This window comes from Phasianus colchicus, chromosome 28 (genome assembly GCF_987193195.1).
Source record: "Phasianus colchicus chromosome 28, bPhaCol1.hap1.1, whole genome shotgun sequence".
In the NCBI taxonomy this organism is placed as follows: domain Eukaryota; kingdom Metazoa; phylum Chordata; class Aves; order Galliformes; family Phasianidae; genus Phasianus; species Phasianus colchicus.
The window spans coordinates 2,442,159-2,977,608 of record NC_143463.1 but is presented as its reverse complement, the minus strand read 5'-3'; the positions used below and the strand labels follow the sequence as shown (position 1 = coordinate 2,977,608).

At 52.6% G+C, this 535,450-nt stretch overlaps 23 protein-coding genes and 4 long non-coding RNA genes across 64 annotated transcripts; 10 read left to right on the top strand and 17 right to left on the bottom strand.

Annotated features, from left to right (window-relative positions):
* Positions 1-5,872: 5,872 nt before the first annotated feature.
* On the bottom strand, positions 5,873-8,236 carry UQCR11 (ubiquinol-cytochrome c reductase, complex III subunit XI). The gene is made up of 3 exons (XM_031604288.2): positions 8,091-8,236; positions 7,330-7,469; positions 5,873-6,132 (listed from the first exon to the last, which is right to left on the bottom strand). The coding sequence occupies exons 1-2, from the start codon at positions 8,138-8,140 to the stop codon at positions 7,349-7,351; spliced, it is 171 nt and encodes a 56-aa protein (XP_031460148.2). The 5' UTR covers positions 8,141-8,236; the 3' UTR covers positions 5,873-6,132; positions 7,330-7,348.
* A 3,319-nt stretch (positions 8,237-11,555) lies between these two features.
* TCF3 (transcription factor 3) lies at positions 11,556-72,023 on the bottom strand. Of its 15 annotated transcripts, none has more exons than XM_031604276.2 (20): positions 71,827-72,023; positions 69,320-69,421; positions 61,619-61,691; positions 38,163-38,236; positions 37,044-37,140; positions 32,261-32,328; positions 30,117-30,246; positions 29,051-29,103; positions 25,112-25,214; positions 24,799-24,938; positions 24,575-24,701; positions 23,976-24,034; positions 23,276-23,354; positions 22,719-22,792; positions 22,147-22,350; positions 21,382-21,505; positions 20,865-21,012; positions 19,622-19,860; positions 16,588-16,732; positions 11,556-16,312 (listed from the first exon to the last, which is right to left on the bottom strand). In XM_031604276.2, the coding sequence occupies exons 2-19, from the start codon at positions 69,392-69,394 to the stop codon at positions 16,590-16,592; spliced, it is 2,010 nt and encodes a 669-aa protein (XP_031460136.2). In that variant the 5' UTR covers positions 69,395-69,421; positions 71,827-72,023; the 3' UTR covers positions 11,556-16,312; positions 16,588-16,589. The 15 variants fall into 15 exon arrangements, with proteins under 15 accessions (XP_031460136.2, XP_031460137.2, XP_031460139.2 ...); XM_031604277.2 differs by having other exon boundaries at positions 29,051-29,100; positions 71,827-72,022; XM_031604279.2 differs by having other exon boundaries at positions 29,051-29,100; positions 37,044-37,137; positions 71,827-72,022.
* Positions 72,024-77,333: 5,310 nt separating this feature from the next.
* LOC149914728 (uncharacterized) lies at positions 77,334-83,573 on the bottom strand. The gene is made up of 3 exons (XR_016460255.1): positions 82,855-83,573; positions 79,058-79,257; positions 77,334-77,900 (listed from the first exon to the last, which is right to left on the bottom strand). It is a non-coding gene; the product is annotated as an uncharacterized LOC149914728 (long non-coding RNA).
* A 51,074-nt stretch (positions 83,574-134,647) lies between these two features.
* On the top strand, positions 134,648-157,971 carry ONECUT3 (one cut homeobox 3). The gene is made up of 2 exons (XM_031604290.2): positions 134,648-135,698; positions 155,969-157,971. The coding sequence occupies exons 1-2, from the start codon at positions 134,666-134,668 to the stop codon at positions 156,259-156,261; spliced, it is 1,326 nt and encodes a 441-aa protein (XP_031460150.1). The 5' UTR covers positions 134,648-134,665; the 3' UTR covers positions 156,262-157,971.
* Positions 157,972-163,590: 5,619 nt separating this feature from the next.
* Positions 163,591-180,434, bottom strand: ATP8B3 (ATPase phospholipid transporting 8B3). The gene is made up of 28 exons (XM_090126280.1): positions 179,517-180,434; positions 177,825-177,899; positions 177,427-177,518; positions 177,233-177,346; positions 176,682-176,780; positions 176,230-176,291; positions 175,695-175,767; positions 175,534-175,604; positions 174,913-174,995; positions 174,128-174,286; positions 173,876-173,964; positions 173,253-173,446; positions 172,878-173,086; positions 172,004-172,038; positions 171,729-171,885; positions 170,590-170,778; positions 170,402-170,514; positions 169,874-170,038; positions 169,461-169,572; positions 169,091-169,166; positions 168,454-168,574; positions 167,563-167,827; positions 166,830-167,053; positions 166,258-166,341; positions 165,922-166,161; positions 165,562-165,700; positions 165,148-165,278; positions 163,591-165,040 (listed from the first exon to the last, which is right to left on the bottom strand). The coding sequence occupies exons 1-28, from the start codon at positions 179,686-179,688 to the stop codon at positions 164,114-164,116; spliced, it is 4,470 nt and encodes a 1,489-aa protein (XP_089982406.1). The 5' UTR covers positions 179,689-180,434; the 3' UTR covers positions 163,591-164,113.
* Positions 180,435-180,531: 97 nt separating this feature from the next.
* REXO1 (RNA exonuclease 1 homolog) lies at positions 180,532-213,789 on the bottom strand. 2 transcript variants are annotated; one of them, XM_031604291.2, is made up of 16 exons: positions 213,526-213,789; positions 201,861-203,641; positions 199,870-199,971; positions 197,358-197,559; positions 196,572-196,735; positions 194,931-195,068; positions 193,841-193,964; positions 192,657-192,770; positions 191,409-191,546; positions 189,731-189,844; positions 189,056-189,129; positions 185,753-185,863; positions 185,272-185,387; positions 184,981-185,119; positions 183,100-183,220; positions 180,532-182,528 (listed from the first exon to the last, which is right to left on the bottom strand). In XM_031604291.2, exons 1-16 carry the CDS (start codon positions 213,686-213,688, stop codon positions 182,440-182,442), a joined length of 3,690 nt encoding a protein of 1,229 aa, XP_031460151.2. In that variant the 5' UTR covers positions 213,689-213,789; the 3' UTR covers positions 180,532-182,439. The 2 variants fall into 2 exon arrangements, with proteins under 2 accessions (XP_031460151.2, XP_089982405.1); XM_090126279.1 differs by lacking the exon at positions 213,526-213,789 and adding an exon at positions 208,738-209,801.
* Positions 195,266-198,977, top strand: LOC116235854 (uncharacterized). The gene is made up of 2 exons (XR_004168424.2): positions 195,266-195,455; positions 198,269-198,977. It is a non-coding gene; the product is annotated as an uncharacterized LOC116235854 (long non-coding RNA).
* A 4,072-nt stretch (positions 213,790-217,861) lies between the features above and the next one.
* On the bottom strand, positions 217,862-224,416 carry ABHD17A (abhydrolase domain containing 17A, depalmitoylase). Its single transcript, XM_090125849.1, has 5 exons — positions 224,261-224,416; positions 222,681-223,136; positions 220,606-220,800; positions 219,571-219,750; positions 217,862-218,767 (listed from the first exon to the last, which is right to left on the bottom strand). The coding sequence occupies exons 2-5, from the start codon at positions 222,992-222,994 to the stop codon at positions 218,542-218,544; spliced, it is 915 nt and encodes a 304-aa protein (XP_089981975.1). The 5' UTR covers positions 222,995-223,136; positions 224,261-224,416; the 3' UTR covers positions 217,862-218,541.
* A 683-nt stretch (positions 224,417-225,099) lies between these two features.
* LOC116235856 (AN1-type zinc finger protein 5-like) lies at positions 225,100-232,203 on the bottom strand. Of its 2 annotated transcripts, none has more exons than XM_031604294.2 (6): positions 232,122-232,203; positions 229,604-229,777; positions 229,027-229,120; positions 228,204-228,322; positions 227,268-227,378; positions 225,100-225,863 (listed from the first exon to the last, which is right to left on the bottom strand). In XM_031604294.2, the coding sequence occupies exons 2-6, from the start codon at positions 229,752-229,754 to the stop codon at positions 225,715-225,717; spliced, it is 624 nt and encodes a 207-aa protein (XP_031460154.1). In that variant the 5' UTR covers positions 229,755-229,777; positions 232,122-232,203; the 3' UTR covers positions 225,100-225,714. The 2 variants fall into 2 exon arrangements, with proteins under 2 accessions (XP_031460154.1, XP_031460155.1); XM_031604295.2 differs by having other exon boundaries at positions 229,027-229,117.
* A 591-nt stretch (positions 232,204-232,794) lies between these two features.
* Positions 232,795-238,485, top strand: LOC149914727 (uncharacterized). Its single transcript, XR_016460236.1, has 2 exons — positions 232,795-233,589; positions 236,055-238,485. It is a non-coding gene; the product is annotated as an uncharacterized LOC149914727 (long non-coding RNA).
* Positions 238,486-245,383: 6,898 nt separating this feature from the next.
* Positions 245,384-258,615, top strand: LOC116235857 (nuclear receptor ROR-beta-like). 2 transcript variants are annotated; one of them, XM_090126013.1, is made up of 10 exons: positions 245,384-245,503; positions 250,944-251,029; positions 251,107-251,248; positions 251,937-252,350; positions 252,821-252,942; positions 253,760-253,892; positions 254,928-255,035; positions 255,883-255,993; positions 256,290-256,402; positions 256,939-258,615. In XM_090126013.1, exons 1-10 carry the CDS (start codon positions 245,497-245,499, stop codon positions 257,098-257,100), a joined length of 1,398 nt encoding a protein of 465 aa, XP_089982139.1. In that variant the 5' UTR covers positions 245,384-245,496; the 3' UTR covers positions 257,101-258,615. The 2 variants fall into 2 exon arrangements, with proteins under 2 accessions (XP_089982139.1, XP_031460156.1); XM_031604296.2 differs by lacking the exon at positions 245,384-245,503 and having other exon boundaries at positions 250,600-251,029.
* A 1,740-nt stretch (positions 258,616-260,355) lies between these two features.
* On the top strand, positions 260,356-268,656 carry SCAMP4 (secretory carrier membrane protein 4). Of its 4 annotated transcripts, none has more exons than XM_031604302.2 (8): positions 260,356-260,475; positions 261,553-261,610; positions 261,776-261,821; positions 263,149-263,277; positions 264,636-264,792; positions 265,326-265,427; positions 265,616-265,733; positions 265,865-268,656. In XM_031604302.2, exons 3-8 carry the CDS (start codon positions 261,815-261,817, stop codon positions 266,039-266,041), a joined length of 690 nt encoding a protein of 229 aa, XP_031460162.1. In that variant the 5' UTR covers positions 260,356-260,475; positions 261,553-261,610; positions 261,776-261,814; the 3' UTR covers positions 266,042-268,656. The 4 variants fall into 4 exon arrangements, with proteins under 4 accessions (XP_031460162.1, XP_089981994.1, XP_089981993.1 ...); XM_090125868.1 differs by having other exon boundaries at positions 260,363-260,475; positions 261,553-261,577; XM_090125867.1 differs by having other exon boundaries at positions 260,365-260,475; positions 261,550-261,610.
* Positions 268,657-270,654: 1,998 nt separating this feature from the next.
* CSNK1G2 (casein kinase 1 gamma 2) lies at positions 270,655-293,316 on the top strand. 4 transcript variants are annotated; one of them, XM_090125863.1, is made up of 13 exons: positions 270,655-270,849; positions 285,018-285,468; positions 288,225-288,265; positions 288,356-288,425; positions 288,565-288,713; positions 288,805-289,039; positions 289,134-289,219; positions 289,354-289,438; positions 289,517-289,665; positions 289,825-289,908; positions 290,749-290,853; positions 291,589-291,695; positions 292,372-293,316. In XM_090125863.1, exons 2-13 carry the CDS (start codon positions 285,282-285,284, stop codon positions 292,424-292,426), a joined length of 1,353 nt encoding a protein of 450 aa, XP_089981989.1. In that variant the 5' UTR covers positions 270,655-270,849; positions 285,018-285,281; the 3' UTR covers positions 292,427-293,316. The 4 variants fall into 4 exon arrangements, with proteins under 4 accessions (XP_089981989.1, XP_089981991.1, XP_089981990.1 ...); XM_090125865.1 differs by lacking the exon at positions 270,655-270,849 and adding an exon at positions 271,228-276,014; XM_090125864.1 differs by lacking the exon at positions 270,655-270,849 and adding an exon at positions 271,228-278,770.
* Positions 293,317-293,718: 402 nt separating this feature from the next.
* BTBD2 (BTB domain containing 2) lies at positions 293,719-306,883 on the bottom strand. The gene is made up of 9 exons (XM_031604304.2): positions 306,330-306,883; positions 301,206-301,325; positions 300,035-300,191; positions 298,116-298,221; positions 297,374-297,571; positions 296,168-296,360; positions 295,037-295,124; positions 294,758-294,904; positions 293,719-294,651 (listed from the first exon to the last, which is right to left on the bottom strand). The coding sequence occupies exons 1-9, from the start codon at positions 306,881-306,883 to the stop codon at positions 294,490-294,492; spliced, it is 1,725 nt and encodes a 574-aa protein (XP_031460164.1). The 3' UTR covers positions 293,719-294,489.
* Positions 306,884-312,653: 5,770 nt separating this feature from the next.
* On the bottom strand, positions 312,654-320,819 carry MKNK2 (MAPK interacting serine/threonine kinase 2). 2 transcript variants are annotated; one of them, XM_090125861.1, is made up of 13 exons: positions 320,708-320,819; positions 320,061-320,142; positions 319,855-319,956; positions 319,669-319,766; positions 319,059-319,138; positions 318,653-318,726; positions 318,444-318,548; positions 318,188-318,243; positions 318,002-318,097; positions 316,531-316,725; positions 316,272-316,436; positions 316,143-316,186; positions 312,654-314,961 (listed from the first exon to the last, which is right to left on the bottom strand). In XM_090125861.1, the coding sequence occupies exons 1-13, from the start codon at positions 320,753-320,755 to the stop codon at positions 314,700-314,702; spliced, it is 1,407 nt and encodes a 468-aa protein (XP_089981987.1). In that variant the 5' UTR covers positions 320,756-320,819; the 3' UTR covers positions 312,654-314,699. The 2 variants fall into 2 exon arrangements, with proteins under 2 accessions (XP_089981987.1, XP_089981988.1); XM_090125862.1 differs by lacking the exon at positions 318,002-318,097.
* Positions 320,820-323,022: 2,203 nt separating this feature from the next.
* MOB3A (MOB kinase activator 3A) lies at positions 323,023-328,371 on the bottom strand. 2 transcript variants are annotated; one of them, XM_031604310.2, is made up of 5 exons: positions 328,231-328,371; positions 327,224-327,321; positions 326,827-327,109; positions 325,122-325,324; positions 323,023-323,191 (listed from the first exon to the last, which is right to left on the bottom strand). In XM_031604310.2, exons 2-5 carry the CDS (start codon positions 327,242-327,244, stop codon positions 323,162-323,164), a joined length of 537 nt encoding a protein of 178 aa, XP_031460170.1. In that variant the 5' UTR covers positions 327,245-327,321; positions 328,231-328,371; the 3' UTR covers positions 323,023-323,161. The 2 variants fall into 2 exon arrangements, with proteins under 2 accessions (XP_031460170.1, XP_031460167.1); XM_031604307.2 differs by having other exon boundaries at positions 326,827-327,321.
* Positions 328,372-330,320: 1,949 nt separating this feature from the next.
* Positions 330,321-357,348, bottom strand: AP3D1 (adaptor related protein complex 3 subunit delta 1). Its single transcript, XM_090125860.1, has 32 exons — positions 357,013-357,348; positions 350,142-350,237; positions 349,404-349,484; positions 348,633-348,713; positions 347,307-347,414; positions 346,831-346,960; positions 346,220-346,359; positions 345,879-345,952; positions 345,176-345,225; positions 344,240-344,289; positions 343,804-343,852; positions 342,844-342,989; positions 342,283-342,431; positions 341,961-342,191; positions 340,989-341,220; positions 340,740-340,885; positions 340,463-340,604; positions 340,116-340,187; positions 339,096-339,171; positions 338,747-338,946; positions 338,084-338,157; positions 336,533-336,737; positions 336,351-336,413; positions 335,659-335,760; positions 335,133-335,282; positions 334,951-334,998; positions 334,410-334,599; positions 333,746-333,834; positions 333,016-333,101; positions 332,489-332,610; positions 332,165-332,244; positions 330,321-332,009 (listed from the first exon to the last, which is right to left on the bottom strand). Exons 1-32 carry the CDS (start codon positions 357,106-357,108, stop codon positions 331,914-331,916), a joined length of 3,654 nt encoding a protein of 1,217 aa, XP_089981986.1. The 5' UTR covers positions 357,109-357,348; the 3' UTR covers positions 330,321-331,913.
* A 1,438-nt stretch (positions 357,349-358,786) lies between these two features.
* On the top strand, positions 358,787-412,875 carry DOT1L (DOT1 like histone lysine methyltransferase). 6 transcript variants are annotated; one of them, XM_090125993.1, is made up of 29 exons: positions 359,200-361,270; positions 371,395-371,438; positions 373,255-373,329; positions 375,340-375,403; positions 377,297-377,525; positions 380,591-380,685; positions 383,012-383,074; positions 388,883-388,938; positions 390,675-390,754; positions 391,541-391,609; positions 393,035-393,141; positions 393,794-393,835; positions 395,013-395,096; positions 395,715-395,949; positions 396,285-396,398; positions 397,319-397,410; positions 399,651-399,752; positions 400,199-400,336; positions 400,703-400,828; positions 401,598-402,076; positions 402,554-402,677; positions 403,480-403,626; positions 404,272-404,398; positions 405,670-406,283; positions 407,076-407,281; positions 407,535-407,599; positions 408,031-408,999; positions 410,015-410,627; positions 412,639-412,875. In XM_090125993.1, exons 1-28 carry the CDS (start codon positions 361,061-361,063, stop codon positions 410,590-410,592), a joined length of 5,334 nt encoding a protein of 1,777 aa, XP_089982119.1. In that variant the 5' UTR covers positions 359,200-361,060; the 3' UTR covers positions 410,593-410,627; positions 412,639-412,875. The 6 variants fall into 6 exon arrangements, with proteins under 6 accessions (XP_031460172.1, XP_089982119.1, XP_089982120.1 ...); XM_031604312.2 differs by lacking the exon at positions 359,200-361,270 and adding an exon at positions 358,787-359,059 and having other exon boundaries at positions 410,015-412,875; XM_090125994.1 differs by having other exon boundaries at positions 407,160-407,281; positions 410,015-412,875.
* Positions 412,876-417,915: 5,040 nt separating this feature from the next.
* PLEKHJ1 (pleckstrin homology domain containing J1) lies at positions 417,916-425,088 on the bottom strand. Its single transcript, XM_031604320.2, has 6 exons — positions 424,903-425,088; positions 423,417-423,484; positions 422,403-422,469; positions 420,566-420,656; positions 420,297-420,360; positions 417,916-420,093 (listed from the first exon to the last, which is right to left on the bottom strand). Exons 1-6 carry the CDS (start codon positions 424,994-424,996, stop codon positions 420,028-420,030), a joined length of 450 nt encoding a protein of 149 aa, XP_031460180.1. The 5' UTR covers positions 424,997-425,088; the 3' UTR covers positions 417,916-420,027.
* Position 425,089: 1 nt separating this feature from the next.
* SF3A2 (splicing factor 3a subunit 2) lies at positions 425,090-430,215 on the top strand. Its single transcript, XM_031604319.2, has 9 exons — positions 425,090-425,157; positions 426,078-426,250; positions 426,643-426,714; positions 427,039-427,085; positions 427,739-427,848; positions 428,485-428,534; positions 428,848-428,988; positions 429,483-429,551; positions 429,739-430,215. The coding sequence occupies exons 2-9, from the start codon at positions 426,125-426,127 to the stop codon at positions 430,069-430,071; spliced, it is 948 nt and encodes a 315-aa protein (XP_031460179.1). The 5' UTR covers positions 425,090-425,157; positions 426,078-426,124; the 3' UTR covers positions 430,072-430,215.
* A 1,239-nt stretch (positions 430,216-431,454) lies between these two features.
* On the top strand, positions 431,455-435,854 carry AMH (anti-Mullerian hormone). Its single transcript, XM_031604318.2, has 5 exons — positions 431,455-432,068; positions 432,552-432,730; positions 433,500-433,623; positions 433,751-433,934; positions 434,102-435,854. Exons 1-5 carry the CDS (start codon positions 431,528-431,530, stop codon positions 435,006-435,008), a joined length of 1,935 nt encoding a protein of 644 aa, XP_031460178.2. The 5' UTR covers positions 431,455-431,527; the 3' UTR covers positions 435,009-435,854.
* Positions 435,792-457,095, bottom strand: LOC116235872 (uncharacterized). 6 transcript variants are annotated; one of them, XM_090126000.1, is made up of 11 exons: positions 457,024-457,095; positions 456,061-456,156; positions 454,334-454,653; positions 453,772-453,891; positions 453,266-453,339; positions 439,480-439,522; positions 438,312-438,459; positions 437,946-438,098; positions 437,793-437,858; positions 437,564-437,697; positions 435,792-437,329 (listed from the first exon to the last, which is right to left on the bottom strand). In XM_090126000.1, exons 7-11 carry the CDS (start codon positions 438,391-438,393, stop codon positions 436,517-436,519), a joined length of 1,248 nt encoding a protein of 415 aa, XP_089982126.1. In that variant the 5' UTR covers positions 438,394-438,459; positions 439,480-439,522; positions 453,266-453,339; positions 453,772-453,891; positions 454,334-454,653; positions 456,061-456,156; positions 457,024-457,095; the 3' UTR covers positions 435,792-436,516. The 6 variants fall into 6 exon arrangements, with proteins under 6 accessions (XP_089982126.1, XP_089982127.1, XP_089982125.1 ...); XM_090126001.1 differs by lacking the exon at positions 439,480-439,522; XM_090125999.1 differs by lacking the exons at positions 453,266-453,339; positions 453,772-453,891; positions 454,334-454,653; positions 456,061-456,156; positions 457,024-457,095 and adding an exon at positions 440,682-440,767 and having other exon boundaries at positions 439,320-439,522.
* A 301-nt stretch (positions 457,096-457,396) lies between these two features.
* Positions 457,397-461,262, top strand: OAZ1 (ornithine decarboxylase antizyme 1). Its single transcript, XM_031604321.2, is given in 6 exon segments — positions 457,397-457,601; positions 459,716-459,773; positions 459,775-459,861; positions 459,973-460,145; positions 460,629-460,714; positions 460,831-461,262. Coding segments are annotated over 6 exon segments (651 nt in total). The 5' UTR covers positions 457,397-457,485; the 3' UTR covers positions 460,962-461,262.
* Positions 461,263-464,078: 2,816 nt separating this feature from the next.
* Positions 464,079-469,304, bottom strand: PEAK3 (PEAK family member 3). Its single transcript, XM_090126103.1, has 4 exons — positions 468,613-469,304; positions 467,772-467,899; positions 467,065-467,651; positions 464,079-466,395 (listed from the first exon to the last, which is right to left on the bottom strand). The coding sequence occupies exons 1-4, from the start codon at positions 468,720-468,722 to the stop codon at positions 465,415-465,417; spliced, it is 1,806 nt and encodes a 601-aa protein (XP_089982229.1). The 5' UTR covers positions 468,723-469,304; the 3' UTR covers positions 464,079-465,414.
* A 2,512-nt stretch (positions 469,305-471,816) lies between these two features.
* On the bottom strand, positions 471,817-488,404 carry LINGO3 (leucine rich repeat and Ig domain containing 3). 3 transcript variants are annotated; one of them, XM_031604348.2, is made up of 3 exons: positions 487,815-488,404; positions 480,154-480,248; positions 471,817-475,417 (listed from the first exon to the last, which is right to left on the bottom strand). In XM_031604348.2, exon 3 carries the CDS (start codon positions 475,381-475,383, stop codon positions 473,566-473,568), a length of 1,818 nt encoding a protein of 605 aa, XP_031460208.2. In that variant the 5' UTR covers positions 475,384-475,417; positions 480,154-480,248; positions 487,815-488,404; the 3' UTR covers positions 471,817-473,565. The 3 variants fall into 3 exon arrangements, with proteins under 3 accessions (XP_031460208.2, XP_089982170.1, XP_089982172.1); XM_090126044.1 differs by lacking the exon at positions 487,815-488,404 and adding an exon at positions 487,356-487,506; XM_090126046.1 differs by lacking the exon at positions 487,815-488,404 and adding an exon at positions 484,185-484,522.
* Positions 488,405-495,971: 7,567 nt separating this feature from the next.
* Positions 495,972-498,697, bottom strand: LOC116235898 (uncharacterized). Its single transcript, XM_031604349.2, has 7 exons — positions 498,626-498,697; positions 498,461-498,547; positions 497,819-498,041; positions 497,529-497,671; positions 497,108-497,224; positions 496,711-496,929; positions 495,972-496,142 (listed from the first exon to the last, which is right to left on the bottom strand). The coding sequence occupies exons 1-7, from the start codon at positions 498,677-498,679 to the stop codon at positions 496,125-496,127; spliced, it is 861 nt and encodes a 286-aa protein (XP_031460209.2). The 5' UTR covers positions 498,680-498,697; the 3' UTR covers positions 495,972-496,124.
* Positions 498,698-523,507: 24,810 nt separating this feature from the next.
* On the bottom strand, positions 523,508-529,013 carry LOC149914726 (uncharacterized). The gene is made up of 3 exons (XR_016460234.1): positions 528,479-529,013; positions 528,118-528,195; positions 523,508-523,667 (listed from the first exon to the last, which is right to left on the bottom strand). It is a non-coding gene; the product is annotated as an uncharacterized LOC149914726 (long non-coding RNA).
* Between the last annotated feature and the right edge of the window lie 6,437 nt (positions 529,014-535,450).

The window sequence follows — 535,450 nt, the reverse complement described above, 5'->3', positions numbered from 1 at the left end:
CACCAAGGACATGGATCCATGGAGGACATGGGAATGAATGGGCCACCAGTGGTGTGGCCCCATGGATAAACCATACAGGTTGTAGGGCATGGAATGGCCACCAGGAACATGGGGTTTGGATGGGTCACCAGCATGGCCCCATGGATGGGCTGTAAAGGATAGGGGGTGATGGATGAACCATCAGTAATGTGGATGTGGATGGGCCACCAAGAAGGTGGGGAATGAATGGGCCACCAAGGACATGGATCCATGCAGCACATGGGAGTGAGTGGGCCACCAGTGGTGTGACCCCATGGATAAACCATGCAGGTTGTAGGGTGTGGAATGGCCACCATGAACATGGGGTTTGGTTGGGTCATCAGCATGACTCCATGGACAGGCTGTAAAAGATAGGGGTGATGGATGAACCATCAGTGATGTGGTTGTGGATGGGCCACCAAGGACATGGATCCACGCAGGACAAGGGGAGAGAATGGGCCACCAATGTGTGACCCCATGGATAAACCATGCAGGATGAAGGGCATGGAATGGCCACCATGAACATGGGGTTTGGTTGGGTCATCAGCATGGCACCACGGATGGGCTGTAAAAGATAGGGGTGATGGATGAACTATCAATGATGTGGGTATGGATGGGCCACCAAGGACATGGATCCATGCAGGACATGGGAGTGAATGGGCCACCAATGGTGTGACCCCATGGATGAACCATGCAGGATATAGGGCATGGAATGGCCACCAGGAACATGGGGTTTGGATGGGTCAGCAGCAGCATGGCCCCATGGATGGGCTGTAAAGGATAGGGGGTGATGGATGGACCATCAGTAATGTGGATGTGGATGGGCCACCAAGGAGGTGGGGAATGAATGGGCCACCAAGGACATGGATCCATGCAGCACATGGGAGTGAGTGGGCCACCAGTGGTGTGACCCCATGGATAAACCATGCAGGATGAAGGGCATGGAATGGCCACCAGGAACATGGGGTTTGGTTGGGTCATCAGCATGACTCCACAGACAGGCTGTAAAAGATAGGGGTGATGGATGAACTATCAGTGATGTGGATGGGCCACCAAGGACATGGATCCATGCAGCACATGGGAGTGAGTGGGCCACCAGTGGTGTGACCCTGTGAATAAAGCATGCAGGATGAAGGGCATGGAATGGCCACCAAGCATAGGGTATGGATGGGTCATCAGCATGACTCCACGGACAGGCTGTAAAGGATAGGGGGTGATGGATGAACTATCAGTGATGTGGGTGTGGATGGGCCACCAAGGACATGGGAGTGAATGGGCCACCAGTGGTGTGGCCCCATGGATAAACCATGCAGGATATCGAGCATGGAATGGCCACCTGGAACATAGGGTATGGATGGGTCATCAGCATGACCCCATGGACAGGCTGTAAGGGGTGATGGATGAACCATCAGTGATGTGGGTGTGGATGGGCCACCAAGGACATGGATCCATGGAGGACATGGGAATGAATGGGCCACCAGTGGTGTGGCCCCATGGATAAACCATGCAGGTTGTAGGGCATGGAATGGCCACCAGGAACATGGGGTATGGATAGGTCATTAGCATGGCCCCATGGATGGGCTGTAAAGGATAGGGGGTGATGGATGGACCATCAGTAATGTGGATGTGGATGGGCCACCAAGGAGGTGGGGAATGAATGGGCCACCAAGGACATGGATCCATGCAGCACATGGGAGTGAGTGGGCCACCAGTGGTGTGACCCCATGGATAAACCATGCAGGATGAAGGGCATGGAATGGCCACCAGGAACATGGGGTTTGGTTGGGTCATCAGCATGACTCCACAGACAGGCTGTAAAAGATAGGGGTGATGGATGAACCATCAGTGATGTGGGTATGGATGGGCCACCAAGGACATGGATCCACGCAGGACAAGGGGAGAGAATGGGCCACCAATGTGTGACCCCATGGATGAACCATGCAGGATGAAGGGCATGGAATGGCCACCATGAACATGGGGTTTGGTTGGGTCATCAGCATGACCCAATGTATGGGCTGTAAAGGGTGATGGATGAACCATCAATGATGTGGGTGTGGATGGGCCACCAAGGACATGGATCCATGCAGGACATGGAAGTGAGTGGGCCACCAGTGGTGTGACCCTGTGGATAAACCATGCAGGATATAGGGCATGGAATGGCCACCAGGAACATGGGGTTTGGATGGGTCAGCAGCATGACCCCATGGACAGGCTGTAAGGGGTGATGGATGAACCATCAATGATGTGGGTATGGATGGGCCACTGAGGACATGGATCCATGCAGGACATGGGAATGAATGGGCCACCAGTGGTGTGGCCCCATGGATAAACCATGCAGGATGAAGGGCATGGAATGGCCACCAGGAACATGGGGTATGGATAGGTCATTAGCATGGCCCCATGGATGGGCTGTAAAAGATAGGGGTGATGGATGAACTATCAGTGATGTGGATGGGCCACCAAGGACATGGATCCATGCAGCACATGGAAGTGAGTGGGCCACCAGTGGTGTGACCCTGTGGATAAACCATGCAGGATATAGGGCATGGAATGGCCACCAAGCATAGGGTATGGATGGGTCATCAGCATGACTCCACGGATAGGCTGTAAAGGATAGGGGTGATGGATGAACTATCAGTGATGTGGGTGTGGATGGGCCACTAAGGACATGGGAGTGAATGGGCCACCAGTGGTGTGACCCCATGGATAAACCATGCAGGATATAGAGCATGGAATGGCCACCAGGAGCATAGGGTTTGGATGGGTCATCAGCATGGCCCCATGGACAGGCTGTAAGGGGTGATGGATGAACCATCAGTAATATGGATGTGGATGGGCCACCAAGGACATGGATCCATGCAGCACATGGGAATGAATGGGCCACCAGTGGTGTGGCCCCATGGATAAACCATGCAGGGTGTAGGACATGGAATGGCCACCAGGAACATGGGGTTTGGATGGGTCACCAAGGACATTTATCCATGGGGAGTGAATGGGCCACCAAGGACGTGACCCCATGGGTAGGTTGTGCAGCCATGAAAGGCCACCAAGAATGTGGCCCCATGGACAAGTCATGAAGGATGTGGGGAGTGAATGGTCCACAAAGGCATGACCTCACAGACAGATTGTGCAGGACATGGGGACTGAATGGGCCACCAAGAACATGGGGCGTGGATGGGACATCAACAGTAGGACCTCATGGACAAGCCATGCATGATATAGGGCATGGGTGAGTCACCAGGGATGTGGGGATATGGATGGCCATGCAGGACATGGATGGGCCACTGAGGACCCCACAAACACGCTGTGCAGGGCAGCCTGACATGGAGCTTCTTCAGCCTGTTGGATCTCCCAGCTTTTCCTTTGGCTCACAGCTGTGCAAAAAAGCCATTGTTGTTTTACTTAAGAAAAAAAGACACAAGAAAAAACGTGGCTCACCGGTTTCAAACGAATGCAGCAGGGAACGTGAGGAAGGATGTGAGATGTGTGCTGGGGAACGAGAGGAAACCCAGTCCTGCATGCACAGGGTGAAGGGGGAGAAGCTCACAACGGCCTCAGAGGGGTGGCTGTGCCCATGGGTGCAGGGCTGCAGTTGCTCATACAGGAAGAATTTTCTATTTCAGACACCTGGCACTGGAGATTGTGCCTTTAATCAGCGCAGAGCTCGCATTCCACATCACCAGGGTTGTTTCTGTTGGTTTGTGTTCGTCTCCTCCTGGATGAACACTCAGGAAGCATCTTGCTCTCCTATCGTTATTCCCTGCAATCTCGAGCACACAAAGCTCTGACCACCAGCACTGATCAAAACCACATCGTTTTTCATAAACCTACTTCCCCTTTTCCCGTTGCTTTTTTCCCCCTCTCATCACAACAAAGCACTCGGACTGAAACACAGCTTCTCCACCAAGAATAAAGGTTGGTGGACAAGCCGTGCACAGGAACTGAGGCACAGCATTCCCAAATTTGCACATTTCCAGCACATCAAATGGGGAAATGAGGAAGAGAAGCTGGTGGCAGCGAGGCTGCTGTGTTAGAAGCACAGCCTGTGTACAGCAAACTAAATGGCCCTCAATGGCATTTTATTTAAGAACAAACTGCACAAGGTGGGGAGTAATCGTGGTGCAGGGGGGGATGGAGATACTGACCTGGAGATACTGCAAGCACGGGGTAACAGCAGTTGGAAAATGGATTTTCCCTGCAGGAAGAGGCTATGGAAAGGAAGATGTTTCTTCTCCTGGGACAGCACGAAAAGTTTGGGCTGTAACTCTGGAACTCGAGGGGAAAATATTCTGGAGTTCCTTTGGAAATGCTGTTGAGGTACAGAGGATGAAGTGAAGATCTGCTGCCAGCTGAGCACGCTGGGCTCCAGGACCAGCCCATCACCCATCCCACACGTTGGGGTTCTGCTCAGCCCTGTGCTGAGCCCTCTAGCGGAGCTCTCCTGCTTGTGACACGGGAGTTTTCCTCTCGCAGGTCTTTGTCTGACACCGATTCCTTCCTATGTGCACGTGTGACATCGCATCAGTTCAGTCTGGAAAATAATTAACTGTTTGAAAAGAGGCGATGAGTGGGTATTAAAAACTAGAAAGATCAGCCCTGCTAATCGGAGGGTAATTACTCAGATTTTCACAGATACTCGTCTGAGAACACAAGGATGTTTCTACTGGAGAATTTCTGCAGAACGCTTGCTCTTGTGGAAGGAGAACTACCAGCAATGGCATTAGCAAGAGGCTAATCCTCGGGTTAATTACAGACAAAACCATCATTTGAAATGCAGCAGAAAACACAAGCAGCTGAACCATCGCCAAAGGGTAAACAAATCCAAAGTCCATACGTTTCTTGCCCTGCCTGCCTGTGCATTCAGCTGGGATTTTGAATGTGCTTCTCTCTTTTAAGTACCTCCCACTGCAATCCGCTGTGCATAACAGCACTGCTGCTGCTGGGTCCTGGCTGAGGACAACTCTCTCATCAGAGCTGCAGAACTCAGGGACATGAGGGAGCAGTAAGAAGCAGGGATGAGCCCTCACTCTGAGCCCTTCTGAAGGCTTCTCTCAGCAGCAGGAAGAGGATCACTCACTCGCCCACGGGGACGAGCCCAAACTAGGTCAGGACTGAAGGCAGCAGCAGCACGTTATGCCCATCGTGTCTAGACATGCTGAGCAGGTAAGAGCACAGACTGATTGCTCAGGTCTGATTTTAGCACTAGGTGATGACGTATGGGCTCATCTAACTTCCACTTTCAGGGCAGCTTGGGTGAGAACGGATCAACGTCTCTGTGTGCAGCACAGGGCTGTGATGCCAGAATTTCACAGTGCCTTTACCTTTCAGAGCCTGGAGTTCAGGAGCACGGCACCAGGTGACATCAGCCATCCCACCACAGCCTTCAGTAGTAACCTACTGGAATGAGTTTTGTACAGGAAAATAATTGATTTTCCCCATACAGTTAATTATCAGTGCTGCTGCGTTCATGCTAAAGCAGTTACTGTTAGGCAGCTGAAGTATCCTGCTCAGTGAAACCATTTAGCCAGATTTTACAACAGTGTTCCACTTACAACAGTATCACTCCAAAGCCTTCAACCCTAAATGCAGCACCCAAGCAGCATCATCACTACAACCAAGATAAAATCTTCCCTAGAGAGATGCTGCTGAGCTAGGAATCAGCACCTTGCTAAGAGTAGTTCAAAAACTACAGCAGCATGAACAGGAGTGAGCAACAACTACAGCAGTTGGTGCCTGAGGAAACTGCACAGGAAACAAAGTAAACCTGTGCACACCCTCCTTGGGGCACGGGCTGAACAAGCAGAAGACACAACAAAAAAACGTGGGCAAAGAAGGTAACACAGCAACACCAACATATTGTTCACTTGGTTTATTTTGTACATCAGCTTCATAAATTACTTGCATTAGGCCAAGATCAACTGTGGAAGGGATCAGGAGAGCACGAGGCAGGCTGTGTGTGAAGCAGAACGTTCACAACCAAGTGTTCACAAGTGTTTGTGGCAGAGTTAGGGACACCACAGCCTCTTGTAGAATCCGTACTGAGCATTTCAAGTTCATCTCAAAGCAGGGTTCTCAGCAGAAGGCTCCAAAACACTCAATCCAGCAATACATTTCCTACAATAAACACAAAGCAGTCGTTAAGAGGCACTTCCTACAAAGTATAGCAGCCAACACTACAGACAGATGTCAACAAACCTCTAATAAAACCCAGAAACAAATTTCTGCTACAAAAGCCAACATCAGAATGGAGGCTTTTATGTCTCTTTCAAAAGAACCAGAGGCCACCACAGAAACATCCCTCTTCTCTACAGCAAAATGCTGTGCATAAGTATCTGGAGAAAGCAATACTTGAAAACAGAGAACATAAGCTGTGCTCTCAGGAATGCATCCATGCTCCCACTGCTGGCTCAGGTAATTTTTAAGCAAAGAAAACCCTTACTGTGTGGCTTAATTGCTCCTGCATGATCTGAGGGCTTTTCCTCAGCCTTTTCCTCTCAGTGTCTTTAAAATAAAGCAAAAAAAATCATAAATTTTGTATCTGCAGCAAGGAATAGCATAGAATCATAGAATGGAATATAGAATAAAGTAGTTCTAAGCCTGCTTACCATCTGTGTGTGCATTTAGAGGCTCAGCAGATGGTACTAATTGCTGCTTTAGCTCTATGGATGCTCAGTCTTATAAGACTCAGAACAGCACTTTTAAAAGGAATGAGGAGAACACTGAGAAAGCCTATTTTTCAATTATTTTTAGTACTCTGTAGCTAGCACTGAAAGCTTAGCTTACTTTTGATGACTACACTGAAGAGAAAGGCATCTGAATAGGTCTAACAACAAAGTCTTGACCTTCAAGCAAGCGTAGCTAAGATTAGAAGTAAATGGATCTGCTTGAAGTCCTAATTTACCCCAGAGGGCTCAACTTCACTTCTCAAGAACCAAAGCACACTGTGGAAAATACACTGCTAACAAAATAACCAATTGAAAATGATATTCTTGGTTATATTTCATCCTTTGAAACCCTGTGAAGCGCTGCCTGTTAAAAACCAACAACAGAGAAAAAAAACAAACCACTGAATCATCAAAATAAGGAATACTGTTTTGGACCTGGAGGAACAGGACAACACATCAACCATCCCTGGAGGCATTCAAGGCCAGGCTGGATGTGGCTCTGGGCAGCCTGGGCTGGTGGTTGGTGACACTGCACAAAGCAGGGGGGTTGAAACTGGATGATCATTGTGGTCCTTTTCAACCCAGGCCATTCTGTGATCACATCCAAGCAGCTCTACAAATCCAGCTCACAGCTGCATAAACCAACCTGACTGTCAGAGGGAAGCTCAGTCTTCAGTTTTATACTTCCCACCGATGTAGGGGACGTACTGAAGGATGAGTTTCCAGTCTGTGATCCATATCAAACCGGTGCCAGCTACACCACCCCAGGTAACGAGGGTGGGAGTCCTAAAGAAGAGACAGAAAAGGTGAACAGCTTTAATTCTCCCCTGGGAAAGGTTTGACAAAAGTTGAAGGAGGGAGGATTTAGGTTGGATGTCAGGGGGAAGTTGTTTGCTGTGAGAGTGCTGAGGTGCTGGAACAGCTGCCCAGAGAGGCTGTGGATGCCCCGTCCATCCCTGGAGGTGTTGAAGGCCAGGCTGGATGGAGCTTTGGGCAGCCTGGGCTGGTATGAAATGTGGAGTTTGGTGGCCCTGCGTGTGGCAGGGGGTTGGAGATTCGTGATCCTTGAGGTCCCTTCCAACCCTGGCCATTCTGTGATCTGGGAAATTCATCACAGACAAGAACTATCTTAGCAGAAACCTTGAAGAAACTCCACGTACGCAGTGGCCAGCGTCCAGAACAGCCAAAATGTTGCACAGCAAAGGGCTGAAATGCTTTTATTTAAAAGAGACACTTAAAAAGACCCTTAAAGCCCAGCTGGTGGCCCTCCCATAAGGACACACAGAGCTGTGGAGCAGCTGCGCTCCCTTCAGGGGGGGGAAAGAACCACCCGAAGCCCCCTCCCCCCACACACCCCATCCCCTGCCCTCAGCCCAAGGCTCAGCCTGCACCCATCCCACCGCTCACCAGTTCTGCAGGAGCTGAACGTAACGCGGCCCCACCAACTTGCCCAGCATCGCGCAGCCTCAAAGTCACCCCCACTGCGCATGCGCCAACGCGACGCCGAGAGTCGAAGGACCCCGGGGCCGCCCGCGGCGCTGCCTGAGCGCAGCCGTGTTGTCATGGCAACGGGCCTACCTCCTTCATCCCGAGTAGGCCTGCGGCCTGTAAAAGGGGGATGTGAAGGGTTGGGGCTGCCCTCACAGCGCTGCGGGGTTGTAGGTTAGGCCCTGACCTCGTTGTGGAGCTGAGAGATGAGCTTGAGGGGCCAGGCTTGCCCTCACAGCACAGCAGGGGCTCTGTGGCTGTGCTGCAGTGAGGAGGGAGGCTGTGGGGCTGTGCGCAGGTTGCACAGTGAGAGCTGAGCGAGTGTGGTTGTTCTGGTGATGGAGGGGGAGCACAGGCCCTGAGGGCTGGCCCTATCCCTGCACGAGGGTGGAGGTGTGGGATGTTGGTCCTGTCCCCATGCTGGAGGAGGGAGGTGACCCGTGGGACCTGTGTCTAGATGTGGAGTCCTCAGTACAGGAGAGGCATGGACCTGTTGGAGTGCAACCAGAGAGAACCACAAAACTCATAGAATCATGGAATGGCCTGGGTTGAAAAGGACCACAGTGCTCATCCAGTTCCAACCCCCTGCTATGTGCAGGGTCACCAACCAGCAGACCAGGCTGCCCAGAGCCACATCCAGCCTGGCCTTGAATGCCTGCAGGGATGGGGCATCCACAGCCTCCTTGGGCAACCTGTTCCAGTGCCTCACCACCCTCTGCGTGAAAAACTTCCTCCTAATATCTAACCTAAACTTTCCCTCTCTTAGTTTAAAACCATTTCCCCTTGTCCTATCACTATCCGCCCTTGTAAAAATGATGTGAGGGATGGAACAGCTCCCTGTGAGGACGTGCTGAGAGCTGGAGCTGTGCAGCCTTCCAAAGAGAAGGCTCCAGGGAGAGCTGAGAGTGGCCTCTCAGTACCTAAAGGGGCTGTAAGAAACAAGAGGATGGTCTTTACCAGGGTCTGTGTGATAGGACAAGGGGAAAAGGGCTCTGACGAAAAAAGGGGAGATTTAGAGTGAATATAAGGAAAAAGTTTTTAATGATAAGGGCAGTGAAGCACTGGCACAGGTTGCCCAGAGAGGTGGTGGATGTCTGTGATTCTGTGATGTCCCGTCCTTCAGACACCCAAGGGCAGGGAATGGGGCTCTGAGCACTGATGGAGCTGTGGGTGTCCCTGCTCAGTGCAGGGAATGGGACCAGATGGCCTTAAGAGGTCCCTTCCAACTCAAACCATTCTATGATTCTATCTGAATCTCATACAAAAAAAAAACCAAAAAACAAAAAACCCAGCCTGTTTTTTTTCTTTCTTTTCTTTTTTTTTTTTTCTCTCACCAGAATTATTTCATCAGCACTTTGCATGATTGACTTCACCACCACGTTTCACACTGACAGTTTGACTTTTTCTCCAGCAGGGTGACGCAGGTTACCGAACCATGCTGACTTTTGGGTTCGTTTCTGCCCGCTGTTTCCCCAGTGCCCACGCACCAGCTGGTGCAGGAGGAAGTCAGGCAGAGCTGTGGGGCACACATTCCTGCAGGAAGCTGCTGCTTTTGCCACCACCACCGTGGTGATGGAGGGAGAGAGCCTGGTGAGCAGAATCTATGCAGGTTATTCTTTTTTAATGTTGTTTGAGCTCAGTGTCTTGGAGTCATGCAAATGCAAGGCAGCCTCAGCTCTCACTTTGCAATGAAAGTTTCCTACATGATGAAAAAAAAAAAAAAAAAGCCAAGGTAAAATAACTCCAAACTCAAGAAAAACATCTCAGTGTGTATCTTCAGATACACACTGTGGTTTTCAAGACAATTTTAGGAGCGTTTCCTACTGCTTTACCACAGTCCAAGCAGACAGCAAGAGATACAGTAATGCTACTGGTTTCCTGATTAAAACAAAACAGCAGTATTATCATTCTTCCAATATAATTTGCTGTCATCTGAAGTTCAAGTGCTGCATAGAGGGATTTGCTGTCTGCTCTGGACACCACTCTGCAGCACCAACCTGCTGTCTCTCTGCAGAAATTCCTTATTATCATAGAATCATAGAATGGCCAGGGTTGGAAGGGACCTCAAGGATCATGAATCTCCAACCCCCTGCCACATGCAGGGCCACCAACCTCCACATTTAATGCTAGACCAGGCTGCCCAGGGCCCCATCTAATCTGGCCTTGAACACCTCCAGGGATGGACGGGGCATCCATAGCCTCTCTGGGCAGCTGTTCCAGCACCTCACCACTCTCATAGCAAAGAACTTCCCCTCAATCCAACCTCAATCTTCCCTCCCTCAACTTCAAACCATTTCCCCTCATCCTGCAGTTATCAACCCTTTCAAACAGTTGATTCCCCTCCTGCTTGTAGGCTCCCTTTAGGTACTGAAGGCTGCAGTGATTCACCCCGCAGCCTTCTTTTCTCCAGGCTGAACAAGCCCAGCTCCCTCAGCCTGTCCTCATAGGGGCGGTGCTCCAGTCCCCTGCTCATCTTTGTGGCCCTCCTCTGGACCCTCTCCAACAGCTCCCTGTCTTTCTTGTACTGGGGGCTCCACACTTGGACGCAGTTATTGCTGTTGGCTGTACGTTGCTCACAGCACAGCAGAGACAGCACCATGCAGAGCTGCACCCCAAACGCTCACTCCTGAAGGTAAGGTGCTGCCCAACTGAGGGTCACCTCATCTGGCTGTGGCACAGATATCGTTGTAGGGTCTGAAGCAGAAGAGGGGCAGCAAGCCTGGTTACCCAGAGCTGCCTTAGGGACACCACAGTGAAGTGTGGGGCAAACCATTTGCTCCCAGCTGCTCTGCAGCACCTCCTGCCCTCGCTACACTCCCAGCTTTGTGTTCAGCCTGGTGCATCTCTGAGTCTGTCTTCCCACCTGCAGTCTTGCTCCCAGACACGCTTTTCTCATTCCTGTTTCATCATCTGGTACAACCTGGGTTTCTCAGTCCTCACCTTTCCCACCTGTCCTGCTAGGGCTGGGCAGCTGCACCCCCAAATACTCTTCACCCCCTCGCCTGGCATCTCACATCTCAAACTTCTCAATAACCAATGGGTATTTGGTGCCTGGCAGCACTTTGGCTCTGCACTGAGGCAGGGAAGGAGGAAAAGCACCAGCATTGCAGGTGCTGTGCAAGGGGAAGGAAACTGGATCGGCCCCTGGGAGGGGACATGGAGGCAAAGGGGATGGGGTGAAGCAGTGCTGGGACGTGGAGACACTGAATGAAATGGCTCTGTTTGCCCAGAGGTGACAAACAAGGGAACAGCAGAGGGCTAAAAACCCCCCTGCAAGCACAAGGGTGGATTTGGGGCAATACCAGGACTTGTGGTGATGGGTTTGGGCTGAGCCTTTGCCCAGAACACAGAACAGAGGGCAGACAGTGGCTGAATCCTGCTGGGTCGCCTCGTCTTTCTCTTTTTGTATTTCTTTTAGCACAAGGTAAAACCTTTATTACAACTTTTCATTCATAGGTATACAACATCTGAAAGACAGACATGGGGGGGGGAAAAAAAAAAAGGAATATTGTTATAAAATGTCACATTTATTGCTACATTACTGTTATATACAGGACAGTTCTCAAAATCTACTTTAAAAAAGTTAGGATTATTTAAAAATTCCAAATAATCCAGCCAGCTGTTTTGACACTTGTATAAAATTATTTAAAAAAATGAAAACAATTCTTATCTCGAGGCACTCAGAAACACAATTTCATCCCCCAATTGTGATTCATTTCAAAGAACAATGCATTTCCCCACCCCCAAATACTTTATTTTCTTATTTTTTTATTTTTGCTGGGTTAGGCATATATATATATATATTTACTATATATATAGTTCAAAACTATAATGTGTATCTGATTTAAGAACAAGGATTTCAGCCACTTAAGTACATCTGGATTTACAGGTAGGCAGCATAGACATCAAAAGCAAGGACCATTTTATTATTATTATTATTATTTTTTTCTTATTTAAAGGCCAAAAAAACCACCCCAAAACCAACCTAAAACTTTATATGGGGTTAAAAATAACTTCTGCAGGCATCTCCCATCTGCTCTCCCATCCCGCCCTGTCCTACAAAAATATATAGAAAGAGCAACCATGGGATGCTTCGTTTTGCCAACCAGCTCCTTGGAAAACGAATCACTCCCACCCCCAACTTGGTGCCCCTCTCACCCCACAACCAAAAGCTGCTGGTGGGGAGCACCTGGTGGCCCTCCCCACGTCCCTGTGCTGCTGTTTGCTTGGACGCTGGTGGCTTTTGGGTGATTTGGGGCCATGGGGAGGGAGCACGGCTGCGGGGATGCTCTGCTGCAGCCTCAGCGCACCCTGGCTTGGGGCATAACCCCTTTCTTCCCCACTGCAGCTGTGTGTGTAAGGGGTGAGAGGGGTTTTCTCTGCCCTCCTTCTGCTGCAATGGGTGCTGAGCTGGAGCAGGGCGGGTGGCACAGGACCCAGGGACAGAAATACTGGCGTGGAGCCCCTGCTCCTGCCCAAGGAAGAGCAGCCAAACCTGGTGCCAGCAGAGCAGCCCAAAGAGCTCCATTCCCTGCAGGATGGAGGATGCTGGCGGAGCACCGTGCTGAAGGCACAGGAGGGGGAAGCGTGCATGAAGAGCCCCAGGACAGGCCTGGCTTCCCCCCAGGTCAGTGCTGGGAGCTGCTCCTGCTTCTCGCCGCTCATCCGACCCGCGGTCTCAGGGCACAGATCTGGAAATGCTTTTGGAGCTGCTGGAAATGAAGCTGAACCCTGAGAGCACTGGGGCTCAGCGGGCACAGAGCAGAGAGAAGGGGCTGGGCTGGGACCTGCAGAGCCCTGAGGGAGAGGAGAGGGGGTTGCATAGGATTTAACAGGGCAAAGACCTCGTGCAAGCCTGCGGTACAGCAACCAGGTCTTGCTAGTGCTGGTGTTAAGCAGGAATGGGGGAATCCAGCGGCCGTGGCTTGCTGTGGGTTGGCCATGCTGTGTGTGGGGCTCTCTGCTTGTCCCAGCCCAACACTGCTTCTCCTCCCCATCCCCAGCTCTATTCTAAAGCCCCAGGCCAGGGGCTGGCACAGCACACAGCAGGGCTGCAGGCTCCACTGAGGCATCACTCCATAAAGGCAAAACTCAGGGACAGAGGGAACGGGAATGGGCATTCAGAAGCCTCCTGGTTCTCAAAGGCCTCAGTTGAGGGGGTTGAGGGCTCTGCTGGCTTCGGTGTGCCTCAGACACAAAGCACCTTTGAGAGAGGCTTCTGCACTGAACCTGAAATTGCAGACTCCTGGGGAAATCCCAGCCTGCTTCTGCCCTTCCTGCTCAAGCATAACCTCAAAGAAACCGTCTCACCGCGCCGGCTGCTCGCCCAAATCACAGCTGGGAAGGTCCCACATCACAATTCTGCATTTCTCATCCAGAGAGGACAAAAAATTCTCAATGCCAAGCAGACAGATCCCATCCCCAGAGCGATGGGGATGGCAAAGCACAATCCTGCACTGCCCCAGCTCCAGCAGAGCATCTGCTGCTCCCAGCCCCGAGGTGCACAGGCTGTGACCCAGCTCTTGCCCTGCAGCTCAGCACTGCAGAGTGAGACACAGCAATGTCACGTCCCCACTGTGCTGCCCTGTGCAGAACAGAGGCACCAAAACTTCCCTAAGCTCTGGCACAGTGCGGTTTGTGCTCAAGGGCCTTTGTCTGTGCCCTGCCAAGAAGTTGGCTAGTTTTGCTAACAAGAAATTTTCAATTTTGCTGACAGCTTATGGATTTTTATCAGATTTTTTTTTTTTTTCTTTTAAAAGAGGAGATTTTCTTTAAATCCATCTGTACACGACCACCACCTCAAATTCTTGTTGCTAAATCAACATGTCAGGGAAGCACTTCTAAAGCTTTCTGCATGGTTTTGGGCTCGCAGGGCTGGGACTTTGCAGGGTGCTCTGGGTGGGGGGAAGAGCCCTGCTCTGCTGCAGGGCTGTCCCACAGGCAGAACCCAGAGCAGGAGTGCTGTAAGCCAGCGAGCTCATGGGGTGGTGCAGGAGGCTGCCCTGCTCTCAGGTCTCACTCCACAGACCCAGGTCTCACTCACAGGTGATGCTGGGAGCAGGGAAAGCCAGAAGCATCCAGCATGGCTTCCTACCACCTTGCAGACTCCCAGCAGGGAGAGATGGTCCCATCCTGCTCCAGCACCCAGCCCCATTCTGAGCTATTGCCATGGGGAGATGAGCAACATCCCGACTGCTTCCAGCAACCTTTGCCAGAGCACAAAGCAGAGCTACAAAGCACAAGGTTACACCAAGGAAATGCCACAGGACCCAGTGCTGCTTGCTAGCCCTTCCCTTTCCCTGTACTGAAGCAATACAGCTCTCCCAGGAGCACAGGGCCCAAAAACAAAGGACAGAGACAGACCCTGCTTGCTGTCCACATGGCCTGTCCTGCCCCATGGAGGCAGCTGACCCCACTTCCAGAGCAGTGCAGATGCTGCTGGAATGGGGTATGGCATCATCTTGGGGCACTGACACCATCAGCCCACCGAGCTGGAAAGAAGAAAACATTTTGGAAGTGATTTTGGCAAAGGAAAGGGAAGAAACAACAACAACAACAACAAAAACCCAGACTCCCGGTGGATGATCTTCCATTGCCAACTTCAGAAGGGGCTCAGCACCTCCTGCAGCCTTTGTGTTTTGGGGTTTCCTCATGCTGGGCACATCTGTGGTGACCCGGTGCGGCTCAGAGCGAATGGAGCGCAGCACAGCTTGGCTGCCGGAGCGTCGTGTGGGGTGGGTGCCCACTGCTGCCCTCCTTTCCTGTGTATGCAGATGACATTGGCTGCCCCACGTCCCCATGGCAGGATGGGCAGAGCATGACCTCCAGGAGCTGCAGCAGTGGGATGCAGAGCTGCCCCTCTTCCTGCAGCGCTGCCGCTTTCCGACGGTCGCGATTTCGGAGCGGGGATGGGATCACACTGCAGCCATGGCAGGGGGCTGAGCTGCCCGTGTCTGTGTGTCCATCCGCTCCCATATCACCAGGCACTGCGTCCTCAATGCTGCTGCTGCTCCATCTGCCATTGCATCTTCCAAGTGCCTCCAGCTTTGTTCGGTCATCTTTGTTCAGCGCTGCCCCTGGAAGCGCCCTGGGCTCCATGCGGCCACTTGCAGGCGTGGGCAGCTTCCATCTGCAGCAGCTCTGCTTACCTTGGGAACGCAGCCATCCTTTGTTTCCTTCCACACCCTGTGTGTGTGTGTGTGTGCTCCTGTCCTCCCATCACAGTGCTCCTGGGCCAGCAAAACAACAGGAGCGAAGGGGATCCAACACAGCCCTGTGCTGGGGGATTTTTCCTCCTTGGAGGAGCTGAGCGCTGCTGGTTGACTTCCTTTTCCCAAATCAGAAGTGGCCAAAGCAAAGAGATGGAGAATTCAGCACGAGTTTGTTTTGTAATGGAAGGTACAAGCCGGGCAAGGACCAACATCTCCTTGCTGTGGCTACATTCGCTTTTAGTGGCTTTCAGAGCCGAATGTGAGAATTCCTCTCTTTATATCCAGTCTCTCTTAATACAATTTTAATATTCTGGTTGATCCTAAAGATGCAACGTTAACTATAGAAACAGCAGCAGAAAAGCGTGGGGGTACAAGACAATTTTTATACAAAAAAAAAACCAAAAAAACCAAAAAAACAAAACGAAAAAACCAACAACAAAAATCCTTTTCGTCGCTTACAAAACATATGCAAAAGAAGCTATAAAAAAAAAAAAACACAAAAAAACAAAACCCAAAAGGCATCGCTATTTGTTCTACATAAAAAAATCTCATAACTAATGTTCTTTTTTCTTTTTTTTTTGTTTGTTTGTTTGTTTAAAAAAAAAAAAAAAAAAAGAGAGAGAGAGAGAGAGAAATATGAAGCTTAGGCACAATTTTGCTGCTGGCTGCTTGTGAACAAGCCAAGAGAACACGCCACCCCCTCCTAACTGAGTGATATGTATTGACTGTTCCGCGCTTTATACTTAAGGCAATTTTTTTGTTTGTTTGTTTTCGTTTCAGACAAAGTGTTTTTTCCACCCCTTACGTCACGCCAGGATCCGTCCACGTGTGTCAGTATGAGCAGGACTAAAGTTTATGGTTCGGGAAGGTCGCAGATCACAGCTAGGATTTGCATCCTACGGATCTCTGTGTCCAGACGAACAAAAGGATCTAAAAATCAAACCAAGAAAAGCACCAATGAGAACAGGAACGGGTGTCCCCACACTGCAGTGTCACCTCTGTGGGATGAACCACCCCGAGGGCTCAGCGTGGCTGAGGGGCAGCTGAGATGTAAGCTTGCAGTTTGGTTGGGTTTTGCCTTTTTTTTTTTCTCATTTGTGATAAATGCAGGCAGCTCATCCACTAAGGGAGGATGGCAAGGAGGAGCATCGCACGCACAGCAGCGGGATGGAACCTGGTTGGGATTGCAGGGCAGGGAATGGTACCTTTACATGTGTCCAACGGGGTTGTGACCATCTCCAAGACCAGGATGAGAAGCTGAAAGTGTCATCTGGGGGTCTCCCACCACTCCGGACACTTTCTCCTCTTCCCGACGCTTCAAGCAAGCTGCTTTGGGGTTCAGATTGCGCTCTGTGTGCCAAAAACAGCAGGGGAGGGAAGGGAACGAGCTCAGTCTGGGCAGCAGAATCCCAGGAGTGAGGACAGAGGCACAGGACAGAACGGGACATGCGAGGTGGGAGCAGAGCTGCTCTCTGCCCACTCCTGCAGCTCTGCAGGGGCTGCGCTCCAGCAAAACCCCGCACCCGGCCCAGCGCTGCGTTCGGAGCGAAGCAAAGCGAAGCTGAAAGCTGAGTTTTCCAAAGGGATCCAGGTGCCGAATTCCCAAAAGCACAACGGGAAAAGGGACGGAGAGGCTCCAAGAAGCCAAACCTAGACGGTGGCTTTGGAAAGGTGAGCGCACGTGAAGCAGAGCGGCAGCAGAGGTGCGCGCACACGCATAGAATGGGGAGAGGGACCCCAAGGTGCACCTCTGGCAGTTTCCATACCTCGTACTTGCTGCTCCAGGCCCAGAATGACCTGCACCGCTTGCTGGAGGATGATCAGTTTGGTCTGTGCTTTGTCCGTTTTTAAGTGCATCTGACACATGCGTCCCAGCTCCTTAAAGGCCTCGTTAATGTCCCGCACGCGCACCCTCTCCCTGGCGTTATTGGCCATTCTCCTCTCCCGGTCCCTCAGATCTTTGTCCTCCAGTGATAAGGCCTCGTCTGTACTGCTGGGTTCACAGCACCACAGGGTTAGTCAGGGGGTTGCTCCGGGAGGGGGCAGATGTTGCCGTGCTGGTAGTGCTCCTGCTGTCCACTGGAAGCGGCCCAAGCGGCCCTCGTTTTGCAAAGCCAATTGCTGAGGGTGATGCTGGGAAGGGTCCGGACTGCGGGGGCTGTTTGTCCCCTCTGCAGGCTATGGGAGGTGCTGCCAGCGTGGGGTGGGGGGTGTGGGTGCAGTGGTAACAGCTGCACCCCGTGTGCGATATCACTGCTGTAAAATTTTGGGGATGTTGGGCACATCTCGGCCCCAAAACATTGGGTTTATCACACAAGATGATGCCCAAACCCCTCTTTGTAGATCTGTATCCCAACAAAGGGTTTGGACCCCAATCCTCTGACAGGTGTGGGCAGAATGAGGTGGGGGGCCAAGCACCCCTGTGTCACTTTCAAGTGCACTGAACCCAGCTCATCCATCCCACAGAGCCCAACCCCCTCCAGCATCCTGGAAGGGGGAATTTTCTCTTCCAGGCAGGGATGGGAGCTTGGGAGAGCTCCTGCCACAGCAGCACCATGCTGGCAGCACCGTACCCATGGCATCGCCGCAGCCCTGTGACCCCCACTGTGCTGTACAGACGACCTTCTCCCCCAGAGCAAAAATTCTCACTGGAACGCCTCTATCTGAGGTCCCGGGTGCCAGCCCTGTCCCTGTCCTGTCCTCCTCTCCTCGCCGTCACGATGCTCGGTTGGCACAGCCACTGCCTCTCCAGCAGCTGGGATGGCCAAAAGTAACGAGGCCACCTCCAGCCTCCCCAGCAGTGACACTGCCACCGCTCCCAGCTGACACTGGTGGCTCAGACACACCGCAGGTGGGCTGCAGCTGCCTGCCTGTTGTGATGCTGGAGCAGCACAGGGCCACGTGCTGTCCCCTAAGGATGCACAGCACCACCACGACACAGCCTGGCGTCACCACGACTCCTCGCAACGCTTGGACCCGTTCCTTCTCCTTCCTGTCCCATCTGCCACCAAGCACAGCACGAAGTCACCTGGAAGGCACACAGGGACTCCACGGCACAGTGAGATCAGCTTTGCTCCATCCTAGAGCAGAACGGCTGGAGCAGTGACATTCTATCTGCCTGAGCTACAAACTGCACGTGGGGCTCGGCGTGTGTCCCCAGCTGTGTCCAAGGAGGGTTTAAAAAGGGACAAGCGTGGGAGACCAAAGTGAACACGGTGCCAACTCTGTCTGACCCCCCGCCGCCCCTCGGCTCCTGCCTCCGGCCGCAAGCAGCAAGTACAAGGTAGAGAGTGGGACCACCAAGAGGTCACGGCTGGGGACTGTCTGTAGGAGATTGGAAAGAACAGAACTAAAATAAAAGAAAATAAAAACTCGAAATTAAAAAAAAAAAAAAAAAAAAGGACCAAAAAAAAAAAAAAAAGGAAAGGGGGAAATTAAAAAAAGAGACAGGAAAAAAAAAATATATATATATACGTTATGAAAAAAAAAAAAAATTAAATTAAAAAAAAAATAAATTACAAACTGAAGAGAGGCACAAAGGACTCCAACATCAATGCAACAGCAGAGGCCAGCAGAGAGGAGCACAGCCAGGCACAGACCAACGGGTTGATGTGTTACAACAATCTCTGCAGAGAGAAAGGGGTTAACCTGCCCGGGAGGTGGAAGCATGCACTGCATGCACTGCAGGTGTGGAACAAAGCAGCAAAGTCCTCGGATCCTCTGGGCTCTGCTGTGCACACGCAGAGCTCTTGGTGTGGATGGGAGTGTGGCTGTGCTGCCGTCCCCACGTGGCTCTGCAGCCCCCAGTGCTTTGCTGGGGGAAGGAGGAGGAGGCAGCTCCCTGTGCTGCAGGGAGGAATGAGTTTGGGGAGGTGGGATTTTGCTGTTTGTTTGGGGTTGGTTTGGTTTTTTACTGCTGGCTCAGGTGGTCCCAGGGCTGCGGGTGCCCCGCGGGGAGCGGCATGCAGTGGGGAGCACAGAGAGAGAACAGCAGGGATGAGACCAAAAAAACAAAAACAAAAAAACAAAAAAACCAACAAAACAACCAAAAAGGAAAAATAAAAAAGGACAAAATAATAATAATAATAATAAAAAAAAGGCATCGACAGCCTCGGGAATGCAAGGGCACAGGGGAGAGAGAGCGCAAGGCACCACAGCACACGTCACAGAGACAGACAGACAGACAGCCCCGTGCCGATCAGATACGTCAAATATCACCACTCCGGGACCCTCACTGACCTCTAACTTGTTGCTCCAGGTTCAGTATGACTGATACGGCCTGGTGGAGGATTAGCAGTTTGGTCTGTGGTTTTTCGCTGTTTAGGTGGAGTTGGCACATGCGTCCGAGCTCTTTAAAGGCCTCGTTGATGTCCCGGACCCGCAGGCGCTCACGGGCATTATTGGCGACCCTCCTTTCTCTCTCTCTCTCGGCTTTTTGCTCTGGGGGAAGAAGATCGTCCTCCTCATCCTCATCTTGACTAATGGTTTAAAATAAGAACGAGACAGGGACATTCCTCGCGTGCACTCTCAGCACTGGTCAACTCACAGACAAGAAAACACACACGGAGGCACGCAGATGTCCCCCCGCCGCGGCACGGGGACATGCAGTGACACGGAGAGAAGCATTAAGGCTCTTCCTCTTCCTCCCTTTTTTTTTTGTATACACAACAAATAAAGAAAGCACAACACAATTGGTGATGCATTGGCACAGCTGCTTAGGGAGGTGGTGGGGTCACCGTTCCCGGAGGCGCACAAGAATCGTGGAGATGTGGCACTTGGGGACGTGGGGATGGGTTGGGGTTGGATTTGGTGACCTGAGAGGGTTCTTCTGACCTGAATGATTCTGTGATTAAATGAATGGTTCTGTGATTAAAGCATGAGCTGTCGCTGGGTGGCATGTAATGGTTCCGAGGAGGTGCTGGGGGTGACCCTGGTGTCGGAGATTTGGGTGGAGGGCAGGAGGTGGCTGCTGGCCAGGAGGGTGACCAAGCTGATGGTGAGGCTGGGGACAGGCCAGCACGCTGCCAGGCCCCCACCTGACCCATTTCCATGTCTGGTTGGCTGTGATGGGGGATACAGAAGCCCAAAGCAAATGGAACAGCAGCCTGACACAGGGAGAGGCTGGAGCCTTCTCTCTCTGCCCAGGGATGCTGAGTACCTGTGCTGCCTGGGGCATGGGCACGAGCAATGCCCTGAGTGAGCACGTCCCAAACCTCTGCTTTATGAGCATGAGGAAAGCCCACAGCTGTAAGGACAGCAGGGCAGGTGGCTGGGAGCCCTGCCTGGCATGGCTGATTCCAATGCCACGGGACCCAGGCTGTGCCCCTCTGAGGCTGGGCAGGGGCAGGGGGTCTGCACCACAAGAACAGGTCTCAGAGTCACCAGGCTGAGCTCAGTTGCCTGGGGGTCACTGTGGCTGTACTCCAAGCCAAATGCCTTCAGAGCTTTACAAAGTGAAGGGAGAGACCTGTTCAAAGAGCACCTTGTTCTATTCCGTGAGGGTTTCAGCTCCTTCTTCTCCTCTTCAGAGTTATCTGCCACTGATGTGTTCTCCTCATCCTCCTTCTCTTCCCTCTTTATCTCGTTGGTTCCTGAGGAGACGCTGCTTCGCCCCAGCCCCCCTGACAAACCTGCCAAGGAACACAAGAGGTTGGAGGGGGCTGGGAGTCCCCATTCATGCAGCATCACATCCCCATCTCACCCTTCTGCGGGTCTCCAATTCTGCTGCTCCCCCTTCACTCCCATTTCACCACTCACATCTTCCAGAGCCAGAGCCAGAGCCCACCCTTCCCCAAGCAGTGCAGTGCCTGGGGTCTCACTGTACCCACAGCCAGAGGGGCAGAAACATGCATGATGAGCTAGAAGCCACATTAAGGACCTCTGGGAAAAGTGCAGTGTGTGAACTGGGTTCTGTGGGGAGCCCCGAGCTGGATGTGGGGTGACCCCAAACCCCGGCATTGAAAGGGACTCATGCATGCCCAGGTGCAGAGCTGCCTTACCACTGTACGTGTCCTGCTGCCTGTTGAGGTCGGGGAGTGAGCTGGGCTGTGATGGAAGTGTGACATGGTTGTGGAGCATGCTGGGGGTGCTGGACAGCCCGTCTTCAGGGTGACCTCCTCCCACCTACAGCAGAATGAGCAGAGCAAGCTTTGAGGGGTGGAAGTGTCAGGGCCAGCACAGGTCCCCCCGCACAGAGCCACGTGCCCCCCATGCAGGAGAGGAGCCAACCTGCCCTGGGGGCTGCGGGGCACTGGGCTGCAGCTCCATGCCCTGCCTATCAGCAGAGCCAAGAGGAAAGCCCTCATCAGTGCTGCCATCCCATGGAAAAGCCTCTCTGCTGGGATGCACTGCTGCACAGGATGTTCTGCCTGGCTGCATGCATCTCCACAGGGCACCAATGTTTCTTCAGGCCCCACAGTGCCACTGGAGCAAGGGCATCCCAGCAGCACAGACCTCACACTGAAGGGATGAGGATTGGGCAGGCTGCATCCCGTGGGGCTCCACTATGCTGGCAGGGATTGGCAGCACAGAGCCAACACTCCCATTGCTGCAGCTGGTTTGTAGCACGGGGCACACTGCTCTGTACCAGAGTCTGGGGAGCAAAGCACATCTGGTTCTGCAATGATGATCATTCTGGCAGGGACCCAGACCTGCTCAGAACATGTTCCTGTGGTCACCAACCTCTAGACAGGGGGAAACTAGTGCAGGACCCTATGCACCTGGGATGCACACCCCCATCACAGTGCTCCCCATCCATCACTCACCAGGCTGGGGTGTCGACCCCCCAGGGACATGACAGAGGCAGGGAAGGCCTGGCCCAGGCTGCCCACAGCAGCACTGTGTGCGGATGCAGAGCCCAGCAGTCCATGCATGTCCCCGTGGTTGCTTGGCATGGCGGCCGTCTGGCCCACGGCATGATTCCTCAGCACGTGGATGGCTTCATCCAACCTGTCTTCCATTTTGTTTTGCTGGAAAGAGGGAATGGAGAAAGCAATCTGTTAATGTCTGCAAAACCAGCAGCCCCACGCAGCTGTGCTTAGGCTGCAGGGCAGATGTAGGGACGAGCAGCCTGACCCCAGCAGTGCCACCCCCAGGGACACCAAGGTGTCACAGGAGCAGCTCTGCTCTGACACAACTGGGTTGGACCTGGCGGTGTGGATGGGGGTCAGGAATCAGTACCCAAATCTGTTTGACCACATCCCATCAAACATCACTCCTGAAGGTCCCTTCCAGCCCACACCACTCTGTCACCCAACCCTCCCCCTTCAGGTTCTGATCCCACTGCCCCCAAGGACACAACGAAAGGAGAAGAGGAGCGAGGAGATGTTTCACTTACTAAAGTGTGGAGGCTCCCTTCGTAGCTGGGAGATAAGGCACCCTGTCCGCCCGCTCGAGACCACTGGGATGTGCCTGGAAATAAACAGGGACAGCTTGGGACTGGGCACAGCAGCCGCTAGGTGGGGCTGGAAGCTGGGCTACCACGGCATGCATAGGGACACCATAATACTGCATGGGGCCACGCAGGCATGGAGCAGCAGGTTGGTGGCTCTGCATCCATATGCCAAGGGTATGGACTTTCATCGGGCACTGAAATGGTTTTGCAGCAGCTTTGGCTGCTTCCCAGTTCATACTGGGTTCATTCCATAGGAGGGAAAGCCAGGGACAAACTTCCCGAGCCCCACTGAGATGGGGTGCACAGAGATGGGGCTTCCCCAGGAGCTTGGGGGTGGCAGAGATGCTTTAGCTTGCTCCCCTGCTTTTAAAAACAAATGGGATTTGGTGAGATTTGCCCAAAGCGTAGGGTTTTTAAGGAGGGTTTTTATGGAGCTGATCTGGAAGTGCCTTACAGCAAAGCTTCTGGGCCTCTTTATACAAGGAACACTTTCACCTTACCTGCAAGGCCCTGTGGGGAGCCGACCGGTGTGGAGGGGTTTGATGAGAAGTTATTGCTAGAGTGATCTGGGGAATAAATCTAGAGGGAGAGAAGCAGGGCACGGTCAGCAGTGCTCAGCCCTGTGTTAGAACTCCCCTTCCCCAGTGCTGCTGCACGGAATGCTGAGTGTCCCTCCTGCCCCACTGCCAGCCCCCATCTACCCCCAGCACCCGGTGCCTCTGCCCTGCACTATCCCTTCTTGGTTTCCCATGCTGGAGGGAAGCTGGAGCCCCTCAAAAATATGGGGTGCAGCACTGAGCCCCCCTCAAAGCAGCAGGTAGAAGCAAAGGTCCCTGTGCTGAATGGGCTCTGACAGCCCCACAGCTGAGAATGCTGTTCTCAGTGGGACAGTGCCCTCCAGTTTGCAGCAGCACATTTAGGGACTGGGCACCAGGAGCCACCGGTCCCACCATGAGGGCTGTGTGGGTGTGGATCTGCTCGTGGGACTGTGCTGACACCCCGTACTGCCTCAGGTTCCCCATCTGCTTAAAGGGGCTTTAGCACAGCGCCAGGACTCGGGGTGGCAGCTGTGTTTGTTTGAGGGTGCAGAGGTTCCCCCAAACTTCTCACGCGTCCATCTTCCCACTGCCTAGATGGTCCTCGGTGCAGAGGGAGGTCTGCAGGGGCAGGGAACAGTCGGGGATGTGCAGCAGCTCTTACTGAAGCTAGTGCCTTCCCAAGAGCGTCTCCCGAGCTCCCAGCCGTGGTTCCTCTGTTACCTGTTGAGAGAGGACACAGACATCACTGCCAGGGCACCACAGAGCTGCTGGGACAAGGCACCTCGTATAAATCCTCCTCGATGCGTTTCCCTTTCTCTGAGCAAATCTTCCCCCAGGAATCCAGGTCAGGATGCTCATTTCCCAGGGAACACGAGTTCATTTCGGTAACACGTTTTGTAACGGGCTCAGCAGGGTCAGAGATTAAAGCACCCAGGGGTTTAATGCAGCATCTGAATGGTGCGTTTGGGATTTGGATGAATGGCTTCACAGCATCACAGCATCTCCAAGTGCTGATTCCACAGACCTCGGGCTCCCCCCAGTCCCACTCAGCTGCTTGGCAAAGCCCACATCCACCCCCTCCCCACTCCCTGGGGGCTGCCCAGGCACCCAGCAGGGGTGAGCTGTCCCCTGTGTGACACAAAAGGGATCAACAGCGTGCAAGTACGCAGATATGGGCACCCCCAGCTCTGATATTGGGGCTTTGGTTTTTCCAGCTCGGTCCCTTTGTGGCAGTAGGGTGCTCTGGGGGGGGGCACGTACCCATCATGGTGTCGGTCCCACTGATCGGCGGCGTGTGGCTGGAGACGCCGTATGGGGTGGAGGCAGAGGAGAAGCCTGACACGGAGGGCAGCCCGCCATTCACCTCTCCTGAATGCAGCTGGTAGTTCTGGATGGAAGAAAGAGGAGGGTGAGGGGGGTTCTGGGGCTTCGACCACCGACTCAGCCCCAATAGGGGACTCTGGGGGGACAGCTGGGGACGTTACCATGCGTTCGTGCTGATGTAAACTGTTGAAGCTGGCGGACTGCGGGAGAGGGGAGGAGGAACTGCCCAGCATGGCCCCGTAGCTGGACTGGCTCATGGCACTGGGGGAGCTCCACAGGTCTGGCGAGTTGTGGAGCCCGTCTGGAAGGAAAGGAGAAGCTGTGAGCAAGGTTAGGAGTGCTGGTATGCATCCCATAGCCTGAGCAAGGGCTGCATCCATCCCCACTGCACCCTGCAGGGCCCAGGGCTGCTCCAGCCCTGAACCAATGCATTGCAATCCCTCCCGTTGGCCATTCCATGTCTCAGCCACTCACCTGCCATATAGAAGGCTCCGGGGTACACAGTGCTGGGAGGTTTCGAGGGGGTATATCCAGCCGGATCCCTGCTGTAGTCATCACCTGAGTTGGATGGATACACCTGCAAGGCAGAGAGGGGTGAGGAGCAGAGCATTATCCCAGGGCTCAGCACACCCTGCGTGGGTGACAGACGGGGACAAAGCAATGGGGACAGCACCGAGTGGAGCAGCCCAGGGCTGGAGATGCAGGGCAGGAGCCCAGCAGCTTCTGCCTTCCCGGAATGGCACCCAGCAGGCTGTGATGGCCCCAGTTTCGGTGCTCTGCTCCAGTTCCCGTTTTTGTGGTTATAGCTTTTTATGAGCAACCACAAACCCCATCGTTTCTGCATGCAAACCCGCGCCCAAGGGCATGGGATGGCTCAGGGTGGTGGTGGGGACACAGCGAGCCCTGGGGACCTCATCACTGCACCCCAACCCTGCGCTGTGTCTGCTGGCGAACCTGCAAGGCGCAGCTCTGTTGCACTGCACGACTTCAACCAAACTGCTCTACTCCTGCAACAGCACGGCCCCAAACTGCAGCCCTCACGGGGACCCCAAACCCCTCCGGCAGCACCTCAGCCCCATTCCATGTGCTCATGCACGGGGTCAGCTGCAAATCACCAAAAATAAGAGGTGAGGGGGCACGGCCCCCTCGTGCAGGATGGCACACAGCACTGCCAGCTTTCTGCCAGCTTTCAGCCAGCTTTCAGCAGCTCTGTGATGCAAAAGGGAAGATCTGCTTTCCCAAAATGACCCAAAAGCATCCCAGAAAGCCCTTCCAGGGCACCATCGGGCGGTGGTTCCCATTTCTGAACGCAAGAATCCAACACGCAAAGAAACCGAAACGCCACTCGAAATTACGTGAGAACCTTTCCTGCAGTCTATTTTCATCCCCCCGCCCGTTCATTCCGAAACCACAATTTGATTTTGTTGGTTGGTTTCGATGCCCCCGAAAGCAGAGGAGGGTGTGGGGGCTCCAGGAATGCTCCTCATGGAGTGCAGTGCTTCGATGGGATGGGAATTGGGTGCTCTGTGCCCACACCCCACATCCAACCCACCCCCTCTGACCCCCGGCTGAGAACCCACATTGGTGAGGGCAGAGAAAACCACTCTCAATTCCTCTGACTGCTCACAATGCTGAGAATTTCTTCTTTTTTTCTTGGACGGGGGTGGGTGGATTGAAAAAAAAAGCTCTGAAATGCACCGGTGTTAAAATTAAATGCTTCTTTTTCCCTTTGTGCCCCCGGTTCCTGCTTCTCAGTGCTGCTTCTCTCCTCCTGCTTCCCCTGTGCCACGTGGTTTCCCCCCATACCCACCTCCATCCCCAAGATGAGGCAGACCCCCTCCCTCCCCCCCATCCCCCCTGCAGTCATCAGCCCCTCCAGCCCCCACGTGGGGCTCCTTGGAGAAGGGGGGGACGGATTCTTCCCTACATCAGAGCTGGAAGCAACTGGTCGACATTTGTGGCAACGAGAGGGGAAAAAAAGAGAAATAGAGGGAAGGGGAAAACCTGATGGGTTCAGGCAGCTGCCCTCCGAGCTCAAACCCACCCCCCAAATTTGCTTTCTGCACCACGCCGTGCACGCGGGGCCGGTGGGATTGTTGGGTTGGGGAGAACAGGGAAGGGGGGAACGGAGGAGGAGGAGGAGAGGAGGAAGGCTGCGAAGAATTGAGAATCCAGCAAATTGACTTTTCCTCTAATTTGATTAAATAGCGGGAGCTGGGACGGAGGGGGGGGGGGGGGAATCGAATGAAGCACGTCTAATGGGCCCCGCGCCATCTGCCAGGGCTTGGCGCCCGGCCAGCCAGCGAGGCAGCTGCGTGGCTGCGGGGAGGGGGGATGGAGGGGGAAGGAGGGAGGGGGAGGCTGGTGATGGTGGTGGTGGTGGTGGGGGGGGGGGGCTGAGCAGGGCCCCCGTATCCATTTAATGCATCCAGAGAGCCGAGGAGGGGAAGAAAACAGAACGGGGGGCTGCAAGGAGGGTCTGTTTTGTTTCGGCTGCCGATCCCACATCCCTGACCCCCCCCCCCCACCCCCAAACCCTATGAGTCGCTCCCCAAACCCTACGAGTTGTTATGGGATCCCCCAAAGCGCTGAGTGCCGTCCCAGCGTTGGGGGAACGGCGGCCAAACGCCGCAGGAAGTGGTAAATCAGCGCCAAACCCCCCTTCACAACCATCCCCCCCCCTCCCCTCCCTTCTCACCCCCCCCCCCCCCCCGGCCCCAAACCCCGGCGTCGGCCTCGGGGACCTCCAGGTGAGGTCATTTCCTCCAGTTGGAACTGCCAGCACGGCGAGGGCCGGCCGGGGGCTGTGCACAGAGCCCCAGAGCTGTGAGCTGAAGGGATTTATAGCTTCGTGCTTCTTGGTTGCGTCTTATTATTATTTTTTCCCTTTTTTTTCTCTCTCCCCCCCCCCCCCACTCTGTTTTTCTGGTTTAAATGCACCAAGCCGGGTGGGACCGCAGCAGACTGAGAGCAAACACAGAGCTGAGCATGCAGTGAACCCGCAGAGGATGAGCACCGAGCCACCGACCCCACGTTGGGATGCAGCCCAGCCCCATTCTCAGCATCCCACCTCTCCCAGAACCACATCACCTCACTCCATCCAACCCCATCGAGGTCCCCAAGCTGTGCCAGGACCACGAGCACCGCGTGCCCACTCCATGTATCCAAAGCAGCTTCGGAAACTGCACATCCAAGCACTTTATTTTGAAGGAGAGGCTTTGGAACCTGTTTGTTTTGCATGGGCTCCAGCGATAACACGGAGCTGGGCTGCAAAAAGCCTTTGATCTGCTGCCGTTTGTCCCACCCCACCTCCCTCCCCCCTCCTCCCCGTACCACTTAGGTGTGGATTTCTCTCCCCCAGCGTGGAAGTTCAACAGCAGAACGCAAAGCAGAGGTCACTGCTGGGAAGAGGGGGGGTGGGGGTGGAGGGGAACCCATTAAAAGTGGGGGTGAGTAAAGGTGGATGCGTGGCATTGAGCTGTGCTGCTCTGCCAGCACGGGGCTGCTGTGTTGTGCTGCAGAACCCCATTGCCTATGGGGTGCTGGAATAGCTGGGGTGCAGGTGTTGGTGCTGACACGTGCGTGGGGCCAGCAAACACCGAGAGGCTCCTGGGGGCATCGGGGCCCTCTGAGCAGCACCAGAGTGACAGGGAGCTCCCCAGCACCTTTGAAATCCGAGGCCAACAAAGGGCCATTTGTCAGAGCAACGCTTTCCCCGCATGGCAGCCGGGCTTTGGGAGCTCTGAATTTCACACGAGCGCGACGCAGCACCACGATTTTCCGCAGCAAGGTTTTCCCTATGAAAGCAGAATCTCTTTCCTTACAGCTGGGGTCCTGCAGTTATAAGGTCCCCCCCCAGAAGCACGAGGTGCATTGCCACATCCCTGAGGTCTTTTGGGAAGGCTGCATGGCCAGACAGCTCCCATGCTCTGCACCCCCTCCTCCCCACCCCAGCCTCCTTTTCCTGCAGATCCCATTACTCCGAGCCACAAAGCCATTGTTCACTTTATTCCCCTCCAACAGCCATAGGAGCATGGCTAACAGATTCCTGCAGCCTGCTCGGCTTTCCTATAAAGCAGCACAGGCAGTGCACACACCTGGAGCAGCCCCAGCTGCCCGCGTGCCTCACGGCTGCTTTGCTTTCCTCCTGCACTGAAATCTGACCGTGCTGAATATCCCATTGCAACGGGGCACTGTGATGTAACCTCAAAGTGATGGGGGTTGGGGGGGGGGGAAGTGAGGGCGGGACCCCTCTGTCTGTGTTTGTGCCCCCAGCCTGCAGTGTTTCTCTTAATCTCCCATGTGGGGAGGGATGGGGGAAGCCCTTCTCTTTCTGTACACTGATGCTTTGCTGGAGTTGGGGGTTGGAAGTGCTGGGGGTGGGGTGCAGGGATAGGGGCCCCAAGCACTCACCGAGGAGGGGAGTCCAGGAGGCACCTTCCGAACCTTTTTGGGCTGTCCATCTGCTTGGGAGAGAAGAAGAAAAGAAGGAATTTTTTGAAAGGGAATCAGCAGGAGGGCAAACAAATTGCAGCTAAATCAAAGGGCAGAACACACAGACCCCAAAATGTCCCATGGCCAAAGGAGGGGCAGTAATGGGAACGAGGAAGAGCCTCCCAGCCCTTCATCCCATACATAACTAACTGTACTGCTGGTTGCATCCTAGAAGATGTTTTTCAGCTCATGGTTAAGGAAAGCCCTACTGAGGGGCAGTGCAGGAGACAGGGGAAATTCATCATGGGATGAATCGAGGTAAAAAGAAATCATTCCCCAGGCTGGCAGCACAGAGTAGCACTGTCTTAACGTGGCAGGACCGAAGTGGATGCCTTTTTCTGAAAAGCACTGGAAGGAACACACAGCACCAGGTCACTTCTGGTTTCGTTTGTTGGGGAAAGCCCAAAATAACAACAGAGAGATTCTGGTGGGGGTGTGGGGTGGAACTATGACAAAAAACACAAATTCTGGTGAATCGGGCTTTGTCATCCGAAAATGGGATTCACACCCAACCTTACCCTTTGTTACCAACAAAGTGCCCCATTTCCAGGTAGATGCCAACATGCACAACTGCTGCTGGGCACGGGGGGCAGCCCCAGTGCTGTCACACTGCAGCTCCCACAGCCCCAATGGGGACCAGCAGCCCCCACAGCCATCCCAAAACAGCCCCAGGTTTTCCAGGAACGACCACTGACGTGCGATGCGGCTTGAGGTGTTTATAGAAGAACCTCAAGCCATCTGCATCTGTAACCCAACTTGACATTTACCGGAAAAGAGGAAATTCCAAATGACTGAGAGCCCAAATTCCCATATATTTTTCTTTTTCTTTTTTTTTTTTTCCTTTGGAGGGGCAGATATATTAAACCAAACAACCAATAAAAGAGCTGATGCCAGATGTGCACCCAGGTGAGCTCATGGCAGCAGCACTGGGACTCACCCTGTGGTCAGCCACCCAAACCAAAGCAATGTGCCAATAGCAACGTACCTATGCTGCTCTCAGCACCTCTCCTGCGAGGATTGTTGGGGTAAGAAAAATACTGAGACCCCCCCTTCACTCCAGTGGGGGAAAGCGTGCTCGGACTGGCGATTCCCATTTCGCTGGGCAGGAAACCAGTCTGCAAACAAGGAGAGGGAGAAAGCTTTGGGTGAGGATGCTGGAAAAGCATTGAGCTCCCCTAGGGAGAACAGAGCTGCCTTTAAGCACCTCTGCAGAAAGCAGCCAGGGGAAAAAGCAACAAGCCCAGGGGCCAGGAGGAAAAATCAACGTGTAAATATAGGGGCTGAAGGGAGGTGTGGGGGAGAAGATGTGTGTGCAAGAAGATGAGGAGCTTTCATGCGTTCTCCCTGCTACCCACGGATGCACTCAGCAGGTGTTGGTGCCCCTCTGCTATGCCCTGAATGCCCATTTGATCCCAGCTGCAAGAGAGGTGACACCATCAGTGATCCACCTGAGTCCCTCCCTGCCCATAAAGCCACAGCCACGATCCCAGTCCATGGCACCAGGCAGTCAGACCCACTGCAGAGCTGCAATGCTTTCACTTTGGGCTGCTTTTCTCTTACGTTTTATCAGGGAAAAGTGAAATCCCTCTTTCTGAAATGAGGAAACTCCTCCCCTGTGTTTATCCGAGCTGACCTTGGGGCGCTGGGAAGCGCAGGGAAACAGCACCCAGCCCAGCCCCACTGCTGGCTCTGGGACTGAGCTCTGTGCCTTTATAGGGAATTCACAGGGATGGCAAAGGGCCTCCGAGCCACAAAAGCTCCCTTTGAACCATCTTCAGGGGCTGAGCTGAAAGAAAGGAGGGCTTCAAGCTTTTGAGAAACTGGGAAGAAAAATGCATTGCTCTTAAAGCACGGCCTCCTCCAAAAAGGGGTCGGGGAGGGAAAGAGGAGCTGTGTGTTCACAGCTGGTGACATTCCTGCAATCTGTTCCACTGGTCATGTTACCTCTGTGCTGAACGCTCCGGCCTGGCCAAGCAGAACAGGAGCAGAATGGGAGGGGATGGTGGTGGGCAGGTAACCCTGGGGGCATTGAGGTTTGGGGGTAAACTCCCCAGAAATGGGCATTTTTTGCTCCATCTCTCACCCCAGTGATGCTTCCTGAGGTTGCTCAGTGAGCAGGCAGCCATAAATCTGCCTCAATGAGGGCGTCGTGGGAAGGAACAAAGGCGTTTCGGGGACAATTTGGGGGCACTTTTCCAAAAATAAAAACGCCCAAACAGGTCAGAACCCCCCTGCAGAATGGAAGCCAGCAGCAACAACTGCAAGCAACACTGTGATGAGAGGGGTTGGTGTCTCCCCACATCAAATGCCCCCATCCCACACTGCCATCTGATCCAGCCCCGTGTGCCTGCAGCCCCATTTGCCCACCCCGTGTCTGTTACCTTATATCTCTCCCCCCTTCACAAAACCCCAGCAAAACCATCACATTAAAAAGCTCAGCTTGGCATCTGTCCCGTTTTTATTTTAGCAGCTTCAGTGGTAAATTAAATCCACTCTGGCACAGGCAACCAGCACAGCTGTTTCAGCAAAGGAAACATCCTCAGTTCAGAGAAGAGGAAATTATGACAAATTTGTGTAAAATTAAAACACGTAATGTGTGTTTGTGGACACGGAGAAAAGAAAAGCTGGCCAGCTGAGGGCTGTGCCCCTCCATAACGCCTTGCTCTGCTCCCCAGCCCCGAGCTGTGTCCCCCCCTAACTGCAGTGATGAGCATCAGCCACAGGTCCTGAATGGCCACAGACTCAAACACTGCCTGATCCCCAGCAAAATGATGGCACAGCAGCACAGCAACCACGGCACAGCTTCTCCCTTTGGCAAGCAATGAGGTGCTGGCCAGGGAGGGGTTTTGCTCTCTCTTGTTTGCAGCCTGGGCTGATGTGATGGAGGTGGTAGGGATGGAGGTGCCGGGGCTGGGATGGGAGCAGGGAAAGCAGCAGTGCCAAGGCTGGCAGTGAGATGGGGAACCCCTGACCCCCAGCTCTGACAGCTCCTACCCTGAGCCCTCAGCACACACCAGCACTGCACAGCCCCTTCTGAGCTTTGCAGGACCTCATGCCCGGAGCTGCCAGCATGCTGTTCACCCCTGGACTCTCACAGCAGCAAAAAAACTCCATGTATTTTACCCTTACCTGGCTCAGTCCTGGCATCCCGGCGTCTCTTCCAAAAGTGGAGTACGAGGCTCTTTCACCGCTCTTCCCTACGGTGGAGAAGAAACAGAAACGATGCTCTGTGTGATGGGGAAGCAGAACCCTGCACCCATCCCTCCCTTTCTCTGCAGCAGCTCTCCCTGCAAGAAGCAGGGAACAGCTTTCTGAGAGCACAGCAGCGCCTTTAAGTGAGTGAGAGGCAGGGCTCGGTCCACAAACAGCAAAACCCCAAACCGGGGAAGTGCTCGTGGCCATGGAAACTGGCAGTTGGAGGCCAGAGCACACACACACACACACAAAAAAAAAACACCCAACACAACACAAACCTCCAGACATATTAAATAAAAAAAGCTCAGAGTTTGGCAGAGGCAGACAGAACTCAGAGCCAGGAGGGAAGGAGCAGGCTGCATGTGCTTCCCATACAATGGGACACTCCATCTTGCTGGGGCTCAGCTCCCAGCCCTTGTGGATTATTTCCTGCCCCTTTTTTTTTGCTGGATGCTCAGCTTTCCAAAGGGGAATGCATTCAATGGGAAAGTTCCCTCGCTCCTCACTTCAGCCCCAGCCCACAGGGTCCCCAAGGCCCTGTGCCACCCATTCCCATGTGCACCCCATGCACCCGTGATGCCTCCTATTGATGCTCAGCACCCCCCCCACCCACACAGTGCTGAGAATGCTGTCGTCATGGGGGAAAAAAAGCACAAAAAATAAAAAGAAACCCAAGACATATGGTGAAATGTTTCCATCCTGAGGTCCTCACAGACACCTCTCTGGGGTGCCTGGCATGCAGCACCCATGGGTGCTGGGGGTGAGGGGGGTGAGATCCCTGGTCAGCATAAAGCAACAGCCTATGAGTGATGCTGCTGGTGGAGATGGTGACCAAAAGGTTGTGACCAGCAGCAGGGCAGCCCCATTTTGGTGTGGGGAACCCACGTGGCTGAAGCTGGTAGTGATGGGGCCACCACAAAAAAACCCCTTCTCCAAAATGGGGTGATGGCATCCTGCCTCCACGCTGCTGCAACCAGCAAAACCGGCAGGGGAGGATTTGGCCAATCTGCTTAACCTAAAGCCCTAAGATGCAGGATAATGCACTGGGGCGACATTGGGGCCACACGCCCTGCTGAGAGCTCTGGGGGAGCAGCTGAAGATGGTGGGGAGAAAATTGCCCTGAGTCACCCCCCACGATGGGGATGTGATGGGCTGCTCGCCCCGCAGCCCCCAGCACTGATTTTGTGCAGGGATGGTGAGCTCAGCCCCGTTTTCTGAGCGGTCCCTGAGCTGCACAGCCAATCCTGAGAGCCCCAAAGGGATGGGGTGACTCCAGCCTGGCCCTGCTCCCCCCATCCCAATGGGCAGACGTGCCAGGCCCTGCTTCTGCCTCGCTGCAGAGGCTTAAACATTAAGTAAACAAAGGTCAGGATGTCAGAGGACAGATCTCTTAAATGACCTAATTTCTAAAAGAGCTTAGCAGCTATATTTGCTGTGGTGTGACACAAATAGCTCAGCGGGTTGTGTCACTGGGGGGGATCATGGCTGCTCTTGAACCAGAGGGAAACCAGGGCAATTCCAGCCCTTTACACTGCAAACCCATCTCTGTACCCAACCACCTGATGGCACCCCCGATCCCAAACCCACCACGGAAAGCAAAAGAGTGAGATGACAACTGTGAACGTCAAGTCTGCTCAGTGCCTCTCCCCAAACCTTCTGCTTTTCATCTGATGTTTGTTCTTTTGTGCCTCGTTTGATTCATGTCAGAAGCAAAGCGTGCCTGGTACCAGCAATCTGCTGCACGCTTTGATCAGCGGCGGCGTGAGGGTGGGAGGAACTTCAGAAGGAGAGGCATCCCCCAGCCCTGCACCAGGATAATGCAGAAAGAGGAGAAAATCTCGGCTGCAGAGATTGTAGATTTAGTTTGGTTGGAAAATGGGGCTGGAGAGATGGCAGAGAGGAGGGATGGGAGAGAGAAGAGATGGCGAAGCGGAGGGATGGCAGAGGGGAAGGATGGGAGAGAGGAGGGATGGCAGAGATGGTAAAGAGGAGGTATAAAAGAGGGAAGGGATGGCAAAGAGGAGGGATGGTGAATGTTGAGGAATGCCAAACTTTGGAGGGATGGCAGATTTCTCTGCTCTAGGGTTTGGCATAGCCTGGAGGCATTGGGCAGGAAATGGGACGAAGCTCCAACCATGCAGCACGGAGTGGGATGGAAGCAGCTCTCAGTGCAATGTGCCAGGAATGTCCCCGAATGCCACCTCCAAATGACTGAATCCTGCTATTCTAACAGCATTCAGGTGGACAGATAGCATGGAAAGTTGAAGAATAAATCATTACATCACACACCAGGATCCCTTTTTTGTGGGGAGACACTGAGGCTGAGCACGAGCACCTCCCCTCCAACAACCTGAGCAGTGTTATTGAGTTGTGGGTTTGCCTTTTCTCCCCTCAAGTCCCAGTTGCAGACATGCAAGGGAAGAGGACCCAATGTGCCCAAAGATTTGACCAACACCCCCTGGGCATCTGGGTGCTTCCCAGGGCTCCCAGCATCGCCCCAGCCCTTCTAACTCCATCACAACTCATCCTGGGGAGGAAGGATGAGCAAAGCCCAGGCTGGAATAGGAGGGAGGGGGGAATATGTTAACAAAAACCAGGGGAGCAGCAACCAGCCCCATCCGCAGGCAGATTAGAAGTATTGTCCAGGAAAAACACAATCCACAACAGCTCACAATGTGCACAAGATTAGAGACACTCCTCTGAAAAGAAGCTAATTACTAGAAATAATTACTAGAAAGAAATCTGTTATGGCTTATCAGTTTCCCCCCTGTTTAAGCAACGTCCCCCCAGCCATCCACTCCCCGCTGAAAGGGAATGGTGAAGGAGTGACTGATTTGGAAGATGGGTGATTTAAAACAAACAAAAAATCCCTCCTCCCTCATCACCCACCACCTCGTGCCACCCAGGGAGACCTTTTGGGAAACCAGGGAGTGACAAGGAGGTGACATCTCCAAAGCTCACACTTCCCTCCCACTCTGCTACTGCAGTTGTATGCAAAAAGATTGTTTTTTTTCTTTTTGACCCGCTCTCCTTCTCTCTCATCTTCCCTTGAAGATTTTTGCCACTTGAAAAGTTTTCAGCAGCAGTTTGGTAATGAGGAAGAGAAAACCCCACCTGTGGTCTTCCTCCATGCTGCTGTTTTCAGTGTAAGAGTGCAGAGGCGAAGCAAAACCTATGTATTTATCTTGGATCCTGCTCCAGGGGTTGGTGTTTTCTCCTTCAACCACATCCAATTTTAGGAACAAAAGTGACTTTGAAATGGCAGGAGGCCCCCACCCCTCCTATCTGCTCTTTCCCAGCTCTTGGTTTGGTGGTGTGGCTCGGAGTGCTCTGCCTGGAGCCAGGGGCATTGCCAGCACTCATGGGGAAAATGCAGGGTGTTGGTGCCAGCGTGAGCTGCTCAGTGGCAGTTGGAGGATGTCACCCATTGGGGCACAGAGGCTCTGGTTCCACGTGCTGGGGAGCAGCCAGCTTGGCAGCCACGCTGTTTGCTAAGCACTGGGAGCCCCAGCTTTGAGAGGAAGCCAAACGTGTCCTCTCCCTGCACACATCAAAGGGGAAAGCTCTGTGTTCCTCCCCAGGCAGCTCCTTCTCGCCTGGAAGCTCTTAGGGCTGCCTTTGCCCCCAGCATGGGAGGGTTCCTGCCCCAGCTCATGCCCCAACAAACCCTGCTGCATGACATCAAGGCTCCCCTCGCTTATAAAGAAACATCTCTTCTGCTTTGCTTACATCCTCCTGGGGCAGGAAACAAGAAGGAATCACCTCCCTCGCTCTGCCATCTTTAGAAGGTGAAGGGCAAGCAAACATAGCAGAGCTCAGAGCGAGCCTCGTGCCACAGACAAGGCAGGAGGAGGAGGAAGAGTGCTGACAGCAGCTTCCCAGTGCCACCCTGTTCTTCTTCCCCTTTCTGACCTGCTCCAGAGGAGGAACCTCTGTGCCCAGTGGGGATTTTCTGTTTCAAACCCAATGCCCCCTTCTCATTCCCCTGCTTCCAATCAGAGGGTTCCACCCACCGCCGCGTGGGCAAAGGTGGGGAGGACTAACCCCAATTCCTAATGCCATTACAGCTCTCTAAGTCCTTCAGGGTGGATATTTTCTGCTCTTAATCTCTCCTTCCACCTCCAAGGGAGAGGGAGATGGGTAAAGTGTCACACGTAGGATCACTGTAATGGGCACAGCAAGGCGTGCTGTGTCCCTCATGCCACCCAGCACAGAGAAGGTGGACAGAGAGGGTCAGAACACAAGACAAAGTTCCCCAGATGCCACCACAGGAGCAGGGAGCTCTCTGCAGGAATCACACTGCCTGGGGCAGTGGGGCTGTGTGGCAAAGCCCCCGTGAGCCTGTTTTGAGACCTTAAGGATGAGCTGTGCCTGTTGTCCCTCTCTCCATGCCTCTCCAACCCTGATTAGCAGCTCCTCGAGAGCAAATTCAGCCCTTCCTGCACCAGCACAGCCAGAATCAACCTCTCTTACTGCCCTCGAGTGCTACTGTAAAACAGAGAAAAATAACTGTGCCCATAAATACAGTGGCTGCCTTGCACACTGGGTGCTGATGAGATCCTCTGGCCAACAGCTGCTTTAACCACAGCCCCGACAGCAGGTCTGCTGGGGGAAGCAGTGATGCTGGCCGGTGCAAATGCTCCCAGGAAGTGTGTGTTGCTGTTAGATTGGCCCTGCTTTGAGTCTGCAGTGTTGTCAGGCAGCAGGAGGCACTCACCCACTAGTCCAGGTCCCAGGAATGGAGATGAAGACAAGCTGTTGTGCGACGGCAGGTCCCGGTGCTCACCATAGTGGGGGCCTTCACCATAGCTCTGCTGAATCAACACAGACAGTGATCATCAGAGATGCTGAGCCAAATGCTGAGGAGTGTGGGATATGTACTTATGTGTGCCCCTTTTAATGTGGTGAGATGTTGCCTGATGCAACAGGAGGGGAAAAGTCCCAAGTTGCCACTTGATGGGCACCCTCTGGAGATGCAAAGGCCCTGGTTAGCCTCAAAGTCGCATCAGTTGCACTGCACAGACTTGCTCTGGAGAGGCCAGGCTGTCAGGGAGCAGTGGGAAGGGTCAAAGTCAAAAGCACCTTGTAAACAGGAGAGAGAAATGATCCCATCCTTGTGGCAGGGAGCAAGGCAGCGAGGCTGTGGCATTTGGAGGGGACACAGCACCAAAGCAGGGATCTATAGGGTGTTGGCCCTGTGCTGGTGGCTCCTGATGGCTTTCTGTCCTTGCTCAGCAGCTCAGTGCCCACCAGGTGAGGAGCAAAGAGCCCCCAAACCCCCCTGAGCTGGGGGGAGCGGAGGGGAAGAGGAGCTCTATAAAAATGAGAAATGACACAGAGCTGCTCCACCACTGACCTAAGGGAAGGGAACGGTGCCATCATGAAAACGAATCACACAAACCCATTAAAACATGAGCATCTGTCAAAAAAACACCATTTCAATTAAGTTAATGTCTTTTCTCTCTTTTTCTCCTCGGGCCCCAGCTCTATGCTGTTCAGTTTTGGCTTCTTCATGCTGAAACCTTCCCAGTGTTCCCAAAACTCATCCGGATTTGGGGACCTCTTCCACACCATTGTAATAAGTCTGCTTCTCCCCATGCCCAAATCTGAACCTGGGGAGAAGGGAGAATATGGGCTGAAAGTCTGCACGAGGGTTTGGAGGAGAGGTAGGGTCCCCTCTGCCTGCTTTCCAATAACAGAAACACGGCCCAAAATGGAGCAAAAAAGGCAGTTCCAGGGGTCAGGGCTGACCTGGGCACAAATGCATGCTCTGAAAGGCACAGCAGAGCCCCCGTTTATTTTTCCTTTGAGCTCAGTGTTTGTGCTCCATCCTTACCCTTCCTTGGTCAAACGTGGAGCTGTTTTGATCTCCCGTTCCCCAGGAACCTGATCCCGGTCTTTCATCCAAACCTACAAAAAAACAGGAAGAACAAAGGTTACTCTTGCTTTATCAGCAAAGCCTCAAAGGTGTTCTCGCAAAATTAACTCTTCCTTCTACAAACAAAGCAATATTTTCATTAATAAACCACTTCCACTCGGTGCGACCCATCATCCTCTCCTCTCCATCCCCACCTTCCCACCTCTGCTGGGATTTTATCCCACCAGCTTCAAAGCAAATCCCACACCAGGCTGGAAATGCTTCAAAACACAGAGGGCAGTGGGAAGAGGAGAAACAAACACTGTGACTCTGCTTCATCCTGAGACCACTGCAAATGAAGAACCGACTGCCTCCAGGCTCGTGCTGATTTTTGCTGGTGGGAGCAGCGTGCAAAGAGCTGCCTGGTGCTCAATGGCTCAACATCCAAGAGCCTCAACAGGGGGCTGAGGGCACATCAGTGGGGCTGACAGTGGTTCATGGCTATTTTTGGTTTAAGTTGCTGTGTTCCTGCAGGTGAAGGGGGATGGCATGACGGGGCTGTGCACAGCACGCCCTCACCCGTGTTGTTTTCAGCCCTCCAAAAGCCCCTCTCTCTCATCAGGGTGGTTCAGTCCATAATGGCAGTGAACCAAGAGGAGGCTTTTGCAGCACTCTCGTGGTAGGAATTGGTTTCCTTTCATCTGCTGCCAGCTCCTCTCGGGCTGCACCTTGGGCTGCAAAGCCCCAGCAAGGTGTGAGCTCATGCCCTGAGCCCCATCCCCATGACTGGGGGATCCCACACCCCTCCACTGGGGCATGCAGGGCTCCACTGACCCAAAAGCTGTGGGGTGTGGGGGTCCATGGGGTGCAGCCGGGGTGGGCAGGCTCCCATTTCATTTTAGCAGAGCTGATTATTATGGCAAACACGGTGGGTATTTGTCTCCTCCGCTCCCCTTACTGTTCATTTAACCAGAAACTTCTTTCAAATTACATCCTTCTATTTCTGTGCCTTTGTGTTAATCATTTCCCCAGAGAATTGGTGTTTAATTGCTGTCTAATTTGCATAATTATGCATATTAATCTCCACACCTAATGAATATTCATACTTCTCATTTAGATTTTGTTTTCTAATCAAAAATTTCCAATGTGATTACTGTGCAGAGCAGGGATAAGCCTCTAATAATACCTTGGATACTAGGGAGAATTACTGCCAATTCTCCCACCTCCTACTTCCTAGAATAAACTTTTGCTTTGCTAATGTGTTTTTCTAAAGCAATTCATCTGCATACCCTGCAAACACCAGTGGAGATCAGGAAGCAGAGCTGCTCCTTCCCTTTGCTTGGCTCTCACATGCTGGAGGCACGAGGACAGTTCCAAGCCCCCATGGCAGCAGCCCATGACTCCCATCCCCACCAATGGGGCCCTGCATGACTTTGGGTCCCTGGAAGCTCACCATGAATTTTTTTTTGCCCAAAAATCCTACAATAATAAAAAAAAAAAGAAATATTCCTATCCAGGGAGCATCCCAGTGCTCCAAGGAAGGGGGTGAGCAGCATTCTGCTGCCCTAAGTTGAGCCTGAGAGGCTCAGATGCCTCTGGGCACTGGGGACCCCCGAAGTCCCTTTAGCATCTTCATGCTCTGTATTGGGGGAATCTACTTTTTACAGGGGTAGAAAGCAGTAGGGCAAAGGGGAATGGTTTTAAGCTCAAGGAGGGAAGGTTTAGATAGGATTTTGGGGGGATGTTCCTTACAGTGAGGTGCTGGAACAGCTGCCCAGAGAGGCTGTGGATGCCCCATCCCTGAAGGTGTTCAAGGCCAGGTTGGATGGAACCCTGGGCATCCTGGGCAAGCAACAGATCTGTAGGTTGGTGGCCCTTCCCATGTCAAGGGGATGGGAACCCAGTGATCTTTAGGGTCCCTTCCAACCCAATCCATTCTATGATTAACACAGAGAGGCTTTTGCTCTGCTGCCCAGCCAGCAAACAGAGCACAGCTCAGGGACAGCACAGGGGTCAGAAGGACCCCAACAGCTGCCCCATAGCCAGCGTGGGGCTGGCAGAAAGTCTCACCCCATCACCAGTGCAGAATGCCCCACTGCAGCCTGCAGGTGTTGGGAGAATTCAGGTGCAGAAAACACAACTGCCCACCTCACCCCTTGGCAGCTGCTCATCACCAGGCTGCTCTTCCCTCCCCTCCTATCAACAAGGAGCTACAATTTGGCAGCAAACTCCCTCTGCTGCACCCTCCAGCATCCCAAAGGTCGGCCAAAAGCAGGTGTTTCTGGAACAGCACCCACCTGCTCTGGGCAAAAAACAAAACACAAAACAACCAACAAAACAACACAAATCTAAGGCAAGCGTGAGATTGCAGCACGGCTGCAGCGTGGCACAGCAAAGCCCTGGAGCTCTGCAGTGCTCACCTCCAGCACAGGGTGCTCAGACACCCACATGTGCAATGCAGCTGCTTCATTTTTGCAGCCAAGCAGGTTGGGGCACGCTTCACAATTCCGAAAACAAGTGGAGAACAGGAGCTGCACCTCCTTCTCTCCATTAATACAGTTATTAAGAAGCGCGCAGATTAATTGTGCATTTTAATAACCCTGGGCATGAATATTCATAACTCATTTCTTGCTGGTGTTCTAATTAAAACGTACTAATAGAATAAGATGTAGCTGTCAGACAGTCGTGGGGTTTTTATCCTTTATGATTTCTGTGGCACAGAAGAGCTGATAGGCAAGAATTGCTCCGTGTGGATACAAGGAATTCATCCATGCTGAGCCTGACCTGAAGCCTTCAGAGCATCAGCAGGGCACAATTAGAGAGCATCGTGGCTTTGCATCAGGATGGGAAGGGCCAACACAGCCCAGGGGTGGATGGATGGAGGTGGGATGCCACCAGGAGAGCCCCGGTGCTCCACCCTAATTTGATTTGAAGCAGAGGTGACAGAAGGCTGCTTGATAAACACTTCCAAATTAAGCTGCTTTGCGTCCTAATCGCTCTGGCGATCAGCCCCAAGGCAAAATCTCTGCTAAAAGGGATTTGAAATCAATAAAATTAGTCGACTGGTAATTAGCTTTAAGGCCCAGGCAAACCGGTGGGGCTGTTTTGTCCCCCGCAGCAGAAAAATCCCATGGCTGCATCACAGAGCTATGGGATGGATCCTGGGGAAGCCCCACGTCCCCGTTTATTTACCAGCCCCATCCGCCCTGCAGAGGAACAAACAGCTTGGAAGGGAAGGCAGTCGTGGGCTGTTTACAGGACGTGGATTGTGGAGGGGACCATACAATGTGTTCACTTCCCTTTCCCGGCGTCGGACAAAACAATTCTGCCTCCAATACACAAAATAAAAGTCAGGGTGAGCAGCGCTGAACACCTGGAGGGCAGCTCAGGACGCTCAGCCAGAGGGGCACAGCTCCCATTCACATCCTATGTTGCCTTAAAAAGGCCACGTTTTGGCTGCAGAGGTCCTGTATGCAAAGGGAGGGGGAAAGCCTGGGGTCCTCACTGCCTCACGTCGGTGGATCCCATCCACAATCCCAAAACCCATCGCTTGGGACTGTCTTACAGAGGGATGTTGGATGGGACAATGCAAATCAACACAGATCTGAGATCTACTCCCCCCAAACCATAGATTTGGGGCTTCCCAACCCTTCCCCTCTATTTCTTTAGCTGGGATGATGAAAGCCCCAAGAGTTCAAAGCTGCTCCTGCCTCAAGGGGATGCTTGGGGGTGTCTCCCATTCATGCCCTGTGCTGCCCCAAATGAGCACATTTTGGCTGCAGAGGTCCTATATGTAGAGGGAAGGGAAAGCTCGGGGTTCCCACTGCCTGGTGGGGAAGCAAAATGTCAGTGGATCCCATCCACAATCCCAAAACCCATCGTTGAGCATCACTGTGAACCAACACACATCACTCTCCCCCAAACCACAGATTTGGGGCTATCCAACCCTTCTCCTTTAGCTCTTTAGCTGGGACGACGAAAGCCCCAAGAATCCAAAACCACCCCTACCCGGAGGGGATGCCTGGTGTCCTCCCCCTCCCCAAAGGAGCACTCGGGGATCATTTGGATTTTAAAAAAGAGCTGATGCCACCATTTCAGTGCTCGTTAATTCCTGTGCTCAGCAGCTGCTCTGCCAGTGGGTTCTGGTTCAGCAGTTTCTGCCTGGTCCACAATGGGAGAAGGATTGTAGGCAAGATTTGGGGTTGGGGAAAAATGGGAGAGGTACCATGAAGGGAAAGGGGAATGATCCATATCCCATTGGCTCTGGGCAAGGGATGAGTATGGAGACAAAGCAGGAGAGAAACGAAACCTACAGACAGAACAAAGGCAGAAAGAGGAAGAAAAAAAAAAAAAAAAAGACACTGTAGTACTCACAGTCTTTTGGAAGATGGTCTGGGAGATGGTGATAGAACCAAGAGGAGGGATGGGGACCCAGTCACCCAGAGGTAATGGGGAGCAGAGCGAGCCTGCCCACAATTCAGCCCTAATTCATTGCAGTGGTGGAAAAATGCTACAGCGTGGCCCTTCTGCCCGGAGGAGGGGTCATTCCATGGACAGAATGACAGCCAACGAGATCAAGGGAAAGCTGTGAGACCCACGGGCCTCCCTAGCAGAGCCAGGAGGAGCCGGGCTTCCCAGAGCCCAGCACGGCCACGAGATGCCGGGGGGAGAAAGAAAACAAACCTGTGACGACAAGCAGAGGGAAGAAAATAAACCTTTCAGCTCAAAACACTTCCAGCAGCTGTAAAAACAAAGGGCCAGCCACGGCCAAACAACACCACAAAGGAGTGGCATGAAAGGGGATGGAGGACAACATGGAAAGGGGATGGAGGACGACATGGAGCCTCCTGATCCGCTCAGTGCCTCCCAAAGGCCAGCAGCAGGACAAACCTGCATGTGTCCCTTGTCCCAGCCTCTCCACAAAGACCCTACCTTCATCCCTAGCCTCTTTGGGAGGACCATACCCATGTCATCTCCTCATCTCCATCCTCCCCAGGAGGACCTATCCATGGCTCCTCATCCCCAGCCCCTTCAGGAGGACCCTATCCATTCATCTTCTCATCTCCATCCTCTCCAGGAGGATTCTAGCCATGCCCTCTTGTCCCCAGTCCCTCCAGGAGGACCCTATCCATGCCCCCTGATCTCTGTCCCCCCCAGGAGGACCATACCCACATCCCTTTGACCCCAGCCCCTCCAGGAGGACCATACCCATATCCCCTCATCTCCACCCCCCCCAGGAGGACCCTATCCATTCATCTTCTCATCTCCATCCTCTCCAGGAGGACCCTGCTCATGTCATCTCCCCATCTCCATCCTCTCCAGGAAGACTCTACCCATACCCTCTTGTCCCCAGTCCCTCCAGGAGGACTCCACCCATGTCCCCTCCATCCCCAGCCCCTCTGGGAGGACCCCAGGTGTCTCCTGTCCCCACCTCATCAACCAAGCACGCTGTGCAAGGAGCAGTACATTGAGAGCCTAAGGGACAAAGCACGCAGCCCCGTCCAAAATGGGAAGGGCTCAGAACTTGCCCCAAACCAGGCTCCCATATGGGGCTTTGCTGCCAGTCCAAGGAGATGCCTTTTGCCTTCAGCCTGACTTCAGGGAGTGCTGCAACCATTCTGTTTCCAAATGTGCCAATTTGGAAATGCTTAACTACATTAATGAAATATAAATCCCAGACCAAACAGAGATCTCTTTTCACCCCAAATCCCCACCCTGAACACCATACATGTGCCCATAACACCTCCAAGGGAACAGCAGCCCTGCAAACCAACCTCAGCCCTATGAGAATCACCCTGTATCTTCCTCATCACATGCATTCAACACCACCACCGTGCTTGTGACCACAAAACAATTCAGATTCAGCAGATCGATGCTTATTCATACAGCAAGGCGTTATATTCCATTAAACAGAGAGCTCTGGGCAGGGAGGAAACCCGCAGCCTTTTTCCAGCTCATTTGCTTCACCTCAAAGTTGCAGGCTCATGAAAGATGCGGACACATCACGCTGCCCAAAGACAGAATTCATTTTGCTGAGCCCAAGGAACGAAATATGATGGCTGCACTTTCCACGGGATGCTGCACGCTCATCTTTTGGATTCTGCAGACAACGGTGGGTTTTGCAGACACAAACAGACACCAAAAGCACCCACCCAGGCTATTTTAGTGGAGAGTGTTTACCTCTATTTCCACTCCCATTTGCATCTTTCCAAGCATTGTTTCATTTGCAATGTAAAACCAAATGAGGGTGGTGGAGATGAAACCACCTCTTGTTGCAGGGGAGGGGTGGAAAGCTTTTCCCACTCGCCCTCCATCGCCTGCAGAGTAGAACAGAACCCAAGCGCCCATTTGGTGCCACCTGACCATCACAGATTTGGCAAAAGGGACATGGAAGGGACATCAAAGGAGAAGGGATCCTTGGTGTTCCCCTGGGATGCGTCCCCAGAGCGATGCCAGTGCTGCAGTGGTTAAAAATTAGACAAACTGAGGCCCATTTCCAAATAATGTGGAAATGCCACGGGACCACAGCCAAACAGAGCCCACTGGTGTGGCCTTGGGGGTTTCTGTGGGTCTGCTATTTAGGGAGAAGGCTCATCTGTGAGTGCACTCTGCAGCTTAGAACGCAGCAGTGCAACCCATCAGCTTCCTTGGAGTAAAAGGGGAAGAAGCAGATTGTGTCTTTAGTGAGAGCATGTATGGGGGGAGAGGAGGGATGAGGGGAAAGAGTAGGCAGGAGCCTCTGCTCTGCATGGAAGTCTATAGGGCTGCCATTCGGCAGCACCAGCAACCAAACCCTGCACCCTCAGCTCCCAAGCCTGCAACCCCAAACCTCAACCCTGCACACTCAGCCCCTGACCCCGCACCCCCAGACCCCAACCTTGCACCCTCAGCCCACAACCCTGCACCCTCAGCCCCATCCATGTATCCCCACACCCCAACACTGAACCCTCAGACCTCAACCCTGCACCCCCAGCCCCCAGCCATGCATCCCTACACCCCAACCCTGAACCCCCAGCCCCAACCCTGCACCCCCACACTCCAACCCTGAACCCTCAGTCCACAACCATGCATCCCAACACCCCAAACCTGCACCCGCAGACCCCAACCTTGCACCCCCAGCCCCAAACCTGAACCCTCAGCCCACAACCCCACACCCCCAGCCCCCAACCATGCATCCCTACACCCCAAACTTGCACCCCCGCACCCCAACCCTGCACCCCCAGCCCACAACCATGCATCCCAACACCCCAAACCTGTACCCTCAGACCCCAACCATGCATCCCCAGCCCCAACTCTGCACCCTAAACCCCCAACCTTGCACCCCCAGACCCTAACCTTGCACCCCCAGCCCCAAACCTGAACCCTCAGCCCACAACCCTGCACCCCCAGACCCCAACCATGTATCCCCAGCCCCAACTCTGCACCCTAAGCCCCCAACCTTGCACCCCCAGGCGCTAACCTTGCACCCCCAGCCCCAAACCTGAACCCTCAGCCCACAACCCTGCACCCCCAGACCCCAACCATGCATCCCCAGCCCCAACTTTGCACCCTAAACCCCCAACCTTGCACCCCCAGCCCCAAACCTGAACCCTCAGCCCACCACCCCACACCCCCAGCCCCCAACCATGCATCCCCAGCCCCAACTCTGCACCCTAAACCCCCAACCTTGCACCCCCAGACCCTAACCTTGCACCCCCAGCCCCAAACCTGAACCCTCAGCCCACAACCCTGCACCCCCAGACCCCAACCATGTATCCCCAGCCCCAACTCTGCACCCTAAGCCCCCAACCTTGCACCCCCAGGCGCTAACCTTGCACCCCCAGCCCCAAACCTGAACCCTCAGCCCACAACCCTGCACCCCCAGACCCCAACCATGCATCCCCAGCCCCAACTTTGCACCCTAAACCCCCAACCTTGCACCCCCAGCCCCAAACCTGAACCCTCAGCCCACCACCCCACACCCCCAGCCCCCAACCATGCATCCCTACACCCCAAACTTGCACCCCCGCACCCCAACCCTGCACCCCCAGCCCCCAATCCTGAACCCTCAGCCCACAACCATGCATCCCAACACCCCAAACCTGCACCCTCAGACCCCAACCATGCATCCCCAGCCCCAACTCTGCACCCTAAGCCCCCGATCCTACACCCATAGCCCCCAACCATGCATCCTAACATCCCAACCTTGCACCCCCAGACCCAACCCTGAATCCTCAGCCCACAATCCTGCATTCCCAGACCTCAACACTGAACCCTCAGACCTCAAACCTGCACCCTCAGCCCCCAATTATGCATCCCCACACCCCAACCTTGCACCCCCAGCCCCAACCCTGAACCCCCAGCCCCCAATCCTGAACCCTCAGCCCACAACCATGTATCCCAACACCCCAAACCTGAACTCTCAGCCCACAACCATGCATCCCAACACCCCAAACCTGAACCCACAGCCCTGCACCCCCAGCCCCCAACCCTGCACCCCCGCACCCCAACCCTGAACCCTCAGCCCACAACCCTGCACCCCCAGCCCCATCCGTGTACCCCCACACCCCAACATTGAACCCTCAGACCTCAACCCTGCACCCCCAGACCCCGACTCTGAACCCTCAGACCCCAACCCTACACCCATAACCCCCAACCCCCCCCCAACCCCACACCCCCAGCCCCACTCAGGATGCCCTGACCCGCACAGGATGCGACGCGCGGAGCCACGCGATCTCTCTGGCCCCGATGATTCAGCCCACAGGAAGGCTCATCGAAGAAGAATTGTTCGACACAATGAGAAAAACTTTCCCAAACAAAGTGTTCTCCACACCACCTGCCTCCGCGCGGGGCCGAGCTGAGCCCTGAGCTCCAGCTTTTGTTTGCAAATCGCTTCAAGACCGCTGTTGCCACAACAAAGCTTCGTCCTTTTTCCCCCCCCCCCTTCTCCTTTTCTCCCCTTCTCCTTTTCCAAAAGGTCTCGGCTGAGTGTGGGGCTCCTCATGGAACCCCAAATTGCCCCCACAGCAGCAGCCGTGTGTGCACCCATCGCACTGGAACAACACAATTCAGGTCCCAGTGCTGCAAATATAGAGTTGCAACCTTCTGTATCCAGAATACACACCCCCAGGTTTCTGGGATCCCCAAAGCACACCCAACAGCCGTTCCTGGGGTTTTGGGGATCCCAAAGCAGCACAAAAAGCTCAGCATTTGGGGGATAACCCCATATGTAGCTAAGGAGTGTCCCCTCTGGGCATCAATTCCAGCGGAGCTCAGGCATCACAGTGAGATATTTACCTTCAGAACGGTTTAAGGACAGATGTGACCTATTTAGAGCTCTGCCAAATATTTCAGTAATTGAATATACCATCGATTATTTAAATTGCATTAAAAAGGGCTGCGTTTGATCTCCTTGCTACTAAGAAGCACCGTTTCCAAGAACCATGGCTTTTTATTCCCCCTCCTCCCCTTAAATATAAATACTTCAAGATGTTCATTTGTCCTTTCCCCTGCTAAGAATCCACATCTTTGCATAACCACACTCTGTGTCTCACGTTCCACTTCTGCCCCTAAAGCCAAGGGGACACAGGGAGAGCTCACCTGAATAAAATCAGCTCTGTTTTAAGCTCCTGCCGTCGGTGCTGAAGACCCACTGAGCATCACCCCAAGTCTGCTGGGAAATCAGTGCTGCTCTACAGCTTTAGGCTCCGACCACCCAAAGGAGCCCCTGTTTCACAAGTCACCTCTGCTGTCCCTGAGCCCTCGCTGTCCCTGGGCACAGGGGGAGGTGCCAGCAGATGGCACTCGGCGTGTGGCACAGCTCCTCCAGGTCTGGGAATGAGCAGCACTCGTCCCCACAGTGCATCTCACACCATTCCCTGGGCGCAGCCTGGGCATCCCCTCCCCAGCAGATTTGGGAACCACATGCAGATCTGAAAGCAGATTCTATTGCTCCGACCCCGCTCATTGCCACCTTTGGGCAGGCACTGATGCATTGCTCAATGGTGCTCATTTTCTCCCCCTGTTCTGCAAACCTGTGCAAGCAGCAGCCTGGCCTCATCCGCACCTCACACCCTTCAGATGCTGCCACACATCACAGGCAGCTGGGCAGGGCTTGGGTTCCTTTCTAAAGCCAGCTGAAATGAAACCACGCCGCAGCCCCTTGCAGCATGGGATGTGCCTCCTACTGCTCCCATCAAGCACGGGGTCAGGGTCTGCAGGCAGCCAGGAGCCACGCTGTGCTGCAGGGCCAGCATCCAGCCGTGCGCCGTGCTGCTCTCAGCACCTCCCTGTTAGCAGTCTTAAGGGATGTATGCTACAGAGGCAGGAAAGCAGCAGAAAAAGATGGGAATTCTTGCATCCTGCCCCAAAACAACAACAGGACCCAGCAGCAGGCACAGCACATGGATGAACCCCCAGCAAACCAACCACCTCCCCCCCACACCTCCAGATCCCTTGAAAACGCTTCCAGCTGACCCACTGGGAACGATTCCATCCCAACCCCAAGCCAAATCCCCGTTTTGCCCAATGCTGGTGGGCACCTACCCCTGTGCAGTCCGTGCAGTGCTGCCATGTCCACAACACAGCTGCAGTCCTGAGCTCAGTGTCCCATCCCTGCGCTCCTCCTCCGGCCGCCCCGTCCCTGCCCACCGCCGCTGCCTTTGTTTGGGGACGGCAGAGTTCACTCTAAGGACAGGCAGAGGCACTTAAAAGAAAGTTAACGAGGTTTATGGCGTGGATTAAGTTTACCAGGGGGGGATTTTATGATGCCCTGCCTGGGGAGTTGAGAGCATGGAGCAAAACAGGCAGAGAGCATCCCAGGCAATGAGAAGCACAGGGAAAAGCTGAAAGCGCCCTTAGCCACAGCTCTGATCCCCTTGGCACCAGCACTGTGAATGGCCAAGGTCAGGGCTTGGCTGCACCCCTCCGATCACGTCCACATGGCAGCTTTGGAAAGGCTGTTTGCCCTCTAACAAAAGCCATCCCCACCCCATCCTGCCCGGCTCTGTTGTGGTGATATGGGGGATTTGTCTGGCACGGCTCCGTTCGCTGCTTATTGTCTGGTTCTCCTTTATCTACAGATCTCAAAGCGTTTTATAAATGTTCAAACCTCAAAGCTTCTCTCTCCAGGGAACAAAACTGTTTCGAGCTATTGTACCTACAGAGAGACTTGCCCAAAAATTAAGGCAGTGCTGGAAGTGCAGTGGTGGAGATTGGAGCTGACGCAGCCCTATGGCACAATGCAAAGATCATCCCCTGAATACCTGCATGGACCAACCCAGCTCTGCCACCACCCACCGTGTTCTCCATCCACGACCACTTGGCTGGAGAGCCCTGCAGTCTCCAGCACAGAAATCTGCTCAACTCTGCCATCCAAACCACAACGTAGCGTGTTCATCTTTCAGTTTTCTCATTTTGGGTTAAAAAAAAAAAAAAAGCACCAGCCCTACAGTTTCAACTTTGTGGAACATTATTTAAAGGAAACGGAACGAAAAACCACAGTGCTTTGAAAAGGACTAAGTGAACTGGGGGTGAAGGGCTGTTCTCTATTTCAGAACTGACCCAGAAGGACTGGAAGAGGCAGCGATGCTCACATCGGGCTCCCAGTGCTGTAGGGTGGGATGGAGCCAGCAAAAGGGTGCTCTGCCTTGGGGAACCCCATTCCAAAGCCTTGGAGGGATGAAGAGGAGAAGCAAAGCAGCATGGCTGCATGCAAGGATCCTCCTGGATTCCCATCTGGCTCTGCAACCAAGCCAAACTCACCTCACGTTGTTGGTTCTTTGCTAGGAGAGTGGTGAGGTGCTGGAACAGCTGCCCAGAGAGGCTGTGGATGCCCTGTCCATCCTTGGAGGTGTTCAAGGCCAGGTTGGATGGGACCCTGGGCAGCCTGGTCTTGTATTAAATGTGGAGGTGGGCAGCCCTGCCTGCAGCAAGGGGGTTGGAGATTCATGATCCTTAAGGTCCCTTCCAACCCTGGCCACTCTGTAGTTCTGTGATGTGGGATAAGCTCTTACCAACAGTTCAGCTTCCAGCCCAAAGGACCTCTGATTTTGATTGCTACAAGACAAACAGCACTGGGAGGACCCCAGACATCAGCTCCCCAAATGGCCATTTCCATGCACAGCATCACCTCACCAGCACAGCACTGCTGGGTCAGACCCACGCCTGATGTTCCACACAAGGACAAACCTGGAGAAGCTCAAGGAGCCCCAAAGAGCACAGAAACCCCACAGGGCAGAATTCACCACTCGTTTCCCCACTTCTTCTCACATCCAAGCAGCATTTCCTGAGCTGCAGGGTTCCATTTGGACAAAGTTCATGTTTTTTTTTTTTTTGCATGGGGCCAGGCAGCAACAGGAGAGCACTGCCAGGAGAGCATCACCAGGAGAACAGCATCTCTGTGTCATCAGCCCCCAAATTCAGGGCTGGGTCATGGCACAGCCCCCTGGGAAGGGTTCAGAGGGGTTGCAAAGAGAGGGAAAGCAAAGGCTTGTGGGCACCTTGACCAGAAACAGAGGCTTAAAAATAAACGAGGGTTCAGTTTTGAGTTCTGAGCTAGCAGAAACCGAGAGGACCCACACAGGATCTCTGCTGACCACAAGGCTGAAGTTCTTCTTCAGCTGTTCTGCCCTCAGCGTGCTCCTGGGGTGCTCTGTACTAAAGGGAAGGTGCTGGGATGAGGCTGTGGGGGATCAGGGCTGTAAAACAGCCAGCAGGAGCTCCCCAATATGCAATGACCCCCCCCCCTGGGCACAAACCCCACTTCTAGGGTTAAAGCAACACTGGCAGTCAGCAGCACAAATGCACAATCAGGAGGGGAAGATGTGGGGAAGGAGGGGGGAAAGCATCCAACTGGAGAATATAATAGTTGGAAGGAAAAGCAGATTGAAAAAAAATAAAAATGAGGGGGTGGTTAAAAAAAAAAAAAAATAACAACAACAACAACAAAAAAAGCCAAGCAAAAAAAAAAAAAACCAACAAAAAACCTCAGGAAGTCATCGAGTCATTGCTGCTCTTTGCTGAAACAATAGACTCGGGATGCTGGCTAAGTTATAAATAATCCTGCTGGCTACACAACACAAATGCAAGATGGGAGCGGGGTAACTATCGCTCTGCAGTGACTCACAGCCTCCTTAATGCAGACCCAAAGAAGGGCAAATGCTGCAGAATTGGGGTGAGCTCTGTGCTGGCATTTTGGCTCACAGGGAACCCGAAGCAAACGGTGATAATCCCTGCAAAGCGCCGGGCGAGCGATGAGATGGGGGGAAAATAATGGCAAGCCACCAACTCCACAAACATCCTCCTCTTTTTAGGAAGGAAGTCGCCATTGCGAGACGATCCGGTGAGGCTGCTGGTGTCTGTTTTCCAAATTGGGAGCGAAGCAATGGATGAGCAGAGCTGGAGCAGCACGGGGAGATGCTCAGGGCAAAGCCCAGGAAGGGACAGGAGAAGGGATGGCACAGAGCATCGCGGATGGATGTGAGCCATTTGGGCTCGTAGTTCTCATGGGGATGGGAAGCCCTGTCTTTCTAGGGACCCAACAACCCAGGGTGCTGCAGGTATCTCTATGGAGGCAGGGAGAACTCGTGCCAAGGCAGAGATCATCCCAACCTGAGCCCTGGATCATTCGGAAGTGACCTACCTTCCTTTTTTAATATAAGAGGGGAAAAAAAAAACCAACAAAACCCCAACACAGCACGGTTCAAAAAGAGTTTCCTGACTTGTTATTCCATCACCCCGATCTGGAAATGTAATCACAACAACAACAAAACACAACCTCAACTGTCTTAAAGACTGAGCTGACCTGAGAGGCCCAGGGGAAAGGAGAACAAAAGTCAGAGCCCTGCAGCACCCGTGTGGAAGATCCGAGAGGATGTGAAATAAGCAGGATAGGAGCTGATTTTTAAGGTGGTTTTCTTTTTTTTTTTTTTTGCCAGGTAGGCAAAGTAAAGGTCACTGAGAGCTACTGAGAGGTAATGCTGTGAGCAAAAGAACTCGGAGAACAACAGAACAACCAAACCCATGGTTCTGTGCAGAGCTGCAGCAATTCAAGCAGCAGTGCTGTGTGCTGCCCAAAGCTGCTGCTCATGGACAAGTGATGGTTTGGGCTGGGAAAACAAAGCAAAGACCACTTGGAGCTCCACGTTCTGCTGCAGAGCCAAAGTGCTGCAGGGCTGGATGCTTTGCTTGTGTTTTGGAAGAAGGGGTGCCTGTAGGTATTGTCATCTTCCTTAGGCCAACCAAGGAGATGGCAAAGCCTAAAAGAGAGCAGCAGTTCCTGAAATACATCCCTTTACTTCAGGCTTGGGGGATGCAGAACCAGCTCAAGGCCATGCAAGGTATGGGAGGAAAGGTGTGAGCAGGTTGAACAGCGGTACAAGGAGGAATAAAGGCATCTCCTGCTCTCATTTCTTTCTTTTTTTCAAAGAGAGGAAAAAAAAAAAAACAAAACAACAAACCCATGACATTTGATAGGGAGGCACATCCATCTTCCCACCGCCTCTCAGGCCATTCATCATTTGGATAAAATCCAGTTTCACATTGAAATTCAGCTGGACTTTCAAATGCAAATACGAGGAGAAGAGCAACATATGGTAGAGGTTAGTAGTATTTTTCCTAATTAAATGGCGTACTGCTGTTTTGTATAACAATGTTAATGGGGCATTAACAAGCCTTTGGAGGAGAGACCACCTCACTTTTAAAAATATGCCTCCGAAAAGCAGAAGGGGCCCAGGACCTCCCCACTCTGCATTGTCACACAACTGTCCTCTGCAATGGGGGGCAGAGTGGGGCAGAGACCCTGCACCATTGGGAAAGGCAACAGTGATCAGCAACACCTGCATCCCCCACGGCTCTCTCTGTCTGCATGGATCCTGCAGGAGCGTGGCTGAGTCCTCCCCTGGGTCAGGGCCATGTTGTGGCACCCTGACAGAACCCAGCGTGGCTCTCAGAAGGTGAAAACCACAGCAATTCGCCATCTCTGTGAGCAGATGATGATTCAAACCTCTTGGAGAAGGAGAGGAATGGCTCCAAGTGGTCACAACCCCAGCTGCCACGTGGGACAAATGTCACCTCTGACACACAGCACTACCTGCAGGCAGGACACGAGGAGCAGCACGTGCTTTCCTGGAAGCTTTTCCTGTTTAAGACTGGTCAGGGTTCTGCAAACAACACCCTTTACTCTGCATGTTACCAAAACCCACCCACCCACGTGGGTTCCTGCCACTCTGGAATGATGCCATTCATTTCTCTTTGGTTCCTGCCTAATCATGAAGGTTCCCTGCTGGAAAAAAAGCTTGTGCCACGTTAACTTCACCTCCCTCTTGCTCCTGACGCAATCTCAAGCTAAATTTAGAGAGAGATGGTGCCTCTGGTCACTTTGGAGGTGGGGCTGTGCTGCTCAGGGCTTACAGCAGATGGACAGGAGGTACTCAGGTTTTTCTCCTGTTAGTCTTGGAGCTGAGCTACCTGGAGAGAGATAATTGAAAAATGCAGGGAAATAAAAGCAGGTGTCCTGGCATCCACCTGCTCTAGCAGTGAGGCGATGAGATATAAGCTGCTGCAAAGACATCTGCCCTCCAGAAACATTCAGCACAGCATCCTGAAGGGCATTGACAAAACCACTCCAAAAATCCTCAAAAGATGAATCAAGAAACCTGCACTCACTGCTCACCTTTTCCCTCCTTTGATACTTTTCCCTGTGTGCTTCCATCCCACGGAACCACACAAAACCAGAACTTCCACAACCAGAAGGAAAATTCCCCCATCCAACCCCAAAGTCAGGAGGAAACCTCCCCCATCCAGCCCCAAAGCTAGGAGGAAAATTACCCCATCCAGCCCAAATCCAGGAGGAAAACTCCCCCATCCAGCCCCAAAGCCAGGAGGAACACTCCCTCATCCAGCCCCAGAGCCAGGAGGATCACTCCCTCATCCAGCCCCAGAGCCAGGAGGATCACTCCCTCATCCAGCCCCAAAGCTAGGAAGAACACTCTCCCATCCAACCCCAAATCCAGGAGGAAAACTCCCCATCCAGCCCTAAATCCGGGAGGAAAACTCCCCCATCCAGCCCCAAAGCCAGGAGGAAAACTCCCCCATCTACCCCAAAACCAATTTGCACTGCGTTCAGCACTGCATGGAGGGCAGAGTGGGGCTGTGCATGGGGCTGGCCCAGTCCCATATCCCCAGGGCAGCAGTTGGGGACAGTCCCCTCCAGCCCAGCTCAGTGCCATGGGCACAAACACAGCCATGCCACAGCTGCCAGCTATGGGTTTGAGTGCCATGAGACAGCTTGCCTCTGGAGCTCTCCTACCCCCGGCGCACAGCCGGCCCCACTTACAATTACACATTCAGCACCACAATGTATTTCACACTGTATTTCATGCCTCATTTGGCAACAAAATTAATTAAACTTTAAGTCAACACTGAAGGAGCGCAGTACCTTTCTTCCCTGTGTGGCATATATAACTCAATTTGTTTAAACTAATGTGCTAATCAAGACTTGCAGAATACTTGGGAACCTTCTGGCAGGAGGGTCTGTGAGACCTGCAGTGAGATCATCTCCATGCAGGCTCATCTCAGCTTGGAGGTGCACAAGGACCAACCAACAGCCCTAAAATCACTGCATGGTTGGGTTGCAAAAGACCCCAGAGCCACCCATCCCATTCCCTGCTGCATGCCCAGGGCCCACCCATGGCCTTGGGTTCCTCCAGGAACGGGGCACCCACAGTTTTCTGGGCAATGTGTGAAATGCAATCCAACAAAATGCATTAAAATACCACCCTCTCCTCCAGAAGTCATCACTCACAAAGAGACACCTGCGTTCAAACCTCCTGCTTGTGCATCCCGCTGGTTATGCAGCACAATCCCCATCCTCACACCTCAAGCCCATCAGCTTTGGGTAAATGCACATGCCCAGCACCTCAATGCTGCCCAGATCCCTTGTCCTCACTGCATGGTGACACAAGGGACAGCCAGGGCTCCCAGGGAGGCAGCTGTGAGCCCACAGGCTGCCACCCCCTCGCCATGCTCCTGGGATGTCTCAGCTATTTGGAGATGCTGGGAGAGGGCAGGCTAATCCCAACCCACGCGGCTGGGAATCCGAGAGGCAGATGTGGGCAAACTTCTTGGCATAACTGAGACAGCTGCGTCGGATGGCACCGTCCCACCACCCTGCAGCACCCAGAGCTGGTAGAACAGGCTGAGCACAGCAGCAAGAGCCAAGGCAGAAGAGAACCACTGCCAGCAAGCTGCCACTCCGCGCTCACCTGCTGCAATGCCTGCGACAAGGGGCAGAGGTACCAAGCCTGTTCCAAAAGCTTTCCAGGCACAGCTTGGCTCTCACTGTTCCTGGGCACATTTCCAGCCCAGGGTTGGGTGATCACTTTGCATCTGCCCCATCTACAAGGAAATATTGAGCTCCCAAGAGGGTCAAGGATCGTGATGTGGTGGGGAGCAATGCTGCCTTCAGCAGGGGGATGGAACTGGATGATCTTTAACATCCCTTCCAACCCAACCATTCTGAGATTCTTTGACCATCAGCTGATGATCTCTTCTCATGCACACGGTCCAGGGCTCCAAGCAGGCAGGAAACACACACACACACATCACATCACTGCTGTGAGCGTGGAAGTCAAAGCTGCTTTCCTCCAGTTGAAGCAGTAAGATGCACCACTGGTGAAAACGGTGCTTGCAAACAGCATCATCACCCTGTGGGGCTCAGTCTGCTCATGCATTAGGACAGCAGCAAACACACTGCATTTAACAGTAATTTTGGGGGTGGGTGAGAAGATGCATGTACAGCATCTTCCAGCCATGTCAGCACCATGGAGATAACAGAGCTAACTGGAGACGAGCCCATCCAGAGTAATAAAATGGCACCTTGCACTGATCTGTCCCCTTAAGACACTGACTTGCTATCTCTAATGAAAAAAAAAACGTTAATTCCAGTTTGGGTTAAACTGCATACAAACATTAACAATGGAGATGCAATAGGCAGTGACCGGTCACACGCAGGACACGTGCTGGAGCACGGCACCCTACAGAGCATGCAGAATTCCAAATTAGCAGCAGCAAGGTCCAGCAGAAACGCTTGCCAGACCTGCTGGGCCCCTTCCAAAGCCATCTCTCCCCTTTGGAAAGGGCACAACAAGCGTGGAAGGCTTCGAGCCGGGATGCTGAGCCAAAAGCAAGCTTTCTGCCTACTCCCACCAGCAGAACACGATAGGAAGAGCGGGATGAGGAGCACCCAGTGCTGGCAGGGTTTCCCAGTCACAGACACATTTGGCACCTACCTTTTTCCCCTCTCAAACACAGAAGTTCAGGTCTCTGCCCAACGCTCAGGCAGATGTGGGGTGAGCTGAGGCAGAGCTGCTCTGCATCCCAGTGCCAAACCCTTCGCACGCCGCTGATCATTTTAACGGGATCCCTTGTGATCGAGGCAACAGCAGCCTGAGCAATGCAACAGCATCAGGCACCACCTCCTTTTATTAAAAGAAAACAGGTGCAGCTTCTTTTGAAAGGCAGAAGGCAAACTCCCACTAAAGCTCTATGCCAGGTGAAGCACAGGAGGGCTCACTTCATCACAAGCCCTCGAGCAGGCAGTGTTTCACCAGGTCTGCATGGCCTCATCTTGGGAAGGGGAAAGCTCTATGGCAGGAGATGGTTGCACTGCTCCAACTCCTTGGCAAAGTGAAAGCTGTGTGCTTAAACAAGGACTGTGTCGCATTTGCAGTTTCTAAACAAAAGCTGTCGCTTATCTCAGTGCAGAGTTGGCTCTCTGGCACCACCTGACATTCCCTGGGCTCTCTTCTGGTTTGAAATCTCAAATCTGGCCAGAAGGACCCTTTCCCGGGGGTGGGAGATGAGTAAAAATCTCCTTCCCCTGCACGCATGCACCCTCTCACCCTAAATGTAGGCACACCAAAGCCGGCAGTGAAACTTCTAAGCGCTGAGCTGACCTTGGAGCATCACCTTTCTGGTTCTCCTGCACTGCACCCATCACAAACCCGCTCCCGTGGGATGGCCTCACTCCCTGCACAGAAAGCTCAAGGGAAAAATAAAACAGATTTGATGAAAAGGAACAAAAACTGATAGGGCTGTCTTGGTGCATATTAGCTGCAGAGGTGCAGGGGGAGCACCTGGCATGGAGGCACCCCGTGGGGTAATGCCAGGGTTACAGGGGTGTGAGGTGGGCTGAAGGGATGTAGAGGTGAAGCCTTTTGTTTCCCAATGCCTACTGTTTCCTGCAGACCCACGTTCCCCATCTCCAACCCTACTTTCAGGATTGTTTTCATGTTTTTTTTTTTTTTTTTTCCAAGTCCTATTTTCTGCATCCTTAACCTGATCCACCCCAGGGTGAGATCAGGGAGAAGAGGGAGAACAGGAGCCTCCTGAAGACACAGACAAAGCACAGCTGAAAGCCCTTCAAAGCACCGCCTGCAGCACGTGGGAGAACTTCCCTTAAAGTCCTCCTGGCTCCGTTACTGGAAGGGCCAGGCTGGGAGCGTGGGGTGTTGCCCTCAGCACCCTCCTACACCCAGGCATGGAAACACTCCTGGGCTGCACAGAGCAGCAGACAATTGTTTCTTTCCAGGCTTTGTCTTGTCTATAGCAAGGGATTTGTCCTTCCTTTGATAACGGCCAGAAGTCATTTGTGTTTGGAAGATGCTGTGATGCCAACAGAATGCTCTGATCGACTCCTCGCCGTGGCAGCTCCTGCTTTGGTGACACACACACACACACAGGCAGCCCGAGGGACACGCTGCAATGGGAAGTGTCAGTTCCAAACAGCAAGTCCCATATTGCATCCCTCACGTCTGCCTTCCATCACATATCAAAATAGCAAGCACAGCCCCATCACTCCCACTTCAGCACAAGCAAAACATGTGGGGACTCGAGGCTGTATGTAAGGAAACGTGATACAGCCTTACTAATAAAAGCTTCTCTTTTCCTCACTATGGCAAATAGTTGCAAATGCCATTCTGCAGCCTGAAAGCCTATTGCTGCCAGCACAGTGCTCCCACCCCACCGCCTCCACTGCGATCCTGACCCATGGCTGCGTGCACACACACCCTCATTAAACCTTCCAGCAGCTCACCTGTAGCACCAATGACACAGACACCCTCATCTTACAGAGGATTTATTACTCTCGGTGCTGTTGCCACAGGTATCCAAGTTTGAATGTTGTTTAAAGCAGGCTTTCAAAGGGCATACAGACTCACCTGCCTCCAGGGAGAATGCATTCGCTTTGTTCGGGAGACTGTAACTTAAAATCTGTTACATGCACCAGCTTGTAACTCTTTGAAAAGCTCTCTGGTTCGCCAGCTTCAGATGTACTTTATGAACTTGCCCCGATCAAAGCAATTCCCTAACAACCAGCCTTGTCTCCCAGTCTCCCCAGCAAAAAGGCACCGAACACATTTTGGGGGTGGAACTGCAGTGCAGACCGGGAGAAAACCACCCGTTCTGAACCCACCTGAGAGATCTCGAGCACAGGAGCTCCCTTTAGCACAAAGCAAGACAGAAAAGACATCGCAAAGAAACAAGGCAATCTCTTTGCCCCCCCCCCCCCCCCCCATCACTCCTTCTGTGTTAAACGTCAACGAAAAATGCTCATTTCCATGCACAGCTCAGCACGCAGCTCCCTGCTAAAGGTGCAGCTTCAGTAAACACAGTGGGGCAGAAGCTTCTGCTTGGAGTGGTCCTCTGCAAACCACGAGATGGGGACACAGATGCAGCACAGGGATGGCACAGCGTGGCACAGGGATGACAAAACCCCATCCTTCTAGGAGCGAGATGACAGGCGCACGCTGAGCACCAGGGCTAAAATAAAATGCCAGCAGCAAACAGCACGGCCAAAGCTGGAAAATGCTTCTTGCAGCTCACAGCCTCAGGAAGGCCAACCTCCATGCTATAAATGCTGTGGCTGTGGCCTGCATGACGTCAGCTCCATCCTAGTGGCAATTGTTGGGTCGCGTCGTGCCAAAAAAGCGCAGAGCGGAGGTGCTGAATTGTCCAGGCAGCGGGATAGCTAAACCAGTTCCTCCCTGGTGCATTTGAGGACAGAAATGAGGGAAACAGTGGCAGAGCTTAAAATAAAACCAGGAGACAAATATAAAAGCAAAGAGATCTCAGAGCTGAAGGGCTTGTGTTAACACTTTGAGTTTCCTGGCTCCGGAGAGCAGCAGGTCCCCCTCCCGGGGCCACCCACGCGCTCTGGGGCAGCCAAGGCACTTATTAATTGGGATTTGGAAAGGATTTGAACTTGGGGAGGTTTTCTCATAGCGCTGCATCTCTTTACTGACCAGCTGGGCTCAGGAAGTGAGAGCCTTCTCGTGGTGAATGGGGCACAGTGACGGGCAGGGAGCAGCGCACGGCTCCCACCACCTGCTGCTGCACAAAGGGCACAGCCTGGAACCTTGGGATCCTCAGAGGTAGAAAATAACAGCACTGGGACTTCTCGAGGAGGAGGGAGATGAAGAGCGAGGGGCCACGAATTCACATTTCCAATGGTGGGCAGAAGCATGGAACATCGTTATTTGCAGCACGTCAGATAACATCAGTTTGTTATCTTGGGGTTGTTGTAATGATGAGATAGCGATGTTAAATTAAGCAAAACCAGTGCCCACAAACTATGAAAACCAGCCCATGCCACTGTCTAGGATCTCATTTAGACAGCATGGATCCTTCCAGAAGCTGCATGCACCCCTCTGCACAGCACATCTCATCAGCATCTCACTGCAGCTATTTCCCCAGCCAGCAAAAATCCATCCTCAGACACCAGGGGTAAGAGGGAATTCTCAAACACAGCTCTCATTCTCCAAAGAGCATAAAGGACAAGAAGCTGAAGGGCAATGCTGTGGCTTTAGCAACCCAAGCCAGGCTGCAGGACAGAGCTGTCCCACGGCCTCCGGACCGGGACGGCAGCGATTGTGCAACCTCTGTTGTATAATATCAGCCCTCTGTTTTTATGAACTGCTCACAGCCAGATTCAAAAAGCAGCAGCCCAGAGGAAGGGTGGTGTCAACATTACCTTTCAGTCACCCGAAAGAAAAGAGAGAGGGGGGAAAAAAAAAAAAAAGAAAAAGATTTTGTGTTGTTTCGGCAGCTGCCCAGCCAAGCAGAGGGGGGTCCAGTCACCGCATGGCTGCTGAGCACAGCCCTGCCTGCAGCCTCCCCTCTGGCCAGCCCTATAGAGCCTGCAGCCAAGGCAGCCTCTGAGCAGGAAACGAATTAATGGGAGCTCACTCCAGGGCTGTTCTCTCTCATGTAGCATGTCTTGGGTGGATTGTTTGAACGGCAGAAGTCACAGGCTACATACGCACATGTAGGAATGCTTGCTGCAAAGCTCAGCTTCCATTTGGGTTATAACCTGAGAGTTTCTGCCCTTGAATTTCCTCCCTTTCCTCCAGCACCCACTCAACAGCTTACCTCCCTGAGAAAGTGTCTGCTCAAAGCCAACCAGACAAGCACTGAGCAGGGTGAAAGCTCTGTGCTTCCCCAGCCAGGAAGGGCACAGCAGAACAGGGCAGAGCATCCCTCGCACACTGCACATCCCTATGAACTCCCAAAAGCTGCCCCATCATTGCTTCCTGCCAGAAGTGGTCCCCAGGGTTGGACACAGGCACTGCTGTTGGCACGGCCAGGAGGTCCCTGGATAGTTCAAGTGGAGCTGGGGCTGAGAAGGTCAAGTTTTATCCATCCCAGCTTCCTGCATGCCATGAGCAGCGAGAGCTGCATAGAACACAGCTTCTCTAGGCAGCAAAAGCCTGGCACAGTGTTGTCCCCAGATTCCCCACTTCAGCCTCATATTAATCCCCACCACGCTCCTTTCTGACATCTGAAAGCTCTGTGCCCTTCAGTGAACCTGTTATCACAGTTGGGTGGATTCCCAAACCCCTGTAAGGGATGGGGGGGAGCCCCTTCCCTGCACAGCTGCAGCTCAGTAGGATGGGCTCAGCAGCCCAATGCTTGCATATGGGCTCATGCAGCAGCTCCACACAGCCCTGCTGCCACCTCTGAGCTGCCTGGGAGTTGGGTGGCCAGGAGGGCTTTGCAAGAGGAACCTTTGGGAACAGAGAGATCCATCATACCTGCAGCAGGGAGCTGAGCAGGGCAGATACCCCAGTCACACCTTCTGGATAGCAGAGCACCACCAAAGCATCTCCTCAGTGGTGTCCATAAACCCTGGAAGACTTTTCTCTGTACATCTGCAGACGTGTGTTCATCTAAGCAGCTTAACAGACCAACACAGACTGTCTGCCCAGCACAAGCCCTCTGCCTGCCCAGAGATACGTGGGGCAACAGAGAACATCCCAAGAAACAGCAAGCAAACAGCCACCAGAAAAACACACAGAACTACTGAACCCGCTCCATTCAGAGCTCTGGAAGCAAATACACATTTATTACTTTATGTTGTTAAGAAAAAAAAAAAAGAATAAAATTGAAGATGACAATACCTGATCCTCCAAACTGAGTGCTTGCTAGGGTCGTGGGTCTGTTTTTTCCATTAGCCACTGGCAGGGGAAACATCTAGAAAAACAGAAAGATGAGAGAGAAAGGAGATTTCAGTCTGTGAGTTTTGCTGTGCTGCTGCAAAGAGGGGGTCAACACCGGGCAGGCAGGGGAAGGGGGGGTTTGGGGGGGAGAAAAAGGAGTGCTTTACTGATGCAAAAAACTTTCCTCTCCTCGTGCCCCTGCTGCATACATCAGCTGGAGGGCCAGGAGAGCAGCACAGCTGCGTGCAGATGCACACACACACATTCCTACGTGCATGAACTCCTCCTGTGTACACAGCACGTCTGGTTCCTTAGGTGAGACTGAGAGCCATCCAAGAAGCATCAGAACCCACAGCTCCTTCCCCAAGTGCTTCATTCGGACCAAAGGGCACCCAATGGGGCTGCTTTCATTCGTACAACACTCCCAGGGTGATGGGCAGCACCCAGCACAGCAGCATTTAAACCCATTGTGAATGACATGAATGCATTTTGCCAACCAGCTGTTGGTTGCTGCGCTGCTGCAGCCCTCACCCTCAACCAGGGAGCTCCCACCACCAGCAAAGCTGCACGAACATTTGTATTGTGAGCAAGGAGGCCTTCAGAAGCTGCTATTTAACATCTGAGATGCACCTGCGTGCGGCAGAAAACTGATTCTCCTCTGCAGCCAATAAAACCAGCGGTGGGAAACGCCTGCTGAATTCACATTTTCATATCCTCTGCCACTCCAGTTACTTTCACCACCAGCCATTCCAACTGCTCTTATTTTTTTTCACTGTGCAAGGTCTGAGTAACTCCAAAGTTGAATGCTTTGAAGATTAAACAATGCAACGGCAGCAGAGCTTGCAGGAAGGCAGCTCCGTGCCCTGACATCACTGCTCTCTGCCCATGGCCAGAGGTGCTCCTTTGTACAAAACCAGCCCACTTACAAACGCTGGTGAGGAAAAAACACAGCTACACACAGAATGGATGCAAAGGGAGCAGTGAGGAAACCAACTGCCATTCAAAAAGCAGGCATTTGGGATCATACACACGTATGCACATGCACACTGCGGGCATTACACACACACAGGCACTTTACATAGAGGAGGGAGTGCTGTCTGAGCACACGTGGGCTCCCAGCAGCTCTACACCCCCCAGCTGCTGCCTGGGGTCTGGAGCTCTGGGGGGCCTCTGAGGGCTCGGCCCCCCATTGCTACACAAGCTTTGCTTCCTCAGGAAGTCGGGCTACAAAAGAAACCAACTCTAACAGCACTGAGGCTCGCAGCCTGCCTCCCTCTGCAGTGCCACGGCGTTGTTTTCTGCAAATAGCTCTGAAAGGATGGAAAGCAGAACCTGCACGGCTGCCCCGAGCTGTGCCCGCCTCCATCTCTGCTACAGGGCAAGAAAGCAAAGCGTCAGAAGCCCTTTTCCAAGAGGAGGTGCTGTGTGTGTGGACACACTGGAACAGGTTGCCCAAGGAGGCTGTGGATGCCCCATCCCTGCAGGCATTCAAGGCCAGGCTGGATGTGGCTCTGGGCAGCCTGGGCTGCTGGTTTGCGACCTGCACATAGCAGGGGGTTGGAACTGGATGAGCATTGTGGTCCTTTTCAACCCAGGCCATTCTGTGATTCTACACGTGAGCACCAAGGGATGGGACATGCAAACATCACCATCTCCAGCAGTGAAAACACAACAGCAAAAAGCACCACCGGCTCTTTGTCACGAGCATTTCTGCTCACACGACTTGCTGATGCTGGCAGAGGAAAGGCTTCACAGAATCACAGAATCACAGAATCACAGAATGACCTGGGTTGGAGGGGACCTCAAGGATCATGTAGTTCCAACCCCCCTGCCTAGCAGGGCCACCAAACATACGCCTTTACTAGATCAGGTTGCCCAGAGCCTCGTCCAACCTGGTCTTGAACACCTCCAAGGACGGGGCATCCACAACATCCCTGGGCAGCCTGTTCCAGGACCTAACCACCCTCCTAGTAAAAAACTTCCCCCTAACATCCAACCTAAATCTTCCCTCTTTTAACTTAAAACCATTTCCCCGTGTCCTGCTATTATCAGCCCTTATGAAGAGTTTATTCCCCTCCTGGGAGTAAGTTCCCTTCAGATATTGAAAGGCTGCAATGAGGTCGCCCCGCAACCTTCTCTTCTCCAGGCTGAACAAACCCAACTCCCTCAGCCTGTCCTCATAGGGGAGGTGCTCCAGCCCCCTGATCATCTTCGTGGCCCTCCTCTGGACCCTTTCCAAAATCTCCATGTCTTTTTTGTACTGAGGGCTCCACACCTGAACACAGTACTCCAGATGGGGCCTCACAAGAGCAGAGTAGAGAGGGACAATCACCTCCCTATCCCTGCTGACCACCCCTCTCCTGATGGAGCCCAGGATCCCATTTGCTTTCCGGGCTGCCAGAGCGCACTGCTGGCTCATGTTAAGTTTCTCATCTATCAGGACCCCTAGGTCTTTCTCTGCCGAGCTGCTCTCAAGGACAACTCCCCCCAGCCTGTACAGGTGCCTGGGGTTCTTCCGGCCCAAGTGCAAAACCTTGCACTTTGCCTTATTGAACCTCATTAGGTTCACCCGAGCCCAGCTTTCCAGCCTGTCAAGGTCCCTCTGAATGGCCTCCATTCCCTCCACCGTATCGACTGCACCACTCAGCTTGGTGTCATCAGCAAACTTGCTGAGGGTGCACTCCATTCCCTCATCGATGTCATTAATAAAGATGTTAAAGAGCACCGGTCCCAAGACAGACCCTTGAGGGACACCGCTCGTTACCAGCCTCCACCTGGACATAGAGCCATTGACCACCACCCTCTGTCTGCGGCCTTTCAACCAATTGCTTATCCATCTAGTTGTCCACCCGTCAAATCCACTTCCCTCCAGTTTGGAGATGAGGATGTGATGGGGGACCATGTCAAAGGCCTTGCTCAGGTCCAGGTAAATGACATCAGTTGCCTTCCCTTCGTCCACCAATGCCGTCACTCCATCATAGAAGGCCACAAGATTAGTTAAGCATGACCTTCCCCTGGTGAAGCCATGCTGGCTATCTAGGATCACGTGCTCGTTCTTTATGTGATCAAGCATATTGTCCAGGAGGATCTGTTCCATAATCTTCCCAGGCACGGAGGTGAGACTCACCGGCCTGTAGTTACCCGGGTCCTCCCTGCTCCCCTTCTTGTAAATGGGAGTGACGTGACCCTTCCTCCAATCGTCCGGGACCTCACCTGACAGCCACGACTTCTCAAATATGATGGAGAGCGGCTCAGCAACCACCTCAGCCAGCTCCTTCAGGACCCTGGGATGCACGCCATCTGGCCCCATAGACTTATACTCATTCAGTCTAAGGAGGCACTCTCGGACTTGCTCAACCCTTACAGTGGGGAGGGATTCGAGTGGAGAGAATGAGCAGCTTTGTTCCACTGTGCTCTGCAAAGCGGGGTCCCCCCCTGGGGCAATCCCCAACCCGCAGGGATGCCCTCGCCCCCGCGTTCCTGTCCTCCCCTCCAAGGGACTGCGGAGGAGGGAACCCCGACTGCTCGCTTTGCATCTTTTTGAGGGCTCCCAGCATCACTTTTTGGTTTTTTGGGGTGGCTGTTTTGCTGCCAACCTGTTTTTCCACCGCAGTGTGGGCTGTGTGGAGCAGTGGGGCACAGTCACCCTCCAAGCGCCCGCCTGTGTCACTCGCAGCCCGGGTTCACCCACCCACTGCGAGTTTCCTTTCTGCTTGAAGCTCAGCTTCAAAAATAAACAGGGGGAGGAAGGGGGAGGCTGGCACACACCGGGGGGACCCGGCACAGCCTCCCAGGCTCCGTAATTGGGTCATTACGGGGCCTTTGTTGGATTTGAATCACGTCGATTTAAGCGGTTGTGTGAAATCCCCCATCTTAAGTTCCCCTATGCTGGGTCTGACATTGCCAAAAGTGTGTCCTCAAAGCTCTGAGCCCACACTGCTGCCTTTATCACAGCATCATAGAATGGCTTGGGATGCAAAGGACCACAATGATCAACTCTTTTCAACCCCCCTGCTATGTGCAGGGTCACCAACCATCAGACCAGGCTGCCCAGAGCCACATCCAGCCTGGCTCTGAATGCCTTCGTGGATGGGGCATCCACAGCCTCCTTGGGCATTTCTCCCAGATGCAAACCCAGAGCAGAGAAACCCAAACACTCAGGAAGTTCCCAGCCCCCACGCTCCCAGAGGCGGACTCGTTAGAAATGGAATTTGCCAGACCCAGTAACAGCACAGAGCAGCACCTCATTTATTGGGCACTTCCACCGGAGCATCAGTGTTCTCACATTAAATGGCTGTTCTCACTTCCTCTGCTCTCCCACCTCCCGAATCCGGGCTGCACCGACCTCAGGGCTGAGCTCCCAACCCCAGATCTATTTTGCAGAGTGGAAGGCATCCAGCTGCTGATGCGGGGAGAAGAGGGAATTCGCTCCCTGACGCTGCCAGCAGGATATTTCAGACGTTCTCATTCCAGACAGACCTTCCTGACTGCAGCCCCAACATCCACAGCGGCGTAAGGCAAACCTCACTTGGAACAAAAGCAGCAGTTTTATCACGGAAACGCAGATGCTGTGCCTTGGCCAGAGCTGGGCACTGGGTGCTGCTGTGCTGCAGGAATGCTTTGGGTTCACCCTCATCTCAAGGGTTGGATCGCTTGCTGAGATCAGTCCTGGGTGACTGCTCACCCTCTGCCCACCCTCACCGAGTAGAACCCCACATCCTGCAGCATATGGTTAATACTCTGCTAATAATCATGGCTGTTAACAGTATTTCACTCCTGCCAGAGACCTAGGCTGGCACGCAGCCTCCTGCTGCTCTCCATCTTGGCAGTACATGTGAGCCCCACAGCCAGGATTCCCACCCCACAGACCCCCCATCCCCACCAGGGATCCTTCAGCCCTTCCCAAGACATGACAACACCAGCAGCGTGGGGCCAGGATGACCACACCAAGTACCTCCCAGCACACACACACCATGTGCATCCCACAACTGCAAAACAGAGCCTGGCAACTACAAGACAAAAAAAAAAATAATACAGCGCCCAAACGAGCATCTGCAAAAAAGAAAAAAACACAGAGCTGGCAATGGGAATCAATAGGCAGGGTGCTTTCTTGAAGCTCTCCTCCAGATTTGCAAGCCCGCTCTGGATCATGGCCAGGGAGCAGTGGTGAAAGCAAGCGTACAAATTACCTGCACTTTGGGGCAATTATAGAAAGTAATTTGTTCTGAGGAGGAGGGAAGCAGTGCACCGTGCACAGCCCAGAGCTGCATCAGCCCTCCCAGCCACACGCTTGGCTCCTGCTCACCCCAGATGCACATCACAGATTCCTTTGGTTTTTCATTCTCATTGTCAACTGATGGTGGTGGAAAGCTGTAGGTGAGCGCTTTGCAGCTCAGTAATTACCTGATGTATTTATTAAAGAGTCTTAAGGCTACGAGCCTGCTCACACTGACTGCGCACGGCTCTGACCATGCAGAGCCATGAGGCTCACTTAATGCACGGCACAGAGTGGGACCACAGCCTACAGGGGGTGAAAGGAAAAAAAACAAAACACCAAAGAACCAAAGCACTGCTTTGAAGCAAAACGCCTCCAGCATCTCCAAATGCCTCCAGTTTTCCTCCATCCTTCATCAATGGTTCAATGCTCCGCTCCTGCTCATTCCAAAATACCCCATACATATATATTTATGTACACACACTTCAGAGTGAACTTTCTGGCCCCAAATCCTGCATCCCAACGACACAAAGCAACCCAGGACGTGGGGTGCAGCATTCAGTTTTTGCTCTGCATCCCACAGGAGCGACGTTACCGTTCCCTTTACGCAGGCTCAGGGTGTGTGGAGCTGAGGGTTTGTGAAATGGACCTGGCTTAACTCCAGGCTGTGCTGGAGCCCAGCAGCCAACTGATCCCACAGGGAGGGGAATGTCTTCGAATCAGTCGTTGGCAAATGACATTTGCAGGCCCTGATCCCTCAAACAGCCGCCCCCAAACGTCGGAGCCTCAGACGAGCCCAGGACAAATTCTGGTCATTCCCCAGGTTTACACCAGCGTAGGAGGGCTGGAATTGAACCCAAATTCAACCCCTGGCTGAAGATTAGTCTCCAAGAAGAGAAATATTCAGATACAGAGGGAACAGGTCAGGACCTCTCCGTGGAATACAGCTTTCAGCATGCAAATGAGGCTGGTTTGGTAATTTGGAAATAAAGCTTTGGGTTTCTGAAAGTGAGTGGGATTTGATTTTTTTTTTTTTTTTTTTTGCTAAGAGAAAAAGCAAAGCAGGAGAGGAACTAACACAGCCTGACCCACAGCACTGCTGCAAATGGGGGCACAGAGGATGGCACTGCCCAGAGCATGACCCCAAGGATGAGAACAGGAATAAGCATGCAGCACTTCCAGCAAACCCTGAGCTTACACGTCCAGCTCACCCAGCACCCACAGCACATCACACTGCTAAACTAACAGCATCCCGACACGACGAGGCAAACTAAACCTCTGCAAATTGCTACAACACGGGATGGAGACCTCACCACCCCCCCAGCACGCAGGGACAGGCACCACTCAGCCCTATAAAAACTCCCACTGCTCAACCTCAGCAAAACGCTGCCACGCTTCAGCACTTCCCACAAGCACAACAAGCAAAGTGGGCACCCCTCATTTTGCCACTATTTCCCACCTTTCCTCTTCCCTTTTCCCCCCACCCAAGGTGCAACAAAACCCACCCTGGTGCCGGGTGCCCCCAGCCCCCCCCCAGCAGCAGCACCGAGGCTGCTCCTCCCATAGAGCTGCTTTCTCTATCTCTGCAGCACGAATGCTTATCTTAAAAGCAAGACATGAGCTGTGAGCACCCTGAGGGTGCAGCCCACAACCGAGGAACCCAACAGAGTTTTTCTCCTTTGAACACAGCTCTCCCCTCTGCAGTTACACCTGCCAGCCCTGCTGTGGCACGATGTGCATAACGCCATACGTCACCAAACGCCGGGCACAAAACCCTGGCCATGCTCTGTGGGACTTCTCTTCCCCCTGAGCTGCACACATCCCCATATGGGGGAACTTTTAGGTCCTGTTTCTTTGAAAAAACAGAGCTCAAAAAGCAGCTGAAGGTTTGCAGGCTACAGAAAAGCAGAGAGAGGGGGAACGCAAGTGCCTGAGTCCTGCTGAAATCATGAGCTTGGATAAATTTCAAATTGAGATAGAATAACCTGCGGGAGCAAAAGTTTAATAGTCTGGAGTTGGGGAGAGGGGAAAAAAAAGGCTGATTAATCGGCTACTGAAGTTACAGCTCTGCTTTAGGTCCACATCCAGGGTGGCAGGAGCAGCCACCCAGCTCTCTGCACCATCAGCACCGACACAGAGCTCGCTGCCTTACATTTCCCCTCAACTTCCCATCTGAAAAACCACCTCTGAGTGCCCCCCCCACGAGGAAACACCACACTTCGAAGGGGAAAGTGAGGGTTGGGGGGAAGGTGGGGGGAGGGACCAGGAGGGGCAGCAGCTTCGCTTTAACTTAAAAATAAACAAGTTGCAGCACATGTGCACGCACACAAACACGGCACATCTGAAACCCATCACGTCCAATTTACAGGCTCACATTTCCTCCCATTTCCAGCTCCCTACCCACAGCCCCGGGCCCTTTAAAGCCCCCCCGGGGTGCTTTCGCTCACCATACTGAAGTCCAGCAGGTCACTGAGCTCTTTGTCTGTCCCAACTGCAGCCATTCTCTGCTGCTGCTGATTCATACTCCCACAGACTCAACAGTGGCAGTCCTAGAGAAAGCAAGGGGGAGGGGAAAGAGATATTTTAATGACTGGAGCCAACCACCCACCCCATTGATGAATATTTAAAAAAAAAGACAGAGAGAGAGAGAGAAAAGGGAAAGAAAACACAACTCCAATGCACGTTCCCAACACACAGAGGCTGCGGGCAGAGCCTTCACACAGCACCCAGCACAGGAACAAGAGCTCTATTGACCAGACACACTTGGATGTTGGTTTTTTGCTGCCAATTGCACTCGTTTGGGCCAATTCTGTTCTTGGCGTGCGGCGAATGAAGGGGAAAAAAAAGGGGGTTGAGGGGGGGGAAAACAAGTGAACTCGTTTATCAAAGGGTTCAGGGTGAGTTATCACTCGGGTGCTTGTCTGGCTTGGCTTGCCTTGTGCTTCCCCCTCTTCTGGTGCTTCTCCTTGCTCAGTTATAAAAATGAGAAAGAAGGAAAAAGCAAAACAACCAAACACAAAAAAACCCAAAGGTCTGAACTTCTGGCTGCTTCCCTGATGCTGCTGAGCACCTGCAGCTGTGCTCATAGGGATGCCCTGAGCAGGGAGGAGCAGAGTCCAGGCCCCCCCTCCCCCCCAAAAAAAAGAGGAGAAAGAAAAATAATAATCAAATTAATTAATAATAATAAAAAAAAGCAGTTTTCAGACAGCGTTGCAAAAACAGAACCCTTCAAGCATCCTTGTGAAATGGGTAAATGTTATTCTTCCAAATATACAGGTTGTTGTTATTATTATTATTATTTTTCCCCGAGTTGCTACGATAGAAAAACATTTCCTTGGGAGGATGGAAAGGTCTGGGAGTAGATGAAAGATCCCTTTTTTTTTTTTTTTTGCCCCCTTTCCACACCCCCCCTCACTTTAGGAACTCATTCATGGCTATAAAGGGCAGCTGGCCAATGCATTTAACTCATTAATCATAAGGGTAAAAAAAAAAAAAAGAAAGAAAGAAGAAAAAAAAAAGGAGACAACTGCACACAGCCTAAAGTGTTTGTGGGGCCTCAGCCACATTTCAATGAAGTCTTATATTAAAAAAAATAATAATAATTAAAATCCAACACAACAAAACAAAACCAGCGAGAGCAGCATGGAAAAGCTTCCATCACTCTATTAAAAAAATAAATTAAAAAAAAGAAAAAGAGGGATTTTTGGGGTTTTTGTTTTATGTATGGATGTTACTTTTAGAGCACCCACTGAGCACAGGAACCCCCCCAGGACCCCCCTCCCCAAGTACAACTTTAAGAACCCACCGTTCAGCCTGCTCCTTAATTTTCTTTTTTCCCCTTTTATTTTTTTTCTCTCCTTTTCTCCTGCTCCTTTTAAAGAAAATCTTTCTTTACCCCGTCTATTTTCTTTAATTATTGCTTTTTAATCATTTTCCTCTCTCCTCTTTTCCCCCCATCCCCCCCTTACTATCAACCCAAAGCTCCGTCCCGGGACGCCCAGCCCTGCCCTCTCCCGGCTCTCTCCGCTCCCGCAGCAGCACAAAGGCCGGAGAACAGCCCGGGGGGGTCCCTGGATTGGATGGGGGGGGGGGCTTTAAACCACCCCAAAACTCCCATCAATGCTACACTCAGCGCTCCCCCCACCCCAAGCCTGCGTTGGGGCACAAAGAGCTGGGACTCCCTCAGGCCTAAGCTTGGGGAGGGGGGGGGGGCTCAACCTAGAAAGGAAGGGGGGGGGGGGGGGGTCATATCGCCTTATGGACCCCCCCAGTTCCTATAAGGCCACCCCAGGGTGGGGGTCCCGATCCTCACGCTGTGCTGGGAGAACCAAAAAGCCGCCCCCCCCCCCCCCCCTCCAAATCCAAATCACCCCCAAGCTGTGCTAAAGCCCCCCCTCCCCCCCCCCATAACCCCATCGTGTGTCGTGCGTGTGTGGGGGGGGGAGGGGGCACAACAGCCGCTCCCCCAGCCTAGAAACGCCCCCCCCACCTCCTGCACAACTTTCCAAGGGGGGCACACAGACCCCCCCCCCCCCCCCCAATCCCACAGATGGTGGAGATGAAATGGGGGGGGGGGTTTGAACTCCATTCTGGACTGCTGGGAAAAGAGGAGCAGCCCCCCCTTTCCCCCCCCCCCCCAAATACACACAGACCTCCCTCCCCCCCAACCCCAGCGACCCCAATAGGGGGTTTTCTCCCCTCCCCCCCCCCGGGGGCCGAACTCTGCGGACAATGGAGCTCCGGGTTGGGGGGGGGGGGGATAAAAGTTGGCGGCCGTCCCGTTTCACGGCTGAACACCGGGAGGGTTTGGGGGGGGGGGAGGGGGGGGGAAGGGGAAAAGGGGGGGGCACAGCGTATACGTTACCTTTTTTTTAATTATTATTGTTGTTATTATTATTTATTTAAATAATAATAATAATCATCATCATTTCTTAACGTCGGTTTGTTTCATTACCTTTTTCTGGACCGAACCGAACCCGCGGTGCGTGTACGCGGGGAGGAGCGGCGGCCGGGCATGAAGAGTCCCGCGGAGCTCAAGGCCCCGTTCCGGGCCCTTTGAGGGGCCGGCGGGCGGCGGCGGCTCCTATTGTTCTGCGCCGCCGGCGGGGTACGGCGCAGCGAAGCGGCGCGCTGAGCTCCGGCCCGGGCGGCGCGTGCGCCCCGGCCCGCCCCGCGCCCCCGCCCCCGGCGCGCCGGGCCCCAGCGCAACCACCCCCCCCCCCTTCTCCTTTCCTCCCTCCCTCCCACCGAACGACTGAGCGGAGGCGCGAAGCCACGCCCCTTTTGACTCCTCCCTCCTCCGTATATCCTTCCGCCGCTCTGAGTGTTTGAGGGCTCGGCGATGGGAAGGGGTTGTTGGAGGCCGCGCTTTGAGCTGCGTGGGGGAGGAGTGGGGGGAAGGGGAGGGGTGGGAGTGGTTTTTGTGAGGCTGAGCGTTGTTTGTGTGGGGAAGGGTGGGACTATGTTTTACGGCGGAGGGAGACGGAGAAGGCCTCGCACTCGTAACCGGAAGATGGACTGGCGAGCCGCAGGGAGTTATCCAATAGAAAGCCTCGGCGCTCTGAGCGGCGGGTTATGCAGCCAACCGGAGAGCGCGTTTCTCACGCCCCGCCCACCGAGCAATGCGCCGTTTGGGGGCGGCCGCTGGTTCGTGTCGCCGCCCGCACCGCCCGCGGAGTTCGTGCGGGCGGGCGGGCGTTTGTTGCGCTGCGCTCGTTGTTCGGGCCGTTACCGTGCGCGCTCCCGTATCTCTCCTCAGCCCCAACCATTCGTGGTTCCCCGAGTCCAAACCGCCCTTCTCGGCTTGTCCCGCAGAGCTGTGCCCCTCAGGGATGGCCGCACTTCAGCTCAGCCCTTCACCTGTGCTGTGTGCGCTGATAGAAGGCAACGAAACCTTCCCCTCACGCAGCTCCATCCTCCTCCCTTCCCTGTCAGCAATGGCGATTAAACCTCAGAGCTGCTGCCTTCCCCTGCACGCACCTCACCGTGTGCGTTTCACACCCCAAAGTTTGGCTGCAGCTGCAGTGGAGCCTTTTTTCATAGGCCTGCTGCAGTGCTGGGGGCTGCAATGATGGAGCTGCAATGGTGGGAGCTGCAGTGCTGGGGGCCGCAGTGCTGGGGGCTGCAGAGCTGTGGGTTGCACAGCTGGGAGCTGCAGTGCTGGGGGATGCAGTGCTTGGGGCTGCAGTGCGGGGGCTGCAGTGCTGGGGGCTGCAGAGCTGTGGGCTGCAGTGCTGGAGCTGCAATGGTGGGAGCTGCAGTGCTGGGGGCTGCAGTGCTGGAACTGCAGTGCTGGAAGTGCAGTGTTAGGGGCTGCAGAGCTGTGGGTTGCAGAGCTGGGAGCTGCAGTGCTGGGGGCTGCAGTGCTTGGGGATGCAGTGCTGTGGGCTGCAATGCTGGAGCTGCAGTGCTGGAGCTGCAATGGTGGGAGCTGCAGTGCTGGGGGCTGCAGAGCTGTGGGTTGCAGTGCTGGGAGCTGCGGTGCTGGAGCTGCAGTGCTGGGGGCTGAAATGCTGGGAGCTGCAGTGCTGGAGCTGCAATGGTGGGAGCTGCAGTGCTGGGGGCTGCAGAGCTGGGGGCTGCAATGCTGGAGCTGCAATGGTGGGAGCTGCAGTGCTGGGGGCTGCAGAGCTGGGGAATGCAGTGCTGGGGGCTGAAATGCTGGGAGCTGCAGTGCTGGAGCTGCAGTGCTGGGGGGCTGAAATGCTGGGGGATGCAGAGCTGGAGCTGCAGTGCTGGAGGCTGCAATGCTGGAGCTGCAGTGCTGAGGGCTGGTGATGCTGAAGGGCAAATCATTGCCTCATGAAGCACACCTGGAGCTGCAGGAACGCAGCTGTCCCGCAGGGCTCATGGCAGAGCTCCAAGAGTGAGCTTTGCTGCAGTAGGCTGAGCAGATCCATGCAAGAGTGGCGCAGAGGTTGCTCCTAAAGCCAAAACCCCTCCTGGGGCAGCAGACCCAAGCAATGGCCCTTGGGTTTTGGCCTTGGGAGGGATGCTCGCTGCTCCTCACCCAGCAGAGCTGTGGATTTTCTGCTCTGGGCATTCCCCTGCATTGTGTTTTTGTCTGTGCATGGGTGGATGGCAGCTTGCTGTGGGCCGGGCCGTATCCCAGGGCTGGAGCTGTTGTCCCCTCCATGGGTGACTCCTGGAGCTGCCACTTTTGGGGCCACTTTAGCCCCAATCCACCACCAGAGCAGGGAGGGGACAGGAGAGACACCAGTGGGGTGGCAAGGAGATGGGGGCACAGAGGGGACAAAGGGGCTCGGATGCTCCAGGAGCTCACACACTGGATCCTGGTGACTTTAAGCAACGAGCTGGGCTTCATATTTGCATTTAGTCACACTGTGAGTCAGACATTCCAGCCCCGGCTGCCGAAATACCTCAGCTCTGACTCCTTATTTCCCACTGCAACCTTTTTTTTTTTTTTTTTTTTCCTCTTTTTTCCCTCCTCCTTCTCTTTCCCTTTCTCCTCTTTTTCTTCCCTTTCTCACCTTTTTTTTCCCTTTTTTTTTTTGTCCTCACCCTTTTTTTCAGCTCTGCCCTGTGTTGAAGGCAGATTGAGGTCCTGGGGCACACGGGGAGATGTGAGGACAGGGCTGACTGGGCATCAGGGGCTGCATTTTCCCTATTGCAACAGGGAGTTGGGTCCCATGGGGAACCCCTGACAGAGTGGGGTCCAGCAACAATGGTGGGCAAGTGGAGAACACACCCTGAAGCCATCGGCATGGCAGCAGCCTGAGCAATGGGGGGGGTGCAGGATGGGACCCCCACCCCCTGGACACCTCAGAGAGGGGGGCTGGGAAGGAGCTATGTGGAGTATTTGGAGAGAAAGGCGGTTCTGTGCTCGGTTTCCTGAATGATGCATTCCACATGGGGTTGCATCACGCACAGCTGTTACATCACTTTAGCCAGGAAATTTAAAACAAGTGGTCTGGGCTGGAAATGAGAGGGGGGGGGGTTAATTATTATTTATGGACAACAGCGACAACAGAGAGAAAGGAAAAAAAGCCTCAAAACACTTTTTTTTTTTTTTTTCTTTCCTTCCTGTTGTTGTTTTTGTTTTTGCTTAAGAAACAGAACAAAACCCCAAGCCTGCCCCTCCCTCCATTCCAGTTGCTTTGTCCCCAGCTCCTGCCCTATGTGATGGCTGTGGCCTTGGGGCTCCTGCTGGCCATTCAGGGACCTTATATCCTTGGGGATGTAGGTCCCCATGGGTGTCCCCTCCATCCTGGCCTCCCCCATCCCAAGGGGACAACCCCATCCCAACCATGGGATATCAGTGGGACAGCACTGACCCTTCTCCAGCCCATTTCCCTCTTTCTTTCCTGTCTATGGGTACCACTGTGTGCCCTTCCTCCCATCACAGCCCTCATCTTCCTCCCTTCCCTCTACAGGTGCAGCGTGGTGTGGGGCGGAGGGTTGAAATGGAAACTTCAGAGGGGGGGAATTTTATGTGTGCAAAACCCTTTTGCTTTGTGCAAATGGTGAAAAATGCAAAAAACCATTCATCAAAACATCAACCCGGTGCTGACAAACCCTCCAACCCCTTTGGCTCGGGGGTGGGGGAGATGACAGTGAGCTGTGCCACAGTCTGACCCCTCCAAGATGCCACTTCTCTTTTGAATGGTGACTTTTTTTTTGTTGGTTTATTTTATTTTATTTTATTTTTCTTTCCCAGCCCATTGCAGCCTTGTGGTCTCGGAGTTGGGTGGTCCCCAAACTGTGACTTTCAGATGCTGTGATGATGAGGTGGTGAGGATGCCTTCATCCTCCCCAAAGCGATACCCGGAGCGCAGCACCTGCGGATGCTCCGTATCCTCCCTATTGCCATCCCTCACGGAGGGATGGAAAACCTGCTTTCAAATAAACAACAACAAAAGAAACACGTAGGTCTGTGAGAGAGCTCTTGGGGCGGAAACACGGCGTCCCCAACCCCAGCAGGGCCCCCCCCTCCCCCCCACTGCATCACGCAGTGCCTGCAGCCCAGGATAGCATCCGCCCACAGGCAGGAAACCCGCGGTGCTTTCGCCTGCGTGGGGGCTTGGGGAATCTCCTCGGAATGGAAAGAAGTTGCACCCCCGTACCCAGCAGTGCCTGGGTGGGGAGAACCTCAGGGTGCATGGGAGGGACAGCACGGGGTTCCCCCTGATGCTGTGTTTTGGGGTGGTGAGCTCTGCCTGGAGGGGTGTGCTGACCTCGAAGGGATATGGGGAAGAGAGGAAGGGTGGATGGGGACCTGATGGTTGTCATGGGGATGCAGTGATGTCTATGGGTGCTCTGCCTGGGATGTGGGTGCTCCTCGTGGCTGGGACAAGGCTGACACTGCTCTGCCTGCATTTCTGCTGCCCTGGAGCATGGCTTTGGGTGGTGGGCGAGCATCAATGGGTGAGAAACTCCTTTTCTTCTCTGCCTCTGTGTTTTTCCTCCTCCTGGCTCAGGGAGGTGGCCTGAGCCCCTCTGCGGAGCACTCAGGGTAATGATCAAGCAGAGGCATGAATGGGTGGGGGGCACCAATCAGGGGGTCACAGCCCCATGGGAAGCACAGCACCAAAGTGAAAACAGCACTGTGGTGGGTGAAGCTCAGAAAAGCGCCTGAAAATGGAGAATTCCAGAGCTTGGAAGAGTCAGGCACCCCATGGGGACACAGGGACCTCGGTGCAGAGGGGGCAGAGCACAAAGCTGGTGGCTTTTGGGGACCCAGTGGGGGATTTCCCTGCTGTACCCACATTTCTGAGTGGGTTTTATGCTCTCATGTCAAGTTTCAGGAGGAATAGAAACCGCCCTGGTGAGAACTCAATAGCTACAGCCATGGGATGGGGAGAGCCCTATTGCAGTGGAAGCAGGATCCGGCCCCAAAACCCCATATGGAGGGGTTACAGACTCACTCCTCAGCAAGGGGCTAAGGCTGGCTGTGGGCTGGCATAACACGAGCCCACATCTCAGAGCAGAGGATGCTGCAGGCTGGGGGAAAACTGTGGCCCCAAATCATTTCTTGTGGGGTTTAGGGATCCCACCCTCACTCTGCATCATGCCAGGCTGCAGCTGTGTCCCCACTGTCCCAGCCCTGTTCTCTTTCGCTTCCCTGGTGCCAACGCATGCGTGGGAGGGGGGGGGACCTTACAGCACGGGTGAAATTAGAGCCTGGGAACCCCATGGGCTCACGTCACTTTGGTGAGAAGGAGGAGAAACAGAAAGTCCTGGGAGGGCTGAGATATTGTGGGGAGATGCTTGGGGGGCAGCCTGGGGGGGCTGCATCCCTATTGGCATCTCCAGGTCCCTGCACCCCAAAGCCACCCCTGAGCCAACCTCCTCCACTCGCAGCGTTTTGGGGCCGGGGGGGAGGGCACAGGAAGGCAGCTTAACTGCAAGCATGGGTGAAATGTAGGGCAGCCCCATCTGTCAGGCTGCTCCTGCTTGGATCCGACTGCAGTGCCTCCCCCCCCCCCCCCCCCCCGCATCCCATCCATCCCCTGCATCCCATCCATCCCCTGCATCCCTCCCACCTCTGCATCCCCCTCACCCCCTGCATCCCTCCCAGTCCCTACATCCCATCCCGCTCTGGGGTGGTTTGTACAGGCACAGAGCACTTATTTGGGTACTGAGGGGAGGGGGGATTATCCTTATTGAACCCTGGTTGTCCCCATTGATCCCGTGGATAACCCCGTTGTTCCCATGGACAGCCCAATCCCAGGCTCTCCTCCAACACTCCCCCTATTTTGGGGCGCTTTCTCCTCATTTGTGGTTTTGGGAAAACTCCAGGACGGAGATTTAGGGGCATTCACAATGCTTTTACTCAAAACTGAGTGCCTCGGGAAAACACCAACCCCATGATAGAAACCCAAACTCTTTTGCCCCACAGATCTCCTGCAGAGGGACGGCTCTATGACACACACAGCACTTGGCTCACAGTGTACCAATAGGCAAAAAGCAGCACAGAACCCTCTGCCCCAACACCAGCTCTGCTTGGAGCTCCGTGCTGAACAAAACGGTGCCGTTTCATCAACCCAAAGTCGAAGGACAGAAATGTGCCTGAAATTAAAGGATGCACTGCTGTGTGCGTGTAGCCCGGCACGGCGGGGGCACGAGGTTTGCTGTGACCTCAGTTTAACTTGGCAGCCGTCAGACAGTTTTATCTTATCTCTGCATCACACTGCGTGTGTGGAGCGAGCGGGTGCCAAGTGAGCGGCGTTCCCCAGCCCCATGTGCTGGGGCACTGTGCTCCTGCTCTAATGCATGGGGCCAGGGGGGTTCTCATCCCCATCCTCACCCCATTCCCATCTCATTCCCACCCCCATCCCCATCCTCATCCCATCTCCATCTCGTCCTCACCACCATCTTTATCCTCATCCCCTTCTTCACCCCATCCCCCTCCCCCTTCTCATCTCACCCTCACTACCATCCCCATCCCCATTTCATTCCCATCCCCACCCTCATCTTCATCCCATCCCATTCCCATCCCCATCCCCATCCCCATCCTCATCTCCATCCTCATCTCCATCCTCATCCTCATCCTCATCCTCATCCCATCCCATCCCATCCCATCCCATCCCATCCCCATCTCATTCCCATTCCCATCCCCATCTCATTCTCATCTCATTCCCAACCCCATCCTTGTCCCATCCCATCCCCATCTCATCCTCATCCCCATCCTCACCCCATCTCACCCTCACTACCATCCCATCTCATCCCATCCCCATCCCCATCCTGATCCCTATCCCATCCCATCCCCATCTCATTCTCATCTCATCTCATTCCCATCCCCATCCCCATCCTCACCCCATCCCCCTCCCCCTCCCCATCTCATCCTCTCTGCTATCCCCATCCTCATCCCATCCTCATCCCATCCCCATTGCCACCCTTATCCTCATCCCCATCCTCACCCTGTCCCCATCTGCACCTCAACCTCACTACCATCCCCATCCTCATCCCATCCCATCCCATCCCATCCCATCCCATTCCATCCCATCCCATCCCATCCCATCCCATATCCATCCCATCCCCATCTCATCCCCATTGTCACCCTTATCCTCATCCTCACCCCATCCCCATCTTCAGTCCCATCCCAATCCCACCCAATCCCATCTCCACCCAATCCCCATCCCCACAGCATCCCCCCCCACAGAAGGGAGATGGGATGCAGGCACCCTCCTGCCCCTATCTCCATATGGTGATGTTGCTGGGGGTACCCAGGGCTGTGAGTAGCACGGATGGGATGCTTGGGGCAGTCTCCAATGCTTGGATCTGATTCCATTGCCACACATCCCATTGCTCCCATAAGAAAGCACTGATGCAAAAGGTGCTCCAACAGGAGGACGTTCCCCTCATTTCTGTCTCACTGCTTTCCCTCTCTTGGTGGCTTTCAAAAGCAAAATTGGCATTCTTTCCCCTGCAACAGAGAAAGGAGATGGGGAGCTCAAGGAAAGCAATCCCCACTCCATGCTGTTAGCTCTGCCCTATGCTACGTCCCCACAAACCACACGGGGAGGATGCTGGATTTGTCCTTTATTTCCCTGCAGCACCCTCAGCCCTCACTGCGCCCTGTGGTTTCCCTACCTGCCCCAGGAGGCCCAGGGATGGGGACGGCACTGCAGGCAGGATGTCACCTTAAACCTCAAGAGGGGGAGGGTGGTGTGGGGGGGGGTTGCAAGTCACCCTTTGTAAACATAGGGGCTGCTTTACTACCAACCTCTTCCACAGCCGCATTGGGATCCCATGTCCCCATGGGGAAGGGGGTGGTGGTGACACAAGGACATCCCCCTTCCCTTGGGGCCAGCACTCTGACCCTCCTGTCCCACCCAGATGCGGGGACACCGTGACCCCACAGTGCCTGGGTGAGGGAGGGCTTTGTTTTAGGGCCATCAATTCAGCTCCAGCTGCAGCTCTGTGTGTGCAAGAGATGGGCTGAGCTCTCTTTGCCAGAATTCACCACTGCAAAAGGGGGAAAGCCCCCATGGGTGCACGCACCCACCCTGCGCCAATGCCCTGTGGATGCATGCACCCCTGCAGCACCCACGTGTGCCTGCACCCACGAGGTGCCCCTCTCTCCAGGAATGGGGCACTCAAGGTACCCCCCCACCTGCACCCCTCCCCACCCCATTGCTGACTTCAATGGGGATGTGCAGCTTTCTGGCTCTGCAGGTGTGTGTGTGGGGGGGGGGGGGGGGCTCAGTGCAGTGGGGGGTGGGGGGGGCTGGGGAGTGCAGCATTGGGGGGGTGATGGGTTGTGTATTTTGTAAGGCACACAGACACTGCTATGGGCATGGGATGGGGATGGGGATGGGGATGGGGATGGGATGGGGATGGGGATGGGGATAGAGATGGGGATGGGGAAGTGAAAGGGGAAGGGGATGGGGATGGGGATGGGGATGGGGATGGGGATGGGGATGGGGAAGGGGAAGGGGAAGGGGAAGGGGATGGAGATGGGGATGGGATGGGGATGGGGATGGGATGGGGATGAGGATGAGGATGGGGATGGGATGGGGATGGGGATGGGGATGGGGATGGGGATGGGGATGGGGAAGGGGAAGGGGATGAGGATGGAGATGGGGATGGGATGGGGATGGGATGAGGATGGAGATGGGGAAGGGGAAGGGGATGGGATGGGGATGAGGATGAGGATGAGGATGAGGATGAGGATGAGGATGAGGATGAGGATGAGGATGAGGATGAGGATGAGGATGGGGATGGGATGGGGATGGGGATGGGATGGGATGGGGATGATGGGGATGGGGATGATGGGGATGAGGATGGGGATGATGGGGATGAGGATGAGGATGAGGATGGGGATGGGATGGGATGAGATGGGATGGGATGGGATGGGGATGGGATGGGGATGGGATGGGATGGGGATGGGGATGGGAATGGGGATGGGATGGGATGGGATGGGGATGGGATGGGGATGGGATGGGGATGGGATGGGGATGGGAATGGGGATGGGATGGGATGGGATGGGGATGGGATGGGGATGGGATGGGGATGGGGATGATGGGGATGGGGATGGGGATGGGGATGGGGATGGGGATGGGGATGGGGATGAGGATGGGGATGGGGATGGGGATGGGGATGGGGATGGGGATGAGGATGAGGATGAGGATGAGGATGAGGATGAGGATGAGGATGAGGATGAGGATGAGGATGGGGATGGGAATGGGGATGGGGATGGGGATGGGGATGAAGGTGAGGAGGATGAAGACAAGGATGAGGACAACGAGGATGAGAACGAAGGTGAAGATGTTGAGGACAAGGATGAGGGTGAGGATGAGGGCAGTTCTTCTGGGGACAGCAGCTGCCACCCACCCTGTCCCTTTCCAGCCCTGCCTTCCACCCCCAGTCCCCATCAGCACAGGGCAGGGAGGTCTCTTCCCCCCTGGGGGTGTCCCAGGATGTGGACCAGCTCATCTCCAACCCTTTGGTCACCCTCCCCACTATGGCACGGGGCCATGGGAAGGGACTGAGGCTTCGAGCGAGAAAACAAAAACAACCCAACAAATTCTTTTTCTTGCCTCGACCACAGAGGTGCCAAAACGAAGCCGCTTTCCTCCCCTCCAACCCCCCCCCCTCCCCAACCTGCTGCCTCCACCACAGCAATGACAATGACAGCTGCAGGGGTTGCGGGCGTCCCTTCCCCCTTCTTCCGCACCCATCCATCCCCCCATCTCCCCATCCTCCCCTACAACCTCTTACAACCCCCTACAGCCCCCCGCAGCCCCCCGAGCCTTTCGGCTGACATTTGAAAAATGCCAGGCTGAGATGGGAGACGGCAGCTGCAGGGTGGCACGCGGCCAACGATTGCATTTTGGGTGCGTTTCGGTTCGTTTTCCGCTCGCGTGAAAGGGGAAAGCTGCACCCCCTCCTTCCACAACCCACCCCCATATCAAAGCAGAGGGTTTGGAAGTCTTTGCTGGGGGTCTTTGGTGGGATGGAGGTGGTAAATAGGGGGCTGACCCGTGTGGTGTCCCGCTGGTGCCTGTTTGACTTGCCGTAAGGCACGGTGATGCCCTGCTGTCATGTTGTGGATCTGGGGTCACCCGTGGGGAGGGATGGACAAAATGCTGTTTGTAGAGGGTGAGAGGGGGCATCTTGGGGGGCTGAGGCACTGTGTCCCTATATGTGTCCCTATATGCTGGGGAGGGTGCTGGGTTCCTGCCTCGTATTGCAGACCCATCAGGACGCACAGCACCAAGTGAAAGCCACTCTTTTTGGGGTGTCCCCATCCCTGCTGGGACACCACAGAGATGGAGGCAGCCCCAGCGCAGGGCTCGGGGTTGGCATCACCTTGGGGACATCACTGATGCCCATTGGACACAGCATGGAGGAGCAGAAGGTGCCCCACAGGTACTCCATCCCCTGGTGCCACCACGCCTTGGGATGGCACACAGGATGGGGACGTTTTGCCCTCTGCCCTCCTCCATCCAAGGGACAGCAGCACGCAGCAAGGACGGCCCTTCGTTCCTCATATTTTATATTCATGTAAGCAACATAAATCCGCCTGGCTGCTCTTTCCCTGACAATAGAATTCATTATGATGGAAATATCCTCCGGAGGACTGCGGCTTAATTACCTCCTGATTTGCATTTTTGCATATTAATGACTGTAAAGCTGCTAATTTTGCTGCATTATTTTAAAGGCGACGCCGCCCCGCTCCGTTCCTGCCGTTTCCTTTCTCCGTATCACAGCCAGAGCTGCCCAAACTCTGCAATCCCGACCCCAACCCCACGTCCCATCTCCGTCCCACTCCACTATGGGATGCGCCAACCCATCCCCACCAGCACGGTGCCCTCGTTCTGCTCGGGCTGCCCCGTGCCGTGGGATGTCCCCACGCGTCCCAAAGATGCTCCCAGCCCCGGGTTGAGCGTTGGGCCGCCCGCGTCCCCTATGAGAGCTTCCATTGTTCTGATGGCGGCTTTTGGGGCAGCGGTGTCACCGCGCGTTACTTCCACTCCGTGGCTCCAACCGCAACAGGAGGAGGAGGAGGGGACCTCACCTCCCCCCTTCACCACCAGCCACCGAGCTGCCATCGTGTCCCCAAGCACCGGAGGGCGGCGTTGGGCACGGAGATGCGTCCCTGAAATAAGGTGCGCTGGGAGGAGGGATGTGGGGTGATGCTTCAGTCCCCATCCCAAACCCACACCGTGTGTCTCCGGTGACCAACCCTGCCACCAACCCTGACGCTGACTCGTCCTCCCGGGTGCCACCAAGGATCGCGCACAGCTCCCAGTGCCACACAAGGCAGGATGCTGAGTCCTAGGCAATGGAAGCCTTTCTTTGGGGCTGGGTGGTGGGGGAAGCCCCCCATTCAGATGTCCCCAAGGGCTGCCTGCTGTCCCTCCAGCTGGTGGGACCTGGTGGGACCTGCCTGGGGAGGGTGAGGTCCCCATCCCCACTAGGGGACCAGTGGTGTGGGCAAGGCAGGCAGTGAGGTCTCAGGGGTGAGGGCACAGGGACAGGGCTGGGGACAGTGAGACGGTCTGAGTTGGGCTGGAGGATAAGGATAGGGACGGGGCTGTGTTTGCGGATTGGAACAGGGAAAGGGGAAGGGATGGGGCACAGGGTAGAAACGGAGCAGCGTTGGGGACAGGGACAGAACTGGGGTCGGGGAGCGGGGCGGCTTTAGGGCGGACGGAGCCGCGTTTTGGGGCTGCGGACGGGGGTTACAGCGCCACCTGGCGGACAGAAGCGGAACTGCGGGGCGGGGGGCTCTGCGGGACCGCTGGGTGCGGGATGGGGTGCGGGGCGGGGGGACCGGGGGGGGGATTTAGGGATCTCTAGTAGCGCCCAGCGGGTGCGTAGGGCTGGACCCCTTTAGTGCCCCCCAGCCTGGCACCTCCACGGACTCCCTGCTCACGATGGGTTTAGGGTGCATTTAACCCCCCCAAAAGGGGGGTCAGAAACAGTGCCCCCAACCCTGCGTCTTTCTTTTTCTCGACCCACCCCTCCCCGGGGGGGGGGGCTACACCTGGCACTCCGTGTCTCGCCCCCCTCTCACAGCTTTACTGTGTCATCCCCAGGGATGTCACCGCCGGGGGACACTGAGGGACGGGGGGGGGGGGGCGAAGGGAGGGGGCAGCCGGACCCCCCCCAAGAGGCGGCGGTGGCAGCGGGACCCGGAGAAAGGGCAGTGAGGGGACAGCGCTGCCCACTAGAGGGCAGCGGGAGCTCAGGAATGGGGGAAACGCGCTCCACGCACCCCTCCGTCCTCCATCCCGCACCTTGACCCCCCTCCCCGCATCCCCTCAACCCCCTCCCCGCCTTCCCTCAAGTCCTCCTTCCTTCTCCCATCCACACCCAAGCGCTCCCCCCATTCCCCCTCCTCCCACCCTTTTCCCCGTGCCTCAGTTTCCCCCACCCCATTGGCGACACCTACCCTCGCTGTGCCACCACCCACCTCTCGACCCTCGCCCTCCCAAATCCACTCGCATCCCACTAATGCACTTGCCTTGACACGCTGACCTGCTCCGGCCCCCCCCCCCAACCCCCACCCCTGCATCCCGCACCCCCCCCAGGGACAATCGGTGTCACCGTGGCAACGAGTGATGGTCAGCAGCCGGTGACCTGGGAGCCCTGGAGGGAGCCCTGGCCCTGCTCGGGGTCAGTGGGGTCAATCAATCTCATTGCTATGCACAGAGATCTTCGTTACTGGTAACGAGCGCCCGCGTTGGCGAAGCACGGGGATGAGAGAAAAAAATGGGGATAAAAAGTGAGATTTGGAGAATTTGGTTTCTAAAGCATTCTCTGTTGGTTTCTGATCCCTTGAAGCTTTGGGGCAGGGATGGGAGTTGGTGGGGGGGCTTCATTGCCGTGGGGGAGAGGAAAGGGGAAAGCAGCTTTCCTCCATCCCCAGTGCCTTGAGTCTTCCTCATCCTACTTGGCTCAGGGCTGGCTGAGACCCAGCAGGCTCATCACATCAGTGGGATGCTTGCATGGGGGGGGGGGGTCGATCAGCTGCTGTCTGTGGGGTGCGTGGGAGAACCTCACTGCAGGCAGGGGGTGGGGATGGGGATGGGATGGAGTGGGGGTGGGATTGGGGTGGGATGGAGAGGGGATGGGGTGGGATTGGGGTGGGATGGAGTGGGAATGGAGGTAGGGATGGGGATGGGGATAAGGTAGGGAAAGGGTGGGGATGGGGCAGAGTGAGGTTGGATGGATTGGGGTGATGAGGTGCTGAATCCTTCCCCAAAATGGTGAGCAGGACCTCAGTTAGGAAAACCTCTGGAAGACGTCTGGGCTGATTGGGAACCTCAACTTTAACGCTGCCTTCAACACAGGGATGCAGCCCTGCAGCAGAAAGTCCACCACGTCCCAGCAGAGGATGCTCACAGCAGACCAAATGTCCCCCAACCAACCCCCAGTGTGACCCCAAAGGGACACCCCACAGCTTTATGGGCATAGGGCATTGGGGGGGGGGAAATCAGCTGCCCCATTGTGCTGCTGCTGCCTGCCACCCCCCTATCCCCCCCCCCAGCTCTGAGGGCTGGAGCCTGCAGAGCACAGACACGATGTCTCCAGCACACAACCACACTCATCTCAGAGATGGGGTCTGCTGGGAAAAGGCTCCCCCCCCCCCTCCACCAGGTCGCCCGCAGACAGGGGGCATTTCCAGGATTTACCAGTAAGAGGGGGGGGGAAGCACTAAGAGCACCATCCCAGGGCCTTCCTGCTTCCATCTCCATCCCAGCCATCGCTGGGCAGCTCCAGCTGCTCCCCTTGTAGCATCACCCCTACAGCATCATCCCACATCCCCATTTTGGGAGCCAAGCTGAAGACACCCCATAGCAGAGTTATGGGGAGTGCTCCCTTCAGCCACCGTGGGGTTATCAGGATGAAGGCAGAGCAGAGCTGGATTTATTGCAAAGATGCAAAAATTAGTTTATAGGATACATATGAATAAAGATTTCCTCCCTTGATGGGGGAAGCAGGATTTATTAATTGCTGCTCGTGCAGCCGCAATGATTTCTTTGGGGGTCTGGAACCCCATGTAGGGGGGGGGTGATGGGGAAAGAACATGGGGACCCCCTGAGCCGGGTCCAGGATGCCTCTATGGATGTTGGAATGCACCCAAATGCTGGGTTTTAGCTCTGTCCTCAGCCCTGCTAACGTTTATTCATCCCGTGGGGCTGCATAGCAGAGCTCAGCGCTGATCCTAACCTCACCTTTGCACCGCAGCCCTCGGGGAGGGAGGCACTGCTTTGGGTCCAGGCGGGGAAACTGAGGCACGGATGCACTCTGCTTGGCTGGAAGCAGATCCAAAGTGTGTGTGGGGGTGGGTGGGTGGGTAGAGGAGCAGGAGGAAGACGTTCATCCTCTTAGATTTGGGGATGGGATGCAGGTGTCCTCCTGGCGAGCATCCCCACCACCTCCCTGAGCCCTCCATCGGAAGAAAAACCTCGGGTTGCTGCACCCCATTGGTTACAGGGGGAGGTCGGGACGCATCGTTGGGGAAGGGGGGGGGGGCCGCCACCCTGGATGGAGGTGGGAGGGGGGAACGGCGTTGGTGGCGGCGGGGGCCGTCGGGCTGCAGGCTCTGCCTCTCTCTGTGTCTCCTTGCTGGGCGGTCGATCCCCAGACAGGCTCCTCGCCTTGCTGCGTGTGCTCTTTCGAGCCCATTGATTTCCCTGAGTAAGTGAGTTTGTATGGATCATGCAGCACGCAGCCCGGGCTGCCCATCGGTGCAGCAGCCGGCGGGAGAGGGAGGGAAAGGGGGGGGGGGGGAGTTTGGTGAAAGGGGAGGGGGGGAGGGAGGGCAGGCGAGGGAGGGGATGGGGGAGCCGGGAGAGAGCAGAACCGATCAATATGGACAGTGTGAAGTGAATTAATGGAAGACGTAGGGGCTGGCTGACAGCGCTGCCGGGGCCGGGCTGCCCTTCGGGGACAGCGGGGATGCAGCTGGGGGCCCACGGATGGTTTTGTGCCTTTGGGGGGGGGATTTGGGGTTTCTGGGAGCCCGCCAGGAGAGATTGGGGTCACGCGGGTGTGTGGGCAGCGTGGGTCAGGGCTGTGGGTCTGGGCACTGTGGATGCCCATCTCCGTGGGAATGGCTGGAGTGGCTTCCCCAAAGCCAAGCATTGTGGTCTTAAAAAGAAACGTGTGATTTTATTTTATTATTATTATTATTATTTTTTTTTCCTTGCAGCAAACAGCAAACTCGCAGCGAAGGCTCGGATGGGGATTTTCCTTCAAATATTGGAGGCTGGGTGAAAATAAAAGGCAGAAAGGAGGATTCCTTTGTCACCATTTGGGGCATCCTCTCTCCCTGCACTGGGGGTGTGAGCAGAGCTCTGCCTGCAGCCACCTTGAAACACATGCAGCGATTCCCAACCTCTCCATTCCCAACGTCTCCAACCAAAGCGCTGCCCTGTCCCATGCAGGGAGCAGAAGCATTTCCCTTCCACCTCTCTCAGCCCTTTGCTGCTCCAGTGTGGGTGGGTGATTCCCATTAGTTATAATGGACATTAAACAGAGCCACCTGCCCCAGCTCTTGGGGTGCAGAAATCTCCCCTATTCTACCCCAAATGGGCCAATTTGCAGCCACTGTTTGCTGCTGAGGCTCGTTAGGGTTTTAGGGCATGATTACTCTTTCTTTCTCCCATAGCATTGCTGAGATGGAGGTATAAAGAAGGCGAGCAGAGCTGGCATCATTAGGTTTCAGAGTTAACGTGAGGAGGGAATGGAAGGAGGGAATGGGAAGGAATGGAGGAGTTGTCTCAGTGAGTTTGCCCAGAGGGCACTGAGGAGCCACGTGGCCACCTGAGGAGATGCTTTTGGTGTTTGGTTCTTGGCTCCCAATGCTCCATTTTCCCCTTTATAATAGAAAAAAGCAGGAAAGGTTGGGCTTGGGGAGGTGTCAGCTCATCCAACGTGCACAAACTGCACAGCACTGTGTGCACCTGGGGAGCAGGATGTGCCCCCAAAACACCACGCTGGCTCTGATTTTTCAGGTTGCAGTGGGTTTATTATGGGATACGGGGTGCAGGGACCCCATTGTGTCCTGCTGGGCAGCACCTGGTGCACAGGGGTGAGTGGTTCTCCGGGCTCAGGGCACCACGGAGCAGACAGACCTGAGCAGGGGGGGGAGCAAGAGGTGTGCTGGCCCTTTAAGAGAATAATTTCGGAGCTGGCCTACTGAGTTATTGATTGGCGCTATGGTAACGTATATTAGATTATGTATGGCTGGAAATGTGTTGTGGACTGGGAGGCTTGTTTGGGAAGCCAGCACACTCCTTCTTGTAACCATCTCCCCGCTGAGGGGACGGGGTGTGAAGGGTCTGCGGGCTGAGAACGGGCACAGCTCAGTGCATGTGTGAGCATCAGCTTGTGGAGTTTGGGGGGCGGGGGGGGGGGGGATCTCTGGGGCAAAGTGATGCATATAGAGGAGTTTTTGTTCCAAAGAGCATCGCGGGGTGGGATGGGCGCAGCAAATCGGCACGGCTCTATGTTTGGGTCAGCTGGTGAACTTCCTCAGCGTGAAGGTTTGGAGGTTATCAGAGAGCTCTGCTCGGGTTGCAGGTGTGTGTCTGTGCCTGGAAATCCCATAGCAAGGAGCATCGACTCTATGAGCATCAACTCTACAAGCATCAACTCTATGAGCATCCCTCTATGAGCATCTCCCCATGAGCATCCCTCCATGCACGCGCCATCACCGCGCTGTGCCGGTGCAGCCCTGCTTCCCCACACCTCCGCAACCCCAAAAAGTCACTGACATCCTCCCAAAGCCCCCCAAAGCACTGAGTACTGATTCCTCTGGCAGGGGCTCACACTGCTGCCGAGTCCTTCCCCAGCAGAGCCCAGGGCTCTGTATTGATCCTGCTGTCACCTTTGGGCGTGGGGCAGTGCGGGGATGCAGCGGAGCGTGCGCAGCCCAATGGGGGGCATTGTGCTGGTGTAATTGGGCTTGGAAAATGAGAAGCTTCAGAATCACTGAAAAAGCCAAAGGGAAGGAAGGAGGGAAAAGGCTCCGGGATGAGAGTGGGGAGCAGCTGTCCCATGGGGACCCCAGCAGTGTGGGGACACCGATGCTCCTACAAACGTGGGCAGGTCCTGGGGTGACCATGGGCAGAGCTGGAGGGAGGGGGACGGACCCCTGAGGGGTGCTGTGGCCACGGGAAACTCCGCAGCAGTGTGGACAAGGCAGTTCAGGGGAAAACAGGGAGAATTCTTGCATGTTTTAGGGCTGCTTTTATCCGGCCTCGGTGTTTGCAGAGGGCAAAACGCAGAGCTGTGTGTCCAGCAGCCGCTGCGTATTGAGACATTTCTCTTGGAGGCAATTACCAGTGGCTGCTCCAGCACTAAATACGCCGTCTTCTCCTCCCTCTCCTTTCATTATTATGTTTTTTTTAGGGTTTTTTTGTGTGTGTCTCTGCCAGTGTAACATAAAAACACATCGATCTCTCCGCCCGGCGCTGTGCGCGTGCGTGGGGCAGAGGGCTCTGAGCTTGAAATGGGAAATTTCAGCATCCAAAGCACTGCAGCATCTCCATCCCCTGCACCCGGTGGCATCTCCCAGCCCCACACCAGCAGTGCAGCTCCTGCTCCTCCTGCTCCTGTGTGCTCCCATGGCTCTGCATTGAGCCTCTGAACTCCCAACACTTGTGCAAAGCGGTCGATCCCTGCACAGATGGCCCCAAATCCTCTGTGCCCTGGGAAATGGTGTGTGTGTGTGTGTGTATGTGTGTGTGTGTGTGGTTTTTTCCCTTCCACCTGGCTGGAGCTGCTGCAGGGCAATGCTGGGATGCTGCGGGGGCAATAGGAGAGCAAGAGGAGATGGTGATGGAGGGATGAATGGGATGGATGGATGGATGGATGGATGGATGGATGGATGGATGGATGCATGGATGGATGGATGGATGAACAGATGGACAAACAGGTGGAGGGAGGGATGAGTGGATGGAGAAATGAATGGAGGGGCAGGTGGACAGAGAGAAGGAGGAATGGACAGATGGACGGATGGATGGATGGATGGATGGACAGGTGGAGGGAGGGATGAGTGGATGGATAGATGGATGGAGGAATGGGTGGATGGAGAAATGAATGGAGGGGCAGGTGGACAGAGAGAAGGAGGAATGGATGGATGGATGGATGGAGGGATGGATGGAGGGATGGATGGATGGATGGACGGATGGACAAACAGGTGGAGGGAGGGATGAGTGGATGGATAGATGGATGGAGGGGCAGGTGGACAGAGAGAAGGAGGAATGGATGGATGGATGGATGGATGGATGGATGGATGGATGGATGGATGGATGGATGGAGGAATGGATGGATGGATGGATGGAGGGATGGGTGGATGGAGGGATGGGTGGATGGAGAGATGGAGGGAGAGATGGAGGGATGGAGGAGGGCAGAGGCAGTGCTCAGCTCACCAGCACACACTGCTTGGAGCACTCACCATTCAATGAAGCAAAGGGGCTTTGCTGCCTTCAGGTCTATTTAAAGAGCCTGACAGCTTGGCCCCAAGATGGACTAGCTGCCAATAAACCTCCCTTCTCCCTGTTGCTCCTCTCCAACTCAGGCACTTCTACCTCCCTGGGGTGATCTGAGGGGCTCAGCTCCACAGGGACATCCATGGCAGCCCCGAAGTGCAGCCCTGCTCGGTCCCTCCTGCTGACACCTTAGCTCTAATCTCATCTACTGCCTGTTGCAGGTCTGGGAACAAAGGGAATTTTTGGCAAAGGGACACTGGCAGCACCCTGTTTTGGGGACAAATGCAAAAATGAAGCAAAGTTGTCCTTTGCATGTAAACTCTCCTCTATGGTGCATCTTGGGGAAGGAAGGGGGAGGTTATCCAGAAGTGGGTGCAATGCCCCCCAGAGTGGAGAGCTGCACCCATCAGCCTTTACAGAGCGCCCATCCCGCTCCTCTCCCCCACTCCCCTCATTAGCTGCAGCAGGGAAAGTGTTTTGAACCCTTTGCAGAGGGGTCGTCTTGCAGCCCCCCCCCCACTTTTCCCGTCATGCTCATTAGGGTATCAATCAGGCAGCGGAGATGAAAGCCGGCTGGGGATGCATTACACACCTTGGAGAGGGATGAAAGCACCTCTTTAGTCCTAACAAACCTCTCGAAGCTGAGATGCAGATGGAAGCACCTCACACCGCTGCCTTTCATCTTAATTTCTCCTTTTTTTGGGGGCTGCTGCTGCTGCAGCCATCCCAGTGATGGTACATATATGGCAAGCACAGTGACCTTGGGTGGCACCTGGGGATGGCTGCAGAATCGGTGCTTTGTCCATCATCTGTCCTCTCTGGGGACCCGTGGGGGCAACCCAACGTGTCACCATCCGTTGGGATGCTCCATGGACACCTCAGTTCCCAGCCCTGAGGTCTGCTCCCATGGATGGAGGTGGCACAGTCCGTGCTGGGTGGTATTGCGTGATAGATTTTAAATTTAGCAATGGTTCAGATTTGTACTTTGAGAAAGAAAAAAAAAAAAAAATTAAAAAAAAAAAAAATCCATGGGGCATTAAATATTTACAGAAAATCAGCAGCTGCGTAAATAATAGAAAAATCCAATATTCTGAGAATGGACTGGTTTTCAATAAATTTGAAAATTTTATGATATTGTTATTATTATTTATTGCCTATTTTATTTGTCGGTGTCTCTTTTCACAGGCTGCCTGGATCCGGGTGTTTCACCAACTTGTGCAAGAGGCCAACCTGCCTGGGCTGTGGCTGGCTCTGCCCACTGAGCCCATCCCGCTCATCACACTGATGGACCTGGGAAGGGTGTTCTCTGCTGAGGTGCTGCTGCCACCTGGGCAAGGGTATCCCTCCCCACATCCCTGAGCATCCACACGTCAGTGTCGCTGAGCATCCTGCATCCCTGAGCATCCCATGTCCCTGACCATCCTGCATCCCTGAGCATCCCATGTCCTGAGCATCCTGCAGCCCTGAGCATCCCATGTCCCTGAGCATCCTGCATCCCTGAGCATCCCATGTCCTGACCATCCTGCAGCCCTGAGGATCCCACATCCCTGAGCATCGCACATCCCTGAGCATTCCATGTCTCTGAGCATCTCCACATAAGTAATTATCCCTGAGCATCCCGTGTCTTTGAGCACCCTGCATCTCAGAGCATCCTGTGCTCACTGTGCATCCTGCATTCCCAGTCTTTAAGCATTCTGCATCCCAGAGCATCCCAGCATCCTTCAGCATCCTTCATCCCCAAGCATCCCGAATCCCAAAACATCCCTGAGTCCTGGAGCATCCCACATACCCAGTCTCTAAGCGTACTGCATCCTAAAGCATCCTTGCATCCCTGAGCATCCCACATCCCACAGCATCCCCAAACATCCCTGAGCATCCCTGCCTCCTTGAGAATCCTTTAGCATTCTGCATCCCTAAGCATCCCAAAACATCCCTGTGTCCTGGAGCATCCCCACATCCTGGAGCATCCCATATCCCTGATCTCTAAGCATCCTGCATCCTAAGGTGTCCTTACATCCCTGAGCATCCCCACATCCCTGAGCATCCCACATCTCCAATCTCTAAGCATCCTGCATCCCAGAGCATCATTGCATCCCTGAGCATCCCTCCATCCCTGAGAATCTTTTAGCATCCTGAATCCCCAAGCATCCCAAAACATCCCTGTATCCTGGAGCATGCCCACATCCTGGAGCATCCCGTATCCCCGATCTCTAAGCATCCTGCATCCTAAAGCATCCTTAGGCCTGAGCATCCCAGAGCATCCCTGCATCTCTGAGCATCCCTGAGCATCCCTGAGCATCCCTGAGCATCCCCCATCCCCGACCATCCCATATCCCAGAGCATCCCTGTGTCCTGGTGCATCCCCACATCCCAGGCCATCCCACATCCCAACCACCCCACATCCCTAAGCCTGCAGATCCCAACTGTGGGGCTGAGGGTGCAGCAGGAGCCCCGCAGGGATGGAGGGCTGCGGAGGGTGACGGCGACGTAGCACCTACTCTAATGGGATCCTCTCCACAAGTAATTAAGCCTCGGCTAATGCTAACCGTAATGTGATGTATGTATGCCTTTAACTAATCATTTATTAGCCTCGTTGATGGTTTGTCAATATTAATTCATTTATTTAAACAACTCCGAGCTGTAATGAAGATGTTTGCTTTAAGGGGGAAAAAAGAGATGGAGCTGCCAGGAGATTTTTTGTTGACTCGATGGATGTCGCTCTGCCCTGGCTGATGAGCACCATCCCTGTCCTCGTGGCTCATATCCTCACTGCTGTCTGTGTCCCCTCACCGACAGCAGCACCCAAAGCACCACAGGGGGTTGGCACAGTGGTCACCTCTGGATGTCCATGAGAATGGCACCTTCCCAAAGTGCCACATCCGAACCAACTTTGTTCCAAAGAATTTCCTCTGATTTGACCTTAAAATGTTCCCGCAGCACTCAGATGCCTGAAATCAAACCCAAACGTGTGGCGTGATCGGGAACAATCAGTTTTTGCTGACTTTCAACTTGGTAATGATTTCGGATTGGTTTTCATTTCAAATCAAATTACTCCTATATAATTTTAATTTTTTTTTTTTTTTTTCTTTTCCCCGAGGTGGGGGAATGGGAAATCGACAATCAACTGGAAAAAAAATAAATGCATTTTTCATCCCATTTGATAGCCCAGGTTGGGTCAGATGCACTTCCCTTCCTGCGCCAGGGCTGTGTGAGCAGAGCGATGTTCCATCAGCTTCCAGCTCTCCTCAGCATCTTCTTAATATCAGCTAGATCACAGTATTAAAGTTAACTTTCTCTTCAACAGGCTTAATTAGCATCTTTCAGACAAACATAAATTAATCCTGGGTTGCTCTGGAGGATGCGGATTTTCCCCTTGATCGATGGCCAACCCTCCTCCAATTCAGCTCCTTGGAAATCTCATGGAGCTGGCAGCATCTTCGTGTCCTTACCACTGAGATGTGGGTCTGGGCATCACCAGATGTGGCCAAGTGTGATCACACATCTCCATGCATGGCCATCCACCCCCGTGCAGGACAACACGTGACCATGGCCAACCATGCATGGCCGTATCTGACTGTGCACAACAACGTGTGATCACACACAGCCATGTTTGCATTGCACAACTGGATGAGTGCACACAATGATAGATGGCCATGCACAAGGTCTCACCAGCATGCATGGCCATGCAGAATCATAGATGACCATGGACAACCATGGATGACCATGCAGAATCATAGATGACCATGGACAACCATGGATGACCAAGCACAACCATGGATGACCATGCAGAACCATAGATGACCATGCACAACCATGGATGACCAAGCACAACCATGGATGACCAAGCACAACCATAGATGACCATGGACAACCATGGATGACCATGCACAGCGTCTCACCACCATGGATGACCATGCACAACCATGGATGACCATGCACAGTGTCTTACTGTCATGCACGCCCATGCACAAGCACAGATGACCTTGCAGAATGTCTCACCACCATGCATGACCGTGCACAACCATGGGTGACCACGCGTGACAATGTATGATTGTGCATGATTGTGAACTGGCCATGCAGGACCTCATACCACCATCTCACAAGACCACACACGCGTGCACTTTACACTTGGAGGTGTTCCCCCAAGTCTCAGGCTATAGGAAGTCCTGCAGAACTGGTGTTTTGACCATGCATGGCCCTGGATGGTTTCTCCTCCTTGCAGACCCTGACCACTCATGCACAGCATCCTGTCGTTTTAGGATGACATCCCGTGGAAGCAGGACCTTATCCTGCTTGGTTTGATCCCACTACCTGCCATTTTTCCTTTGATGCCCATCATTACCATATGAGAAGAAACAGAGGTCGTTCCCTAGTCACCTCCAGGGGAAAACAAGATTTGGAATCAAGATTAATTCAGCTTGAATGGTTGGCAACATTCATCCACTTGGACAAAAGCAAAGCCAAAGGATGGTCCCCATGTTGGGGATGCTGCCCAGCTAGGGCCAGAGGAGAGGTGTGGGGACCTGGTTGTGCATGCCTGGGATTTTTGGGTGCAAATGCTGCGACACCCAGACTGTAGCCTTGTTTTTCAGTACAGAAACCTGCAGGAACGAGCCTGGGAAGACGCCTGCTTTGCAAGCAGGGAAACTGAGGCATAGGGCATCTGATCAGGGATGCAGCGCACCTCCTAGGACCAAAATCATTAAGCAAAGAGCTTGGAGCCTTGAAATTCACCCAGCCTAGAGCAGAGTTTGCCTTTGAGTTTCAGGTTATGCTTGGCATTGCTTGTTAAAACATGGAGGGATGCTGTGATGGGCTAACAGGGCTGCAGGAGAATGGTGTGACTGCATCTCTGATTGTGTCACAGAGCACAGGACCCCATCCTGGCCATGGATGGAGGATGAGCTGGAGGGCTGGGGGGGACAGGGAAGGGGGGCACACAGCCTGACACCAGGTCACAGAGCCGGGAGCGTTACGAGGTGCCGAAGGGATCAATAGCAATTCTAATATCATACGAGTCAATTTTGACCTGTCATAGGCAGCTCAGCAGGCTGACTCCAGAGCTGTGGGACCTGATAAATGGGCTCTCAAAACCATATTTATAGCAAGAAAAAGCTCGTAAAATTGAAACAAGGCCAGAGCAACACGGGGAGGAGGCTGCAGCTTGGCCGCAACCCGGCGATGAGTGGAAACTGGAGAGGGAAAAGGTGGGATGCAGGGGGCAGAGGGGGGAACCTGGTGCAGGGGGTGGGGCTGCTGGGGGGTTCTCTGGGATGCAGACCGAGCCCAAGGGGCAGGGAAGAGCCAAATGATGTCCTCGTTGTGTTTGGGGCTGCAGGGATGAGGTGTGGGGAGCAAATCCTACAAACTTATGCAGCCCCCCCATCCTTTGGAGCCCCACAGCCCAGGGATACGAGTGCTGCAAGTGCTGGCTTCAGCCCAACCCCACAGCAGTTCCCAACCTATTTTTTGGAGGGGGGGTTGGATGCAGGAGAAAGCGTCTTCTCTCCCACTGCTGTTCCACAGCTGTTCTTGCCAGGAAGCCCATCCCATCCCACCCCTCCCCTCCCATCCCTGAAGAGCAGACCTTGCCCTGCACTTCCAGTAGCTGCCGTTTTCCTCCAAGCCTTGATGTGGAATGACATTTATGAGGAGAATTGAGAAAAAGATAATAATGATAAAGGGAGTGAAGTGTGGGGAGATGGGCTCGCGTGGAGCTGAGCCCCGTCCTTGCCTGACTGCTCATGGAGGGTACATGGTGACACAGCCCCAAATGTGCCACCCCCCTGCCCTGTTATGGGGACAGCAAGGAGAGGAATGAAGGTCCCCGTGGAATCCCATTTGGGATGGGGAAGGAGAGGGGCCAATGTGGATGGGGGCTGAATGTGGGGTCCAAATTCAGGGGATCAGTGCCCCTCCACTTTGCTGCTCTCCTGGGCTTTCTGCCAAAGTGGGAAATTTCCTCCTTCAGATGGGAGAAGAGGAAGGAAAGATTGATATTTTAAGCAGACAATTTCGGTCTTGTTTTCTCCCTCCCTTCCATGCAAATCCACCACTTTCTTTAAGAATTGGACTACCAAAGACATTTGAGATTTTTTTTTTTTAAGATAAAATTTACAGCATTTCCCCCCCCAGAAGATTTGTGCATGGATTTCTTCAGAAAAATAAAAAATTGTTCTCCATGAAACATCTCTGTGGTCCCATCCCAGCTATATTTGTTATATTTCCTGGTGTAATGGAGCTAGTTTATTGATGGGATGGGAAGAAAGCAAGAAACACCAGTCTGGAGATGGCATCTGGAGAGCCAACTCTATGGTGGGAGATGAACCAATGACCAGAATCTCCCACTGCTGAATGGGGCAGGAGAGCTTCTGGCTCTTCCTTGCTGCTGTGCTCATGGAGTGCTCACATGGTGGTGGTCAGCTCCCACATCAGTGGCCTTGTGCCTACCACCAGCCCCACAACCTCTTGCTTGAAGGGTCTCCACCCCAAGCACTCAGCACTACAGCAGCTCCTTTCCCCAAGTATTGACACGGGAAGCCCAATGCAGACAGAGTCCAAGAAGAAATAACTCATGGCGGTGAGAAGTTGAGTGCAACTCAACCTCTCCTGAGCTCCTGTATGTGGTGCTTCCAATGATGAGCCGCAGTGGGTGAGATGGACCTGCCTCAGGAGGTTCTCCTGGTTGGAAGTACTCCAGCAGATCATTGGTGTACAGAAGGGATGGAGCAGAACCTCCTTTGGAACATCCAAATGCTCAAGCCCATCTGTTGGAGAAGACCCAACCACCCAGGCCTACATTCTCCATAGGGGCCCATTCTCCAGACCTCCATCACCTCCATCTTTTACGACCCTCCAGCCTCGCTACACTGGGAGAAACCCTGGAGAAAACAGAGTGGCTGCATGAAGAACCCATGCGTGGCAAACAACGATGGGCACTGGGAGAGGATACGTCTGCTGCTACCCGCTCTGCCAGCCCTTATCTGGGGGACGCGCATCCGGAGCCAACAAGGAAGAGCTAAAGGGGACATCTGGCTGCTCGAACCCTTGGCCCCCATCTCCACGTGCCAGGTGAAGATCCTGGCGTCCTCTTGACTGAAGCTAGGCAGAACGGCTGCATCTCTGGCCTTCCTATCTCCTTGCAAAGCGTGGCAGTTCCTGAATTGCCCGGCCGCGGCGGGCCCTAATGGCCCAGAGCTGATGTTTTATTGTCGGGTTTAAAAGTGTAATTAGTTCAAGTGTAAACAAAAAAAACCCTTGCTTAATTAAGAATTTTTAAACAGGGCAGAAAGAGATTCCGGAAACATTAATGAACCCCAGGCAAGCACCATAAAATTGATCGAGGGAAGAGAGACAGCGGGGACGGGGGAGGGCTGGGATGGGGATGCGTGATGAGAGGGGATTACGGCAGACATCGCCTTCAGTTTACTTTGGCCTCTTAATGCTGGAGTGCATTTGGAAGCCTGTGTTTATGGCGATGGGTCTCCATAGAAATACCTAATGATTTTTTATGCATTAATGGGAACGATGGACAGCGGTAATATATTGTTTAAGGAGACGGAGAGGATCCTTTTAAGGCTGACGTGTTGTAGATCAAGAGTGACAGGATGGGTCCTGGCCTGAGGTTCCCCGTGCCACGGCCCATTGGGTTCCATGCCTCAACGAGGATCAAATGCCAGCGTGTACCTTTAAGAGTTCATAAAAGGAGAAAATAAAATCAAAGCTCCACTTTCCCACCACCTCATTCCTTCCTTCAGTGCTGTTCTTTTGGCTGGTGCCAAGAGAAGTTGAATATATCTGCCTTTCCCATCTGCAGGCAATCGGCGGTGGATGGGTTGAGGTTTCCCATCCAGGCAGCTCCCAGCAGAGTGCAGTAGATGTGTGTCTCCAGATTGGTACGCCCTTTGTAGCTTGAAACCTCTGGAGCAGGGCAAGGTGTCTGGAGGGCTTTTCCTCTTTCCAACCACTGGGAAGCAGCCAATGGATCTGTTGGGCTCTGCTCAAGGCCAGCCAGTGGCTACCAGGCTGTTTGGGTTGAATGTTGGCAGAAGGAAGAGCCTTGAAGATATTCTGAGCGTGAATGTCCTCTTGGGGGTGATGGGCAAGAGAGCTGAAAGGCTCCGGAGTAAAAACAAAGGAGCAAAACTAACTCCTGGCTTGGGAAAGGTCATCCTTTTTACTCTACAGTTTGGGGTGAAGAGCCTTGTGCTCAAGGAAGGAGTCCTGCTGGATCTTTCTCTATCACCGAGAGCCTGGCTGAGCTCAAAGTGAAGAGCTGCCCATGGTTTGGCAGCTGTAGGACTTTGAAGACTGAGGGATGTGCTGGCTGTCCCCTTTCTGGCCCGGCTATGTCCCCTGTGTGACTTGCCCATTCCTCTGGGACAGCCAAGGCCTGAAGAAATTTAGCTGGTCAAAGTTCCCTTTTCTAGAGCTCTGTACCACAGGCAATATCTCCTGGAGTCCTGCAGGAGTATCTCCTTCATTCTCTCCGTAACTCTGCAATAATCGAATTTGGTGCCACTGCAGACCTCCAGAAATTATCTCCTGCATGGGAGTACATCTTCAACCTCACCTGGTTTCTTCTATCCCCCGTTCAATAGAGATGGAGAAGGAACCAGCTGGAGTCCTGCTCTACCAGCCTTGCTGCCAATGACTTCTCACTTCTGGAGCGCACGAACTCAACAGCCACGTCCTGCAAACACCTTATTTTTCCCCCACAATCAGGGCAGGGAGGGCTCCATTCAGGACCAGCTCCTTCCTTTGAGCTATGGGACTGAGCAGACCTCCAGGTGACACGTCAGTCTCTGGTAGAACTCATGCTTTGTGGTTTCCTGCTGCACACCGTGAGTTGCCCTTTGCACCCCTATTGCCACCATCCATACTCAGAATTCCCTCCCTCTATTATCTGGGAATATCAGCACTATGGCAGGTCTTCACTGGGCAGGGCGAGGATCCAGAAGACTGATAGGAAAGGAAAAAAATATCCCAATAAGTCAAGCCTTGCTCAAGATTGCTCATTTTCCCAACATTTTCTGGGGAAGCATCATCTGGGGGGGGGGGCAGACAGAGGTTTGGGGAGTTTAGGACGTATCCACTGCACACCATGCTGTGCTGCTAAGGAAGGGGAAGGTGCAGAAGGAGGTGCAGGTGCACCTCACTGTGTTGGAAATGGAGAACAGAGGCCAGGAGATCGTGGCCAGCGTGCTGGTTGGGGTACTTTTGGTCGGACTATCACTGTTGGACTGGATGACCTTAGAGGTCTTTTCCAACCTTAGCGATTCTATCATCCTTTTGCTTACAGAGTTCATGCTCCTGGCCATGGAGGGTGGAATTCAGGTGGTCCAGGGCATCGTGATGGTGAGGGTACCCACACACTTGCAGCAGTTCCAGCGTGCACACCTTGCAGTCAAACACAGATGCAGATGCTCAGGCCCTTCTCCTTCCCACTCCCCATCGGACCTCGCAGCCACCCATGCAGCTCCCAGGGACTTTGTCCTCCCGCCTCTCCTCTCTGCCCCTTCCTTCATTATTTCCCTGCTCCTCCCACCCTCTCTCTGCCTCTCCTCCCTTCCCCTGCCTTTTGTTCCTTCTCTCCTCTTCCCCTCCCTCCTCGCAGGAGCCTCCCCCATCTCCAGTCCCTGCTCCAGTTGCCCAGCCTGTGTCAATTAAGTATCGATCCCCTGTTCTCTATCGGTGGTCAGCTGAGCTAACCAGTCTTGCTAGGTGCTTTTCACAGTGATGAATAATAACAATAATAATAAAGGGGCAGGGGGGAGGCAGCTGCACTTCGTGCCTACAGCCCTTCACCTCTCCCTACCCCGCGTGCGCCCGCCCTCACCCCCTCCACAGCTACAGGCAAAATCGATAGCGCACGGAGTCAGGAATGGAATATTTTTATCCTCTAATTGGGAAATGTGCTTTGACAAAGCCTGAGGAGCAGGGAGGGGGCCGGGAGATACTGTATTGAGAGCTGGGGAAGGCAGCAGAGCCCGGCCGAAGCAAGGAAACCAGGGATTTGCAGCTGTGGATGGTGATGACCAGGAGGAGGGGATGGTGTGGGGATTTTGTTTGGGGTCAGGGCATAGCAGTGTTGGTTGGGTGGAGGAGCCTGACCCAGGGATGATGGTGCAAAGAGCAAGAAAAGGCAAAAAAAAAAACACCCTTTAACCTCTCAGTAGTGCTTTGCTGTTGGGTTTGCTTCTCTTTGCTGGGCTCCATGGAACCTTCTAGGAGGTCAAACAGCCATACTGCTCTGACCAGACGTCCCGTGTGTGATTCCCCAGACCAGTTGGACTTGGGACACCACAGCAAGATGGAGATGTCCCAGGATGCATGAGTCCCATTGGGTTATCCTCATCCTGCAGTGCCTGAGCACGGGGGTGCATGTGGAGAAACTTTCATGGGTGACAACACTGCGTTGACCCTCGTGCTGCCCATCCAACTTTATCAATGCTGGAAGCATCTTCACATCTCCAGTCACGTGGATGAGATTCATTGCACCGTCTTTAAAATATCCCTTTCCTCTGGCCAAACCAGCCACGTTGGTTCCCATGCATGGCTGAGTCTTCAAGCCACCAGTCCCACCCAGTCTAGGAGCCGTGGGTGCAGTTAATCTGAATTGCTGGAGATGGGCTCTGCCCATATAAAGGAGGACAGCCAGGATTTAACACCTATGAGTGACTTCTGGGGTGATGGCTGGAGATCTTGGGGACCTTGAACATGGCTAGGGAGACCAAACATGACTATGAAATCAGGACTCAGATCTCTGTGTTGGCTCTTGATGAGTGCAGACCCAGCCCAGCTCACCCCAAAGGGCCAGCATGAGAACCATCCAGCCTTACGTTGGGGTAGCTATGGGTCTCCGTGGTGGGAGGTGAAGATGATTTTAGGGCTCTGCTGAGATCATTCTGGGGTTAAATTATAGAAAATCTTCACCCAGGAGCTGAGAGGCACCAGCAAGTATTCAGGACCAAAAGGAAAAAAAAAGTAATAATTCTATTTCTGGCGCTTTCTTTTCTTTCTGAGACACCTGTAGCCTACCCTTGCTCCAAACCCTCCCCAGAAAGGAAAGCTTTTCAACCAGCCCATGAGGTCTGCAGAGCTGTGGGACATTGGTAAAGCCTAGTGCTGAGCAGAAGCCTCCAAATCAACCCGACCATGGTGTCAGGGCTCCCAAAGCTTTCAGCAGCCCAAATATTGGGGCTGTGCTGGTCAAAATTGGAGATCGAAGAGAGTCAAGCCTTGGCTGTGCAGTACAGCCCCGTTCCCTTTGTCAGGACGTTGGGGTGAATCAGTTTGCTGCCTCCGAATTTGACTGCTGCTTCTAAATTGGTCTCTGCTCCTCAAATTGGAGCACGCAGTGTTCTGCTGGTTCTTAATTGGAACCTGGGTGCTTGGGAAACATCAATGCCTGGGTAGGAGTTTAGGGATAAATCCAGCTGGTGCTCCTGGGGCTCGAGACCTTGGGCTTTAAGTAGATGGCAAAGAGGGAGCTGGGCTGCTTGGGCTGGGGGAAGTTGATGTGGAAATCAAAGAAACGATGAGCAGAAAGGGCTCAGAAAGCTGTGCAGTGAGCACTCCTTCATCAGGCAAATACCAGGAGTGATGTTGACTTTGAATGAAGCGTGCGGGGAAAAGCTGCGGAAGGAAATGCCATTTAAAAGCTGAAATTAAATGCTTTGACCTGCCAGCACAGGATGTTTCAAATGATACTTAATTTCCCAGGTTAAGATGCCTATAATGCTTCAGAGTAAGTTAATAAGTTACTAGATTTTAGTCTAATTCTATATTCCCCCGTTTTATTTCATAGGAGGTTTTGAAAAGCTCTACTTTAGGAAGAAAATGCAGGGCTGAAGGTTTTCCTTTTGGGGCCAGACCTGTGGAAGTTCAGTGCTGGGGACCTGCAGAGCCTGGGGTGGCTCTGAAACCTATTCTATTCTGCTTTTATAGGTTAGGAGAAGCCACAGAGTCCTCAGATGCAGGCACTGCTTGCAGGGGTATCTCAGAATTTGGATAAATGTCCCAAGCAAGGACAGCCATCATGAAGTCCCAGACCCACAAACAGCACCAAACCCTCCTTACCCACTACTGGGAGGTCTGGGCTACTCCAAGACCTCAAGGAAGTCCCCATAAGAGCACTCTGTGTTTGACTGGTTTACTTTCAGACACGCTGGGATATCTTTCTGCTTGTGACTGCACACAAAGCCTTTTAAGAACACAGGAGGAACCCTAGCACCAAAACTTCCAGACCTCAAAGCTTGCAGTCTCAGATCTGCCTTGCTTCTGGCCACCCCACGGTGCCCAGGACTTGCTGTTGGCACCAACTGTTGTTGATACCAACTTGCCACCCCCAGGATGGGCTCATTGGGTCCATTCCTTGGGCTGATCTCCTGTGAAATAAACCCAAATTGGCAGCTCTGCCTCCCACAACAGGGCTGAGTGCCCACAGTTGCCATAGCAGTGGGCAGCATCCTCTCCTGGCAGCCTGCTTGATTTTTGGCTATCATTTTCCAAGCTGCTTTCGATGAAACCAAAAATGAGTTGGAGGGAGGAACAAAACAAAATGGGTTGGATTCCCCTTGCTTCTCCCCTTGGCACATGGGGCACATGGGGTAGGATATGGAGAAGGTTACTGGGCAAACTGGTACGACTGGGCGCCCACCTGCAGTCATAAGGTCTGCTGCATCCTTCGGGGCATGGTGTGGTGATGCAACACCTCCATGAGTTGCTTGGTCAGCACTGGAGGTGAGATGGAATGCTTTCATTCATGGGATGGTCTGGAGTATGGATCCCAGTCCCCCTCTCTTTATATGCATCCTATGAAATTAATTGGATCCCGCTCCCTATAGGGTAAAGGTGCCTTGATTGGGAAGGTGTTTGCCTTCCCCTTCTGGATGCCTGGATGTCATTTCTGCTGCCTGGGGGTCCCTGGTGGAGGACTTCCACTCAGGAATCAGTGCTGGGATCCACTCCGAGCAACGCAATCATAAGTAATCTGCATAAAAAGGAGGAAATAAAGCAGTAAGGTGGAAATGTTCAGGCTTGATGACACAAAGAACAACTGGGAAAGAATCTGAGGATGAGACTGGGCAGTAAAAGGGCCGATAAAACACAACGTTGATAAATGCAAAGTCATGCACATGAGGAAAACAACCTTAACTACCTGCATACCACGATGGGCTCCAAATTAGCTATTACTGCTCAAAGAAGAGCTCTTGGAGCTAATGTGGGTAGTTCTCTGGAAATGTCAGCTCAATGTTTGGCTGCAGTCAAAAAGGCAAATTGGATGTTAGCAATGATTAAGAGAGGAACGGAGGAGAAATCAGAACATGTCATTACAGTCCTGTGTCAATCCATAGAGTGCCCATGCTCGATATTCCCATCAGTTATGAGTAAGGAGAGGCATTAAGGATGGGATGGGCTGATATCTGCACTTGGGGACGTGAAGGGACGTATGAGGAACTCTGAAGATTGCAACCAGCCTGGGGAAGAGGAGAAATGGTCGTTTTCTCTTTTTTATAAGAGCTAGGTGAGAGCAAAATGGGGGGCAAGGAAGTGTTTTGTTGTGTTTAGGAGCTCCTTGTCTCTGGGATGTGGAGGCCCAAAGTGTTTGGAGAGATGGAGTAAGCCCTGAAGGGTGGCTATAAGGGGTGGCCAGTACATCTGCAGCTCAGTAAGTCATGATGCTGGAGGGAAGAGGAGGCAGTTCAGCATGGGAGATGCCCTGTGATTGCTCATAGGCTTCCTGTAGGCATCTGCTTCTGGGAAGTGGGATGTGCTGAGCGTCCCAGAAACCTGCAGGGATTCAATGGAGGGAAGAGCAGCCAGAACTGGAAACCCCTCTGCAGCCAAACCTGGAAATCCTTACAGCCCTTGGTACCTCTGAACAGGTGCCCAAGGGGCATCGCTCTGTTCCAGCCATTGGGAGCACCGATGATCTCCTCCTCCCTCCTTGAATCCCAAATCTCTGCCTCCAGGAGGACCACAGGACATGGGGTAAAAGCCAGAGAGGAGGCACCGCAGCCTCTCCAAAAGAGGGCTTTGGGGAGGGGGTGTTTGCTGTCAGCATTTGGTTAATGCCTCCACACCACCTTGTCTTGCGGTGGCAAACAATAAAGCTCAAGGTGAGCATCACCTCTGCCCTATCTCTTAGATTCGCCTCTCTCCTGTCCATCCATCACACGCTTGCTCTCCTGCAGCCGATTGCAGCCGACCTGCATCAGCTATTGATTTATTGACAGAGTCCGGGTCTGGAAGATTCAGGGAAGCAGCTCCCCACAGAAACGCTTTTCAGAAGTCGAGATTTGATTTTTTATTTATTCTTCTCTTCAATGTATGGATTTAACAAGCTCTAGGCAACAAAGAACTTACTCCTCCAGCACGCAGGCTCTCACACTCCCTCCATCTCCTCCCTTTCTCTGGCAATAAAGTCATCTTTAAGGGATTAGTCTTTAAGGGCACCAGCCCTGGGCGTACACAGAGCATCCCCTCAGTGCTGGCCTCGTTCAAAGAGGGAAATATTGGTCTCTGTTTGCTATGTGTGCGTGGAGAGAGAAAAATTCCCTTTCAGGGGGGAGAAGGGGCAGCACTGAGCTCCTTGCCCTCTCGGCATGCATTCCCAAAGCATCATCCAGGCTCCAACCCAACTGGCTTTCTATTGATTGAATCCAAAAGTCCTCCCCAGCCCCAGCCTGTGCTGCTCCTCTGCCCTCACTGTGAGGTCTGGGGGCTGGGTGAGGGCCCAGCAGCCACTCGTCCACCCCAAACCAGCTTTTTTTTTGACCTCTATCTCTATTTTCACTCCAAATACACCACCTGCACTTCGCTTTGTGCGCTTTTCAGGTGGGTGAGAGCCTTTGCTGTCAAAGCACAGCTTTTCCCATCCCTGGTCCCCCTGTCCCCAACGTCACCTTAAGGAGGTGACCCCAACCCTTCTATCCCCCCCACCCCCCCCAGCTCCAGAAGGGGATTTATTGCACCCATCCCTTCCAGATCTCTTGTTTTGAATAGTTAATGATGGGTGATTTCATTTGCGGCCGCATTAACCATCTGATTACTCTCCTGTGGAAGACTAATTTACAGACAATGGAGACGGATGCTTCCCAAACTATCAGCCAAAAGGCCTAATTCCTGCACAGCCAACTTTTTTAATTTACTTCCTTGTTGATTAAAAATAAATGTGGTCAGCCATTGCAGGTGCTGTGCTGCTGGAGATGCATTGAAGGAAGCTCTCTGTGTCAGCTCCAGCAGCACTCAGGGTGGGATTCACCCTCATGGAGAATGACTCTGAGTTCAGGCGTAGGGTGATGCTCAGGAGCTGCTCCTGAAATGGAACAGATGAGGACTTGCACTATGATGAATGCTGTCACCCATTTAGGATCAGCCATGCTTCCATCCCATTACCCTCCCCAAACCTTTCCTTGCTGGAGGTGGAACCCAGCTGCTCCAAGCCTGGGTTGCACACAGTTCCCACCACGATCCCTATGCCTCCAGCTGGGAAAAACCCATCCTGCAGCCCTCATCCCCAAATCCTGCACTGCCACACCAAGGTCAGCAGCCTTCTGCAAGGGCATCTGCAGCCGTATTTCACTCTGTCTCCCCCAGCTCCACGCAGGCTCTGCATTGCTCGTAAGGGCTTAATGATGGCTCTTAGATAACTTTATTGGCTGAGAGACGCTGGCTGGTTTTGCTGCATAGCAGCCTCTGTGCTTGGAGAGCCACAGGTGGAGCTCGGCGTGGGTGAGAAGGAGCCTATGGCACGGTCAGGCCTCGAAGGGGTGGCTGGGGGCTCAATGGCCAGGGGTGTTTCCTTGTATGGGGGTGAAGCAGGCAATATGCACCCGAGGCCAAGTTAAGGTGCTGCTTGCTGCTCTCCAACTCTGCTCACAGAGATGTGATTTCGATCGTTCCTCCCATTCTCTGGGAAGGAGGTGGCGATGGGATGGAGCCGGGGCTGCACTGGGTGTGCTGAGCAGCCGAGAGCTGAGATTTCCTCTGTAACCCAGAGGGCCAACAGGACGAGGATTTTCCCCATGCGGTGACAGCGCATCGCATCGGATGGCCTCATCCAGACCACGGGGTCCAACCCCACCTCTGCGGTGCTGGGAGGACCGGGGTGGTGGGAGAGCAGCCCATTGCCATGGAAACGGTACATCCTGTGGCGATGCGCATCCCAGCGTGGGGTTTTTTTTTTGTTTTTTTTTTTTTCCTTCTATTTTTTTCTTTTTCTTTTTCTTTTTTTTTTCTTTTTTTTCCCTTCCTCTCCTTCTGCGAGACCTCGGCATTGATCCGGGAACGTGCTCTTCGCATGTATGATCCATGCAAACACCGTGTTCCTATTGATCAGCCTCCTTTGCTGCTCGGGGTCCACGCTGGCAGCAGAAACAAAGGCCAGAGGAAGGAGGGGAGAAAATTACCCGGCGCCGCACCGAGCAAATAGCACTGGTTGTGTTGGTGGGGGCTCTCTGGAACCGTCCCCTCATCCCTTCCCACTCCTATTTGCTCCCTTTTCTCCCTCTTCCCTTCTGCCATCCATCTCTTATCACCGTGCCAGTGCCCACACTGGCTGCGTTCTGCTCATGTGCCATCACCACAGCTGTGTGCCAGCGTCCAAGATGAGCCCTGCGGATGCTTTTAAAGGACCCAAAGAGGGTTTGTGGGGGCAGCACTGGAGCTGTGAGCCCCAATTTTTCAGAGCAGATGACAAACTGGTCTCTGCGCCACTGAGGACACCACTGTCCCCTCCCCAACCTTATCCCTGCGTGGGACCCCAACATGGAGAAAGGGGACGCAGTGATGGTAATGGGGGGGGGTGGGGGTCCCAACCCACCTCCCCAGCAGCAGAGCTCCGTGTGAGCCTTCATAATTACAGCGCCGAGTCAATAACAATTAGACCTAACAGCCACTCAGCAGAATTGACGCAAATTATTTTAATTTTATGTTTCTATTGATGAGCCTCTCCAGGTTGGCACCTTCCCCCAACCATCCGCCCCACAGCCTCCCGGCCCCATCCTGGTGGTGGCACTCACATGAGGTTGGGCAGAGGTGCAGGGGAGCTGCATCCAAAGCTGGATCTGTGTGCAGGAGATGGGCTGTGTGCATGCATGTGCTTCCGTGTGCATGCATGTGCTTGCATTTGCATGTGTGTTCATCCATGTTTCTCTGCCCTTGCCAAGCAGGTGGTTTGCAGTTGGTGTTCAGGGCACAAACCTGGGGGCAGAGGCTGCTGTTGGGTTTTATTTGCTTTGGGCATTGTTTCATAGAGAGGAGTGCAATTTCCTCTACCTTTTTTTCACGTCTTATGTGCACATTTCTGGCTCACGATGCGTGCCTGCACCACGTCAGGTTTTGCTGTTAGAGGTACTTATTTTTCCTGCTGTCCTGAAGAATTGTCACGATATTAATATCACCTCCACTGACACCGAGCAGAACAGCTGACGGCACATCCAGCTCCACATCCATGGAGATGCAGAGCTCTGGGTCCAAAGGGTGACCTCCAGAAGGGATCCCTCATATCTTTTCCTCCTTTTTACCTCTCAGGTTCTGCAGCCCCTCTCAGAGCTGGCACTGCAGCGCAGTAAATCGCCCCATCCCTGCTGACCTGCATCTTTTCTCCGCTCCTGTCATTAGGGCGATGCAGCCCATTCAGCTGGTGACAGGTGCTCAATTGCTCTTAAGTGGCTCCCGGATAATTGGGGAGGTCTTTAGCTACTTGTAATTTCCAATAACAAACAATAGAGAAGGGGAAAAATATCCAGGCTGAGCACTTAACCGGTGGCCTCGCTGTCAAAACCACATTAGGGCTCTTCTCCATCCCATGGGCCACCGTTCGTGTGACACCATCACACCCAGCAAGCCAGAACCACCTCCTCACCATCACCTCAAGTGGGGGTTGATAAAGACTTGGAGCCCAATTGGGGTGTCAGGAGCTGGGAGCTGCGTGGGGACATAGGATGGAGACACCCTCCTGTGTATTTTAGGGTGGAGAAGATGCGGGGCCCTGCAGATCCCCAAAAAGAAGCTCTTGGAAACACACCTCCAGGCTGCTTGTCCCACCCAAGCAGGATCCATCCTTCGTGTCATGGAGTTGTGGAGCATGGGGTGCAAACCCTTCTTAGCAAAACCATCCCCTGCCCTCAGAAATACTACACTCAGTACCACCAAGTTCAGGTCCACAGGTCGAGAACTCATAGTTTGTGCCACAGCTCCATTTCCCTGTTAGGATTCAGCTCTGGGGGGCCATGCAAAGGAACAGCTCCAACCGAGGCACTGCAGAGCTGTGCCATGTATGGAGCATTTGCAATAGCTTGGCTGCTTTCAACACCTCTGGAGCAGCTTTGTGACAAACTTAAGTCACTCTATCAATCCAAAGCTCTTAAATAAGCAAGAGAGGAGGTCAGGAGACATGCTGGGCTTGGTCAGGGCAACGTGAGGCAAGTTGCATCCAGTGCTGCCCATCCCATCAGGTCAACCTTGACCTCAGCCAACAGCGAGCAAAATCCCCACGGGTGAGGATCTCTGTGCCCACACCCCAGTTTTTGTTAATGCCCCCAATAACGGGGACCCTCATCCATAAACAGGCATTGATTCCCCACCAGAAGAAAAGGGCAACAAATATTATTCCCGATGAATAATTCAAGCAGCTTTAAGGCACGTGTTGCACGTTCATTACCCTCCACGAGAACCTGGGGGATACGGCTTGAAAGGCCCTATAAAAGGAAGCAGGGGAAGATTTATTTTTAAGGTTAGGCAAATCTCAATAACCCCTGGTGGGAAGGGTCGTGTCCAACAGTGCGTGGGTTTCTGGATGGCTGTCGTGCTGCTGAGCCCCCACCACAGCCCTCTCAGCTCTCTGATGCTTTGTTAAAAAAAGAAAGCACTTACTGTGCTGTTGGGGGATCGGTCCATTCGCCTTTCTTCCACGCCGAAGCTTTCAGGGATGAAAGCACTCTAAAGTGCTGGGAGCTGAGCGCTGAATAATCCCCCTCCTGCAGCTCCCTGCCTGCTCAGGAGGAGGTTGCATGAGATAGGGACAAACTTGAGTTCGTCTCATTGAGCTGCTTAAGGTCATGGATCTTGATGCCAGTTTGGGAAAGGGCATTTGGGTACCAGATCTATGGAATCACCGGGGTTGGAAAAGATCTTCAAGATCACCAAGTCCAACCATCAGCATGATCTGCTGAGACCCATCACTGAGCCCTGTCCCTCAGTGTCACATCTACACATCTCATAAATATGGGAGAGGCTCCATTGCTTCTACTGGGAGCTGGTTGCAAATCTTGTCTGCCTTTTGCATGACGAAGTTCTTCCTAATATCCAAATGTGAAACAAAACTGGCACCAAGACTGAGCCTTTGGGGACACCACTGGGGACACCACTGGGGACATCACAGAGGACAAGATGCCAACAGGATCGAACCCATTGACCGTGACTCATTGCTCATGGCCATCCAGGTGTGATGGGTGGTGCTGGAGGCACTGAGCTCTCTGGTGATGTGACCTGCCCAGCAATGTGGAGAACGTAGCCAAAAACTGCACTGCTCAGGCAGGTACTCTCAACATGAGCATCTTTCTGCCTGCCCCGTTGTTTTCCATCACATCCCCCCGTTTTCTCTGCCAATAAAGCCTGCCTCAGAGATTGAGCCCATGATCGATGCTGGCAAGATCCATCTCCCATCTTCTGAGCAGGAATGGGTGGGCTGGATGGGGAGCACAGCCTCCTCGGGAGGACCATTCATCCTGAATATTGGACACAGCCGTCAGAAGGGACAGATGGCTCTCTGGAGGTGGCAAACCTCTGCCAGCCATCGATGTGATGGGGATTGGGCTGAATTTAGCACCTAGCTTTTGGGCAGCTGAAGGCCATGACTTGGCAGGGGGAAGCTGACCTGCCTGAGGGATGCCACAGCTCAGAGGGATGGACCCTGCACAGAGCAGGCTCAGCTCATTGGGTTTTCAGCCCTGGTAAGCCCTCCTGCCCTTTGCAACAGCACTGCACCAGAGCTGGTTGAAATAGATGTGCAAGGGGTGTATGCCTCTACAGAGCAGGACGCAGTCTGTTCCATGGACCAGGAGGAATGCCCCATGCAGAATGGACATCTCCTCCGTGCTTCACCCTTCGGTTACCCAAAGAGGAATGGGGTTCAGCCCAGGATCTGTAGAATCCAAGGAGAGATTCAGCATTGCTCCCCATGTGGAGGATGTGAGGGGCTTGAGGAGCAGCACAGGGAACTGTTTCACATCCATCCCTCTGCAGCTCTCAGTTGTGTCAGAGCAGGGAAGGAGCCCAATGGCGACTGAGAGCCCAAGTGATGGAGAACCCACCTCCAGAGCTAGATAACTGCTGATGATTAATTACCTTTTCTATTAATAGCATTCACCCTTAGCTTGAATCCAAGGGCCTCATTAGGTCTTTATCTGCAAGCAGAAACCTTCCTCTACGTTGGCATTTAGGGAATAGTCCCATCCTTCCCCTTTGCCATGCCCTGAAGCTCAGCAGGAGGGCTGCAGGGACCCCTGACTGTTCTTTTGTGGCCAAAGCCACAACCACAAAGCCAACAGGGGACCCCCCCCCTGCTCCCAGACCAGGTCCCACACAGCACAGGATAACTCCCACCACCCCCACTCCCCCCCACCCAGCACTGCACGATCAACTGAAAGGTGGAAAAAGGTAATTAATCTACAGAGAAAAAAGTGTTAATACCTCTAAGACACCGGGGACACTGGCTGTCAGCTTCCACCAATTAGTCACCTAAAACCCTGCCTGTATGATCTCTGTGGTACAGCTGAGTTGATTACTCTAATTAATTTTGCATTGATCTGCATGGATCCGCAGCACCGGGGCCTATCACAGGTGGAGGAGGAGATGGATGTGAGGAGGAGGGAGCTCAGCCACTCCACTTCCAGCAGCCCCGACTGCTCATCCTGCTCCCTGCTCCAGATCCAGGTGGGGAATGGGGGCATCCCAAACCACATCCTGCTTTCTGGGGGTAATTTTTGCTCTCTCATATCCAGCAAAGCCCCATGTGCTCCAAAGCCCCCTGTACCCCAAAGCCACAAAGCTGCTCCGAGCATCCCACGAAACCCCATTCTCCGAGTGGACCCACACAGGGTATGGTCTGTGCTGCCCTGCTTGACAGTTTCTCCTCCTCCTTAGGGATTGTATTTTCCCTTCCTAAGGCCCTGCAGGACGTGGGGATTCTGCCTGCAATGCTGGTTAGGTTTTGCCACCTTATCTCTGTGCAGCTCTGGGTACCAACGCATCCCCTCCACCCTGATGCTCAGCCCTACATCCCTGCTGCAGGGCACGCACCAGGATGCCAGTCACTCTCATCCCTCCATCCCATCCCTTTGACGTGATTTTTTCCTTTTTACCGTGGAGGCAGCAATGAGTTTTGCAGGAATGCAGCTGCTCTCAGCAGCGCTTTGATCTGCTCTCAACATTCCTCATGCACTCATAAATGTGTGCATCTCCCCACCATGTGCACACACACACACACACATGCACACACACCTCCTGCCCAGACTCATGACCCAAAATCTCACCCCAAAACCTGAGATCAGGCTCAAGTGGTGCAGCTCAAGGTTTGTTCACCCTAAAGGAGGAAAACTGAGGCGTGGAGAACTTTAACCCCATCTGAATGGGATTAAATGAGAGTGAAGCATCCTCCTTGCCCAGCCCTGGCTCAGAAAGGGTTAACCACTGCCTTCATAACCATAATTTCCTGGGATTAATATTAAAAATGTTTCTAATGGCTCCCACTTGTTTACTAAATAGCCGGCGTGGAGATAAGTTATCAACCACGGCTATAATTCGTTATTAATCAAATATTCAAATCAGCACTGCAGTCGGCCACAATGGGAAGCACACATAATTCTCCAGCTCTGGTAATAATTAATCTTTTTCCCCCTTCTTTTCTTCCCTTTCACTTTGGACTCTTGCAAATATCTTTTGGTGTTAAGAGGTCCCTGGGGAGACCTGCCTCTAAATGAGGTGTAAAAATCTAAGCCGCACAAAAAATAGCATGAGGCTGGGATCGATATCCTCTTCACAGCTACATCGATTAACAACAATATTCTTCATTTATTAATTATGAAGGGGAATTTTCCATCCTTGCATCTCTTTTTGTGCTCTCTGTCCGGGCGGCTTGGCGAGGCCCCTCTTTGTATGTTGAGTTGGGTGGGAGATGGGTGGTGTTGGGTTGTTGGGCGATGGATCAGCACAGGGGGTGGGAGGTGGGATGAGACCCCACGTCACGAGTGGGCAGTGGAGCACGGGAGGGAAGAGGCAGAGCTCAGTGCTATGCCTGACAGCCCTGTGTTCAGCAAAGCCCCTTTCGTTGAAGACCTTCCCGTTCCTACAAAGGGCTTTTGTTGGGCTGTATCTCACAGAGCCCTGAGGGAGTCCAGCCCTTCTGGGTGTTTTCCCCCCCAGTGCTGGGCAGGGGATGCTCTGAGCTGGAGGATTCCTGCAGTGCAGAGCATCTCTTGTTGGAAAACCCTCTCTTCTCCAACCCCCACTGGGAAACCTTTTCTCCTCCATCAGCACAGAGGGATTTTTTCTCCTCTCTTCCCCAGCACAGCCCAATGGGAGATGACTCCTGCTGCCTTCTGAAACCCTCGGGCTCTGCCTAGCTGGAGCTACTTCTCTCCCAGAGATCCTCCCTGAGCAAAATCCCTCTGCGAGCAGCAATGGACCCCACATCCCCAAGCACTGATGCTTGGATAGGGCTGGGGCTCTCTGACCCCACACCCGTGTGCCTGCAGGCACAGCCAGCGCTCGCCGTGCTCCGAGGTGCGTAATCGTTACTTAAAGTGAAAATTACCACCGAGCTCTATTAGACTTTAAAACAAAAATTAGAGATTTTTAACATGGATTTTCCCTAACGAGGGGCATGACGGATGGGCGCATTGGAGAGCGCGTGAGCGGAGTGCTGCTAAGTGAAATGGAATGGCGTGCGGCCGCATCCCACTCCATCCCCACTGCTCTCCCCCCTCTATGATCCACACCACTGCCATCCATCTGGAGTGGCCCTAAATAGGGATCAGGATACGTCTTCCCTTCCGTGTTAGTGTGAATAAAGATATTTCCTCCCTTTCCACATATATTTCCCCTATATGTTTCCCCCTTGGGTAGTCCCCTTGGGTACCCAAGAGTGTACCTAAAAGAGCGGCATCAGGTTAAGATGGCAAAGCTCTATGAAAAACTCAGCATGCTTAAAGAGCTGTATTTTTTTTTTCCTCCAGCTGACCAAAATCTGAAAACTTTGTGACAGCCATAAAAGGTCACATCTGGGAACGTGGGACAACAGCCATTTTTTGGTTGGGTTTTCTTGCTCAAAGCGCTTTTGGCGAACCAACCTTTGGGGCTCTCAACAACAAAGCATTTTCATGGGGAACGTGGCAATGAGGGCTCTGTAATTTCTGTAAAATCCAATCGACACTTTCCCTAGCTTCATTAAATGTGCTATTTTTACCTCGTGTGATGCAGTGCTGCCCGTATGTCGGGAGTGAAGGGGTTGGGATGTGCTTAAAGCAGCCGCTCTCCACGTGAAGTTCTGCTTAATTTCTGCTTTATCTCTCCACGCACCTTATCAGCTGTTCCCAGTTATCTGCCTTCCTGATCCCTCCCCTTGTCAGCAATCACAAAGATGCTGAATGCAGAGATCCTTTTCCATCAAAACCTCAGCACGGGCGATGTTGATACGGCCCTTCCCATCCCCTTCTCGTGGGCTCAGTGCTGTTGGTGCTCAGCACACTGCAGTCCTTCAAGGTCTCTTCCAGCTCTATCTCCTGCAGTGTGACTGAGCAGACCTGCACCCACCCGTGCACTGCTGGAGGATTCCTTTCCCCCATGCTTGCCCCTAATTCAGCCCTGTGAGCTGCATGAGTGGGGTCATCCATCCTGCTCCCACCATGGGATGCCCTCAGCTGGATGAGGGATGTCCTCGGCCTCCCAGCATCACCATGGCAGCAGCTCTTCCATCTCCATCCCTGGCAACCTCACAACTTGAAGGAACCTCCTTACTCTTCCCGTGGTCCCAAAGGAGCCAACCTATGGGGTGAACCCACGGTGAAGCAGTTCCATTGGGGGATGCCAACTTTCCTCTCTTCCTCCAACTGGAAGTACCACCAGCATCTCCACCTGCTGTCCCCGCTACGGTGGGACCAGGTTGGGTGACCCCACTCTTAGAGAAGATGTGTGACCAGGATGTGTCCTTGGGGCAACGGTGCTGGGGGGAAGAGGAGGCAGCTCGGGGGGCTCCGACGTGAGGTTAGCACTGAATCCGCAAAAATCACCGTACCTTGAAAAGTGCTCAATACTCCTATTGATCAGTGCTTTCGCCTCGATCAGTTTGCTGGTGTGCGCTGCCGCAGTGCTGCTTTCGGGAAGGGAGGGAGAGGCAGGGGAAGGAGGAGAGAGAACGCCCGTGTTGAGGATTCTTGGGATGTCTCCATCCCAAATCTGCATTCTCCTTGGGGCCACCTCTCGCAACCCATTGGCTTCCAGCACACCTTGCTGGGCTTGCTGGACACAGGCTGGGCTGCAGCCTCCCATGTTGGCTCAAGGGATGTTTTCGAGGTAGGAGGGTGAAAAGCAATTCAGAAAGCTTCCTCTCCCCTGGCCAGCAGCTTCCTTGTCGATGCCACGTTAGATGCCCACAACCAGGTATCCATCCAGAGCCAAGGGCAGAAGAAAAGAGCTAAAAGAGGGACGTAGGGATGGGCTCCTCCCTGGCTTGGAGCTCATCAAGGGCATTTAGGTGAGTGTGGGGAGCTCTGCAGCACCTGTTGCTGCTCACAAACACAGCCCTGCACAGGAGCAGGCATGGGGTTGGGGTGTCCTATCCTGCCTGAAGACCTGGGCGCTACTCAGGTACCCGGAAGCATCCAGAAAAGAGTGATGGGACGGAGCAGAGAGAGAAAAGTGAGGTGGCCTCAGAGAGACCATATAGACTGAGGCATGGGATGATGTGAATGCACATCCATGAAGCCAAAAAGCGTCGGGTTTGCACACAGACTGGACAATGGCACTTTGTGTCCTGTCCAATCCTCATTATCTGAATTTCCTCAGCAGCCTGGAAGCTTCAGCTTCGAGCTTTTTCATGGAAGAAGCTGAGTTTCTGCTTGGAGAGCTGCTAAAGCACACGGGGCTCGAGAACGGAGGGGGTAACAACCCACCCCTAAAGGTCACAGAGTTAATTTCCAGCTCGTGTCCCCTTCTCACACATCACTGATTAATAATTGAAGAAAATGTATTTCTTTTTTCGGCTTGGCATAAATCAAAAATAAACACTGCATCCATATTCTGCCCCAGGGAGAGAACAGGCACGTGGGCTGAGAGATGCTGAGCTGACCCCACAGCGACATCCCCCGGCCCCTCCGAGCTGCCTTGGAGCTGGGGGAGGATGGGATGACAGTAAGGGTTCTTTAGATGATGCTGATGTTGGCTTTGGGCTTTTCCTATTGAAATCAGAGCTTGAAGACTTATTGAGGTGAGGCCTGGAAGGAGTTGGTGTCTTGCTCCCAGGTTCTCCATCTGTCCTGTTCTCAGACCCTCCATTCCTTCTGCTCCCACCTGCAGGCTTCTCTCCCGGAGGGTTTTGCCTAGCGTGTGCACTCTCTCCACCCTTGGATGTCCCCATCCCTGGCTGTTTCTCTCCAACTGCCCTGGCTCCCCACTGCCTGTCCCCACTGCCGTCTGTAGGACCTGACCCCCAGGATTTGGGATTTCTGTAAAGCTGATTTGCTGTGGAACAACTCATCTCATGCATCTGCAAGGTCTCAGTGTGTGCAGTTTTGGTGCAAAAGGATGATCGAGCCTTCTTGCATCTGAGCAACAGCACACAGTCTAAGTCTTAACAATGAGATCGGGAGGGAGGGCGTGGAGGATGAATCAGGACCACCTGAAGCCCTTTATACGGAGATGGAGTTGTGCAAGTACAACACTGAGGATGGACTCAGGTTGCGGAGGGACCTTGAGATGGAGGAGCTGCTGGAGAGCTGCCACCATCCTCTGCAGCACTCTCCCATCAGGGATGGGTCTGGGGTCTACACGGCACAGACCCCCTCCCCCCATGGAGCCCATCTGCTACAAGAAATCCCGAGGACTTGGTTGTCTCCGGGACAGGGTTGCTCTGATTTCTGGCAGCTGCTTCCCTGCTCCCTCCCCTTTTGGTTAAATAAAGCTTTGGGCTGTGATGAAGCCCATTAAAGTCAGAGGCGAAGGTGTGGGATTGAAATGTAGGACAGCAGCCGCTGCAGAATGTGGTTGCATGGGATCGATGGTGAATCAATACCCAGCTCTGCTTTGCGGGCTCCCGCCAGCTCTGCCGGCCAGCGGCCCTGCTGCGTGCCCCGTGTCCCCACAGCACCCACAATGGGGACAGGGCTGGGGGTCGGTGCTCTAACCAGCATGGACTCCATGTGGTGGGGCAGCAAAGTGATGCTGGGGCCAAATTCTGGCCGTGCAGCTCCCCGCTGCCCCTCTGCGCACTGCAGGATGGTCCTAGGTCTCATCCCCCTTCTTAGATCCCCAATTCCAGTACCAGGGTAAGCCTGGAAGCAATGCTGCATCCCACTGATGCCTGGCCAGCAGGAGGAAGCATCCTTCAAGCCATCTCCATCACCACTGCCCACAAGAGAGTGGCCTGGAGGGGAGACACAGACACAAAGGGATCTATCAGAAATGATGGTTTAATTGGAGGGAGGTGAGCACAGCACTATTTAACCACCGCTGCGCATTGATGGATTGATCCCAGCCCAGTTATGCGTGGTTTGTGACACAGGGAGGGCCCCCCACCACCATCCATGGGGTTTTGGCCATCAGATGGGTGCTACTGCCTGGGTCATGGGTGCCACTGTCACCCACCCCATGCAACAGCTGCTGAGTGCCACCCCAATGAGATGTCAGTTTTGGAGGTCGGTCACCTCCTGCAGGAGAGGGGATGGAGAGAAATCTGCAAAACAGCCATGAAAAAGTTGGTTTTGTCATCCCAGCGAACACGGCAAAACCGTGCTGTGATCAATCAGGGCTGAACATTAATTATGATTACACCCTGGGATCTGGATGGTGATTGATTCATCGGTTCCCAGCCCCTCGCGGCAGCAGCCACTCCATAGGAGCTGCAGAGTGGTGCAGCTGCTGGGTGGGATTTGGGGACAGGGGCACAGAGGGTGCTCAAGAGAAGCGAGAGGACATTGCATGGGAAGAACCACAGCCCGAGCACCCACTGGGAAACATCACATCACAACCAGCAACCACTGGGGACCCCAGAACAGATCCATCTGTGGGAGCAGGGCTGGCAAAGCTGCTTTGTTGCAGGGGTTCTGCTCCCCCCGTCCCTCCCTGCTGCTGATTCCCATCGACTTGCTATTGAAATCAATGCTGGCCATACCAAGCCCTGCTCTGATGGGGAGGAGGGATGAGGCTGTGTGACCTCGGAGGGATTTTTCCATCATTAGGCTCCTGAAGGAGATGCCTTGGGGCTGCACATTTTTGGTGCATCCAGCAGCACTTCCCAGCCAGGACCCGTTACCCAGGCGTAGGGAAGAAATCCTCCCTGGGTAACCCAAGTCAGTGAGCACATGGTGCAGTGGGGACACGGGGACCTGGGAGCCCATCCTGCAGCAGCCTCCCTTTTGATGCAGCTCTGGGGCTGCCCTTCCATCTCAGCATCCCAGCAGTTTGCCCTAAATGGAGGTTCACCAGCTCCAAGCTGCTATCTGGTCCAGCCTGCTTGGAGTCTCCCATTGTGGTTTTCCATTGGGGGTCACCCTTTAGGGTCTCCCATTGTGGTCTCCCACTTGGGTCTCCCACTGGGTGTCAACCAATTTGGTTCTCTTCCATGGGGACTCTTCCATTGGTGTCTCCCATTGTCCATCTCCCACTGGGAGATTTTTTGTGCTCTTCTATTGCTGTTCTTCTGTTGGAGTCTTCCATTGGAGGTCTCCCAGTGCAGGTCACCAGCTGAGAGTCATCCATTGAGATCTCCCATTGGGTTCTCCCATTGGTGCTCTTCCACTGGGCTTATCCACTGGAAGTCTCCATGTATCATTGCTGGAAAAAAAACTCATCACAGACACTGGGATAAAGAGCAAATCCACGAGCAAACGTTTGTTAAACTCACTCAGGTGCTCCTCGATCCTGTCTACAGACTAATTTTGGGTACAAGGAGCAAGCTCAGCAAGCAAAACCCTGTGGAATGATGCCCAGGTGCCGAGCTGAGTTGCCAGGGTGGTGAGAAAACAAACGATTTCAAATAACCCAGTATTAATAGGATATTGATAAGCAGAGCAGGGTGGCAGAGAGGGGAAACAAGAGGGGGGGGAAAAAGCTTCCTCGTGAATCTCCAGGGGAAATATTTCCAAAGGTTAAAAAAAAAAAAGAAGAAGAAGGAAAAAAAAAAAAAAAATGCCACGCAGGAGAATTCATTTATTTTGATGGTAATTTTTCTGGTTGCCATTTGAGGCTTACACATGGGAAGTGCTGGGGTTATTGACATAGGGAGCAAGGAGATGGCAGGACCCCCATCCCCCGGCCCCTCTGCAGCAGGCTGTAAGTGGAGGCCCCGTGATTTATTTAGTATCCATGAATACTGAGTGAAATCAGAATAATGGGGCACTTAGCCGTGTTACTGAGAAATCACTATTGTGATGCAATTTACTTCAATTAATTAAGCCTTTTTTGTTACCATTATTCCTTGTTTTACATTTTGTTTTAAATTTCAAACGATTGGGCATCGTGGTGGGGAGCTCATCGTTCTCTTGGAGCTGTAAACACCGACTGCACCTCTCATCCCATTCCAGACCCCACACTGTCCCCCATCTCACAGCTCTGGGTTTGGTGTGAGGGAAGATTGAAGTGGGGTGGGGTGTGCAGCTGGGGCTGCTCTAATCTGTGGTGGGGAATTTGGTGTGTGTAGGAAAAGGCTGAGATTCAACTCCAGGGAAATTGTTGAACTACTGAACGAAGAGATGCTGCCCCAGCTCTGGTGGTGCACAGAGAAGGATGTGTCTGCAGGAGGAGTTTTTTTCCAGGTGGGAAGACACATTTCACCATCCAGGAGGATGTTTCTTCCCATGGTCATCCCAAGAAGACCTGGACCCAAGCTGGAGCTTTCCCCCACTGGAGATGCTGAGGCTCCACTCTGGGGCACCCAATTTGGCTGAACTCATCACCACAGAGACCCCACAGCACTGAGACCTCACCAAGGGCCCCAGGGACCTGCTGAGCACCGAGCATCCTCCTCCCCACCCTACCTCTCTCCCCTCATCTCCCATCCAGCAGCAGAGCCTGGGGATGCAAGCAGCAGTTTGCAAACCACTGCCTCCATTCGCTGTAGCAGAGCGACGCAGACTTTTCCTTCCACCCCTACAGGTGACACTGTTCAGCCTGCCAGGGATTTCTGCCCCTGGTCTGGTCGTATCAGTGCAGTGTAACGTGGGCTGAGAGCTGTGAGGAAGGAGCAAGGAAGGGGGAATGTCCTCATCATACAACAGAATTGCCATCGTGGGTGCCCACTGTGCTCCCGACGGAGGGCTCTGAGCGGGGCTGTGCTCTCCCTTTATCAGAAGGGAGAAAATACATTGTGCCCTGTCCCCCCCACCGGGGAATAAATTCATACTGCCGTATCGATTCGATTCTTTTTCTCCTTTTGCCTGATTCCTACAGCCTCCTGGGGAAGGAAGATTAAGCCCCGAGCCCTTCTGATATTACTTTGAAATGCAGAAACCTGCAGGAAAAGGCACGGCATCTCCCCTCCCCTTGGAAAATGGCAAATGCAGATCTGTGGGGACGGAGCAGCACCTGCCTGGCTGTCCCTTCTCATCTCCCTGCAGCACGGAGGTCCCCTCCTACCCCCACTCACTCGGGGTTTGAGGACTCACTTGATTTAACCGGTGTTAAACTGCAGCCGGGAGCTCCGGCGCTCGGGAGCCAGCCGCCTTAATATGGGATCAATTAATTATCAGCCCTGTTATGACGAAGGCTGCTGAAATGTGGGCTGAGAGATCTCAGAGTGCAAGCAAAGAGCTCTCGTTTCCCTCGTCCCATAACCGCTGGAGGCAGGCCTGCCCTGTGATCTCGGTTACGCAGGCATAAATCTGGAGCAGCTCCGTTTCTTTAATTGGTGTCACTGGGGAATTTCCAGCGATGCTGCATGCAGACCTCTGGATGGGGGCCTTTCCCTTCTGCCAGAGACTGAGCTCCCCTGGCTGCAGCGATTGCTCAGCTGGGCAAAGGCTGCTTTTAGGGATGGAGCTGTACGGTGACATTTTGGGAGCCCTGGAGGGTCCTGGGTTTGAGGGAGAGGGGATGGAGACAGCATAGAAGGAGGTGTGGGGATGGAGCAGGGAGCAAAGCAGCTGCTTGCTGGGAGAGGCTTTGGATATGGACTCTATGTGTCATTTTCCTTGGTCAGCAAAGGGGTGATCACTGCATCCCCCAAGTGATGGAGGTTTTGGCACAAGCTTGGACCCACCTGTGTGTCCAGGAGCCACTGAGTCAACCCTTTTAGCACTTGGATGTATTCAGGCTCTTCCTTGCTCTCAGCCTGTGTTTGGTTACGACCCCCAGAAACTTCCCTGTACCCCTTCCTCTGACATCCTTGAACTCACATCAGAGTCCTAGAGCAGTCCAGACTCCTCCTTTACAGTTCTTCTCTCATCTTTGGCATCTCCCATCTTTGTAAAGCAAAGAAAGGCACTCCCATAACCAAGCCTGAATCTTCTCCTTTCCTTTTCCAGAACATTCTGCATCTCTGGATGCATCCTTCAGGCTCTGCAACATTGAAGAGCCAGTCTTGCTTCCCACGGTGTTGACAAGGAAGGAGGAATTTGGCTTCTCCCTGCCCCTTCCTGAAAGCAAGCCTGGGGTTTGTTTCTCTGCTGGGAGTTTAAAGATGTCCTTTCAAAGCACCGAGCAGCATGGAGTCATAGAATCACTGAGTGATGGGGTTGGAAGGGACCATAAAACTCATAGAACCACAGAACGCTTGGGTCTGGATTGGAACGGCCCTTAAAAGTCATAAAACTTTGGCACCTTTAAGTTTAAAAAGGAGATCTGGAGGTGACTCATCACCGAGGTCCTGAGCTTTCCCTCCTCCACATCTGCCTCAGATGGGCGGTGCTGGGCATGCGTGCTCCCAGCAAAACTCACGTTGAAGAACCCTACCAGTGGTCCTGGGATGTGCCCAGCTGTGGCCCAAGGGATGCTCAGGGATGTGTGGCCGTGGTCACCTCTGTGGATTTTGAGGCAGGGACTTTTCCAGCCTGCAAACAAAGTGATATTCTGACTCTTCATTTTTCTATCAATAAACTTTATTGTCGTTTTCTTGCGAAGGTTTCAGCAATTAAAAAAAAAAAAAAAAAAAAAGAAGAAGAAGAAGAAGAAAAAGAAAAAAAAGAAGAGGAAGAAGAAGACAAAGGGAGTTGATGTTTGACTGCTGGGCTATCACTTAAGTCCTTGTTCCTGTTTACTCAGGACTTATTAGAGCTCATTCAATGCCTATAGCATGGCTGGATCAATACCTGCTGGGAGCAAGAGAGATTCCGCTTGGCCACTGTAGCCCATGTTGCAGAATTGATCTGCTTGGCTGCTGCAATCTGAAAATCCATCTTTTTGCGCTCTCTCCCTCTCTCTCTGCAGCCGGGTTGCTAAGCAACAGGGGCTCCTTTGGGCGGCCATTGGTCAGCAGCATCTTCGGGTCCCGAGGTCCTGCGTGGTCACTTGGCCACTTCAGGCTGCGCCGCGTCCTCCAGGACGACTGCGGGCGGTGGGGAGGGATGGCAATGGGGGGAAGATCGATCTGGCCTCACATTTAACCTTTCTGTTAAAAAAAAAAGAAAAAAAGAAGAAAAAAAAATCTTTCAGAAAACTCTATTGACCCATTCCTTATCACCTGGTGCCACTGCAGCCTGCTTGGAGCTGGGCTGCGTTGCGTGCGCACGGCTCCAGGCTCTCCCATCCTCTCCGTGAGGATCTGCTGCCTCTCCTTCCCCGGCCTTTCCCTCTCACCTTGGCTGGACACAAAGTTAGGGCTAAGCTAAAGGTGTGTTTGTAAACTGATTTCATTAAACTGGGGCAAAACCTTTGTGCGGATGTACTGAGATCAATGTAAACCCCATTTACATCGATTTCGCTTCGCTTTGGTAAAGGAATCGAATTATACAAACCGATACCAACCTGCTTTAAAATGATTTAAGGTTGTCTACACAAGACCAATTTTGGCTTGCAATTCTGCAGGTAGGCAAGGCCCATCCCTCCTCTCCAATGAGGTGAACCCCTGTGCCACAACAGCTCCGTGCTCCCTTGGCGTCGTCCCCAAAGCAGCGCTCAGGGCTCTCTCCAATCCCACCCGCTGGAGGTGGGGAGGCTGTTTTCCAGGTGCTGCTGAGCACTCCCTGTGCAGATATCGATCCTTCTTTCAATCCCTCCCTCCGCAGAGACACGCGTCTCTTATGTGTCAGCCTTTCCCCGCAGTCCCCAGGTGATGCTCTATCTCGATCCCAAAGGCTTAGCACGAGAGTGTTATAATCCCCGGCTTGTGATTATCTTATCTTTACACGGTGAAAGGATGGAGGGGTTAATACCAGCACACTTCTGAGCGCTCAGAAGTGGACACTCGAAGCCAAGTGCCAACACTGCTGTGAGACACCCACAGCAAGTGGCCTCCCTTCCTCAAAGTACCAATCAGCTCTGCAAAAGCCACATGTCCCAGAGGTCAGCAAAGCCAACCACTTGCCTGAGCCCTACAATGGGTAATTCACACACAGAGAGCTTCCCAAGCAGAGGCCAAGCCCAGTCCTCAACTCTCCTCACCTCCAGATAAATCCAGTCCCCATACTGGGATGCCCGTGCTGTCACCAGGTCAGTTCTCTTCTGGGTTCAACACAGAGCTCCGGGGCTCTCTGCTGCATCACTCAGGATTATTTGGGGCTGAATCACCCATTCCAGATGGATGGATGGACGGACAAACTAACAGCATCCTGCCTGGCACCTGGGTCACCAATGGAGCCCAGGACCCCGGAGGAACGATGCTGTGCCCTAAGCCAATGTGTCACCCACTGCTGTGCACGGGTTGGTTGACCTTGCCTCCCCCAACCGAGGAGGAAACATCAGAGAGTGTGCACACTATTATCTTATTTGAAGTATGTATTATTATATTTTACAATTTCTTTACAATAAATACTTTAAAAAAATTAAAAATAGCACATTTCATCTCATGTAGAAGAGCCAAGTGCAGCCCAACCCAAGGCAGGTGTGGTTATGCACTCTCGCTCCAGCTTTCCATGTAGAGCTGAATTCCCAAAAAGGAGACAGCATCTTTGCCATAAAACACAGAATTATCACAGAACCTTACAGTGATCATGCTGGCACAGTTTTCTCATTCTCAGCAATCATCTTTTTAAAATTTTCTTGTGCTCCACTGATTTTTCCCCTTTCCCATGGAGGAAGCTTGTTGAGCTTCAAGGAGAAGCCCCACAGCGTTGGCACTGAATTGCTCTGCTCTTAGGAACACCCTGAGCCCTTCTCCATCCAGGAGAGATCAGAAATACTCCAAAAGTTCTGAGAATCTGAAAAATGCTACTTCATCAAAACTCATTTTTTCACCCCCAAAAGGCCAGCTGTGCCATTAAATCTCCCTTTTCAGGCTTTGCATTGGACAAATGAAAAGAGTGGGAGTCATCAGATTGCCCCATTTCAGCATTTCCCAAAAGAATCATTTCCTCTTCCAGCCCCATGTGATTTTTATTTTGTTTTAAAATCATGATTAATTTACACTAAATGGATGTTTGAAAAACTGCCCATGCTGAATTTCTGCTACTATTTTAAAGCTTGTCAGATCCACTTCCTTTGATCGGCAATGTCTGCAATTTCTTTTTATTTCTCACTTTTTTTTTTTTTTTTTTTTTTTCCCTAATTGAGGAGGGGGAAGAAATTAAAACCCACTATATTTCTCACAGAGCAAGGAACGCATTTCTTGGCAAATCCCAAAACTTTTTTACAAATTCCAGGGGGATTTCAGCGGGCTCTGCACTGTGACATTTCCTCAAATTGGGGGCAGTGCTCTCCTCTTCCTAGGGGGACTTCTCCCCCTGATAGTTTGCTTTATCTGCACATTAATGGCTGCTGAATGATCTCTTTGCCAAGCAGCACATCACCCCCTCGCAGGTCGCTTGCCCCGGGTTCTGTGAGAACTGCCCACGCCAAGAGGATGGCTCAGGCAGACCATTAACTGATTTTTTGCTTTCACTTAGAGCCTGCAGCATTGACATGCCTGCTCAATATCTGACAAGCTATCCGCTGGCCCTGTCCTCTGCCGAGATCTGAGCAGCACTTCGGGAAAACATTCCCGTTCTTCGGTGCGATCCCGTTGTTCAACGCCGTCCCAATGGGATCCACACTGTCAGGGCGGTGGTGCTGAAGGACAGCTCCCGCGGACCCCAAATCTCCGCCGTCCCAAATCGGGGTGGTAGGGATGCTCCAGTCCTGTGGGGCCATCGCTGTCCCCGATGTAGGCAGGGCTCTGTCCTTCCAAGCACCACTTGGGCATCACATCCGAACCCACCTGGACTGCTGGGTTTGGCTCTGGGGCATGGATGTGGGAAAAAGGAAGAGATGGAGCGTCTCGCCACATTCCCAGCAAGACTCCTACGTGGGTTTGTCATTTGAACACCTGCTTGCCATTGAGATGCAGAATAAGCATCATTCTCAGCACCCCATGCACATGGACCTTTGGCACAGGTGACATCCCCAAATCCTTCAGCAGTGTCCTGACCTCTCCTTCCTGCTTCCACGGGGTTGTGTGGGGACATGAGCTATGGGAATTCAGGGCCACGCACTTTGATTCACCCAAACACAGCATGCTGGGTGCTGGGCTGAATGAAAACGCATTTCCGGGAGCCAACATTGATCCGCAGAGAGCAGATGGGAAGGGACCCCTTCCCTGGGGGTCCCAAACAGTCTGGGGATGGTGGAGATGAACTCTCCACAACCGTTAAAAATCTCAAATCTGGAATTGCTGGGGATGATCCAGCTTTGTTATCCTTCCTTGCTTTTCATTGAACACCCTCTGCAGACAAGGAGAAACAGAAAGAGGAGGTGGAGGCAAGCGAGAGGGAGGGGAGATGGGAGAGAGTCAATTGACAAAGAGAGGTTATTAATTTTTCAGAAAAGAAAATGCATTCTACATTTTGAGGAGAAATATTGATACGTGGTTTAATGCTCTTTTATTTCCTTCACTCTCCCGTCCTTGCTGTTGTATTTTGCATTGTGCAGGTCTATGTGTGCAGAAGCCCCTGTATCAGGCATTCATTTCTTGTACATGAGCCCCATCTCTGCAGGTGGAGGGAGCCATGGGAGGGACACATTGCATTCACCTTCCCTTTGGGTTTGACATCCTCTTGCCTGAGCTATGGGTTGAGTTGGGATTTCTTGCAAGACCCCAAACCAATTGAAAAGCTGTGGTTATTTGGGGGAGAAATAGAAAATTGATGGGTGCTGGCTGAGCCTGCCATGCTAGGAGAAGGACTGCATTGCTGTGCTGGGTCTCCAGCCCCATTCCTCCCCTACTTTCCCTGCCGAGGACCCAAGGATCTCATGGCTGTTGCTCTGGGTTAGAGCTCCTTTTCCATTCTCATTTTGCTCTTCAGTCTCTACTGTACATTTTCCAGCCCTTTCCATCTGTTCCCAGCATTAATTAACTCACAGCTCCTGCCCCCAAAGCCTCTCTGCAATGCCAGCAAGACCACAGTGCATTTCATGGGTTTATGAAGCACATGGAACCCATCCACATCCAGGTGACACCGCTCTGTTTGAACACCACCCAAAGAAACCATTCAGAAGATGCCATGTCCAGAGCAAGCGTGTGCATTCAGCCCTTGGCACACCACATAAATGGAGGGCAGGGAACAAAAACTTCATCCATTAACACCATGACAGGTATTTCCCTGTTCTTAGGCTGGGCCTAGGCGAGCAAAGCACTTAAGCACATGATTAATTTGAAGTCTAAGAGACTTAAGCACGTGCTTAAGCGTTCTGCAGCCCTGGACTTAACAACAGAGGTTTCTACAGAGCAATCCATGCTCACGACACATTACGGGGGTAGTCAGATGTATGGATTAAGGGTGCCATAAACAGTTGAGATATTCTGTTTAAACAATCATTTGTTGACAAGACTATTCTAAGCCCATCGAATCCCTAAGTGATAGATGTATGTTGTCTTTCCGAGTCTCATGCTGTATCAGCCATTGATTTTTTCAGCCTGGATGCTAAGGTAACCTTTACCTGAGAGCTTAAGCAGAAAGCAATGGGTGTATGCTCACCGTGTTTGCATTGCTGGAGCGAGGACAGAGCGAGGGCTCATCCTTGCATCCATCCACGTATCACCTCCCCACCTCAAACATGGGGAAGGGGAAGATCATCCAGCAATGACATCGCCCTGTGGACACAGGGGATGGCAGAGGACATCGGCCCCATCCTCAGGCACACAAACCCTGCCCAGGGATTTGCTCCAACCTCACATCTGGAGGTGGTTTCTCATCCCCAAACGCACCACTACGTCCAGCCAAAGAAGAGCATCGTTGCCCTTCATTGTGCCACCCAACAGCAGCTATGAGAGATGTTTGTCCCCAGAGACCAACGGGTGCCCTGATAGCTCCATCCCCACATGGGCACTGTGTTGGGATACCCTGCTTGGAGATCTGTTTTAATCACATTTATACGGCGTAACCAGGGGAAGGAATCTATCGACAGACTGTCTTCACATTTCTGTCAATTCTTCCGTAGACATCATTAAATCCAAGAGTGGATCTTAATTTAACGTGTTAGCTAACGGGTTATTTAATTAGTTTTCAATACCCCCCCCCAGCCCCCCCTTAAGTAAAATAAAAAAGAGGGGGATGGGGAAATGGGCAATGTATTAAGGGGGGGGAAAAAAAAGAGCAAGATGATGAACAAGTCCAGGTTTCCCGGATCTGCACAGAAATCATCTCCTCGGCCCCTTCACCCCTTCCCTCTCACAAGAATGAGCCCTGTTGCGTTTCCCCTTCTCCCCACTGTGTTCAATAATAAATGAAAATGGTAAAAAGCAATTCATACACAGGCTAAGCGTCTGGATTTATTATCAAGACAATTACACCGAGGAGAATTCCCGGAAAATTACTCTTAGAAGTCTTTCTCTGCCACCCCCCTCCTCTTTTGGATAAATACAGCTGCAATTACAGCTGTGGGAGAAAGGAGGGCACACAGAGAGGAGACGATGCACTGTGCCCCATCCGGGCTCACTCTTGGGGTGCCACTGCGGTGGGGTTGCTTTGTGCTGGGGGCAGCAGGGGATTTTGGGGTGCACATTTCCCATATGCAGCTCTGTGAGATGGGTATCGATCACAGCCAGCTCTGTGTGTGTGTGTGCATGCACACGTGCAATAGCTGTGGGTTTGGAGCTGCTTTGGGTTGTTTCTGGTGAAATTTGGGGTTGTTTTTGGGGGGAACCCACCCTGCAAGGACCCAGGGCCCCACTCCATGGGACCCGGTGTCAGGCAGCCCTGGGGGCAGTGGCTCCCTGCCTGTCCTTGTCCTTGCTTTGTCCGCTGTTTCTGCCTTGCTTTCTGCTTTCCCCCATCCCCAACCCTGCCTCTCTCCATCTCTGCCTCATTTCCCCTTTTTCCCTTGTCCCCATCCCTGCCTCACCCTCATTTCTGTCCCAGCCTCTTCCCCATCCCCACCTTGGACCCATCCCCATCTGTATCTGCATTATCTCCCATTTTTCCTCCTCCCCATCCCTCCCTTGTCCTGCTCCCTGTCCTTCCCTATCTCTCACATTCACTCACGCCTCATCCCCATCCCTTCCTCATATCCCCATCCCTTCCTCACATCCCCATCCCTTCCTCACATCCCCATCCCTTCCTCACATCCCCATCCCTTCCTCATATCCCCATCCCTTCCTCATATCCCCATCCCTTCCTCACATCCCCATCCCTTATCCTGATCGAGTCACACCCATCCCAGCTTTGACCCCATCTGTGCCCTGTCCCCGTCCATCCCCTGTCCCTTCCACATCCCGTCCTTCCTCACCCCATCCCTGCTCACCCCCCCCTCCTGTCCCCATCGCTGCCGCATCCCCGGGGACCGGAGCCACCTGTTGCAGGGGCTGAGCCGCAGGCATTGAGGGCAGTGACCCCCCCCCCACACCCTTTTCCCCATCTCACTTCTCTTCGGTATCGGGGGGGGGAAGGAGGGAGGGCGGCCGTACCCCAATACTGTGGGATTTGGGATGAAAATCGGGGTTTGGAAAAGCAGAGCTTCTTCCCGAACTGCTGCAAGAAGAAAATCTTGCTGCAAATATTCACAGCCCGGAGACATCTGCGTAAACACAGGCGGATATATATGAAATAAATGCAATTTTTTATGGGTGCGTGTATAAAACATCGCATATATCCACATATTTATGTATTTCGGATGAAAGGAACGGCCGCGATTTCAACGCGGAGCACTTTGCAGCACGGAGGAAAGGGCTGACATCGGGTTATTTTCCACCGCACGAACACACGAACATCTTCCCCAGCATTGTGTGTGTGTGTGCTCATAGCCTGGGGGGGGGAAAGGAACGGGGGGGGGGTAAAACCCGCAGCCTTTGGGTGCGATTCGGGGGCTGCGGGTGACAACGGGCGATTAACGCGTGTTGAGCAAAGCCCGATTTGCTCGGAGATCGCTGTGAATTTATCGGCCCTTCCCCTCCGCACGTCGCCCTTTTGCTTTTTTTTTGGGGGGGGAGGGTGGGATATTTCAACTTTTTTATTTTTTAATTTTTTATTTTTATTTTCCCCTGAGTTTTGGGGGTCTTAAAAAGCGCGGAGACGGAAATGGGATTTCCGAGCCTCGAAAGAAGGCAGAATTTAGGGCTGCACGGGAGGATTGGGGGAGGGAAAGGAGGGGGAGGGAGGTGGATTTTGGAGGACCGAGCACCTCGCAGAGCTCCCGGAATCGCTGCGTTTCTCATTCGGAAGCTCCGAAATCCGCGTCGGGATTTGGGACGGGCCGAGAGTGGGAAAGGAAAAGTGGAGGAAGGGGGGGGGGGAGGGGAGAAGGAAGAGAGCGGGGGGTGGGGGGAAAAGAGGGGAAAAAAAGGAGGGGGGAAATGAAGGGGGAAAAAAAAATGGCAGCTGGGAGCACGGCGAAATCCGAGCGCTTTGCTCTGCTTTTCCCCCGAAAGCCCCGACGGGGCCGCGCCGCTCTCAGGGTGTAAAGTTCAGCGCTGCTCCGCCGTGAACTCCTGAAAACAAATCGCGGATTGAAGAAACGCCCGGAGGTCCCCGCTGACATCCAGCCCTCCTCCCGGGGGGGGGGAGGCACAGAACGGAGGGGGGGTGTCCCCGAGCCCGGCCGTTTCCCGAAGCTTTGCGTCGGAAACCTCCGCGTGTTGACATCGAAAAGAAAACACGGGGGTCCCAAATCGCCCCCCCCGCCGTGGGACATCGGTTGCGGGTCCGCCCCCCGCCCCCCCATAGAACAGCAATGCAGTTTGGGGGGCAGCTCCAAAGTTTTGTGGCGAACGAGAAAAGTGAGCAGAGCTGCGGGGGAGGCGGGGGAGGGGTCGAGGAAGGGGGGGGGCGGCTCTGCTCGCATCTCCCGGTGTTTCTTTCCCCCCTCCTTGAGGGTTTTTTTCCCCGCTGCTAAAGTGACCCCATTGAGAAAAAAAGGGTGGGGGTTATTGGGGGGGGGGACCCCCGGGTTGCGCCTCTTCTCTGGATGCTTTTGTGAGGAGAAAGGGAATTATTCACCGAGAGAAGGAACTCAAATAACGACGATTGCCTGCGAAAAAGGGAAAGGAACCGGGAGCGGCGAGGAAAGGGCCTGAACTTGCGGTTAAGAAAAAAAAAAAAAAAAGTCTCGATGCGATAAATAGAGAAATAAATACAAAAAAAAAAAAAAAGAAGAAGAAGAAGAAGAAGAAATAAATGCCGACCCCGAGGGCGCAAACGGGGGGAGAAAAGAGGAGGGATGGGGGGCGGTCCGGGGCTGCGGAGGTTTGGGAAGGAGGAAATAATCGGAGGGAAAAGGGCTGAAAGCCCCCCGGTCCCACCGCCCCGCTCCCACCCGCAACGCCCGAAAGCCGAACGCAGCGCGGTGACATCGGGGGGAAGGAAAACCGTCCCGGAAAACAAAACAAAACAAAACAAAACAACCCAAAAAACAAAGGGAGATGATTTGGGAAAGAGACCAGGAAGAGCTGCGCGGCCACGGGCGGAGCTGCGCGGCTTTTGCGCGGCTTTTGCGCTGCTCTGCGGGGGCTGCGAAGCGTCGGGGCGGGACGGAGCTGAGCGCCCCGGAACGTTTTATCCCCATATTCCTCTTTAAGAACTCCAAAGCCAGGAGGAACTTCTGATTTATTTCTTACTACTATTATTATTATTTAGGATTTTCCTGCCTTGTTTTGTTCGGGAAGCGAAAGCGTTCGAAATCCTCTTCCAGAAGAGGTATCAAAGTCTCTTTTTTTAAAAGCTATCGATTGCAAAAGTCTTATTTAAACCAACACATTTGAGTTTCTCACATTTTAAAACATCATCTGGGGCCCATTGTATGGAAAATCGATTAGCAGAAATTGCCACGCTCTTCGCCTCCCGCTTGATTGTTGTAAAATCGAGACATCCATAGGCAAAGGGTGGGCTGGGAAAGATTTGGGACCGGAATGAAAGGGCTCGCGAGGAATCCATAGGCACTGAATAATTCACCTGCCAGGCGATGGGGCTCTTGTTTGGAAGCCTTAAAGAACTTTAAGGAAGTTGATCGCCTATAGGGGAAGTGCGTGCGGGGCGGTGCGGGGCTGCGCGGCTCCCGCCCGTGAGTGGCACAACAAAACCCGTGGCACAAAAAATCCCCTGCTGCTGTACCTGTTCGTCGGATGCCATAAATCTCACCCGTAGGTTCTCCTCCGCCTCTTATTTGGGGCAGCGTCGTTTTGCCTTTCGGGATCTTCCTAAAGGAGGGGGGGGTGGGAGGGGTGATGTTGGGCGGGGGGGGGGGTGGGGGAAGAAAGATGAAAATTGAGCGCAGAACAAAAATCGCCGAAGCGCAGCAGCGCCGGGGGCAGCAACCGAAGGGCTTCGTTGAAGGGATCCATATGGGGGGGGGGGGGATGGGGGGGAAGGGGGGGGATGTGGGGAACCCCAATCCGAGCTTGGAGCAGCGCAGGGAGGGCGCGGGGCGGCCGCGATCCCATTTGCGCACTTACCCCCGGCACCGGGCGGCTCCTCCGGAGGAACGGAGGGAATTAAAGAAGAGAGGAGAAGGGAGCTCGGGAAAGGGAAAAAAAAAAAAAAAAAAAGGAAAAAAGGAGGAGAGGGAAGGGAATCAATAGCATCCAGCTGTCGAATGGATGGGAAGATGGGGAGAGGAACCGGCTTCGAGATGGGGCACCGAACCTCGCACCCATCCCCGCGGCTTCGGGGAGCTGCCGGGTCGGGCCGATGGGGACGGAGAGACGCCCGACGGGACCCCACCGGTACCGGCAGAGGTTCGGTCCCCTCGAGCGCTGCCCCAATGCCTCTCACCCTAATGATATTGCATCGATCGGGGAAGAAGAAGAGCAGGGGGGAGGTGGGAAAGAGAGGGTGTGTGGGGGGGGGGGGGGGGGGGGGGGGGAGCAAGGAGCTACCGCATTACTCAATTATGTCGCACTAATTACTAAAAAGTCTCTCTCTCTCTCTCTCTCTCTCTTTTTTTTTTCTTCCTGTTGTTGTTTGCTGGGTGCAAAGCTCGGCGCAGGGCAGAGTCCAGCTCCTGCCACGGGGCCTCCGGTGCTGCGGGAGGGGAGGGGGTTGGGGGGGGAGGTTGGATCGGTGGGCGGTGCGGGGTCTGTGCGGGACGTTGGGCAGCTGCAGCTGCAGGGATGGATCCATCGATGGGCGCTCGATGGGGCGGTCGATGCTCTATCGCCATTTTTACACTCAATGAAACCGTTTCAGACGTGGCTGCTTCATCCCCTGTTTGTTTCCTCATCCTCCTCCTCGCTGTGCACCTTTTATTTTCTCCATATCCCTTATATCCCCTAGTGCTGTTTGGTTCTGGGCCCCCCTTCCCTTCCCTTCCCTTCCCTTCCCTTCCCTTCCCTTCCCTTCCCTTCCCTTCCCTTCCCTTCCCTTCCCTTCCCATCCCATTCCATCCCATCCCCAGCTTTGTGTCCCATCCCTGCCTGGAATTCCCCCCTAACTGACACCTACCTGGATTGTGACAACCCCCCCATCACCCCACAGCCAGGCAAATTTTGGGCTCCCCTGCAAGAAAACCCTAAGAGCAAACCTTAATACCAAAGACACCCAAATGGCAGGGACAGATTCCTTGCAGATGCTCATTCTGGCCTGGCCCATCCCTGGACCCCATTATAAGGGGGATAAAGTGTGAAAAAAAACCTGTCCACCCCTCTCCCCCCATCCTCCTACCCCAGGACCCTCTACTCCCATCTCACCCTCTGCTCTGCTGCTGCCCACATCCCATGGACAACTGGGGTTATATTGGAACAGTGGTCTTTGCACTCAAGAGGAAGAGGAGCAAGGGAAATCTCATCCCAAATTCAGAGAAGAAATTTTGCCTACAGAGGGATGGGGTGGGATGAGATGAGATGGGATAGGATGGGATGGGGTGGGATAGGATGGGATGGAATGAATGGGATAGGTTGAGATGAATGGGATTTGATGGGATGAATGGGATGGGATGGGATGGGATGGGATGGGATGGGATGGGATGGAACCAGATGAGTTGTGGCAGAATAGGGTGGGATGGATAAGGTGGGATGAAATGGAATCAGATGGGATGCAGTGGAGTGGAATGAATGAGGTGGGATGGGATGTGTGTGACCAAATATATGGGATCTGGTGGATGGAATCAGACGAATGGCACAACATGGCATGGAATAGGATGGCTGGGATGGTTTGGGTTAAACTGTGCTGTGCTGGATGGGATGCTCAGTGCTGGAGCCCCCAGGCCCACCCCCAAAGCCCCCCCCAAACCTGCAGTTTGGTGGTACCAGGAAGAAACGCCCCAGCAGGGCCCACCAAGGGCAGGTTGTGGATTTGAGATTTGCAGCGTGGTTCAATAAAGCTTTGGAAATCATCACATCGTGGCCTGGAGGACTCAGCATGGCTGGAAATAGCAGTGCTGGGGTTCTGTGTGACTCTGTGAGAGACACTGAATGGTGCCAGGGAGGGCACTGAGTGCTGCCACGGCCTGAACACCAGCTCACATCGTGCTGCCTTCCTCCCATCTTCCTCCTCTTCCTTTCCCTCTTATCACTTCTCCATTCCTTCTCTCCCTTCTCCCCTTGTTTCTTCCCCTCTATTCCCTTTTCCTTGTTCCTGTATTTCCACTTTCCCTATTTCCCCCTTCTCCACCACTGCAGAGCTCTCTGTGTGTGTCCCCTTCTCCTTCCCCATTCCCACCTCCAGCTCCAAAACATCACTGCAGTGCTGGGATATTGGGGTTGGGGGTGGGGAGGGGGTGGGGAGAGGGGGGAGAAGCGGGGTTGTGAGTTGTGGGTGACACAAATAGGAACAGACAGGTGAGTTTAGGGGAGCAGGAAGCAGATAGCAGATGGGGGGGCAGCCAGAAGGTAGAACTGGGGGGAGTGGAAGGGTTGGGGGAGGGCATAGGGTGAGCGTTGGGGGGGATAAAGGAGGATGTTGGGGGGGGCATTTTGAGGGCATTGGGGGGGGGGGTCAGCCAGCTGTGCGATGCTACCAGGGATGGTGGTCACCCAACTCGGGGTGGGGGGTTCAACCAAGCGATGTAGGGGGCGTCACCTTATAGAGGGGGGGGGGGGGTCAACCAGGGGGGAGCATCACCATAATTGAGGGGTTGCCCATAGGAGGAGCGGTGCAGGTGCGACCCTGTTCCCCTCCCTTACCCCCCCCCCTAAAATTCCATCCCTCCCCGATGCGGTGAGGGGGGGGGGCACCGGGGGGGGGGAGGCGGGGCGGTGCTGACGTCACGCCGCGGCCCTGAGCGAGGCTGCCGGGAGCCGGCGCCGCAGCCGCCCCGAGCTCACCGCCCCGCACCGCCCCGCACCGCCCCGCACCGCCCCGCACCGCCCCGCACCGCTCCGCACCGCTCCCCCGCACCGCTCCCGGCTCCGCGCAGCACCGCACCGCGCTGGGGGAAGGCGGTCGGGCGCGGTTCATCATGCTGATCTGAACGCGGGGAGACAGAGAGAAAGAAAGAAGAGAGAGAGATCGATCCCCGAAACGAGGAGTCTGAATTAATCCGGGGAAAAGGGGAAGGGAGGGAGGGTGGTGGAGGAGGAGGAGGAGGAGGAGGAGGAGGAGGAGGAGGAGGAGGAGGGGGGCGGGGGAGGAAGGCAGCGAGCGAACAGGCAGCGGCAGAGCCACCATGGAGCTGGCGATGGAGAACCTGGGCAGCCTGCACGGCGTCCCGCACTCGCAGCCCGCGGAGCTGCTGAGCCCCGCACACGGGAGGCAGAGCTCGCACCGCAATCTGGTCCCGCACGGCCGGCCGGCTATGGTGTCGGGTATGGCATCCATCCTGGAAGGGGGAGATTACAGAGCCGAGCACAGCCTGACGGCCCCTCTGCACCCGGCCATGAGCATGTCCTGCGAATCGCCGTCCGGGATGAGCCTGAGCAGCACCTACACCACGCTCACCCCCCTGCAGCACCTGCCGCCCATCTCCACCGTATCCGAGAAGTTCCATCACCCTCACCACCACCATCACCACCACCACCATCCGCACCAACGCCTGGCCGGCAACGTGAGCGGCAGCTTCACCCTGATGAGGGACGAACGCAGCCTCGCTTCCATGGGCAACCTCTACAGCCACTACCCCAAGGACATGCCGGCTATGGGGCAGCCCCTCTCTCCTCTCCCCAACGGGCTGGGCAGCCTGCACAACGCTCAGCAACCTCTGACTCCGTACGGTCCCGGCGGCCACTTGCCCAACGACAAGATGCTGTCGCCCAACGGCTTCGATTCTCACGCCGCGATGCTGTCCCGGGGTGAGGAGCACCTGGCGAGGGGTTTGGGAGCCCCCAGCTCGGCTATGATGCCTCCCCTCAACGGGATGCATCCTCACGGTCACCCGCATCCCCAAGCCGGCGGTTCTTTGCTGGCAGAAAGGGATCGCCAGGCCTCGGCCAGCGGATCACAAAGCGGAGGATCGGGGCAGGTTGAGGAAATCAACACCAAAGAGGTGGCACAAAGGATCACGGCCGAGCTGAAACGTTACAGCATCCCGCAGGCGATCTTCGCTCAGAGGATCTTGTGCCGTTCGCAGGGAACCCTCTCGGATCTGCTGAGGAACCCAAAACCGTGGAGTAAGCTTAAATCGGGTCGGGAGACTTTCCGGAGGATGTGGAAATGGTTGCAGGAACCCGAATTTCAGAGGATGTCTGCGCTCAGGCTCGCAGGTACGGAGCGAGGGGAAGCGAGGGGACACGGGGAGGCTGGGGGGGGGGGTTGATGGGGGGGTTGGAGGGGTGTTACGAGCTTGGGGATCCCTGGCGCACACCGGTGGGGTTGTGGGGCTGGGGGTTACGGAGCCGCGTGGAAGCGTTTAGAGGAGAAAGAGGAAATCCTAGAGAGGAAAAAGGAGGAAATCCTATAGAAGGAGAAGGAGGAAATCCGAATGATTACACCGCCACCCCCCCCACCCCCCCCCCGCCCCCTCCCTCCTCTGCCCTCAGGCTGCTCCTGACAGCGATGGGAGCATTGAAGTGCTGCTCCCGTTGGGAATCGTTCCCTATTTGGACCCGTCACCCCTTCCTTCCCCGCCCCCAAAACCCGGAGAACCGCCGACAGCCCTCGGGATCAGCGATGTGTCCCATCCCGGGGCTCCCAGCAGCGGGGAAACAGCGATGGAACCGGGGAGGGGTGCGAAAATTGGGAGGAGGGATCCGGGGGGGGGTTTGAGTGAGGCCGTGGTGGAGCTGAGCCCGGTGCTGGGCCGAGAGATGCGCGTTTAGAGGGAGGAAAATAAAGGCAGAAAGAAAGGGGAAAAAAAAAGGGGGGGGGAATAAATGGAAGGAGAAAAGGAGAATGAAGGAGGGGAAGGGGAAAAGAGAAGAGAAAAGCGTTTTTTGGGGGGATCAGTGCAGGGCACGGAGGGGGATCGCTCTGCCTCAGGCCGGCGCTGGGCCGAGATTTGCTGGGGGAAATAAAAGGAGGGAAAAGAAAGGGGGGAAAAAGAGAAATGAAGGGGAAAATGGAAAAAGGAAAGGAGGAGGGAAAGAGGGGGAAAAGTGAGGGGGAAAAGGAGGGAAAAAAGGAAAAACAAAAGGGAAATGGAAGGAAATGGAAAGAGAAATGGAAAGGGGGTGAAAAGGGGGGGGGAAAGAGGGAAAAAAAGGGGAAAAGGGAAAAAAAGGAAAAGCGTTTTCTGCGCTGATCAGTGCGGGGTCGGCGGGGATCCGCTCGGCGTTGGGCCGAGAGCTGGGGGGAAAAAAAAGGGGGGGGGAGAAAAGAAAAGAGTGAAAAAAAAAAGGGGGGGGGGGGAATGAAGGAAAAAAAGAAAGGAGGGAGGAGGGGAAAAAGGGGGAAAGGAGGGGAGAAGAGAAAAAAAAACCCAACAGCAATAAGAAAAAAGCGTTTTCTGCGCGGAGCTGCGTGGGGCTCGGAGGGGTCGCGGCGGCTGTGGGTGCGCAGCAGTGATGGCCCCACATCTCTGTGCTCCGTGGGGGGGTCGTGGGGTGAATGCTTGGGGTTGAGGGGGGGATTTTGGGGGGGTCTGCACCGATCTCCGCTCCCCGCGGGCGCTGCGAAGCCGTTATTTATGGAGGAGAGCGGCGTTCATATGTATTTAGCGTAATTCAGTTGCTCTTTAATTAGGACAGGGTAGTGGCATCTTTTAGTTCCAGTCGATGCCCTATTGAAAAGCAGTTAATAGAATGCAAATTGTTCCTGGCTTTACAAGGTTCTGGTAAATAAAGATTTAAACACTGCCGTTTTAATGCCCCCGTTGTTGGGGCTAATTGAGCCCAAATCTGAAATAATAACCGTGCTGCAAAGGAAGGAAGATTGGGGAGAATCTGGGGGCTTTCGGGGGGTCCGGATGATTCGTTCCCCATCGCTGCGGTGCGGTGCTGCCGTTGGGGTTCGGGTTTTGCTCCGCTCCTCTCCGCGCTGTCGGGATTTCGGGTTAGGATTCCTTCTCCTTAAAATGGTTTTGAATTCACAGAGCCGAAAGGATTTCCGAAAATAGAGAGGAAACAAAAATCGAAACAAAAATCTAATCTAAAACAAAAGCGAACAACCAAAGAATAATTAATAATCCGCATTTCTTCAGGTTTTCATTCTTTTGCTTTCTGCGAAAACGAAACGAAACAGAACAACAACAACAACAAAAATCAAAACAACCCAAAGCGACGCTCCTTGCGATGAATTCAACTCCGTTCAACTCCGATAATCCCGACAGGACCGGGCTGTGCCCCCATAGGGCCGCCCCACCGACGATCCGAATCCGAGCTCCGTATTTTCCCGGACCGTTTTGACCCCCCCACGTCGCTCCCCGCTTTGTTCCCAACCCCCGGCCCCGCTGTCTCCCCGGTGGGCTCCGGTTTCGTTTCGCTTTTTCTTCGTGGATCGGATCGGGACAGCACCAAAAGCGCTCGGGGGGGGCTGATATGGGTCAGGGACCCCCCCAGGACACGGGGTTGGGGGAGACCGTCGGTCGAAAGGGACCCCACGGTCATCCTCGGCCTCGAACCCCGACGGCGCGGCCGCACCTCGGCCCTTCTAACTGCGACAAACGCGCTTATAGGGGAGGGGGCTGCCCCGTATCCCCCATTGCGAGGCTGGGGGGGGGGACACAGAGCTTCGTCCCCCGTTGTGTGAGAGGGGAAAATGGGTTCCAAACGGGTTCAGGAGTGAACCCGATGTGTTTGTCCGAGCCAGTAAATCCAGGATCGATAAACACGCCGGGCCCCGAGAAATGGCAATTGCTGCTTTTTTTTTTCCTCTTTCCACTCCAATTCCCTTTTCTCGTCGCCCCGTGCGCAGATGATCCATTAATTATTCAGGCAGAAAGGAGTGGGGTTGGGGGGGGGGGGGTCCGGTGCCGGAGGGAACAGCGGCTCCGCTCCCCTCGGGGAACACCGAGAAATAAGGCTGGGTGTCCGTGGGACGTCTGCTGAGGTCCGTTCCGGTCCGTGGGATCCGTTTCGGTGCTCCAATGTTAGCTGGGGGGGGGTCCGATAACCCCCCCAACCCCTCCATCCCGATCCTCCAAGTCACAACGCGGCTCTGAAAACTTCTTTCCCCCTCCCCACCTCCGCGGGGTCCGTGCGCTCCGGTTCAACCCCCCCCCTCCTCCCCCCTCCCTGCTTTTCTTTTCATGCTCCCACGTTCACCCCGACCGAAAAGAAAAGAACCCACGGCACCCATCGGCTCCGACGTCTCCCTTTTTCCCATTCCCGCAGTGGGTTTCCACCCCAACCCCCCCATAACCCTCCCCAACCCCCCCCCCCCGGTGCCTCCATCCCCTCTCACCCCTTTCCCACCGTGCGCTCCCACCCTGCGGATCCCCCCCTTTCCTCCCCCCATCTCCACACCTCCGTCCCAACACTCAGAACTCGCGGATCCTTTCGTGGAAATGACTCCCTCCCCCCCCAAAAAAAATCCTTACGGCCCTTTTGCATCGGCGCTGAACTCCATCACCGCTCCGTGCGGAAAATTCGGCCGTTTCCACGGCGGCTTTGGGCCGTGCGAAGGTTCCGAACGGTGCCGTTCCCATCTTTGCCCCCCCCGGACGGAAGCGCCGTTGGTTGCGGGCCGGGTTTGCGCTCAGAGCTCTGTGCCAATATTCGTTTTCTTCGTATTTTCTTTTTTCCTTTCTCTCTTTCCCGTTTCTTTTCTTTTCTTTTTGTTTTTCCCCCGTTATATTTTGTTTTTCGTTTTCCGTTCTCTCTTTTCTTTCATTTCCTTTCTCTGTTCGTTTTCTTGCCGTGCTTTTTTTTTCTTCATTTCTTTTCCGTCATTTCTTTTTGTCTTTTCGTCTTTTATTTTTCCTTTCCTTTCCTTTCCTTTCCTTTCCTTTCCTTTCCTTTCCTTTCCTTTCCTTTCCTTTCCTTTCCTTTCCTTTCCTTTCCTTTCCTTTCCTTTCCTTTCCTTTCCTTTCCTTTCCTTTCCTTTCCTTTCCTTTCCTTTCCTTTCCTTTCCTTTCCTTTCCTTTCCTTTCCTTTCCTTTCCTTTCCTTTCCTTTCCTTTCCTTTCCTTTCCTTTCCTTTCCTTTCCTTTCCTTTCCTTTCCTTTCCTTTCCTTTCCTTTCCTTTCCTTTCCTTTCCTTTCCTTTCCTTTCCTTTCCGTTTTCTCTCCTCTTTCTCTATTTTTTCACTTGCTAATTTTCTTTTCTTTTCCTTTTCTTTTCCTTTTCTTTTCTTTTCTTTTCTTTTCTTTTCTTTTCTTTTCTTTTCTTTTCTTTTCTTTTCTTTTCTTTTCTTTTCTTTTCTTTTCTTTTCTTTTCTTTTCTTTTCTTTTCTTTTCTTTTCTTTTCTTTTCTTTTCTTTTCTTTTCTTTTCTTTTCTTTTCTTTTCTTTTCTTTTCCTTCCCTTTTTTCTCTCTTCTCTTCTCTTCTCTTCTCTTCTCTTCTCTTCTCTTCTCTTCTCTTCTCTTCTCTTCTCTTCTCTTCTCTTCTCTTCTCTTCTCTTCTCTTCTCTTCTCTTCTCTTCTCTTCTCTTCTCTTCTCTTCTCTTCTCTTCTCTTCTCTCCTCTCCTCTCCTCTCCTCTCCTCTCCTCTCCTCTCCTCTCCTCTCCTCTCCTCTCCTCTCCTCTCCTCTCCTCTCCTCTCCTCTCCTCTCCTCTCCTCTCCTCTCCTCTCCTCTCCTCTCCTCTCCTCTCCTCTCCTCTCCTCTCCTCTCCTCTCCTCTCCTCTCCTCTCCTCTCTTTCTCCCTTTTCTCTTTGCTTTCTCCCATCTCCCTCCCGCCTTTCCAACACCCCACACCTTTTCCCTCCAAGGCACAAAAGAAAAAAAGAAACCAAACCAAAACCACCGAGAAACCCAAAACCCTGCGAGCAGCAGCGCGGGGCCGGGCCAAAGGCAAAGGGCCAGCAAACGCACGAGAGCTTTGGCAACAGCGATAATGAATGCCGCTAATTAACACAGAGCTGCCAGAAGAAAGCAGGAGGACGCGCTGTGTAAAACGTCCCATCCTGAGGTGTTGTTTCCATTCCGGCTTCGCTCAAACGAATTCGGACGGAGCTGCGCTGGAACCGTTCGGAAAGGCGGAGGGGAATCGGGGGTGTAAAATGGGGCAATGGGAGCGTTTGTGGGCATGGGGAGGTAAAGCCTGCTTAGAGGTAATGATAGGGGAGGAAAAGGAAGGAAGGAAGAAGGAAATTAAACTGATTTTGCCGTGGAAAAAGGAAAAAGAGGGGGAAAAAAAGAAAAGAAAGGAAAAAAAGGGGGGGAAAGGGGGAAAAAAGGAAAAAGGAAAAAAGGAAAAAAAGGAAAAAGGAAAAAAGGAGAGGAAAAAAGGAAAGAAAAAAGGAGAGGAAAAAAGGAAAGAAAAAAGAAAAAAGGAAAAAGAAAGAAAAGAAAAGAAGAAGAAAGAAAAGAGGAAAAAAGAAAGGAAAAAGAAAAGAGGAAAAAAGGGAAAAAAAGAAAAAAGGGGGAAAAGGAAAAAAAGGGAAAGAAAGAAAGAAAAGAAAGGGAAAAGAAAGAAAAAAGGAAAAAAAAAACAAAGAAAAAAAGGAAAAAGGAAAAAAGGAAAAAAAGAAAAAAGAAGAAAGAAGAAAAGTGAGAAAAAAAAGAAAGAAAAAGAAGAAGGAAAGGAAGGAAGGAAGGAAGAGGAAAGAAAAATGCGAAAAAGAGAAAAGGGGGAAAAAGGGGGAAGAGTCAACGAAGAGATAAAGGGGGAGAAAAAAAAGGAATAAAAAAGATTTCTAAAGAAAAGAAGGAAAAGAAGAGGAGAAAAAAAGAAGAAGGAAAAAAGAAAGAAGAAAAGAAAAAAAAGAGAAAAGAAAAAAGAAAAGAAAGAAAGAAAAGAGAAAAAAGAAAAGAGAAAAAAGAAAAGAGAAAAAAGAAAAGAGAAAAGAAAAAAGAAAAGAAAGAAAAAAGAAAAAAGAAAAAAAGAAAGAAAAAGAAAAAAAGAAAAAAAGAAAAAAAGAAAAAAAAGAAAAAAAGAAAAAAAGAGAAAAAAGAGAAAAGAAAAAAGAAAAGAGAAAAAAGAAAAGAAAAAAGAGAAAAGAAAAAAAAAGAGAAAAGAAAAAAAAGAAAAAAAAGAAGAAAGAAGAAAAAAAAAGAAAAAAGAAAGAAAAAAGAAAAAAGGATAAAAAAGGAAAAAAGAAAAAAAAAGAAAAAAGAAGAAAAAAGAAAAAAGAAGAAAAAGAAAAAAAAAGAAAAAAGAAAAGAAAAAGAAAAAAAGAAAAAAAGAAGAAAAAGAAAAAAAGAAAAAAAGAAAGAAAGGGAAAAAAAGGAAAAAAAAGAAAAAAAAGGAAAAAAAAAGAAGAAAAGAAAGGAAAAGAAAGAAAAAAAAGGAAAAAAAAGGGGAAAAAAAGGGAAAAAAAAAGGAAAAAAAGGGAAAAAAAGGGAAAAAAAAGAAAAAAAAAAAGGAAAAAAAAGGAAAAAGAAAGGAAAAAAAAAAAAAAGAAAGAAAAGAAACCCGACCCCCCGCAGCCCCGTTGCGATTTATTCTCGCGGTTTCTCCCGCTGCCCCCCGCACCGCCCCGCACTCCTTATCAGGGCCGGGCCGCCTGGCTCCGCCCGCCCCTCCTGCTGTGTTTGCTCCTAATCTGAGCGTCAGAAGGGGCCAATAAAGCTCGGCCGGTTAAACATTAAATCCCCCCCCTCCCCTTTTTCCCCGAAGCTCCACATCCCCACAAAACACCCCAAACCCCGCTGCCCCCCCCCCTCCCCGTTTCACCCCCAAATCCTCATCTCTGCCTGTTGGCAACCCCGAATCCAAACCCATTCTCACTTTGCCACCCCCCCCTTCCTTCCCCCCCCCCGCCCCTTTTTGCCCATATATATTTTGGGCTTGTGGATTTTAATCAGTTTTGTTGGTTTTTTGGGGCATAAATGGGTGACTTCTATATATTTTCCTTATTTTCTCCCCACCGAAACCATCATGGGGAGGGGAGGGGGGGAGAGAAAAGAGAAAACTCTCGCAGTTGACCTTTGAATCAATGTGAAAAACCTCATTTAACTGATAAGTCTTGAAAGGCCCAGAACTAATTTGAAAATGCAGCTATTAAAATCCCATTGAGCGCCGCTGGGTGTGCGAGGCGGATTTCCTGGCGTTGGCCAAATAATGGGGCTTCAACCCGAAGGGAAAAGGAAAATACCAAGGGATAACCATGAATATAAATACAAGAATTCCTCTTTTTTTTTGTTTTTCCTTCATTTTTTGGTGGGGAAAAACGGGAGATTGACGGCGTGTTCCTGCAGCTGCAGGTGGGATATTAGGTTATAATTTTTTTTTTCTTTCTCGTCGTTGTTTTTAATTGTTATTATTTTTCTCCTCTGCATAACGAATGCAATGCTTCCTCATTCTGCTCGCTTGTACTGAGGGTTGGGGGTCTCTGATGTGTGTCCATAGCATAAGGATGGAGGTGTGTCCATAGCACAAGGATGGATGTGTGTCCATAGCATAAGGATGGATGTGGGATTGGGGCTGCTGGGAGCTCAGTGATGCTTAATGGCTGGGATTGGGGCAGCCCTGAAGTTGTGTGGGGTTGGAATGGGGATGGGTGGAGGGAGGGATGGATGGAGGATGGATGGATGGATGGATGGATGGATGGATGGATGGATGGATGGATGGATGAAAGGACAGATGGACAGATGGAGGGATGGATGGAGGGAAGGAGGGAGGGATGGATGGATGGATGGATGGATGGATGGAGGGAGGGAGGGACAGATGAAGGGACAAATGAACGGATGGAGGGATGGATGGATGAAGGGATGGAGGGACGGATGGAGGATGGATGGAGGGAGGGAGGGAGGGATGGATGAAAGGATGAAAGGACAGATGGACGGATGGAGGGACGGATGGATGGACGGATGGATGGATGGATGGATGGATGGATGGATGGATGGATGGATGGAGGGAAGGACAGATGAAGGGACAAATGGACAGATGGATGGAGGGATGGATGGAGGGATGGATGGATGGATGGATGGATGAAAGGACAGATGGACAGATGGACAGATGGAGGGATGGATGGATGGAGGGAGGGATGGAGGGATGGAGGGATGGAGGGATGGAGGGATGGAGGGATGGAGGGATGGATGGAAGGATGGACGGAGGGATGGACGGACGGATGGATGGATGGAGGGATGGATGGAGGTTTGGGAGCAGAGTGTGGCCCAGCTGCCACCTCCTGCACTGGGAATGGTGTTTGGGTGCAGCTCCTCTCCTCCACTAGAATCACAGAATCACTCAGCTTGGAAAAGACCTGAAAGATCATCAAGCCCAACCACCACCTAACCGTACTACCCTAACTAACGACCCACAGCTAAATCAGATCCCCTCTGAGTCTCCTTAAGGCTGAACAAACCCAGGTCGCTCAGCCTTTCCTCATAACAGAGGTGTTCCAGGCCCTTTCTCATCTTTGTGGCTCTCCCCAGGACCCCTTCCAGGAGAAAAACACTGCTAGGATCATAGAGACACAAACATGAGATGAAAAAAATAATAATAATAATTAAACACTGGATAATTAGAAGAAAACAAGCTGCTTTTAAGTAAAAAAATAAAAATAAAAATTAAAGATGGATGGACATACAACAAAATATTACAGCAAAAATACTGTAAAAATATTACACAGAGTCTGAGAAAATTATTAACACACCAGTATTTGACTTTTGCGAGAACAGTCAAAAATATCTACAGTGATACAGGAAAGTTGTAACCAAAAGAGTAAATGTGTGTATATGTATGTATATAAACTATTTTGGGATTTAACAAAAAAAAAAAAAAAAAAAAAAGAAAGAAAGAAAAGAAAAGAAACAGGAAAAAAAAATGTATAGCTTCATAGCAATGCCTGGAACCAAAAATCCCATAAGGAAAACTTGCTGGAACACAAAGTTCCCATCATAGAAGCTTGGCACAGCCATTGCAATGCAAGCCAAAAAACAAGAGGAAAATGGAAAAAAAAACAACCAGAAAGCCAACAAGAGCTTTCCACATCCCTGATAATGTGGGACTTTGGGGCGCTGGTTGGGATGGGCTGCATCTCCTGCAGCATTTTGGGGGTGTTTAGGGGAGCTGTTTCCCATCGCGCTGCCCCAATTCCCCCAGGTTTTCTCAGCACGTTTTGATCCATCTCCACACACAGTTTGGGTCCCGATGAGGAGGATGGATGGAGGGAGGGATGGATGGATGGATGGAGGGATGGATGGAGGGATGGATGGATGGATGGAGGGAGGGATGGAGGGATGGAGGGAGGGATGGAGGGATGGATGGATGGATGGATGGATGGATGGATGGATGGATGGGTGGATGGATGGATGGAGGAATGGAGGGATGGATGGAGGGTGGGAGGGATGGATGGATGGATGGATGGATGGATGGAGGGAGGGATGGAGGGATGGAGGGAGGGAGGGATGGAGGGATGGATGGATGGATGGATGGAGGGATGGATGGATGGATGGAGGAATGGAGGGATGGATGGAGGGTGGGAGGGATGGATGGATGGATGGATGGATGGATGGATGGATGGATGGAGGGAGGGAGGGAGGGATGGAGGGATGGATGGATGGATGGATGGATGGATGGATGGATGGAGGAATGGAGGGATGGATGGATGGATGGAGGGAGGGAGGGATGGATGGAGGGATGGAGGGATGGATGGAGGGATGGAGGGAGGGATGGATGGATGGATGGATGGATGGATGGATGGATGGATGGAGGGAGGGAGGGATGGAGGGATGGCTGGAGGGAGGGATGGAGGGAGAGATGGATGGATGGAGGGATGGATGGATGGAGGGATGGAGGGAGGGAGGGAGGGATGGATGGATGGATGGATGGAAGGATGGAAGGATGGAGGGAGGGAGGGAGGGATGGATGATTCTGATCCACCCAGGATGTGATTTATTATTATTATTGTTATTATTGTTATTACTATTATATTATATTTTTGGCTCTGCCTTCAAAACAGCGCAGCGACCCACGGCTCTCCTCCAACCCCGCGGCTGCAGGGGTGCAAACCTTGTGAGCGGTGCAGCTCAAAGTGCATTTATCACGGGGCAATCGAGTGGGGAGATTTGCTGATGAAAGGGAAATTCAAAATCTCGTTAATACCTCGGATGGTATAGATCATCTCCTGCAGGATGGAAAGCCGGGCAGGGGCGGACGGGAGGAATTGGATGATGGATTTGAGAGCATTTTGGGGCTGTTGAAAAATAGTGAGACAAAAGGAGAGCGGGGTTGTCTTGCGTCGAAAGGAGGGGATGGGATGTTGTAAAGGGTGGGGATCCCACGGAAATACACGCTCAGGATTGAAAGGCAGACATGCTCTGTTGGGATTTCAGGAGTGATCTGTAAGCTGTATCTGTAGCTTAACTTCCAGCTCGGTGTTTGTGTAGGTAGGGATGTGAGGTGGCTCCTGCAGCACAAAGGAGGTTCAGAAGTGGTGTAAAATGGATTCAATGCGTTTTGCAGGCAGTAAAGTTCAGGCCTGGAGGGGTTTGCTTGGCTGTAACGGGGCAGGAGGTGCATGGAGAGCTGGGCTCTGTCTGGGTGAGACATGGCAGGGATGCTGCAGGGATGCTGCTGTCCCTGCCCCCCCCCCATGGGTACCACTTTGTGCCCCATTGCTCGGATATCAGCGACTCCTTCACCTGCTTTCCCCTATGGTTCAGCCTCCAGGCTCTGACCAAACCATGCCCTGATTCCCTCTGGCATTGCATTGGGAGCACACGGTGTGAATGTGAATTTGGGTGGCCGTGGGGAAGCTGCGATGCCCCCAGTTCTCCCTCCCTGGGACCCCAATTTCTGATCCAATCCTTCAGAAAGCACAAACTGGGACCTGGACCCGCCATCTTAGCCCAAAACCTGAAGCCATTGGGTTTGCTTTTGGTCCCCACGCTCCATGCACAAAGAACCACAAGCGATGACTTTGCCATGGGAGCATCCCCACATCCCTCCTGCCTCAGTTTCCCCATGTGCACCCTGGTGACTTCCCAGAGCGCTTTAAGAGAGCATCGCTGGGTTATTAAACCTGATGAACCCTGCGATGCTTTGTAAGAGGGCAAGTCCTCCAGTGGGAAGATTATCTGCAGGGAGCGATGCCCCTGTGTGGGAAGTCATGCTACCGTGGCTGATAAAGAGCAGGTAATGAGCAAACTCTCTCCATTAGGGATAAAATTGCAAATGTATTCGGAGCCGCTGACGGCTGATGCTATCGGGGGCTGACAGAGATAGCAGCACTGCTGCTCTGCCTTCAGTCCCATTGCAGAGCTTCGTTGGGCAGAGGGCTGGAGCTGGGTGTGGGGTTGTGATCCCCAAAGCTCCCACCTGTGGGGGGAAGAGGGGGGAGGGTTCCTCATCTCAACCCCACTCAGGTTGGGATGGAGGAGCCGTGCGGTCGGCGTTGCGCCGTCTGTGTTCTGAGTGCCCTGCCTGCAACAAGGCTTGGATGGAAGGCTCTGAAAATAGACCCACGGATCAATGCCTGTCTGAGAACTTCATTTTTTTTTTTTTTTTAATTTATTATTAATATTATTATTATTAATAATTTTTTCTGGGACAGACGTGAGGGATTGGGTGCCATCTCTGCCTTGGAAGGATTCGCTCAGATCGCTCACGGCCCCAAGACTTTGGGATGGTGAAAGATGGCATCCTCCACTGCTTTTGCTCTGGGTTCTGTCCCAGACACATCCCTTGTCCTGACCAAAGTACAAACACTTCAATACCACCATCAGACTGTACAAATAAGGCATTTTTTCCCTCTAAACCCAGCATTCGTCCAACGCTGTGTTGATGCAGAGCTCCGTCCGAGCGCATAGAAGGCAGCCAGGAGCAGCTCTGTGCCTGATTTGGGGCATTTTAGCAGCTTTCTGTCAGTTTATGGCTTGGCTTCTATCCTACCTACCTTACAGTAGGTCAAGATTTCAGTTGGTTCAAAAACGGGGCAAAAAAACACCGAATTGAGAAACTTTCTGACGCGTTTCCATCCGCTCAGGTGCACATCGAGAGAAAAAAAGGGAAACGGAAGGGAGTGACCCCAAATCAGAGCTCTCATTCAGACTGATATCAAAACAATTTTCCTTAAGGAAGATTTGAAGGCATTCCCAAAGTGGAATCAATTTTTTTTTGGCCCCGAACCGACCGCTCTTAGCAATGCCATCGGTTTCAAGGCTTTAAGAAAACAAATGGGTGATGATTTTTGTGCATTCTTGGAGCAGTTCCATGACGGGGGGTGATGTGGGTGTGCAGCAGGAGGGATGGGTGCCGTGCTGTGTGTACCCCAATGCAACGGGGGGTGGAAAATGGGTGAAAACAAAGAGCAGAGCTGGGCAGCCTGCAGCTGAGCTGGGCAGAACCGCAGCGCCCGCCTGGTGATCGCCGTCCTGGGTTGTTTCTTTCCATCCTCCCGTTCCTTTTCCTTTTCCCATTTCCCTTTTCCCCCAAGTCCTTTTTCTTTTTCTTTTTCTTTTTCTTTTTCTTTTTCTTTTTCTTTTTCTTTTTCTTTTTCTTTTTCTTTTTCTTTTTCTTTTTCTTTTTCTTTTTCTTTTTTTCTTTTTCTTTTTCTTTTTTTTTCTTTTTTTTTCTTTTTCTTTTTTTCTTTTTCTTTTTTTCTTTTTCTTTTCCTTTTTCTTTTATTTTTTTCCCTTTTCCTTTTTCTTTTCAATTTTCCTTTATTCTCTTTCTTTTTTCCCTTCCTTTCCCTTTCCCTTTCCCTTTCCCTTTCCCTTTTCCTTTTCCTTTTCCTTTTCCTTTTCCTTTTCCTTTTCCTTTTCCTTTTCCTTTTCCTTTCCCTTTCCCTTTCCCTTTCCCTTTCCCTTTCCCTTTCCCTTTCCCTTTCCCTTTCCCTTTCCCTTTTTCGTTTTTTCTTCCCCTCTCCCTCTCCCTCTCCCTCTCCCTCTCCCTCTCCCTCTCCCTCTCCCTCTCCCTCTCCCTCTCCCTCACCCTCTCCCTCTCCCTTCCCTTCCCTTCCCTTCCCTTCCCTTCCCTTCCCTTCCCTTCCCTTCCCTTCCCTTCCCTTCCCTTCCCTTCCCTTCCCTTCCCTTCCCTTCCCTTCCCTTCCCTTCCCTTCCCTTCCCTTCCCTTCCCTTCCCTTCCCTTCCCTTCCCTTCCCTTCCCTTCCCTTCCCTTCCCTTCCCTTCCCTTCCCTTCCCTTCCCTTCCTCTTCCCTTCTTTATACTTTTATTTTACCTTGATTTCCCCCTTTTCCCCCCCTTTTTTTCCCCTCTTTCCATCACCCACCCCCACTTCCCATGCACACCCACCACATCCCCCACCCACATCCCCCAACCCCATTGATGTCCCCACCCCAGCAGGGTCCCCCAGAGCCCCCCATTCCCCTTCCCCTCCTCACACCCCACAAGGCAGCGCCCAGCCAGGCACGTCACCATCAAACTGATGTGCCAGCAATATCCGACGCGGAGTTAAAGCCACTCGTGGGAGTTTCAATAAAATCGACTGCCCAGGATCAATGCTCTGCACCAGTCCCTCCCGCCCCCCCCCCCTGCACACGGCGCAGGGCCGGAACACATCCAGTGCTGTGCAACACAGAGGGGCCCAGGCAGGGCCCTGATTGCAAATCCATCCCGCGTTCACCATGATTAATTGCTTCGTTACCAGAAGCAGCAGCTCCTCGTGGGGGTCAGCGTTAAAGGGAACGGTGGAAGCTTCCTTCCATGCTCTCAGTGAGGGATGGTGGGAGACCCCCACCCACATCAGCCCTATGGGGGGGGGAAGAAGGGGTCACACTGAGTGCTGTCCCACTGGGTTCCATTGGGAGCTCAGTGTGTGCAGTGACTGGGCAGCAATGGGGCAGGGTGTGCAGTGATCATGGGCAGTGTGTGCAGAGACAATGGGCAGTGCATGCAGTGACGATGGGCAGTGCACACAGTAATAATGGGCAGCGTTTGCAGTGGCAATGGGCAGCAATGGGGCAGTGTTTGCAGTGGCGGCGGGCAGTGATTGCAATAACAATGGGCAGTGCATGCAGTAACAGTGGGCAGTGTTTGCAGTGGCAATGGGCAGCAATGGGGCAGTGTGTGGAGTGATAATGGGCAGTGTGTGCAGAGACAATGGGCAGCAATGGGGAAGGGTATGCAGTAACAATGGGCAATGTGTGCAGGGACAATGGGCAGCAATGGGGCAATGTGTGCAGGGACAATGGGCAACAGTGGGGAAGGGTATGCAGAGACAATGGGCAATGTGTGCAGTGACAATGGGCAGCAATGGGGAAGTGCATGCAGAGACAATGGGCAGTGCATGCAGTGACAGTGGGTGTCCATGAGGCAGTGTGTGCAGTGACAATGGGCAGTGATTGAGCAATGTATGCAGTGATAATGAGCAATCATGGGGCAATGTGTGCAGTGACAATGGGCAGTGATGGAGCACTGTATGTGATGGCAGTGGGCAGTGCATGCGGCGACAGTGGGCACTCATGGCACAGTGCACGCAGTGACAATGGGCAGCAATGGGGAAGTGCACGCAGAGACAATGGGCAATGCTTGCAGTGACAGTGGGTGTCCATGAGGCAGTGTGTGCAGTGACAATGGGCAGAAATGGGGCAGTGTTTGCAGTGAGTGGGCACCCATGGGGCAGTGCACACAGAGGGCATCCATGGGGGGGTGTTTGCAGTGACAACGGGCAGTGCATGCAGTGACAATGGGCACTCATAGGGCAGTGTTTGCAGTGACAGTGGGCAGTTTGTGCAGAGACAACGGGCACTCATGGGACAGTGCACGCAGTGACAACGAGCAGCAATGGAGCAGTGTATGTAGTGACAGTGGGCAGTCATAGGGCAGTGTGTGAAGTGACAGTGGGCAGCAACGGAGCAATGCCTGCAGTGACAATGGGCAGGGCATGCAGTAGCAATGGGCAGTGTTAGCAGTGACAATGGGCAGCAATGGGGCAGTGTATGCAGTGACAATGGGCAGTGCACACAGTAATAATGGGCAGTGTTCGCAGTGGCAGTGGGCAGTGTTTGCAGTAGCAATGAGCAGTGCATGCAGTGACAGTGGGCACTCAGAGGGCAGTGTGTGAAGTGACAATGGGCAGCAATGGGGCAGTGCTTGCAGTGGCAGTGGGCAGTGATTGCAATAACAATGGGAAGTGCATGCAGTAACAATGGGCAATGTTTGCAGTGGCAGTGGGCAGTGCATGCAGTGACAATGAGCAGTGCTGCAGTGACACTGGGACACCCTCCCTGCCCTACTGTGCCGCTCCAGCTCCTCGCAGTTCCTCCTGACCATCCCCCCCCCCCGCCCATGAATGGACCCTTCCAGCGCTGTGTGTGGGGCGGCCCATTGCGCTGGGAATGGGGGGGGACGGACACACCGGCTTGGCCCCGCCCCCTCCCGGCGGTCGCAACGAGCCATTGGGCAACGCTATGGGGCGTGGCCACGCGTAGCCCCGCCCTTCGGAGGGCGGGGCGGAAGTGGCGCCGTGTATCCGCAAGGGGGCGCCAGAGCGGCGGGGACGGACCATAGAGCGGCGGTGTGGGGGGGGGAGGGCGGAAGGAACCATTCCAACTTCCGGGTGTGGGGTGGAGGGGGAGCAGCAGAGCCCCAAAATGGCGGCGGGGCGGCCTGGGTGCAGAGGTTGTCGTTGTCCTCCAGCACCACGGGAGGGGCTGCTTTGGGCTGCTGTGACCAAATGTCCACTGGAGAACCCGGTGTGTGTCGCATCCCTGTGGGCTTCTCTCCCACTCCATAAAGTCAAGTCGTACAGAATCGTTCAGGGTGGGAAAGGCCTCTGAGGCCCCCAGCCCGTCACACCGCGCCCATGACCACGTCTCCCAGTGCCACGTCTCCATATTCCTTGCTCACCTCCAAGGACGGTGAGCCCACCGCTCCCTGGGCAGCTTGTGCCAATGCTACTCCACTCTTTGGATTAGAAGTTGTTCTTCATACCCAGCCTGACCCTCCCCTGGTGCAACATGAGGCCATTCCCCCTCATCCTATCGCTGTTACCTGGAGCAGAGGCCGACCCCCCCTCACCACCACCTCCTTTCAGGTGCAATGAGGTCTCCTGACCCTTCTCCATGTTGTCCCACCCCGTTCCCTCAGCCACAGTGAGACCTTCACAGCTCCTCTCTGGATGCACTGCAGCACCTCAGTGTCTTTCTGGCAGTGAAAGTCCCATCAGTGAGCACAGCACACAGAATCACGGAATGGTACAGGTTGGAAGGGACCTCAAGGATCACGAAGCTCCAACCTGCTGCCACGTGCAGGGCTGCCAACCTCCACATTTCACAGCAGCCCAGGCTGCCCAAAGCTCCATCCAACCTGGCCTTGAACACCTCCAGGGATGGACGGGGCATCCACAGCCTCTCTGGGCAGCTGTTCCAGCACCTCACCGCTCTCACAGTAAAGAACTTCCCCCTGACATCCAACCTAAATCTTTCCTTCCTCAATTTCAAATCATTTCCCCATGTCCTGCAGTTATCCACCCTTTCAAAGAGTCGATTTCCCTCCTGCTTGTAGGTTCCCTTTAGGTACTGAAATGCTGCAATGATTCACCCCGCAGCCTTCTTTTCTCCAGGCTGAACAAGCCCAGCTCCCTCAGCCTGTCCTCATAGGGGAGGTGCTCCAGCCCTCTGCTCATCTCTGTGGCTCCTCTGCACCCTCTCCAACAGCTCCCTGTCTTTCTTGTACTGTGGGCTCCAGAGCTGGACACAGCACTGCAGATGGGGCCTCACAAGAGCAGAGTAGAGAGGGACAATCACCTCCCTGTCCCTGCTGGCCACCCTTCTTTTGATGGAGCCCAGGACACCATTTGCTTTCCGAGCTGCGAAGTGAAACCTCGCCACTGCTCTGCTCTGTATTTGGGGTAAAGATGCCACCGGGTCAATTCTGCTCAGGATAAAATGTGATTCTGCCACAATGGGCAAACCCCACTTTGCTCAGAGCTGCAGACCCCGAGCTCAGCCTTCTCCCTAGGAGCCCCTAAATGCCCCTTCGCACCGCTGCGAGCCGATTTGACAGGGAGAAATAGAGAAAAGCCGGTGGTGTGTTTTTTTTTTTCACCCTAACCTCACTTGCAGCCGGCGTGCTGGCTCTGAAAGCCCCTGGCTGTCTTTTGTGATTTCAACAAATCACCAGCACTTAAGCAAAGTGGGCAGAAAATTACAGGTTGTATTGCAAGTGAATGGAGAGGGAGAGCACGCTGGGGCTGAGAAAACAGAGGTTTGCGGGTATAATAGAGCAAGCAGTGTCTGGCAGGCTGCGGAAGCCTGCAAAGCCATCAGGTATTAGTTAAATGCTTCGCGGAGTTCACGCTGCGAGGCATAATCGCAGCTTCTGAACAGCGGCCATTTGATTGTCTCTATTATGTCCCTTTAGAAATGATTTGGGAGTTATTTTGCTTTGAGCTGTCAAGGTTAAGTCAAGGAAAGCGCTCTCCCTCTGACATTCGGCTCCGAGGAGGCAGAACCCCTCGGCAGAAGCCTTTGGGGAAGGTGGGTGGGATGCCGCTGCTCTCCGAAGTCTTTCCTCTCGCTGGAGTTGCTCCTCGGCTTTGCTCCCTGTGGTTTTTCTGCAGCCAGATCAGCTCTTTTGGGGATGAAACGCCCGTCGGATTGCGTGCCTGGTGTCCAAAAGGCACGGCCTCCGTGCTGTCCCCTTGTCTGCCATCGCCTCCTTGCCGCTCCTGCACTTCTTTCTGGTCCCCAGCTGAACCTGGCGGAGTTGTTGAGGTCTCAGAGCTGCACGCGTTGCTCAGTGAGCTGGGAGGAGAGGAAGAACTGCGCGGTGGGGATGGGTGGGCGCAGCACTGACAGCTCCCGGAGCATCCCCTGCGTGATGGGGAGCCCAGATCCCGAACCCCAGTGTTGGTCCTGGTGCTGCGGGATGAGCCGGGGATCAAACCCTGTGCTCTGTGGGTAAATAACTTGGGGGCAGGTGTGGAAGCACCCCACTGTGTGTCCCTGTCCCCAGGCACTGGGATCAGACCTGGAGAACGTGTAAGGATGGGAAGGAGAACGGCGTGGAGCCCAAAGATGAGTCATTGGGGGTTCGAGACTTGGAAAAAATAGGAGATGTGAAACAAACAAAATCTTCCCATCTTGACCTGGGAAGGGCTGCAGGCTGTGCCCTGGCTGCCCCCTGTCCTCATTGCCTTCTGGGGGGGGGAGGGAGCAGAAGGACCCTCCGCGGGGGTGCGTGGCTGTAAATAGATCTGACCAGCGTCACTATCGATCTGTGCTGTGCCGAGCTGTAATTAGATGGGGCCGGGGGGGGGGGGGGTGGTGGTGGTGCTGGGCTGCATCAGCAGGAAAATAAATTAATAAAGAAACAAATAAATAAAGGAAACGTGGGGTGCATCCGCTGCTGTGCTGTGGGTCAAAAATAATGGGAGGATGGAGGGGTGCAGGGCTGGGTATCGCTTCTATTGGGCAGTGCTCAGCACCGGTCCTGGTGCTGGGCTGTGGTTTGATCAGCAAGACCCCAGTGGTCAGTGCTTGCCTCGGAGCTGTGGGTTATTAATGGGTGACTGGCTTGTAATAATTACTTGAAATAATTGAAGCAGGGAAGGAGAAATGTGGCTTTGCAAAGTCGGAGTGCTGGGTGATGGGCTGGCCATCCAGCAGTGGGAACGGGTGCAGCTCTGCAGCATTACTGGGATTGCAGCAGGCTCTTCCCAATGGGGGCACGTCTGCGTGTGCACACACATCTCACATCTCTGCTGTGAACCCGGTGTGTATCTGTGTGGGGCACATGCCATCGTGCAGGGGTGGGTGCCAGCATGCCAGGGGGACACTGGGGGGCACTGGGAGGGGACGTGGTGGTGGGTGAAGATGCAGTAGGGCGTGGGGGGATGTCTTCCAATTTGTTATCGGGGGCTTTTGGGGAGGGATTCTTTTTGGATTTTTAATACATGTCTGAAAAAAAAAAAAAAAAGAAAAAGAAAAAAAGTCAGATTTTCTATAAAGGCTTTTTTTTGTTGTTGTTGTTTGTTTGTTCTTTTTGCAAGCATCTGATGGTCATAGGGTAGGTTTCCACTCAACCCTTCTCTGCTGGCTGTTTGAGGATGGTAACCCTGGGACAGGCTGCCCCAGGGCCCTGCAGGTGCTGCTTTGCAGCCTCAGGGCATTTTGCAAACCCTGCTGGGGGGGTAAGGGGAGGGGGAAGGCTCTGCTTCACCAGGGGCAGCTGATTTGGAGCAAGTGCCAGCTGAGGAGCGAGCCCAGCAACCAGGGAAAGGAGGTTAAATGGGCTGGGTGAATTAATTACCTGCTTTGCTGAGCTCTGGGTCTCCCCAGCTTTGGGTGGAAGGGGTGGCTGATGTCCTTTTATGTGAGCTTAAGGTGGTGCAAAGAGGACCCGCAGGGCAGGGAGGATGAAGAAAAAAAAAGAGGCATTGCTTGTTTTCTAGCTAGGAAGAAGTGGCTTCCAGCCCCCTCCCATTACTGCTGCTCTGCCCTGGCAGTGGTTTGTAGGGCAGGCAGGAGGCCAGCAAGGCAATAAGCAGCCACAGCCCCACCATGGTGTTGCCCCATTGCTGCTTTCAGTTTCAGCCTTTGGCTCCTCTGAGCTGTGCAGCAGTTCAAAGAGGCTCCTGGAAGTGCCTGCAAGTGGACATGTGTCCTCCACCCACCTCTAGACAGTGAATGTCTCCAACGACCTGTGCCCTCCCTGCAAAATCCTTTTGGAAGAGCCAAAAAAAGCTGAAAACTGCTTCTTTTTGGGGCAAGGGTGGGATTTTTCCTCAGACAGACTTCAGTCCATGCTTTTGTGACTCTTTTGTGAGCTTCCCAGGAAGAAAGAGTTTATTCCCAGACTTGCAGGGCCTTGTCCATGCCCTTCACAAGCCCTGACCCAACCAAGTCCCTGGGCACCCTATGTCCTGACACAAGGGAAGCTACAGGGAAAGCTTTTAATTAGATGCTGGCTCACCCTGACACACGTGCCAGCAGATCCAGTGGTGAAGGCACACAATGAACCTCAGCGTGTTGGGTTTTCAGACCACTCTGGCTATTCTCCAACCTTTGGAGATGGGAAAACCCTTTCCAGAGGAAGTGGAAACAGGATCAGTCAGTCAGTCCGTGCCATGAAATGTCCACTGCAGTCCCCAGCATCCCCATCCCCAGCTGTCCCCTTTGTTTTAGAGGCAGCAGCTGGATGTGACAGCCAAGAGGAGGTGAGATCTGTGAAGGATGCGATGGAGGCCAGAGCACAGCAAAGGAGGCAGGCTGATGGATGATCCCTGTAATTTAGGAGCAGAGCAGCCCCTATAGCCAGGCTGTGGGAGCAGAGGCAGTGCAGGAGTTCCTCAGTCTCTAGCCCGAGGGTCAGCCTGCCTGTCATGTCCTGCTGCCACCTCCATCCAGCTTGAGGAGCAGATGCTGAGATTTGGGATGTTGGGAATCTGGAGGTGCTGGGCTTCCCCCAGGCTTTGCTCACGCTGCTGCTTGGGAGGCCCAGGGAGGAAGAGGAGGGAGGCACCTGAGGGCACAAAGCCAGCAGGTTCCCTGGAGGGAAGGAAGGGCCTGATGTTGGGAGGCAGCCTGCAAGCAGGCCAGGGCAGTCAGCACCAATTAACGTCCCTGTTCTCTCTTTTGAACGTCTAGCTTGCAAACGCAAAGAGCAAGAGCAGCAGAAAGACAGGAGCCTGCAGCCCAAGAAGCAGCGGCTGGTCTTCACGGACCTCCAGCGCCGCACCCTGATCGCCATCTTCAAGGAGAACAAGCGCCCGTCCAAGGAGATGCAGATGACCATCTCACAGCAGCTGGGCTTGGAGCTCAACACCGTCAGCAACTTCTTCATGAACGCCCGCCGGCGGTGTATGAACCGCTGGCAGGAGGAGCCAGGCACCAACCCTGGGGTCCCCTCTTCTTCTACAAGCACTTTCTCCAAAGCATGATGTCCCTCAGCCCTCTCTGCCCCTTCCTGGACATCCTCCTCATGACGAAGCCAACTCAGCCTCGTGCGCATGCCCCATTTGGGGTGGGTGCTTTTGGGCACTGCGAGTCCCCCACCCTGAACAAGTGTCGTGTCCTGCTGCCACCTCCATCCAGCTTGAGGAGCAGGGATGGAGGTTGCGGCTGGGCCGGCTCCTTCCCATGGAGGGCTCTGAGGAAACCCCCGTGGAGTGTGGGATGTGGGGCGGAGGAGAGGGAAAGGAGTTGCTTGGGGATACCTCACAAAGCTTGTCTTCACCCTCCCTGCCAGAGTTCAGACTTTGGAGATAGGGGCACTTTGTCCCCTCCTGTTCCCCCCCACAACTTCTGCTTCCACCACAACCACCCTTATGGCTCCCACAGTTTTGGGATAAAGATCGAGGAGGAAACGCAGGAGGTGAAGTTGTGGGGCTGGTCTCTGGTACAACCCCAGCTTTCCAAGGGCGAAATCCCCATTATTCAAAGGGGAGTAAGCAGAGAAAACACTCTCTGGGTGCCTGGAGGTGACCCCAGGTCTCTGCTTGCTGAAGCTTTTTGCTCCCCTGAGGCACAGCGGGTTTTCCCAAAGCAGTCGGACCCTCTTCTCCACCGAAACGCGGGCGCTCCTCTCCCTTGAAGCTGTTGAAAACTCAGCCAAGGGCAGCCCCACAACCTCCCTCCATGGGCACCTTCCTCACCCCCCCGGAGACCCCCCAGGAGCACCCACCCCACCAGACCCCTCCGCACACCCCGACCCATCTCTGGGTCCCCCCAAATGGCTCCATGCGTCCGAGCATCCCCAGCGGCACGGCGGCCGCTCCACCTCGCGCCCACGCAGGTCAAGAAGCACATTTTAGCTACAGAAATCGGGTATTTAAAAATATGAATTGTTTGAGAGGAGATGGGAGGAGAGACTTGGAGCGAAGAATCGCGTCTGTCCCGGCAACCGGCTTGGGGCCGGGCTGGCTCCAGCATTCACCATTGGATTCCTGGTTCACTTTTGGGTTGAGGAATGAACTCAGACAAAGCGGTTTTGTTGGCTTTGTGTCTTGCCCCGTCCTCCCCTCCACACGCACTCTTGCCCTTACTTGTCTTCGTCTCTCTTACCAAAGATATTGCAAAACCAAAAACCAAACCGAATCGCTCCCGGGAGGCAGCGGAGAAGGAAAACCCCACGGATCTGGTTGCGAAATGCTGCGTGTGTGAGAAGGGGAAAACTCTCTGATGAGCTCAAAAGGGGAAAAAAAAATAACCAACCAACCAACCAACCAACAACCAAACCCCAACGGGATTAACAACAGAAACCACGGCCAAGCAAACTCAACGCAAAGACCGGCAAATTTACCAAAAGGAAAAACCAAATGACGAGAGATTTTTGTTTTTGTTTTTGTTTTTTTTTTTTTGTGCCAATTAACAACCTGCCTTAACCGCGCAATCCTGGAGCAGTGGTACTAGCTTCAAAACGATCCCTCCGAGCTCTCGATGGTGACTTGTGCCATATGAAAAGCAATCACGAGGCCAAACCCTTGCATTCGGCCGTCGCCCCGACCCTGCAGGCTCTGTGCTGTCCTTGGGGACTGAAGGAGCTGCAGGGACTGGGAAGGGCTGAGGGAGGCTTGGGGATGGAGGGGAAGGCCAGGTCCTCCTTGCCAGCCCCATCACTTGGGGAGAAAGAAAAATCCTCCAAAGCCAACCCCCTTCCCCCCCCCCCAAAAAAAAAAACCAAAATAATAATAATAATAATGGGACACTATTGAATTTATGCGGGTAAAATAGTACCATCTGTGTTCTAGCGCTATGGTTTCTTCGATTCACTTTACTTTGAGAGCGATCTGTTGTGTAACAGGAAGGCACCTTGTTGAAAAGAAGGAAGAATGGAAAGGAAAAAGAAAAAAAAAAAAAAAAAAGTGTCTGTGTACACCAAAAAAAGGGAAAAAGAAAAAAAAAAAAAAAAAAACAACGAAGAAAAGCACCCCCCCAAAAAAAAAAAAAAAAAAAAAGAGGAAAGGAAGGACAAAAGAATGAAAGAGAGAAAGGAAAAAAAAAACCCTACAAGGAAAACCCTGACCCACCGCAGGGTTTGGGAATGAATTCTGGGACAGATTTACCAAAGAGCTGATGGGGTGGGTGGGAATTGGGGGCCAGCGTGGGCATGGCCTCACACAACAACCCCAACCATTGCCAGGGGGAGCGGATGGACGAGAGGGAGGAAGAAGGGCTGGGAAGGGACCGGTGCCAACCAGAACCCGAAAAGAACAGCGAAGTGAAGCTCACCCCCCTGCAATCTGCTCCCCACCGCTGGCGTTCCCCTGACGTTGTTTCTTCTTGTCTTGTCGCGACGTGGTGACGATGGGGGGTGGCATTCCTGAACCCCATCGGGTAGTATTCAAGGGCTGAAAAGCCAGGAAGGGGGCCTTGGTTTGGGAAATGAAAAACACGCAGAAACAAAACAAAACGAAATAAAAAATAAGGAAGGAAAAAAAAAGAAAAAAAAAAAAAAGGAAAACAGACAAACAAAAAACATACCAAAAAAAAAGGAAAAAAAAAAAAAAAAAGGTTAAAATAAAATAAAAAAAAAAAAAGTAAATGCCACAGGCCCTCAAGGATGCAAAGACATTTCTAGTGAGAACCCGAGAATAAAGGCTACCTCACTTGAGTTTTCAATTTTCGTGATTTGAAAATCACGTCTGATACCAAAGATTTTGTTGCCTTGTCTGGTCTGTGCTGGCAGCGCCGCTTTCCCTGCGCCCTTTGAGTCCCCCCGAGAGCGAGAGAAGGCGAGCGAGCATCCCCGGGATGGCGGCGTGGTCGATGAGTGCCTTTTTCTTGTACCAAAGGTGTGTGGCCATTTCTTTGCTCCTCCGCTTTTTTTTTCTTTTCTTTTCTTTCTTTCTTTCTTTCTTTCCTTTTTTTTGTCCTGAAGATTCACTGTTACCTCAGCTCTCCGAACGGATTCTGGCAACTCTTGTAGTCTTTGGGTGTTGGGATGGAGAAAACAGAAAGCCAAACCTTTGTCCTATTGGAAGAGGAAGCATCGCCCTTCCCTCTTGCTGTGGTTTCCCCATTGTGTCCCCCTTTCAGATGTCCCCAGTCCCCATTTGTCTTGCTGTCCTTTCAGGGCAGCACCACGGCCAGCTCTGCTCTGGAACCGGGTAGAACCCAACTGTAGAACGGCTTGGGTTGGTGGGGACCTTAGAGACATGGATTCCACCATGGATGGATTCAACCATGGATGGATTCCACCATGGATGGATTAAACCATAGATGGATTCCACCATGGATGGATTCAACCATAGATGGATTCCACCATGGATGGATTCAACCATAGATGGATTCCACCATGGATTGATTCCACCATGGATGGATTCAACCATAGATGGATTCCACCATGGATTGATTCCACCATAGATGGATTCCACCACGGATGGATTCCACCATGGATGTTTCGTTGTGGTTCAGCCCAGAACTGGAGCTTCTGTTTCCCTTCTTGGTAGCACAGAGAGAGGATGCGTGTTGTTTCTCATTGCTGACTTTCTCCAAACCTTTCTTTTGGAAAGAAAGCTCCAGCAGGAAAGGTTTCCAGGTTCCAACAGAGGTGCATTTCACTGTTGGGTGGGACAGGAGCGGCTCTGCTTTAGGAAGAGGCAATGGGAGGATCCTCAGGAGAAGATGCTCTTCCACAGAAATCTCCTAAAACTTAGGGAAATCATGGGTCGAATTGCACCTGCTTGGCTCTTTGCGTTGGTTTCCCCTTCTTTCTGGGCGAAGCCTTCCAGGCTGCACCACCCCAGCAGGCTCCATCTGATGTGTCCTGTGGGAAATGGCTCCTTTAGATTGGACCAAACTTGGCCAAAGTCTCAAACCCAACTGGGAGCCTCGCCATGGGGACACCAGGACCCGTCTGCAGCCCCTGCGTCCCACTGAGAGCAGGTCAGAGCATCCCACTGCTTGCCCCCCATCCCCATACCCTCCACACTATTGCCTTGACCAGATCCTGCCCAACCCCACTTCTCCCTAACACCCACATGGCTTGTGATACCAAAGACGTTCTCTATGCAGGAGAAAGCCTTCTTTTCCACCCAGCACAGACCTTACAAGCCTTTGACAATGTTCTCTGAAATACCTCAAAATATTTAATGTATAGTTTATGTGATAAAAAAAAAAAAAAAAAAAAAAAAAAAAAGACTTAGCTAGTTTTTGGAATTTGTGACTTGAAGCTTTATACTGTTAAATTATAATTTTGCAGAAGACGGCATGTTCTTATTTCTTTGACGCGTTCAATGGGAGACATATTGAATGTTAAGGAAATGAAAGCTGGGTAGTTTCACGATAAAAAAAAAAAGAGAGAGAGAGAGAGAGAAAGATTTAAAAAGGACCCTCGGAGTTTACAGATTTCATATTTAAACAAGTCCTTTTAAAAAAAGAAAAGAAAAAAAAAAGAAAAACTAATAACGATGACGATACCTTTGCGTTCAGATGTGTTACTTTTCTCTGAGTCATGTCGTACGAGAGTATTTATTATACGTGTTCTGTGTTCAAATGTAATTTAAAGAAGACCAAAAAAAAAAAAAAGACCAAAAAAAAAAAAAAAAAAAAAAGACAAGATGAGAATTTGATTTATGCATGAAAAAATATACTCTTTCTTGAAGTAATGTAATAATTATTCGGGGAGGGATGGTCGGGTGGGAGCGGGAGGGGAGAAACTGTGCTTTTTTTGTCCATGACTTCTGGGTTGATTAAGAATTTTCTGCATGGATCACCGTATTTATTTTCTTTTCTCAATCACACGATTATGGGAGAGCCATCCTTTACCCCCTCTGTTGGTTTGTTCGCTTCTTTTCTCCCTTTCCTTTCTCTGCACACTGTATTACCCCAATGGGGGACGGTGTGGGGGCTGCAGGGGGTTGTGGGGGCACACGACCCCATGCCCAGCAAACCAGGTGCAGGTGACTGGGGCGTGGGACCCCTGTGTGTGCCCACCCATGCCAAACCAACCCCTCCAGGTCCCGCACCTCTCAGGTTTGGGGATTTTTTTGTGCTTTATCCAGATCTGTGTGTCAAAGCCCAAGTGTCTTCATGCAGAAGAGAGACAGAGACAATCAGCCGCCGTCACCTGAGTTTGCAAAGCTCTGGGCTCCTCGTTTGCTCTGAGATGAGGGAAATGGCCCCGATGCCCCATCACTGCCCTCCTCCCCACGCTGCAGCCATTGGCAATGGAAGCTTGTCACGTTGAGGATGGTGACCCTGAACAGGGCTGCCCAAAGGTGTGGATGTCCCATTGCTGGAAGTGTTCGAGATTGGGGTCAACAAGGCTTTGAGCAACCTCATCTGGTGAAGGACATCTCTGCCCATGGCAGTCAGTGGGACTGGTGATCTTCAAAGGTCTCTCCCAACCCAAACCATTGATTGTACGATGGCCCCGAGTCGCTTTCCCTTGGGGTGGCCTTGAAGACCTGCCTCCATCCTTGCCTTCACTTTGAAATGCTGATTCTTGAGTCCTCTTCTGCCTCTTCATTCTCCATCCTTCACCTCTGTCACTAGATGTGGCCCCAAAGCTCAAACAACTGCAAGGAACGAGGTCTCAACTCCTTTGTGCTCCACCAACATGGTCCCCAAAAACATGATAGGGTTTATATCTGCATCTTCTTCAATGCAGCATCCTGCAGCCTTCATCTTCTTCATGGCTGTCCATCCAAACAACCCTCCTGGTGTCCTCTGGGGAAACATTGCTGTCTGGAGGTCCAGCTCAGTGCTGGATGCTCAGACCTCGCTTCCAACCGCATGAAGGTGTCACCAAGCGTTGACCCAACCCACAGCCATCAGTCCTAGGAATCTACAGAGCCCAACTGGTTCCCACCTCGGGACAAGAACCCAATGACTTGAGACATCCCAAAGAAGCTGAGCACTGAGTGCTGTCCTTATCCTTCACCCACCAGCACCCACTGAACCAGAGGGGCTTTGCCCTATGCTGGATCTGGCCTCGCCTGCTGCCCACACCTACCAAAATGCCTTGAGGAGCAACTTGCAACGATACCAAAGATTTTTTTTTTTTTTTTTCCCTGCAGGTAATGACAATCCAAGCTCTGTCCTAAAGACAATTCTCTTGACCAGGGTTGCCCCAAAAGGGCGTTTTTGTGCTGTGGGGAGCAGGAGGAGAACTGGAGCCCGATGGGGCACCTTGAAAAACAACAAGAGCAGCTCCTGCCTGGTGGGGAGCATCAGGGAGCAAAGACCCCAGGGCTCCGTGCTGATGAAGGACGAGGAAGAGGAGGGTGTCTGGGACCTCCAGTCCCACAGTTCAGCCTGGTCATTGTGCCCTATTTCCATTGTGGAAGTTTTCAGGGATTTGGGTCATCCCGTTACTTGTGAAGCCTCAGGCTGGTTCTCCATTTAGGTAAAAAAAATATATGTAATTTGCAGTGGGGCAGCAACATCTCCATCCCCACTGGGAGAGGAGGAGCAGAGGGCTCATGGAACCTCAAAGTGGAGCTTCAGGCACTGACATCCCATGATAGCCCAGCCACAAGCTGAGCTTCCCCAGCTCTGAGGAGGTCTCCAAGGATGAGATACCAGCACTGGGCCTGGAGCTTGCCTTCCTGGTGCCAAGCCCAGGAGCATCAGGACACGATCCTTTATACAGCACCTCTCTTCTGACCAGAGCCAGAACCCAAGGTTCATCCATGGGTCGCTTTGAGGGGGCAGGGGGGATATTTTCTGCTTTTCCCTCATCTCGGAGCAGAAGAGGAGCTGCAGCTGGGGCTGGGGCTGTGCGTATGGATGCTTTGGATCCTTTTGTATTATTTCTTCATTCAGGGTTTTTTAAAGAAAGGAAATGAAAAACGCAAAGACAAACAAATCCATCTGTGGTTCTGTTTTGTTTTGTCTTTTCTTTTCCATCCTTCTCCCCTATACATTTCTAAAGGAGAACAAGAAGTCAGGCAGAATTCACCCTGCCCAGGAGGAGCCCACAGCACTGGGTTTACCCACCCACCCCACTGCTCATTTCTCTGCATAGCAATAGGCACCCACCCCACCTACTTTGGGGCCCACATCCCTCCGTTGCTCAATGCTTTTTTTTTCCTTCTCTCTGAATTGTTTTTGTTTTTAATTATTCTTTTATGATTCTTATTTTCCTTTTGCTGCTGCTTCACCGTTAATCTCATGGGATAGGTTTTACTCTACAGCGAAATGCAATTGTTACTCCTCTGTGTCTTGCAATTATATTTGTTTAAGCTATTTACAAATGCTAAAAAAAAGAAAAAAAAAGATGATAATTAAAAAAAAAAAAAAAAAAAAGAGTCTTATGTGTCAGGCACTTTATCCAAACTGTGCTGTGTGCTCTGGAGTTTGTTCCTTGTTCTTTGCAATGACTCACGCAGGGGAAATTACCAGGAAACTTAACTCCAGCCTGTCAACAGGTTTTAAAAGAGAAAAAAAAAAAAAAAGAAAGAAAATCTCTATTTGTTCATCCTCTACTGGTCATGACTGTGTTGTATTTCTGCAGCTTTCTGTTTCTTCAATAAATTATTTTCTAGTCATTCACCCCCGCGTCTCTGTGTGTGTCCCGGGGGGCTTTTAATTACAGAAATGAGGATTAAAAATGGTGATCCGGTCACCAGGTGGTTGTTTGCATGGTCTGTCCTCCCCAAGCTGTGGCTCTGCAGCATCCCATGGGCTGTGCACGTCCCCCAAAGAATGGGGGCAGTGGGAGGTGGTGGGGATGGGGGCACGGCACGCAGCACTGCCGTGGGTTTGGGGACCACTGTGTGCAGATCGTAAAGCAAAAACACCCACATTGCATTCAGATGCCCTCAAGAGGAGGAAACCCCTTTGGCCTCAGCAGGACGTGGTCAGGGCAGCTACAGGGGGAGGGCGAAGTTGGGGCTGTCCCTTGGGGATGGAGTGCTGTGGTGGCACAGGTGACGTTGGTGGTGTGGGCGTCGTGATGGTGTGGGTGCCCTTGGTGCTGTGGGTGCTGTTGGAGATGTGGGTGCTGTTGGAGATGTGGGTGCTGTTGGTGCCCTCGGTGCTGTGGGTGCCCTTAATGGTGCTGTGGGTGCTGTTGATGTGGGTGCCCTTGGTGCTGTTGGTGCCCTTGGTGGTGCTGTGGGTGCTGTTGGAGATGTGGGTGTCTTTGGTGGTGCTGTTGGTGTTGTGGGTGCTGTTGGTGGTGCTCTGGGTGCTGGTGGTGCTGTGGGTGCTGTTGGTGCTGTGGGTGCTGTTGGAGATGTGGGTGCCCTTGGTGGTGCTGTGGGTGCTGTTGGTGGTGCTCTGGGTGCTGTTGGAGATGTGAGTGCTCTTAGTGGTGCTGTTGGAGATGTGGGTGCCCTTGGTGATGCTCTGGGTGCTGTTGGTGGTGCTGTGGGTGCTGTTGGAGATGTGGGTGCCCTTGGTGCTGTGGGTGCTGTTGGTGCCTTTGGTGATGCTCTGGGTGCCCTTGGTGCTGAGGGTGCCCTTGGTGGTGCTGTGGGTGGCCTTGGTGGTGCTGTGGGCGCTATTGGAGATGTGCGTGCCTTTAGTGGTGCTGTTGGAGATGTGGGTGCCCTTGGTGGTGCTGTGGGTGCCCTTAGTGGTGCTGTGGGTGCCCTTGGTGGTGCTGTGGGTGCCCTTGGTGCGCAGGCTCTCCCCACGGGTGATGAGGCCAGCATAGCCCTCCTGATGGGAGAAGGCGTAGCTGGAACGGCGGTGGAAGGAACCACGGGGGACGTGGGTGCGCAGCTCCACCGAGGGCTCCGGCTCCCGTCTGGCCTTCCAGCAGATGTTCTGCAAGGAAACAGGGGTCTGGTGACCTCCCTGGGGAATCGCATCCATCCCATCGCCAGTAACACCCTTCCAGGTTCCAGACACTGGTCCTTGAAGCAGATCCTCACCTGCTGGATGCTGGTGTTGCCTGTGATGGCGTTGTATGAGCGGATGGTGAGCGAGGGGATGGTGTTCACCACCAGGGACAGCAGGATCACCAGCAGGATGTAAGGGTCGGTCAGAGCGTTCTGGGCGGCATCTGAGGGCAAGTGTTCAAGCAGCAGAGGTGGAGAGGAAAGAGAGCAATGGTGAGGGGACAGCCCCACAACTCACAAAGCTGCTCAGGGATCTAAACCAGGATCAAAAAGCAAGACTGCAAGATGATGAAATGGTCAATCTGTCATCCAGGATCATTTAGCAAGAGGGATGTGATACAGCCAAGTGAAGACACAACTACTGGGAGAACAGCTTCTGGCATGGAGCCCGCAATGGACTGGCCTGGCTCTGGGAGGAATGGACTGCAGGGATTTGGGGCACCTGACCTGGAAAACGGAAGACAGCAGGAGCGATCCTGAAGGCATCAATGCTCTGGGTCAGGAAGGAGAAGAGGCAGAAGAGCAGCAAGCTGGCTGTGACCTTCAGGAAAGACAACGCTGTCCAGAACTTGGTGTCCAGGATGATCTGCATGGACATACAACTCCGTGTGAAGGTTGGAGGATGTACTTCCATTTGGCCACTTGTCGCTGCCCCAAGGGAGATCATCCACAGCTGCACTGGGCAACATCACAGCGTGCCTGGGGTCCCTTCACCTGTGTTCCATTTGGACTGCTTGCCTCCAACCCCTCATCCGTGCCAACAGCCTCCAGTTCATCCCCAGCTCAGACACAGGGAGGCGTGCTCACCTCCACCAGGACCGACAGCAAAGCCGAGGTGGCCACCGTGACGGAGAAGGACTCGTAGTCCCCCACAGTCCTGCTGCCAACGTGGTCCTCAAAGGCCCAGAGCGCGATGTAGAAGCTGGTGAGCGATGTGCTGACACCATGCAGGAGCGTCACGCTGAAAATACGATAATTGAAGAGCTCGTCCTGCTGCCCAATGGTGTAGAGCTCAGGGAACCGCAGGCTCTTCTTGGCACTCACGTCCTGCTGGAACATAGAGGGGGTCAAGCATCGTCCTCCCACCCTCGGCAGGTCTGCCCTCCAGGCACAGGGGCTGAGTGCAGCCTGGTGGTCCCATACCTGCTCCAGAAGACCCACAGAAAGCACAGGGTAGGCGGTGTAGAAAACGTTGTAGAGAGCAAGGAACCAGCCTTCATAGAGAGGCTACGGGGAGAATGAAGTGTCTGTGAGCTCGGTGGTGCTTTGGGAAGACTCAGAAAGGATGCCCAGGCACTGCAGTGAGGCTAAGTCCTGCCTCGAATCCCATGGAAATCCCTATGGACTTGTTCTGAGATCTGCATCAGCGCTGGGTTGTCCGCAGCACGCTGTGGGTCTTTGGGATCGTGCTGCAGAGATTTGGCTGGAGCCACACACTGCACTGATAACCTTTGTCCCTTAGGTAGGAGCTCCCATTTCTGGGAGAACCTTGTGGTGTATTTCCCTGCACATTTATGAGGCTGAGCTGCTGCTCACAAGAGCTGCCAGTGCCTCTGAGGGCACATCTCCCAATCCCACAGCCCAAGTGCTAGTAAACCAGCTGCATCTCAACCAGGGAGCCCCCAAAAATCAGGCAGGGAGGAAGGAGACCGCGTTGAAGATACAAACACCCACAGGACGGCTGCGTGCCGTGCCGATACGCAGCCATCGCTCACCTGGGCCGTGAATCCACTATGAAAAGCAAACCAGATCTGGGTCATGAGGCCAGCAAAGGTCTTGTAGAAGAAGTAGCGGAGGAACTTGCAGATGCGGAGGTAACCCCAGCGGCCGTGGACGAGCAGCAGGCGCTGCAGGTAGCAGAACTGTGCCAGGGCGTAGTCGCTGCACTGCACGGCTTGCACGCCCTCCAGCCCGCTGATGCCCACCCCGATGTCAGCAGCTGCACAGGGTGTGAGATGTGAGCAGTGAGGGTTTAGGAGAGCACTTTTTCTTGGTTTGCTTGCCCGGCAGATTGCGCTCAGGGCTGATGGGTGAAGGGGAAAAGCCCTCCTGCTTTTGTCTGTCGTGTGACAGCAGGCACAGCTGGGTGTGCAAAGGGCACAGCCCTGTGTTGGGGGGTGCTGGAGAGGTGTGGGAGTCTTCAAGACATCCCTGCTGCCCAAGCAAGCAGTCCACCCTGCCCCTTTCTGTGGTCTTGTGCTTTTCACCCCCTTCCCAGCACGACCACGTTGCAAACTGGATTGGGAATTAGGTTGGGAGATGAGTCAGGCGTTGTGCTGGGAGCTGTGTTGGGAATTGGGTTGGGTTGGAAGAGTTGATTTGAGTGTTCCTCTCCCAGCTCTTCACCTCAAAGGAGAAGGTGACATAGTGATGGTAGATGGGGTACCACCACTCCCACTCTAGTTGGATGCTCTAGCCAAAACCCAGCAGCACATCCCCCAGCCTCACTTTTGATCATGTTGACATCATTGGCTCCATCCCCAATGGCCAGCGTGGTGGCTTTCTTGTGCTTCTTCACCAGCTGCACGATGAGAGCTTTCTGCTTGGGGGTGACCCTGCAGCAGATGACAGCCTGGCAGCTGGTGGCCAGGTCCACAAAGGCCTTCTCCACCAGACTGCCCTGCTCCTGGGGGTCTGTGGTCCCATGGCAAGCCAGTTGCTGCCACAGCTGTCCCTTCTTCTGCAGCACCTCTCCTGTCTGGAGGATTGTGTCCTTAGGGGAGAGCACACGTGGTTGGAACCTCACACCAGGGCTGGTCAAGAGGGATGGGGGCTATTGGTCCCCTACAGGCAGGGAGGATGGGGCTGGTCTGAGCTCTTTTAGCATAGGGAAACAAATATGGGCACGAGGGGAGGGTAACAACATTTCAAATTTAGGTTTTCTAAAGACTGCCAGGGATGTCACAGTAGAATCTGTGATGCTCTCAAATTTCTCAGGTGCAACAAAAAGAAGTTTTCTCTGGGTTTGACATGCAGTAGGTACTGTTTGAGAACAATTTGTCCCAGTATGACCAGAATCATAGAATAATGAAGGTTGGAAAAGACCTCTAAGATCAGCCAGTCCAGCCATCCACCTACCACCAATGTTGCCCACTGCCCCATATCTCTCAGTACCACATCTACACCTTTCTTGAAGAAGAGCACGAGCCCCCAGCAGACCACTTGGGCCAGTGTGGGTGAAGCCCCCACCACTAAATGATCAGTGTGAGGTCACCTCCTCCTCTAACATTCGTTCCCCATCCCAAAACAGGGCTCCTGTGGCTTTTGCCACCCATTTTGGGGTACCTCCTGGTGCCATCCAATGCCTTGGGGCAGAACCAGCCCCACTAACCTCCTTACCACAAAGTCCCCACTGATGACAAGAGCTCTCTTCTTGTGGCACAAAGGCTCCGGGCGCTGCTGTGAGACACAGTCACTGCCACTGATGTTGTTTCTTGCCCAGTAAGCCTCGAGGATCTCGCTGTGCAAGGAGGGCACACGGGGCATGTTGGTCAGCTTTGGCTATGACTCCTTGGTTGGCATTTGCCATCTCAAAGCTGGATCCAGACAGGGCTGGTACCCAATGGTGGGAGCAGGAGGGACAAAGAGGGGCTGGAAGGGCTCATGAGATGAGAAATCAGCCCTGGTGTCTGTGGTTTGGAGGCCAGAGAACCGAGCTGAGCACTTTGCAGCCAAATGTAGGTGCAGAAATGAATGGGGAAGACTGGAAAGATGTCAGTGGGTGAAGATGGGAATGGACATCCAGGCTGTCCATGGGAAGGGGAAGGAGAAGCATCTCCAGCTCTGCTCACCCTGCACAGGTTCCTATGCCCTCGGGTGTCACAGAATCACAAAATCATTAAGGCTGAAAAAGATCTCTAAGGTCATCCAGTCCAACTGTCCACCTACCACCAATACTGCCCTCTAAACACGTCCCTAAGTGCCACACCTACACAAACCCCCTGATGTCACGAACCAGAAGGTCAGGATTCCTCACCTCACTTCCTTCTCCTCCAGGATCTCCATGTCATCTGAGAGCAGCTTGCATGCATAGCCAACATTCATTGCTGTTTCTGCAATACAGGGACATCAGTGGGTTGCCGTGCCCCCCACCATCCCAGGGCATCCCCCAGCCCTGGAGGCTAACAGGTGCTGGGACTGTTCTCCACCCTATGCCATCATGCAGAGAACTTCCCCTGCCTCAGTTTCCCCACGGGTAACATGATCTGTGGGTTGTGCTACTGTTCTGTGTGAATGGAACAGCAGAGCCCCACTGTTGCTTCCTCCCAGGGTCTCATCTGATCTCTGGTCCTGGTTGGAGAAGAAACTGAAACGTGTTGGTGGGGTCTGGGGTTGGCTCCACTCACCTTGTTTGTCTCCCGTCAGCACCCACACTTTGATGTTGCCCAGTTTCAGCAGCTGGATGGTCTCAGGGACCCCTTCTTGCAACTTGTCCTCAATGGCCGTGACCCCAAGCAGCTGGAGGGAAGGTGCCATGACATGGGGCAGAGGGTCAGGGCAAGGTGGAGGTTAACCCTGCCTCCAACCAGGGGTCTCCTGCAAGCTCCAGCTCCTTTCCATGGGTGGATGTGTCGCAAAATCACCCCGAGGGGTATCTCCACCTGTATCTCCACCTGCCCTCCCACCCAGAGCATTGGTGTCGGGTTGGACTCTTCCCCCTCTGCCCCAAAAGAGCTGAAACCCCCCCATGCTCCTACCCCCTGTGGGGCCAGTAGGGAACAGGGCAAGTGGTTCCTCCCCACCCCTGGCCCCATCCCACCTCCAGGTCCTGCTCCATCTCTTCGTACAGCCTGTCCAGCTCACATGCCCGGCCCTGCAGCAGGATGTTGGCCACGCGGTGCCTCCTGCTCCACTCGTCGTACTCCGCCTCGCTCAGCTCCTTGCTGGCCAGGCATAACGTCCTCAGGGTCTCCTCTGCAAAGTGCTGCCAAGATGAGACATCGCGGCCTCCTCACCTCGATTCCATGCTCACATGGGGTCTGAGGTTTCCTCTGGGCTCTGGCTGCCCCCCACCCCAGGAGTGATCATAGAAGCTGGGAGGGACCCACCAGGATCATCAGGTCCAACTCCTGGCTCCTCGCAGGACCACCCAAATATCAGACCCTACACCTGAGAGCGATGCAGAACACCAAGAGGGGATTCGGTGCCCTCAGCCCCCATTCCGCGTGCATTTGAGGCTCAGAGCAGAAAGGGGAACGACAGAGCCAAATCCTAAAGCCAGAGTGGGGACAGAGAAGCAGCGGGGCACCCAACCAACCCCTCACATCCCAGCTTCTGTGGGACTCACATCCAGAGCCCTCTCGGTGAAGTCCTGGTTGGGTCCCCGACCCCGCAGCCTCTCCAGAATCACAGTGTCAGCCCCTTTGGTGTAGAGCCGGATCGTGCCCTGTGGGTCCCTCACTGGGAGGGAGAAAGGACAGAGCTGCTCTTCGCTGTCCCCATGCAAAGCACCGTCCTGCTGCCACCTCTGCTCACCCAACACCGACATCCTCTTGCGATCGCTGTTGAAGTCCAGCATGGCCAGCACTTGGAATGTCCTCTTCACCCCCATCTCGCTGATGGTGATGCTGTCCTGCGTTCGGGACAGGAAGACGTAGCCCAAGCTCCTGGCTGCCAGCACCAGTGCTTCCTCATCTGGAGAAGCCGCCTGGTAAACCAGTTGGTCTGTGGAAGAGAAGCAAGGATTGGGTGAGGAGACGCCTAGATGAGCATCTCTCAAACACCTGGAACGCCTCAGTCTTGCACCGACATTATTTATGGAGACCTTGAAGCCTGAGCTACCAAGCTAGGGAAAGTCATGGAATAGAAATGTAGGATCATAGAACATCTCAAGCTGGAAGGGATGCATGAGGATCATCAAGTCCAACTCCTTCTGCTCCTTAGAATTATTTTTCTAAACATATTCCAAAGGATAAAGGTTAAAAAAATTCATGTATTCAGCACACCAAAACCTCAACCAATCCACCCAACCCATCCCATTTCAGAAGCCATGCCTGGTTTACAGTCATATACGCTTTTGCTGAAGAGGATTTAAATCTACCACATCTTTAAATTTTAAAATATGTATTTTTTAATTTTTGTTGAGTTAATGAAAAGAGAGAATAATAGCTGTGTGAGTATACTTTGTGTTCTTTGTCCTCACAAGCAAGGACCACCACTCCCAATGGGGTACCAACACCACTCCCAACAGGATCCCAACACCACTCCCCATGGGATCCCAACATCAACCTCATGGGATCCCAGCAACACGCCCAATGGGATCCCAGCACCATTCCTACTGGGATCCCAACACCACTCCCAACAGGATCCCAACACCACTCCCCATGGGATCCCAACATCAACCTCATGGGATCCCAGCAACACGCCCAATGGGATCCCAGCACCATTCCCAGTGGGATCCCAACACCACTCCCAACAGGATCCCAACACCACTCCCCATGGGATCCCCACACTGATCCCAGTGGGATCCCAACCCCCATTCCCAATGGGATCCCGATGCCACTCCCAGTCTCTATCCCTATCCAACAGAAAATCCCAGCCTAGGCAGTTCATATCAACGATATCACAGCCCCTGTGCCTCGAAGGGGACCCACTCACTGGGGACCCCAACCCACCTCCCCTCTCCTCCACCATGACGGTGTGGCAGAGGGCCAACAGCCGCAGGAACTCCCGCAGCACCGGATCGTTGTTTTGTTGCACCGCTTCCCGCAGCCCCACGTTGTTGGAGTCCAACATCTTCTCCCCATGGCAGCTCCGGGTCAACCCCAACCCCTGCAAGAGGCATGGGCAGGCTGTAGGAACCTGAGACGCCAAACAATGGGGCCACCCTATAATGCTCTGCCACGGTCATATTTGGCCCCATGTTATGCAGGAGAGGGGAATTACGCACCGGTGGCTGTTTGTTCTCATGGCCCGTGCCCAAACCTGCCAAAATAAGAGACAATTCAGTGATTGAAGAGCTGGGAGCATCGTTTAGCAAGAGCTCCAAGCAGCTTTTTGCTAGAAGGGATTGCTGGGATACTTTTGCTGGCCAAAAGACTGGCAAGGAGGGAATTTTCAGTGCTGGCCCAGCGTCTGTCCATTGTGAGCCATTGGGACATTCAGGTTTGACTGATTTCATTCTTGGAGAACTCAGCCTTTCTATGTTTTTCGTGTTGACAATGCAGGTCTGGCTTTCATCTGCAATTCCAGTTGTCAGAAAGCAGAACGGATCATGGCAGTGCTGCTAGCAGAGGTGCAATGTGATACACCAGGAAGAGGAGGATTGGGTTTATTCCTGCTTAGAAACTTTGCCAAATGGTTTTTTTCCTCCTCTTTCCTTTTGTCACTGTTTGTCTCAGGTGTTTGATAAGGATCTCAGGAAAAAGGAGCTCTGTGCTAAAGCTCTGCCCCTCGCTGCTCTCTAAATGTCACTAATTAAGCACCAAAAGCCAGCCAAGAGCTCGAGTAAACGCAGCAGTGAGAGAAGGAAGGAATTGGGGTTTCTAAGGGGAAAAAAGTAATCTGAATCATTAAAGAAAGCAAAGAGCATCGCATGCACTCACCGTAAGAATAAATCATAAAGGGAAGGACGACTTCTTTACCTCCTCCTCCTTCACCTCCTCCTCCTTCACCTCCTCCTCCTTCACCTCCTCCACCACCAAGACCAACCCACGCACCCCAAGCTTCCCAGCAAGCCAGAGAAGAGAAAAGAACCAAAGTGACCTCAAGCCAAAGTCTGGCCTCAACCCAGCTCTGCAATCCTTGCCACCACCAAAAGTTACCATAGATGGTCCCGTTGACACAGCACTTCTTGAAGCTCATGATGTTCTGCGTCAAGGTGCCCGTCTTGTCTGAGAAGATGTACTCCACCTGGCCAAGCTGGTCGTTGAGGCTGGTGCTCCTGGCTTTCGCTGGGATGTCCTTGACAGCATAATACATCTCCAAATCCCAGTTGATAAAAAAGCTGTTCACCAGGTAGATGAATTCAAACCTAGAGTGGGAATGCGAGGAAGGAGATATCGCCTTCATCATCCTCAGCCTGTCCACCATTTCCAACGTTGGCCTGTGTGTCTTTGCATCACCCTTGCTCACGATGGCCAACGGGAGGGAGAGGGGCACTGAGTGCCAGCTGTGTGTGCAATCTCCATCGTTCTTACGTGATATACATGGACATGGGTATGATGACGCTCAGGAGAATGGTGAAGCCCCAGAAGCTGAAGAAAGCCTGCCTGGCAGGAGTCGTGTGCTTATAGAGAGCAGCGAGGTAGCTGTGTTTCTCTTGGAACATCTTGGCCCAGAACCCTGAGGCAATGGCGAGGCACAGCGACGTGGCCAGCAGCACCAGAAAGATCTGACAGGGGAAGGCAGGTTGAGAATGGCGCATCCCACAGAGCCTACCAGACCAACACCAACCACTGTCCCTTCCAGCCCATCTCACTGCATCCCTGTGTGCATGAGGCTGCTTTGAGACCACCACAGAAGTTGAAGGCTATCCTGGGCTGAGATGAAAGATCGTGGCGTAGAATTCAGCTGAACACATCCACAGCAAACAGAGTGAAATCCAACTTCCCCACCTTCCTGACCCCAACCCAAACTCTCCCCCAACCCTGCTAAGAGGAATGCCAGCAGCCAGTCGGGGAAGAGATGACACAGCCACCAGGAACTGAACCAAGAACTGAGCAAGATACTTCAAGCTTAACAAAATCAGCATCACCCAAGGAAGCAGTGTCTCATGAGGAAGCTTCTAAGCACCCCCAGGAGGCGTTTGCACAGCTCTCACTATGACCACCAGGCGGTCCATCATGCGGTCCAGCTTGGTTTTCTTCCTCTTGATCTTTCCACAGTTCCTCATAATTTTGGAATCAAATCCTGGGCGAGAAACATTTTGTAAGTAAAAACACAAAATGCTCCTTCCACTGATCTCAGCCCTCCTCTACCCATGGCCAAGGGGACACGAAGGGACGTGGATCCAGGACACGATGCACGTGGAATACAGAATCCTGGATCCTGTCCTTCCTGAGCTGGTGCTCACCTGCATAGATAACCAAGCCACAACACATCTCGGTGTTGCGGAGTTTGCAGCCCCGCAGCAGAATCCTTTCGCCATCCAGCGCGTGCGTCTCGCCTCTCCACTGCAGCACACCAGTGAAGCTGTGCAGGCGGCTGTTGGGCTCCTCACAGGTCACTCTCCCTGGAGCAGAGGACACAGAGGAGGTGTTGGCTGTGGGGGAAACACGAGGCCCTTTGTTTCTTCCAGAGAAGAGGATTTCTCAAGGGAAAATTCAGATTTTTTCCTGTGTGTCTTCCAGATGTCGGATGGGAGATTCAGGTTAAGGCTGAGCTGGAGCACCAGCCTGCTGTGCCCAGTCCACGTTGGATAAAGCACAATCTCCTTCATTCCCACAGCTGTTGACACAGCATCCTATGGAGGACCAAAGGGGGAAAAATCCAGGGTCTGAGCTCAAGCCTGGGTGCTCAGAGTTTGATATCGGTAGGAAAACAGACACTGAGCCAGGGGAAAGGTGTGCAAAGCCAATGGCCCGCATCCTACCCAATACCCTCATCCCAACCCAGTGGCCCCCATCCTCATCCAGTAGTCCCTATCCTAACCCCCATCCTAACCCAACCCCAACCACGCTGCTGGGGAAGGGTCTCCATGCAGATCCTTCAGTAGGGACCACCCTCCAGCAGGGAAAGGGCTGAGTGATGGCATTTGGTGTCTCTGGGGACAGAGTGAGGCCAATGGGAGACCTCTCAAGGCTGCCCTGATGTGACCATGGGGTGGAGGCCACATCCTCACCCATCTGGGATTCTCACCATCAAAGGCAGCCAAGCTCTCCTCACTTGTCAGCTCCTGGTGGGTGACCAGGAGGGCTTGTCTGAACTTCAGGTTTGTTTCTCTGCGAAAAAGAGCCAGAGAGGGAAGAATGAAACAACCCTACAGGGCAAAAGCACTGTTAATTCTGCTATCGGGCCCATGGGACAGAAGTTGACATTAATTATTGGGTGATTACATGAGCAATGGTGATGAAAAGCAAGATAGGGAGCTATCGTGGCAGACATCAAACAGGAAAAAAGCCATGCCCCCAGAGACCCTGTCATTAAATCATCCCGCAGATGAGCGGGAGGGATGGGGAGCTGGAAGGGAATGGAGATGAGGAGATAGACCTGAGGTCATGAGCTGCTCTGCAGGGTGCAGGGTTTTTCCTGAAACTGTAGCCTGAAAATTGTCTTGGCCTTCCAATTTTCAAAATCCGGGGGGCCAAATGAAAGGCTCATTCCATTTCTGCAGTGTCTGTAGGGTTGGCTGTTGGAGGACCCCCAGATTTCATGGTTTCTGCAGGACTGCCAGCTTCCCTAGCATACCTGACCCCCACTTCTGGTGGTGCCCAAGGCTGGACACCTCAGCCCACAGCTGGGACATCCACCACTCCTCACCCATCGATGTCAGAGGTCTCCACGTAGCAGAGGCTGCTGGGCTCTGAGCTGCACAGCAGGAGCATGTCAGCCTGGAGGAGCAAAGGGAAAGCACCTGGTTGGGTCTCTCCTTGCTGAACCCCCCCCCCTTGGCACACCAACCACCACGGGGCATCGCTCACTGGGACGAGGCTGTCCTTGTGCAGGCGGACGATGTCCCCAACGCAGACATCGCGCCATTTCTGCCAGCGGAAGCTGGAGGGGAATTCAGAACACGTGAACATCGCAGCCCTGTGGTCACAGCGGGGTTAGAATACTGCACAGCAGGGTTAACACTGCATCCATCCTCTGGAGCAGCCTATGGCTCTCCTGGCTTCTTGCATGCACGGGGTCTGCAGGGTGCTGTCGGTTCCGCTGTGGCCATCAGGGCACCACGAGTGGCACAGGACTGCTGTGTCACATCCACACCCCCTTACCTACGGGTGTCAGCCGTGCAGACCAGCACTTTTTGGACCTGTTGGGACACAAACATCCTTCCAAAGCAACTCCTGGAGCTGCACCAGATCTGGGGGACGATGCAACCTTGCAAGGCCTGGTGCCACCAAAACCCTTTCCAGCTGCTGAACTCAGGGCTGCTCAGCACCCCAGATGAGCCATCGCTGCTTCACAGCAAGGAAAGCATCTCCCCCATGAGCCCTTCTCCCCAAAGCCCCTTACCTCTCCCCAGACAGGATCTCGCAGGGCCTGCTGTTGATGTTTCTGTCACTTTGGTGTCGGCCCTGCACAGAAGAGAGAAAAAGAAACAGATGGGCCAAGCCAGACGTTCTTGTCCCACGAAAGCAACCCTCTTAACGCCAGAACCTCTTTGGTTCCTCAGCCCCAGGACAGGATCTGCTCACTGAAGCAATCTGGTGGTGCATTCTGATGAATGAAGGGGCAGAAGTCCCCCCCAAGATATTTCTAGGGGCCAAACTGTGATTAGGATATTACAGATGTCACTCCTAAAGGAAGGAAACCATCTGGCCTCATCCTTTCAAAGGGAAAATACGAAGTGATTTGGATGTTGTAGAGCTGATGGTGCCTCAGGTACGTTGAATGATGGCATCTCCCAAACTTTCCACAGCAAAAGGGACCCATTCTGCCGCCCACCCCTCGATACCCACACTCACAATGTCATCCATCAGGTCTCGTAGGGCACGGATGGTGAGAAGGCAGCTCAGGGGGAAGAGCAGAGTGTACCAGGGCAGCGTGGAGATCTCAGGAAAGGTCTGGGGAAAGAAAAGGGCACCTCACCGACCAAACTCCCATCCCACCATGGGACACCTCAGGTCCCAGCTCTCCTCCTTTTAAGTGCCCAAAGAAGGCAGGAACCAAGCTAAGATTTGGGGACGGTAGGATTTTTGTCTAGCGGTTTTCTACATGATCTTAGTTTATATCCAAACCCAACTGATATATAAAATAATGTTTTTTCTCAGCTTCAGCCATTCAGAGGTCCTGAAATCTGATGGATGCTACTGCAGATCAGTGCCCTTGACACCATCTTACAGCACTAGTGCAAAAGGGGAACCCACGTCAGCTCTAGATCCCACAGTGGTCATCCGTAAAGGTCAGAGGTGGGAACACAAGTGTCCCTAAAGATGGTCCCCTGCTCCGAGCACCAGACAACCCTCCTTTGGTAACAGTCCTTCACACTTGTGCTTCTCCCTCGCACCCATCTCACCTGCAGGAGGATGACGAAGACAAAGTAGACGTTGGCCATGCGGTGGAACTGCTCGTAGAGGTTCAGCGGGAGGAAGGTCAGGACGTTGTACTTGGCTGTCTTAATGGCATTGCCCTGCCAAAATAAGGCAGGTTAAAGCCAGAGTGGGGGCACAGCACCAGAAACGGCCCATGGTTGGCCCCCGCCTGACTCACCGCGTATTTCTTCTTGCTGAAACAGAAGGCAGATTTCTTCCTGAGCTGCTCGTGGTGGGCTCTGTTGTTGGCCTGCACTTCCCAGGTGAAAGCTGGAAGAGCTCACGGTCACCCACTGGCTGTGCTCAGCCACCACCCCCCACCCCCTCCAGGGACACTGGGACCCATTGTGGTGCTCATGGTGAGCTGGGGAGACATGCTTCCATAATGCTATTGTTAAGGATGCTTGCTCCCCTTCTGATGCTGTTCCTGCTACCCCAGTGTGGACACCACCAAGCTGGGACATCCCAGCCACAACCCCAGCTCCTGCACCCATCTGATGGGCCATCTTTACACCAGTCCTCTGTTCTACTGTCCAAAGAAAGGAAAATCCCAGGCCACGCTCATTGCACACCAACCTGGCTGCCCCTTTTGCTCACGCTCACAGCCCAGGGCTGGGTCCTGCCCATCCATGCTGCCACCTCTACCAGGACCTGGGGACAAGGACACAGAATATCTGCAGTGCTGAGCCACAGCGGGACCCACTGGGATGCTCTGCAGCTGAGCTTCACCCCTATGGGGCAGGACATGACAGAGAAAGTACAACAGCATTCTTAATGTTTGAATGTCACAGAAGTGGTGATGCAGTGGCATTTCTTTTGGAAGGTCCATCACACATTGGCCGTTATGGGTTTACTCAAGGGTGTTGGCGTGGGGCTGGGTCCCCCATGCCCTCAGGGTTGGACTGGGGCTCCCTTACAGCCTCAGTTTGCATTCTGACCACTCGAAGATTCCTCTCCAATGAAGACATGGGAAATCATTGAAGGAGAACCTCTCTTCACATCGCCAACTCAGCCATCGTGCCGAAGGAGCACCGCCCTCATCGATGACAAGATTCCCCTCCACTCACTGATCTCCACACGGGGTCATTAGGGCAGATTAATTAATGTTTGTGCAGCTCTTTGTGATCCCGACACGTCAGAAGCCGGCGATGCGTAAAGCATCCGTTACCCCATCATTCAACAGTGCCCCCCAGAAGTCCATCCCTGTTGTTTCACATCTCGTTCCTCTGATCCCTTTTGTCCCATTCTTCCACAGAAGGCTCTCCTCCTCTCCCATCGCTCCCGATGTCACAGGCTGATGCTGGGAGCCCCACGCCCACTGCAGAGCCCACCTCACCCCACACCAAGGTGACCCCAAAGGGCAGCACCCGGCTTTATCCAAGAACTCGGACCAAAACCCAAAGCTTTTATCCACAGTACCAGCTTTCTCCACCACCAAAGGCTCTGCTTTTGTCCCCGCATCCTAAGTGACCCCACCAGGTCGGCACGTTTGTGTCCTGAGGAGGAGGATGCTGCAGAGAGGTGGCATGCTGCTGCTTTGCTCTGCTCCAGGACGTGGCTGTGACATCCACATACCCCACACCCACAGCGCTTCCAAACCCCAAACCCTGCCTGCTGTCACCCCCTGTGCTCTGCTCCCAGGTGATGCCAAACGAGCTCACAGCTCGTTAAGCACCTGCAGCCACGGGGCTCTCCGAGGAGCGCAGTGTGCTGGGAAACAGCGCCTGCACAGAGAGCCCAACCCCACAGCACGGGACCCCACAGCACCCCGGTGGCAGAGCAGGGGAGCGCCCCACACGCAGGGCTTCTGCAGACAGGGGTTAAAATGCACCCACTTGAGGCTCGTGGTTAATTCGGGTCAGAGAGAGGCGGAGGTGCCCTGCGATGAGCACCGGCTGTGGATCGGAGAGGAAACGCCCGCGCAACCCGGCAGCTCCTGCCCAGACAACACGTGGGGCCGTGAATTTCCCTCCTGCTGCTGTTTGCTCTATGTTACCCTATAACTACACCTGGATGCTGCTTCCATCCGACCCCACAAGAAAACACTGCATCCCCAGTCCCTGTCCCCAATGCCATCCCTGTCCCCATCCCCATCCAACCCCCACGGACCGAATCCCAGCCAGGTGAGGAGCGAAGCGCTGTCCAAACGCAGCTCCCAGCACAGCGCAGCCCCTCACAGCCCCCAGCATCACCCGCTCACACCCACCGCTGCTCCGGTGCGGGTGGGAGAAAGGGGAAAAAGGGAGAGGGGAAAAGCGGCCGCAATACCTGCGCCGATCCCGGCCGTGGCACCGCTGCCTGCGCCCAGCCCACGCGGGTTTGTGGGACAGCCCCCGCCACACCCCCGCCACCGATCCGGCCCTCCCCATAGAGCACCGCATCCCCCGCACCAGGGAAGCATCGCACAGCCCCACGTCAGCTCCGAGGGGAGATGAAGCATCAGGTGTCGGGCAGTGGGATGAGCTCCCCCCGTTTGGCACCAGCTCCACGGGAAGGAATGGGGACAGGCGTAACCCCACTGAGCCACGGGGGGCGGCCCACGGGGGGCTCTCAGGTTTCGGAGCCATAGAAGAGAAGATACAAATCATCTCTTTGCTCACCAAAGCTTTGGCATCAGGACCGGCAAACCCAGAGCCGCACCGCAGCGCTGAGAGCTTCGTCCCCAGCACAAGTCCCCACCGCTCCGGTCCTGCTGTCATTAGATTAATTGCTCACCGCAATTAACCACAGAAACCCGGAGGCGATTAAGCAAGTGCTGGGCTGGCAGTCCATAAAGCACTCAGCGCACACGGGAGCTCATAAACAACGCATCCCCACCCCGTGGTTGGCACCCAACCCAGCGGGCACCGCATCCTTCCAGCCCCACTGCAGCAGCGCGGGGTGACGGGGAGGGCAGTTGTGGGGCGATGGGGACGGCAGTGTGAGCTGTTCTGACATCCCAACCATTGCCAGGTTAAATAAAACACATTGCCAGTGAGGTCACCTAATGGCAGATTCGTTTTTGATTTGAACTTTTTACCTTCACCTCTTTTCCTCCGTGCTGAATCAGCTCCTCCGCTCAGCACGTCAAGTTCCTGCCCCCGCCTGGGAGATGGATGGGGCTCCCCAGGCAGTGCAAGGGGGGCAGGGGCACGAGATGGGCTGCACCCACAGCATCACCTCATCGTCCCCCACTTCGGGAGGACACGGAGGAAATAACGGAGGCAGCAATTCAAGGGATGCTCCAGGGATGCACCTCCAGGCCCCACCTGGAGGTAAAGCAGAGGCAGACGGGCAGCGTGCATCTAGTCAACACCCTTTTATTAAAAACAATTACAAAAAAGTGACAGGTTACAACATTTATACACATCCCAAACGACTCCGGGCAGCCACAAACCTCTGCTTTACAGCATTTCCCCCCCCCAGGGCTGGGGGCTCAGGGGCTGCTCAGCGCCAGGAGCATCTCGCTATGGGGCAGCAACGACAACACGAGGCTCCAGTTCTCACCCACACCAGTAGTGCCCATCTCCTTCCCAGTGCATGGGAATGACCACAGCCCTCTCTCTGGGTTCTGATTGCACTGCAGAGATGCTGTGCCCTCCCCAAGTGCAGACAACGGGGTGAAGCCCCCAGAAGGACGCAACCCCACTGGGGTGGGGTGATGGCTCCCCTGGGGGAAAGCTGCTTCAGGAGGGCTCTGCTGCCACCAGGAGTGAAGACAAACGGGATAAACCAGGGAAAGGCAAAGCAGGAGAAAGCTTCCCTCCCTGGTGAAGAAGCTCTGAACTGTCTCTCCCTGGACCTGGGTGGACAGCGCTGCTCCCTGCAGGGGAGGGGAGAAGGCTTGGAGGAAAGCACCCAGCATGGCTGCAGGTGGAAGCCCCACGGCTGCAATGCTGCCAGGGCAGGGCAGTGTTCTGGCCTGTGAGCATCAGGGGAGCAGCAGGAGCTGCACGGCTCCAGTGGGGGGAAAAAGAGGCTGGGACCCCCCCACTGCCAGCCAGCGGATGGAATGCAGAGCGAGCAGCCAGGGGTATCCACTGCTGTGCACAACAGACACCACTGCTTTTGTCCCGGGGAGCCTGACACAACAACAGGGGAGGCTTCTGCTTTTCTGAAAGCTCCCAACATGTAAACTAGTCGGAAAAAAAAAAAAAAGAAGAAAAAAAAAAGGAGCATTTCCATCTATTGCTTTTGCTCTGGTGCGTATCGGGTCCCTGCCATCAGAGATGGACCAGGAGGGAGTTCTGTACATGTGCATGGACCATTCAGGGCCACCCTTCTGCACCCAGGTCCTCCCCAAAACCTTGCTCCCAAACAGCTCAAAGGGGAAGCCTGGGTGAGGGGAAGGACGGCCCAACCGACCTGTGGCAGTGTCTGCATTCACTGCTGCCCTCCTCAGTGCAGCTCCTGCCCTGGAGCCCTCACATCTCTTTGTGGCACATCCCATCACAGCTCCATCTCTCTGAGGTCCAGGCAATGCCTGACACTCAGGGCTCTCCCTCGCCCAGCCTGCAGTAGCAGGCTGCCAGCACTCAGCAGCCACCCAGCTCTCAGCAGGGAGCTCCCTGAGCCCACCTTGCTGCTCCACAAGCATTCCTCACTGCAGCTCTGGCTGTGCTGCACAGTGGGTCAGCACTGAATCACAAAGGATTGCCTGATCTGCTCTCGCCATCCCCTGCTCACTGCTCATACATCAGCTACAGAATCCACTTTACAGCCTCCTGCCCAACTCTACTTCATTTCCCACCCCTCTCCCAACTCTGCAGGAAGATAACTGCTTTGGACTACAAAAGCAATTTAAGTTACATTTGGGAAAAAAAGTAACAGTAACAATCTACCTTGAACTGAACCAGAAAGATCCTTCTGCACGTATCCAACCTACCTCTACAAGCTTCTCCGAGGAACCACGGAGTTCCCTCTAGCTGTGCTGCTCAGAACCACCTTGCCATGCCTACGGGGCAACTGTTGTACCACAGAGTACCTCTCAGGCAGAGAAAAGAGGGTCCGAGAGCCACTATGTGGACACAGGGACCTGCAGGCAGCCAGCTGGTGCCGTTAGCTGCACCACCAGCAGTCCATGAGATACCTGCGAGTGCACGGGGAGTCTGGGGTAGCATGCTGCTGCGTACGGGTGGACAGTGTTACTCTGAGCATTTATTGCACTGCTTCAAAGAGGTGGAGAAGGAACAGGAGGGAGAGAAAGCGCAGGTCATCGTTTTACTTTCGAGTCTTCTTTGATCTTCCAGATCATCAGCTCCATGCAAGCTCTGGCGTCCTCGCTGGAGTCGTGTCCTTCCACTGGGGACAGAGACAAGGACAGCAGTTACACCCTGTGCTGCACAGGGCAGCCTGGTCCCTGTTTCCCCACTCCACCTCCCCACTGCCCTTCACACAGCAGCGCAAGCCCAGCTGTGATCACAGTGAACCACAGTGATGGATTTGGAAAAGTTTCCACTGAACAAAACACGGGTGCAGGACTTCTGCCTGGTTCAACTAAGGCCTGAAGCACTGCTTGTCTGCAGGCTGTAAGGCTCCTGCCCAGCACTACACTGTGCTCAAGGAAGACAGAAAGGTCAATGTCAGTTTGTAGGGAGAGCCTGACATGGCCTTGAGAGAGCTGCCTCTGGCATTCTCACACCACTCCTCTGCCTCCCACGTAGTGCACAGAGGGAAGCAGCAAGTGCTTCACAGGGTTCAAACCGAAACTCTGGCACAGGCTTTGTACGTGGGCCCATTCACAGCTGCAGGGCAGACAAAAGAGTGAGGACAGGGCCTGCGGAGAGCAGGGCAGGAGGCAGGCAGGCCCGAGGGACAGCAGCCAGGTGGGGTGGGACACGAGGCCATGCTCTCAGCCCCTCCTCGCTCTCACCGTTGTCCTGGATGATGCGCTTGAGGTAGTCGGCCATCAGCGTGCGGAGAGCCCGTTTGTAAGGCAGGCCCAGGCGGTGGGGAAAGACGATCGCAGTATCCACCACTGTGCCATGGATAAGCTGGAGGGAGGGAGCAGGAAAGAACCTTGTTTATTTTCCTTCTCCCACACAGATGGGCACTCCTTAGGATTAACCATATTAACGCAATCTTCCGGTCAACCTTTCAGCTCCACGCAGCTCTCCTGTGCAGCTCCGGCCCAACCAGTCCTGCAGGAGGCTCTGAATGAAGCAAACCCCTCACAGGCTGCATGCCTATCAAGTCTCAAAGCTGTGCCAGCCAGCACACACGCCCTCACAGCCCTGCCTGCCTGCACACTCAAAGCAGCAGATACACAGCGCTGCTTTGGATCGCACTGCTCAAATCCAGGACAGGTTAATCCTCAGTGCCACGGCCTGAGGTGCAAGAGGGAAATCTGACCCAAAGGCAGCTCTGTGATCCTCAACGTGGCACGGCTCAGATGAGACCCTGACAATCCCATCCTTTCCCTCAACTCTTCCCAGCACCAGCTAATGTAGCGTGACAGTTCCTAGCTCCCTCATTAATAGTTCCACAGCCCAGCTCTGTGAGTGCCTGCAAACAGCTGCAGCTTAACAGAAACAACCTGCTACGCTCTTCGGAGTGTAAAACTGCCAACATTATGGATAATCTCCCTTAGACTGCAGTCAAGTTTGGCACCCACCCAGGCGCAATGATAATTACTTATGTAGATCAGGAAGACTGAGGAAGCAGGATAATACAGCTTTAAATAAAAATTGAAATGCTATCACCATTTGGAGCTTGCCACGGCCATTAGTGAGATGTCGACTTTACTGCCACAGCCTTCAGACATTACGACTTGACACAGCACTGCCTGTCACACTGCTGCATCGCTCACAGCTTCATTCTCTTGGCAGAGCCTGCCATGCTGGGAAAAAGCCACGCTTCTGTAAGGCCAACACAGTCATCTTGTGCTGATAAAATTGTAAATAATTTCTTTTTATGATGGCGATGAACCCTCTGAGAGGCCGGGGTAAAGGGTGCCACTGAGAAGTAAAGCACTTTGCATCCATTAAAACCTCCTGCTTCCAAACCAGCACTGTGGGCTGGCAGTCACAGCTTGGCCACCAAAGCCGTGTGATAAAGGATGGCTGGATGAAGGCCCATGAGCACTGACTACACGTTGGTTCCTGCTGCTGCATGCTTTCCTCAGTGACCTCAGCCAAGCCCCCTAGGATCTGTGCTCAGAACACAGCCCTCCCTCCAGGACAGCAGAGATGTGTGGACTAGACAGATGCAGGCCAGGCAGGAAACAAGAGAACTGAAAGGTCAAAGCAGCTTGATCAAAGAACGCCACAAATCCCAGCAAACATGGCAGAGAATCTCATGGACATTTTAAAATCAAGTGCAAAGGCAACAAAGAGACTTGAACTGCTTCTACAATAGTTGCTGCAGACACCCAGAAGGCACAGCAGATTCCTGAGCCTGCCCAGATCCCAGTTGAGCACAACTTCAGACCAGGCAAAAGACGCTGACACCAATGGAGGAGTCTTGGCTAAACAGATGTGGCTGAATGACAAGAGATTGAAGCTCAGTCCTTCCAGCCAGCCCTGCTCTATTCACCTCTCCAACGGATGTCTGTCCTCCTGGGGACGGTCGCTGAAGCTGTGCTGAGATCACAAGTGACACACACGACCCAATCCTCCACTCCTCCCTCTTCCCACCAGCTCAGAGACAAGACAGACCCCTGAGTCCTCCAGCTTGGAAATAAACATTTCCTAGTAGCAGTCACTAGGGTGGGGAAGAACCAGAGGGAGACTCAAATGCAAAACATGCGGATTACCTTTAGTGCAAATAAATCACTCTCCAAGCTGTGCCCTATCAATATGGTGTCTGCACTGAACATGTTCAATAGGACGGCTTGGACATCCCGCAGGGTGATGCTAGTGTTCTCCAGGTCCTCTTCTGTCACACCTGAGAATCTGCAGTGCAAAAACAGAGAGGAGGGCTTCCCTCACTGAAGGGCCCAAAAGGTTCCAGCCATTAGGATGCGAAGGTCATGGGACTTTCAGCCAAGTGCTCCGAGAAATTCCCCCCGGGTTAGTGGTGCTGACCCGCAGAAAACTGTCCTCACCTGGTGTTGTAGTCCACCACCTTGGTGTCTGGTTTGACAAAGGTGTCATACACCACTTTCAGGTCAGAGTTGATCACAGTTACTCTCGTCAGCTCCAGTCCTTGCTTAGTGTAGCACTGCAAGCAAGAAAGCAGACATGAAAACAAACATGTGCCGACCTCAGCACCGGGCTTACAGTGCTGCTGAAGTGCTGCAGCTCCCAAAACACAGCTGCTTCAGCACACTGAGGCCAGCCAGCAGTCCATGCTCAATGTAAACCAACTGGCTACCACTTCTCAAGGGTACACGTGGTCCTCAAAGGAAGCACACACTGCCAAAACTACTAAGAGCTAATTTAAATGTAAATTTAACATAAACCTCTATGATTTAGAGTCCACAGAAAGGACAGAAGGTGGCAGAGGAGAAGAGCTTTCCTTCTGACACAGCCTTCATCCAAAAGCCTCATTTTGTATCTGTGCTGCCCTGCTGATTGGGGACCCACCATCTCACAGTCTAACGCGAAGATTCCAGGGTAACCATCAGTCGTAGGCAACTTCTCAAAAGTCTTCACAAAGCCATCAAGGCTCTCTTTCCGCCCGTCGTGGACATGTTGCTTGAAGGAAAAACAAAGAGAAGCATACTGAAGGAAGGAAGGGGCAAGAAACCAAAAACTCAATTTCAAAAGAACCATCCACTTAAAGAAAGCTTTTTTTTTTTTTTTTTACGAGTGATTTCTAGGTTAATGAGGATTAAGGGTTGTCCAGCAGTGGGTCTGAGGAGCTCCTCCTAAAAGCAGCATGACCAGGTGCAAACCTGGTTCCTAAGTCAGATCAGTGCTAGAGGCATCATATGAACAGCTCACATAGCAGCACTGCATCACGTATCTAAGCATGAGGAGATGGCAGCAGCTTTCAGTTCAGAGCAGCATGACTGGGGAAGGCTCACACCGTGTTACTGCAGGGATCTGCTCTAACTGCTGGCTCCTGGCTTAGCTCGTGGCTGAGGCATGCCCAGCTGCAGGATTCTCACATCAAACATCCCTGTCCAAGCATTAGTGTCAGCCACATCATAGCCCACAGATGGCAGGAGAAACCAGGGTAACAAAATGGCAGAAAACATCAATGTGTGCCTACAAATGAAAGCCACTGTATTCCAAAACCAGGCAGCTCGCAGACAACGTGAGCTACTGCCAACCAGTGCTCAGTGCAATGAACAAGGAGCATTTCCAACCATCCCTGGCTAGAGTTCTCAGGTCAATATGCTCCAGCCTGGGAAAGCTCCCTGAGCTACCAGGAAAACTCAGGCAGTGGTTTCACAAATGGCCTGAGCCACCGCAGGGCTGAGCTGCTGTTTCAAGAGGTGCTCTCCTGCTCCGTGCACAGCCACAGATCACACTCAGCCTGTCCTGCTGCTGCTGACAGCCTTCTGGTGTCCTGCCCCACTGCAAGAAAACAGGAACACACAGCAGAGCATAGGGCAGAGGCCGTTGCTGCCCTTTTGCCCACTTAGGTGGTTTCAGGTCAGATGGAATTGCTGCACCACACCCTGCAGTGCCGTGCCCTCTGCTTAACTCCCCAGCAGTCTGATTGTTTTTCAGGTTTTGTTTATACCCAGATCTCAACACCGTGGTGCATAATCACAGTGTGTGCTCAGCCTCCCCCTTCCTGCTTCTCACTCATCTCACCCTGCAAGGGACCAAACCACACTTGGCAACATCTGAGGATGAAGGCTGCAGAGGACAAACTGGGGCAGCAGTAGACTGAAACCTGCAGGCAGAGGGGTATCCAAAATGGGGACGTGCCTCATTTTTGCACTTTATTATTGTGGGCACTCCCAGAGTCCAGAGAACGGCATCACTGGAAGTCAACGAGGCAGCTGGAGCACACTGAGCTGATCTCTGCCTGCACCCAAAGCCAGCAATGCTCAGAGGCTGCAGGAGCAAGAGGCTACACTCAGCAATTCTGCATCTGTGCCCACAAATCTGATTGTTTCGATGAATAGATGAGTAGAGCACACAACCAGGCCAACAAATAGTAACTATTTACTTCCCCTCCAGCTTCATCTTTTCCCTCCCTCTGCACTGTAACCAAGCAGTGAAAGAAAAAATAAATACCAAAATAACAAATCAGGTGTTTTTCTACAATGGTTGATGTTCTACAACTGTCCAGTTCTTCACCACTGAGAAAAAGGCAAAAAAGTTGTTCCTGTTCTTCAGACCTGAGAAGGAAGCAGACTTGGCTGCAACAAAGAGCAGCAGGGCAGGCAGCAGCTCGCAGCTCAGCTGCTGGGCTCCATGCACAGCTCCCTCCTGCCACCTCCTGCCACAGTCCCTAACTGCAGCATAACCCAGAGTCATTCTTAAATGTGCTCTCCTATAGCCAGCTATGCGTCCAGTAACTCAGAGCAGTTTCCTACTATAATCAATTGCTTTTTCAATGTCCTCCTTCAAAGCTGAATGATGCTGTGCTCCCTGGGAGCCCGAACATCCCAAAATCTCATTGCATATTCCCATCCTGAGCAGGCTGGGGACTCAGACCCTCAATTTCCTGAAAGATTCATTTGGATGAGAAACCCAAGAAAGCCAGAATGAAGCAGGCTCTGGCAGCACAACAACGAGGAGGCAGATGTGAGAGGATGGCTGCGCCCTGGAGCACTGGTGGCATGCTTCATTGAGTAAGAGGCTATTAGAGAGATTGTATGTTTCTTAAAAGGCCATGAGGTTTTATGGTCTACAACAGCCACGCAAAAACATGCAGAGAAGTCATGTTTTATGGCCTCATCAATTTCTCCTGACTTCCCTGCTGGGTATTTGTGGGGAGGTTCGTTTTTGTTTTGGTTTGTTTTTTTTTGGAATACTGATTAAAAAGAGATTCTAATTCCTAATGAAAAAGAAAAAGAAGTGGCAGCATGGGTGATCCCCTCCATACTTCAGGCTGGGCAGGGCAGGCTTTTAGAGCCTGCGTGCTGACTGTTCTTTCTATTTTGATAAGCCTGGAATTTTGCCCTACAGTTCACTTCCCAGCTCTAGCTGCTGGCACAGCAATAAGGGCACACACCTCTCCAGAAACTGCAGGCCACTCTGCTGGCCCTGTACTGCCCAGGGACTTCCAAACCACAGCACAGGCAAATGCAAATGTGCCAGGCTGGTGTCTAATTAAAGGCACTGTGCAAAGGTGTCCCAGACACCGCTCAGCTTGATCAAAGGGCCAAAACTCCAGTCTTGAACAGGTTTTTCACTCTGCTTTCTAAGGCTGTGACCCTTTCCCCACCTTCCTGAAGAGAAGCAGTACATGGGTTACAACAGACTCCTTGGGAAAGTTCCTCCTCAACACAACAAAGGACATGTGGTATATGGAAAACTGGGAGAGGATTTGGCCTGCAGCAGATGGTTACCTTGACACAGGGATGTGGAGGGAAAAAAAGAAATGGGAAAAAGGTTTTGGCACACTCTGAAACTGAGTGAGCCCTGAGTTTGCTCCTTAAAAGGAATTTCCTTATTTCTCACTTCTTCCTTGTTTCCCTCCTGAAGAAGTCTGTATCCAAGCTTTTGCTGGGAGATTTAAAACATGTTTACATTTTGCTTGGAAAAGTGCTAAAAAAAATTGCATTTGTAAAATGGAAACCACCTCAGCTCCACACAGCTGTGATCCTCCCTCCTGCCAAACACTTCATTTTCCTACCTTTGTGTAGCAAAAGACATTTAAGAAGTACTTGCTTCCCCTCCACACCCCCAAGGGAATCCAATACCACTGCATGCAGAGGACAAATGTCATTAAGAATCAAAAGGTGTTGCTCAACAACTTACCTTAGCAACCTGGCAGCCTGCTGAACCCACAGCTCCTGAGCAGCAGCTGTAATGAGTTTCCCATCCACCCGGCACTGCAAGAGCATGAGTTAAGAGTCAAAGAGAAAAGTTCCCTCAGCAAGACCTAAACTTTAGCTCCCAAGTGCAAAGGTGTCCTGGATGAGCACAGAAACAATAATTTATCAAGTAAAAGAGGAAAAATAAGTATGGATTCACGATTAGCAACCTAAGGGGCTTAAGATTCACTGACCATGGATGCTTTAGCAGAAAACTACAGAGTTCATTCAAACTAGGCTAGCATCTTGCTGCAAATGAGTTGATCCCAGACCAGTGAACCCCCTCAGGCAATAAGAGAGGCCTTGTGCTCTCAGGTCTCCTAGAAGATTTATTTCTCAAAAGACACAGGAAGTTTGTTGTTCCCTTAATCTTTTTCTTTTTTTAAAGCTGAAATAACCACCTCTGTTCCAGCCCCATTGTCACATCTTAGGGACTGTTCCACCACTCTTCAGCAGCTCTTTGCAAGCCTGTGCCACCCAGTGACAAAACTAGGAACTGCCACAACCTGCGAGTGACAAGCTCCAGAGCCACAAAACGTTCCACAGCAATTCCAGCCCCAGACATTTGGGGATCTAGAGCACATCTAGCACGCAGCTGAGCCCTCCCTGAGAGATGTACCTCTCTGCTTGCGCAGCCTCCCCCAGTGATGGACACACTCCTCTTTGCGGATGCAGCTTCCAGAGGCTGAGACCATGTACTCAGTGCCACAGCGACAGCAAATCCTGCAGGAGGCTTCAAGAGAAGAGAGAAGTCAGTCAGGTTGCTGCAAATCCTGTACCTGCTCTACGTGGCCAAAGCACCAGTAGATCCATCCCACTCCTCAAAGCCCCACACCTCACTGAAAAAGGCAAATATTTCCAATTAAAAGGATGCCAAATATGGTTTCTCAAACTCCCACGAAGACACAGCAATTCCTCTAAAATGCAGTCCTGCAAAATTCACCCCAAACCACTTCTTAGAGCCAAAAGTAAAGCTGCCTGTTGGTTTTGATGTGCAACATTTGCTCTAACAGTTCACTCTTTCTGTGTTTTCTCCATCCACAGCAAACTATGTCATGCTCCAACACAGTCATTTCAAGAACCAGGATAAACAAGTCATTCTCTGGACACTGGAGCTCATGAGGCCTTGTTTCCAGGGGGCTGTGACACTTCCAAGTGATGTTCAAGTTCCCCACGGGTACAGCTCCTCTGCTGGGATTCCCTACAACACACAGCACAGTGCAGCCCTCCAAGTAGGGACTTCTGCCTCCTGCCACCTGCACTCTCAGTAGTGCCCACAATTCAAAGAAGGGAAATGCAAAACACCCCAGAAAAGGAGGTGACTGTCATGCACCTGCTTTCCCAGCAATTCCCTGAGTTCTAGCACACTGTTGCTTTGCACAACACCTGTCTGGTCCATTTTCATCTGCTGACCATGGTCAGAGCATTAGCAGACTGGTTAGAAAGAAGAAAAAACTCAAAAATCCTAAAATATCTGTAGGAAACTAGAGAAGCAGAATCAGCAACATGATCTCAGCCTGCCAGCTGCTGTACACAATTCTAGCTGAAGAGAAGGGCTCACACAAATACGGTACTTAACAGTGTTAATGTAAGAGAGCTTTCATAAAGGTTGCTTCAGCAACCACAGGACAAATGTAGACACAAGGTGTTAACATGGATGAGCACTTAACACACTTCAGCAATGTCTCTCCAAAGAGATGCTCAGAGGAGCCTGACAAGGCACCTCAAAATGTACCTTAAGTATATATTTTACCCTTCCTGCATCACAGTCTGCTCCATTCAGCTTCTGAGAAGCATCAGTCCTGCTGCAGGATATTGGAAAATTCAGACAGGAGGATCCCACCCTGCCCAGGGGAAGCCTGACAAATGCTTTGTCTAGTTGCAAAAAGGGCTCTTGGAAACTACTTTGCCCAGTACTGTCTAACAAGCACACCAAAACTGTGCAGCCTTTGGCAGCACGGCACGACCCAGACTGGTGCTACACTGTGGCACCATCACAGCAAGCTGTGTGCAGAGACCCAAAAAAATCCTTCCCCAGGAAGAGGAGAGCATCACCAGGTGCTGATGAGGAGCTTCTCCTCCCCACCACCATAACAGGGCTGGAGTTTGTCTAAGTGAAAAATCCTAAACCTGCACTAGTTGAACAGCTGCACAACATGTGGCAAGACAAGCAAAGGCAGCTCCATGCTGAGAGCAGAACATCTCGATACAAAAAGACGTGCTGCACGTAGGACAGGTGCCTCCCCCCACCTGAGACACGGGCAGCAAAGACTGCAGAATGAAACAGCCCAGCTTACAGTCAGTGCTCTTCTTCTCTTCTGCTGTGAAGAGGACGGCACGGCCTGGCTTCTCTGGATGGGGCATGGGGTAACCATTTTCCTTCAGCTGCTCCTCAGTCATGAGATACTCCTTCAGTCGACGGTACAGGGCAGCTCCTGCACGTATCAAACACAACAATAAAGCCAGACCACAGAAGCAGGTGCTGTTTTCTGTTAAGCTTTTCTGCCTCACCAAAACACCTGGCAGGAACTCCTCCAATTCACACTTTACTTTCAACTGCCTTTGTTCACTATTGACAGCGGCACAAGCTGACTGCCACCTCTCCCAAAAACCAGCACTAGGTTGGCCAATCTGGAAAGCAGGACTGAAATTCCTCCCAAGGGCCCCATCTTCAGGCATCTGAAGATTATTAAAACAAGGGAAGCCTCATGCCTGTAATGTTCACTATGCTTTAACTGATCGTTTGTAACACAGCCCACAGAACACTCCTCAAAGGCTGCCTGCAGCTAGCTAAAAAACTCCTTATCAGAAGCTTTTTCCTGCTGTTGATTTCTGACTGTTTCACTCCACAGAGCAGTTATAACTTCTCTGCTCAATAGCTCTTCTTTCAGTGCTGTGTTAAACCCCTCCAATATTGCTGTGCACCCTTTGATGTAGCTTAGATGAGCTATAGGGCCCTTTCAAGCTTTCCTCACGTCAATTCCTTCTGCTCCGTGGCATCCCTGTCTCTTCTCTGATCTCCTCAGCAATTTGCCCATATCTCTTGGCAGCCTGAATACCCATAAACAATTTGACCCAAAGTGAATAATGCTTGTGGCACAATCCTTTGGCTACTACATGACCTTACTATGACATTCCTAAATGTGAAAATGAGCCCTGCAGAGCAGATGGAGATATCAGCACGTTTGCCTTTCATCTGACGGGCACACCACAAAGTAATCCTTCAGGGGAGGAAAGTTAAAGTAAAATCAAGACAGAAAAAAAGCCACGAGTCAGTAATACCCAAAACACAAGAAACAGTTCTGAACAGCTACCAACACTACATCAAAGCCACACGGACAACATCAGCAAACCCACAGCCCAGAGCAGGGAAGCAAGAAAGGTGCTAATCAGCACCGTGCTGCAGTCAGGTAATAACTCATAACTCAGCCCCACAGATAAATCAAAGCTCTTCATGCATCAGCAAGGTCCTGCTATTCCCAGTCAGTGTGTTGTACCTCCAGCTATAATTTCCAGCTTACAGCTTTGCAGGAGCAGGGTCTTACCTGTTAAATCCTCTGCTTTCAAGCTCCCTGACCGGTTTAGGGTGAAGCTGGTCTTAGCAGCAAGCTTCCCTCCCAGCACAGCTTCATGGGACACCACCTTCTTGTTACTTGTTTCTGCAGCAACAAGAGGGAAGAAGCAGAACAGGACAGAGATGAAATACTCAGATACAACTCTAGAAGAGTAAGTGACTTCAGCCCTCGAGTTTTGGGCATAGCACACAGGCAAACAGAGGACTGCATTTATCCTCTCACTGATTTCTGGAGCAGAGAATGCATGTGTACAGTGGTGCAGTGTTCCTAGCTTATTCCAGCACTACAGGGAGCTTTCTGCTTGCACAGTCAGCCCGCTGCAACTTTTTAAGGGCAGAGAAGGACATTTTTTACAGCTCCCCAGGAGACTCTGGGAGCTCTACCTGCTGACTGCACACACCAAGCTGCCATCCTGAGTGAGAGCAAAGAGTGGGGCTGAGCACAGACACAACTCGACCCATCTGCAGCGATGCAGCTTTGTTGGGTGCCCACAGGCCAAACTCCCACACTGCATCTTTCACCTTCCTTCAGAAAAGCCTTCGGAGCTCTGGAGTGTGCTCAGCACATCAGATAATGGCAGATAGGTGCTTTTTAGTAATCATTAACTGGCAGCCCTCTCCTAAAGGCCAGCCTCCCAAGTCCAGCCGCTCTGACTAATGGCTAAGAAGGTAATGAAGACAGAGGGGAGAAAAGGGAAGAGACTGGGAGAAAAAAATTCACAAGAACAGCACAAATTGATTGTTTAATGTACCCTCTCGAGAGCCAATAATGAAATGTCTTAACCCTCTTCGTTTCTCTCTTGAAGCTTAATGTGTGTAACAGATTTCTGCGGTGATGGACGAGTCTATCACTTTGAAGGTATCATGTGAAAGTTACTCCATTAGCAAGGCTTTTCATTTTAAAGAACTTGTGCTAAAAAAAAAAAAATAATCCATGTGGCATTATCTCCATTTAGACTCAGACAGCCAACAAAGCATTGCAGGACTCGCCTCTTGAAGGCCCATTAAAGCTTGCCAGACTATAAAAAGCTAACTGGAGCTGTTTGCCTTTCAGCATAATGCTTCTGAGAAATGGGTCTGTCTTTTCAACAAGTTTCTCTCCGTGGCTTCTAATCCAAGCAAGGCTCCTTATTAAACCACAAACGTGGTACGTACTGTTCGTACTGGAGGGGGAATTGGGCACGAGGCTCCTGAGCTTCTTTAAGGTGTTCACTGCCACGTTCAGGTAGATGTTGCGACTGGTGCTGCGTTCATAAGCCACCTTCTCTTCTGCCAGAGCCTGCAAACAGTGCAATTCGTTACCATGTACTCTGTTCCCACTGCTGCTTTGGGAAAATTTGGGGAAAAAAAAGAAATATTTGCATCTTGAAGTGCAGAATCCAAGTACCAGACTCCAAAACATAATTGTGTCACAGCACTAATATATACTGGATCTTGGGGCTGCCAAGAAAAAACATATTTTAAATGATGCTCCAGAAACATTTTTGTATAAAACCTTCCCTTAGGTTAACAGGGCACTGTGGAACTGCCTGGGAAAGGCTGCTTTCCTCACTTCAAGGGCAGCACAAGGGAAAGACAAAGCTCTGAACTGGACAAAAAAAAGTTTGGACAGCAGCCATTCCTCGAGTGCGATAGGAATGTTTTCCCTAAGGAGCTGCAAAGGCAAAATATTACCAAAAATATAAATATCCTCATAGCATCTGTTTTGGTTACAGAACACACCACAGTGCCCTGTGCTGGCCCAACTAATAGCAAAGCCAAAGTTTTCCAGTGAAATACATGAGATTCTCAACTCTGTTTTTGGAAATCTTACTGTAATATTCCCTGCTGGCAGAAGGCTCCTTACAATCTGCACTGTTCACAGGCAGCAAGTTCTGCCAGTCGCATCCATCCTGCTTCTACTGAATGCTCAGACTGTAGGAAGTGTTTGTATCAGAGCAAAGGGTCTTTTTGTCCAGCTCAGCCACAATGCACACCCTTAAGTCCCTCTTCTGGGCTTAAAGAAAATGCTGTGTGCTCTCCTAATGAAAAGAAAGATGGTTTTCCTATTGGAAACCCCCAGTGGAATTCTATTTTCTGTTGCCTGGTTTGGAATTATTTGACATTCACCTTCTCTATAGAGACACGGAGACATGGATAGGAGAATATTCTGGTTTTGCTGTCATTTTAGAAGGTCTCAGCCAAAGCACAGGGCTTCATACAGTACTACAGACATTAGTCACACGAAGCAAGCACCAGTACAGACCTTATCAAAGGCTTCCTGGGAGGAAGAGCAGAATTTCAGGCACTCATCAATGAAGAGATTGAGATATCTTTGACGAATGTTTGTTGGAACTTTAGCACCAAATTCTGTGGGAATAACAGGCCTCTGTAAGCTGGTGCTCTAGAGATGAGACAGAGAGAGAAAGAGGCTATTTGGGGTTTAACAAACACGTCACCTTGAGACTCCCATTTTCTGTTGCATTATTCACTTCCTTTCTGAAAATCAGTCCAGAGCTAAAAGTAACACAAATCATTTCTGGTCCTAAAAACACTGCTTGAAGCTTCTGTGCCCTTTCAGTATTTGAACTGCTTAAAAAAAAAAAAAAATCAACCAGGTTTCGTTACACAACTCCAGCTGCACAGCCCCAGCAACATTAGTCACAGCACTGCATTTGCATAGACAAGCATCCCAGACCACGAAAACGATGACATTTACATTAAGAGAGTTGAGATTAGCACAGCACCAAGCACTGCAATTTGAGCTGAAGGCACGAACACACGACACCAGGTAAGACTTGTTCTTTCTTGTAAGTGCTGAAGCTGTAAGGAGGGAGGGAAGGAGGCTCGCTTCAGGCAGCCAGCTAAGCCACCCTGCTTCCCTGGGGTTCCTGTGACCTCACTGCTTTGGTTTCCTTTCTAATGCTGCTCATGCTCCTGTAAGGATTTTCCCCCTTCAAATTGAGCAACACGTTCTTCATGCATAAAAACTGCTTGTTGCACCGAGCTACAACCTACTGCTACCAATTCATCTCCCAAATCACACAAGCTGCCTCTTTCTTTGGAGAAGAAACTGCACCTCCAGAGCATCCAATTGCTTTGTTGATTCTCCTCCATCCTACCCAAGAGGCATCCATTACCAAACCCATCTGCAGCAAACACAGACCCAAGGAGGACGAGGGACCTGAATGGGAAGAGAGCATCTTTTCCTCGTGAGACTTCCACTCCGATCCATCTCTTTCTATTCCTGGGTCTTGTTCAAACCTGTTGAAGGGGGGTTGGTCCTTTTTGTTACACGTGTATGTTTTCTCAGCCTCTCACACCACCTCTCTAACAATGGCAAGCATTTTATGCTTTCAGCTTTTATTTAGCTTCGGGTTACACATTGCTATCAAAAGTACACAAAGGCTGGGCAGGTATCAAAAAAGAGGGAGAAAAAATGCTTTTCTCCCAGATATAAACTGCAGCACGAAGTTTAAATCATCACATTTTAACCAGACAGGTTGCTGCGGGACGTTATTCATAAATGCCTTCCTCAGTCTGGCCCACAAAGGCTGGAAGGTCACCAATCCATTCACACAGGAGAGACCTCAAGTCCCTGACACGAGCAGCTACAGACCCAGCCAGACAGCCCAACAAAAGACTCAAACTGAAAATGAGAGATCAATATTCAAAGAGAGCAGCATAGCACTTAAGTATTTCTAGCCTTCCACGCTCCTCAAGTGTTTAATTTTTTATACAACGCTATCGAGGAAAACCACAGGAAGAAAGAAACCCATTTAATCATCCTAATCAAAACACCACTTCTCTGAGAGCTAAGTTTGGAACAGCAACAGTTCACCACAGCACCCTCAATGAGGGATAACCAAAAATGGAGCTGCAAAACAAGGCATCACATCTCTTTTACCTGCAAGGACGGAACGTGCGCTATCCTTTTCTGCACAGTGGTGCTGGTGGTCTTGGAAGCCATCCCAGCTAAGGTGCAAGCCTTCAGAGGAAGGGTGGGAGCTTCGGAGTCATTGGCAGGTGTGACACTCTTGCCAGCAGCAGCCTTCTTGCCACTCACCAGGCCTGCAAGGAACAGACAACACACTTCAGGAGAAAAGCTACCACGGGGCTTCAAGCTGTCAGAACGGACTTGCCGTGCTACAAACTGCATTTTTTCCAAATAGAAGCCTCCCAAGGGTTAAAAATTAAGTAATTTTACCACCTTCCAGGCAAGGATGAAGGAGCCTTCTGCTAGGAACCATGCCTTGTTTCTGTTGTTTTTTTTTTTGCTGTTGTTGCTTTGAGGTAATTGAGTCAGTCAAGTTTAAAGAGTTAACCCTGCCAGCCACAATGCACCACCTGCTCATCAGGTCAGCTCTGAGCCCTTCCAACCACAGTGGGACACATACTGATGAGCACAAATTAGTACTTCCCTCTTGCTCAGCCACCTCCTCAAAGAGGAAGAAGAGCAAACAGTCTCCAAAGAATAAACAGGAAAGAGCTGTACATTTAGCCTGCCGCTTTTTGGAAACTGATGGCACTCCTCAGGGGAAAGACCTTCCATCAGTGCCTATAAGCAAAGATTCCAATTGTGGCCCTCCTGATAGTTTCTCATTTTCAGCCTGAGAGAAATTTAAGCACAGTGAGCATCCTTTCAACAGCAGAGAGGACAAGATAGCGATGACAAGTAACACTGCCGGCTTACTTTGTTTGACTGCTGCAGTAAGGGCTACATTTGGCACGTGAGCAATCCTCCTCTTTTCTCCTGGCAAAGACAGGGAGGCCTTTTGGACAGCCACAGCCAGCTGTGCTGCCTGCTGCTGGGCCAGCTGGATCCTCTGGTAGCACACCTCCTGTGCTGTGGGCGGGCGGTACGGCCGGACTACGGGTCTGTTCGGGACCTCTGCCTGCACAGACAAAAAGGTTTCTAGAGCCAGCAATCTCCACCCTTCGGTTCTCATCCACCCAAGAAAGGTTTCTCTTCCCTGACCCATCCATGTTTGCACATCCTGGTTTTGGAGGGAAGATCCCAACCGTATTCCAGAACGCAAAGCTCACTCACCCACCACAAAGCACAGCACCAATGACTCGCCCTCTGGTGAGACTTCTCATCCCTCTGGGATTTCCCTGAGCTGGTATTCACATTGCTTGTTTAATGGCCAGGGTGCCTGCTGTCCATCGCCAGTGATGGAGCCCAGAAGTGGGCTCAGCAACACCCAGCTCCACATCTTGTGTTAGAAAACAAATCTGGCCCCACACCCCTGAACACCACTGCATGCTTCAGCTTCTAATAAAATGAAAACTATTCCCCCTTCCCCTTTGCTACACGATGCGGATTGCTGCAGCTCATTCCTTTCCTCCTTTGCTGTCCTTCCCATCCCAAATTACCAGCACCATCTTCCCCAGCAGCTCCCCACCTCCCAGCAGCTTTGTTTCAGCACTCTGGTTCCTACAAACGACTTACAAGTCACACACACACGTACGTATTTATGGGATTAGAGAACTACACAAAGCAGTTCTGAGCACTGCCCCTGCTGCTTGTGGAAGTATTGCATTGCTTCGGCCGTTACTGACACAACCATGTTACATATGCATTATCTTTATGTCCAAATTTAGGTTGTGGGAAAGGTGCCAAAAATGACACCAGCGTGGAGAAGTTCTCTTGGAGCAGAAGAACAAGAGAAGCAGTACAAACTTTGCCACATTACTTAATAACCACGGAAATGTGAGAAATCAGCCCAAACAGCCCCATGTGTGACACAGCTTTGGAGACCTCCAGCTGGGGTGAGCTGGCACCTCCTGCATTCCTGCCCTCTGAGCCGACAGCGGCTTCTGGAAACCAAACTGAGTACAGCCAACCATTAAAGGATAATTACAGCCCTCCTAGCAGGACAGGACACTCATTTGCTGCCTCACCTTCAATTCCTTTGACCCGCCATTCCCCCTCGGAAACTCAGCTAAGAACTCAGCTCCCTCCCCTTCAGCCTGCTCAGTGTTTGAGCTATAAATCACGAGCAAGGCTGAGCAAATATTCGACCTGGAGGGACGTGGCAAAGCACGAGTAACCATGCAGGCAAAAGCAGCAGTTCAGGTCTAACAGCACCTCCTGAACACACCTGGCAGCAGCACAGAGCTGCCAGCCCCAGGCAGGCACGTCCCAGTGCTGAGCACACCAGGCTGGCTCTGTTTGCCCACACGATGGCTGTGCTGGGTCTCAGGGCTCTGGAAAGCATTTTGGGATCAGCTGTCACATTAAGAAAATGTATTTCGGGATTTGTACACGTCTAAAAGGCACCTATTTGCAATAAATATTTGAGTTAATGAATTTCCAACCCATTTGTTTCGGTCTCTTATCTCTTCACTTTGGAAGAAAGGGGCCTTATCAAAACACATGAACTGGCTGAAGATATGTAGTTAAATAAACAGCATTGTATTGACCTCGGGGCTTCAAATTATTAAAAGCAAAGAAACCTTTCCTAAGCAGAGCAGAAAGGAAGAACAATTAATTTGGGCTTCCCAGCTCAAATCAGTGCTTCAGCCGCCACTCTTCTCCTGCTAGAACATAAAACTGACTAATCTGCACTCAGCACCTGGAGGGAAACACATTAAACCCTAAGAGAAAACAGAATTAAAATCCCAGTGAGAAAGAAATAAAAAGATCAGCGTGTCTTCCTTGCTTTTTTTTTTCCTTTTTTAATTCTCCTCCGTATTTCAAGTATTCCCACAATCACAGAAGAACAATATCAAACAAGATACTGTTGGTATCTTCGTTGAATCAGAGCATATATAAAAGTAGTAAAGGTTTTTTTACATCTTACAAAGATTCCTCCAGCTGTCTTTTAGTTCCATACAATAAGGAGAAGTACCACAGAGCACAGCCTGACCTTGTTCTTAATGTAAGTGACTGACAGAAGCTGTCCTACAGCAGCAGGGCACACCAGGCAATCCCCACAGCAACAAGGTGCAGAGTCCACTCACTCTTCCACAGCTTACCCTTGGTTTTATCATTGTTTCTTGGAGTGTGGCTGTTGTTTGTAACAGATGCCTGACCACATTTTTAGGAAATCAGAAAGGGGAAGGAAAAAAAAAAAAGTGATGTAAAAGTATTCCAGTGTGAACAGTTCATATGCTGCTGCCTGAACGCGGGACCACACCATGCCCCGATGTCCCAGGACAGAAAATAGTCACTTTAGATGTCTCCTGAGAGCTGCACTTACATTTCCTTGTTTGACAAGATGAGAGATCCTTCGTTTTTGGCCGGGAAATAAGGTGGTTAAATTCTCTTCTGTCTTTTCTTTATTTACTTCTTCCTTCGATGGCTGTAAGACAAAAAGAACAAGCTTCCACAACTGAACAGGCAAGGATACCTTGCCAGAAGATCAGACAAACCTCCTTTTGGGTGAACAGAGGGTCCTTGCAGGTGGAAACAACACGTGTGAGCTGTTAAACGAGACCCACTCTGACCCCCAGAGCCACCAGCAAAGCCACAACTGCTCCCACTGGGGTGACCAGGGCTGCATAGCACACAGCTTCAGCACTGTTCTGTCCAGCCCCTACCTGACACAGAGATGGGAATGCCTTCACCTCCAGCCACCCACTTCTCACGGCATGCTGAAAACTCAGGATGTTTGGTTGTTTGGTTGGGTTTCTTGCTAAGAGCTGACTCATTTTCTGCTGGTATGACACACTTCCAGAGCAGGTCCTGAATGCATGCCCAGCACCAAACCACTGCACTGCCATGGCACACACAGGGAAACATCCCTGCACCTACAGCCCTACCCACAGAAGGGCTGCAGGGACCAATCCCTGGGTGATATTTCTGAATGGCAAGAAACCCAGAGCTCCTGCATGAGGAGTTGAAACTAACATCTCAGACCTGCTCCTAAAGAGGGGAAGAAAAAAAACCAACCCAAAAAATAACAAGCAAAAAAACCATTAAATCTTTGTGTTCAACTTAGCTGTTCCTTTACACAGGTTTATTTCTAAGACTCAGGCTGGACCAGGCTCTGAGCACCCAGTGAAGCTATGGGTGTCCACACTCACTGCAGGCAAATTGGACTAGATGGCCTTTAAAAGATCCCTTCCATCTCAGGAGATTGTAGGATTTTTCTAGCTGATCTGCACTCAGCACTGCCTGCAGCCCCCAGCAGTGCTGTGAGCAGAGCCAGGACTGACAGCTTTCAGGTCTGAGGCTGGAGACAGAGCTGGGATGAGCTCCACTCCAGCAGAGCTGTGCACATCTCAGGGTGCTCTGCAGGAGCACTTCACACCGCATCGCAGCACTCTGAAGGAACTTGCTCAGCCCATTAATGCAGTTCGTTACATCCCTAATAAACTCTCTCTCAGTTATCCTTCCAAGTGGAAAAGTACCACGCTGCTCACATCAACCTTCCCTCCAACCAGAGCTGAGCTCAGGCCACAGGGGCTCCAGCTACAAAGTTATCCCCTAAACAAACCCAAATTCCCAGTGAGCAATGCCATCCTGCTGAAAAGCTGCAAGGAAGCAGGTCGCTGCCAACAGCTCTCTCAAAGAACCTCTACACTGTGGTGCTTTCCAGAACAGGGCAAAATTATACTTTAATCTGAGGAATATAAGGTAACAGGTGTGCAAAGGCCAGGTTCAGTGGGACACTTGGGCAGCTAAGCTCTGCCACTGCACACCTGTGATTGCAGCAGAGCACAAGGGCAGAGCACCTGGGTTGGTGCTTTCTGAATTTGGCCCATTTTGAGTCTTATTTGGAAAGCACTGAAATGAACTTAAACTGGGCAACAGAGCCAAAAATCAAGCTGCCTTTCCTAGCTGAGAATTACATTGAAAACAGCTGATCCTAAACAAGCAAAATCAAGCTATGCTTAATAGATTACACAGAGACCTGCCTTACACCAGGACACCACACATCAGGGTTGGAAAGGCCCTTAGTTGTCAGCAAGGCAGAGCTCTATCAGAATGGATCACTGCTGTTATTGCAACAGAGAGTTTGGCAAAAGGCTTTAAAACTCCCAGCATTTTGCTCAAAAGATGAGCTCTCCTCCAGCAGCTAAACTCAGGTGCAAGCTCTTCAAAACAGCTGCAACAGGGATAAGATTCATGCAACATGCAGTCTCCTTCCATAGTGCTCTTCAGCAACATGAAATACACAGCACCACTAAACCAAACCGGTATCATTTCACATTTAGATTTGAGAGAACAAACTCAAACAGGCATTACCTGCTTCCCCAGCCTCCCCTTGTCTTCAGTTTTCACATCAGTGGATTCATTGAAAATCCTGAGACACTCTTCCATGGGGTCTGTCTCAAAGTCCAAGTCCTTCTCCAGGATGGAATAATCAATGTCATCAGATGTTGAGGAAGATGACGATGACTTTGACAACTTAGAACGCTTTGCTTTCTTTGCCTTCCTATTTTCACTCTGAGAATCTGAACCACTGCTGTCACCATCCGAGTCTGAGCTCACGTCAGGTAACATGGATGGCACAGGTTTGCCCTTGTCGTCCTCATCCCCACTCTCATCTCCAAATAGGTCAACGTGACTCAGGCTCTGCTGTTTTTGACCCTTCTTTGGATCTCCCTTTCCTGCAAGATTGACCTTTTCCTTCTTTTGCTCCACTGCTGAGCTCTTGGTCCCTTTGTCTTTGTTTTTACTGCTAGAGGTCTCCTTACCATTCTTCACATCAGCTGTCTTTAGCTTAGACTCTTTCTTACTGCTACCCAGTTTCTCCATGCTGGAGCCCTTGGTGACATCCTCACTCTTGCTTTTCCCTGAACTACTGCTGGAACCCTTGGATTTTTCTTTCTTCTGCTCATCCACTCTCTCTGACTTGTATTTATCAGTTTTCTTTAAATTCCCATCGGTTTTCACTTTAACACTTTTGTCTTTGCAGTTTTTCTCTTCATTCTTTGTTTTCAGTTTTTCTTCTTTCTTGCCTACTTTGTCTTTTTCTGCATTTTTACTTTTCTCTTTCTTACTAACCTCACTGAGGCCAGGCGTTTTACTAACATCTGATTTCTTCCTCTTTGTTTTATCTTTTGAGTCTTTGTTTTTATTTTCAGTTTCTTGGTCATTCTTACCAGAATATGATTTTGCTGCTTTGGCATTCTTCTCCACTATATTTTTTGGAGGGATTTTCTGTGAACTAGGAAGGTCCTCCGTGCCATATTTTGCTGCAGTTTCTTTGCTACCCTGAGAAGTGAAGTCATCCGACGCAGCGCTCCGCTCTTTGCTGGACAATCCATCATCTGATTCACTTTCTGAACCAGCTTTTGATGGAGAGCTAACAGAGGTCGATTTGTATTCTGCATCAGCCTCATCTTCAGAGGAGGAGAACCTGGCACACACTTCATACTCATCAGGTACTTCGCAGAGCTTCTTTCGCAAAGGAGAATAGGAATCCTCATAACTAGGGACCCTTCCCCTTTTTGACCCCTTCAGCTCCTTCGTTGTAGCTTTGTTCAAAAGCCTGGCTGAGTAATTTGAAAGTGGGTCATACTCCAAGTCAGTAGAAGGCTTAGAGTCATCGATGACATATTTATTGTTAGTGACAGTGCTGCTGTATTTTTTAGTCTGGGCTACAGCCTTGGGAACGTATTCCAGTGAGTTACCTTTAGATCGCAACGAATCCAAAGTGTATTTACTTGACTGGCCAGCAGCAGCAAAAGGAGTAGGGTTGTAGTCGGAGTTATTACTGAAGTTGTAGCTACCTGGATTATATTCTAAGGAGGTAAACAAATCACTTTGTGTCACGGCAGCTGACACAGGTGTTTCTGAAATAAGGGAGGCATCAGAGGCCCTGAGCTCCTTTGTTGTTTCCAACAGCTCCTCATACTTTTTCTGCTCTCTCTCAACTTCATTTTTGACTGCCTCGATGGCTTTGTTGACCAGTTCAAGCTCCAGAATGCCAGGTGTCATGTCTGTAAGATCAGCCAGGGCCCCATCCTCTGCCTCCAGCGAGGGCTTGGGCAGCTCAGGGTTGTAGGGATCATAGCCCCGTTCTGTAAAAGAAAAACATCATTTACTATCAGTAGGTTAGGTAACATTTTCTTTAGATTCACCCCTACAGAATGCACACACATGGTACCAAAAGCCACTAGTGACATTCTCTGGGCAGCAGCAGGTACACGACCAGACTAGATTTTCCAAAGTATTCCTGGGCCTTAAGGACTACAGAACTGTTAACAAAGTGCTTTTATTACTTATGGAATAGCTCTGTAAGTGAAATATTCTTTGGGGCATTGAAGGATAATCACTGCATTAGGACTAAGAGGAGCTGGGCATGCACAGAATTATCTGCTTAATTCAATGAAGCGCACGAGAAAGGACAGAGGATTCCAGCACGAGAACCAGGGATTAGGCTCTCATTTATTGATGCCAATGCCCAAAGCCCACTGAAAGCTCAGTATTTCCCACAGCAGCAGGAGGAAAACGAACCTTAGGTTGAACCCACAAAGCGAGCGCTGCTAATAAGAAAGTGCTGCAGGTACAAAAGTGACAGCAGAACTCAATTGCAAAGAACCACCCCTGAGACACACATGTTCCACACTCCCATGTGATGTGTGGGAGTGCTCAAAAGCAGCAGAACACCAGAACACAGATACTAAGCAATCACCACATGGCTGCAATGCTCCTGTTGTCTTCTCTTCTACTGAGGAATGGAGCAAGCTGCTGGGAAGGCACCCAGCCTCCACTGGCAGCTCTTGCAAACTTGTTTATTGAAGGAGTGCAGCAGAACCCAGCAGATCAGAAACTCTCTGCATAGCTTCATTAGTGCAACGAACAAAGAGAGCAAACTGCACTTCTCTCTTCACTCACTGCTTGTCACTCACCCTTCCCTTTCCCCCTCTGCCACCATCTCCTTGCTCCCACCCCCCCCCAAGGCATGCAGCCTGGATAACTTAGTGACAAAGCAGACTTCACTCCATGCCCCATGCCTCACAAGAAAGCCAAGCTGACAGCTGGGACCAGCACTGCACCCAGGGCACGTATTTCCATAGCAATTAGGTGATCAGCAAGCAGCTACTGAGGGGTATTACAGTGGCATTAACACAAGCTCATAGGAATTCCCAATTACTACTTGATTCAGGAATACAGTGCAAGCTGCTTATGCAGATGAGTTTCTAAGAAGTAAATACAGGCTCTGTATCACAAGGAGAAGCAGTTATCTGAAGTATCTGATACTTTATAATGAAAGCAAAGCATATTTTAAAAAGAAAAAAAAAAAAGTGAAGAAGAGGCCATTCAGCAAGTGATCAAAAGCCACAGGTAAGTTATTTGCTGCCTTTTGACTTGGAGCAGGTTTCAGTGCTCACTTTATCGTAGCACTTGGATGCTTTTACTTCAGAGAAACTTTTTTCCTTGCTAGAAGGACAGCAGCAACACTGTAAAAGAACTAAATAATAAGCAGAGTGATAAAAGAGACAAGAATTGGTTCCACAGTTCTCGTAAGACAGAGGGTTTCTTTCAAAAAGGATCAGCAGCTGAACTTAAGGATCCTTATGGGTCCCTTCCAACTCAGGATATTCCAGGATTCTGTATTCTGTGACCACAAACGCTCATCTCCCTTTGGCTGTAAGAACCACATCTGTGTAGCAGGTGGCAGAACAAACCTCCAAGCAAACAGGATGGTAGGCACTGGGTTAAAATAAAGGCAGTTGTTTCATAAAAAAAGTTTGGTTTTTTTTTACCCTCTCGGGTCTGAAAGGTTTTTAGCAAACCAATTAGCTCCTGATTGAGCGGGGGCTCTGAGCAACTTCTTCCAACTGCCAGCCCAAGCTGAACTCAGGACAAGGAAGGTGGGAGAAAGGAGCAAGGTGCTGTGTTTGTATTTCCATCCATCGCCACGTGCTTCACTGCCAAGGCACAAAGCAGCCCTGATTTCTCTCCACCTTGTGAAACATCAGTGGTAAGAAGAGCAGTACTGAAGACTGGAGGTGTCAGCTTTTATCCTCACTCAAGAGGGAGACCTAAAATTTAGCACAAGAGCTGTTAGAGGGACAACTGAAGGCCTGGGAGTCTGTTTGGAGGTCAGTATTGGTTGGCTTACAAACAAAGGTGAGGTCTAGATCTGAAGACTTGCACAAAAAAAAGCAAGACAACACCAAAAAAACACTTTGCCCAAGAAACACTATATTAACTACATCAAAACACAGAGAAATTACAAGACAAGACAAGCACAGGCCCTGGTGTCCTATTAGGAAACGTGCCAGCAGAATAGCTCTGGACATAAAGGAGAATAAACAGAACCCACACCAACAAAACCAGCCACCTAAAGGAGTTAGCTGCAATTGCTCTCCTTATGTACCCAGGTATATCTCAGGATCAGGTTTTCCATAGAAATTGTCTGATGCTCTGTTCATCTACACACATTTCTTTCAGTGGAAGCATAAGAACACACCACAAACTCTGAGAATGCCAGCAGGCTTTGAGATATGCTCACAGAAGAAGTCTTTAGTAAGGACACAGTTCTGGTCTCTACACTGCTCATCAGGACTGTCACCTTTGGCCACAAAGTGTCTGCAGATAACAAAATGGAAACACGTGCAGAAGGGAATTTTATGCATATGGAGAAATGAGATATGCTGCCTGAAATCAGGCTGCCTCTTCAGTTGCTTGGTTTCACTGCTGGAAACCCAGGGGAGGAGAGGACCTTGTGCCACAGGGACAACCACTGCACACACATACACCCCTTCCTAAACCTGGATGCACAGAGCAACAGAGCCATCAGCTGCTTCTGCACTCACTGCTTTCCACCTCCACATGAAGATCCACGTGGTCAAAACGAAGTTCTGATGTATCAGATGCCTGTGGTAGTTTTCCTAAAGCAAAACGAGGGGCATCACCCAGCAAAATGCCTCTTTTTGGATGGATGTAAAAAGGAGCCTCCACGCTGTCCTTTGAGAGCCCTGAGATGACACCTCCTCGCAGGGCTGTAAGCTGAGCTGTGATTGGAGACTCTTTTAAATGCCAACTATTTTAATAAATTAACATACCTCAGAAAAAGGGAACGGTCCCTCTGAGAGGCAAAAAGGTGAAGTTAACACCAACACTACAAAAATCGAGTTATTAAGAATTTACACAGCACTTGAACCAGAAGACAGCTTTAAAAGTCACCCAAACCAACCACGCTACAATCAGCTGCTTTGGCAAAAAGCACCTGGAAGCATTAAAAAAAAAAAAAAAGATTCTCCTAAAAAGCCAAGGTGGGTTGTTTTCCTGGTTCTGATCTGATTCTGGAAAAGGAGGCCTCAGCTCTGAGGTGGAGCTCTGAGGAAGGAGACAGCAATTAGGAACTTGCAGTTATTGCCGTTCATATCTCAAAACAGATGAGTTTGGTGGTCAAACTGCAGACAGCAGGGCTGTCCAAGCACCACCACGCCATGCTGGTAACATAAGGTGTGTTCAGCAGAGGTGGGGAAGGTGGAAGCTGCTGGGACACCTCATTGGGAGAGTAAAAATAAAAGCCTTTTTTATTTCAGTGTTGTCAGAACAGCTTTGTTAACAGCTTGCCTGTGTTTACCATGCTGGTGCTTAGCAAATGGACAAGCTTTGAGATTAGCAATAAATTATCACTGTTGGAAAATTATTTGAAGCTTTTCATCTGAAGCTCCTTGGAAAAGACAGCACAGAATGACCCAAAAAGGTTTTGCCAGTGGGCTGAGCTACTGCTGCTCTTCAGCACTGAGCAGTGCAAAAGCAATGGCAGTTTGGGGCTTGCTGGTGAGCACCCAAAGCAAAATTCCAGCTTTTAACACTAATATCCAACTACTAGGAAATAATTCACATTGAGACTTTTCAAATAGTACATTTCAAATAATAAGCAGGCCAGGAGAGCAAGGAGAGGAGCTAAAGGAAACACTTCTTTTCCTTCAATGAAACCACAGCCCTCTGTAACTACTAACTTTAATTATTAAAATTAAATAAGAGCACAGATAACTTTGTACTGGTGGAGGGACAGCAGCAGGGCAATGGCTGGAGGTATTACTGAGGTTTATATGCTGCTCCCCATGCCCCTTGCAGTCTCACTCCCTTTGAGGTATCAGAGCTTCAAAGCCCATTCTGAACCAACAGCATCATTTCTTGAGCAGAAGAAAAAAAAAAGAGCAAAAATGAGAAAAAATCTGATATCAGCAAGGCAAACACAAGGCTGAGCAGCCGTTCCTCACAGTGATAAAGCACGGTGTGGTTCCTCCAGATGCAGGGAACCTCAGGATGCAGTGCAGCCAGCACAGCAGGCTGGGGGGCACTGAAGGGACAGGAGCTCATCCCTGCAGGGCACACACTTGTTCTGTTTCTGAGGAAAAAGATGGAGCAGAAAGCATCCCCCCCTCGCTGGTACAAGCTGGATGGAAAAAAGGATGACTTCGAAGTTTAAAGACCACAGCATGGCTGAGTTTCAAAGACGAAGGAAAAAAGAAATGGAATGCTTGGAGTGGTTGGGTGTCTTCCCTTCTCCCTGTTCGGTTCTGTCTTAAAAAGATATTGGAGCAGTGTGGCCACAAGTAATTCTAGCCCTGACCCTTCACTTCCTGAGTTCTGCAGCCTTTCTCCTGCTTGCTTGAGATAAGTTATCTTCACAGCACCTGTCCCATCCCCAGAATCATTTGGAGTGAAGATCTCTCATTTAAGAAGCAAAATAACAAAACAATACTACTTGAACACAGTCCCAACCGGACAAACAGATGAAGAGAAAAGCATCTTTCCGGCCGTATTAAATTCAAAAGCTTTAGCCATGACCTACAAAGGACTAACGCCAAAATCTAAACTGGTTTTCCAACCTGTCCAGCTTCAGCTCAGGCAGAAGCCCAAATTAAAACAACTCACACACCTGCAGCTCCAGCCAGCACTGCCTGCTGCCCAGCAAGGCTCCTCTCTTAAAACACCAAGAAATGAAAATCCTCCTGCAGCTCAACCCCCCGGAGCAGAGCAGAGCATTTGCACAGCCTGTGGATTTTAAGTGTGGACACAGCTCTGAGAGGTCTCATGTTAAATGAATGGCACCCATGTGAAGCCTCCAGAGGACACACCTCCCCAGGTCCTGCAGCCCGCACAAAAACACGAGCTCACTTCACATTCAAGAACTTCAAAGAATTACCTGAGCTCCCCGTGGTTAATAAATATTGCAGGTATTTGTTCATGCTGTACTCGAGGCTCTCACTATCTGCTTGGCACTCCGGCACAGGCTTCGGGCACACCACGCTGACCGTGTGCTGACACAGCACCCCTGGGCTGCGGCGATCATTAGGGCAGGACTTCCCACCCCAAGTCCCGCCTTCCTTCACCCTCATCTCCTCCAAAGTCAGATTGGTTTGTGCTCCAGTTTCCACGGGGGCTTTCTGACTCTTTCTTCCCTTTTTTAGCACCGCAGCTGCTATCACCTTGGGGGACTTCTTGTCCCCGTGATGCACATTGCACATATCGCCTCTTACGAGCGGGGTGGTTTCCCAAGCTGGGGTTGTGCAGCAGTCCCAGAGGGCCACCCAACGCCTCCCAGTGCTCCCAGCAGATGGGCACAGGGCTGCAGGATGGGAGGCTGGCATGGCTCGGCTCCTCAGGGCAGGCAGGCTGCTCCCAGTGCTGCTGTAGGATCACCACAGGGCTCCCACACAAAGGCTTTGGGAATCTCTGGATCAGTGAATTTTGTTTTCTGCTTCTCCAGCACAAAGGCAGAACTGCAGCATCTGGTTTGAGGATAAAACCAGAGGAAGTGTTTAAATGTCAGGGAGGATGCTCCACGTGGATTAAGAAATCCTTCAGCAGCAACGGAATCCCTGCAACACACAGAGGGGAATGTGGGGAGCCTGCACAGCACCAGTGCCTCAAGGATATGGGGAGACCACAGCACCCTGAGTGTCCCAAATCCTCTCTGCTTGGCAGAGCAGGTCTGCTCCACTTCCAGGTGTGCTGCTGCCCCCGTGGGATGGGGAGAGAGTTCAGTGCAGAAACAACCTGAAGTCAGCACTCTGCCCCACAGCCCCCAGCAGAACCCCGACACAAGGAGCAGCTGTGTGCCCACTCACAGCCAGCTGCTGTAGCCAACCGTCAGTTCCATGACAAGAAACCTCCAACTGCTGGCAGGATGTTACATTGATTTACATGAGAAGATAGAAAATACACTTAATGGTGAGATCAGGATCTATTTCTCATTTCAAAACTCACCGTTAAAAACACAGCAGCATTTTGGTAATTACTGTCCTACAAATTAAGAAAAAACATCTCAGCCCCAGCAATGCCCCACAGCTCATGGAGGGGACTCAGGAAGACACACCAAGCACTGCTCACAGGTCCCACTTTTGCTCTTTCCATCTCCCTGCAGCAAAGGCAGCTCTTCCCCTCAAGAAGCTGACCTCAAACAGCAGCTACAGGAGAGATAACATCTGATAAAAACCTCTTTCATTCTTTACGTGGTACAAACCAGCACTATATGTCACACAAAGGGAAGCCCAGCCACTGTTCAGAGGCTGCTCCCATAGAACTGGGATTTACCAAGCAGCCCCTCAATAACTAAGGAATAACATGGCATGAACAGAAGACAGCAGCCTTGGCCCTGCAGTGATGCACGAGCCGAGGATGATTTAAGTCAGGTTTTAAAAAGCCACTTCAGATTTCAACAAGTGTCATTTTGTGTAGTGCTTCACACCCAGAACCATCCCAAGCCACTGGTTTTAGGCTGAAGGCAGGCAAGATGAACACTGCCAAGCCCTTGCTGCCCTGGTGATGGCAGCAATAGAACGGAGCAGATAAGCCCAAGAACTCTGCAATTGACTCAAGCTGAGCTGCTGAACTGTGGGCCTGGCAGCAGAAATCACTGTGAGATGAAGAACTGCCACCAGACAGCACACGGTCACCTTTCAAACACACCATCAGATCTGATCAGTAAAGCTTTGCCCACCCAAACAGAAAACGTGCACTGCAAGAAAGCTTCAGAGCAGAGGAGCACACTGCCCAGCGCCTGCCAGCACGCACTGCCCCACAGTGCAGCACTTCAAGGCTGAAGGCCTCGCTCCTCCCACCTCCCAGCAGCACTGGGATCAGCACAGACAAAGAGCAACTCGGATCTGGAGGCCTGGCTGCAGCTTCCTGCTCCGGGCTCAGATCCCATCCACTTCTCAAGCATCTCCTGGCAGCTCCTTCCAAAGCTGCCATGCCCGAGAGCTGGGTTTCCTTACGGTATTTGTGAAGTGCTGCATTATGCTTCTTTTATGCCTTTCAGCATACTCAGGACCTAGACTTTAAAGCGAGACCTATTTTTCTCCTCCACAGCTCTTGAAGAGACGCTTTTAGGACAGGAGGCAGCTCTTCCCTCCCACTTACACGGCCCGCTTTGAAAGCACTTCACACGCGTTCGATAAGCTTTTCATCCTGCTCTGAAGCAGGTGGATTGCAGTCACTTCAGAGATGGAAAAAGCACTTCAGCCCAGTCAGGATTAGAACTTTCAGCCTGCAGATTCCCAGCCCCTTACAGGCTCAGGTCCCACCTCCCAGCCCTGCTGAAGAAATAAGGATCATCTGTTATGAGCACTGTGCTCCTCGAGAAGTCTGGAATGGTGACAAGGAGGTGTGTGGACAGCACTACACTCCCCACATCCCCCTTCCCTACCCCTCTGGGCTCTGCCTGGCACACATCCCCAGCCTCCATCACACCTCCACTCCTCAGTTTTCAAAAGCTACTTCAAAGCTACAGAAGATCTACCAAGAGTTTTGGGGTTATTGCCAGTCCTAAGGTGATCCTCAAACATCAAAGCAAACACCAGCATGGAATCAATACGCTTCACAGGCTGGTTCTTTAGATGTTATCCTTTTTTCTAGGCTCTCCCCCCTCCACCCCCCAGAAAAATAACAACCCACAGATCTGCACTGTAGCTCTTGGTGTAGGTACCACCTGCTTTGGTTAAAAAAAATAAAAAAGGGTTTTTAAAGCATTGAGCAATGTAATTAAATAGGTCAAAAATGCACTGCAACAGGGCTACTTCAAAACAAGAGAAGCAGCTTTGCTGGCTGGGAGCAACCTGCCCTGCAGCCTGCTCTCAACAAGATGGTTGCCTGGTTGCCAGTGAAACTCCAACACCCCCTAGTGTAGATCTTAAATACATCTCCCAGTCTGCACGGCTTGAGATGGAGGGAAGGACAGCATCTCTGCATCTGAAGCCATCAAATGATGCTCAGCCACACCAAGAGCACCACACAAACCTTCTACAGACATCAGGCACCTCACACAGCACCTCGCATCCCTTCAAAAGGTCAACACTTCGCAGCAGTGTCACCATGTGTTTTCCATCTCTCAGCCTAAATTAGCACAGAAAAAAGGGCTGAAGCCCAACCTGAGCCAAGGCAGAATTTGCAGAGCTGTGGTTGCAAATGCCAAATAAACCCCTCTCCCACCCCAGAAACACTGATTTCTGGGTCATTAATGCATGCAAACCTGTATTAACACAAGCAGGACTTCTTCCCTTGCCCCTCGTGCAGTCCTCAAGGACATGATTTAGCTGTGGGTTATTAGGGTAATATAGTTAGGTTGTGGTTGGACTCGATCTTTAAGGTCTTTTCCAAGCTGAGCAATTCTATGATTCTATGATTCACTTTTTACCCAGCATGAGAAGCTGTGCAAACTTTCCAGGTGCACCAGGAGGTTTTTAACTAAAGACCAACCTTCGCTTCCCCATTTCATAAGCAAAAAAAACTGTAACTATTAAAAAAAAAAATCCACCAAAAAATAAAAATCAACCACAGCGCTGGATTTATTTAGCACAGCAGCAACATCTGTTTCAGGTGGCAGATCAAAATGAGCAAACCTTGTTCCAGAACTGACAGTCTGCAGATATTTAAAGGCACCAAAATAATATGCCAACAGGTAATGACAGCATCAAGCACACAGAGCACCTCCCCAGAGGAGCTCTAATGGAGCTTTCCAGATTGGTTTTATCATACTGTGTGTGTCTGACTGTGACAGCTCTGGATGTGCTGCTTTTATTTTACATTAAACCACTGCCATGGTAAGATGATTCAGTAATGGGGAGATGAGAGGAACTGTTAATCTTCCAAGTATATGAAAAACCCCAAACTTTGATAACTTGGGCTTAAAGTCTTTAAAACTGCTAGCCTTAAAATAAGAAAGCAAGCAGCATTCTTCTGGGGAAAAGAACACAGGCTTTTCTCTGCAAGAAAACAAGCAGATCAGAGAATAATGACTAAGGAAAATGATGAGAGATGCTGGAAGGACCGAGCAGAACAACAGCTATCTTTTCTGTAGCCAAGCTCCATCTGAGAAAGCTGGCAGTGCTCTACACCTCACTGAGGCCCTTTTGGGGCTCCCCACAGGTTGCTGCAGGACAGGACCAGCTGTCAGCCACCAGACCAGGCCAGACAGAGCTGCAGCCCCACATTACTGCAGAAGGGCAGTGACGGCTGCCACGTGAGCTGTGTGCCTGGAGGGCCAGGAAAACCCACGGGAATAGAGCTGTGACAGACAGGCTGTCCTCAGGCGGCAGTTATTTCACAAAGCTGCTCCTCAGCAACCCTTGGGGTCAGGAGGAAGATGATTACAGCCATAGGATGCCCGGGGTCGGGACGGACCCAAACCCCCCAGCCCTGTGCAGTGGGCAGAGGAGATCAGGAACACAAAGCCGTGAACCCACGCACTCCCAGCGCTGTGGGGCACCCACCCCCGTGCACAGCACCTCATCACCCCGAGCACGTAAACATCCCTCCTTCCTAATGGCTCTACCCAGCACTAAGCCGCCGCCCCTCACCCCACCGCTCCAGGCCTCGGCAAGAAACCCAAACGACACCAAAACGCCGCAGCGAGAACCGCAGCCTTCCCTCACAGGGCCGCTCTGTGGAAAAGGAAGGCGGGAAGGTTCGGCTCCTGCGGCCCGGCCCGTACCTGTGCCGAGGCCCAGCGCACCGCCCGCCCCGTGAGCTCCGCACCGCGCCGCCGCGACCGGAGGATGCCGGAAATGGCAGTAGGGCCGACGGCACGGCGGACCCTCCGCGGCGGTGAGGAAAGGGCAGTCGATGCCGCGGAAGTAACCGGTGGACCGCAGCATCCCGCCGGCCGCGGGGCGGGGAGCGGAGACGGCGCCTCCGCCTCACACCGCCGCCATCTTGGAGGCGCCGGGCCCGGCGGCGGGAAGGACCCCTGGAGAAGCCGCTGCCCGCACAGAGCTGTCCGCGGCGCTGCCTGAGCGGGGAAAAGGGCGGGAACGGGGTGGGGAAAAGGGCGGGAACGGGGAGGGGAAAAGGGCGGGAACGGCAGGAAAATGGCGGCCGCCTTTTCACTCAGCCCTCGTGTCCCTCCACAGGCAGGCGGAGGTTGAGTTATGCGAACGGAGTGAGGGATGAGAAGGTGGGAGCAGCTTGTAGAATGGAGCCTGGAGGTTGTGGTCTGCTCAGGAGGAGCTCAGGGAGCAGTGGGACAGCATAACCATAACCAACCTCAACCATAACCATAATCCTAAACCATAACCAACCTCAACCATAACCATGATCCTCAACCCTAACCATTTCCCTAACCCTAACCCTGCCCAAAACCAAAGCTGTTATAACACTAATCCTAACCCAGCCCTACAACCAGCCATAACCCTGATCTTAACGCAATAACCCAAATCCAAACCCTAGCCCTGATCCTAACAAGAAGTCATATAACTGCAATCCTAATCCTGCCCCAAACCTTAGTAGCTTAACCCTAACTGTAGCCATACCCTAACCCTAACAACACCAATAACTCTAAACCTAACACTTCCCAAACCTAACCCCTAATCCTAATGCTAACCCTGACCATAACCAGAAACCCAATGACCCGAATCCTAACCCTAAAAACACTAACCCTGACCTCCCCCCCCCCAGTTCCTCATCCTAAACCCTCACCATAACCCTAATGCCCCTAATCCTGACTGAAACCCTACAATTAACCACAGCCTAACAAATCTGACCCTATCAAGAGCCCTGATATCCCCGATGTAACCCTAACCTCAATACTGTAGCCCCTAAAACGAACTCCTAATCCTAAACCATAACCCCAATCCTAACCCTGATGGAACCCCATCTCTCTACTATGGTGACACCTCAAAAACACCCCAAAACAGCCCAAAAAAGAGCTGCAATCAGAACACGGCAGCCATCCCCATCCTTCCCTAAGGACCTCCTCGTGTCCCACCAGGGCTGGTCTGTGTGTGGAGCCCGTAGCCCCACTCCCAAACCCCACAAAAAGACAACATTTCCATTTTTTTATGTCAGAGATAAACGTTTATTCAGTGTAACTTCAGCTCACGTAGAAACATGGCACGCAGAAACGCTGAGCAAAGCCATTTCTGTGCCCCTGTGATTTCCACCCCAATTGTGCTCAGCTCAGGTGCTGGGAAGATAATAGAATATAAAATAAAGCCACACACAAATGTATATATATATATAAAGAATTGATGGGAAATCCTCGTGGAAAGTTCTCACGTTGCAAAGCTCTGTTTGATGTTCCTGTGGTCTCAGCACAAACCCAGAGCACAGGAATGGTGTCACCAGATTTTGTAAGGCTATGAAGAGAGGGGGAAATGGGTGGGAAAAGGGAAGGAGGAAAGAAAAAGGAAAAAGAGGAAAGGGGGAAAGAAAAAGGGAAAAGGAAAATGGAAATGGGAAAAGGGAAATGGAAAGGGAAAAAAGGGAAAGGGGAAATGGAAAAGGGAAAAGGGAATAGGAAGAAGGAAAAGGAAAAATGGAAATGGGAAAAGGGAATAGGAAAAGGGAAAGGGGGAATGGGGAAAAGGAAAAAGAGAATGGAAATGGGAAAAGGGAAAGGGGGAAAGAAAAAGGGAAAAGGAAAATAGGAATGGGAAAAGGGAAATGGAAAAAGGAAAAGGGAAAAGGGAAGGGGAAAAGGGAAATGGAAGAGGGAAATTGGAAAAGGAAGGGGGAAAGAAAAAGGAAAGGGAAAATAGAAAAGGGGAAAAGGAAAGGAGATGGAAAGAAAAATGGGAAAGAGAAAAGGGGGAAATGGAAAGGGAAAAAAAGAGGGAACAAAAAGTGAAAGGGGAAAGGGAAAAAGGAAGAGGAGCAATGCTTGGAGAAAAGGTGATTTCAAAAGGTGATTTCTCAGAGCTGCCAAAACATCCTGCTGCAGGGTCAGTAGAGGGGATACATGACCCATTCCCCCCGCCCTGGTCCCCCCACCGAGCATCCCTCCAACCCTTTGGATGCCCCCAGCCCCCAGGGATGCTCCCAGCACCCCCAGCCCCACAGGCTCCTTGTCCGTATCGCTGCAGGGCCGTGGCAGCAGCCCGTGGGCCTCCCTTCACCGTCCCAGCCTCCAGGCATTGCTCAGGCATAGGATGACAAAGGGAAGCTCACAGGAGCGAGGGGCTGCACTGCTCCGGGGACAGGGTGTGCTCCTGCAGAGGGAGGAGAGAAGTGAGCTGGGAGGGGAGCAGGGCTGTGGGGATCCCCCAAACCACACTGCTTCCACGGGGGGGGTGAGCTCAGTGCCACCCCACAGCCCTGGGGTTGGTTTGGGACATGGGGGTGGGCAGTGCTGGGTTCCGAGGGGTTGGGTGTGAGCGTGGGTTTGCAAAGCAAAGAGAGTGAGTGGGGCATCAAAGGGCAGCGTGGGGGAATGTGTGCGTGTACGGCTGTGTGTGTGCACCCATGTGGGTGTGTGTGCAGGCTGTGCAGGTGAGCTCACCTGCCCGTTCAGCAGTGGGTGCATCCCTGCGTGCACACGAGTGGGTGTCCCATGGCTGCAGCTCCCCAGGACCCCACAGGGCTCCCCAAGGCCACCCCCATCCCCATGCTGTGCCCCCGTCCCACCAGAGCCTCTCTCTAGGTGCAGCCATGGGCACAGGGATGCTCACGATGCTGTCCCCACCCCTGCCATCCCTTCCAGCCCCATCGCTGCCTCACTCACCTGGTGGGGCCTGCTGCAGAGCATCCTTGTCCTCTCTTTTCCCCTTCCCTCCATCCCATCCGGCGCTGTGCTGAGCCCTGCTCTCCTTCCTCTGTCCCCCTCCCCACTCCCAACCTGAGCACTATGGGCTCCGTCCCCGCCATCCTTTTATACCATCTTTGTTCATATGACGAGCACGTGAAAAAAACAGAGCAGAGCTTGGAAAAAAAGCTCCTTAAGACGCTTTAATTCAGTTTCCTGGATCCCATGACTGAGCTCGGACTCTGAGCGGGGTCCCATGACCACAGCACGCAGGCCCCGGCCATCAAAAGGCTCCTTTATGCACCAAAGACTTAAACCCCTCTTGGCTGAGACCCCCAGGCTCCCCATGCCCAGCTTGAGCTGCATCCCCCCCCACACCTGGGGATGTGTCCCATTGCCCTGTTTGTGGGGATGCTGTGCCCGGGGACCCCTCATGTGGGTCTGGCTCCTGCACTGTGGGGACCCCACACCTCCCTCCTCCCATCACTGTGAGCAGCATTGGGCCCAGACCCACAGCCCACTGATGGGACTCCCTTTAAAGGAGCACAGCCCACACCTCCCAGTTGGCTCTGGACTTTAGGGGCAGGGCTGAACTTTTCTGCCTTTTTGTTCTTCTTTTTCAACTCGAGACACCACAAACGCAGCCACAATTTGCCCTGAGGTCCCCCCAGAACCCAACCCCAAGACATCCTGCTGGCGATGTGGGGCTGCTCCAAAGCACCCACAGCTCAACAGGCAGTGCTAAGAGGATAAAAATACACCCGGTGCACACAACAACGCCTCTGTGTTGGGATTAGGGCGCTGCTCCAGCCCTGCTCCTCAGGGTCAGGGCAGTGAGGAGCAGGACTGGGTGACTGCAGTGCTTCCAGCACATGTGAAACTGTGTCTTAACAACCACCCAGCACTTGTGGGTGGCACAGGAGGTCCTGGGGGAAGAAGAAGGGTTTGTGGGAGCAGGGACCCCTGTGGCCCCACCTCAGCCCTAACCAAAAAGGCACATGGCAGTGCTCTGAGTGTGAGGCCCCACCGAGGGCAGCTTAGTGAGATTATTGCTCCTCACATGAGCCTGCAGCCCCACAGCAGGGAGGAGGGGACAGGGAAATGGCTGGGAGCCCCACGTGAGGTTTTGCTGCCCCATAGGTCGGTGCAAGATGATTTCAGGGCTGTTCCGGGACCCATGTGCTTCTTTCCTCACCTGCTGGTGCTGCAGGGCTGGAGCTGGGGATGAGTTCAGGGCCCAGCAAACACACATCTCAGCCAGGAGAGCAGGGGAACAGAGCCCCAGCCCCCAGCAGAAGGGCAACACTGGTAAAACTCTAAACCTCAGCTCTTTATTTGGTGCCTGGTTTCCTCACCCCGCTCTGAGGGGACGGAGAGGGAAGGAGTGTCACAGAAAGACCTGAACACGGGGAGTGCTCCGAGAAGGCAGAGCGGGGCTGAGCAGAGGGGTGTGAGGAGGGGGGGCACCTCCTCCACACATCCCCAACCCCCCCTTGGGACACAGCTCTGCCCCAGGCAGGGAGCAGCACCCGGCATCTGCTGTAACTCCAGCACAGAAGGAGCTGTGCCCTCCTCTGCCACGCAGTGACACCAGGGACAGGCTCACCCTGCGGCTGCTCCCAGCCCAACTCGCCTTATTGCTATAGTGGGAGCAGCAGAGCAGCCGGGAGGAATTCAACAGTTCATTGTTTCAGGAGAGGGGATGAGGACGTGTCCGAAGCTGAAGATTCACCATCAGGAGGGACTCTGCTCTGCCCAGGGGGGAAGGAGCGAGCTGCCCTCTCCTGCCTGCCCAGCTGTGATGCCAGCAGCACCGGGTGACGCAGGGAGGGAGGAGAGCTGTGCTGCATCCCACAGAAAACACACTGTCTGCTCAAGGCTCCCGAGGCTGGAGCTGTAGAAACCCACTGTGCCTCCAGCAGCAAGGACTGGGAGCGCTGGGAGAACTGGACAAACACGTGACAACCCCCACCCTGCCCCATCCTCCGGCTAGTTGCGTTGGCTGGCCAGCTCCTGGGAGATGAATTTCCGAAGGCGCTCGAGGTACTGGCTGTAGAGTTCAATGTCATTGTGCCCGGCCCCATCCACCCACAGTGGCTCCACAGCTTTGGGACAGCGTTCAAAGAGCGCCAGGCCGTGGGAGAAGTCGATGACTTCATCCTCGGTGCCATGGATGATGAGGACAGGAGAGGTGATTTTCGAGATCTTCTCAATGCTGCCAAGAAAATGGGAGAGATGACAAAGGGGGGTAAGTGCAGGGATCGAGGCAGCCCCACCCCTCCTGCCCCCTAAAGCACAGCCCCCCGGGGAAAGGCAGCAGGAAATGCTCTTTGATCGCAGCAGAGCATGGGGATGTGGAGCTCCTGCCAGCGCTGAGATCGCCGCCAGAGCAACAGATGAGGACAAGAGAGCAATGACAGCAGCCCCGTGGGACCCAGGCAGGGCCGAGGGAAACCACCCCCAGACAGTGCGATCCTACATTGGGATCAACCGTGCCTGGCAAGCGTGGCCAGTCCCATCCCAGTCCCCAGGGCCCAGGACACAAAGGCCAAGCGAGGCCATCGGGATGCAGTGCGTGGGCTGGTGGCTCCCGGCCACACTTTGCAGCTCAGGGACCGTCCTGCTGGCCTGGCTGCAGGGGAGAGGCAAAGCAAGAGCTCGCTGCACCCCTGCCTGCAGAGACCACCTCTGCCCTTCTCAGGGTGTGGGGAAAAATGCTCCAAATGCTGCCCTGGTGGGAGAGACCGCCCAGGAACCTCCAGATGGCACCCAGGGGGGCAGGGAGGTAGCTGGTGGGAAGGAATGAAGGCACAGCATGGCTGGGAGGTGACACCACCAGGGAATGCCAGGAGCCTCAGGAGGAGTTATAGGTCCCAGCATGGGTACCGCATGTAATGCAGGAGGGTCCTGGTGGGCAATTTAAGGCGATCACAGCTCCCCAATTTTTCCCATAACCCCTCTGCACAGACAGGGCTGGCACCCAGGACTGTCCCCAGTCCTTTCTCCTAAGGCACTCACTTGGGGAAGGCATCAAACCAGTAGGTCTTCTTGGTCTCAGGGAAGGCGACTCTCATGCCGGAGGTGAGCGGGGAGTGGAGCACGATGGCAGCGCACTCATAGCGGGACGCCAGGTCAACGGTGGGCACTGTGCCAATGCTCTGTCCGTACAAAATGATGTTCTCCGGGCTGATCCCATACCTGGGGGAGGAAAGGGCAGGGCCCAAGCATCAGGAACATTGCCATCACCAGGAGCTGCAGCCCAAAACTCACCCTGCACTGGTCACAGCATGCTGCAGAGTGGAAATGGGGCTCCGTCCCCCTCTGCCTTCCCTCAGCTCTTCCAGGCTGGGCACGAAGCAGCTGCTCTGCTCCCCCAGCTGCTTGCAAACACTGTAGCAATTAGCATTAATTAAGAGTTGCACATTGTTTTCCCAGACACGGTGCTGACCTCGGGGAATGCACGTCTAGGAGACAGAGGGGCCGTACCCACCGTGGCCTCTGGGAGCAGCCTGGGCTGAGCTGCTGGAAGAGCCGTGGGGTGTCAGGGCTCAGCCCCAATGGGAGCAGGGCTATGGGGGGGGGGGGCACAGCCCTGCAGGGCAGCACACAGCTCCTGTGTGAGCCAGGAGTGCCTGTAGGGGTAAAGAGGCACAGGGCTGCAGAGCTGGAACACGGCGCATGCCAGTGGAGGGGAGCACCACACCCCCATGATACTGAGCAAGGTCATTCCACGTAGCATCCAGGCCCCCCCACAACAGCTTTCCGGCCCCCCCTTCCCGTTACCAGCATCCCAGGCCCCTCTCAGGGACATTTCCTGTTTTCCAGACCGCCGTCCTGACGGGTTCTTCCTGCAGCCAAGCGTGCCCAGCCCCCCCAGCCCCACACACACAGCACCCGCACCCACACCACAGACACCTCCGTGCTCATCGCTGCATCGCAGCAGTGACAGACAGCATCCCACCTCCCACACCCACCGGGGGGGGGACACACAGACAACCACAGCCAGCACACGAGCAGCAGCACAGCGCTCAGCCCCCATCCTGCCCAGCTCACCGTGTCCGCAGTGCCTGCCACGCCGCGTCGATGTCGGAGTAGAGGTTCCTCTCGGAGGGTTTCCCCGTGCTCGCACCGTAGCCCGAATAGTCGTAGGAGAAGATGTTGCAGTTGATGCGCGTGCCCAGCCCGATGTAGAAGCTGCTCATCTGCCCCAGGTCCACTGCGTTGCCGTGGGAGAAGAGCACCGTGTACCTGCAGCACCAGATGGGTGTGGAGGGTTAAGTTAGGGGCTGAAATCACAGCATGTAAAGGGACAAAGGAATGGCCTTGAGATGGTCCCAGCCTTGGAGATGCCCTGACTTTCCTCACCGCTGGGGCTTGCTACCAGCAGAAACCAACAGCCCGATGCCTCTGTTGGAGTTTTTGAGTCTATTTTTGGTTTAAAAAAAAAAAAAAAAAGCTCACAATTTGGGGCCGTTTGCCCGATGGGGATTTTAAGTAATAATTCTGACAGCAGATTTTTTTTCTCTCCTGAGTCTGGCAAGACACCAGACCTTGGGAGAGAAGTGAATTGTGGGAGTGACAAGGCACAAGAAATTTCCACCATAAGGGGAAAAACAATGTTCATCATCAAAATTAACACGAACAGCGTGCTGATGGAAGCTCAGCTCTCCTCTGCTGGGGGAGGCGGCACGGCCCACTCCTCCCTGAACCCCTCACAATGGGGGAGATGCCTCTGATTCAGCACCTTTCAGCTCCCAATGGTTGGTGATCAGAGAGCAGAGAGGACACGCAGCACTACAGCAGGGTGAGGGGGAACTCAGCCCCTTTATCCAGGAGCAGAAAGTGAAAACAATGCTTTACAGTGGAAGAAACGTTCAGCAGAGCTAAAGCATGGGGACAGCAGGTTGAGGGAGCCCTGGAAAGCAGGCCCACAGCTCAGCCCCAACAGCTGGATGCTACTGGACCACCCCACCGTGGGGATCAAGTTGTCCCTGGCAGGAAGGCAGCAGCAGGATGGAGACGGGACCTTCCTGGGCCTGTGTGTCATTCACCACTTCCGCAGGCAGATGGGGAGCAGGCCAGCAGCGGATGTGCAGGCAGAGCAATCCTGTGGCTGTTTCCTCTCTCTGGAGACATGCAGCAGGACAGGACGGGAGCAGACATCCCTACCAAGCAGCCTGGATCTGCCAGGTATACCTGCAGGTGCACCGCTCTGCGTTGCGTGGGGCCAGGCAGGGTGATGCAGGCTTTGCAAAGCCCAAACTTAGCTCTGCTCCACTCCACATCTGGGCCTCCTGGAGGCAGTGGTGACAGCGCTGTCACAGCGAGGACAGTCCGTGCATGTGCTGCTCTGGAGCTCCATGCGTGCTGTTGACACAGGGAGCAGCTGCTGTGCTCCCCCCAGCACCCACCCAACCCAGGGGTCTCCGGCCCACGCCCCGCACTGCCCCTTGCCAGCTGTCCCAGCAGATCCCAGCAAGCTGCCATGGATTCCTGGAGGCTCCAAGCAAAGCATCTCACTCTGCTTTCCATGGGTGGACACATTCCCACAGCCCCTCAGACTCCGCATCCTCCCTTCTCAACAGAACGATTCCAAATCAAGCTCTCCCTCCCTTATAGACGTATCTATGGTGGTCTGTGGCAAGCTGTACCTAAATCCCTTCCGGCTTCCAATCCTATTGCTCTTCTCTTTGCAAAAATCAAACGTGCCCAGTAAGTGAGAGAACCATGCAAACACAGCTTGCCTCAGGGCTGCGGGTGTCTCCCGGCTGAGGGCTGCAGACCATCCCCGTGGTCATTGTAGGGCCAGGAGCTCGCTTGGGCTCTACAGAAGCTTTGCACAGACGCTGGGCACGCAACCGGAGCATGACATCACCAGCGTGACATCAGAAGGGCATCTTGAGGACAGCAAGCCAGGAGGGGACGCCGAGGTCCCCATAGCCTGCGGCTGCGCCCCGACTCCCTCCCTCAACCTGTTCAGTCCCATTCCCATTCCAGCCACAAGCCAAACAGGTTCCAAGAGCTGAGCTCACCCGCACTGCAAGGCACCTCCGAACCCCGCAGCACGGCGCCGGGTCGGGCAGGGCAGGGAGGCGGCAGCCAGCAGGAGCCCCTGGCCCACCACTCACCTGGCTCCTGGCACGCAGCGGACGTACATGCAGCCGATGCGGTTCCCTCGGCTGCTTTTGGTGACAAACACCTCGATGTTGTCCAGCTCTCGTTGGGAGTACTGGAAATCCGCCCGGTCCTTCAAGTGCAGCTTCCACCGCCCCGCAGCGCCGCCTCGGAGGGACCCGGTGCTGGTGCTGCCGATGGGCTCCGGCTCGGGGACCACGGCGTAGGTGGGCTCCGGGGGGAGGAACGCCAGCTTGGCGGCGATGCGGCTGGGGCAGGGAGGGCAGCAGAAGAGGCAGCAGAGCTGGCTGATCGACAGCCCGTTCATGACGGCAGATTCAAGGCTGTGCTGGGAGCGAGGGAGGATCTGAAGCAGTGCTGGGAGGCCCCGTCCTTATCACGGCTGCCATGGGGCAGCCTGCAGTCCTTCACGGGTCGGGGCGGCCGCCATCCGTGTGCCTGCAGGCAGCCTGCAGAGAGGGCACGTGTGTGGGCACAACCCACCGCCATCCCAAGCTGAAGGCTGTGCCATGCCCACGCTTCTGACACCCCCGTCCTCCTATTCAGCCCCCCCTCCCCAAACCTTCCAAGCATCCCAGCCCACGCACAGCCCTGCAGCCCGGTAAGCACAGGACTGGGATCACAAACAGCTGCACGTGCAGCGCTGCCCCTCAACCCCCCCAGATGCTGGTGAGGGCCTCAATGCACGCGTGTGCAGCTGGAGCACAGAGCTCCCAAATGAAAGAAAAGGGGAGGGGGGGGGAGGCGGGGGGAAAAGGGGAAAGGAGGAAGGAAAGAAAAAAAAAAAAAAAAAAGCGACTATTTTCTGCAAGTTTGGGCACAGGCTCGAGGCTGAGGAATGTCAAAGCAGCCCACACCCCGCGGAATCCGCTCCATCTGCCTCCGAAGGGCTGGGAAAGAGGAGGGAAGGGTGGAGGGGGAGGTTCAGCCTTGAGGGGGGAGGGCGCACACACACACACGGCGATATTTGGAGCAAAGGGACTCCGCTCCCCCCTGCCCACCCCCTGCAGGCTGCGTGCTGGGATCCCTCTGTGCGCACACCTGCAGGGACGCGCAGGCTGTGTGGCAGGGCCAGGCGTGCGGTGCACACACGCCTGTGCTTGCACACGCCGGGTGTCACGCACACGCCTGTTCGGTGCCCTCACCTGTGTGTCACCGCACGGCCTGGGGGGGTGGGGGGGGTTCAGTCCTTGCTGTGTGCGAACATGACAGCCACGCTGACCAGCGCTGCTGGTGCTGGGGGGGCACAACCACACCACACAGACATCACAGTGGGGGGGGGGGGGGGGTTGGGGAGACACCCCCATCGCTCGCATTGCTTAGCTGCGGGATCCCCCCCCCCCAGCAGGACCTCACCACGCGCTCTGCTGCCCCTCCAGCCCTATGCAAGCCTCAGGCTGAGCGAGACACGGAGGGAGCGGGGGGTGGGGGGGGAACCGGGCCCATCAGAGCGCACACAGCGCACACAGCCCCCCCATAGCGGCCTCCCCCACCCCAAACCCCCCCCATCCCACACCACCCCCCCATCACAGCATACAGGAGACCCCCAGCTCCCCCTCATCCCCCCCAATACCTGCACATGCCGGTTGCTCTCCTCGGCCCGACCCGGGCCCCCCCCCCCGCCTGGCCCCGCTCGGAGCTCCTACGGGACTCCCGGCCGCTGCGGGCCGCCGAGGCGGGGGCGGCGCTGGCGTTGCATGGCGGCCCCCGCAAACCCCGCCCACCGCCGCCGCGCCCGGAAGTGACGCCCCGCAAGCCCCGCCCACCCCGTTGCCGGGACAACGCCGCGCGCGCGCTTTCGTGGCGCTGCTGCAGCTGCAGTGCAACCGCGCTGCGGGCCGTTCTGTGCTGCGCTGCACGCACAGCGTTCCTCCCCGCAGGGCTGGCACTTTCCCAGCGTTGCACGGTTGCTTTCCTGCGGCTTTTTGCTGCAGCGTGCTGCTGGGGCAAGGAAACTCACGCCGCGGGTTCCATCCTCGCGCTGCAGCAGCCCCAAGCTTCGCACGATTTTCACCGTGGGGTTTCTTTGCGTTGCAGCCGTCGCTGCTGAGGGTGGGGAAACTGAGGCATAACCTCAGGGAGCCGAGGTGACCCGCACTGCAATACTGCTGTTGTCCCCTGGGATGAGCTGGGACTTCAGTGCTGCTGACAGCCAGAACACAGCAACGCTGACCCCATCTTCCATGGGAGCGGAGCCCCATTGCCTGTCCCTTCCCCAGAGCCCCACTGTTTGCTCCCATGTACCCCAGAGCCTCCTGCGTGTCCCTGTTCCCTCCCATTTTGCTCAGTGAAAGAGCTCAAAGCCTCTGTGTGCACTCCTGCCCCCCCCCCAGGACCCTCCCTGTGATTTTCCCCCCACCCCAGAGCAGTATTTGCTTCCAGGTCCTGACCTGTGGCCGGAGTGTGTCTGTGTCACGGCAAGCCACAAAATAACTTTACTGTGCCATACTCTGCAGCTTAACGATGCAGTTGCTTCAACAACAGCTTCTCAAAGGGAAAAGGGGTGTGGGGTTGGGAGCGTTAAAACTACAGAATCCTCTTTGCTGCATCTGAGACCAAACACCTGTTGGGGAATGGGATCGCTGCTGGGACTCCTCAGCTCCCCACTCTGCAGCCATCAGGAGGAGGGGATGGGGTGGAGGGAGGGGAGTCTGGAGGCAGCTGAGGAGCTCCAGCCACGAGTCCCAGGCAGTCTGCAGGACCTGGAGCTGTGGGACGAAGGGGTGGGCTGGCTGGGGAGGAGAAATGCTGTGGTCTCAGTGCTGCAGTGGGTGAGGCAGAGTCGGGCCCGTGTCCTCGTGAAAGCTGGACAGAAATGGATCTGCTGAGCCCTGAAGGATTGAAGGGAGAGGAGGAACACCATGCTTCTGTCAAGGAGGTGCAAGGAATATCCCGGTCCGGGTGCTGGTTTGCGTGTGCTGCTGGATCCCCATATCCACTGACGGGGCTGGGAGGAAGGGGGGAAGGCTGGGAGGACGGGGAGGAGCACCAGGCTACCAGGCTGGAGTTCGAGCTGCTCAGCCCCGTTCACAGCTTCTGGATCTTCTCAGCTATAACGACGGGGTTCTCCTTCCGGATCTTCTCAGCAGCTTCTGCCTTGTAGTCATAGGGGCAGGCGTGCATGTCTGAGTATCGGTGAATGGCACAGAACAGATTCCCACAGCGACAGTCGAAGCCTACAGGGAAGGAGAGCAGAGACAAAGCCATGGTAGTCCCCATCCAGCAATAGGATGGCAGCAGAGCCCTCTCCTGCTACACCACCAAACTCCACTAATGCAGGAAGAGCTCAGAGCAGTGAGCTCTGCACCCAGATTCCTAACCCGGGCTGCAGCCTGAGCTGGGGCAGCACAGCAGCAGCACCTGGGCTGAAAGGCAGCGAGCCAGCAAACAAAACCTTCCTTCACCTCATCAACACTGCTTTCAAGTTATTTAGGTCTTAAAAGTTCATAATTGAGTCACTGTGCTCATAGACAGCACTATTGTTGAAAAGTTTCTGCCAACGTTGGGAAACTGAGGCACGGAGAGGGGGAGGGCTGTGCTGCAGGACAGCAGCTCAGCTCCCCACTGCAGAGGCAATGAACCACACTCCTCTCCGTAGCAACCACGGGCTGTGAAGACCACAAACACAATGCTGTATCACATCTATTTGAGAAAACCCATTTTATCCTAAATGCTCTAAATTTACATGAATTCTCTGCAAGCAGATTCCTACTGGAAAATAATCCTCCCATCGGGTGTGCAGAAGGAAGGGTGCAGAGCCTCCCTTCCTTGCCCACAATCCCAGCCTTATAAACCTGCACTTATTCTATGGTAGTGCCCCAGAATCTCCAAGCCAGCTCAGGTAGCAGAATGCCAGGTGCTGGGCAAACCTTCTGGGGCTGGCTCTGCCAAAGCAGTGTGCATCTATGGAGGCAGAAAAGCAGAGTGTGCTGCTAGGACTGCGTGACCTGCAGAGCACCATGGATAACTAAATGCCAAGAGTTAATTTAGAGGAACAATGTTTTTATATTAACAAGCCCTGGCCAAGGTAGTTGCCTCACTAATTTCCTTTCCACAGTTTAGTTCTCCCACTGATCCCTGCTCCCATCACAGCGCCCCTCAAGCTTTACAGACTCAACGAAGAGCACTACCTGAGAGCTCCCTGCTTTCAGAAAGCTAATGGCACAAGACAAGCAACCCTAACAAACAGGATGAATCCTGGAGTGGGATTTCAGTTTGGGTCTGATTCACTTCACGTCAGCAGTACCAAGGCTTTACTGCTGCCTTGAATAGGAGTACAATTGGATCTACAGCGAACACTGCCTGCGTTTCTGCAAACAGCTTCTGCCAAGGAGCAGAAATAACCCGAGAGGCACTGCTCCATGCACTTCTGCAACCCTGAATTCAAGGGCTGACATGGAGAGCTGCAGTCAATCCCCTTCCCATCTGCACGGCTTGCAGACCCGAAGCACTTTTTGGAGGGGTACCCCCATGCACTGAGCCACGCCAGCCCTCTGAGCTCAGGCAGTAGTGCAGCACGAGGCGATCTGTTTGCAGACAGCTGGGGCTGCACACAGGCCTCCCCCTGGTCAGGGTCTCACCAGTCAGCCCAATTTTCTTCCGGCACGTGAAGCAGCGATTCTTCTTCTGTTTCGGTTTCTCCGGAGAAGTTTTGTCCTCAGCTGCACTCTGTGATGTTTCAAGGAGTGCACCTGAACCAAAGACCAGAGTTCAGTTACTTTGATAAACTAAGAGACACATCATTTTACTCCTCCAGCTGCTTGACCGTGGGTCTGTGCCAGACAACACCTCTGCATGCACGCTGCCATAACCCAAGTTAACAGCCTGCAGACATCAGACCCCAAACTGAGACTTGTCTTCTTCCACTGAGACCTACACCTCACACAGCTTCATGTTTTTCTCCCTATGTCCATTCCCCACGTCCACAGCTCAGAAACACCAACAAGACACTAAAGTTTAGCTAAGGCATCCATAAGGTACAGCTCTCTCCTGCTGAAGAAAGTTAATGCTAAGTAGAATTATCTGGTGCTTGCCACAGGTTAAGAATGCACAGGGATAGCCAGCTTAGTTGGTGTAAACATCTGAGCCTGGAATAAAAAAAAAAATAAAAATTAACCCCTTCCAAGTAATGCAAGTAATTGTTTTTGTTGACTCTTATGTAAGTGTTCCTCATATGTAGGTCTCAGAATGCTTTGCACAGATACTCATCGCTGTCTCTAATCTACTGAAAGGAAAACTGAGCTCTGAAAGCCAGACTGCTGAAGGTCACTGATTTCCTACAGCACCTCAGCAGGCTGGAGACAACAGGAGGGAGACCTGCAGCTGCTGGAAGATACACACCTGCAGCATGCTGAAACCTGGCTTTGTGGATCCAGCCTGGAACCTCCTGTCATTCCACTAACAGAAAAGAGGGGCAGGCTCTTTCAAGTCTCTTTCACTATCATGCCTGCTGCTCAAAACAACTTGCTAGATGGGTGTCACCTCATCTCGTGCAAAAGCCAAACCAACCAGTCTACCTGATGAGGAAGATGCTGGGGTGGCCTCTTCTGTCTTGGCGAGCCCTTCTGTCTCACTGCTGCCTTCTTCTCTGGATATGCTCATGGCTGTCATCTGGTGGGTCACAGGAGTCTGAGCACTGTGAGCATGCATGACAGATAAACAAAGCAAAGAGCAAACATAAATATTGCACTTTGAGGAACAGTTACACAGGAGGGATCTTCAGCCCATCGTTAGTTTTGTTATACTCGGATGGAGCTCAGGACTACAGCAGGCCTGGACCCCTTGGAAGCTGGGATCAAAGTTCTTTATAGACACCAACAGAATGAATGTGTGATGACTTCAGTTTCCTTTTCTACCCAATTACATCCTAAAGCCAACAGCCCATCCAAACAAGTCCAGGACCAGGGGAACAGTTATGAGTCATGACTGCAAAATGATGGGAGAGATAAGTAGTGTGCTCCTCTCTGTCAACCATGGCTGAGATCCCTAATGCAGCTCTTGCAGCTTCCAGACTGGATCACCACCAGATGCTTTCTCTTACAACTGAGTCAAAATGGAGCAAGTGAACACAGCTGTGGACAGAGCAGGTGCCCCAGCTGTAAGAGAACCAGCTTCCTACAGGGTTTTAGTTTACCTCCAAACTGTGGCACTTGCCTCTCAATCAGTCATTACCATCAGGGACACCTCAATCTTCCAGTTAAACCAGGATCGCAGTAAACTGTGCCTGACCCAGCCTGTTTTACAGACCCCCTTGGCCATGCAAAGGATGAAAGCCTGTCCCTTGTGTCCTAGGGCTGGTTGCAGCACAGCTGCAGGTACACCCACAGAACATGCCCTCACCTGGCTTTTGCATCCTCAGGTGTGGAGTCCTCCTCTGCTCGCTGCCCTGCAATGGAGTCTGATGCCACAGGGCTGCTGCTGGGACTGCTGGCTGCTAAGAGACAAGAGCACAATCTTGGTGAAGCCTTAGAAATGTTAGGATGGAAAGAGCACCCCTTCTGCACGCTTAGCTGCTCCCCATGCAGTGACAGGTTGGCTGTGTTCATTACAAAACAAACTTTTTTTATTTCATTGCTTTTGCTTTCAACCTTACAGAGAAAACTGTGCAAACTCAAGTCCAAAGTCTTCCCCAGAAATGATTTATTTGGAGGGACCTGACATGATTTCTAGCAGTCACACAGCTCAGGGAGCAGGTTACAGCTAAAAGTTTGTGCCACTGTTAGAGCAGGTGACGTTTTACAGTTTACTGGAAGGTGCTTCACAAATAGCTGCCACTGGGAAGAAATCAACAGACCCTCTTACAGGGAACAAAGATTTCCTGGAGGGATTAAATCTGATGGTGACCAAACCAGCACCATGCTCTAAGGCAGTCAGAGGCACTCATTCAACACAGATTTCTTGGACAAAAATCCTCTACCTGGAGGGCTTATCCGGTCACTGCTCTGCTGCCTCTGTAGAAATTCCTTGTAGCAAACAGAGCACATCCCGTTGGTGCGTGGGCTGCCATAGAACCCGCAGCCAGTGGTGCACAGCAGAGGCACCTGGGTTTGGTTCGTCTCCTGAGCCATCCTTTCTCCTCCAAGGTGCCAAACTACAAAGGGGAATAAAAATGAGACAGCTGTTACACTCAGAGAACTCGACCGCCGTGTGCTGCAGGAAGGAGCACAAAGCATCCCCAGAATGGATCCTGCACTCACAGCACAATGCAACCCGAGTCCCTCGAGATAAGAGACACAGGTGGCTTGTAAGCAGCGATGGGATCCACAACCTGGCTGCCACAAAGCCTGGAAGGTCAACGGGACCTCACACCACAGAGCCTGCCGCACTCACTGGAGGAGAGGCTCACGTAAGACCTGAATTATCCACTCTAAACATAACAAGAAGTGCCATCGCAGCATGACTAATGACTCCTGCAAACACTGAAGCAACAAATGCAGGTCAAACGGCCAGCATTCAGGTTAATTAGTTACCATCTGCACCCGGCGGCGCTGTTTTCATGACAAGACAGCTTTAATTTTTTCAGTTTTCAGAGGCTGATGCAAGCGATTCAAAGGGAAATCTCAATTCTGACATATTTAAGTGCTCCCTGACACGTGCTGGAGGATGAGGGGAACCAGACACTGCTATATTTAGGTTGGAGGTCAGAATAAGGCTTCTCTCCAGCTGCGAGGGGAGCTCTGAAATACCTTCCCAGGAGAAGCCTACTTACAAAATGCATCTTACTCTTAGGATCACACACAGCAAACCCAGGAGCTGACCCTTGCGTAGTATTTATGTGGCCACACTGCACTGCACCCTTCCAACCATAACAGTAACTCCTGGCAACAAAAAAAACACCAATTCAGGAGACAAAAACATTCAGCACCATCCGTAGCTGATCTATTCTGCAGACAAGACTCTGCTTCCAGGGCAGCACTGCCCAGCACACCAACACTGCGGGCTGACAGCAGACGAAAGGAGCAGAGCAGCAGCATGAACCCTTCCAGCTGCACAACAAGAGCCCTGCAGTGAGGATTTCCCCCCTCCCACGTTTCCTCAGGAAGTGGAGCAAGTCAGCTCCCTCATCCCAGTCCCTCTGTGTGAACAATGTGGCTGTGGCCAGCTCTGATAGGGAACAAAGGGATGTTCACAGGTGGCTCAGAAGGCGCACGGGGTTCCTCCTTTTCCAAGCACAGCAGACACGGCCTCACAGCTGGCTCTGCTCTCTTTCACACTCCTGGAAAACTTGCTCTGCCAAGGGAATGAAGCGATGGGAACATGAGAAATAACCCCCTCCCCAGGAGTGCTCCTGAGGGAAGGAAGGGAATCAGTTCCGGGTTCTTCCTCCCTGTCCTCAGCTGGGTGACAGGAACCAGAGCTCTGCACTTGGGGTTTCCCCTGCAGAGCCCAGATTGGTGCTCCTGCTACCAGACCCGGAGTTCCTCCATTGAACTGACCTCTCCTTTGGCCCAAGCAGCCACAGGAGCCTGCACCACACCCAGCTCCCCTGGACTGGGGGCAAAAGCTGAAAGGCAGAATCCCCATTCCTGCATCCAGGTGACCACCTATTGCCTGACTTTCTGAAATTGTTTCTCATTTTGAGGGGCCCTAGAGACAGAAATGGAAGATTGCTGCTACACTGGATGAGTTCAGCTATCCCTGAGCCAGCAGTTCACCCACAGGCGCCAAGCAGCACAGAGCCCTACTGCCAAACCTGATGAATCACAGAATGGTTTGAGTCGGAAAGGACCTCTAAAGACCATCTGCACTGAGCAGGGACACCCACAGCTCCAACAAGGGCTCAGTGCCCTGACATTGGGTATCTGAAGGATGGGACATCCACCACCCCTCTGGGCAGCCTGTGCCAGTGCTTCATCACTCATACTGTAAAGAACTTCCTTACATCAAGTCTAAGACTCCTCTCTTTTAGTTTGAAGCCATTTCCCCGTGTCCTATCACACAGACCCTGCTAACTAGTCCATCCTCTTGTTTCTTACAGCCCCTACAGGTACTGAGAGGCTCTCAGCTCTCCCAGAGCCTTCTCTCCTGCAGGCTGCACAGCCCCAGCTCTCAGCCTGTCCTCAGCCCACAGGAAGCTGTTCCATCCCCAAGAACCTTCCTGTAGCACTCCTCTGGTCCCACTCCAACAGGCCCGCATCCCTCCTGTACTGAGCACCCCACATCTGGACGCAGTGCTCCAGCTGAGGTCTCACAGCACAGGTCAGATCCCCTCCCTCACCCGCTGCCCACGTTGCTTTGGACGCAGCCAAAGATCCAGCTGGCTTTAAGGCCGCGAGGGCACAGAGTGCTGGCTCACGTCCAGGCCTCCACCTCCAAGAAAAACTGCACCCGAGGGGGAGAGAGCTGACCTCGTCCCCTCCGGCTGCTCCATCAGAGAGGCAGCCTGGAGGCAGCGCCAGGCAGGGAAACTCGCTAACACCGCTGCGTCCACTCACCACCAGTGGAGCCTTCTGTCCCTTCTGTCCTCCGCTCCGCTCAGCGAGCCGCGCTCAGGGCAGCCCCAGGCAGCGGCCCCACCGCCGAGCCTCTCTCTCCCCGTCCGCAGGCTGCTCCGAGCTGCCCGCGGCTTGGCAGGCCGACGCTGTGCTGAGACCCCACCTGAAAGAAAAACCCCAAATCCACATCACGGTCACGGCACCCCAAACCCAATCCGAGGCCGCAGTGCCCGGGGCTCCGCTGGACGCCGGCCGTGCGGCTCCGGCCGTGGGGAGGCCGGGCGGGGCGGTGGGAGCACGCCCCGATCCCCTCGGCCCGGCCGGCCCCGGTTCCGAGCGCGGCTCGAGGCCGGCCCGGAGCGCCCCCCCCCCCCCACGCCGCAGCGGGGCGCCCGCTCCCGGCGAGCCGTAAAAATCGAGGCCGAGGCTTTGAGGCCTACACGGAGGCCGCGCGTCGGGGCGGAGCAGGCCGCACTCACCGGAGCTGGCGGGCGGCCGCCGGGCCAGGCCGGGCCGGGCCGGGCCGGGCCGGGGGCGGCCGCCGGGAGGCTCAGGCGGGCGGCGGGCAGGGCGAGCGGCCGGGAAACATGGCGGAACGAGGCGGCGGGACCGCGGCCCCCGAGCGCCCTCCCCCGGGGAGGGCCCGGCCGGGCGGGACGGGGCGGGAGGGGAGGGCCGGGGACCCCCGGGCGGAGGGTCTGGGCGCGGGGTGAGCGCTGCGCGGAGGCAGCCCGCTGTAGGGGCTGCTCGCTGCGGGGGACGCAGCCGGCTCTATAGGGACGGGCACGGAGCCGCCCCCGTCCTGGAGATGGGGGCTGTGACACGGCCGGGGCTCCAGGGAGCGGATCGGGGATCTCCTGCTATGGGGCCGGGACCCTCATTTCCTACAGCTTGAGTGTGCCAGCCCCATAAGCTGTAGGAGCTGGGGTTCCTCAGCCGTAGGGATCTCCTCCCGCTGCTATAGGGGCTGGGGCATTGGCTGTAGGGGAGGGGAGTGAGGGTCAGCCCTGCAGGGAAGGGCTGGTGATGCCGTGCCCTTGTCCAGGTATAGGGCCAGAACACGGTGCCTGAGCTATGGACAGGGGGAGAGCCCGTGCTGCTCCTTAATGAGCTGCACGGAGCTCTGGCAGTCTCCAGCTGCAGCCTGCGGATCATCCCTGCTGCTCTTCTCTGAGCCACATTTGGGTATTGTCACAACGTGAACCCCTGTGCATTTGTGCTGTGACGCAGGGTTAATACAAAGTTTATTTGTTCCCAAACAGGCCAAGGAGCTGCTGGCCAGTGGACAAAAAAGGACGTTGGGGTGCTCTGAAGAGCAGCACATGCTGCAGAGCCATGCTTCATCACACAGTGAGGCGCAGGCCAAGGAGCAACAAGCACCAGCTGCCACCAAGCTCTCTGACTTTGTCCAACACCAGCTCCCAGGTCTTGTTCTGCTTCCTCATGAAAAGAAAGAGCACTGGAGCAGGTGAGCTCTTCCCTCTGCTGTGTCGGACAACGGCGGTCACGCTGCTCCTTAATGAGCTACACAGAGCTCTGGCAGTCTCCAGATCTGCAGCCTGCAGATCATCCCTGCTGCTCTTCTCTGAACCACATTTGGGTATTGTCACAACATGATATCGCAAGGTTTGTCTGTCTGTGAGGCTGTGCCCAGGGTGCAGCTCCTTCCTGACAGTGCTCTCCTGTTCCTGACTTTGTGGGTGCCTCCTGTGGGTGGACCTGGATAAATCCCTGGCCAAGGGTGCAGGCAAGCAGCAGGAACCCTTGAGAAGACACCGCTAAGCTCAGAGGGATGTTCATCTTCCCTCCTTCTCCCTGTCCCAGGAACTATTAAAACATTTGTGGGTTAGCCCTAATTGGCGTGCTGGTTCAGGGTTACTGCATCTCTTCAGTTTACCAAAGCCAAGCTTTGCCCTGGGGATGCTCACAGGGCTCTGAGGAGGCACCTTATGGGGCCGTTTCCAGCCTACAAAGGCATCTTGGTGCTGTTTGATTTATTTGCTGGCACAACACAGGCTGAAGGACTGAACAAGTCATTCTCTGGCTCCTGTGCAAGGGTTCTGGTGTCCTCAGGCCGCTGCATCACAGCACAGGTGTGAATCCAGCACCCCTGGACAGCCCTTCCAGAGCAAGAGTTCGTGCTGGGTGCCTGCAGGAGCCTCCATCCCCACTGAAAGACGCTGGGGCGAGCAGCACCAGGCACCCTCCTGCTGGGACGGGCACGGATGGGTGACACCCAGAGCAGCAGCCTGAGCCCACCCAGCTACTGGGGGAGCTGGGACAGGGGACTGGTGGAGGCCACGAGCGCAGCGAGGTAGCCACCAGGTGGCACCAGGCTCCCGCTCACCCCTTCCATCTCCATACCCTCCTGCTCTCCCCCATCGCCCCTCTTACAGCCTGGGGTGCGAGCTGGGGGCCTCGGAGGGATCGTAAGGGCACCTTGAGCAGAGCCGTGAGGCATTTCCCCAGTATGCCGACCCAGCCTGGGTCTGTGCCCTCCCTGTCCCGCTCTCCTCTGTCCCCAGACGTGCTGTGGTCACTGCTGTGGTCTTGCTGCTGCTGGAGCATCCTCGCCTCCCACCTGGAGCCCATCCCTGCTCGCAGTGGGGCTGCAGTCAGCCCCCTCCAAGGCCAATCTCTGGGTTATCTAATGCCTGTCACACAGCACATAAATGTCACTCCACCTGGGGGAGCAAGGCGTGCAGGCAGGGGAGAGCTGTGAGAGAAGGGGCAGGAGAACCAGGAGCAAAACAGTATTGATTGCTAGCCAATTATCCCTGTTATCAAAGCAGCACAATTAAAGGATGAGGACAGATTTCCAAGCCTTTCCAGCTTGACCGTGCATACAGAAAGCACGCACGCAAGTGCTTACAGCTGCACATGCGTGGCCCCTGCACACACACACACACACAAAAACCCGTGTGTGTGTATCCTCTGCTCGGCAGTGCCTGCTGAGCTTGTTTTCCCAGCAGAGTTAATCTCCACGGCCCGCTTTCTGTGCAGCAAGATGTGCTTCCATCTGGCTCCTGCTGAGCTCAGGAGGCAGCGGCAAAGTTCTGCCTGTCCAGGAGCTGCGGCCGTGGCACTGTGGCCCTTTTGCTCTTTTCTCTCCCCCTTTCCCACCATCAAGTGCTGCACCCCAGGGCTCTCCCAGGCTGTCAGTAAAACAGGGCTCAGTTTCCCCAGCCCTTTGTGGGATGGCCGTGAGGGGGGAACGCAGCTCTGCTCCCATCCCGTCTGGAGGGAAGTGTTGGGGAGCACTAAATGTAAGCAGGGACCAAACCACAGCTCAAAACGCCTGCAGAGGACTGGTGCAGCAGCGTGCATTGCTGAGGAGAATGCACTCAGCTTGTGCCCACAGACCAGGGGTGCTGCATCCCAAAATGAGGAGCGGGACCCTCCCCAACCCCCTGCCCAGTGCATCCCCACTGCCTGCTGTGCTGCTCCCATCTCCCCCAGCTAACACATTGACCCAGAGCCACGCCAGCCCCTCGCCTCAGTGACACACATCTGGTGAAGAAAAGAGGGGGGAGAAGGCATCCAAACCCTCTCAATATGTTCCGTGGCTCAGAAACCCCTCTGTGATCCACCACCTTCTCCTCATCCGCTGTGCACAAAGCGCTCCCCGGGGCGCCCGGGAGGAAAGAGAGGACGCAGGAGCCTTTTCACAAGCTGCTCTTTGGTTGCAAACTGCTTAATTTCCTGAACAGAACGATATATTTTTGTTGTTGTTGTTGTGATGGAAGGATGGCACTTTTTGGGGGCTATTCATCGGTCGCCACAGCAACGGGGCTCCAGCAATGGGCAGCCGAGATTGCGGGCGATTAGAGACAACATGTAAAAGGTGGGAGACGCGGGGCACCTCGCGAACGGCCTCTTCCCAAATGACTCCAATTATCCTCATTATTTTCCCCGGCCCATTCTCTTCCCCAGTCTGCAGGAGATGTCATCGTTATATAAACACGGGAGGAGCGGAGAGCTGGGCGGATGGAGGAGCGGTGCCTTCTGGTGGGGGCTGACCTGGAAAACTCGTGGTATGGAGGATGAGACCCTCCAGAAGGAGCTGAGGGGCTGTGAGCAGCTTCTTGCGACTCTATTACTCCTTGCTGGAGGGGTACAGGGAGCCCGTGGTGCATCACTGCCATTTTGGGGGTAAAACAGAGGGAAATGGTTCACTGAAGCTGAAGCAGCCCGGTGCTGGGGCTTCCTGCAGTCCGTGGGGCTGCGCCGAAGCACGGCGGCCATAAAACTTTAATGCAGCCTGAAATATTCATGGCACTTTCGATGCCGACACGGAAATCTCACCAAACGGCCCTGAATATTTCATGGGTGGCCACGTGTTGGGATGCCGGGGGAGCTCCTGTGCCAGGGACACCCCAACCTCAGCCCCTCCATGGGTCAGAGCCGTCCCTGCTCCTTGGCCAAGGCAAGGCTGGAAGTTGTCACCTCCTGCGGGTGATGGGAGCCACCCAGGGCGAAGAGGACTTCCACAAGGCATGAGGATGCCCCTCACATTTGGTGCCAGGAGGTGACCACAGTGTGGTACCCAGCTCAGATCCCCATCTCCTTTGTCTGCCTGTGTCACCCATGAGGTGCTCCCAGCCTGCTCAGGTCCCCAGAGCTCGCAGTGCTGGGGACAACGAGGGCACCCTGCCTTGGCCGGGGTGTGGAGCAGACCCAGGCCCTGTGTGGGGACAGAGCCTGAGCCCGCAGAGCAGGGCAGGAGCTGCATCCACTGCTGTGCTTTGCTTTTGGGAGGATGCTGAGGCCACCAAGAATGGTGTCACCCCCCCCCCAGAGCGTTACATGAGGGATGGAAGGGGATCGAGCACCCACTGCACAGACTGCAGCCCCAGCTGCAGCACTGCCATCACCATCCCCCCCCAGCCAGTGTCACATCAAATGTGAGAGGCTGACAGCTCCGGGCTGTGACACTGGTGACATTGTGGGCACATCCACCATTGATTGATCCCTGCTCAGCACCTCGGATGGGATGCTCACCCCAATCCCCCCTTTGCTGCCCATTTGGGGTCACTTGGCTCTCTAGGAGCATTCCTTTGGGACCACTGTCCCCCGTGTTCCCACCCCGTGTTTAGGGTTCAGTGTGCCCCCAGTGCCTTCATCCCACAGCCCTGGGGGAGAAAGAGGAGGAGGAGGAAGAGGAGGAAGGTGGAGACGCACCCGCAAGGGCAGAGCTGGGGGACGGGGTGGGAGAAGGAGTTAATTCCTACACCAAAAAGCTCTTTGCTGGCGTCTCAGCTCTAATGGAAGAATCGTGTCGGATTAGCGGGCGGGGGGCGAGGAGCAGAGCGGGAGCCCAGCGTGCTGGGAGAGGCTGGGGAAGCCATGCGGAATGGCAGATCTGGGCCACTGTGCCAGCGCCGGGGGGGACGAGCCGTGATGGGGACTGCCGCTCCTCCTGTCCCCCCCGGCTGCGTGGTGTGGGGATGGGGAGGGCTTTTGTTCCCCATCTCGCTTTCTAGGTTTGGTTGGTGCTGCTCCCCATCCTTCTGCAGCACCCATCCTTCTGCATCATCTGTCCTTCTGCAGCATTACCTTTCTGCAGCACCCATCCTCCTCCAGCACCCCATCCCCTCTGCGTGACCCATCCTTGCACAGCACCCATACTTCTCCAGCACCCATCTGCAGCACCCATCCCTCCGCATCACCCATCCTCCAGCAGCACCCATCCTTCTACATTACCCATCCTTGCACAGCACCCATACTTCTCCAGCACCCTTCTGCAGCACCCCTCTGCATGACTGAACCTTGTGCAGCACCCATACTCTTCCAGCATCCTCCTGCAGCACCCATCCCTCTGCAGCACCCATCTGCAGCACCCGTCCTCCTGCAGCACCCATCCCTCTGCATCACCCATCTGCAGCACCCATCTGCAGCACTCATCTGCAGCACCCATCCTCCTGCAGCACCCATCCCTCTGCAGCACCCATCTGCAGCACCCATCTGCAGCACCCATCCTCCTGCAGCATCCAACTTGCAGCACCCATCCCCGTAACCTTTCCCAGCACCCATCCTGCAGCACCCACCCTTCCCCACAACACCATCCCCACAGAGCTGTATTTCCTCCCTTCCTCCCAGCCCGGACAACACGAAGTTCACAGCATAGGAAACCCCAAACCCCATCACTTATGGGGCCATCTCCCCACACCTCTCCTCTCCGCTCGCTGCAATCCAACCGCAGCGCTGGGCTGCCAGAAAGTGGGTCAGGCACATTGGACACCGTGCGTTCACCACCCCGTTCCCATCCTTATCACAGCCCTCACAGTAAATAAACCTGCTGGTCTCCCCAGCAACGCACCACAATGGGAGCAGAGTCCAAGGCGAGCCCAGACTGAAGGGAAGAGTCAGGCTGACAGCGGGGCCAGAACCCCAAAGCCTTCAGTGTGGGGCTGGGAATGGGGTCTGCCCCATAGCTGGGGCCGTGTCCCTCCCTGTTAGCGTGGTTGGAGGGTTTGGGGCAACATCCTGGCAAAGCTGCATGGGTTTGGGGGATGTGTTGGTGTAGCTGGAGGAGTTTGGGACACGTGTTAATATGGTTGGAGGGTTTGGGGAACAAGGGAGCATGGTTGGAGGGCTTTGGGGCTGGTGTTAGTGTAGCTGGAAGGGGCTTTGGGGGTGGTGTTTGTGTGGTTGGAGGGGTTTAGGGCATGTGATATCGTGGTTGGAGGGCTTTGGGGCTGGTGTTTGTGTGGTTGGAGGGGTTTAGGGCACATGTGAGAGTGCTTGGGGCACATTATCGTAATTGGAGGGGTTTGGGGATGGTGTTAACATGGTTGGAGGGGTTTGGGGCACATTTTAGGGTGTGACACCAGGAAGGGAGCAGCATCACCCTTGGTTCAGGTAAATGGAGATGGGTTTTCCCTATGGGATGCTGCGGTGCCTTTGGACCGGTGGAAGCCCTCTGTGAGCTGCTCCATAATGAGGGGGTCCACTGATCCCCTCATTATGGGGAGTGCTGCCCCACTGATCCCTTTGGGGTCCCGTACATCACTGCACACCCCCAACCCTTGGCCGTTTTGGAGGCATCTGGAGGCTGATGAGCACAACCACATGCCAAGCTCTTCTCCAGGACCCACCAACCCACAAAGCCCCCACCCCTGGGTTGGGGGGGGTCTCACCCAAATCCCCACTGAGCGTCACCACAGCCGTCCCCATCCACACTGACCCCCCTCCCAACCCCACGCGGGGCTCAGCCCTTTGTTTTGTTCCTTCCTATTATTTAATGCTCCTCTCCTCACTTGCACTTCGGGGCTAAGCCCTGCGCTCCGCTAAGCCGCGATCGCATTAAGGGAACGCAGAGGAAAAGGGTTTCTCACCATAAGCTGCTTGCGGTAACGGAGATGGATTTAGGGGAAACCACTGCCAGAGGGATAGTGGGGCCAAAATACAGCCTGATGGGGATGAAAAATGAGGATGTGGGATGGGGGAGCTCAGGGATCGCCCCATTTCCAGCCCCTGATGCAGAGTGGGGCCGGTTTGCTGGTGGGATGGAGCTGGGAGCGGGCGGCTCACCTGCGCCCCGGCCCTATTAAGGGCTAAATCCACACGCGTGGCTTTTTCCAGAGCGGCGGCCAAAAAGGTGCTTATGGGGTGGGGTGGGGGGGGGGAGGAAAGGAGCTGCCAAGCCTTAATTAGGGGCGCTCAGCAGTGCAGTGTGCTAATGACTGACCTTTCCCCTCCGGTCGAACCTGTAGTGAGTGGGACGGGAGGACGGGGCTGTTTGTGTTGAATGGCCAAAAACGGCCCTTTCCTCCCCAAATCGGGGCTGGGTTTGGGTAATGTCTCAAAATAGGAGCTGCTGGGTGCTCGGCAGCCCTACATCCCTCCATGGCCACATGGCAGAACCCCCACGTCTCCCCCATCCCTGCCCCTCTCCCCCATTTTGGAAAGGGGATCCCCACACTTTCCTGCCGTGCTCCTCCCCTCTCCCTCTCTCCGCATTAACTTTGGCCGCGAGCTTTTCCCACTGACCCACTGATCTTTCCTATTTTGGTCCCAGGAATTAAGGGATTGTTGGGATTAACGGCGCTAAACCCCCGATCGGCTCTGCCATGGGACCAACATAGCAGCAGCCCCAATGGCAGCTCACCCACACGGGGCTGCCCCGCTGCTGTCCCCATCACCGCCTCCATTTGGGGTCCAAGTTCCATCATCCCTGTCCCCATCACCATCCCCACTGTCATACCCATTTAGGACTGCAGTTCCACCATCCCTGTCCCCATCACTGTCCCCATTTGGGATTGGGGTTTCCCCAACCCTGTTTCCCCATTGCTGTTCCCATTTGGGAGCTGAATTCCACTCTTCCTGTCCACAACTCTGTCCACTTTCGGGGTTCAAGTTCCGCCATCCCTGCTCTCATTGCCATACCCATTTAGGACTGCAGTTCCACCATCCCTGTCCCCATCACTGTCCCCATTTGGGATTAGGGATCCCCCAACCCTGTGTCCCCATTGCTGTTCCCATTTGGGACACAGGTCCCATTGTCCCTATCCTTACCTCTGTCTCTATTTGAGGTCCAAATTCTGCCATCCCTGTCCCCACTGTTGTCTCCATTTGGGATCAGGGTTCCCTCATCCCTGTGTCCCCATCACTGTTCCCATTCAAGACCATGATTTCATTATCCCTGTCCCCTTTGCTATCCCCATTTGGGAGCAGAGTTCCCCCTTCCCTGTCCCCATGACTCTCCCCATTTGGGACCCGGGTTCCACCATCTCTGTCTCCATCACCATCCCCATTTGGGATCCAACTTCCTCCATCCCTTTCCCCATCACTGTCCCCACTTTGGACTCAGGTTCCACCATCCCTGTCCACATCACCATCCACATTTGGGACTGGGGTTCTGCCATCCCTGTTTCCCCATCCCTGTCCCTGCCGGATCCCTTTGCTGTCCCCATTTGGGACCAGGGTTCCCCCATCCTTGTCCCCATCACTGTTCCCATTTGAGACCTGGGTTATGCCATCCTCTTTGCTGTCCCCATTTGGAATGAGAATTCCCCATCCTGGTCCCCATTGCTGTCTCTATCACCATCCCCATTTGGAGTCCAGATTCCACCATCCCTGTCCCCATCATTGTCCCCATTTGGGACTGGGGATCCTCCATTCTGTGTCCCCATCCCTGTCCACATCACTGTCCCCATTTGGGATTACAGTTCCCCCATCCCTGCGTCCCCATTGCTGTCCCCATCACTGTCCTTATTTGGGACCTGGGTTCTGCCATCCCTTTCCCCATTGCTGTCCCCATTTGGGGTTGGGTTCCCCCACCTCTGTCCCCTTCACTGGGTTGGCCCCATGGGGAGGGACCACAGCATGGATGGGATGGAGGGGTTGGGCTGCAGCTCAGCAGCTCGAAGCGATGGATACGGAGGGAGGGGGAAGGAAGAGAATGGGAACAGAACCCCTTTGAAGGCATCTGGAGATTAACTCAAGGCCGAGATGGAGACTTCTGCAGCAAAACCTCATTAACAGCATGAGCGGGAGCGATGGTGGGAGGGAGGGGGGAGGAAAAATGTGGGATTCAGCAGAAAGAAGTGGGAAAAAAAAACCCCGCGCATCGCCCCGCTCTGCTTTCATCTGTCCTGGGGGGATCGGGGCGGGAGATCGGGGCTCTGATTCCATGATTCCCGTTTATCTCCTCATTACAGCACTGCAGATGATTGGGGCGGTGTGGGGAGGGGGGGCCCAAACCCCAAAGCTGTGTGTGTGGGGGGGAGGTGGGGGCAGAGGTGGTGTCCGTTGTGTGATGAGCTGAGCTGGGGCTCTGCGTTGCATCACTCGTGTCACGAGGTGGGTCAGGACTCTGCATCCCATCTCCATCTACCTGAACCAAGGGTGACGCTGCTCCCTTCCTGGTGTCACACCCAAAAATGTGCCCCAAACCCCTCCAACCATCTTAACGCCATTCCCAAACCCCTCCAACTGTCACGAGCTGTGCTGGGGCTCTGCGTTGGGGCTCAGCATCACTCCTGTCATGAGCTGTGCCAGGACTCTGCGTCCTTCACACAATGAGCTGAGTCGGGGCTCTGAGCTGCGCCGCAGTTCTGCAGTAAGGCTCAGCATCACTCGTGTCATGAGTTGCACCGGGGCTCTGCAGCGAGGCTGCGCGTCACTCGTGCCATGAGCCGCGTCGGGGCTCTGCAGCCTGATCCCACATCTCAGCATTGCTGCCCAGGCGTGGGGAGATGTCACACGGGGCAGCTGCAAGCGGAGGAACAGAGGAGATAACATCAGTGGTGAGGGCTGCCGGGAGCCAGAGCTGGGTGAAAACAAAGCAGCACCTCGGCCCACTGACCTACTTCGGGCGTCACTGCGCTGCAGGGATGGGGATGAGGGGTGGCGGCACCAGCGCTGCCTCCAATGTGGGGATGCTCGGGGACACAGCACGGCCGTGGGGTGGCACGGACCTCTAATGAGGGTTCGGTGGGTGTTAATTGCACGGGGACACCCATAGGGTGCACAGGGGGCTGGCCGCTCCTTCCCCAGCCCACCAGTGGTTTTCGATCTAATTAGCCCGGTTGCGGCTGATGAAGGGCTGGGTAATTGCAGCGGTGTTGGATGTCCCTTCTAGCAGTGCTGCGAGGCATTGCATAAGCAGAGGGCGTTACGTGAGCAGGTCAGGGCTGCCCGGGGGTCTGGTTACAGCTGGCCACGCTGGCCCCAACACAGCCCCAACCCCAAAGCAATGGGGACAGGGATGGGGGAGCTCCGGTCCCAAACGGAGATGCTCGAGCCCTGGGGATGGTGGCAGTGCGTTGGGGACCGGCTGTGTGCAGGGGTGAGGTGGGCACGGTCACGAGCACGGAGATGGCACTGCCCTCCCAGCTGCGGGGTGCCACATCCCCATACCTCCCACCCCCCAGCTCTCCCCCACCGCCCCATCCCTGTGTCCCTCCCCTGTACCGGGTGACAGCGGTGGCACCTCGCGCCGCTCCATTGCTGCTGCCTGACGTGATTGCAGTGATGGCGGTGGCTTCACTGCTCTCATTGCTCCGCTTCCCTCCTTCCTCCTCCCGCCTGGTTGGGCACACGGATGGGACACGGGGTGACAGGCGGCCCCAGTGCTCCGCTTCCAGCACACCCCACTCACATCGCACCCAGGGAGCATCCCTCTGTGCTGGCACCGAGCCGCCCCGCAACATCACCCTCATTAGGGTGCTGCCCTAACGAGGTCACCACCGTCAGCTCCATCACAGGTGGGGAAACTGAGACCCAAAGCAATGCCTGCAGCACGTGGCTGCCCTGCTGGTGTGACGGCTGTTGGTGGAGCGAGAGCGAAAATCTGCCCCGGTGCCCGGCGCAACCCAAAACTACGGGGTTGCACAAGTGCACACCACGCCTGCAGTGAGCAATGCTGCAGCCACGCAGCACCTTCAGCCCTGGGGATCCGAGTTGGAGTGGGCACTGCTGGGGGCAGAGGCTGTGCCGTGTCCTACCTGGGTGTACCGTGTCCCATCTGATGTGCCGTGTCCCCCCTGGTCGTGCCGTGTCCATCCCGGCCAGGCAGAGGGATGCTGCTCCCCTGGTGCAGGGTGGGACCCCTGTTACCCATTTCACCCCAGGACCCTGTGATGCCCTCTGGATTTGGCAGACTTTAAACCACCCGATGACCAAATCCTGGCCTTGGCCAAACCCACCTGGGCTCACTGGGTGACTTTGTTCCCAATGGGAGCAGCTGTCCCCTCCCTTTGCCCCAGCACTGAAGGGCACTGAATCTCCCCAGCACCTCTTTTCCCCCCCCCATGCCCTGGGGATGGCAGTGCTGGACCCCCCCATGGAGCAGCAGATGCACACAGGTGTGATGGCAGCAGCACCCAAAGCGGTGTCTCCTCCTTTGGGCCCTGCCCCAAACCCCCCCTGGCATGCAGGAATTCGGGATGACACCACCCAAATCCCTAATCCCTGTTTGCTCTCCTTGTGCCGCACCCATGAGAGTAGAGCTGACATCCCCCCCTGCGCCCACAGCCCTCACCACGGCCCTGGGGCTCAGCCCCACACAAAGACCCACACCGAGCTGACCCAGCCCTGCTGCAGTGCTGATCCCGTGGGCACTGCTGTGCCCTTTCATCTCCCCACGGCTCAGTTTTGGAGTGGGCCACATCCTGATAGTGCTGGGCACGTTCCCTGTGTGAGTCAGCGCCTCACAGCACCTTATGCAAAGGGAGAGGGTGTGGGGTGGGGGCATGGGATGCTATGGGGTGGGCAGCTTCGTCCCTGTGCTGTGTGCTCAGCCTGGGGGAGAGCTGGACACTGCAACAGGGGGAAACTGAGGCAACTGTGGGGAGGCCCAGCCCTGTTCCCATCACTGTCCGTATTTGGGTTCAGGGTACCACCATCCCTGTGTCCCCATCAATGTTCCCATTTGGATTCAGGGTTCTCCCATTCCTGTGCCCATCATTGTCCCCATTTGGGGCCAGGGTTCCCCCCATTTCCGTCCCTATCATTGTCCCCATTTGGGATCAGGGTTCTCCCATTCCTGTGCCCATTGCTGTCCCCATGTGAGGCTGTGGTTCAGCCACCCCCTTTTGGGGCTGAGGCTCTGCCAGCTCCCACTGTGGGGCCACAGCTTGGAGATGCAACCCTGTGCTGAATGGGGCCGTGCAGGGAATTGGGTGAAGGTGCTGTGACTCAGCAGGACACGCTCCTGTCCCCGTGCCTGGGCGAGTCGTGATGGGACGGCCCTCCTATGGGCAGCAGAGCTCAGAGCCTGGAGTGCAGTGCTCAGTGTGCAGCTCCCCATCTGCAGTGTCCAATGTGCAGCTCCCAATTTGCAGCGCTCGGTCTGCAGCTCCCAATTTGCAGAGCTTGGTGTGCAGCTCCCAATTTGCAGAGCTCAGTGTGCACTGCACAGTGTGCAATGCCCAACGTGCGGTGCTCCATGTGCACTGCCCAGTGCGCAGCTCCCAATTTGCAGCGCTCAGCGTGCAGTGCTCCATGTGCACTGCCCAATGTGCGGCCCCCAGCGCGCATTGCACAGTGTGCAGCGCCCAATGCGCAGTGCTTCATGTGCGGCCCCCGATGTGCAGCACCCGATGTGCAGCTCCAAACATGCAGTGCCCAACATGCAGCGCCCGACGCGCAGCCCCGAGCAGCGCACGGCGGGAGGGAGAGGAGGAGGAGGAGGAGGAGGAGGAGGAGGAGGAGGAGGAGGAGGAGGAGGAGGAGGAGGAAGGGCGACGGGCGGAGCTTGGAGCGAAACCGATTTGTCGGGGCGGAGCCGCGCGGGTTCGTCATGTGAACGGCCGCATGTTCGGGCAGAAGTGGGTCAGCGGTGCGGAGGGGCGGGTGGAGGTGCGGAGCCGCCCGGTGCCGCCCGGTGCCCCATGAGCCGCCCGGCACCGCACTGAGCGCCGCCGGAACGATGCGAGGTGAGAACGGGGAGGTGGGGCAAAGGGGAGAACCGGGGGTCCCAGGGAGGAACACGTCGGGGGAAGGCGGTGTTGGAGCGTCGGGGAGCGAATGGGGTGCGGGGATGGATGTGGGGATGGATGTGGGGATGGATGTGGGGATGGATGTGGGGATGGATGTGGGGATGGATGTGGGGATGGATGTGGGGATGGATGTGGGGATGGATGTGGGGATGGATGTGGGGACGGGCACCGCTCCGCAGTTCGGTTCGTGCTTGTTTTGCCCGACGGCGGCACAGAGCTGCTCTTAAGCTCTCCCCGCAGCAAAGCCCGTTAATCTGCCGGCAATATGCCGCTCCGCTGCCGGGCGGCCACGGGGACAACCGGGGGTCGGCGGTGGCAGCGGGGCGGCCGTAAGGCGGTGATATGGGGCCGGGATTGGGGGTCTCCTCGGTTTCCTCGCGCAGCGATTTGTCCCCACGGAACCGCTCCTGTGAACGGCCCCGTTCCTGCGCTCCTTTCCCTTCTGCGTAACGGGACGGGGCGATCCTCCGCGACCTCACCTTCATTAGCGCTCCCACCTCATTAACCGCAGCGCCGGCGCGGGGGTCATTAGCAGCGGGGTTGAACTTTTTCCTTTCTTTCATTGCGTTTTATTCCTTTCGCCCCTCACCCCACCCCCCCAATTAAAAGCCCTCATTAAACTCCAAACCCCCCGGCGCTGCCCCGCTCGCCCCATTCCCTCCTCTGGGAGTTTTTTCCTCATCGGGATCCCCTCGGATTCGTACCCGATGGACTCAATCTCTGTTTTCTCCCCCCGAAATCTCCGTTCTGCCCCATTCCTGCCAGCTCCTCCGCTCTTCCCTCGCCGGATCCTTCCCCTTGTATAATCCTATAGGGTTTTCAGCCCTTGTTTTTGCAAACGGCGTGGCTGGGAGCGTGCGGGGCTCGGCCGCCTCTCCGAGTTGTCCCAGTGACCCAGATCTGTCATTGGGAAATCAGTGAGGGCGGAGGAGGAGCCTCCCTGCCCGCCCGGCAGTGCGTGCCCGTATGGGCAAAGGACGGTGGCACCCGATGGGGCCCGGTGCCATGGGGTCGGGGTGACAGAACCCATCGTCAGCTGAAAATGCAGTGCGGGTGAAGGGTGGTGGCACCCAATGGGGTCTGATGTGGTGGGGTGGCAGTGCCCGATGTCACCTGAAAACACGGTGTGGGTAAAAAGGCAGCGGTACCCAATGGGGTCTGGTGTGATGGGGTCGGCGTGACAGTACTGCTGTCACCCAAAAATAAAGTATAGGCGAACCAGTGGGGTGTGATGGGGTTGGGGTGATGCTGTCTGGATGGGGATGGTGGCTGGGCAGTGGGATCCTTTGGGTTAGGAGCACTGCAGACTTAATTTGTGCAATGGGGCCGTGCAGAACCACAGCACGCGTCGTCCCAAAGGTTTTATCCCCAGGACCCCGTTGAAACAGTGCAGCAAAAAGAAGAGCTGGAGGGGATGGGGGCCCCTGGGCCCCTTCAGTAGGCTGGGGGAAGCCTGGCACAGCAGGAAGGGGTCCTTGAGGCAGCGGGGTGACCCCACAGCATCGCTGTTCTGAGAGCTGCTGGGATGGAAATCTCACCCTGTGTATTGAGAGTGCCTTTATTTAACCCCTATGGTGTTAAATCCCCCCCCCCAGTTGGCTGTGGGGCTGCAGGAGGACCTTCCCCAGCCCCGTTACCCCCTTTCTTCCCAGCGCCATTACCCCTCTCCCCAGCGCCATTACTTCCACCCCAGCCCCATTACCCCCTTCTGCCCTCCCCAGCCCCATTCCCCCATTCCCCACCTCCACTGCCCCCCTCCCCAGCCCCGTTACTTTCACCCCAGCCCCATTATCCCCACCCTGTGCCCTCATGTGCTGCTGCCCACAGCTCCAAAGTGCAAAGTGCTGCACTGCAGGGCCGGGCACTCAGCACCAAACCGACTGCCACCACAGCACTGTGCACACCCCAAAACACAACCCGGCCCCATGCGGGACCCCAGCACCTCCCAGGAAACCTCATAGCATCCCTCAGGACCCCCCAGCATCACCCCCAGCCCTGCCTTATGTAACACCCCAATGGAGTGGATCTGTCCGTGCTGGTGACCCTGCACTTTGCACAGCTCCCTGTCCCATGCTGGGTTACCCACAGCACGCATTTATAGGGTTTTTGGTTTTTTTTTTTGGGGGGGGAGACCCCTGAGATGCAGCCTTGTGCTCTGTTTGTGCCGGCAAAAAATCCCTTTTATTTATTTTTCCCGAGGCTGCCATCCCTAAATGCAATCGCGGGTAATTAGTGAGGGAGCTCGGCTCTCCTGGCCCGGGGGCAGCGCTGGGGACGCAATGGGGGTGGGGGGGTGCGTTGCTCCGGGGGTCCCCACATCCCTACGTGCCCCTCTGAGCCCACAGTAGGGAAATCAAGACAAAGGGTGGGGGTCTCCATGAGGGGGGATGGGGTCCCCGTGCCGTGGCAGGGCGCACAGACCCACTATGGCCACACACCAGGGTCCCCAAAGTCCTCGTAGGGAGGGGTGACAGCACCGTGGGGACACAGCAGAGCCCATCCCACAAGGGGGCAGCGGCCGCGGCGTTACACAAGCGTGCAGAACAGAAAGTGTGTCAGTGGGACAGGAGGACGGCGTGGGCTCGGCGGACGGACGGACGGACGGACGTGGGGCCGATTGCCACCATGCAGCCGAGCCCGACGGCCGGACGGTGCCCTTACATAATGGACAGCAGTGGCAGCGGGCCCGGAATTGGGCAACGAATGTTTGCAGTGGGAGGAGAGCAAACACCGCGCCGGGACAATTTAATTGCGGGACGGGGATCGGCCGTTTTAACCCTTTTTTTTTTTTTTTTTTTTTTCCCCTTCTTCATTCTTCTTTTTTTCCTCTTATTTAGCTCAGTTTTGCTTCCTAGGCAGGTGAAGAGTTTGTTTTTTCCCCCACTAAAAAAAGTCTTTTCCATCCCGGCCCGGTGCTCACGCTGTGCTGGGACTGGCACTGCCCCAATAGGGAAACTGAGGCACAAGGGAGGCGGGCAGCGGTGATTCAGACAGGGTTACAAACAGAGCAGCAATTAAAAGCTGTTCTGACACTTAATTGCCACCACGCCGCAGTTACGGCTGCACCCCCACATCAGTTATTTGGGGCTGACGTCTCACTACGGGTCAGGTGCCGGCGCTGTAATTATCAGCACTCCCAATTAAAGCCCGGAGTGGCTCCCGATTGATCGCTTTGGTTTCTCCTGTAGGGCGGGTTGGGGGATGCGGGGTCAGGAGGTGCTGCTGAGCTTCAGAGCATCTCAGCCCCTACAGACCCCCCCAAAAAAAAGTGCTGGGTTGTGTGGAGAGGGCATTTCTCAGCTCTCGGGGTCAGGATTTGGTAGGGATTGGATGAGCTTCCCCAGTGCTGCAATCACCAGGCTGGGTATCGGCTGCGGGCGGAGGATGCATCACCCGGCGGCTGCAATTAACCTTGCATAACGAACCCCGCTTCCTGCTGGGGGTGGCACCGCCTCCGTCCCCCCAGTGACGCCGATGGGCGCTGGGGTGGGATGGGGTCCCCGTGGTTTGTGTGGGTTTGGGGCACACAGCAGGAGGGGGGATTTGGGGTTGTCTTGGAGTGGTTGAGCGCTGGTTACCATCACGGTGTCTCAGCTGAAGTGGGTGATGCTGTGTGGCTGCAATGGGGACTGAAGGGTGGTGAATGGAGGGATCAAAAACCCATCAGTGGGGCGATAGGGGGCACAGAACCCCATCCCAGACCCACATCGGTGGGTCGATGAGGGCACAGTGCTCCATCTCAATCCCCCAGTCGCCGCTTGTTGGCCCATTGATGGGGGTCAGTATGGGGCTCTGTGCCCTCTATTGGTCCATCATAAACCCAACTCAGAGGGCCAACAGGGGGCTCAGAGCCCCATCCCAAAGCCCCATCAGTGGGTCAGTAGAGGGCACAGAACCCAGTCAGTGGGTCAATAGAGGGCTCAGTTGATCCCCCAGCCACTGTTTCTTGGCCTGTTGATGGGGGGTCAGGATGGAGTTCAGTGCCCATTGAGTTGGGTTTGTGATGGGCCAAGTGAGGGCACAGAACCCCATCCTGAACCTCCATCAGTGGGCCAGTGGAGTGCACAGAACCTCATCAGTGGGTCAATAGAGGGCTCAGAACCTGATATAGGGCCAATAGGGGGCACAGAAGCCAACAATGGGCCAATAGAAGGCTCAGAAACCCATATATGGGCCAATAGAGGCACAGCACCCCATCTTAATCCCCCAACCACTGCTTCTTGGCCCATTGCTGGGGGTTCGGAATGGGGTTCAGTATCCACTCAGTTGGGTTTGTGATGGGCCAATAGGGGGCACAGAAACCCATCCTGAACCCCCGTCAGTGAGCCAATGGATTGCACAGCACCCCATCAGCGGGCCAATGAGGGGCTCAGCACCCCAACGGTGGGTCAACAGGGGGCAGAGAACCCCAACAGTGGGCTGATAAAGGGCTCAGAACCCCATCAGTGGGCCAACGGAGGGCACAGCACCCCATCTTGATCCCACAGCTGCTGTTTTTTGGCCCTTTGATGGGGGTTCAGGATGAGCTTCTGTGCCCACTGAGCTGCATTTGCGATGGGACAACAGAGGGCACAGAACCCCATCCCAAACCATGCAGAGGACCCCGGGGTGATGTCTGGGAGGACAGAGGGAGGCAGCAGGGACTTACCCACACCGGGGATTTGCACAGACCGTGGGGATTTTCAGTGCCCATAATCTGGCCGCAGGGTTTATTTTGGCGCGGCGGCGGCTGCACAGAAACCCCTGGGGGGGAAAAGGGGGGGATTAGCAGTGCAGCGATGCTGGGAGGCACGTACCAGTGCTATGGGGGGGTGGGGGGGACAGCACTGGGCCGGATCTGGGGCAGCTGGAACACGAGGACGAAGCCTATTAGCAGCTCAGTGCCAGCGAAGCAGAAGCGGGAGGGAAGCGGATTTGCTGTGGGGACCTTGAGCTGAGCATTGCTATATTGGGGCTGGGGGGTGTGGGTGGGGGGCACCGGCAGTGGGGTGGGGGCAGGGATGGGGGCTCACCCTGTGCACAGGGTCTGCAGTTCTCCCAGCCCCATGGAGAAGCGAGAAATGAGGGGCACCATCCCAAAACCGCATTTGGGGAAGGCTGGTGTGTGGATGCGCTGTGCTAAAAAAGCCTAAAAAGGGTTTTCTGCTTGACTCCCGTGCCCCACAGCGGCCTTTTTGGGGTCCTGGCATAGCGTTCCCACAGATGATGCAGCAAGGGGTGAGCTGTGGGCAGTGCAAATGTCGGGCAGCACGGCTGTGCCTCAGTTTCCCCATCTGCCGCTGGGGATGGGCGGCCGTGCCTCAGTTTCCCCATCCACCGGCCGCGGACGGGTGGTCTCCTCGTTTCCCTCACACTGCATTTTTCCCCTTTGCCACAGCCCAAATCGAGGTGATCCCCTGCAAGATCTGCGGGGACAAGTCCTCGGGGATCCACTACGGCGTTATCACCTGCGAAGGCTGCAAGGTGAGCGCAGTGCACAGTGCGGGTGGGTGCTGCCATCCCACAGGGCACCTTCCCAACCCCATTGCCACCTTTTGTAGGGTTTTTTCCGGCGGAGCCAGCAGAACAATGCCAGCTATTCCTGCTCACGGCAGAGGAACTGCCTGATCGACCGCACCAACCGCAACCGCTGCCAGCACTGCCGGCTGCAGAAATGCTTGGCACTGGGCATGTCCCGTGATGGTGAGCTGCCCCAGAGCGTGGGGCACCTTGAAATGGGGAGAAATATGTGGGTTTGGGGTGTTTTTTGTTTTTTGTTTTGTTTTTTTAATGGGGAAAGTTTCAATGGATTCTGGTTGGGTTGGGTTGGGTTGGGTTGGGTTGGGTTGAGGAAGGATGTGCTCCAATGGTGCATGGGCTGATAGAGGGCAGAGAACCCCACCACAGACTCATATTGATGGCCAATAGAGGGCACAGAACCCCATCAGTGACAAAAAGAGTTCACAGAACCCCATCAGGGGCCGACAGAGGGCACAGAACCCATCAATGGCCAACAGAGTTCACTGAAACCATCAGTGGCCCAATAGAGGGCAAAGAACCCCATCAGTGGGCCAACGGAAGGCACAGATCCCCATCAATGGGCCAACAGAGGGCAGAGTACCCCATCAATAGCCAGCAGAAGGCACAGAACCCATCAATGGCCAACAGAAGGCACAGAACCCATCAATGGCCAACAGAGGGCACAGAACCCATCAATGGCCAAAAGAGTTTACAGAACCCATCAATGGCCAACAGATGGCACGGATCCCCATCAGTGGGCCAATAGAGGGCACAGAATCCCATTAGAAACCCACATGAATGGGCCAACAGAGGGTTGGTCAACCCCGCTGTGCTGACTCCATGACACTGTTGTGTTTTCCACCCCCTGCAGCGGTGAAGTTTGGCCGCATGTCCAAGAAGCAGCGGGACAGCCTCTACGCCGAGGTACAGAAACACCAGCAGAGACAGGAGCAGAGCGGTGGCCCCAAGGATGAGCCCGAACCCCTGAGCCGCATCTACACCACCAGCGTCAGCAGCGGCCTCTCAGACCTGGATGACATCTCCACGCTGTCTGATGGGCTCCTCTTCGACTTCCCCCTCACTCCTGATGGCAGCAGCACCTACTACAACCTCGACCTGCTGGCTTCGGCGCAGCCCTCACCCGATCAGTCCAGCCTGGATGTGGCCGATGCCACGCTCATCAAACAGGAATCCATCTATGAGCTGATGCTGGAGCCAGCCCTGTTTGCTCATGGTGCGCTGGAGGGCAGCCAGCTGGCTGGGGACATCTCCGTCCTTGAGATTGGTGAGGGATGAGTTGATTGGAAGAGTCCTTAAAGGTCATAGAACTGTGGAATGATTGGGTTGGAGGGGTCTGCAAGGATCATAGAATGGATCCATAGGATGGTTGGGATGGGAGGGGTCGTAAAGATTCTAAAATGATAGAATGGTTGGGATGGAAAGGACTGTAAAGATCATAGAAGCATGGAATGAGTCGGTAGGAAGAAACCCTAAAGATCATAGTACTGTAAGATGGTTGGGTTGGAAGGGATCCCAAGGCCACCCAACCCCAGCCCTGCCGTGGGCTGAGTGCCCCCCAGCAGCTCAGGTTGCCCAGGGCCCCGTGGAGACCCCCAGGGATGGGGCACCCACAGCTCCAAGCAGTGCCAGGGCATCACCTCTATAGAGCACAGAATTTCCCCTTCTCATCTGACCTAAATTTCCCCTTTTCCACTTTAAACCATTCCCCCACATTCTATCCCCACCGCTTTGCAGACCGGATCGCCCAAAACGTGGTCAAGTCGCATCTGGAGACCTGCCAGTACACAGCAGAGGAGCTGAAGCACCTGGCCTGGAGCCTCTATTCCCCAGAGGAGGTCCGTGCCCTGCAGAGCAAGGTGAGATCCATCATAGGATCATGGCATCATTCCGGTTGGAAATGGGTTTCCAACCAAACCCAACCCCAACGCATCCCACCATGCCCACTGGCCATCCCCTCAGTGCCACATCTCCACAGTTCAGGGCACCTCCAGGGACGGTGACCCCATCACTGCCTCCTCCAGTTCCACAGCATCACCACTCTTTTGGATACTGTCCTTAATAACAGCACATTTCTGCTCCTCTTGGGATCTGGTTTACCCCACTGTGGTCAGAACCCATGTTCCATCCCAACCCCGATCTTCTTTGGGATCAGACTGATCCCACTGTGGTCAGAACCCATGTTCCATCCCAACCCCCACCTTCTGTTGGGATCAGACTGATCCCATTGTGGTCAGAACCCATGTTCCATCCCAACCCCGACCTTCTGTTGGGATCAAACTGATCCCATTGTGGTCAGAACCCATGTTCCATCCCAACCCTGACCTTCTGTTGGGATCAGACTGATCCCACTGTGGTCAGAACCCATGTTCCATCCCAACCCCGACCTTCTGTTGCGATCAGATTGATCCCACTGTGGTCAGAACCCATGTTCCATCCTAACCCCAAGCTTCTGTTGGGATCTGGTTGACCCCATTATGATTAGGACCCATGTTCCATCCCAACCCAAACCCAGCGGTGCTCCACGCAGGGCCCCCTTTGCCCATCTCCAAAGCCTCTTGGAGCCATAGGGGTGGATGATGGGTTGGGGGCACCAATGGGGGGAGGTGGGAGGTGGGAGGTGGGGCTGCCTTGGGTGCCAGTGAGCCCTAAGGGCTGTCCCTGCTGACCCTGCAGAGCTGTGAGGCCATGTGGCAGCAGTGCTCTCTGCACATCTCCAATGCCATCCAATACGTGGTGGAGTTCGCCAAGCGCATCGATGGCTTCATGGAGCTCTGCCAGAACGACCAGATCATCCTCCTCAAAGCCGGTAAGGGCTGCCCCCAGTGCCACCCCAAGCAGAGATTTCCCTTCGGTGAAATATTGGGGTCACATCTGAAAGCCAAACAACAACAAACAAATGCAAATCCAAACGGGATCTACTGGAATAAAACCCAAACCCAAATTCCAATGGGATCTATTGGAATAAACCTCAAACTCAAATGGGATCTATGGGAATAAACCCAAAGACCAAACCCAAATGGGATCTGTTGGAATTCACCCAAAATTCAGACCCAATCCTAAAAAGGATCTGTTGGAAGAAATCCCAAACCCAAATGGGATCTGTTGGAATGAACCCCAAACCCAAATGGGATCTATCAGAATAAACCCCAAACCCAAGTGGGATGTGTTGGAATGAAGCCCAAACCCAAATGGGATTTATCAGAATAAACCCCAGATCCAAATGGGATCTATTGGAATTAACCCAAACCCAAATCCAAATGGAATCAATTTGAATAAACCCAAACCCAAAACTCAAATGGGATCTATTGGAATAAACCTCAAACCCAAATGGGATCTATCAGAATAAATCCAAAACCCAAGCCCAAATGGGACCTATTGAAATAAACCCAAAATTCAGACCCAAACCCAAATGGGATCTATTGGAATAAATTCCAAACCCAAATTAAAATGGGACCTGTTGGAATAAACCCCAAACCCAAAAGGGATCTGTTGGAATAAACCCCAAACTCAAAAGCGATCTGTTGGAATAAACCCCAAACCCAAACCCAAATGGGACCTATTGGAATAAATCCCAAACCCAAATGGGACCTATTAGAATAAATTCTAAACCCAAACCCAAATGGGGACCTATTGGAATAAACCCCAAACCCAAACCCAAATGGGACCTGTTGGAATAAACCCCAAACCCATATTGGATCTATCTAACCACTGTGCTCTCGGGAATGAACAATCTGGACCCCAAACTCGCACTGGGGGCTTTTCTCTCTCTTCCATTTGGTTGTGGGATGATGGAACCCCCTGCCCTCCCCTCCCTCGCCTGCTGTCCCTCTGCCTGTGCCAGGTTGCCTCGAGGTTCTCCTGCTCCGCATGATCCGCGCCTTCAACCCCCTGAACAACACTGTGCTCTTCGAGGGGAAGTTTGGTGGCGTGCAGATGTTCAAGGCGCTCGGTGAGATCCGCTTCGGGGCCTCTTTGGGGCACCCTCCTCCTTTTGATGCCCAGATGGGGCATGGCCCCATGTGAAACGCGGCATCCCTATGGCTGGGATCCCTAAGGATCCATCCCCATGGCTGGAAAAAAACTCTGGGATCATCCGGTCCAACCCTAACGCCAACCTTCTGTTGGGATCGGGTTGACCCCATTGTGGTCAGGACCCATGTTCCATCCCAACCCCAACCATTTGTTAGGAGCAGGTTGGGCCAATTGTGGTCGGGATGCATGCTCCACCCAACCCCAACTGTCTGCTGGGATCTGGTTGGCCCCACTGTGGTCTGGACCCACGTTCATCCCAACCCCAACCATTTCTTGGGATCAAGTTGACCTCATCGTTGTTGGGACCCATGTTCCACCCCAATCCCAACCTTCTGTTGGGATCAGGTTAGCCCAATTGTGGTTGGGACACATATTCCATCCCTACTCCAGCTTTCTATTGGGATCTGGTTGACCCCATTGTGATCAGCACCCATGTTCCACCCCAACCCCAACCATTTCTTGGGATCAAGTTGACCTCATCATGGTTGGGACACATACTCCATCCCTACCCCAACCTTCTATTGGGATCTGGTTGACCTCATCATGGTTGGGACACATATTCCATCCCTACCCCAACCTTCTATTGGGATCTGGTTGACCCCACTGTGATCAGGACCCATCTTCCACCCCAACCCCAACGCCAAGCCCAAAGATGCTCCACACAGGGAACTCCTTTACCCATCTCCAAAAGCTTTTGGAGCCATTGGGGTGGGATGTGGGTTGGGGGCCCCATGGAGCCGTGATGTCCCCCTGTCCCACCATAGGCTGCGATGACCTCATCAGCGCCGTCTTCGAGCTGGGGAGGACCTTGTGCCGCCTGCAGCTGTCAGATGAGGAGCTCGCCCTGTTCACTGCCGCCGTGCTGCTCTCCCCAGGTGTGTGGGGGCACAGGGGGGTCTGGGGCTAAAGCTTAGGGGCGCAGACCCTTAAATCCCAAATGATTTGTTATTTTGGGGAAAGGCGGTTGGGGGAAACATGTATAACAAACACGTCTGCTGAATGTCGGTGGGTGGAAGAGCTTTGTCCTAATGGTAGGATTGAGGGTGGTGTGGGGTTGCCCCATGTCCCCAGAGCCACCCCAAGGAGCTGGAAGGGTGGTGGGAAGAGCATTGAGCACCTGTAGTGTGTGGGGTGGGGCTGTACCCATGGCACTGACCTGCCATCCCCGCAGACCGCCCGTGGTTGACCGAGTCCAAGAAGGTGCAGAAGCTCCAGGACAAGATCTACGTGGCCCTACAGCACGAGATCCAGAAGAAACACTCCGCCGAGGACAAGCTCTCAAAGGTAGCAGTGCTGCGGGGAGCCCAGCTGGGAGAAAACCCAAAGAACCAAGCGATGGGGATGGGCAGCACGTAGGGTGCCCAGAAAGCTGTGGGTGCCCCATCTCTGGATGGACCCTGGGCAGTCTGGGCTGGTGGGGGGCAGACACCCCGCAGCAGGGATGGGACATGGGGTCTTTAAGGCCCCTTCCAGCCCAACCATGCTGTGATTTTTTGGTTCTATGATCTTATGGGTTCCCTCCAACCCAACCACCCTATGGCTCCATGTCCTTTAAGGTCCCTTCCAACCCAATTTCCCTTCCATCCCATGGTTCTGTCACCTTTAGGGTCCCTTCCAACCCAACCATCCTACAGCTGTATGATCTATAAGACTCCTCCCAACCCATTCTATGGTTCTGTGGTTCTACCATCTCTGAGGACTCTTCCAACCCAACGATTCTGTGATTCTGTGATCTCTAGGATCCCTCCCAACCCAATCATTCAATGACTCTATGATCAGTGATTGGGAACGTGCACTCACTGCTCCTCCTTTCCCTGCAGATGGTCTCCAAGCTGCCCCTGATGAAGACCATTTGCAACCTGCACTTGGACAAACTGGAATTTTTCCGTCTCCTGCACCCGGAGACGGCCATGAACTTCCCACCCCTCTATAAGGAGGTCTTCAACTCGGAGCTGCAGTACAGCGACCCACGGGAGAGCTAAGGCTGGGAGCTGCCAGCCCCCTCCCCGGCCCCAAATCCGGAGACGAACTGAACCCTGAGGTTTGGGGCCATCCATTTTAAATCGCGTAACCAAACCCAAGACAGCGGGGTTGTGGATTGCAATAGCTCTTGAATGTAAAGCACCTTTGAAGGAAAAGCAAAAGGACTTTGCCATACCCGTGAAATGAATGTGAAATCTCCACTTGGGAGAGGAGATGCTCCTGGAGGTGTGCGGCACCGACTCGTCCCGCGGTGCGCGGATCCGGGGGAGCGGAACCAGAACCAGAACTCATAGCAGAACTCATAGGGAAGGAAGGACACGGAGAGAACCTCATCGTGGTAGAGTTGCCAGGAAGGCGATGGGATTTGGAGAAATGTGGGGTTTTGCTGTTCACGCCGTCCGCCCCACGCAGCCACGTGGTTTGTAGCGTTGTGTCCGAACTCACGGGAGCATCTGTGGGTCCGTCAGCCCCAATTCTGCCCCCGGTGTTGGTAGAACCCATTGAGTGTCCCAGTGCTGAGTGCCAACCGGGGATGTGCCGCAAGTGTTTCCTGCCCTCCCGGATCCTGAAGGTCGACAAGAAGGGAAGAGTCAGAATTGCCTTTTTCATCTTTGGGATTTGTCAACGTCAGCGTCGCCGTCTTCATTTCATCGGCAAAGAAACCATGAAAGCACCTTAAATTGGGGAAGGATGAACCCTCGTGGGAGAGGTTTGGGGTTCTGAGCAGAGGAGCCCACATGGGAAGAGTGGAAGTATTGAATACCAATAATTCAACTGCCCAACACGGGAACCTGCACTTTTCAGTTCTCTTTATAGGAACGGACTCATTGAGTTATTTATTGGAAGGGATGGAGCGGATTTTCACAAGGAGGGGTTTGGGGCCCTGTAGTGCTGCCATCCCAAAGCCAAACCCAGGGGTCTTGGTGGTACGTGTCAAAAGGGATGGGAATGGAGCGCTGGAACCTTAACCCTACCCCTTAACCCTTAACCCTACCTCTAACCCTAATCCCTATCCCTAACTGTAACCCCTACCCCTAATCCTAACTGTAACCCCTAACCTCTAACCCTAACCTATGACCCAGAACCCAGAACCCTAACCCCTAACTCTTAACCCTAACCCCTACCCTTAAGCCCAACCCTAACCCATAACCCTAACTCTTAAACCCAACCCATAACCCTGACCCCTAACCCCCACCCCTAACCTTAACCCTAACTGTAACCCCTAACCTATAAACCTTTTACCCCTACCCCCTACTCCTATCCCTTAACCCTAACTGTAACCCCTAACCTATAAACCTCTTACCCCTACCCCCTACTCCTATCCCTTAACCCCTAACTCTTCACCCTGCCCCTAATTCCTACCCATAACCCAACCCCTTACCCCTAGCCCCTTACCTTACCCCTAACCCTAACCCTCTTACCCCTACCCCTTACCCCCTTACCCTTACCTTATGCCCTAAGCCTCTTCCTCTTTTCCTACTCCCTAACCCTAACCCTCTTCTTCTTTTCCTACCCCCCTTAACCCCTACCCCCTTAACCCCTACCCCCTTAACCCCTACCCCCCTTTCCGTGCCCCCTACCCCCTTTCCGTGCCCCCTACCCCTTTTACCCTTATCCCTAACCCCTTTCCCCCTTCCCCCTAACCCAGCAGCCCTCACCCCTGTCTCTCACCCCACATTCCAGCCCCGTGGGGCCGCGTTCTCCATCTGCGCTCCGTTCCACGTGGATGCGTTCATCTGCCCGCGTCCCCCCCCACACTGTGTATAAAACAGATCAAACATAAATTATATCTATTCCTGTGAATGTCGGTGCAAAGAGAACGCTCTCGACGAAGCTCCGATTGCTTTTATCTTATTTTAAGCTCTATGAATGAATGGAAGGAATGGGAGATCCCGCGTTCCGTATCCCGGCTCTGCACCCATGGGTGCTGGTGGCCCCGATGGGAACCCACTGCAGTTTAGGGGACGTGCGTGGGATTTTCTGTCCGATGGGAATTTCTATTTTTTTAAAGAAAAGAAAATGATGAATAAAACCTCTTTGGGCCCACGCAGCCGTAGGAGCGGAGAAGTGTTTATTTAAGGACTTTGTCGGGCTTTTTTCATAATGTTAAATAAAGATGAGATGGATGGAGAGCGCTGTGCGGAGGGGAACGTGTGGGGCTGCATGGGAACAATGTGGGGAGCAGTGAGTGTGACCCCAATGGTGCTGAGCGGGTTTCCATTGCTGCGTCCACCCCATAACTTCCAGCACCAACCCAGACTGGTAGCCCAGTCTTCCCATTTGTGCCTGTTCAGTGGGGCAGAGGGACCTCTGCTGGTGTGGGGCTCAAATATTCCCTTCCTGCTTGTGTTCCCTGTGCCTGACCCGTAGAACCTGACCCACAACCTCACCCCCAGCATCTGACCCATAGAACCTGAACCGCAGTGCTGGACCCATAGAACCTGACTCCATACAACCTGACCTACAGCATCTGACCCGTAGAACTTGACCCATAGAAACTGATCTCATAGCACCTGACCCACAGGATCGGACCCCCCTCAGCATCTTACCCATAGAACCTGACCCACAGCGCCTGACCCACAGCACAGGACTCATAGGACCTGACTTACAGGACCTAACACCACAACACCTGACCCCACAGCTCCTGATCCCATAGGACCTGACCCATAGAACCTGACTCATAAAACCTGATCCCACAGCTCCTGACCCCACAGGACCTGACCCACAGAACCTCACCCTATAGAATCTGACCCATAGTACCAGACCCATAGGATCTGAACCACAGCACCCGACCCGTAGAACCTGACCCCAGTGTCTGACCCATAGAACCTCACTCCACGGCACTGGACCCATGGAACCTGACCCTCAGGTGCGTGTGGGGCTGAGCTCCCCATTGGGTTCTGGCAGCCCCACGACACTGCTGTGGGGACATGTGGGGTCCACGGCTGCCTCCAAAACAGCAGCCTCCCAATTTGTATTTCTTATTTTAACAGAAATACTGCTTTTTTGGACTTATTTTGAGGCCTCTCTGGAAGGCCAGGCTTTCCCAGATATTTTGGGGCCACCATCCCTCCTACGCCGCCGCCGTGGCTGAAGGCTGCCACGTGGTGGCAAACGTCCCCTTCGGCTGCGATGGATTTCAGTCCTCCGCCCTTCCCATAATTATGTCCCTTTCCGCTGCCCGTAGCGCAGTCAGCCCGCACCGTCACGTGACGCGCAGAGGGTCTGTGCCGCGATGCACTCTGGGAGCTGTAGTCCAAAGCGCGGGGGGGCGCTGCGGCGGCGCTGCGGTTTGGGACTCTCTTTCCCATCGAACCCCGCGGCGCCGCGGAGGGAGCGGGGGAGCAGCGCTGAGCGGAGCGGAGCGGGCGGCGGTGCGTGCGGGGCTGCGGTGATCCGTTCGGGGCACGTGGGGCCCTGGTACAACAAGGGGTGCTGGGGGGGGGAGGGTCCTTGCAGGTCAGTGGTGGAGTGGTTGGGTTGGGAGGGTCCTTGCAGGTCAGTGGTGGAGAGGTTGGGTGGGAGGGTCCTTACAGGTCAATGCTGAATTGTTTGGGGTGGGAGGGTCCTTGTAGGTCAACTATGGAGTGGGTGGGTGGGTGAGAGGGTCCTTGCAGGTCAGTGGTGGAGTGGTTGGGGTGGAAAGGTCCTTGCAGGTCAATTATGGAGAGGTTGGGTGTGAGGGTCCTTACAGATCAATGCTGAAGTGGTTGGGGTGGGAGGGTCCCTACAAGTCAACTATGGAGTGGTTGGGTGAGAAGGTCCTTGCAGATCAATGGTGGAGAGGTTGGGGTGGAAGGGTCCTTGCAGGTCAGTGGTGGAGAGGTTGGGTGTGAGGGTCCTTACAGGTTAATGCTGAAGTGGTTGGGGTAGAAGGGTCCTTGCAGGTCAATGCTGAAGTGCTTGGAGTAGAAGGGTCCTTGCAGGTCAATGCTGAAGTGCTTGGAGTAGAAGGGTTCTTGCAGGTCAACAGTGGAGTGGTTGGGTGGGAGGGTCCTTGCAGATTAATGTTGGAGAGGTTGGGGTGGGAGGGTACTTGCAGGTCAGCTATGGAGTGGCTGGGTGAGAGGGTCCTTGCAGGTCAATGGTGGAGAGGTTGGAGTGGAAGGGTCCTTGCAGGTCAGCCATGGAGTGGTTGGATGAGGGGATCTTCGCAAGTCATCCTCAGAGCCATCAGACCTCTGGAGCTGTTGGGGTTGATCCTGTCCCTGTTCACTGACGTAGCAGTGCAAGGATTCCCCACCTGTGTGCAGGAGGAGCACGCTGTGCTGCCATGCGGTCCCACCATCCCCTCCCAGGGCTGAGCTGGGTTCCCTCAATCTATAGGAAATGCATTGCAGCCTTCCCTAAATAATTGCAGCGCTGCAAAGCTCCCCCCGCCCCAACCCACCCAGCCACCTTTGGAGCAGTGCTTTGCTCTGCAATTAACTCTGCCTGCTTTGTCCCAGCAGCTGGGCGTCCTCTGCAGGGAGCCAGGTACCATCCCAGCCCCAATGAGGCACTGAGACAGTGAGTGGATGCTTTGGTGGGGGGGGGAAGGGGGGAGATGTTTGGTGGGGGGCACTGGGGGGACTCCTGCAGGTTGCAGCACTCTGGGCTGTGCTGGCAGCGCTGCTCTCTGCGTGCTGCTGCCCACGTGTGTTGCCTCAGCCCTTCTTTGCTTTTGCTTCTCAGTAAATCTGCTGCTGTGGCCCAGCAACGCCCTGAAGCACCATGGCAGGTAAGGACCCCTCACTGCACAGCAGAACGCTTCCAGATCCCATTTCTCAACACGCTGCTGTAGCTGGAACCCATCGGTGCAATACTTCATAGTGATCCCCAAAGCTCTGCAGCTCCTTCCTCTCCTTTCCCCCCACTGCTGTGTTCCCCGTGCTGTGTCCTGCTGTCCTGAGCTCGCAGCTGTGACGATAAAGGCTTTAATTCCCCCTCGCAGCATCCTGCCTGTGCTCTCCCTCTTAATGCAGCTTAATTGCAGCGAGGTGACTCACGCCAGCTTTAAAAGCTCACAGATGCAGTGCAGCTCTGGGCGCTCCCCATACAGTTACACACAGCTCCTGCAGTGTCTGCTCACACAGACAGCAGCTGGGGAAGGGAACCCTCGCACTGACAGCCCCTGCTCAGACATTTCCCCTTCTGTGCCATTTGGAGCTTTTCCCAGCACATTCCTCATCTCTCCCCCTGGTTGGCTCTAATGCCGTTTACTGGGGCGGAAGGAGATGAGATGCAATTAGTTGCACTGGCCTGCAATCAAACTTTAATCAGCAGTGCTCCCCAAGGTGCAGGGGCTGCATCCAGGCTCACACCGGCAGCCCTGCCTGCAAGCTGACAGCAGCTTTCATACAGAGGTTGGGGCGCTTAATTAGTTGATATTGAAATGTAATTTGTCCCCAAGATGAGCTTTTCTGTATCGCTTCCTGTCAGCGTGTGCTGATTTGTGGTGTCTGAGTGCAAAGCTTCTGCTTTTTGTTCGCTGGCGGGGCTTTGTGTCATGTAAAAACCTGTTTTGGAAAGAAAGGGGTACGTCCCTGGATGTCTTAGCAACAGAATCCTCCCCCACGCCATGCCTGCACTGAGCTGGTGCCATCTGAGCACCAAATCCCAGTTAGAGAGATGCTTTCCAAGGGCAAACTCCTTTGGAATTCCCTTCTTTCATAGGGAACCCCTTCTTTGGGGTTCCCTCTTTGAGATTCCCTCTTTAGGACCCCCCTCTTTCAGACACTCTCCTTTGGGATTCCCTCATTGGGAACCCCACCTTTGGGACCCCCTCCTTTGGGATTCCCTCATTGGGACCCCCTCCTTTGGGACTCCCTCTTTGGGATTCCCTATTCAGCATCCCCTCCTTTGGGACCCCCCTCCTTTGGGATTCCCAGAATGGGACCCCCTCCTTTGGGATATTTAGGGTTCCTCCTTTGGGACACTCATTTTGAGGAGGTTTATTATTATTATTTTTTTTAATTATCCTCATCCTGAGAGTGGGATGCATGCTGGGAAGATGCAGATGTCCCACATCTCAGCATTCAGCTCATCTGCTGTGTTCTGTGTTGTAGAAAAGGTGAATAACTTCCCGCCGCTCCCCAAATTCATCCCCCTGAAGCCCTGCTTCTACCAGAACTTTGGGGATGAGATACCCATCGATTACCAGTCCCTGGTGAAGAGGATCTACCACGTCTGGATCTGTACGTTGGATAAGGAAGCTGCCCTGGTTGTGGGTGTGTGGTTGAGTTGGAAGGGGTCCTGAAAGACCATCCAGTTCCACTCCTGTGCTGAGCAGGGGCAAAGCCCCTTCAACCCCAGCCATTTCTGTGGTCTCATGGCTCTAAGGATGACCTGTAAGGACTCTTCCACCCCCATCACTCCATGGTTGGCCTGTAAGGACCCTTGGAACCCAACAACTCCACTGTTGACCTGTGTGGACCTTCCCACCTCAACCTGTCCACAGTTGACCTTTAAGGACCCTCCCAATCCAACCACTCCATGTTTGACTTGCAGGGACCCTCCCACTCCAACCACTCCATGGTTGACCTGTGAGGACCCTTCCATCTCAGCCTTTCCACATTTGACTTCTTAGGACCCTTCCATCCCAACCACTCAGTGGTTCAATGGATGATTATTGAGGTCACAGAATCTCAGGATGGGTTGAGCTGGAATGGAGCTCTAAGGTGGTCTGGTCCTATTCCTGCACTGAGCAGGGACCCCCACAGCTCCACTGGATGCTCAGAGCCCCATCCCCTGACCTCAGGTGTCTCCAGGGATGGAGACTCATATTAACTGACATTTTTTCCTGTAACCCTGGCACATAAATCCCCAATGAGGTCTCATTTAAAGGAAATTTTTCTTGCTGGAGAAATTACTTACACCTCCCACGTGTGCATGAGCGGAGTAGTGATGGAAATTAAAAACAGTAGCTGTGAGGAAGACATTCTGGGATGCTGAGTGCAGAATGGACATGCTCAGCTATTAAGCACAGCACTGGTGCCCTCTGGGATCTGCTGGCAGCTGTTTCTCCATCCGAGGGGCAGGAACAGGGGGTGTGAAAGGGCCTGGATGTCTCTGTGTTTTCAGCCTGCTTGCTGTTCCCTCACTCAAGGCAGCACTTAGGAGCTGTGAAACCACTCCCAGGCTTCCTCAGAGGCTGCAGGAAGCAGAGGGAGAGCCTGCAAGGTGCTGTGCTGGTGTCTGACAGCTCCTGGGCAGCCCCAGAGAGCACAGGGCCCACAGCTCTCCTCTTTCATAAAGGGGTTTTGATACCAACAAGGGTTGAGCCTTGCTCATAGCAGCACTGGGCTGAGCCTTGTGCTGTTCTCCATCCCTTGGCAGCCCTAGAAGGGATCCTCATCCCCCTGTTCAGTGCATCCCCTGAAGGTGGCTGTCCCTGTGCTGCTGCCCCACAGCTCACAGCAGAAAGCTGTTTCCCTTTGGGGTGGGTGCAAGTTTCCCACCTAGCACAGACCATCCCTGTTATTATCCCAGTGTCTGAGTGTTCTGTGATGTGAAACGGCACCAGTTCATGCTCTTTCCTGCTCTCTCTTTGCAGTTTACTGTATCACGCTGGTCGTGAACATCATTGCTTGCCTGGCATGGTGGATTGGAGGTGGCTACGGCGCCAACTTTGGCTTTGCCATCCTCTGGCTGATCCTCTTCAGCCCCTGCAGCTACATCTGCTGGTTCCGACCAGTGTACAAAGCCTTTCGGTACGTGGGAACCCAGGAGGGTTCACTTTCTTCTTCCTTTGGGAGAGAGATTAATCACAGGATGGCTCAGGTTGGAGGAGAACTTGTAGATCATCCCATGACAGGACAAGGGGAGATGAGTTCAGACTAAGAGAGGGGAGATTTAGGCTGGATATAAGGAAGTTCTGTACAATAGGGGCGGTGAGGCACAGTCTGCTCACAGGGGTGGATGCATATTAAAAATATATATGAATGCAGAGGAGAGGCTCAGAGTGGAGGTGACGTGGCTGGTGGCACCTTTTGATCACCAGAAGACCTCACTCCAGCTCTGTTTGAGCTCTGAGCCCTGACCTGAACCTAAACACAAACCCTAAGCCACTCCAGCTTGAGGTTTGAGCTCTGAGCCCTAATCTGAACCCAAACACGAACCCTCATCCACTGCAGCTCAGGGGTTTGAGCTCTAAGTCCTAACCTGTACCTGAACCCACTCCAGCTCAAGCTTTGAGCTCTGAGTCTGAACTCAATGTCCCCCTGACATCTCTCTTCCCTCGCAGGTCAGACAGCTCCTTTAATTTCATGACCTTCTTCTTCATCTTCGGCATGCAGTTCATCCTCACTGTCCTGCAGGCAGTGGGTTTCTCCGGATGGGGAGCCTGGTAAGGACAGCCTCCTCGCAGGGGCCACTCCACAACCTGCAGGGGGACAGTGGGAGTGCTGGCAAGCCAGCTCTGGGGCCTTAGGGAAATACAGAGCAGCACTGCGCTCCGCACTGTCCTCCTTGCTCTCTCAGTTTCCAGGAGCTGTGAAACTGCTCTAATGGTGTTCTCCTTTCCTTTCCTTGCAGTGGCTGGTTGGCAGCCATCACGTTCTTTAGCACCAACGTGGCAGCTGCAGTGTTCATGCTGTTCCCTGCCATTATGTTCACGACGTCGGCGGTGGCGATGCTGGTCTGCATTTTGAGGGTAAGAGCTCCATGTTTCGCCGTGCTGCGCGACGTCTGTGGGTGTGTGGCACAGCCAGCGCTCAGCGCAGCACCCGCTGCTTTCTGCAGCGTTAATGGGTGTTAATTGGGGCCTTTTTACCCATCCTTCAGGTGCACAAAATCTACCGAGGGGCCGGCGGGAGCTTCCAGAAGGCTCAGGATGAGTGGCACAGCGGTGCGTGGAGGAACCCCCCCAGCAGAGAGGCCCAATACAACAACTTTGCAGGGAACAGCCTGCCCGAATACCCCACGGTGCCCAACTACCCCTCGGGAAACCAATGGCCTTAGGCAGCCCCAGGTTGCACACTGCCTGGATTCTCTCCTTTTTTTTTTTTTTTTTTTGCTCCTTTTATCGTTATCTGAAAAGATCATTTGCATTCCCCTCCGTACACTCCGCTCTTCGTGGGGTTTTGTTGTTGGGTTGTTGGGTTTTTTTTTGTCTCCTTGTTGCTGCAGAAGATGTGTGCTGTCTGCTATGGCACGCCGAGAGCTCTGCACGGCCGGATCAGAATAGCAGAAGGTTTTTTCCCTTGTGCTGCTCCAGCATTTGCCTCGTTGCAGACTGAGGAACCCGCTGCTCACTGCTCTTTGCTCGAGGGCTCCTCGTGATTGTGGCTGAGCTCCCTGCAATGTGAGCACTGCCAGCGTTGCTCTCCTGCTTCCCCACACACCTCCAAGCTGTCTGTCTTTGGAACAACCACAATCTGAGCAAGACTGCCGACCGGTGTTGGCTTTCCTGGATGAGTAATCCCACTCCATGGGAAATGTAACACCTGATTTCTTTGGTACTGCTGATCTGAAGGTGTCTGTGCAATCTGCAGCTCTCATCTGCTCTCTGGTGAAGATTCCTTCAGAAAGCAGTGCTCACTGTGGGTGAGTGTTGCTCAGAAATGAAGAAGAGTCCCCATTTCCATGTGGCTAGAACTGCTCTTAGGATAGAAGTCCTGCTTTCCCCGCTTCCAAAAGCTTTAGCTGCATCTGTATGCTGCAGAGGTGCAGATTCATCTCATTCTGTTAATGAGTGCTTGCCAAAATCCCACTGGAAGTTATGGGAAAGCCAACTGGCATTGGGCTTTGAGTCCAATGGGGATGCTCGCCCTCTTACAGCAGGCAGTGTGAGATCTCTGTGCCATCCCAGTCCCACACCAGAATTTCCATGCTGACCCTACCTGCCTGACTGACATGCCTTGTCCTGTGTTCTGGGCTCCAGCTGCATTATCTCAGCACTGGGCCCCAGGGTGGTTTGGGAGCAATTCCATTACAATGGATAGATTTAATTCTGCCTTCTACCAATGTTAGTTAAAATCCAACGCCATCGTGCAGTGAACTGATAGACCAAGGGAAGCTCAGTAGCTGATGTCAGCAATGCAGAGCTGATGCCTCTGTATCCAGCAGTACTTCCTTCCAGGTACGAGCAGAGCTTCTTGCCTTTCCCCAGTAATCAGCAAAAGAGGATAAAGCTGTCGGGAGGGTTTGTACCCCTGAGAGCTAGCACTGATTTATCTCATTGCCCACTTTCATCTCATGCACGTCCAGCAGGACGGCTGGAGCCTGAGCCATCCCATTCCCTGTGTCCTGCAACGACCCGAGCAGCAAAGGCTGTTGTTTCCCCTTCCCCCCAGCACCCTGCTGGGAACTCTCTCTGTCTGGGAGGTCAGTTCCCAATATTTCTGAAGGGAGTGAGCATTAAGCATCTTCAGCTCCGACAGCTGGTCCTGTGCAGGGCCGCCTGAGCCAGGTCTGGAGGTTTGGGTTGGCCCCATGGCCTGCCCAGCTCTAGGGGATGCCATAGGTGCTGCAGCATGAGTCGCTCCACGTTCACACTGAGTAACTGGAAAGCAGTCCTGGCTCGTGGACAGGGAGGCTGCCCCAGCTAGGAGGAACTGATTTGCAAGTGATCTTTTGAAAACCGTTTCTATATGTGCCTTAACTAACGATGTTAGTTCATGAATGAGAAATCTTTGTTCCCCATTCCCCTCTGCAAAACCTCCCTTTCGCTTCATTCACTTTTCCCATGTCATTCCATAAACACTCAGCAAAGTACAGCTTGGAGTTTGCACAACACCTTTGTTGTTAGGGCCAAAGCAACAGCAAACGTCAGTGGGAGGGCAGAGCCTCCTCTGACCTTGGTTTACGAGCAGCACTGACCCCTGCTGCAGCACCAGCCCTCGGGGATGTTTCATGTGCTGAACACAAGGGTGTTTTCTTCTCGCGAGTGTGCAATGTGTTTGTAATTACAAATGCTTGAAGCCTTCATAATAGAATACGACCTGGTCGCGTTGCCAAGCTTTTAGGTGCCTTTGTCATGTGTCAGGTGTGATTTTCAGCGTTCTATGTCGCTTGCCATCAGAGAGTGATAAAGGAACCGTGAGGAGAAGCATTGCCAAGAGACTCTGTACTTCTTCTTTTTCCCTTTGGGGAATCTGGGGGTCTTTTGAAGCACCCATCCTTGCATTTCCAACCTGCTCAACGCAGAGAAGGGGATACTTCAGAGCTTCAAACCAAACTGGTTGGAGGCAGATGCTAAAATCACAACCATCGTTAGCAAAATGATTGCTAAGTCATGAGCAAACACTGCCTGAGATTTCTAACGAGCTTAAGCGAAGCTCCGTGGATGGGAGCTGCCATCTCAAAACACATTTCCCCCCTTCCATCCTTTTCAGTGCCAGAAACCCAAATTCTAGCAAGTCGACTCAGTGCTGCCTGAACTGCCATGGCTTAATTCTTCGGGCTCCTCTATGGTTTTTAATGTTTACATTCGATCTCTTCACACCATTAATCCAGACCCGGCTCCTGGTTTTGCTCGTGTCTGTGTGTGATGTTTTGTGTCACTTGCAGGGCTCTGCTTTCTGTTTGTGTTTTGATCACAAGACAATAAAAGCTCATCCTGTGCTCTTCTCGAACTGGCTGTGTCAGAGCTGTGTCTGTTCCCAGGGAACCCTACCTGTCTGGCAGAGGGAAATGGCAAAATTGAGATTTTCTTTCCAAAGTCTCCCACCATTTTTTTTTTTTTCCCCCCTTAAAAGAGCCACACATTTATGGGCGAAGCTCATCCCCTTGCTGGGGACCAGTGGGACAGCTGACTGGCAAGTGTTTTATAATAACATTACCACTGTCCTCATTTTCCAGCTTAGGAGAGGTGCAGGTGATAAATGGGGTCAGACCTTCCTTCCTGGCCCTTTCTGAGCAGCACAGCCCATTGTGGGGCTCCTGCCTTGCCTGCTTTGCTGTCTGAAAGGATATTGCCATCTCTGGGGCAAACTGACTTGGAGCTGAGTTCCATCCCTTTCCTTAAGCATGCAACTGGATCTGTTGCCCCAAATTGCTTTGTGCTCCAGCTCTGCTCATAGAAGCTGAAAGAGCTGTTTTCATTGCAGCCACTCAATCCAACATCTGCTGATCTCAATCCCTTCCTCCTATCAAAGCCCTCTACCCCCCCCGGAGCCATTAGCATCTTGTCTCTATGGGCAGGATGTTGCATCGCCCTCAAATCTGCAAAAATCTCATGGCAGCAGCTTCTCCCAGAGCAGGTCAAGCAAGCAAATGGATTGACTCCAAGCACTGCCCCCTTTCTCCCTCAGGTCAATGGGAACACAACGTTTCTGCCCCAGTGCAATTCAGCCAGGCAGTGGCAATGGACAGAAAGGCCCAGGAATGAGTGTAGATATTAAACAGCACATAGGGGGCTGCTGGTTGTCCACACCCTGAATGTTTCTTCACTCCTGCACTATAGAAGCGTACAGAGTGCATTGCCTGCCCCTGAGCAGCTCTGTGTGTGTTACAGCAGTGCATTTGTGTGGTCTGGTTGGGACTCTAATTGCCTCATGCCTGGGAGGAGGGCAGGGTTCAAAGATGGATGCTGTCCCAACAGAAATTCCCCAGCTGAGCTGGTTCCATCACAGGACCTGCAAGCTCTCTGCAGACCACACACCCAGTGTTCACCGAGATATGGCACTGGAGATCACATTTAAACAACATCAGAACAATTCACTTTCTCACCAGTTGCTCCACAAGATGGGTAAGTTCTCAAGCAAAAGGTCTGAACAACAGACAACAGGAGTCTGCAAGAATATAATCACCCCCTTTTTTCTTTCCCCCAGTGCAGAGGGGTGCAGCAATAAAGCTACCCAGCCTGCAGCTCAGTCACTGCAGAGCCCATATTGAACCCTCTAAGGGGGCCTGTCATCTACTGTGGCACCTGTTCCCTATAGGGAGCTGCAGGCAGCATGGGGCCTGCCCCCCTATAGCACAGCTCTTGTCCTACAGCAGGGCCTTATCCATACAGCACAGCTCTTGTCCTATAGCAGGGCCTTATCCCTATAGCACAGCTCTTGTCCTACAGCAGGGCCTGTCCCCTATAGCACAGCTCTTGTCCTACAGCAGGGCCTGTCCCCTATAGCACAGCTCTTGTCCTACAGCAGGGCCTTATCCCTATAGCACAGCTCTCATCCTACAGCAGGGCCTGTCCCCTGTAGCACAGCTCTTGTCCTGCAGCAGGGCCTGTCCCCTGCAGTTGGGGCTGGCCCCTACTGGGGCTACATGCAGCACAGGGCCTGTCTCCCAGCAGAGGCTGCAGGAAACGCGGGCCCACCCCCCACAGCACGGGCTGTCCCCTGTCTCCGTCCTTTATAAAGGGCCGCAGGCAGCACACAGCCCGTCCCCCATAGCGGGACCGCATACCGCACCGAGCGCTCTGGTCAACAAGGAGTTAAGCGGAAGTCCCGCCCATTGCCGCCGAGCGCGGCGCTGCCGTAAAGCGCGCCTCGGTTGTCGTAAAGCCTCCCGCCCGCCGTTCGCCTCCAGCCTCCTATTCTCGACCGCGCTTTACGCCAACGCCGTTGCGCCACCATCCTCCCATCGGCTGCGCTTGCGCCGCGCACCGCTCCGGAGTTGGTATTCAGGAAGGGCTCTTGCGCTGGCGGCGTGGTGGGGGGCGCATGGGCGAGCGCGGAGCTTACGCCGACAGCGTAGCGGTGTCGTTGGCTGGAGTGGTGAGGGGAGGCGAGAGGCGGCGTGAGGAGAGCCGGGCCGGGGGCGCCGCCATGGGCAGGCCGCGGGGCAGCGGCTGCGGGGCCCGGCGCTGAGGGACCGCCGAGGTAACGGCCACCGGGACCGCCCTGCTGCCGCGGTTCGCCCCGACCGGGACCGGGCAGCGTTGGGGCGGGGGAGGCCGGGCCGGGCGGTGCCGGGCGGGGAGCGGGGGCCGGAGGGGTGATGGGGCTGCGGGGCCTTCGTGGGGCCTGGGAGCCCTCAGTGCGGGGCTGTGAGGGGCTGTGAGGGCCGGGGTGCGCTCCCCCCGCCCGCTGTGGCGGGGCCTGCAGGACGTGGGCCCTTTGTATGGGGTTCGGTTTCCCCTCGGGGGTCTGGAAGCGTTGGTTTGGGGGTGGGGGGCTGTGCTGAGCACGGTGTTTTGTTTTTTTGTTTTTTTTTTTAAAAAAAAAAAGCTTTTTTTTTTTTTTCTTCAGCCGAGCTGGTGAGGATGGATGTGACGAACGGGGGGGGGGAAATAAAAGCGGCCTCCCCTTCCTCCTGCCCCGCCAGCACGGAGAGAACTGCGTTCCTATGGGGAGAGCTCTGCGGATGGGGAGAGCTCTGCGGGCAGCAGCCCCCCTCCCCTACAGCCCCCACCCCGTGCCGCTGTCTGCGGGTGCAGAGAGAGCAGCAGAGCTCTCAGCCTAAGGGGGGAACGCTGGGCTGCTGTGGGGGAGCTGGGCGTGGAGGAACGGCGTGTGGTCCGGGCAGCCACCAGCCATGTTGTGTGTGTGTGTGTGTTGTGTGTGTGTGTTGTGTGTGTGTGGTTCTGAAGTGAAACGGTGAAGTTGGTGAAACCAACCTGAGCTGGAGGTCAGCCATAGCACGGTCCTGTCCTGTGTGAAAAGGCTGCTGGTGTGGGAACGAGGCACGCTGCTGCGTTGGGAAGTTGCCTCGTTAACTGCTTTACCTTCTGCACAACAAGTGGTTGGATATCTGGAAATGAATCCCGAGGAGTGCGTGAGTTCGTGGGGCAGCTGGGCTGTCCTGTTGGTGTGCAGCCCTCTGCCCCCACCCCGAGCTGCCACCGCCGAGCTCAGTGCGCTGGCCCTTATATAACAGATGGGAGCGAGCGTTTGGTGTTTGCCAGTGAAAGAGAATCGCTGTGAATTAGGGCAGGAGGCCTCCGTGGGGATGGCGGGGAGAGGCCTTCTCTGTGTTGGGGTGGGTTTGGCAGCTGGGGCTTGCTGGAGATCTGTTGGGTTTTGCTGTAATTTGGTGCGCTGTTGGTAGGAGCGTTGGTCAGGGGTGGTTTTAATGCTGCTGTGGGGCCTCTGGGAGGGTTGGAGGGTCACAGTGATGATTGAACCTGAGCGTGCTGCTGGGTTGGTGGCAGCTTCTTGCTGGTGTGCAGCTGGGGGAGCCCTGAGTTGTTGTTGGGATCATCCTGCTGTTGCAGGGTGGGATTGCAGCTCCTGGTCACCAGCTTACAAACCTGTAAGGCCTTATAAATGAGTATAAATGGGTTCTGTAGTCCTCTGCAAATACAGCTGCTGCTCTGCTCTATGCCTGCACCAAACCAACCGGGGTGCAGTTGGTGTTGGTTTGCAGGGGAGGATGTTTGTCTGTCCGGCAGCATCTCGGGAAGCTCTGAATGGAGCTCTGTGTCGCTGCAGCGTGGCTCGTGTTTGGTTTTCTTGTTGCTGCACTCTTCACAAGAGTGAGTGGAGAGGAGGAAGTTGGCAGTTGCAGTTCAGCAGGTTTCCGAATTCTGCTCTGAGTGCCTTCCTGCGCCGGTGCAGTGCCAGGCTTTGCGTCTCCTCTTGCTTTGTATTCTGCTTCTGAGCTCCTGTGCAGCCCGAGTGTTGTCAAAACTGCTAATCTGAGAGTGACTCAGCGGATCAATGGGAACTGCACGAGGCTGGTGCTGGTGGACAATCAGTATTTCCCCCCACCCCCTCTGGGCTGGAGGAGATGATGTCTGAGAGCAGCATGCCAGTAAACACGTTTCCTGGGCTCGGGCTGTCTGTACCCTCCCCTTCCCCTGGTGCTTTCCTGTGCTGCTGTGGTGAGGAGAAGTGCTGTGCTGGGAGCAGCAGTGCTGTTCTGTGGCTGCTCCATCCCCGTGTGTGTGCAGCCTGTGCTCTGGCAGCAGCAGAGCTGCTGACAGCCCCAGCCTTTGTGTGGCCAGGAGGCTGAGTACCTGCACGGCTGGGTTTTGAACACCAAAGCCTCAGGATGATGGCACCTTGTGCTGCCAAATCCTCAGCCCATTGCCCTGCTGAGGTGGGGGGGAGGGAGGTTGAGCTTGCTACAGGCATCCCTTGTGTGCGGGGAGCAGCGCCTTGTGTGCTTATAAATAGTGGGATTTCTAATTTATCTGTTTATTTTTTTAATTAGAATGGATCCTTGTGCTTCCTGCTGGCAGTCAGTGTCTCCTGGAGGGCTGTGGCAGTGGAGCAGGCACAAGGCTGAGCGGTGAGGAAGGCAGAGAGGTGACTTCTGGAGCAGCTGCACGCTGAGCATTGGGGCTTTTGTGGTCTCCTATCACCGTGCTGGCTGCCCTCCATCTCCTGGCGATCCCCTGAAATCCCTGCTCCAGCTTTGGCGCTTCCTGTTGCACAGAAACTGGGTTAAAACAAAGTACTGCAGCACACAGCTCTGACAGAGGCACTCAGGATCCCTTTGCTGTGCTGCTGGGTGCCCCTTTGGGGTACACAACCTGACTCTGCCCTTCCATGTCTTGTGGTTGGCCTGATGTGTTCAGAACCATCAGTTTTCTCCCCAAACCTCTCACGGGTTCTGACATCATCGTTCTGCTGTGGGGGAGAGAGGTGAAGCAGTGAATGGGAAACCACAGGGCTGGCTGCTTCCGTGCACTGTGGTGAGATGCTGCAAGCAGCTCGGGGAGCTCAGCGAGGGTCGGTGCTCCCATGCTCTGTGATTTAGGGAATGCTTCTCCATCCAGGTAAACATCAGCCTGCAGGCAGAGCTTCACGTGGGTGGGTCGAGAGGTGCGTGACCCACAGCCATAAGGGTTTGTTCCCAGGGAGAGCACTGACCAGAAGGTGTCCCGTGGCCCTTTGTTGTTTAATGTGATGTAATATTTTTTAATGAAGGAGGCCTGGCTTTTGCTTTCCAAATGGCAAACGAGATGCTTGGCAGGTGATGCGCAGGCTTTGCCTTCCTAAGAGGGTTGTTCTTAAGTTAATTAACAGGGGCTAGCGTTGGTCTTGAACTTGAATTCTGTGAAGCTTTCCTTGGCAGGAGCATGGTTCTGTGCTGCTCTGTTCTTGCAGACCTCATCAGTGCCTGACGTCCTCCACTAGGAAATCACTGCTTTTTGCTGTTGGGTCTGTGCTGACGTATAAATGACAACATGAGACCCTTTTTCTTCTCCATTTTTGACACGGGCTGTTGGAGGTGATGAAGTTTGTTCTCTCCCTGCCTGAATTCCCAGCTCAAAGTGGGAAAGGAATGGGGCTTTCCAGCCCATTCTGTGCTCTCCTGGAATACACCCACCCCCAGCTATGTTGGTTCCTCTTATCCCAGTGGTTTTGCTCACAGCCTCCACCTGTGTTCCCCAGCGCAGACACCACAAAGGATGCTGCTTGGAGCAGTGCTGAAGGCTGAGCTGCAGCCTGGGGGGCACCTGCTGTTCCCCTTGGGTCTGCTCTAACATCTCTAGTGCAGGTCTTGAAATAACCAGAGGATGCACTGCAGTGGGGTGACAGCAGACACCTGGAGCAGGGAACAGATCCCAGATGCTGACAGCTCCTGGGACAGGAGTGCAGCTCTGGGTGCTTTGCTCCTATTTCTGCTCAGAGCCAGAAATCAAAGTCCAGAGCAATGCTTCTCCAGCCTGAAATCGTTTAAAGGCACTTGCTGGTGTTTTAGGGCCAATATTTAACTTGTTCCTGCAATGAGGAATGCCTGCTGGACTCCAAATATTTGCCTTAAGGAAGAAGTTTGAGAGAAGAACATCCATGAAGGGGGGGGGGGAGTAGGGGGATTGCAGGAAATGCTTTGGTCTCTGTGCATACAGGTCTATGAGGGCCCCATGTTGCCCCGTGGGCCCGAGCAGCAGCACAGGGAGGAAATGTCTGTGCAGCTGGGTGTGTCTGTCCCACTGCCAGGGGTTAAGGCTCAGGTTTGGGGCCTCTTCCAACGGGGGGAGCCGGGCTGGAGCGCGTGTCGACTTCCTGATGAAAAAATCCCATCGGAAAAGAAACGCTGTGCTGCTTTTGCTTTTGCTTCAGCCTTTGGTGGCTGTGAAATGCTCCACAGCAGTCCTGTGAATGGCAGCTTTCCCGTGCCCTGGACCTGCTTATGGCTTCTCCTCACTCACCTCGGTGCGATCCCTCTCGATTTGTGCCACTGCCTGGCCCATGGTGAGCCCCTGCCGGCGGTGCTGGCGTCCTGGAGGTGGGTTGGTGAGGACGTGCTGCTGGGGGGAACCCGCTGCTCTTTGCCCAGCTCTGACTGTGCAGCCAGGCTGAGTTCCCAGTTCCAGCTCTGGCACTGAAATCTGCTCTGCCTCAGTTGCACATCGAGCCTCTGCTGTGTGCGCTCTGCGCTCCTGTTGGATTCTTGACTATTTAATTGAGTTGTGCTTAGATAAAAAATAGCTTGTGTGCTCCTGAGCATGGCTGGCGTGGCTGTGAATGTGATGGGGAAGTGAAGGCTTTTGTCAGAGCCCCGTCCAGCACAGGGGAGCCGGGCTCAGGAGGCTGTTAAGGAAGATGGACATTGGCTCATTCCCTTTTGCAGACACCTGGCACTGTCTGTGGAGGTACCTGAGCTGAGTCTGTGCAGTCTGAGCTGCACAGCCTGCAGCCCATCCATAGCCATGAAGGGCCCTGGGGAGATTCATGCCACCCCTGAGGCTGCAGTGGGTACCCAGTAGCACTGTGCCATTGCTGTAACAAAGGCACTGATGGAGTTAGGCCCATGGATGATGGGCTGTGTAATGAATGAGGAAGCCAGGGCAGTGGTGTGCTGCCTGCGGGGACTGGGAGAGGTGACAGGAACTAGAAACAAAAGGTTTGGGTTTCAGATAGAAGTGTGTGCTAGGGAAGGTTGAGCGTGTGTTGGCTGGGCTTTCTGGGACAGCTCACAGAAGTGAGAGCCCAGAAATGAGGGAGAAGGGACAGTTTGTACATGCAAGTAATGTTCCAGATATTAATAGCAGCAGCATGGAGCGGGTCCTCACGGGGGTGTCTCCTGCACGTTCCTCTGACACTACACATCATCCCTTTGTGTGGAGCCCGGAAAAGCAGGTCTTGTGCAGGTAAGGGAAAGGCAGGAAGCAGCAAGGTTGCGCCACAGCTCCTGTCTGAGAGGTGGCTGGCTTTTGGGTGAACCCCTTGAGAAGTTTCCATGTGTACACACTGACCTGTAGCAGCTCTGGGGCTGCCTCTCCATCTGCAGCCCTTGCAGTGCTCCTGCTTTGGTGCTGTCCTGATCTCGTGGGGAGATCTGAGGTGTGTCTGTGTTGTATTGCTTTGCTTCCCCACTTGTGAAAACAGCAGGTCACCTGTGTACCTCCAAGAGAGGATGCAAGGAAGGACTGAGCTGCTCAGCCTTGTGATAGAGGGGGTGGGAGGAGAAATGCCTCACGGATCACTCGTTGCTTCTCCGAAGACGCTGCTGACGCTGGTGTGTAAGCAGATGGATGTTGCCGTGCCACAGCACGTCCCTCTGCCCCACTTACTCTGCAGGGAGGATTAATTGCACGGTGCCTCCTTGCTGCTCCTTCCACCCAGTGGGGGGGCCCTGGGTCCTGCTGGTGGCCCTGGAAGCTGTCCCTGTGTAAGGCAGGGCGGCAGTGAGCCCGTGCAGCTCGCTTCTAAAAGGGAAACAGTGCTGCCATCCCACTGCAGGGAGTCTGATGGCTCAGGGGAGAGATTTCCCTGTGAACCCCTCTGGAAGCTTGCCCTTCCACCCTTCTCCTTCCCCCTCCCAATTCTGAAGATTTGGCAGCAATTTGGGAAATGTGTGAGGCTTCGGGCAGCCTGAGGGAGAGAGCATGGGGGAGACTAGCAGTGCTTGTTGGAATGTGGGACAGCCCTGCTTGGCAGTGCTGCAGCTCCACAGCCCAGAAATGGAAGCAGCCTCATCACTGGTGGGAGCAGCACCCCCTGGTCCCCCACCTCCAGGTCTCTCTGCTGGGACACAGCAGAGCTGCTTCAGTCACTGATGGTGTCCCCTGCTTTTGTGTAAGCATAAGGGAGTTGAAATGAGCTGTATTTTGGTGATGGAAGTGATTGCTTGTTCCCTTTCTCCCCATCTCGCATCACAGGAGGCCACCCCAGATCTGCCGGTACAGCTGCTTCCTAACCTGGTTCTGTCAAAAGGATATGGGTTAAGGGGAAAAAAAAGAAAAGCTCCTACTATTAAAAGTGTTTATGCCAGCCCAGATCCTGCTGACAGCAGAGGGTTTGGTGGTGATACGCATGACGTGAGGCCAGGCAGATCTGTGTGCAGTGACAGCCCCCAGATGGGCCGGGGGAAGCCTGCTGCCACGCATCTCCTGGTGGCACTGCACAAACCAGCAGGCATTGCACAGAGCCTGGGCCTGTGCTTGGGATTTGTGGGGCTGGAGCACTCTGGGTGTGCTTCCTTGTGGTAGAATATGAACTCCTGGTTTCCCCTCCCTGCTGCAGGGCTCAGACTGCCCCAATCCTAGTGTGTGAGTGAGCAGTTCCCTGGGGGCCTGCTCCATGCCTGCTGCCCTGTGGTGCAGAGCCCTTCCCCAGCCTCAGCTCCGTGCTGTTCCCAGAGGGACCAGTGCCTTTGGCCACATTGCTGAGCCCCCCTGTGCTCTGAGCTGTTTGTAGGATGGGGAGCACAGCCTGCCCTCCATCTCCACGTGCTGGGGCTGTTCTCCCACTTGTGAAGCAGCGTTCTGTATGATGGTGGGCAGTTGTGCCTCAGTTCCCTCTTCTGTAGCAGCACTTCCTCACTGAAGTACCTCGAGCTGCAGAGAGTGTAAGAACCAAAGGGCATTTACAATTTGCATCAGCCGTCTGGAAAACCCCTGGAGCTTGCAGTTGGGAGCAGCAGGAAGACACACCATTGAATGCTGCTGCTTGGGCTCGTGCCCAGTGTGCTGGGAGGTGTGTCCTGGCTGTTGGGAGGGAGGAAATCTCCTCCAGGTGGACAGGAGGTTCTGAGCCTGTCCCCTAGCTTGGGCCCGGGGGAGGGAAGGAAGGAGCCACATGCATCCAGGAGTTCCCTTTGTTATAGGATAAGGGTTGGGAAGTGTTTCTGTCCCTTTGCAGACCAGATGTGGAGCCCCTTGTCCTCGCTGCAGCTGATCCCTCTGTGCTGGGAAGAAGCACATATGGGGCTTGAGGCTGCGGGGTGTCTGAGGTGCGTGGGGTTGGGGTTGTTGCTCTCACATCCTTGTTTGTTTTCCATCTTCAGCCTCCAGCGGTTGCATAAACGGGAGCAAACTGAAGGGTTACATCAGTGCTGCTTGCAGCAGCGTGGGGAGAAGTGATGGCATGAAGTTAGGAGAGCCTGCCTTGCAGAGCAGCAGGATGAGCTCCCGTCTCCCTGCAGTTACAGACTCGGAGGTCTTCAGGAGCCTCATCCATCTGAATGAAATCCTCACACTAACTTTGAACTGCACGTGCGCATTTAGAACTGCGTGTTTGGAGGAAGAAGGGAAAAAACCCAACTTTTCTGAAGCCATGCAAAGCAGCCCCATTGCCAGGCTGGGAAGCAAGCCCACAGCTGTGGGGTGGGAAGCAGGCGCTCACTTGTCAAAACATCTGCTCCAATGAGGTGCACTGATGGCACTGACAGCAGAGCAAAGTCCTCGGGTGCCCCAAAGCCTGTTGCTGGGCAGGTCTGCAGCCTCTGCTGGGCGTCAGTCTGGGCTGCTGCTGCTGTGGAGCAGAAGTGCCGCACTTCTGTGGTTGCAGAGGAGGAGGGGAGAAAGCCTTCCTCTCTTCTGGCTGCCTGGGAAACCGACGGCAGCTCTTAGCTTGCATCCATTCCTGTCCGTGATGCGTGCTAAGATCCCTCGTGGAGAGAACGGTGAGCAAGTGCTTTATGCTGCTTTTAGAAGTGTTAGCTTTTGAGGACATGGGAGTATTCAGGGACAGGGCTGGGGAAGCAGCGTGCTGGCGGAGATGGTCTTAACCTTATTGCAGGCTGCAGCGACGCAGGGGAGGCGTTCCGGCCTCAGAAGTGAGCTGTGAAATGGAAGTGGCTGTTCCACTCTGCTGGTGAGGATCACCCATTGGTGTGGAAACCTCCATGTCACTGCTGCAGGCTGTGAGCCCAGGGCTGGGCAGGAAGGTGAAATGGGAGGAGCTGGCCTGGCTCAGAAGCCCAGTATGAGGGTGGAATGCTTTGCTGCCCTGCTCCCAGAGCACAGCACGGATACTGGCCCTGACAGCGTGATGGTTGGTCGTGGTGGTGGAGAATCGTGAGCGCAGGCAGCAGGAAGTGTGGCTGAGCTCTTGCTGTGGCTTCTCCCCACAGCTGAGGCAGAAGTGGCAATAAAAGATCTGTGTCTGGTGGCAGAGGTTGAAATACAGAACAGGGCTGTCCTCCCTGAGCGTGTCTGAGGCGCTGTGCCTGGCAGCTGGTGAGGCAGCAGCTCCTTGGGCTTCTCCACTTCCCAAAGTAACAATGGAACTTGTTGATTTGGGATGCAGGCAGTCTCAGGAGCTTGTTCAGCACAGAGTTACCAGGCTTGAAAGCAAACCTTGGGCATCGCATTGGGTGAACTGCAGCACTGGGAGAGCTCAGATTGGATCTGGCTGGGATGTGTGCTCTGAATCTTGCTTGGCTTGGCCATGCAGCTCAGAGTGCTCTCACGGGACTGGTGTGCAGGTTTGTGCTGGCCAGCTGCTGCGTGTTCCTGGAAGGCAGCTGGTTCCTTTGCAGCTCTGCCTCCCAGCAGCAGCGTGGACTTAATTAGGATCTGGTGTCCAAGCAGAGCTCGTTGTGCTGTGGATGCTTTGTTGGGCTTCAATAGAAAACCTGCTGGCTGAGCTGCAGGAGGCGGTGTTTTTTTGTGCGGGGGGCTCGAGGCTGAGACCACTTGTTCAAGTCACTGCTGGGGCTGTGAAGGGCCCCACTGAACACTGCTGTGCAGAGCAGGAGCCCAGAGGGCATCATCAGCACCGTGTCTGGGCTGCATGCAGTGTCCCTAGGGAACAGCAGAGGTGCTGGGAGCTGGGCTGTGGCTGATGCTGTCCTTCTCAGGTCTCCCACGTAGAGGCTCTGCTTTGTCTGTCAGGAACTTCCTTTCTCCTACTACTACTGTGTCTGCATGAGTAAAACCGAAACCACTTCAGCGTCCTAATTGGCCTCTTTGTGTTGAACTGCTGAGATGTGATGGATTCTGCAGAATTAAGGCCCCGTGTTACTTCATGCAGGGACAGAGCCTGCATCTTTCCCATTGCTCACAAGGATTACTGCTCCTGTTACCTCCAGCATCCTGCTTACAGTGGCAGCAAAGAGACTGCCCAACAGGTGCACAGGAGCACCAGGTCCTATGCACTGGGACTGGAGCTGGGTCTTCTGTTCATCATTCAGTTTCCCACCCTGGAGCAGAGCCTCTGCTGGCCCAGCAGCTGCTGATGGTCTTGGGGAGCAGCAATGAGCAGATGGGAGGTGCTGGTGGCATCCTGCAGCAGGGCTGGGAGGGGAAGGAGTGCTGGTACCCAGCTCCTCCCTGCCCTACAGCCTGCTGCATCCAACCCCATGCTGGTTTGGTACCCAGCTCCTTCCTGCCCCAGGATCTGCTGCTCCTGACCCCACACTGGTTTGGCATTGCTGCTCTTCCCATGCACTGCGGATCCATCCCAGTGGCTGTGCTGCAGAAAGCCTTGAGTTGGGCACAGTCACTTCTCACACTGGGGTGAACACAGGCACAGAGTGCTTCTTACAGGCAGCATGCAGCCAACCACAGGACTGTTTCCATTCGGGTCTCTCTGATAGAGCATCAGTGTTTTCTTTCTGGTAGGTTTAATGAGTCTGTAGTTGGAAGTTTGAGCTTGTGGCTGCTGAGCCCAAGCATTGAGTGCTCTCTAGGGTGCTCAGTTCTCAGATGGGATGTGCAGTGTTTGATCCTCTTCAGTCTCGTTTTTAGACCTGGTCTTATTTTAGCATCTGTATATTTACTGTTATTATTACTGTATTTCCTAGGGCTGTATTTTTAGCCTTTTCCTTGGTTCCTGTGCTGCTGCTGAAATCCCAGCCGTGGCATTTCCTGCTCCGTGGTAAAAATCCTGCTAATATTTTCCATCCAGGTGTGATGGCATTGGATGGGGATGCAAGGAGAAGCAGAGCTCTGCGTTTGGCTGCGGATGCATTGCTCAGCAGAGATGCTGAGTGGGGCCACCTCGTCCCTCCCCACCATCACTGGGATCTCAGGAGCAGCTGAGATTGTGCTTTTCCAGCAGCCTGATGGTTTTGAATGTGTCAGCTTGTAACCTCTAAAGATCTGAATGAAATCATGCGTGACTCATTATTGGTTTTGCATGGTGAGAGCTCGGTGGAGCTGAGCATTTGTCAGGCCACCGAGCTGTGAAGCAGAGCTCTGTCAATAGCAAATGTTCTCTGTTGAGTGATGTATGGAGATCTGTGAAAGAGCTGCAGGAGTGGTTGGAAGCTGGGAGAAAATAACTTGGAAGGATGGGAAGTTGGAGGTGAAGAGTGCCCTGAGTGCAGCGTGTGATGTGTGCTGGGAAGGGAGCACATCAGTGGATGGGAGAGCTGGAAGGGGAAGGCGGGCACTGCAGGGCAGGAAGAAAAACCCATCATTTTCAGGAAGAAAAACCCATCATTTTCACAGCAACCTTCAGATTGGGGGGAGGGATGGGGAGTAAAGACAACAAATGCTTTCTTCATGTGTGGAATGATGGCGTGGTTTGGGTTGGAGGGGACCCTAAAGATCACCCAGTGCCCCCCGAGGGCTGGCTGCCCCTCCAGGCATGGGGCTCCTATGGGACAGCACCCTGCCACCCTCTGGGAGAGACCTTCATCCTCTTATCTAATCCAAATCTCCCTTTCTTTAGTCCAAAACCATTCCTCCTTTTTATTTATTTCCTTTTCTAATCCCAGCGTTTTCATTTTCGTGGCTCAGGGCCGCAAAGGGACGCAGGGCAGCACAGAGCAGGGAGCCAGGAAGGGAGGGGAGGTTTGGAACAAGGATGCTCAGATCATGTTGGATTAAAAGCTTTGCTTTCCCAGTTTAGGGTTTTGTTGGGGTTTTTTGTTGTGTTTTTTTCCCTCAGGACTGGTCTGCTGGAGCAGGCAGGCTGTCAGCCCTGTGGGATGTGCCCACATCGCTGCTGTGAAGCTGTGAGCCCTCCAGTCCCAGCCCTGGAGCTGAGCTGTGTGCTGCCCTAAACAGCCCCACATTGCAGTGAGGGGTTTAATGGGAGCTTCCTGTTGTGCCGACACCAACGTGAGTGTGCAAAGGAGGAAGCAGTGAGCAGAGCTGGGAGAGCTCAGCCATAGTGAGGAGGGCTGGGCACCATCTCCACTTCACAGGGCTGGGAGGAGATGTTCTGTGGCAGCAGAAACCTCGGAGTGCTGTGCCTTGCTGGGAAGGCAGCTGCTTCCAGGACTTCCTTTTCTTGTGGGATTCACCCCAAAAAGCCCTCAGCTCTGCTGCTCCCCTTCTGACAGGGGAGCAGTGGGTGCAGCAGCTGACAGCCCATGCTGATCTGAGCCTTGCACTCAAGTGCTGCTCCTGCTGTCCTGCAGGAGGTGCTGCCTTTGGGCTCAGACAATTTGGGATGGGACATTCAATCCCCAGAAGATGAGGAACACTTGGATTATTCGTACATCTTGGAAGCCCCACTGGATTTCCCTCCTATTGTAGCTGCATGGATGGAGCTTTTCTCAGAGCTCTCAGCTGCCTGAGGAGCTCCAACCCTGATCCATACCCAAAGAGCACAGGGTGCTGTAGGCAGCTGCTGGGCTGTTCTCTGGGGCAGGATCTGTGCTCTGAGCAGTGCGGTGCTGAGGGCTTTTCTTCCTTATGCTCTCAGAAGCTTCTCTTTCTCTTTCATCTGCATGCAGCTGCATTTCCCTATTCTGCAGTGTTGGGCATCCATCCTGCAGGCAGGTGGGGACCAAACGCTGTGTGCCAGGAGCAGCAGCAATAGCAGGGTGCAGCCTGTCCCAGGCAGCGACCTCGGGCTCCTTCCTCTCCGTTCCCCTCTTTTATTCTTCTCTTGTGACCTCTTTGGGCTGGGAATGGCATCTGTGCCTGGAGGGCCCGGAACAATGTGCCCCAGATGGCACTGTACGAACCAAGAGGTTTCACTGCATGGGAAAGAACTTCATAAACACACCTTTCCAGCCTTTCAGTCCTGCACCCGTGGTCAGGAGCCTCTGAACGTGGGTATTTCAGCCCAGGCTGCAAACTCCAGGGCAGATAAGGAAACCCAGCAGAGAACAGCAGCTCTGTGTGGCCCCGTTGGGGCTCTCATTGTTTCTGTAGTTCCGTTCTATCGGGCTGCTGCTCACTTGCATTTTGGTCTGCAGTGCATTTTGGTTTTGCTTCCTGGAGTCGGAGCTCTTCACATTGCTACAGGGGAGCTCTGGTTTGGTTTAAGACCACATCAAGGAGCAGAGAGTGAGCAGGATGTGACGTGCTGGCTGTGTGTGCTCAGGCTGGGGGGGGGAGCAAAGCATGGGGAGGCTCCCCTCTGAGCATCACCCACTGCCCTTCCTGCCCCACACCCAGGGGGCAGCTCATTGTCCCCAAAGCCTCGCTGTTCACTGCTTCTCCCCATAGGTTTGATGCCATGGCAGCGTGGCACAGTGAGGAGGGTGGGAGCAGCTGAAGCTTTGGGGTGTTCTTGCAGGATGCTCCGGAGATGGCAGCTGAAAGCCTGCAGGAATGGAGCCCATAAGGCCTCACTGCTCAGCCTCACACACTGCAGCCCTCCTGCAGGCACTGTGCTCCAAAATGAGGAGTGCTGTTGGATGGGAGCAGGGCAGCCCTGCAGCTCCTGGGCTGCCTGAAAGTGCTCTCAGACCCTCCCTCATCCCCCCTCCCCCCCATGCATCCTTTAGCACAAGAAGCCTTTTTTATTATTATTAATAGCTATTGCAAGCCAGTAAAAAGTTTTATGGGCTTTGGCTGAGCGTCAGGGCTTGCAGTGTGCTCATTTCCTGCAGTCTGAGTGCTGGAGGGGGCTGGGTTTGCTTGGTTAACCCACGGTAGCAGAGCTGAGGACTGACAGTAGTGCAACAGGAGCTGGAGGGGAGCAGAGAGGACTGCAGCCACTGCTCCGGGAGCAAAAACCCATCTGTGGTGGCTGTGTGAGCCTGGCTGTCTGTCTGTCCCTCTCCTCTGCCCCCGTACTGATGTTTGTATCGTCGTATGGTGAGCAGAGGGGCACTTTGTGCCCTGGGCTGCTGTCCATCCCACCCAGACCTCTCTCCTAGGAGCTGACATCTGTGCCACAGCACGCTGGGGCCTCACATCCACTTGCATGGCACAAAGCAAAGGTGCACAGCCATCAGCTGCTCTGCACCTGGTCCTGACCCACAGGGATCCTCCCACCCACCTCCTCCAGGGCCGGCATCCTCATTTTGCTTCGTAGGAAGCTGCACACCCACTGTGCTTTGCCCCATAGCAGCACTATGCTGTGTGCCCTGCTCCATAGGACTCAGCTCTGTGCCCCATAGCAGCCCTATGCTGTGTGCCCTGCTCCATAGGACTCAGCTCTGAGCCCCATAGCAGCACTATGCTGGGTCCTCTGCTCTGTGGGGCTCAGCTCTATGCCCCATAGCAGCACTATGCTGGGTGCTCTGCTCTGTGGGGCTCAGCTCTATGCCCCATAGCAGCACTATGCTGGGTCCTCTGCTCTGTGGGGCTCAGCTCTATGCCCCATAGCAGCACTATGCTGGGTCCTCTGCTCTGTGGGGCTCAGCTCTATGCCCCATAGCAGCACTATGCTGTGTGCTCTGCTCTGTGGGGCTCAGCTCTGTGCCCCATAGCAGCACTATGCTGGGTGCCCTGCTCCATAGGGCTCAGCTCTGTGCCCCATAGCAGCACTGTGCTGAGTCTCTGCTCCGTGGTGCTCAGCCCCTTCTGCCATCCACCCTCCATGGATACACTGTCCTCCCCACTGCCTTCTGGCTCTCACTGCACAACTTCCCTCCCCACTTAGGCCTTCACTTAGGGCAGCAGTTTCAGCTCTGCTCTCCCCACAGCAGCACCACCCCTTTGCCACCCCCACGGGGCAGGGCGGTGGGCGCACAGCTCCATGTTGCACTGACTCTCCTTTCTCCCATCCCTCCGCAGCTCGCCGGGCGCTGGGAGGACCCTCTCTGCAGGATGTTCTCTCCACCAAAGATCTCCTCGTGACCGGTGACGATGACCATCCCGGCAGCACCTCGGGAAGCACCAACGTTGCAGTAGCCCGGCTCGTCCCCCCGCCGCACACCGGGATGCTGCACTGACCGAGGGCAGCCCCGCTTCTTTTCTCCTCTCCCCCTCAACTTTCAGCAGCTCTGGGATTTGTATGGCAGCAGCGTAACCGTGGAGAGGCCGGGGTATCACAAACTTATGGATTTTGATAAGAGAGGAGGGAAAGGGGAGCTGGAGGAAGGTAAAAGGATGTCCAAGACGGGTGGAGGAAGGAGCAGCCATGGAAGTCGGAGCGCCGGAACCAACTCGGGAGTCTTAATGGTGGGTCCCAACTTCCGCGTCGGAAAGAAGATCGGATGCGGCAATTTCGGGGAGCTCCGCCTAGGTGAGAAGGGCCTTCTGCTCCTCTGTCCTCGCTGTGCCTCGTGCTGCTGTGCCCTCCTGCAGCACAGCACTGTGTGGGCAGCCCCTGACCCCGCGGGGTTCTGTTTCTCAGCGCTTCTTCTCCCAAATGTTTGGGGCTGAAGGCTCCGCTGCAGCGCTTCGTCCCTCTCTCCCCGTTCCCATCCCTTTGGGGTCATTGTGGGAAGCGTCCTTCTCTCCCAAGGATCCTAGGCTCCATCAGAAGTGGGGTGGCCAGCAGGGATTGTCCCTCTTTATTCTGCCCTCGTGAGGCCCCGTCTGCAGTACTGCGTCCAAGTCTGGGGCCCCCAGCACAAGAAGGACATGGAGCTGTTGGAGGGGGTCCAGAGGGGAGCCACAGAGATGGGCAGAGGGCTGCAGCAGCTCCCCTGTGAAGACAGGCTGAGGGAGCTGGGCTTGTTCAGCGTGGAGAAGAGAAGGCTGCGGGGTGAATCATTGCAGCCTTCAGTACCTAAAGGGAGCCTACAAACAGGAGGGGAGTCAGCTCTTTGAAAGGGTTGATAACAGCAGGACGAGGGGAAATGGTTTGAAATTGAGGGAGGGAAGATTGAGGTTGGATGTCAGGGGGAAGTTCTTTACTGTGAGAGTGCTGAAGTGCTGGAACAGCTGCCCAGAGAGGCTGTGGATGCCCCGTCCATCCCTGGAGGTGTTCAAGGCCAGGTTGGATGGAGCTTTGGGCAGCCTGGGCTGCTATGAAATGTGGAGGTTGGTGGCCCTGCATGTGGCAGGGGGTTGGAGATTCATGATCCTTGAGGTCCCTTCCAACCTGGGCCATTCTGTGTTTCTGTGACCCCACGTGACCCTGGAAGGTTCTCAGTGGGATTTCACCTCCCCCGTGGGCATCGGGGGCAGGGGAGGCCTGCAGTCCCAGCAGGGCTGTGCCAGCACACAGCTGAAGCCTGCAGGAGTTCAGTCTGTGCCAGGTGAAGCAGGCTGTGAGCTTTGGGGCAGGGCTGGTGCTGTAGGAGAAAGGAAGAGAGGCCGGGTCGTGGTGCAGGAGCTGAGCAGGCTGCACTCTCCCAGGTGTCCCCTGGGCACAAAGTGTCCCCAAGCCACTGCTGCTTCCTGCCTGCACCCTGTGCCAGCCAGGCTGCCCCAAAGCTGCACCTTAGAGGCAGCAAACGTGTGCAAATTTGTATTTTCTTGTGATGTTTTGGTGATTGCTTACCTTTCCCCACCCCAGTGCTTCTGCATGCCCTGTGCCTGGAGGTGTTCAAGGCCAGGTTGGATGGGGCCCTGGGCAGCCTGGTCCAGCATTAGGTGGGAAGGTTGGTGCCCCTGTATGTGGCAGGGGTTGGAGATTCATGATCCTTGAGGTCCCTTCCAACCCTGGCCATTCTGTGATTCTGTGATTCTGTTTCCAGCAGCAGAATGGAAGCGTGGTGACTTTCTTCTTTCCAAGTTAACTTCCATCTTTCAACTTTTCTTTCTAAAGTTAAAAACAGCTCTTTGGAGGGGGCAGGAAGACAGGAGTGGGTCCTCACAGCCCACGGCTGCGGTGTGACAAACCCTGAGCTCATGGGTTTTATTTTTTCCTCTTGGATGGTATTAAAAGCAATGGTCTGCTCTGAGGGAGCAGCACAGCGATGGTGGGCACTCAGAGCTTGCGGTGCCTGAGCTGCCCTCACTGTGCAGCCATGATGTGTGGGAGCAGCTGCCCGATCCCACTGCTTGGTTTGGAGGCAGCGCTGTGCTGATGGGGCAAAGGGCCTTCTGCAAAGGCAAATATTTGCTCTCTGCCACCCGTTTTGCTGCTTAGATTTCAGTTTTCTGCTTCGCAACCACCTCTGCTTCCGTGCAGCCCTGCAGCAGTGAGGTCCCACCTGGGCACAATGCCTCTTAGGTGTTAAAATGGCCATAATTTGGACAAATCTGGGGCTGTGCAGGAGCCAACCTCGCTGTGGGGGCAGGCCTGGCTGAGCAGCCCCAGCCCTCCTTCCATTCTCCTTCCCTTTTCCCCTCCTGCAGCTTTTTGTTCACTCCCTCTACCTTTGCACCCCGTGTTTGGCAGGTTGGGGGCCAGCAGGTCGCAGTGATGCTGGTGGTCTCCCTGCCCCCACGTTACAGGAGGGGGTGGTGAACCATGGGGGTATCAGAGGAGTGCAGCCCATCGCTGGGGCTGGCACTCAGATTCAGTGTCCATCTGGCCGGGCTGCAGCCCCCCCTGCATTTCTTCTCTCCTTCTTATCCCCCATCCTCCCAGCACTGTGGTGCCCTGGCTGTAACCAAACCACAGCAGGCTCTGACTTTCCCTTGCTGTCCCACAGAGGCACCGTGTGCTGGGGAGCTCCCAGCACGGGATGGGGCAGCAGCTCCAGCCCTCTCCATTCCCTTCATATCCCCCATTCATCCCCTCCCCATAACCCTGCTCAGCAGCTGGCTCTGCTGTCACCCAGCGAGGATTTATTGCTGCTTCAGGTGGCTTGGGATGAAATCTCGTGGCAGGAGGAGCAGATTGCTTGGAGGAAACCCCAAACAGATGCAGCTCCACTGGGCAGAGTGCAGCGCCTGTGTGCTCACCGTGCTGCAGGAGGGGCCCTCTGTGTGGGGGCAGAGCTGGGGCAGCACAGGGAGGGTCCTGGGGGGCTGCTGTGCTGAGCTGTGTGCGCACTGCAGCTCAGCCTTTAGGAGCTATGGGTGGGAAGATCCTCCTGTGGGTGTGGGGGGGGTGGGGAGGCCCGCTCACTGGCAATGCCTTTTGTTGGTGTTTCCCTGCAGGAAAGAATCTCTACACCAACGAATACGTAGCGATCAAATTGGTGAGTCCTCCTGCAGTGCGGGGCGGGGGGGTGACCTCAGGGCCTCCCCCCCCCCCCCAGCAGCACTGAGCACCGCTTCCCTCCTCGCAGGAGCCCATCAAATCTCGGGCCCCACAGCTGCACCTGGAATACCGCTTCTACAAGCAGCTCGGCAATGCAGGTACGGCCCAGGGATCCCCAGCTGTGTGATGCAGCACTGCCAGGAGCTGCAGGGGCTGCTCCCCCCCCCATCAGTGCACACGTTGACCTCCCTCTCTCCTCCCCCCCCGCCCCCCACCCCCCCTTTTTCTCTCTCGCAGAAGGAATTCCTCAGGTTTATTACTTCGGCCCCTGCGGGAAGTACAACGCCATGGTGCTGGAGCTGCTGGGCCCCAGCCTGGAGGATCTCTTTGATCTGTGCGACCGCACCTTCACCCTCAAAACCGTCCTGATGATCGCCATCCAGCTGGTGAGGGGAGGGCAGGAGGGGCGGCGGGGCTGGGGGGGAAGGGGGGGGCAGGCAGCCCACCTCACTGACCCCCCCCCCCCCTGCCCTTCAGATCACACGGATGGAATACGTCCACACCAAAAGCCTCATCTACAGAGACGTCAAACCGGAGAACTTCCTGGTGGGGCGGCCGGGCAGCAAACGGCAGCACACCATCCACATCATTGATTTCGGCCTGGCCAAAGAGTACATCGACCCCGAGACCAAAAAACACATCCCCTACAGAGAGCACAAGAGCCTGACGGGGACGGCGCGATACATGAGCATCAACACCCACCTTGGGAAGGGTACGGGGGGGGGGCTGTGGGGCTGTATGGGCTGGGGGGTGCTAAGAGGGGATTTGGGGAGGAAGTGCTCACCACTGCTTGTGTCTCCGCTCAGAACAAAGCCGCAGGGACGACCTGGAAGCGTTAGGCCATATGTTTATGTACTTCCTCCGTGGGAGCCTTCCCTGGCAGGGCCTGAAGGTAAAGGGCTGGGGGCTGCTCGGAACCCTGCCTGCGCTGTGCCACCCCTGCGGGTGTCCCCCCGTGTTATGGGGACATCCCAGCTGCCCCCAATGCTCCCCCTGCCTCCCCCTGACCCCGCTTGCCCCTGCCAGGCGGACACACTAAAGGAGAGGTATCAGAAGATCGGTGACACCAAGCGAGCCACGCCGGTGGAGGTGCTGTGTGAGAACTTCCCAGGTGAGGGCGCTCAGTGTGGCCCCAGCCCGGCCCCCCACCTCCACCCCCACCCAAACTGAGCCCCCCCTGTCCCCGCAGAGGAGATGGCCACGTACCTGCGCTACGTGCGGCGCTTGGACTTCTTTGAGAAGCCAGACTACGATTACCTGCGAAAGCTCTTCACAGATCTGTTTGAGAGGAATGGTTTTGTGTTCGACTACGAATACGACTGGGCTGGGAAACCACTGGTGAGTGGGGAGGGGGCAGCTCTGAGCCAGGCTGTTGTGTTACAGCTGTTACACGGCAGTCTGAGGCTCCCCCTTGTGCCAGGGGATCAGCACCCCGACGTGGGCTGGGGGCTGCTTTGTGTGGTGGCACGGCTGACGTTGTGCTCCTTGTATCCCCAGCCCACCCCCATCGGCACGATGCACAGCGAGGTGCAGGTGCAGCCCCCGAGCAGAGACAAAGCACAGCCACACACCAAACACCAGGTGAGCAGCAGCATGGCCTTCCCCAGCTCCTCCTGCTCCCCACAGCCCTGGTGCTGGGGGCTGCATCCTGGTGGCTGACTGGTCGCTGTGGGTGGGAGGGAGCAGCTGGGGCTGCCTGCGGGCTGCAGTGCTGATGGATGGCGGCGCGGTGCAGTGCTGGGGGTGATGACCGGTGCGATTTGCTGATCTGGTTGTGGTCACTTGTCGGTGGGGCAGAGCTGGCATGAGGAGGGGCCGCTCCGGAGTGCGGCCCCATGCTGGGTGTGTGGGGCAGTGCTGGGGGACCGCGGAGCTGTGCAGGAGATGAGCGACCCTCGGCCCCGTCCTGGTGGCTGCGCTGCCCCTCGTGCCTTCAGCTGGGGCTCGAGGGGGAGCAGGGCTGTGTGGGTGCCTGAGCACTGCCTGCCCTTCGGGGAGCGCTGTCCCTCTGAGGCTGAGGAATGAGGGCTGAGGAGCGCAGCGTTCCATCCACGTCCCTTCTCGAGGCCGCAGCACTCCTCCCCGGGGACGCCAGGACCCCGTTGTGTGCTGCAGGTGGGATGGGGCAGAGGCACCGCGTGGCTCCAGCCCTCCCCAGGTTCCCCCTCAAAGACCCCACAGCCCGGAGCCCCGCGCGCCTGGAGGGCTCAGAGCTGCGCCAGCGCCTCCCCCCGAGCTGCTCCGGCCACGGCTTTTGCTTTTGCATGTCTTATTTTCTCTACTCCTTCCTGCCGCTCCTCTCGCTCTCCCTCCCCCCCGCCCCATTGTCCCCCACCTCTCCCTTCTCCCCCCCCCCATTCTTTTCCTCTTTTCTGTTCTTTTGTTTCTTTTCATCCTCTACCTCCCGCCTGCCGCGAGCAGCCGCCCGATGGGACGGAGCAGTGGGATGCTCACGCTGGCGGGCAGCCCGCCGAGGAGCCCGGGGGAGCTCGCCTGGCAGCCGGCAGGCTCGGGGGGTCCGTCCAGGTACACAAACCACGTGCTGAGGGCAGGGGGGGGCGCGGGGCAGAGCAGGCCGGCCGTGCTGTGCTGCCAGGACGCGGCTCTGACTGCGGGACGTTCCTCCATCGCTGGGATGGGGCGACAGCTTGGAGCCCTGCTTCTGTCCGCCCTTCCCCGGGCAGCCCTCGGCTCGGGGGGGGCACCGTGCTGGGGACCCCCGGGTCCCCCCTGGTTGCGCTGCGCCGTTCCCTCTGTCTGCGCTTCGTCCCGTCGCTGCTGCTCGGCCCCACTGCTCTGTGGGGTGGCAGTGGGTCGCTCGCCCTCCTGCTGCCCCTCATCCCCTGCCGGGTCGCTCACCGCTCTTCCTCTGGGCGGGGGGGTGACAGCTTGTGGTCCCACGGCACCGGGGCGGCCCGGCTTCACAGCGGGGCCTGCAGCACCGGGCCGCCTTTGCCGTGCTGAGGGAACCTCTGGTGCTGCAGGAGCCTTTGGGGGCTGAGCACCTCAGCACGGCCGTGTTGGGGCTCAGAACGGCGGTGAGAGCTGTTTGGGGATGGGGTGGGGTCTGTGGGGTGGCTGGGCAGGGCGCACAGCAACACAGGAGCAGCAATCTGCCATCCCAGCGAGGGGAGCCGGGACCTCCACGATGTGGGGCCGCCGCCTGCAGCTGCTGTGGGGCGAGGGATGAGGCCCTATGGGACGAACCCCCCCCCCCACGCCCCACAGGACGGCCCCACACTGACGTGTGCTTCCCTGCAGGTGATGAGCTCCACCAACGGAGAGCTGAACACAGATGACCCGACGGCGGGGCACTCAAACGCGCCCATCACAGCCCCCACCGAAGTGGAGGTGACCGACGATACAAAGTAAGGACACCCCCAGCCCCACACTGCACCCCACTCACCTGCCCCACAACCATCATACGGGGACAGTGTGAGCAGTGCCACGATGCTTGGTGTCACTGTCATCAGTGTCACCGTGGTGGTGCCCCATGCAGCGCACGCTGCAGCGCTGCCCGTCCCTCCAGTGCTGTGGGTCCGATCTGTGTGGGGCTCTCAGGGGTCGCTGTGCCCCAAACCCCACGAGGCCACTGTTCCCCTCACACTCAGGCACTGATGGTCCCTCCCTCCCCCTGTCCTTCTGTTCTTCCGTCCTTCTGTCCCTCCATCCCTTTGTCAATCTATCCCTCCATTCTTCTGTTCCTCTCTCCCTCCGTCCCTCTCTCCCTCCATCCCTCTCTCCCTCCATCCCTCCACCGTTCCTCTGTCCTTCTATTGTTTTGTTCCTCTGTCTGTCTGTCTCTCTGCCCCTCCATCCTCCTGTTCCTCCGTCCTTCCATCCCTACGTCCCTGTCCCTCCGTCTGCCCATCCTTCTGTCCCTCCATCCTTCTACCCCTCCATCCCTCCTCTGTCCCTCCATCTTTCTGTTCCTCCATCCCTCTCCGTCTCCGTCCTCCTGTCCCTCCATCCTTATGTCCCCGTGTCCCTGTCCCTCCACCCGCCCATCCTTCCGTCCCTCCATCCCCATCCGTCTGTCCACAGGTGCTGCTGTTTCTTCAAGAGGAGGAAGAGGAAAAGCACCAAACGCCATAAGTGAGCGCGGGTGGAGCAGCGGTGCGGGGCTCCCCTCCCTCCGGCCGTGCCGGACGGTGCCCGCAATGCCGTGGGGTGGGAGGACCCCGGCGCCCACGCGCAGCAGAGCAGGGCCTCCCCCCCGCCCGGCCCGGCCGCTCTCGTGTCCCTGCATCCGCCAAAAAAGAAAAAAAAAGGTATAAAAAAAAAAGAAAACCCCGAAGGGAGCGCAGCGCGGGGCCGCCCGTTGTGCCCGGCGGGACAGGAGCCGATCCTCACCGCGCTGCGCTGCGGAGCGAACCCTGGGATCTTTTTTTTTTTTTTTTTTTTTTTTTTTTTTTTTTTTTTCTGTTGCTTCTTTGTCTCTTAAGTTAATTTAAAGTGAGTCTCAGTGCAGCGCGCCGAGTTGTCGGTCCGTCTTTCACCGCCATCCGCCGCGTCCCGCGATGCGCTCGGCGCGGCGCTGCGCCCCACGGCTGCGGGTCCCGGCGAGCAGCGGGGCTGAGCTCCGCAGCGCCGTGGGGCTTCGGACCCACATAAACGGTTAAACGGGGCACGGCGGGTCCCGGGGTGGCACTGATGGCGCTGCAGCCCCGCACGCACCGCGGTGACCCCGTGTTGGTGGGGGGGCAGAGCCCCGAGCGGTGCGCACGGACCCCCCCACCCCAAACCCCACCGAGCGACGCGCTGCTGTGTGCATCGATCACCGCACGGGGGGAGGGGGGGAGGAGGGGGGGGCACGCTTAGCTTTACCCGCACCCCGCTGCTCTGCCCCAAAGGGGTTGGACGGCACTGGGGCTCTGGGGAGGGGGGGGAGCGGGGGAACATCTGTGGCTGCTTCGGAGCATTGTTCAAACCATCCCGGTGGGGGGGGAGCGGTGGGGACGCCCCGATGGGGACCGCAGACCCCCCCCCCCCCATCCCCATCCCCGCCCCCCCCCGCAGTGCTCACTGCTTCCAAGCGAGGTGTACAGAACCGGCGTTGCCATCTCTGATGCTTCTCTGGGGGCGCGGGGCTCCTTTCCCTCTCGGGTTTGGTTTGGTTTTTTTTTTTGTTGTTGTTGTTGTTGTTTTGTTTTTTTTTTTTTTAATAAAAAAAAATATAGAAGAAAAAAATAATTAAAAAAAAAAAATCTTTAAAACCTTGAGCTGCGTGTCTGCGTCGTCACGGGGGGGGGGGGAGGGGAAAGGAGGGACAGGCTGTGCCCCCCCAGCAGCAGCCCAGAGAAGCGGGCACAGCGCCGGGTTTGGGTTCCCAGCACTTCCCCAGGAGCTGCCTAAAGACAACCGAAGTCTTTATTCATCTCCTATGTACAAATCTCAGAGCCGCGGCCCGAAGCAGAGCGCGAACACGGGACAGAGCAGCGGATACATTCAATGCGGTGCCGAGGGGGGGGGGAGGAAAAGGGGGGCGGCCCCAGCTCTGCTCGGGGGCGACGCGGTGCAACGTCTCACACTTTTGGAAAGGGGCGAAGTCCGCCAGCGAGCGCCATTCCTGTACGTACAGCAGCCGCCCGGCCCTGAGCCGCGCGGGGCTCCTCTGCCCACGGAAGGACCCACGGCTGCCAACAGGCAGAGAAACCGCGGAGCGGCGGTGGGAAGAGGCGCCGCGATGCCGCGGTGGGGCCGCGCCCTGCAGCCCCGCACGCCGAACAACGCGTGGACCCATCGGCTTCGCTTTTACCGCCGTGGTTTTGGTTGCGTTATTTCGGTACTGGCCGTTCCGAGCCGCCCCGCACGGAGACCCCGAGAGCGTCCCACGCTGCGGCTGCTGAGCGTCACCGCAGGGGAACGTCCCCACCCCGCCACGTCCCCGTAGTGCCAAACCGGAGCTCCGCAGCACCGCTCCGACCCCACCGGCATCGTCCATCCCGCGGCGCTCAGCCCCCCCCAGCGGCGCCGCTCACCTCCGCGCTCCCTGCAGGCGGAGAAGCGCCGACGCTCAGCACGGCCGTGGGAAGACGGGCGGGTGGGGGGACGAAGGGGCGGCCGCAGCCCCGCGGCGGTGGGGTTCGGTGCGGCGCTTCTGGGCTCTCGGGCTCCGACCCAAAGGCGGGCACAGCGCAGCGCCGGGGCCCCGCGGCGGCACTATGTGTAGAAGATGATCTCTGGGATCTGTCCGTCCTCCACCGAAGTGCCGTTGTTGTTCCCGGCCGCGTAGCAGAAGGTGAAGCAGGTCTTGGCGCCGCTGGTGGGCGACTCGTGGATCACCTTGCGCAGCCCTTTGGTGCCGTAGTGAGAATCGGGGCCCTGCGGGGACGCAGGGCGGCTCAGGCAGAGCGCGGGGCTTCGTGCTCCCTCCCTCCCCCTCTGCCCTTCACACAGCCCCTCGGCTCTCACCCCCCTCCCCGAGTACCTTCAGAGTAGCACACGCCGTGTAGTTGACGTTGGGCAGAACCTCCACGGGCTCCTTGAACATCACACGGAACGTGTTGGAGGAGCCGTCGCAGCTGAAGCCTGTGTCGTTCTGCCCCAGCACCGTGTTACTGTCCGTGTGGATGATCTGCAAGAGACACGACTGCTTTCCACCCCTGTGACAGCCGAGAGCTGCAGGCGTGGATCCCCGCACCCAGGGATCCGCGCCCCCATTGTGCTCCCACCCCACATCCCGAGGTGCACAGCTGCAGCCACGTACCTGTATGTTCACCTGGTAGTCTGTGGGGCCGTGTATGGAGCCGTACAACCCAAACCCAACGACGAAGATCCGTTTGTTCACTGAGAACCTGCAGGGACAGACAGCCGTGCTCAGAGCGGCCCGCAGTGCCGCAGCGCCCCGGTGCATCGCCGACACGTCGCCAACCCCACACCTCACACCCACAGCTGGAATCCTCTGCTGAGATCCTGACCCGTAAGCTGGCTGTGCTAACGGCCCCGCGCTCCTTTTGTTTTGTGTGGGGAAAGCAGAGCCACACTGCCCCACCTCTGAGCCCCACAGCCCCCCGAGTTGTGGGGCTGCAGGACGCTGCCAGCACCCAACCCAGTGCCAGCAGCAGCTCCCGGTGCTGCCAAGTGCCTGGGAGGAGGGCTGCTCTGAGAACCCACTGCACACAGGAAAGGGGAATTGGAGCAAGTTGCTCCAGAGCGCAGAACGCCTACTGAAGCACAGCAGGCTTCCCCTGACCCAGCACAGTGCTGGAAGGACATGGAGTAGTGCTGGGCTGGAAGGACACACATCTCTCCCACTGCTGTGCCCCAGCACGGAGCACTGGGTGCCCATAGGCTGCACTGGGTACAGCCATGTCTCAGAGCAGCACCATGCACAGCTCACCCAGCTGCACCACCCACCCACGGAGGCAGCGGCGAAAAGGTGCTGTGCCTGCAGGACTGTGCCAGTGCAAGTTCTCTGCCCTACACCCAGTGCCACCCCACAGCACCACGGCTTCCTGGCCTCCCCCAACCCGCTCCAGCTGCAGCCCAGCACGGCTGCACACGGCTGCTCCTCCCCCGGCCCGGCCCTGCGCTGTCAGCAGCGAAGCGGGCAGCAAAGCCCCTCATCCAACCCTCAGCAATCAGCAGCACTGCTGAGCCACGGCTGTGCACAAGGAGAGCCAGCAACCTCGCTGCCCTGCGGCTACAAGAGCCGTCCCAGCAGCGCAGAGGACGCAGGACTCAGGAGCAAGCAGCAGCCTGCAGCTGCACGCACAGCAGAACGCGGCTGCTCTCCCCCACGGCCGGCGGCAGGGCCTGGCACACCGCCCTGCAGGTGGGAGGAGGAAAGCTCGGGAAACACGAATCTATCGGCAGCAGAACGAGCAGAGAAGCTGACCTTATCCTGTCACTAGTCCCACTGTACCCCCAGCGGCTCTCCACCTGCTGGAATCGGCTGATGCTGCACTCCTTCCCCCGCAGGCAGCAGCGCGGCCGGTCGATGAACTCCACGCGCGGTTTGGGGTTCACGGTGAAGTGCAGGAACAGGCTGACCACCTCACGGTCCGTCAGGATCCCCGACTGGGCCGGCCCTGCAGGGAGCACAGAGCAGCACCGTGAGCTCAGGGCTGCCAGCACACAGCGTTGGGAAACACAGCATCACTGCTGCAGGGCTGTGAGCTCTGATGGAACTGCAGCACCTCCACGCTGCGCCTGGAGAAAAGCAGCTCTGGCAACAGCTCCCTTCATAAGGAAACTGGGGAGAAATCAGTGCTGCAGCTCCTCCAGCAGTAGCTGCTCTGCATCTCTGTGAGCTGAGCAGCTCTCGTAAAGCACTGCTGTGGGTTGGAGATGTGGGATGCAGGAGTGGACTGTGGGCCAACATGAGCTGCATGGACCAAGGAACGGCCGGAGGCACAGTGCTGATGGAGGAATGAGTGCGAGGGGATTTTGCTTAGCAAAAATTAACCATCGTTAATCACATGTGAAATGACCCTGTGCAATGCACAGCTCTGGGCCTCAAAGCTGCTGACACAGCACTGCTGGGAGGAGAGCTGGGGGTTCCCCTCCCTGACCTCTGCTGTGATCTGTCTGGAAGAGTCAGAGCCACTGGGGTGCTGCAGACATGGCTGGGGGGGAGGGGGAAAACTCACTGCACCTCCACTTGGGTTCAGTGTTTTGGAGTTTCTTTTGCTCATCTTTTGGGTTAACGAGGATGGAAAAAGCCTGCAGGGTTTCTCAGAGAGGAGGAATGCTCTGGGACAGACTCAGCACCACCAGCCCTCCTGCTGGAGGAACGCTGACAGCCCTCCTGGGGGCTGAGCTCTGTGTGGCACCGGCTGGACGAGGCCAGCAGTGAACAGAAGGGAGCCTGGAGCCCAGCGTGGGACAGGCAGGCACGAGCCCCAGCTCACCTGGCAGAGTGCTGACACCTCTACACAGAGCAAAGGAGCAGGGGAGGAGGGGGAAAAGAGGAGGAACAGGACATGCACAGTAATTTTTTAAGCCAAAGGTAACGGAATAACCTCCGGTTTAAATTAACAGTGAGTGCAATTTTGTGTACCCAGCCCTGGAAGCGCAGGCAGAGCACAGCCAGGACAGTTACCTGCTGCAAACTCCTCAATCGTCATCAGTGGGAAGCGGATGAGTGCCAGTGCTTTACCCAGCACCTTCCTCTTGTTCTCAGGCACCACCTGCAGCTGCTGCCTCTGACACTCAGCCTCCGACCAGCGAACCACGGCTCCGAACAAACGAACCTCACGGATGCCCAGCGTGTCCCGCTCCAGCACTGCCACCAGCGTGTCTGCAGGGCACACAGGGCACAGTCAGCACAGCCCCTTCATTCTCTGTGTTGATTGCAGCAGGAGGAGCTGCAGTGTAACTCCGTGTCAGATGTGTTGTATAAAAACCCTGTGCCTCACACCCCTGTATGCCGTCCCATCGGAAGGAAGGTTGGCAACTGAGCGTTAGTGCCTATGAGCAGCGCACAGCGAGCTGGGTTGCTGTGTAGGATAATTAAAAGAACCAGTTCTTGCTTCTAAAACAACACCTCTGTAACTTGAGTCTGATGAAGGTTGGGGAATGCTGCCAGCTCAGCAGGGGAAGGCATGCTAGGCCCAGCCCAAACCTGCCAGCAGCAGCACAGGATGCAGCCGTTGTGTCATGCCCACAAAAATTCAGCTGCACCAAAGCAAGCAGCTCCAATGCATTTCTGCAAGTGAGCTCCTCTGCAGCCACTTCATGCAATCTCCCTCAGCAGATTGACCCAGAGCAGATGGGAAGCCCAGGTGTAAATGGGCAGGAACCACAGTGCACGGGCAGCCCAGAGTGGAGGGACACATGCTCACCAAGGTCGATGTCAGTGAAGCCCTCCGCGTTGATGGCATCTGATGTGTTCTTGTCTATGTTCTCCAGGCACAGGCTGGCCAGCTGAGGCTCATCAAACAGCCTCGCCTGGTCATGAAGAAGCAATCATTAACACACAGGGCTCTTTACAAGTTGATGCCAAGCACTGGCACTTGCCCCCCCACCCCCCATCCTCATTGGTGCTGCTGTGCCAGACCACAGCAGGTCTTTCAGGCACTTAACACAGCAAGGCAAAGGCCAGAACACAGATCTGCACAGGGCACGGCTCTGTTCCAGCTGTGCATGTCTCCAGGCACACATTTCCTCTGACACACAGCACCACGCTGATCACCCAGCTGAATGAAGCTGATTTTATCACATGGTTTTCATTCTTTGGAGGTGGCTTTGCACGATGGCTCCACTTCTGTGAGGATGCACAGAGGTGACTCCTGTGCAGGAATGCAGCCAGGCTGACACTGTGCAGCAGCAGAACACCCCAATGTGTGCAGTGCTCCATCCTGCTGAGGGGGAACTGCTCCACTTCACACCTGATGCCACAGAGTGCTGTGATTCCACCTCACTGCCACCACTGAGGTTCACCTGCCTGCCCCACGTGCAGCTGCAGGGCTCAGGGAGGGCCACCTTCAGCACAGGGACTGCCTGTGCAAAGAGCCAACGCTGTGCTCACTGCTCTCATGGATCAGGGAACTGCCAGCAGTGCTCACCTGCTGCCCTGGCATCCAGGGGGGCTGATATCTGACAGAGGAAGGACACACTACACCCACAGAGCTCTCCCCCATAACTTCCTTGTTGCACATGACATCTGCGTGCACTTTTGGCACAAGAGAGGATTGTTGATCACTCACTATGAGCACCAGGAAAGCTGTTTGCCATGCACTCCTGGCAGGGATTGGTGGCTGCCTGAAATGCTGTGTCAGAGCTGCTGGAGCAGCAGCACTCAGCAGGGACACAACCACAGAGCTGTGGGGTCTCAGGCTCCACCAGCTGCCTGCAGCTCTACTCTATGTGTACTCTACTCTACACAACTCTACGTGTGCTGGGAATCATTGTGCACTCAGATCTCAGGTCTTTAACTGATAGATTTGTTGCAGCAGAAGCAGGAAATAAAGGTGGCTTTCCATACGAAGGAGCAGATCTGGCTGTCTCCTGGTAACTGGCTCCAGACAAAGCCCTCACGCAGCCTAACACAGAGAGGGGCATCTCCAACAATCCAGCTTTTTGAAAACTTGGTATGCTGCCACAGCAAGCAAACTACATAGGAATCACAGTGAGAGTCAATTGTAATGGGTGCGCCATGAACTAACTCCACAGCACAAAAGGAAGCAGGGAAGCCTGTCTCCATCCAGCACCAGTAAGTGACTGAAAACCCAGAACACCTCCTTTTGCTGAAGGACCTTTGAGACTTGGAAAGAAGTCACCACAGCCCTACATGCTGCCTTGCCAAAGCTGCCAGGCTGGCAGATACTCCCCAGGCCACCAGAGCCCAGCAGGGAGAGGTGCCACCAGAAGTTCCCATTTCCAGCTTCCACAAGCTGAGGGACAGCACACAATGTCTCTCCACAGTTGGGGTCTGCAGGGAAGATCTTTGCTTTTGGATCCTGATCTTTCAGATTCTGGGCTGCTGAACCTGAAGAACACAACCATTACAGCCAGGAAAGTACAAGCATGCTGCTGTGAAGTAGATGGGAATGCAGCCTTAGCTACCATCACCCCTACAAGGACCCTAAGACCTCTGCCTTGAACCACTTGCTGTCCTCTGCTGCTCTTTACACAAACCTGCTCAGCACCGTGCTCTTGTGAGGAAGACACACTGACACAGAACAGCTCTCTTTGGGATGATAACACTCACAAAACTTGTTCTCCTGTTCCAATGGATTCGTGCCAACACTGGCAACCTCACCTGTGTTAGCAGCATGAAGGCGTTGTCTGCTCGGAGGTTCTTCTTCAGGAACTCCACACAGTGAGCTTCCAGGGCTGGGACTGCGTACTTTTTAGCTGTGTAAAGGGTTGTCATAACAGTCTCTGGTCCGATCTGAACTTCATCTGAATAAAGAAACCTGAAAGCAGGCAGACAAGCATCGCTCAGCGAGGTAACAAAGAACACCCCTGCAATTCATTAAAGCCATTCTGTGTCTCTGCCTACCATCCTGGAGCTCCCCTTTTCTTGAGGACTGTGGGGAAGGACAGGATGCAGAAGCAGAGGAAAGATGTAGAGGGTGACCCTAGACAAGGAAAATGGTCATTGGGGTTGAATTGATCAATCCTGGCAGGAAACAGCCTGATTTTGCCTCTCTTTTGATATTCTAGCCTCACCAAGCCTTAAAGGCTCTCTGTAACTCTGTAACTCTGTGCTCCAGAGACACAAGGTGCTGCTGTGGAGCCATGTGCCAGCTGAGGGGATTCCCCATGTGCCTGTGTCTGAGCTGATGTGAGCCAAGGCAGGAGGCTGTGGGGCTGTTATTCCTGGTCTTTCATTCTATGGAGATTGATTCTCAAATCTGCTAGGATAGCACAGTCCCAACCTAAGCACTTTTTGAAGGTAAAGCGAGAAGAGTGCCAAAGCTAAATATAGGTATTGTTCCTAATAGGGAGGAAGTGGGGAATGTGTCAGGAGCAGCAGATTGAGAAGCCCACAACTCGGTGACAGAAACCCTACAGAGATGAGGCAGTGACATCCCAGCATGCACTCAGGGCTGCTGCACTGCATACAGCACCAGCCGAGCTCAAAGCCATTGTCAGTGGGATGTCACAGCTCCTTCCTCCTCCTCCTCCCAGCACACAGACCAACACACATGCTGGGAAGGTAAAACAGCAGGAAGGTGTGCTTATTTAATGGCTGCTACACCTCAAGATGAAGCCAGGCAGATATTTCTGGGCATCAGCTAGACCAGATGTTACCCAGAAAAAGAGGGATTTAGCAGCAGCGTTTAAAGCCCTCAGATGGATTGGCAGAGAGGTTTATTTAGAAACGTACGACCTGCACTTCACAGAATGGTTCACTGCTTTCATTGGAAGCACTCCTCTCTACAATCAATCGGGTCATCCCGGTGTGACGTGCATTAGCAGCTTACTTCAGCAGAGCCAGGAAGGCAGCAGGCTCCACATCGGGCAGCTCGATCTCTGTGGAAGTTGTGGCCATCCCACCATTGAACATGGCATCGAAGACGGCGCTGCCCACGGCCAGCACAAACCTAAAACCACAAAACAAACCAAAAAGCTGATGTTAAACCAGGCCCATATGCAGAGAAATCCTGGCTGGCTGCTGGTCCCCAGGGAGGAAAGCTGCTCACAGCATTAGATGTTTTGCAAGAGGAGGGAGCATCACAGTTCTCTTTCATTTAATGAGAAAACACCAATGTTGCAAACAACCTCACCCCGAACCCTGCACACAGCATCCCAATGGTTCACAAGGTTTTGTGCATCGTGGAGCAGAATACACACAGCTGCTCTACACGGCCCTGAAAGCAGGAAGCAAGGATTCCCACAAACCAGGTTTGAGGCTGAAAAGAACCCGGTGTGAACGCAGTGCCATCCCTCACCAAGGACTGCCAGCTTCTGCTCAGAGCTGGGCTGCCCAGGGCTGGCTGTGGTTATTTAAACCACTGCCAAACATCTCCGAGAGCTTCCACTGCTGGAAACCCAGAAATGGGCATCTCCAGGGAAGCACCCGGATCCTGGTGGCCATGCCCTGAAGCTGCTCCCTGAAGCCAAGTCCTCGAGCAGCCCCTGCCCAGCCACCAGCTGTGGGAAAACAAAAACTCCAACTGCTTCTCTGACCCACGAGGGAAAAGAAGAAGCAGAGGGAAAGCACAGCAGCAGAGCTGGGTGCACGCTTCGATGGAGAGAGGTATCAACAACTGCGGGCAGAAGGCGGTACGTGACGGAAGGCACGAGGCACAGCGCTCTGGTCTCGGGCTCCCAGGAAGTCCATTGCCACCAGGGAGCTCTGGTTGGAGTTTACTGCGTTAGGAAGTGACACAGCAGCTTTTTTTCCTCTTCAATTTACATCCAATTTCTTGTTTAGTCCCTTTCTGCTCTCCTCCCCACGCAGAGGGCTCCCACAGATGCAGTGCTGTGCGGGTGCCAGGCGGCATTGCTTCTGTTGGGAAGGAGAGCTGGGGACAAAGCATGGTGGTAAAAAAGCACAACAGGCACGTGGGGATTTCTGTCCAGCAGTTCTGAAGGAAAATGGCCAGAACAAGCAAGGAACCTTGCTCACAGTGCCTGGAGTGCCAGATGAAAAGAAATCCTTGTTTGTGCAGAAGCAGTGACGGTGGTGAGACAGTTGCAGGCATGACTTTCTACTAACAATTAACATAAACTAATTGCACTCTAAGTTTGTCATTCTCATAGGCAGCAGAGAGCTGTCAGCAGTGATCTGAAAGGGGAGCTTTATGAAAGAAGCTCTCCAATCTCTGCTCCCATTCCACTCGTGGACAGGTCAGTCCAATTTGTTTCACACTGCTGAACCCGAATGGGTCGGTGCCAGGAAGACACACAGCGCTCCAAACTCTGCAAGATCAGAGATTTTTAAGTTTCCTTAAAGCATGAGAGGGACACAAGGTAAGAAAATCCCTCTCTTCAGGGCATCTCTTCCACCTCGCTAAGAATGAGCACCCACCTCAGCTCTGTGCCCACAGCCCTGCTCCCTCCCTCAGCACCACAGTCATACCAATAACAGAACACTCCAGAGCCACGACTACCCCACTGCTGCAGAGAAATCCCAAAATACCCATTTCTGAAGAGCTGACACAGGAACAGAGCAACACGTGACACACGTGTCACTAAGCTCTATGCAATCCCTGTGTGGGATGCCATGGCGTGGCATGCTCTATTCTACCTTCACCACTCAGGGAACATGAGGGATCGTAGAGCAATTAAGCAGCATTTCATTTTGGGGCTGTTCTTTTTTTTTTTCCTCCTTCAGTTTCACTTATTTTCCACTTACCTAGGTGGGCCTCTGCCCACCTAGCGAGCCTAGTGAGCAAATTCAAGCACTAATTAAGCTCCAAATTAGAGAAGTGCAGAGCTGACACCCTCAACGCTCCAGCTGGCCCAGAACAAGCATGCTTTGCACAGACAGGGAGGAAAAAGGGAAACCTGAAGGAGAAAATTCTAGGTGCACGAGCACACATAGGAAAGGGGCAGCCTGAGAGCCTTCCTCAGCTCCAGAAAGACAGATCCTGCCCTCAAAGCAAAAGTGTTTGCACACCTGAGCAAAGCGTGAGGTGCTTCCAGCAGCGCTACGCATCAATTCCCAGTTAGAATTCAAAGGAGCTGCCCTGAGAAGCAGCTGCAGAGCCATCAGCATCATGCAATGGGGGGACAATCCCCTCTTCTCAGCATTAATGCTACCAGACAGGTCACCCCCCTGCCACTCCTTCAGAACCACAGGTTTGTTTCTCCAGATGTTCAGCTCTGGCTACTTTTAAACCCCAATTTCTCCCATGGCTGCTCTACTCTGCACCTACCAGACAACTGCAGGGTGAGCTGCCCTGATCCTCACCTATGGGCTGGGGGGGGGGTCCTACAGAGCCCTTCCTGAGCAGGGGGCAGTTCTGAGGGGTAAGGGACAATTCAGAGGTAAAGGGGTGGTCTGGGAGGAGAGGGAAGTCTGGAGGGATAGGGACAGCTTGGGGACAACAGGGACAGCAAGGGGGGTGAGAGGGGGTGACCTCCTCCTCCCACCAAATGGGACTGAATCCCACCTCACCCCATAGGGTGGTGTGGAGGAAACACCCCACTCCAAAAGCAGGCTGTGCCCCACAGACCCTGCCCGCCCCCCCGCCCCCCTTTCCCTTCCCCCCACTCAGCTGGGACTCCCAGATCAGCTTAGCCCAAGCCAGGGGCACCCCCAGGGCCACCCATAGCCCACCCCACACTCCCAGAGCCTACACAACCCCCCTCCCCAAACCATATTGTGTCCCCTAGCCCTCAGCCCTTCAGCCCCCCTCCCCCCCCCCATACCCACCGGGGACCCTTCAGAGCCTCACATCCCCCAGCCCCAGCTCAGCCCAGTCCTGGTGGTCTACGTAAGGCCCTCCCCAAACCTCAAGGGCCTACTCACAGCCATCCCATCACCTTCATATCCTAAACATGGCTCTTCCCACTTCACCTACATCCCCCCCAGGGCCTACACATGGCTCTTCCCACATCCCACCCCCTCAGAGTCCTCCATATCCCCCCTGGGGGCCTACATATGGCTCTCCCCTCACCTTCACACCCTAATCATGACTCTCCCCTCTTCCCACCTCCCCACTCCCCCCGCACCTCCCCTAGAGCCTACTCACAGTCTCCCTCCGTCACCTTCAGACCCTAAACGTGGTTCTCTCCACATCCTACTCCCCTCCATGACCCCCACAGCTCTTCCCTCACCTTCAGATTCTAAACACTCCTCACAGAGAGTTTCAGATTCTCAGCTCTCCTCACACTCCATTTTCCCCCAGAGCCCTCCTCATCCCTCCAGGGCCTACCCACAGCCTTCCCCTCAGCTTCACACCCTAAATATGGCTCTCCCCATCCTCTCCATGTCTCCCCCATCCCTATCCATGGCTCTCCCCACATCCCAGCCCTCCAATCCCTCCCCACTGCCCCTCGAACCGACCCATGGCTCTCCCCTCACGTTCACATCCTAAACACGGCCCTCCTCATCCCCTCTATGTCCCCCCCAGGGTTTACCCATGGGCTCTCCCCACATCCCAGCCCCCCCTTGATTCCTCCCCACAACCCCCCTAAAACCTATACATGGCATTCCCCTCACCTTCACAAACTAACCATGGCTCTCTCCACCCTCCCACTCCCCTCCCTATCCCCCCTACATCCTTCCATCCCTACCCATGGCTCTCCCCACATCCAAGCCCCCCAATCCCTCCCCACTGCCCCCAGAATGTACACGTGGCTCTACCCTCATCTTCAGCCCCTAACCATGGCTCTCCCTACCACCTCACTCTCCTTCCCATCCCCCTCATCCCTACCCACGGCTCTCCCCACATCCCAGCCCCCCCAATCCCTCCCCACTGCCCCTACAACCCACCCACAGCTTTCCCATCACCATCACACCCTAAATATGGCTCCCCCCATCCCTTCTTTGTCCCCCCGAGGGCCTACCCATGGTCCTTACCTTCACAACCAAACCATGGATCTCCCCATTCTCCCTACATTCCCCCATCCCTACCCATGGCTCTTCACACATCCCAGCCCCCCCCCAACCCCTCCCCACTACCCCTACAACCTACCCATAGCTCTCCCCTCACCATCTCACCCTGAATATGGCTCTCCCCACCCCCCCCTACATCCCTTCCCATTCCTACCCATAGTTCTCACCACATCCCAGCCCCCCCAACCCCTCCCCACTACCCCTACAACCCACCCATGGCTCTCCCCTCACCTTCACACCCTACCATGGCTCTCCCTACCACCTCACTCTCCTTCCCCATCCCTCCCATCCCTATCCATTGCTTTCCCCACATCCCACCCCCGCCCTCAATCCTTCCCCACTGCCCCTACAACCCATCCACAGCTTTCCCCTCACCATCACACCCTATATATGGCTCTCCCCACCCCCCTACATCCCCTCCCATTCCTACCCATGGCTCTCCCCACATCCCAGCCCTCCCCACTACCCCTACAACCCACCCATGGCTCTCCCCTCACCTTCACACCCTAACCATGGCTCTCCCTACCACCTCACTCTCCTTCCCCATCCCTCCCCATTGCTTTCCCCACATCCCAGCCCCCCCCAACCCCTCCCCACTGCCCCTACAACCCATCCACAGCTTTCCCCTCACCATCACACCCTATATATGGCTCTCCCCATCCCCCTTACATCCCCTCCCATCCCTACCCATAGTTCTCCTCATATCCCAGCTCCCCAATCCATCCCCACTGTCCCTACAACCCACCCATAGCTCTCCCCTCACCTTCACACCCTAACCATGGCTCTCCCCATCCCCCCTACATCCCCTTAAAGCCTACCCACGGCTCTCCCCACACCCCAGCCCCCTCAATCCCTCCCCACTGCCCCTACAACCCACCTACGGCTTTCCCCTCACCATCACACCCTAAATACGGCTCTCCCCATCCCCTCTATGTCCCCCCAGGGCCCACCCACGGCCCTTACCTCCACAACCAAACCATGGATCCCCTCCCCTTCCCCCCCGCACCTTCTTATGTCTCTTCTCCCCCCCCCCCCCCACCTGTGTGCCGGGATGCGCTGCGTCCCTCGGCCTTTCCCCACCAGGAAGTGCACGTCGCTCAACACCTCGTTGTTAAACAGAAAAGCGAAGCGTTCCTGCACCGTGGGTTTGGTCGCCTGCCAGTTGTACACCGGTTCTCTCTGCAGCCCTCCGCCCGGGCCGCCCGCCGGGGCCGCCCCCACTCCCGGGCCTCCTCCTCCTCCTCCTCCGGCCGCCGGGTTGTTCGCTCCGCACTGATTGTACGTGAGCCCCGGAGGGGATGCGGGCGTTCCGTCAGCGGTTGCGGCGCAGGCCGTTCCGTTGCCCGGTGGAGGCGGCGGGGGTTGCGGGCAGGATGAGGACAGACCCCCGGGGCCGCTCCCGCCGGCCGCCATCTTGTGCGGAGCGCGGCGCGGCGCGGGGCGGCGCTGCAACAGCAGCAGAACCACGAGCGGCGGGCGGGACACGGCGGCGGGAGGGAGCGGGGAGGCGGGGGGAGGGGGGGTGATGGTGGTGGTGGTGGGGGGTTGGGGGGGACGGGGGGCGATGCACAGAGCCGGGCAGCAGCGCGGCATGGAGGGAGGGAGGGTGGGGAGGGGATGGGGTGAGGGGAGGGGGGAGGGAGGAGGGGGCGGGGCTAAAGGTGAGGGGCGTGGGGGGGAGGGAGGGGGTGTGAGGGGAGGGGGGCGGGGCTGAGGTGTGGGGGCAGATGTGGGGGGGGGGCAGATTTGAGGGGAAAGGGGTACATTTGAGAGAATAGGGGCAGATTTGAGGGAAAGGGGCAGATTTGAGAGAATAGGGGCAGATCTGAGGGGAAAGGGGCAGATCTGAGGGGTGTGAGGGGCAGATTTGAGGGGAAAGGGGGAAATTTGAGAGAATAGGGGCAGGTCTGAGGGGAAAGGGGCAGATTTGAGGGAAAGGGGCAGATTTCAGGGGAAAGGGGCAGATCTGAGGGAAAAAGGGCAGATATGAGAGGAGAGGGGCAGATCTGAGGGGTGTAAGGGGCAGATTTGAGGGAAAGAGGCAGATTTAGGGGTGTGAGGGGCAGATTTGAGGGGTGTGAGGGGCAGATTTGAGGGGAAAGGGGTAGATTTGAGAGAATAGGGGCAGATTTGAGGGAAAGGGGCAGATTTGAGAGGAGAAGGGCAGATCTGAGGGGAAAGGGGCAGTTTTGAGGGGAAAGGGGTAGATTTGAGAGAATAGGGGCAGATCTGAGGGGAAAGGGGCAGATTTGAGAGGAGAGGGGCTGATCTGAGGGGTGTGAAGAGCAGATCTGAGGGAAAAAGGGCAGATCTGAGAGGAGAAGGGCAGATCTGAGGGGAAAGGGGCAGATTTGAGAGGAGAGGGGCTGATCTGAGGGGTGTGAAGAGCAGATCTGAGGGAAAAAGGGCAGATCTGAGAGGAGAAGGGCAGATCTGAGGGGAAAGGGGCAGATTTGAGGGGTGTGAGGGGCAGATTTGAGGGGAAAGGGGCAGATTTGAGAGAAGAGGGGCAGATTTGAGGGGAAAGGGGCAGATTTGAGGGGAAAGGGGTAGATTTGAGAGAATAGGGGCAGATCTGAGGGGAAAGGGGCAGATTTGAGAGGAGAAGGGCAGATCTGAAGGGAAAGGGGCAGATTTGAGGGGTGTGAGGGGCAGATTTGAGGGGAAAGGGGCAGATTTGAGGGGAAAGGGGCAGATTTGAGGGAAAGAGGCAGATTTAGGGGTGTGAGGGGCAGATCTGAGGGGAAAGGGGCAGATTTGAGAGAATAGGGGCAGATCTGAGGGGAAAGGGGCAGATCTGAGGGGTGTGAGGGGCAGATTTGAGGGGAAAGGGGGAAATTTGAGAGAATAGGGGCAGGTCTGAGGGGAAAGGGGCAGATTTGAGGGAAAGGGGCAGATCTGAGGGAAAAAGGGCAGATTTGAGGGGTGTGAGGGGCAGATTTGAGGGGTGTGAGGGGCAGATTTGAGGGGTGTGAGGGGCAGATTTGAGGGGTGTGAGGGGCAGATCTAAGGGGAAAGGGGCAGATTTGAGAGAATAGGGGCAGATTTGAGGGGAAAGGGGCAGTTTTGAGGGGAAAGGGGTAGATTTGAGAGGAGAGGGGCTGATCTGAGGGGTGTGAAGGGCAGAACTGAGGGAAAAAGGGCAGATATGAGAGGAGAGGGGTAGATTTGAGGGGTGTAAGGGGCAGATCTGAGGGGAAAGGGGCAGATTTGAGAGGAGAAGGGCAGATCTGAGGGGAAAGGGGCAGATTTGGGGGGTTTGAGGGGCAGATTTGAGGGAAAGAGGCAGATTTAGGGGTGTGAGGGGCAGATCTATGGGGAAAGGGGCAGATTTGAGAGAATAGGGGCAGATGTGAGGGGTGTGAGGCACAGATTTGAGGGAAAGGGGCAGATTTGAGAGGAAAGAGGCAGATTTGAGGGGTGTGAGGGGCAGATCTGAGGGGAAAGGGGCAGATCTGAGAGGAGAGGGGCAGATGTGAGGTGATGTGAGGGGCAGATTTGAGGGAAGGGCAGATATAGGAGAGAGGGGAAGTTCTGAGAGAAGAGGGGCAGATTTGAGAGGAGAAGGAGCAGATGTGAGGTGTTTGGGTGGATGTGGGGGGAGAGGGGCAGTTCTGAGGGATGTGAGGGGCAGATATGAGAGGAAAGGGGCAGATATGAGGGCTGTGAGTGGAGAGAGGAAGATGGGAGGGGGGCAGATATGAGGGGTGTGAGGGGCAGATATGAGAGGAAAGGGGCAGATATGAGGGCTGTGAGTGGAGAGAGGAAGATGGGAGGGGGGCAGATATGAGGGGTGTGAGGGGCAGATATGAGAGGAGAGGGGCAGATTTGAGGGGAAAGGGGCAGTTTTGAGTTGCAGATGTGAGGGGATGGGGGCAGATCTGAGCTGTGTGGGCAGATGTGAGAGGTAAGGGGCAGATTTGAGGGAAAAGGGGCAGATATGAGAGGAGACAGGCAGTTCTGAGGGATGCGAGGGGCAGACCTGAGGGAAAGGGGCAGATTTGAGAGGAGAGGGGCTGTTTTGAGTGGCAGATGTGAGGGGAGGGGAGCAGTTCTGCAGGATATGAGGGGCAGTTCTGAGAGGAAAGGGGCAGTTCTGAGAGGAGAGGGGCAGATGTGAGGGGGGCAGATGTGAGGGATGTGATATAAGGGGAAAGGGACAGATAGAGGAGAGGGGCAGATTTGAGGGGCAGTTTTGAGGGGCAGATGTGAGGGGTAGGGGGCAGATCTGAGGAATGTGAGGGTCAGATTTGAGGGGAAAAGGTAGATATGAGAGGTATGGGCAGTTCTGAGGGGCAGTTCTGAGGTGTGTGGGCAGATCTAAAGGGAGAGGGGCAGATATGAAGGGAGAGAGAAGAGGGGTGGGTGTGAGGAGCAGTTCTGAAGGGAGAGTGATGGGTGTGAGGGATGTGAGGGGCAGATCTGAGGGATGAGGGGGCAGTTCTGAGGAGAGAGGGGCAGTTCTGAGGGGTGTGAGGGGCAGATATAGGGGAAGGGGGCAGATATGAGAGGAAAGGGGCAGATACGAGGGCTGTGAGGGCAGTTCTGAGTGGAGAGAGGAAGATGGGAGGAGGGCAGATGTGAGGAGTGTGAGGGGCAGATATGAGAGGAGAGGGGCAGATTCGAGGGGAAAGGGGCAGGTTTGAGTTGCAGATGTGAGGGGAGGGGGGCAGATCTGAGCTGTGTGGGCAGATGTGAGAGGTAAGGGGCAGATTTGAGGGAAAAGAGATCTGAGGGGAGAGGGGCAGTTCTGAAGGTCTGATCTGGGGGGGTGAGGGGCAGATCTGAGGGGAGGGGGCAGATTTGAGAGATATGGGCGGCTCTGAGGGGCGAGGGGGTGGTTCTGAGAGGAGAGGGCATTTCTGAGGGGCAGATCTGAGGGGAGGGGGCAGATGTAAGGGGCAGTTTTGATGTGTATGGGCAGCTCTGGGGGGGTGAGGGGCAGCTCTGGGGTGAGGGAGAGGCTCTGTGGGGTGTGAGGGGTGTGAGGAGGTAGTACTGAGGGATAGCAGGGATGGGCAGATATGGGGTTTGGGAGCAGTTCTGGGCTGAGGGGGCAGTTCTGAAGGGCACAAGGGCAGTTCTGGTGTGGAGGGACAGTTCTGAGGGGAGGAGGGGCAATATTGAGGGGTAATGGGGGCAGTTCTGAGGTATGCAGGGACCAGGGGCTGAGGAATGGGGGCAGCCCCACCGAGTTGGGGAACAGAGTGATATGAAACTGAGTGTGGGGGGCACCCAGGGCCAGGGGTGCTCCTTGTTGCTCTCATGAACCGTCTCTTCTCCTAAAGCAGGCTCAGGATCCGTGCTCAGCTCCTCAAGGCGCGTGCACACACGAGCAAACGCACAGTCCTGGTGCAGCCCTCCATTGCACTCTGCTGCCACACAGAGCTGTGCCAGCTGTAGGGTCGGAGCTGAGACCCTACACAGCTGAAGGATCTCGTGGGATCAATCTCTGTGGCTGCACACACCGGCGTGGATCGACGGCTTTGCGTCGCGTTATCTCATATCTGCTCCTGCTGCATTGCACACCGGCAGGTTTCTACTGCATTATCCTAATTGGGGGAACTCCCATTCCCACAGCTATGCACAGCTCAGAGCTGGCCATTAACTGACCCTTCTGGCACCCAGTCTGCATGCAGGAATGCACGGCAGCCCTGAGAGAGACGCTGCTTTTCCTTCTGAAATCTTCCTGCAATTACTGATAACCGAGCACTGAACATGGACGCGCTCTCTTTCAAAAACACCACGTCCTTCTCCTCGCAGCACGTCGCAGTTACACCCCTTTGCTGGCAGAGCTGTTTCCATGCATTTCAGCATTGGTTTTTTGCTCAAAACTCTGTTTTCCGCTCTGTCCTGCTTGTGTTTCGCTGCCTCATTAGGGCTGCAAGCATCAGAGGGAGCTGCAGGCTGCTGCTCGGCCCCGTGTGCAGCTGCAAGAGTGGACACTGCATGGAGCAAGCAGCACCGGCCTTTGGCCACCATGCAGGCAACTAATTAGAGCCCTGCGTGTGATGAAATAAATGAAAATTAGTCGTTTTGCGGTGGTGGCCTGATAGTTAAAAGTCAGGCCAATGGAAAGAAGGAGAGAAATAATCGTATGGACAGTGGAGGAATGTGCTCGGGGTGCTGTCACACCCAGGCAGGGGTGCAGAAAGGACGGGGAGAAGCGGCTGCTCATCTCTGGAGCGAAGCAGAAGTGATCAGCAGTGTTATTAGACAAAGAGGCGCCGTCAGAAACAGTGCCATCTGGGAGGCTTCGACTTCCCCAAAATAAAGCTGAGAACAAACGCTCCTAAAAACGGCACCGCGCCGCTATTTCTAGACCTGATCACCACCAGATTGCTGCTTTACCAATCAGGCGCTCGCAGCCGGCTCAGCACAACCAGCAGCCCGAGCACCGCAGGAAGCAGAGGACATCCTACGTTGCTTTGTGTTGTGGAGGTGCGTCCCAAGCAGAAGATGGGAACAGAGACCCTCAGAAACGTCACACGTCCCACTGTGTCACCCAGGTGCCACCGCCACGCTGTCACCGTGAGCTCCTATTTTGGGCTGATGCTGCAGCACCCAGTGGCGTGGGGCACTTTGGCTCAGCTTAGGGCTATTTTCAGAGCTGCCCTTCTCTGCACGTGCTCTGACCCAGTGTCCAACCGTGGGGCACTTTCTAGGGGCGGTGGCGAGGAAGGGGATCCTGGCTGGGACAGCAGAGGTGACACCAGAGCTGCTGGGACCAAAGGGACACCCCAGGCCATTGTCCTCAGCCCCACAGAGCTCAGCTCTGCCCCACAACTTCACCACTGCCCCAGCCCAAACCCGGTTCTGAGCTGAGCACCGGCACCCAGGTGCTGTTGTGCCCATCCCCAGCGCAGGGGCACGGCTGGAAAAGTTCCTCACCGTGCCAGAACACACCTTAAAAAAATCACTTTATATTTCCGAGAACTTAAACAAGGGTTAAAGCAGCACAGCAATGCTTTTGCAGCCCCTCTCCCCCTGCGCTCCCCACCTCCACGTTCCCCAAAGCTGGCCCCATAGCATCCTCAAAAGCCAAAACCATCCCCAAACCCCCAGTCACCTCATCCCCAAAGCCATCCCCTCCCACCCCACGCTGTCTCTGTGCCTCAGTTTCCCCCAACCCACAGCCCAGGGCACACTGGGGCCATGGTGACCACCCCCCACCCCAGGGTCGGGAGAAGTGAACAGGGACTGGGACAGCCCCCACCCTTGGGTCGGTCTCAACGCATTTTTATTAAATCCTTACAAAACAGAATACAAAATTCTGGCATCAACAATGGTTATAAAGGAAAACTTCAATCCAGCTGTATCAGTTCACCTGGTACATACAGTAAAGTGCTTGTTGGTTGTAGGGTTTTTTTTTTTTTTTTTTTTTCTTCCTTTTTAATTCTCTTTTTTTTTTTTCCCCCTGTTATTTTTATTCCCCAGCCAGCCCTGAGCAGAGGCAGCGGGGTACAATGCGTCAGCTCAGCTTTGGCAGTCTTCATCCATCATAAAGCAGAGAAAATCCCCCCATTTCTATTAAAAAAAAAAAAGTTAACTTCACAGTACAAGTTTCTACCCAGTCCTACGTCAGGTCAGCGGGGGGCCGGAGGGGAGTGCAGGGATGGGAGAAGGCAAAATGCTTAAAGTTTCCAGCTTCAAAACTAACGTAACATCTGGTTTCTGGGATAGGTGCTTTGCGGGGCTTTGCAGGAGTGGGTGAAGGGCTTTGGGGAGCACCTGTGGGTGCCACAGGGCTGATCCTGAACCCCACAGCCTGACCCCGTGCTGCTCCCACCCCACAGCAGACCTCAGGAACCCCAGCCCGAGGCGTTGGCTGCGCATCCTTCCAGCAGTTCTTAATATAAGACAACGAGGAATCATCCACAACTGATAGCACAAAGTAAGCAATCCATGTCACAACGCACAATCAAGATGGATTTTTTGTTTTTCCTCGGGGGGGGGGGGGGGGGAGAAGGGGGGATTTCCCATGCAGGAGGGAGGGTAGACTGGGGGCCTTGGGGCATCACCATCCCTAACCCCACAGTGCTGAAGAGGGGTGGGGAGGGCAGCCCTACACCTGGAGGAAACCCCCACCCCAAAACAACCCCACACATATTGCATAGTATTGCTGTCAGCAGTCTGAAAACAGAAAGGAGAACTCTTTTTTCCAGCGACCCGGGGATGTCTCTTCCATATCCAGGCAAGCTCCCACTGCACACAGCATGGGGCACGGTTGCTTTTTGCTTCCCCCTGTTCCTCCCCCCCCAAAAAAACCCCAAACATATAAAGCTCCAAGCATAGAGAATGCAGAATAACAGGGCTCCCTGCTCTGAGCAGGACACGGGGACGGCCGCAGCTCCAACCCCACAGTGTTCCATCAGCTCCCCCCTGCTGCCCTGCACCCCAAACCCTCCTGCTGCTGCTGCTGCTGCTCCCAGCTGGGACCTCCCCTCCACTGCCCAGCCTCAGGGCCAGCCCAAAGCTACACCAGGGCCATGCTGCCCTACCGAGGGGGATTCCATGGAGCACCCCTGTATTCCTAAAGATATTTTTCCCTATTTGCCTCAGCTCCCCTGGAATCTGGGGTGCACGACCCCCCCAGTGCAGGAGCACAGCCCTGGGACTGAGCATTGCCCCACTCTGACCTTACCCCTGGGAGCTGCCTGCTGGAGTGAGGGTGGAACGGAAGACGTTTCTCCGTGCCCTGTAGAGAAGCACAGCTAGAGCAGGTTAAAACCAACACTAATCAATAACAATTAAAAAGGATAAAAGGGGGGTGAATAGCTTATTCTGGAGGCTGGCTGCCGGAGCGGGCACAAGTCGGGGTTGGGGCAATGGGATGCATTGTGGGGGGTGAGCATTGGGGTTGGGGTGAGCATTGGGGTGCACTCCCATACCACACATCCCTGGGATGGCCCCCCTTGCTTGAGGCCCCCCCCCAGCATTTGGGGGACCCCTCAGCTCCCCATAGGGCCGAGGTGACAGCGCTGCTGCTGATGGTCTTTTGTTCACAGTATGAGCTGAGAGTGGCTGTGGCACAGAGTCCTTCGGTGCCGGGGTATGCATGGGGGGGAAAGGAGAAACCAACCACGAGCTGGGGAGCAAAGCCCAAGTGTCTGTCTGGTGCCTGTGGGTGTGCTGGGGGGAGAGGAGAGGGGGAAGCAACCCCACGTGTGATTTAATATCTTAGAAAAAAAAAAAATAGTAGGATCTTCCCTAAACCCCACCAGCCCCAAAAGCCTCAAAAGATCCGCAAAACCTCGGGGAGCAGCCAACAGGACAGTCCTATCTCGTTGGCAGCCAGCAAACAAGGGCAGATTTGGGGATAGAGGGGAAAAAAAAAAAAAAAAAGAAAAGAAAAAAAAAAGGAAAAACTGAAGAGGAAAAGGGGTGGGGAAGGGGAGCACCGCGGGGCTCAGGCCTGGTCAGCCACCAGGACCAGCGGGGCCACCAGGTGCTGCCCCGCAGCCACTGCTTTGGCCGCGCTGCTCCTCTGCCGCCGCTGCGCCAGCTGGGACTCGGAGGGTGGTGAGAGCTGCACGGCCCTGGAGGCTGCTTTGATGATGATGGGGCGCTCCTCCTCCTCCTCTTCCTCGTCCTCGTCGCGCTGTGTCAGCTGCCTGTTGACGGCCATGGCCTCTGCGGCGAAGGAGGTGAGTTCTTTGGCACTGCTGTTCCTATGGGGCACAGATGGAGGGAGCTGAGAGTGTGTTTGAGGCCCCACGCGTGCAGGGATGGTGCTGAAAATGGGGCTCGGACCCAAATCATGCACTGCAACCCCATAGTGGCACAAACAGAATCCTGTGATCACAGTTTTAAACAAAGAGTGTGAGCTTTGGTGGAATACAGGGAAGAAGTTCTTGGTCGATGCACTGGCACTGCCTGGAGCAGCAGTGGGTGCCCCCATCCCATCCGAGGGCCTGTGGGGTGGGCTGGGGGCAAACCTGGATTCTGTGGGGTGAGCTGGGGCTGCTGGCGGTGATGCTGAGAAGTGGGGTCCCCCCAATCAGGGGGTACATGTGCTGGTGCTCACTGCAGGGAACCCATGGGGGCGATGCCATGAAATGGGGACCCACAGATCAGAGGTTTGGGGACCCCATCCCAGTGCTGACTACATGGGGACCCACTGGGGTGATGGTGGGAAGTGGGGTCCCCCAAATCACGAGTGTTGATGTCCCAGTGCTCACTATGAAGGAACCCATTGGTGTACTGGTGGGAAATGGGATCCACATCCCTGAGCTCCTCATAGGAGGACCCGTTGGGGTGATGCCATGAAATGGGGACCCACAGATCAGGGGTTTGGGGACCCCATCTCAGTGCTCCCCAGAGGGGGACCCATTAGGCTGATGGTGGGAAATAGGGTCCCCAAATCAGAGGATTTAATGAACCCATCCCAGCACTTTCTGTAGGAGGCAGTGCTGGGAAGTGGGCTCCCCTCAGTCAGGGGGCTTGGGGGTCCATCCTGCTGCTCACCATAGGGGAACCCCATTGGGGGTCCACAAATCTCTGAGTCTCAGTGCCCACCATAGGGAACCCATTGGGGATGGTGCTGGGAACTGCCCCAGATGAGGAGATCTGGAGATCCCATAGGGCAAGCCATTGGGGTGGTGCAGGGTAGCAGTCCCCCAGGAGCTGTGTTCCAATGACCACCCCCACCCCATTAGCCCCAGTTTGGCCCCAGCCCACCCCACAGATGCTGGCTGGAGGTTTTCAGGCCAACCTGCTCTATGGGGCTTTGTGCCAACCTGCTCTATGGGGCTGTCCCCACCCACGGTGCTGGAACCAGATGAGTTTCGGTTCCTTCCCACCCCAACCCACGCCACAACCCTACAGATGAGGACCACCCCCCAGCACTCACCTCTGCAGGATGATGGGGGTTGGCAGGGTGTTATCCGGGGCGCACTGCAATGAAACAGAGCCACTCAGATATGGGGACCCCACAGCCCTCGGGGGCATCACACCGGGATGGGGGGCACACAGCACTCACCCCCTGCACCCAGGGATGCTCCAGGACCTGGGCAGCACTGAGCCGCTTCTTGGCATCCCGCAGCAGCAGCTTTGAGATGAGGTCTTTGGCCCCAAAGGAGATGTGCGCCCAGTCCTTGTCGGGGAACTCGTATTTGCCCTCCTGGATGCTCTCAAATAGCATGTTCTGGGGGGGTGGGAAGGGAAAATGAGGGACTGCGGGGTGAGTATGGGGGGAAGGAAGGGAAAACAAGGGGCTGTAGGGCGGGCACCCCGCACACCTGGCAGGTGGGGCACGCCTCGCCCCGGTCCCAGCCGCAGTCGGAGCCACAGTGGCCCACGAAGGGGGGGTACCCACTGAGCATGATGTACAGGATCACCCCCAGGCTCCACAGGTCACAGCGCTTGTCGTAGATGGACGCCTCCTCGCTGAAGGCCTCCACCACCTCCGGGGCCATGTACTCAGCTGAGCCACACTGCAGGGTTGGGGGCAGCTGTCAGGATGCAGCTTCTGGAGGGGGGCTGCCTCCCCACACCGTCCCAATGGGATCCTCAGATCACCCCAACCTGGACAGCCCGCTTCCCAGCACCGTCCCCAATGGGTCCCCCTATGGTGGGCGCTGGGAAGGGGTCCTCAGCTCTGCTGGACCCCATTTCACAGTATCACCCCAATGGGTTCCCCTATGGTGAGCAGCAGGATGGATCCCCAAAGCCCCTCATCTGGGGCGACCCCCTTCCCAACCCCTTTAGGTTCCCCTACAGAGAGCACTGGGATGGGGTCGTTAAATCCCCTGATCTGGGGATCCCATTTACCACCATCACCCCAACACATCCCTCTTTGAGGAGCATCAGGATGGATCCCCAAACCCCCTGATCTGGGAGACCCCACTTCAAGTACCACCCCCAATAGGTCTCCCTATGGTGAGCACTGGGATGAGGTCCCTAAACCCCCAATCTGTGGGTCCCCCTATAGTGAGCACAGGGATGGGGTCCCTACCTTATGGCATCGCCCCAATGGGTTCCCCTTATGGGGAGCACTGGGGCACGGACCCCCTGATTTGGGTTCCCCACACCCCCCAACATAACGCAGAGGATTCCAGCAGCTGTACCCCTTTGCAGAGGGGGTGTCACCCCAAAGCCCCCCCCCCAGCACCCCACTCCAAGCCCCTCCCCACAGCAGTGAGTGCTGATGCAATGGGGACGCCCAGACCCCACAGCGCCCGCCCCCACGCTCTGGGCCTTTCCAGCACACATGACCCGGTGACGAGGGCAGAGGAAAAGCTGCAGCAGCAGATAATGGAACGGCACCGCCCCCCACAGTGCCCCCCCCCGGCACAGGGTGAGCCTTAACCCTATAGGAACCAGGGGGAGGTGAAGGGGAGTGGGGGAAAACAACCCCCAGTGAAGCTGAGAACAGGGAACCTGTGACACAAGTGGAACACGACAGTACAGCGATGGAGTAGGATAGAGGGGCTGGGGGTACTGTGTGCCCCTCGCCCCCCCAGTTGCTGTTTGCAGCTTAGCCCCCCCGGAGGCCAAAAATCCCCAATGGAGCCCCACAGTGATAAGGCCTTCCCTCACCCCAGGGTGGGTCAGCAGTGTTGTAGGGTGAGGGCTCCCTGTGACACCTCCCACCCCATCCCCCCCTCCCCATGAGGCTCTTAGAACAGACAGCAGAAGAAACGGTGGGGGGTGGGGGTCACGAAATAGGGAAATATGGGTGGGAGTGTTATGGGGTGGGGGGGGCTGTACCGGGGTGAGCAGCTCTGGGGTGGAGATGGGGGAGCAGTCCCCGTTCAGTTTGATGCCGCTGCCCAGGTCGAAGTCACAGATCTTCACCGGGGACACCTTCGTGGGGTGGGGGCACAGATGTGTGGGGCTGGATGACCCCCATGGCACTGTGCCCCCCACCCTACATCACCCCCTTACCCCACTCACCTGGTCTGGGCTCTCACACAGGATGTTCTCTGGCTTCAGATCCCTGTGTGCTATTCCTATAGGTGGTGGTGGGGGGGGGAACAACAAACAGAGGAACCCTCATATAGGGCCAAAATACCCCCCCCCCACCCCACCCTGACCCCAATGCAGAGAAGGGCTGAGTGCCCCCCCCATGCCATGGGGCACCTCCCCACAGAGGAACGGGTTCACCCCCCGGGGGGGGACCCACACCCGGCAGGGCGGTGCCCCCACCCACCCTTGTTGTGCAGGAAGTGCAGGGCGCGCGCGATGTCCCGCACCACCACGCTGGCCTCCAGCTCATTGAAGTGGCGCCGCCGGTGGATGTGGGTCAGGATGGAGCCTGTGGGGTGAGGGGAGTGGAGGGGGGGAGGTCAGGACTCAGTGCAGGGGTGGGGGGGCTGAGCTCATCGCCACCACGACCCCATAAGACCCCCCAGCACTCACCGCCCCGCATCTTCTCGAACACCAGGTAGAAGCGCTCTTCCTCCTCGAAGAACTCGATCAGCTCCAGCACGTTCCTAAGGTGGGGGCACCACAAAATATGGGGACCCCCCCAACGTGGGATGTGACCCCCAATCACCCCATGCTCAAGGTCAGATTGAACCCCAACAGCCAAAGACCCTCTCCTGCCCCCCAAAGCTTCAGGAGGATTTGGGGCCATCAAAGTGTGCCCTCCCCCCCCCCAGCAGCACTGACTCCCACATGAGACAGGCCCACAGGACTCTTCCCCATGGGATGGGACAGATCAAACCCAAACAACCAAAGACCCCACACCCTAAGCCCATCGGGGAAAGTGGGGCCACGTGGGATGTTCCTGGGGTGGGGGGTCCATGGGGTGCCCCCCCCGTACCTGTGGCCCTGGCACTGGTAGAGCATCTCCACCTCCCGGAACACGCGGCTGCGGATGTGCCCGCGGCGCTTCTCGATGATCTGCAGCACGGGGGGGTCAGTGGGGGTTAAGGAGGGGGAAATGGGACACAGAACCCCTCCCACCCTGCCAGTCCTTTCCCACTCGTGGGGCTGCACCCACTGCCCCACTACCCCACACCCTAACCCTAACCCCCCCACACTGAATCAATAGGGGCGTCCTAAAGGGTGTGTGTGTGGGGGGGGGGGAGGGGTTGCCAATCCCCACTGCGTTCTGCTCCCACCCCAAAAGTCAGTGGGGAATTTGGGCTAACCTCTCCAGCCTCACCTCCCCGAACACGCTGCCCTATAGGGGGCACACAGACCCCAAACCCCACAGCCCTGCCCTACATGGGGTCACACACACCCCCAAACCCCATAGCCCTGCCCCACAGGGTGCGCACACCCCAAGCCCTGCCCTATGGGGTGGATACGCAGGCAGCCCCACACCCTACGCGTCCCAAGCACTCACTCACCCCCTCCGCCCTCATTTCCCAGCGTGGCTGCAGGGTGGCTGTGGGGTTATGGGGCAGTAATGGGGTCGAGGCACGCACCTTGACGGCGTACTCCTTGTTGGTGATGAGGTTGACACAGGACTGCACTCGGGCGTGGGCCCCTTCCCCCAACACCTCCTCCTGCAGCTGGTACACATCTGGGGGGAGGGCAGGGGGGTCCCCGTGACAATGGGGTCACTGTAGGGACCGCCCCATACACCCCGACCCCAACCCAACCCCCCTCACCTTCAAAGCGCCCCGAGAAGCTGTCGGTGGCTCTGCAACGCTTCTTCTTCTTGGGGCGCTTCTTGGCGTCGGGGATGTCGATGGGTTGGCTGGAGGGCATGTCTGGGGGGGGGAGGGTGGGGGGCAGGGGGGTTTCAGCCCTATAGAGACATGCCCTCCCCCCCCCCTCCAACCCAACCACCCCATTGCTGTGGGGCGATGCTTACCGGGTCGGGGTGGGCAGTCGAAGTCAAATTCGGGCTGCAGGCGGGGAGGCTGCTCAAACGACAGCTCAAAGGGGTTCTGGCCCTGGGGGGGGGGCGGTTGGGGGTCACAGTGTGGGGCACAAGGATGGAACCCCCCCACCCCCTCACCCCACACCCCGGGGATATGGCTGTTGCCCCCCCATAGGTGCAGAGCAGCCCCGATCCATGGGGCTGCCCACACGGGATGGGACTGCTGGGATCCCCCCCCCCCTGCGATGGGGGGCACAGAGCATCCCGACCCCCCCCTCACCCCCCACCCCCGGGCTGTGGGGCAGCCCCACGACTCCAAACCCACATCAAAGCCAACAGGCCCTGATCCCCCAGTGCAGGATCGGGGCAGGGGAGCACTGCACCACTACGGGGAAAGGGGGCTGGGGGGGGGGGGGAACAGGAATACCACCCCCCCACAAAGCTCCACTCCGGGTGAGGGACAAACAACCCCCCCACCCCACAGCGTCCCCCCACATTCATAGAGCTGAGCCCCCCCCCCAGTACCCCCCCACTCCCCATAGAGCCCCCGCAATGACCCCCCCCCGCAATGCCCCCCCCGTCCCCATCGGGCGGTGCTGCAGCGCTGGGCCCGGCCCCCCCCCCTCACCCCCCCGTACCGTGAAGGAGCGGTGGAACCCCGCGAGCTCCGATTTCTTCTGCACCATTTTGCTGAGGGGTGCGTGGGGGGGGGGGGGGACACAAGAAAACGGGGGGGTGGGGGGCAATAAAACCGGGGGAAAAAGGGGTAAATAAAAACGGGGAAGGGGGGGGGCGGAGGGGGAGGGGCAGAGCCGGGGGGTGGCCGAGACCTGCGGGGAGAGAGAAGGGGGGGGAGGGGGGTTCAGAGGTTCGTACCCCCCCCGCACAGCCCCCCCCCGTGTTCCTCCCCCCCCCCCCCCCGCCCCGCTCACCGCCGCCGTTCGGACCGCACCGCCACCGCCGCCGCTCCGCACCGCTCCGCTCCGCCGCGGGGGGGGATCCCGGCACCGCCCCCCCCGCGCTTATAACGCCGCTCCGCCCCGCCCCGCCCCGCGCTGCGGCCCAGCACCAAAACAGCCCCCGCCGCTCCCCCCCCTCCCCCCCCCTCAGCGCAGCGCCGCCAATGAGGGCACGCAGCCCTCCCCGCTGCCCCCCCCGGGACAAAACACCCCCACGTCCGCCCCCCACTGCTGTAGCCGGGGCTGGAACCCCCCCCGCACCAACCCTCCCCCTCCCCCAACCCCCCCCCTCGAAACGCCCCTCCCCCTCGCTCATCGCAGGGACACCCCGGGGTCGTGTCTCCCTCCCCCCCCCCCCCAGGGATGGGAACACCCCCACGCCCCCCCCTCCCGGGTGCAGCCACACTCATGTCACGAGTGGGGCCGTGCTCAGCGCTGTGACGTGGGCCTGTGTGTGTGCGGGGGGGGGGGCAGATCATGTGTGTGTGTCCCCACGGCCCCATGTGCCCCCCGACCCACCAGAGCCCCCCAAGTCCCCAACGAACATGCAAGGAACATGTAATGAATACATAGAGAACATGGGAGGAACGTGTAGTGAACACGCAGCTAACATGTGAAGAACATGTAATAAACATGCAATGCACACTCAACAGAACACATAACAAACATGCAATGAACACACGAGGGACATGTAACAGGGAAGGAACACGCAGAGAGAATGCAATGAACATACACAGAACATGTAATGAACATTCAGGAACCACAAAAAGAACATGCAGGAAACATGCAAAGAACATGTAATGACCACACAAGGAACACACAATGAACATGCAAATAACATGCAGGGAAAATGCAACAAACAAGCAAGGAACAGGTAATGAACATACAGAGAACATGCCATGAACACAGGGAACACACAACCATGTAATGAACATGCAGCGAACATGCAATTTACACGCAGGGAACACACAAGGAGCATGGGGGTACACACAATGAACACACAATGAACACATCAGCAGGGCCAGCTGCACCCCACAGCCTGCACGCTCTCTGTATGTTCCCTACATCTTCATTACATGTTTGCTACATGTCCCCACGTGTCCCACGCATGTTTGTTGCGTGTCCCTGCATGTAGTTTGCATGCTTTCTGCACGTTCCCTGCATGCTCTTTGCGTGTTCAACCACATTCTCTTTGCACACTGCGCACTGCGTGTTCCTGCATGCACTTTATATGCTTCCTCCATGCACTCTGCATGCTCCTTGCGTGCACTTTGCATGTTCCCTTCGCACTGTCAGCACGCTCACTGCATGCACCTTGCATTCTCTCCCCATGTTCATGGCGTGCTCTTTGCACATCGTGCACTCCATGGATTTGCACGCTCCCTGCATGTTCCCTGCATGCACTCTGCACACTCCCTGCATGCTCTCCGCGTGTTCATTATGTGCTCTTTGCACGCTATGCACTGCATGTTCTTTGCACGCCCACTACGTGCACTTCCCATGCTCCCTGCATGCACTTTGCACACTTCCTGCACCCCCCACACGCTCTCTGCATCCAAGTGCTCTTTGCACGTTCCCTGCACGCTCCTTTCATGCTCTCTGCACACCCAGCGCTGTGCACTCATCCCACAACCACACACACACACACACACACACAGCAGCTCCCCCTGCACAGTGCTGCCCTCCATTTATTGCTTCCAATCAAGCTGTACGCATCCATCCCTGTGCTCACATCCCTCCAAACCCCCCCCCCTCCATGCACACCCCTGGGGCACAGAGCAGCAGTTCCTTCATCCAACCCCCTCCTGCACCTCAAACCCACTGCCCTGACCCCACAATGCCCACCCAGCACTGTGTGCCCCATCGCACAACGCCTGCTCCCTCCTCCCAGCAGCCTGCAACCTTTCTTTTTTCCCTTTCCTTTTTTTTTTTTTTAATAATAGAAATCGCTATCGAAACAAAACGAAACAAAAAAAGACGAACAACCAAACGAATCGATCTAGAACATCTCTTACAAAAATACTCCTGCTATACTGCAGTGATTACATCGGAACGCCTTAAAAATATAAATCCATTTCTGTAAGGAAACGTCTGTGCGGTGCTGCGGGGACGGCGCTGCGCAGCAGGGATCGCTCAGTGGCACATCTGTGCTGTCATCTCCTTCTGCAAAGGGACCAGGAGCATCAGGTACAGAACTGCAGCACGGTCATCTGCCCCACTGCAGGCACCACTTAATGCCACCCCCTCCCTCCCCCCCAACACCAGTGGGGCAGGACAACCCACAGCCAACCCTACAGAACCACTGCCACCCTTTAATGCCACCCCACCCTCCCAGTAGGGCAGGACACCCCACAGAACCACTGCTACCCCTTAATGCCACCCCTCCCCCCCGTGGGGCAGGACACCCCACAGCCAACCCCACAGAACCACCACTGACCCTTAATGCCACCCCCCCACAACACCAGTGGGGCAGGACAACCCACAGCCAACCCCACAGAACCACCGCCACCCTTTAATGCCACCCCACCCTCCCAGTAGGGCAGGACAACCCACAGCCAACCCTACAGAACCACTGCCACCCTTTAATGCCACCCCACCCTCCCAGTAGGGCAGGACACCCCACAGAACCACTGCAACCCCTTAATGCCACCCCCCCCACACACCTCCCCCAATGGGGCAGGACAACCCATAACCAACCCCACAGAATCACCACCACTGCCACCCCTTAATGCCACCCCCTCCCCCTCCCTCAGTGGGGCAGGACAACCCACAGAACCACCACTCCCACCCCTTAATGCCTCACCCCCGTACCCCAGTGGGGCAGGATACCTCACAGCCAACCCCATAGAACCACCACCACTGCCACCCCTTAATGCCACCCCCTCCCCCCTACTCAGTGGGGCAGGACACCCCAGAATCACCACCAATACCTTTTAATGCCACCCCGCACACGCCCATGGGGCAGGACATCCCACAGCCAACCCCACAGAACCACCACTGATACCCCTTAACGTCACATCCCCCCTCTCCCTGTAGGGGACTCCCCACAACCAACCCCACAGAACCACCATCAATACCTTTTAATGCCACCTCCCCATACCCCCATGGGGCAGGGCATCCCACAGAACCACCACTGTCACCCCTTAACGCCACATCCCTGTCCCCCAGTGGGGCAGGACACCCCACAGCCAACCCCACAGAACCACCACTGCTGCCATCCCTTAACGCCATCCCCTTCCCCCCACTCAGTGGGGCAGGATACTCCAGAATCACCACCAATACCCCTTAATGCCACTAATGCCACCCCCCCAATCCCCCATGGGGCTGGACATCCCACAGCCAACCCCACTGAACCACCACTGATACCCCTTAACGTCACATCCCCCCTCTCCCTGTAGGGGACTCCCCACAACCAACCCCACAGAATCACCACCAGTACCCCTTAATACCACCCCCCCAATCCTCCATGGGGCAGGACATCCCACAGAACCACCACTGCCACCCTTCATGCCACATCCCCATCCCTCAATAGGGGAGGACAACTCACAGAACCACCATTGCCACCCCTTAATGCCCTTAATACCACATCCCTGTCCCCCAGTGGGGCAGGACACCCCACAGAATCACCAATACCTTTTAATGCCACCCCCCCTCTCCTCCCATGGGGCAGGACATCCCACAGAACCACCACTGTCACCCCTTAATGCCATATCCCTGTTCCCCAGTGGGGCAGGACACCCCACAGAATCACCACCAATACCCCTTAATGCCACTAATACCAGCCCCCCACTCCCCCCATGGTGTAGGACATCCCACAGAACCACCACTGCCACCCCTTAACGCCACATCCCTGTTCCCCAGTGGGGCAGGACATCCCACAGAATCACCACCGATACCTTTTAATGCCACCCCCCACTCCTCCCATGGGGCAGGACACCCCACAGAACCACCACTGCCACCCCTTAATGCCACATCCCTGTCCCCCAGTGGGGCAGGACACCCCACAGAACCACCAGTGCCACCCCTTCCACGCCACCCCCTTCCCTCCCAGGCCAACCACCCCAGGCACAGCCCCCCCACCCCCCCCACCCACCAGAGGCTCCAGCTCCTTGGTGTCGATGAGGTTGAACTCCTTCACAAAGTAGTAGAAGTGCTTGTAGCACGTGTTCACGTGCGCCTCCGAGCCCATCTGCGTGATGCGGTCGAAGTGATGGATGTAGACGTGGACGAAGACGCGGAAGAGCCTCGAGAGGATCTTCTTCACCACGGGGAGAAAGTTCCTGGGGAAGGGCGTACCTGGGGGCAGCACCAGCACATCCCACAGCTGCTCCCCTCCGCCCCTCTGCGTCACAAAGCGCCGAGCTCTGCTGCAGAGCAGCTCAGCTCCCCAAAGGAAAGGGCTGAAGAAAACCCGCTGCGGTTCCTCCTACACCGAGGGGTCTGCAGCTCTTTGCTGAAGAACTACGGGCAGCGCTGGGGATGCACCCACTGGGTGACCTCGGGGACACCTCCGTCCTGTGCTCTGCACCCGTGAGGCCTCACCTCGAGTGCTGGGTTCAGTTTTGGGCAGCTCAGTACAGAAGGGACGTGGAGGTGCTGGAGCAGGTCCAAAGAAAGGTAACAAGGCTGGGGAAGGGCTTGGAGAATATGGGCTATGAGGAGAGACTGAAGGAAGTGGGGATGTTTAGTGTGGGAAGAGGAGGCTGGGGGGGGGGGGGGGGGGGACCTTATTGCTCTCTCCCAATATCTGAGAGGTGACTGCAGCACAGCACGGCTGGTCTCTTCTCACTGGTGACAGGATGAGGGGAAACGGCCTCAAGTTGCACCAGGGTAAGTTTAGGTTGGGTATCAGGAAGAACTTTTTTACAGGAAGGGTTGTTAAGCACCGCAATGGGCTGCACAGGGAGGTGGCTGAGTCACCATCCCTGGATGTGCTTAAAAACCGCCTGGATGTGGTGCTCAGGGCTGTGATTTAGCAGAGGGCTGTTGGAGTTGGGGTAAGATGGTTGGGTCGTGGTTGGACTCAGTAATCACAGAATTGCCAGGGTTGGAAGGGACCTCAAGGATCATGAATCTCCAACCCCCTGCCACATGCAGGGCCACCAACCTTCCCACCTAATGCTAGACCAGGCTGCCCAGGGCCCCATTTAATCTGGCCTTGAACACCTCCAAGGATGGACGGGGCATCCACAGCCTCTCTGGGCAGCTGTTCCAGCACCTCACCACTCTCTCTGTAAAGAATTTCCCCCTGACATCCAACCTCAATCTTCCCTCCCTCAACTTCAAACCATTTCCCCTTGTCCTGCTGTTATCTACCCTCTCAAAGAGTTGATTCCCCTCCTGTCTGTAGGCTCCCTTTAGGTACTGAAAGGCTGCAATGATTCACCCCGCAGCCTTCTTTTCTCCAGGCTGAACAAGCCCAGCTCCCTCAGCCTGTCTTCATAGGGGAGGTGCTGCAGCCCCTGCTCATCTTTGTGGCTCCTCTGGACCCTCTCCAACAGCTCCCTGTCTTTCTTGTACTGGGGGCTCCACACTTGGATTCCAGATGGGGCCCCACAGGAGCAGAGCAGAGGGGGACAATCACCTCCCTGTCCCTGCTGGCCACCCCTCTTTTGATGGAGCCCAGGATCCCATTTGCCTTCCGAGCCACAAGGGCACCCTGCTGGCTCATGTTAAGTTTTTCATCTATCAAGCTCCTTCCCCACATGATCTTTAGGGTCTTTTCCAACCTGAGCAGTCCTGTGATCCCATCCCCGTGCCCAAAGCAACAGCCCCGCCGCAGGCAGAGCCGCACTCACCGACGTTGGTGGGAAAGATGTCCTCGTTGTTGATCTGCACCTCGATCCAATCCATCAGCAGGTTCATGTACTGCGGGGCAGACAGGGCCGTGGGCTTCCTGTACTTGTGCTCGTCCTGCCAGCGGTACTCATACCTGGGGCCTCCCGACATGACGGGGCAGGACTGCTCGGTGCAGTAATCGCTGATGGTGCCGTAGATCAGGTTGATGCGGTTGAAGAAGTCCACCACGTGCACGGCCACCCAGTCGTTCTGCTCCTCGCCCGGCGGCAGCTGCACGGCCACCTTCAAGTCCAGCCCGGCGTTCAGCGACGCCTGAGCCTTCTTGTGCAGCTCGAAGCGCTGCGTGCCCGGCTCGAATTTACGTTTGGGCCGGAAGGTTTTGTCCTTATTGAACACCTGCTTCAAAGCGTGGGACATCTCGATTCCCTGCCGCCGTCACAGAGCCGCCCTCCTCCTCCTCCTCCTCCTGCTGCTGCTGCTCATCCACTCCCGGCCTGCAAGGCAGCACAGCAGGGTTAACTGCAGCCCACGCAAAGGAGAGGCGAGGCAAGGCAGGGACGTGAGCGCAGATCCCAAAAGGACACCGATGAGGAACACGGCGCCGTTTGTTTGCGGCCGTCCTTCGTGTCGTCAGCACCGGGCAGCCCTGCGATGGGAGCTCGGGGCTGCAGCCAAACGCTGCTCTGTGCGTGGGGCTGCGTGGGGCGCACAGCACGGCTGCTCTGAGTGCCAGGAGAGCCAAAGAAAGGAGAAAAGGGAGAAACCCTCCGAGAGCTCCGTCCTGGAGAGCTGCCCGCCTGCACCGCCCGCTGGATGGGGGAAGGAAGATCCCCTCCGAGCAGCAACGCAATGCGAGGCACAGCACTGCCCTCACGCAGCCAGCATCGCAGCCAGCATCGCGCCGTGGCTGCACGGCTGCTCCTCCGAGTGCTGAATTCGCAGCCCTGCCGGCATCCAGGAGCCGCGCTGAGCCCCGCACAAAGCACAGCGCAGCCCGGCCGCGGTGCTGAGCGCACAGCAGCGTTTCTGTCTGCAAGCAGGAAGGCAGCTCTGCTTCCAGCCCGGAAATCGATCCGCCTGAGCACAGAACTCCCCGCAAACACAGCTTCAGATGTTCTGCTGCGAAAGGTCCGGGTGAACACAAAGAGCCGTTCATGGCACGGCACGGAGCCGCAGACCGGCAGCGATCACAGAGCCGATGGGAAAACCGCGGCTCAGATCCGTCCCTAAAGGCTGAGCATCGTCCCAGGGCACGGGAGAGAAGGGGGAGGGGATGGGGGCGCAGGGAGCCGCGTGCAGCAACAGGAGGGCGGAACAGGGGACGGGACGGCGGCGCGGGCAGCGAGCACCGCGTCGGAACGATGGGCGCCGCGGGTCCCGCAGCCCAGAGCGCGGATATTTACCCGTAGAAGGCGAAGCTCGGAGGCTGAAGGTCGTCCTCCTCTTCTTCCTCCTCCTCCTCTTCTTCCTCCTGTTGCCGAGGTCCCGCGGGGCAGAGCTTCACCCCGCGCCCCGCAGCGCTCCGTGCCGACTCGAAGGCCGAGAGACGCAACGGTGCGGGACTGAAGGCAGAAAGAGAACGTGAGCTGCGGGACGGGGCTGCGGGGCGGTGCGGGAGGGGATGGGCGGGGGGGGGGAAAGGAGGGGAAGCGCACCCGGAGAACGAACTGCGGGACGGGGGATAACAGAGCGGGGGGGAGGGAAGGCGGGGATAAAAAGGGATGCGGAAGGGGATGGGGAAAAGGGATGGGGAAGCGGGGGGGAAGGGGAAGTTGGGGGGAAGGGGACGGGGAAGCGCAGCCGCCCCGGTTGGGAGCTCCGAGCTCCGAGCTCGGCTCTCGGCTCCCAGCAGACCCGCAGCCGCGACCCCCCGCCCCCCCCCCACGAAGGCATTTCATTTACGCCGCAGGCATCGCTCGGGCCCGCTCCCCCCCCCGGGCCCGCAGAGCCGCCCGGTTCCGCCCCCAGCCCCCATTTCCCCCCCGGACCCCCGCCCCTCACCCGCCGCTCTGCCCCTCGTGCGGCCGCAGCGCAGCCCCGCGCGCCCCTCCCCCTCCGCGGCGCTCGGCCGGCGCTACTTCCTCTTAAAGGGGCCGCGCCCCGCGCTGCGCTTCTTCCTCTTAAAGGGGCCGCGCTGCGCCGCGAACGCCGCTGCTCGTGGGGCGGGGCGGAACCCCGGGGGGTCACAGTCCGACGTGCTCGGGAAGGCCTCGCGTAGCTCAATTTATTCTGTTTTATTTCCTTCTTTACGGCCAGTGCGTGGGGCGCGACCCCTCCGGTAGGAAACCGCCCCCAAACCTCAGAGTGAAATCGCAGGATCGTTCCGGTTGGAAAAACCCACCGAAACCCCCGCGTCCAACCCCCCACGCACCCCCACTGCCCGCGACTCCAAACACCCCCTTAAACCCCACAGCGGTCACGGACCCAAACCGCGCCCGAGGCTTAGGAGGCGTCGGGGCGGACGGCCGGTGGGTGGGAGCGCCGTGCAGGTGGATGCGGGTCCCGGTGGGGAAACCGAGGGCAGCGCGGCTCCTCGGTGCCGTTCCACCCCCCCTCCCCCCATTGGCCTTTCCCAGCTCCTCCCGGCCCCGCCCGGAGCTCCGCCGGTACGGATCAGCCCGCTCTCCTTTGTAATTAGTAAAAGCCGGTTATTCTTAGAAACCCTAATGGATTAAATTAGAGACGGAACGAAGCGTTGACACAGCGCGGTAATCACATCCTGCAGCTGAGTCACGGCTCCGGCCGCCCGCGGGATCTCCGGCGTTTCTTCGTGCTCCGCGGTGCCGCCGCTCAGCTCCTCGTTCCGCCGCACGGAGCGGAGCCCCGCTGGAAGGAGGCGCAGCTCCAGGCACGCAGCTCTCGCTGCGCGGTTCGCACGAGCTGCAGCAGTGAGTGCCGATTTTCTGCTCAGCTGCTCGATGGATGGCGGCACGATGTCAGCACGATGTCAGCACAGCCCGCCGTGCTGCTGCGAGGCAGCGATGCGCCGCGCGGTTCAGGCCCTGCTGCTCACTGCGTGCGGCCGATGTTCGCCCCGAGGCTTTTTTTGCCCCCCTCCCCCACGCACAGATCGCCGTTTTCCCCCTGATGGACAATGCGGGCCCACAGCGCAGCCACCCTGCAGGAAACAAATGAGCCCATGCTTCTGGTTGCAGCGCAGGTAACCGGGCCAGCAGCTCTGCAAAGGCAGCGGGATTTTCTCCACGCAGAGCTGGCAGCTCCCAGCTGCTGGGGCAGAAAGGATTTCTCACCTCTGCAGAGCCCTCGCATCCTCCACACACAGCACTGGTGGCACACAGCGCTCAGCCCTCCCATGAGATGTGCCTGTATTACAGCAACAGGTGATTTCTCACTGACAAACCATTCCTGCAGCCCCCAGGAGCTGAGAGGCTCTTTGAGAACCACTGCTTAAACAAAGCCAAAAAATTGAACTTTGTTTTGAAAGTTTATTGGATCATCTCGACACAAAATCATTACAGCAGCTTGTGGTATGTTCTCTTTTTCTTTTTTTTTTTTAAAGGGAATGTTGATAGCAAATAAATTTGTGAATGTAACACGTCATACAGGTTCAAAGTTCTAGAATCACTGCACGGGATTCTGTAAGAGGAGACTCTACATGCTAAAGTGACAGCTTTCATCCATGAATTAAAAAAAACACAAATTGAGGAACACCACCCTGGCAGACACGTGGGATCCGCTCAGTCTGTAACACAGGAGCTCCCAGCCTCAGCAGGGGCTGAGCAAGACCAGGACCTGCACAGAGCTGCTCCTGCAGCACAGCCACAGCCTGTCCACAAACACTGACATGGGAGGAGTGAAGCGTGAGGAGGGCAGCGCACATTTAATGTACACAACGTTGGCCCCAGGGAGGAGGTGATGCTTCGTGCTGTTCCCTGCTGGAAGGGCAGCAGCTCAGCTCCTCCCTGGGGGAGTTCTGGGAACAGCAATCGATGGATCTCAGCCCACGCCTCAAAGCAAAACCTTTCTGTTCGCTGCGTATGGAACAGCAATCACAACAACTGGGAAAAAAAAAGCACGATACTCTGGGGGACATCAGTTAAGCACATCTGTAAAGGACAGAAAACAGCCCTTCCCAGTCTGTGATGCCACGAGGTTTAGTGTAGAAGGGGTTTGATTTCCTCCCCAGATCCCCTCATCCCCCCTGGCACAGCGCCGTCACTGCTGGGGAGCAGCGCTGGGCTGAGGGCTGCGCAGAGGAGCTGCAGTCACACGAGGCTGTTTCTGCACGCCGGTGTTGGTCAGCCTCTGGGAGGGAGATGGTGAAAGAAAAGCAGGAAAAAACCCCTCTGGATTTCCAGTTTCTTGCTACAGCGTAACTTGTCAGGAATGTGAAATTGAAGTGGACTCGGAATACATCAGCAGAGAGCTCAGATGGAGCAGTGACAGCCTCCATCTGCAGGGACAGCAGTGGGGGCAGACAGCAGCAGCACTGCATCCCACCCCCACCCCCCACAAGGTTAAGGCTCACGGCAACAACCACCAACAGGAACCCACCAACATCCCCATCTCACACAGCTCAGAGGCAGAGGATGTTTATGAGCTGATCTCAACAGATCTTGAGAAAATAATAATAATAACCCTCATCATCACATTTAAGAAAAAAAAACAACAAAAAAGAGGCTGTCAGGTCCAGCATCAGCCTCTGCTAGAAATATACATCACCCACAGCAGCCCTGAAGACACACTGCAGCTGAGCACAGCCAGCCCCTCCTGGTAATAAGCACAGCAGCACTGAGTGCTGAGTTCTGCTCAGTGCCCCATCAGATGGAAATGGTCACAGCATCACCGTGAGCTGCTGAATAAATAGCACCCCTCCCTCCCCCCCTCCAGTCACGTCACCGGGATCTTTGGGCTAGAAAGGGTTAACACCACAGTTTGTAAAAAGTCTCAAAATGAAAAGGTAACATACAGCCTTAAAATGTTTAAACTGCAAATGATGGTGGAGGTAACTGAAAAGCACGTGCCCCAGGATAGTACATGCGTACGAGGGAGGAACCTTAACACTTGGGTCTGCTTGTCGTTACACATCAGGTGTTTCTCATAGTCGGGGAATTTGTCTGAACGTTCAGCACTTGGACAATGTCTCTTTCATCTCATCCAACAAGTTGCTAAGCAGGGTGGGATCGCTGCATTTCCCATCTATGGATACAGAGTTCTCTCCCTTCAAGAGGAAGAAAAGATCCATCAGTCGAGGCTCAGTTCTGTTGGTATCCACTGCCGCCCCCCCATCACCATTTCAGCACCAACAATTTCCCTCTTCCCACTGAGATGAGAAAGCCACTCAGGTCCCGTTTCAGAGCGTGATGACACACTCACCTTTTTTACCAGCAGGCAGACGTGATGGCCTTGGATAGAACGGCTGTACATGGATGCACAGGAATCAACACGTTCCACAACTGCAAAGGAAGCAGAGTTGGCACTCAGGGAGCGCTCCTTTAACACAGTTTGCTTTCAGTGGAATGGAGCTGCTGCTGCCTGGCCTCAAGGAACAGAAACTTCTGCTAGAAGGGCCAGGGAGCCAAGCAGAGCTTATTTTAAGGATACAAAAGCATTGCAGAACTCAACCAGTTCTGCTATTCATTCACACTCACCAAACGCAGCAGGATTTCAAAAGACGGAATTTTGCTGCAAAAAACCCACCTGAAAAATGATGATGAAAACAGATCTTTGCCAGGAGATGTTGGAAAGAAATGCTAATTCCATCTACTTTAATAGAACTCATGTGCAGATCTCCAGACTCCAGGAGCTTGGCAAAAGCATCACTGCAATACAGGAAGGAAAGTCAGATCCTGGGCCACAAAGCTGAGTGAGATCTGCCACGTCAGCCCCATGCAGACCCTAAGACACGTCAGGATGCAGATGGCTGCACATTGCTGAGCTCTCAGGGAGCGTGGGAACCATTCCTCAGACCATCAGAGCGCCCTACAGCATCAACAAGAGCTGCTGCCACACAGCCTGCATGGCACACAACCCCTTCAGAACCACCTGCAGCACATCAGTGGATGCGTTTCAGCAGTCAGGCATTACAAGAAACAACAGAACTGTCACCAAACCAATCAGGAGCAGCCAGAATCAAAACCATGCTGTGTCCTGCAGCTGCAGCCAAAGCTCAGCTCCACATGGCAGCAGAAGCACCGTGCTGGGAGGTGCCCCTAAGTGGCACTTACCTATAGCAAGGCGTCGTGATCAAGTATGAAGCGCAACTGAAGTGCAATTTGAAATCTAGTTTTTCATGGGTTGAACCTTCATCATTCTGCAACAGGTCAAAGGAAAGGAGATGAATGGGAGCCCCGAGGCAGCAAGAGGAGGCACCACCCCCACCTCCAATGGGGCACAGATGAGGCTTTAAGGCTCAGCTCCCCTTGATAAAAGCTGGGTGGGCCTGATCGGGTGGCCATCGGGACCAGATTTGGGCAGCTGAGTCAATATACACACCCAGAGCAGGTAAGGAACACAGCTGAACAGACCCAGCTCTATTTTCCAGTTGTGTCTGGCTGAATGACACCTTATTAACGTTATCTCATTACTATTTTTTCAGCCTTGTGCCAGCTAACAAATCCAACTGACAGCAGAGCACACGCTGGGTTGCCTCTCCTGTAACTGGCCGCCCTCCTCTCCCCAGCAGATGCATCACTTCCTATCTGACAGTGCAGTAAATGTCTCAGGCTGCATTGCTCACGCTGCCAGGAATGACAATTCAGGACATGCTTTATGCAGCACTCGGGGCACTCGTTGCTCAAGATGTCACAAAAATACTTCTCACATCACAGAATGGGCTGGTGCAGCAGAGATGAAATGATGCCTCAGAGAAGCTCTAAAGCAGTGCTTTCACCCCAGTCAAGCTCCCCTGTGCAGTTCCAAAGGAAGCAGAAGCACAGAGTTTAAAGCTGCACTTACTTTGACTATAAAGGACAGCGTTCCTTTTAACTTCTGAGCCATAACAATACTCTGAAGTGTAAACACAAACTGGGCTTCGTTAGAGATTCCTGGCATAAAGAAAGGAGAGGAAGAAATCAGGTAAGGAAACTGCATCCATCTCTATGCAATCATTAGAACAAACTGATCGTCAGCAGCTCAGCTTTATGTACCCACTGTTTCTGAACCAAGTTTCAACTTTTCCACATAGCTGGAAGAGTGTGATGTGCACAATTCCTTTGAATTAGCAGTGTTACAGCACAAAAACCCTGGGTCTCTGGAAAGCAGCACAATGGCTGCACTTGGTAGGAATCAGAATCTTCTTTCATTTGAAACCTCACAGCAAACACCTCCTGAACTGGGGATTCCTGCTGATGCACACTTAGAGGTGTACCAGCCTGAAAAAGGAACCCTGGCAGCTGCACTCCCAGCCCTGCACCCTGGCTTTGCAGAACCACCTGCATTTACAGCCTTGCTCTAAGGAGGCTTATCCTCTACAATGAACTTTGTGAAAGCCCAGTGAACACCCAGGCAGAAAGGCGAGTCTTTCTGGAAGGGAAAACTGCAAGGAGTTCAAACAATTCTTTCCAGCAGAGGGCAGCGCAGGACCAGGAGTGCCAGAACGCTGAGCAAGGCCATGCATTACCAGGGGGCAGCTGGAAGGGCACCGGTATCCCATCGTGCACTGATGATCCTTCGGGTCGGAGCATCTTAGTGTTGAGAGAGTCCAGGACATTGAGTTCCATGCTCTTAAGGAAGCTAGTGCTTTTGTTCTCGAAGATAACAGAGACAGTCACTTGGCTGTCGTTCTGCAGGTTTCCTTGGATATCATAGGTCTGCAAGTGAGGAAAGAGAAATCATAGGGAAAGTTCTGAAGCTTCGTGTAGCAGCAACAGAATGTACCATCAGCACATGGCAAGCTTCAAAGAGAAGTCAATGCAGCCACAGGACAACAAAAAGCATGGTCATCAGCCCCACAGTACTGCTAAGGAGCAGGAAGACATTTCAGCTGAAGAACTTGTTAAATGAGACAACCAGAGGGGTGCAAAGGCAGAGCCCTGCTAGGCATCTGCCTCCTGGGATTCAAATTATTTGCTATTAGATGAAACTGCAGTACCATCCTCTCTTAAAAAAAAAAAAAAGAACAAAAGAAGGAATTCTCTGGATTTGAATGCCAACAAACTCACCATTTTAATGTATGGGTTTTCGGCAAGAAGGCGGTAGCTGGACATGGGCTGCAAAGAAACAGATGGCAGTCACACTACAGAGGGCTGATTTCACTGAGGAGAGCTGATGTTCTCCCTCCCCAAAGAGCAGTTCAGCTTCTGCCCTCCTCCCAGAGCTGGGCTGCCAGCACACAGCTACTCACTGGTAGTGGCTCATCATCTAGTGTTCCATTCTGCACAGACTCTGCCATCTCCTCCTCACTGTGGTGATGCTTCTTTTTGGATTTCTTTTTATCCTTTGATTTCTCTTCTTTCTCTTTCTTGTGCTTTTTCTTCTTATGCTTGGAGGATTTCTACAAGAACAACGAGAAACTAAAACAAATCCTTGAAGAAACCCACACAATCTTAGCCATTACAATGACTGCTGTGCCAACACTGATGCCCTGCACTGCACAACTGGCATCTCCTACCCCACAGAAACCCAGAACACAGCCTTCATTCCCTGCACCCCAGCAATCATTGAGTGCTGTGCTAAGCCTTGCTCTCAGTTCCAACACCAAAGCCTTAGAGCCCAAAGCAGCCTGGGATTAGAAGGCCAAATATTTTCAGCTGCTTGGAAGCTCAGCTTTACAACTGCTACAGCTCTGCATCACCAGCCTCCACCTGGACAAGTGGAACAGGAGACACTGGAGAACACAGAGAGGCTGTCAGCCACTCAGGACTGCTTACCTTCCCTTCATCCTCTTCTTCTTCCTCCTGCTGCTCTTCCCTTTCTTCCTTTTTTACCCCTTCAGGCTCAGACACAACAGCAGCACTGGCTTGAGGCCCGCTCTGAGTGGATTATCAGAAGGATTATGACACTAATGGAACACAGTTGAAACAGCTGAATCCCAGAATAGAAACTGTGACAGTGACACCCCCCCCTCCTCCCAAACTGTTATCAGGAAGTTACATTACAATAACATGGTATCAAAGCTGGCATCAACATCACTCTGCTGAAACTTGGCCAGAGATCACTTGAGGACAGGATAGCAAAGACTTCCTGCAGGGAATCAATTCCTTGTTTTCCATCTCTCCTGCAGAGTCTCCCATAGAAATTCATTAGTTTTTCCTTTCAGACTAGGTCACTCATCCCTATTAATATTGCTGGTTTCTAGTTCACACTGAGAACTAAAACCACAGACTAATAACACCGAAACTCACAGAGTCTGCAGCTACATCTGCATTTGCTTCCACTGACCTGCACTGTGCTGAGACTGGAACCTCCCACAGCAGTGTCTAAACTGGGGACACAGCTTCACTGCCTCATGGTAACACAGTGGGTAGATAAACCTATCACCCCTTCCCTCCTGACAAAGCACTGCTATCACAGTGAGATGCAGCTGTAAGAAAGGTGTCCTTTGACACAGTGTGATGTCTACCTGTGGCTGGGCAGCAGAGCCAGGTGGTGGAGCCGTGGAGAGCCAGAAATCCAAGTCTTCCTCCTGAATTCAGAGAGGAGACAGAAGTCACCATTGTAGCTCTGACTCCTAACCAACAAGCACAAAACACAGCAGAAGATATGGACCATAAGAGCTGTTCATAAACAAAAGCCTCGAATTACCTTTTTCTCTTCTTCTTCCTCTACTACCTTTTTCTCTTTCTCCTTCTTCTTCCCTTTGTCTTTCTCCTTTTCTTTGTGTTTCTTTTCCTTCTTCTTGGGTTTCTTGCTTTTCTTCTCTACAGGTGGAGCTTCAGAGTCAGGCGTCTTCAGGGCTTCAGCATTCCTGTGTCTCTGCACTGGCAGCTTCTCACTGTCTGCTAAGGGTCTGAGATACAAACACAACATCAGCCTGCTGCAAGGACAGACTCCCTTCACTCAGATTCTCTGCTTCCAAGACAGTCTGCTTCTTGCTGGTTATTTTTTGCTTTTTACAAGTTGGACCCCAAATCTAAATCAGCACATGCATGTGGACCAAAAGTAAGGTTTAAGTCACTGCAGTCAGTGCTCTCAGATTAGAAAGCTGAGCAATGTTTTGAAGGAGACCTGAAGCTTGTGTTAACATCTGCTCACCCAGGTGCCAGCTGTAGACCTGTGAGCGACCCTACAGAAGGGCAAATAGTGTGGTGTCATCTCTGAACACATCACTGATCAGAGGTGGTTTTAAGCAACAAAACGTTTGGCAGCTGATGCTATGAAGCTCTACTGTGACACTGAAGAGCTGTGCTTTACGTCAGGTCTTTGTTTCCAGAAAGCATCACCAGCAGTTCAGATTTACATCATATCCAGAATCCATCACTTGGGAAAAAGCACCACAAATTTATTCACTCTCAAACACTGTCTAGAAGAGAAAAGTTGGCTAATTGCTTCCTTTCCTACAGCTTTGGCTTAACCATCCATCCTTTACATTTAAGCAGCAAACATCAGCTCAGAAAGATATCCAATGGCCTCTGAAGGCCAGCAAGGAAAACACCCAAATCTGAGAGTCATTGATTTCAACATCTTCATGACCCCTCACATATTTATGCCATCCACTGAAATCAATCAAGCTGAGATAAGAAGGTGAAGCACTTAGCAGTACAGTCTTACCTGGAAGGCTTCCCTGAAACCAGACTGCGTGTGAGCGTGACACAGACATAGCAGTGCAAGCACAGAAGGAAAGAGAGGACACAGACATGAGAAAACATGACAGGAGAGCACAGTGACTCATATGAAATGGAAAGAGAACAGATGAAAATAATACAGAAGCCCAATCAGATTAGAACAACAGTTCTCAACAGTGGCACTGCACTGAAGCTCCACAGAGCACATAGGCTTGCCCTGTGCACAGCAGGTCTGAGATGAACACAGATGAACATAAATCACACTCAGTGCAAATGCACACTGAATCAAAGAGATGCCCCCAAAGGCTCAGACATTCACTTCTGCTGGGACCCAGCCACACAAGATGTTTTATCCACCCTCCCTAAACTGCCAATATTTTAGCAGCTTAGCTTTTATCATCTACACTGCAGTGGGAACCCAACCTGAATGGCCACCTACACTTACACCAAAAGATGGAGAGGGACTCAAAGCTTTTCACCCAGTGGACTGCAGACAGGACCTTGGTATGCTTGGCCTCAGCCAAGCCCTCCTGCATTCTAGTTAGTCATTAAGTTCACATACAAAACTTACTTATCCAGATCTATGTCGAGTGCCTTGTATGGATCATTGGGATCCTTGTCATCCTCATCACTGGGCAATGCATTCTGCAGGAGAAAGAAAGAAACCATCAGCACACAAATCGTACCTTGGGCAACTTCTAAATCAAGTTCTACACCCCCCAGTGCAGTTTGTTGGTGTTTTTTAAGCTTGCTAACCACAGAGCAGGGCAGCTTGCAGTCAGGCCTAGCAAGTCTTAACAACAGCACACATTAACAGCATTTCGTTACAAGACTAATTTAGAACAGAAAGCCATTCTTTCCAAATTGCAGGATCTGAACTGCTGCTGTTTGGTTTTGATTAACAGAAGTTTTAGGAACAAACACAGATCACATCACTAGCACGTGCAATTAATTGCAATCAGCTGCAAACCTGCTGACTAGACAGCAAGACAACGTCAAAGTGAAGCAGCAGAGCATAATAAACAAAGCAACTATTTGGACAGCATTGCTGTTATAGCAGAGATGCACACTGTTCTTTTAATAGCCCCAGCACACAAAAAGACAACCTCCCCTGCAAAAGACATTCTTCCCCCTGCAAAGCACAGCTTAGGGCCATCTCCATCAGTCATTTCTTAACCAGCTCTGCAGTTCTGGGGGAGGCTGCCTTCTAAGAGCACAGAGCCCAGCAGCTGACCTCCGGCATCTCTTCTGTGATGATGTCCACGTGGTGGGCTGGAGCAATGTCCTCCTCACTCTCTGTGTGCAGTGAGTTATGGCGGTGATGTTTCCCTCTCTTTTCCTTTTTCTGTTTTTTCTTTTTCTTGTCCTTCTCCAGTTTCTGTTTGTGTCTCCGCTCTTCTTCCAGTTTCACGTACTGGTCAGACATTGGCATTCCTACAGAAGAAGCCAAATTGCTTCACAGTGCAAGTGATCACAGAGCCAACTTAGAGCCTAATGAGTGTGTGCTTCTCATACTTAAGCAAAAGTGATAACATCAAATTCTTAAGTTTCTGCACTTCATTTTCAGTATCAGCTGCACTTACCTGGAACTTTCAAGGGGACAGAAAGGTCGATCTGGACCACGGGGATATGTTCCACACCTGGAGTGTCTTGGTAACGCTGAGAAAATGAAAGTGTATGCTGTGAGCACTGCCAAATCTATATAAATAGACATTTCTGAACAGCAGGCTGTTTAATCCCTTAAGTGAGCATTTTAAATGATAGGAACGGAATGGCTCAGTGCTAAATCCTATCTGGTAGCAGGCTGCACGTTAGAGCCAACTGCTTGCTGTTATAAAAGATCCTGCCTCGGGCTCCAGTGCTTTAACCCTGCTGCTGCCATGGAAAAGGCTTCCTGCCACTCTGAAGACTTTTTGGTTTGTGCTTTATGAGTAACAATTTGCCACTTCATGTGGAATTTTGAGGTGTAGGTTGAGGAGAATGGGGGCAGTCCTTGGGACACAAGGAATAAAAGAGGAACTCTCCCTGGAGGGGATGGCAAGAAGAGCCAATGTGACCTCCTGAGCCACAAACACACAGTGTGTTTTGAGAAGACCATGAAGGATAACCATTGACCTTAAAGTGCTAGTTCAGTCTTTCCAGCACTCTTAATGAAGTGTTTTTCAAGGTGAACCCCAAAAGCAGCACCCAGAGTGGGACAAACTCCTGCACAGGACTCTGTGACATAAAAGCAAAGAAGAAAAGTGTCTTTGCAGCTTCTAAGGAGTCACTGCTGAACTTTCCACGGCAACTCAAGCAAGACTGCTCTCTGCAAGAAGGTTGTCTGCAATGGAACTGTGACAGTCAGCACTATTTTTAAACTGGAGGTCCACTGGAAATCCATGGAGAGCTGGCTGCTCTGGTGACATTTAGTCATTTGCAAGCTTTTCCAACAGAAAGAAGGATCATAAAAACAGCTGCAGGTTGTCACTCCAGGCACCACACTTATGTGACTGTAACTGCAGTGAGAATAATCAGAAGTGCCCCAAAGGGAAGCTGCAGCAACAGCATTCAGAGAGATACAGTATGGGAGGCCAAGAAGAGAGTAAATCAGACTCACTCACCTTCTGTGGGGAAGGAGAGCTTTTAATATAAAAAGGGTTGTTTGCCTGTTCTTGTTTCCGGGCTTCTCGACGCTGGAAGGAAAACGAGAATTTGTGGTTAGAATGTTTGCTTACAAGCAAAGAGACATAAAAGGCATCAGAATGCAAAATGTGGTCTCCCATAATATTTGGAACATTGCCTACTTGCAAAAATTCTACAGCACAGCAGCTTGATTATGACAAAACTGTTCTGAGTCAAGAGACATACTAGGATGTAACCTTAAGTACCATTATTACTGTACAACCGTATTACTCTGACAACATTACCACTAAATTATGTGCAAAAATCATTTTAACAATTCACTCACCCTGGCCAGTTCTTCTTCATCCATTTCTGGATGCCTGGGCTTGGAATGCCTTTGCTCCTCATCATGAAAAATTGTTTTGGGCTTTTCATCTTCAGACTCACTGTCTGATGGAGGTTCATTGATCCAGGCATCCAGGTCCAAGCTGGTAAGGGTTGCAGTAAACACAAATAGCTTGGTTCAGTACCCCTGAGTACTTCAGGGTTTATAGTCATATCCCAGCTTTACTTCAAGGCTTAAGCAGTTTAAGTGAGGCTTTGCATGAGAGAAGGAACCTTACCCTTCTGGAACTGGGACTTTCTTCTGTGCCTTAGGAGCCACAGGGTTCAGCTCACCAGCAAACAGGGCTATCACTTCCTCAGCTACAGGCACTTCTTTCACTTGTAGCTTCTGAATATATTTTATTAGTTGCAAGATACAAGAAGCCTAAGAACAAACACAAAAGTAATTTCAGAACTGATATTAAAACACAGAACCAGAAAGCCCCACTCACACCCCAATGAAAGTCAGCCTCATGTTGTTCTCTTACCCTCTCCTGAACTTCCAGATCCGCGCTCTGCACGAACTGAGGCAAACGCTCGATCATCAGCTGTGTGATTTCCTGAGCTGCCTCCTTCTCCCCAGCCTGCTCTTTCTGCTGCAGGATGGATGCATACAGCTTCACCATGTTCTGCACGTAAACTGCCTGGATGTGGCCGGGTAGAGTAGTAACTTTAGGCCTCAGCATTGCTTCTAATGTTTGATTTGCTTCTTCCAGGTGTCTAGAAAGACAGAACTGACATCAGATGGATGGCAATGGAGAAACTTCAGCACTTCTGTCAGCCTTAAGAGTTCTTCAGACACCTCAGCTGCAGCACAAATAAAGACAAGTTGGACTACATACACCATCATTGCTGCCTGCATTTTTCTCCTTCCAAGTGGCAGCAGTAACGCAGCATGCACAAATTTACAGCCTTATCCTTTCAAAGAAGCAGGGAAACAGCTCAGCTTCCACCTTTACAAGTGCAGTTTTTTCCTCCATTAACTAATTACTGCACTTTTAACTGCCATTTGCACTGGCAATGTTGGACCAGCAGCCCCTTCTGCCATCCTGCACTTCACTGCTCACATTGGTGAGGTTCTAGTTAGTTGCTGAAGAAAAACAGAAACTAGTAGGCTATGCTTACTGCACAGAACACAGTTCACTGCACCAGTGTTTGTGGTTTTAATAAATCCAATGCAGTTAGACAATGATTAAAGAGCTCCTTCACTGCATTAAGACTGCTCATATCCACAACCACGCCTGAGCAGGCAGGAATGCAGAAGAAAGATCAGATATTCAATGAGAAGCATCTGTCCTGACTACAAACAACTCAGAACTGCTATGGTATGAAGGAGTGGGAAAGAAGCAATCCTTTTGTTAGCAACAGTGTGCGTATTTTGAGAGAAGAACAGCTTAGGAATCACTTTTCAATGGCCTGAATCTGTGTCTGAGTGTGTCAGGCTTTGCGATCACACTTACTCAGAGAACTCCCCACATATCCAGGCAGCAGCATAGAGCACCTCACAGATCCCATTCCTCTGGGTGTTGCTGGCGATGAGGTGAGCATTGTCCAGAAGCATGGCCATCTGAGAAACTGCAAATTTACGGATAGCTTTCACTCTGATAGCTACATCTAACATCTGGGCTGCTATAAGGTGCCCATGCCGCGTGCCTTCCAATCGAGTCAGTTCCACCAAGATGCTGATGTACCTACAGGAAGTGCAAGGGACACAGTTTCATCATCAGACAGTTCTGTACTGCCTTCTCTGATGGTTTCAAAGTTGACACAAAGAACACTGACCACTCAAAGTTGGTGATGTATTGGTAATTGGACTGACTACAGATGTCTATGATTTTAGTCAGCAGCTCATCCCGATATGTCGTCCCTTCTGCTTTATCCACGTGGATCATCAGTTTCTTCACTATCTCCATCAAGTTCTTCTTTGATACCTGTTTGAAGGAGTTGTTACTGAAGTGCTGACTCAAAAATATTTCCTGCACCACGTGCTTCCAGTTCTATTAAAGCAGATGCTAGCTCCTCAACAGACCTGAGTTTTCGTGTCACAAAGAAACCAAACCCACCCCACTAAGCCCCAGTTTTGCAGGCTCTTGAATGAAAGGCACAAACTGTAACCACAGCCCTTTCAGAGACCAAGTGTAGTCACTACAAGTCTGCTCTTGCAGTTGGAATGGAAGTGTTTAAAGCTCTTTTATTGCAAATAAAAGATCTGGTATAGCTTTAATGATAAGCAGTTATTACCAAAAGACCATCATGAGGGAGGGAGGATGAGAAAGTCACATGTTTTCCTTAACCAGCTGCTTCCAAATACAGGCTGCAAGGGAAACACCTGCAGAAACATACCATGCCATACAGGAGGTCCAAAGCTCTGAGTCGGATAGACTCATCTTTGTCATCCAGACACTGGAGAATGAGGTCCTTATGAGACTGCACTGACTTGGGATGTGTTTTCAGGATTTTGGACATAGCTAGCAATCCCAGGTACTTCACTGTGAAAGACAAAATAAAACTTCTTTCCAAATATAGAAATACTGGTTGCTGTTGCCCGTGAAGTTTTGACATTGGTTGGTTCTACTCACACCAACCTTCATAATTCAGATAAGTGTTTGTGACCAGGATGAACACGTTTGAAAACCAGCACATCACAGATGACCTTCCTTAATGTCACAGTCCCACGCATGGGGCACCATGGCTGCACACACTGATCACTGCCTTTTCACACTCCAAGTTTTACCACTGATATCAAAACACGTATTTCTCATACAGAACCTCTGGGTTTTGAGAGCTGGCATCATAGGGTGAGCACAGCATAAAGAGTATTAAGAAGATTGACGTATTAAGAATGAGATCCATTTTCCATGGGGAAAAAGTAGGATAAAAAAAACCAATTAAAGATCTTGGCACAAAATAAAAAGGATTTTCCAATGCTCTTTGTTGTCATTAAAAAAAGTAGCATTCTTACATTTTACTATAAAGCTCCAACTATATGAATAGCCCTCACTACTTTCCCAAGCAGGAGGTACACTAGAAGAGGAAGCACAGAGCATGGAAAGAGAAGTGTTTTAGATTTGGCAGACCATAAGCTGCAGTAATAACTCATCTCACTCGTTTAAAAGAATTAGAAGAAAAGCTCACTATCTAAAACTATTTCCACATTACAGACTCAACAATTGTTTACAACATAACAGCTCTGTAATATTGAACAAGATGTTTGCAGACACACCTCACTGCACTAAGACTGCTGCAATTTCTCCCCTGTGAGTGCTTGCTCAGAGCTGCCATGAAGACAAGCAACATACTTACAGTTCTGGTCAGAGTCCTCAATCAATATTCTTAACTTCTGTACACATAGCTGGAAGGGAAAAAAAAAAGGCCAAGCTTTAAAGGTCTACATTAAAACAACTCTTTATGAAGTTGTTTTACATGCAGGGGTTGCTGGAGCACACAGGGAAGCATTCTGAGGAAGACCTGTGGCCTCTAGTAGTCTTGCTGCATGAACTGATTGCAAAACAAGGCAGATTTCACGATGTATCAATAGTAGCTGAATAAGAGAGTGAGAAAATCTTCAGAAGAGAAGAACTTGCTTTCTAAACCAAAGGAAACAACAGAGTTCATAGGAAATGCTTCAGTCTGTAGGACTCCTCCTAAGCAGCAGTTATTTACTGCTTTAGCACAGGAACACAAGCTCATTTCCCCACCACATTTGGGATTACAGAGCAGAAGATAAGACGTGCCATACCTGGATGCTGGCGCTGTGGTTGGGCATCCCAGAGGACAGTGAGATCAGAACTGAAACACATAAGCACACATTTCAGTCAGCACTGCTGGATTCTGAGCGCCACAAAGGCTAACAGACAGCTCTGCCCACAGGGGAAGCTGAGCATCTGTTTGCTGCTCGCCTGCTGGGGCTTTGGGGCAGCATGGGAGGAGAGAAGGCCCTTTCACACATCATAGTTCTATCTAACTTTAGGAAAGCAATAAATTGCAGGGCAGGATGGAAACAAAAGCACGAGCTGTAGCAGAAGCCAGGTTGGAGTTGCTTAACGTCACACTGTGCTCTCATTAAGGCTGATTTTACTGATATCCTGCTGCAGTCACAACTGTAAATACGTCACCAGCAACTACACAGATGAACCTCAGCAAGCATTTCCCTAACGTAATGAGATGCAGCAACGGATCCTGGAGTTTACTGTAATTATATTGGAGTTTTCATCAAGTCAGCAAGGGACTTGAAGCAAAAGTCTCCCACTGCTGACTACACTGGATTTTGGGAAGCTCCAGCAGCACACAACCCACAGCAGAAAGGTGGCCCTATCCTGTTAACTTCCTCAAATCAGCAAACATTGGCAAACTTTCCAAGAAGAACTGATGGGATTTGCCATTTTATGGCTGCTGGCACGATTCACAGTTAGGAGCTTAAGTATAAATAATCACTCATTGTTAGCTGCTGCTTTATTTTTGCCTTTAGCAAACAGAGGATAGCTGGAATAACTCAGCCTCATCTGCTGACAACCAAGGACTTCAGTTACAGCCCTACACTGAAACAGAACATGGAAAGTTTGCCAAGCAATTTAATTTAGTTATAAAATGCAGTAAATTAGAAAAGGTTTAAATAGCATTAACTAATGACAAAGTTCATTGTGTTCCTTTCTAGGTCACAAATTTCAGTTCTCACCTGCTATTACTGTGTTCACACATTCATATAGGAGAGACATGGCTGAGGTGCTGAAACAGAAATCAAGTACTTTAAATAGGGAATAAAATCATCACATTTTTTAGAGTTGTCAGTGATATCTTAGAGCTAGTTAACAACTTTAATTACACAGGAAATTAACTGCCAGGAAGCAATTAGCCCGAGTCTCAGTACTGGTTACAGAGCAGTGAACCAATCTCATCCAAAGATCATACCAATCCCTCTGCCCAAGGTCAAAACCTCAAGAATGGCAGATGGAGAGATGAATGAAGAATGGCACAGCATACATGCTCCTGAGAAACCCACACTCTGGCAGTCAGGCACCCAACTACACACCTTATTCATACTACATATTGGGCTACAGCTTGATGCATCCTCACTAGATAAAGAGGAGGGGAAGGGGGGGCAGCAGCTGCTCCCGACTCCTCACGTACCCCCAGCCCCAAGAAATGGGGAACTGGGTCTGGGTTTGCCCCGACAGTGTGGGGCGGGCAGGGGATGGGGGAAGGGATGCAGGGGATGGCAGTTTGTCTCACTCAGCTTTGTAAGAAATAGCCTTGACATCATCTTTTGATACAAGATGTTGACAAAGCCAACACATCTGGCATCAGGAAACAAACTTAGTGACCCACCTAACAGGCACTTCACCAACCTTGAGTGAAAAAAGCAGCACCTGCCACCATACCTGTGTATGAGGTTGGTCAGAGGCTCAATCAGTTTCTTCCCCAGTCTGGGTTCTAATGGAGTAAGAGCACCAAACTATTAAAAAAAGTGCAGACAAGAGACTGAATCAAAAGCTGTTTTTAAGCAGTACAAAAACGCTCTTTAAATTGCAATTTGTTACATTTAATCAACTCATCCTAAAATATTTTTGTCTTTGGTTACATTGACAAAAACAGAAGACATTCCTAGTTTATTTTTCACTCAGATTTAATGCTAAAAATACCTCCAAGTAAACTGTTTTTTCACACTCAACATAATCTAACGAGGATCTCAATCCTCTACGCATAGGTAGAAAATACTTGCCAGTTTTATAATTTTAATGAGAACCCAATTATTGGTTGAGGACGTCATCAGCTTGAAAAACAAAGGAGCAAGAGAAAGGTAGTTTTTGGGATTGCGTCGAGCCAGCTCACAAATAACATTTACTGCAGCAGACTGCACACCTGGGAAACAGAAGTGAGAGAAGAGATCAATGCCTGAAGCTTCTGTTGCAGAATGCTCAGAGCAAGGGCAGCTCAAGATGCAGATCTGGGTGTTGCATGGAATGGCTCAGCCTCGTTACCAAAGGTGAGGCAGTAAAACAAACATACAAATGCAAAGCAAACTGAGGAAGGATATTTGATTTTGGCTGCTTTCTAATACTGTTAGCAGGCTATAGATATCTGGTTTGGGTTCAGCATCAGAAAGGACACTGCCATTCTCCTTCCCTCCTTACTGTGGGTAGCTCATCTGAGGGACACAGATAACACTAAGAGAATAAAAGAAAAACCTTATGATCTAATGCAAGTGTTTCAAAACATGTGCTTCTTTAAAATGCTTTATTTAGGTATTTTTCACATACTCTTCTCTCCACCAGCTTGAAAAGCATTTACACTTAAGATGTTTTGGAAGAGAAGTTACTGAAATCCACTCACCAGGATCTGGGTCTTCAAGTTTCTCTTTAAGGCGAGGAAACGCAGGACGGAGGGACTCTGGGTATTTCAAAAACACTTTGTACATGATTAACACTGCCTTCTTCCTGATATAAGGCTTCGTGTGAGACATCTGTGAACGAAACAGTTGGGGTGAGGCTCTTACAAATTGACATTTCTAAGATTTTCCTCAAGGTCCCTGGGTCCTTATCCAGCTCCCTCAAAACTGTCTGAGGGGTGACTGTCACTTTGGTGCTCCAGAGCTCAGTGCGGAGGGCTGAGCTGCCATCTATCACCTCCACTAAAAGAAACAACCAAGGGAAACCTCCAGAACTCACTCAGGTCTAGAAAGGCTCCCCAAAGGGCTCACAAGGGAGAAGGATCACTTTTCACACATAGCAGTTCTAAATCACACAGGTTTGAACAATTTAATGTTTTTTAAGTAGAGGAACGAAGTTATTTTAGTCTTATTGACTCACCAAGGTCATGATGTCATTTGCCAAGTCCCTGGCAAGATCTGGAGTAACAAAACAGGACAAGCCAGTCAGTGCAACTCCTGTATCATATTGGTTAGGGCTACTCAGATCCTAAAAAAGGAAAAACAGGCTCAAAAATTTAAGATCACAAAGGATGTTGAGAAAGTATTTTTTCAATCCAATGTCATTCATTCAGATTGAAAGCAGAGCTATTTCTATTCCATGGGAATATTTATATACTCTATTGACTCTATTAAGTAGAGTCTCCTCCAACACCTGCTAAAACACAGCTACTGTGGCATTGAATAATGGGCATAAGGAATCGTAATTAATAGGTGGATGACTACATCATAAAAGCAATTAGAGACAGCATACCTTAGTGCTATTTCAGAAATGGCAAACAATTGTTAAAAATCTCTGACATGATCACAAATATGTTTAAAACCCTAAAAAACAAAAAAGGAATTAAATACTAACCCTGTTAAGTCAAAGCCAAACCACCAGCAGCCTCACAGGGCATGCTCTGATGATGAGGACATAACAGTGCCCTAACCTAATTAAAAAAGGAGATTACTTCCCTTCCAAGCTGCTGGCAGCACCATGGCTTCCAGCTCAAAAAGACAGAACTCAAGCTAGGGTGCAGAACATTTCATTTGTCAAGTTTCTTTGTACTTGTTTGTAGAGGATAGAAAGTACTTCTACAATTCAGCCTGGTGCATTAGATATATTAACAGTCATATCTGAGTGCATTCAGATGTTGGTTATAAAGCTGGATCTGGTGGAAGACAGAGCATTACAGGATGAGTTCATAGCTGCAGTTATTGGGAAACAAAGATATGAAGGGAGCAGCACAGTTTGCTCTTGGACTATGTGAATTAACACTGTGGAGTCATGTGGGCAAAGAAACCACGTCAGGAGAGCTAAACATATCCAGACCCTCAGGCTTTGTGCCACATGCATCTCATTTTTGTACCTTTGGCAGGTGGGAGAAAATTAGATTCTACTTTAAGAACAAATAGATTACTTCTTAAAGAGCAACAAAACTTCCCAACTGTAATGGCTGTAATGTATTTGAGTCTTTATGAAAGACACTGGGTGAATTAATTCCCACGGGGTTTTTTAAGCAAATAAACAGAGTTGGCATGAAGCAGCACCAGGGAAACCTGCAGAGAACTCCTAAGACTGCATCAGTCCTTCAGACTGTGTGATGACTGTGAACCATGTGAGAAGAATTCTACCTCAACATCTCTCTTGTCAAATAAATAAAATACTGTATAATCTTTGAAAATACAAATAGGAAGAAACCAGGAACTGAAATTGAGAATTTACCTTCCGGATTTGATTGGTAGTCAACATAATGACATCAGTCCCTTCGTGAAAGCACTGAGAGGCAGCCAGGTATCCGATTCTCTGTGAGAAGGCAAGGAGGCACAGAGGCATTACATAAAGTTTAGAGACGTTTAGATCAAGAATAAACAGTTGTTTAAACAGGCATTGGGTTTGCTTAACAAAAGAGGCATGATTGTTTTCTATTGTTTCCTGATACAAACTCTTTTTAAGAAAGAGTACATCTTCAGTTGTAATACATCTCTTTCAGGATATTAAAATCAGCTTCATCTCCTGTCCTTCATTAGAATATACAAGCTTAATGGCCAAGGAGATGCAGAAATAAAGTAGGACTGTCATTAGGAGAAATGGGGAATATTTATCGTGGCTGTGCTGCACTTTAAACAAAGCACATTCCCCCATTCCTAACTTTTGGGTATGGAAGCCCAGCCTGGGAACTGGATCAAACCTTTCAGGAACAGTTACAAAGCAATTGCACAATGAAATGCATCACAGGGAATCTCAGGTGGCCCTCATGAAACAAAGCAAAAGCTCCACAGCCTGGCTTTTCCACAAGAAAGTTCGGCAGCTGCTGTCTAAGACCTGCTAAAAAAAGCCTGTGGTGGCAGGGCAAGTACTGCCCATGTATTACAAAAAGTCTACTTGCTTGGCTTACTGAAGAAATCAAACCTACTGATGATACATCAACACATCCATTAAATACAGCAGTGACACAGCTTGGCCTGCACAGCAGTAATTAAACAGAAAACTCACTTTGAATGTAAACTTGGATGCACTCATGACTTCGATAATGTTGAAAGCAGCCCAGCTGATGTCATAGCCCAGCATCTGTAACTGTGAGCAGAGAAGCCAAAGTGACATTTCTGTAACTACAGATTCAGAGAATCAGTCAGGAGAGCTCAGAAAGATGAAACAAGGGTCCAAAAATAACAATACACCTCCACCTCATGACCAAGCCCTACGGTATGTTCTATACCATGAAGGAGTTAAAGTTACCCAGAAGTTCCACCAGAAGCTGTAGAATTAATTGGCAGTAGCTCCAGGTACTACAGATGCAGTTGGATAGGCACAACTGTGGGCAATTTCTTTCTGTTACTTTTTAAACTGAATCACAAAAGTCACTTTTTGACAGTTCTCCTTTCCACAAAGGACTGCACAAAGAGACACAAACACCAGTTTCAAGTCCTCGTGCAACTACGTGCTCTTACTTGATCCAGCTCAAAACTACTTTTTTACTGGATGAGCTTTGAACTAGATCAGTTTGCTAACCCAGCTCAGTGAGATGAAGTCGCACAAACACCAGCCAGCACAAGAAATGGAAGGGAATGTGCAGGCACTGATGTCAGGGATGCACATGGGAGCACTTCCACCTGCAGCATGTGCTTCCAGGATGGCGCTGCCATGAAAGCACAGCCCAAGAAGAGGCCAGCTGCTAGTCAGCAAGTGAGAAGTGACACCTGTGATGGCACCGTATCTCAGCAAGGCACTTACATATGTGAGCTTGCAGACGGCGTTTGCTTTCACTGCAATGTTATCCTGCTTCAGCTCCTGCTTGATCTCATCGATGCACTGGGAGATGTACTTTGCCTGAGGGAAACAAAGAAGTGCTGCTCATTTAACAGGGACATTCCCTTCTGTAGGCTTCCAGCAGTCAGTGGGGAGGAAGCAGTGGAGATCTGCAAGAACCAAACCTCTCTCATGCACAATCTTCAGGTAAGGACTTAATTCCAAAGGAAGCTTTCATTAACAAGCAGCACTGCTATTTGTTATGAAACAAAGTATACCCAGGTGTTTCTTCAGTGCATTTCCCTCCTGCTCCCTCCCCACCATAGAAATAACCATGTCAAAGACAGCCCACACATTCAGGTGACATCAGATTATCCATCCTCTGCACATGCTGCACACACCACCTAACCCAGACTCAGATGCCCACTGCATCCCAGTGTGAGAACCCTGAGTGGTTTTCCCACCTCGATATTTGTCTGATTTTGTCAGTAAATCACAACCAAGTGTCACAACATTTACATTTAATGTTTGGTCTTCCACTTCTTTCCAAACAACCACATCTGTGCTTGTAGGAGGGATGTGGCAAAAGCATCATCTGAAACCATCAGTGCAGATTTTACTTGGTTAGGATGTTTAACTCAGACTCTTTCTGGTCACAATTAATTATGATTGAAGCACCGAAGACATCTGCTACAGAAATCATACAAACATAAAAGTGAGGACTTGAATGTCTCCTTGGAAGGCCACACATGCATCACTGCATTCATCATTCAAGAGAATGACATCAACTGCCAGAGGAAGCAGAGCAGGAGCAGACCTCAAAGCACAGCTCTGCCCTGAGAGCAGCACCTGCCACCAAAGGGATTCTTCAGCATTGAAGCCTGCTTTTGAATGACACTAAATGTTGTGTATTATCCCAACTGCTTTTTGGCCTTCTACCCCATCCTACCTTCAAGCTGTGTTATCCAGCTGCTCAAAGCTAAGAATGCTGTAATTCATACACAGTGCATGGCAGCACTATGCAACCACACAGGGCCTGAGGTGCACAGAGATGCTGCAGCTGATCCCAGCACTGTGACTTCACAGCCAACAGGAGCAGCACTGCCTGCAAACACAGCAACTTCATGGGTGACATCTCCCATTAAAAAGAAGTTTGGGAACTCAGTGCTTGGTCTGGGGGTGGTTCAGCCCCAGGCAGCTCCCATGGGAAGCTCAAAGTCACGTTTAACATGAAAGACAACAGGCAGGAAGAACTGCACACTTGATCCAAGATGCTGAAAGTGTGACAGAAGCAATGTGCAACTGATCCACAAAGGCATTGTACCCAGCCCTGAATGTTTTATGCACACAAAGAGCACAGCAGCAAGGTGTCACCCAACCCTCCACCCCTGTATCACGTTGCCACTTTGTGCTGGGTGCTATGGAGCAGGTTCTCAATCCTTATGCACACAGCCAGAAAATGCTCTTGTCACTTCTCATAGCTCTAACCCCCAAGTTCTTTAAATGTCACCCTCAGTTTCCCGAGATCCTCTCAGACAAAACACTGCATGACCACAGGGCTGAAAAAATAGCACAGATATTAAGTATGTACCCCAGCAGAGCCACATCCAGCAGCCTCTGCAGCCTACAGGCAAACCTCATCTACAAATGAGACTGATGTAATGAGCAACTTCCTTAAAAGAGGGTGGGAGAAGTGCACTGCAGAGCTCAGAAACAGATCTGAAACTGAAATAAGGCATTCTGAAGAGCAGAACGAAGTCCTTTCCCAATAGCAGCGCACCAAATCCTGCAGGAGGACAAGGAACCGGAGGCCCTATAAATAGAGAGCTTTAAAGGCTCAGCAGGCATTAACTTTTTGTTAATCTCCCTGGAGTAGCACTGCCATTCACCAGCAGCATGAAGGGAACACACTGACTTCACCTCCCCCCAAATCCAGCTGCCCAGATTCACAACCACAGCTGATGGCAACAGGAGCCCATGTGCACAGAGCCACCCAGCCACACCACGCAGTGAGAAAGCATTCGCATACCTGTAGGCACTGCAATCACACAGCAAGGCTCAAATATTTGGGCGCGAGAGATTTGAAAAGTGAAACAGCCCAAAAGCTGGTTATTTTCCCCAGCACTGATTCACTGATAGTCCTTGCATAAGTGCTTTTAATGTCTGTTTCCTTAGCGTGGTGGGAAGAAATGCCTCCTTGGATGGCACTGGTTCAGTCTTTCCTTATATGCTTTCCAGAACCACTGAAGAAAGGAATTGAGAAGGCAACCAGCTGGCTCTGTGCTGAATCAGCTCATGGTGTTGAATTGATACATCTCTCCATTACCAGCTACACCCATAGCTTCACCCAAAGCCTTCCTGGGATGCAACCCAACTGCTCACAACCACCAGAGGAGCACCCTGCAGCCCAGGGATTCACAGGCTGCCCAAAAAGCAGCTCCAAGGGAGCAGCTCCTTGTGCTGCTGCTGTGCTCAGAGCAAGCAGAGGCAGCGACAGCACAGCAGAGCACCCAGCAACAGCAGCCCGAAGCTGAAGGGCACACAGTGATGGGGGAAGAGAGCAGGACTCGATCTCCTGAGCTCCCCTCCAACCCCTGTGATGCTGTGAATGTGAAGAGCCAAGAAAGGCCATGAATGCGAGATGTTGTTACCCAAAGGAGCACGAGGAGATCCTCAACAGCCAGACCCCAGACAGCTCCAAGAGCACTGAAACCAGTGTGAGGAGCTACACTGAGTGCAAAGGTTGGAGGTATCATCCTTGATGCTTGATAAAATGCAGGAGGAAAGGAAGGAAAAGCAGTCCTGTGTTCTCAGCCTAGGAAAGCAAACACAGCTGGATCTCCGAGTCCTGGGCAGCAGCCTCAGATCTGTCAGCCACTGCAGCAGCAAATTGCCTCCCACCAGATCAGAGCACGGTGTCCAACATCAGCACTCCCTACCTGTTCTGTCCCTTCAGGGTTAAATACAGGGTTTTAAGATGAACATGATTAACAGCAAACACCAGAGGGAGCGAGATACGGTCTGCAATGGATGCACAGCTCCCACCATAGAGCAGAAAAAGTTTGGAATAAGATAAAATATAAAAGAACAAAAAGGAAAAAAAAAAGGCACAGAAAGGACGTGACATTTCGGTTGAGTATTTAATGGTTTTTGGTGCCACCGAGGCCTGAGACTGCAAACCCCAGGGAGATCTGAGCTGAGACACCCACCTGCAGGAAAGCCACAGCAAGTTTGGCCTAAACTGATTTATAAATCGATAAAAACCATTGAAACTTTTTACTTTTAGATTAAGCAAGTAATGCATGGTGGTCTATTTCAGAGTCTCTTAATAGAAACGCCTCAGTCTGATGACAGTTATTAATTACACAGCAATTAAACAGCCCTCAGGGGTTTATGCTAAGACATACATGAGCAAATAAGTTCTAAGATCACAGAGATGCAACAGATAGAAGTGCTTAGCCCTGAGAACACAGCATGCACTCCACCTTTACTGACACAGTGCCGTGCAAAGAGCTGCAGAGCTCCTTCACAGTGCATTTTCCAGCTGTCAGTTCCAGATCTCTCTGCAGAATTTCAGGCTCTGATAAAGGTAAGCTCCATTATGGATATAGGACCAAAGAGTGCTTCTAAATGAAAAACCTGAAGGTTTTGGCATATCCCCCAAACTCACATAGTAGCAGTTTTTGGGCACCTTCTGCTACATCATCCAACACGGCCACTGCTCATAAAGGACCCGTTTTCTGTGCTCAGCACTGGGACAGACAGCCACATCAAACCCACAGTAAAGGAACAGTCATCTGCAGTGCCATTTCTCCCCCCAACCCTGCAGGAGATGCAGCCCATGCCCTGCTCCACTGGCTCAGCTCTCACTGCCATGCTGCTCACTGCAGCCGCCCTGCTGTCTCCTGTGCACCATCCCCACGCCTGCTTTGTCTTTTCCCAGCAACAGACATGCTGGAAGAATGAACAGTACAACTCCAGAGCCTCTCCAAAGCAGATGGAATAATGGCTTCCCTTCAGAGATACCGCCACACACATGACAAGCAGTGAGTGATGGAGCAGCAGTGACTGAGAGTGCTGCCTGCCATTGACAAGCTGCACTGCCCAGCACTCAAGTGAGTTTTTCAGCACTGGGCACCAACGTGCTCTTAGCATTCCTCAAAATGCCCGCTGTGCTCCAGCCCTGCTCCTCTGCCTTTAGGAATTACTGCTGCAAAAGCAGCCAGGAGCCACATTGCCAGAAAGCCACAGTGCTAGCTGCTGCTCAGCTTCAGCAGCTGTGAACAGAAGACTGTAGAAGATCCCTTACAGCTTCTCCTACCTGATTGAATCTGAAAACGCAGCGGAGAAGTGCCAGGACCCGTGCAGCCAAGGGCAGCATCCCTGTGCTTAGCAAGGCAGGCTCTGCAGCAACACGAGCCCCCTGTCCTCAGGCAGCAGCTACTGAGAAGTGAGGGTCCCACCAGCCTGCTGTGCCAGGCACTCTGAGCAGCTCAGCACACACCTGGAATGCTCAGCACACCCCCTGTTTGCCCCTCATGGCACAAAACCACACCAGCATCAATAAAGACTCACTGCTTCCACAGCCAAAAGGATTCCATTTCCAAACAAAAGAGAAAGATAGCAGAGGAAGGCCCAGAGAGCACAGAGCAGGGTACCCTGCAGATTTGGCTTTTCCTCAGATTTTCAGCTTGCACCAGGAAACAATGCAGGAATTAAAGAATCCGTACGCAGCGTTGAGAAGTAAGTAGGATGTGTTAAACCAGGAGGCCTATGCAGCAATGCTATGACATGCCATCCATGCTAGCGTTTGCTGCACAGGAGCATGGTCAGCTCCATGCCTCCTTGAGATGGGAACACCAGCACTGAGCAGTGGCTGCATTAATTCGGGGTGTCCCACTCCCACAGAGCACCAACACTTCCATTCCAACATTTGAAACACTAAATAAATGGGTCAGCTTTGGATACACCTCAGAAACTAAAATTAAAATGGTCTCTGACAGGTAATTAAGCACTCTGCAGCAAAAAGCTGAGCTGAAGGGCTCATCACCCCCAGCTCCTCTGCAGAACTGAGGAAAACATTTCAAGCATTGCCAAAAAGCTGGCAGTGCTCCTTCAGCCTCACAGCTGGGCTCAGGTGCACCCCCAAGCCCCAGAACTGTGGGAACAAATGAGCATCAAGCTGGAATGCAGCAAACCTGCTGGGAAGTTCCACTGCTCATACAGAACCACATCTGACCCTGAACAACAGCCACTCTGCACATCAGCACAATAGCAAAGCTTGCAATGGTACCTGCAGAGGGATGGGAAGCTGTCACGTTTAAGAACAAAAAGCATCACTCAAACAGAACAATAAACCAAAGCGTCTTTGGTTCCTCCAGCATCATTTTAATTTTACTACTAAACCTCTCTTCTGGAGACTTTTCTTTCTTGTTGAGCTGAGATCCAGCAGCTAAGAGCCCTGCCACCAAAACATGCTGTTTGTTTTAAACAAGTTTAGTCTTCTGGATGGGACAAAGCATGCCTCAGGCTCAGATCCTCACCTCATGACACACGCAAGTCAGTTGAACAACTCCATTCAATATTTGAGCAACACTTACTAGGCAGTGAACAACAGGAGCATTGTAGGAAGACTTTTGGCAGCTACTTCCTCTAAAATGTCATTCTGATCTTGTAGCATCCTGTGAGGATTAGAAGATGCCCACGACCACTCCCTGGAAAGCACCAAAGCTTCTCAGTAATGGAAGGCTGAGCTGCCAGAGCTGCAGGAAGGAACAGCCCTGTGCTTCCAGAGTCACTTCTGTGGCCACTGAAGCAAAAGAGCCAGCGCTGTATGAACTGCTCCACGTTACCATGCAAACCTGTCACTGACATCGGCCTCTTGCTTACACAGGGGGTGACACACTGGCTTTCAGTGTGAGGCAGCAGGTGCCTATTGGCCTCTTTACCTGTTCCAGCTTCAAGTATAACAACACATTAAGTACCCCATAACAATCTGTTTCTAGGCCCCTCCAGCCTGCTGTAGTTTGAAGGGAACCACGCAGTCCTTAGCAGCCAGAATGGGTCTGGAGGTATCACTGCTAGCAAACGCCTCATCCTGTGCACAGTGATCTGCTTAAAAGCCATCAGAAAGATCAAGTGGTTTCGGAAGTGGTGTCTGCACCTCAGTTCAGCAGGCAAAGAGATGCTGCAACACACAAGTGTGTGACCATTTACCTGATAATTAACATAATTGGGAAGCAACAGGCAGCAAGGCTAGCACTTAACCTATGACACAACAAAGTCAATGTAGAAAGTCTCACGCAGCGTGTTCCTAATGAGTAATTATCTAACCTATACTAATTTGCTGAGCACGTGCCTCTAACAGAGCAGAGAATAACAGCCAGCGTGCCCGTTTGCTTTCTACCTTGAGATGAAGAAGGCACATTTTTATGTGTGATGCTCAGAGGGATGGAGAAGCAGCCTTCCAGTAGTGAAAGGAGCTCTCAAGCAGAAGAGGAACTTTTAACGCGGGCAGACAGCGTTAGGACAAGAGAGGAGCGGCTCTGCAGTAAAAGAGAGGAGATTTAAACCAGATGTGAGAGGAAGTCCTGCAGCCAGAGAGCAGCAGCACTGCAGCGCTGTGGGACCCCACGCCTGGCGATGCCCCACACGTGGATAAAGGCCGTGCAGCCCGAGCTGTGAGCGCCGACCCAAAGCACTCCGTACTTCGAGTTCCACCAGCGCCGAGTTGGGCCGAGCGCGGCCTCCCCGCCCAGCACAGCGCGCCGTGGAACCACGGGCCGAGCGGCACAACGGAACCGGGCGCGGCCGCCCCTTCCCCGCCTCCCCCACCCCCCGCACGGCGGTCACTCACCTCGTCCTCCTTGTGGTTGCGGATCCCCCGCACCAGGTCCTGCAGGTTCTTATCGAACATGCGGTCGATGCTGCCCTTCACCATCTTCAGCGCCATGGCGGCGGGGCCGGGCCGAGGGCCTGAGCCGGGCGCGGAGGGGCCGTGCCCAGCGGGATGAGCCGCCGCGGCTCCTAGTAGCGCTACAGCCGGGTGAGAGCAGCGGGCCGGGCCGCTCACATCCCGGGCGGGAGGTGGGGAGCTGAGGGGCGCGGCGCGGGGCGGGGGGCGGCCCCGGTTCCGGCAGCGGGCTGCGCTCAGCCTCCGGGAGCTGACAAAATGGCGGCCGGTCAGCTGAGGGCTCGGACACGCCCCGCGCGGTGGCCACGCCCCTTCCGGTTATCGAACCGCCCAGTGGCTTCAGGCCACGCCCACGCGGCTTCCCGCGCGCCCTCCGCCGACCGCCGTCTCGCCGCTTTCCGCTGACCCCGCCCACCTCGTGGCTCCACCCACTCCGTAGCCCCGCCCACCGGCAGTCCCACGTGGCAGCGCAGCGCGCTGGCTCGCTCTCCCCGCCTCCCCCCGCTCGGCCCACGCGTGGCATCGCGCGCCTCCCGCGGGGCGGCACCCGCAGCTCCGCTCTGTGCCCTCTGAGCGAAGGACCCCCTCCCCCCTCCACGTCCCCTCTTTCGGCTCAAAGCCGCTCCCCCTCGTCCCACCTCCCCGGGGCCGCCCCCACTGCCGCCATCTCGGCCCCGCTCCCCCCCCGCGGCCGCCCCCGAGATGGCGGCGTTATCCCTTCGCGTCTCCGTGTCCGACCCCCGAAATAATTAACGGAACCTCTTCGGGCCCGTTCAGCCGTAGGAACGAATAAGTGTTTATTTCATCGCCCGCCCCATAGCCTCCAGCACGGACCCGTACTGGCAGCCTAACGTCCCCAGTAGCACTGGTTCACTGGGGCGGAGGGACCTCTGCTGGTGCGGGGCTTAAATATTCCGTTCCTTCTCGTGGTCCCGCAGCTCCTGACCCATAGAACCTGACCCACAGCACTTTTGCTGCTCGTGCAACACGTCCCTCGTGCATTCCTTGCACAACGCGTCCCTGGTGTGCCGCCCGCGCAACGTGCCTGCTCAGCCCACGCGAGGACTTTGGCTGCTGGCTAATTAAGAAGCGCCCTAACGACCCAACGAGGGTTGCTGTGCCGCACAGAGCCCGTGCCGCGTCTGCCTCCGCAGGTGCCACATCTGCCCTGCCCCCGTGTGCCACCACAGCCCGTCACACAGCTTCTGCCGCCGGCCCGCAATGTCACCCACGTGCCACCACGGCCCCGCAGTGCCAGCCCGTGCCAGCCTCGTTCCATGCTCCACGTGCCACCACGGCCCCGCAATGTCACCCCGCGCCACCGCGGCCCCGCGGCGTCACAGCGTGCCAGCTCAGCGTTGTCACGCCGGCTCCGCTTCGTGCCACCTCTGCTGCCCGCAGCCCGGCGGTCTCCCGCAGTGCCACCCTCACGGCCACGCGGTGTCACCCCGTGCCAGCCTCGTTCCGTCCTCCACGTGCCACCACGCGGTGTCACCCCGCGCCAGCGCCGCTCCCGCAATGTCACCCCGCGCCGCCGCCCCCCCCTCCTCCCTGACACACGTGCGCGCGCTCCGGGCGGGGCGAGGCGCGTTCCCGCGCGGGGGAGTGCAGCTGAGGACAGCGGCAGTGCCGCCCCCCGCCCCTCCCCCCGCCCCCGCCCCCGGCCCGGCCCCGGCGCTCATTGTGCTCCTCACGCCGGCGGCCCAAGATGGCGGCGGCGCCGGAGAGCCCCGCGAGCCGCTCCCGACAATAGAGGGCGGCGCGGGGGGGTGGGAGCGCGGGTCCTCCCCGCCTTCCTGCGGCCCCGCACCGCCTCACCGCACCGCGCCGCGCCGCCCGGCCCCGGGCCCGGCCCCACCCCGCAGCGCGCGGCCGCCCCGTAGCATGGTGCGGGGCCTCCGGCTGCGCCATGGGCGAGCGGCTGGAGCTGCGCCTCAAGTCGCCGGTGGGAGCCGAGCCCGCCGTGTACCCGTGGCCGCTGCCCGTCTACGTGAGTACGGCGCGGGGGGGGGGGGGGGACGTGCGGTGCGGTGCGGCGCGGCCCTTCGGGTTCGGCCGTCGGTCCGCCGTCGGCGCGGCGCGCTGTTCCCGTGTCACTTGTTTGTGTCTCCGCCGCCCGAGCGCTGCCGGCTCCGTGTCCGAGCGCTGCCTTCGCTTCCCGCGTCGCTGCCCTGAGGGTCCCCGTATCCCGGCCCCGAGCGCTGCTCTCGTTGCCGCGGCTCGGCCCTGTGAGCTGTGCTCCCCTCGGTCCCCGCGTTCCAAACCCCGAGCGCTGCCCTCGGTCCTCGTGTCGGCGCCCTGAGGGTCCCCGTGTCCCTGACCTGAGAGCGGTGTGACTTCGGTCCCCGTGTCCCAGCACTGAGCGGTGCCCTCGGTCCCCGTGTCCCACTGTTGCGGGTGCCGTGCCCTAGTCCCAAGCGGTGTCCTTGGTCCCCGTGTCCCACCCTTGTGCGTGCCGTGTCCCAGCCCCGAGCAGTGCCCTCGGTCCCCACGTCCCAGCCCCAAGCGGTGTCCTTGGTCCCCATGTCCCTGCCCTGAGGGTGCCACGTCCCAGCCCCAAGCGGTGTCCTTGGTCCCCGTGTCCTAACCCTGGGGTTCCCCACCTCCCAGCCCTGTGCAGTGCCCTGGGGATCCCCATATGCCAGCCCTGAGCGGTGCCCTCAGTCCCATCTTTGGGGATCCCCATGTCGGTGTCACATCCCAGCGGTGTCCTTGGTCCCCATTTCCCACCCTTGGTGATCCCAGCTCCACGCAGTAACCCCCCGATCCCATCCCGGAGCTGTTCCTTCACCCCCCCCACATCCCATCACAGCGCAGCAGCAGCTCTGCGCGTGCAACACGTGCGTGCCAACCCACGCGCACCCGCTCATATCATCCCCAAGCCGTGTGCTGCCGTTCGGGGACGTGCCGGGCACAGCTGCGTGCCGCGATAGGAACGCATCGCTCCGGAGCTGCAGCTCCTATCTGCCCTTTGCAGTTCTGCCTCCCGCCTTCCCTCTGCAATGGACTTCGGCACGGCGCCGTGCAGCCGCAGCTCCGTCATTCGTCTGCGCGCGCTGCGCTCAAATCCTCAGAAACTGAAAGTTACCGCCGCGACCGTTCCGTGCTCCCAGCGCTGCCAAACGTGAACCCGCCTGCAGGAGCACAGCTCAGAGCCGCTGCACGGCACCGAGGGGCTGCTGTGCTGAGCTTCTGACAGCTGTGGCAAAACGAGCCCTGTGCTGTGTAACCCCCCTCTCCCCATGTGTGTTATCGTGCTGTTTGCAGAGTGGGGAGTGCTTGGGAAATGAGGGTGTTTCAGATAAGGCTTTTCTGGCATAGGGAGTGATGATTTTTCGGTTAATCTAGGAGAAAACTTGTACTCTGAGGTTGGTGGGGTTGTCCCCTCTCTCCCTCCCCCCCAGTTGCTGCCAGGCTGATGTCCTTGCACAGCAGTGCTGCAGAACCTGACTGTCCAGCTCTGACCTCTCCAGGCGCTGCAGCTGCCTTCCTGGTAACACTGGCACCAGCAATGGTTCATCCAGAGCTGATCCGTTCTTTCCTGCAGTTGGGTCTGTGAACAGACACACACAAACACACAGCCGCAGCCGTTGCAGTGGTGGATGAACTCTGGAGCTTTGGCAATAAATTGTGTGCTTTGTGCTCGGTGTGCTGACACGGTGCTGAGCTGCGGCCCCGTGTTGGCTCAGCCCTGCTGGCAGCGGCTGCAGGCACTGCTGTGCTCCTTTTTGACACAAACAGAGCATCTCTAAACCCACAGGAGGGGAGGTGGGATACAGGGGAAGGGGATGGCACAGCTCCCCGGTTGGGTTTGGCTGCTGTCTGCTTTGGGGCTCTCAAAGATAGAGGGGAAGGCATGCAGTCCGTGCTGGGCTGAGCACAGTACTTGCGTTCCCACTGCAGCCCCAAACTGCTCCAAAACAAGCAGCAATGGCAGTGCTGCTTAACTCTAAGACGAACAAATCCCCTCCATTCCTACCAACCAGCATCAATGGGATCCCTCAGCAGCGTGGGGAGCTCTGCAAACCCCCTCTTTCTTCCCCTCCACGTCACGCTGGGGCCGTGGGAGGAGAGCAGCAGTCCTCCCACCACCCCCTTACGGACACGAACTGACAGCGTGACTCCTTCCCTGCTCCTCTCCGAGGAAAGGCTGCGGTTTCCTCGCCCAGGAGCTCCGGGTGCTGCTGAGTTGAGTCGTGCGGTGAGTAATCGCTGCTCATGACTCACGGGATATTTTCTGATGTTGACCTCTGTTTTTACGGCTGCCCCGCTTCATTGGAGCCGGGTGAGTGAGCTGGGTGAGTGTGGTTTAACCCCTTGGTTCCCACGTGCCAGCCTGGAGCTCTGTCACAGACCAGAGGGATTGAAAATAAAAACAAACCGTGGTGTGAGAGATACAGGCATGGGGAAGGGATGTATGTTGTCTGCTTGGAGAGAGTGAAATTCTGGACGGTCTTGAATGATGCAAACTGAGGGTGGCATTGCAATATAAATGCAATGTGAGTGCAATATCAGGGTGCTGCAATGTAATGCAAACAGGTGTTGATATGCATGGCTTGGTGCTCGTGCTGCACGTGTCCTTCTGACCCAAGTTACTCCGGGGGGTTGTGCCAAACTGCTTCACCCCCTGTGCTTGGTGCTGAGCATTTTGCAGGTTTGAAGGTGGAGGTATGTGCTGTGCTGGGTGGGTTCTGCCTGTGAGCCCCTCTGTGTAACCAGTCCCACCTGTTGTGTGCAGGAGAAAGAAAGGTGTGCTGTTGGAAAACCCAGCTCAGCTCCACAGTCTGATCTGGCACTGTGCGCTTGAACCCCTCTGTGCAGAGCAGTGCGCAGAGCCTCGCGCCTTCCAGGCAGACCTTTAGCTGGCTGTTCTCTGCCCTGCATGGAATAGAATTCCCCAAAAGGTACCTGCAAACCTGCTGGGCCAACCTGCTGCTGTAGGGCAGTGCTTCAGGTTAGGTGTGACCACCTCCATCTCCATCTTCCAGCCTGGAAACCTCAGGGCTTTGCTCTGCCCCCCAAGGGACAGTCCCAGCTGGGGGAGGTGTCAGACCCTCAGCCCCCAGAGCTTTTGCTGTTGGGGGGGGGGGAACAGAACACTGTGATAAGGCTGTGCTGTTTGTACAGGTGGAAGGGCACGTAGGATCCGTGCTTTGTTTTTCTGTTCTTTTTTGTTTGTTTTCTTTTTCACGGGTTTTTCCCCCTGTTTTATCCATCTGGTGGGACATGCAGCGTCACCGGAGGAATGTGCCATGATAATGCATGTGGCTGCAGCCTGCTGTGGGGGGTTGTGTGATCTGGGCTGTGTGATCCCCAGCCGTCCTCCCAACCCATACAGTTTGGTGATTCTGAGTGTCAGCCTTACAACAAAACACAACTGTGGAGATGAACCTCGTGATGTAGTGGTCGGATGCCCTGCACGTGGCTGGGCTTGGAGCTCTGTGATTCCTAAGGTCTCTTCCAACCCAACTGTTCTATGTAGATGGCAAGCCTTATTGAAACCTTGTGGTGTCCAACGTCTGCCAGGGGAGGGTCAGGGTTCCTAATATCCAATTTTAAGAATAATTTCTTGTGCAAAGAGCAGTGATGCTCTGGCACAGCTGCCCAGGGCACGGTGGGTTCGCCATGCCTGGAGGTGTTGATGGGCCACAGAGATGTGGCACTGTGGGATGTGGTCAGTGGGCATGGTGGGATGGATTGGGGATCTGAGAGGTCTTTTCCAACCTTAAGGCTCTGATATGGGTTTAGGAGCACTGTTTTGTGATCTATGGGCACCTGCAGGGTTGGCCCTGTGCCTTCTGTCCCCAGCCACGTTCCATGTGAGCAGCATCCCTGCGTGCATGGGCTTCCCCTCTGCTCTTGTTCCGGCGGGGGAGGGGGGATGTGGGGGCTGTGTGTGAGCTGGTGGCTGAAAATATCTGTCTGGAAGCCAATGTTACAGCATTTTCCCCTCCGCCCCGTGACTCACACGGCTGTACTGGGGCGGCTCTGCCCACGGAGCCTCCCCACGCCCTGAGTAATTGCCCAGAAATTCGTTGTCGTCGGCGGTGGTGGCAGGGTTAGGGGATTTTCTCTGATTTCACCCGAGCTGTTGATGCAGCTTGTTGGGAAGTGTTTGTGGGGATGAGTCATTAATTAAAGAAACTTTGCTGGTGAAGAAAAGGCTTGAATGCTCCAGCAGACTTCCTATTTCTCAACAGCCCGTTCTCAAAGCGTTCGGAGTGGCGGGAGCGAGCTGGCAAATCATTGACTCCGGCATTTCGACAGCGCTCGGGTTTCTCAGCTGCCTGGCAAATAAACAGCGACAAATGACAGCGCTGGCACGGGTACAGCAACCCTGGCTATGGCTGTGTCGTGCAGCATGGCACTGCGTGCTCCCAAAGCCACTCCTTGCTCCCCAAGGCCACTTTGCTCCTTGCCACCTCGAGGTGGGGGTTGCCAGGAGGGACAATCGCTGCTTGTTTGGGTTGCACAGTGGCTTTTGTTCCGAGCTCCGTCCCTGTTGGATGCTGTGTTAACCACGAGTCGGGCGAACGTGCGTCTTTTTTTTTTTTTTTTTTTCCCCAGTGTTTCTATATGCAAACTAAAAATAGTTCTTTTGTATTGCATCTTAATGCCACGTGACTCTCCTCCTCGTGCAACTGAGACCTCTTTGCAGCCTTCCAGTACTTAGAGGGAGCTCGCGAATGGGAGGAGGAGGAGGACTTTTTATGTGGGCAGATAGCGTTAAGGCAAGGGGGAATGGTTTAAAACTAAAAGAGGGGAGATTTAGGTCAGATATGAGGGGGGAAATTCTTTACCCGAGGGGTGGTGAGGCCATGGCATTACGCAGAGCTGTGGGTGCCCCGTGCCTGGGGTGGGACCCCATGGCAGGGGTGGGATGGGGGTGCTTTGGGGTCCCTTTCAACCCAACCATGCTGTGATTTCACGGTTCTGTAATCTTTGAGGATCGTTCCAACCCAACTATTCCATGGTTCCATGATCCTTAAGGTCCCTTCTGGCTCAACAGTTCTGTTACCGTGTGGTTCCATGATCTTTAAAGCCTCTTCCAACCAATTCCATGGTTCTGTGTTTTTTTTGTTTTTTTTTAAGATCCCCTCCAACCCAACCATTCTGTGATTCCTATGGTTCTAAGATCTTCAGAGGCCCTTTCAACCCAACTACACTGTGATTCCATCATCCTATTGAAAAATGTAACTGGAAAGACAGCATAGCTGTTGAAGCTGGTGTTCTTTTCAAGGAGATGAGTGAGGATTCACGTCCCTGCCCTTGGCCCGAGCTCCAGTAATTCAAATTTATCTGCCTAAAATGCACCCATCAGTTACGTCCGGACGTAGCACTGAAAGCTCTCGGTGTGCTGAGGGAAATTCACGCCACCAAATGCAGCTCCAGCTCTTGTCCTTTGTGGCAGCCTAAATGTATGTGGAGATGATTATCCTTTCACATCTCGGCGTTGTGAGTGACTTGTGTTCCTCCTGGGAGTTAGGCAAAATATCTTACCTCTTGGTATGCAAGATTTATGGGAAATGTAATCGCCCTTCTCCCCAGACATCCATCTGTCTACTTTTGTACCCTTCCTTCTTTCTTTTTAGCTCTTTCATAATGCCTCCCTTTCTTTTTCTCGCTGCTTTGAGTTCACCTCTGTCTGTCTGATTAAAGCTTTTATCTGTAATGATCCAGACAAGGACCAGAAGCAGGATGCTTTTTTCCTTTCTCAGTGTGTTATTGCAGATTGATGGTCGCAAGGTATCTTGGCTTATTTAAAATACCTTCGCTTCATTTATTTTCTCCTTTTAACAGAGGGATCTGCAGAAGGAAGAGTTCATATCAGGTATCTGAACGTATTAGGAACGTAATGCATCATGGTAGTTATTAAAAGATAAGGCAACGCTTCCTCTGAAGAGGAACAAAAAATAAACCTGAATATACGGTGATGCTCACCACACATTTCTAGAGATACCAAATAGAGTAGCTGCTATTTTTAGGGCATAGAAGGTATGTTTTACAGCAGGAAATGATGGCTGTATAGATAGGAGTGGATCTATGAATAACGAAAATGTTTTTCTTATGGGTGAATGAGTGTTTCCTAAAAGTCTTCACTGCAGGGTTTGCTTGGTGCCAGACCAAAGGAAGTCCTTAGGATGGGTGAACGAAGCACTGGAAAGTTTGTTTGAACAAACAAGGAAAACTACAGAAAATCTTGAGTGTATTTCTTTGTGTAAAATACATAAAAGCTTTAAGAACTTTAATACTTTGATGGAAAGTCTATTGTAGAATAGTTAAGGTTGGATAAGACCACTATGGCCATCTGGTCCCACTGTACTCTATAGCATGAAGGGCAGTTTCCTGGGCATTGCAGGAGACAGGGTTTGGCTGTCCCTACAGCAGCTTTCTGACCCAACAGTGAGGCTGTGCCATGAGTTTCCAGCTTCACCAATGTCCACCATGGGGGTGGGAAGCTGTTGGGCTTCAGGCAGAGATGGCAGCGACTTTCCTGCTCTTCTTCCTTGGTCACCTTTGCCCCCAACAGTTTGCAGGTGTCCTTTGTTGCTTTGGTGGCAGGAGGGACATTGGAGGTGTTGGGGAAGAAGAGGTGATCAGTGCTGGGGGTTCCAAAACCTCGAGCCTTCTGCAGCCTCTGTGCAGAATTAAATGCAACTATGGGAAAAAACAAAGAAACAAGTAGAAAAGCTGTAGTGTTTTGAAGAAGCCTGTCTTTAGAAAAGGGAGGAGAACTATTTTCAGTCCATATAAATGAAGTGTTCAGGCACTTAATGCAGCTCTGGGACGGCTGTTTGCTCCGACCGGCGGTAATTCTGAGCTCAGCTTTACGTGCAGGTTGGAGTTCCTGGCGGGGACGACGGCTGCTTTCCATTCTGCTCTCCGGTTACCGCTGGTTGGGAGCGTTGTTTCTTCATTAACATACACCCATGGTTGCACAGAGGCCTCAACCTGGTGCTGCTATGAGAACTACTGGTATCGATGTCCTCTTTGTGCAACCAGAGGGTCGTCCTGGTGTGACTGTCCGTGTGCGTGTTCCTTCAGGCTCTTCTGCAGGATGTCTGCATGTGAATATATTTATACAGCCCCCCCTACTTGCTATCATGGGAACCATTCCCTCTCGCATTCGTGCGGTGTCCGTAGCAACAGTTGTAATTGCTGTGTGCAAAGGCAAAACGGTTTTATTGTGGTTTAGGTACTGCAGTGAAAGTGGGAGTGCTGGTGGCAGCCAGACCCACAGCTGTCTTGTCTATGAATACCAGGGCTCATAGCATAAAGGATTACCCAGTCGAGTTTAGATTTTCTTATCTAATCCCTTCTTCGTTTCCTCACTTAAGGGCACAGCAGCAATTGCCTTCAAGGAAGGCTTTCTGTCCTCACCTCCCTTGGCAAGAAGTTTGCTGCTTCATTTGCTGGCATGGAAACTCAGTGTCTCCGTCCTGCTTTGGGATAAAATCGGTTAATATGAAAAGTCTATCCATACAGTGTGAAATATTGCTTGGAACAACTTTCCCTTTTCCTTACTCAGATTGTAACCAGTGTGAGGCAAGACCTAAAAATGCAAAGTGGGCACTGGTTATGATTGCAGCAGCTGGAAGTGCTTTGGGTTCTGCTTTTCACAGACCTTTGTCCGCCGCTGTGTGCAGGATGTTGCAGGTGGACATGCTGTGAGCATGGATGCTGTGCTGGGGTCTCTTTCTAGGCAGAGTGTAAATGAAGGTGATCCCTGGAGAACAGGGTTTGGGATCGTGTCCATGTGTGGATGCTGCACTGTTCCTGCTGCAGCTTGCCCTGGTGTCTGGAGGAATGCTTATCATCCACCACAGATGGAAGAAACCTAAGGGACACTAAAGAGGCACTTGTCCTGCTAGTCTTCTGCAAGATTGATTGGCTTTTCCTAATCCATCTTTTTGATCTCTGCTAGCCATCTTGTCCCCAGCTGTAACATCCTCTCCTTTGGATTTATGGATGCTGTCTGCAGAGAGTGCTGCAACTTCAGGCAGCTGAGCTGTGCTTCAAACAGGGGCTGCTGAGACTGACCGCCTTCATTAGGCAAATTCAATAAGATCACAGCGCTTGTAGGTCAAAGTCTGGCGGTCAGAACAACTCCTGAGTGGAGTCAGTGTTTAGCTCTTGGAAGCTGGTGTTGCATGGTTGAAATGTAGAACTTTTAAAAGCGATCCTTAAAAAGCACATGAGTGTCACCATTGATTAATTTTTCACTAGCTTGTGTGAGGCTTTGTTTTTTTTCTGACTTGTTCAGATTTATCCGTTGGACAGTGCAAAACTTGGAGGTCTCCTCCTCCTACCTTGCAAATGTGGGAGGCTTGCTTGCACCTCTCTGCAGAGCTGATATGGTCACCTCTCCCTCGTTTTGGGAGAGGAAATGAGGTCTGGTGAGTCAAAGAGCCAATGGGCCCTAAAGGTGAGAACTGCTATTTTTTTGTGCGACAGTTCAGTCTGGGCAGTCAGCCTTGAGTTCCTGTCTGTGATAATTAGATAAGGAATCTTCGTGTCCTTTGCACAGTGCTTTGAGATCTGCTGATAGAAAACGCACCAACTTTCTTTTCCCCTTGTGACCACACCTAGAACTTAAAACTTTAGTTCTCATGGTTTGGGCTGTTTGCTGCCATAAGGAATTATCCCATAATGGTGCCATTAAGATCTCCTAAGAGATGTCAACTTGAAAAATAAAGCAACCAAAGCAGTCTCACCTCATGTAGGAGGTGTTTGCTGTGATGTTACCTCCAGCAGCCAACTGGTGTTGTGGCACCAACACAACTGCTGGGGGTTTTTGCTCCTGCTCCTGTAAGGTGTTATGCAAAACCTCCTGATTCAGTCCTTCCAGTTGTAGTGACGGATGGAGAAATCTGTCTCAGGGCTGGAGCTGCTCACTTGTGCTGCTGAGGCGTTTCTATTGATCCCTATACAAAACTACACTCTTATAAATGACTTTTGAAAAAGTATCTGCTTTCTTTCCATTATTTTTCTCATGAGATTTCTTGGCAAAAACTTGAATTTTCTCTGGGAGCTCACGTTTCAATTTTAGATTGAATGTTGAGGCCGAAAGTAAGAACCTCTTATAATACATTTCAACCAGGCGGGATTGGCTGCAATAACTTCTAAGGTATGTTTATTTTTTTTTATTATTATTATTTAAAACAACAACAAAACTTGTTACGAACAGCTCTGGGCACATTCAGTTCCTGTCGACAACATCTCAGAGAGCACGCACCGAGGAGATAAGGCCTCACCCCATGGAGGAGTGCCATTCCTGTGGCCCAGCAGATCCACCATGGGGCTGAGAGCCCCTCAGGCTGTACGATGCTTACAGAGAGCACAGCCTGTGCCCATGGTCGGCATGTTGGGGCCTGGGCCTACAGAGTACAGTGGGGCCTGGGCCTATAGGCAGCACTTCAAGGCCAGGGCCTACGCAGTACACAGAGGCCTGGGCTTACACAGTACATTGGGGCCTGGGCCTACGCAGCATGCTGGAGCCTGGGCCTACACAGTACACTGAGGCCTGGGCCTGTAGGTAGCATGTCAAGGCCTGGGCCCACGCAGCACACTGGGGCCTGGGCCCACGCAGCACACTGGGGCCTGGGCCCACGCAGCACACTGGGGCCTGGGCCCACGCAGCACACCGGGCCCATGTGCTCCCTCACCAATGGAGGGAGAAAGGCCTGAAGCCAGGGTAGGGGTGAATTGGGCTCCTCTGTGGTCATGGCTCCAAGCTGTTGAAGCTGAAGGAGCGTTTGGGCAGCACTCACAGGGGTCGGGTTTGGATTTTGGCTGGTGCTGGAGCCAGGAGTTGGACTTGGTGATCTGTGTGGGTTCTTTCCAACGTGGGATGTTCTATGATTTTGTGATTAGGAGCTTCAGACCAAGACCATAGAATCGTCATAGAATGGGTTGAAAAGGACCTCGAAGATCATCTAGTTTCAACCCCTCTGCTGTGAGCAATGTCACCAACCACCACACCAGGCTGCTCAGAGCCACATGCAGCCTGGCCTTGATGATGTGCTGTGCTGGTCAGGCAGGGCAGGAGGCTTCATCATCAGAACTGCAGCCTGGCCCTCCCAACCTGTTCTCCCAATGGGTTTGCAAACAGAGCAGGTTCAAGCTGCCACACCAAGCTCTATGCGTATAGGTCCCAAAGCAGTGCTTTTGCTCCTAAGAGTGGTGGGCAGCGCTGGTGCTGTGCACAGGCAGCTTGTGCTCATGGTGAGGTTTCTGCTCACCTTGACTCTTGCTTTGTGGGAGTACAACGATGTGAGCACAGGTGGGATGGCTGGCTCTGGCTGAAAGCTATCTTTGTTAAATCTTACTGCCCTAGCATTGAAATGGAGCTATGAGTGGCCTCTGTTTAATCTTTATTTCTTCCTCCTCCATTTTGTGCTTTGAACAAATGTTAGGTCTTTGCAAGACTTGCATGAGATCTTGGGAGCTTGTCTACCCGGACAGAGCATATTGGAGAGAATGGTAAATTGGTAAGTGTTCCAACATGGGCAGCTTAGCTGCAGTCAGTGTGGAACCTTTTCCAGCTTTGTTGCTGCTAAATAAAACACGAGCTGAGCTCTAAAGGCCCCTTCTGGCAGGAATTGCACAGGAGGAGTGAGGTTGCTTTACTAAAACCACTTGCTGGAATTGTCACTATAGATGTGCATTGTGATATTTATTTTTTAACTCAAGACAAAGGAATCTGTTAAATAAGCATTTTTGGTCATTTATAGGGGCGTTTTCTTGAAGACTGTCGGACATGGGGTTCCATTTGTGCTCTGCTCACACTGAGCTTGCAAAGCTGTCAGTGGAGAATGTAACTTCTTCAGGGAAAAAGGTTATATGGCAGCAGAAGCGTGAATTCACTTTTCCGGTATAATGTGCTTATGTTGATAAACCATATTCTTACTATACAGGAACACAGTTTACTGGGAGAGCTAGATCATCCCGGGGGGTTTATACTGTGATAATTCTGTGTGTAGTGAAAGGTGGAAATTCATAGGGGATGTTTATGGATGAGCTGACTGTCTTGGGCTATTTTTGTACTGTGCAGATAAGAAATAAAGAGACAGGAGAGCCCTCCTCCTGCATGCCTTTCTTCTTTACATGTGCATTTACAGAGCACGTTCCCATTGAATTACTTCCCTGTTTTCTAGGCTAAGCAGTGCTGGTGCAGTTATGTGCTCAATGCTTCACGTTGGCTCCCTGTTTATTGGTGCTGCTGGTTGCAGCTGGATGTGGGTTGTGCAGGGCCGTACACAAACCCATGGACTGGAGGAAGCCCGGTGCAGGGCTGTTGGCACAGCTCGCCATGTCAGCACGGGGTGTGCTGTAGCATTGGCATGTTGGGAACCAATTGAAATTGGCATCTGGACCACTCTGGGTTGAAAGCCATGTATCCTGACTACTGTTGGGTTGGCAGCTTCTCCTTTTTGAGCATTTTGTTTTTCTCATGTGACCCCTTGATAAACGGAGTTATTTCTTTTTGTTTGGAAAATAAAAGTTTTTCCTAGTAAAATAGGAAGTGTTCTTTCAAACCTCTGTCATAACAGGCTTAAGAAATGTTTATCTACTTCTGCCCCTGAATCACGCGATCTTTATCCAGGTATGTAGGGGGTGAGTTTCTGGAAGGAGAACTTCTACAGCATCCTGAGTGCATGGGCTGGGAAATCTGCTCCGTTGTGTGAATGTGAAAGCTGTGATGCAGATGGGGAAAGGGTTCTGTTTAACTTAAATAAAAATAATCCACAGCTCTTCTGTCATCTCTCTGTTGGTGTTTCTCTTCTTCCACTCCCTCCCCTTCCCCAGTCCATTTCCTATGGTAGCTCTGTAGGAATTTACATGTCTGCAGCAGATGAGGGAATTTGGGAAAGTGAGCCTATTCCCTTCTAACACTGGAAGGTCCTGGATCCCAGGTTTCTAATTAAAAGGTCAAAGCCACTTTAAGAAGTGTCTAAATATAACCTAAACTGTGTGGATGGGCTCTGGTAGCTATGGCTTCATGTGATGAATACAACAAGACATATAGAACACCTTCATCTTTCCAAATTAAGACTTTTTCATAGCGTGGTGCACTACATGGGCTTTTGGGGCACGTGCTTGAAGTAACTTGTGATGTGTGTTTCTGGTTCTGTTGAGTAAGCTCCCAAAGTAATGGTCTGATTTGGATTGATTTAAGGATTCAGGTGGCAATCAAATACTCCTTCCCTTGTACGTTTGGCACCTGTATCATGAACAAGATTGCAATTCCTGTAACCTTCTAAAAAAAAAAAAAAAAAAGCACACCTGTTGTCTCTCTGAAAATACTTTTTTGCTTTATTTCAGGACAAACACCATGATGCTGCTCATGAAATCATTGAGACAATTCGGTAAGTGTTCGGTGCAGGCTGGAACCCTTTCTTGTGCATGACTGCATCATGGTGAGTGGGCACCTTAGGATACAAAGGAGGGCAGCAGGTTTTCATGGTTGGATGGTGCAGATGAAACGCAGAGCAGGGTTCTGCTTGCATGGCCACCCGAGCTTGGAGACTGGTCATCCCATATGGCCCAGCAAGCTGCTCCCAGCATGAGTGGGAAAGCTTAGCAGTATTGCTGATAACATCACTCATGTAGATGAAATCATAATATTGGACCACAACATGTGGTAGGAGGGAATGTGTGGGTGCCACGCTGGAGCCTGGACCTCAAGCTTTTTGTTTTTTAAGAAAAAATGTTCTTTTTCCAACTGCAAAGCCTGGATGTGAGCTGTTCTGCTGCTCTTTCTCCCAGCTCACTTGTGCTGATGCTGGTGAAGGTCTTGGGGAGCCCATGGTCTGCTTTGTTGGTGTAATTATAGGGAAGGTGGTGCTGGAAGTGATTGCCAGAGTCCTCTGTGCTATTTTCAGTGCTGTGCTACCTGTAGGCAAGAGGGGGCTTGTGTAAGAAAGCAGTTGGGCCAAAGAGGTGTTTCACAACCATCTTACAAGCATGATTGCAGTGCAAGTGGGCTGTTAGAAGGCTTCCGTGCAGCCTTTTGCCTCCCTTGTGCTCAGTGACCACAGCATGGTTATGAAAGCATTGAGTGAAAGAATGCAGAGAACTATCAATCTCTTTGGGTAAGCAGCTGTTGGCTGCCCATTTGCCTAATGTAAGAGAAAAATTGGGAAAGTTGTAAATTTTGTTGGGGGAAGGTAGATATTCACCAGAAGGCAGTCAGGCATCGGTATCAAATGGGGATTTCTATTTTTTAATTTGTGTGTGTGTATTTATTTAGTAAGGGTGAATCAGGCAGAAGGAACCAGAACAGCTGGATCTCTTGTCATGCTTTTTCACCGTTTTAAAGTGTGCATCATGGTGCAAGGAGAGGAAATGCTGCCATTCCCATTTCTGTCCTTCCTAGGTGTGCACTGAGTTACTGTGGTGATGGTAGCTCTTCCCTGTTTTGGTGTTTTTGGAGGAAAGTTTGTACAAAGCCAGTGTGGCTTTTCAGTTGCCTTTGAAAAGAATTCACCATCTTCCCATATTTTGAGAGCAAAAATCTCATCTGTGAGCTGCCATTGTCAGATGCAGTGCCAGTGGGGCTGAGCTTTCCCCTCCTAATGGCAGCAGCGTTTGGGCTTTGTTAATTCAGCACGAAGAAGAGATCTTTTATCAAAATTACTTGGGCAAATCTGTCTTGGGTTGGGTTATATCAAGTGTAAAAGCAGCTTAGAGAATATCCTTGTGATGAATGGCTGGTGGTGGTGGTCCAGGCTGCTGGAGGAGAGGTCTTCTCCACCCTCCCCTTTGTCAAAGCTGTTAAAGTGTCAGTTTTGTTAAAAATCCTTTCAAAATACTGCATTTTTCTTCTTTTTTTTTTTTTCATTATGCTTTATGTTAGATTAGCATCAGCTATAGCTTTGGGTATTTTCAGATGCACTCAATATACTTATCACCTCAATTTGAAGCTGTGCCATTTCCAGTGCTTTATACCACTGCCAATGTCTACAGGCACCTCGCTGTTTTTTCAGCACAAATATGGACTCTTGCAGCTTCCCAATTAGCATTTTGTGCTGTCTGCCTTCCTCCTAACAATACTGTGAGCTTTCATGTCTGCTGCAGTGTTCTGTCTCAATGTATAGCAATGCCAGTCTAGAACTGAGACAGACTGCCTTATTATAGCTAATTGGAAATGGTGTTTTTGTTCTGTTCCTTCTCTCTTTCCAGGTGGGTCTGTGAAGAAATCCCAGATCTCAAGCTTGCTATGGAAAACTACGTTCTAATTGACTATGACACAAAAAGGTGAGAAAAGAATCCTTTTTCCCAGCAGGAGGACAAGCCAGCATGGTTTGCAGTGAATCTGTTGCTATCTGGTTATTCTTAGACACTACGAACCAAAGTTTTCTTCTGGAGCTGGCAGAGCTATTTTGGTAGGAAATGTGTAACAGAAATATTGGCAAAGGCTGTTGGATGAAGGACATAATAGGAAACTGCGTACGGCAGAGAGTTGAGCTCTGCTGTGTACGTTGGAATTACTCACTGCAAAACAATGATCGGTATCTGAGCTGTTGGACTGCATCCAGCCTCAGCGAGCTGAATGGCACCGAGGTTCCTACTTCTGTAGTAACTCAGAATTCCTGTTTAGAAAGCTGCATGCCAGAGCTGTCTGTCAGCGCTGTGTCCTTCTCCTGCCAGGGCTGTGGGAGCTGAACCTCCCCCTTCCTCCTCTGTTCAGTGTTCAGAACGAGAGTGATGCTGTTTGGGTGGGGAATGAATTAAAAGGCAAACCGTTCCTACTGCTCTCTTGGGCAGCTAGAATTAGTTGGAGGTTCTTGTGTCTGCATCTGAGCGCCTGTTCCACAAAGAGCTGCAAATGAAAGTATGGTGTGTGTTGTTCACCTTCATAGAATCATAGAATGGGTTGAAATGGACCACAGTGATCATCAGTTCCAACCCCCTGCTATGTGCAGGGTCACCAACCAGCAGCCCAGGCTGCCCAGAGCCACATCCAGCCTGGCCTTGAATGCCTGCAGGGATGGGGCATCCACAGCCTCCTGGGCAACCTGTTCCAGTGCCTCACCACCCTCTGGGTGAAAAACTTCCTCCTAATATCCAACCTAAACCTCCCCTGTCTCAGTTTAAAACCATTCCCCCTTGTCCTATCTATCCCCCTGTCCACTTTGGGGCTGGTGAGGGCAGGCCCTCATCCTGCAGCATCTCCTGGGGTGAGTCCACATGCATGGCCTTGCTGCAGGCAGAAAAGAGCTGTGACCCCCAAGCTGTAGCATGCAGAGACCTCCCTAATTGCTTATGTGGGGAAAAACAGAATTCATTCAAGTTGTGGATGTGAAGAAAACTGCATTTGTCCACAGCGTGGCTAAACTCGTAGATTGAGGATTGCAGGTGAAACTCCATCCCTTTGTAAGTCATCCCTGGTTATAATCCCGAGCCCCATGCAGGTACTGCTATCATGATCTGCTTAAGGTGTTTTTGCTCCTCTCTGTTTCATTTTAACTGCTTGATTGCAGTGCCACTTCCTTCCATGTCCCCTGGTCCCCACTTCTTGGTTCAGGGGTGGCCATGATTTAACTATCTTGCTCCTGTAACTCCTTATTTGTTTTGTTTTTTCTTTTTTTAATAGAATCTGGTTATGTAATCCCGATTTCCTAGCAATATCTTTTCCCCCCTGGCATGAGATGAATTTTTTTTAATCCTCTAAGCTTCTGCCATGGAGGCATCTGGCTACACTGACTGTAATCCTGAGCAACCCATGAAGCAGTCACTGTCATGAAGTGCTGATTGTAGAGCCATTCCGGATGGAAAAGTCCTTTAAGATCATCATGGCCAACCATTCACCTCCCACCAACCCCTGTCCCTGAGTACTTCAGTGGAGCAAAGGAGAACAGCACACAGACACCTTGCATTTCTGTGTTCTGCATGGAGGAAAAGAAGTAGCGGGCTAGGAGAACAGCAAACTTTCTCATAAATCAGAACTTAAGTTCAATTATTTTCTTGTTCACTAAGGGAACTAATATTATATGAACGTTCAGCTTCCAAAATGGAAGTGCCTTTCTTCTTTCCACAGCACAAGCAGGTTGCACAACTTGTTGCTTCTCTGTCATGTACTGCTGCTCTGCTGGGAGACTACAGAAAGCAAACTGTGCAGTGTCCTAAAGCCGTGCAAGTAATTACATGTTCTGCAGGGAGCAAACCTTAAATAGATCAGCTTCTGTGATGATAGAAGGGCTGAAAGTTGTACCTCCAAGCTCGCCTTTTGCCCTCCTCTTGTTAACCTGTGCTTTCTCCCTGCAGCTTTGAAAGCATGCAGCGGCTTTGTGACAAGTACAACCGCGCCATCGACAGCATCCATCAGCTGGTATGTATTGCCACTGCTGTGCCACGTGCTTATCCCACTGCTTTGAACTCACGTGTAGAGAATAACATCTAAAAACCATCAGGGGTTGAACACTGGGTGATGAGTTGTGCTCTGGTGGTGTCACTGGTGCTCCGGCGCTTCCATTCCCATGGGGGTTTAAATCTTTTATTAAACCATCTCTCCTTAGCCATCTCTCAAAGAGTTGTTATTGGAGGGGCTGTCTTACAGGAGATAAAAAGCATAGTAACTTTTTTTTTTTTCCTTTGTCCCTAAATGCAGGTTTGTAAGCTCTCGTTCTGGTGCTCCTTTGGCACTTTGCCGTTCCCTTCAGGGGGCCGAAAAAAGGTTTCCGTGTATTTTGCTCGCAGAAGTTTCACAGGGATTTACCATATAGGTTTACTTTTGCATGTGGAAATCTGTGGCTTATGGGTTCTTAAGCCATCCATATGAAGCCCCCTGTGTATTGTGGCAGTGATCCATAGCTTAGGAATTTCCGTGCTTGCCATTCAGTTCTGCTCTGTGCTGCAGGGCTGCACTGATGGGGAAAACTAGGATGTAATCTCAGACTGATTTAACAAGGTGTGATTTTTTCTGTAAGGTTGAATTGAAGGAAGTAAAACATGAGTAATGAATTAATGGTACCAGTCTATTTAATTTTGAAATTATAGGTGGATTTCTTTTCCTCTCCATTGTGCTTGTGGGAATTACTGGATACATGCAGCACAGCAAAACCTTCTGTCCATCCTTTATGGGCCTGCAGCTCCCTAAAAACTGTTTGGATTTTGTATGTAAATTTCTGTTCCTCTCAAACACAGGAGCATTTAGGCCAGATTCTGGAGTTGCCCTTTTTGTTTTCCCTTACTGAAAGCAGACATTTCTCGCACTGTGTTTAGGGACGGGTGTTTCTTTTGAAGAAACAAGGGAAGCTCGATTTCCATCTCTTTCCTGCCACTCCTGTTTGTGTACATACGATCCGTCCCACCCCACAATTCCCAGTGGAAGTTGAGCTGCTCTCACGCTGAGCTTACAGCCAACATCAGTTCAGTGGTGATCAGTAAATACAACATGAGCGAACAAACCTGCACGCCTTTTCCAGGTGTGCTCACAACTGAGCTCTCTGATTTTTTTACCTTCCTGTTATTTCTACCAGTGATGTTTGTACTTATCTATTAGTTCTTTAATATTTGCTTGTCCTCACGTTGGATTCCTGTCACAGAGTCACAGACTGGCCCATGTTGGAAGGGACTTCAAGGATCACAAATCTCCAACCTCCCCATCAAATGCAGGGCCACAACCTCCACATTTAACACCAGCCCAGGCTGCCCAGAGCTCCATCCAACCTGGCCTTGAACACCTCCATTGATGGACGGGGCATCCACAGCCTCTCTGGGCAGCTGTTCCAGCACCTCACCACTCTCATAGTAAAGAACTTCCCCCTGACGTCCAACCTCAATCTCTCCTCCCTCAACTTCAAACCATTTCCCCTTGTCCTGCAGTTATCTCCCCTTTCCAAGAGCTGACTCCCCTCCTGTTTGTAGGCTCCCTTTAGGTACTGAAGGCTGCAATGATTCACCCCGCAGCCTTCTTTTCTCCAGGCTGAACAAGCCCAACTCCCTCAGCCTGTCTTTGCAGGGGAGCTGCTCCAGCCCTCTGATTATCTTCATGGCCCTCCTCTGGACCCTGTCCCACAGCTCCCTGCCTTTCTTGTACTGGGGACGCAGTTCTGCAGCTGGGGCCTCACAAAGGCAGAGTAGAGAGGGACCATCCCTGTTGGCCACCCCTCTTTTGATGGAGCCCAGGATCCCATTTGCTTTCCGAGCTACAAAAGCACACTGCTGGCTCACGTTGAGTTTTTCATCCACCAAAATGTCCTTTGCTGCTCTTTCTTTGCAGTGGAAGGGAACCACCCAACCGATGAAGCTGAACACGCGTCCCTCCAACGGGCTCCTCCGGCACATCCTGCAGCAGGTTTACAACCACTCGGTGACAGACCCCGAGAAACTCAACAACTACGAGCCCTTCTCCCCAGAGGTGTATGGAGAAACCTCCTTCGACCTGGTGGCCCAGATGATAGATGAGATTAAGATGACAGAAGATGATCTCTTTGTCGACTTGGGCAGCGGTGAGTGACCGATAACTGAAGGATTTATTCTTTTTGCTCACTGTTTTGTTTTTTTTTTTTTTCCTTTTTGTCATAAATTCACATTTGGAAAGTAAACCAGGGCTAAGGATTACATTCTAGAATAAGCACCTTTTCTAGTTAATCCTCAGTGATGCTTCTGCTTTTCACAACAGGATTAAGCAGACCAAGCAGATGTCCCAGCCCTTGTTCCCTGTGGTGAGATGTTGGCCTGCAAGTGCCACGAACCCTTCTTACAGAAAGCTCTTCATGTTTGTTGGTGAATGCACTTACAAAGAAGAAACGATATGAAAAAAATGATGCTTAAAATATAACAGCAATCCCATTTTTAGGGATTCATCAACTCTCTGTGAATTCTTTTTATTCCATTCATACGTGAAGATTTGATTTCCTCGTCTCTCCCATGAAATGCTGGGCATGTCACCTGAAAATTAGGCAGTTTTTTTCCCCTCTGATGTACTTCTCAGTGTGTCAGAAAAGTCTTCATGCTTGTCTGTGACAGTTGTGTTGTGAGACCCCACAAATCCAACTGAGTGCAACTGCCTCTCTTGTGTAGGCTGGAGTTTTAAAAGGAAGTTTAAGTTGGTAACCAGCTATGACTCAAACCCATGTGGAACAGATACATACTGAGTAAGAAGATGATGTTCTTCTTTTTGTTGCTAAAATCTGGTTTTGAACAGGAAAGGAGTAATAAGAATTTCCCCTTTTACTGGATTGGTCTTAAAATTGTAGGTGAAGTTTTGCTTTTGGTTTTGGTATGATGCAGGACTTCTAGGGAAAATATTAAAAGCTATATATTTAATTCCTTAAAAAACAAATAACAAATGTAAACCTGTCAGGACAGCCATGTTCCCTCCAGATCCCAGTGTGTCTGCAGTCAGGGATCACCTCCTCCTGACCCCTTCCTCCCTCTGTGCAACTTATGGCTTAAATTTCCTGTTCCAATGACTGATATCCAACTGAGACCTGCAGAAAGGCATCAGGTCCAACAAACTATTTTCCTTCTGGAAAAAAACAACAACAACAAAAAAGGCCATAGATACTGGTGGCTGTTTGTTCAGGAGGGCTGAAGAAGGTGGTATCTGAAGTCTTGCAGTGCTGCTGATGGTGGAACAAGAAGTGTGTGGTCAAGCTGAAGCGCTTGGTGCTCATACCATGAGATGTGGGATTTCTGCTGGCCTTCCTGCTTGCCTTCTCCCCACTTTTCCCCCGGGGGCTGACCAACCACGTAGAAATCCACAGTGTAAAGAGTCACATAGGAAAGGATTGGTTTAAAGTCTTTGGCTTCCAAGGTTTGGAACACTGCAACAATTGGAAACAGAACGTTGTTCCTGAGTTTGTACTGAAGGAGTAAACTTGAGAAAACTGTAATCAGTGCAGTACTGAGAGTAGCATAAATGAAAGCATATTTTTTCCTACCAGCAATGGGAATGACCTCCCTACAGCTGCATGCACACAGCAGGGGCTGCACCCCCAGGTGCTGTGGCCACTCCTGTGCCAATTGCAGGAGGAATTTATGTAGCTGTGCATCACCATTAGGCTGATGGCAATTGCAGCACAGAAAGAAGGGCCAAAGAAAGGCAAGGTTAATAACTCGTTATGCTGCATTGTGATTTCTGTCATAACAGTGTGTTTGTGGCTTCCCCTTGGTCTTTGTCCTCCTTCAGGATTAAGAAACAGGGAAACAGTTCTCCTTCAGACCGTGTTCTTCTCCCACCCCACGGAAATCTGCACATCTGTATTTGCATGTGTATAAAATTTGTGTGTGTGTGAAATGGGAATTTGGGGAGGGAGGAAAGGAGGAAAAAAAAAAAAAAAGAAAGAGTCAACCAACAAAACACCCTGACAGCAGCAGAGCTCTCACTGTGCCAGCAGTGTTCTGGTGGCGAGGGCTTAAAGGCAGCAGTTCCACCCCTTCAATTAGCAGCACTGCTTCCTGCCAGCAGCCCAGCGATGTGCACACAGCAGTGTGGCTCTGCACACAGCAGTGTGGCTCTGTGCAGATGGGGGATATGCTCAGGTTTGCTCTCGTTTCCCATGTGGTCACCTGCAGGGTGATGAAGCACGTTGGTGCGATGGAAACGCGTGCTGCGTCAGACATAGGCAGGATGCATTCCAACTGAGTGCTTCAGCAGATGGGGAATGGCATTGCTTTAGCACCTGCAGAATGGGGGTCACTTGTAAAGGCAGAAATCAAAGTGCTGTTTTCCCTTTTTTTCCTTAAGCTGGGATGGAGGGAAGGGCATGCACTGCTCAGGTGGGTGTAGGAACAGCTCGGTGCTGCTGCAGCTTGCCGTGCAGGCAGAACGGGGATGGGAAGTTCATGCATTTTTCAGTGCTGGTCTGGCATTGAAATTCTTTTTGATTGTTGAACCTGGTCATGTGTTCTAACGCAGCACTCTGCATTAGCCTATAGGAAAATAAGCTTGTGTTGTTCTCAGACATGGTGCTGCATTTCAGGTGAAAGCTTGTGCCCATAGTGCTGGGCAAACAGGTTGGTCTTCAGTGACATCTTAGGAATGTGACCAACATCCTTCTGGGCTGAGGTGGGAATTGTCTGAGGGTTTGTGCTGCTGATATGTACTGAAATACAGTCTGAAATCTAAGTTTGATGAAATGCTAATGAAACTGGTGTAAATTCAGCTCTTGGTGAACCTTTGTTAGATGGTGAACACGAGCCATCTTTAACAGCAGTAGCCATTAACGTTTATCAATGCAAGCATTGCTGTGTTGTGGCCTTATGCTGTTATCCTAAAAGCACTGAAAAATGGAAGCATCAAAACTCTAACAGCACATTTCTTTTTTCTTCTGTAAGAGAAGTTAAATTGCAGTGCACACTCCTTCTCCAGGATGCAAATTCCTTTTACAGGAAGGTGGGTTCTTAGCATTTAACAAACCTTGTAGGAAAATGGGGCTCATTTCAGCCACGCACGATTTGAATTGCAGAATAGATGGAACTCGTGGGACTTTCTGCACGTTTCCCATTAATGACTCTTTGCTTTCCTCTCTTGGAACCCTCTCTCAAGTTTGTTTTCTCTCTCCTGCAGGTGTGGGTCAGGTGGTGCTTCAAGTGGCTGCAGCCACAAACTGCAAACATCACTATGGTGTGGAGAAAGCTGACATTCCAGCCAAATACGCTGAGGTCAGTGGCTTGCAGTGAGCAGTGTGCATGCTTTTGTTTCTCAGGTTAAGCCCTGGAGTGCAGCATGCCTGGGGGGAGTGTTTGTCCTTTCCTTGTGCCTGCTGTGAGAGCTCAGTGTGTTTCTAACCATAGTGATGTAGGACTTATTCAAGGGGAAATGCAATAGGCTTCACCTGCACTCATGGGTGTGAAAAGGCCCTCGTGCAGGGGGCTGTCAAAACCAAAGCACTATAAGCAAATCTGGGAAGGAACTGACTCAACAAACAGTTCTTAAGAGGTTTTAAAGCTGTCTTTCTGCCTAAGGCACTGTTACCCCTTTTTGGTGTCCCATAGCTGGAGTTTAGCTTGGTTATTAAGCTGGAATAGGCTGACCAACAAGGCTTGTGAGTGCCTTGTCTGGTTGGCAACTGTGCAGCCAGAGGAAATCTTACACCAGAGCCATCATGTAGGCAAGCAGGCAGTTTTCTTCCAACTTCTTTAATTCACTGCCAATGGGGACACAAAGATAATCAATTCCAAGGCGATCCTGGGAGGCAGATGAGCTACAAGCAGGCAATCAAGGTTAGTCATGCCTTACCATACAAAGTTTACTTTCTGCAGCAGACCGAACAGAAACGTACCCCTCCGTGTTGTTAAAATAAGCTGACTCAGTCTGTGCAGGCCAGAAAATTATGCCTTACGAAGGAAAAACAAATCCTTGATCCTCCTTTTAAGCGGTGTGGGCAAAAATGCGTAAACACAGTGGTGAGGAGGATCAGACAACGATCTAAAAATCCATTTTGTTTCTCCTCTTGTGACCCAGTGGAAATTTCCAACTGGAGCATCGTGCATTCCCTCTGTGTGAGCCTTCTGGTTGCACAGCAGAGTCACTATCTGAATTTAATAGTGAGCTTAGTGTAGAGATGAATGTTAAAGAGGGAACGTTAGGTTCTCACTTGCACTAATACCCCTTCCCATCACTGTGCAAACATAAGGCCTTAATGATAATGGTTAGCAAACAAAAAACCTAAACAAACACAAAAGAAAACACCACCCAGAAATTAAATATTAGTATTAACTTGTGGGCTGCCTTCTGTTGCAGAAGAGCACCAATATTTCATAGGCTTATGGGATGAACAAATTGTACAGCACTGTTCTGCTGATTGCAGATTGAACAGCTGAGCAGCTGCTGCCTGCATGCTCTGAGGAGCAGTTCTCCTCCCCAGCTCTGATAGACACTTGTGGAAGAGATTGGATTAAGTTTCTAGTTCAGATTGACTGTGGCAGCACATCTCTGGCTGCTTTGGTAAGGAAAGGATGCAGATGGCTTTGAATTACCTTCAGCCAAATAGGAAGAGTCTCTTGGATTTGATTTAGTGAAGCTGCCCTTGAAAAATAAAAGTTCAAAATATGTCCAGCACGTGAAAATACTTCTGGTTTTGGTGTCTTGTCCCACAAAGCTTAGGGGAGCTCAAGAAACAAAGAGTTTCAGCACACATCTGTTGCACACACTGTTGCACAGATGGATATCTGCACATCTCAGATGTTGGTAGAGTCAGAGCACTCTCCTGTATTTCCTTTCATTGCTGCCACCAAATTTGGGCCCTTCATTTGTGGAATCAAATTCTGGAATACAGGAGGTTTTTTCAGTCTTCATTCAGACACCTGAGTTTAATTTTCATACCTGGTGTATAGGTGGACCCTCACTGCCAATATAGAGTAAGCCATCTTGGCATGCTTTTTTTTTTTAAAATTTTTTGTTAATTTTTCCTATATTTGGGCAATAGAAGACTGGTGCCAGCTGTATGTCTGGGTCATACAGCCTTCCATCTCTGCAACCCCAGTCTGGTGTTTAAATGCAGCTGGAAGCACTCCTTGTTGCTCTGGCAAATTGGTGCTCCCTCCACTCACTGTTGCAGTTGCTCTGCATGTTACTTTCTGCTGCTTCACCCCAGCTGACCCATCTAAGCTTTGCTATCTGGGCTTAGATTGGATGCATTCAGTGCCTCCTACTCTGTGGGATTATGCACCACAACACAGCAGCTACTTAAGGTTGTGCCATTTTTAGTGGTAAGCAGCGTCAGCTCAGATTGCATTGCTTATAACATGTAATTTTGCTGAAAAGGGTGGGGGAGAGAAGAAAATGCCAGCTTTGTCCTGATCCTGGTGCAAATCGTTTTGTTGAGAAGTGGCAGTGAATGTCTGCCTTGTATCCCTTGAGTATTAATAGGGAAAAAAATGGTGGGGAGGGGGTTATTGAGCACTGTCAGAGCTTATCTGCTTTCACTGATGTCTCGCTGCACCAAGATGTCCTAACAGGTGGTTTTGTGTCTCTTCCCTCTTCTAGACGATGGACAGAGAGTTCAGAAAGTGGATGAAATGGTATGGGAAAAAACATGCAGAATACACAGTGAGTGCAATTCAGCTGAAAAGCCTTGTGGTCCGTGCTGATGTACAGAATTTGCAAAGCCCTCTTCAGCCCTTCAGCAGCAAAGCAGCAGTATGAGTCGTGCCTGCTTACCAGCTTTTCTTTGATCCTGAGGATGATGCTCTCTGAGATATCCTCCCTGTGGCCTCTTTCTCTCATTTATTATTTGGCGTGGTGTTATGGAAGTGCTCTCAGGGCTTTTCAGAAGTTGTTGGATGGTTTATCCTTCCAGCACTCTGCTGGTTGTGGTGCCACATGTCTTCTCTTTGTGGTAATCCCTTCTTTTCCCCTCACCTTCCTCATGTGATGTGGACATGGCAGCCCCTGCTCAGGTGTCTGAGCCCTCCTGCAAGAAACAGAGGCTGAAGCTTTATGTTCTGCAGGCAGGTGACAGTGTGATCAGTGGGGTTGGTGCTGCAGGGTTTGAAGTTCTGCATGAAGAGCAGCACTGAGATGAAGGCAGAGGATCTCAGGACTGGTAACAGAGTAGATGTGTCTAGGTGGAGCTGCAGGTGGGTGTGTGGGCTCAGAAGAATGGCAAGCAGTTAGCTGTCCCTCAGAAAGGTGGATGAGATGCTCCATGCATGGAACCTAGGAGCAAATGGGGCATCACAGGCACCTGTCTGTCTTGGGTTGGGGGCATGTGATCCAGAAGCTTTCCACTTCTGAGATGTCTTTTTCACTCCAGAATAACAGTTCTAAGCAGTGCAGATCCACAGGCTGCTTGGTGTCATTCCCACCCCTTTTCTTCTTCTTTCCTTCTTGTCATTAAGAAGCTACTCTCCAGCTAATCACTTGCCTGTGGGGAAATCTCTGTAGTCACAGCATAACAGCAGCCCACTGGGAGCTCTGAAAATACAGTGTTGGTGCTTCTCTGCCTCTTCCCCATGTTCAGGAAAGAGGATGGATGGGTCAGGGCTGGTCCCTTGTTGCCCAGAGACATAAGGGTATTCTTCTTGCTCAGAGGCTGCACATTTTTGGGGAACAACTTCTCCTTTTTTCCTTTCAACAGAGCCATTGCTGTGTTTCTGCAGTGGTTTGAACCACACAACACTCCTCATTTCAGCAGAGTGGGATCAAATGAAATGGCAAATCATTGCAGCAAGCCAATCTCAATCTTCCGGGGCTCTGCTGCAGTCCTGAGCCCTTTCTATGGGATTTGCCAAGAGATGAAGGATGCTCTCCCACTAGGAATTAGGCTGAGAAGGTGACAAGTGCCACCTCTGTGCACTTTCTCCCTGAAGTGCCTTGGCTGGGTAGCATGGGCCCCTCCAGCAGCATGCTGGGCTTGCTGTGGGACTGCTTTGTAGCAGGATTGATATTGAGCTGCTAACTCTTTCCTGCTGTGGAAACACTGTGAATGCTTCGCTCTTCGTGAAGTGGCCATATGGCATTTTTCCATTGTGTCACCCAGCTGGCATTACATGAAAGGAGCTGTTACTGAAGATACTCTGCTTATGAGCTGTGCAATTTAAAGAATAGGAGAGGAACTTGGAATAAATATTGGAAGCATATTGATTGCCTTAGGCAGCAAGCATTTCCATATTGCTCATTCCAAGCGACGGAATCCAGTGCTATATGGAAACAAAGCTCCTCAGTTTTTGCTAGATTTTCTAACTTTGTTTTCTGAAAAAGTGTTCAGAATAAAATTTCTCTTTCTGTTGGTTGTGCATTCTGCTTTTCTGGAAAGCGAGGTCCCAAAATTCCATCTGCTGGAGATGGAATAAACATGGGTTGAAGCATGGGTCTGCAATCAGCTGAGCTTCACCTGAGGGTTCTGCCCTGATGTTTTAGGCAGTCATGAGAGCTTCCATTGCATTTTGTCCACAATGGTAAACAAGTGGTAGAAGAAAATCTCTTTGGCAGTGGGTGATCATTGCAGCTCCCCAGCAGGAATGTCTATTCTGGAGTGGGGGAAAGATTGCTCAGCATCTGCTGACATGGGGCATCTCCTACCTCCAGCTCCTGTGGGTCATCCTGTCTCATAAACCTGTTCCTAAATGAGCTGAGTTTCATTTTAAGTGACAGGCTGCTCAGTCTCATGGTTCTAACTAACTGGGGAAAGAAAATCATTGTAGTAACTTTCAGGTAGGATTCCTTCTTAGCATTTTATATTCATCTGAAGTGTTTCAATTTGCTTTAAATATTTGCATCCTTGTGCCTTTATCGTTCAGTTTCAGTTGCTCCTCTGCTTTCCTGATGTCTGATTCTCAACCAGTGAGGGTTAATGAACACTCTTTGCTGTTCCCCTCTGTTGTACTGAGAGGGAATCCATTATAGCTCCATGCATTATGCCAGGGTGTCCCATTTCCTCTCAGCTCCCCTTATCTGCTCATTTCTCTCCCCACTGCACTCAGAAGTTTCCAAGATCAGCTTCTCCCCATTCTTTTAAAGCAAACTGTTATACAAAGGGAACTGGAGATTTTTCTGAGGTCATCAGGTCTGGAAAATTTAGAGGGCCCGTCTTGGGGAATCTCTGCATGTGTGCAGCCATCACATTAAAAAGCAGTGTTGCAGTTAAGAGATGGATGGGTTTTCATGGTTTCTGGCTGTAAATATCCTCATGTGGATCCAACATCAGAGCCATCACCAGGCACGTGGGGCACAGCCATGCAGCAGGAAGTCATCTTCCCTTGAAGTAACATTTGGTGCCCCTGTGCTGCTTTGCTGAGGCCGTTCATCAGAGCAGGACAAGGAGGTCACTGAATCACAGAGTGGCTCAGCTTGGAGGGACCTTACAGATCATCCATTCCACCTGCTGCCATCGGCTGCCCAGTGCCCCATCCAGCCTGGTCTCCATTCTGAGCTTCAGCACTGATTTGTGCAGGAGGAGCATCGCTGCTCCGTGCCTGATTCCAGCTGCTGGCTGGGGCAGTAACTGGCATCACTGTGCATAAAAATCCCATTGCTCAACAGTGAGGAGGAGGCAGGAGAGCTGCATGTCCCAGATATTTTTGAGTGCCCTATTTCAGCGGGAAACGCGATGTTTTGGTATTCAAAAGGGCCTCCAAACATCCCCTGTGGCTTTGAAATGATGCCACGTTTCGGAGGTTTGGATCCGTGCCTCCAGTTATTTTTGAAAAGAACAGGAACCTAAAAATATCCGTGTGTACTTTACCAGGCAGAATGGACTGTGTTGGTTTTTTTTGAGCCAAGTGTTTGCATGGAGGCTGCTGGAATGAGGAGAGCTGCGTGCGAATTTATGGCTCTGCTCTGTGCAGGGTGAGAACAAAGCCTTCCTCCGAGCCATCAGAGAACAAGCTGAGTTGGAATGGAGCTCTAGAGGCTGTCTGGTCCCTCTGCTTGCATTGAGAAGGGACGCCCACAGCTCCTCTGGGTGCTCAGAGCCCATCCACTGGCCTTGGGTCCTTGTAGGGATGGGGCACTCATTGCTTGTATGGGCAAACTGTCCCAAGGAAGATGGGCTCAGCCTTCCTGAGCTGCTCTGCTCCATGGGCTGGACACTGCTAAGCCTGTGCTCTCCATAAGCAGAGCTACCCATTGGAAGAACCTGAATATCAACCTGTTCTCCATTCTAAGTTTAGAAGCAGCGCTGGCTGGCAGCTCTCTGAAGCGGATTTCAGCAGCTAATTATCCTTTTAGATAAAGCACATCTCCTGCATTGTCTAATCAGATGAAAATATCTGCATTACAGATGGTCCCTTCCATTCATTATTTACTAAGCAGATTATGTTTCTCGGGGAGAGGAAGAGCACAATGGGGGTTGGGACACTGGTGGGATGAGATTGAGTGCATCCCTGTGCAGGGATCCTTTATGTCAGCATCTCTGCTGCTGCACCCGGGCAGGAGTGGAATTGCTCCCCCCTCGTTGTTTTGCTCTCAGAATTAGTGTTAGCCATGGACTGAGTGTGATTCAGGGGGAATTTCGTCGGGTTCCTGATGTTGGCTCTCCTTAAGCCATCATTTGGCACTGTTGACCCCGTTGCTTCCCAGTACAGCGGGTAAAAAAGAGGGTGGTCAGAAATAGCCCAGCCAGATTGCTTGTATACTCTATTTAGAATGCAGCTGGCTGACCCAGGAATCACTGTCTGCCACCCAGAGGGGAAAAACAAGCAGTTTTCTCCCAACCACAGGGGACCATCTGGTTATTTCAGTACTTCATTTCGCCTGGTGAGATTTTTCCCTCAGCTGTTGGCAAAGTAGGAGCGAGGGTGGCATTGCAGCACCAAAATGGAAGGGTTTGAGCAGTGCTGAGGTTTGTTTGAATTTTAACATGTCTGTATTTTGCAAAAGCGGACGAGAGGAGCATCTTCCATATAGGTTCTGTTGGGTTAAGGAATGGAGATTTTGGCTATGATTGTTCTTTTCCAAGCCACGTAGGTAAGACAGGTGTGTGGTGTAACTGGATCCAAGTAAGTCAGGATCCAAACAAGTTGGATTTCAAGAGCTTCATATGAAGCTTCGTATTTCAAAATGGTTTTGTGTTATTCTGGTACTTTGTTCATTTGCAAGGTTATGGCTTTATCATCACACCTCGTTATTCCTGGAGTGTTTTTCTTAGTCCTCTTGGTCTGTGAAGATGTTAGAAACTGACTGCATTGCGTGGAGGACAACAGTATAGAAGCTGCCTTGCAAAAAGCATTGCTCAATAAGTACAGTTACTTTGCCTGTGCGTTTTCTTCTGCTGCGTCTTGATTACTCAACTGGGATACAAGAGTAAAACAGAATTATCCCTTAAAAGAATCTAGAGATGGTCACAATCTCTAAAAAAGGCATGTAGAGCCCCAGAAGTAACATTTCACTGTATTAGCTGAGAAAAATAACATCCTTTAGAGCTGTTCTGAGGTTGCAGTGAGTGTTTGCTGGAGGTTTTGGCAACGTCTGGCAGCACTTGGCTGGGTTGGATGTCTCTGGGCTCAGTCTCCAACGTGTGCTTTCTTCTTATTACAGCAGGGATATCAAAAACTGCATCACCCCCTGGGCAGGTGTGGTGATATAGGTGGTCCTTCTGCTTTAAAACTATTCCATCCATCTGCTAGGTGGTACAGACTGACTCTGGGTTATTGTAACCCACTGTTTTCAGCTGGTTCAGGCACACTGGGCTCTGTGCAGAGTTCCTGCTCTCTTCCCAAGACCACTCAATGTGTGCTTCTCTTGGCCCCGTGGTGCAGTGCCTCTGCCATCATTTCTGTGGCTGTGGGTGAGGTCAGGCTGTTCTGCTGCAGGGGAAGGCTGTGGGGAAGGCACCCAGCTCTGCTGCTGTGGGTCTCCTGGCTCAGCTGTGGATGCTTGGAGAGAGCTCGATGGTGTGGTGCCACGTGGCTGTCACTCAGCTGGAATTAGAGCTGGCAAGCAAAGTGCTTGTGCCTTTCCAAACAAAGGAGTAGGTGCAGAAGAAAGATGCTCAGCAGTCACCGGTGCTGCTGTGATGTTTGTGAGCTTGTGACACATCCATCATCTTCCTGCCCTTCACAGGGTGTCGTTAATTCATTATATTACTGCTTCTTCTCTCCCTCTCTTACCTTCCTCCTCCAGGCTGCCTTCATCTCGTGGCACCACACAGCAGCACGGCCCTGAGATTCCCTTCTTACATCCAAACACCGTGCAGAAAAGCTGTGGGGGTTCCCCTGTGTTCATCAGGGAGGTGTGCTGGGACACAGAGACCCTTCCCCATTTCCCCCATCAGAGGGTGGGAGCAGAGGGGGGATCCTGCAATGGGGTCACTGGGCTGAGGCTGCAGAAAGGGAAGGGACACACGGAAAGGAGCAGCATTAACTTACTGATCTGTGTGGTTTTTGTGTTTCTTGTCTCTTTTTTTTTATCTTTAAGCTGGAAAGAGGTGACTTCCTCTCAGAAGAATGGAGAGAGAGAATTGCAAACACAAGGTACAGTGCAGCCATTGAATGAATGCTGCTTTATGAACTGAGTGCTTGGGAGGCTGTATGATGGAAATTGGGAGGCTGGCCAGCTTCTCTATAGAATTTCCGTAGCAAATACCAAAAGCTGATCTGCCAGCCCTTGCATTGGCCTCTTCAGATCCTGTTTTCTGTTGAGAGGAATGGCTTTAAATGCATGTGCTGGGATACATACCCAGGGGTGTATCCAAGATAAATTCTAGTTGTACAACTCAGAAGAGACCACTGCTTGTTTCTCCTTTCCTTCTCACTTGTCTCAGGGGTCACCTTGGCTGTGGGTTCCTGCAGCCAGGCTCAATTCCCATGTTAAAAAATAATACAGCAAAAGAGCAAATGAATCAATTCCAGCTCAAATTGGGGATTCATTCAAACTCATTATCTCAAACATTTCTTCCTGTGGAGATCTGTGGAGGGTTGCATCCATCACAGTGCTCTGAGTGTGCTCCATCACAGAGTACCTCCACCAAACTTCAGGAGCTGCCATTGACGTGTGGGCAGCACTCAGTGCTGCAGGTCCCTGCCTGGGGCTGCAGAGCTCTGCAGGGGCTGTTGTGCCAGAATGAGCACTAAGAAACACACGAGGCCACTTCTCCTTTTCCCTTTTCTTTCCTGGATGTTTTCTGGTCCCATTAATGTACCTGGCTATGCTGCAAGGCCTCTTTTCTGGCACGTGTTGGGAAGGAGCAGGAAGAAACCCCCACGAGCCTCACTTGCCAGGCAGGGCTTCCCAAATTTCCATCAGCAAGGAGCAACAAGCCTTTTACTTTATTTCTTTATTTTTTTTTTTAGTACATACTTCTTTCCTTCTTTTTTTTAATCTGTGGTTTTTAATAACTTTGGCTGCTGCTCACAGACACATTGTCCTTACTGAGCACGTCTCATGCATAGAGGCACGAGGAGGGGAGTTTGCAAGCAGCCGTCTTGCAAAGGAATCAGTTCTTTGTGCTGCACTGCACGCAGTGTGTACGTGCAGGGTGCTGGTAGGGAGCAGCACAAAGACATGTGGACACAGCCCCAGAAATGATGTTTTCTTTTCTTTTTGGATCTGTCATGTGTTCTGCTTCTTTCCCAGACCACAATACCTACGTGCAAGTGCTGCGTTCCCATGTGAGCACTGCTTTCAGGATCACCCCCCCCTCCATTGCATTTCCTACCCCAGGCTGAGGTGCAGCTCTTCAGTTGGGATTAGGGTGAAGTGCAGGGTTTAGGGCAGTGAAAACACTGGGAGGTGCAAACCTTTCCTCCTAGGGCCAGAAGAGCAGCTGTGATCTTCTGCTGTTGTGCTTTAAATGTGAGCAAGTAATGGGATGAGCCATGCATGTGTGAGGATTGTTTCCTGTGTGTGGTGAGTGTGGTCTCAGTCGTCATGTTGATGTTTGCTCTCACCATGGGAGAGGAGTGAAAATATTTTGCACATTGTCTCTGCATTGAAACTTGCTGATGTAATGAATAAGACACGGTGCAAAGCCAGCTGTGTGCTGGGAGGAGCTGTCAGAGCAGGCTGCCCTCACTCCTCGTCTTAAATGTAATGATTTGGGCAGTGCTGTGGGTTATGGACTGCTTCGTGTGGCAGTGCCAGGAGCAAACTCTTTGTTCTTTGGTTTCACAGGGGCTTGAATGCTTAGAGCTGGCGTGGGGATGGTGGTGTGGGTGTGCTTGGTGCCAGACACCCATCCCCATTTATTAACTCCACCGTTATCTTGCAGTGTTATTTTTGTGAATAATTTTGCCTTTGGTCCTGAGGTGGATCACCAACTGAAGGAGCGATTTGCCAACATGAAGGAAGGTAACCAATCCAACTCCCCACCTTTTCCCATGGGTTTCCCACCAGCCGTGGTGGTAACTGCCAGGTTGGTGGCTTTCCTTCTGAGCTGTACAGAGAAGTGGCTGCACCGTGGTGGGGGCTTCTCCAGCTCTATACTTCTGTACAAACACAAACCAGAAATCCGTGTGATCACTTAAAATGCCATGATGGCTTCTGGGTTGGAGAGGATCTCAAGGAGCCTCCAGCTAGGTGATCTCTTGGGAATGGCTCTGCAGAGCTTTTAGGGCAGGAGGAGCCCTGCTAACCTGCTCTGGGGTTCCCACGTTGGAACACTTAGTGGTGGGGACACCCAACTGTGGGCACTGCAGAGCTTCCCACCTCTGGGGCTGTGTGCAGCTTCCCTCGTTGCATGCTGAATTCAATTAGTGGGTTCTCCCATTTAAAACTGTCACATTGGGTACTGGGTGTTAACTAATGAGTGTTAAAATGGGGACGCAGTCACAGGTGATGCTCCACAAGGAGCAGCCCTGATGTCACCCAAGGTGCTCTGGTGGCTTCTTCTTCCCTTGTAACCACTTGGATAAGTCACAGTTTTGGTTGGTTATGGCAGAAGATAGAAGAATAAGAAATTCTGGGGGGAAAAAAAAGCAAACCAGGTGTGGAATAAACAGAGGAGTGGTGGCTTCCATAGGACAACTCTGTGCCAAAGTAAATAATGCATATTTTGGGCTCTGCGAGGTTGTGCTTAATAACTGGTCCTTTCTAAAGGAAACTGGAAACTGATTTGCTTTTTTCTCTCTTTTCCAGGTGGGAGAATTGTGTCCTCAAAACCTTTTGCACCTCTGAATTTCAGAATTAACAGTCGAAACTTGAGTGGTACGATTGCCCTTTTTATTGCTGTTGTTCACATTAAGCTGTAGTCCTCACACAAACACATCTTTTGTTGCTCTTCATTAAGAGTTGTTAAGAACAAAAGTTGTGTTGTGTTGTTGTAGCACACACAGCAAAGGGAAATGCCTTTTAAATCACTCAAACAAAAAGCAGACAGGATTTTTGTCTGATCCCAGCAGTTGTGGTGTAAGAAGCACTGATGCTGACGTGCTCAGCTGCTGAGTGCTTTGACCTCAGTGCTGCAAACAGATCGAACAGCCCCATCCACACCCCATTGCTGTCTCTGTTTTACTGCCAGCAACGTTTGTTGTTTTTTTTTTTTTCTTTCTTTCCATCTGAACACAGCAGACGTGACATTTGCCAATGTTATCCTCTGCAAGTGTGTGAACTGCAGTTGGATGAGGTTTGGGGGTTGCTCACACGCTGGCTGTGCTGTTGGTTTTGCTTCTGACCTTCTTTCAGTTTTTATTGTTGAAAGCTCTGGAAGCAGTGGGATGATCCAAGTTGCAATGTGCACGTACTGTGTCCAGAGCAAAACACTCCTTGGGTTTAAAAAGCACTTCGTTCCCCTCCTTGTGCAGCATGGCAAAGTAACATCCTGAGCTGCAAAGCTCTGGCTGTGTTTTCTTTTTGGCAACTGCTTTTGGTTAACTGCTTTTCAAGAACAGCCATTTGCAGAATGCCATTAAGGTGCTGGACTGAAATAGTGCCATTGTGAGTTATTTTTACTGAATTGCTGTGTCTGGAGCACTGGGCAGACAAAACTGCTGTTTTCTTTCTTGATGCTGTTTTCCATGGCATCCAGAGCTGCATTAACCATTAAATGCTGGCTGCTGACTGCCTCAGCTCCCTCTGTGCTGGGTTTGGCAGACTGTGGTTATTAAAAATAGCAGAGAGGAGGCAAAGTGGCCAGTGTGCTTTTTAATTCCCCTGTAAAAGCTCTGATCATAGCTACCAGTTGGTCCCCACCTTCCACAGCACTGCAGTTCTGTGTATACCAGCTGCTGTGTCATGCTGGTACTGAAGTGATGGAAAAATAGCTGATGGAGCTTTGGCTGGGAGAGGATTGGTGCCCCAGCGCCTGGCTGCTGCTTTGCCTTCAAGGATGAGCAGTGAAATAGTTTAAAAAACACAGTGGAAAGCATAAGGCTTGAAGAAAGAGGCAGCCTCCATGCTCAGTGGTTATGGAAACATTCGGGCACGTCCCAGACCTATTAATTCTAGGGAACAAAACAAACATGGGTAAGAAAGCAAATGTCAAACTGATTTGTCCTCAATCCGAGTATAGTGCCATTTACATGGGTTGGATCAATGGTGTTCTGTAAGCAGACACAGGGTAGAGCTTCAGAATTTCCTAAGTTTTCTGCTGGGTGCATGCAGTGAGTGAATAACTTCCCTTTCTTCCTGCAGATATTGGCACTATAATGAGAGTCGTGGAGCTGTCACCACTGAAAGGCTCTGTGTCGTGGACTGGGAAGCCAGTCTCTTACTACCTGCATACTATTGACCGAACCATAGTGAGTATCACTGCAGGCTGGGGCTCTGCCTGCTGCCCCTGCACAGAGCCAGTGTGTCAGCATCACACAGCACTGCAGCACGCTGCTCCTTAGCAATCATCCTCAATTCTCATTGCTCTGTCGGGTCTGTAGGACTGAGCAGAGCTCAGTGGCAGTGCTGATGCATCCACTGTTCTTCTCTTCCATTGGTCTGGTGGTTGGTGACCCTGCACATAACAGGGGGGTTGAACCTAGATGGTCCTTTTCAACCCAGGTCATTCTATGATTTATTAAAGAAAACAAAAACAACTCTGTAGAAGCACCAACTTATCAGTGTTTCTTGCTGTAGGAGAGTAAGATATTTTCTAAGCCTGCTTCAGTTTGACAGTGCTTTTGGGAGAGGATATGCCATAGTGTGGGTAAATATTTGGGTGAAGTGAAGGAGCTTTGCTGCACATAACCTTCTGCTGAGTGCAGGTAGGTCTCACAAAGCTTCAAACTGAGGATGGGCTGTGGGAAAGCTGATAGAGCCTTGTTGGGTTTGGCTTACGTCCTGCCCGTGTCCTTTACTGCTGGAGAAGCAGACAGAATTTCTGCATTTATCTTAAATTAATGTTTATCCTTATGTGATCTTCAGTCTTGACTTACAAAATTATCATCTTTGTGTTTGCAGCTTGAAAACTATTTTTCTAGTCTCAAAAATCCAAAACTCAGGGTAAGTCTCAGCTGTTTTCTGTAGAAAATTCAGAGTAATGGGGAAGCCAGCAGGAGGGTCTTGGTCACTTCTTCAGGGTGTACAGAATGGGTAGAAAATTAAATCTTCTTGCTAAGTAAGGAACGGTGTGCACAGAGCTAATTGAAGTGAAGCATCACACACCATCAAGCCCTAATACAATCACATTCATGAGCTCTATAATGGCTAATTAATGGGGAGCCTCCAGGTGTTCTTCACTTGCCCTGGAGACCTACAGAGAGCTATTTGTTCATTAAAGCACCAAAGTTTTAAGGAGGAGATGATAGTTTGTGTCTTTCCCAGTGCTCCACTGCATGGAAATGAGGAGTGCTCTGAGCTGCTGCTGTTGGGACTTCCATTGGGAACACAGAAATGTGTTGGCAGTCATTGTGATCTGTGCTGTCACACGTGGAATTAAAGTGCCAAAGGATTTTTGGGATTCTGTTGGGCTGAAACATCTGATGGCAGTGATGTTCCCAGTGATGGGATAAAACAAGGTGGTGAAGCTAAAAACTTTAGGAGAATGTAGGTTTACTTAGCAAGGCCTGCAAGCAGACTGGTTAGCTTTGGGATTGGGTTATTCCAGACTGTTCAAGCTTGGGAGGAGAAAAGATCTCTGAGAGTTGAGAGGCAAAAAGAAACTGAAAATCAGGTGGCATCCATGTGCTGTAGAACAACCTTGTTTTTAAAGGGGAGGATGCCTCAATCTGCCATTTTTATTATATTATTATAATAAATAAATATTATAGAGTCTGGGTGATACATTGCTCAGATTGCAGAAGGTGTCTGAATCTTTATGCAAGTTTAACCTCACCTGGAAGGTACCAGAAAGAGCAGAGTGAAATTCCTTGTCTGTAGTGATGCTGAGAAGTTGCTGCTGTGCAGACCTGGTTAAGGTTGAGTTGGGTGATGATTAATGGTGTTGACACTTCAAATCACATGAGATTATTTTTGTGGTGATGTAGTGGTACACGAAATGTTGGATGTGTGGGTAAAGTGCTTACTAAGGACCTTTGACTGTAGTGAGTGGTCTGGGAAGGTGGGGTGGAGTGAGGGAAGAGTTTGGAAGAGTTTGGCCAAGTGAGGAAAGACAGGGATCTGTGTTAGAAAGGGAGGAACACGGGAACAAATCATTGACTCTTTTAAAATGTTTGTTCAGGAGGAACAAGAGGCAGCTAGACGTCGTCAACAGCGAGAAAACAAGAGCAACACAACTACTCCAACAAAGGTTCAAGAAAACAAGGTGACTGTCCTGCAGGGGAAATGCATTCAGTGTGTAAACTGCTATCAGTGTGGCTGAGGACAGGGCTGAGTGACACTTGGGGATTGCCCTGATAATTCTGGGGGAAAAAAAAGCATTGCCACATGAATGGCAGAGCTGGTTGAGTACCTGGTTGAACCTTCAGTGCTGCTTGGAGAGCTCTTCCTCGAGACTTGCTCAGGGTTGCTGAGCATCTTTGGCAACGTTTCCTCTCTCGTTCAGTTGTATGATTCTGTTTGAAATGCAGTGTCTGTGCACAAATGTGTGAAGTATGGAATCTATTCTGACTTTCATGTAAGTCAGTTGAAGACTATACAGGACTTGTATTGACCTGTGTAGTCAACAGGAGAACAACCAGCTCTTCTTAGACAAGAGTTAAACTTCTCTTCCTGTAATGAGTGTGCCCAGAAAGGAATTAGCACAACTTCTGGGCTGCTGGGGACAGCTCTGGTTCCAAGCAAGCTGAGTTCATTGGCAACTTACTGAACAGTTGACTTCCATGAATATGTTAAACAAAGTTATTAATGCTGGCTTAAAAGAAATGCTGCTTGTGTAGGTAGCAATAACCAAAGGGCTTTCTGCTTTTAAAAAATCCCTTAGGATTCTGGTGCTGAAGAAGAAAAAGCTGGGGCAAATGCTGTTAAAAAGCCATCTCCCTCTAAAGCACGGAAGAAGAAACTGAGCAAAAAAGGAAGGAAAATGGCAGGCAGGAAGCGAGGGCGTCCCAAGAAAATGAACACTGCAAATACAGAGCGCAAGACCAAGAAGAACCAAACTGCACTAGAACTTCTGCATGCTCAAACTGTGTCACAGACATCTTCATCCTCTCCTCAGGGTGAGTTCAGAGAAGCCTGTCCCTCTGTGTGAGCGTAAATAATGGATGCACTGAGGTCAGTCTTCCTTTAGTTTGGTTTGTGCCATACCTCCTCCCTTATCACCAAAGCAGAGTGGAGGTATGCCTCTGTGAGGCTGTAGATGCTTGGCCAGGAGCTGGAGCTGCCCTGTTTCACTGCTGTATTCTAAGCTCACACTGCAGTTGCCCTTCCAAGCAATTGGTTGTGGTGTGTCTGTCCAGCAAAGTTACCAAATCTCACTGCAGGTGAATGCTTTGGAATGGTAAAGTTTCTGTGCCCTTCCCAACTGAGAGGCTGCCTGTGTTTTTCCCTTCAGATGCATACAAGTCACCTCATAGTCCATATTACCAACTACCTCCTAAAGTGCAACGGCATTCATCCAACCAGCTGCTGGTGACACCCACCCCACCTGCACTACAGAAGCTGCTAGGTAAGGCTGTGGCATCACTGTTTGTGAAGGAGACCTTTGCTTTGGGGTTTCTAAACATACAGGGCTGTAAATAGACAAGACACTGTGGAAGAGGAGGAAGAAGAGAGGGGGTCATCTTGCTGCTGAAGTTGCTGTCTTGATCTGTGTTTGGTTTTGATTTTGTTTCAGCTTGGCACAAAAGGGAAGAAATTGGGGTTTAGCAGGAATCCAAAATAGCTTTCAGTGCAAATAGCTCATCAGAAACAACTTTAGTTTAAATAAAACCATTCTCTTAAATGACAGCAGCACTCTGTTTTCCCTGTAAAATGCACAGCAAAGTCAAACAAAAATGAGATGCTGTCTGAATTTGACACTTGTCTGGAGGAAACCTTGATGCAAAAGTCTTTGCAGAGCCCATTGCGTGCTCGGGTTGCCTGTGGTTGCAGCAGAATGGCTGCAGTGGTGTGGTTGGAGCTGTGATGTAATGTCCCAGGAGGGCTGAGGAGGAGGAAGGTGTGTTGCATCATAGAAGTAAAAGAAGGGTGAGGATTACTGCAAGTAATCTTTGGAGAAAGTGCAAAGGTTTGGGCTTTCATAGCTGGTCTTCTGTTGTTTCTGCTGCCACTGTATGAAAAGCAAACTCCTCTTTCATCATGCAAGCACACCATTAGCACCCACTGTCTTTCTCTGAGCTTCAAGGTAGAGTGCACTTCTCATAATTTCCATTGGGTTACCTATGAAAAGCAGCTGATGGAACCAGAGTTCAGCTTGCATTCAGGGGACTGTTTTCAGCATGCTTTACATTGATCCTTAATGGCTTGGTCTGAGTGGGAGTCCAAACAAAAAGCCAGCGAGTGCAGGGCCTGGGGGGCAGGGGAGCAAATGGACCAAAACAGGAGCTTTCTTTGCTTAAAATACATAATTTCCTTATTTCCTTGCAGACTCTTTTAAGATCCAGTACATGCAGTTCATGGCATACATGAAAACTCCTCAATATAAAGCAAGTCTGCAACAGTTGCTGGAGCAGGAGAAGGTGGGTGTCTATTTATAATGCTTCTAAACAAAATTTCTGGGCTACCAGATACCTGGAAACAATGTTGTGTGCATCTGAACAGCAGTACAGCACAGGATGATGGCAGAGACTCAGCCAGAGTTCTAATCAGGATGAATGCATAGGGATTTAATTGCTGGCTTCATCAGTCTTTGCATTCTTGAATATCCTGTCTGCAAACTGGGAAGATGCATTGCCTGCAGTGCACCTGGCCAGGGAAAGCATGCCTCAGTTCTTCTGTTTTTCCCTCTTTTTTGATATTCAAAGCTGTGTGCACACATGCAGGAAGTTTCCCATGCAGGAAGCTCCTGGTTTTTGACATCTTACTCTTTTCCCACTGTAAAAGCCTCAACGAATCCTGAGTGCTTGGGCATCAGAATGGTTCATTAAACATGTGACAAACTGAAGCGTGGGGTCAGAGATAAATACACCTGTCTCCTAGCTAAAGGATGCTCTGTTTGATCTCTTAATAATGGCAATATGTTAAGATTACACGGGTGGGAAAAGTTTAAATTCATGGTATTGTGCACATGGATATACAGACCAAGAGCTGCTGCTGCCCAGTGCTGCGTTTTGCTGTGCTGTAGAGCTGTTCCTCCAGCAGAGGGAGGAGACTTACTGCTGAAACAGCCTTTCTTCTATTGCTTCACCTCAGTCAATGAATAATTTAAGTGCTTTCTGAATTAATCCCGATGATTATGGGATCTTCCATAATGGGAACTCTTTTTCCAAATGAGAAAGGCCAACTTGTGCTGCCCCATTCACTGCTGGCGATGAGTTGGTGCTGCTGTGCTCTTCGTGCAGATGGATTTTTCCCTATGGTTGTTGCAGTTTATTTTTCAGCTTTTTCCTGAAGCAGCCTATTTCCCTTCTTGTTCTGTACTTGTCAGAAAAGTCACCATAAATTTAACTCACCTCCTTGCCCAGAAAACAGAATGAGAAGCGTTAGTGTGCAGGTACGGTGCTGTACTCTGGAAACAGAACTGAAGTGGGGAAAAGTAATGGGCTCACGTTGGTGTCTGACAGCTGCTTTGTACTTTGACATGGAAATGGGAAATTCAGTGTGAAAAGATGTTTTTAATGGGGTTGCTGCACTCCATTAAAGCACTCAGAGCTCCGTGTTGAGAGCACAGCTAGGTAAACTTCCCAGCAGCAGAACTCAGGGTGAAGCACTGCTGTGTGCTGTTTAATAACTCCCTCTAACACGAGGGTTTTTACAGTACAAGAGAAACCTTTTGTGAATACAATTTGAAAATAAACAAGTTGTGTGAGCTGCTGGTTCACCGAGTACCCTTAGATGGAGCTGTCAGCTCCTTGGCTGTCTGGCAAGGCTGAAGGAGACAGCTGGTGCTGAGAGCAGAGCAGCTATATCAGCAGCATGGGGGGGAGGTCAGGTTAGCACTGCAGCCACTCAGCTGCCTGCAGGGCCCGGGGTTTTCTTGCATGCATTGGATCTGAATGGACTGCTTGGAAGATCACGACACTTTGTGCCCTTCTCCTCCTCTTTCTTGGGAGTCACAGCTCAGTTTCTGCACAATTCCTGTTTGGCTTCAACGGCAGAAGTTGGAGAAGAGTGGCAACTTTTTTCTCCCTTTCTATGGGGAGCTGAAAAATGAGGCTCCTTGGGCAGCCCCATCCTTGCACGTTGCTGCCCGCACGTATGTGACCATGAAATGAGTAAGCAAGTATCGAGCTGAGGAATGCAATGGGCAGGAGCTGCTCTGCCTGCACAGGGCTCTGGTGGCTGCAGGCATCGTGTTGTCATCATTGCTCCCAGTGCTTTGCCTGGTTCCTGGCTTTCCTCCCACCTCCCCCACAGCATGTTTCCATTTGCTGAGTATTGTGTAGGAAAACTCTGGGCAGGGGCTCTGGAGATTCAGATTCTGTTCCCTTTTTAGTAACAGATTTCCTGCAGATAATCTGTTCCAGTTCTGCTCTGTAGGATGTGATTATTACTACTTCTTTACAATGCAGTAGGAGGGTAAAAATGAATTAAGACTGTCCTGATTATGTTTTACCATTGAGTGGAAGAAACTACTTCTAAGCTGTTTTCAGCTTCCTTGTATTCAGCAAAGCTGACAAATGCAGCTCACAGAGCTGGGTTTGTTCACAGGTCTCAGATTCACTCCCAGTTTGCTGTGCAGACTAAATGTGAACCTCTTACTGAGCTGAACTGTGCTGCATTGGTGCTAAACGTGTGTTGTGTCTTTTCCCACTTCCAGGAGAAGAATGCACAGCTACTGGGGACGGCACAGCAGTTGTTCACCCACTGCCAGGCACAGAAAGAGGAAATCAAACGTCTTTTTCAGCAGAAGCTCGATGAGGTGACTGTGGTCTGGTGGCAGCGTGTGCTTGTGGTCATCTGCATGCAGATGGGTTGGAGAAAAATGAGGCCAGAGTAGCGTTAGGTCTCAGAGCACCCTCCTTTTTGCTAAATCACGTGGAATCTCTTTCACTCTTTGATTAAGTTTGGTTTGGAAGTGCAGGAGGAAGCGTAGTGGCTCTGTACAAAAATAGTGCTCTGGACTGGCAAGAAATGAAATGCCAATTTCCAGGTTCAATGGCTGAACAGCAGCTCCAAATGAGGTACTTCTGTCCCTTTTCCTCATCCTCTAGTAATAATTAAGTGCCTCAGGGGGTGCTGGGGGGCTGCTGGGAGCTGCAGGTCTCCTCAGCCTTGCTTCTGAATGGGCCATTATCTGGAATTGGTGTTTCAAGGCCTTACTGAGCCATCTCTTTCCTTCTCCCTCCCCCTTCCCCTATGTCCTAGTTGGGAGTGAAGGCTCTGACATACAACGACCTGATTCAGGCTCAGAAGGAAATCTCTGCTCACAATCAGCAGCTGAAAGAACAGACCAAACAGCTGGAGAAGGATAACAGCGAACTCAGGAACCAGAGCCTGCAGCTGGTGCGTACAGAGCTTGTGTCTGAGCAGCAGTGATGCTCTCATTCATCTGAGGGGGAAAGAGCATGAGCTGATATGCTCATAGTTTTCATCTCAGTAACTCAGACTTTAAGGTAGGCAGGGGGATCTGGTTGTGGGTCTGGTGAGTGATAACTCATTTAAGAATGACCCAGGTCACCTCCTTCCATATGACACAAATACTGCAGGGCCCTTTTGTGCCCCTTTGGCTTAAGCTGGGAGGAGTTGTGGGCAGGTTAAGAACCTTCTTGCTGTTACCCTTATTGAGAGGTGAGTGCCTTTCACCTTGTAGCTGGAGCAGTGTGAAATGCTGAGAGCTGTCTTTGATCCTTTTATCTCGTGTCTCTGCAGTTGAAGGCACGCTGCGAAGAGCTGAAGCTAGACTGGTCCACGCTGTCACTGGAGAACTTGCTAAAGGAGAAGCAGGCGCTGAAGAATCAGATTTCTGAGAAACAAAAGCACTGTTTGGAACTGCAGGTACAGAGCAAAACACAACTCCAGGATCACCAACCCAGGGCAGCTCCTGGGCAATGAGAGTGCTTGGCTAAATGTGGTGTTAGGGGGTAAGCTTGGTGGCTGCTTTATCTGGAGATCAGTCTCTGTTGTTAGGAGGGATTTGGTTAACTTGGGGAACAAGGATGTAGATAACTGCTGAAGAAAGTAGATGCTGTGACCTCATTCACTGGTAATGCTATGGAAGAAGGAATTGTGGTGTATCATTAAACATCATTTAAAAGCGTGGCCTAGTGAAAAGAAAGGTCTTGCTTGTCTGCACAGAATGTGGCTTCAAGATAAAGTCTTCTGAAGTCTCATTTCTGGAACGAGGTCCCATAAAATGTCACTGCAGTGAAACGAAATGTGAAAGAATTTCACTTTTTTGTGTAATTCTAAAGCTAATCCAACCCTGTGCAGGACTTGTGTCTGTACAGAGTGTGACTCTGTGACTTCAGCGACTGACACTACTGGGTTATTCTGTATTCTCTCTGTTATATCAGAGACATTTTGTTTTCTTCCAAAATGTGAAATGTGCTTTCTGAGAGTTTCTGAGCCATTCCCCTTCCCTGCACGTCTCGGCTGTGGGCTCAGAGCAGCATATTGAAATCTGTTCCTCAAAGCATGGGTCACCCGTTCTGCATTATTCCCAGAGATGGGGTCACTTGTTCTGCAAGGAACATTGAAGCAGCGCTGCGATGCCTTAGAATTACTATGTGTGATCTTTTATCATTGTCCTCTTCTTTATTTAAAGATCAGCATTGTGGAACTTGAGAAGAGCCAAAGGCAGCAGGAGCTGATGCAGCTGAAATCGTACACGCCGTCGGATGAGTCACTGTCAGTGCAGCTACGGAATAAAACCCATCTGAGCCGTGATGCTGAGGCTGATCATGGCAGGTTCCAGCTGGAGCTCGAGTGCTCCAAGTTTCCTATGCCCCACGTCAATGGCATGAGCCCTGAACTGTCCATGAATGGCCACGCAACTCCCTATGAGATTCACAACACTTTCAGCAGGCCGTCCTCCAAGCAGAACACCCCTCAGTACATGACTTCTCATCTGGACCAAGAAATAGTTCCATGCACCCCAAACCACAGCAGGCAGAAGGCAGACAGGATGGCAAGCCTGTCCTTACCTGACTATACCAGGTTTTCTCCTGCTAAAATAGCACTAAGGAGACACTTGAATCAAGACCATGCAGTCAATGGAAAAGCAACAACGAGTGAGATACAGAGGTGAGAGCCATCATCTCTTGATGGAAGGGTTTAATTAAGTTGATTAAGTTCCTTACTATGAGAGTGGTCAGGTGCTGGAACAGCTGCCCAGAGAGGCTGTGGATGCCCCGTCCATCCCTGGAGGTGTTCAAGGCCAGGTTGGATGGAGCTTTGGGCAGCCTGGGCTGCTGTGAAATGTGGAGGTTGGTGGCCCTGCACGTGGCAGGGGGTTGGAGATTCGTGATCCTTGAAGTCCCTTCCAACCCAAACCATTGTATGATTCTATGATTATTTTTAATAATGGTGGCTTGTTTGGATTGTGGAAAAATACTTTTAAAGGTAGAGTTCTATTTACTTAAAGTTTTTGTCTTAGCAGAACCAGCGGTTGAGCTGCTTGGGTAAACACGGTATTATGGTGCCTTGGGTTTGGTACAGGAATACTTTGCAAAGCAGAATTCGTTAGCTTCGTATTCTGATGATGGCAAATCTCTGTTGCAGAGCTGACCATGTCAAAGAGAATGGCCTTACATATCCAAGCCCCAGTATTTCCAATGGCATCAAGCTGAGTCCTCAGGAAACTCGGCCCTCTTCCCCAGCGGCCTTACCGATTGCAGGAGAGAAGGTAAGAGATCTGCTTTGTGTGAGCATGGAGACTTGACGGCTGGTAGAACAAAGAGAAGGTTTCCAGGCTGGGAGAAGCAGACATATTCTGGTCTGTGGTCAGCTTGGCGTGGAAAAAAACACAGAATGCAGGAATTGTGGTGCAGAAAGTAAGAGGAACTGGCTAGAGGAAGAGAATACGGTGCCTATGTAGGATGTGCTCACCCTTGACTCGCTGGTTTGCATGCCAAATATGCTGGTGATGCAGTAGAGCTGTATTGGTCTGTTGTGTGTCTACTTCAACTTGAAAACCAGATTGCCTTTTGTATTAAAAAAAAACCAAAAACTCAAGCATACAATTGGTCCTGCCATGAATCCTCATGGTGCTCATTTCAGAGCAAGCAGGTGCCCTCCAACAGGAGGTTACCATGGAAATATTTCTGACTGCTGCATCTTCTGTGTTCAGAGGATCTCAGGTTATGAAGTCTGCCTGCTGAGTGCTCTTCACAGAGCTGTGACAAAACTGTGACTGGGGCAGGAGCTTGCCTAAGGCAGCCTTTCCCTTATGCTTAAGGGCAGCAGGAGCCTTAATTTACTTGTTCCTGTGCTGTTGCGTATTTCTGTCCCAGTGTATTGGTGTTGTATGCATGCCCTGGCTTTTCAGAGTGTATATAGTGATGTAGTTATCACTCTTAATTATGTAATCCTTAATGAGGGAAAAGAAAAAAGAACAAAATCTAAACAAGCACATTACCATTAGCTCAGAATGTCTCTTCAGTAACAGCTTGCAGTTGAGAACATTACTTTGTCATTTGCATTTGCAGGTTTTGAGAGAGAGAACCTCTGTGAGTAATGGAGAAACTATCACCAGCCTACCCATCAGTATTCCTCTCAGCACAGTGCAGCCCAATAAGCTCCCTGTTAGCATCCCTCTGGCCAGCGTAGTCCTGCCTAGCCGTGTTGAGAAGGTGGTGAGTAAGGCATTACCAGTGCTTTCCATCCCTAAGTAGCATCACGGGGGGCAGAAATGGGGTGCTGTGTGCTGGAGTCCATAAAATCCATGCTAATCCTGAGTGCTTTGTGCTGCTGCTGGGGTTCATCCTCTTGGCTGTTATCCATGCTCCTGTGTCTGTGGAGTGGTGGTACTTTCAGCCAGGAGAAAAAGCAAAGTATGTGCCTCCAGCTGATGGGCTGAGTGTTTGCCTTGTGGAAAAGTGCAGCTTCTGAGGGTTTGTGGCTCTGGGAGCTGGGAATCCCATTTGTCAATTGATTTGTTTGTAGCCCCCACGCCTTCCTGCCTGCACCACAAACTATCCCTGCCTCAGCTGGGTGGTCTGTGGGCGATGTCCCAGCTTTGAGGGATGAGCCCAAGCAGAGTCTTGAGGCTGGGACAACCTCTGTGTGCATGGTATGGAACACACGCTGGCGCTGCAGCAGATGGCAGCGTGTCTTTGTGTCCCATACTGGTCTGTGTTTTTCTCAAAACATGATAAATCTGGGCTATCTAGGGATTAGAGTTGCTTTCTGTGATAATCTACTACTGCATGTGAATTTTGTTTAAATGGGTGACTTCTGAGTATCCTTCCTGCACTGACACTCCTGTTTCTGCCCCGCAGAGAAGCACACCTAGCCCAGTTCATCAGAGCAGAGACTCATCGACACTTGAAAAGCAGATTGGTGCTAGTTCTCATAATGGTGTAAGCAATGCTGCTGGAAACAAGCCACTGGCTTTGGCTACCTCAGGTAACAGCCTCAGCGGGGCGGAGGTGCTCTGTCACACCCACGTGTGCACACACCTGGAGTTTTGTGAGCAGGTCACTCCGGGCAGATCAGCACTAGGGAGGTGTGCCCTTTGTCAGCAGACCAAAGGATCACAGATTATCATCTTCTGAGCCTGTCAGAACAGGGCCTACAGCTTGGATAGGTTTCAGTGTGGAGTTTTCGTTGGAGTCTGTCTTTATCTGAGCTGCAGTGGTTGGGTTTTTGTACATTCCTCTTTGTGGATGAAGAGATTCCGATCTCTGCAAGTTGCAAGCCATCCAAGCATTCCACAGCTATCCTATGAACTGTCACCTAAAAAGTTCTCTTTTGCAGGGTGGTGGTAGAGGGTTGGTTTTTTTTTAGTAGTAAAATTAATTCCTTTAAGGAAATCTCAGTGATGTCTCATGAGCATCTGTAAAGGCACCAGAATCTGGGAAACAAGGGAAAGAGTAGGGATGCCTTTAAGTACAGACATCACTTCTGAGCTCGCCCATCTGCTGGAATTGTGGCCTGTAGCTGTTCAGGATATGGAAATGTTGTGGACTGAGAAACGTAGATTCTTGCATACAGAAGCTGCCCTGCAGCTGATCCTACATCAGAGTGCATTTGTTCTTTGTGTTTTTCACCTTGAGGGGCTTGTGTTGTTTCTAGCATCTGTTCTGCAAAGAAGGGCTTGGCTGCAATTTTCTACACATACAAAGAATTATTTAAAAGATGATGTAAAACAGTACTGTATTCCCTTCTGTCCTTTCCACGTAGGCAGCCCGGAGACAAGGCTTTACTAGAGCACTAAACCCATTTGTGATATGCCATGACAAATACCTCATCCCCTTCCCAGGCTTATCCCAGATGGCATTCTGCTGCAGTGAGATCCCATCACTTGGAAGCCACTGCTGTTTAGTGTTGAGCAGGACTTGGGCTGTATAGGCAGAGTCCCTTATTTTTGAGGAAGGAAACCAACTCAAATTTGGCCCTCTTATTTCCTCGACGATAGGAAGGAGTCGAGAAACAGGAGCCCCAACTTCAGGAGGTGTAACAGTTTACAGGAACCTTTCACTGGAGGTTCCATTACAGGCTATCTCCATACAACACTGATGAGAGAGCAGAGCAAATTGTTACGGCCTGAGTGGAACTGTGAGCGTGCAGAGCCAGCATCCCACCTGCACGGCCAGCCAGCCCCAGCCCTCCCACACATCTAGCACTGTGAACTATCGCTCAGCAGAAGCAGTGATGTATACTTTCCCTTTCAACAGGTTTTTCTTACTCTTCTGGCTCCGTGGCAGTCAATGGAAATCTTACAAACAGCCCAGCCCATCTTAACCATAGTGTTGATCAGGCAGCTCTGGACGACTCCGGGAGTCTGTTTAACTCAGTAGGGTCTCGGAGTTCCACTCCACAACATCCTTTGCTAATGATGCAGTCGAGGAACTCTGGGCAAAGCTCCCCTGCTCACCAGCACTCAGCAAGCCCCAGGTTAAATGGCACCTCCCAGAGCCTGGTAGGGGGACTGCACTATGCAGATGCTCAGAAGATGTTTGCCGATGGAACAAAGGGGGATCTTCAGTCTGATGCAGCATTTTCAGATCCTGAGAACGAGGCCAAGAGAAGAATCATCTTTACAATCTCTCCTAATACAGGACATGTAAAACAATCCCCTTCCACCAAGCACAGCCCTCTGCCCGCGAGCGCTCGGCTGGACTGCGGCCCAGCACACGGGCAGGACGGGAAGAAGCGCGGCCGACGGAAGAGATCCTCCACTGGGAACCTCAGCGGGGGCTCCGGGGTCTCCCCCAAACGCAAATCCTTGCCTGCTGTGTCTGGACTCTTTACGCAGCCGTCAGGTTCACCGCTCAATATCAACTCCATGGTAAGGGCAGGAGGGAGAGGCTGCAGAGAGGGCTGGGGAGATTTCTGTGAGTTAGAAGTCAGCTTCCGCTGCTTTCTTCTTGGGCATGAGGTTGTCACAGGGCTGGTGGCTGGGACTGCAGCGATGACCTTCCATGGAAACGGCCCCTCTGAGGGGCAGGGGAGCTGCTGAAAGTTAGGGAGCTGCTTTGGTATAGATAACACAGAATGGTTCTCACTCTGTTCCAACCCCCCCCCGAGGGCTGGGTGCCCCCGCCAGGCTGCCCAAGGCCTTCCCATGGCCTCGAATGCCTTTGGAGAACATCTCCAAAGAGTTCTTCCTGTCACAGCACAAAAAATTAACAAGCAATCTCGCCTCTTCCAGCAAAGCTTGTTTTTACGGTGAAGTTGCTCTTTTTTTTTTTTATCCTGTAGATTAAATATTTTGAACGTAGTTTAAGCTAAGATTGACTAAACAGCTCACGAGTGCCAGAAGCATATGGTGTTCCCACGTTAATAAGCCAGCTCTGCAAGTTGTGCTCATGGGATCCTGCAGTGGCAGTTTGAGAAGAAATGTCATTTTCCCATGTCTTCATTTCTGCGTTCAAACATAAAATCAAATTATGAAAATAAGATATTTACCCGAGTTATCTTAAAGCCTTCATCCTGGGCTCTGCTGCATGGTGCTGGGGGAGAGCAGTGGCAGTGTGAAGCTGGCCTGTCCTAAAGCTGAGCACGTTCATATCCTTAACAAGACGCCTTGTTTCTAAAGCGGTGCTCTCACCTGTAACTGCTTTCTTTCCTTCTTGCCCAGGTCAATAACATTAACCAGCCTTTAGAAATAACAGCCATTTCCTCTCCTGAAAACTCCCTGAAGAACTCTCCTGTTCCTTACCAGGACAACGACCAGCCCCCGGTACTGAAAAAGGAAAAGCCTCTCACTCAGAGCAACGGCGTTCATTACTCCCCTCTGACGTCAGATGACGAGCAGGGATCTGAAGATGAGCACAACAGCACCAGGTGAGTGTGCGTGAATGACACCGACCTTGTGAAGGAGCAGTGGTGACGTTCCTTGAGCAGGCAAAGGGCACAGAGTCTGTGACAGCTTCTGCTTAGCTTTTAATGGATATTTCTAAATGGTTTTCCTGTCCCGTGCAGTGCCTTGGCTTTATGTGCTTCAGTCAACTGTTGGGATGTGAACACGAGGCTCTGAGGGTAAATATGAAAGCAAACGACTGCAGTGAGTGCTATAAGCTTTTTATTTTCCCACCAGGATCGAGAGGAAAATTGCAACGATATCGTTGGAAAGCAAATCTCCACAGAAGACTGTTGAAAATGGTGGGTGTGAGGGCTGTAAACTGCTTGGAGCAATGGTTGGGCTGGGGAGTGGGTGGCTGAAGGTGTTGTTAATAGAAGGCTGCTGAGCAGCGTGCCGTCCCACCAGGGCTTTGTGTTATTGTAATTGAGACAGGTGGCTGATAATTACAGATCGTGGGTCAGTTCTTTCTGTAGTCACAGGCCACCAACGATCCGGTGAGTTATGTTATGCCATGTCAGGGCTTGGGGAGGGATCAGCATTCTCAGAACTTATCAGATGTGAAGCTAAATTTAAAGGATGTGCAGGTGACGTCACAGGTATTCTGCTTTTGGATCAGAAACAGAATTACAGACTGATAAAATCCGGGTGTTAAAGGCAAAACCTATGTTTTTAGTGAGCAGGTTCAGTGCAAACTGCCTTTTGGTATTTAGAAACCTTTCTTCCAAACCAGGTGGCAGCTTATCTGGGAGGAAACAAGCACAACCCAATGAGAACATCAACAGCAGTAAATGGAAATCTACTTTCTCACCAATATCTGACATCAACCTGACCAAAACCACGGACAGTCCCTTGCAGTCTGTGTCGTCTCTGAGCCAGAATTCGCTGTTTGCCTTCAGGCCGTCCTCCGAGGACAGCCTCGCCATGGACGCCAAGGTGGCACACACAAGGAAAGGCATGGCCATGCCCTCGTCGGGGGCAGATGGGCTCAGCCCCAGCACAAACCCCACCAACGGGTTCGCCTACAACGGTGGGCTGTCGACTGACATTGGTTTACACAGCTTTATTGATGGTGCTTCTCTTCCACACAAGGCCTCGGACGGGACGGCTGCCGCCTGCTCTCTGGGTTTCCAGTCGCAGCGGAGCAAAGATGTGGGGATATCAGAAACAAATCCTTTCTTGAACAAGAGGCAGCTCGAAGGCCTCGGCGGCGCCAAGGGGGAAGACCACAGCCGGGCAGGAGTCAAAAGCAAAGACATGAGTGAAATGAGCATTCGTGCGGGGGGTTCTTCAGAGAAAAACTCTTTGCAGCATAACGGGAAGGTTGGCAAAGGAAGGGACCGAGACGTGGAGTTTAAAAACGGCCATAACCTTTTCATTTCTGCTGCTGTTTCGTCTGGTGGCCTTCTGAATGGCAAAAGCCTTTCTACTGCTGTTTCTTCAGCAGGCAACCCAGCATCGTCTGTGCAGACGCACCATCCCTTCCTCAACACTTTGACCACTGGATCGCAGTTCCCCCTCGGCCCTATGGCCTTGCAAGCCAACCTCAACTCGGTGACAAACTCCTCAGTATTGCAGTCCTTATTTAATTCCATGCCAGCTGCTGCCAGTCTGGTCCACGTGTCGTCAGCTGCAACCAGACTGACTAATTCTCACACTATGGGGAACTTCTCTCCTGGGGTTACAGGTGGAACAGTTGGAGGTAGGCAGAACTCTTTCTCTGGTCTAAGACAGGGCCTAAAGGAAAGTCTGACGCTGCCTCTCCAGGGCTGAAACCCTTTCACTTCTGCAGGATGTGAAGCAGACCTATCCCACATAACACGTCTCTTCTCTCTCTCCGAAATTAAGATGAGTCCATTGCCCCGCAGTGAAATCCCATGAGCTTTGTCCACTTGTTGTATCACCTCAATGAAAGAATACACCCGACTTTGTGGTTTCATAATGTATGTTTGTTCAGATGTTGCTGTGTTGGAACCAGCCTAGGTCTACCTGCAGGTAAAAGGTTTAACCCGTTGTGTCACCGAGCGAAAGGAGCTCTGTCAGCTTGAGTAGAGGTTGGGATTAGGATTGAGTATGATCCAGGAAGAGCAAAGCATCTGAGGAAGTGGTGTTGGGAATTGTGTAGCATTCTGGCTCTTGAACAGACACTAAGAGCATCTTTTTGCCAGGAAGGGCAGTGCCATATGCACCTTCTGCTTGGCAGGAGCAGCAGACAGCCTGTCCCAGCTCACTGTCCAGGGCAGTGTGTCTTACCCATCCGTAACCATTCAGGCACCGTGTCGGGAAATCCTAACTCTCACATCTCTCAGCACGTAGATTTGCTGGAAATGCGGTCTCCCCTGCTCTGCCCCGTGAGTGGGAGAGCAGAAGGGGTGGGGAGGGAAGAGCAGCAGTCTGAGTCTTCAGATCAACGGCTCTGAGAGACCCCGTAATCTCTTCAGAGCCTGCCTGTGTGGTATAGCACTGACAGTTCTGGGGTCTGACCGCGTGTCCTGGTGGCACATAGAGGTTGGCAGTAGGAAAGGTAAGTGAACCTCTTGTACCTCCTGGCCTGCACCATTACCTCTCATTGCTTGCTGCCTTCTCATGCTGCATATTTTTGTATGGGGCCGTAACTACTATAATTTTGCTTTTTTTTATTTTGTTTTGTTTCTCTTGTCACCTGAGACTGTACAAAGCCCATCTGTTGAAGCTGAGTTTTTCTCTCCTGTTTGCAGGTATTTTTAACCATGCGGTGCCTTCTGCCTCCTCTCCTCATCAGTTTGGAGCCAGTTTCAGCAGCAGTGCTGTCTCTAGCAGCACAGTGCTAAGCTTAAACCCCCTGCAGGCTGTTGCCAGCACCTCATCCTCATCCTTCCCACCTCCCTCCTCTAATTTAGTAACATCTAGCGAGAATAGAGCCGCTCAGCACCTCAACAGAGCGCCAGTGCAATCTGTTTTCCATCCACCTCCACCCCCTCCTAATGTTTCCTTGCCCCCACCTCCTCCTCTGCTTGCTTCTAACCCCGACCTCCTGCACAGCCCCTCCATCCCACCCGGCGACGCTTTCCTGCCGTCCTCCTCCGCCGCTTCTGTCCACTCTAACACCGCTCTGTCTATCAAGCTCGCTTCCCTGCAGCACAAAGCCTCCCGCCCCTCCTTTACTGTCCACCACCCCCCCCTGCCCCGCTCGGCGCTGGCACAGTCTGTGCCCCCGATGGCGCAGCCCACGGCCGCCGGCGCGCCCGCCATGTGGGTCACGCTTGGCATGCAGCCTCCTTCCGCTTCGCACCTTTCTGGGGTTAAGCCACGATAAAGAGCTTGCTTAGCTAACAGTTCTTATGTTGTAAGGTAAGGCTAGAGACGAACCCCAGGAGTGGTGTGCGAGATGCTGAGTGATGCTTCTTCCTCTGCAGAGAGGGGTGGGCACGGGCTGTGAAACAGAACCATCTGAAACGTGGGATAATGCGGTGGCAGAGGGCGGAGAGCTCCGTGCTGCCTGGGCTGGGAGTCAGGATTTCTCGACAAGGAGTGCTGACTCTGCTGTCTCATTGACACTGGGGTTATGTTCAGGTGGGGTCGCACCTCGCAAACGTTTGCTTCTGAGGATCAGCGGTCAGGAGGAGAGTCTTTATACATTATGGTTTTTATGCGATTATCAGCGGTGGTTTCCCCTCCAGCACAGGGCAGGGAAGTGGAAGTGGATGATCTTTAAGATCCCCTCCAACCTAAGCCATCCTGTGATTCTAATGCAGACATTGCTCCTTCCACAAGTCCGTGTTTCCGTGGCGCTGGGGCGAGTGACGCTGCTCCCAACCTCAGCCAACAACAGCTGTTCAGTAACCAGAAACTTCCAAACCCTCCAGGTCCCAAGCTGCAGCTTCAGAGTGCAAATGCACTGCTGGTGCACTGCAGTCAGCACACCCTCTGCATCCCTGGGAAACAGCCACAGGTAGCAAAAAGGGGTTAGAATTTGCAGCAGAGGAAACCAAGAAGTGAAGCTGAGCGCTGCAGCTTGATATGCACACAGTGACAGTCTCCATCAGAGCTTTGTTATAGAATCACAGAATTGCTCACTTGGCAATTGCTCACTCCCTGGGTAGACTGTAGGGAATGTGCAGGGTTGGCTGCTTTGTGCTGGGGCTGTAAGAGAGAGGAGGGTCTCTGGAGGCTGTATGCATTTCTATTGAAGCACTGTTTAAATGCCTTTAGAATAAAGCGCGCTGGCACGGAGTTGGGCACTGTTATGAAAAATGCTCTGTGGCATCGTGATGTAACAGCTTGGGATCGCAGAGCTCCAGCAGTGTGAGGGCCCTGAGCTCGCTCCGTGCTTTACCTGTAGGTCGTTGATGCTGTTGCTGTTCACTGATCCCAAAGCTGCGTAAAATCGATGGTTGAATACTCTTTACCGCTTATAAAACATATGCCTCAATTACAACATCCCTGAGAGATTCTTTTGGCTGTGCATTGTGTGTATTGTGGCGCCTTCGCCACCAAATTGCTCGGTGGCCACAAATGTAGTCCCCATAGGCATTGGTGAGGCAGGTAAGTGCCACCTTGGCCCCACAGGGAAGCCGAGGAAGAGTTTGATGTCCCCGTGCTGTGGCCGCAGTGACACTGATGTGCTGATGGGGTGGGCTGAGTAGGAGAGAGCTGGGGGAGAAGAAGGAGGAGGAGGAGGAGGTTTGGGGCTCTGTGTGCCTGAATGGCTCCAGGGAGCGGTGGGAAGGTCTTCTGTTGAAGGAGGTGCCTTAACTGGGACTGGGGTGTTGCAGAACCAGCTGCCATCCCGTTGGGTGTGCCACACCATCCCGTGGGGTGCATCTGTTGGGCAAAGCAGGGCTGGCACGTGGCTGAAGTCCACTGAAAGACAGCCAGGTGTCCGGAGGTGCTCTGAGGAGCAGAGCGGCAGAAGCAATGCTCCCAGGTGCTCTGTGGCACACATTGCTGCTCCATATGATGTAGGTCAAATATTTGAGTGTTTTCCCCAACTTCAGTATAAATCCGTGCGCTCAGAGCCCTTGCTGGAATCCAGAGTTGAGGGGCTGAAAGAAACTCCTTAACTTCTCCTCCATAACGTAATAATTTCAGAGCAGATCAGTGTGTGCTAGAAAAGGGTGAAGCCCCATGTGGGCAAGCAGAGACCTTCCTCCTTCCCCCAGTGGGGTCTGACTCTTAGTGGCCTCCTCCTGTCTGCCTGTGGTTGAGTCAGTGCTGTTGGGTCAACTCTTCCTCCTTTGCTGGCTGAAGGTCCCAAATCTCGGTCCGGTCGCGGTCTCGGAGCAATGTAGAAATGATTGAGACATCTGACACGCTGTGGATTTTGTCATTGAGATGAGTCTCTTCCTCTCCTGTTGTGCAGGTAACTAGGATTTCTACCTCAACCCAATGTGACCTATGCAAGGACAACGTGGACCAACTTCACTCGGCTTCCACTGAAAGGTGCTCACTGGCCTGTGCAGGGGTTCTGCTCTTACTACTGGACAAAACACAAACCTAAAAAGACCTAAACAACAGAGAAAATAATATTTACTGTGAATCTGAGTTTAAAGGAAAAAAAAAGAAAAAAGGAAGAAAAAAAAAAAAAAAGCAAAAGAAATACTTAAGGCTCCAGTTTGTATTGTTGATAGTTTAGGTAAAGTATTTATCTTTTTTAACGTGAAAATAATTTTGACTTATTTTATTCCACCTAGAGTCATAAATACAACTTGTGGTTAAATTCTCTAAATAACTAAGGACTGGCACACCAGCAGAGATGTAAAGAGCCTCTTCTCGGTGCTATTTCATCCGTCAGAACTGTGCCTCTAGTTTGATCCTTGGTGCTGAATTTGGAGGTTGACCAATGCCAAACCCAGTTCTCAGACAGGTCTGCTTTTATTTATTCACCTTCCTCTGTTCATATCCCAAAATCCACTTGGTTTACAGCCATGTATGCTGCGGCGGTCTTTCATCTGGTGGTTTGCTCCGAGGAGAACCGAGCCACTGGGTGGGTTTTAATTGCATTTGGACAAATGAGAGCTCGTGCTCCCCTCTGGAGTGGCAGCTGGATCCCAGGGCAGCCTGGTTGAGCAGGAGGGATCCAAGCCCTGCCCCATCCCACCGCACCGGCCGTCTGCAGGCTGTGAATTTCAGTAGCTGGTCGGGTCACTTTGGGATGTCATTGGCATATGAACAGGGTGCGTGGTCACTGGGATTGGTCAGGCCCTCGAGATGACATCGGGAAGACTGAACATAGTGCTTCTGTACCGGTGCAGGTAGATTTTTTCAGCTCGTTTTTGTTCCGAGTACAATGTATTTTGTTGGTAGAGTTTTGATACTTGATTCAGAAATGGCTTAGACGTCTACTAAGTGCATTTTGCTTTTTGTATTTCTTTGCTTTAAGTGGATCTGAATGGTAGCTCACAACGCCGCGATCTCGCTCGCCGTGCTGCCCCTGGTGGAACTGGTGCATTGAACTGGTGCATTGAACTGGTGCATTTCGTTGTATTGTGACTCGGTGTTCTGTGTACAGAAAGAGCCGCTCGGAGCAGTGGCTGTATTTTATAGAGATGTGATGAAAATTTATAAATTTCATATACTTTATTTCCTTTATTTTTAGACTGTACAGTGCACAGTAAACGTGTAAAAACTTATTTATTCAAGTGCACAAAACGAGGAGAGAAAGACGACCCATTATGTAGACGTTGCCCAGTCTGTAGGTCAGACTGGACCCAGCACCAATCAAGGAAACTACAGTCAAAGAAGGGGAATTGCAACAGCAGAATGACGGGAAGAGAAACACGTTGAGGTGTTGGGGACATCTGCATGGGTGCTCAGACTCAGTGGGGCCCTGGGGTCACAACAAGCCGGGCTGGGTGCCATGGCTTTCAGCTGCCTCTGTATGTGAGATGGCTCTGTCCTTGCGTGCTCTCCTCAAGGAGCAGTTCCCTGACAGCTTCCACCCTCTGCAGGTTACGTGTAGACCTTTTTCTTTGTACCTCATCCCCTTTTCTTCGTACCTCATCCTCTGCAATCCTAGAGATTCAGCTCAATGTGTGGTAACTTGTTGGTCCCGATGTGTGTCTTCCATAGGCGGCCATTGTGTGCAGAAACTGTCAATGTGATGTTGTTGTCTTGTTCATTGGGAAGGGAAGGAGTTGGTAGCCCTGGAAAGGAGGGACTTTGGGGAACTGTCTTCTGCTCTGTGTGTGGGAGAGGACGTGGCAGTGAAGCGCCCTGCTGAGTTACAGCTGCGAGAGGAGAACCTGGAGAAGGGCAAAAACGCGCAGAGGGCAATGGCTGAGAAACATCCGTAGCTTCTAGTAGGAGCTGTACAGAGTTTATGTCCTGGAATCCAGGAGGACAGTGTAACCCAGACGTGTTGCAGCTGGGAGTTGGGCAGCCCCATCTTCATTCACAGCCGTGGGCCACTGTGAGCTGCAGAGCTGCCCTACATCCTTCCTGGCACTGCACTCCGGTCCTGGGAGGTGGGGATATGCACGAGCAATGGCTGGAGAGGCAGGAGCCTTAATTGCATTCTCCCATTTTTATCCTTATAGTCCTTCTGCTTTTAGCAGATCGTTTTTGGAAAACAGACCAAGTCAGAGTTCTAGGCCTTTTGTTCCCCCACCTTCATCCCAAACCATGAAGATGTGTGCCCATGGGGTGGTTGTAGCGAGCTCCAAGTGTCAGCATGGTGAATGTCTTCATCCTTGGGTTGTGCTGCTGGGAGTGCCATGTAAGACACTGAGCAGTGTGAGATGGGAAGCCGAGCACGTGGGGCTGAAGTCCCAGTATCACTTCATCGGGGAGAGGAGGTCGCTGTGGTTGCTGTGAGATTTGCATCATCTTCTCCACGTCCCCATCTTTTGCTGCTTGGCTGTAACCTGGAGTGAGTCCAACCCATTTATCTCCAGGGCTACTGGAGGAGCAGCTCCTGGAGTTGTTAAGATCTGATCCATATGGCTGCAATGAGACACACACGACTGCAATGTATGAGTGCTGTGCCAGAGATCTGAAACCTGTTTTCAATAATTGGAGATAATTGTCAGTAACCAAAGCTGTACATTCGGTTCCAAAAAAGAATTCCTTCTCTGTTACTGCTTCCTGCCCGGGTGCAGCCGTCGGATGGCCGTCACAAATGTTCCTTCTCCTCCACACTACTGCTGCCAGCGAGGGGCAAGTCAGGAAGTCGGAATCCATCCAGCAGTGGACATTGCCAGAAAGAAAGGACCTTCCTGAGCACTGTGCAGCAAATTGTCAGCCTTGGAACGGACCGTGCATGCTCTGCCTTCTGGAGCTTTGTTGGATCGAGCTGCCTCTTGTTTCAGGGTGCAGGGCTGTTGCCTTCAGTGCAATGGACAACCGTGGTGATAGGAAACGTTTTCATCCTTCTTCGATCAGAGCTCCATCTCCCACTGGTTTCTGCTGCAGTGCTTTGTGGGTCGGGAGCCATCAGGTCCCCAAATTCAGAGTCATGAAGTTAGGAAAGGACCTCTCAGATCATCCAGTCCAGCTGTCCAACCACTGCTGCTCACCGACTGTCCCTCAGTGCCACATCACCGTTCCTCAACACCTCTGGGGACAGTGACCTGTGCCAGTGCCTGACCACTCCTTTGGTGAAGAAGTTTTTCCTGATCTCCAGCCTATCCTTCCTCAGCCTGAAATCACCCGACTGTTGCTACAGCCACTCGCTTTGAGTTGAGATTTCTTTCTAATTATCTTTTAATCAAACTTCAGTGAGTGACTTCCAGGTGAGCTCTGTGGAGCTCCGTAGGCTCTTCCGTTGCATCTCCAGCATTTTTGGCTGGAGTGGTGCTGCAGGGTGGGCAGTTTCCTTCTGAAAGGTGCTGCAGCTGCATAGCACTGAGGATGGGGTGGAATCTGGATGGTTGTTTCACTGCAGGAGGTGAACAGGAGGGCTGTGAGCTGCTGGTCCCATTTGGCTGCACTGATAAATCTCGATGGCTACGCACAGCGGTGGGTTTCCAATCACAGAATCACCAGGGTTGAAAAAGACCTCCAAGATCATCCCATCCCACCTGCAACCCACCTGCAGCCCTTCTGCTGCTGAGCTGCCCCTCTCCAGGTCTGCATCCCGATGTCAGTTCTGCGATCTGCCTGGTTGGGTTTTTGTGTTGGAATTGGTGCTTTTCCTGCAGGAAACTTACAGATTCTGGGTTATTTTTTCTCTGAAGGAGTTACCCCAGCTTGATGGGAGGTTCCCCAAGTCCTGCTCTCAGTGTGTTGTCTAAGCAGGAAGAAGAGGAGGAGGAGGAGGTGGAGCTCCCCACAAGTATCCCTGTTAGTGTGCAGAGGACAGCAAACCAACTGGGTTTGCTGGGTTGCCAGGAAAGGAGGCAATGCCCTTATGAGCCAGCTCTGTAGCAGAGGGGCAAAAACACAAGAGTAGGGCTTTTTTTGGAAGTGCAGATGTTGGTGGATGAATATTTGAGGTTTTGGGCTGTTCTTTCTTCCCTTATTTGCTCTGACTTCTCCATATTGGGTTCTCACTATAAGATGGATTCCCAGTGATGATATTGTGCCGTATTTTCTTCATCCTTTCGCCTTAGAAGCACCCACTGAGACAGAATGGCACAGTAAGAGGTTACTGTGAACTTCAGGGTTTAACCCCAAAGCCAAAAATGGGAAACACACACTGGAAATATCCCTCCGGTGCATCTGCTGTTTGCATCTTTGTGCAGAGGTTCCTTCAATCTTCACCCTTGAGAAACAAAACCCCTTTGTGCAGTTCTGGGTTCTGTAGCACTGACCCCAAAGTTCTCAGCTTTGGGATTTAGTGTTGTTTTAAGGTACAACTGTTGCTTTCTTCCGGCGCGGTTGGCTCATTAGCAAGGTCTCATTGCTGTGGTTAACGAGGAAGAGGAGGATGGGTTGGTCCATCCCGCATGGCTCCTGGAACCTATTGATCTTCTAAGTGAACGATCTCCAATTAAAACCAACTCGTTGGGTCTCTTTTCACCCTCCATAGGAGCCAGGCGGGACGCAGCGGGTCATGAGGTTGCTGTTGCTCAGGAATTGATTAGCAAACCTTTTAACTACTACTAACAATCCATTTTTCAATGGATTTAAAACCACAACCACCACGCGTTTTCTTAGAGCAGCGATACAGGATGTTTCCTAGGGAATAGGGATTAGTTTATATAATTTAGCCGATTAAACCCAATTATTTAAAACTCAAACTTCCCCTAATTTATCTTTTTGTTGTCGTTTTATTTTACACCGGTAAGTTGTCCCATCATTCCTTCCATCCCATAGAAGTAGTGCAAATTCTGGTGTGTATATATGTACGTATAATATATATATTCCCCCCTGCCTTTCTAATGCCCCGCACTGTTTTGTTTTGTTGTTTTTTTTTTTCCTCCCCTCACTTAATTTCTTGTGTCTCTCCCTTGATTTGTAATGGAAACAAATGCTTTGAAGTTTTGTCTTTATATTAAAGTGTACGTATTTTAATACACTGCTCTGTCGTGGCGTTTCACTGCTCAGTGCTGGGCTGGCGCTGATTGCAGCTCCTGCTCATCCCATGTCTGTGGTGCTGTAGGATTTTTCTTCTTTTTTGCTCACACCGGTCATGCAATAGGGAATTTGCTCCTCCAGGGTTGGGGGCTCAGCCCCTCACCACGCTCTCATGGCCGCAGTGATTAAAAGAGGTTTTATTGGAAATGGTCATTGTACAACAGCTGTGGAGCCCGCGCTCGGAAGGTTGGGCCCTGCAATACAAACACATCATGCAGAATTGTCTCTAAACCAGCAGCAGCGGACGTGGAACTCTCCAGTACCACCTTCCCCTCCTGCTGAGCTCTAACAGTGTCCTACGCTACGCCAGCAGTTGATCAACTAATAGCTAATTAAGTCGCCGGGTCTGCGAAGGCCCACACAACTCTTCACAGCATTTGTCTTACATTCAGTTTTAGGAAATGTCACTGTCTCCTCCTCAATAACGTTGCGGTTATTGCTGTCCCTGTTACACCACCACCACCCCGTGACCATGGCTGATTCCCATGGGGTGGGGGGAGGCCAGGGGGAGGGCTGCCAACAGAGCCCTCGCTGCAGCATTGGGCTCCTTGGCTGTGAGCTGGTGGTGGTCATTGGAGTCACCCGAGGACACCGTGTCCCCAAAGCTCTGTGCTGCTCCACTCTTTAATCCCAGCTTGTGGCTTGCAGGAGCGCTGCCATCTGCCTTCAGCGCTGCCCTATTTTCCACCCTGCGCGGCGCGGTTTGTTTTTGGTAATTGTTGCTGCAAGCACCTGAACCACTGCAGGGAAAGGGGATCCGGGGGAGGGGAAGGAAAAGATCTGGGGCGTGAGGTTAAAAATAAAGCGTCGGTGCCATCTGCTGCTCTCCTGGTACCGACAGCTGAGGTACAGAGGGAAGCCAGGCTGCACCGCTGCAGGCTCTCAGTCCTGCGCTCCTTCCCAGCCAAGGAAGAGGAGAACCAAAACTTCCCATCAGCCCCATTGCAGCACGAACTGCTCTCCCCGCTCAGTTACTGCTGTAATTGTGGAGCAGCCTTTTTGCTACCTGGCTGGGAAAAAGAAAAGCTGCCCCCCTCCCCCAGGGCTGAGCAGCTCCCTCTGCCATCAGCACAGCTGCACCTTTGGGGGGGCTTTTCTGCAGGGAGAGCCCAGTGGAGCTGCTGCATGGAATGGGATCTCTGAGCTCTGGGGAGCGCCTTCCACCCCTCATCTCTGGCTGCACTTTCCCTGTTTGCATTCAGGTGCAGAGCCTCGAGATGTCCCTTATTACTGCTCATTGCTTCATTATCGGAGTCCCTGCAAAGGCACTCGTTGCTCCCTGGCAGCTCACAGAGGGAGTGGAGTGTTGCAGCAAGGCGATGTTCCCAGGGCTCAACTTCTGCATACCCCGACACTCTTACATCCAGCCCAAGTGCACGCAGCAGTTCCTGCCTTTACAAGTCTCTCCATCTGCTGCTCCTGAGGCTCAGCCCAGCCCACAGCATTGCAGAGGGCAGCAGGATCACGACACGGAGCTCTCAGTCCTGTTTTTCCCCCCTTGTGCTTTACAGCTTCACTCTCTGCACTGTTTGTGACAGTGCTCTAATTGGCAGTAGCGTGGGCTTCGTGAGCCTCTAAGAATGAGCAGTGCCTGTCTGGAGAAAGGACAAAGAGAACAGCACCCCAGGAGGTGGTGGCGGCAGTGGGTGATGCCCTTCCCCTGAGCAGAGCTGCTCCATGTTCACAGAAGCCTCCCTGCTCCTTGCTGAATGGAAATGGCTTTGTGCTGGAGAGAGCACAGCAGGGTTAACCCTGTGGCACAGCAATGCCATCAGCCAGAGCATCCTTCTATAGAAAGGGGCTCCTGTAGGAACATCCTAAGCCAGAAAAGCCGAGCAGCTCCCAGCAGGAGGGCAGAGATTAAGGGGAAGCTAGAGCTGGCACAGGGCTGGCCCCACAGCTCCTGGCACCAGGGCTAAGCCTTTGCTGGAGGACAGCGAGTGCTGGAGCTCGGCTCAGTCCCTCCTCCTCTGCTCCTGCTGTCACTCCCATGGCTGCAGCAGCATCGGTGCACAAGGTCACAGTCTGCATGGAACAGTGATGGCTGCCCACGTGGCTGCGGGAGGGCAGGAGAGACGGGAATGTGCAAAGAATTCCCTTAAAAAAAAAATTATAAAAAAAAGCCCCGTTTGGCTAATAAATTAAAAAGTCAGTTGGTCACCGCTGGGGGGGGAGCTGCTGCTGTTCCTTCTGGGGGAAGGTGGGTTTGACCCTCCAGAGAGAGCCTGTGGAATTATTGCTTGCGGCTTGCCAGCTGGAAGCGGGCTTCCTCCGAGATCCCAAACTGCTCCAGGGGGTCCTGCAAGGAGAGCACAGGGAAGTGATGGTGAGACACGGGCAGGAGGAGCTGGGACAGCCCTTCTCAGCAGCCTGGCACACAGCGGGGTTGAGTGCTTATTCCAGAGCACAGCCGTATGCATTGCAGCCAACAGCCTCACGCAGGATGGCAGCAGCAAGGCCAGATATCCAGCCCACCCCCAGCAGCCAACCTCAGGAACTCACCTTCCCCGTCATCTTCTGGATCTCATTCCGGTAGAAAATCAAACTTCTTCTCATGAACTCATAGCTGTGAGAAAAGAACAGCGGGCTGAGCAGAAAGGAATGTGGGGAAGTTTCTAAAGCTATCTAGAGCCAAAGGGAAGCTTGGCCAGGAGGAGGGAGCTGCTTTCCTCCCCAGGTTCACCATGAGTGATGATCCCAGGAAACAAACAGCACGGGGCTGCAGCAGATGTGCAGCACAAAACAGACCCTTGTCAGGGGGCTCAGCCCACCTGGCTCTCTTGAGTGCCTCAATCCATTCCTGGCACTGCTCTTCGCTGTCACACTCAAAGCAGTACTTCCTCTCTGGCTCCTCAATGAAACCTGCCAAGGACAAGGAAAAGGTGTAAGTGAGGTCCTGGCAGAGCTTTTCCTCCTCAACAAAGAGAGGTTCAGCCAGGCTGCAATTAGCACCTTTGTTCATCTAGGATGACCTGTGAACCATGTGAGAACTCAGGCCTTTGTCCCCTCCATCTTACCCTGAGCAGCTTGGAGCTGTGCTCCTAACTATGGCTTGGAGTTACACTCTTTCTCTGCCTGCTAAAAGCAAAGGCCCAGCCAAGCTTGCCCCTGCACACTTGAAATCCAGCTCAGAAAGCTGTTTGCTAATAGAAAGGCACTGGAAAAAGCACACACAGTGCAAGAGCCACTCCTTAACATCCCCCTTCCCTCAACTCAGTGCATAACCACTCTTCCCCATACAGTTGTGTTAGAGCTGTGTGGGAGTGATGGTGGCCCAGAGGTGCACCTTGTACAGCTCAGCAGCCCTCAGCATCACTCCTGCCTGGGAGAGACACTTCCAAAAGCAACACCAACTGCACAGGCACTTCAGCTCTGTGTTTCCCAGCAGCTGCCTGCAGCGCCCGTCAGCTCAGAGCAGCAAAACACTTTGGAGGGGAAAGAGCAGCTTCTCAAAGAGTGACAGCTTGGAGATGGGCTGGGCAAATGCAGACTGAAACACCCCGAGCCTCCTTGCAAACCGTCAGAGAGATTTAGTAACCAGAGTGGAAAATGGCCCCGAGGAAGAGATTTTGTGGTGTGCAGAGGGCAGCTATCTGAGGAATGAAATCACACTCAGAGAAGGTACTGACCTGTCTTTGCTGGAGGCTCTGGGGAATTCAGTACTGTGCACAGCAGAAAGCAAGTCCCTGCACAACTCCAATTCTTTACCAAGACAGAATCAGGACATCTAATTAATTAACATCATTCCCAGAGCTCTGCTTTTTAGTACACAGTGCACAGACATGTGGGGAAATAACTGGGTCAGGCTGCATCCAACCCCTCGGAGCTGCTGTATGGGACACAGTCCGGCTCCAAGTGCCATCACATTCAACACCTTTCTTGGGAACCTCTGGTCAGCAGAGCTCTGGCAGTGCAGAAGCCCCACGAGCTCAGCAGAATGCTCCCGACTGCATTCAGACTGCGTGGGACGGTCAGAACTCCATCTCTGCTGGCTGGGAGCGGGGAGATGGCTCTGCACTGAGAAGCAGCTGTGCCTGACAGCCAGGCCAAAAGATATGGGGATGGCCTTGGAGAAACATCCTGTTATTTTTGCCACATACCTCTCGCACAATGATTAGTTGTTGGGAGGAAAGGCCGACGCAGTGCAAGGCAGCTGGAGCCATGGCTATCGACACGAGGACACAGCATGGAGGGAGGACTGCTGCTCCACCAGCACCACAGATGGTTTATCTGAAGCCCACTTGTGTTTTGGGTTTTTTTTTGGTTTGTTTTTTTGATAAAATGCAACAGCACAGAAGCAGCAATCTGTCAATACCAAACCCTCCTAGAGAGGGATTGCCACAAGCACTGAGTTGTGCGCTGGCTGCTTTTCCTGCTCCTCTCCTTGCACACAGCCATGCCCACAACAGCAGTGGGGAGATGCTGCCATCCCAGGACTGGAGCATGGCAGCTCTGCACCAACCAGCAGTGGATGGGGAGGGGGGCTGGGGAGCACTGAGCTGCTGTCAGAGGGGGAATGGGGAAAAGCAGGAAGAAAGCAGGAAATGTTTCCATTTACCAAGAGCCACCGTGAGGGGGACATGAAGGGAACACACACACAGAACTCACTGATGGAGAAAACATTCTCCTCTTCTTTGGTGATTCTGCAGTGCTCCAGCAGCAGCGCTCCAATGGGCTGGAAAAGGTACAGAGGGGGGGTTCAGCACACACTGTCTGTCAGATCTACAGTGTTCTGAACCCACAGAGCTTAAGATTGTCCTCTAAAGAGTCTCTGTGTGCTCAGATTCAATCTGGGCTTCAGTGTTCCTTTCTGTCATGCAAAGACAGCGATAAAGTTTACTTCCTTGCACAGTAAATCAAACAAAGATAAACTGTTTAACATTTTACTTCCTAAGGGCGGCCTTCGAGCTTTGCAGGAGGTTAAGAACAGTGTGTGTGGATGAAGAACAGCTCAGGACAAGCAGGCAGTGGCAGGGACAGGGTGCCAGCCAGCACATACTAAGCAAGGACACGAGAACCACAGGGTGATATGTGCCACAAATGAAAGCTGCTCAGATTTTGTTTAGTTTGGACAAAAGATTTCAGTGGGGGATTGTGAATCAGGCAGCAGCACTGATGTTGAAGCACCTGTTTGAGGGCAAATTTCCAGTGCATCAGTTCTATGTTGGCAGTTCCCCACAGAAACAAGAAGAGAGCATTTCTCAGGACAGGAGCTCAGCCATGATCAGGGTTAACTGCTCATGCTGGGAAAAATCTAAAAACGTCATGAAAAGCTCTCGGTTCCTTGGCATGCAGCACTCCCTGCCACATTATAAAGATTACTTCTGCACTGATTTTTCAACAGGAGGGTCTTGGTTTTATGTAATATGTTCCAGGTCTGCAAATACATGTGACAGAGTCCAACTTTTGCTGTTGTAGGGCAACGGTTGTGTTTGTAGAAAGCAGGGTGTGGTTTGTTGGCAGTGCTTCTCCTCACCCCACCAAGGAGTTTGCACTGTGCAGGACGCCACGTCCTGGCTGTGACAGCCTAGTGCTGCACTGTTCCTCAAGGCACACGTGATAAATATGCAAGAAAAGGTGTGCGTGTGCCTATGTGTGTGTGAAGAGAAGCAGGATTTATACCTCAGCTTCATCTGTCCTGAAGTAGAAGAGAAAGTTCACCACAAGCTTCACAAGGCGCTTCTTTAACACTGAAAAGGAAAAGAGTGTTGTGACAGTGAGCCCAGTGGGCACGGGGCCCCCAAACCCACCTGCTTGTCCCCAAGGCCTCACAGACTCTGCTGGTCCCCCCCAGTCTTGCCCATTTTGTGCTCCCAGTCCCACTGCTCAGCAGCCTGTGTTCCACCTGCCCATTTCTCCCAGTGCCCCATCCCTGTTCCTTGGCTCTCCCAGTTCTGATCCTCAGTACTGCCCAGCCCTGCTCCTCCATCTCCCATGCTCCTGATCAACTTCTGGACCCCAACTTAGCACCCCACCAACATCCAGCTTCTGCACTCTGCTCCCCACTCCTACCCCAGACCCCTCAGTGCTGCACCCCCAACACCATCCCAGCATGTACAGTTCCACCCCAGCACTCCCAGTCTCATCCCAGCACTCCCAGTGCCACACCTCCAGTTCCATCCCAGTAATCCCAGTGCAGCACTCCCAGTCTCATCCCAGCATACCAACTCCACATTCACAGCTCTGTCCCAATATTCCCATCCCAGCATTCCTATCTCAGCATCTCCATTCCCATCCCAGTGCTTCCACCACAGGACCTCCATTCCCAGCCCAGCGCTCCCATCCCACCACCTCCATTCTGATCCCAGTGCTTCCATTCCAATACTCTCATCCCAGCACTTCCAGCTCCACCCTAGCACTCCCACCCCAGCACCTCCAGCCCAACACTCCCAGTTTCACCCCAGCATGCCCAACTCCATCCCAGCACCCCCAGCACCATCCCAACGCTCCCAATCCAATACTCCCATCTCCATCCCTTCACCACCAGCTCCATCCCAGCACTCCCACCCCAGCACCCCCAATCCAACACCCGCAGCTCCATCCCAGCACCCCCAGTCCAATACTTCCAGTTCCATCCCAGCACCCCCAGCTCCATCCCAGCACTCCCATCCCAGCACTCCCAGTCCAACATTCCTAGTTCCACCCCAGCGCTCCCAACTCCACCCCAGCACTCCCAGTCTAACAATCTCATCTCCATCCCTTCACTCCCAATCCCATCCCAGCACTCCCACCCCAGCACCTCCAACTTTATTCCAGCACCCCCAGTCCAACACTCCCAGTTCCATCCCAACATCCCCAGCTCCATCCCAGCAGCCCTAATCCAACACCCGCAGCTCCATCCCAGCACCCCCAGTCCAATATTCCCAGTCCCATCCCAGCACTCCCAGTCCCATCCCAGCACCCCCAGTCCAACACTCCCATCTCCATCCCTTCACCCCCAGTCCCACCCAGCACTCCCACCTCAGGACCCCCAGTCCAACACTCCCAGCTCCATCCCAGCACCCCCATTTCCATCCCAGTACCCCCAGTCTCATCCCAGGACACCCAGTCCATCGCTCCCAGTCCCATCCCAGCCCCCCGGCTCCGCCCCCAGCCCCTTCTCCCTCACCGCTGCCCTTTTTGGGGACCCGCATCAAGATCTCGGCCGCTTTCTCGGCCGGCTGCCGGGAGAGGGACAGCAGCTCCCGCTCGTTGTACCGCATGACGAAACCCGGCCGCCCGCCACCCCGCTACGGCCGCCCCATGCCCGGCCCGACCCCTCTCCCGCCGACCCGGAAGTGCTTCTCCCGGAAGCCGGAAGTCGCTGGGAGGAGAGTGAGGGCAGAACGCATGCGCGGCGCGGGGAGCGGGGCTGAGTGCGGCGGTATGGGAGCTGTGGGGGGAGGGGCTGTGGGCCTGAGGGGGGGAAATGGGGGCAGTGCGACCCTCGTTGAGGGGATGGGGAGGTTCTGGGAGGGGGCTGTGGTCCCTGCGGTGGTGTTTTGGGGAGGCGGTGACCGTCGCTGAGGGAATAGGGGGGTGTGGGGCCTGTGAGGATGGGGGCTGGGGGGGGTCAGAGGGGCTGTAAGCTTTTCTGAGGAAGTGGAGGCGTTTGGGGGGATGTGACCCTCCGAAAGGAAACGGGGGGGGGGGTGAGCGGCATAGAAAGCTCGGGGGGGTGTTCGTGGGGGGCTGTGAGGGATGAGGGGGCTTCGAGGTGGGCTTTGGTGCTCGCTGAGGGAATGTGGGTGTTTAGAAGGGGATGGGGGGTGTCTGGGGGGTGACCCATCTGTTAGAGGCTGGGGGGTCTGTGAGAAGGCAGTGGTGGGTTAGGGGTGGTTCTGTCCCTTGCTGAGGTACTGGGGGGTCTGCAGGGGGCTGTGGGAATGAGGTGTTGAGGGCTGGCTCAGAACCTGCTCTGCTCAGAACCTCAGAGGGCAGTGGGCTCTGTGGGGGCTGCAGCCCTCAGTGAGGGAGTTGTGGTGGTAATGGGGTTCAGGCCTTTACTGGGGGAATGGGGGCTCCTGGAGGGGCTGTGGCTCTCACTGAGCATCACTGCGCCCTGGTGAGCAGCTGGGAGGGAATCCATCGCTTTCTTTGAGGGGCTGAGGAGGTCGGGGGGAGTCTCCAGGAGCTCATTCTGGCTTTGGGTCATTTTGTTCCTGCTCACTGGGTCAGGGCAGCACCTGGGGAACGCTCAGGGAGTGCTTGCAGTGCCTGGGCTGTGTCCTCATGGCGGGGCTCCATGCGAGGCCCAGCTTAGGGAGGTGCTGTCACTCATGTGTCTTTTCTTCATTTTTCCAGACTTTTTTTTTTTTTCCTGAAGTCGCCGAAGCCCAGAAATCCCCACCATGGATTTTCAGCACCGTCCTGGGGGTAAAACGGGGAGTGGAGGCGTAGCTTCAGCCTCAGAAAGCAACCGAGACCGCAGGGAAAGGCTTCGGCAGCTGGCTTTGGAGACCATCGACATCAACAAGGTGAGCCCCAGTCCTGCAGGCTGTGTGAGGGCTGCACCTCAGTGGTGGGTGAGAGGTTTAGTGGGGTGGACTGGAATAAATACTTCTGTTCCTACTGATGAGGGAGTCGAGCAACTTGTGGAAGGGCCAAGCAGAGGGATGCCAGCACCGGGCTTCTGTTGTGTTATATTCAGTCTTCTTGCTAGTGCTTCTTATTTTGCTGGAGTTGGGTATGGTGTTACCAGTGATCAAAACTGCTCTTGTTTCTTTTTTCTGTATTCCTAAAGCAGTGTTGTGCTAATAACTTTGCTCCGTGAACTCAGTTCTTGCAGTGCAGCTCTGCTTTAGAATTTTGATTGTTCAGTTGTTCCAACACGGATTTTGCATGTAACTTTTTAAAATTCTCTTCCTAGGACCCCTATTTTATGAAAAATCACTTGGGTTCTTATGAATGCAAGCTTTGCCTGACGCTCCATAACAATGAGGTGAGTTGAGCAGCTGTCTGTCTTGATCTCCATGGCAACAGATATTTTAGAATAATGCTAGCTCCGAGTGCTGGAACTGAAGCTGTTCTCGTTGGCTGATTGCTGGAGGGGTGATGGGGGGAGCAGAGGCTGTCTGTGTTAAGCATGACAAGTTTCTGACAGTTCAGCAGTTGTGAGCAGTCTGCAATTTTTGAGTTTGATTCCACTGTGCTCTGAGGATTAAAATATCTTTGTCAATGTGAAATGTCACCTCTCATCCGTGACAAATATCTTTCTGTTCAGGAACAGTTCAGTCTTCATCTAACTTTCTTTCTTTTCCCCCAGGGAAGTTACTTAGCACACACCCAGGGGAAGAAGCATCAGACCAATCTGTAAGTTGTTCTCCACTGTAGTTATTCTCCATTACTTAGGCACTTCAAAATTAGATTGTGAGCACCTATAAAACTTGACCTCCATCATGTAGTAGCAGTCTGGGCTTGAATGTTCTTTGTCTCTTTTTGTTTCTGAGGCACTCACCAGCAGGTGTGAACTAGCTCTGCTCTGAACAGTGGTGCTGACAAGCTCCAGTTCAAAGCCAGCTGTGGCATTTCTGAGGGAAGGGAGCAAAAGAGTTTTAAAAGCGATTAAGTCTAGCTGTAAGGGAACCTTTTTTGTGAATATAGCTTGAGAAAAGTTTGTAAGCTTTAATCTAAGAACTCAGGTTTGCTCTGCTTTAGATATCTGGCTTGTGGAGTCAATTTCCTTTTTGACTTCTAAGAAGTAATCTCAGCTCCATCTGTGGAGGTGGGCACCAAAGTCCTCTTAGAGGCGGGTGAGATGGTGGAGGTGACAGCTTGTAGTCAGGGCAGGGCATGGAGAAAACTGGCCTCCTGTGATGCTTGTGGAGGAGGAGCAGCAGTTTCCCAGTGTGCTTTCTGTGAAGTGCTGAATGCTCCAGCACACAGGATGCACACTGCCTTTTAGCATGTCCTTCGGAACCAAGTGCTGACAGCTATTTAACACTGCACATTTCCAATGAATCCAGGGCCCGTCGAGCTGCCAAGGAAGCAAAGGAAGCCCCTGCCCAACCTGCACCAGAAAAAGTCAAAGTGGAAGTGAAGAAGTTTGTGAAAATTGGACGACCAGGTTACAAAGGTTTGTCAGCAGTGCCTGTCGTAGCAGATACCCCATGGCTGCTGGAGCTTGCTTGAGGTGCAGTGCTGTGGGCATGAATTGTTCATCAGCTTTTTTAGCAGAGCTGTCCATAAATAAGATATGGGCTTATCTCCTGATGTCCTTTATTGTTTAAATTGCCCATGGGATGTCTCTCTATTGCTGACAGTCGAGTGGGAGCCATTTTAATAATAGATCAGTACGTCTCAGTCTGTCAGCTCTTACAGGAGTCATATGGGAGATGATGGCATTGCTTCAGTCTCTCTTTTATTGTGCTCTGCCATCTCTCACTATTGCTCACAAGTCACCCATTGGATGCATAGCTCAGTATTTTTTCTCTCTGAACTCCCCACTGTTTGATTTTGGCCTTCACTACAAGACATGGCTTCTTTATCTCCCAGCTGTGCTCTGCAGTGCACAGTGTGTCAGTGTCTGTGCCCCACAGCAGCTGCATTTCAGTAGACACCCACAGGAATTTTGGTTGAAGACATTGTGGCATTTTATTTGATAAATGGGAAACAAAATCCTGTCATATTTTGTTCTTGAAGCTTTCTAGGGCAGAAGTAATACTGTGCTGACCTTTATGTAATGTACTAAGCTTTCTTATTTTCTTTACAGTGACCAAACAGAGAGATCCAGAGACAGGCCAGCAGAGCCTTCTCTTCCAGGTAAGGTCAAATTCTTGGTTTCTGGGTTATCCAAGTAAAAGCTTGGCTAAATGAGCAGTTCTTTGCAACACTCATGAGGTAATAATAAAATAAAAACAAAAAGGGCTTATCTTGCTAGTTTGCTGTTGATAACTGTGTCAGCTAAATGGAAGAATCTGTGATCGTAATTGTTGAGCTGTTTTCTTTGGCAACAGTAAACTTTCTGTTGGGAGCTTCTTGTCTTCAGCTATTCTTGCATAGCTGAGGGGTTCTTTCTGTATGAAGGAGGAGTGCATAAGGGGGGTGTTGTAAATCTGCCATAATACCCCAACAGATTGATTACCCTGAGATTGCAGAAAGCATCATGCCTCGCCATCGGTTCATGTCAGCATATGAGCAAAGGATTGAGCCCCCTGATCGGCGCTGGCAGTACCTCCTGATGGCAGCAGAGCCCTACGAAACCATCGCCTTCAAGGTAACGTTGGGGGCTGACTGATGACAGGGAGAGTTCCCATATTTTCCAGGACATTAGTTCCCAGTGATGGCCGTCACAGACTTGTTCTGTTCTAGCCTTTGGGGGGTTAATGGCCTGGAAAGGAAGGTCAAGAAGACATGACTGGAAGTTGTTAAACTCTGCTGAGAATTACTGGAGGAGTCTGGCATGAAAACCAGGCTCTGCGTTGAGCTCTGGGGAGCCATTGAATTCTCAGTGTCTGGCGCAGAAAGGATCCTCCTGGGCTCTGCTCTCAGCCTTTGTGCAGATGTTGAGAGGGGTTTTTTCTGCCAGCATACTTGTCCTTGACCGATAGGGAAGTAACTCAATTCTTTGCTGCCCCCATCTCTATCTAATAACATCCGAGACGAGCACATCTCACAAAGGCCTGGAATAACTGCTTATCTGGTGCTAGAAAGGGCCACTGAGCTAATCTGGTGCTGCTAATAATAGCTCTCTGTTCTTTTTTGTTGCAGGTGCCAAGCAGAGAAATCGACAAAGCGGAGGGAAAGTTTTGGACCCACTGGAACAGGGAAACCAAACAGGTAGCTGGAGCGTGGCAGCATCTTTCTTAAGGGTTGAAGGGGGAGTGGGGGAGGGCAGAGCCTGGGGGAAAAGACAGTGGAGTTGTATCCATTTTGGCTTTGATGCTAAAATCGCTGATGTGTGATGGCACAAAGTTGTCCTGAGAGCTGATCGTTTCCTTCTCTTTGCTTTTTTCCCTCTCCCCAGTTCTTCCTTCAATTCCACTTCAAAATGGAGAAGCCCCCAGCTCCCCCCAACCTCCCTCCTGGCCCCCCGACTGTGAAGCGGCCTCCTCCACCTCCACTGATGAACGGATTGCCCCCCAGACCCCCTCTGCCAGACTCAATGCCTCCACCTCCTCCAGGAGGGATGACTTTGCCCCCCATGCCACCCTCTGGACCAGTACCACCTCCTCCAGTGCCACCTCAGCTGCCACCAGCGCCTGGTGTCCCTCCCCCTGCTCCTCTGCCACCCATGATGAGACCCCCCCTCCCCACAGAGGGGCCGGGCACTATTCCCCCTCCGCCTCCCTCCAACTGAAGCCTCTCCATCCCACTGGACTCACCTGGCTGATAGCTTTTTATATGCAGGTCACAACTGATTGGGGTAAAATAGTCTTGTTTTGTATGCCAGTGATTTTGACTAGATCCTGTAGATCCATTAAAAGGTTTTCACTTTTGCTTCCTCTCTTTCTTCCCGTGTAATTGGTTAAAATCTTGTTGTGTGGTCGCTTTATTTTGTCCTTTGGTGTGTAAAACATTCCCCACCTGGTTGTTATCAAAATGATCCAAAGAGGACACACAAGACAGGAGCTCCCTTGACACCTCAGTCAGCTTCTCCTATCTGGCAGAGCTGCATTTTGCCATCCTGACCCATGTGTATCCCATAATGACCAGTGAATCAGTTGCTATTCAGCTGAAGTCCTTTAACTGAGTTGGCTGGTCATGGGCACACAGAAAGGACTCGTGTTTTTGGCAGAATGATGGTGAGCACAACGCCCCACATGTGCAGCTCTCTGCCTTCCTGCTCAATTGCATACACAGTCAGAGCATCCTTCGTGCTGCACTCAGAAATCTTGTTTTTCCTCCCAGCACTGAGCGCTGTACGACAGCTCGGGTGGCAGCCAGAAGCACAGAAATGTTTCTTTGAAGGAAATCACTTTACGCCGTTTCTCAAGAGCTCTTGAAAAGCACTGGGTGAGCTTTCATTTGCAGCTTAGAAAAGAATCCCCCTACTCTGCTGCTCTCTGGGCTGTTGATGCCCAACGTGGGCCTCCATGTCTGAAACAACTTGGCTGAGCCTCCTGCGTGCAGGCTGTATTTGTGAGCCCTTTGGTCTGTGCACTTTGGGTCTCTGCTGGGACTGTATCCTGAGCTCCACGCTGCACAAGTCCTGGGAGCACAAAGAAGGCTCTGCTCGTGCACTGGGAGCTTGTACATGTACATTGGCACCTGTTTGGTGCTATTCTGCACGTGTTGTGTGGCTGGAGACATGCACAGACCCTGTGCTCTGAGGAGGAGGCACCCAGTGGAGGGAGCTTCGGGCATTTCCTTCATTTCTCCCATTTATCTTCACCCTCTCCCCCAGGTGTGGACAGCCCTCTCCTCCCAGTGTCGCTGCTGATGGGAATGGTGTGTGCCAATCCCTGCGAAACCTCCGGCCCCAATTCCACCCTCCGCTCAAAACATCTCAACTCAAGGACACCCATCCCTACAACCAAAGGGAAACAGCTTTACAGTTGTTTTTTTTTTTTTTTTCTTTCTTTCTTTCTTCAGTTTCCAATACTGGATGCTAAACCCAAAAATAGAACAGAAAAGTTCCTCTGACCCAGCCCTCCCTCCTTTGCAGCAGGACAGCAGCCGTGTTTCGCAGGGGAGGTGTGTTGTGTGTTGGCCACTCAAGGCCACTGCTTTTAAAAGGGAGATGCGGGTCCTCCCGCACGCAGAGGTGCATCGGGCGGCTCGGCGGCTGCTCTGGGTGCAGTGGAACAAGGAGGATGAAGGCGGTTCTCAGGGTGCTGCTTCCATACCTGGTGCTGTTGCTCCACTCCGCAGCTCTGCCGAGAAAAGGGACCCATGGAGCAGAGGCTGCGCTGGGGCAGAGCTTCTCAGAGGAGATGGAATTTGGAGCAAAGAGGGAAAATGTGAGCAGAGCACGACCTGGCTCGGCGGTGAGACTGAAGATGACTGTGGCTTCTCGCCTCCTCCCTGAGCCTGCAGCAAGCTGCACACAGGCTGACGGCTCCAGCTTGCAGCCCTGGCCCTTGCGGGGGCTGGAGGGTCCCGTGTGCCGCCTGCAGATGGACCACAGTGAGGTCCCCCCATCCCACCTGGAGGTGGTGGGGGTCCTCACCCGCTATGAAAGCGCCTTCATCAAGGTGCTGCGCGCCGGCTGGAAGCACCGCAGCCCCGAGACATTTGGGCTGTGCCCAGGTGGGGATGCACAAACCGTGCTCCGACCGCTGCAGCAGCTCCAGGAGCACCTGGCAGGGCCGGGCACGGGGCTGCAGAGATTCCTTGTCCTGCACCTGGAGGAAGGTAGGAGCTGGAGGGTTGTGGTGTGGGGAAGGCCAATGCTATTGATGGGCCTGAGATGGAAGTGTGGGTGAAGAGTTGGATTTGCAGGTTGGGTTTGCTTTAAGATAAAGTTGTGCAATAGATCCTCTCCTCGTGTGTTTGTGTCAGAAGCTTTCATAGCAGTGAGAGCCTGCGTGCAATGAACACCCAGTGCTGCAACATCAGCGGGTTCTGTACTGCTCAGTTTGGTTCTGGAGCAGCAGCATTTCTCTCTTACTGTCCCAGTCACTGAAGTTTGGTTCTATTCTGTCCAACTGGGAAAAAAAAAACCAACAATGGTCCACAGAGGGTCCCCACCAAATGGAGCGTGCTGCCCTCCATCACCTGAAGAACTCATTGTTTGCTCTGAGTGATGTGAGGAGCAGTGCTCAGCCCCAGAGCCCCTTCCTCTCCCTTTGCACTGTTATGGCTGCATGCTTCACCCACCCTGTGCTCTCTTTGCAGTGAAATGGGAAGCACGGGCCTGGCTCTGGTTCAGGCTGCCGTTCCATGCAGAGGTGGGGCAGGTGCTGGGAGAGCTGCAGGTCGCTCTGCTGCTCTTCTACCCAGGCAGCCCCATGGGGAGACGGGCTGAGGGCCGCCAGGAGCTACTGGTGGAGGGCATGGGGCTGACACAGGAGCAGGTGGGTGACCCTGGGGGGCAGGGGGAGAGGGAGGACCTTAGCTCTGCTTGCCCAGCAGCTTTCCATCCCCTTCCCTCCCCATCCCCTTCCAGCACTTAGCCCATCCTATTCCTTTCCAGCATCTTCCCCATTTCCTTCCAGAGATTTTCTCCCTTCCCTTCCCTTCCCTTCCCTTCCCTTCCCTTCCCTTCCCTTCCCTTCCCTTCCCTTCCCTTCCCTTCCCTTCCCTTCCCTTCCCTTCCCTTCCCTTCCCTTCCCTTCCCTTCCCTTCCCTTCCCTTCCCTTCCCTTCCCTTCCCTTCCCTTCCCTTCCCTCCCCACCCCCTCCCAAAGGTCTCTCTGTCCCATCCTCTCCCTTTGTCTTCCCCACCCCATCCCAGTACTTTTCCCACACCCTCCCACCCTCTCTCTCACTGGGGCAGCCCGGGCAGAGCAGTGCCTGAAGATGGTGCTGTTACCCTGTCCCCACGCTGCTGCCAGGGACAAAGGAACAAGACCAATGGTTGCTCAGCCCGAACTGGAGGTGCTCATCCCATGCTCTGGGGATGCTCAGCCCATACTGGGGGTGCACAGCTGCCCCCATGCCCTGCTCCCTTCCCTCCCAGTTCTCCCCAGCCTGACCAGTTCCAGAGCCTCCTTACTCCGTACCTTGGGCTGGATCAGTCCCTGGGTGCTCGGGAAACAGGGACTGGTCTGTGGAGGGGTCTTGCTGACCCCTGTGATGCCTCCTGTGGGATCTCAGGGGCTCTTGTGCCTTTTGCTCCCCACAGAGCCTTTGCTTCACTAGGGATGCCCAGTACCTGCTCCTCAGAGCCTCGGAGGCTGCCGTGACCAGCAGCAGCAAGGAGCTGAGCTTCCAGGTGTCCCTGACCATCAGGCACCACGGGGATGGAGGTAGGTTTGGGGGCAGTCCATGGGACTGCCAGTCCAGTGGTGCTGATGGCTGAGCATTGGGGACTTGGCAGTGATGAGGGACTGGGGGGGTCCTGCAGCACTGTCCCCACTGTGTCCCCATCTCCAGGTGCCCCTCTGTCCCTCATGGAGACCCAGCAGCTCCTCTTTGGCTCGGATGAGAAGTGTTTCACCAGAATGACGCCGGTGCTGCTCCTGCTGGCTGGGTCACCACCTGAGGATGATGCTGCAGCCCCTTCCTCCTATCTCTCAGCCAGTGGGGTGGTGGATGTGGCTCCCTATCCACAGCTCAGGTCCGTGCATGGAAAACCATGAAGGGAAAGGGGAAAATGGCACTGTAGTCCCCCCTGTCCCATCCTTTGGACCCTGGTTGGGAGGACGCATGGCACACCAAGGTGGTTTGGGAATGCTGCGTCCCAATCCTTTACACCACTGTGACCCCACTGTGTTCTCCCCACAGCCCACCCCATCCTGACACCGCAGAGCTGCCATCCCACACCACTGCCAGCCCAGACAACACCACATCCCCAACGGCAGGGGACAGCGGGCAGTTCCTGGGTGTGCTGACCCTCTTCATCCGCCGGGTGCTGAGCCCCCGCAGCGAGCCGCCCACCCAGCCCAGCTCCCAGCACTGGTTGGACTTCCAGATGATGGAGACGCTCCCGCACCAACTGCTCAACCTGTCAGAGACGGCCGCCCTGGAGCGCCTGGTGCAGTCAGAGGAGCCCTCGGTGCTGCTTTTCCCCCAGGAGGGCGGCGTGGGGCTGGAACAGCATTTTGGGGACTGGCAGCCCGAGGGGACGGTGCTCCAGCTGCTGATGGGCAAACTGCAGGCTGTGATCCACGAGCTGAGGGACATCCCGGAGTTCCAAGCCAACACGGGGCTCTTCCAGCACCTCCTGAGCTTCTGCTACCACCCTCCAGGGCCGGCTGCGGGCAGGCAGCCCCCAGGCTCGGGGAAGCTGCACGCATTGCTGCTGCTGAAGGCGCTGCAAACGGTGCGGGCGCGTTGGCAGGAGAGGAGGAAAGTCCTGCGGCAAAACCGCAGCGCGCGGCCCCAGGCGCACTGCCGGCTGCAGGAGCTGACCATCGACCTGCGTGACCGCAACTTCATCGTCATGCCCACCGTCTATGCGGCCAACAACTGCGAGGGGCCCTGCAAGCTGCCCCTCTCCACCCGCGTGCCCGGCTACCACTCGCACACCGTGCTGCTGCTGGGCATGCAGGAGCGGGGCTCGCCGCTGCAGCGCGCTCCGTGCTGCGTGCCCGTCCGTTACTCGGACCAGCTCATCATCAGCGTGTCGGCCGAGGGGTTGGAGGTGCGCAAGTTCCCCAACATGGTGGCGGAGGAGTGCGGCTGTCGGTAGAGGTTCCCACCTGCAGCCCTCGTGCAGTGCTCCTGGCTGAGATGGGAGCATCCCTCCGAGCGCCTTTTCCTCCTGCTTTGCCTCCTAGCGTTGCTCTGGTTCTGTTTTTATTCTGTGGGGTTGTGCTGCCCTACATCCGCCTGCAGTGATGGCTGTACCCATCCCTGAGCCCTTGGGGGCAAAATCCCGCGTTCCACTCTGCTGTTCCATGGGGTCCCATCCCCACACTTGGCCATGGCAATGGCTGCAGTGCTGGGCTTGCTGCTGGGTGCTGCTGTGCTGCTCCATGCTGTCACCACTCCCCAGAGCACAGCAGATCCCATTACATGTCTTAACATTAATAGCGTTAATGACATCAGCACACAGAGCCCGGCCGCCCTGTGCTAGCTCCCAGCTGAGCTCCATGGGACCCCACCACCAGGCTGAGCCCCTGTGACAGGGTCACAGCCCCCCACCCCCTCCCTCTTTGCTCTATGTTCTTTTCTTTTTACAACACACAAACGTATCCAGAAACATGGTATATATATATATATATATATTTTAAGACATTTAATACCTTCTTAAAAATGAACATCAGTTTGTTTTAACCACTATTGGTTTAGCGAATACTCAAACCCGCTGCAGTCGGGGTCTCCTGCAGTTGCTGCAGCACTGTGTGGTAATGCTCGTGTGCTTTCTCCCTAAAAGCAGCTCTGCGGGGCAGGACCTGAGCTCTGGTTCTGAAGCTTTGGGCCTCCTACACTGGGGCCATGTGTCCACGCTCCGAGGGCAGCTTGGCTTCCTTCACCCAAAACACACATCTCTCTTTGATTTGTTTTTCAATAAAACCATTCACTGAATTCAAGAGCTACCAGGGCTGCAGACCCCTCTGTTTGCCAGGAGTGCATCCTTGCTCCTTAGGTGTCAGCATGGGAGACAACGAGCTGCTGCTGCAGCCGGGGATGGAGCCTGATGGCATGAAGCCCAGGGGGAGCAGAGCTCATTTCCACGCTCCCTATGGGCTGCCTTCATCCTGGGGAGTCCTAGGGTCCCCACAGATGCTGGGCTAGGTGGCTGATGTCCCCACAGGCATGGCAGGACTCGTTGTCCCCATTGGCAAAGCAGAACTCAGTGTCACCATGGGAACAGCAGGACTCAGTCACTCATGGGCACAGATGAACCCCACCATCAGAGCAGGACCCCAATGTCTCAGTGGGCACAGCAGGTCCCAATGTCCCCATCAGCACAGCAGGACCCCAGTGTCCCCAACAGCACAGCAGTGCCCCTATGTTCCCATGGGCACAGCAGATCTCAGTGTCCCCATCAGCAGAGCAGGACCCCAATGTCTCCATTGGCACAGCAGGTCCCAATGTCCCATGGGTACAGCAGGACCCCAGTGTCCCCACTTTGCTTGCAGCCACTCTGGGCATGGGGACAAAGGCTGAAGGCGTGGTGGCAGCAGAGGGGTCCAGCAGACAGATGGTGGCTGTGTATCTGTGGGGCTGGGCCCAGTCGGTCCCTCGCAGCCTTCAGTCACGCCGCCGGCCCTCTCGTGCCCTGTCCCTCCCCTTTGGCTCCCCGGCCCTCCTGCCCCGCTGCTCGCCCCGTGGCAGCCCCCAGTTCCTCCGGCCGCTCTCCTGCCGCTCGGCTCTGCCCGCTCTGCCCTTGCTGCCATCCCTGCGCTGCTCATCCTTCTCCCTCCGGCTCTCCTTCCCCTCACGGCGTCTCTTCTTGTGTTGCTGCTGCTCGGGCTCCCTGTGTGCCCGAGGGGCTCTGGGGGGCTTCTCCTCGGGGCTCCTGTCCTTGGGACGCGGCTCCCGACGGCTGCTCCTCTCTGCTGGGGCTGCGCGGCCCTCCTTGGGCCTCTCCTCCTTCTTTGGGCCACGCGGTCTCTCCTCCTTCTTCTCTTCCTTCTCCTCTTCCTCCTCCTCCTCTTCCTCCTCCTTCTCCTCCTCCTTTTCCTTCTTCTCTTCTTTCTTCTCTTCCTTCTTCTCCTCCTTCTTCTCTTTCTTCTCCTCCTTCTCCTCCTTCTTCTCTTTCTTCTCTTCCTTCTCCTCCTTCTTCTCTTTCTTCTCTTCCTTCTCCTTCTTCTCTTCCTCCTTCTCCTCCTTTCTCTCCTCCTTCTTCTCTGGGCCTCGAGTTTTCTCCTCCTTCTCCGGACCTCGGGCCTTCTCCTCTTTCTTCTCTGGGCCCCGTGGTTTCTCTTGGCCCTTCCTCAGCTCTACTTTGGCTGTTGGTTCCTCAGGTTTCTCTGAGGGCTCTTCCTCCTCTTCTCCAGGCTCTTCCTCCTTATGTCCCGGCTCTGATCGGCCAAACCACTTCTTGAAGATCCAGGGCTCGGCCTGGGGGACAGCAGTGTCACACACCTCACGCCCTCTCCATCCCTCCCATGGAGGACCACAGAACCATTCAGGTTGGAAAAGACCTCTCAGATCCCCAAGCCTGACCCCTGCCCACACCCACCATGCCCACTGACCATGACCCCAAGTGTCACATCTCCATGGTTCTTGAACACCTCCAGGGACCGTGATCTCCTCTGCACCAGAGGATGCTGTCCCCCCCCCTCAGCCCCATACCAGGTTGCTGTCCGCTTCGTCGTCATCATCGTCACCATCATCATCACCATCGTCATCCTCTGGCATGCTGCTCTCAGGCAGGATGGGTTGTGGAGCCACTACCTCTGGGACCTCCTCCTTGGGGATGATGACCTCTGGGGATGGAAAGCAATGAGCCACAACCCAAGCACTACCCCTAACCCTAAAACCCCAGCAGCCTCTTGTGGAACCCACCCAGCTCTGAACGCACCGTGGATGGGAGCTGCTGGGGGCTCTTGCTTGCCACTGATGACACCGTCCCTGGGGCATGGTGGAGCTGGAAGAGAAAAGGGGACAGAGGGCAAGGGGTGGAGGTGGCAATGTTGAGGTGCAGCTATCCTGGCAGCACAGGGACAACGCTCACCTTGGAGCACCTGGAAGCTGACACTGAGCAGGGCAACAATGGAGGCCACCAGGATGCACTTGTTGAGGGTGAGCCCTTCCCAGATGAGCGGCTCCTCCGCAGGGTCCAGGCTATGGGGCTCCACCTTTGCTTTCACAGGGAGGCTCTTGGGGACTGGGAACCCAAAGAAACTCAGAATTACCAGAGGTGGACCCTGACAGCCCCTGTGCAGCCTCACAAGGGTTGCACCAAGCCCCTTGGGGTTTGTATTGCAGAAATGGGGGGTTCCATCCCCAGCCCATCACCAGATGGTGCCCCTGGGCTGGCAGGGGACATGGGACAGTGGGGTGGTGTTGGGGTTGATGAGGATTTTCCATGCACTCCTACCTGCAGGCACCGCGGCGCCGCCCTTTGCTCCCACCTTCTCTGCACGCTTCTTTTCCGTGCCCTGCGACGTCGGCTCAGGCATGCTCAGCTCAGGGACGTCCAACTGCTGCTCAGGGACACCGCACCGGGTCCCCACCTCCTTTAGGCCCTGTGCAAAGAGGAGCAGACGTGGGTGCATGTGCACAGTCCGGTTGGATGGGGGTCAGCTGTGTGAACCCTCCTAGAGCCAGAGATGCTGAATGCAGCTGGGGTTGAGCGGATGGAACCAGCCCCTCTTTGCAGTCCTGGTGGCTACTAGGGCCAGGCAGGAGCTTTGCCAGGTCCTCTGGCATGTATTCCTGGTGCCTGTGTCTGTATCTCTGAGCAGGTTGGGATCTGATTATTTGCTAAGATGGGTTTCACCACTAGCTGGCTCCGTGCTGCAGAGTGTTGGGCTGCGCCTGAGCAATCCCAACCCTTGTGGGATCCGCTGGATGGGCCCCACTATGGGGACAATGCCTGGGGTCTGGGTTCGGTGCTGACTGCCTGCTGCCCTGTGTCACAGTGCTGGATTGGTGCCACAAGTGAGAACTGCCACTAGCACGGCTCAGTGACAGCAACAGCTGGGCCACGAGGGCTGTGCTTCCTGCTCCCAAGCTCTGCAGGAGGGACCTTTCTGCTTTCCAACCTGGAAACCTGTCCAGGGTGTGCACCTAAGGATGCCCAAACGCTGTCACCAGGGCAGGATGCAGATCCCAGCCCACCACCACTACCAGCCCCTGAGGGTGGTGCACTCCATGCCAGGTGGATTGTTTTGTGCTGTTCCATGCAGGCTGGGAACAGAGCAGCCCATGGGCCATATATCACAGCCCTACACAGACATAGGGACTATGCTTCTCATTCCCAGTTCAGGAGCTGGTCTCACCCCTTGGCTGGGTCAGCGAAGGTTTTTCCCCAGTAACCCTCCCCAGGACCCTTTGTAAGCCCCGAATCCAGGACAGGAGGGTCTCAACTCTTGTCCAAACCCACCAGGTTGCAAGGTGGAACCACAGGGTGTCAGGGTCCCAATCCTGTCCTGTACCCAGTCTAACCACTGAACCATCCAGTCTTCATCACAGCTGGTGCAAATGGGAACTGAGACACAGCCTCCCTGTCCTGATGACAGACCCAAAGGCACCAGCACACTTACAATCTATGGCTCTCCCCACCGTTCCTCCCCAGCACATCAGCACCTGCAGGAGACAAGCAGAGCGTGGCACTCAGTATGATGCTCACCTTTCTGGGCAAGATGAGGGGGACAGTGGCCTCTCTGTGGCCATCACCCACATGGGGACAATCAGCCTGGTGGGCACAACATCACCCCAAAAGCACCACCCCAAGGCCATGGGCTTCTGAGATCTGCACATCTCATCCATCATCGGGAAGAGGAATTTCTGCCCCATCTGAGCCAGATTTAGTTTATTTTTCCCTGGTGGAACAATGAATGCTGAGAAAAAAAGCACCAATTCCCAGGCTGGAATCTAAAACACGACATTGGAAGCAACACAAATAATGATGAGCAAACTTTGTGGCTGAGAAGTAATGGCATGAAAGATCTTGGCTTTCAACATGGAATCAAAACAAGACTTCAGGTTCTGTTTTAGTTACCTCAGTCAAGGCAAGCTGGCCTGTGCTCCCCTGAGAAGCAGAGCATTTATTGCCCAGAATTAGATTTTGGGGGTTCCTCCCCAGGCTCGTGAAATCTTCTCCATGGCAAGATGATGAGAGCGTGGAGGTGGTAAGCGTGGTCCCCAGGGTTCATACTGGATCATCTCCAAAGCCAGTGCCCCAAGCACGCAGCCACTGCCCAGCAGAGCATGGCAAAGATGGCCATGTGGCAGGGACAGCCATATGGTATAGGGACAGCCACGTGGCATAGGGACATCCACATTGCAAGGATGGCCACATGGTAGGCATGACCACCAATGCCAGGGCTGCCACCAGACAGCCCATTTCCAGCCCTCATCTTGCACTGACTCCTCTAAGGGGATAAGGCTACCTTGTTCATGAATGCTGCATCCTCTCCCATGTGCTCTGCACTCCAGGTCTTTTCAACACACAAAGTTATGGCCACAGATGAAATTTGGCCCCATTTTGCTGTTGCTTGGACTTTTCCTGAGCAAGCCCAAGTTGTGAAAGCCTGAAGTTGCTAACTCATGTCAAAGAAATGGCCAAAAATAGCCCCTTGCCCGCCCTGCCATCCCTGAACACGCTCACATGGCCACGTCAGGATGGGTCCCATTGCCCTCTTTATGCCCGTGGCCAGCACGGCACCACATCCCCCTGGCCACGTGTTGGGCTGCTGCCCACCCTGATTCAATAAAAAAGGAGAAAATCAACACAAAGCCATACCTCGGGCTGAGCACAGCCGCCTCGCCTCCAGCCTGCGGTCCGGTACAGGCAGTGTGCAATAATGTACAGCAACAGCTGCTCCTGCACTGAGCAAAATAGCACCCAATCATCAGGGGCTGCAGCGCCCAGAGCTGCCCCCCCAGAAAAGGCAGTGTGGCACAGGGCTGACCCCAAACCTGGGGCTGTGGCTCTGCTCCCTGAGGGCATCCCAGTGGTGGGGCTGCAAGGGGATGGGGTATCCCCTTTTTGGGCAGCTGGAAAGGAAAAGCAGCTCTGCTGGTGGGGACAGCCTGAGGTAGGAGCCCACCCTCCCAGTGTGTCCCCATTGGTGGCACGTGATGGTGTCCTGCCTTGAGGACACATCTTCAGATGTTGCTCTGGAAGGCAGAAGAGCTGAGAACCCAAAACTGCAGCACGTCGTTTTGCAGCACTGACATTTGCCTTCAGCACAGGTTTGATATTTCATCCATTGCAGGATCCACAGGAGGGACAAACCAGGCACCAGCACCTCTGGAGCCCCAGACAGCAGGAGCCGATCCCAAACAGAGCTCCAGGGCTTTGCAGCCAGATTAAAGCCACACTGTCTGTTTCCTATTAACAGAATTAAAAACAACTTACAGAGCATTTTTTCCCCCTAACATCACTTCAGCTTGACGCAGCTCCGTTTTTCTGACGCCGCGATGATGGATGGCATGGGATGGCCCCTGCCCAAGCTTGGACGACTCCCAGGTTTTTACGCACATTGGGACAGGGAGGAAACCTGCATGGTGCCCAGCATGAAGGCTCACCCTCCTCATCCTCTGCCCGAGAAGCTCGTATATACCCCAAACAGGATAACTAGCATCCTCCTCCTGCATGCTGGGAGCGCTCTTGGCCACGGGGCGTCAGCCCACGGTCCTGCTTTAGGACCACACAGCAGACAGGAGCAGCCGTCTGCTTTCCAGGGCAGGGATTTCCCGGCTCTGGCAGAGGCAGGGCTGAGCACGCAGTGAACCCTACTGCAGTATAAATAACCTTCTGCCGAAGCCGAGCCCAGATGGAGGAGAGCTGTGCCGTAAACAAAGCCCTCCCCAACGCGCCAGGGCTGTGGGCGCATGCCAAGGGTATATTTCTGTTTTATTCCCACTCCAGTAGGGTCAGGCAGTTAGCTGGCGAGGCATGCTTGCTTTATAGGGGCAAAGTGAAAGCAGAACATCAGCAGCAGGCTGAATAACAACCCCTTCTGCTCCCAGCTGTGTTTCATGTGGGGCTTGCAGGTCTGTCAGCTTGCTTGTGTTCTCCTGATGTCAAGCTCATCCTCCCAGGACACACATGCAGAGCCCAAGCAAAACTTCTTCCCACTCATCCTGGTGTGGGACCATGGGACAGGGACTCTCCTGCACATTCAGGGCCTTCTCAGCTTGTTTCTTGCAGCAGGAAGGGACCAAAAGGCATTTCATCCCCAGTGTTCAGTTCTAACTCAGGCAGATGGAGGAAGGAGATACCCAGAGGTAAAATCTTTCCTAATCCTTTGACTTCCCCACCAAATCCCTGCTTTTCCCTTGCCCTGAGGCTCAGAAAAGGGGTTTTGGTTGGTACCCAAGAGCCAGCTTCCAGTTGTGCCACAGCAACCCTGTGTTTCTATAGCAATGCTCTCCCATCTTCCCAGTAGGATGTAATCTCCTTCCTCTCCATCTTTAATAACTTGTGCTTTAAAGTCAGCTGCCAAGACATGAGATTGGCCCCCGGTTATCTTCAGATTTGGGTTTAAGGAAAGTTGATGTTGCCTGTTGTCAGAACTGAAGGACTACGTGGTCCGTGAGTGCAGCCAGCGTCATCCCCTCGCACAGCCACGGGGTGATGCAAACAAATGGACACCGTCTTCATTAGGGAGTGCTTGAGAAGTTACAGGAAGCAAAGAGACGTTTTCTGTCTGCCAGCTGTGCCTCTCCCGTCAAATCACACATCTCTCATCACCGATGATTTGAGATGAATCAAGGCGAGCAATCTCCTTGTCTCAGTGCCATTAATTGGAAGCCCGCAGCGTTTTGGAAGCAAGATGTTCCTGTGGCTTTGTGCCACCAGGTGTTACTGTGTGGTTGGGTAATGCTTCCTGACACAGAGAGATCCAGTGAGAAATGGAGCATCCTAAGCACAAGCTGATGCTCACGGCTGGTACCAAATGGGCCCCTCTGCCCTCGGTGATCCCATATGATCCAGAGCAGCTCTGCACTGTCTGATCACACCCTAATCCACGTGTAACCTAAATACTCTGATTTACGAATCCCAGAGGTTTTTACTCCATTTGCCTGGCAGAAGGAGCAGCATTCAGGTCAGCTGGAACACGAGGTGCCAGACTCCATTAAACGCCACTTTTAGTCTCAGCTTCACTTGATAATCGTCCCATTATACATTTTCTCACAGCTCAGTGCTGCTTGGGGCTAATCATTATTCTCTTTGAAGACTTCAAGCCATCAGTAGCTCTGAGTAGAGCATGAGCAAGTAACTGTTGGGACATGACATCCCAAATAAAACATCCTTGAAGGTGCTGCCTGGTGACAGGGACAGGTCCCACCATACACCTCATCCATGCCATGGAACCAAGAACAGCACCAGGCAGTGCTGGTGGGACCAGGAACTAATTTCAAGAGCAACCAGCTGTTCCCCATTTCTCCTTTCCTTTATTAGATTAGAAATTTCCAAGTTAAAAGTCAGCAGAGTTCAGAAATCACATGCAAATCTCATGTGCCAGGCTGTGCTCTCCTGCTTGCTCACTACTTGTTTCTTTGTTTCTCTGTGATAGTGGAAGAAGGCTGGAAAGGCTTGATTTCCACTTTCTTTGGCATCAAAAAGGACCATGATCATAGAACCATGGATGGTTTGGGTTGGAAGGGGTCTTGAAAATCGTAGAATCATATAATGGTTGGGTTGGAAGGGGCCTTCAAGATCACAGAACCGTAGAATGATTGAGTTGTAAGGGACCTCAAAGATCATGGAACCACAGAATGGTTGGGTTGGGTTGGAAGGAGCCTTAAAGATCGTGGAAACATAGAATGGTTGGTTTGGGTTGGAAGGGGCCTTGAAGGTCATGGAACCACAGGCTCCATCCCACATGGCTGCCTGTCTCTGAAGGGACCTGCATGAGCACCTCCAGCTGAGGTTGAAGTGCTGCAGTGGCTTTCATGCTGTTTTCTCCCCAGTATAGCACAGTGACATGACTAGCAGGGTTTGCACTGACCACAGACCCTTCTCTTTTCAACCCAGAGGAGCCAATCCACCTCAGCATCCAACCTGCAGCTAGGGATAGCTTAGGTTGGGCTCAATCTCAGGAAGAAAACCCACAGCACAGAAGCCAGGAGTGGGATTTTGGTCAGGGCAGGACCTTGAGGCTCCCCACAGCAGGAGATGGATGCACAGAGCCCATCCCAACCACAAGGTTCCTGGCATTGCTGCTGTGTTTGAAGCATGGCTGCCCTCGAGTGGTGCCTCAGGAGCACAAAGGATCCCTGAAGGGATGCACGTCCACACCACAGCTCCAGGATTCCATCCCTTCTGTCCCTCCTCCTGGCCCAATATGTGCAGTGGGAAAGCAGAGCTGGCTGAGGCTTCTTGCTGTGTATTTTTTTTTTTTTCCTGTTCTAGGAAAACACAAACAACAGCCTGAAGGAATTTCCTCCTCCAGCCCTGAGTCAGGCCCCAAATTGGCCACTTGAAATCGCGAGGGTTTTATTTTCATAGGAAGTAGTGCAGCAGCACTGGGCACAGCAGTCCCCATCCCTGAGCCCATCATGAGACAGTGATGGGCAGTACTGGGGTAGGTGGTCAGCTGGACTGGGTGGTCTTAGAAGTCTTTTCCAACCTTAATGATTCTGTGATTCTAAGGATGACTTATTCTTGAGATCTGGGGTTTTAAGAGCAAAAGAGAGACAAGCACAAGGCAGTACCCTTTAATCACCTGTTTTCCTGCAGAGAGTGGGGTGAGCACCTCCCCATGCCCATTCTCAGTCTCATGTAGCACCTGATGAACCCCACACCACCCTGAATCCGGGTGACAATGACCCCCAGCATCTCGCTGGTCCCTTCTGCCTCTGCACCTGCAGTGCTTTGATCGATAGCTGGGTGCTGTAGGACTGCTGAGATTGGAGCAGCAGCTCTCACCATTAATGTGTGCAGCAGCCACCCCCAAATGCTCCCAAACTGCACCATTGCCACCACTGGGCTGTTTTTCATTTACCAAGAGAAGAAACAGAAGATGTGAAGGCCCAGTGGGGAATAAGCAAGAGAATGAAAGAGTCCAGTGAAACAGTGAAACAGCCCATGCCAGGAGGACTACACCGCTCAGTGTGTTTTGTGCTGAGAGGTGGATGATCTCATCGGGGAGGAATCAAAGGCAGCGCGGCACCATGCAGGTGGATGAGCAGTGCAGCCAGGCTGGGAGTTAAGGACAAGATGGGGCAGGTTGTGATGTGGGGCAGAGCCCGGCTCCGGCTGCAGGGCAATGCGCTGCTGCGTGGGAATTTCTTTCCATGTCACGAGGGGAGGAGAAAGGGTGAATGACTGCTCCATGGCAGCTCCAAGAAGTGAACAATTTTCCAAAAATAAAAGTTAAAATCCCAGGTGCTGCATGGAAGGGCACCCTATGAATAGGGCTAACAAGGCAGAGCAGTGGGAAAAACAGAGCAGAGGTTTCTCATCCCTACCTCCACCACCTCCGTGTGTCCCTCCCTGTTCCCCAGCACTGCGACCAGCACAGTCCTGCTGTGTCCTGGCCATGGGGCTCTGCTGCCTTGCTCACCTGCACTCCCTCCTGCACCCAAGCATCCTGCTGACATTTCTGCTACCATCCAGTTCTGCTGCTCCTGGTCAGTCCTTTCTGTGGTTATTAGAAAGAAGATGGTGTGACAGCATGATCATCCGTGCTTTGTTTCTTTACAATAAGAGCACAGCTCCCCTCAAGTAGCCCATGTGCAACAGGAGGCAGTCACTGAGCTAGTGCTGTGCAGGGAGCTCAGAGGCACCATGGGTACAGGTGTGAAAATGTCAGTGCAGGGCTTATGGCAGCAAAAAGGCATCCTAAGGGATTGCTGCAAATGGTGCAGAGATGATGCTAGAAAAAAGCAGTCTGTGCTTGCAGAAATCCCACTGTGCACCTACATCTTGAAACACCGCTGGTCATCCTGTGTCAGAAAAGACACAGAAATGTAAAGAAAGAGGGCTGGGGGTGCATGGGGTGAGGAGCGGGGCCTGAGTCTGCACATCAAAACATATTTCCCATAAATCACCCCATGGAGGCTTTTCATACTGCATGTGGTGTGATTCATGAGGAACCTGTAATGTTTAATTAGAGGGGAGAGAGACTGATCCTGCTGTGAAACACTTCCAGATCCCACACCAAGCTCCTCACTGACTTAATTTATGGGATGCAAACAGGACAGAAAATGGTGTAATGGGAGAAGTCATGTAGCTTTGTCGACCTTGGGATTCAACAGCTGTTCCAAAGAAGGGTGATTTACAGATGAAATGAGATGAAACCAGCAGTGAACCCAATGGGGAGACCCAGCCTGTGTCCTGCTCCTTGCCCTCTGCCTCCTGGCATGAAGGTCACCCCTTTATCTACCCATGAGATCCCTCTTTGGCTTCGATTACGTGTGACCCAACCCTAGATGTCAAATTTATGGCTGGTGACAAGGCCATAAATCCTGATTGGCCTCCAGTGACGGCGATAGGGTTACTCTGGTACCCCCAGCACCCTGCTGGGTGTCCCCCCAGGGGCTCTCACTATGTCCGTGCCCCATTCTGTGCCCTTTATCACTCTGCAGTGTTATTCATGAGGAAAAAATGCTGTGGGACTTCTCTCCTTCATGCAGCTAACTGGTCCCATGACCTCAGTTTCATGATTCTTGATTTTGGAGTGCAATAATTTCCAATAGCAAGAAGGGAGAGGCTGCTGGTCCTGTGGGGAAGGCTCTAGCTATAGCTGTAAGGAGCAAGTGCTTGCCAAATGACTAATTGGGGTCTGCACATCTCCAGCCCTGGGCTCCCAACGCCACATTGGTCAGCATGGCAGGGAATGGGGAGCTATAAGCACAGAGACTTGCTGCTGGAGGCACCTTACCCGGTCCCTAAATAGAGCAGCTCTCCTTTTACAGAGAAAAGAAGGATGCGAGGAATTCAGAGCCAAGAAGGGAGAGGAGGTCACTGCACAGCTACGCGGGTTCGGCTGCTTTAAATATCGCTCCCTGCTGTCCTGTCCAGGGCTGGGAAGAGCAGAGAAGCCAGCAACAGCCTGAGATCTCAGGGGAAAAAGGTGAAGAAATAGAGGGGGACAGCAGGAGAGGCTCCTTGATTGTACAGGGAGATGCCTCCAGCTTCCCTCCCTCTGCCCCTCTATGGGTTTTGCAACAGATCTGAATTTAGGTCCTAGGGAGAAAAAACAATGGAGTGGTTCACAGGCAAACCAGAGGCACCCTGCAGGCACCCTGACACCCCAAACCTGAACACCCGTCTGCATCCCATCCCACCTGCCTCATGACACAAAAGGTCACCCCAGCTCCCTGAACACACAAGGAGCTCCCAAAGCAGAAGAAAACCAATTGCAAAGACAAAAATATATGCAAAAAAAGCCCAGCCCAATACTCTTGGGTGCAAAAAGAGCTGTGGGTGCCAGGAACACCTCTGTCAAAGGAACGCTTGCAGATAAGCAGCAGGTGACACCCAGTTCTGTCCTGATTGAGCAGAAAAGTGCTTGCAGCAAGTGCTCTGTGCACTCTTATCACAGAAACATCATGGGGCCACAGCATGGTTTGGGTTGGGAGGGACGTTGGAGGTATCCAGTTCCAACCCAGCACCATGGGCAGAGACATCTCAGGTTGCTCCAACCCCTGGCCCTGAGCACTGCCAGCTTCCAGTGATTTTGCTCTGTGCATGCTTGCTATGATGCTACTCTGTGTGTGCTCACAGTGGTACTATTCTCTGAGGAGTGCTGCTCTTTGCACAATTGAAGGGTATTGCTCTGTGCATGCTCACAGCGATGCTGCTCTGCGCACGCCTGCAGCTTCCTCCAAAGGCAACAGCAGCCAATGGGCGGCTCGGTGAGGGGCAGAAATGCTTTCTGCTTAGAGACAGAACAGCAAAGAGACAACTTGTGCCAGATGGGAGTGGGGCTGCATTGCTGGGGTGTGGGGGCTCCTTGCTTCCTCTTCCTCCCCCAGTGACATTTAAATGGTTGCTCCCCAAACACTTTCTGCTTGCTTGTGTTTTCCCAGCGACACAAAGCCCAGAGCCTTTCAGAATAAATCATTTAGAAGAAAGTAAAAAAAAAAAAAAGAAAAAAAAGGAACAGCTCTGACCCCGCACGTACACTCACTCCCCTCCTCCTCTGAGCGTGGTTTGGAGCCGCTCAAGCAAAAGGAAGAGTGAGCAGGAGTAATTTTCCATGGATGCAAGGAACAATGGAGCCCTGCGTGGTTTTTGCCGTTCAGAGGTTTCCCTCCAGCACTTTCTGCTCCTCTACAGCAGCAGACAAAGGCAGTGTGCATGCACAGACCGGCCCAGCCTCGCTGCACCCTGCGGTGCGAGGTGCGGGGTGACGGCGAGGAAACTCTGCACAGCACGTAGGGGATGTCTGAGTCAGTGCTGGGCAGGAGGGGAGAGGGGTTGGGGTGGCTCTGGTGTGCCAAAGAGATGCATTGGTTTGGGATTGGGGCTATGGTTGGATGCTGGGGATGCTTTAGGAGAAAGCTACGGTACTTGGTGCTGGAGCATGAGGCTGGGGAGTCGAGGTGCCCGAACCAAGCAAAGCCCCACCACAATTCTTCTCCTCTCCATTCCTACTCAGGTCTTATGGTAGTGGCTGAGGGGATGGAGCAGGACAGTCTGTGGAAGAGGAGGCTCAAGAGACCTCATTACTCCCTACAGCTCCTGAAAGGAGGTTGTGGTGAGGGGGGGTCGGCTCTGCTCCAGGTAACAGCAATAGGATGAGGGGGGATGGCCTCATATTGCACCAGGAGAGGGTCAGACTGGGTATGAAGAACAACTTCTCCAAAGAAGTTGGAGATGCATTGGCACAAGCTGCCCAGGGAGTGGTGGGGTCACCATCCTTGGAGGTGTTCAGAACTGTGTAGATGTGGCACTGAGGGACGTGGCCAGTGGGCATGGTGGGATGTGTTGGAATTCGGGATCTAAGAGGTCTTTTCCAACCTTCATGACTCTATGATCCCTGACTCCCTTCTATCCCCACTGCTTTCAGAGACACACTCCTAGCATTGTCCCCATCCCCAAACGCAAGCCTCCATGCAAGGAGGGAGGACACCACCTTCAAGCCCTCCAGTGTCCCCTGCCCAGTGCCAAGCCTACACAGAGCACACAGCCAGGTCAACAGCACCCAAATAAGAGCATAGCTCTTTGCACCCATCTCCGTGACCTGCAAAACAGCAGAAGTAGGGCTGAGGCTGCCCTTACACATCAAGCATTGTTTTTGAGCCCCTCTTGGTGCTTTGCTCCTGCTCTGCCTTGAGCAATGCTCCCTGCACCCACCATGCCTGCAAAGCTGCCCACAGCAAGCATGGGGGCTGCAGGATCCATGCAGCTCTGAACACAAAGCAAGATGAAAAGCAAAGTTTTCACTAAAAAATATTTTCTAAGTTCCTCATCAAAGATGGGCACATGGAAATGAGGCAGGCTCAGGCCCAGACTGGTGGGAGACCTCCAAGCTACATTTTTGTGGTGCAGAATGAGGCTTTGCCAACCTCCTTCCACCCCAACATTGCAGAGCCGGTGCCTCAGACCTGAGCTGGTTTGCAGCCCTCTGCCAGAGCACGGAAGAAAGCTTTCAGCTGAACATCAAAGCTGAGACCCAACGAAACCACAGCAGACAGTGCTGAGGCTGCAGCAGCCCTTTCATACAACATAACACCAAAACCCCATTATCACACTTGTAACCTCCCAGGTGCACAAACCAGGCTTTTGCTTCCTTGCTCTGTGTGCTTCTGCTTTTTCACCTCCCATCGCAACAGGCAGCAAATGAACAGCTGGGTTTTGCCTAAGAGGTGATGGCACTTAACATGGTCATGGGTTGTTTTACATCTGTAGCAGCAAAGGCATAGAGTGGTTGGGATGCTTCCCTGATAATCATCAAAACAAGGCAAAAGGAGGTGAGTGGGACCCCAGGATTATGTGGGGACAGCATATCTGGGTTTGACTCTGAAGGTGTCCTCTGGCCCTACACCTCTGCATGTGACATCCCATTGGGAAGCTGAACCCTGCACCATGGGAAGCCTCCATTCTCTGTGTCTCCATAAAGCCATGCTGAAGGCTCTCAGCATCTTCCCAGATGAAAAAATCAAAGCAGAGAAACAAGCTGCCATCCCTTGGATGCTGTGTGCCTTGAGATTGTTGACTTTGCAAAATATCATAACGAGCAGGGAGCTTGGAGAGCAACAACAATGGCTTATTTGGGAAGAAAATTAAGAACAGCTTGTTTTTCCTAATCTTACAGCTTCCTCCAAACAAATGGGTCACAGCTGTTATACCTGGGGGTCATGGAAAAAAGGTCTCAGTGCTGCTATGAGAAGCATTTGGGCTGTGGAGGGTGTCTGTGTCCTCCAGTGGGTCTGAACCAACCAAATAAGCTCAATGTGCTACTTGGACCTGATGGTTTTGGAGTGGATTCCTTTGTAGTTAAAATTCAAAGAGTTTAACGGGTGGTGATGCAAACACTCACCCTTGTTGCATCCCACTGGTGCTGCTGGACAAAGCCTGAGCTGCAGCACGGGCAGCAGCAATGTCAATCTGCATCACCATGAGAGCACTGAAAAGAGAAAACCCAATTTTGAATAAATCAATATTTGATGGCTGTCTCTGCAACATTTCATGGGAAAAAAAGCATCCTCTTACCGCAGGGAAGAGTATTTCTGAGCTCATTTCAAATCCGAAACCACAGTACATCCACCCAACAATACCAAGCAGCAAGACATCAGGAAGCTATTGAAAGAAAAGCTGAGTGCAATATAAAAGAGAACTACACATAACCATCATTGCCAAAGAATAATCTCCCAGGAATATTTTTAAAGGCAACAAAGAGGATTATCAATGAGGTTTGAGGCAGATAAGGACAGATAATTTAGGCTCAAGAAAACATTTTGCTTATTCCAAAGGTACTCTGAGGTCAGTAGGATGATGGAAAAAACAAAGCAAGAGGTTAAAAAAAAGCCTCAAATAGTGCATTTTTTCTGTAGGATTTGAGGCTGGAGGAGCTTTACCTCCACACAGTTCTTCATCCCTGCCTCAGTTTCCCCACCCAGTGACACAGGGCAGCAGATGCAGCTGGGAACACCAAGGAAATAAGAAATTGTACACGAAGAAACCCAGTGCTGCGTGACAGCAGGGCACACTGCAAGCTGCATGCAACGTATTAAGATACACCCAGCAACCAGCCCAAAATTAGCCAGAGAAATGAACCCAAGAGAGGACTGAGCCACAACTTCAGAGGCTAAAACACCCCAAATCCAAATTTTGGAAATACTCCTTGCACAGACAGTTTATTTTCTGTAACAGCTGCTCTCTTTCCTTGCATGCACTCCTGAGCAGTAGGTTTTCCAATTAGTAAAAGTCACAGTAAGCAGGAAATTAAACAAATTGGGTGACTAGTCCAATTAGAACAGTCATGTCAAGGCTTCCTGTTTTCTTTATGGCACCTCTTTATCTCCCAGCACCTCGGTTGTATGGGAGTTACAGCACACACAGAGCACTGTGTGGAAGTGCACTTTGGTGGATGGAAGGACCATGTTCTGGAGCTCTCATTAATGACAAGCAGGAGGCAGTGTAAGTTAATGTGTACCTAAGGCAGCTCCATCAGTGGAAACCTCTGGGAAAACTGGAATTCTGTTGGCATAATAGAGCTGCCATCACTTACAGACTTCCAAACTCCAAGTGTGAGGACACCCTGGGGCTCACACCTGGGGACTGGAAGTCTGAAAATGGGCTCAGCAGTCTGAAATTCGTGAGCATTTTTCATTCTTTACAACTGTCCCCATCCTGAACTGCTGAGCATCCCACTGAGCTGCCCGACGGTCGGCTGCAGCTCTGGGGGAATTGCTGACCAGCTCTGTACACACAGCCTTGAGTCAATATTGGTTCAACCACAGGAGCTCACAGATAGAAAGCGTGAGGCCGCGTGAAGCTCAAACAAACAGGCTGGCAGGAGCACTGCCTGTCCTCTCCTGTGTCACCGATGTCACTGAGGGGCTGTGCTGGGTGCTGGCACTGCTCTGAGCAGCTTTTGGGGTTATACCTGAAATAAAGCTGCAAGAACTAGATGTCTACAGCTGAAAAAGAGCCCATGTTGTCAGCTCTGCTGCACTGAGGCTGCTCTCAGGCTGTTCCCAGCTGCAGCAAAGGGGCAAAGTGATTCCCATAGCAGCAAAAGGATGAGCGTGGCACATAACTCATTGCAGGCGAAACAACCTTCCCTGCCCTCGAGGCTTGTTCATTTTATTTATGGGAAAATATGCTCGTTAATGCTCTTATCAAAGGAACGATCTAATCGGGGGGGAAAAGTCTCCTTTGAATATTTCCATTTTGATGAGCTGTTGGGCGAAATGTTTAGGCAGGCAGAATTGACTCTGAACTCGTTTCTGACGGAGCAGATTCTGCACAGGTCTTAACTCTCATCCTGCTGTTTGTTTGGATAACATTTCCAAACCAAATTACCAGTTACAAAAGCTGAGCTTCATGCACCGTGCGCTTCCCGGTCCCTAAGGCTGACTGATCCAAGCACAACAAGAGCCGATGGAAAATAAGCAATCCTGCCCAGCTCTTGCAACACGGAGGGTGTGAAAGCAGCCCTTCCTGGAAAGAAACACCAGAACTTCTCTGCAAGAGAAAAGGGAAGTTAAGCAAAAACAAATCCAGTGTGCAAAGCTCCAGCAACCAAAGGGGTCAGAGGAGAAAGAAAGTGCTCACAGCAGAATGCCACTCCAAAACGCAGGATGCATGCAGGCAGATGGGGCTTGTTGTCTCCCCTCTGTGGATCTGCAATATGGAAGAACCTGAATTTCATCATCTCTTGTTAATGTGGGGATGGAGAGGGCAAACCCTGCAAACTACATTTGGCTCAAAGGAAACGAAACAGAAAATGGATCGTGGAAGGGAAGAAGGGAAGATGTTGCAATGTCTTGCACTTTATTGTTGTGCAACTACCTCTAAATACCTCATGACCATTTGCTCATAATTGGCAGCAGCACCCGGAGAGAAAAAAAAAAAAAAAAAAAAACAATCCAAAAATCAAGCAATTACTCTGAAATTACAGAGCCATAAGGACAAACTGCTCAAGCAGCTTCTCTCCCTGCCATGTTGAGGTGCTGTCCCTGACAGCCACTGTGTCCCTGGCTGCTGCTCACTGTCACATGTCCCTTTCTTGCTGCAAGCTGCTCCCCTCTGCATTATTTTTATAATAATAATAATTATTATTTACAAAGAAACTGAACTGCAGTGCTTCTAAGCCTGATCCTGGTAACCTACAGAAGACAACTCATCACTACCAACACTATGTTAGTTTACACCCTTAAAACAAACAATGAGATTTTAAAGCATTTTAAGCGTCTTACCTCATCTGACTTCAATCGATAATCCTCTTCATAGTGGCTGTTATGAAGTGAGAATGCAGAGTTCCTAAGTTTCTCTGGTAGGAAGTACAGACATTTGTTGTTTAATATCTCACTGAGATGTTGAAAAATAAGTTCTTCCCTGTGCTGGTGAACACTGAGGAATCCCAGCCTCACTTTGCAGTGGCACGCAGAATTTCTTACAGCACAAGTGGGTCTGCAGAAAAGCTGACCTTCAAATCACATCATTCTCACAGGGAAGTCGATGAAAATGATAGAAAAAGTGTTCTAATTACATGGCCCACAAAGATGAGAATAGATTCTAGCACACCAAAGAGCATAGTTAGTGGGGGAGTATTTAGAACTAGGTAACTGGGAGTTACCTGTAGGCAATGAATCAGAACTAAGGAGGAGATGGATAGATTTAGTGGCCCCACTTTAGATGACTTAGGTCTTACAAAGTTTAGAAACAACACCGTCTAGTATTTAGATAAACTCATGCTCATAACCTTATAAACTTGTGCTGTAGTCTGTCTCCACACAGAGCTGACCAAGACGAATGTTTAAATTATCCTGGGACAAAAAGAGGCTGAATTACAGGGTGGAGAAGTCATCACATAGACTGATTTCTGTGAAAACACAACATGACAGACATCCCTGCGTCATATTTTGTTCCGTTTTGGTGCTTGGCTGCATCTCTAGCTAATTCTTAAAGCTGTAAGAACAACGCGTGTGTTGCTGGAACAGAAAGAATGAGGGCAACCAGAACAACTGGATTTTATACTCTGGGATACTTGAGTTATTAAAATGTTGTTTTTTTAATTACTTTTGGGGAGATAGTGTGTAATGCTATGCAAGAACTGCACATGCTTTAAAAGAAAGCTCGTGTTTTTCTTTCTGTTGCACTTCCCTACTCAGCAAATCAGAGGCAGATCAATTCCCACAGCACTGCTCAATGTCAAAAACACCTCCTATCCCACTCCCAAGAGGAGCTATGACAGCGTGGTGCAGCTGAGCAGAATATATGTGGGGTTTTCTGCACTTTGTCCATTACCAATCTTTTCCACTCACCTCCTCTGGAGCTTTGTTGCTACTCTAGCACACGCATGTGGGTGCAGCTCGTTCTTCTCACCAACAGAAAACAACACAGAAAGATCAATGCTTGAATCCTAAGGGTGTTTGGGGATCTGTACAGCTTTCTATGCACTAGCTTTGTCTCATCTCCTCACAAACTCATGCAAGCCAGAAAGCAGACAATGAAGAGGAACTACATTTGGTTGCTGGTCTCATACATTTCTTGCTTGAACATCTGCTTCTATCAGTTGCCAACTTTGACCTTGACTTCACTTATTCCTGTGCTGCTGCAAATTCTTCTTCCATTCTATGACCTTCTGTAAAGTAGAAATAAAGAATCATTAACTGGGGATTCTGACTACTGTCTGGGATCTCTCTTATAAAAAGAGACTGAAAAACGTGCTGGAATGAGGTAAAAAAAAAAAAATAAATAAAAGGCAATTTTCTAGAAAATAAAACTCTCGTTTTCCTCAACCTGAAGCTACTGAAATTCAGACTCCTAATCCGGAGTTCAGCATCGTCACCCCTTCTGTACTTTCTCTTTTAACAGATCTGGTTATTTAGTAACTCAGACTGTACAAAGTATTTTCCCAGTTGACTTTACAGCCTAATTGCTGTGACCTGTTTGTGTAGGACACAGAACTGGGACTTGCTGTGTGCTCTCTCCTCCAATGAGTTCAGCAAGCAGTTTAGAACTGCTGCAAACCAACTGCCCCAGGCTGCCTGCTGCACCTCCAGCCCTGGGACTGTTCTGCTCCTTTGAAACGTGCCTTGGAGAAGCAGTATTTAGAGCCAGTGGAACAAGGAGGCCGTTGCACAGGACCTGTGATGAACCCATCTGGCCTCTGGGTTGAAAGCTGCCATGCCCCAGCAGTCATGGACACCTGCACATCACTTGTCTGGGTTCACTGCCCAGTTATTAGATAACCTAGGGATGAGATGGGCTTTGCCAGAGATGCCAAATGGGAATGTGACTGGAGCAGCTAATTCTGCCTGCTCTGCTACAGGAGGGTAATGATGGCAAAACAGTGGTAAAAAACAGCTGGGGATGGCAACATCTCAAAGTGCCTCAGCTGCTAATCCTGAAATTCTGAGTCAGAGCCTTCTCTGTGAGGATGCATGAATCACTGTCACTGCTAAACTGGAAAAGTCAGGCTATCTCAGCAAAATTGCAGCTGGAACTAATCTCATTCAATATTTAAAAAGAAAACAGGTTGATTGGGCTTTTTGCACACTACAGAACACCAGTGTTATCCAGGTCACTCAGCTGTAAAATGGAATGAGGGCTCACTGAGATGACAGGTATCCAGCAAGCAAAGCTGTTTCCAGTGCCACAATAAAGCAGGGAGCAGCTGCGAAGATGAAGCCCTCTGACACTGTGCCATTATCAGGACTTACAGTCGGATTACTACATAAATAATAAACGCCATTATTAGAAATAATGAAACCTAAAACAAAACGCTAAGGCAGCTTAATAGATCCATCCCTCCATTCAGGAAAGCCTTGCTGAAACAACACACAAAACGTGAATTGCCAAATCTTCTCTGATGTGCTTCATTTGCTCCCAATTTTCCTGAGTCGCAGCTATCCTATTGTTTCAAGTTGGTCCCTGGATAATACATTAAATGGCAATCAGCTTCCCGTCCATAAATCAGTGTGGAGAGAGCAGGATGAAAGCACTCATACCACAGTTATTCTGTGTTCTGGGGGCAAAGAGCAGCTACCTGCAGCAGGAAAAGGCCTTTTCTCCTGTACTTCTTACTTGCCACGACTCCCAGAGCAGTCACTGCCTGCTGACCGTGCCAGGCTTGTCATCTAAGCTGCAGGAAAACAGACAATGGTTTCTTTGGCAATATGCTTTGTTCCATTGCAGTCAATTGCAGTTTCAGAGGGCGAGGATTTCGGTTCTTGTTCAAAGTGGAACCAGTGAATGCTTTACCCCCCAAAAGCTCAGAGCTTTTGGATGGGAATATCTTAAAGCAAATAAACATAAGGTGAAAAATATGGAAATACTCAAACGCAGCTACTTTATTGCTGAAGGGAATAAACAGGCTTGGAATTGCCTGGGCTGAATGAGGAATGGAATACAGACATCCGAGGGGATATGGGGGGATTTAGGGGGGACATTGGGAGATCAGAGGGAAATTGGGGAGGGATGTGGGTATATCAGGGGTAAATAGGGGCTGGATTTGGGTATATAAAGGGTTAAGGGCGGAATCTGGGAGCATTTTGGAGATTTAAGCACAGGGGGGTTGGGGTGACCCCAAAATTGGGGTGGAGGCATGGTTAATGGGGTGCGTGGGTATATAAAGCGTTCATGGGGGAGTGTGAGGGGTATGGGAGGATCTGTGCATAGGAAGGAGAAATCTGGGGGTGCTGGAAGGGATGTGGGGGGAACAGGGGGGATTTGGGGCCAAGTTTGGGTCATGCTCTGAGAAAAAATTGCTTTTAATACTTGACCCTGGCACTGCCCAAACGCAGGCACAACAAATAAAATAAAAAGCTGAAGGAAACCATTTCGATCACCCTTTCAGGACTACCCGCCCCACTCTGGGGTGGGCGGTTATTGATTTATGGGAGCGACGCCCCCCGCCCTCACAGCGCGCCGCTGAGGGGCGCTCGCGGCCGCCGCTCCCGCTCTTTTCTCCCGCGCATGCGCCGAGCCCCGCCCTCCCGCCGCAGTTTACCTCAGCGAGGCACGGTCGGGGACGCGGGATTCGAACCGGCGCTATTGAGGGAATTGCGGACTTACGGCGCTGCGTAGAAGGCTTCCAGCCGAGCCCCGCCTACTCTCGCCGGGCGCAGCCAATCGGAGCCCTCTGTGCCCCTCCTCCCCGTCCCGTCGATTTTCTGAACGCATCGCGCTGCCCGCCAATAGGGAAAGAGCTTCTCGTTCCGCCTCTGCACTCATTTCAGCCAATGGAAAGCGAGATTTTATCATGGACAGTTGAACCGTCCACTGCGAAGGAGTCTTCTCCCGTCCGGGGGCGTGGCCCACCCAACGGTGCGTCACCATAGGAGGGGGCGTGGCCTTCCCGAGGGTATATAAGAACCCACTGCGGCCGGGGTGCCATTTTGTGTAGCAGTGCCTGGAGAGCGGTCGGCGGGGGGGCGGCGGAGGGTTTCGGGGTTCGGACCAGAGCGGCCGGATGGTGAAATCCTCCCTGCAGCGGATACTCAACAGTCACTGCTTCGCTAGAGAGAAAGAGGGGAATAAAAGCACCATCATGCCCGCCGTGCTGAGCCTCAGTACCGGACAGAGCAGGTGAGGGGTTGGGGCCTCCATCCCCTTCCCTCAAGGCCCGCCCTGGTGCCCCCCCCTCAGGGTTGGAGGGGGGGAGGGGGTGCTGTGTGGCGGGTGGGGGCGGGGCGGTGCTGCGGCCTCCTCGCTCATACAGGGCAAAGGGGGAGGAGGGGTGCAGGTGGGTGAGAAGGAGGAAAAAAAAAACAAACCCAAAAACAAACAAAAAAAGCCAACCAGAAGCAAATAAAATTCATTTATTTCGGCGTCTGAGAGCTGCCCGTGTCACGCGGTTACACCCCCACACATCGCCCCCCCCTCCCTTCCATCCCCCCCCCACGCGGCTCGGTGCCACGTTTGCTGGGGGGGGAGGGAGGGAGGAGGGGGATGGGCGGGGGGCACCGCTGGGAAAAGGAAGCGGGCCTGATGGGGCTGGGAGATGCAGTGCGAGCTGTTATCCCCTTATGTAAGCGCAGGTCTCCTGGAGAGCGACGAATCGAGGGCGCTGAGCCCAAAGCAGAGCGTTATGGGAGCTGGTAGTTTAAAAGTCGAGCGGGGATTAAATAATGCCAGCAGATGTTGAGGATGCAGCAGCTTTGGGGTGAGTGGTGTTAGGAGGTGGAGGCTGAGGAGCATCGCTGTGCCCTCTGCGTGGGAAGTGATGGATGCAGCTGGTTCAGAATGGAGAGCAGCTCCACAATGTCACCAAAAGCTGTTTTTATCCTTCAGAATGGTGATAATACTTTTTTTTTTAACCGGAGTAGGTGCGCCTGAGCATCACTGAAACACAGAATTGCAAGGTGTGAACAGCCTTTGTTGTATACTTGGGGGTGAAAGGTGAGGTCATAGAGGATTGGTGCTGCCCTGGTTTGTTTAAGGGCTTATTATAAGGCTGATGAGGAATACAGGGATCTACAGTGATTCAGAAGTAAATAAGGCTGCTATTAAAGTATTCCAGAGGTCCTAAAATAGTGGATTGAACCCTTATTTAATTGAGATTGAGCAAATTATCGTCTTTAGCTTAATAACTTTATAGCTGCTGTGCTTACTAATGCTTCCAGCATATAATATTAGACCTATAAGGCCATTCATTGCCTTTCCAATATGGATTATTCATCACAGATGTCAAGCTCGTTAAAAAAAAAAAAAAATTAAACTCGTGTGAACTGTGCAAAATGGTGGATTATTTTGTACGTGTTTATTCTGATTTGCAAATGGCTGCTGGCACTCACAGACAGGACGATTGTGAAAATTTCCCTAAGGGCCTCGATTGCTGCATCTGCTGAGATGACGCAACTCAAGAGTGAGCCTGCAGGGTGAGGGATGGTGCAGAGGGAGGGGCCAGGCACAGCTTTTGCTGTTTGTACAGTAAAGGCTTGCTCACAGTGAAGCAGCCTGATGGATGGGATGGAACTCAGCGTGTGTACAAGAAATGCTCATGTCTCAACAGAACATCCTTCACCTGAAGTACCGCAGCGTGGCTGAGTGATGTAAAAAGGCTCTAAAAGTCAGGAAGGCTCTTAGATTTTTCAGATATTTGGATTTGCATTGAAACCAGACCTTGCTTTCTGAGCTTTGCATCGTGAGCTTTTGAGACAGTCTCACAGATAATGCTATTTCATGTATTTTCTGTTCTCAAGCTAAAAGCACTGATGCAAAATTCTAATTTAATTAAGGCTACATATCGTAAGGGAAAAGGATCTCCAGCTTGCTGGGCCAATCATGGTCTCTTAGGAGATCAAGGTGGGGAAGAAAATGGGGTCTGTGGCATCACATACACAATAGTAAAATGGTTCCTTTCCTGAGATTGGGTCAGATGTACAGCAAATACACAGCTGCCTTGATAGGGAAATACACCTCCCTCCAAACTGAGAGTATTTTCACCCCCCAAGCTAGTGTTTCCATCCAGGTACTCCGGTGATGCCTTTCTGGTGCTTCTGGCTCTGGACTTTAGGTGATGTTCTGTGCTTGGCCTGGATGTTCCTTTGTCTTGCTACCAAGTAGGTTGCAGTAGGAGTTGTTCCCTTGATCTAGGTTTATTTAAAAAACAAAATCAAAAAACACTGCCATCTAATGCTTATAAAACTTAGAATTCTCATGACTCTTAATGCTTGCTTACCTCTGTCATCCTTTTCTAGTTCCAGGGTTCCCTTCAATTGCTGTAGTAACCTGGGTCCGGGGCCTCGGTGGTGCTCCTGATGTCCCTCACCCACCCCTGAAGATCCCAGGTGGGCGAGGGAATAGTCAGAGGGATCACAATCTTTCAGCTAATTTATTTTATTCGGTGAGTATGAGTATTGTTAAGCAGCTCTCTCTGATTGGTGGGAAGGCTCTTTTGCCTTAAACCTATCTCCAAAATGAACTGGAAGTAACGTTGCACTTTTTAATTCTGCAGGATAATCGGCTGAATGTGACAGAAGAACTAACATCTAATAACAGGACAAGAATTCTGAATGTCCAGTCAAGGCTTACAGATGCCAAACACATTAGTTGGAGAGCAGTGCTGAACAACAACAACCTCTATATTGAAATACCCAGTGGTGCTCTGCCTGAAGGGAGCAAGGACAGGTGGGTAGAATAAAATGCAACTTTAGTACAAATTGTCATGAAGGTCTCAAACACTGTACTGTTCTTTTCCATTTTTTAAAATTGGAAGTGTGGTTACAGTGCTTGGTGGCAGACTCATGTAAAAGAGCATCAAATGGTCCTGGTTTGAGGTCATCCTCTGCCTGTTCTGTCAGCCAGAACCAACTAAAAGATCTGTGATGTCAAACTGCTCCTGGTAGTGATAGCTGCCTTTATGCACTGAAAATGGAGCCTCATTCTGAGTCTGCCTCTGCAGTTCTCCCTTCAGAAATTTGGTGTAACGATGACTTAGATTTGTGCCCCTTGTTTAAAACTTGGCTTGGTGTTTCCTGCTGGTGTCAGTCTTCAACCCATGACTTTCACTTCTGCTTACAATGAGCGAGGATAGTTTCACAGGGCCTTGCTCCTTACATCTGAGGGAAGTGCTTGCCTGTGTGCACTCAACGCCCTCTGTTTGTCTCACAGTTTTGCAGTTCTTCTGGAGTTTGCTGAAGAACAGCTTCAAGTTGATCATGTGTTCATTTGTTTCCACAAGAACAGAGATGATAGAGGTAGGTGTTAACTCAGCATTAGAAAGGCTGATGCAATATTTGAAGTTGGTTTTGGTGGATGCTTTTAGCTTCTGTTATGGAATCATGTGATAAAATGTCTTCCTTTTTTTTTCTAGCTGCATTGCTCCGTACTTTCAGCTTTTTGGGCTTTGAGATTGTGAGACCAGGGCATCCCCTTGTCCCCAAGAGACCAGATGCTTGCTTCATGGCCTACACGTTTGAGAGAGACTCATCAGAAGAAGAATAGATTGCAATGTTTGCCTCTTAGAGCTTTCTTGTTGTCTATAAAGATGATTCTGTAGAAATTTTGTCAACATCTATTACAGTATATGTAACTTTGTATGAAACGTTGTGACCAACTGCTCTGGTGGTGAGATGTTGAAAATTTCAGACTCCACATCTTTTTCTGGATTTGTGCGCATGTTGTGGTTGTGCAAAAATAAATGCTCCCTCCAAATTAGCAGTATATTTCTTGAAGTTTAATATTGTGTTTGTGATACTGAAGTATTTGCTTTAATTCTAAATAAAAATTTATATTTTACTTTTTATTGCTGGTTTTAAGCTGTTTAAGACTTGCACTCTGAAGAGGTGCCTCTGGAACTGTCCCAGCTATTTCAGGTAGGGAAAGGCTTTGGGTCACTTGTTGCTTGATGGGAACTCAAAGTGATGATCTGTCAGGACTTGCAGTCCAGGAAAAGCCTGCTTTTATTGAAATAATTAGCAGATTATCCATTTCACTGGTAATTGTGATCCCCAGATTTCTGCTCTATCAATGTTTCATAGGGTACCTGGGGCCTCTGCTGATTACAGAGTCACAAGTGAAATGCTGAGAAGCACAGCTTACACATGCCATGAGGTTCAGGTGTCTCAGAGTATCAAATACACACTTGTAGGCTCTGGAGGCTGTGTCAGTGGTAGCAGTGGAGTCCTGTGCTCGTGTGCAGGATGATTCAATGCAATCCTGATCTAGCAAGGCTTGTGGCATTTGCATAGCTACTGTGACCCAGTCCAGGCAGCCTTCATAACAGGAGCTGCAAGTGTGATGAAACTGGGATTGAAGGAGAAAGGGCTGGAGTTGAGTATAGTAGCATGTTTGTAGAGCCTCAGCTGTTCAATGTCTGCAGTACTCAACATGAGGGAAAAAGTGCTTGCATGTTGCTAGAATTACCAGTGCTTGCACTGAAACTGTCTGCTACAGAGGTAAGTCTCCAGAGGGGCTGAACTTGAAAGCATATTTCACATTTTTTTTAGTGCTTATATCTGCAGCTTTATGGGCTTGTTTTGTACCATCTGATCCTATCAAACTGTCTATAAAATATGTAGCAGCGAATTGCTGGCACAGTTTGTGTGTTGGGTGCAAGGTTATTTTACTGGGTTTGAAACTCCCCCTTGTTCATGCTGTGAGTTGGTGTAAATCCAAGCACATCATTACAGAACATGTTGTGCCCTTGGCTTGATGTCTCTGCAGCACTTGGCCTTAGGAAAACACACGTGTTGGGATGTATAAATGGACCATGAGGGACTGCTCTGTGGGGTGATGCTTGGGCAACTGTGCTGGGCTAAGCAATTCAGGAATTGTGTGGGGTAGATTGAACTGCCATCCTTCCAGCTCTCCTCTCAAAGCAGCAGGGAGCACATCCTGCAGTGGTAACTCTTGCTGCAGCACAGTGATGGAAGCTTGTGGCACTGTCTTCCTGGAGAGCCTGTTAAATTAGCAGTGTTGCTAAGGGTGAGTGTTCTTATGGTCTGTTTAATGGGCTTTGGGTGCTTACACAAAGCTTTTGCTAACATCTTGACCCTTCCCACCTGCAGAGCGTGCTCCTTGCGTCCTGGTGGACCCAGTGCAGCAGCAGCCCTCCCTCTTTCCCCCTGCTAAGTGCTTGCAGCCTTGTAATCCTGCTCTTCCTGTGTTGTTTTTTGGGAAAGCTGTGAACTTGCCAGCAGCAAAACAGAAGGGTGGGGGAGATGGAGTGGAGAGGGAGAGGATGTTTCTGCTTTTCCTCACCAAGTTGGCAAAGGCCTGAAATTCCTAAGAGGGTTCTCTAGAGGAATCTCTTTTCTTCTGATGTGCTGCAGCAGTGCTGCTGCTGCCTGCTTTCTGCTGGGATGTGCCAACACAGAGCCCAAGCTCTGCTCTGAAGCTGTTGTTCCCTACAAACTTGCTGACCATGGGTATTCTGAGCCACTTAGCAAAAGGGGCGAGGTTCACTGATGGTGGTGGTTGGGTGGAAATCAGAACTGGGGATGCAAGTGGCAGCAGTGCAGGATCCGGCCAGCTTGGGGCTGGAATGGGCATTCAAAGCAGTTTGTTTTTCTTTCTTTTTTTTCATGGTGAAATGCCCAAGCAGGCTGTGCTGCCAGGGCTCTTACTGCCATCTTGTAGCCATGCATGATACTACAGGATGCAGGGCAATGCCTCTGCGTGGTTCTGGCCCAAAGGCTCTGACTGGGAGAATGAAGGCTTTGTGAGAGGGCTGTGCTTGGGTCGTGTTTGGGCAAGGAGCTTGTTTGTCTCCATTTCTTCCCATCTCTGATCCAAAGGACCTGGCTATCCTGTGTTTCACTTCCTGTGCTGCTTTGCTTTGGGAGGCGCTCAGGGCAGGGATGCTCAGAAAAGGGCTGTGATCTCAGCTGGGTACGGCTTTGAGCCCATGGCCATGAAAATGGATGGGGATGGGACATGCTTCCATGCTGGGCTGGAAGAAAGCAGTGCCCTGGGGAATCACAGAATCACAGAATCACAGAATGACCTGGGTTGGAGGGGACCTCAAGGATCATGTAGTTCCAACCCCCCTGCCTAGCAGGGCCACCAAACATACACCTTTACTAGATCAGGTTGCCCAGAGCCTCGTCCAACCTGGTCTTGAACACCTCCAAGGACGGGGCATCCACAACATCCCTGGGCAGCCTGTTCCAGGACCTAACCACCCTCCTAGTAAAAAACTTCCCCCTAACATCCAACCTAAATCTTCCCTCTTTTAACTTAAAACCATTTCCCCGTGTCCTGCTATTATCAGCCCTTATGAAGAGTTTACTCCCCTCCTGGGAGTAAGTTCCCTTCAGATATTGAAAGGCTGCAATGAGGTCGCCCCGCAACCTTCTCTTCTCCAGGCTGAACAAACCCAACTCCCTCAGCCTGTCCTCATAGGGGAGGTGCTCCAGCCCCCTGATCATCTTCGTGGCCCTCCTCTGGACCCTTTCCAAAATCTCCATGTCTTTTTTGTACTGAGGGCTCCACACCTGAACACAGTACTCCAGATGGGGCCTCACAAGAGCAGAGTAGAGAGGGACAATCACCTCCCTATCCCTGCTGACCACCCCTCTCCTGATGGAGCCCAGGATCCCATAGGGAAGCAGCAGCACACCGAGGGGACAGGGCAGGAACCTGCTGACTGGGAGCATTTTTCTCCCTTTGCACAGCCTGCAGCAACTGCTCTGCTGCTGTCAGGTGATAGCAGGAGAATGATAGCTGTGAGCAGATTAATAATTACTCGGTTAATAATTATACCAGCTACCCAAGCAGGGCCTTGCATGACACCCCGCCCTCTGTGCAGGCCGGGTTGGGGATCGAGGTGCTGAGCTGCTCTGTGCTGAGCAGTGAGTGCACGTGCAACGTGTCCTTGAGACGTGTCCCTTCGCACGCCCCGGGACAGGTGTGGTTATGGGGCTCTGTGCAGCACTGCTCGCAGCTGAGTCACAGCCTGAGTCAGATGGAAGCATCTTGCCCACGAGTGAGCAGTGCTTCCCAGCAAGGGGAGGAGGTGCCATGCAGCCCAGTGCTGTGTGCAATCGGCTTGTGCCCCTGATGTGCCAATCCCTCTCTGCCACCCCATGTGCTGCAGCCAGGCCTTTGGGATGATCAAATTTCTGTCTTTCTCATGGATGGACTTCTCCACATCCCATGCACCTTGAGGTACTGCTATGCAATGCATGGGATGTGCTGGTTGCTGGCTCCTGGTAGACCTCGAGTGGGTCTCTTACAGACCTGCAGGCATCTCCCAGCAGCTACAAACCCAAGTGCTCAGTGCAGCTCCAGCTCATCGCCACGGAGCAGTGAACTTCAGCTTCATGATCCTCCCACGTTAGATCCCCAGGGTGCATAGCACTGTAAGAAAGCACAGAAAGGAGCAGCGTTTAAGTGGCTCAGCTCTGGGTTTTATTGAAGCTGTGTGGCTGCTTTATTTCCTCCTCCGAGTCTATTTGTGACTATGCCACAAGCTGTTCCTAAAAAGGACACGGCTGTATGATGTGTCGCGTTTCTCCTCCCATAAGTGCGTCTTAAGTGAGCAATAATGTATGACTTCTTATTGTTATCTAAAACAATGACAGCAGCCATGCAAGAAGAGGGATTTTTGGGAAAAGCCTGAGCTTTATTCGCTTTAACTCAGGGCAATGAGCTGCTGAGCTGCTGCTTCATCCTGTGCCTTCCATCCAGCTATCTTTGCTGAGAGGCTCTGATAAGCTGGTCTCAAAGCACTGAACAAAAATCAGCTGAGGATGCAAAAACACATCTGCATCGTGGCAGCCAAGGTACTGCGCTGAGGGTTTGGTCCTTGCTTAGATCTGTTCACGTGCTGTGTGGGAGCAGTTTCAGATTTGGAAATGAATTTTTCCAGCCAGGACTGGCTTTAGTTGGGGAGATAAGAGCTGGAGCCTCCATGGGCTCTTGGCTTTGGGGAACCTCCTGGGCAGGTTGGTCTTTATGGCATGTAAAGAGTCTGGGTGACTTGGTAGAGCATCTGCTCGGTGGCCTCCACAAAGTACTGGCAGCACAGCCAGTCCTCGAGGCCAGGGCTCCCTCCGGCCGCCTTCTCAGCCAACTTCAGCAGCAGCAATGCTCTCTTCATCTCCAGCCAGCTCTGGAGCAGGGCCAGCGTCTTCCTGCTCTTAGCAAAGAGCTCCTGGCGAGGCCCCCAGAGCAGGACCTGCAGGATGTGCCTGGCTTCCTTGATGGAGACCCTCTTGCATGGATCTCGGTGGAGAAGCAGTGTGGTCAAATGCTTGAGTCCCGTGGAATAGATGGACAGGGAGGGGATTGCAGGAAGCTGATTTCTTCTCAGATCCAAAGCCTTTTCCAGGGAGATATCCACGTGCAAGATCTTATAGATCAGCATGCCTACGTTCAGCTCATCTGCCATCGGGGTGGGGAGAGCAGCAGACCCTTTGGTCCAGTCCCACTCTTGGCTGGTGGAACAAGGCCTGGTCTTATCTTTCACCTTGAAGAAGTTGCTGATGAGCAGCCTTGGAAGGGACAGCCCCACGGACCCCTCCTTGTCCTGCTGGCTGCCAGAGGGACACGGGCACTGCACCAGCAACAGGTTCTCAGGGCAGATGTCACCCTGCCCCACATTCTGCACCCTGAGGTGCTCCAGCCCTGTGCACAGCTGCAGGAGGAGCAGGCATGCCAGGCGTTCATAGTGCCCAGGGCTGCTCCTATGCACTGCACGGGAGCTCTCCACAAACCCTGCCAGGGTCTGGTAGGGCACATCTGGGGAAAGGAGGACCTGCAGGACACGGGGAACAGCAGGGCAGCCTGGGGACAGTCCCCGCTCACTGGGGTGACCTGGGAGCACCAATGCCCCCGGGAGGCGGTCGGTGAAGCGGCTGATGATGCGCTGGATGCTGCAGTGTGATCCAAGGGAGCTCTGCATCTCTGTGCTGCAGCAGCCTGGCTTGAGGACCTGCAAGGAGAGATGGGGAAGGGGATGTGCTGGGACAGAACCTTTTTTGAGCCAGGCCATCGTGCAGCTCCTACCCATGTGCAGCTCCTACCCATGCATAGTGCATGGGCTCCCCTGCACCCTTTGGTGCATGCTGAAACAGCTTGGAGCAAGAAATCAGATTGGATATGAGGAAGAAGTTTTCTACAATAAGGGTGGTGAGGCACTGGCACGGGCTGTCCAGACAGGGATGTCCCATCCCTGCAGACACCCGAGGTTGAACAATGGGGCTCTGGGTGTCCCTGTTCAGTGCAGGGGGTGGGACCAGCTGGCCTTTCAGTGTCCTTTCCAACTCAAACCATTCTGTGATTCTATGAAGAAGCAGGGTATAAAGAGGGGGGTCAGCCTCAGCCGAGCAGCAAAGCTGCTGTGCTGCCTCTCACCCCACACTGTCAGGACACCCAGCCCTGCTCCACATCTGCTCACCCCTCGAGGCCTTGTGCACCTTCCCCAGCCTTGTCATCCTTGGACCTTTGCTCCCTTGGATGTGCAAGAGCCTTCAGCACCAGTTTGTTTTGCAAATGAAGAAGTGGGTGCCAAAGAGGAACCACCCAAATGCCGTCCATCCTGCTCACCCACCCAGGGCTCCTGCTGCCTGCAGCCCCCTCCTGCTGCCCCAACCCCCCTTACCTTGGCTGCGAGCTCCAGCTGTTCTTTCCTAAAAGTGACCCCCACACGGTAATACCAGGCATCCCCGCTCTGGCAGCATGGCTCCTGCTGCAGCACCTTGAGTGCAGCCCAGCCCTGCCCTGCCAGCTTGGCCTGCAGCCCCCCCCAGGACCCCATCAGCCCCTCCATGGCACGGGCACACAGCCGGGCCAGGCCAGCAGCATGGCAGCCCACCATGGCCTCGCACAGCCCTGTCCGGTCCTCCAGACCCTGCAGGATCGGGCCCAGCACCGCATCCCCTGTCCCAAATGTCAGATCTGCCAGGTTGGGCATCAGAACCACCCCCCTTGTGTCCCCCAGGCTCTGCGATTTGGTCAGGGGTTTTCTGTGTGCCCCATCCTTCTGTCGAGGCCAAGGGCTGCCGAGTTGTTGCGGGGGGTCTTGGTGGTAGGGCTGCCATGTGCCTGGCTCAGGGAGGGACTCAGCTCGCTGCAGCTGCTTTTGGGGCAAGGGGGGAGGCAGGGGGTCATGGCTGGGCTGCGGGGGGGCTCTCCTGGCTCCATCCCCTCGGCTGGCCTTGGTGGGGACGAGGTGGGCACGCAGCTCTCCTGCAGAGAGAGAAATTATTCACCCCACGTTATTCCCCCCAAAAGACGCACACAAAACCCAGTGCTGAGCACCCTCCCTCCTCCCTCACCCCTCTGGCTGGATGCTGGGCTGTCACTCACCCACGTTGCTGTAGATGAGGGCTGAGGTGGGGGTCTGAGGTGGGTGCTCCTCCAGGGTGTCCAACACGGGGGTGTTTGCTATGGAACCCCCCAGGTCCAGGCTGGCACAGCGGGCGCGTGCCATGGCCCTGCACAGAGCTGGGAGTCAGCACACGGCCCCCCGAGGGGCTTCCGCTGTCGGCTCCAGAGAGTAAAGAAAAAGGGGAAGCAGTGGACAGGGAGGCCGTGTCTGCGTGCTTTTGTGAAAAGCAGGGAGTTTGGGTTTCCTGTGACTGCACGCCCTGTTCTGCTGGTGGAAGTTGATGGGGCCTTTGCACGCCGGTGGGTGTTTGCAGAAGGATGGGGTGCACCCCAGGTCTGCCCTGCTGGTCCCTGTGGTTGGTGGCCACAAGGTAGATGATGGATGGGGGGGATGTATGGAGTGAGAGCAGGAAAACTTCCCTCCCAGCCCAAGCAGGGATGGGGGCTGGGGGATCCAGAGGTCTGTGCACAAAGAGGGGAGCACACAAACACGGAGCGGGGATGGGGAGCAGTGAGAAGGGGCCACCCATGGGGCTGCACTTCCCCATTCTGGCCAGACTCGGTGCAAACCTGCACCTCCAAACCTGCTGCTATAAGCAGTACTGAAACAACGCTGACTTTCCCAAAACCCACCGTTTTCTGCTTCCAGCATCATCAGACTTCAGCCCAGATTTGCCTCCCTCCCCCCTGCCCCGGGGAACAATATTGCCCTGCTGCAACCACAAGTCTCACTGCGGTGCAACGCTTTGGGCTGGAGCATTCTAAGCGGGTGCAGCCGGGAAGTGCATTTGGGGAGATGTTTGCAGAGCAGTTTTGTTACCTCCAAGCTTTTCCTGGCAGCGGTGGGGGCCTGCGGGGCTCCGTTCCCATCTCCTGGCACTGCTGGGGGCTCAGTGAAACCCCATCCTGTGCTCCCCCTGCGCTGGCCATGGCCTCTACTTGCAGGAAGAGATGCTTTCAAAACACATTCACCAATGTCAACGTGAGCTTAAAGGAAGCTCGAGGCTCGGCGTTGCTCCCCACGTCACCCCGGGGTGCTCCAGGGGCACCGATTGCACACAGCAGTGCACGCTGACTGCTGCAGGTTGTTGCAATGGGTTTGCTTCACCCCTGCTGCTGCTCGGATGCACTTTGTGCTCCTCCTTCTGGGTGCTGGCTGGATGGCGGGGTGGGGGGATGCTGCTGGAAATCCTTCTGAAAGCACCCTGAATTCCCTGCTCTCAGCAACACAACATCAAATGTATTAACACTCTAAAACATCAGATTTGTGCTGTTTCGTGGCCCAGCTGTAGGCAAATCACTGGAATTTCACCTGGGAGCATCGAGGCTGCAGGGTGAGCAGATGTGGGTTTGCAGAGCGGAAAGGTAACAAGTTTTGTGTTAGAAAAAGGGAAGGGAAAGGGAAAGGGGAAGGGAAAAGAGAGGGGAAAGGGAAAGAGGAAAGAAAGGGAAAGTGGAATGGATGAGGAGGGAAGGGAAAGGAAAGGGAAGGAAAATGGAAGGAAAGGTGAAATGAAAGGGGAAAGGGGAGAGAAGGGGAGGGAAGGAGAGGAAAGGAGAGGAAAGGAGAGGAAAGGAGAGGGAAAGAAGAGGGAAAGGAAAGGGAAGGGAAAGGGAAGGGAAAGGGAAGGAAAGGGAGAGGAAAGGGAGAGGAAAGGGAGAGGAAAGGGAGAGGAAAGGGGAGGGAAGGAAAGGGAAGGGAAAGGGAAGGGAAGGAAAGGAAAGGAAAGGAAAGGAAAGGAAAGGAAAGGAAAGGAAAGGAAAGGAAAGGAAAGGAAAGGAAAGGAAAGGAAAGGAAAGGAAAGGAAAGGAAAGGAAAGGAAAGGAAAGGAAAGGAAAGGAAAGGAAAGGAAAGGAAAGGAAAGGAAAGGAAAGGAAAGGAAAGGAAAGGGGAAATGGAAAGAGGGAAAAGGAGAAAGGATAAAGGAAAGAGGGAAAGGAAATGGAAAAGGAATGGGAAAAGGAAAGGAAAGAAAAGAGGAATGGAAAAGGAAGGGGAAATGGAAAGGGAATGGAATGGAATAAAAGGATGGGAAGGGAATGGGAAGGAAGGGGAAGGGAAAGGAAGGAAAAAGGCAAGGCAAAGGCAAAGTAAGGCAAGGAGGAGGAGCCCCATAGCAGGCAAAAATTTGGAGTTTGGAGCTGTGACATCCTCCAAGTAAACTTTCATTGGGGAAGCAGGGAGATGCTCACCAGGGTTATGGAAACAAAAGTGAAATTGCTCACCCACACATTGCAGTGGGGGATCTATGGAGCTGAGGTGGGGAACCTCCACTTAGCTGAAGTCTTTCTTATTTATAAGGAAATTGGTTTCTCATCCCGGTGGGGGATAAGATCTTTAAATGCACCTGCTGGAAAATTGCTTTTTATTTTTTTTTCCCCTAATTGCCTTTATTTTTTGGCCTTTTCTTGGGCATTGTTCTTAGTGCACTCTCTACAGCTCTGGTTTCTTTGGTCTGCACTCAGATCCAGTTGCTTGGCAGCACTGGTCCCGTTACACCCAGAGCTACTGCAGGTCCCACTCATGTCCCCATTGGCATTTGTGGGAGTAACAAACCCAACCCTGAAGCTGCCATGCTCTCTGGGGATATGCCTTTTTCTTTTTAAAATTTTCCATGCAGAAAATGACTGAAAAATCCCAATTTTGTGCTCCCGTCCTGGCCAGCTGCAGAGCCAAAGGACAGTTTCCAAACAGGGCCATCACTGTGCTGGATGCACCCCAGGAGCATCCCCAAATCCCTGCTGGGTACATGGTTTTGGGGTGCAGCGGGAAGAGGCTGGGAGCCACTCAGAGCCCTTTCCTCCAGCAGATGGAGGCATTGCTTTGCTTCACCCACAGTGCCCATCCCAGTCCCATACTGGGAGAGCCAGGACTGTGATGTGACACAAACTGGGTGACACAAGCTTGGGCTCAGGGTGATGCTGTGTTTCAGGATGCTCAGCAGCCCCACTGCTGGGGACACAAAAGCAGGTCGTCCCCAACCAACTGAGCAAAGGACACTGGGGACATCCAAGCCTCATGGGGAAAGCAATGGCAGCTTGGAGAGGGCTTGTGATGTGGGACAGCAAGGGGACCCTCTCAAGGATAACCCTTAGAAGTGGAGATTCCCCCCAGCCCTTCTGGTGCTGCTGCTTTCAGCCCCTTGGCCCCACCATAATGCCCATCTGTGCCTCAGTTTCCCCCTATAAGCTGCGCACAGGGCTTGGGTTCCAGCCTTGTTAGAGGGGTCTGACCAAAACAAAACCCTAAAAATTACACTGCCACGACATGCAGCTATTTCCAGTGTCTGGGACTGCAAGCTGAGCCCTGAGATGGTGCAGCAAAAGGAAGGGATCTGTGGGGGCACTGAGGATGGAGAAGATGTGTGTGTGTGTGTGTGTGTGCACACCTTGCTTGTGTGAATCCCTTTAACCCCCCCCACCCCCAGCTCCATGCAAGCAGGAAGGTGGCTGCAAGGCTTTGCACCTGTCAGCTTCAGGGCATACTTACAAACACTCCCTTAATAATTAATAACAGATTAATAGCAGTGGCAGCTTGTTAACACATGCGCATTAATCATTTATTAGTTATTAATATGCACTTCGGTCCCCTCTGAAAGTTGTTTTAACATCGTTTATTACGGGGTTCACAGGGCTGGCAGTGGTGCTCAGTGGTAAAGCCCAAATCCTCCACTTCTGACCCCACCGGGGCCCTCACCCCCTGCGTGGTAATCCCACCCCAATGCCCTGGGCTCTGTGTTTGCCCCTAATTGAGCTCTGGGTGTTGCCTAAGCCCTTCTGCTGGAGGCCATGGCATGGATCCTGTGCACGGTGCACGAGTGGCTGTCCTATACTCGAGGCACACGGGGAAGAAAAGGAAAAAAACCAAAAAAACAACAAAACAAATCCAAAAAAAAAAAACTCCACCAAAAACCCCAAACAAATCACAAAAATCCTGATTTTGTGTACTTTTTTTTTTTTCCACCCTGCCTCCCCCTCCCCCCCCCCAAAAAAAAATTATATATATATATATATTTCACATGCTCATCACCTATAAAACTGTGCAGGTCTGCACTGCCCAAACCTTCTTTTGCACATGGCAGGAGGTTCCTGGCTGCAAGGATTTGTGCCCAAACCCTTCCCCCCCCCCCCCCCAGGTAAAAATCAACCCCAAGTGGGGTGACATGGGGGGGCATGGGGGCACCTGGCATGCAATGAGACCCATGGAAGGATGACAGGGTGAGATGGATGTCCCCATCACACTTCCAAAACGTGGGCAGGGAAAAGCGTGGGAGCAGCCTGGGGATTTGTGCCCAAAACACAGCCCCAAATGCCTGGGGATGCCATTAACTCCAGCAGGAGTCAGGATCCTGGGTGTGTTCCCAAGCAGAAGGGACACCCAGTGGGATGTGCCCACAAGAATGGGGATGGGGATGGCTCCTTTTCTCAGCCCAAAATCACATCCCGAGGCCAAGCAGAGGTGAAACAACCAACAGGACAAGGATCACAACGCTGGGGACTGTCCCCATAGCAGCGAGTCCCCACCACTGACAGATGTGGGATCTGAGGATGAGGAGGGTGCAGAAAAGGGCGGGAGGAAGAAGTGGGACCATGGGGGCTCCCCATGGTGAAAACAGGAGCTGCTGGAGGATGGCTGCAATGGCAAATGGGGAAATGAGCAATAGAGGAACCTGCGTGGGTGCTGTGCATGCACCCACGCTTTGCACGTGTGCACACGTGTGCACACACAGCCAGGACCTTCCTGCCCCTTCCAGCTGCAGCAGCACCATCCTTTTCTCTGGGGTTGCTTCTCCCATTGGTTCCTCAGCTCCAACCCCTTTTTTTCTTCTCTCCTGTCTTTTTTTTTTTTGGCCTTCCTTGTGCAGGATGAACCAGCTCCTTCTGTCCTGCAGCCTTCAAGTTTGCAAGCTGAAGGAAATGCCCTGCATTCACCCAGAGCTGCTTTCTGCACCCATAGCAGAACCACCCCACTGCCCCACAGCTGCCAACAGGTCAACCCCAACCTTGGCTACAGCCTTTCCGTGGGGCTGCTCCTCCAATTTTTAATGCCTGTTGCCTCATTTTTCCATTTCTTCCTTCTCACACCCCAGCACCAACCTGCACAGGTGCGGATCATTATTGCTTGTGCAGGAGCACCCCCAGCCCACAGGGTTGAGCTGCCCTGTGCTGGAGTCACCCAGGTGAAGGTCCCACGGTGTGGCTGTGCCTTGGGGTCTGTCTGTGCCCAGGGAGGGGTTGGGGACACCCCAGTGCTGCTCCCCAGTCCTGTGTCGCACCGGAAGACTTTTCTTTTGGAAATTCATTTTAAAAAAGTGTCAGAGGAAAAAAAAAGAACAACCATAAATAACACCCAGATAGTTTTCTTAAGTCTCTTAAAAACAGAACAAAACAAAAAATGGGAAAAAGGGGGAAGAAAAGTTGTTTTCTGGTTGTGGTTTTTTTTTTTTTTTTTTTCCCAGGCCAAAACGCTGCTGATCTCATTGAGAAATGCATAGTTGGTAGCAAAAACAGCTACATCAGGAGCTGGGATGGCCCCTGGGCCACTTGTGGGGTCACTGCGGGGCTGGGGCCAGCTGGGTCATCCAATCACAGAATCATTAAGGTCGGAAAAGACCTCCAAGATCATCCAGTCCAACAGCCCTCGGTCCCTGACCGTGCTGCTGGCCCTGTTGATGCCCCAGGACATCACTGATGCCCCTGTGCCCCCTGGCCCCATTGTGCCACAGCTGCGCCCGGGGCCGGGCCGCAGCCAACGGTTCTCCTTTGGAGAGGCTCAGATCATCTTCATGTTGAACTTCCTGGCTCCTCCTTGGCCCGTGGTGGTGGTGGGTCCATCCACCTTCCGGAAGGAATACTCCACCGAGAAATTGTTCTTGTGCTGCCCTCGGCCCCGGCTCCAAACAAAGAGGAGCAGGAAGCAGAAGAGAACCACGCCGAGGAAGGTGATGCAGCCCATGGCTGTGGACACCAGGATGGTCTTGAGATCAAGCGTGAACTTCAAGAAGACCTGCGTGTCGTTATGGTAGGTGTCATTGAACTCACTGAGGTACAAAGTCCGGTTGGCGTTGGAGGAGCCATCGTTTGGGTGTCCCTTGACCGTCAGAGTGGCAAAATAGGTGTCGTTGCCCCCTGCGTTGCTGGCAATGCAGATGTAGGTCCCGCTGTCCTGCACTTGGGCAAAGCGGATCTCCAGGGTGCCCCCCGGCAGTACGACTGCTCGCCCCGTGCTGCGCGTGGTGATCATGCGGTGCTGAGGGGACACCCAGACGATGGAGGGCTCTGGCTCCCCGTCCGCCCGGCACAGGAAGGACACGGACTGCCCTTCGCGGGCCGTCACGTGCTGCAGCTTCCGATCCCTGATCTTGGGCTTCTGGCAGGTGAAATACTCGAAGAGCACGGAGTCGGGGAAGTCACGCAGAGCGTTCCCCTGGATTTCGGGCGGTGTGGAGCACATGGGCTGCTGGCCGTCAAAGTTGAGCGTCTTCCGTCGCTGTAGGATCCAGAGGAGGCGGCAGTCGCAGGCCAAGGGATTCCTGTCCACCCGCAGTGTCTCCAGCGTGTTCACGGAGTGGAAGGTGCTCTCCTCCAGCGTGGAGAGAAAGTTGCTGGAGAGGTTGAGCAGACGGATTTGTCTCAGACCAGAGAAGGCCTGCGGCTCTACGGACACCAAGAGAGCGCCCACGATATGCAGCTCCTGGAGCCGGATGAGGTCTTTAAAGGAGCCCTTCAGCACAGTGCTAATGGGGTTGTAGGACAGGTTCAGGTAGCGGAGGTACACCAGGTTCCTCAAGGCAGCGGTGGGCACGGCTGTGATGTTGGTGTAGGTGATGGAGAGTGAGGTGAGGTTCAGGCCCTGGAAGCTGGTGGGGGAGATGTCCTCCAGCAGCGGCCAGTTGTCGATCTCCAGCTGCAGGAGGTTGTAGAGCTTCTTGAAGTTCTGCTCCTCCAGCGCAGAGATGCTGAGGTGCCGGAGCCGCAGCACCTCGAGGTTCTGGAGGTAGGAGAGTGACTCAGCCGAGATGGAGGTCAGATTGCACTTCTCAATGGTCAGTTGCTCCAGGCCGAGCAGCCCTGAGAAGGCGCGCTGGGAGATGTACACCAGGTCATTATCGCCCACCTCCAGGCTCTTCAGGTTCCGCAGGTCCTGGAACATGTAGTCCAGAAGGATGACGAGTTTGTTCTCGCTGATGTCCAAGAGGGTGAGGTTGGTCAGCTTGGTGAAGACCCCCGGGGGGATGAGCTTGAGCTGGTTTCCCCGCAGCCGCAGAGTCTGCAGGTTGAACAGGTTGCTGAAGGCTCCTGGCTCCACATTGGTGATGATGTTCTCGCTGAAGTCCAGCTCCTCCAGCAAGGGGTACGGGGAGAGGTCCCCCGGGTTCAGGCAGCGGATGCGGTTCTTGTTGAGCTCCAGGATCTTGGTCTCTGTGGGGATGCCCTCGGGGATGGCAGTGAGCCGCTTGCGGTGACACACCACCGATCTCAGCTGCGGGGCACACTCGCAGCGGGCAGGGCAGGCTGCCACCTGCAGTGGGCTCAGGAGGACCAGGTGGAGGACCAGGACCGGGAGCCAACATGTCATGGTGTAGAGCATGGTCTTACGGGCTCTCTACCATTCTCGCATACACCTGGAAAGGAAAGAGAGAGGTGTCAGCAGCGAGTTCTATTGAGATCACCAGGCTGTGAGCTACAGCTGAAAAACTCCTCCTTTGGAGTAGTACCCCAAACCACGGTCCGTGGCCCTGAGAAGGTTCCCATCCTGCAGGAAATACCAGGAAATACCACCGACCTCTTCTTGTGGCCTGGGGACCAGACTCACTGCAAACACAGGCATAGAGCAAAGGTGGGACACCACCTCCTCCTTGCTCCCTGTGGCGGCTGTGGTTGAGTCTCACCTGATGGAACAAATCCTACCCACCCACCTCCATACCCTCCATAGGATGGAGGACTCAGAGCTTCATACAGGAGCCAGTCCTCCCTTCCCCACCCTCAACAGTGGGGCTGGGAGAGGCTGCGGGCTCAATCTTGGCAGATTATGGATTACTGCTGCCACATCTCAATCACTGCTGCCCTCCTTTTGGAGGAATTAGCACCTTGCTGCCCATTTGCCTTGTTCCTTCTTTCCCCTTCCCCAATCTTCCCCAAACCTCCTTTGCTCCAAATCTGCCAGACATGTACATCCCAGCACTACTGCAAAGCTCATCAACCACCTTTCCTGAACCAAGCACTGTCATTAACCTAATTAAACAACAGGGCTGCTCGGACAGAGCGTTGTGGGCTGCTTCTGGAATGCTACAGGATCCAGCCTCGGGGTACACAGGGAGGTTCCCAACCCTCTTATGCCCACAGCATGGGGAAGGATGCTATCTCTGTGGATAATTTCCAGCCCTGATCCTATTATACAAGCCGAGCAATTCTCTGGCAGTAAACCCATAGCTCGGTGCAATTTAGGAGCCACGGGAGATTATCTTTTAAAGACTTCTTTTTACATGTCTTAATTTCGCCACGCTTTTCTGTCTCTCTGAGCCAGGAGGGAAAGCATCACCATCATCCACAGGGCATTAGCATGGGGCTGTGTGACACAAAGTAGGGCTCTATGGAGGGTGGGATCACAAATCCCACTGCTTTCCCCACTTCCTGGCCATGCATTCCTATTGCTTTTGGGATCCACGAGGAGCTGGTTGTGTGCTCATGCTTTGACTTCATCCTTGTGGTCTGAGTGGCTCTGTTCCTCCTCTCCCCGACCTGGGAAGGATGCACCCAGACGCAACCTGCAGGAGAAGTCACTATGGGTTATTAATAGCTCATTACTGTCGTAGCATCACCATCTCCGGGGCTTGCCTGGCCTCTGGGGAGTGAGGCCAATTAAGACTCAGCTCAAAGGCCTAGATAGAGGCTGCTCATTGCGTTTAATTTGTTTTTAAAAATAACACGCCTGCTGCTCGCTGGGCTGGGGAGCAGAGCCAGGACAGCCCAGGTTGCAGCACAGCCATGGAGTGGTGATGGAGAGGCTGAGCGGTGGGGCAGAGCTGCACAGAAGTGGCTCCTCAGCTCCCAGGTCTCTCCTTTTCTGAATAAAGACCAGAAAACAAAACAAGACAGGCTTGACATTTCTAGGCTCCTCTGCTTTGACAACATGCAAGTACAACCACTTCAGCTGAAGCAATGTCTTGTTTTATTCTTGCATCTGCTTGCAGAACGGTCCCACTGGGGCTGCCCTCAGAGACCGCTGCTCAAAGCCATCTTCCCCCTCAAATTGTGCTTTAGCAGCACCCAGGGGAGTCCCAGCCCTATGCCCAGCAGCACCCACAGCTGCCAACTCACATCTCCCCCTGTGCAGCTCCCAGCCACTCAGCCCCACATCTGCAGCACTGCATGAGGCTGTTGGAACCAAACTTTGGGATTCAGCACTTGGTCTTGTTGAAGCTCATCCCATCGGCCTCAGCCCAGCCATCCTCCATAGGGATTGATCCTTCCCTCCGGCAGGTTGACACTCCTTCCCCAATTGGTGTCATCTGAGGGTGCACTCAGTCCCCTTCTCCAGATGACCAAGATACTAAGCATGGCCAGCCCCGATGGCTTCACAGAATCATAGAATGGCTTGGTCTGGAAGGGACCCAATGATCAAACTCCAACCCCCACTGCTGCATGCAGGGCTGCCAACCTCCATATCTAATACCAGGTCAGGCTGCCCAGGACCTCTTCCAACCTGGCCTTGAACACCTCCAGGGATGGGGCATCTTCAACCTCTCTGGGTTTCAGCAGGACTGAAACTGCTGGTCACAGGCTCCTGGTCCACCAGGCTCCTCCATCTGATCTAGGGTGCAGAATCAGAGCAGCTGATGCCAGGAGTGCAGGAGGTGAGATGAGAGCAGAGACACAGAGACCTGGGGGTGACGTGAGGCCAGCAGCCTCCCCACACCGCCCTGATGAGGCTCTGGCCATCAGGCAGTTAGCGAGCATGAGAACAATCCAGCTGAAACGGGGCGAGCTGAGTGCAGAAAGGAAGAAAATCAATCAGCAGAGCTGATGGAGAATTACCAAACGGAGTTATTCCTAATCCCATCAGGGTCTGCTGGGAATCCAGTGCTCCCGTCTCCGTGCATCCCAACAGATTTTCTGGGTCACTTCATTTCCAGGCTCTGCTCACCACCATGTGGAAACCCTCATCCCTCGCAACGGCTGCGAGGCCCTGGAATGAAGGATTCCCAACGCCAAGGAGACAGCCCCAAAGAAAGCTTATTTTTAGAGACAACCTTATGATTGTTGAGCACGTGGCCCAGGCAACACCGCGCAGGCAGCCACAGATTGGCCGCAATCTGCTCTTCTTCTTGATAGACATCACGTCTGAATCTCTATCTCTGCAAGATGCTCTCCGGAGAGAAGACATTTCGATACGACCACAAAGTACAACGTTTCCAAAAGGTCACTGCGGCGGGTGCAGGTGGTTGGTATTCCATGAGTGTCTTCATTGCTCTCCAAGGCTTCGGATGGGGGGCAGCAGTGGGGGCTCAGGCAGCACTCCTGGGTTATCACTGAGGTTCGCCCAGGTTTCTGCTGTGCAGGGAGAAGTTTTAATTTGCAGAAGCCTGCATTCCTGCAGCTTTGTGTGGTTATTTCCCCAAAACTTCACCGCCTGCTCATTGCAGCCGGCACAGCACACTCAGATGGATTCGCATGGAGGGGGGCTCAATGCATCTCCAAGCATGGGATCCCCCTGTCGGCTGTGCTGTGGGATGGTGACAGGAATCACCTCCTGTTGCCACCCACCTCCTGCAGACACATCACCCAACGCAGCACCCAAGCACCCAGACCACCGTGCCACCTCACCACAGCCACCTGGGGAGGGGACCCTGTGCCTTCGCTCCAAGCCAGGCAGCTTTGTGATAAATGAAGTGCGGGAGCAGGATGATTAATAACCATTTCAGAACAGCATACGCTGTAATTATCCACCTTTCAGAGAGCTGATTAATGATGCTGCTCGGGGGCATGAAGAGCCCCCACTCTCACCCTGGCTGGGTGCAGGCTTTGGGTGCTGAGGATTTTATTGCTGCTGCCCCAGGAATGCTCCAGTTTGGTCCAGCACTTCCATCCAGCTGAATGGGGCTGTGCATTAAGCTCAGGCTCCCAGCTGGGATCGCTGGGTTGGTGAAACCTCCAAACTCCTCACCTGGTGGCACTCCATGCAGTACAAGGTGCTGTGCAAAATGCAGCCAACAAGGATGCTCCAGGGGCACAGGAGCCCCCCCAGATCAGTACCTGAGGGATGGATCCTGGCACAGGGTCCTTGGGGTGCTGCAGGCCCTGAGCAGGGCTATATGGGGCCGGCCACCCCCATGGGCACCACATCATTGCCAAGGCTCTGATTTGAGCAGACAGATGGATTTGTGGGCAGGAGGAGCAGAATGACAGGGCAGCCGGACAGACAGATGTCTGCTCTGAAGACAGGGTGGAGAGGCAGCCATGGGTGGAAAACAGCCTGAGCCCGTCAGGACCGCTCTGCTTTCCATGGGAAAACAAGTCGGCGGGCTCAGAGGGGAGCAGCTGCTGATCCACAGCCCCCGACCTCCCAGAAAAACCCACTCAGGGCAGAGATCCCTGTAGGGCACTGCGGTCCGTCTGCCTTTCAGCTCTGCTCAGCATCAGTCCGGGGCTGGATGCCTTTTTTAAGACATGTCTACAGTTGCTGTGTTTGAAATGCTATCGCCGTCCCTGTGATGATGATGGGAGCAGCAAGCGAAGAAAGTAAAATGCCATTAAGGGGGGAGCTTGACATTGCAACGCATACCCTCATCCTGCCAGACAGGGTGTATATTGCAACCTAGACCCAACCAGCTTTGTTTTAATAAGAAGAGGCAGCTAGGGGGCAGGGGACATTGTCTCAGCCCTATGGAGAGCAGATCTCAAACCCACACCGGGCCAGGCAGCCGGGTGGGTGGATGGATGGATGCAGTGGACCTGGGTAGGAAGCAGTACAGATCTGCATTTCTGGAGGATGCAGCCCTGCACCAGGGAGCAGAGTAGCCCGGGGGCTCCCGCTGTGTTGCCCCATTGGCTTCTCCGTGCCGGGAGCTGCAGAGAATGGGGACATTTGGAGCACGAGATGCTGGCTTTGGTCCCCAGATTGGCAGCTTCAGGGCATCAGCTGTGGCTGTGAGAGCAGGCGAGCATCACCGTTCCCATCTGCAGCCCCAAAGAGGCTCCCAAAACCCCGAGCTCTCCATTTGGGGCAACGGGCAGATATTTCTCAGCCGTTCCATGAAACAAACCTGGACACAGCAGCACTGAGCTCTCAGTGCTGCAGAACCAATGCCACGAGGAGCACCCGGAGCCGAACCCCCGCAGATGGACCCCCTGTGCTCACCGTTCTGCAGGTCCAGGGCTGTGCTGACAGCTGGCATCTGCGAGGCTGGGCAGGTTTACATGGCGAAGCGTGCAGCACGGCCAGAGCCCTCTCCTCTGGGTAAAACAGCACAGGGAGAAGAGCGTGAATCCCCTCCTGCAGCACCCAGCACCCCAAACAGATACCCAAAGCGCAGTCACATCCCGGAGAGGGGGAAGCAGACTTAGCTTTGCTCCACCCCAGTGTGTGAGCTGGCTGTTGCACCTCCCCTCGTTATACATATGCATGTAATCACATAGGAAGATCTGACAAACAGGTGGGCGTCCAAATTTGTGACCCTTGCCTGGGTCTCTGCCTCTCGGGGCGAAGCATTCCCAACCCTGGCACAGGGCACCAACCTGAGAGAAGATCAAGTTTAATTTGCCAGTAACTAATCAAGAGGGGATTTAAGAACTCCCATTGAGGGGAAATAGAGCTCTTTTTGGCTAACAGATCACCAGAGCTGAGGCCAGGACAGTGACCGTGCCCTGCAGCCTCCTGTGAGCCACCCTAACCCCAAAGCCCTAACCCTAAAACTAACCCCAACCTTAATAACAAAGCCCCAAGCCTAAGCATAACCCCCTAATGCAAAAACTCTGACCCTAACTGTAATTCTAATGCCGATCCTTAACCTTAACCCTAACAGTTCATTGATGGGTAGAACCCCACTTGTGGAGTCCCCAAAAACCAGAAAACCAAACATCACTCCAGGAGAGCCCACTGCTGCCCCACTGAAGGCAGTGACATGTTCAGCAGCTCCCCTCCTCCTCCCCAGTGCTTCCCTTTTGCAGCCAGCAGCACCGTGCACACGAACAAGATAACACTTGGGCTTTGCACACCTACAGAATGGGGAGGAGGAAAGTAGTAGCACTACAGAATCCCCCATCAGTAATGACAGCAACACCAGCAAGGACCCCCTCCCCGCCCCACCAAGCAGAGCTGTGCTGCTGAAGCAGGTGGGGGTGCACATGGGGAGCACATAGGGGTGCAGATCTTGGGTGCAATGGTATCCAACCCACAGCTTGCAAATGCACGGGGCAGCACATGCAGCAATCTGCTTCTGTTCCACACTGCTGGCGGCTGCAGAGCAGGTGGGGCTCCTGCAATGCCCAAGGAATGCAATAATTGTGAGGGATGCTGCAAGGTGTGATGCACTGCCGTGCTGAGGTCAAGCACAGTGACAGGGCAGCTCGACTCACTGCAAATCCTAATGCAAACTGCAGCAGGTTGGGCACACTCCATGTTCCCTCTACTTATTCCAATCTGTTGGAACCAAATTGCAGCGAACCCAGAGGTAAGCAAACCCTCCCCAGCCTCTGCTCTCCTTGCAAAGTGCATAGCATGCCTGCACCCATGCACCCATGCAATACACCATGCTGTGAATGCAGTCCCAACACTCACTTCAGAGGAAAGCAACGGCCTTAACCCCCTGCCTTCACTACAGAGCCTGCTGCTCCCACACATCTGAGTGATGAGGGTCTCAACCGATGCTCCTGGCATTTATTTTTGGTTACTCCTACGTCACTTAGCAACCTCCAGTTCAGGTTACTTCAGGTTTGTGTGTGTGTGTCTGCATTTTAATCCCCATGGGATGGGTCCCTTCCCATGCACCCACTGCCCCTCATTCCTGTCACCCCGGGGCTCGCTGCCCCCATGCAGAGCCTGCAAACCTGCAGCAAAACCAGCACACAGCACACTCAGAATGCTGCAGGAACCCCAAAATCCAGCCCCAGTTCCTCTGCCCCCATGGCACTGCAGCCAGGAGCGCAGAGCAGCGAGCCGAAGCCTTTCCCTCATTAGTGTAATTAATGTCAGGGCTCCCAGCTGGCCGGGCTGTGGGCTGACCTTTCCCTTCTGGAGAAATGCACGACAGCACCGACCCGATGCGGGGGCGATGGGAGATGTGGGTTCGTTTGGAGGCATCAGCTCATTTGTCTTAATGATGTGCCTGCAAAAAGAGGAGCGTTCTGCAAAAAGGAAAGGGGATCATTTGGAAAACCACCCCTGGGAGGGGAGGAAAGCTCTGCTCTGCGCACCCAAAGCAGCAGCAGGGGCACAGCATCGCTCCTGGGGGCACAGTCAGTGATGATAGGAAGATGAGGTGCCAGAATAATCCGAGTTGAAGGGACCCATAAGGACCATCGAATCCAACCCTACAACCCAGTGAGAACTTGAAGGCAAACTCCTTTTGCATTTGCGACTGCAGCAGCAAACAATGTGGGGACGGAGTTTCCAGCTGCTGCGGGATGTTGGGGTGAGGGGTGGGAGGCAGCAGCATGCAGCAAAGCCCCAGCACTGCATGGGGACATTCTGCAGCCCCAAGCACCTCCTGCTGAAGGCAGAGCCCCACACAGCCGTGTCCCCACCACAGCTGTGCACAGAGGAGCTGGGATTACCAAATGCAGCAGTGTTTTGTCCTTTTTTTTTTTTTTTTTCTCTTTTTTTCCTTCCATTTGTCATGCTTGGTTAACACCCCTGCTTCGGTAAAAAGGTCACCGTTTAGATCTCATTTATGTTACTTCTGTGGATTGCAAATGCAGGGTGCTGCTTGTTTTCCCTCCTTAATTAGCGTTCAATTACCAGGGTCATGCTCCAGGATTTGGGCTTGAGAAGTGGGAAGCGATGAGCTGCAGTCATTAGGGCAATGCTCTGCGCTGGAGCAGAGGGGCTCAGAGGTAGTTGGAAAGCTGGGGAGAAGCACAGAGTCGTTCCAAATGTTCTTCCTATTAAATATTCACCCTCCTCCTTTATTTCTCCCCCTCTCCCTGTAGCAACGGTATCTGGCAGAAGGATGAATTTTTAATAGGAGGGGGTGGCAGGCAGAGGGAGACCCTAGGGCAGCAATCTATTAAAACAACATCTGAGGGAAAACCAAACCTGGGAGGGAACCACGCGTGGGAGCAGAGACCGGAGCACCATCAGCACCACCGCAGCCACACAGTGGGGTCACATTGCCCCACAGCCCCACTGCTACAGCCCAAGGTTCCCAGCATCCTGCCATGGAAGCAGTGGGATTTCCTCTTTTTGGAGACGTTTCCATGCTGTGCATGGCTGGCTGCGAGCGACAGCATTTGCTCAGCCCCTAGGATGAGGACGCAGAGGGGTTGGAGGATGCTGCAGGGCTATGAGGATGCCCATCTCACCATCCCCCGTCACACGGCTGAACCTAAAGATAGCCCCCAGTTTGCTTTTCTTATCGACACAACCAGCGCTCCGGGTGAAAGTCCTTTCCCATGAACTCACTGTTGCTTAATAAAGCACGAAACCCTCTGAGACTGTGACACTGGGATCTGTCATTTTAATTCTCAGCAACACTTGTCCCTCTCCCCGGCTGTATGCGGCCGCTGCTATTTTGGCTGATGTGTCGGGAGCTGAAAGAGGAGCTCCAGCACAACACGTCTGAGCTGCTCAGGCTTAAGAAAAAGAGCAGAGATGTGACTTAAAACAAACAAAACAAAATTATAGAATGGAAAGAGCCCCTTCTGCACCCCAAACCCATGGGAGAGCTGTTTGGGACCCAGTGCGTGTGCGTTTGGGGATGCTGAGGGCAGGGCATGGTGGGATGGGGCTGATGGGCACAGCACAGCCAAACTCACAGAGGCATGAAAAACTCCAGGGGAAGGCAGCATGGTGTGGGAAGGAGCAGGGATGGAAACCCACCACTATGGGGAGAGCTCCTGCACCCAAAGCAACACGGCATAAAGCAAAGGGACCCAAAGCAGGAGGAACCAGCACACGCCATAAGATCACCCAAATCCCACTGCTGACAGCAAAGAGGTGCTCCTGCATCTCCTCACTGTGTCCCTGGACTGCACTCCCAGCCCCACATCCCTGATCCCAAATGTCCCCACTCACTGCATCCCACATCCAAATCCCCCCATGCACTCCATCCCTCTGACGGCTCTGCAAAGCGCTGCTGCTCCCGGTACCCTAAGGATCAGCCCTCACTAAAAGTGGCACACAAACACTTGGACAACATCCTCCCATAAAAATCACCCCTCCAAAATCCCTACCGCAGCCGGCGAGCTCCCATCATCTTGCTCCAAAAGCTCTCATGGGTTTCACTGCTTCACTCCATCTCTCCGCAAATCTCTGCTCTCTGAACATTTCTGCCCTCGCCTGTTCGTTTTGGTGTTCTTCCACTGCTCTCAAAGCCACCCCTCAGGCTCAGGCAATGCCTCTGCACTGGGATCACCACACACACACACACAGTGTGTGAGCACCACGCGTCCCCCAGCTTGGGGTCATCACTTCGGAGCTGACGTGGAACCGCAGCAAGATGAGGGCTGGGAAAGCGCAAAGCACAAAGTGAGATCCCTCCTTATGGGTGGGGAAACTGAGGCACGGGGCATGGATATCTATCTTCTACACCACCTGAGGGGATGAACGCAGCGGGGAGTGAGCTCAGGGATGGCTCTGCCTGGCCCTGCACATAGCAGTGTGTGATTCGGAGATGGGAAGATGCTGCTGGTGCTGCCTGGGCTGCCCACAGCATGGCGAGCTGATGGCACAGGAATCACCACTGCCCACACGAAACACTTCCAGCCATGTGCTCTGTGTTCCCAGCGTTATTTCCAGGGCTACAGCAATGGCTCCAGAATGGGAAAGCAGCTGGACGAGCCCAGATCCCTCTGTGCTAACCTGCAGCCCTGCAGCTGCACTGATGCAACACAACGCAGCAGAACCAGAAGTCAAAAAGGCTCCATCGCCTCCAACAGCATCGCTTGTAAAGCTCCAGATGAGACTGCATGACACCCTGGCACCTCTGTCCTTTTGTACCATGGGGCTTCAGATTAAATGCTTAATTCAGGCCTGTAATGCTGCTGGGAGGGAAAAGCACAACACTGAGGTTGGGACCCTGGAGCAAAGGATGTGTGAGCGTACGAGGCACAGAGCAACACAGCTAATAGGAGCAGACGTGGCTGTGCTCCGAACACTGGATGCAGAAGGAAGCCCATAGCTCTGCTAGATGCTCAGGGTAGAGATGTGTCCTGTGGGATGGAAAGAGATGGGGATGGGATGAGTGGGGTGGGATGGGATGGGATGGGATGGGATGGGATGGGATGGGATGGGAGGAGATGGGAGGAGATGGGAGGGGATGGGAGGGGATGGGAGGGGATGGGAGGGGATGGGAGGGGATGGGAGGGGATGGGATGGGATGGGATGGGATGGGAGGAGATGGGAGGGGATGCGATGAGATGGGACTAGAAGGGATAGGACAAGAGGGGATAGGACAAGAGGGGATGGGATGGGATTAGCTGACAACAGTGGGATCCCAGTGCCATCCCTGCTCACCCTGCTGCACAAAGCCATCTTCTACCCTAGGGCCATCAATGGCAAACATACCCCATGGCATGAAACAGAACTCAGTGCTTTCCTCTCCTCCTCCAGCTCCTCTCCCAGGAAGAAAAAAAAAATAAAAAAAGCTAAATTTGCTGATGTTTAAGCAAAAAAAGAAACCAAAAAGCCAACACAGAAAGCTCTCACTCCAAGCTGCTTTGCCTCCTGTTTGCCTGAGTCGCTGGGAACACGGCAGCTCCCTGTGCTCAGGCTGCTTCCTTACTGTATGGCAGTGCTGTGCTGGAGAGCATCGCCCTCGAGCTCAGTGCTGAGTGCATTCCATACACACAGGATTATTTCTGCGACCTCCAAAAGCCACGAGGAGCCCCACAGGAGCAGCAGCCACCTCTGCCACCCCCCAGCAGCAAAAGGCAGCGCCTCCGCTCCCTCCTCCCCCACTTTAGCAAGAAACACCGATGATAAATAAATTAGCTCAAATTAAACCCGTTCAATCAGCGGCTGTCACACCATGGGATCTTGGGTTTTTCTCCTGTTCCAAGCACACGTACCACATTCCTGCACGTGGGGATGCTGCTGGTGGAGCTGGAAGGCATTGCTCCATGCTGGGTGCAGTGGTTGTATGGGCGCAGCCAAGCAGTGCAGCACTGCATGCATGGGTCAGCGTGGGGTTCATCGCCTGCATTTCTGCATGCAAGGCCAGCAACAGGCTCTGCCCTGGCTTTGGAGGCACACATCACACCGAGGAGCTGTGAGCTGATGGCCAGCTCTGCTTTTACTGTTGGCTTTTAGAAATTCCTCGCAGTCTGGCTGCAAGAGATGCTTGCAAGAACTTTCCCTCTCTGGATACGGCCCTCGCAGTGCAGCCCTCAGAGCAGAGGGACACAGCACCCAATGGGGTTTGCTCCTCAACCCCGTGGACATCGCATTCCCAACCATGGAGCAAAGCCATGGAGCTGAGCAGAGTGCAGGGAGGGCCCAGGCTGCTCCTTGCTAGCCATCTCATGTCCCCAGTTTGCCCCATGGCTCACATTTGGGGTGCCACGAAGCCACCTTGCCTATCTGCTGCTCTGGGTATTTTGTGGGTGCTTTGCCTGCTCCTGTCATCCTCTCTCCTCCTGTTTGCTCTTTTCTCCTTCCCAAAAGAAAAAAAAAAAAAAAAAAAAACCAACAACAAACCACCCATCTCCGGTTAAGGCTGGGCACGAATTTACAGAGCAGCTGCTCTTCTGCAATCACTCCCTTGAGCGAACGCGGTGGGAATTAGAGCATCTTTTGTCGGGTTTTAGCTCAATCCACTTTGCGAGTGGATTAGGAAACTGGCACAAGAGTGCTCAGGGTCTGGAGCAGGAAGCTGCTATTCTGGAACGCGATAGGAGCTGTGTGCTGTGACTGCTGCCTGCTCCATTTCCCCGAGAAACACAACCCCGGTAACATTTGCATTTAAATCAGTCAGCCCTGGGAATTTTGACAGGAGAATCCGCCTAGCCCTAAAATCGAGGATGCGGAGAGAGGGGGCAGGCAGGGCCTTGGGGTTGGAACCTGCAGGGCTGGGGGGCGACGGAGGCACGGGGAGACCCTTCGTTGTGCCATGAAGGCTGGGGAAAAAGCTGCGGGGAGGACTGCGGGTCGGGAGCCCGGCAGACGGACGGACGGGGGGGGGGGTGGGAAGGGAGGGGGTGAGGCCGGAGCGAAGCACGTTCGGGCTGGAGGCTGCACCTGCAGCTCTGCGCGCATCGGAGCGCACCGAGACCCCCCGTGCTCATCCCCAGCGCCGGGCATCACAGCGGCCGAGCAACCCCGGGGAATGGGGGGAGAGAGGGGGAATAAGCAGCCACCTCCGCTCCCCACGTGCAGCCCCCGACCCACCCTCTCCCCGCACTCACCGCTCCGTTCCGGCTCTCGGGCGGCCCGCGGTGCGGGAGCGGCGGCGGCGGCGTTGTTGCGGGCAGAGCCGCAGCCCCGGGGGCGGCGCGGTGACTCCGGCGGCGGTGGCGGCTCTCGGTCGGACCCCGGCCCGGCCCCGGCGCTTCACCCCCCTCCCCCCAACCCGCATCACCCCCCCCCCTCCCCGGTCCGTGGGGCGGCGCTCTGTCCTTCTCTCCGCGCTCTGTCCGTCCGTGAGGAACCGGAGCGGCTGTGGAGCCGCCGCCCCCCGCGCCCCCCGGTATAACGCGGGGAGGGGATGGGAGGGTGAGCGGCCCCGGGTGGGGGGAACGCAACGCTAATTCCTTGCTCTTGGGCACTGCAAGAAGGGTCGTGCCCCCACCTCTTCGGACCCCCTCCTCTCAGGATCCCTCCCCATTTCCTCTGCACCCCGTGTTACCCCATCCGGGTGCACCCACCTCGTTTTCCTTGCCAGACGCTTCGTCCATACGGGTGAATGAGGACCAACGTGGCTGTTCTCCTATCCAATAGGAAAACTGGGACAAATGGGGTGTGCAGCCCCCAGCCCAGCCGGGGCCCCCAGCTTCATATCCTCGCATTGGGCTCTGCCAAAGGACAGCAGCGTGGTTCAGCTCCCCACCAGCGCCTGCATCCCGTGTGGGGACAGCGCTCACCATCCCTCCCCCCAGCTCCCTGCTCATCTCCAATCCCGCTAAAGCCTCCCACAAACGGGGATGACTTGGTTCATTAGGCTTTGAAGATGACAGAGGCCAATTCCCAATTCCTCGGGGCTCATTTCCTTCCAGCACAGAACTCTGGCTGTGCTGTATTCAGCCGTGCTCGGGCCGGGCTGCTCCTCACGCTCACAGGGCTGAAGTGCACAGCCTCAAGCCCTCGATCTGTTGCATTACAGCCAGCATCACCCGAGCTCCTCACCTACATTCCCTCTATCTGACGGTGGTTTTCGAGCAGCGTTTGGCACACATCCTCCATTTTACCGATGGGGAAACTGAGGGACAGCCAGCAGGGCTGAGGAGAGAGGCACAGCCCGGTGCCCTGGGCCACCTTGCCAGGTGCTCTGCTCCTATTTGTGCAAAGCACTGCCAGGAGAAACGCTGACAGCTCTCCCACTTCGGCTGTTTTATCAGTGCTGCTTCTACTCTCCGTGCTGTGCTGCAGCCCAACGCTTCTGTTGGCGGAGATTTCTGGCTGCATCCCACTGCCCGTTTGCTCCGGGCTGTGGGTTTAATCATTTCAGCACAGACACAGGCTCTCAGGCTTTCCCCTTTGAGTTTCATCCCTGGATCTGCAGCTAAACCTGCTGGATTTATACAGGCGTGAAGGAATCTCAGCGCTGCTTTAAACAATAGCAATTGATGCACCCAATAAAAGATGAAAAATCAGAGTGTGAGATGCAGCTGGTTCAGCTGGAGCTGCATTTTTAAGGGGCCCGTAGGGGTGTCCAGAGCAATCCACATTTAGTTTTGGTTCCTCAGGCTGGAAAGGTTATTCTGGCTATTTAGAGCCCAGTCTGGAAAGGTGGTTCTGGCTATTTAGAGCCCAGTCATTAAGGCATTGCTTCAAAATCACAGGGTCAATTAAAACGCATTCTCCCCCTTGCCTGCCTGGTTATTAATCAAGGGATGGGGGGAATTGCTGCATCCACAGGAGGTGGATGGGGGGGGTCTGGGGCACTGGAATGACCACATGTCCCCTCATCTGGGGAACCAGACTCATGGAGGGGCTCTCTTTAGAGGTGCTGTTCTGAGCCAACACAGAGCATCTTGATGAGATTTACTGCTTTCTGGGTCATTTTCACACCGATTCAGCAAAACGATTATGAAAAAAAAAATAATAATGGAAAAAAAAAAATCTGGCACACGCTCAAAATCCCGGAGTTCTTTGGCTGAAAAGTACTAAAGGAAAAAACAAACCGCAGTAAGAATGGAGGTAAGCCCTCCCATCGAGGAGCAGAGCAGCTTTCCTGCCCTCTCCCAGCCCAACACAGCACTGCCAGCTCTGGGACAGCCATAGGAGCTCACTCTCCCCCAGTAGGGATGCAGCAGCAGTGGGAGCAGTGTGATGACTTCAGCCTCTCAGTGGTGAGTAATGCATAGAAGCAGGCATGGATCCCCAGAGTCGGTCAGATGGTGAGAACTCATGGCGTTGGACCCCATGGAAATGAGGGAAGTGAGACTGAGGGTTCATTGAGAGCCCTTTTGGCACTGGGAGAGGGACAGTGGGAGCGATGCTCACCCCCAGTGCATGGCCCTGCACCAGGACAGGGCAGCTGGACCAGAAGCACCCGGCCACACTGCTGCCAGCATCCCCATGAACCACCCTACAGGTATCTGGGTGAGCCCTACCCTTGGCACCCATTTGCTGCTGGGGTCCTGGATGGGGGCCGTTCCCCACCCCAAGGATCGCTGCCTTGCAGAGACACAACCATGAGCGGAGAGTGACACCGCATGGCCGCAGGCAGCAAGGCCCTGGGTGCCCTGGGGACACCGGGCTGCCGCTGTCCTTAGGCTGGAAGGACAGCAGGGACCTTGCATCGTCCTGCAGGGACGGGGACGATGCCACTGCCCCATTGCAAACCACCCCGTGCCCTCTGCTGCATGGGGCCGGCAGCATTTCGCCTACAGCTCCGTGCCGCTCTGCCCTGACCCCGTTGTTTCCTTGGCTGTGGTTTTGATCCACTTCAGAGTGTGACCCCCTGGGGAAGGACATCTCACCTCGTGTTTCCCTACAAAGCACCAGGCGGATGTATCCGCTCTGCAGACACAGCCGGGGCCCATGACTAATCCTGGTTACTTTTAATAAGCAGCTGGTAACTAAAATAAAGTCTCTTTAGCCAAGAACCTGCTGTTCTGAGCTGTCCCGAGCAGAAACACAGCCCAGCAAATGGAAAAGGACCTTCCCCCCCCCCCCCCCTCTGACTGCCACAAGGAAAGAACGGCAGGATGCGGTGCACTGATCCCTCAGATCCCTTCCAGTCCAGGGTGACTAAAGGAGGGTTTCCCCCATTCCCCTTTTGTAAGTCCATGGCCAAGTTCACCCTCAGGATGTCACTTTCTGAACTCTAGCTCTGAGCACAGGCTGTGGCTGCTTCCCTGAATCCTCCTTGCTCTGCCATCAAGCCCAAGTTGTGCACTTTTATCACATCCATGCACCCCAAGTGCTGGACATGCAGTGTGGTTATTGCTACAGCTGTTCTGCTTCAGAGCAAACACCCCTTCCTGAGCATCAGCTCCATCACTGCAGCACTAACACACATGAACCACCCTGTGGGAACAGGTGATGGGAGAAGGCAGCACTAAGAGGTGTGAGATGGCCCCACATCTCTGCCCTCCATCCTGGCAGTGCCACACGTACCCACAGACAGCATGTGGGTGCTGCCTTTCTTCAAGGTGCTTCCCACACTGAGCTTTTCTACCTCTCCCCCATCTGATGCCCTCCTTGCTGCTGAGTTCTGCAGTGCCCATGGGACAGGGCAGAGGGTCTGGAACCTGCTTGTCCTCATGGGAGCTGGGAGCATTTGGGTATCACTGTGCACATCTGCTCCTCTCCATACAGAGGTGATGAGCAGCACCAGTGCAACAGCTTTCTGCTAAATGCTGCCTGGTTCACCCCAGCTGCTGGACGGGACCCGAGTCCCTTCTCCATCTCCAACAAAGCCCACATCAGGGCCATGACCACGCATAACTGCAGGGCAACCTCTGCTATCTCCCCTCAGTCCCCACACCACACAGCTCACATTCCCATTCCCACGCAGCCCACGTTCCCCTTCCCACAGCTGCAGCATGCAGAAGCTGCTCCCACCCCCGCTTTCCCCCTCCCACGAGCGCTGCCTGCATTTACAGCAGCGTCGGATCCCTCCTGCAGCTCCACACTCGTTTTCAAATACCATTAGAACTGCTTTGCAGGCAATTAGGATTCCAGGTGCTACAGTGCCTGGAGGCTGAAGATACCATTCACACCCATGAGATGGAAACTGTCCCCAGTGCCCCCCATCTCCCAGGGGACAAGCCAGACTCTCCACGTTAGCTCCAGCTGTGGCTGTGCCAAGTGCAGCCCTGGGAGCTGCTGTTGCCCAACCAGCAATGGGGCCATCACAGGTGGGGGGCAGCACCTTGTCCCCAGCCAGAAACACTCAGTAAGGTCACATCACACCAAAAATCCCAAAGCTGTACCTGTGCAGCATCTGCTGGGCTCCACGGGTGCATGGTGTTATCAGGACACAGCTCAGCTCCCAGGACGCGGGTGGCTGCCAGGGCCACCAGCCAAGACACGTCTTCCTCATCTATTTCTAATGACTCTCTCTCAACCCTGCAGCATTGCTGACCCATCTATCACTCCACAAGACATCATCTTGGGAAAGAAGTTGTGCCTCGATGCAGCTCGCTCAGGAACACATCTTCAGCCACTGCCAGATTTGCCTAAATACCCTTTAAGTGCTTTCAATGACTCGTGGCCACATCGAGGTGCCAGGCCATAGACATTTTTTCCTATTGCCCACACGTGCCATATCCAGAATACACCACCAGCACATGGGGCTCTGCTTTTTCAGCTCCACATCCTCTGAGTGGGATGGAGCCATTACATTGAGAGACAAGGCAAATTATGCTGGCGTGCAATCTGATTCATAAGCCAGGTGGGCCTCCAGGGTCTAATTTGGGATGGAAGACAACTGATGACTTCTTTAACAAGCAGAAAGTCTTGAGAAACTTCAACACATCACTCCTTACCAGCTAAGTGCAGTTTCCAAGGCTAAGAGCTTGGCTTTTGCAGGACAGAGAGGCTGCAGGGTTAAGGAACAGACTACCAGCTGAGCACACGTGGCTATTAGCCACAGAGGAGATGGGTTACCATGAATACCATAGGCTGCAGGAGCCAGGCTGCCATCCCACAACCTGCTGGGATGTTTCAGGAGCATCAGCACCAGAGGTGAGACTGCACCAGGCACTGCGCCAGCGTTATTAGCGTCTCACAGGCAACAAATCCACCCACACCCTTGATGGAAGGAAAAACTGTTTGGAAACAAAGGTTCTGCTTGGCACAGGGATGTGGGCACCCAGCACCCACCCCACGACTCCCAGCTGAAGGTGCCATGTTTGGAGGATGGCAGTGAATGAATGAGCTGAATGCCTGCAGCTGGGTGCAGCTACAATCACAGCTCTGTGCAATTCAGAGCAGCAGCAGGGGAGCAGCACCCAAAGGACCCACAGGTCCACCTGCACATCCCCACATCCCATCCCCTTCTCATGATGCAAGAGGGGGCGAGGATGGCAGCAACCTGCCTTGTGCAATGAATTATTAGCCCAGCTTGAGGCAGGTGGGGCTATTAAATCTTCCCCACCAGCTGCCTCAAAGCGTGCAGGGAATTGGGATACAGCCTCAAAGCAACAGCTTATGGGGTGCTGCAAAGGGTTGAGTTCTGCAGGGAGCAGCAGCCTCTGCTGGCTATTGCAAGCTTGGGGACAGACTCTGCTCCTTCTGTCCTGCCTCCTCCCATAACAAACCTCATAACTCCTTCCAGCCAAGCCCACAAATGCATCTCCATGCACACCAGAAACATAGAACAGGAGCAGAGATGCACAGCATCCATTCCCCCCTTCCCCCCCCCCCCAAAAAACGCACTATCTCCTTACTCCACATCTGACAAAAACCACTAAAGCTGCATTAAACTTTGGGAGTAACAGCAATTCATCACAGCACCCCCTTCATTAATCCTTGACAATTGTTCCTATAATTAAAAGCCCCACTGTGTCTTTAATATGAATTTATCAGATTGGGAGCACTCTTGCATGAGCAATGCTTGGCTGGTGGGAAGACACCTGCCTGGGGGCTGCATGCATGCAAGGAAAATGCACACAGGCTGCTTCCAGCCCTGCCATCCCCTGCACACCTGGTTCCCTTTGCTCCAGGCTGCTCCTAAAATAAAGGCTTTACGTGGTGAACCTGGGAGCTGCTCAGAAGGGTAGAGGAGCCACAGAGGTCCAGGGATGGGAGCACACAACAGCTCTCAGCATTCCTCATCACCTCCCCCATTTCCAGGCTAATATTTGCAGCATCTTAAACGAAAGATGAATAAATACGGCGGGTTTGTGAGAGTGCATGGATGAAGCTAATTGGACCTGAAAATTACTCCTCCTTGCGTGAGTCACTCTCCTAATGTATGTGCATAGCAATGTTTGCAGTGTGCTCTCCTTCCATCTTCATTTTCCAGCCCTTTTGTTTGGAAGGAGTGCACGTGGGAGGCACGGCTCACTCCTCACCTGGGCATTGCCAGCAGCAGCAGTCTGACCACAGAGGCTAATGATTTTGGTGCTGTTTTGCTGACAGTGTGACATACAATGAGCTCTCCAAACCTCATCTCCACCACTTCAACAGAGCAATGGTCCCCCTGTGCCACCCAGCTGTGCCTGACAGCATCACTCCAGTACAAAGAACCACAAGCAAGATGGAAGAAGCATTGGCTCCACACCTCTGGAAGGGTCCAATGTTCAGCACCAAAACTATTGAGCCTGGAAGTTCTGGTCTTCCTGGGTAAGGAGGGATATTTCCTACCCATGAAGGGAGCTCAGTTTTAATGGCAGCAAATGGCATAACTGTGTGCAAGCTCTTGCTGTGCCCATCTTTGGGAGCTCAGCTCAAGGCTAAGAGGCTCTTCAGTTGTTCCAATAGGGCTCCTGCACCCCAATGATCTTCTCCTTTAAGTGAGAGTAAGGTCAGCCTGCATGGGATGCTCCAAGGCCACCAACCAAGAACAGAGAGGAACAGAAAAGGTGTTTAAAAGGCACTTAGGAAAGAGCTTTAGCAGAGAGCTCTGCTTTGCAGCAGAAGGAAAGTCATCACACTCTTGCTCCCCCACCTCCACCCTTCTGTAGCATGAAGAGGGGCTGAGTCTTCAAGCAGCTTCAGCTCCCATCACCCCTAGGGAGCAGGATGCTCTGTGTTCTTTCACCCACCAACACGTGCATCTCCGCAGTGTATAAACCTGGCAGCAAAGCAAGCCCACATACAAGCAGGCATTCAGGACAGCACATCCACAGCCCTACAGACCAACAGGGGTTCACTCCACCATACTCTACAGCAGCAGTGGGCTCCATTCAACCCCCCTCAGCCTCTCCAGAGGTCACCTGAGCCCTCGCCCCCTCCTCCCCACACCGATGGGCACGCAGCACCTACCTGCACTGGATCTGGGGGGGAGCACTCCTGATAAAGCTCTGCAGCTCATTCCCACCCCAACGAGCCATTCACCACCTCCACACTCATCTGTGGACTTTTCTCCCGAAATTAGGGCTTAAAGCTCGGGGATGGGTTGGGCATGTCCCTCACTGCAGACAGGTGTGAGCAGAGCTGCAGGTGAGCTCAGAGCTGGGTTCAGCACTGCTCCCTTCCTGCTGTATTTTGAGGCATAATGGCTCTGCAGCCTGGCACCCAGACAACAAGTAAAGCCTCCCCTTTATCTCCACATCCCAAAGCTCAGGAGCAAGCCGGAAAATCCCACAGATTTCAGGAAAAAAAAAAAACCCTTACCTAGCTCTGTGCCACCGAGCAATGCTTTATTAATCTCTGCTTTGAGAAATTGGCTGCAGGGAGAACAAACAAGGAGCAATTGACTTAATGCAGAGCCCAACATCACATCCATGAGTTGCAGTATCAGCTTCATTATCAACCTTAAGGAAAAATCTTGCTGTTATTCAGCAGTAATGAAAGAACTGCTGCTGTGGCTGCAGCTAACAGAAGGTGAGAGGCGTACCTGCATTTAAAGAGACACTGTCATGAGGAGGGTGAGAAGTCCCATACCCACCTGAGCTTTGCCACATAGAACTACTCCAGTTGCACAAATAACCCATCCAGCTGGGGAGGAAAGCCACTCTGTCCTGCCCCAGATGTTCCACACTAGAGCAGCATCATGTCTGGGGGCTGCAGCATACCAGGGTTACTTTAAATCAATTGAAGCATCCTCCACAAATACACACGCAAACAGGGCTGGGGGCAGCTGTGCCATAACCCCCAGCAAGAGCTGAACACCCCAGGCTGTACCTATTTGTATACTCGCATTTGGAGCATTGCTCCTTGCAGCTTCAGCTGCTGTCACTTGTTCCAGATAGCAGATGTGTGGCCAGATTTGTGTCACTGCAAGGCAGTGGCTGTCTGTGGACCTCAGATCCCATCTGCACCTCCAAAGCCTGACTCACCACTTGTACTGAAGCAAAGTCATCTGTAGGATTCATTTGGAAGGAGAGGATCCCACGCATGATTGAAGATCCTCAGGGGCTCAGCAAGCAGCACAGACTCCACGTGAAATTATTGGAGTATCTCAAAGGCAAACTCTGTGTTTCTGGGGATGTTGCATGTGGAACACCCATCCTGCACCTCTGGGGACAGCCTAGGGACATCTGAGATGAGTTGGTGTGACCACACTTGGGTACTTCAGGCACTGCTGCACAGCAGCACTGTGCTGCTCCCTCTTCCCATCACAGTATTCCCAAAGTCATCACTTCCAGGAGTGACAGAGACCCCCTCACCATGGGAGGGACCAGAGGGAATGGTCCCATTGGCAGCCCCACCACTGTGGCCATGCCAGGTCCAGCTACCAACAGCCAACTGCATCCCAAGTCATGTGAAAAATAGGGTAACTTTATTATGAAGTTCAAAAAAAAAGCCAAACAAAACATCATTAAATAGGCAGCTTACACTGCAGTATAGGTAGAGAGAAGCAGGCATGTCACAGCCACAGTAGAGTTCAGGGCCATGGATCAGGGCTCCTGCCGACCCTAGGAGGGAAAGTTAACCTTGAGCATGGCTGCAAGCATTCACACTGAGCTGATGGACCCCATGATTTCTCACCCTCCTATGAGCTGGGCACCAGATCCATGGGAACTGGGATGGTATCAGCCAGCACTGCAGGCACAGAAGGATATGGAGCAGCACAGGGATCTCACTGCAGAATTACTTGTGATAAAGACTCTCCCACAAAGCCTTCCTATTCTACAGGAAGTCACGAGGGATTCATGATGTGCTACTAGCTTTGTTTCAGAGAGCGCTGACCTGAGAACCAGCATGAGATGCTCAGGTGGTATTTGGTAGTCCTGGCAGCCAGGGGAGGAAGGTGCCCATGTGCACCCAGCAACCTCAGTTCCAGGCATGATATCTCCTCACCCAAAGGGTGGTCACAGCCCTAACAACCCTTGCTTTGCTGGCACAGTGGAACTGGGGAGAGAGCTGCCTCAAAAGCTCAGAGCCTGGGGACCTTTTCCAACTTGAATCCTTTCTGAACACTGAGAGCTTGGGACACCTTTCCCAATAAAGGAGTGCAGATGAAACACACACGAGAATTCTTACCCCACATGGTGAGGAACTGCTGCTCTCATGTTCCACGTCAGTCTCTTGCTCACTGCTATCCCTACTGTTCACATCTTGGAGAGTCTGAGTGTCACTATCACCACTGTCATCATTTGAAGCATCTTCTGCACTGCTGGATGCAGCTGGGTCCTCCTGTCCCTGCTCTGAGCTCGTGGCCAAGGGCTCAGGGTTATCCCCATTGGGTTGGGCATCATCCAACTGCAGATAAGGGAAAGGTCAGACTGCAGCTCCACAGAAGGGCAGCACAGAACACCAATGAGTGATTCCATAAACACATCCCAGAAGCCTCTTTTGCAGCTAAAGGAGGAAAGACTGAAGTGTCCTTCCAGCTGAGTATTGCTAAATCCCCCCAGGACTGAATCTGTTGCCCACTCACCTGGAGATCCAATGACTCCTTCAACATAATGGCTCCCTCATGCTCTTCAAACTCCAGGTCTGTCTCTGTACTGTTCTGGGACTTGTACTCCTCAGTGTCTGTATCCACCTCTGAGGGCTGGGGAGAGAGAAGGTGCCCCTGAGGGATGCATTGCCCCCTCCCCACAGGGCTGGGAGCTGCCACAGGTGGCCAAGGTGCTGCTTTGCAGGGACACCACCCAAAGGGGAGCTCTGGTGTATGGGATGAGTGGGGCACCAAACACTGAAGATGATGCCCTTGGACAGCCTGCAGCCCCCAAAAAAGTATATGGAAAAGGAAACGACCTTACAGCTCTCTGCACAGTGACAATCCCAGTCCACCAGGGAGGCACAGAGTCCACTCACAAGCATCTCTAAATTGCTCAGCCTCTGAGAAGTGATACCTCATATGAGAGGTCCTCTGGGTCATCCTCTGGCAGGTCCTTCTCCAGCACCACCACCCAGGACTCCTGCTCCTCCAGAGCCACATCGTCCCGCTTCCTCTTGTTTGCTTTGCTGGATGGGTTGATCAGAGCTTCTCGGATCTCTGCAGGAATCCACAGGTGGTGCAGTCACAACACACACAGAACAAATACCTGTGCGCTTCCCACTTCTCCACCCAGCAAAGGAGCTCCAAACCCAATGTTTCCAGGCTGCAAACCCTCTGAGTACTCCAGGAGGACCCAGCTCTCACCCTTGGACACGTTGCTCTGGCCCCAGTCTGTGTGCAGGTGGCCCAGGACTGCCTGGATCCTGGTGGGGATGAAGGCAAGGAGGAGACGCGTCAGGCGCCCACGGCGCTTCTTAGCGAACCGTGTGGGTCTATGGGGAGACTGCACAGGGCAGATCCTGCTGAGGATGGCCTCCATGGGGACCACAAATCCAACCCAGACTGATACTTTCTGAAGCATCTTCAGCTGCAAACACAAGGAGAATTATACTTGCAACATGAGACCCCAGTGAAACCCTTAAAACCTACTCCTCCCCAGTGCAGTGCTGTGACTGGGACTTCAGCCAGGTCAACAGGCACCAGTTGGGTGACTCTTTGTCCCAGTGATCTCCCATTTCTTCCAGGGCATAGAAGAGAAACATCAGTGCTGCAGCGCAGTGACCATTAGCAGAAGGAGAGCAAGAAAAGAACAAATGAAGCAGAAATGAAGCTGGGGTGGGAAGGGAAGATGATGATGAGGACACATGGGGCACAGAACAGGGGAAAGAGACTGAAAAAGCAGAAAGGATATGACAGAGAAACAAAAGCAACTGCTAGCATCAAGGCCTTACCACCTCTCTCTCACCCCCAAACTGCCCCAGAGCACAGAGCAGGAGCAGCACCTACCAGGGACCTGACCAAGCCCAGCTGAAGCACCTGGTGCAGGAACCTGCTGGAGAAAGAGCCAGGCTTGCTGCTGGTCACCATTTGCCCCTAGATAGAGAGAACGTCAAAGTCAGACATCCTTCACGTCACATTCAACACCACCCACCAGAACCTACTCCACAGTACCTGGAGGAGCTCTGCCCAATCTAGATTAGTGCAAGGCTTAGCTGACTGCTCCATACAGCCCCACAGCCCAGAGAGCACCAACCTAGCCTAGCCCAACCCTCAGCACCCAGCCATTTGTACTTGCTGGCCCAGCTGCTTCCCATTGCCCTGATGAGCTGCCCAATCCTCTCCTCAGCCAGGCAGCCCCACACCCTCCAATGGGATTTCCTTGGTGTGAGCATGGATGCTGGTGTCTTGCTCAATGGAGGATGATGACTGTCAATCAATCAGGGGTTTGTTTACTCTCCACTTGGGGTGCACATCTCCCAGCAGGGGTTGCACAGCCAAAGCTCTGGGTTGGGTTATCTCCCAACACTTCCAGTGCATCCCTGCAGGTCCTGCATCTCCCAGCCAGAGCAGGAATAGACTTCCCAGAGGGGCAGTGGGGTCACCATCCCTGGAGGTGATTGAGAACCTCCTGGATGTAGCAGTGAGGGATGTGGTTAGGGTCAGAGGGCATGGAGGGGGTGGGTTGGGGCTGGGCTTGGTGATCTCTGAAGTCTTTTCCAACCTGAACAGTTCTATACTTCTATGACTCTAAGGGGGCTGATGCAGGAGGCTGCCTGCTGCCTGTGACACAAACCAGTGTATGGGACACCTGTGTGTGTGCTGTTCCTGCCCAGGTGGGACCACTGCTTTCCTGAGCCACCAGCACACAGGGCACAGTCACCAACCAGCCCCACCAAGCCAGCTTCACTGCTGCCTGCATGCTCATAAATTGCTTTTGGCTTTTATTGAGAAGCAGAACCTGCAAAGCCAGAATTAAAGCATCCATGGTCAGTGATGCTGTGGGACTAATGGAGCACAGTGCCCTGGGTCAGCAGCCAGGCTCTGGCCGTTGTCCCTCCACTGCTCTTCATTTCCTGCAGGGCCCTTTGGGGTGGGACTGTGTGGGTTGTCCCCATTGTGGCTTCAGCATATTCCCTACAGTGAGACCTCCATGAGAAATCATCACGGTTTGATTTTCACCTTCTGCACTGTGGACAAAAGCAAGGAGTCCACAGTCCTGCTCTTCTCCCACTGTGTGTGCTGGTGCCAGGGGATGTCAGCGGTGCACAAAGCAGCTGCAGAGCTTTTCAGAGTGCAAATTTCAGGCAACCAAGTGTGCATATGCCTTCCGCACAGCTCACAGGGCTGTAGTTCAGTTATGCCATAGAAAATTCACTGAACATTTATCATAAGGTGCTCTGGCACCATGGGATGAATCAGGGAAATCTAAACTGATCTCCAGGTCCTGAGGGCATCACCTCTGCTCTGTGCTCAAGGCTCAGAGGGTAGATGGAGTTACCAGAGATTAATAAATGAGTGGTTATCAGCTCACTGAGCTCTGATATCTGAATGTGTGCATGCTCTGAGCTGACAGACAAATGGGAACTGAGCTGCAAACGTTTCCCCTTCTTCTCTTGGTGCCCCGTCATCTTCCAAGGAACGCACTGGGATTGGTCCTTGGTGGCAGCTCATTGAAACTGATGGATTTAGCATTTAAACCTGTAGATCAGGAGCCAGCACTCCTGGGTGCCATTCCCTGCTCTGTGACCTTCCTGAGCTTCTGGGGACATTTCTGTGCCTTTTGCCTCATCTACAAAATGGGAAGTAATCTGCTCTGCCTCATAGGGGGATCGCGGCGCCTCATCCATCCTCGTTCACAAAGCACTCCGATGCCCTTGGCAGGATTTCCCAAGGGAAGAACCATTATGCTGTGCTCTCACAGCCTGCTGCGGTGCAAGACTGGGCAGAACCAGGCAGCCAGGGCTTGTCTGAAATAGCTGCAGTGGGAATTGCTGGGGAGCACGGCAGCACTGAGGATGCTCCCATCCCGCACACCCCACGCCGGGCAATGGGGACATTGCAGTGGGAGGTGTTGAGAGAAACAGTCATCACAGTGGCTCATTATTCTGCCTGGGCCTGGTGCGTTTGCTAAATGTTGTTTTTATCTGACTCAGAGCTGTGTCCTGGTCTCCTGCAGGTACAGCAGCAGAAAAGCTCACGTCAACTGCTTTCAATTCCATGTTCCAGCCCACATTGGTGGGTGGAAGGAGAAAAGCAACCGGCCGAGCCCACCGGGAGCCCAAGGGGATGTCACCTATCTCAGCTGCAGCAAATGCCACCCCGTGATATTGCTGTGCTGGGCAATGGGGGGGATCAACCCCAGAGACCTCAATGGGCAGTGGGAGCACCGAGCATTTCCCCCTCTGATTTTTATGCGAGTGCACACACCTGGCCTTCCCAAAATCAATACCGAGCCTCAGTGTGTGCCAAGAGACTGTTACAGTCACTGTCCATGCCTGCCGGGAGAGATAAGCTCTCGTGTGCTCATTAGCCACGTCCTCCTCTCTCTGCTAATTGCTGCAGGAAGGGTCATAGCTCTGGCTATGATATGGCTCCTTGCTTGGAAGCTGGAGGCTGGGGCTCTGCAGCACAGGGGATGCTGCTTCCTCACTGGCATCGCCCCTGCCCAAGGCTCGGTTCTGCCCCGGTGCTGCTCTCAGTGCCATGGGCTGGATCCGGCCCAGCTGACACTGCCAGCTCAATTAGAGTCAACACGCAGAAAGCATCTGCAGGGAGAGATCTGCTATCAGCACAGGGCAAAGCTGAGGAGCTGCGCTGTTGTCTCATTTCCTCTATTTATCCACGTAAATGGAAGAAGCTTTGAAAACTGGAAACTAGACCAGTTCTCACCTATAGGCTGCCAGCAATGGCAGAGCAGAGAGCTGCTTGGTCCCCCTGGTGGGGTCACCTCCTCCTGGCACCTCTTCCCACGGTTCAGGTTCACAACCCAGAGCAACTCCTGTTCTCACCCTTAGGAGAAATTGCATTTGCAAGAAGCACTTTCCCCAGTTTCAGGGTTGCACGGAAGGTGTTCCAGCATAGAAACCCTTCCATGCTCCATGTTCAGCACAAATGCCAGCAGCAGAGCTGCTTCAGTCCCTGTGCACTGGATGCTGTATGCAGAGAGCCTGAGCAGCAATGGGATCGCTATCCCGTGCCCCCAAACCTCCCCCAAAAACATGAGGCTGTCTGACCTCTGGTAAGCCCTGGATGGTTAGGAACAAAGCACCATCTCCATGTCATCCACTGCAAAAATGCAGGAAAAGTGTAGTTAGCTAGACTTTCATCTTCTGCAACAACCTCTCCCTCACATGGGTGACTGCGTGTGCAATCACTACTGGAGCAGTACTGCTTTCCCATCAGAAGCACAAGCGCAATCATTTTTAAAAGCATACAAGGTTCACCTTTGTACCTGCTTCAATCTAATCGTTTTAAAACAAATCCAAAATCAAGAAGGAAAAGAAAAATCAAAGCAGGAAGCGTCCTGTTTCTTCAATGGCCCTCATGGTATTGTGAGGGCCAACTTCTTTTCTGGACAACAAAATGCATGTTTGCTTTGGAAAGGTGAATCCTCACTGTGCTTTTGTTTCCAGCTTCTCAGGGGAGCTTTGAGGGCACGACTGCTGGAAGAGGAGCCTGAACCCATGGAATCCTATGATGTGGATGCACAGAGGTGACCTGTGCTGAGCAGGAGGTGTGCTGTAGCTCCAAAAAATCCTCTGTGCTCTCCTGGAAGGGCAGCTGCAGGCTGCACAGCCTTAGGAGCGTTGTATTCCTGCAGCATTGTGACCCTGCTGGTGTTTACACAGCTATTTGCAGCCACCCTACAATAACACTGCGTCACATCCATTCCCTGCTTTTCCATTCTTTGCAAAAAAATAAAAACCCCACAACAAACCTTTTTGCTCCCTCCAAAGCTTAGCTTTTTTTTGAGCCGCTGCATCTGCAATAGAAGCAAATTATTTTAAGGACAGAGGCGTCCAGATGATCTCCTTCCCTCACCCCCATCACCTCACAGCTCTGTCCACTGCTCTAACCCTTCCAGTGATGCTGCCCCCAGAGCTGGAGTGCAGTGCTGGAGGCGGCACCCAAGGGCTGCATGCTGCCAGCACAGCTCCTGCTCACTGCAGCCTCATCCTCCTGCCAACAAGTCAGATATGGGGGAGAAAAGATGATTTCAGTCCATTTTGCTTATCCTTTTGGGGCTGACATATTATTTTTTAAAATGGTTCAACCAAGCTTTTTGTCATAGGGCAGCAATGAGAACGCAGAGGTAGGCACTATATCTTCCCAATTAACGAGATTAGTCTATTGATTTTAATGGGGGCGATTCAGTGGCCGGAGATGAAACACCAGCTTATTTATCCGCTGGATAAAAGCCAGAGAACGCAGGATTTGGCCCTCAAATATCACATCCATCTTCAGTCAGTTCAGGAATCCAGTCCTGTGCTAGTAGTGAGATTCCGCTGGGGGTTTTATCGCTGTTGTTTTAGGCAGCTTGCCCAATAGGGAGCAGTATGATTAATATTTAGGGAACAAATCCAGAGGTAATGGTTCCCGGGAGCCTGGGGATGCTGATGGTTTGGTGTGCTGGGCAGTCAGGTGGAACTGCTGCTTTCCAAGCTGCCATCAGACACACTGCCAGCAAACTGAGGGACAGATTGGTGGCCCTATGAACACGAAGTGTTTAAGCACCCGGCTCAGCCCCTCAGCCCTGCATTTAGCTGAGGCTCAGATAGGGCTTTTTTAAGAAACAGCCTCCTAACACCTCTCCTACGGGTGCTGCCTCGGAGCAGCCATGCATCCCCAGCCTCCCTGGCAGATATCAGCACGTTTGAAGGGAAGAACTGAGGATCGTGAGCTGATCTGGAGGGAAGGGACTCATCCTCCCAGCTCTCAGTGCCAGGACTGGTTCTGACGCTCAAAAAGTGCTGCTGTCCTCAGAGGCATCACTGCTGTCCCCATCAAGAAAGACCACACCTCCCTGGGTTGGGATGAATTACAGAATGATTAAGGTTAGAAAAGAGCTCTAAGATTATCATGTCCCACCGTGCCACCTGCCACCACTATCACCCACTAACCATGTCCCTTAGTAGCACATCTGCTCTTTCCTTAAACACCTCCAGGGATGGTGACCCCATTGGCCTCAGCCCATTGATGCAGCCTGTCTGGACCCCATTACTGACCCCAGGGTGCACCTCTAGTGACTGGATGCCAATGGGATGCACCTCCATTCATTACCACTCTCTGGGCCCAGCCCTCAGCCAGGTTTGCACCCAGAAAAGCATGTACCTGTCCCAGCCATGGGTTGCAGTTCCTCTGGGAGAATGCTGTGGGAGACAGTGCCAAAGGCTTTGCTGAAGTCTGGGTAGACCACACCAGCAGCCTTTCCCTCATCCGCTGTCTTGTTCAGATTGATTTCTAATTAATCATAGAATTGTTAGAGTTGGAAGGGACCTCTAAAGGCCATCTGGTGCAACTCCCTGCAGTGGTGGTGATGATGTCCCAGCACAGTGCAAAAGCATGCAGGGCTTTGGGACACATTATGGCCACAGGTGGCACAAGGTTGCTGGTGCTCAGCTCACTCCTGCTTAGCAGAGCACTGTTTGTTAGGATGGGTTCTCCCAGCCTGGAGGACTGTCCTGCTGCTGGGACGGGCCGTCCTCACCTTCATGCTGCTGGCAGCGTTGCTCCTGATGCAGTCCTGCTGTTCCTTAAATATTAATGATGTGTTCAGCTGAGCTGCCTCACTTCTGAGATCACACACAGGGCAACATTCAGCCTTCTTTCCATCTTCATGTGCCATCTGCTCATCTGTCATGTAATATGGAAAGGAGAGGTCCTTACATTCAGGGACAAGTAAACATACTCTTCCTGTGATACCTTTTGCTGAGGTGCTAACAGCTCTAAATGTGAAGGATAAACAGGCTTAATTAGTGTTAAGACATTTCTTTTTTAGCATTTACAAGAGTCTCATTATTATTCCCCTTGCATAGGGAGACTCAGAATTGATAACGTGGCACAGACATCTCCTGTGTGGTGCACGCTGCAGGGAGCATCCAACAACTACTGCAGGGTTCTCCCCTGCACCCAAACTTTGCTCTGCATTCTGAACTCCTGCCCCACCTCCTGCCTCTTGTGATGGGCAGCAGTGATGGCTGCAAGAGTTGGAGCTGTTGCAGTAACTGTAAGGGAAAATCCACTTTGGGGGTTTCCTTCCTAAGCCATGGGACAGGGGGAAATGGTTTCAACCTAGAAGTGGGGAGGCTGAGATTGGATATAAGAAAAATGTTCTTTACAATAAGGGCAGCGAAGATCTGGCACAGGTTGCCCAGAAAGGTGGTGGGTGCCCCATCCCTGCAGATACCCAAGGTCAGGGGATGGGGCTCTGAGCACCCGATGGAGCTGTGGGTGTCCCTGTTCAGTGCAGAGGAGTTGGACCACATGGCCTTTAAGAGTCCTTACCAATTCAAACCATTCTGTGATTCCATGGTTCTATGGAATGCACGAGTCCTACAAGGTGGTTCCCAAGCTCAGGTCCGGCAGCTGTAAGCCTTACTGCAGGACTCTCCAGGATGACTTCCAGAGCCTGGAGCAGAGGTGACCTCCACCAATAAATTGCTGACGAGGCAGCAGCATGCCTGCAAGCTGCCTGCATTGTCACCTTTGTCATGCTGCATCCCTAACAGAGAGCCCAGAGCGCAGGGGAAGGCCAGGCAGAATGCAAGGCAGCAAATGAAACAGACCTGCTGCATTCCCTGGGTGGCAACACCTCCACTCAGCCTTTTTTTTTTCTTTTTTTTTTTTTCCCAAGGACAAAAGTCTTTGAGAGAGGAAAGGTGTCCCACGTGGTGGCAATTCCCAAGTGGTGCATGTGGCTTGGAGGCTTGTTTTGAAGAGGACGTGCGTAGGAGAATGGGTCCTAAGGGAAACGTAGGCAGAAGGCAGAGCTCAGGGGAAGGGGAATGAGCAGAGAGATGGAGAGGAGGGAGCTGTGCAAGTGGGTGCTAAAGGAAGAACATGGGAATGGGGGTCGGGAGGATGAACGCAGAGATACAGGGTGGGAAAATCTGTATTGGTTAAATTGTGAATAAAACCAGGCTGGAGGGATCCCAAAGGATGGGAAAACACAGCTCAGGCAGTGATTGACACTCACTTTTGGGTAAGAGGAGTTTGGAAAGCACCTGCCATCAGTGGGATGGGTCTGTGTGTACTGAACACAGAGCATAGTGAGAGCTGAGTTCAGCCAAAGGACCTCCAGAAGAGGAAACACAGAGCAAACCCTACTGCACTGCACCACATCCTGCTCTGGACAGGGAGCTTTGTTGTGTTTCCCCAAGCCCAGCCTGCTCCAAGAGCATCCCACTGGGTACACGATCAGTGTACCAGTGCCAGTCAATCTGCAAAACCCTGACTTGTCTTGCAAAGAAACCGCATCCTCTGCCTGCATGAATCAAGTGATTGTAGAACAAGGAACAAGCTGTTTTCAGAGAGCATAAATTTATATGCTCGTATTTGTTCAGGGTGTTGATCCTCAGGTCTCAAGAATCACGCTGGCTTCTTACCCCATCAAGTTGTTAACCACCACGGAGTGCCTGGGAACGACGTGTCACGTCTTTACTAGTGTGAAACCACAGAAATTTAATCTGAATTTGGTGATTTCTTCTGATAAGGTTCATCTTTCCTACCCATGCTTTTCCTTTCTGAAAGAAAACGACCGCATCTACCCCGAGGTGTCATTTTCTGAAGATGAGTTTTGTCATTTGTTATGCTGTTAAACTCCATGCTGATCTTGTATCAAATTCTTGTCTTGAGATTACAACCATGACAAACTGCAAGAGCTATCAAGGGCGTTGTCAAAATCCATCTGGACATTTTCGCTTAATTTAAGTGTTCCACATACCAACTTTGCTCCTAGAAAGAAAACTTGGCTCTGCGTTGTAGGGACGTGTTAGGAAATGCACCCTGCCTTGATTACTGTTTTGGTATAAGAAGGAGCTGGGGGTATTTTAAAAGCTTGTAGCATCTCTGCCGAGAGCTGGGTGCTTGTGGGGATGGATGGGCAGTGGATGAGCTGGGGGAGAAACCTCTGAACTGTGAGTAAATCTACATCTGAAAGTGAGTGAAGACCCAAAGCCCATCCCAGCACAAACACGGGTAACTGCAGGATTTCCCAAGCCTTCCATTCTGTGTGATGATACACCAAGATGAACAAACTTCCTCTTGGCTGCAATCACTGCGACACTCTTGGTTCCATAGCTGGCAATCCATCTTCTGCTCTGCTCACTGATGCAACAAGCTCCTTTCTTGCACACTTTTCTCCAGCCAGCGTTGCTCTCACCTTTCCTGCGAGCCATGTTTGAGATTAGGAAAAGGTCAGGAAAGGGTGAAAATGCACCTGATGTTGGGCACCTGTCTTTGTAGGGCTGATGTTAGCTGGCAATTCATGTGGGCTTAGGAGCAAATCCCTTGGGGTGATAGCAAGTTTGTGGATGAACGGTGCAGTTGAATGGATGACATCCAGAGAGACTTGGACAGGCTCAAAACGTGGATGAACATAATGAGGTTCAACAAAGCCAGGGGCAAGGTGTTGCACTTGGGTTGGGGCAATCCCAGATATGTGCACAGACTGGGAGAACTCAGGCTGAATGGGGCCCTGGGCAAACTGATCTAGTGCCTGATTTAGTGATTGGCAGCCTTGCCTGTGGCAGAGGGGTTAAAACTAGATGATCTTTGAGTTTTCTTCCAACCTAACCATTCTGTGAGTCTATGATTCTATGGCAGAAAATAGCCCAGGTCCAGAAAGCCTAAAGAGCTTCCCTACTAGTTTCTAGACTCCTCAGGAAATGACCTGATGAATAGCACCCGTACCAGCCACCAGCTGCACAGAAACCCCCAAGGATGGGGTGCTGAGCAAGTTCCCAGGAAGGGGAAATGGAGAAAAACCTGTGCCAACCAGTGTCAACATTCCTTGCTGAGCTGATGCTGTGATTTGATGCATTGCAGAAAGCACAGAGAAAGGGTACAACGCTGCCTGTATCAGCATCCTCATCTGCTTGGCTCGGTGCAAAGCTAAAATTCATCAGCAGCACTGAGCAAAGCTTTTAGAAATGCTCATAATTCAATTAGGCCATCAAAGAGATGATCTAATCACGTCAGCTCAATTACTCAGCCGGACGAGCTGACATCTCTCCTGCCACCTCAGTGGGAGCTGTCTGCTGCTCAGCCCTCTGGTAGCGATCCTTATACCCAAGGATGGGATTTGCTCAGGTTGTGCTCTTACTTTTCTCTCTGCTCTCCATGCACGCCCTGCTGCTGCTCCTGCCCACAGACCCAGGACCTGACCTACAACAAAACCCCAAGCCTGCTGGCTCTCATTCCTGCTCCCAGCCCACACCCACATGCTCTGTCAATGCCCGTTACTTTGCGGTTAGGTGCTGTGCTACCAACCCAGCTCTTATCAGGTTCTTGGTTCCTAGAGACAAAACTCTCTCACACAGAGCTATGTGTCACCTGAGCCCTTCTGAAGCTGCCGTGCACCCTGAGAACAAAGCCCTTGGAACAAGTGGACAGAGGGCACTCAGCTTCCAGCCTCACCCTGAAGGTACAGACAGCTCAGCTCTGATCAAACAGAGCTGTGGCACAACGCCTGGTTGCCACCTGGCTGTTGTCCTTGGGCAAATCCCAGATGGAAGCATCAAGGGCCAGACCCCAGCCCTAGAGCCAGCTGGCTGCAACATGGCTCCTATTTGCTCAATGGCTTTTGGAGGCTTCCAGAAGCTCCCACTCCTGCAAAACCAACTGCAAGCTGCTGGAGGATCCCTGAAGAAGAGCATGGCAGTGACAAGCTGAGTCCTTCACACGGAGATGTAAACAGGCTCAGTCTGCACAAAGCCATTCCAGCACACCCATTTAATCCTGGGACCACCACAATCAGAGTAGGGCGATGCAGCACTATCCGAGTGGTGCAGCTAAAAAGCTCCAATGTGAAAAGTTCTCTCTTTGGATGAGTGCTTTGTAAAGAGATGAGAAGCAAAGTGTGACCATCAGATGCAAACTCTGGAAATCGATTCACAGCTCTACATCCCAACAGTGTGTTGGGATGTGTTGCAGCTGGGATTGCTGCGTAGATTTATTGCACCGTGGATGTCAGAAAATTATGGCTTACAGAAAATAATGTAGTTGGAGTCAGATGAGGTATGAAAGGATTTGGGGGAACTTGGGACAGAAGAAAGGATCTGCTGGGCAACAGGATGGCAGCTGAAAGTCAATGCAATGCAATGGACAAGAGAAGAAACAGTCAGAACTATTCCTGGTCTTCATGCATTGTAAATCAACTAAAAGGCCACAGTGTCGTTGTAAAGATTCATTAAGAAGCATCTGCTCAACAAAGTGTTCTGGCCAGAAAAGCAGGATGACATTAGGATATTTAAATATACATTTTATGCGATGATGAAAATATTATGGTGCCATATATTACACAAGTGATGATACCTCCTCATCTTCAACAGCGTGTTCCTTCCAGTTCTGCTGCCCTCATTTGGAAGACATTAATCAGGTTCAAAGAGTGCAAGAAGAAATGCTGGAGACTTGGAAGATTTCCATATTAGAACAGACTGCTCGGGCTATTCCAACTTTAGATAAGAAATTAGTAATGGAAAAAGAATAAATTTCATTCACTAATGAATGACACTGGAAAAGAAAAAAGTGCTCTTCTAACACGCTGAGTGTTGTACTGCTAACAGAATCGGGAGGTACTCGTATAAATTCAAATAACCCTTTTATGTCAACCACCATTAAAACTCAGCTGAAGCACTTCTGATCTGGAAACTCATTAATTCCATACAGTAATCTGTGCCTGAGAGTTTAGTGAGACTCAAAAACGAGGTAACTCCTTTTCCCATAGACACTTCCAGGCAGGGAATGCCAATCTTCACATTTGGATATTGGAAAACTCTTGTTCATTTTTCAGTCCTTTGGGAGACCCCAAGACCATTTCCTGGGACAGAGCAACACACCTCTGCTCTGTAGGGACTTCTGATGGGGACCTGAAACACTTCTACCTCCAAACTGCATTTTCACGCAGAAAGTTTTCAAAGTTATCAAAGCAACACCGACAGAACATCTCCATCTTCTGCTCCGTGCATTCCAGATTTCAGAAATGGTTTTTGGATGCCTGGCACCACCCAATCAAAGCTTGGGGTTCGAAGCATTAAGGCTACACCTACGTGGGAACTGAAATGTCTGTTTCCTTGGAAATGCGCTGATTCCAAACTCCAATTTCAAATCAATGCGGAGTGAAATGACATATTTAGAAATTCTGCACAAAATGGAACGCTTAAGAAGTTTTTAAAAGTTACTCGAGATGCTCTGTTGTCATCTTGACAGGCTGCTTTTCGATCCTCATTGTAATGTATTGCATCAGGTGGTAATTTTCATAGCAAAAAATTATTTTGAAAGGAAAAAATGGAAATGCTGAGTTCTTGTCATTTTCAAATGGAACATTTCAGCCTGATTTGCATGTTTGACTTTGCATTCAGAATATAATGGGCAAAATCCAACACGCTGATGCTGAAAGCTCAGCATACGACGTTTGTGTAAAATCTAAGGGGAAAATGCTCTATGAGAATGATGCCCAGCTACAGCACTGGGTCCTGGTCTGGTCCCACCTGATCCCTCTTACATATTTCCCCTATGAGTTGTTGCTGTTTTATTCAGACATCTCAGAAATACAGAAATCTCTTCCTGCAAGCACGCTGTAGTACAGTCTTTCTTTTTAAGAGCAACAATCCATGCTCTCCTAATTAAACAGGTGGAAAATAGACGTGCACACTGAGAACATCTTTAGAATTGCTGACATTTTAATCTTATTTTATTTAGTCAAAGGCGCTCTCGGTGTTCCTGCTTTACAGCTTCACTGGACCGTGCTGTTGGAGACTTACACGTGTTTGCATTACAGTGATAAATCAACCACACAGCTCCCTCCTGTATGAGCCACATATCTCGATATTGCAGGCTTCAGACCTGATAGAAAGTTGCTGAACCCTTTGTTCCCATGAGCACCAGCTTGCAGTGAGCCCATGGAGGACATGTCCTGCTCTGCTGAGCACCGGGTGCATGACTTTGGTCCCATCCAGCAGCACCAGCAGGACCAGCACCACAGCTCCTGGCAGGGGAAAAAAGTCACAGCATGGGCTGTGCTGGTGAAGAGGAAGGCAACCAATTCATGATTATAGCATTATGAAGGTTGGAAAAGATCTCTCATATCCCCAAGCCCAACCCCAAGCCATCCCACCGTGCCCACTGACCAGGCACTTTGTAGTGATGAATTCCTTTAAGGTGGTGGAAAAGAGTTTAGAAAGGACGAATGTAATGAGACTCTGGATCACTAATAATGATATTACTCCCAAAAAGCAGACAAGGAAATACTCCTTCTCATGACTCACATCCAATGAATGCTGTTTTGAGTGCTTCTCCAACGGTATTTACCATTACCCATCACTCCCCATCTCCTGCTCCACGCTGGGTGTGGAGGGCTCAGTGATGTGTTGGGGCTCTGTTTGTTGTGACAGGACATGGGGAAATGGTTTCACACTAAAAGCGAGGAAATTTAGACTGGATGTAAGAAAAAAAGTTCTTTACAGTAAGGGTAGTGAAGAACTGGCACAGGTTGCCCAGGGAGGTGGTGAGTGCCTCATCCCTGCAGACATCCAAGGTCAGTGGATTGGGGCTCTGAGCACTGATGGAGCCATGAGTGTCCCTGTTCAGTGCATGGAGTGGGACCAGATGGCCTTTAAGAGACCCTTCCAACTCAAAGTATTCTATGATTCTATGAAACCTCTGCGTGGAGTGGGGATGTGCTGCCAGGTCCCCATTCTAGCAAGGGAATCCGTTGGGTTCCTTTCATGGGGAGAGAGCACACCTGCCTGGCTGCAGAAAAACCCAGTCAGGGTACGTTTGCCACCAAAAAGGAAAAGCCCTTCTGAAGAATGCAATGCTAGAAATGCAGGTATACAGGATCCACGCACGTCCCTGAACACTTGACCTCCACATTCATGCTCTTCACCACACCCAGATCGATGGGCATCCGGTCGAACTTCATGCCGCAGGTGCTAAACTTTCCTCTGTGCAATGAGCCAGAATGCCTCATCCTTTGTATTGGCATTTGCCTTCCCACCACCCCCTCCATTGCTGCCTTCTTAACCATGTAATTGCTGAGGAGCACAGAACACCATCTTCAAATCCAAACCTTGATATGAGATATCAGATCCAGACTTCGACATCTGTAAAATTCAGAGTCTGGGTTTCAGTGCAATCCAGCAGATAAAGAGGGGATGATTGCAAAACGAAGAGCCCCAGTGGCGGTTCTGAATCCCAAATTCAGCAGGTGCTGCATACTGTTTTGCCTTCTCTACAAAGACTGCTTTGCAATGCACCTGCAAAAGAGTTAACCTCTGTGGGACTGCGATTTGACAGGATTCCAGGCATTCGCACTATTTTCTTTCAGAAAAATCCTTTGGACTCTTAATCAGTTACAGGATTTAGTGGTATTATTTACACCTTGAAAGGAGGAAGAGAACCCCCCCTCAGCCTCTGGGAGACAATGCTGAGCCCCTCCTCACCCCGACTGCACTGCGTCAGCACTAACCTTTCAGAAATCTCCTCTTGCAGAGCCCTGTCACCTGCATAGCAGTCTGTGATGTCCGGCGACTCGAAATGAATGGAGGAGATTAGTGCCTTTTGTGAAATGGCTTTCAGGGTTTCTGCAAAGTTTACACGTTATTTCTTGTAAGAAGCTGGGCAGGAGTGATGGAATCACACAATCACAGAAACATAAAATCACCACGGTTGAAAAAGATCCCCAAGATCATCCAGTCCAACTACTAACCTACAACCAATATTTCCCCACTAAACCGTGTCCCTCAGTACAACATCTAAATGTTTCTTGAACACCTCCACAGACAGTGACTACACCACCTTCCTGGGCAGCCCATTCCAGCTCCTGAACACCCCTTCAGAGACGAAATTTTTCCTAATATCCAACCTGAACCTCCCCTGGAGCAAAAAAATCAAGTGAGCCTTCTGCCAAGCAGCAATTGTGGTGACACGGTCCTGTTCCTCAAGTCCCCAGTGGTGCCCAGGCATATGGAGGAACTCTGCCTGGTAAGATCCCCCAGAGCTCCAGACATCTCCCTCCCATACTGCTGGGTGCGTGCTGTCATCAACCTGATCTGGTGAGGGACAACAAGCCCATGGCTAGGGATGGAACTGAGGGGCTTTAAGATCCTTCCAACCCAACCAACCCAACCAACCCAACCCAACCAACCCAACCCAACCCAACCCAACCATTCTATGATTCTATGATCTCATGGGGAAACACCATTCCAAGGGACCTTCAGAGCAGCCCCTGCTCCACTGCAGCCACCATGAGAAATCAAGATAATTCTTACCCATATCCTAACTTTGCTAAACCATTTATTCTGCACCCTGGATGCTCACATTGCCAACCTACTGAATGTCCCTTGCAGAATCTCTAGACTGATGACATCACAGCCCTTACGAGCTGCAGTAGGATGAGTTATGTGAGATTAGCTTTTCCCTACAAATGCAAATTTCGGGGGTAGGTCCCACTGAACCAAGCCTCGTGGAGATTTTGTGATTTTCCCTGTTTGGCAGCAATATAATTACAGTCCTGTGAATGGCTGGGAGGAAACAAGATCCCAGGAGCTGCCTATGGCTGCTGGTGCTGCTAGCGCAGATTGGCTTCCAAAGAGCAGGTAAGAGCAGGATTTCTCTTGATAATTTCCTTTTACTCACTCTGGCCATTCACTATCAGATCGTTTCCCCTTCACCAAGACTTTTATGTGTAATCATTTTTTCTAAAAGCATTTGCCCATGTGCATTTTTTAAAAAATAAGTCGCAAATTTAATTTCTAAGTCGACATTATGTGCCTGCAATCCTCAAAATGCTGATGTAGCTCTGCATATAGTTTCACCATGGCTTCTGACAGAGTTTCAGTTAATGACAAAATTAGGTAAGAAAAAGGCATCAACAAAATCCCACTTTTTGTCAATCAGTGATTTAACTGCCAGGAAATAATGGCATTGTATGCAACGCTATGGGAAAAGGTGTCATTGTTTTATGATGGGCTGATCTTTGTGTGAACAAATGCTTATGGTTTACCAAAAAAAGAAATCAGGAACATTAAAGTATTGTAATCAGGGGACAATTTGTTTCTAAAACCTTTCAGGCTTGCAAAATGTTTCCCTCTGTAATTCCTTCTAAGATCCAAGTAATGGACTTCTGAAAGTTTGGTGTTTTTATGCAGTACTGGCATGGATACCACGGGGGAGGATGAAATAAATATCTAAAATTTGACCAGAAAAGTTGGTTAAAAAGTTGCATGGGAAATATCTAGAAACAGATTTTTCAAATAGTTATTTGAAATCGGTGTTGCTGAAGGAAAAGTCAAGGTTTGCCATTAGCACCCTGCAAAGTACTAGACTGCTAAAATCATTATTGCTGTAATGTAATTAAATCTGAAATAAAGGTGACATAGACTCTTAAAGAGAATATATTTCACATATTGAAGCCCATAATAAATCACACATGACATTACAACTGTCTTCCTACTATAAGAGCACTGTCTTACTATGGTTGTACCATTCCTTTTTTTTTTTTTTTTTGGTAAAAATAAGCTTCTCAGAGAGAAAACCAACAAACTTCTTTTGATAAATGCCTTCCCCTACCAGTGCACCAACTATTTAAGTGGAAACAGACTCTTGGGAAGATTTAGTGTAATGTTTCAAGGTGTTTGGAAGACACGAGAATGTCAATAATGAAATTATTCACATTTAGGTGACTCTCCATGAACAAACCAACACCTCTGAGGATCATTTTTTTCGTGAGAAGCACACAGAAACCTGAATCAGCCCACAGGTCTCACAGCAGCCTTTGCTATTTGGGATTTTTCAGTGTAGGGACTTTTCACCAGCCCCCAACATACAGCACAGATGGAGATCCCAAGGGACCCCCAGTGCCATGCTGCTGCAGAGTCCTTGGTGGCATTCCTAGAACCTAAAGCAGAAGAACTGAGGCAGCCTTGGAGGTCCATTGCATTCAGCCAAGTCTCCAAGAAAGTCCCTCTGGTATTTCCTCACCCCTCAGATGCTGACAGGAGCATCTTCCAGACATCAAGCCCGATAGATTCATGAGGTTGTGCTGTCAAAGCACAAAGCAAAGGGACTCTGAAAATTGGAGTTAGGGATGCTTTCTATCCAAAGGTCTAACGCTGGGGGAACTGTGATGCTCTACTTGGAGATACTAGGTTAGAAAGGAAACCAAAGGGATTCTCAAATTCTTTCTTAATTTAGCCCATCCCTCCAGGCTAAAGAAATCATGCTCTGACAAAGGAGAAAAAACAATTCCCAGATAGCACAAGCCTACTAACCTCTAGCTTGCTTTTTCCCAGCCTTGTTCCACCCTGAAATGAGTTCACCTAAGCCCAGAAACAGCCAAAGGACCAGAGATGAATAAGGAAGCCAGATAACAAAAGGTTCCTAATCCTTCCATTGTTCCCTTTGCTATAAAATCTCTTAGTAATTGGTCAGTGAATTAGTCACATAACTCCTCTGACCTCAGGATGGGCACTGAAGCATTAAGAGAAAAAAATCTGCACTTGGGACTGCACCAAATCCTCCAGATCTGATGAAGGCAAAGATAGTTTGTCTTGTTACTGATCTTCCCTTCCCTTCCCTTCCCTTCCCTTCCCTTCCCTTCCCTTCCCTTCCCTTCCCTTCCCTTCCCTTCCCTTCCCTTCCCTTCCCTTCCCTTCCCTTCCCTTCCCTTCCCTTCCCTTCCCTTCCCTTCCCTTCCCTTCCCTTCCCTTCCCTTCCCTTCCCTTCCCTTCCCTTTTCCCTTCCCTTTTCCCTTTTCCCTTCCCTTTTCCCTTTTCCCTTTTCCCTTTTCCCTTTTCCCTTTTCCCTTTTCCCTTTTCCCTTTTCCCTTCCCTTTTCCCTTTTCCCTTCCCTTTTCCCTTCCCTTCCCTTCCCTTTTCCCTTCCCTTCCCTTCCCTTCCCTTCCCTTCCCTTCCCTTCCCTTCCCTTCCCTTCCCTTCCCTTCCCTTCCCTTCCCTTCCCTTCCCTTCCCTTCCCTTCCCTTCCCTTCCCTTCCCTTCCCTTCCCTTCCCTTCCTTTCCCTTTCCACCACTTGCCCCAAAACTAGGAGATGAGGGTCCATCAATTTGTTTGAGAAGGCTCAAAGCTGTTTTACTCCTTTCCCAAGCATCCTAAACCTCAGAAGAGAACTCAGATCCTCTCCCAAGAGAGAAGAGCATACAACACATTACTCGCATCTGCACAGCTATAATGACCATTCACATTAACTCAATTTGCAATAGTTCTATTCTTATATAAGAACTTCACAAAGTAGTGCTTTTTAAATACTTCCCGCTGCACAGCAGATAACAGCACTAAATGTAGCAGGGAAGGGAAATTAGTATAATCAGAAGCACACTAACTAGGAAATACATCTGTGTGTGCAAAGACATGGCCCAAAGGAGTTCAAGGAACAGTCTTTGCCTCTGGCTAAATTGGCCCTTGTTGGGTCTAAACACTCTCTGGCAAAATGTCATTATTTATCTGCATTGCTTAGCTGGTGACACCAGCAAAACTCATTGCAATTTTGGATCCTTTCCCTGCTGACCTCAAAGGCACCAAGCGGCCGGGGAGTTCTGCGCACCTCTTTGCCTTCCATCTGCATTGCACAACGCAGCAGAGGCTGCTGCTGAGCTGGCCCTTGGCGAGGGGAGGAAACGTCTCCAACAATTTGTTAACATCAGGGCAGACGACAGGCTATTCCTCATCTATTTTAAAATTTGTAGGAGCAGCTTCTTTCCTGGGGCCTCGTGATCCCACGTCTGAGCCAGAGCGATGTAACTGCATGATTCAACGGGAGCTTAATGGGGGACAAATATTGGAATTTATAGCATTGCAGTTTTCTGACAGTTACTTTCTTCCCCTTGAAAACACAAACTTTTCCTTGTAGAATGCAGTTTTGTTTTGTTTTCACAGCTGAGCTATTGTTTGTGGATGGCATTTGTGTTAACGTGCAATCAACAGATGCACACAGCCCTCTAAGAAATAAATCTTATGCTTTCGTTCCAGCACACAGAGAAATTCCAGATTTTGCAGGGGAATTTAAGTCAGAACATCTGACAGGAGAAATGTCTTCCATTCAGATTTTTGGTTTTTTTTTTTTTGTATTATTATTATTGTTGTTGTTGTTAGCATTGTGTTCTGGCCTCAGCAAAACTACTTTCAAAATAAATACACGCATCTATCCAGGACCAAAAGCAATACAGAACCCAAATGATTTACCTTCAGCTTTTTTCCAAACCAATGGAATGAAATGGAAGAAATGCAGGCAGTGCTTCTGCGGGCAGAGATTTACTTGGACTCACTTCTGTTTCTATGGGCAGAGCAATGTGACACAAGCCAGACTGCTGCTCAGCCATGGAGGATCAAACATGCTCTGATTCTCCTTTTGTCCCCTAAGTAAATAACGATAAGAGGCTGCAGAGAAACCTTTAGTGCATTTCCTGCTTGTTTCTTTGATCATTTGAAAATTAGGGATACTCTTGCTCTTGGAACTGTATTTATATTTGATTTCATGAGGTAAAAAAACAAAAAGGCTTTAAAATCAGATCTTGAAAATAGGAGATAAAATCAACACAAAGCAGATATATCCACAAGTTATTTTCCTTACGTGTTGAATCTTGTGTCTGCTGAATTAATGTGTATTATAAGAACAGCAGGAGGAAAGAAATATAAGTCCTTGTACTGATGCTGGTCAGGCACTGGTACAGACATGGGGTGGTGGGGTCACCATCACTGGAGGGGTTCAAGGAATGTGGAGATGTGGCACTGAGGGATGTGGTCAGTGGTGTGCTGAGATGGGTTGGGGCTGGGGATCTGAGAGGTCTTTTCCAACCTGGAGGATTCTGTGATACCCCCAGAAGTGCAGCTAGTAGAACTTCAATTCTATTTGAGCAGAACCCTTACGCTTAGGGAATGCATTGTTTTCTTGTTTAATTTGTTCTCAGACTTGCCATACGTATGGCACATGTTCAAGGCAAGTCTTAGAAGGACACAAAGCAAAAACACAAATCCAACACAGATCTTGGAATCTGATATGAGTAAAAATAAATGGGCTTGCATGATGGTTTACGCTACTGGATTTTGCTGCTTTCGTTATCCAAGATATTTCGTGCAAATCCCCCAAACGTCTTTGTGACATTGCCATACACCGAGTTCATGTCTACATGCACTTTATGAGTCTTGGCTGCTGATCACCAATCCTGGAACCAACCAAGGGCAGCCTTGATAACCCAACTGTTCCTCACTCCACACAGCAAGTAAAGAATACCTGTTACCTCAAACAAAGCCAGTTTTAAGCTTCTCAAAGAAACGGTGTTCTTTAGATTTATAAAGTCATGATGCTTACACCCCAGCAGAAAATCTTTGCCACCACTGTGAGACAACTGGGTGGTGCTGAGTGCTCCTCTTCCCATTGGAGAGAGAAAGTAGCCCTGCAGGGCCGATGCCCCTGGAAACAACACCGCTATTATTCACTACCCAGTGAGAACTGGACTTTCATGGGAGGAGATGAAAACAAATAGATGTTGCAATAAATCATCCTTACAAGCTGGACAGGTGTCCTGAAAAAAGATGTTTATTAATTCAATTCTGCTAAATACCAAGACATAAGGAAGTTAAGGCAGGTAATTCTCACCATAGCAGTCACAAAGCAGCCCTTTTTCCAACAGTATTCTTCCTTATGCATGACTTAGAAGTTATGCTGTTACCTTTTAGCCCTAATTTGCATTATTTCCTTTGTAAAAGCTGTAAAAATAACATTAAGTATATGGAAAATCAATAACTTGATCTAAAGTTATTTGTACAGGAGATTGTAGAACTCACCTCCAAAATCTTAATAACTTCAAGGAGAATGGGCCATGTTTGGACCTATTGACAGGACTCTTGCATGAAGGAGACTTCCCTACCAATGTGGAACATCCCAACCTTCGCTTGAATCTGTATCACAGATCAAACCTGCATATTCCATTGTGCCCCTGTCAGGGATAGAATAATCCTGGAGATGGCTCTTACAACCTGGTATTTTCTATTTCATCGTCACGGAATGGAAGGATGCAGTTTGCTAAGTACACATTGATGCCACAAATGACAGCCTGCGTTTTGAACCGTGCTGCTATAACCCAGTAGACAAAGTGTTCTTAGATTAATTATTGCAAAAAAATATATAAAATAAAAAAAAAAATCTATACAAAAGATGTCAAGGTTAATGATTCAATCAGGAAGAAAAGTGCCAGCAGAAAAAAAAAAAAACTTCGTATGACAGAAATTATTATGCTGAATGAACAAAAAGAATTACAGATTTCAGAATAAAAGGTGGCACTTAGAAAATGCCAGCACCCCCACTTGTATGATTGTAAGGCTATAGTCTACCCTGAGATTTTTCAAGCAAGAAAACCTTTGCTCTCCCACATTCTATTTTCTCCACAAAGAAAAATCCACCAAGACCTACATTTATACCCCAAATTCTAAAAAAGACTTCAAACATGGAACTCGTTACAGGGGGTGGTGTGAAAAATCAGCCTGCTCAACTGCAGCGTGCGTGTCGACAAGTTGTACCTTGGCTCTCTGCCTTCAGGCACAGGTTGGTATTTAAAGCTCCGACTCGTCCCACTGCCACCGTACTACGGGACTTGTGTCTTCTCTATAATGAGGGCTTATTTTTCTATCAGATCTGTTTTGCCTTCAGCTAAGGAGTGTTAAATACACTTAGGGGAGCCCGCCGCCCTACGAATTACCTCCTCTCTGTAAATCTCAGCTTCTCACTTTTACTTATTAATTACAAAATCGCCAGGAAGGTCTTAATTTAAAATGGATGCTTTTCGTGGAGCGCTCTGAAGATGTTCAGATGTTTAATTGGGCAGGTATGGAAGTAAAACATGGATGTGCTTAGGACTGAGCTTCATCTCTGCCTCACCCCGTGACCATCATCATCTGCCCATACACCAGCTGCGCACTGGAGAAAACGGGAGACAGGCTCTGCTCCTTCAAAGGGAAATGTGGGGTTTGCAAGTTTCTTGCAATTTTAGTTAAGCCTGTAAAAATTAGATGCAAAATGCCTTATGACGACGTCGCTCTGAAGCCCAGCTTGGTAGACTGAGCTCAGGTTCCTTGTTGCTCATGCCCTACAGTAAATGTTTGCCCCCCTCGCTCTGCATTGCTCCAACAAAGCCCAAATACCTCATGTTTTATTGCTGCACACTGACAAGGGCTGACCTCTCCCTCCACTCCCACTACAAAGGCTTTTGTGTGTTGTGTGTTGCTAGGAGGGAAGACATGGAAGAGACTGCGCTGCATTAGCTTTGCCTTTGCCTCCTTCACACCCCAACGTGAGCTGCTTACCTCAGCCCTTACCCATTGGCAGCTTCCAAGAGGAGGAAGAGATTCAATACAGAATTTAATCCGAAGTCAAACAGAAAGACAAAACGGGTTGGTTGAACAACAAGAGTTCCAATACTCTGCCATGAATCTGCACCAATATCAGCTGTAACTAAAAGACCACCAGACTGCTACCACTATTGGAAACACAACCTCGTGCAGCACAGAGCCCTTTGTGCCACCTGTAGCAGCTGCTTCAGAAGAAATCCACCAACCTCACATGTTTTGAGCAAAGAACAACCGCTCCAGAAACAAATTGCCTTAAAAATCTCTAGTTTTCCATCAGCCTTTTACGAAAACTCGCTGTTGCTCTTCATCTGTACCTGCAAAGCTGCTTTATGAGGTATAGGATGCACTCTAGTGGTTCTCACAAGTCACAATAGGGACCCTGTCCTGTTTCTCTTAGCAGAGCACACACACAACGAGGGCTCAGAGTCAGATGTGGGCTGTGCCCCATAAACTGGTATCAGACAGAATAGATACCAATCTCCACAGAACATCCCCTTCCCCATGTCAAACAATAAATGTAATAATAACAAGATTTCAAATTTTTCATTTCTGGAGACACGGAGTACTTCCTAGATTATAGTTTTGTCTCATGTCTCTGTTTAAAAAATCTGCCATTGCAGAACCTATGCCTAGGTAGGACAGGAGGGTCTCAGTCAGGGTTAGGGGATGTGATGAGTGGTATTGCTTTGGTATGAAGCTCAGCAGTCTCATTCCAGTTCCCATATGACACTTATGAACATCTCCAGTCCACTGCTCGGACTGGCACTGATGATCATTCAGCTCTTTGGGTACCTGGTCCTTACCTGAAGCTATGGCAGAGTTACCATTACATTCACTGCAGCAGCACTGGGATTAGAGGTAAAGTGGCTCATTTCTGTGGAGCAGTAATCTCGATTCATCCCTCTACTGTCAGTGTGGGGGCAACAGAAGAGGTCTCTTGTGGAATCATAGGGCCAGCACATTTCTGGATGAAATGAAACAGCTGAGGGGCAAAAGAGCCCTTGTATGACTGCCTGCCTCTGTCCTAGCCCCCCCCTGGCCCCAAAGTCTAGGCAGTTGGGTGCCCTAGACTCATTTTCTGATTCAATGATGGCAATGTTTGCATTTTAAGACCTGCCCTGTTCCCAGATTGATACGTAAACTTCACATTTACTTCCATGCTTTCCTTTCTTTCTTTCTTTCCTTTCTTTTTTTTTCCCCCCTTTTTCTTTTCTTCTTTTAAATTCAAATGCTTTTACATTGCTCTTCCCACAACCCATTTTTACATACAAAGATTTCGCCGGCAGTACAGGTCCTCGTGAAACCTTGAAATGGATTCACAAACATAACTGCATTTTTGTAACCATAAATCAACACTTCGGGTCCACAGCCTTCTTGCCCAGGTAACAACAGGCTTCTTAAACCAAGCAGGACTTTAAGGTGTGTCAGCTGCTCAACTAACAGAGCAACGTGCTTGCATTACCTGAGTTACTTCCATAACACTTGCAATTTGCTTGCAGAGGTAGCAGAGTTGCGAGGAGCCTGAAGCGATCTCTCATGCAGACAAGTGGTCTCAAGGCAACAAAATGAACTGGAAACGTCGCTCAGTGCAATGCTTTGTAAAAGCTGCATTCGTAGTCTCGGCATTTTATCTCAACACGTGCACAACAGGTAGGATGCACCCTGTGTTATTTCATGCAGTGCTCCAGGGGAACCGTAACTTTTGTACAATGGAAGGGGAAGGTTTTTTAAAAGAAAATGGTGTGTGTGCATTTATATGTCAACTCCGTATGTCTATGTGCAAAGCTAGAACCAACTGCATCAGGTTGCACTGAAAATTTTTCTGCAGGATATCTGTCCATACACGTGCGTACAGTGCATGAAGTCAAGGCAGGATGATTTGGGGCAAAAAGCTGGAGCAGGCTGTGGCCTGGGCCTTGTGCTGAGAGGTGAGGCTCCTGCAGGTGGTTGGTCAGCTATAGGGAGGTGGCAATAACGGAGGTGTCAGAGAGATGGATCAAAGCTGCAACTTCTGCTTTTTGAGGTTGTTCTATTTTCTCTCGCTGCCAAAGGAAACAAGTGTCTAAATTTGGGTAGCAAAAAGATCCAAGTTCTGGTAATAATTCAGTGAGAGACTTTTGAGCGCTTGATGGGTTTGTGCCTAACTTCCTCTATTTGAGTAAATGGAGAAAAGCTGTTTCCAGCATGTTCTGTGATTTTACCTCCAGAGTGCAGGCATCCTCCTATCTGAGTTCAGCACCTGAGAGAGAAAACATCTCTGCAATTTCTGCACGCAGAGTCCCAGTCTGGTTCAGCACAGTGCAAACACCAGAAGGTACATTTCCAGTCAGGTCTGGGAACACAAATCTAATTCACAGTGTAAAAAGAGATATATTTTTTTTTTTTGGGGGGGGGGGGAGAAAAAAAAAAAAAAAAAGGACTTTCAATATCCATCCCACAGGGCTGTAGATTGTGCCTGTATAATTGCTGCAGGAATCCAGAGGGTCACTGGTTAAAACTGGTACACATCCATTGACCACTAAATGAACATTTTAAGCCAAACAATGCACAAATTGCGATGGTATTTGACAGATTATGCCTCAGAAGATTTTTTTTTTGTGCTATGGAATGGTTCTTAGCTGCTATGCAGGGCTAGGAGGAGCATGTGGTATTGAGAACCCATCTGGGCCACCATGTCCTTGTGCTGCTTTGAAGCAGCACCTGAGCCAGAGCTGTTCTTCCCTCAGCACAGAGCTGTTGGGAGGAGATTGGCAGATGAATGATGCCCTAATCCAGAAGCAAACGGAAATAAAACAGTATGGAACAAGAAGAAACCACTTCCATCCACAGCTCTTACCTGATGTGCGTTGAAAGTGCAATTCTTTGTTAATGCCAGCAGAAGGAAGTAGTCATTTACAAACAGAGTGCTGAAACCTGATAAATCAAGCAGTGCGCTTTATGGAGTGCTCATTAAGACAGGACAGTCAAAGAATGACATTTCTTATGAATTGTTTTCCAAGTGATTTAGAGAAGTGCTCATGTTTCCCAATGAAGGTTTTCCTTTGCCGCCTCAGCAGAAGTGCAGGAATTAATTCTGTTTGAGAACTGAAGCTCTCATAAGGAAGTTCACCCCTAGTCAAAACATCAGGCTTCAAAACCAAATAACCATGAGCCCTTCAGAAGGTTCTTCATTCTTTCCAGGCTAGTCAGACCTTCGCTTTCATTTACGTGTGCACAAAAAGAGGTGTACACAGGTAGGTGCCCCCTCCCTACAGGTACAAACAATTGGATGAGTAAAGATGCTGCCTCGGGTGAATGCTACTAGAGAAACCTCATGGAAACTTCCCTTTTTCATTTTTTCTTTCTTTCTTTCTTTCTTTCTTTCTTTCTTTCTTTCTTTCTTTCTTTCTTTCTTTCTTTCTTTCTTTCTTTCTTTCTTTCTTTCTTTCTTTCTTTCTTTCTTTCTTTCTTTCTTTTTTTTCTTTTAATGGGAGTTCAGGTTATCCCTGTAGCAAACATTGCCTTTAAATCACAGAGGTGTTTCTGATAGGATCTGTTTCCATGAGTGAATTTTGATTGCAAGTTCTTTATTTTGTAGAAGTATGAAGTCCACCTGTTATGTCTCTCCATTGCTCTTCCTTGTAGGATTTTGATGCTGAAAAATGAAACAATAAGCAGTCTCCTCTGGATATTTATACTTAGAGTGAAAGCAGGGCTTATATGTAGAATCATAAAGGTTGGAAAGATCTTTAAGATTATCTAGTCCAGCTATCTAATTACCACCAATATTGCCCACTGACCATGATCCTAAATACCACACAGAATCATAGAATCATTAAGGTTGGAAAGACCAGTAAGATCATTCAGTACAACCATCTGCCTACCCCCAATATTGCCCACTCACCATGACCCTAAATACCACATCTACACACATCTCTGCATATATTTTCAGAGTGAGTTGCAAAGCTGATTTGCTTCAATTTTATTTTTCACTGTGCTCTTTCATACAGCCTCCCTCTTTCTCTCCAGCTCTCTAGAATACAGGGAGCACCTTTTTTTCTTTCTTTTTCATTTTTTTTAGAATGATTTTATGCATACAGATGAAAGAAAACTCATAATAAAGACAGCCATCGAGCAGAAGTGAGTTGTGAATCACACATCGTTTCTCCCTTACTAACACTTGAGGGAAAGGTCAAGGACAGGTGCTCAGCTTACCTAACTGCTTGCACAATGCAGAACATACACGTCAGTCCCTTGGACCATGACATATTGTAGTTACCGTAATTTCAGAAACTTTGGGAGGAACTGCTGATCTTTATATGTTACACAACACGTAAACAGATGGAAACTGCATTTTACAGAAGAATAATATTTATGTGAGCAACAGCTATTTAGTTATTCAAGCAGGACAACTGAATTTACTTTAGTTTTGTCATAAACATATTAATTGGTCTTTATTACTTCTTCAACCATAAAAAAGGGCATTTTTAATGTAAATTATCTCAAATATTTACAAAAAAAAACCCCACAGATATTCAAGGCAGAACTGTATCCAATTTGTACAACAGAGAAAATTTAACATGATTTTTTTAATCTAATAAAACAAACTATTAATGCTTATAAAGTAAGTGTTAAACTCTAATTGCATGCTGGAGACCTTCCAGACAAAACATCCACCTTTCTATAGGAATGGCTAGTTGAAAATTTCCTCCCCCAGTCTGCACTGCTGTTGACAGTGACAAAACTGAGTTAATCACAAAGCCTGTCCACCAGGAAGAAGGCATGAAAAGGTTGTTGGCCCTTCCTCTAGTCAAAGCACAGTATAATGAGAACAGTTCACTAGAATCTAATGGAAAATACAGACTGTGACCAGCTATTTCTGTGTCTATCTTGGAAAAGAAATTTCAGTTTTGGAAGAACGGTGAGAAAAAGGAAACAGAAAAAGTGAATGAGGATGGAAATTAAGGGGTGAAGGAACTCCGAGCCAAAGTCTGTGGCATAAATTACACCTGTAGACCTTCATGCCCTTCACAGATGAATCATGATCAAGAAATCATCAGGCACAAAACTTATGTCAAACTCATCCAATATTGTCAATGGTTCAAAAAAGCTTTTAAATTATTTTCTCAATTCGTGGCACATGGCAGCCTGTCTTCCTTAAATGAAACTGCCCATAACAATAGCATCACACGAATCTGCTGAATTTTGCCACTTTATTCATCTGTCTACTGTCATGCATCCCTTCCATGTGTTCTCCTGAAACCTTTTGTCTATTCTCTCATTTGGATGCAAGGGGAGATACTTCAGGGGATGACTGAGGCTACGTAGAGTTGCTTGCTTGCAGTTACAGCAGTGAGAAATAATCTTGGCCCCAAAGAATCCATATGATTCAGCTAGGAAGGATGAGGCTAATGGGGTTTTTCTTAGCAATCAAGCTGGTTAGTACACAGCTGTTCACAAAACACCACCGAGTGATGTTTCCTCATCCATACAAGAAGCTGTACTACTGAAACACAGAAAACTACTGACTGAAAGTCTTCCTTTCTGTTGCGTATCCACCCTCAACTTAAATATCTAAGGGATGAATGTGTGATTGTGGCCTTCTTAAGGGTGTAAACGAGTATCCATTCCTGATTATTTCATGCTCAGATTAATGTACGCTGACCTTTTCAAACAGCGAGCTTCTTATTTCCCTTACCTAGAGGGAAAGTACCACATTCTAATTTTAAAATCCTTGGTCTGTAAGGTACTAGCAGGTGTGTCACTCATCAAACCCTCAACAAAGCAGAGGCATTATGCAAGGTGCTTAAGTTTAAGAACATTGCACCTTGACCATCAGACTCATCTTCTTCCCTTCCCTGCGAGAGCTATTTCTACCTTACTAAGAGCAGAGCTGATACTGAAGGGATTGGACTCATCTGGTGAAACCACAGCCTAAAACAGATGGATTGGACAACAAATTTATTTTGGTATAAGTTTATATACCTTATCCTTGCATTTTGCTGCTTTTCAGGTAAGTTTAATTATGTGCTACTCTGAAAAAATGATTACTGTAGAGGTCTACATACTTTAAAATGAAATTACTACCACTAAAAACTGTAACCAAGGATAAAATGCTGCACTTGTGTCTGTGTAATTACTTAAGCAATACTGTCAGTTTATTTAGAAATATAGAACTAGGGAAAATACCTTTGCCATAAAGTCTTCTAAGTGGCAAACTTATTGAGCTCATTGCCTTGTCATCATTTAGCATGAAGTTCTTCATCAGTTAGAAGTAGAAAAGAATGGATAGGAGTACATGATAATTCACTATTATTGAAGAATATTCTTCACTATTATTGAAGAATATAAATGGAAAGGTACTGAACTAGTTTTGTTTAGCAAATTCCAGAACAGATTATCATGTCTGGTTCTAAGAAACCAGATTTAATTTCTTATGTATTATTAAAGAATGAGTGAGATGTTAATAATTCCTTGATAAACTGTTATGTACAATCCTCACTTTTTAATTCATAGAAAGAGGGAAAAATACTCCAGAGCATGTTTCTGGAAAATAATCAAAGCTAGAAATAATTTGAAAATGCTATGTTTTCAGATTTTATTTTTTTTCCCATAAAAGTGGTGATAGAGGGGCATCTGAAAATAAAGACATTTTCAGTGGCAACAAAATGCTGTACGGTCTGAGGTTCTGGAATTCCCAGGTCATTGAAACAGTATTTCCTATAAAATGAGAATTAGCTTTGTCAATAGCTATGGATTTAAAATGCTGAAGGCATTCAACCATTAAAAAGTCAAGATGTCTTTGTTTTTTTTTTTTAAATTCCAGTTTGGGCTATTTGATTTCTATAAAGAATAGAAGTAGTGTGGCTTGAATGACTACTCAAATGAGTATAAATCTCATTTTCTAAAACAACTAAGACATTTAGGACTTGAAGTGCCGATGGCTTTCAGAGCCATTCAAGCAAGGATATTCAGCAGAAGTGAATGGAGAATTAGTTTCAAACAAATTTGTAAAAATATATAAAATCCCTTTGCTTATCCAACCAATGTCCTAAGTAATATTTGTTTAGTGTTAAGAGAATTAAGACTTTTGATTCTGAAGCAGAGAGGAAACGTGGGAATTACACATTGCTTTAAATGATGCAAGCTCATCAACTACATGTATGAAAATTGCATTACTTTTGACTTTTCCCAGTAGCCTTTTGGTTATTTTCATCTTAGCTCGTGTATAAAAATAAAATAAAAAAGGATTTCAGCCCAAAGCCAGAATTTAAAGGGGTAGCATTGTGCCAGTTGAGATGAAAATATTCTCCTTTTCCCATTGGATAGCATAAAGCCTCAGCCTTGATGTAATGCATAAAAACTAGTGTTCTACTGCCCTACAAATTTCTGACTGGGATTAGAAAATCTATGAGGCATTACAGCACTCATGTGATGAGATGTGGATGTTTTGGTGAATTCTTTGTGAATAGTGGAAGGACAGGTAACGTCCTTAGATCAGTAAGTGTGCAATTCCATTTTAATATTTCAGTGTATGCAACTCATCCAATTATTCTTAGATCAATATACTGTGCTTCCAATTTGCTTGTTAGTGTACTAGTTTGGTGCACCTCACTGAAACACTGCACCTTTCTGCCAGGAGCTGCTTAGCCAGCAAACAAATTGTATGATGGATGGTTGGACTAGATGACCACGGAAGTCTTTTCCAACATTGGTGACTCTATGATTCAGTAAATAAATAAATATCCCAGTAAAAGCATTTTAGCAACAAAAGTGTTCCTAATCTTTATACAATCCACACCTTTTTATAATGGAATGCAGTTTCAGTGATTCCTCCATGAACATTCAAGGTTTCTTGTTTATTTTAATCCTTATTGTAACCATACTTTTTAATATTCTACAGCCTCTTGAGCTCTCTCATAATAAAAAATGCTAGAGTCAAGCTTGAACGAATTTAGAATCTAAGAAAAATAACAACAAAGACAAAGGAATTAAGAGAGGGTAGGCCATAATTTTTGCACAAGAAGGAAAGAGTGGTGGTTTGATTTGTGCCCAGACATGAAAAAAAAACAGCAATGCTTAGATTGCTTAGCACAGCAACTTACTGTGACAATAAAGTCTCTAGGTTGAGGCTGGCTTGCAACCAAGAAGGTTGAGGAGGTTGGAGGATAAGCTCTGGTGCTCTGGAAATGAAAGCAGAACCAAAAGCAGCATGCAAGAAAAGAAATATTCTGCTACTTAATCATGCATATGGCATACAATAAAAGAAAAGAAAAAGCTTGATGGGATGAAGGAACACAATTAAGATCCCTTCAATTAACATTAAACATTAAAACAAGGACATGATTTAGCACAGGATTGCTAGAGCTACGGTAGTATGGTTAGATTGTGGTAGGACTCGATGATCATTAAGGTCTTTTCCAACCTGAGTGATTCCTAGATTCTTATATCTGAGTGATAACTTACCCATTCATATTTTTTATAACAGAATCAAACCATACAACAGCAATCGAAATGAACACAACAGCTGCCATGGAAACAACTAAAAATGAAGCAACAAAAATTAGCAATTCCACCCCAAAGAAAAATACAGCACTAGAGACTATAACAACAGCAGTTCATACCACGCAAACAACCACAAAACATACTACAGAAACATCCACTGCTGCTACAACCAGCACAGATAACACAGACACAACTCAACTGATAACAAGCAATAATGCAGACACCAAACCTTCAACCACCATACTCAAGCCGAATACAAGCACCTCTGCGTCACTGACAAGCACACCAAGCACTACCACATCACCTCTTGCAGCAACCACTACTCAGGAGACCACTTCTCCAGCTGGGACCACATCTCCACCCACCTCTACTTCTGCCCGCACAAGTACATCTCTCCTCAACACAAGTACAGCCCTCCCATCCACACCTGGAGAAACAACCTCCACTGCTACCCTCGCCACATCACCATCCAAAACCACACCTGCTCGCTCTTCCCCTGCACTGTCTACTATTGTTGAAACAACTACAACTCTCATGTCAACAACGGAAACATCAAGCAAAGCAGAAGAAACGACCACTGCAGTCACATCAAGCCCAACTGCAGCATCTTCCTCTCAAACCGCTACAAGCTCTCCTCCTGAGACAGCATCACCGACAAACACCTCCCCACTTACGTCCACCTCTTCTCCTGCAACAAGCCCATCTCCTACAACCACCTCAGCAGCTCCTCTAGCCACTACTCAGGAGAACACGACTCCAACTGAGACTGCAACTGCACCAACATCTACCCTAACACCAACCTCCACATCAACACTCTCCACTTCACCTCTCTATACAAGTTCCACTGTCTCCTCCACGCCTATACAAACGTCCACCACTGCTACCCCAGCAACATCTGCCCCTGAAACTACAAGTACGAGCTCTTCCACTCCAGAAGCAACCACAGCACTGTTGACAACAACCACAGTTCCCTCAACTATGCAAGAAACCTCCAGTCCGGCTGCTGAAACATCCACCGCTGCAACATCCAGCACAGCTCTCACAGCCACTTCTGCTCTGTTGACCAGCACTAGCGCCGGCACCACAACTTCCACCACCATCTTCACATCACACACGAGCACCCCTGCATCTCTGACAAGCACACCAGGCACTACCACATCACCTCTTGCAGCAACCACTGCTCAGGAGACCACTTCTCCAGCTGGGACCACATCTCCACCCACCTCTACCCAGGCAACAACCTCTAGCTCTACACTAAAGAGTACACTACTCATAAACAGAAGTGCAGCTGTCGTTGCAAAACCTGTAGAAACAGCCTCCGCTTCTCCCATCGCCACATCACCATCCCAAACAACAGTAGCTAGCTCTTCCCCTCCACTGACTACTATTGTTGAAACAACTACAACTCCCATGTCAACAACGGAAACATCAAGCAAAGCAGAAGAAACGACCACTGCAGTCACATCAAGCCCAACTGCAGCATCTTCCTCTCAAACCGCTACAAGCTCTCCTCCTGAGACAGCATCACCGACAAACACCTCCCCACTTACGTCCACCTCTTCTCCTGCAACAAGCCCATCTCCTGCAACCACCTCAGCAGCTCCTCTAACCACTACTCAGGAGAACACGACTCCAACTGAGACTGCAACTGCACCAACATCTACCCTAACACCAACCTCCACATCAACACTCTCCACTTCACCTCTCTATACAAGTTCCACTGTCTCCTCCACGCCTATACAAACGTCCACCACTGCTACCCCAGCAACATCTGCCCCTGAAACTACAAGTACGAGCTCTTCCACTCCAGAAGCAACCACAGCACTGTTGACAACAACCACAGTTCCCTCAACTATGCAAAAAACCTCCAGTCCGGCTGCTGAAACGTCCAGCGCTGCAACATCCAGCACAGCTCTCACAGCCACTTCTGCTCTGTTGACCAGCACTAGCGCCGGCACCACAACTTCCACCACCATCTTCACATCACACACGAGCACCCCTGCATCTCTGACAAGCACACCAGGCACTACCACATCACCTCTTGCAGCAACCACTGCTCAGGAGACCACTTCTCCAGCTGGGACCACATCTCCACCCACCTCTACTTCTGCCCGCACAAGTACATCTCTCCTCAACACAAGTACAGCCCTCCCATCCACACCTGGAGAAACAACCTCCACTGCTACCCTCGCCACATCACCATCCAAAACCACACCTGCTCGCTCTTCCCCTGCACTGTCTACTATTGTTGAAACAACTACAACTCTCTTGTCAACAACGGAAACATCAAGCAGAGCAGAAGAAACGACCACTGCAGTCACATCAAGCCCAACTGCAGCATCTTCCTCTCAAACAGCTACAAGCTCTCCAGCAGCGACAGCATCACCGACAAACACCTCCCCAGTTACGTCCACCTCTTCACCTGCAACAAGCCCATCTCCTGCAACCACCTCAGCAGCTCCTCTAACCACTGCTCAGGAGACCACATCTCCAGCTCAGACTACCTCTGCACCAACGTCTAGCCTAACAACAATCTCCACTTCAACACTGTCCACTTCACCTCTCTACACCAGTGCTACTGTCTCCTCCACCCCTGTACAAACATCCACCACTGCAACCCCATCTACATCTGCTCCTGAAACTACAAGTACGAGCTCTTCCACTCCAGAAGCAACCACAGCACTGTTGACAACAACCACAGTTCCCTCAACTATGCAAGAAACCTCCAGTCCGGCTGCTGAAACGTCCAGCGCTGCAACATCCAGCACAGCTCTCACAGCCACTTCTGCTCTGTTGACCAGCACTAGCGCCGGCACCACAACTTCCACCACCATCTTCACATCACACACGAGCACCCCTGCATCTCTGACAAGCACACCAGGCACTACCACATCACCTCTTGCAGCAACCACTGCTCAGGAGACCACTTCTCCAGCTGGGACCACATCTCCACCCACCTCTACTTCTGCCCGCACAAGTACATCTCTCCTCAACACAAGTACAGCCCTCCCATCCACACCTGGAGAAACAACCTCCACTGCTACCCTCGCCACATCACCATCCAAAACCACACCTGCTCGCTCTTCCCCTGCACTGTCTACTATTGTTGAAACAACTACAACTCTCTTGTCAACAACGGAAACATCAAGCAAAGCAGAAGAAACGACCACTGCAGTCACATCAAGCCCAACTGCAGCATCTTCCTCTCAAACAGCTACAAGCTCTCCAGCAGCGACAGCATCACCGACAAACACCTCCCCAGTTACGTCCACCTCTTCACCTGCAAGAAGCCCATCTCCTACAACCACCTCAGCAGCTCCTCTAACCACTGCTCAGGAGACCACATCTCCAGCTCAGACTACCTCTGCACCAACGTCTAGCCTAACAACAATCTCCACTTCAACACTGTCCACTTCACCTCTCTACACCAGTGCTACTGTCTCCTCCACCCCTGTACAAACATCCACCACTGCTACCCCAGCAACATCTGCTCCTGAAACTACAAGTACGAGCTCTTCCACTCCAGAAGCAACCACAGCACTGTTGACAACAACCGCAGTTCCCTCAACTATGCAAGAAACCTCCAGTCCGGCTGCTGAAACGTCCACCGCTGCAACATCCAGCACAGCTCTCACAGCCACTTCTGCTCTGTTGACCAGCACTAGCGCCGGCACCACAACTTCCACCACCATCTTCACATCACACACGAGCAACCCTCCATCTCTGACAAGCACACCAGGCACTACCACATCACCTCTTGCAGCAACCACTGCTCAGGAGACCACTTCTCCAGCTGGGACCACATCTCCACCCACCTCTACCCAGGCAACAACCTCTAGCTCTACACTAAAGAGTACACTACTCATAAACAGAAGTGCAGCTGTCGTTGCAAAACCTGTAGAAACAGCCTCCGCTTCTCCCATCGCCACATCACCATCCCAAACAACAGTAGCTAGCTCTTCCCCTCCACTGACTACTATTGTTGAAACAACTACAACTCTCATGTCAACAACGGAAACATCAAGCAAAGCAGAAGAAACGACCACTGCAGTCACATCAAGCCCAACTGCAGCATCTTCCTCTCAAACCGCTACAAGCTCTCCTCCTGAGACAGCATCACCGACAAACACCTCCCCACTTAGGTCCACCTCTTCTCCTGCAACAAGCCCATCTCCTGCAACCACCTCAGCAGCTCCTCTAACCACTGCTCAGGAGACCACATCTCCAGCTCAGACTACCTCTGCACCAACGTCTAGCCTAACAACAATCTCCACTTCAACACTGTCCACTTCACCTCTCTACACCAGTGCTACTGTCTCCTCCACCCCTGTACAAACATCCACCACTGCAACCCCATCTACATCTGCTCCTGAAACTACAAGTACGAGCTCTTCCACTCCAGAAGCAACCACAGCACTGTTGACAACAACCACAGTTCCCTCAACTATGCAAGAAACCTCCAGTCCGGGTGCTGAAACGTCCACCGCTGCAACATCCAGCACAGCTCTCACAGCCACTTCTGCTCTGTTGACCAGCACTAGCGCCGGCACCACAACTTCCACCACCATCTTCACATCACACACGAGCACCCCTGCATCTCTGACAAGCACACCAGGCACTACCACATCACCTCTTGCAGCAACCACTGCTCAGGAGACCACTTCTCCAGCTGGGACCACATCTCCACCCACCTCTACCCAGGCAACAACCTCTAGCTCTACACTAAAGAGTACACTACTCATAAACAGAAGTGCAACTGTCGTTGCAAAACCTGTAGAAACAGCCTCCGCTTCTCCCATCGCCACATCACCATCCCAAACAACAGTAGCTAGCTCTTCCCCTCCACTGACTACTATTGTTGAAACAACTACAACTCTCATGTCAACAACGGAAACATCAAGCAAAGCAGAAGAAACGACCACTGCAGTCACATCAAGCCCAACTGCAGCATCTTCCTCTCAAACAGCTACAAGCTCTCCAGCAGCGACAGCATCACCGACAAACACCTCCCCACTTACGTCCACCTCTTCTCCTGCAACAAGCCCATCTCCTGCAACCACCTCAGCAGCTCCTCTAACCACTGCTCAGGAGACCACATCTCCAGCTCAGACTACCTCTGCACCAACGTCTAGCCTAACAACAATCTCCACTTCAACACTGTCCACTTCACCTCTCTACACCAGTGCTACTGTCTCCTCCACCCCTGTACAAACATCCACCACTGCAACCCCATCTACATCTGCTCCTGAAACTACAAGTACGAGCTCTTCCACTCCAGAAGCAACCACAGCACTGTTGACAACAACCACAGTTCCCTCAACTATGCAAGAAACCTCCAGTCCGGCTGCTGAAACGTCCACCGCTGCAACATCCAGCACAGCTCTCACAGCCACTTCTGCTCTGTTGACCAGCACTAGCGCCGGCACCACAACTTCCACCACCATCTTCACATCACACACGAGCACCCCTGCATCTCTGACAAGCACACCAGGCACTACCACATCACCTCTTGCAGCAACCACTGCTCAGGAGACCACTTCTCCAGCTGGGACCACATCTCCACCCACCTCTACTTCTGCCCGCACAAGTACATCTCTCCTCAACACAAGTACAGCCCTCCCATCCACACCTGGAGAAACAACCTCCACTGCTACCCTCGCCACATCACCATCCAAAACCACACCTGCTCGCTCTTCCCCTGCACTGTCTACTATTGTTGAAACAACTACAACTCTCATGTCAACAACGGAAACATCAAGCAAAGCAGAAGAAACGACCACTGCAGTCACATCAAGCCCAACTGCAGCATCTTCCTCTCAAACAGCTACAAGCTCTCCAGCAGCGACAGCATCACCGACAAACACCTCCCCACTTACGTCCACCTCTTCTCCTGCAACAAGCCCATCTCCTGCAACCACCTCAGCAGCTCCTCTAACCACTGCTCAGGAGACCACATCTCCAGCTCAGACTACCTCTGCACCAACGTCTAGCCTAACAACAATCTCCACTTCAACACTGTCCACTTCACCTCTCTACACCAGTGCTACTGTCTCCTCCACCCCTGTACAAACATCCACCACTGCAACCCCATCTACATCTGCTCCTGAAAGTACAAGTACGAGCTCTTCCACTCCAGAAGCAACCACAGCACTGTTGACAACAACCACAGTTCCCTCAACTATGCAAGAAACCTCCAGTCCGGCTGCTGAAACGTCCAGCGCTGCAACATCCAGCACAGCTCTCACAGCCACTTCTGCTCTGTTGACCAGCACTAGCGCCGGCACCACAACTTCCACCACCATCTTCACATCACACACGAGCACCCCTGCATCTCTGACAAGCACACCAGGCACTACCACATCACCTCTTGCAGCAACCACTGCTCAGGAGACCACTTCTCCAGCTGGGACCACATCTCCACCCACCTCTACCCAGGCAACAACCTCTAGCTCTACACTAAAGAGTACACTACTCATAAACAGAAGTGCAGCTGTCGTTGCAAAACCTGTAGAAACAGCCTCCGCTTCTCCCATCGCCACATCACCATCCCAAACAACAGTAGCTAGCTCTTCCCCTCCACTGACTACTATTGTTGAAACAACTACAACTCTCATGTCAACAACGGAAACATCAAGCAAAGCAGAAGAAACGACCACTGCAGTCACATCAAGCCCAACTGCAGCATCTTCCTCTCAAACCGCTACAAGCTCTCCTCCTGAGACAGCATCACCGACAAACACCTCCCCACTTAGGTCCACCTCTTCTCCTGCAACAAGCCCATCTCCTGCAACCACCTCAGCAGCTCCTCTAACCACTGCTCAGGAGACCACATCTCCAGCTCAGACTACCTCTGCACCAACGTCTAGCCTAACAACAATCTCCACTTCAACACTGTCCACTTCACCTCTCTACACCAGTGCTACTGTCTCCTCC

Bases quoted from the DNA above. Each gene is read 5' to 3' on its own strand.
- DOT1L (XM_090125993.1), top strand. From the start codon at position 361,061: ATGGGATCCCTCAGCAGCGTGGGGAGCTCTGCAAACCCCCTCTTTCTT. The intron at 373,330-375,339 runs GTGAGAAAAGAA...TTCTCCCTGCAG, and splicing joins ATTGACTATGACACAAAAAG to CTTTGAAAGCATGCAGCGGC. The intron at 375,404-377,296 runs GTATGTATTGCC...CTTTCTTTGCAG, and splicing joins TCGACAGCATCCATCAGCTG to TGGAAGGGAACCACCCAACC.
- LOC116235857 (XM_031604296.2), top strand. From the start codon at position 250,769: ATGATGCAGCAAGGGGTGAGCTGTGGGCAGTGCAAATGTCGGGCAGCA. The intron at 251,030-251,106 runs GTGAGCGCAGTG...CACCTTTTGTAG, and splicing joins TCACCTGCGAAGGCTGCAAG to GGTTTTTTCCGGCGGAGCCA. The intron at 255,994-256,289 runs GTGTGTGGGGGC...CCATCCCCGCAG, and splicing joins CGCCGTGCTGCTCTCCCCAG to ACCGCCCGTGGTTGACCGAG.
- PEAK3 (XM_090126103.1), bottom strand. From the start codon at position 468,722: ATGGCCAGCGCAGGGGGAGCACAGGATGGGGTTTCACTGAGCCCCCAG. The intron at 467,900-468,612 runs GTAACAAAACTG...AGCTCTGTGCAG, and splicing joins CTGCCAGGAAAAGCTTGGAG to GGCCATGGCACGCGCCCGCT. The intron at 467,652-467,771 runs GTGAGTGACAGC...CTCTCTCTGCAG, and splicing joins CCTCATCTACAGCAACGTGG to GAGAGCTGCGTGCCCACCTC.
- ATP8B3 (XM_090126280.1), bottom strand. From the start codon at position 179,688: ATGCTTCATCTCCCCTCGGAGCTGACGTGGGGCTGTGCGATGCTTCCC. The intron at 176,781-177,232 runs GTGAGATGGGTG...TTCTTTCCCCAG, and splicing joins TCTTCGTCATCCTCCTGCAG to ACCTTTCCTGAGATCTCCAC. The intron at 168,575-169,090 runs GTGAGGAATCCT...CTCCTTGCACAG, and splicing joins CTGGAGGAGAAGGAAGTGAG to CGAGATCCTCGAGGCTTACT.
- PLEKHJ1 (XM_031604320.2), bottom strand. From the start codon at position 424,996: ATGCGGTACAACGAGCGGGAGCTGCTGTCCCTCTCCCGGCAGCCGGCC. The intron at 422,470-423,416 runs GTATAAATCCTG...TACCTTTTCCAG, and splicing joins TCAGGACAGATGAAGCTGAG to CCCATTGGAGCGCTGCTGCT. The intron at 420,657-422,402 runs GTGAGTTCTGTG...TGTCCTTGGCAG, and splicing joins GGAGAATGTTTTCTCCATCA to GTTTCATTGAGGAGCCAGAG.
- MOB3A (XM_031604307.2), bottom strand. From the start codon at position 327,244: ATGTCCCACGCTTTGAAGCAGGTGTTCAATAAGGACAAAACCTTCCGG. The intron at 325,325-326,826 runs GTGAGTGCGGCT...TGCTGCCCCCAG, and splicing joins CATCTTTCCCACCAACGTCG to GTACGCCCTTCCCCAGGAAC. The intron at 323,192-325,121 runs GTGGGTGGGGGG...GTCCCTTTGCAG, and splicing joins CCAAGGAGCTGGAGCCTCTG to AAGGAGATGACAGCACAGAT.
- LINGO3 (XM_031604348.2), bottom strand. From the start codon at position 475,383: ATGCTCTACACCATGACATGTTGGCTCCCGGTCCTGGTCCTCCACCTG.
- AMH (XM_031604318.2), top strand. From the start codon at position 431,528: ATGAAGGCGGTTCTCAGGGTGCTGCTTCCATACCTGGTGCTGTTGCTC. The intron at 432,069-432,551 runs GTAGGAGCTGGA...CTCTCTTTGCAG, and splicing joins TGTCCTGCACCTGGAGGAAG to TGAAATGGGAAGCACGGGCC. The intron at 432,731-433,499 runs GTGGGTGACCCT...TGCTCCCCACAG, and splicing joins TGGGGCTGACACAGGAGCAG to AGCCTTTGCTTCACTAGGGA.
- SCAMP4 (XM_031604302.2), top strand. The intron at 263,278-264,635 runs GTACGTTGGATA...CTCTCTTTGCAG, and splicing joins GATCTACCACGTCTGGATCT to TTTACTGTATCACGCTGGTC. The intron at 264,793-265,325 runs GTACGTGGGAAC...CTTCCCTCGCAG, and splicing joins CCAGTGTACAAAGCCTTTCG to GTCAGACAGCTCCTTTAATT.
- AP3D1 (XM_090125860.1), bottom strand. From the start codon at position 357,108: ATGGCGCTGAAGATGGTGAAGGGCAGCATCGACCGCATGTTCGATAAG. The intron at 346,360-346,830 runs GTGAGTGGATTT...TCTGTTTCCCAG, and splicing joins ACTTGAAGACCCAGATCCTG to GTGTGCAGTCTGCTGCAGTA. The intron at 342,990-343,803 runs GTAAGTATGTTG...TGTCTTTCACAG, and splicing joins TGAGGACTCTGACCAGAACT to TGAAGTACCTGGGATTGCTA.
- CSNK1G2 (XM_090125863.1), top strand. From the start codon at position 285,282: ATGGATTTTGATAAGAGAGGAGGGAAAGGGGAGCTGGAGGAAGGTAAA. The intron at 285,469-288,224 runs GTGAGAAGGGCC...GTTTCCCTGCAG, and splicing joins TTTCGGGGAGCTCCGCCTAG to GAAAGAATCTCTACACCAAC. The intron at 291,696-292,371 runs GTAAGGACACCC...GTCTGTCCACAG, and splicing joins GAGGTGACCGACGATACAAA to GTGCTGCTGTTTCTTCAAGA.
- LOC116235856 (XM_031604294.2), bottom strand. From the start codon at position 229,754: ATGGCTCAGGAGACGAACCAAACCCAGGTGCCTCTGCTGTGCACCACT. The intron at 227,379-228,203 runs GTAGACTGGTTG...TCTTTGGTTCAG, and splicing joins CCCAGCATCTTCCTCATCAG to GTGCACTCCTTGAAACATCA. The intron at 225,864-227,267 runs GTGAGACCCTGA...CCTTCCCTGTAG, and splicing joins GAAGAAAATTGGGCTGACTG to GCTTCGACTGTCGCTGTGGG.
- MKNK2 (XM_090125861.1), bottom strand. From the start codon at position 320,755: ATGGTGCAGAAGAAATCGGAGCTCGCGGGGTTCCACCGCTCCTTCACG. The intron at 319,139-319,668 runs GTGCGTGCCTCG...CCCGTGCTGCAG, and splicing joins ACAAGGAGTACGCCGTCAAG to ATCATCGAGAAGCGCCGCGG. The intron at 318,244-318,443 runs GTGGGTGGGGGC...CACCACCTATAG, and splicing joins GCACTTCCTGCACAACAAGG to GAATAGCACACAGGGATCTG.
- BTBD2 (XM_031604304.2), bottom strand. From the start codon at position 306,883: ATGCCGCGCTGCTGCCCGGCTCTGTGCATCGCCCCCCGTCCCCCCCAA. The intron at 294,905-295,036 runs GTACGTGGCTGC...TGTCTCTTGCAG, and splicing joins ACTACCAGGTGAACATACAG to ATCATCCACACGGACAGTAA. The intron at 294,652-294,757 runs GTACTCGGGGAG...GCGTCCCCGCAG, and splicing joins CGGCGTGTGCTACTCTGAAG to GGCCCCGATTCTCACTACGG.
- SF3A2 (XM_031604319.2), top strand. From the start codon at position 426,125: ATGGATTTTCAGCACCGTCCTGGGGGTAAAACGGGGAGTGGAGGCGTA. The intron at 428,989-429,482 runs GTAACGTTGGGG...TTTTTGTTGCAG, and splicing joins ACGAAACCATCGCCTTCAAG to GTGCCAAGCAGAGAAATCGA. The intron at 429,552-429,738 runs GTAGCTGGAGCG...CCCTCTCCCCAG, and splicing joins GGAACAGGGAAACCAAACAG to TTCTTCCTTCAATTCCACTT.
- ABHD17A (XM_090125849.1), bottom strand. From the start codon at position 222,994: ATGAACGGGCTGTCGATCAGCCAGCTCTGCTGCCTCTTCTGCTGCCCT. The intron at 219,751-220,605 runs GTGAGCTGGGCA...TTCCTCCCCCAG, and splicing joins TGGCAGGCACTGCGGACACG to GTATGGGATCAGCCCGGAGA. The intron at 218,768-219,570 runs GTGAGTGCCTTA...TTTTCTTGGCAG, and splicing joins TGGTTTGATGCCTTCCCCAA to CATTGAGAAGATCTCGAAAA.
- LOC116235898 (XM_031604349.2), bottom strand. From the start codon at position 498,679: ATGGAGCAGTCAGCTAAGCCTTGCACTAATCTAGATTGGGCAGAGCTC. The intron at 497,672-497,818 runs GTGAGAGCTGGG...GGATTCCTGCAG, and splicing joins CCAGAGCAACGTGTCCAAGG to AGATCCGAGAAGCTCTGATC. The intron at 496,930-497,107 runs GTGAGTGGGCAA...CCTTATCTGCAG, and splicing joins AGGAGTCATTGGATCTCCAG to TTGGATGATGCCCAACCCAA.
- UQCR11 (XM_031604288.2), bottom strand. From the start codon at position 8,140: ATGCTGGGCAAGTTGGTGGGGCCGCGTTACGTTCAGCTCCTGCAGAAC. The intron at 7,470-8,090 runs GTGAGCGGTGGG...TCTCTTCTTTAG, and splicing joins GTTCAGCTCCTGCAGAACTG to GACTCCCACCCTCGTTACCT.
- TCF3 (XM_090126166.1), bottom strand. From the start codon at position 69,394: ATGAATCAGCAGCAGCAGAGAATGGCTGCAGTTGGGACAGACAAAGAG. The intron at 23,355-23,975 runs GTAAGAGCTGCT...CTCTCCCTCTAG, and splicing joins TTGGGAAGGCACTAGCTTCA to ATTTATTCCCCAGATCACTC. The intron at 16,733-17,148 runs GTATGGAAACTG...TTTGGCACACAG, and splicing joins CCTGGAGCAGCAAGTACGAG to AGCGCAATCTGAACCCCAAA.
- ONECUT3 (XM_031604290.2), top strand. From the start codon at position 134,666: ATGGAGCTGGCGATGGAGAACCTGGGCAGCCTGCACGGCGTCCCGCAC. The intron at 135,699-155,968 runs GTACGGAGCGAG...TTGAACGTCTAG, and splicing joins GTCTGCGCTCAGGCTCGCAG to CTTGCAAACGCAAAGAGCAA.
- REXO1 (XM_090126279.1), bottom strand. From the start codon at position 209,182: ATGCCAGCCTCCCATCCTGCAGCCCTGTGCCCATCTGCTGGGAGCACT. The intron at 199,972-201,860 runs GTAATGCCTGTT...TTTGTCTTACAG, and splicing joins AGGGGAGGCTGGGGAAGCAG to CCATCGAAGGAAGAAGTAAA. The intron at 191,547-192,656 runs GTAAGACCCTGC...TGATACGTGCAG, and splicing joins GAAAGCAGAGGATTTAACAG to GAGCTGCCCTGTACCGTCGA.
- LOC116235872 (XM_090126000.1), bottom strand. From the start codon at position 438,393: ATGCCTGAGCCGACGTCGCAGGGCACGGAAAAGAAGCGTGCAGAGAAG. The intron at 438,099-438,311 runs GTAGGAGTGCAT...TTGGGTTCCCAG, and splicing joins CGGCGCCGCGGTGCCTGCAG to TCCCCAAGAGCCTCCCTGTG. The intron at 437,698-437,792 runs GTGCGTTCAGAG...TTCCATCCCCAG, and splicing joins CCCAGCAGCTCCCATCCACG to AGGTCATCATCCCCAAGGAG.